At 43.1% G+C, this 576,716-nt stretch overlaps 7 protein-coding genes, 1 long non-coding RNA gene and 1 other non-coding gene across 14 annotated transcripts in view; 2 read left to right on the forward strand and 7 right to left on the reverse strand.

Annotated features, from left to right (window-relative positions):
* Positions 1-21,202: 21,202 nt before the first annotated feature.
* Positions 21,203-433,802, reverse strand: TSPAN4 (tetraspanin 4). Of its 2 annotated transcripts, XM_063158701.1 has the most exons (10): positions 433,715-433,802; positions 365,395-365,489; positions 284,199-284,280; positions 204,407-204,486; positions 85,546-85,737; positions 67,488-67,562; positions 34,593-34,694; positions 27,025-27,156; positions 24,944-25,027; positions 21,203-22,205 (listed from the first exon to the last, which is right to left on the reverse strand). In XM_063158701.1, the coding sequence occupies exons 4-10, from the start codon at positions 204,467-204,469 to the stop codon at positions 22,137-22,139; spliced, it is 717 nt and encodes a 238-aa protein (XP_063014771.1). In that variant the 5' UTR covers positions 204,470-204,486; positions 284,199-284,280; positions 365,395-365,489; positions 433,715-433,802; the 3' UTR covers positions 21,203-22,136. The 2 variants fall into 2 exon arrangements, with proteins under 2 accessions (XP_063014771.1, XP_063014770.1); XM_063158700.1 differs by lacking the exons at positions 284,199-284,280; positions 365,395-365,489; positions 433,715-433,802 and having other exon boundaries at positions 204,407-205,086.
* A 272-nt stretch (positions 433,803-434,074) lies between these two features.
* On the forward strand, positions 434,075-436,928 carry POLR2L (RNA polymerase II, I and III subunit L). Its single transcript, XM_063158702.1, has 3 exons — positions 434,075-434,179; positions 434,292-434,399; positions 436,468-436,928. Exons 2-3 carry the CDS (start codon positions 434,305-434,307, stop codon positions 436,574-436,576), a joined length of 204 nt encoding a protein of 67 aa, XP_063014772.1. The 5' UTR covers positions 434,075-434,179; positions 434,292-434,304; the 3' UTR covers positions 436,577-436,928.
* A 9,451-nt stretch (positions 436,929-446,379) lies between these two features.
* LOC134419470 (uncharacterized) lies at positions 446,380-450,251 on the reverse strand. The gene is made up of 2 exons (XR_010028052.1): positions 446,999-450,251; positions 446,380-446,553 (listed from the first exon to the last, which is right to left on the reverse strand). It is a non-coding gene; the product is annotated as an uncharacterized LOC134419470 (long non-coding RNA).
* Positions 450,252-451,343: 1,092 nt separating this feature from the next.
* On the reverse strand, positions 451,344-483,449 carry CD151 (CD151 molecule (Raph blood group)). Of its 2 annotated transcripts, none has more exons than XM_063158703.1 (9): positions 483,372-483,449; positions 469,932-470,052; positions 464,560-464,663; positions 463,420-463,611; positions 458,832-458,906; positions 456,210-456,314; positions 455,217-455,372; positions 454,247-454,333; positions 451,344-453,490 (listed from the first exon to the last, which is right to left on the reverse strand). In XM_063158703.1, exons 3-9 carry the CDS (start codon positions 464,641-464,643, stop codon positions 453,431-453,433), a joined length of 759 nt encoding a protein of 252 aa, XP_063014773.1. In that variant the 5' UTR covers positions 464,644-464,663; positions 469,932-470,052; positions 483,372-483,449; the 3' UTR covers positions 451,344-453,430. The 2 variants fall into 2 exon arrangements, with proteins under 2 accessions (XP_063014773.1, XP_063014774.1); XM_063158704.1 differs by lacking the exon at positions 483,372-483,449 and adding an exon at positions 477,355-477,467.
* A 3,308-nt stretch (positions 483,450-486,757) lies between these two features.
* On the reverse strand, positions 486,758-533,046 carry CRACR2B (calcium release activated channel regulator 2B). Of its 4 annotated transcripts, none has more exons than XM_063158708.1 (18): positions 532,994-533,046; positions 513,604-513,859; positions 512,041-512,152; positions 509,012-509,186; positions 506,685-506,831; positions 506,317-506,407; positions 506,095-506,187; positions 503,040-503,227; positions 502,316-502,387; positions 501,831-501,885; positions 497,853-497,932; positions 495,240-495,534; positions 494,934-495,075; positions 494,624-494,705; positions 492,187-492,301; positions 490,638-490,745; positions 489,846-489,922; positions 486,758-488,845 (listed from the first exon to the last, which is right to left on the reverse strand). In XM_063158708.1, exons 2-18 carry the CDS (start codon positions 513,814-513,816, stop codon positions 488,761-488,763), a joined length of 2,130 nt encoding a protein of 709 aa, XP_063014778.1. In that variant the 5' UTR covers positions 513,817-513,859; positions 532,994-533,046; the 3' UTR covers positions 486,758-488,760. The 4 variants fall into 4 exon arrangements, with proteins under 4 accessions (XP_063014778.1, XP_063014775.1, XP_063014776.1 ...); XM_063158705.1 differs by lacking the exon at positions 532,994-533,046 and adding an exon at positions 525,366-525,529; XM_063158706.1 differs by lacking the exon at positions 532,994-533,046 and adding an exon at positions 521,739-521,971.
* A 1,050-nt stretch (positions 533,047-534,096) lies between these two features.
* On the reverse strand, positions 534,097-562,910 carry PNPLA2 (patatin like phospholipase domain containing 2). The gene is made up of 9 exons (XM_063158710.1): positions 562,628-562,910; positions 547,372-547,604; positions 547,131-547,196; positions 542,965-543,174; positions 542,179-542,239; positions 541,312-541,479; positions 540,733-540,865; positions 540,222-540,344; positions 534,097-539,420 (listed from the first exon to the last, which is right to left on the reverse strand). The coding sequence occupies exons 1-9, from the start codon at positions 562,812-562,814 to the stop codon at positions 539,156-539,158; spliced, it is 1,446 nt and encodes a 481-aa protein (XP_063014780.1). The 5' UTR covers positions 562,815-562,910; the 3' UTR covers positions 534,097-539,155.
* A 5,966-nt stretch (positions 562,911-568,876) lies between these two features.
* On the reverse strand, positions 568,877-573,580 carry RPLP2 (ribosomal protein lateral stalk subunit P2). Its single transcript, XM_063158711.1, has 5 exons — positions 573,469-573,580; positions 572,876-572,999; positions 571,101-571,149; positions 569,407-569,505; positions 568,877-568,994 (listed from the first exon to the last, which is right to left on the reverse strand). Exons 2-5 carry the CDS (start codon positions 572,996-572,998, stop codon positions 568,918-568,920), a joined length of 348 nt encoding a protein of 115 aa, XP_063014781.1. The 5' UTR covers position 572,999; positions 573,469-573,580; the 3' UTR covers positions 568,877-568,917.
* On the reverse strand, positions 570,830-570,962 carry LOC134420427 (small nucleolar RNA SNORA52). Its single transcript, XR_010028344.1, has one exon. It is a non-coding gene; the product is annotated as a small nucleolar RNA SNORA52 (small nucleolar RNA).
* A 2,373-nt stretch (positions 573,581-575,953) lies between the features above and the next one.
* The window catches only part of PIDD1 (p53-induced death domain protein 1), a 16,453-nt gene continuing 15,690 nt past the window's right edge, over positions 575,954-576,716 (forward strand). Inside the window, exon 1 of the mRNA XM_063158712.1 lies at positions 575,954-576,025. The gene's annotated coding sequence lies outside the window, so the exon portion shown is untranslated. The remainder of the gene's footprint in view (positions 576,026-576,716) is intronic.

Consider the following 576,716-nt stretch of genomic DNA (forward strand, 5'->3'; position numbering starts at 1 on the left):
GAGGTACATGATTCCTGTTTCTCTCTGAGTACAGCTATCTTGGAAAGAAATGTCTTTTCCATCCTTAGGGGTAGAAAAAATACCTCAGTGTTTGAAAAAGATAAAAATAACCCTTGCTTTTTCCTGAAAAATAAATACCAGGTAAGAAGTACCAGATGGGATTTTGAGCCATCCATGGTATATTGGTGCTTAAGAACAAGAATGTTGCCTTTGTCTCTAAAGGCAAAACATGTTGGTTGCATTAGAAATAATATTCTATAAGAAACAAAGTTGAATTTATTCTTAATAATCAAATTCTCTGTTAAAGAAAAAAAAAAAAAAAAAAAAGAAGAAATGAGCATCAGAAGGGCTGTGAGCTCCAGAATGAATGCAGAACAGCTTCTGATGGGTTGGTCTTGCATTTCCCTAATTTTTCAACATGTGGGAATGTCAGGTTGTCTTGTAATAACAGAGAATAGAGAAACCAGTGAGCCACAAGAAAAACAGCTTTCTTTTGAAATTTGCACCTCAACACACTTATGAAAAGATGACACGGAAGAGAGATGCTGGTTTGAAAGGGGGTCCTGCAGAGCATCTCCTTTTATGACAAGTGGGGAAAACTGCACGAGGGCAGAAGGTGGGAGGGAGTGCTGAAGTGGTAATTCATTATTTATTCCTAGATAAAAAAAGCAAGTGTTCCTAAAATGAGGTACTTGGCAGGGCAAAGCCAAAGATACTGGACATAAAGGATCAAGGGTATGATTGGGGACTTACACCTAGAATAGCAGGCAGTGAAATGGAAGTCTTTATTTGAACACGGTATATTATCATTAAGTTTTCTAAGATACATTTAAAAAAATGTTTCCTCTATCTGGCCTCTGTTGCAAGAAAAATTTTGTTGCAAGAAATTTCCTCTCTTGCAAGAAGAATTTCCTTGTATTTGTATAAGATCTCAAGCACAATGAATGTAAAGGTATCTTTACATTCTCTACCTGATGCCAATGGAGAACTTTCCAACTGACATGTGCTCTTGTATTTCTGGGTGATTTTCTTTTTTGGGTGAGACTTATGCAGGGTTAAGATAAATACATTTTTCTGCACAATTTTTATTGCATTAAAACTGAGAAAAAGAAGTAGCAGCTGATTCTTGCAGCTGGCCTTTGATATGAAGCTGGTATTTTTATTGTCAGTTATCATCACACACGGCCTTTGAACAGGTATTGGGCAGGGGTTGTATCTGTATACAACTAAATATATTACTGAGACAGAAAAGAGGACTTATCTGGGTGCTTGTAGGACCACATGGACCATTCTTGTGGGAGAACAGCATCCCATATTATCTCCTGTGGTAAGTGTATCTTGAAAACTTGACCTGCCCTAGTGTCTTTGTAAGGAGATTACAAATATTTAACAGAGAATTGTGGAATGTAACTTGAATGTTTCTTGTCTCTCATTGGGAGGTGCTACTCTTCAAGAAAAATTGCTACAGTATTTCATGTTATAGTTTCTTTTTTTATCACGTATAGGTGTGAAACTGCAGAACCAAGTATAGCTCCCAGGTAAGAAAGTTGGGAGAGAAAGAGAAGAGAAAATGTGGTAAGGTAGACCAAAGGATGAATACTAAAACAGTTTCTCCAACCACTTCTTAGTTATAAAGAATTGTTGAGTGAGTTGTAACAATTTAGTGTTTATAGGCTCAAGCAAAAATATGAAATGCTTTTTTCATTTCTGGTGTGAGCTACCAGTGGCAATTATTTGTAAGAGTGGGGGAAGTGTTTTTTGTGCATGCTCATCTGTAGAGACTGCAAAGCTAATGGATGTTCACAGGAACTGTAATTACAGTCTCTCCTGAATTTGGAACATGTCTTTTGAAGTTTACTGTTTTGATTAATACACAGTACAGCTCTGTGACTTCAGTTAAACAAATGGCAGCACAATGCAGATGGATCCTACCTCTGCAGCCTGAAGAGGTTGTATGCAACTATTTGCTGAAAATAACATTCCTTCAGTGATTGCTTTTATATGTAATAAGTGCAAATTAAATAAGCCTGAATTGGTGTTTTGTAGTCTGCCAGGCAATCACTTTGATAGTCTGCATTGGGGAAAAACATATCATCTCTTTAGAAAAAAACCCAGCATAATATGAAAAAATAGCTGGAATACAACTGGATTAATGCTGCTTACTCAAACAGTTGCAAAAATAATTAACATCACTTACCTTGTTAGTATATGAAATTAAAAGCAAAATGTGTTTTTAAATATATTCTATTGGAATGAGAACATTATAACAAAATGTTATTTTGCACAAAAATGCAGGTGAATGAAATCTAAGACTCAAAATTTGAAACAGTTTGTTGTTTTATATTCCTACTTATATCAGTTACCTTTTCTTGATATATTTCAATATCTAATTGGTTGCAGTGTAACTGACAATTGTTTTAGTAAAAATACTGTAGAAACACTTGTATGCTATTTTTCCTATAAACAAACAAGGAAGTTTCTTACAAACTCTTAATGAACACCTTTTAAAGCTTTTAAAGAGCTTTTTAGAGCTTTTAAAGTCAGCTTTGACTTCCAGCATGTTAGAACTTATTCTCCATTTAACTGCTGAGACCAAAGCAGATGGGCACTTTTGAGCTGCCTTCATGTGGCACATAGATTATCATATTTTATTCCCTCATTGTGTGGAGTTCAAATGAAGTAAAATTTAGCAATTGTCTAGTGTGGGAAGGCAGAACATAAACTAAAACCCTGTCCCTCTGTGAGTTTCCAGCTGGGCACAGGTGTGAGCAGAGTTTAATCACAGGGCATTTATTACCTTGCCCACCTGATTTTTTGAGAGCTGTAATGAGGATCGTGTGGAAATATTTAGAGTAAATAAGCAGCATATTGTCTTTCTAGAGACCTCCTGACTTTCCTTATTTCATTTGCCAGAAGCCACTAATCTCACTGAACATACACATAGTGGCAGAAGGGCACAGACCCTATCATGTCTAGACTGCACACCATGGGGTTTTTTGCATAAGTGACTTGCTGTAAGTCTTCCCAGATTGCTGCATTTTTCTGCAAATCCATGAGCACTTTCTCAGAGCTGGGATATCTAATTTTCCAGCTTTGTCATCTTTTGGTGTTAAGTTTCTGCTCTGTGTATGGCTGCAGCAGGGACTGGCTGAGTGTGCTGCCTCACCTTCCTCAAAGGTTAGTGCAGATGGTGTAGAAGATTATGGGATTTCAAGTTTCCTCCAGTATGTAAAGTCTACACATTATGGTTACCTCTGCTGCTCATCGTGCTCCAAAAGGTAGTATTGAATTTTGTTTTCCTTTATTTTCAAGTGTTAGAGCAGTTTAAAAAAAACTCCATACAAACATTGCTAACTTTCAGCTTTTCAATTACTACTTTTCTATTCTTCCTTACAGTCTCATTTAGGAAAGGTCTAGGTAGGACTTTTAATATATTGCAGTCAGTTTTCTTGTAGTGCACTGGTGAAAAGCATATACTCCATTATATGCTGTGTTTGCTTGCAGCTGTGGAGGATGGGACTGTGACTAAAAATAGCCAATAGATAGAATTACTGCCCAGTGTAAGATATTATTTAGGACTCTGTGTGTCCATTTTCACCCAATCTTTACAGCATCTTCTCTGATTTTTCAGGTGAACTCATGTGGAGTAGAGAAGTTGCTGTAGATGATGTGGCTATTATTACAGGTTTTGCAATATTTTTGTGTTTTCCTTTGTTCCTTTGGGGGCCGAATAAAACAAATTCTGTGAGCAGACATGTTTGTATATCATGAGTATATGAAGGCCCAGCAGTAGCAAATTGGCATCCTTGTGCTGTGGAAGTTAGGGAAAAGATGCCTGGGAGTGCTGTGTGACGACACGGAGAGAGAGGAGGAGAGAGTAATTTATGCCATTTGTAACGCTGGCTCCCTAATCCCTACAGTTATTGGAGTGATATTGTGGGAGGAAGGGTGACAAAGCTCAGCTCTGCTCATGGCAGCTACCTCTGCCCTGATTTCCCCCTTGTTTCAGTTCCTGTGCTGGGAGCTTTTGCGTAAAACAAGTGGTTGTGTTATTTTTGCTCTGCTCTTTCATGTCTTAATATGGAAAAACCTTTGTGCTAATAATATTTTTCATTTTCCTCATTAAAACAACTGATGATCTTGGCTAAGTGAATGCCAAAGTGTCTTTGTTTGCACTAGAACTAGAGCTACTGAGGAACCAGATGGAGGTGTTTGGCACAGTTCCTGCAGAGCACTTCTGCTAGCATAAGCAAATAGTCTCTTCATAAATGAGTAGCAGTCTCCCTTTACAAATATATTGTATCACATCTTACAACTGTAGATCCAACTTAAAATCCTTCTTGGTTTTTCGAGCCTGGGTATATTGCTGATATAATTAGCTGAAATTAACACTCTAAAGTGTTTTATTTAATGGTGCTTTCAGAATCACAACACTAAATTGTTGCCTGCAGTATGAGGCCTCTGCATCCCACTTCTGATTTATAGCTCAGAACTTTCTGCTAAAATGAAATTGCATTTGCTGTTAGCTGGGAAGTGTTTTAGATGGACTTTCTGAGTCAAACAGTGGGTCAGGATTTAAAATTCCATCTAATTCCTCCTTTCTCCATTCACATCAACCCTGAAATTGTGGTTGGTGTGAGGATGCAATTGCACACAGGAGATTGGCTGAGCATGTCTTGAAAGCCTGGTTTAGCAGTTTATTAACTATTTTAAAGCTCTGAGGGTTAAATTGTAACTTTTTCATTTGCTTTAAGATTTGAAATTAATGCCTTTGATACAAGAGGGAATGATCAGTAATTTTTAAGAGGTGTTTTTTTTTTTTTTACTGAACCAGCTTTTTGAATTGCTTTAGTGAGAGTTAAATAAATATATAAAGTGGCAGGGAGAATAATCATCCTCCCCAGAATGAAAACTTTGCTGTTGGGTCTAATACACAGTGCCTAAACTTCTGATCTCTGAGCAAGGTCACAGTTTTGTGTTCAGATTTCATCTTTTCCCCTTGACTGCAGCAAGTGAGCTTATCTACCCATGTGTCTTAAGGTGGTGGGCAGGGTAGAGTAGAGAAACAGAGTGTTTATGGCTGCTTGAGAGTGAGGGAATGGTGCAGAACAATTCTTTCAGAAAAAATGCACTTCCTCCTTTTCTTCCTTCTGTAGGACCTGCAGAGAGAGAGACTTAGCAAGATGAAACCCAAACCCCTGTGTTCCACAATGATCCCTCTGCATTTTTGAGCATTGTCTGTCTTGGACCCTAGGACTGTGAAGTATTTTGGCAGTCTGTGCTCTGTCCTTGGCACATGTATTTGTCAAAACTGAGGTGACTTTTTTGATGGTTTTCCCCAGTGATTTTTAGCAGAGTGCTGAGAGTTATTGAATGAATTTTGTAGATGACAACGTGAATATTGTAAATACTTGTTGCCTTCCCATATTATATACATATTACTATATAATCTGAGCTTCAAGTGTGTGCAGTATTAAACTCATCATGGATAGGAGAGGAAACAATCAGAGTTGTATGAGAAGCCTTTTCCTTCTCCTTCTCAGAGCCCTTGGTTGTTAGGGGCAACTGCCTTGGGGAAAAAAGGTAGAGTGGACAGTGTTCCAAAGAGCACAGAGCCTTAAACAGACCTGGCAGACAAAGTGGAAAGAAAAGAGAAAATTACTTTTGCAGTGCCAGATAGTAAATCTGTCTCAAAGTCAAATGGGAGCCAAGGTTTTTTACCCTGGGTGTCCTGTGGGGCATCAGGCACAGCATCACCAGCTGGGCAAGGGAGGGGATTGTCCCCTCTGCTCTGCACTGGGGCAGCCTCACCTTGAGTGCTGGGGGCAGTTTTGAGCGCCACAATATAAAAAAGATATAAAGGTATTAGAAAGCATCTAAAGAAGGTAAAGGGTCTAGTGGGCAAGCCATACAAGGAGCAGCTGAGGTCACTTACTTTGTCTGTTCAGCCTGAGGAGATTGAGGGGAGACCTCAGTGCAATTCCAGCTGCCTTGTGAGGGGAAGAAGAGGGACAGATCCTGATGTCCTCTCTCTGGTGCCCAGTGACAGGACCCAAGGGAATGGCCTGAAGCTGTGTCAGGGGAGATTTAGGGTTGATATTAGGAAAAGTTTCTTCACCCAGAGCATGTTAAAGCACTGGAACAGGCTCCCCAGGGAAGTGGTAAGGACACCAAGCCTGACAGAGTTCAAGAAGCATTTGGGCAAAACATCCTCAGGTACGTGTTGTGACTCTTGGGACTGTGCTGTGCTGGGACAGGAGTTGGGCTTCAATTATCCTTGTGGGTCCCTTTCAACTGTGGATATTCTATGATTCTGTCTCCTACCACATGCTGGCTAGACCCCGCTGCTGAGTTGAGCAAGCCAGAGCAAAGTAAGGTCCCTTCATCACTGACACTGTGAGGGTCTTCTCGAAATCACTCACTGCAGAACAATCTGTTGGCATCTAGTTGGGGTTGTGGGCATGTTAGAGTGAACAGAGCACACTGCTATTCTGAATGGTTCTGTGAGAACTGATGTGTCCTTCCCCTCACCACGACACACTGAGGAAAAATGGTTGTAGATATGAAGACAAGTTGTTATGCAAAGTAATTTGTACAGCATGCAATTGGGTAGAGGAAATAACTACTGCAATAAGTCATAGAGCCACAGAGAGTAGCTGGATCTTTAAAAGGCCTGATTATTTTCCTAGTCATGATGTCACACTTCAAAGGGAGCATAATGGTGTGTTAGTCCTCCTGTCATAAGGTGAATTGTTACTCCTGGGCATCCTCTCTCCATCCTGACCTGGTCTTTCTGCATGTTGTCTGGGTAAGCTGAAAAGACAGAAAGGAGCAGGATCTGTAGTGGATCATGTTTGCCAGGCTAACCTTGTGCTTTTTAAGCTTCATAGTGTATGTGCTTCAGGGGATGTACTTCTCTCTTTCAAGACTGACTTTTTGGTCTCTGTGTTTGATGTCTGAGTCAAACTGCTGGTCAGTTTCATTTCCAAGCTGTTTTCTCTGTAAGTGAAAGCTTTTTTGCCTTTTTTTTTTTTTCCTCTGCTGACATTCAGTCGCTGCTGATGTTCAGGGACCATTTTGCCACTGACTTGCATATTTGGGAGCCCATTTGTTTTCAAGGATTTTTGTTGTTTCTAATTAAAACAGAATTTAACAGTGCAGCTCAGCTTGACTGCAGCTCTTTTGATGAATCTCAAATGAAAACATAATTCTGCTTCATCTCGTGTAGACTCAGCAAGAATAGGAGGAATAAAGAAAGTAGTAATGCTTTCTTCCCATCCTGCAGCAAGTTTAAAACCATTATTTGGAATGGAAGAGTAGATGTTGGTTCTGCACAATGAGAACACTTCTGAGAACAGAGCTATGCCATGAAATTGTGTAGCTTAGCCAGATTTTATTGAAAATGCTATTTTTGTAATAAAAAAGGGTTTTAAGGTTATTTGCACAGGCAGCATTAAATAACTCACTTGGGGCTTTTCTGGAAGTAGATAGTAGCATCTGAAAGAATTTATTTATTTCAGGGCAACCCCAAAATAATGAAAGCTTTGCTTATTGTGAGGCATTCCACAGTGCGGGTGTCAGGCACTTAAATGTGGGCAGTTTCTTCCTGGTGATGGGGATATGTTCCTCAGACTGACTGCACCCACTGACAGAGCAGGAGGAGAGCAGCTTGACTCACCGCAGGTGAAAATGGTTCTGAATTTCTGGTTGTACTGGAGCAGTCTGGAAATGCAGCACTGAAAGCACCAGCACCTGGTAAGCCCTTGGAGTGTCTCTCTATGCAGTGCTTTTCTTCCACTGTAAAACTTTGCTTTTTGCCAGACAGTAAAACCTGGGATGCTCAGCTGAAAGGATGCCATTAATAGCCCATCAAATGTGCATCACCCTGAGGAAGGATGTTTGGTGTAGCTTTCAGATTACCTGTGTCCTGATAAATGTCTCAATCATTTGCCATTATTATTGGAATAGAATTTATGGCAAGGGAAACTTGGCATACTTATGAAGAGACCAGATTATAAAAGAAATTATTTAGAAAGAAGCTGAAAAGATTATTTTTATTTAATAAGTCATGGATTGTTCTGCAGATTATCAGAATAATTCCTTCCTGTGCTTACCTAAATAATACATCAGTTTTCTTCAAGCTATTTTTCACCTCAAGTGTTTTGTTCATTAAAATGATTCTGTTTTTACATAAAGAACCATTTGTAAACATGTGTAGTTAGTATTTCTAAAGACTGTCTTTATAAAATAGATATTCATGTATGGAATAGAGCATGAACAATCCAAAGTAAATGACTGGGGAAAAAAAAATCCTCCTTGATAAATGGAAGAACATTTCATTATTAAATCCGTGTTGTTTCAAGAATTAGCCTGTAGGTCTTACAAAGGAGTTTGAATATAATTTATTTATTTTAAACTTTGTCTCACTGCAGACCTTACAATTTTCTGGCCATATGGGCCACTAATGGAGGAAGGACAGACATTCACAGAATTCTGGGTAAATGTTAAACCCCCATTTCTTTAGAAATTTAAATCTGAGCTACTGACATTCTTGTTGGTAAAAAACTTGGAGGAGGGGGAATGGGAGGCAGGACAAGCAGACTGCAGCTGCATATCATCAAATTGAGTTTTGCATATTCAGGAGTTAATACATGGGTTATGTGTCTGTGAATGACACCAAATGCTGTGGTTGTTGTAATCCCCTTTTAATAAAGGGATTGACTTGCAGTACAAAATGAGTTACATAATTCTGCATACTGTATTATCTGTTCCAGGGGGCTTGAAGCCTTATGTGTTTTCTGGCCCTCAGTACCTTGTTACTTTATTGCACTTTAACTGCAGAAATTGCTTTTCTGAGATGTTATTTGTGGATATCAGGAATTGAAAGTACTTTGTCCCATACTGAATGGCCCTGTAGATGCCACAGCTCAGGGAAACATGAGGCTGGGTCTCAGCTAAACCTCTGGCCAAAATGGATCCAAATGGTAGTTTGCATTTTGAGATCTGACAAAATAATGGAAAATTTTTGTGAGTATGTTGGTTTTGCAACTACTCTCTTGGGCCCATGTGTAAATATTGTGATGGGAATGACAGTGCCCACGTGCTGCCCATGTCAGGGTGGTGTCCACTGGCATAGAGCAGGACAGGGTATCCACCAGCCTGTGCTGAGCTCTCTGCTGAAAGAGCCTCAGGCAGCTGCTTGGTGTTTTGCTTCATTGTGTTTTACCTCAGCACTAATTCTTCTATTCTAGTTTTGATCCATCTCTAGGTTTGCATGTGTACACACAGGCTCTAAGCTCTGTATTTCTTTCATTTCTTGGCAAGCTCTAAATTTTGCTCCTGTGGTGTAATGCCTGCCTGACCACTGTTTGATGTCTGAGCTTGTCTAGAAAGAGAAATTGAAGTTTGTTTGTAGGGAAGCTGATGTGGCTCTGATTCCTGGCAGAGAGGTTTCAGCATGCCAGCCCTCAGGGAAATGGTGATGCTGTGAGGAGAGGAGCACGTCTGGTTCCAGCAGAGGGCTTGGGTTGAAGAGAGGGAAGCAGAGAAAGAAGGCAGAGGAGTTCTGTGATCTGGGAAAGTCTTGTTCCATAGACAGTGTAAGAAGCCACACTCCTGTGATAGCACAGGCCTGCTTCAGGGGGCAGCAGTGCTTGCACTACACATCTGTGTAAGAGGCAAATGGCATTTCAGCACTCAGCATCCTTTTCAGAGGACAGATCCTGAAACAGGACCCTCGTTTGCTGCTGGCCATTTTCTCAGTCACCATCTCTTCTACTGTTGGGTCTAGTGGAAAGCCTTATTAGTATGAAAAATCTAAAAATTACTGCTAAAAGCTTTCCTGGTTTCTCCCAACCCACCCAAAGTTGTTCTGGATCTAAAGTGATCCTTCTGAAATACAAGAGGAAAGTAAAGCATCTGACTAGATGACCCCTGTTAGGTAGAAAATGATTTTTCAGAAAATCTTGTACTGGATGCATATCCAATACATGCATTTTAACCTATTTTTTAAGCAAAAACTATCTTAGGTGAATGCTTTTGTAAACAATGGAATGGAAAGTCAAGTACCTGGCATGCTTCTGGTCCAGTTTTAAATGTATTTAAAACTGTCTTTCTCTTTACCTGTAGTGTAGCATTATGAGAGTAGTGAATCCTGCTGTGACCATCTTTCTAATTCCTAAGCTGGCATTTCATGGCCAGGAGAGAGGTGAGCTTTTGTCCTTCAGAGGTAAATCTGTGAAAGCTGGATCTAGATAACTGGAAGGGGATGTGACTGTGGGGATGTATGGGCTGCTTTAAAATGAATGGATTTATTACACAACTCTCCTGCTATTTTGGGGACATTTGCCTTTATCTAACACTGCTCTCTCTCTCTGTAGATGTGTGTGTATATATATATATTAGTGAGAAAATGTTTATCTTCGGTGTGCTGTTTAGAATTTCTCAGTCAAACAGAAGTACTTAAGATTAAGACCTTAATATTTAATAAGCTCTCAATTGTTAGAGAGCAGTGAGCCTGCCAGTGTGAGATTGGGCTGGCAGCTCAGTGGATTAATGGAAACACAGAGCTCGATTTAAAAGCCCTGAATGATAAACTTTAAATATGCGAAGGCATTGTGGCTGTGCGGTTTCCCTGGGGAATCATCGTATTCTCTGCTTCAAAAATTTCACTGAAGACTTAACTGAAACTACAGCTCAACTTTGCCTACTGAGAAATCTACTTTCATTCCTGAGGCTTATATTCCTTCTGTGCACACCTGTACAGCCAGAACGTGATTCCTTGTGGGTTTTCACTTATCATAGTTTTGCTGCAGAAACAGTTTTACACAGACTTGAAAAAATAAACTTGCAGAGTTGAGCAACTTTCCTACCTGAACAGAGATTTTGCTTTGGCTTTCAAACAAGCAAATGCTGCTATTTGAAAATACTAAAGTGCAAACTACATGGATACTTGTGATATGTGATCTCAATAAAGTAGACAGAGGAAATAGGTTTTTTCAACTCCTGTATGTGAAATTCTCTGGTGCTTTGGGTTCACGTTTCAATAGTACTTCATTCTGTGATAGAGATCTGTGTAGTCCCATTGCAATGATAGTGTAGACACAATGTGGTGCATTCTGGGATGTCCTCAGACAGGTTGAAAAGCTTGAGAATTATAGGAGATTGCTTTTTCTCATTTTTATAAAAACTTGCCAGTCTGAAAGGTGTCTAGACTTTGAGTTGCTTTAGTTTTGTATACATTTCTGGGGATTATCTCAATTTCAATTTAATTTGCCATTTCACTTCATGCTATAAAGCTTTCAGGGAGTCTTTCATTTCAGTGAGAGCTCACTAAATTAAAATGAAAATGAAATAAGCTTGCATCATCAGCATTGAGAGTGGCAGTGTTATCCTGAATTTCTCTTTAATACTTCACCAGAGTTGCTTGTGCACATAAGGCACCAGAGTAGTCAGTTCAGCACTCGGTCTGTGTAGCTGAATACTCTTGTGTTCTGTGTAGTTGCACTGATACTAAGAAAGCTTTTTCAGTTGCAGGATACTGTGCTCCATGTAACAGTGACAGAACAGCTATGACAGATCACCTGTGACATGCTGAATTCTTGTAAACCACAGAATGATTTGGGTTGGAAAGGACCTTTAAGATTATCTAGTTCCAATCCCTTGGCCATGAGCCAAGGACACTTTTCTCTGGATCAGGTTGCTCACAGTCCCATTCAGCCTGGCTTTCCAGGGATGGGGCATCCATTAACTCCTCTGAGCAATATGTTTCAGTGCCTCACCACCCTCACAGTCAAGAATTTATTTCTAATACCTATTTCTTCCCCAGCCTGAATATCCCAACTCTCTCAGCCTCATCCCCACAGGAGATGTGCTTGAGCCCTCTGAGCATCTTTGTGGCCACCTCTGGACCCGCTCCAGCAGGTCCATGTCCTTTTTATGTCAGGAGCCCCAGAGCTGGATGCAGTACTGCAGGTGGGATCTCACCAGAGTGGAGTAGAGAGAGAATCAGCTGTCTCAACCTGCTGACTGCCCTGCTTTTCTTTCTGGGGATACAAGAGTACATTGTCAGGTTCTGTTGAGCTTCTTGCCAAAAGCACTGAACTCCTTCTCCTCAAGGCTGCTCTCAGTCCTATATTTGTATTTGTGTTTGCCCAGCCTGTCAGGATTTCCCTGGCTCAGGTGCAGGGCATTGTGCCTGGCTTTGTTGAACTTCCTGAAGATCCCATGGACCGGTCTCTCCAGCCTGTCCAGGCTCCTCAGGATGGCATCTCTTCTCTCCAGCATGTTGACTGCACCTCACAGCTTGATGTTGTCTGCAGTCTTGCTGAGGGTGACTCGATCCCACAGCCCATGTTGCTGACAAAGATGTTGAACATTGCCAGTCCCAGCAGTCCTCCTGGACCCCCAAGGAACACCACTCTTCCCTGGTCTCCTCTTGGACTTGGAGAGTCACCATCCAGCTGGTTGCTTATCCACTGAGTGGTCCCTCCATCAAGTCAGTGTCTCTCCAGTTTAGAGACAAGGCTGTTGTGCAGGACAGTGTCAAGCTTTGTACAAGTCCAGACAGTCATGGCAGTCACTCTGCCCTTATTCCACCTCTGTAAGCCCATCAGAGAAGGCCACCGGATTTATCAAGCATAATTTTCCTTTAGTGAAGCCATGTTTGCTGTCCCCCAGACATACCCTTATTTCCCATGTGCCTTAGCATATTTTCCAGGAGGATCTGCTCCATGATTTTGCTGAGCAGTGAGGTGAAACTGATGGGCCTGTAGTTCTCCAGCAATCCCATGCTTCCCTGTATAAAAATGGGGATTATGTTCCCCCTTTTCCAGTCAGTGAGAACTTTACTGCACTGCTATATATCTCAGATATGATGGATAGTAGCTCAGGTTCTTCATCCAGCAGTTCCCTCAGGACCTGCAGATGTATCCCATTATCCTCAACATTTTTCAATAATGTCTAAATTACATATAAATGCAATGCCACTGCACAGCATTGATCTCCTGCTAGGCTGGAAGAACTGAAATTTGGAGGATGTAAGAGAAATCACAGGGTAAAGGGTACAGCTCTGTACCCTTTAGAGCTGCTCATCATCTGAGAATTTTTGTGTCCTTCACTAGCTTGACGAACCTGCTGCACCTAGAAGGGGAATAGATGGGATTGCAGTCTGAAGAGAACAGGAAAGCAGTTGGAACAGGACACAGGGCCTGTTCTGAACGGGCTCACCACCTGTTTCATGGGATGCTGCTCTATCTTTGTACCTTACAGTGGGGAAAACCAGACTGCTCAGGTCTTTTGTCCATTTCCAAACTTCTCTCTTAATCTCAATTTATGTTTTTTTTATATCTGTCCTTTTTATTTTCCCTTTTCTTCCTCATCTTTCCTGGCAGAGATATTTGGATAAGTTGGAGTCCTGTGCCACCCATAGCAAAGATTGCTTGCATTGGAATATCTGGGTTTGGAGAAGAACACATAGATTGGGTTGATGCACATAGATTTTTTTATATGTACATTAAGTCTTGATTCCATCAGGAACAAGAGAGTGTGATTTGCAGCAAGCTTTTAATTGTGCCAGTTTTTCCTGTGATAATTCTTCTTTGAAACCTGTGAGCACTTATTTCAAAGGACCTTTTGATGATGAAGATGTTTTGTGTCAGGGTAACCAGCTGTGGTGCACAGTCAGGAATAAGAAGGTGTTTAATAGGGAAGAACTTCAATGCACGGACTTCACAGGGAGATTTAAAACTTCAATTTTTATTAGCACCAAATATCAAGCAAGTTCCATGACAACAAGCTGTACTTCCAAGCTGGTGAATTACTTTGTTTAGGGAAGTGAGTTAGTAATTATATGACACATCAATTCAGTCTATGTACTCTCTTGTGTTTGCATTTGCAAAGCCATAATTCCTTCTGTTGTGCACAGGTCTGAGTTCACAATTTCTGTTCTTCCCCCAAAAGTAGGAGTGTTTTCAATCATGAGGTTTTGAGGCAACTCTGCCCTTAAGATACCATAACTTAGCTGCTCACCAGAATAGTCAAAGCACCTCTGGCTTCTAGGGGGATATATTAATATATATTTGTGTGTCCAGTTCCTGCAGCTGAGCTTACAGCATGAAGAATTTACCCAAAGAGCTTGTCCTGTACTTCCATCCAACCTCCCTGTTCAACTAATGCCAGCTTGGCTTTCAAGTGACATTAACACAGGGGGGGCCATTGGTGGGGAGGGAGGGAGGCTGTGTGCTGTTCTGAGATTGCAACAAAGCTTTTGGTGACCTTGACAGTGATAAGAGACCTGGTATTTGATTAGGGAGTGAGAGGTGGGGTGCCAAAAAAGCATTAGAATCAACACAGAAGAGTGCTCTTCTCCTGGAGTATTTGCAAATGCTTCATCCTAATTGAGTTTGCAAACAGCTCTAACTCTCTTAAGGGTGGGAGAGCGTTTGTTCTTTGACAAATGACGGCCTGAAAATCAGAGCTCTGAGAATTACACAAACACACTTTTACTTTTTATTTTTTAATTGAAGTTACCTTAGAGAGTTGGGCTGCCACAGTACAAACTGTGGGGATGCATATGCTGCCCCTTAAGAGTGTATGGGTGCAGGTGAGCATTTCAAAAGAACAAAAAATGCATCATTTCTAAGATGAGGCATTTTTTTACCTCAGTATCCTGGGTGCTTATTATTCAAGCTGAGATATAATATCAGAATCCATTAATTACATTTGTGGCTGATACAATAACACTGAACAAGTTTCCAAGGTAAACTGGGTTAAAAAAAAAATGGAAAAAGAATCCCTGCAGCATTAGTCTGTCTGGAGCATGCTAAACAGTTCTGCTTGATAACAGTGCTTGTCTAGCCATTTGCAGGCTTGCATCAAGGAACTGAGGACATTAAGAGCAAATCAGATTCAGTCACTACATGGGTCCACAACCAGGCTGCATGAATTTCTCTGTCACTGTACTTATTCTGCTCTGTTCTGTAGAGACTGTGGTCTCCTAAATCAGTATCAAACCTGAATTTCGTAAAGCCATGTAACCTGTTTTACCATTGGGCACTAAACTTTATGCAGTCAAACAACTGGATCCTCTCCACATTTCACCTGGTACTCTGACTGACAACATATTTTTGTGTGCAGAAAAGCAGATTTAAATGGTGGAGGTGGAAGGCGCAATGATGGACTTAAGCTTATGGGCCAAAGAAGGGCATTTGTGGAAGGGGGAGATAATGAGGTGCATCTGAATACACTTTGAGAAATCAGTTCCCAGAATCCCTGTATTTCTCCAGTAATTTTTAGTTAATCTTCAGGATGAATGAAGATTGAAGATTGAAACTCTTGTCACAGTCCAGATGAGACAGACACATGCACTATACATTAACAGTTGGGAGTTTTTTATGCTGTACTTTCCTTTACATAGATTTTTGTTTTCTATGTATTTAACTAAATACAGTTACATGTTTTATTTTGGTGCCTGTGATTTGAACTATACTCTGTAATAGCAGTGCTATGGGAATATAAGGGGAAGTTTATAGTGGATAATTATCCCATCCTTTCAAATTATTCTTTAATTGCAAGTACAGGGAAGTCTCTGTTAAGCAATTCTGTAGTAACAAATTATTCTGCTCTGCCTAAATGATTTCTACATAAAAGATACCAAGGACTTGTTTGAGAAATCAGTTCAACTGATTTCTTCATTAAAAACTCTCATCCTAAGACACAGAACTTCTGTTCAGCTGTCTAACACACACTGGTGTAGATTTGGTAGTGAATGTTTTCTGGCTCTTAGAGGGAGGAATGTGAACTGAGCTCTTCTTGCAGGTCAGCAAACCCCAGGATTTCTAGTGAACAGACAGTATTTCCATGGGGAAGCAGTTTATTGCAGGGGGAGACAAGGAAGCAAGGCCTAGGGTAAAGTGACCTACCTTAGGCAACTAATGGGATTTCAGAAAAACAGTCTTTCAAATGGTATTTGCCAGATGAGTTATTAATGACAGATTTCTTACTTCCTTGGGGTTTTTAGCATGGTAAGATAAGAAACATAGGGCTCTGTCTTTTGCACTTTTAATGTGTCAAGATGAAACTTTGGATGAAGCTTCATAAGCTGCCCTTAAATTTCTTTGAAAATTATTGCCATACAGACAGAAAGTACTTTGTTTTACACAGCCAGAATAACGAGCTAGGCCTGATATTTCCAGGTTGTAAGTGTTCTTTGGAAAAATAGCAGATTGTAGGGTGAAATACTCATCTGGTTGTTGATTAAAGTAGGAACAGCTGTGTCTATGCCAAGATGTAGTACAAAAGCAAAGACAAACAGGATAGCTACTGGGGGAAGGTACACTGGGCTTAGTTGTTTGAAACAATGGGATCTTAAAAATCAATAGGGTACTCAATTACCCAGGGTTAAGCTCTACTGGAAAGGCAAATTAAGTTGTAAAGGTAATACTGCTGCTCTGAGCCCATGCATTTCTGTAAGCATCATTAAGTTATCATTCCTGAAGTACAGAACCAATGGTGAGTAAATGAAAGACACAATGTTAAAATCCATATAAGAAGGATTTTTTTAAATGCAACACTAAGAAATTGTGAAATTCACTGCTATACTGCAGGACTAAAGTGAAAGTTTCACAAAGTCAGAAAGGGATTAAAGATAGATGTGGCTGATGAGACCATCTAGTGGTACACTTAATGGGGTCAAGACAATTCAAGTAATGTAAACATCTCTCCTAAAGTGAGGGAGCTGTAAGAAACTTCCATCAAATATATGGGTTATCCCTTATGATGCTTCTTGCAATAAACTCTAAACCTCTGGGTCCCTACTTCTCCCATTACAATTTCAATAGTACACTTGTGTTGCTCAGATTGCACAGTTTAGAGGCAATTTCCCTTGCAAAGTTATTTGACCTGTAGGGTACAACAAATTGTATAAAACAAGGCAGTGTTAGACATGGCTGCAGCTAACATACCTGGCTAACCAGACATTGTTCTGATTTGACACAGTACAAGTTCCTAGTTGTTCAATTTAAAAACATTCTGGTGTTAATTTTTCAAGTTTTACTACATAATTTCTGAATGTAAGCAAGTACCTCAGAAAAAGAGAAGTCCTTTTAGAAGTCCTTTTATTTCAAAGTTATCAGTAACAGACAAGTTGTGAACACAAAATAATTTGGTTTGGGCTGAGTATATTTTAACACTAAACCTGATCTCCCAGTAGTTTCTGAATTGTTATTGACTATCACATAATTTCAGGTAGCCTGCCCTTAAAAGGAAAAAGAGGTGTACATTGAACTGGGAATAGGTAAGCCACATAAATAATAATAATAAATTTGTAAGGAAGGATAGGTCAAATAAAAGGTAATGAGAAATGACAAAGAAGTAGAACACTGTAGGGTTTTGTTAAATTGCATACAGGATGTGTGTGTGTACTTGCCCACACTTGCACACACACACATCTCTGGGTCTGTATAGAATCACTGTTCAGCTTGTAGTGCAGTTGCTTATAAAAAATACAAAAGACATTCTGTTGTAAACTTTAAAGAATATTTAATAACTTTTAAAAAATAAAAGGTATATTTTAAATTTTGTTCTTTATATGAATGCACAAAAATGTACCATTGTAATTGCAGCAACAAAATCCAAAGAACAGAGGAGACTGCCCACTGTGGTAAGAGACCAGTGAGAAGGGAGGAGAATTCACAATGGAATCCAAACAAGATTTCCCATGGCAAGTCCCAACATGTTTTCTAACTGTCTAACTCAGTATCTATGCAGATCATTTACATTTAGCAAATTCTTGCAGATAAATTAGAGTAAATAAGGAGTCTGTGTTTAAATAATGCCACAATCAGCTGCTGGTTTCTGTTGCTTACCTTTGGTGCCCCATTTATGGCACAACACCGAAGCCAAGGGGTAAAGGAAAGGCTGTGACTTTGTCCATGCTGGCTGACACCCTCCTGTCCTGCCCTGGGAAGGTGTAAGAGGCAGCCCAGTCACTCTGTGTGTGACCAGTGCTCATCAGTTTGTGAGAAGTGAGGGTTGGGGTGGATTCCATAAGCAGCCCTATTGATGATGCAAGAGAGAGGATTTTTACAGCTTCTACAGTGCAGTCCCTTCCTCTCCATATGATAAATCCTACAATGCTGCATTTAAATGCTAATTATTGATCAAAGAATAATCTTTTATGAGTTTGTTTGAGGGGGGAGACCAAAGAACTATTCATAGAACAGAAACTGAAGTGTATTTCAGTGATTGTGCACTGTATGATGAGCAGCTAAGTAATTCTGTTGTACAAGTAATAACATTTGGCTGCTAGTGACAGTACAGGAAAAAAACCCATATTCCATTAAATATGGGTTTGGGTGGGTTTTTTTAAATAATTGTGAAAATGAGAAGCCAAAAGTATATTTAGACTGAATCTAAAAAGCTAAATCCTGATGCTGCTGAATTCAGTAGGTTCAGTCATATGCCCTGTGCCTTCATATCTTGTTATTAAGCAGAAACAGCCATGAGAATAAATTAGGAGTGCTCCTTTATTGCCTTTGGTTCTGTCTTTAATTTAAATGTATTGAGTCCTCCTTCATGTTTAAAGATAAGAAGTCACAACAATATAAAAGGCTTTACTAAAAGTGACAAGACACTAATAGAAGCAATTGGAATGACTTCTGTGTTGCTCTGCCTGCATTCAATATCAGCAGCCTTTCAAATGGATATTATGTACTACAGGTTACTTATATATAATCAACCAGTTTAATGTGTAAAACGGAACTGTATTTTTTTGGCTTTTTGGTTTTTTTTTTTAAAGATTGTTGCTGTTACACATCACAAAATCTTCTGACCTTGTCAGCAGAGAAAGGATGTAGTGATCTTAAGAAAATATGGTAAGTCTGAGGCTTGTTATATGCAGTATGTTCAGAGGTATGAAATTGGATTGTGCTGGTAATGCTGTAAGCACTCTAACAGCTGTTTGGTCTGTGTGGAGAGAGTTAATAACATTAAATATACAAAACAGTCCAGTTCAAATTATGAACAACTTGCAGTAGCATCGCAGTTGGTAGAGGAATATTTTTAAAAGAATTATTAGCAGCAATATGTGATCTGTGGGTTTTTTTTGTGTTTTTTTGTTCTGTTTTGTTTTTTTCCCCTAACTGTATGTTTTTGTTGCAGTGACTGGGATTTACAAAGTGAGGGTTGCTTATACTCCCTTTAGGTACTTGTTTTTTAAAACCAAAAAAGTTTATCTTGTAAAGACACCTAAACTCTGGAAAATGATTAGAGGAAACCACAAAATGTGACTTGTCTCCAGTCTGCTTCTCATATTTTGTTTCCACTGAAGCTTTACCTAAAGTCTAGAGGCATTCTCTAAGAGCTCAGCACATATTACTGTGAGACTCACAGGAGAAGGGTCTGTGATCTCTCTTTTCTCTACACCACCATCAAGCAAATTGATAAGAGTTGCTCTCTGTGGGAGTTCTGCACAATGGTTTGCTCCCATCAGCTGAACCGTCATGAGCCTGCTATCTCTGTGTTAATTTTTAATGGCAGGGATCACTACAAATAGACTTGTCTACCTTTTATCTGTCTCAAAAAAAAAAAAATCAATGTTTTATGAATGTATTCATCACTGTGTCATGCTGCTTTTCAGCGGTAGAAACTCTGAGTTGTCAGCAGAAGCACCCCTGTGTACAAACTATAAACCAAGGCAAGAACTAATGGCACAGCTAACCTGGAATTGTATCTGTGCAGGTTAAGAAAAGAACAGAGTAGAGAGAGGGAAGGAACAAACTTACACCATCTTTTGGAGAGCAGGACAGTGTGCAGGTGAGCCTGGGCTCAAGAAGCAGAGAGCAGGGAGATTTTGATGACTGCAACACCAGTGAGCCTCTTGCTTTGGAGTACAGGGCACCTGTGTGTGGGCTACTTGCTCAGCTTGGGTATGTTGGGGCTTGTTTGCATGACAGTAAAATCCTTTAGTGGTGGGGAGGTTGCTGGGATAGTGATGGGGAAGCCACAAAAAATGCACAGAATTATTACATTACTTTTACCATAGCCTGCACAGCTAAATGCCCCATGCGGGTAAAATTTTGGAAAATAATTGCTCTTTTAAACACCAGACTGTCCTAAGCAATTTCCCAGAAAATATGGAGTAGCTCATGCCTGAGAGTGAGAAGACTGCAGGAAATCAGCAGAGACAAAAAAATCTCCCAAATCTGATGAGTGAGAGTGAATCTGTCAAATAATGCAGGTCCAGAATCCAGAAAGGGGTTAGTTATGGGTGTAAAGGAGATTGTTCAATAGGCTGTGGGTTGGCAAGTGCAGTTTTGTGCTGGAAATTGTCTTTAAATCAAAGCATGCAAAATGTCACTCAGAGCTGAGACCTGCTGTTGTAAGCAAGGTAACTTTCCCTGTGAGCTTGCTGCATGCTTCCAGTCTGCAGGAATGGCTGCACTCAGCTTCCTGGGAAAAGACAGCTCCATGGTCACCTCTCTGCTCTAAGTGACAGTGGTTGAGAGCTGCACAAATGCTGGCTGAAGGGAGAGGGCCATCTGCATTGCTCTGTTTGCCTGTTCCCTGCTGTGTCCTTTCCCTGGGGTGCTTCAGCTTCTCCCTGGCACATATGCACTACCTGGAGCAGTTTGCTGGCAGGGAATTATTTGTTTGAACAATAGGACACATCTGATTTTTAACCTCATCACCAGAAAATGTGCATAGGAGGGTACTACATCAATTACTTCAGTTATCAATGAGTGGCTGTTCCCTAGTTAAGGAAAGTAATGGTTTTGATTTCTGCATATTTCTGTGATTCCATGATATTCTAGAAAGTGTGGATTATATTCTAACCAGCAGCTAGGTGAAGAAAAATGCATCTGAAAAAGAGCACTGAGAAGTGACTTCATTCTAACAGAGACTGATGTGTCTTGGCTGTTGTCAGCGTGCAGCTGGGAGGAAAAAAAAAGGTAAGCATAAAAGCATCTGAAGTCTTAATAACTCTCAGAAAAATGAGCAATGTGCAAAAGATTTTTCCTCAGCAAGGCAAACTCTATCATACCTGCAGATGATGTTATCCCAAAGTAAATTAATGAAATGGTGACATTCAGGGAAGGAACAGCTGACAGCTTTGTACACATCTTCAAGCATGGAAATGAGTGATATTTTTTGGCAGACTTACTTGAAACAGGGATGATAAATAAAACCATAGTAGACTGACAGAGAGAGCCCACTCACAAATTGTTTACTGAAATGAAGATACAGCTGAAAGTAATTACTTGTTTCCCAGAGGTATAAGTGATAGTGCCTTGTACAAGAAATAATACTTGGTTATTTCAGTTGGAATGTAAAATAGGATAGAAAGGTTTCCTCTTTCTGAGGTTAGATGCTGGGTATTTTCACCTCCTTTCAGAAAAGTATGTGTTTATGAATGTAATATATATAACATATGCAGTCAACCATCTATATGCCACTGGCAATTAGGAAGTGAGGCAATGTCCAATATTGTTTTCCATTAACAGCCAGGATCTCGCTGTACAGATTCTGATTAAAAGCCTGACTCTGCGGCACAGAAGATTAAAAATACTCCTTTAAAACAATGCACTTCTGAAGATGATCCTCTCCTGGCTACAAAATCATCTTGAGACACTTGGAGGCAGGGCTGCTTGATCTTGACATTTTAGCTGTGTGCAAACTGTAGTAAAATTACAATTGCGTTCAGTCCTAGCTACTCTGTACCTTCTTGCTGAAGAACATTTGTTTTCTACCTCCTCTCTTCCAGACTGGGAAATGCAGGAAGGCAGCCTGGCAGCTTTTGCAGAGGTTGCCTCAGTGCCATCTTTTCTCAACATGGGTCTGCAGTCAGCCCCTTGTAAGCAGCCTCTCTTGCCTTGCCACAGGCCATGGAAAAGGAACCATGCTTTTTTGGTTTTCCTCTGCTTGAAGACAAGGCTGCTTCTTACCTGTGCCAGTTCAAGTACTGACTTTTTCTTTTCTTCCTCCTTCAGTAAAGTGGGGTGATTCACAAAATCTTCAGAAAGATAGCATTATACACAGTTTATAGTACAAAGGGGGGTGGGGAAAGGTCAGATGAATGAGCATGAAGGAGATTTCTCCTGTGTCCTTTGGAGGAGAAGCAGAAAGATTGGGAATGGTATCTATGCACAGTAGGTGTCTGCCTTGACTACCTGACAATACATGGTCATTGCAAAGGTGAGTCCGAGAATCTAAGAGAAAAGAAACAACAAACAATCGTTTTTCAGTAAGTAAAAAAACCCTATTTATTGAAACAACAAGAAAAAAAAAGAGCAAAGCATGACACTAGTTTTGTTCACGCACAGGAGGACATATCACGTACTGTGTTTCCTGCCTGTGCATGTCCTTGTTCTATTCCTAGAGTCTGTCTGCCTTTTGTCCTTATCCCTCTTGCTGTCTTACAGAACGGACAGTGAGAGCAGGGGAGAGTTGATTTCTCACCAGATACTGGGAAGAGGTATATTGAAAAAAAAATGGATGCCTTTTGCTTGAAAATATTTTAGAGCAGCAATCCACAGCTGTGTGGGTATTCTGTGGGTGCCCCTGTAGCTGTTGTTTTGAGAGACATTGGGTTAAACCCTGGCCCTACAGATGCAGTGGTTTACTTGACTGTACTTTACTTTTACAAGAGTATGTGTGCACAGGTCCCTGTGGGGGAATCACTGGAGACTGAACATGCATTAATCATGGCCATCAATGCCTCATCAACAATGGATGTGTTTTTCTACTCAGCCTATTCAAGAGAAGCAGCAGGGAGGTGGGGTTTCTTCTCCCAGCTAAGCACTGACCTGTTGTGCTGTCTCTGGTGGATTACTTCATCAAAAGGGATGGGAGAGAGAGTCTTATTTTCCTTCCAGCTGAAGTACCTATATGAATGTACTAAGTGCTTGTTACTTTCCCTTTGCAACACCACTGTAAGAGTTGTCACTGAAATGAAGGGCTGCCAGGTAGAAAATTTTAGGGTATGAATTCTGTTTTAAGCACTTAATTTGACCACTTCAAATTTAGTCTTTACATGAGTAATAGTTTCTGTTAATGAGTACTTTGAAAGAATATATGAATACACACACACAATTATATTTGTGAAGAAAAAATTGTTATAAAATGAATTTATATTTATGAAGAAAAAATGGTTATTGTTAATCTTCCTCAAGTCTCACTCTTCTACAGTGAAATCAGATTATTAGGCTTTGGTGTGCTGTTTGTAGCAAGCACTGGCCTTTTGGAAGTATCCACCTTCAGGGACAGCTATGTAACGACACAGTGGTGGCTGAACTTGGTTTATAGTTTGAAGCATGCACGACTGAGGAAGATTCTTCTGTTGCATGTGCTGTTATATCCTTCAAATTATGTGACTGCATGATTCTCTAAGATGCTAACATGAAAAACTGCCACATGCTATGGGCCAGAACACAACTGAAACAGCAGCAAGAGAGGGGGCTCAGTTCATTTCAGGTGACAGTACACAGAAACTTTTGTCATCAGGTACATTCAATCATACCAGGCAGCTGGAAGGGAGACTGAAAATCTGTTGTGTTCTGAGGTGTTTTCCCTGCCTTGCACAGCATTTACTAGGAATATGAATCTGCATTTTTAAATTGTCTGAAGTGCTTCCTCCCATGCAAACTAGCAATGTCTTTCTGTCAGAAAGATAGTATTGTCTTAGAAATTTAATATAGTTAGGGTATTTATGAGAAGGACTGACCATGGGCTGCTGGGGATTTTTAGTGTATCCTTTAAAGATACCCTAAATGCGGAATGGATGCTCAAAAGCTGGTTTGTTTTTGTTAATCATGGTAATATATTAACAACAGTCATAAATTGCCTGTCTGCCATATGATCTTGTGCTTTTTTCTCTAAGCATATTTGCTTATTATACTGGAACAAGCCCCAGAACTCTACTGAATTTGGGCCTGTGAGGCGTCAGGCATTTGCATTAATAAGTTGCAGCCAATAAATGACATATGAGAGAGTAAGATATGTGCCATTCTGCCTAATCTGTCATTGTTGGGAATGTGAGTGGAATACTGATCCCAGGCTCTCTCCTGCTGCTAGTGGCATACCAGGCAAATTTAAAAAAAAAAACCCAACCAAACCAAACAACCATGAGTTAATCTGCAGTTCCACGGTGTTAATTAGCTTAGCAGTGCCATCTTTTGTGCTTGCATGTTGGGTGTGAGAGAGGGGGAGCTAGAGACTAAAGCTAGATCTTCACTGAATTTAGGAAAGGCACTTTGAACCAGCCAGAGCTCCAGCACAACTTTCACCTGTGTATCCTCAGGCTGTGCCACAGGTGCTTACACTGGCACAACCACAGCAGGCTGGGTTAGAGGCACAGGCATGTAAGACACAAAGTGGTGGACAACAGATTCTTCTCTGACCAAAGTCACAGTGGAAAGGATTGCAACTCAGAAATCTGATAGGCATGTCTATGCCAATTATAGTAAAGGAACATGGGTTTATTGGCAGGGTTTGGGCACCACATCCTGATTTGTAATTTACCCTGGGCCTGAGGGATGAGGTTGAAGACTTAAGTTACCTCTAGACTATGCTGAAGTTGGCTATTTAGCCTAAGTCCTCTCTGGAGAATAGCTGGACAAATAGAGGCACCCTAAAGGCAGTTCATCCTAGCCTGATTAGGTGTCTGGAGTCCAGTCTCCCCTCCCAAGTCCAGTTTCAGTGTTATATAAACCACTTGATAAAGTGCCAGCTCTTTGCAGTGCATCATAAAACACTGTGCGGTATTCCTAGTTCTGTGCCTTGTACACCGTATTTTAACTAAAGTAAAACTCAAAGTGCTTAATAATTTTGCCTGATGGTAGACAAAAATTCTGCAAGATTTAAAACCTGCTTAGGCAGAGTATATATCTGAATCAGTGGTTACTTAGTTACAACTACTTAGGATTTGAAAATTGATATTAAACTGTACCTGCACCATAGCTGTGCACAATCCAAAGATTCCCACTGCCAGTAAGTTTTCCTGGAGCCATACTTTCACAGTTTCATAGCACGGCTACAAAGAAAAACAAACCAAGAATATTGTATTGGCCATAAATACAGCTCTACTCTCCCAGGAATATACAGCTAGAGAAAAAATGGATCTGACCTAGCTGCTAGGTAGCCTGGATTATCATTTCAGTGCTGGAGCAACTACAATCTATTTTTGGGTTGAGGCTTGAACATGGAGTACTAATCCCAGACACAAAACAGTGCACCTCCAAAATGCTGCATGAGCACTGCTCCGTATAAATTCAGCCAGTAACTAAAAATATTGTGCTGATTTTGGCTGGGGTACAGTTAATTTTCTTCACAGTGATGGGTATGGGGCTGTGTTTTGGATTTGTCCTGAACACAGGGTTGATAATCTAGAGATATTTTTTGTTATCATTGAGCAGAGATTACACAGAGCATGATTTTTTTGGTTTCCCTATTGAACTGTCTTTATCTCAACCCACTCTTGTCTCACTTTAACTTTTCTGCTTCTCCCCTTGGTCCCACTGGTGGGAAAGTAAGCAGGCTTAGTAGCCAACTGGGGTTAAACCACAACAAATAAACAAACACTGGGTTTGGGCCCTCTTTGCTCTCTAAAACCCAACCAGAAGCAGTTAGAACCTTACAATGAGGCTTTCATTTTCTCCACATTTCAAGAAAAATAAACATTTCTTGTAATACATAAAGACACATGAAACCAAACAGTTCCAGTGTGAGTGGCTCAGTAGCTGCTCCTCCTGCACATGGGCCCATTTCATACCATTTCCAATCATTTCAAACTGCAGTATGGGCACTCCTCCATTATTTTCTTCATGCTTTAAATTCTGCAGCAGCTGTAGCCCTGTTTTACTGGTCCAGTTTTGGGGAGGGTGGAATTGGCCCAAGTGAAACCTTTCTTTAAATAATCATGTCTGTAAGACAACCTTGTGCAAAAACAGGCCCCCCTGTCTTGTAAATGTTCATGGCCAAGAATCATTCAGCCTTCAGCTAGGGGTTTTTATATATGTATAAAGGAAGAACCATTAATGGCCATCAGAAGCCAGAGGGTTAACCTGCACTGATTTTCTTGCTACCCTGAATAAAATAGAAGAAGAATTTTTCAGCCCTTAAATTAAAAAAATTACCCAGAGCTACTCAGGAAGTGTAAGGAAGCTGTGTTTGATGTGAACTCAGCCTCTGTGAGTACAAATCCATGCATATGAAATCTCACTAGAAAGTGGCCAAGACAGCTTTACTCATTGTCTTCACAAACCATTAGAACCAGCAAAACTTAGCTATAATTCCACTTCATCAGGTGGCCTACACCCCTCCTGTGTAATTGCACTACCTGCAATTAGCACAAAGAATTGCTGAGGTAATTTCAGAGACATATTTAGGCTCTGACTATCTGTTCCAGAAAGATCTTGCTGAGGCCATTGTAGGGAAATTATCCCATGGAGTTTTGAATTTGATTACAGGCAAGTGCAGCAACAAAAAAAAATTGCTGCTGGCAACTCAGCGGAACAGTTCCCACTCTTCTGTGCAGTGGAGGCCCCCGAACCAGAGCTCCTGGTGGGAGAGGAGTGCTCAAGGCTCTGCCAGTCCTCCTGCCTCAGGACTGCCTGGGCTGTGATGAGCTACAGCTGCTGCTCCAGGGCCTGTGTGTGCATGAACCATTTGCCTTTATTGCTGCCTGACCCCAGTAGGTGGGACACTAAAAAGGGCATTCCTGCCATTTCCTAGCTTGATGTCACTAGTCTGCACTGCAGATCAGTGTTGGAATGGACCTGTCTGCAGTGTGAAACAACAGCTTGGAGCCTACTGAAAGGAAACCAGCTCATAAAAATAACTAAATAGGGGGTTTCATTGGAGGTCAAAGGCCACAGCTCAACAGGAGCCTTCTGAAAGCACCTGATGAAAGGTGAATTAGGATAGAATGAGGTGCACAGCTTATCATCTGTGCAGCCCTGCAAATCACTACTGCCTGTCCTTCACCTGGGCTGCGAGGCAGCTGCTGCCATGTGCTGCAGAGCTACTCACCGCTTTCCACCAGGTCCCTGGGGAATGGAGCCCACAGTTCTCACTGAATTCTAAGCAGCAGGAGTCTGGCACCCGGGTTGTGTTGTACACTTCGAACCAGTCCGTGTAGTTGGAGACTCCGCAGCATCTGAACTGGAAAAAGATGAAGCGAGGTGATACCGTAAGCGTGATCCATCACTGCCTGTTCTCACTTTGCCTCCTGGAGCCTGACACTCAGTGCATTTTGATCATACCAGCAGAGGCTTTAAATTTTAAAGGAATACGGTACTTCCTCAGCTTTACTCAAAACAGACCCCCTTCTCTACTCTTCTTTATTAAGTTTAAACATGTCCTTGTATGCAGCTAATGTTGATGCAAGAAGGAAAGGCCCCTATTTGCAGAGGGAAGATACTGCAGGAGCTGAAACTGGACAACCTCAGACAAGTACTGAGATTGAGTTATTGACTGACCAGAATTTTAACAGTTGTTTGCAGCTTGTCAAGAAAAAAGATACAGGTACAGCACCCAAGAAATGAAGATACTACTTCTGGGATCATGATTGGAGTAAACAAGGTGAATTTCTCACTAAGCTATTAATTACTAATCACCTTTGAAAGACTTTGCCTATCATCAGCAAAAGGTGTATTTCTCTCTGTGGTGCAGTTCTTTAATGTCATCATCTGATGCTGCTCTAACAGTTGTGCATTAAGTGTCTGCCTACAATGACACAGTTTGTGCAGATATCACAACACTGCTAAATCAGAAGGTCTGTTTGACTTTGGTAGTGGGATGAAAGGGGCAGAAACACACAGTGGTAGAGGGAATGGCTCTGTGGCCATCTTCCCCTTGGGAACTGGTATATTCTTGTGATAGGAAATAAGCTGGGACTCACTACCAAATAGATGTATACACCATCTGTTGCCCTTATGCAAAAGTATGAATTTGTTGGGATTTAGACACTTCAGCACCAATGAGTAAACAAGACAACACTGGGCTGCAGATCTGCTCTCTGCTATTCACAGTACCTCACACTTTTTGGGGCTATGCCAGCCACCTACCTAGTCCCAAAATTACTTGCCAAGATCTTATTTTTTTAAATGTGAATTTAGGTAAGCCTGAAGAGTGTTTTTAGCATCCCTGTAGAGACCACTTCTCTTGTTTCTGAGAGACTCATAATCATGCAGACATCTGCATCACCAGGGCCAAAGACCTAATGGAGATCCTGATCTTTACACTGGCTTGAGGGAGAGTTTTCCTTTGTTACATAATAGCTGTAGCATTCAGGCTGTAGTAGAACTGTGGTGTTCAGCTCTTGCTGCACTCACAAAATGTGCCACTCCAGACCCATAGAGGGCAGAGGTATCACATGCTGCTGCCTCATGCATCTTATGATGCTTCAAGCACTCAGAAAGTACTCCTTGATAGAGACATTTCAGTCTGCTCACAGCAGAGTTTTTCTTCTGTCAGGGAAAACTCAGAAAACTTTCCTGCACAAACATCTATCCTTCCAAGTTTCTGCTTCAAATTTTGATTTGGTCTGTGGCAGGGCTCAATCCTCCACTTGCACATGTTTGATTTTTAAGATTACAGGCTTCATTTTCTACAAACTGACATGAAACTAGAAAAAAAAGTTTGTGCCTTTCTTTTTTTCCTCTATGTTGCTGCACAGAAAACAGGAGGTCCATGTGTAACAGGTCCCAAAAGTGAGTAGGAGCAGCCTGGAATACATGGCATACATTTGAGGAAGGCTGGTTTATTTGGAAATCTAACAAGAAGAAGGTCTTGCAGGCTGTCATCATTAGAGTCAGGAGGCAGCTCTTTGATAGACAGCGAGAAGTGACAGCTTGTAAACAGCAAGCCTTAAAAATGTGGCTCATCTGTGATGTAGAGTGTGCAGCGGTAAGGGCTGAGACATTTGAGTGATGTTCTGGCCAAACACAAGTGACACAAGTTTGCATAAATCAGAACTAGACTCCTTCTTCTCATAATAATGCATGGCTGAAGGTGTCAGTCTGACAGACTACGGAGATGAAGATGAAGCACGGGTTTTGTAGCCAAGTGCTCACTAACAGGTTGAGGACAGCTGCTCCTATGGAGCCTGTGAAGCAGGAGCTGGCTAGGCCATGAGCTAGGACTGGGACTCCAAAGAATAAAATTCCTGGTAAGCCACAAGGTGAGAATACGAAGGGATGCAGTTGCAAAGATGAGCTGCAGTTGGACACTGCCTGCCCACACACATTCTCTGTACAAGAGCACAGCAGACACAGCAATGGGCTAAGAGAAGTTCAAGGTATAAATAAAGGACACAACACAGGATCAATGGTCTTGGGACTGGAAGAAATAATGTCTGTAACTATAACTGGAAGAAATATCTTCGGAAGACAAAGGAAGGATGAGCAATGGGATTAAGCAGCGGATGATCCATAGCCCTAATCAAGAGGAGGTGATGAATACAGCAGAGTTCTAACACCACAGAGACCTGAGAGCGCAGAAGCAAGGGAGGGAGCACTGCTCAGTGAAGGCCAAGTCCTGTCACTGCCATCTCTAGGGAGCAGGGGCATTGATCCATGGTCAAAGATGCAGGAATGAGGAAACAAAGCTGCAACAGGATTGAATGGATCACCACTTCAGATCCAGCAAAGGAGTCCAGAAGCCAGAAAGGCAGATAAGCTGAGAGCTCAGTAAACTCAGAGACTTCATTATGGATGTCCGGTAGGAAAGAGAGAGTGCAGGAGTGATTTTGGATCATGTGACAAGCAACTGATTTATCCCAGGTTGATGCAGGTGAACAGTAAGAAGCCAAATTGTTGAGGGAGATGAGGGACCATTAGAAGAAAGGGGAATATGGAGGACTTTTTTTTAGAGTCCTTTTAGATTTGAGAGCAATGTTATCTTGAAAATTGGCAAGGTTTCTAAACAGGGATAGTTGGAGACAGCCCTACACCTGGAGGACTGAGAAAGCTCAGGGCACATGAAGGACAATGTCTGTCACCAGCAGTTGGTTGTAGTCATTTCTACCACAAAGGCTGATGTTCTGCCAATGCCAGGCATGGAAGCATTGAAGTCTCGATTCTTGCAACAACCACATTCATTTTTTGGTCACATTTACACTCCTGTCTTGTTCTCTTCACAAGTTAAGTGATAAAATTACACAAGTTTGCCTAGTTGCTTACTTCTGTTCCTACTTGCAACATTTACATTTTATTAGAAATAATTATAAACTAACAGTGCTTATTTTGGAGTACTCAGACTAACACATGTTAAAAGGGAGCAATCTATTAAAAAAGTTTCTATGTCTGTGCAACAGTGCAACTCCTGAAAAGGAGTTGGACACTTGTACAAATTTTACATTATTCTCAATATTGAAGGCTAAGTAGGCCTTATCTTCTTTGCCAAATTCCTGCAGACTCAGTCAGGCTGGGATAGGGTTTGTGAAAATAAACAGATACTCAGTCCTTGTTGCAGACTGTTTTTTAGCAAAGCCTTGTTTTCTGGTTTTGTGAATGGGGCAAAGAACTAGAGACAGAGTAGGGGGCCTTCTATACACCTTTTTCCACCATCACTGTAAAAAGTGATGAATAATATAGTTTTGTTCTAAAAATCATGTTTAATGGGTGGTGGTTTCCAGTAGTAATTCTAAAGTATGGCTTGATCTAATAGAATCAATGACTGAGAATAGGGAGATGGGTCAAATTTCTTCTCAGTTACTGTGGTCTAAACAGACATGAAAAGGCATTACACAGCAGCAAAAGTGAGCTGAATTTGCTCACTTTAGTGAAGCTAATAGGTTTTCTGCATGCTTCTCAAATTACTGCCCGCTTAGTTAAAAGTAGAAGTGCTCAAATATTGATCACAAAGATGCTGAGGATGAAGCAACATTTTAAAAATTAATGCCTGTTTCTCATTTTCTAATGATCTCCACCTGTGACTTTAACCAGTCCTGGTGGGTAAGGAGTTTAATGCAATTCAGGGCAACTTACCTCCTAAACTATCAGAATTTTAGTCATGTTTGAAAATCACTTTGTAAGCTTTCGTAGTCTTCAGTCATGACACACAGAATTCATCTGCTTGTGTTTCTGATCCTTTTAAGGTTTGAAACGCTATTGAAAAGGCTGAGAGTTTGGTTGGCTGAAGGTATTAAAAAGAAATCAATAGAATGTTCTGATTTGAAACAGCTCCCTGACCTAGAGGCTTACTAGGACTGCAAAATGAGTCCAGTGCCTTTCCTCTCAAACACTTTGCAGGTTTGCAGCTTAACCCAACTCCTTTATTGGTAACGTGAGCAGCTCAGGCATCAGCCAAAACTGCAACTTCCTCTTAAAAGACAGGAAGGGAAAAACTCAGTTTTCCCCTTGTTTCCAGTGTCTTGAAAATGGTAGGCTTCTGTTTAAAAGAGGAAAATAATTTCTCAAGGCACAAAGGCTTCGGAAAAGAAAACCTTCCTCAAAAGGTGCTCAGGCCTTTCACACTTAGACAATCACCACTCACAGGTCACTCTGTGCTCTGGGCATCCACACTCCCAGTCAAAACTCCCCTCTGATTTGTGACTGGCCAATCCCACAAAAGTCAAATGCCATCTAAATGTGGTTCCTTGGAAAAACTTTTTCCTCCTTTTTTCAGCCAAAGCTGCCATACACAATAGCACCTAATGAATGCAGAATGGGGGTGGTCTCTACCTTAAATCTTGGGAGAAATTAAGAACTATGCCAGAGTGTGAAAGCTATTGCTTTAACCACTACTCAGGCTCTGAAAAATACTTTTACAAAGAAAGGGGTGCAAATGCAGAGGGGACAAGGAGTCATTATGATTTCTGTTACTGTCATGTTTTTTATATGGCACTTTTTTTTGTGAGGCTGCTGTTTTCCATCCACATACAGACACAGCCCATGGCTCAGCCAATGACTGATGTCTCCCATCAGGAAAAACTCTGTCCTATATGGCATTGTGGTTGCTCTGCTGTGGCTTTTGGTGAGAGCCTTAGGAGACAGAATGCAAACAGGAAGCCTGGGCTGGGATTTCCCTTGCAGAAAATCCCATGCATCACCCTAATCCTCCAATCAGTGATTACACTCTACTGATTAGGGATGTAAGAGATAATGATTATTACACAGAAACCCCCCAAGTTGGCATTTAGATAGCTCTATTCAACTGCAAAGTGTTTTACATAATTAACCATGATGGGATTGTCTTTGCTGCACCTCTGCAATAGTGTATTCCCACACAGTTTTGAAAGATACATGTGAGAACCAATTATGCAGAGTGGCAAAAATGGATCTGTGGGAGCTCTTTGCTGTTCTCCTCAGTGCCCAGCATGGAGAGCACAATGACTCTGACACTGTGGTACTGCCAAGCTGGCACGTGGTAATTTCACAGGGGCCATGAGACAATTATGTCCCCTGGCTGCACACAGCCCATGGAGTGGCATTTTCTCGTCACCTTCTGAGCTCCTAGGAGTTAGCTAACATGAGTTTCATCTGAAACTTATAAGGCATTCTTTAAACTGTAATGGGTTTCAAGACCTAAGGTACTACCAGGACAAATGACCATGATCTGCAGCACTACACAAACCACAGACTGAGTCCTGCCTCAAACCCAAGCTGGTCACTGAACCTGACCATTTCCTTTAAGCAAAAAGCCAGGTCTTATTCTTTAGAGAAAAAGAATCTACTGTGCTGCTGAACAACAACATCCTACCACCAGATCCATCTAACTTGGGTTTTTAGCTCTTGGATCAATTACAGAGCCCTTTTCTCTCACAATCCTTTTTCCCTCCTGCTCTCTTTTTAAGCACTGCAATGACATCACTAGTTCATCTTTGCCTGTTTATATAAGGTGTTTAAAATTTCTGACCATAATGTCAGTTTCCAAATTTTTTTTTTACATCTTTTCTGAATCCAGTCCATGAAGATTTTGAAAAAATGTGACTATATGAACTAGACATTACATATATTCTTACACCTATTTTACAAAAAGGGGAACAGAAATATGGTGTTTATATGTCATGAGACCTCCAAAAACTGCTTTTCCCCCCACCTTTGCTATATGCTTTTTAAGACTTCTTGGGGTGTCACTGAAAGCAGATTAATACTTACTACAAATATTTTAATACTAGTAGTTTTTACTACATTTTACTACATATAATTAAGTTACTGTAAAAGAGTAAACTTTCTAATACTGTTGGATATAAGCAATGATATTATACATTATCTGTATTTCACATGGCTTGCTCTCAAGCTAGCACCACCAAATGCATTTCTCTTGTCAGATACTGATGCCTTCTCATATTTGATGTATTGGAAAAAGGAAAAAGTATTGGAAGAGGAAATTATTAACAATATTGCAAGATGCTGAGGCCTTTTAAAGGTAACTGAAATAACTTTTCACATGCAGTTGTTGGGATGCAGGACTGAAATTAGCTTGTTTCCTGGACCTGAGCTGTTTGCCCTTCACACACAGGAGTATTGTAGGCAACCTACTGCACTCAACACAGGTCCTGCAGACCCAAAGATACACAAGGAGTTTGGCCAATCAGTTCTTTTGCTCTGTTAGCAATCTCAAGGTTTTAATTTCTCAGATCATTTCTTAGCAGTCTGTTGCTCCTGTTACCTTGTATTGTCCATAAGAGGAGACATTGGGAGCACTGGGAGGGGTTACTGTCTTTGATCCATTTAAGACATCAGGCAAGACTAAACCCCTCCTATCTGTACCACACTTGCACCTCTGGAGGAGAAAATGAGAAGGCTATGCAAGATTTCTTGAGTGAAGCCAAGGCAGTGCAAGTGCTTCTGCCTAAAGCAGGAGAAAAGCTGGAGCACTTTTCCATTCAAGAACAGAGAACATGAAATCACAAATATCACCCCCAGGAGAAGTGACTGAACTGAATATGAAACAGGTACAGAGCTAATAAACCTGAACTGTCAGTGATGGTGTTTTCTCAGACAAGGACAGAGGAGGAAGCCAGCTACAATGTTCACCAGTCCTTAGCAGATGAACACTGGCAGAGAGCTGTCAGAGAATCAGGGCAAAGGAACAGCAGTGACAACACAGCAAAAAGCATTCCCAGTCCACCTGTGATGGAGGATGATTAAATTCTGCTGGGGAAAATGTATTGACTGTAGGAGGAGGTTACAAACGCCATGCTCTGTTTCCATTTTGACTCACTAGTGGGAACAAAGTAGCAGTGAAAGGAGACAGAACAGAAATTAAAAAGTGAAGAGGTTCTTTGCTAGTATGCTCTTCATCCCAGCATAAACCACCTCTTTGACTTTAAAGAAAAGGTACAGCTTGTTTCCAGTCTGACCAGCTCCTTCACACTCCACATAGCACAGAGCTACATGATATTTAGGCATCAACTTAGTATAACCTTCTAAACGGAAGATGATACCTCCTATTAAAGGAGAAATAAATAAAATAAATAAAAAATACTGCTTGTTACAAAAAGGAGAGAGTTTGCTTGCTAATGTGCTGACTGGGTGGAAGAAAGAGAGTGACTTGGGATTTGGAGGTTTAATTAGGTTCACGCCCAGAACATGCTGTTACAGAACCCAGAAGGTAAAGAGGAAGAGGTAAAAGAGAGAGCTCAGACTTACATCTGTTTGGATGATGCTCCATGCATTAGTGAGGCCAATATTTCCATCTGTCCCATACAAGTGAAGTCCTTTCTTCAGATCCCGCTGAGCATACTTGTCAATCTAAAACCAACAACAAAAGACACAGAACTCAAAATTTGCTGACTATCACCTTTCAAATCAAAGAGCATGGAGCATAGAGCTGTTGGACAATGGTCCTGTACTGAAATGAATAAAAGTTTAACCAACATTTTGTAAATAACATGAGGAGTTCCTCTTCTGAGCTTATGTTCCTGTTTCCTATCACAGAAACCTTTACTACATCTTTTCCCTTCTCACATAACTACCAAAGTACTACAAGGAGACTGGATGCAGTTTAACCACTCATTTTTGCAAATAAGCCTATCTATGAAATCATTCATGTACACCCAGTGTTTCCTTTTAGTTTAGTATATTTAATTGGGACCAAGTGCATTAATGTGTACTCCTCCACAGTGGAAAACAGACAGACACGGTGCATTCCCTAGTGATTGCCCCTCTGGAACTTGTCATTGCAATGGGAAGGACTGTCTAAAATGATGTAACCAATGCTAATTTTAAGTTAACAGAGGCAGCAAAGGTATTCTGCTTCTCCCATACACTTAGGCTTCACTTCTGATTTGTGCAGTCAGAATAGCTTCCTGACTGCAGCTGCAAAAAAAGTGGATGCAAAGTATCTTGCACAATGTTAAAGAGGAATTTTCAACCCACTACATCATAATTATTAAGGGAAAAATATAAAGTTACTCAACAGTATGACTACAAAAATACTCTGACCTCAAAGCTCACCATGTCCTGGAAGCCTCTGCTGTATGTGCAAAAGATTGTGCTTGATCTGTCCAGTTCTTTTGTTTCCTTCCCTAAAGTTTACCAGCATCATGTTGAGCCAGTAATAAAAAAGCTTTGAGGCAGTACAAGAAACAGCACAAGTTAAGATTAATTACAACTTAATCTCAGCACCTTAACTATCATGCAAGGCCTTTCTCATGGATGCCTTCCTTAAACAGTAGGTGCTGTGATCCCTCTGTAATTATCATGTAAGCTGCTTTTGGCTTTACACAGAGATTATACACAGTCACTGGTACGTTAATTAGAAGAGAACACCAAAGCTGAAAGCTGTCATTAAATTTGGAATTAGTTGAGAAAATTACAGGCAATAAACGATAAACTTATATGTGCTGGGGATTCCTAGCATTCATTTAAGAATTAGATTGAATTGTGTTTCAGCTCTGCACTTACCCTCAGCTCCCTGTGTCTCAACTGGACCTGCTGTGATCTCCAGCAGTGCCATCAATAAGAATGGAAGGGCAGGGTTGTGATGCCAGTCTCAGAGAGGCCTGGAAATTTAGTTAATGTCCTACAGAGGCAGTGAGGTAAATTAATTGCTGGAAAACTAATTCTTATTCAGAAACTGACAGAGGTGAAGAGGAACAGGGTAACTAAGGGCAGATGAGGACAGAAATCCAGCAAGGCAATCTGTTACCTTGAAGATGAAAGAGAAAGGTTTATTTTAAATATTATCTCACCTGAGAATATCTGGCATGTAGAGTGAGAAAGCTACACACCAGCCTTGGGTTCATATCAGTAATTCTTATTTGAAGGGTAAATGCCATGTTAAAAGGATGCAAAATGCAAAGTTTGCACTTCCTTAATCAAGTTTTCCTTTGCAATCTTGACATCCTATTTGAGATGGATCATGATAATTTATTAACTTAACATTCACAGAAGATCAAGAGCAAAGTTTTGTTAGTCCATGTGTGCTTTAACATGGTCTGAAGAGATTGTGTCACCAAGCATTCCTGATCTTCCTTCTACCTGGAGAAGCCTCAGTAGCAAGCGACTTGCTGAGGCTTCCTCATAAAATTAATCACTTTTGCTGCACAAAGAGTGCAAGGCCTATATACTGGGAACAAAGCTGGCATCAGATTTCCATATTTCAGAAACTGAGTAACCAGCAGAGCATTGGTCAAGAAAACAGGTATTATGTGACCAGTTCTCCTAGTGCTATTTCACAAAGCCTCAACATCAAGTCCTGCACATGGTATGACTCACCATTATTTGTTGTTTTAAAAATAAAGTGCCTGCTTGAATCTTGCTTGGAAGATGATGTAATGATTTTTTGGAATCCCACACCATGCACGTGTCTCATTTCCTTATCTCCGTCTCATCTCTGTGCAGGCTACAACTTTGAAAGAGGCAAACACATGTTGTGGAACATGGAACTGCCAGATTGTTTTACCTTTTTATTTCATGTCCACTGACAGGGAAGGCATCTGGAAATACCAGTTTTACACATATATACACAGTGAGAACTTAGATTGATTTGAGTGATGGTAAAGGTAGGACTTTACATAGCTCTGTTTTACTAAAGTTTCCATCTGACCTTCTAATTAAGTGTGCTGCACACACAACAGTATGCTGCTCTCTGAAGAGCAGCTGATTTAAGATCTCTTTGTCAGACACACACAGCTACTCCTTGAGGCACTCACACTCTTCTGTTTGCTTACACTAGGGTCAGAAAGGTGTTGATCAAACCCTAGGAATAACCTTGTACAGAATGACTGAGTTTGTGGGTGACGACGGGGCTCCAGGAGAAAGGGGGAACAGGGATCAGCCCTTGGCCTCCTGGCACTTGTGTCTGCAGCTGAAGCAGCAGCAGGAAGCCCCCCACTCTCTGTGTCTCTCCTGTTTCCATTTGTTATTAATGTGTTACCTTGCATGAATTAATTAGTGTGATGTAGCCCTGGACTTCCTGAGAGCCCAGATGAAATTGAACAGGAGGGCTGCTCTCGTTCCCACTGAGAGCAGCTCAGTCTCTACGTGCAGTCCTATTAAAAGCACATTGACCTCTGCTCAAATAACCTGTGTGCAAGGTTATAAGATGGGTATTTTTCCCCCAGTTGAAGCACTGCTTAAAGCTCTAGACATACAATTCCTACTGGCTTTGACTAGAGAGAGGTAAGTAAAACCCAAAATCGATTTGTGGGGCACAGCTGGCAGGTGCTCTTCCAGGTCCTCCTGTTTCTTTCTAACCTCAATTCTTTTCCTTCCTCAAAATATTTTTAGAATAACAGGAACTTTTCAATATGCCTTTATTCTAATTGTAACTTTGATTTAAATAAAAGTCCCAAAACACCCCCAGCTGTCTCTTCTGCCTTTAATTTAATTTTTTCAGAAAATGATCTTTCTGAAAATGAAATGCTGCGCCACAGTGATTCATCACATCTTCTGACAAATGATCCTACCCAATATTCACCAATCTGTCAGCTTCCCTTGTTTGTCTCTGAGCTACCAGTCCTCAGCCAGGCAAAATGTCTATCTCAAAGCTCGACTGAAGTATTATATTTAATATTCTGCAATTTGAATCTGCTGCATTCTTCCATACACAAGCCAGGCCCTTCACAAATTGCAGCTCTAGGGAAGTAGCACAAAGATGAATAACAAAAACTCTGCAGACAAACTGTTGCTCCAAATAAAGTGCCTGTTTCTAGACATGTGGAATACCAGGTCTTTAGACTAAAGAGTTTCTTAAAGATTTGGTAGCAAGAATCTTTTATCAATCTGTTAGTGAAGAAGAGAAAAATTCTTTTCCTCCTTGGGATTCATTGGTCAACAGATGAGAGTTGAAAGCTTGAAGCTGGCATGCCATCCATGCAAATTCCTGTGAGCCCTGGGTTCACAGACACACTGGAGCCTTGCCCTTGCTTCTCAGCCCCATCAGGTTCCAGTGGTGTTTCTGGTAGGTTAAATGTGTCCCAGTGTGGTGATCCACTACAATCCATGCCTTCAAGAGAAGGCCTTCTTAGAGCAGAGCATGCATATTGTTGCACTTTACTTAAGCTAAGATCCTGTTCCTACTGAAAAGAAGAAATATTTCCTCACTGATTTCCATTAGGCCCTAATAGGGCTCTTAAAACTTCACTGTCCTATTAAAAAGACTTTCTCAAAAATATATACTGATCTAAGGTGCACAAGTCATGTGCAGAGAGTTTCAGGCAATGAAAGAAACTCAGTATTTGAACTGCAGAAAGGAAAGCTACAAGAGATGTGACAGGACTGGAGAGAACCTGCCACAGAGGTCAGGAAAAGTGGCTGGAAGCTGGATGCAGCTAGAGAGAAAGGGCAGGGATCTGAGCCTCACCTGAACTACAGCTGGGACAAAACATTGCCTAAAAAAATCTTACTCCGGCCTGCATATAAATTCAGGCCAAATTAAAGTGTTTCCTTCTTAATCTGCAATCCCTTGAGGCAGCTACTTAAGCTGTAGCAATGCACATGTAAGGCTGCTTTTACTGTCAGCTTTGTCCCCTCATTGCCTCAGAAACCCAGAGCCTCTGAGCAGAAGTGTGGCTGGCTGGCTGACAAGCCCAGCTGGAGAAGCCAGCACACTTCAAGAGGACCTGGGGCTGTCAGACTCCACCTTGTCTCCTTGAATAAGACAAGCTAAGAATAATTGAGGATGAGATAAAGACTATGTAACAACAGTGACAACAAACTCCTGCTTAGCACAGACATGCTGGAAGCACTACATGAACATTCTGCACTGCAAACAACCCGGTTCATAATTAATTCCATCTCTGCTTTACAGATGGGGGGCTGTAGGGACCCTCTCAGTCCCTGGGGGTGATTCCACAGACCTCTCACTCTGTCTAAATGAAAGGCTTTGGAGTTTATGTACTTATTGTTAAGGTATGAAACAGAAGACAAATACTGTTCCCTCAAGAAGCTCAGTCCTGTAATTCTGCCTCTGATAAGCAGCAGGAAGTGCTTTGAGCAAAACATCTCGGGCAAACAACAGAGTTGTGTCTGTGCAGAACAGGGGTATTATCAGTATTTACAGCTAAGATGAGGCACGACTTTGATCAGCCTGAGGCTCCAGCAATACTGAAGGCAGAGTCCTTCCCTTGTCCCAGCACATTGAGAGGGAAGGTGGCTTTACTGGAATCTTCCCTGGAATAAAGGTCAAAAGAAGGCTTTGAGGGGATCCTTATTAACTCCTTTTGAACTTGTTGAAAGCATGAGATGTCACTTAGATTGGGCATAGCCTTTAGGAAAAGGCCAGAAGATGCCAGCTTTGTAACCTGCAGGCAACTGGAGACTTTTAATTTCAAGCCTCAGTGCCTTCCTACCACAACGTGAACAAAACTTCTCCCCAAAAAGTCCCCTAAACTGGAGAAAGTCTCTCAGCAGTGCTCCAATATAGGTAAGCAAATATTCTTGACCTTTCTGGTGATTACTTCCCCTACCTCTGTGCCTCTCCAGCAGAACAGGAGAGGCTTTAAGGAAATGACAAAATATCCAATAGTTTCCCACCGGGCAAAACTTTTAATTTAATGCCTTGATAATCATTCTCTACAAATAGCAGGCAGTGGGAAATCGAATGTAAACAGAAAGTTCCTAATCTATAAGGTCATTTGTGGGAGCCTTTGCCTGCTAAGAAGAGATGAGATTGATTGTACCAACAGTTAAGGCTTGTTTTAAATGAGATGTCCCCAAGCCTGCCTGTAACAAGCTGAGAGCCATAAAAGCCTCACCACTGAAGTCTTCCTTACACCATCTGCCTAGAAATAGTAATCTTGTAAGATTTTAGTAAATAAGAGCTACTGCATGATTTTTGGTGATATTTGGCAGTTAAGGAACAATATGCTAATTTCTTGCCAGTATCATCAATGTCGCACATCTCCAGAATACTTCGCTCAGCGCTCTGGGATTCCCTTCCTCGTTTTTTCCCCAAATGTGAAACAACTTCTGGACTTAATGTTTAGGTTTTTTGTTTTGTGGGTTGTTGTTTTTTATTTTTTTTTTTTTTTTTGTAATTGCTTCTTTTAACACAGAAACCCACTAGCTAGTGAATTCTCTTCTCCTAACTTGACTGCAAAAGCCAACATCAAGCATCACCTTACAGATCTTCTAAACTTCAATAATTTAGTTGAACTATTTATTTCTCCAGCAGTGTTTGATATCAAGGGAGATGCACTGGCATTGGCTGTGTAACTTCAGAAGAGTAAAGAATACAGGAACAGAAGATCAAAGGAAATGGTCTGGGAGCAGAAAGAATGAATGTTTCTGAAACCTACTGGCTTAGGTCAGCTGAGCGAAGACCTTTCAGCTGTGCCACAGGCTCTCTACAGAGTCTTGAAAAGCCACTGCTTCTCTTGTTTCAGCTATTTGTAAAACAGGGATTACCTGACTCTAGTCATACCATAAAATTAATAATACAATAAATAATTTGCGGTAGGCATTTGAATATCAAACCCAATGTGGAAGATGAAGCACTTGTACAAAATCTGAGACAATGAATGGATTTTCTAACCTGGAAGAGAGAGAGAGGGAGGAACCTTCCCAGCACTTAGAGGTAAAGCTGAGCTTCATTAGGAAGCAAAAGGAAGGAAAAGCACATCTTGCACTGGCCTGGAGCAGGCAATTGGTGAAACTATAAGAGAAAGAGTCTCCCTCTATGTGCTCTGGCAAGAACCAAGAAGTTGCAATGGTGTTTAATAAGAAAGTAATGGAGTCAAAGAACTTGGGTTTTTGAAACCAGTGTTTCCAGGGCCATGGTTTGTGCATATAATTAACTGCAGTTTCAGCCACTGTCTCCTGCCCACCATCACCTGCTGCTGTTTGAGTGCAGGCAGCAGCAACCAGCTGAGGCCGCAGGAAAGGAGCCACTGAAACATCCCTGTACTTTCCATACTATTGAAATGCCAATGAATGCCACAGCAGCTTTAGTTCCTCTGTTTTAAACAGGAGATCACAAGGATGGCAAGTCACTAGAGTCTGCAACTCAAAATCTTTTATGCAAGAGCAGATTCAAATGTTTCTAGCAAACTGCACCAGATTTTGTCCAAATGATGCCTTTTAAGGTCCAAGGGAGAGACAGGCATTTTATCATTGTTTAGCTTCCTATTACTGCTGGTGTAAGGGGAAATACACTGCTCGGTAGCCAGAGGCCACAGCATGTAACCTGTTCTTAGGCACAGCAACAGCTGAATTACTTGTGAGTCAGATCCCCAGGTTTGTTTAAATAAAGCACATCATAACAAGCTCAAAATATTAAGCTGCAGCTGTGCAGTTTCTTGGCTCATTTAGAGAATGAAGCCAGTAGCAGAGCTAACACCTTATTTCAGCTGTCTGTCAGTATGGCACAGGTACTGCCCAATGAGATAGTCCAAGACATCCTTAAAAAAACCCTCAATCTTCTTTATTTTTAGTGAAACTAGGGGTGGAAGGTTTAAATATGAATTCTTGGCTTGCTGCTTCTTGTTTTAAAGGAGTTGGAATGCTGCAGCAGACATGGGGAAAGGGCTGGGTGAAACTAGGCAGGTAAATCAAATCAGTTGCTTACTCAAAAGCCTGACATTGCAAAGTAACTACCATGTTATTAAGTCAATTCTTCTTAACAATTATGGATTTTGTGACAAAAGCCTCACCAGTGTGTTGGAGGAATTTCAGGTGAGTGAACACTGAAGTGCATGGCTTTTGTGACATACCTAATTATAGAGTATTCAGGATACATTTGCTGCTGATTCTGTAGAAGGAAACTTTTGTTTACATAGAAATAGGCTCTTCTTCAGATTATTAATTATTGTTATTATTATTATTTCTGGTTGGGAAAACCCATCCTCAACAGCAGTGACACTGGCAAAGCTGTGAGTCATTGTGGTCTAACTGTGCCACTTCTCTTCCACAATGAAACTCCCTTTGCAGCAGGTTTTCTTCATATACTTGCTCCAAAGCTGACTGACACAAAAGAGCTTCTGTTCCCTTTCTCCATTACATTTCCCACCAAGTGTTGCTCTCTGCAAGCCTCCCCTGCCATCACACATCAGCCTCGTGTTACCCAGATCTCCCAACTACCCTCAAAGCCCTCCTCTGGCTCCTGTGCCACCCCTGCTACTCACTTCAATCGTCTTTCCCCGCACATGGGCCTGATTCACTCCTTTCCCTCCTGTCCCAGAAAATGGTAATTTTTGCTTGATCTCTAGTGGCCTCAGGAGCACACCTGTGCCAGGGTGTAAAGAGTCCTCTGAACTATGCTCATGTACTGAAATTCCATGCACACTGAATCCAAGCCAGCAGAAAAAAGAAATACTCTTTTCAAAACCTATGTTGAGCATATGCCCAGGTTATCTGTATTCGGTTTCCTTTTAAAATTTTAAAATAGATAATCACTTTCATTTATCCTCAACAGTCATCAGTATCACCTCAGATAAGCAAAATGGGAAGGATGCTAATTAACATAATACATGCAGTTGAGCCTTTGTTTGCCAAGAGACATGAAAGGTGGGTTGCATTTGTGTTTCAAGTGCTAACAGCCTGTTATCTCCAACTATGCAGACCCAAAAAAGAGCACACACATCCCCCCACCCACCTAGGGATGCACACACATGTCAATAGAGCCTTAGATCCAATTAGCTGCCACAAAGGCTTCAGGACTGCAGGGCAAGAGAAAGCAGGGACACAAAGCCCTTCCCTTGTAGGAATGAATGACCCCCGTGTGATTAGGTACCAGGACCAGTGACATTGGACACATAATCCTTTGCAGAGCTGTGGGCTGGAAAAGGGAAGGCAGCACTTTGCTCACAGAGATGAAGAACTTGGCCATTTGCCCACTGAGCCATTTGCTGCAGCTGTCCCATGGGATCAAACTTGGTTTCAATTATTTACCATAGTCATTTACTTAGCTTAAAGGTGAATGAGAGCACGTTCAAATAAGATAGAGCACTACTAAAATAACAAAGGAGGAGGGATAACTAAGGCAAATAATGCCCTGTGTTCCCACTGTGGTAAGAGAAGATGAATGAGGCCCCCACACTGTGTAAATGTGGGCTATCTGCCGATCCATTTATCCAGTTAACTTAATTTCCTCATACATTTATGACTTTGGTAGAAAAATACAAGCCAAAATACAGATTTGTCCACTGCTGTAAGGTAAAAACAACTCTGCAAACATCAAAACAATTACACCCTTTGTGTATTGGGCCTCTGGTGTCACCTGAGCCTTGCTGGGGCCATGGGGAAGGCTCTAAGCTCCTCAGGTTATTCCCAGGAATGGGCATTGCCACGTCTTGGTGTCAGAGCTGCTCTGCTGAGCACAGACCTCAGCTCCACTGGCACCAGTAACAACTGGGCAAGCTGCAAAGCTGCTGGGGGACAGGGCTGGCTAATTTCCTCAGGGTAGAAATTTTCCCAATTCCTTCCAACAAGGAAATCAAATGTCTACTGACAAACCATCTTTCTCTGAGCTGGAACTAAAAGACCCATTTAAAAACCAAACCAAACCCACTGAAGGGTTAAAATCTGCTACTCTGCCTGGAGAAACTTGTCTGAAAAGAGTGATTCTGTGGAAACAGATTGAAAGCCGTGTCTTCCTAGATCCAGGGAATGTTAATCCTTAGGGGAAAGTGAGGTTTGCACACAGCCTGCTTTATTATTCTTAAGATAAGCTTTCTCTGAAATTAACTTACTTTAAATAAATAATGCTGTGAGGAGAACTACCATCATCCTTGGAGGGAACAGAGCACCAGGCAAAGTAAAGCATACTCCAGTGGGCTTCATTCCTGTTCCAGCATGGTCTCTGCTCAGCCTGGAAATAGGAAAAGTGCAGAATGCACTCCTTGAGAGAGACGGCAGCACAAATCCAAAATCCAGGAAAAACAGTGGCCTTCGGAGGAACAGTTGGCTACCTAGCAGAAACTCAACAAAACCAGCAGAGTTGCCTGGCCAAGGAGCAGAGAAGGTGATGACCCCATTACCTATCTTTTCTTCCTTGAAAAAACATGGATGTGTACTTGGAAGAACAAAGGATCTGCTAAATGCCAGCTCAGCTGGCAGGAATCTTGCTGACAATGGAGTTGCTCACTTTTATGCAACCTGGCATCCTCACATGGTGTCTCCAGTGGCTCAGACACCTATTTCTGTGAGGGTGCACAAAAGCTTGAAAACCATTCCCTCTCCAAACCCACAACCCTGACACCAAGGTGCTCTGACCATCAGCAACTGGAATTACTGGGTCTAATCCCAGGTAAGCTTTTCAGTGATGATGTCATAAACTGGCAAACAAGATGTCTTGGAAAGCTGGTAAATAACCAAAGCAACAGAAGTGAATAACTGCTATTAAATGCCTCCCTTGTTTTAATGAAATCAACAATTGCAGCTCTTCAATGCACTTCACTGAAAGCAGATTTAATTGTGAATTGAATGATTTGGGACTCAGTCACTGCAAATGAATAAACTACATGGAGATTGCTTTCCATAATAACAGAAAACAAGCAAATAAACAAACTGCCAGCCACAATTATATGGCACCAAATGCAGGTTTCCAACACTCCCTTCTTCCAATACTGTCAGAACAAAGCCACATTTCTCACTGGAAGTCACATGAGTTGAATGGAGAAGAAAATATGGTTGATACCCTGTATGCTAAACAGACATAAGTGACAGTGCCTTCACTAAGTGAGAGACTGGATGTTCCACGCAGAACAGAACTGCATGTGCTGTTTTTGCACAGAAAAAGTGGCTTTTGCCAAAGGAGCAGCAGCCACCCTGCTAAGTGGCACCAAAGGTGCTGTGTTTTCAAAAGGCAGTGGTTGAGCTTAGGACCTCAAATGAGTTTCTGCCATGTGCCAGAGCCCCTTCCAGGAATGGCACCGAGGTGCTCAAAGCAAACCAGGCAGACTGAGCCACTGTCCATGATGGTCTGCTTTGTTCAGGATCAGCCTCTGTCAGGGGGGTGAGTTATCCCTTGGAGATGAGCAGAAACCAAAGTGAAAGATTGAATCTGCCACATGTGACAACAGTCCCAAGAACACCTGTGAGGATGCTCCCCAGCTCCTTCTGGCTTATTTTGAATTTATTGTTCATGCTTCTACCTTTCAAAATGAGCCCCTCTTTCCTAATTGAGAGACTGACTTTTTGCAAAAGAGAAGCATTAATCCCAAGTCTCTCCTTAAAAGTGGAAATTGTCTGTTCCCTCTCATCCCCCTTGGATTCTCTGTCATTAACACTGCCTGCAATAGCTCCAAGACATTTTTTTCCATAGGGCATTCATTTGGGTCTTTCTACCTACCTAAATTTAGTAGTTTTGACACCTCTGAAGAGCTCAAATTTGACTGAAATTTTCTATCAGTGTCAAGAGTTATGAGGGCACAAGAGGAAAAAAGAAGTCACTGCAGCCACGTTGAATGTATTTTAAAAAGTAAAATTTACAAAAAAAAAAAAAACCCCATTGTTAAAAACAGAGGATTCTGTCAGAGGGGCTTTTAGTGGGTTTTTGATACAAAGTTATTTGGTATTTTTCCGATGCTATGGAAGGAAGCATAAAAATCACAGCTAATGAAATTTTGCAGATACCACCCAAAACTTGCCATGCATTAAAGAATCTGCTGATCTCACTTGTCCTGCTTGGTTACAGAGCCTCAGGGCTTATCCAGACAAATACCAGAAAAGACATCCAAGAAAAAACATGTGAGGTCACACTATAAGACTGGAAACTATATTCTGGAAAGCAGGAAACCTGTGCAAGGACTGAGGAATGGAGATGGACATGCTCTGAGGGCAATACTCCCAGCTCACAGAGGCAACAGTCATGGGTTTATTCAACCCCAGCTGCACAAGGGCAGGTTATTGTCCTTACCTCCACACTGCAGAACTGATACCCATTTTTTCAAAAATCTACTGAATATCTGAAAGGATTCCAGAGAAGACCCACAATAAAAAGCCATCCTTGAGAAGTGTGCTTTCCTTCACATGACTAACATTCTTGGAAGAACTAATAGAGTGACAAGGTCAAATTGCAGTGTAATTGCAATCTTCAGGTACCCACATGGAGCAGCAGCTCTCAACAGCAGACAGCACTTAACTCTACCACAAAATGAAATAATGAGAGTTAGTGGTTAGAGCTTTTTAGACAGACAAATACAAGATAGACACAAGGCACAATTTTATCCATGAAGCAAAAATAAATCCTTGGAACAAATCATTGAGCAATGAGATGCAGTCAATGATGCCTTTAAACTAAGACTCAAGAATTTTTTAAAATTACAATTCAGGTGTAATTAGTTTGATGACAAGAATACTGATTGAAGCATTATGGACCATAGGAGACTGTAACTGTCTCATCTGGTCTTAAAATTTACAAATCTTCCCAGCAGGCCACAAGTTTTCCATGGATAGGGACTGGATTATTCATGCCAGACTATGTCACCTGTGCCCTGCAGTTTGACCTTTGTTTCAAATCCATCCTGAAAGAACAGCTGACAGCAAACATCTCAGTCTCTCCAGTGCACCCCATCCTGGGACTCAGGCACTGTTCCTTTTAAACTGGCACTTGTGATCTGGGGCACAAATTCTCCTCAGTCACAGCCTGAGTTCTCTCAATGAGCTCTCCATCTGCCAAATCCACATCTCCCTTGTCCATGTCAGCCCTGACTGTCCTCTGGGAGCCATGTCATCCAACACACAGAGGCCAGCTGCTCCAGAGCCACCATCTGCAGCAGGCTCATGTGCCCTGCAGCACACCCATGGCATTTGTCTTAGGGGCTGCTTTGGTGTGCCTTCCCTGGTTACAGTGGGAGCCTGCACAGCCCCCAGGACTGTGGGGGACAGGGACCCTGCAGGGACAGGCCGAGCCTCAGGAGTCACAGGTCAGCAGCTCCAAGATGTGTTGCCTTAACTCCCCTGGTACAAGCAAGCACATTTTAGTCCCTCTCACATAAAGTCAGGACTCCAAGATAAAGAGCAAAAGGTGCCTTCAATTTAACTTTCAGCAATGAATATCCTATGATTATTTTTTAGTCCAAACAACTGAGTTCTTTTGGCTCTTTTAATTTCACAGGAACACTCTGTCTCTTACCTGTCCTTTGTCCTTTACCTGCCCCGCCAGCTACTTCCCTGAGAATTTGCAGCACTGGCTTGGCAGTGTGTGGGATCACCAGGACCCTTCCCAGACCATACCCAATTAATGCTCATAAAGTCAGGCATATAAATACTGGAAAAGGCAGTTTTAGCAAAAACAAAAATCTGTCTGAGAGCAGTTCTGCTGTTTATTCATCACTGATCATTTTCCTTTAACACATTTTCTTCCTTCTGTCAGGGGAGTGCAAAGCAGCCTGCTTGGTTCAGGATGACAAACAGCAGAACCTAAATATTAAATAGTAAAGAGTCAGAGAATGCTTTTTTGAAAAACCTGTAAGTAACAAAAAAAAAAAAAAACAAAAAAAAAAAACCCCAAAACCCAAACCAAACCAAACAAAAACCCACAAAACCCCCAAATTAACCTAGCAGCATGAAAAAAAAAATTGAAAAATTGCAGGCTGGGGTTAGTCTGCACAAGTCACTGAATCCAAAGGAGCAACCTTTTACTTTTACCAATGCTACCAGCTTTTGGGGAACTTTGAAAAATCCCATAATGCTGGCATGGGAGTTGGTAAAATACTCCAGATACTGAATCCAGCAACTGTAGTTGAGAATTTTGGCTTTTACTAAAAAAAGATTTTTTTATAAGATGTTGAGGGCTTGTTGTTTATGCTAAAAGTTTTAAAATATTAAAAAGCAAAAGGCAAGTCCCCTCCCCCCAGCCCAGTAAGAAGAAAGCGTTGTATTTGTCATTCTGCCTCGCTGCCATTGTTATCTTGCATGATTTCATCCAGTGAAGGCTGGCAGCTTCCCAGCTCTGGTGAGGCTCTGGCACAGCCCCATGGGCTGATCATAGGACTATTTAACAGATGCTGTTGCTATGTAGACTATTTATACTCGTTCAGAATCTCACAAAATAACAAGTACTGGACATACAGTGCTGTCACCTGAGCATCAAAATGCACTTAAAAAATTACTAAAGACCATTTCCTTCTTATGATATGCCTGGCTTTTTCTGGTTGTTGTTTTTTTTCCCTATCAGATTCTATTTAAATTCTTTTTATTTCATGAAGCATGACCACTTTAACAAGAGGCAGTGACCAAATCCCCTCAGCTGTGCACCTATGACAAGCAGCTCTCAAGTGGTCACACAAGAACTGCTTCACTATGCAACAATCTGACAACAGAGGGGGAAGTCTTTGCTATGCCAACTTTCACCTGACTTGGGCTTGACTGCTGGAAAATGCAATAGCCAAAAATTGTTAGAATCTCTTTATCTATGATGGCTTTTCAAAATCAGAAAAGAATGATACAGGATCAGGTGCTTTTCCATATTCCTACACTTCTTGACATAGTGTTGCTGAAATTTTTGCCGTCACATCTGTGAAGACAAATGGAGGAAAACCAAACAACAAAACCTGTAAAAAACCACCACCACCAAAACAACAAGAAGAAAATCACAACAATAAAACAGTGGCTCCAATTACCTTTCTAATCAACACAAAAACCACAATGACTGTAATTTCAGAAGACTCTAATTCAGTGTAGTGTTGCTTTGGGATATAAAACCTGTCATACTCTTCTGAGTGCTGGTGAGGTCAGGGGTTAGCATCCTTATCTCTGAATTTTGGAAAATTTGGAAGTCATCAAGAGAACTAACAATGGTGAAACCCATCAGTATCACTTGGAAGTGCTGCAGTATTCTAACAGTGAAAAGGAAAACCACAACTCTCAAAGCCTATTGTGACAAAAGATCGAGTGGCATCAACTCTGACAGGAAGAAAGAGTCAGGAATCACCAAGACAGAATGTGGGATGTAAATGTCACAGGAGTCGGAGTGCCCCTGGAGGATGAAAAGCTTTGGGAAACTTGTCTGTGTGACACCACAGGCAAACATGCCAGTCAGACATTTCTACTGAAACACAAATGTGCCAGTGGTCTCTGCTGCCAGCACAGCCAAGGCTCATCAGCACCACTGAGAGATCCACAGAACTACAACATGGAGGGCTCCAACAGCACTACAGAAAGTCCTGGGACAGGGTCTGGATCTCAGCAGTTCTGAAGCTGCAAAGCCACATCCCCATGGACAGACTTCATTGAGCACTAATTGTTTCTTTGCTAACTTCACATTAGTGGTACCTCTGGCCTTAGAGCCAAATGCACACAAAGTCTGTGAAAGAAACATTCAGTCAAGAATCACAAATGCTGTAACCTGGAGGCTGAGCAGTGAAGAACTGTATCCATCTTGCCAAAGGGAATGTCTCATCACGTAGACAAACAATTTGTTGATAGATAAATGTGCCACAGACAATCTAATCTTGGAAACAGAGCTGAAGCCATGCAAATCAGAAGTAACAGAAATTCAGCTTTCGCATAAAGTAGCTTTGCAGATGAAAAATGACACCCAGCATACATGGAGTAAATGAGAGGAATGAAACAAGCTTCAATTACAAACCTCATTGTGCTCACCATTCTTTCTACAACATAAACAGGACAACAGAAATGCTCAGATTAATCAGCCAGGGGTGAATTTCTTCCCACCAAGATAACTTATGCAGACACATGGGGAAGAAAAATAAAATAATTTAACAAATAAAAAAAAAAGAGTGCAAAACTGAGAAAGCTGTGTGTTTACTGGAGTACTGTTCCACAACAAATATGTGAGGGCACAAAACCACACACAATTTCTGAAACACCCAATGTAATTGTTAATACTAGAAAAGATTAACCCAAATTTTGCTGAAAAAAGGGCTCATCTGCAGGGTCAATTATGACAAAATGAACAGACAGGAGAAGTAGTCTATAGGCAAGATTATTAAAGCAGCAGAAGCAACTCTGCTCACCCATCCCCTTTTTTGGGAAAGGCTTTAATGACTCTTATCTCCTTGGATTTGAGGAAAAAGAAAGGACAGAATCAATAGGATAACTATGGCTCTTCTGGCTATTTTAGATAGATTTATAACCATTTGCAAATTGCATTAAACATCCGGAATTTAGGACAGGAAACTTTTAATTTTCTTTCACAAATCTAATTAACTAAATGAATGTGCTCCAAGCAATAGTAAATTCCCCACGTGCACTTTTGAGAAAAGTAATTCTCATGAAACTGCAAACAGCACCAGGCATCCTCTCCTACACAGGCAAAGTGGGGGCCAAAAGGGACATTTTAAGTCTGCAAAGGAGACTTGGGGTTATAAAAATATAACCTCATTTAAAAATACAATAGCTGAGAGCTTCAGGGTATCATTTTTGTCCACAGCAGACAAGCAGTCTGAGCAGTTTGGTAATGAGGACACAAGATTGGGAAGCGGGATTAGAAACCATCATTCAAACCAATTGGACAAAAAAAAACCAAAAACAAACAAACCCAAATAGACAAGAAGCAGACTGGCACTTAGAAAAACTAGTTGCAGCAGAGATTAATTTGTTTCTGCAGGAGCATGTCACCCATCCCACTACACACCAGTAAGAGAAAGCTCTGGCAGTAAGAGACAAATTGCTATTTGCTATTGCTTTCATAATAATGCCTACAGAGCCACCTCTCTTTTGCCCTGATACATAATTTATTGAGGGGAGAAAAATGCCACCCTTGAAATTACATTGGCCCTGTAGTTTTTAACTGTCAGAGATGATTTCTTTGAGATTTAATTCGTGATTTGCAGGGTTCATTAAGTTTTCGCAAGTAATTTTAAACTTAAATCACCATTGGCAAATCCATCATTTATTGATAGAAACATTAAGACTCTAATGCAGTGTGACTTGTGATGAAACAAGATAGGAAGGGTTTAGGATGGAAAGAAGTGCTCCTTTTTGCCACAAAAGACTGCTTTGTCAGGAGGAAAAAATCAGAGAGGGAAAAAATAGTTTTTCTCTCTCCTGTCACTTTGAATGATCCATGAAGAATTTTTTGAGTTGTTAAAATTATCTTCTAAAACTTGGGTAAGGCAATACAGCTCATCTCAAGAAGAAGTGTAAGGAGCAAGCTTTCTGTTTTCTTCTTGTTTACAGAGGTATTGTAAGGATGGGGTGCTGTAGAACTCCATTCTAAGAAAGGCAAGGGAACAAACAAAACTTGCCAAAGCATGTAAAACACAACAGAGAAACCCAGATATTTAATCCCTCACCAGATTGAAGCCCATGATTCTGGTTGAGGCATATTGAAACAGTAGAAAGATGATGACTCTATTTTGATTCATATTTAAGGATTTAGTGTGTAGTTATTCCAAACTTCACCAAGTAGATCGTTTCCAAACAAACAGCATCCAAGCACACTTTCCAGGGGCCTGTATCGATCTGATCCTACCACAAAGAATCTCCTTCATGCTTTGCAGCCCTCTCCCTTCAGTGCAGCTTTCCACACAGCCAGTATTTATATTCCAGATAGCAGTTCTGTTTACTGCACTTTATTTTCCAAACCATTGTTCCCCTTGTCCAGCAATTACTGTTTTTGGGCACCCACTTTGAACAGATGAGATAAATAAAGCTTTTCACACACAAGTGACATCAGTGCAGCTCCCAAAGAAAACACAACTTCAAATGAGGTGCAAAGCACTGTTGTCAGGCAAAGGTGGGTGATGCACAAGCAGAAGTCCCTGCATCTTCTTACCTGTGGCAAAGTGAGGCTGTGCCACAAGAGTTAACACTTCCTGCCCACAGAAAAAAATAAGAAAAAAGGATGAAACAGAGTTAGAACTCCCTACAGCACAACACTATGCAACAACATGACAAATTGGGAACATTTGGTACAATTTGAAAATAGAGGATTAACAGGGAGATGTTTGGGAGATGACTTCAGTGAGGTTGTTACACTTACGATCAAGAAATGATTGGCTGGCTGCAAAGCCAGATTTTACCTATTTTAAAATAACTACCCTCATCACTTTGAGCTGCATGGGTATTTCTGTGACTTTCTCATTTATTTTTCATATATAAATAATGAATAAGAATATATGAGAATAAGAATATTAAATAAGCTGACTGTAATGCATTTTAAATAAGCCTACTTCTTCTTTTTTTTAGCTCTAAATTAAATGCAAAGTAAGCACCTCTCAAATGCTTGTGGCTAAACTTACCACTGGGAACTTAATGGGTGTGCTGATGAAACATTTACATGCACCTGTTTTGGCCATAAAGAGAAAAAATTTGCACATTCAATACATTCAGCTTTACATCCAGCCTCTCCTCTGGCATGACTGCCTGCTTAATATGTACAAATGAAAGATTAAATGGGGAAAACTGGAAAGCTTCAAAGTCTGGACTTTTTTTAAAAAACATTTCCAGACACTGTTTAGGCCACCACATATGAGCTGAGATTTATAAAGTTCTGCCATTCACATTTCTATTCTGTTTCAATAAATGCTATTATAAAGTTTTCAGACTAGTAATAAAAAAGCTATTAATGTGCTTCCTCCACGCTAATCAATTCAATATGGGGATTGTGATGTTAACACTACTTTACATTACTGCCTTCATCATTTCTCATTCTTCCAATATATAAAGTAAACAAAAGGGGTTTGGATTCCTTATAGATTCATTTTTATCTCAAAGTGAAAGCTGTGTGAGATTTGTGGCTTCAGACTCATAGCTGATGATAAGCTTCTCCTTCCTTCCTCTTCTCAAACTAAATATATAAAGAGAGTTTAACAAAATTAATTGCAGCATTCACTGTTCATGAATTTCTATGCTTGTGTAATTCATTTCCTTGCAGATAGGGAAGCAAAAGGGGATTCTCTTGCTGCCAAGGTTACAGGATTCATGAGTCAAGCCTGCTCAGAACGAATGGAGAATAAGTAAAGAATCCCCCTCATCACTCCTTTCACTAGGGGCGAGTTTTTAATAGCTTTAAATAACTTGGGGCCATGGGACTGCATTCCTTAGGACAGAGACACAGAACAAATGCAGCCAGGAAAATCCTGAGCAGCCATTTCTGCCACAATTTGTCTAATGTCTAGTAAGAAACATTACTCCCAGCTAGGGACCAATCATATTCATATTCATCTCTAGCAAAGTGTAAATCCCCTCATCCAATCCCTTCAGCTGCTACTCCAACCTTCAACCCAGGCACGATGCAGGAAAGGCAGAACAGTCTGTGCTCCCTGAGAAAAGGCAGCAGCATAAAACCTTCCCTTTCTCCCACCTAATTCCAGAGCTGCTGACTGGAGAGGTCAGAAAAGGGGGGGACTCATCCCTCACCAGGACCATTAATGAAGCCCAGCTGGGTGAGGTGGAGCCACAGAGCACTGCAGGGTCAGTCTGGTACACAGCAACCAACTCACTTGCAGGGGCTGAGTACACTATGAGAAATAGCTTTATTTGCAGGAAAATACCTATACAGCCACCCTTCCCAAATCCTAAAGCCCTTCCTGAACATTCTGAGAAAATCCAGGTCTGAGGAGGGATACTCATACATCCAGAAAGCAATGAGCACTTGCTGAATTTTCCTGGAGTTTTAAGTTAGAGAGTGGAAGGGCAATTTAATTTCCTACTTCATAAAATGCAATCCATCTTCCATTCCCCATTCACTTTTATAAAAATCTGCTGAGATAAAAGCCTTGCTTAATTTATTCTTCCATTTCAGCTAGACATGGATGACCAGTTAAGCCAGCAGTTCCTGATAAAACAAAGGAAGTGATCCAAACCTACATGCTTAATAACATGAAGGCTTTTTTACCCTCCATGTATAACCCTATTCCAAGGGGAATATGAGAGGCTCAGCACTCTCAGGACACAAAAAAGAGAACGTTAAGATTCACAGGACACAAAAAAGAGAATGTTAAGATTCATTTTTACCCAGGGAATTCTTCCCTTGTGAAGCAACTTGCTGCAGTGGGCAGTGCCCTGAAGCATGTGCCACCACTGTGCTGCTGTTCGGGGTCACTGCACCTCAGAGATGCAGGGATTGCAGAAATGAGAGGGATTCTGGGCACTCCACATCCCAGCATTTTCAGGAACTCTCCAAATTGAAGCCTCTCTGAATAATCTCCAAACAGGTCAACAAGGGAGAGACACCCAAATCACTCTCAGCTTAAAAACACATTTTTATTATGTAGAATGTACTTAAGTATCTGCCAAATATAATTTTCCTTTAGCATTAATTTTTCTCTTTATCAGACTCTACCACCACTTCAAAGAGCACCTAGAAATTGGTTAAAAACAACCTCTGTAACAAGTATCATATGCTTGCTTTCTTGACTCCACTTAAATCTGTTCAATCAGAACAAAAGTTATCAGTGTGCGACCTAAAATTCCCACTAGGAAATTATTTCAAGGACTGAAGGTGAAGTGGTGGGCAAGCCAGAATTGACATGGAACCTCTCAGTGTCCTCTTCTCTTAGAAGGTTAGAGTAACCAGGACATTGCAAGCTTTCAGAGATGAGAAACTTGATCCTCTTAATTCTCACTATTTAAATTGTGGATTCATGGTGCTAAGCTTACCAAGGTAACCAGTCTTTGAGGAGAAAGAGAATAATTCTGTGACTGAAGAAACATGCTTCAAGTACTGCATCTCATCAGCTCTGTTTCTCAGTCCCTAAATGTGCCACTTTTCAAAAGAAAATCTATATAGAACAGGACTATTCAACACTTCTCTGATAAATTAATCTCCCCTAGAAGACTTTATATGGTAAAATACTTAGAAAGAGTAATACTGGAATCCTTGAATTTAATATGCTATTAAAAAAAATAAATTAATGAGATGTATCAACTCTAAGCATAAAAGCTGTGGAATAGATGAGGACTTAGCAAGTGACCTTTACAGACTATACCACTGCATGGCATCCCGCTGAGGCCAGAGAAAAGCTCCACACACAGTCTGTGATTTAAAATATGTTATTCATCTACACTGAAACTGCTTCATAAAGACATGTGAAAAAGGTTCCTATGTCGCCCTCCAAACCTGGCTGTTGGCATCTGCCTGACACACAGAACATAGCAGGGACCACTCAGAGGCATACCGCAAGTCACTTGAGAGTGTCACTCCAGCCTCTCAGGCACACAGCAAACAGGTTTACTCCAAATGGCCAACTACTCCAGCAGAACATTGCTCAAAACATGCCTGGAATGGGTAGAGGAATGCCTTTGGATCAGAAAAGTCTCTCATACCTGTTTCTAGATCAAGCAGGGAGTAGAGCTGTGCATCTCAGAGCCTGATCCAATCTCCTCAAAGAGCTACACAATAATGTTGACAGTTCTGAGGTGTGTAAGGAGTGTGCTAGGAGCTGCCCTGGATCAGGAGCAAGGAACCTCAGGATTCCAAAATCCAACTCCTATGGAATTTGCATGGCCCCGCTAATTATGGGAAAGCAAAAATCCAAATTTTCCATTTTACCATACATAGCAATAGCTGATACTTAAAGATGAATACAAAAATATAAACATAACCAATCACAAAATCTAATAAACAAGCATGTGGAAAAAGGATATATTAAATCCTCAAAAATTCCAGCTTGATGTGGAATGAAGTCTCTCCCTGCTGCCCCCTTAGCAGTTTGATATCAAGCATATTCTAGGAATTCAAAGTATTTTTTAAAAAGTAATTCCAAGTAATTGACAGTCAAAGCCTAATTGGAAAAGCAGTCATTTCAGTAAGTATCACTGAGGAAAAGCTTTAAGTCGCATGTTCAATTTTAACTCAAATGTTCTCCTTTTGTTTAATCACTTCAAACTTATGGTATGCACTAGTGGGAGCATTTTGTCATTGGAAAGCTTTTGCCATTATATGCCTTCAACAAATTACCATAAAACCAAAAAATGAAGTCAAATGATTGGTAGATATGCAGATTTCAGATACACTCAATTTCCATAATTTCTGTGAAAAGTGATAACTAGTTGCAGCAGATGCCCAAAATTAATACCCAGAATGACACAAAAAGGCTGAAATGGGAGTGTTAACAGATAAATATTTCATCTGCTCCAGAATATGCAGTGCCCTGGCAGGCACTACACTTGGGATGTTGTTTTGCCAGCACAATGATGGAAAGTTCTGAACAAGAAAATGCCAATATCATCCATGACAAGAGAGGACTCTGTCCCATGAGAGGCTAGAGGGTCCTTGAACATTGAAGAGAGCAAATACCACACCTATCTTCAACATGGGCAATCAAGAAGATCCAGGAGATATGGGCTTGGAATTCTGACCTCTGTCCCTGGGAAGGGGATAGAGCAACCAATCCTGGAAATCCTTTCTAAAGTCTTGAAGGACAGGAGATGACCGGGAGCAGTCAGAATGGGTTTACAAAGGGGAAATCACACTTTAACCAACGTGACAGTTTTCCAAAATATGGCAACCAGCTCTGTGGGTGAGGGGGGAGCAGTGGATGTTGTTTCCCTTGCCTTTACACAGCTTTTGACACCTGTGGCTCTGCAGAGAAAGACCTTGGGGAATTTGTGGACCTTAAGTTGACCATGAGCCAGAAACGCACTCTTGTAGCAAACAAGGCCACTGTGAGAGTTGTCCAACACTGCAACAGGTTGCCCAGAGAGACTGTGGAGCCCCCATCTATTGAGATAGTCAAAACCCAACTGGACACAGCCCTGCACAGCCTGCTCTCACTGTTCCTGCTTGAAGAGGGGCTTGGACTACCACATCTCAAGAAGTCCCTCCTAAACTAAGCAATTCTGCAATTCCATACCCTAGCATGGATGCTGCACAGTCATTGAGAACATGCATGGAAAAGCCAAGTTGCCACAGCAAAGATACTAACATCCAGAGAAATATGTATTTCATTAATTCAATTTCTTTTGGAAATGTGTAATCTTTCTGTAGCCAAAATTCAAACAATTTCTTAGCAGACAACAGCATCCCACATATTCTGCTTCACAAGATTAAGACATTATGTTTGAGAACAAAACTCCCTGATCATTGCAGCTTCCAGGCAGCAGGATCTCCTACAGCACTGGAATGCATCATTCCACACACTCAAGTGAGGATTATTTGGATCACTGACTTGGGAAGTGGGAAAGAGATTTAAAAATACTAAAATGGAGGATAATAGCTTCATGAAAAAAACAGGCAGCTCCCACTGACTTAGGGCAGGATTTTACCATGAACAAAGTGGTGACTCGTGCATCCATTCTGTGCTGATACTGCACCGTGCAGATACACTCCTAAAAGGCTTTAAATGGCTATGCCAAAACTGTGATATCCAGCAGCAGTCCTAGTCTAACTCATCTAATCACCTCTCACTTCAGCTCTCACATGCAATCTGACACCTCCATGAACAGAGCTGAAAGAGAGAACACTTAGGGCAGGCAGTGGGAGAAGCAATCCTCACAGCTCTCAGTGATAACAGTCACTATGAAAGAGCTGCCCCAGCCATCTGTACATAAATCAGTGTCAAAGCCAGCACCAACCAGGCTTCCAGCAGAACACCCAGCCCCAGGAAGCCACACCTGGCTGCTGAATGGTCACCTGCAGTGGTGGCAGCAGAAAGGGCACTCTGCTGACATTTACTGAAATATCAGTCCCACTTCAAGGTATGCAGCACATTCTCTCAATTTTCTTCACAGTCCTCAAAAGAAAATATTATTTTCTTTTTTTTTCCCGCCCAAGCTGACTGATCTTGAAAAAACCATTTCTTCTCTTTGTTTGCACAGATCCAGCTGCTTTTGTGCCAACTACAATGCATTTCCTATTCACAGAGAAAAAGGTGGACCTGAAAGAAATCTACAGGACATTTCCTTGGGCATGCTTGTTGCAAAGAGAGTAATGTTCATTCTACTCACAGCTCTTAAATATCCCTGCAACCATTTTGATTAATACAAATCTTGTTGCAACTCCTTTGGTCCTGAATTTTTAAAAGAAAAACTAGATGTCTTGTGTGATAAATCTGACAAACATCTGGTTCTTAATCAAAATCTTACATGCATTGTGACTTTCTGCTTTCATTATATCTCTGGATAAAGACTTTTAGTATTTCCTCAAATATATTCAATAATCTTTTGTATCTTTTCCATTTTGCTTCATTTACATAATTTACCAATTTAACATGCAATTCATTTTGCACTTCAATATGCCCTTCAAAGTGACCTCTGAAAAGGTCTCCTAAATGCTGAGGTTAGGGCTTTGTCAACAGAGGCAACATCAGCACTGCTGAAGGAGATGACATGCATTGTTCTGCTCTCCTGTGGTTCAGAGGCAAAGTGCAGATGGCAAAAACGTCTGGGAGAACAACATCACCCTTGGATTATGGCAGTAAAGTGCAAAATGGAGAAAGCAAGAAAGTAAAAACATACACTGTTGTATAATAATTCCATAAGCTACCACAGAAATCAACTCATTAAGAAATTGTACCAAAGACAATTAGTAGTAGGAGCAGGGGAGTACTTGGGTTTTGACAAGAACGGCCTCTGAAAATTCTCTTTTCTCAGGGATGCCTTCCCTGCAATTTAAAGGCATTGAAGAGGATACACAAAATGACTGCAGTACAATAAACTGAATTAAGATTATGCCATGGTTAAAACAATTTTTGCACAAGCCTCACTCATTGCTAATGCCAGGACACTGCAGCAGAACTGTTTTATATTACCATCATCCAAATTATCAGAGGCACTGTACACGTCAAGTAAGAAATGTCTGCACTCAGAAAATGTAAAATAAAGCTCTTATTCTGCTTCCTGTCAAGACATATCTTTTTACACAAAATCTACTCTATCTTCCAGCTCAGTCGCTTCCTACCATCAAGTTGATCAGGGATTTTGTTGCACACAGATTCAGGGAGCCCAAGATCCCAAATGATTAAAGATTATTAGTTCATATTAAATACGATTTCAGCAAGGAGGCATCAATGACCACTGATTACTAATCACTATTGATTACGCTGGTTTTGTAAGTCTGGGGAATAGATTTCAAAAGTTACAATGGCTGGGGCCTAGAAAGTTGCTAAACCTCCTTCCTTATGCCTGAACTTCACAGCAAGAATTCAACCCACAAAATTATCAGTGGAAAAGACTACATCACCTTGCAGCGCAGCAATATTTCCAATGAGAAGCCTTGGACATAATCAGGAAGTTTGGGCAATACAAAGTCCCTGAGCATGATTTGTGGCCTAGAAGTCAACACACTCCAGCCTTAAGAGAACCCAGAACTGGTAATGGTTTGGAGCTACTGATCAACCGATCCCTGTCTCAACTAGTTCACTGCCTACCACTGCTGAGTTAAATCAAAGGAAGGAGTGGAAGAAACCTCAGCTGCAAATTATGCCTAATAAAGTGGTCAACCTAGTTCATCACTCTTCAACTGCAGCTGACAAATCCAAGACAAGGACTATATGCTATTGGCCTGCTTACAGTCTGATAACACAAAAAGTCATCTTCCCCTCTCTTTTTCTAATATGTAAAAAATGTTAAGCATTTAGTTTACTGTCATTTTCTAATGTTGCCTGATATACATTGTGACACATCAAAAATGTTCATAGAATGAATAAAAAATGTGCTGTCTGTTTCAATATACTACCTCAGTCATCCCTCAGCATTTGATGTTGCCTGTATTTAAATGCCTAAAGCTGCCTTAATTATTTATTTTATTGCCTTTCTAAACCAGTCCTTTCTCCTTCTGCTATTCTTCCCTTTGTCAAAATAAAATTGTATAAAACCAGTGCCAGAAGAGAAGCAAGCTGGGGTCAGTCACCAGCTGATGCTGATGAGGTGTGTGTAACCCAGCGCTGCTCACTCCACCTCTGTTAGTACTCAGCACTGGGGTGCACACAGTTCCATATCCTCCCAGATGCTGAAATGACTTCTTATGTGACCACACGTGAGTCAAAACTGAGTAAAAACCTGTCTTGTGGAACAGTAAGGTCCCATTCCATTAATTTAGACATGAGAGCACTACACATTCCCCAGGATATACTGCACCCTCAGGATTTGGCCTTTTAATATCTCTTCTCCCAGTCAGCAAAAGCAGAACTGAACTACTCACCTCTTGTAATGCCCTTTAAGGGATCGATGAAAAGCACACAAATGTGCAAAGTATTTAAAAACCACCACTACTGTATGCCAGAGTCTTCCTTGGAAGAAGCTGGTTGAAGACCTGCACCACCTACATTTTGTCTACTATGAAGCCTGAAACTTGAGGTGTGGGAAACAGATCATTGTAAAAGTGCTCCACAACAGAGACATAATTTGACATCCTCCTGAGATTGTGAGTTAACCTGCAATTAAAGACTGCAAACTAGCAAAGAGGAGGCCCAATCACATCTCTTCCTGCTCTAGACTGATATATTACCAAATATTTATCAGGAAACCCTCAAATGGATTTAGGGAAGTCAGGAAATAAACGATAGATCCGGCTGGCTTGAAGTCAGGCACAATGGCAGCAACAGCTGTGTCTGATTCATCCATATTGACAGGGGAATTAATATCCCAGTTAGCCAGGGTGGAGGTCAGGACTGGATTTCTCCTGAGAGAAAAGCACTATTCCTGTGCAGTGGGATACTGTGGAAAATACTGAACTTACAGCAATATGAGCAAAAATCCATTCTGCCAAGGATGAGACACCCACCTTCATCTTCATTTCTGAACTCAGCCAAAGTAGGAAGACAGGAGGCATAAAGAGCTGGCAGGCTGCTGCATTATCTGATCTTTACAAAGGATATTTGTGTTAGGCATGGAGCTTAATTTAGGAGAGTTTGATTTTCCTTTCCCTGCACCTATTCCCCTGCTAACATTTTATTCAAGAAATCAATTAGGCCTTGATCAACCATTGATCGAGAGTTCCCAGTGGGGAGCCCTAATGCATTTTATCTGCAGCTATTGTTCCTAAATACACCTATTTCTGAGCATGCACTTAATTCTTTTCATCAATACTGTGCTATCCTTCAACAAGCCTGTTAATAACATTTTGGAAGTCCACTTTCAGTGAAGTCCTACTTAGACAAATGAATTAGTGAAACTACCGGGATTTCCTTTGGTGTGTTTGTGTTTTTTCAGTCTCACAGGCAAATAGATGCCATGCCCCTCATCTCCTCCTGCCTGAAAAAGGTTAAAGTGATGTGTTGGAGTTCAAAATACTAAATGGAAAGCTGTTCAGAACAAATGGAAAAAGCTAACCAATAATGCTTTAAAGCAAGCATTCATTATTTTTCACTAAATTCCTTATGGAATGAAAGATGCAATGCCTCTTTACACACTCCAAAATTCTTCACTGTCATTAGTGTTCTCCTAGCAATATTTCTTTTAAAGACCCATAAGGTGCAAATCAACTTTAACAAGACTTGAGCATATGATTAAATCAGTCACATGGGTTCAAGCATGCACTTAGGTTATGTGATGAACAGGGAGAGATTTAAACCTTTGCCTGACTGCTTTGCTGAAAAGAAGCCAAAGTAAATTGGCTATAATTAAATTCTTTTGATGAAATTTCTGCAACTCCCTATTGTGGGACACCAGTACTGAAATGCTAATAAACTAGTTAAAATTAAGCTTATTACAAAGTAAAATAAACCACAGAGACACTTCAGTCTTTTCTTACTTTATACCACCATTTATATAACATTATTTTGCATTAGAGAAATAAAATACTTGACCAGAGCTAAAACATCTGACTCACAGAGCAGTAATTGCAGTGCATCACCATCCAGGAGGCAATCTATAGATTCCTGCACTGCTACTGCTGTCGATCCTGAAAAAACAGCTTTTAGCTACGTCAGCACTCACTGCAAGACCCAAATTCCAGAACACTGTCAGAGAGCAGATATATGCCAGGAAGTGCTTGATTGGTGGACTTAATAATTTTAAAGACCTTTTACAAACAAACCAAATGGAGCTTTAACTATAAAATAAAGCATTAACACACAGACTGCTCAGAAACCATTGCATACATATGCCAGGACTTGCACATCCTCACAGAAATACCAGAGAGAGTTCAAATTGCCTTTGTCCTCTAGAGAGCCTTCCCTGCATACTGACAAGTGCACACACTTTCCACACAGATTCTGCTCTGAAATTACCTCAGCCCTGCACAGCAGCAAGAACAGCCCTGTTCACTGTGACAAAGGAGGATACAGACACCCAATAATTCTACCACTACTCAAGAGTTCCAGCAGTGAGAAGGGGATGGTGTAGGCAAAGTCAAATGCTGATGGAGAAACACTGCCAGAAAAGGGCCACTGCAAGGTGCAGTGACCATTCTGCCAGTTTTGCAGGATTTTCCACAGCTTGTTTTCCAATAAGTTAAGACCATCTCTAAACTGCACACAGTTTGGGTGATCTTGTCTCTTCACTTCAGGCTCTGTTTCCCCAGTTTCAGCAATGTTAACACGCCCTGTGTGTGCATTTTGGACAGCCCTGTGGGCTGTGCTGACTGGGAACATGAGGCACCTCATTACCTGAGGAGACATTTCTGCTGCACTGTCAAAGGCAAACATGGAAAACTTTTAAGCTCTCTTGACAGAAGCCCAATGAGAACAAGTTTCCGCAGTAGAACTGAACTAAACTTTATATATGAATAATTCCATCAGGTTTTTGTGAATCCCCCCCCTCACACCAGTGAGCAGCTCAGCAGGATCTGATCATTTCTGTGAGCAACTGCAAATGAGTGCAGCAAGTGGAAGAGATTCTGTTTTTACATTTTCTAAAGCCAAATGTGTAAGAGGTTGTGAGGTCTGAGCTATATTTGAAATCATATCCACTAAATTCCTACCTGCTGTCTTTGTATAGGATGAGGCAAAATATCAATCAGAAATTAAAACAATTTTCAATTTCTTTTCAGAAAAAAAGCAAGAAATGCATCAATCTACAGAATATATATTTTTATAGGATAGCAGCAAAAGCTATATTGGAGCAGCATGGAACACAAGAACATTTTCACACATTTCATGAAAAACAGAAGTAGCCATTATTTTTCAATCCTCTGGGGGCTATTCTGTGGGCCATTATCAACACAGCTAAGCAGGCATGGAATTTTGGCTGTAATTTTCACAGGGACCCAAGTGAGTAATTGGCCTAATCTTTACTGAAAATTCTCATCATACCTTCAAGTTGCCAATAACAGTAACAGCTCCCATAATCAAATATCATAGTCAGTGATTCTTCAGTGCTTTTGTTCTTTTCCTGACTTATGTTGCATGTTATGTTTGACATTTAAAAATAAGAAAAACCAAACAAAACAAAAACCCAACAATTTAAGCCTCCCCCCTTCCCCACCAAACACAACAGACACAAAAGCCAACCCCACATTATGGCAGTTTAGTTATGTTCTTTCATTTGTGGGTATTATATAGCTCTGTCTCTAAAATAATATAAAATGCAGACATCTACTGAGAAAACTCCACCTATTACAGCAGCAAAATGTAAATATGGACTTTGCTTTTTCTATGCTTCCAGGAGAAACATCACAGTAAAAATAAATACAGACACTAAAACCAGGAGGATTATACAAGTTAGAACTGGTACAAGACTGTGCATTTTATTAGCATAATTTACATTCTAGCAGGATCCAATCTGGTGTTGAGAAATATGAGTATCCAACTTCTAACAGTATAGGGCTCTGTTGCTTTCTCCTTATTACAATAAAATTAAGGTTAACCCTCTCAGTACTCTGCGGATCTGTTATAAATACCCAGAGAGCCCATAGAGAAATGTCAAGCATATAAAAATGCCAAATGCTGCTCTCCATTGATGGAATCAAAACAAAACATACTAAAGAGAATATTTTGCCTATAAATTGGTAGCCATGCACATAACCATCCACATGACTCCAGAAATGTCACTGGAGTTTGGACTGCTTCAAATGGGGGCATAAATGTAGCCTGAAAAAAAACTACACTCAGAGTGATAACAACCTGCCTTAGTTCTATAACCACACCAACTCCATTCAATACCCAATCTCTTGGGCTGGCTCTTCTCAAAAATTTAAAAGCCACACTTTAGGAACTCTTATATGAATGTGTGCAAATGCCACCAGGAGTTTCTAGGTGCCTCAGGTGCTCACATTGAGCTGAAGACAGCCTATGAACCAGTCCCTCTGCTGCTTTGGGAACAGCCAGGACAAAATAAAAAGGTTATAGGTTTTTCCTGACAACCATCCCATACGAATGCATTCCATCACAGCCCATATTCACTTCTCCAGAAGTCAAGAGATTCATATTCTGCAACGCAACTAGTCAGGACAGTTGGAAGAATATTGAACAAGGTGTGAACTCAGGCTCTGCCAAGGAGTTGTAACAGCGCAGTTACATGAGACAAGGCACTACACCTCTTTTTCTTCCTACACTGTGGACTCCTGAGCTTTCTCCAAGTCCCCCTCTCTTCACAATATCCCACTGGATAGCCAGCTCAGAGAGAGTTTTCAACTTCAGGGCAGCATTTATCTCATGAGATCATTTATCCATCAAGAAAAGAAAAGATGACATCCTAGGGCATAAGACCAAGTTGGCTGCTTAAAAGCTCAGAGAAGACCAAGTAAGTAGAATTAGAGGCAGAGGCAATTTTTGGGCTTCTCCCAAGCTGACAAATGAGAACAGTTGAGAACAGGGCAGTCGAGGCTGTTGTGAGTCCTAGTTCACCTCCACAGCTGCACACCCTTCCACAGCAAGTGAACAAAAGCCCTGTGCCAAAAAACTATCTGTGAATGGCTCTAAAGAACTTTTTGCCATGATGCTTTTTAGTAACAAACACAGCACTAAAGCAACAGCCCCAGCAAAGGATGCAGGGAGGCTGCTTCACTGCCTGGGAGCCCACACACATGGATGCACACCCTCCCTGTGGCTGCTATTGCTCAAAGTGATCATCTGCAGAGTCCTCTTCTCCTGCACACAAAACTAACCCTACTTTCTTCAGATGGACAGGTGTCAGTGTAGAATGTTCATTCACTGATTTTCCAAGGATCTACATTAACTGAATTACTGGGGTGGACTTGTCTGGGCTCACTATTTACCACACATGTGGCAATATTGTTTTTCACATCAGGAAAGCCAGCACACAAACTCTACACATGCTATATGAAAATATTAGTTTTAGGCTGCTGCTGGATTATTTATTCTGCAGTAGGCAGGACTGCAAGTGTAACATAAACTATTGATTTTCTCAGTATAAGATTTAAAGTCATACAGGAACATTAAGAGCCTCAAATTTGATCATCTGCAATACCCAGACTACAGCAATTTGTTAACTCAGTAAAACTGCACTTGAACTGGAGCCCATATTTTAGACTCTGTTTTGATCTTACAGACAACTGCAGGGTACTACCTCCTGCAGTATGCGAGTCAGAGGAAAGTTAATTTCCTGATCTCTTTATTAACAATCAATAAAACCCACTGCAAACCAACAGGCTGAAGGAGGGAGGGAATCCTTCTGATACTTTTTCACTGTTTTAACCTCTGAAGAGCGAGGATGAATATTCTCTGTGACACACCTGCCAACCTAGCAGAACTGATTGCATTATGAATAAAAATACTTCATTGGTTTCTCTTCTTTCCTCCATACCCACACATTTACTGATCTATCAGCCTCAACACCAGCCAACAACAGGAGTTCTACCAAATAATGAATTGGAAAATAAGAAATATTTATTTTATTGACCTAATCAGAAACATTTCCATTTATTTCTTCTGTGTTCAGGACAGGTCTTTATTTTAGATCTGCCATTATTTTAGAAACTACTATAATTACTCTTTGTAAGACCTCCTAAGCAGAGGATCTCTTTCATTTCCTAAATTGAATCTAGGTTGTCTCCATAATTCCTTTTCATGACAACTCTATTCCATCTTTCTTGCACTTCTCATTAGTTGTGTAACCAAAACTCAACATTATATTCACAGTGAGGCAAGCCTGTTATACAATGCTATGATAATATTTTCTAACTGATTTTATTTCTAAACATAACCAAGTGTTGTGTTTGGGTTTTGGAGGCCCACTGCATATTAAGTAGATGCCTTTACTCCTGTATGATGTGTAGATCTTCCTGCCAAGAGCTGACAAGTAATTCAGAATCCAATAATGCATACAAGAAATTTTAAATTGTCCCTTCTACTGTAATTACCTGGCAAGTTAATTCCATGTTCCAGCTACAGGATGCTAGAGAACCTAGCTCTTTAAAGTCCTTCAGAAGTGCATCTGACAATGCCTCACTGATATGACTAATATATAATCTCTCATATCACTAATATACTAGTAATTATATTAATAATTTATGTATTAATGAACATGGTGTTGGTTTTGGTGGTCTTTTTTTTGCTATTGTCTTTCCATTCCTAAAGAAAGTGTTTACCACTCATGTACCTGATGAATGTTAATTCATGGTAAAATTTTGCCACCTTCCCTGTATTAAGTTCCCTCAGTCTTCAATTGTAAGAGACTTCTGATTTTGATTGAATAAGCAGGTGGCACTTAATTATGCCCTTGTTTTGGATTTACTAATGTAAGATTTTTTTAAAGAAAAGGATAAAGATAATTCAGGTAGGCAATATTGCCTGTACAACTGAAGGAACAATGGTCAAACACACAGAAAATGTGAAAGTGTAAACAAAAGCTGTGTTTATTGAACTCTCATGCATTTACCCTGGCTTTCTACTAGGCTCTAAGTACACATGTGCTGCAAGGAGCAGTGTGGAAAGATAATGAATTTTATGCCTTTGCCTGTGCTGAGGACACTTCCTTTTAAACAGTATAAATGTGGCTCTTAAACCATAAACATATTTTTAAAAATCATACTCTCTCTGATGGGTATCTCCTCCTACATGCTCCTAGTAAGGCTTGTTGGCTTCTTTGCTTTTTTTTTTTTTTTTTGTGGGGTGTTTTGTTTTTTGTTTGTGGACATTTTTGTGTGGTTTTTGTTCCCTTTTCTTTTGTTAATGACAGATGCACTTGGCAGCATCTGTGACCTTGAGTTGTACACTTGAGCAAGCAAGACAGCCCAGTCCTGCCAGGCTGCTTATGCATTCTGAGAGAGCTCCTTCTGAGAGGAGTGTCTCAAGGAAGACAGAAGCATGATGTGCATACCAAGCCAAGAGCTTTATGATTTATTTATAGGGAAAAGGGGCATATAAATTTGCTGAAGAGGAAAGAAATATGAAGAATTTGACTTACCTTGTCGGTGTAGACGAAAAACAGAATCACAACAGTGAGCTCCAACAGAAATATAATTAACAGCATGATAAAAAACTGTCAAGAGAAGAAAGGACGGGGGATAAAACAAAAGTAAAAGCCATCAACATCTATTTCAGCTTTTTCTGGATACACAGCAAGTACATTCAGCAGATCATGCAGAATGGGGAGTGGGAGTCATATCGGCAGCAGGATACAAAGCTGCTGCAACTGAAAAAGCAGATAAAGGCTAGTGAGGCAACCCCACAGTGTCTGGGCATAGGCAAGGCTCATTTATAGCACTGGTTTCAGCAGGACAGCCTAAAACCCCACCAAGAGCAAGCCAGTACTCTCTTTGACAGCAAACCTGGAGGAGTCTTTCCATGCTAGGTTTTCTTTTTTCTTTTTTTCCCCACTGGATATTAGTGATGACAGCCAATGATACCCATGAAATCCACAGCTTAACTTCCCATGGCAAGAGAAGGTAGCCTGGGCCATAAAGTCACAGCTCCTTTCAAGGGTAATGGTGGGATCAAGGGGGAAGTGAAAGGTGTATCAAGTTACCTTTATGAGCAGTTTCAGAGAGCTACACAAATAACCCATGAGTTTCAGGTGAAAGGGGCTGATTTGTACCAAAGACATCAAAGCAAAGTTGGGCCACCTCTCTTTCTTCTCATAAGCCATGGAACTGCCTAAGACCAGGAGTCAAAAGCTCAAAGGACTGGATAAAAAACTTTTAACTCAGGGATTTCAGGTAGGTTCTCTAAAGCCCTCAGCTCTTTTTTTGATTGACTTCAGTGAGAAGAACTGCTGGCAATGCCAAATACTTCTGGGAAACCACATCCTTTGCTTTTGTTACCACTGGATGGGTCTGCAGCAGCATCAATACAGCACTTGCAGACTCCAGAGTGAGCACTATCAGAGCATTAAATGAAACTGAGTTTTGCATAGATAGGTAAAGGAGAGAGTAATTTTGGAAACTTTTTAGGCTGAAGCAAAGGTCCAGCTCCCTATAACATAAAATTCACACACTTAGCAACCTGTAAGGGTGGAATTCTAATACTGAGCAACACCGGCTTAATTGGAATCCCATCCCCACGAGAAAAACTCAATTACTGTCTCTTCAACCACAAGGCTGCAAACCTATAAAAGTTTAATAGCTACTAAGCCTTTATCAGAATTTCTGCACTGCCTGGTAAGCCAAAACCAAACCTTTGAACCTATGGATTTATGTGACTGAATGGAGGGCAAAAAGTCACAAAGGGGAAAATACTTTTCTTCCCTGGTACAATTACTGTGTCTACAGAAGTCATTGCATTTTGCTCCATGAATCTTAAATTATTTATTTTCAGATTTTCATCACCAGTATTTTCACACCTGCCTGACCCTAATACTGGATCCTATTACTGCCCAGTTTTGAATCACAGACCTCATTTATGCCCATGATCCAAGCTGATTTCCATACCATTATCATCCAACACTGACCTTCTGCATGGCTTTGCAAACCTGTCTTGGTGCAGCTTGCTTATTTTTTACAATTTTATCCTGCTGCATAGCATTAACTGAAACAGGACAAGGCATATCCTTTTTTTGCAAAGATGCACAGACACTTTGCTCTATTTGGCTGTAGAGTACTTTTTTGCTCATCCATAAAAGCATCACTTATCCAAAATGTGCATGCAAACACCATTTTTTCCCTGGCATAGACAGGATTGCATGAGACAATTTCTAGAACAAAGGAGAAAGACTGTTTGTTACCCATTATATACAGTGATCAGCATTTCCTACCAGAGGACCTCAGTGTCGTCAGCTTATCATTTTGCCAAACCTTAATTGTCTGTGCTGATATATTCCGTGCTTGTTTCTGTTGAAAGGATAAAAGCTTTTGGAAGAACGTCAAAAGTAGCACTCCAATTACTTCTAAGAATGAAGCAGGGCAAAGTATCCTATTCTTCCCAGGTTAAATTTCTGGTGCTTTAATTTGAAATCCTCTCATACTGCAGTGTTTAGAGCAGGGGCCTGACACAGTGCAGCTCCATTTCAGGCACAGAAATTTCAGCCTTTTGTCTTACCCAGCTACAAATTGATGTTGTGGGAAAGTTATTCACTTTCAAGAGTCTGAATTTCACACATCACAGAGATGAGAGGGCTCAGCAGCTAAAGCCTGCAAATTGTACACCCACATGCTCACACACAACCAGACAAGCCACAAACCATCCCACAGATTTTTCTGCACCAGTGGTGCCTTTCTGCCATCTCCCCAAAGCCAATAACCTCCAGCCCCACTTCACAGAACATGGCCTGGAATGGGAGGTATGCCTAGGAACTGGAATAAAACGTAGGGATCTGTTTTTCCTGTGCTCTCAAGAAAGTTTTTCCTCCCTACTCTGCACGCAGCATCATGGAGAGAGTACAGGTGAAGCCAGGGAATGACTGCAGGCAAAATGCTGCCCCCAAGTAAGAACATTTTTAACAGCAGATGGGGAATGGTTTGGCTTAGGATATGATCTGGCTACAGGTTTTAGAAAAACTGGACCTATAAGCAACAGACAAACCAGGCAGGAGACACTTGTGTACATGGATACCCAGGAAGAATGAGGACTTTGAGGGGATGGTGGCCTGGGGAGGACACCATGCTGCAGCCATGGGAAAAAAGGAGCAAGAAATAAAGAGTGGCCATAAAAGAAAAACATCCTGCACTGATCCCCATGACTGAGTATAATGTGCAGGGAATGAACTAGAGACTGGCAAAGGGGGAGGAGAGGTGTCTGGAGGGAAGTTTCTCAAAAAGAGGTGTTTCCTCAAGTATGTCATTATTTCTTAATACTAGGAACAGTAATTAAAATTTCATCTTAATTGGTAACAAATGGAGTGAAATTTCACATCTCAAGAGTATTTCCCCCTACAACACCAACTCTGCTAAAAGCTACCAGCTTCAGACTTGAGCAGAGAGCTGCTCTTGCCAGCTGCGCCACTGTGTCCAATGAAGGAGGTTGGACCTTCTGGCAAGACCCCGACAGTGCTCCTGCCTTCCTCAGGTCATACTAGAGAAATAGGCATGACACTGACATCAGAAAAAGATGCTAAAATTGTGGAGTCAAGCACTCGTAATTTAGGTAATATCAGAATAAAAATCCTCTCAGTGATGGTTATGTATCATGTCTAAGTCTTTCCCTACAGACACTGAGAGGGTCCTCCAAGCTGGGAATTTGGTTTCATGCACTGCAAATTTGGAAGCCATACAGTAAAACTAATGTACATGGTTCAGAAAGTCAAAACCTAGATAAGGATTATCCTTTATCTCTATAGAAAAATATTTTGGTTTTATATAAAAGTACAAAGTAGCTAATTCTATCTTTTTTTTTTACATTTGGAAGCATTGACAGAGCCCCCATGGCTATATCACAGATAACTAACAAGTATTAGGAATCCCCACGTGTACAGACAGTAGAGACCTGTGCTGTATCTTTCATTACAAACGTTAATTAAGTGAGCTTAACCTCAACGCAGAGGCTTCACCCTCATCACCTGGTAAAAGCTCCAAGCACTTGCATGTTAGCTCATCTGTCATCCCCCTTCTAAAGAAGAGCTGTACCTGAACCCAAACCAACACCCTGGAAAGCAGGAAGCAAGGTTTCAGCCTGTGCTGGCTGCAAAGCAAGGCCTGCACACTGCAGCACATCCTGCTATTCCCCAGATTAAAGTGCAGGCATGGACACATGCACAGCCTGCTCCTCTAGTCCACAGCACCTTCCAACAGGTCATTTTCACTTCCATCCTCAGTATCATCCCAAAGGGAATGATGCCCAATCTAGGGCCAGACCCAGCTTGGCACATACCATTCCAATTTAGAAGGAAGAAACATGAAATCACTGAAGGCTCACAGCACCTAAACCCCAGCACACCTGCTGGAAACTCACAGCTGTTTTTCAATGGAGTTCTCTCACTGCGGTGATAAATACTGAGAAGAATAAAATTGAGTTTTGTTTGGTTCACTGGGGCTGTAGGCTATTGGTATAATAAAGATTTATGCATGGAGAAACAACAATCCCAAAGCAAAGCATTCATGTGAAACTCCATAAAAAAAATTAATCTGACCTTGTACAGAGAAATGCTTTACCATACTACTTGTCAAACAGTGAGATGCAACACAGCAGAGGTTCAGCGGAGAGGTCCCTACTGCTCAGCTTTTCACAAATTACACCTGAAATAACCCCACAGAAGCTTTGATGAGGAGGGAGGTAAGGTAACACCCTTCTGTCTACCACTGCTGACTTCCCTAAGAAAACTAAAGCCAGTTTCTCAGCTACCTTTATATTCCAGAAAGCCTTTGACTTTCCCACAGATTCTCATTAAAGGTGTATGAAAAAGGAAGTATGCAACTGTTACCAATCCTACATCATGGATATGTATCACCCTCCTGCTGTCAGAGAGAAAAGTCTGCTGGAGGAGACAAGGATCCAAGTTTCAACTCCATTCCCATTGGATCTGTACCAGGCTTTTGACTCACTTCCAGTTTTGCTCATTCAGGCTGTTGATATCAGTTGGAGAATCAAGAACTGTACCCTGTGTACATCACTTAAAGCACGTTTCCATTGCTGCTCACACAGGCAGAGAACAATGAGTTAACTGTTTTCCCTCCCAAACAAACAGGATTCCCTGGTTTCTCAGATGCTCCAGACACTTGTCTCACTGCATGATTGACATCACACTCTAATACACAGGACTGGGTCATCTTCTTCCCCAGTGGCTCTCCCTCCCAAATCTTCTCAATAGCAGGATCATGTTGCTCAAATTGCCCATCTCTCCAAGTCAGGAGTAGCTGACCTTCTCTCAGTCTCCCAAAGGCAAAAGTGACCCAATACAATGGAAACCAAGGTGTGATTGTCTTGCTAGCCTGTGAGACTAAATGTGATATAACTCATGGCAAACTCCAGACTGCTCTGATTCCACTGCTTGCTGAAGCAATGCTTTTAGTTTGATGGGGGCTGTCTCAGAAGGGGACAGTAGGATCTCAGTGCGCCAGACCTGTTTCCCAACTTAGCTCACGACAGGAGACAGAAGCTTCTTGCAAAAAATTATTCAAATCCTCTTCAAAAACATGAAAGTAGTAAGAAGACCCGAGAGCCAGCTGTTCCTTTTGAACAGTGATACATTCCAAAACAATTTTAAAGTTCATGGCCTAGCAAATATATTGCTTACACCAAACTGCATACAAATTAGCATAACCTTCCTAAGAAACTGAACAAATAACTTCAGCAGACAGTCTGTGCTGTTTTCCATCACATTTAAACAGCCTGCAAGGTGGACAGTTGGGCTTCTTTTCTGACAGACACTATGAAGTACAACACGTGAGCAGGGAGGTGGCTCCTGGAAAATGCTCCAGCAAAGTAACTGCCTTCCACCTGCACCAGCTCCCAGGATGAAGGGACAAAAACAAATGGAAAATTTACAGCCAGTCCTTCCTCTGCAACATTAACTGCAAGTTTGGTACGGTGATGATATAAATGATACAAGCCTTTTGCCTTTCAGTGAGGCTGGATTACAAATCCTCACTGATCAGCTTTAATTTCAGTACTACATTGCACTTCCTAATGAATACACACCCCAGTAGAAGAAATTACAGACAATTCTTTGGGGTAAAATAGTTGGTCTTAATAGCCTGGAAGGATTATTAATTCATCTGCCTGGTCCTGATGTGTACATATATAACTTTGGTGCTCAAGAATTAACCAGCTCTGGCTACTGGAAGACTGAGTCTCTCGGAATCACACAGAGGGTGTCAGTGACCTTTGGGGACCACCTGGCTCAACCCCTTCCTAAAAGCACAGTCAGCTACACAAAGCTGCACAGAGCTGTGTCCAGTCACCTTAGGAGCATCTCCAAGGATGAAGATGGACAGTCACCCACAGACTCACTGGATACCTTTTTCCAATACTTGACTATATAATGATAAAAAAAACCCCAAAAAATATTCTGCATCTCTAATTGGAATTTCCTTTGGTTTTGACCTGTGCCTGTTATCTCTTGTATAATCCCTGTGAATTCTTCCAAAAGTTCTATTTTCCTTATATTGTACTACAAGGAGTTGAAGACATGAATAAAATATACTCCCTGCTTTAATTTCTTAAGACAGAACAAAGCCAGCTCTCTCAGACTGTCCTTGCACATCATGTGCCCCACAATCCTCACAGTGGCTCCCCACTGGATCCCTTCCCTTCAGGTATTCATGTGTTTCTTCTACTGGGGAGCTTTAAATTGAGTTAAGCACTTCAGACATAGCTTTTTCTGGAAGAAGGTGTCATTGCTTCTCTATTCTGGAAGAAGGTGTCATTGCTTCTCTATGTTAAGAAATGTAAGGGAATGTGGGGCTTGGTATGGTCCAGAAAGACCCAATTACTACATTTATCATGAGACAAAGGTACATTTGAAAGATCTCTGCTTGATTTTTAGATTGTAATTTGATAAGAACAGAAATACAGTCAAAGGTAACCTCACATCCTGCACACATCCTTCCCTTCTCATCTTATATTTAATACTGAGGGTGTAAATAGTGTCTGTCCTTTTTGAATAAATTATGCCAAACTTTTACTCCCTGTCACGGAAAGAAAATGAGCTCTATCCCTGCTGAAACCAGGACACCTAAAAATTCACAGAGCTCTATTTTAAAGTCAGAAGAACTTAATGTATTTAATAAGAGCCATACTTTACAATGTTGCTGAAAATTTAAAGTTTTCCTCAAATTTAATATGCTTCGTAATTATTCAATCATTTTATAATGGGTTATATTATTTATATTTAAGTATTATTAAATGGATTGAGTGAAGATGTCTCATTACTACAGCTGGCATTGTTAAAATGCAGAAGTGTAGCATCTCCATGTCCAACCTAATTATGGCAGCAGAAGCATCAGCAAACTTTGATGCATTAGTTGAGCACCGAAAAGGGTAACACTGTCAGAGGTTCTGAATGCTATAAACTATTGACAAATTTACTGCATATTCCCCACTTTGGAAAAATTCAAGCCACCTAAAAAAAAATCTGAATCAATGCCACAATTGCCACTGAGATACTGAAAAAAAGAACTCCAGGTACTGGAGAACCACTCACTCACTCTTTATATAGGTCCTGTATTTTTGCCATTGTTGGATCTGGCTTTGTAAGCAGAGCAATATGAAGTTCATCCTCAAGCATTTTCAGACTTCCCAGAATAGCTTTGTAATAACATATTGGTACTTGACTTTTACAGAATAAAAACTCATGTGGTATAGATTTTGTCAGCGCTCAAAAAAACCCAATGAAACTTTCTTCCTCTTTTAAAAGCAAAAGTATTCAATGTATCAGTAGTTCTCACAAGAAGTTTGATTTAACATAATTCCCTGAAGGCATCTTGATCTGATATATTAATAGGGACTAGGAACATTACAAAAGATTCTCTTTTTTTCTTTTTAAATTTCCTTTGGTTTTCTTTTCCAAGGTACTGAGCAAGGACAGGAGAACAGAAGAGAAAGTGCAGTGGAAATTATACTTAAAAGTGACTTCCTCTGCAGCCTGGAAGACTTGTACAGAAAAAGAGCAGTGAACAAGAAATGACAGGACAGTGCCCAGACTTCAACATTAACTGGAATTACAGTCAACAAAATCCCAGTGCATTAATCTGTTACATGAAATTCAGAGCCAAAGGGAAAGGGCAGTTTGTTTCTACTAATTTCCATCACAGTGGATTCTGATTACACATCCCAGCACCAAAGGTTTTGCTGACACTCGGTCTGAACACTCCTTTTGTTAGTTCCATGCACTTGCTCCTACTTAGCACTCTTTGCAGCACCACAAATGCTTCCTTTCTGTCCACAGCATTTATACTCCTTGAATATTTGAGGATTTATGGTGCCATCTGAGCCTTCTCTCCCTCATGTTGTGCATATTTAGCTCTTTAAGTACTTCCTTGGAAGTAAATCTCTTTAGTCTCACAATCATTTTTTTTTCAGCATAAAAATGATAAGTTTGCTCATAAACTGTAAAAAGGCAGTAATGTATATGAGCAAACTCACGAACAGAAACTCCATTATGAAAACGTCATGTATCTAAATTTGGTTCATCAGCTATTATTCTCTGAAAGCCTTAATGGCTAATTCATTCTGATTGTGACAAAGCCTTTCATGCCTTATGCCTGCTGGATATATAGTACAGCTCTGTTTATGTTTGGACTATATATTTTATGAATGTGCAAAAACTCCTGCTGATCAATAAAGCTCAAAGAAATCTGCAGTAATTATTTCTGGGAAAATATACAACATATGCAGCCTTAACACATTAACAGTGTTTCATTTTAGTCTCATTACTGCTTTCGGTTGGAATCGTTCAGTCTTACTGCATTAGTGAGTGAGAGCTGAGAGACCTGATATTCCCATACTATGCATCAAAGGATTTTAAGTGGTATTTTATGGCATCTCTAGTATTTTTTCACATTCTGCCAAAACTGACTCAAAATCAATGAAGTGCCATCAAATAGTAGCCAGGTATCACTCTCCTATCACAACAGAGAGTGGGTGTAGGCCCTTTAGCAGATCACAGATTCCTCAGCACTAATAAAGGTCTCACTGGCCTTTGCCTTTTGTAAGGGTTGCTTCATTTCTTCTGCAAACATAATGCAAAGGTGTGACATGATCTAGTGTGATTTTATACCAGTCAGGAGACAAACTCATCTTACTTGTGAAGTATGAGTGGATGAGGAAGAAGATAAAACATCTGAGTGGCTCTTTCAAGTCCCCATGCCACTCCACTCATGACAAAGCAGCTGCTTGAGTCCATCTAACACAGATACAGCCACTACAACTAAAAGGCTCTAGCTTGGGTTTAATCCAACCTACTCCACCTATGGTAATGCCATGCAATGTTCTTATCTAGGAGTGTCAAAACAGTGCCTAGAAACTGTGATGTATGTGCAAGTGAATAAGATGGCGAGAAGAAGATGGGCAAGGAGAAAATAAAGGACAAGGTAGTTTGTCTGCATTTAAATTCTGCTGCTGGTTTTACCCTTGCTTCTCAAATGTGTTACACAGAAGCAGCTGCATCAGATGCACGTATGTCAGTCTTGCAGAAGCTTAAAAAATGAAGAAGCAGGCAGTGTGGCCTATCTAATTCTGCCTTTTATCTGGTAACACTGAGGGTCTGAAATATCTGTAACATCAAATCGACTCTGGTTGTGCCTTGTGTGGCATCAGTGATTTACACAAAGTAGCCTCCATTTCTTTACCTCCAGAGCTACATTTTTCTGAGGTTCAGGTAATTCTACTCCTTATAGAGAAAGAAGTCAATGTTGCTCTTCATTTTAAGTTGCATTACTAAGGTGGTTAAAAATAACAAAAGAATGATTTGGAATAAAAGCACACACGCTGCTTTACTAAGCCTATTATGTTCTATCCAAGGAGATAATCTTACTATTAGAGAAAAGAAATAGCAAATGTTATGCTCAAAAGTGACATGAATGTCTGGGCAGGCAAGGAACACATAGGTTACCTGTCATTTACTTTCAAAATGGGAGCAATTCTGTTGTCTTTCAGATCTTGCAGGTGATCCTAGGTCTGGATCTGGAAATGGCTCAGAGCCAGGCTTCTTTTGAAGAACCTCTGGCACATGAGAGTTTGAATGCTGCGACAAAAGATGATAGAAGGGACACTTTGTAGGTGACAGGAGAGCTTGAGCCTGCACAGACTGTCAGAGAAGCTAGTATCGCTAGTATACTTTAATCTACAAGGAGTTAGGAACTCAAACACTGATTGCCATTTAGACAAACAAATTAAATCTTCACTTGACCTAAATTAGTTCAGCTCCCCTGACTCCTGCAGAGTGTGGTGCTGCCACACTATGATGGCCATAAAGCAGTGTCTTGGCACTACAAAAAGGAATGGGGACATTAGGGAAACATTCTTCCCTGACCTAAGGGGCTCCCCAGGGAAGGGGGTCTCCAAGCCAGTCAGAGTTTCTAAGACACTCTTAGTTGTGTGATTTAGTTTAGTTAGGTAGTCCTGCAAGGAGCAGGCAGTAGGACTCAATGATTCTTATGGGTCTCTTCCAGCTCAATACTGTGTGATTCTGTAACTCAAAGCACATCAGGCACTGGTATGGCATCAGCCTGTATCAGAAAATTAAATATACCCTATGAGGTAAGCCCTTCCTACACACTGATCTTAGGGTCAAGTCTAAAACTAGGTGGCAAGGAAACTTCATTCTTTCTCCTCTCAGTTCCCAGATCCTTTGATTAAGTCTCTTTGATTAATTTCTTCCAGAGCTGAAGAAAAGCAGGGAGGAAGGGGAGGACTCAGACAGGTTCCATCCCCTCACAAGTTTCAGTACCAGCCAAGAGAAAGAAGCTAAAACCTGAAAGACAAGGAGGAGCAGATTCCTCATAACAGACACAACCAAACTAGGGAAGATTGGTGCTGAGTACTTCCAGTCCAAGCAGGCAGCAAGCTGGAATTTCACATGCAACACAGCACTACACAGAGAAGTGATATACTCCATGTATAATGCTCTCAGGCTGTATGCATGGCATCTGTCTGGTCTGTGCATCACTTGCTGCTGTGGCTGCAGCCAGCATTTCTCTGATTTTGCTAGTTTGATTGCTAAAACACCAGCTCATGTGCTAAACTGGAATGAGAATCTACTGCTTGATCTGCAGCATTAAATTACTGAGATGAAGTCATTTACAGGCTGTTTCTTTCCCATTTAGTTGCTTTGAAATAAATTCCCTGTCACCAATGAAGTTTCAACTGTAAGCTCTCTGGATCCAGTGATACTACTGAAAACAGTAGGGTTTTTTAGTTTCCTTTTCTTCCTACTCATTAACTTTTTCCTTATTTTCTTTATGGCTGTTTCACTTACAGATGAGCTGGCTGGAGTTCAGAAAACTCTCAACAGCACAGTACAAAACACCATGGGCACTCATTTTCCCCTTGGACTATTCCATAAATGAGAATCTTTTGATATCTGGATAGTCACACAGCATCAGTATATTCCACAGCTGGTCCTGACCTAATATCAAGTTTTAATTCTCATTTTATTCATCCCAGCAGCTGTGATGACTACTTGCTTATTAACACAAAGTTATCATTTCAATTAAACTGAACACACAGATCTGCCTGTTAATGATTATTTTCCTTCCCCTTCTCATTAACCATTGTTTCAGCTTTTCTACAATAAAAATCAGGGTTATCCACAAATCAGGACATATCAGAATAAGGGGAAGGGGGTGTATCTAAGCCACTTTGTTAATCCTGTTAATTAACACAATTTTGTTAATGCTTGATGTGATGGAGCATACCCAACCTTGCTGCTTTATAAGAAGGCAGCTGGCTTCAGATAATCAGAGAAGAATCAGCATTTTGGCTGTTTCGAGCCCTCTCCCTTTTAAAATTTATTGTCATGTAGGTAATGTGTGGACAAGGATTCCCTCATCCTCTACCTCTTTTGACTAGATTATTGGCCATGCTGCATCCCAACCAGAGCAGAAGAATGTGTTCTTAGCACCAAATCATTGGAGGGAAAAAAAAGTGCCACAAAATCTGAAATAAAGAACTACCTATTATCTTATCTCCTGTTAGGACACAGGTTATTATTTAAGTTTCAAGTGTCTGGAAATGTTGTATCTATACATGTGTGCTGTAACAACCAAATAGAGATGTCCTTCACACAGGGCCCCATACTGGTTTTTACCAGTATTCCTATGATCTCCCGGACTAAAAGTCTCTTTTTGCAAAAACATATGTACTAGACCATGGTCACAGATCCTTTCCAGCAGCTTCTCTAAATGTTCTGTTTCACATTTAACTGAAGGCAGTGGTGCAATTAGACTGATCAGCTCAGCTGGGACAGCCTACAGTGCTGCCCACGGAAAACAGCTAAGGCTGCCAATTATCATTTTCAACAAAACAAAAAATTGATAAATACTTTTGCTTTGGGAGATTTATTTTTCATTTAGACACAATACATATGATAAAATAAATCAGAATTATCATTACTATTATAGAAACATGGACTAAATACTTTTTAAAGGTCACTGAAGCACACAGGATGGCTAGATACATCCTGATGTAATCACAGAAAGATGATGAAGGCACTGAGTTGAGATTTAGATAATTTGGGTTTGCTCCATGACTCTCTCACAATCTCCCACTGCAACCTAGGCAAGGCACTTAGTTTCACTTTGCTGCAGCTCTCTGTCTAATGAGAATAATAATATTTTCCATTTGTCTTATCTAATTAGACAGTAAGCTCTACTGGTCAGGTACCTCTGCCTCCCAGGAGTTTCATACAGAATGAGAATCCTCATGGGCTGCCTGCAGGGGATACTGTAATACAGGTAATAAATTACATAACCCATCATGATTTAACATCAGGCACTGAAACTCTTAACCTGGACTATCCATGGAATAATGAATGACCTTTTTCAGGGCAAGCATACAAATATAGATATCTGATAAACATGTCCAAAAGACAGAGAATTCAGGCAATTTAGCTCCTCAAATATAGATCTTAAGCAATTAACCTAAAAGATAATGTTTACACAGACCCTTAAGGATCAGCTGGGTCAACATTTGAGCACTGAAGTACTTAATCAGGCATAAATCTCCTTAGCATAGAGAAATGGTCTGTTCAGGTGCACCTAGAGCACCTGCCTGAAGTCAGCACTATGATCAAGGCACCACAACTGATTTTGTGTTTGAGTGGCAAAGTGGTGCCTCCTGCAAGGACCTGGCCTCAGCAGGAAAGCACAGTGCAGTGGGGTTAAGAGCATACAAGCCAAACATTTTGTTAAAATTCACAGAGATGATGAATATGGCTAACAGCTCTGATGCACATCAGAACTGTATGGCAATTCCAAAGGGAAAACCAGAAAAGATGGATTCCCAATTTCCTATCAAGATAACTCATAGAGATTTGCAGTACAGTTACATGATCCAGCAATGCAAGACCAAATACCTATGAAAAAGCATCAATGGAAGTCCATAAAATAATCTTCACAAGTCAGACTCCTGGCTTATTATCTCTGTCACTGGTTCAGGCCACTGACCCAACCCATCAGAACAAAGCTGCCTTTTTCTAACTACAGCTGAGCTTGTAGCAGAGGGACCTCAGTCATACAGTCTTGAGCAACAATACTTGCAGAAATGTTAAACAAGTCTTACTGAAGCAGGAAAGCACTGTTTGCCTATTTCATTCAACAATTTGCATCTATATTCAGATATAAGATTATATATACCAGGTTGCATACTTATCTCAAGAATGCCTGTTGCTTTGATTTCCCTAGGGAAATCTAATAATGAAAAAATTTATCTTCTTTCACATTGTAGCTGGGGCAAATAAGAATCAGTGCAAATATCCATTTTTTGTTCACTGACATCTTAGAATGACAGCTATAAAATTTACCCCATCTATGCATTTTTGCAGAATGCATAGAGTGGTTGATGTTTCCTTTCAATTTTTTTTTTCTTTACACTCTTAGATTTTAATATTATTCTATTCCTCTGAATGCAAAGAAATAGGAATAGGTCTGTTTCTTAAGAGATTAAGGAAGCACTGACTTTACATTTTCCTGACTATACATTGCTACTGAGTAAAGAATATCTGCAGTGGACACCAGGTAATTCCTTTCAAGTCAGTAAATCTTGAGCTTTAGACTATCTAAACTCTCAATTCAAAGACTTAATGTGGATCCTCCTGACTACTGTGCAGCTCTGTGCTAAAATCTCATTTACAAACTGAACTTTACTTCTGCTTTCTATCTCCTTTTCCCACCTGTCCTCTACTTCTCAAACCACTTGCTCTGTCCTCCCTTCTTTCAAAAGTCATTGGTAAATGCCAGAGGTAAGTAATTACTAACATTCACACCTAACACCACAGCAGCCTAATACCAAAGACTTTACAGGTGTGCTCTGACAAACCAATACAAACGTCATATGTGCAGAACACAAAGATACATGATCAGTCTCATCTGCTCTGCATCTTGGTCTATGAAATGTAAATAGGCTCAAATGTCTCTCTGATATTGCTCACTTTTCATTCACTCATACTGCGTGGGAAATCTCATCCCTTGTCACATCATCAGACAGCAGCACTATTCCTAAGGCAAGGCCTTCCACAAACATCCTGTGCCTACCATCACATAAACTCCTGCTCCTCCAATGCAGATGGGCTGAGCTAGTCCTGCTTCCCCCCAGTTCATTTTAGGATCCCCACAGTGCTCCATGCCTCCTGCAGTACCTCAAATATCCTCCTTCCTCCAAGCTGCCCACCCCAATACATCCCAAGCACATGCCTCAGCTAGTAATTGCCACAGGCTTTCCTCTTTCTGCTGCTTTTAGGAAGCAGAGCAAGAAGTACTCCTGTTGTATGGGAAATTTGTCTTTCCAGTCCTTGCAGATCAGACTTCCAACAATCCCACATGAGGATGAGGTGCACTATAGGAGATATGAGCAAGCTGAGGTCCAAATTGCTCTTGGTTTTAAGCCACACCTGACCATGTAGCTTGTGGGCTTAAAATGCCACAAGTGTCTTCAAGGAGATCTTGAGGATGTGATTTCAGAGTGGCTTGCAACAGGAATACAACACAGGCAGAGCATTCACATCATCTTTACTACTGTCTGGGGTCATATTTAACATCCCAAGCTTTCTGCCATGCTGTGTGGAGCCAAGGAAAAGGGGAGGTCAATAGAAACTGCTACTACTCACTCAGAGACACACAGCAATGTTTTGCTCAATGGAGTGATGTCTGATCTCACATATGCAGGATATAACATAAGTATCTGCCAACCCACCATGGTAACATGCCCAGCTATTCCCCTAGCTTGGTTTATTCCACTTGCTCATTTTTTTGGCCACTCTTAAGCCTCACTTCATCAGACTGTTGCATAAAGACTGCTGAAAACACACAATGAATGCAACATTCTAGCTTCTACTTCTTGCTTTCCTTTTCTTTGCATTTCCATTAAATAACTTTGCCATGCTTTTAAGCCCACCACAAATCAGTTACAACTGCCTGCAGACCTTGTTAACTCCTGCTTATCCCAGTTCCCTAAGTTTGTTTAGCTTTCCGAGTAAACCTGGTCTAGTGAAAGGTGTCAAGGGAGTTGGAATTAGATGATGTTTAAGGTCCTTTCCAAGCCAAACCATTCTGGGATTCTAGTGCTGCAGCTTGACAAATATCAGGAGGTGAAGGCAAATTACCCAAATGCATTGTCTGGGGACTAGTGCAACACAACCAAACAGCCTCCATCTTCCCCTCTTAAACACCTGTGCAAACAGACTTCAGTTGCTCCATTGCTACCTTTCAAAGCTCCTATTTCCAAATGGAATAAAACATTACAAGAAGTTAGCTAAAGCAAATGCTTCACAGGGAGATATGGCAGCTGCATCACAGACAAGCTAGACAACTTTAGGAGTGGCTGTCACATTTGTGGCAATGCCTTCTGGAGATATAAATTCAGTTCCAAAAGCAACCTTAGCTACTACCAGGACCAAGGCCAGATGTTAAGTGGCAGCCAGGGAGATGTTGAAAGGAGTGCAGGACTTGATCCAGGAGCAATTGTTAAACATTGTGTGTGTCACAGACACACAAGGCTGAGAACACTTAGGAGCCTTCCCTTTACAATTTAGATGGTAAATCCTATTGCCAGCCAGCTGCAACAAAACAATCCTCTTAAAAAAGCAGACAGGGCATTTTCAGGGCTGTTAAAAAAACCCAGAGATATTCTGGGAAGACATAATTTTCATTGTGGCAGAACACTGTGTTGGGAACACCCGTGGAATAAGAAAAAGATGAAGGAATGTAGCAACCACACACCCTAAGAGCAGCCCTGGTTTGATATTCAGCAATTTCTTGAATGAAAGAATTTCTTTTGCTATCTGTGTTACCTAGAAAAATAGGAGCTGGCCAAAACCAAATGCCCCAGCTCTAAACTTGAAAACACTTTCAAAACACAGGTCAAATAGAACCAGCAATGTGGGGAAAGGGAGACTAAGAACAAACCTGCATGATAAAGCTCTGTTCCCAGAAATATCCATTTCTTTTCCAAAGACATTAGCACAACAAAAAACAACTCAGAAGAACCCAAAAAAATCTCCCTGGTATTGACTGACAGTGAGAAAGTACCAATGCAATGCAATGTGGAAAGTTACTCTAGACCAAATAAAAACTGAATTCAATGTGGACTAATGAAACTCTATTTCAACTCTCTACAGTTGGGCTTATTCAGAATTAAAGTAGCTATAATAAGGTCTAATATAACTCAATTTTGGAGAAAATTGAGTAAAATAGAGGCCACACTGAATAGTTACTGTACAGAAAGGTAAGGACAGGCAGACAGAGCGAAATGTGGGTACCAAATCAGATCAAACTTCCCCATTCTCCTGTGCAGAGAGTTCCTAAATGAATTTGCATTCCTTTGCATTACTTAACTTGATCCATCAAGCACAATCCTTATGTCAGGCACTGAGGGACACTGGATTCTGAGTGCTGTGCATGTCAGCAGGAGCAGTACCTGCAGCATTTCCATCTGCCATGGATGCCCAGCTGGGGGGCTGAGTGCATTCACCCCACCTGGGCAATGATGGCTGACCAAGGGGGTCTCTGCCCTTGCCAAAAGGAAAGATGAAGGAAAAAGAACCACAAGCCATAAAATCCTTAAACTCCTCCAGTACTGAGGACTGCCTGCCAGATCCTGACCTGATCCTGACACAGAAGCAGGCACTGCTCACTGCTGTCACTCCAGGGCTAGGCATTCAGGAAAGCACAAAGTAGGTGATTATTTTGCACATATAAGCTATACCATTAGACTTTGCACCCTGTGGGCTCTTGCTGCATTGGCATTGAAGCTGTAATCCATTACATCTGTCTGGGCACACACTTCCTCCACAAAGTGTGTATTTATAGGACTGTTAAAAATGTCAAGGACTTTCAGCTTCAGATTCTGACTTCAGCCTTCCCTGTTTAGATTTTCACTCACATAACTGCCTTAATTTCCATTTATATTGTTCCTATTAGTTTCAAGCCACATACATAGCCTTTACTAGCCTAGACTGACTAGCTCTGACTGCCTAAAAATCAGCAGGAACAACTGATTAAGGCAAGGGCCTGGAAAAAGTCCTCAGTTGAGGCTTGGAATCTCAGTCACTTCAGAGATTTGAGTGCTTGTGTGCCTTAACTCGTTCTGTAGTTCCCAGGGGAAAAAAAATTATGCGAAGCACAGTAAGGAGCAGCCTTTTACAGAGGCATCACCAGATGACCAGCTGAACCACAGCTCCTCTTCACTCTGAGGTTTGCCAAACCCCATGGTGAAGTCCTAGACTTGAGCAAGATCGCCTCACAGGATGCAAAATACACACTAACACCAACTACAGACGGTATTCACTGCCCCTAAATTTCACCTTGAAGTGGCATCAACCTGCATTTTGATAAAATACACCAGGGATGTGGCTCAAGCTTCTGTGAAATCATGGACACCTGGCACCTTATTAATCTTTGATTTCACAGCAGTCTACTTGTGCTGGCACCTTTTCTTCCTGACATCTCAGCTTTTGGAGAGTTAATGGTTGGAAAAACCAGCATTGTCAAACCTGACTGTTTTAATTTTCAATTTAAACCAGATTCAATCACTTCAGAATCAACCTGTTTCCTGCCTGCATTGATGTCTCTGTCCTGGACTTCAGATAATCAGTGCCACTAGGGCAAACATTTGGAATGGATTGCTATCAGACCTAAGTGAAAAAGAATTTAAAGATACACTACAAAACATGCCTTCACAAAACTCTTCCTCTTCTCTGAAGAGTCCAAGGAAACCTCCACCACCACTAACAATTCCCTCCCTGCGGGGCTCATCCTCCATGGACAGCGTAGTCAGCAATGACCTGCAGCTCCTCATGATTATCAAAGCCTGTTTCACACACGACTCAGTCTCATCTGTGTCGAGTGGGCAGCTTCTGTTGAGATGCAGGTCACTGCAGCATGCATTGCAATAGCAGCAGCATCACAAGACAGCAAACACTGCAGCAGCTCAATACTCACACTCAGCAGGAGGCACTTGTTTTCTTTGATGGCACCTATGCAGCCCACGAAGCCAATGATCATGACAAACGTCCCTGTGACGATCAGCAGGTTGGCAGCTGACAGGGATGGGAAAGAAGAGGAGAGGGTGGCAAAGTTCCCTTGGGTGACAGCCAGCCAGATGCCTACACCAAGGATTCCACAGCCTCCCAACTGGGAAAACAAAGAGAAACAAAGAAACTCAGTTATTGTATCCAAGCGACCCCAGATATGAAACCATGTCAATATGGCAGTGGAGCAAACCAGCAATCACACCTGGTAAGAAATTATTTCTCCTTATGACATTTTTAGTAGGAGAAAGAAAAAACCAAATATAGAGAAGTCATCAGTAAGATGCAACACTCAAAAATTGTCACAGATTTCCTAAATCCAAAACACAATCTCCAAATCGGGTCTTTTGCTCTCTAGTTAAAAAGTAGACGCTGAGTAAAGGATAAATTCCCAAAGGGTCAGCTCTTGAAGGGATTGAAAAAATCCCTGTCCTATTTAGGAGCCTTAGAGAACTGCCCAGAATGGCTGAAGCATTTTTGATTCTCCATTCTTCCCATCTCAGTACCCTGTCTCTCACCCTGACACATGCCATAAGCAAACCTTGCCAGAGCAGCCCCCTGGCAGGACACCTCATACTCCTTAGTTCCTAAGGTAAAGCCTCTTCTGGAAGCAAGAGAGCATTTAGAGTGTAAGGCAAAGAGGATTTTGCATCATTATCGAGTCACACAGCACAGCATCACTTAGGCTTCTTTCTTTCCTGCTCTCCCTTTAAAATAACCAATTTTTATTGAGTTTATAATTGCACTTTATTATCCAAATCAATTAAAGGCTTGGAATGAAATTGTGTTCATAGAGTAGTAAGCCAGACATATGCAGGAGCATATCCACTAAATACCTGCATAAAGTGGATGAACATAAGGCAGCTCATGAACCAGGGAAGGAAAAAGGTAGAGCTAATCCTGGGGCAGAGCTAAACCTCAGAAATTAAACACAGAGGAGAAACACAAAAGCCAAAGCAATTTCTTATACTAATTACTAAGGTTGTCTCTTAATGCCACTGAATTCCTCCCCAAATAACAGGCAATAAAGGCAGCTGTGTTTTAAGGCAGCATTCCTCAGCCCAGCTGCAAACCAGTCTGTTTTGTTCAGAGCTAAGGAATCAAACTACACCTCACATCAGTGTACCTCAGCTGGACCAACCTGCGTGTCTCCACTGAGAGAAAGCAAACTCCAAGGCACAGGGACTCAAAGCCCCTCATTTAGGAGTCTTTGCATATTCCAGGCATCCCCACATCACTGTATTCAACCTTGCACAAGTACCCTCTTATAAGTGCCCTGGAGGGACAGTCCATGCCCTGACCTGGCACACTGGAAATACCTCCCCCTCTATTCCCACTTACAGAGCATGATCATTAACACTGTCCAAAATTATTCAAGAACAACCAAGGGAGTGGATGGGGAAGAATACTCACAGAAGGTAACCCACAGAAAATCATTTAGGCTAAGGGAGGGGATAAAAAGAAATGCTATCATCATGGCCCAAGGGGAAAAAAAAGGAGAATCATAATCTAGGAATAAATTCCCTGAAGAGGAAATAAAACTCTGAAGGTCTACTGAACAGAACAGCATTGGAGGAGATGTATAAATACCTAAGCTAAAACCAAACTGGTCAGAGTGCTGAAATACAGTCAGGAATAGCACTAAACTGGCTGAGGAATGGGATGAAAAGCAGAAGTGCACTTCTGCCTCTTCAGCTTGGTGGATGTTAGCCTCAAGATCAGCCTCAGAGCTGCAGGCACGGGGAGGCTGCTCAAACAGCCCAATTAAGCCTAATGAAGGCAGATGCCCAAGAGCAGCAGAGCCATGACCTTGCAACACATTTAGCTCTTATCTTCAGTTCTTTGTTCTGAAGCAACTCAACAGCACCAATAAGAGGCAGTTTATTTCATCACCTTTCATGCTGGCCCTGCTGCTACACTGCTTTGAGTGGTACCAACACCCACAACCATCACTTGTATTGCAGGAGGTGGGTACCACCGAGGATGCTGCAAAGGCAAGACCTGCTTGCCTGCTCCTCCATCATCCACTAAATTCTTATTGATGCACAATGCTCAATGCTTGAGACATTGTTGCCTGGATGTTTGAATTCAGCATTTTCTGACTCCAAACTCATTCTTGTTTGCAAAAACTGGAAATTCACCAGTGGCATGAAACATCAGAAAACCAGGACTCAGTTCATGCAAAATGCCACGACTGGGGCTGTAGCCATTTAGATCAGGGATGAATATTTCAGATCACCTGTTCAGCAGGAGTATCTCACTACACTGCCCTTGATTCAGAGATGTTCTGCTCTCCAGCAGCTCATTACATTCCTATTTTTGAAGAGTTAATGCACAGCTCTTCCTTAGGTTGACTGACCAAACTTGAAATGCACAAAGGAATCCTTTGAACATTAAACCACCCGGCTCAAACTGGATTTCATAATGCCAGCACACATTACTGAAGACTGCTCTACTTTTGTTCAGCTCTGTTCCTCTTCCCACACCAGAATATCTACTCAGGGTCCCCAAATAAATTTACTATGCTGTCACACCAGGCACACCCAGGAGAGGCTGTCCTTAGTTCTAGACTTAACTGCTCTTTAAAGCTCCCCCTTTCCCCAAGGTGCAAAGCACACCTGCAAGTCCCCATCCAGTGGCCTTTTAACACTCAAGCATCTGGTTAGGCAAATGTTTAAAGAACCAACACCCACCAAGACAGCCACGGGTGCCTTTCCAACAACAGCCAAATGTTTTCTATTCCAGAATATTGAGAAAGCTTGCTCCTCAATCCCTCTGCCCTCCATTCTGAACTGAACTGGACTGTAATTACCAGTCTGAGACCCTGGCATTAGAGGCATCACATTTACTTATTCTGGATCAGAGCCAAGAGAAAACAGTAGTAGTTGGCTCTATGCTGCATGTCTGTTTTTACTTCCTCCTCTTGTTATCTAAGGCATGAATAATTTTAAATGGTTATTTATGATGTTCCCCCTCCTCCACTTTATCTCTCCTTACCCCCTACCCCCAACCCCCAGTCCTTTTTTTGTGTCAAAGAGTGTCAGAAACATAGTGAGGAAATGAAAGGTTTTGACAGTTTTCTGGGCTTGCTGATTTGTAAAATTAAACAAAACCAAACCCATTAACAGGGGTAGTTTTGACAATGTGGGGGCTTCTGCACAAACAGTGATACTGTCATGGTTAAAAGAGAAACCATTAAGACAAAAACATTAGAGAGAAGTCTACAGCTTGAACCTGATCTACTGGCAGCCAAATGAGAGTCTGTATTAACTCCATTTGGTGAGTGCAGAATTGACTTTAAATTAAAATAAGGTCTCCTTCAAAGATGCCAGGCTACTGACAATAGCATTTTTAAAAATTCCCTTGTGAAACGTTTAACACATTATTTGCCTAATTTTTCATGACAATCTGCTCTCTCTTGTAAGCAAGGCAGCTCATGACAAAACCTGAAACAAAATGCAGTTCTCTCTAATATTTTTTCCCAATTGATGCTGCCTTTTTTTTTTTTTTTTTTTTGGAAAAGTCTTTTATTCTAAGGTCAAAACAGTGAGACACCAGAAGGAATACTGTCCCAGCCCTAAAGACATAGGATATTTGAGTCAGGTGTTTGCTCCAGGAAAGATGTCAGTGTAAATCTTGAAAGGGCTGTTCGGTGCATTTGTGCCTGAGCTGCAGAACTGTGAGGAAAGGACAGAAGCAGTGAGTTCTTCGCAAGCCCTGGCCTTTGCAATTGCCTGTGGAAGTAGCAGAATATTCTGCTCAAGACAAATTCCTCACAAATTTATAGAGCACAGTCAAGCAGTACAGCAGGTGTCTTACTCTAAAAGCAGAGATTATCTGTCTCTTCTTCCTCAAGAGATACACAGAGCCATGCACTTGCTCTCTTGGCAAAAAAGCTGCCTATGGAATCAGATCCTCCAAACCGTTCTAATGGGGTGGAAAATAAATTATTCAGGCTTCAGTGCCTACATTTAAAATTGATCTTACAGTATGATAATCAAAGTAATCCCAAACAGCCCTGGATATATGCTTGTTGGTGAAGAAAATTATTCTGAAGTTACAGCTACACACTTAAAATACTGCAGGAGAAATTGACTCATTGTTCATGATAATGGCGCTGGCGTCTTTAAGTGGGGTTTTTTATTGGTTTTATTACATGGAAAATGCATCTAATTGAGGTTTCTCATATTGTATCTGATTAGGATCTACTCATCACACTTCCTCTTTCAGCCAAAAAAAACCCCAAAAACCAAAAAAAAAACACCTTGTGTGTTAAGAAATCCACTGATAACAGAATCCAAGTGGAAGATATGACCAGTTCCCTTGGAGGATTTTTCTCCCCCAGTCTTTACATACTTAAACTAGAAGGGCTCTCTCAATCCCACTTGCATGAATATGCCTCCTCTGCCAAGTATGGAGTGAAAGTATACAGTGAAAAAAAACCAGCATCTAAGTAGCAACAGTAGTGATGCGAACATTATCCTGCAAATGTTCTTGTAATATCAGGCACACTTAAATTACTGCTGCTTTCAGCTAGATACAGAGAGGGGGTAGAAATGGAATACATATGAATATTGACAGGATCAAATGAATCAAGATTCTCATATGGAGAAGCAGGAGCATGGGTGTAAACGCAGAGGCTGCAGTGTTCCACATAAAACCCTGTGAATTACATGTCCCTGCAGCTGTTGCCCATCCAGGAGGGAGTGACCACTTCTGGAATACTGTTAACATCTTATTGCAAAAGTTCCATACCTTCTTGGTGATTTCTCATGGACAGCTTCTCACAGCACAGCCAACAAACTCCAGCTCTCTTCCCAACCAGCTAACCCACTCTTTTATAGCACTCATCCTCACTGGACACAGCTGTGGCCTGTTCCTAATCTTTGGTAATTAGCAGAGCTGCAGCTCCCCAGGGGTGAGATTACCTTCTGCACTACATTTCCTTACGTTCTATCCCCCCACAGAATACACCTCCAAACACACTGGCCACCTGTGGAAAGCACCTTCCAGAGGCAGTTCCTGGCCATTGCTGAAGCCCTCGTAGCCATCCACCTGCACCACGCCACCACTGCTGGTGCACAGTAGGACTGAAATTGCAGGTGGGGCCCCCAGCATGGACCAACTCTTCGGCAGAGCTCATGAGATGTAAACTAGGAATGTCACCTCAGCGTGGCGCAAGCTGCATTTCCTTCACTAGCCCGAGGTCTGAAATTTAACATCTAGGGGATGGTAGAAGCACATTTCTACCCTTAGAGTGCTGAGACTCTGTAGTGTAGAGCTCTGCACTGTAAAACTAAAGGATGTGCACAAATTCCATGCAAATGGCCGTGATCTGAGCTGTGTCCATCCAGCAAGAATTTAAAAAGATCTAGGGGGAGGAAAAAAAAAACAGTTGAAAAGAGATCAGTTAGTAGGGACCACACTCCTGGGAGTGAAGAGAGTGGAACAATAGCACTCCCTAAACACCAATGTGGGATAGGAAAGGTGAATAGAGGATCATTATTAATTTTTCTTAAGATTAAAAAAGCTAGAGGTTATTTGGTTAGCAGATTGAAAACCAATAAAGTCAAGCACTTTTCCACAAAACATTTAATTAAATTCTGGAATTCATTGCCACAGAGTTTTGTGGATGTTGAAATATATGCAGGTTCAAAAAGGGATTACACAAATCAAATGAGAGCAAGGTATCCCAGCATTTCTTATAAATGATATTTTACCGGCAGCACTTAGAGGGGAAGATCTTAAACTATTAATTGGAGGAGCTGATTAAAATATCCTCTTGTCCCTCCTTTTTTTCTTTTATTCTCTCTAAGCATCCCTGACCATGACCAAAAATAGGGTAATCAGCTAGATAAAACCTTTTCAACACTATGGGCATTTGTTTTTTCTCCTTACCTCACCCTCTTCCCCCACTACTTTAAATGTTCACTTAAAGTTTGAATTCGGCTTTTGCTTTTTGCTTGCTTGTTTGACTTGGCATCAGCCTACTGTCAGAGACAGGGTTATAGATATAGACACCGATCAAGGAGTTAAATCCCCATTTCTCCTTACCTTCATATAATATCCTTCATTTTGTATCAATGAATACATAGCTTATTTCAACATAAATTTTAAAGATTTGTTTAATTCATCAAATTTATCTCATTTAGAAACAAATTCAAAATCCCTACCTCCCTCAGATCCACTGGACCTACAAATGCTGTATTTCTTTTCCTGTCAGCATGCAGATCCTGTTCAGCTGCTTCTCTCTCAGGAAGGGGAAAGGTAAAGGTGAGTGTGTAACTGAGTAAAGCACAAAGCATTTCAAATGCCATTCTCTTCAGCTCTACATATAAGCAGTAAATATTTAAAGCTGTATGAAACTAATTGTTTTGCCCTGCCACCCCACATCCTTTTAACTTTCCTTAAAAATTATTTCTGAATACAAAAATCTCACGTTGCTATATGGGCCATTATGTAGAAAAGCAGCAGCCAAAGACCTCCAAGAGCAGCTGGCCTCCATCCCCAGATGGCGTCAACAGCACAGCTGATGGGTCACCACTCTGACCAACAACAGCCAAGGATCCAGCCTGAATGTGGATCTGGACATTGTCTCCTGAATTCATATCCTGCCTGCCTCTCCTTTTCAAGCCAGTGTCCTGTAAGTAGTGTAACACAGCATGTAGCACTCAATATAATTTCAAAATAGGTGTGCTGTGCCATCTTCCACGAGCCTGAACCTGATACCCTGCATGACAAGCAAGCAACTGTTACATGAGCACTACAGTCCCAACCTGTGTTCTGCCTGCCAGCATGACATTCATGCCCTCACTGCCCTCTAACTCCACTGTGTCTTGTCAAAGGTTACAAGAAACACATCAATAGCTCATGTTGCTATTTTCCTTCCCTTTAGGCCCCTCTCTCCTATAAACATGGTTTGTTTTAGGATATTCCTCCCAGTGCTTGAGCCTGAAAAATGCCAAGTAATTTTTATCAAGCTTAAAAGGAGCTCTGAAGCCCTGTTTGTAAACTACATGGGCAAAGACACATCCCAAGAACAGCATTCCTTTTCATACTATCAATAATGGAAACATTCAAAATGCTGCATTTCCCGTTACCCTGGTGTGGATAAAGCCTCAGGAACTTAAGCCCCAAGAAATTCAATATTCCTTCTCAGTTGAGTTCCACCACTAAATTGCAGTATCATACCACTAAAGTAAATTTGGGGACAATTGAAGGTGTCAAAAGACAGAATCCCATGCTGACACCCTGTTAATGGAAAACTGAATAAAGAGTCATTCAGGTAATCCCTGCTGTTTTATGAGTAACATTCTCCTACACACTTGCTCCTCCAAATCATAGCCAGCTATCAACTGCAGGTACAGAAGAACAACTGCCACATTTATGAGTTAATACCTCCAACCTAAAGAGTGATGGTTTCCCTTCATGGGCTCAAAATTCACTGAAACACTTAAATGTGTGCTCAATTGTATCCTTATTCAGCAATGCAATAAAAGAATGTGCTTAACTGCCACTGACCTTAATTAGGCCCTTTTGTAGTGCATTGAATTGCCCTGTGCTGCAAAGCTCTGTCACCAAAGATGTAAAAACTTGCAGAAATAGAACAGTTGAGAGCGACCTATTAAGGCAGCACTGCTGATAAAAGATTAAACATAATAAAAGAATCATAAAAAGTGGTGATTATTAGTGTCACAAGCATCTAATCTGGTAACCTGCCTAAACTGCAATTCAAATTAAAGATTCTGAGGAAAGCAGTGAGGTAATGACAACTTACTAAAACAGAGCAAATGCATGAGTTAGAAATGGAAAAGGGATGAATACACTACTACTACATTTTCCAGGTTCTGGCTTTAACTGCTGCCGAACTAAAAAGCTATTTCATCTGCTTCTCAAATATAATTTCTAAATCCACCTGGGATTACTGTAATGAAATAGATACAGTTGTAATGAGGAATATATGCATGAGCTCTGGAATCAGAATCCATCAAATGAAGACAATCATTTAACAAAGAAGCAGCAGTGGAAGAAAAGTGGGTGGGACCAGGAGTCTGCATTCTGTTCCACCCCTACACCAATAAATAACTTTTAAAATTACTTTGTAGCACAACCTGGGAAAAGACCAGATCTGGAGCTCTAAATGCAATTGTAGTCACCTGTTGCCACATACCTAGCACTAAATACTGAAAGCAATAGAAGCAAAATAATTGTAAAGCTGGGGGGAGGGGGGGGCTATACAACACAAACTCTGATTTTGTAAAGGAGATTGCTGACAGAAAATTCTACCTGAACGATTTGGTGAGATACTGAAAGAAATGGAGAATAATAAGCCTCACACAGCGACTCCAGAGGCGACAGCTCAGTTATTTGGTTTAGCACAGATTTCCTGTATTAGATAAAGTCCAGATTATTCAGTATCTTTAGTGCTTTTCTCTCCCCTGGAGGTACTGGATGGATTTAGAATAAACGGTAGTGAAATACAATGATATGAGTCCCATAGAAAACCAAAGATAAACAAACAGGCTCCTTACAGAACACAAAAATGACAGAGGGTCATTCTATTTCATATTACTTGAAAGTTTTTGAAACATGTTGTAACAAGTACTATCTGCAAAAAAATAAAATTAAACCGAATTTTATATTGCATGTTTAATCCATCCATAGAGGTATGCAGATAACACAAGACTGGTTGCTATAGAAACATCCATAGTGAACACAGACACTATAGCTGAAATGCAAAATAAGTTGTGAGTTTTAAAAAACCTGCTGATACTGTAAAAAAAACCCCAACTAGATAACAGCTAAAGGTGATACCCTCCCTCACAAAAGCTTTCAAAAATAAGTCTCCACTCTATAAACCAATATTTGATTAAATATCCTGCACAAAGAATCTCCTGTGGTGCCCAGTGGCAGAGGCCAGGTTCTGGAAGCTGAGCCAGACCACAAAGAGAGCTTCTGGTTTCAGTCCTGGATTTGAGGGCAGGTAGTATTTCCCAACAAATCAGGCTTTCTACATACCAAGGCTGATTTTGAGGATCCTTAATCAGGTCCCAGATTGTGCTGATGTATTTCATTGTGATTATGACTAATTTTCCTGATGGAGACCTCCGCAAACATAGTCTGCACAATAGGTCTTGTTCAATTCTTCTGGTAGCAACACAGCTGTGCCATGTTCTCTGCTCCCATTTAGCTTTCTGAAGGGCACTCAGCAGCCAGTGCCAGGATGTATATCCATCCAGGATCACTACCAAACACTGCTCTCCACCCCACAGCTGACAGCAGAGGGCTGGAGGTGAGGGTCAGTGGGAACACCAGCACTGCAGCACTCCCCTCCTCAGTGCCACCATTGCTACTGTGCCTGAATCCTGCTCTTTTTCCAGGTACTGACAACACCTGAGGACAGACAAATATCCTGTATCATAGGAAGCCCCTTCCCACTGTCGTCTCTCCCTAAAGAGCTCAGGACTCTCCGTCTGATTTCTGGCCAGCCCAACTCTTTTTGAGGAGCTCAAGCCCTGCTCAGGAATTGAGCCAATTGTGAGCAGGGACAGAAAGGTTTTGGGAAGCAGTAGGACTCAGACACAGTATCTCATTTCCTGAGGTTTAATTTTTCAAAGAGGTTGGGAAAATGACTAAACTTGTATACCACCACTGGTTTATAATGAGAAGTATTTTTTAAACAATCCCATCAACAAACAGCTCACATGGTCATAGGATTTCTGACATGTTCAGTATTGACCCCCTGATCAATAACAGGCTTGTGAGCAATAATCACACCCTAATAGCTTCACATTACAAAGCTCATCTTCTTTCACTGAACTCCATCAGAAAGCTAAGCAAAACACATTCTGAATCTTTTATGGATTCTTTTTAATGGATTGTTAATAATATTTGTACAAGCAAACAAAGTATTTACTACCATCTCAAATGCCTAAATTTCATGTAAGCAGTCCCTTGTAACAACACCAGCGTAATGTCTGGAATAGCATATCTGACTTCAATAGCTCAAATGCCTTGTCAAGAAAGCTATTCTAATTGGGTAGGAGTACAAGAGAAAGCAAAGACTATTCCCTTGTTTTATGTTAGCAATTTTTAATGATTGTTTATTTATATTAGGCTTTGCTATGCAATAGCACATCTGAGGCTATTTATACACAATTACTTGTATCCCAAGCTACTTGCAAGCATGGGCAGTATGCCATCTGTAATGAATGCCACCTAAAATAATCTTTTTTTCTGCACTAGTTATCCCCAAAGGAAACATTACAGTCCCTTCTTATCACCAATCGAGTATCTGCTATGGAAGCATTTCAGATCCTTTGGAATAAACGAATTAAACAGATCTGTGATCAGCAGCTTCACTGCAACGTACAGACAGGAGAGACCACAGATTGCCCTGCTTGCACATTTCATTTGGTTTTTTCTATTTTGTGGATCTGAGGAAATGAGACTATGACATAAAAATGAATGCAAACATTCCCTCTGGGACTGTCCGAACAAGGAGTTTACACTAAGCGCTTCCTCCAAGTATGTCTCTGGTCACATAAGTACTGCTGACACTTCTGAACTGCAGAAGATTTTGGGACTAAACTTCAATGCTACAGGAGACAACACAGGAAGACTGCAAATATTTATTCTGACCTCTGGTCTGTACTATCAGCCTTTAGACATCTGGGGTGGCATTCAGGTCACCTGACTTTTGATGTCAATGCTGTTAGGGGTGTCTAGAAATCAACATGGCTCACCATGATCTAAGCCTACCTTTGGTCAGCTGAATAGCTCCCTGGACACCATTAAAAGCATTGATCAGAATTTCCCTGACCACAAGGGCAGCCCAGATGCCTGGAGGTAGGGCAACTCATATCTCAGCTCAAATCCACCTGCCCAGACTCTCTTTCACTTGTCAGTGGAAGGAAATAGGCATCTTCAAAGTTCACTCCAGCCTATTCTAGAATATGCATCCATGCCAAATGACTCTTGGGGAAACCTACACTGAGCAGTAGCAGGAACAAACACCATGGACAACACAAAGTCCTTACCCTGTTACCTGAATGAGAGAAAAGATGGTTCTCTTTCCAAAGATCAGGTTGTGAAGCTTTGCAATCCACTCATGAGGTAATTTGGAAATTAACTCATCCATCCTTATTAATTAAAAGTACAAATTGCTTTTTTTTATTCCTTATTATAAAAACATGCTAGCGCATAGATATTCAACTCCCACGTGTGGTCCAATACGCAAAGAGAACTTGAAGAATTAAATTAGCTCAGTTTAGCAAGTCCCAGCTAATGCTCAGGGAAAGCATTCACATACACTCATTCTTGCACTGCCCTTTATGTGTATTATTGCTCAGTAGCTCTTAACAAAGGCGTATGACTGACATGAATTTATAGCTTTTTTATTACTTTGCCCCTTCAGGTTATAAATTCATGAAACAGTTGTAGTTTATTGCATTTTTATGTTTGTCAGTTTTATTTACACACTCTTTCTTGCCATTAGATGGGAAAAAGCTTTTGGGTTTCTGCAGATCCTCAATCATTCTGTGCCAGGGCCTGAAATGAGATGGAAACAAAGTCTTCTGGCTCATCTAAAAATAAACGGTCATCTCAAAACTTCCTCAGCACATCCTTCCACCATAAAGCACAACTACATAAATATGACTTCATAAATTATAGATCTTAAATTTTTGCACGCTCACAGCAGTTTACCAATAAAGGTTCTGCAATACCTGCTTTAAAAAAAACCCCTAGACATAAAATCACTGCCAATGATGATAAATGATTACAGCTTAATAACAGTCAAGCTGACAAAGCTGAAATGTCCACAGGGTGCACTGCAATTCAAATTCCACAGGTGAAATAATAAAAAGCTTTGAAATATAAATGTTCCTGCCTTCGGCAAAGGGAGAGAACGTAGAGAATGGCCTTGTGACACCAGGGTGTGCACTAAGTCTAGAATGTCCCCCAAAACAAAACACTGAAATTTCATGCAAATTTAGTAGGCAAGAGAATAAATGAGCTTCAGGGCAGAGATGATGGAATCTGCCTGTGCTGGGTGGGACAGGTCTGACAAGAGATTAAAACCAGAGATGGACATGAGAGCAGCATAGAAAAGAAAGGCAAACTTTGAGAAGCATAACTTTATCCAAAGAAGAACAAGAAGATATTTTGGATAACAAACGATATCCTTACATTAACTACAAAATTAGCTTTTCTGGATAGGAAAGTGGAAGGCAGCAGTGGGACTCTCAGTATCAAATGTCACTGCGAAGTTCAGGCTAAAAATCATATTTGTCAATCAAGGGAAAAGTCTTATTTAGAAACTCATCATGAGACCACTTGGAGTCTGCAGCTGTGCTGTAGAGAACCTGCCCACAATTAATGACCTGTAGCCACTTAATGCTAAATGACTGATTTAAAATTGTAAATAAACAGCTCTGTATGAAGAAAATGTCTCAGGAATATTTCAGCCACCTTCATTCCCATTCCATTAACGATTTCACAGGCAAAACACAACCAAAGGGGTAGAGAGCACTCATCTTCAGATGATGAAGTGAATCCCCAAGAAGAACTCACTTCAATATTATTTCTGGCCTTTCTCAGTCTCACAAGATGGAGAGAGCTTTACATCACAAGTAAGAGCAGGACAAGTTTTCCAGGACAAAAACAGCAAGAAGAAACCATCCAGTTTTCAGTCCACCTCCTCTCCTTCCCTCAAATGGTATTGACTGGCCAGTAAGAAGATGCTCTCTCACAAGAGGCAGGTATCAAAAGCACACAGCTGAAAAGGGAGGAAAGGATAGCAGGATGAATGAGAGTCCTCTAACAAAAGTGGAAAAATAAGGCAGAAAAACATGAAGGAAAATCCTTTGAGTAAACAGTCTAACACTATTTAACTATACTGCGCGAATATTCCCTCTCCAACCCTGACCTTCATCCTCACACATGCTATCACAGCAATTTTTGTTATTCCACAGAAATTCTTCATTTATCTCTAATTTTAAGACTTCCTGTGTTCACTGAACCGAGTCTGCTCTCTGCTCAATGACTGTGGTCTCTGACTTGCCTATGGAGGGAGAAAGAAAGAACTGATGGGCCAAAGGGATACCAAGAGGATTGCAGTAGAGAAGCCAAGGGTTGGTATGGCACAGGCAGAGAGGGCTGCAATCATAGGGAGAACACTGGGGATTGGAAATACTTCACTAGAGGAAAGCTCTGGAGGAAAAGGCAGCATTCTCAGACCCAGCATCTGCCTTCCCTTCACTGCAGCAGCACAGGGAGAGCTGATGAAAATATGATGTCATTGTACCCCTTTATTTTAAGGGAAAAAGTTGCTGTTGGCAAGCTGTTGTATGGGTAATTGCTTCCTTTTTGGTCTAATGAACCTGAGATTTGTTGTCAGCCTTCCAGGGGCAGTGAAAAGCTCATCTATTTTCTCCAATTTTATCTGGATAAAATGGCCATGGGATTTGCTCAGTTAGGCAGCATTAGTGTGAATGATTACAAGGAAGTGCAAAAGCGCCACCAAGACATTCATGGCACTATCAGAGCTCTGTATTAGTCCTCTCTAATAAAAACTAGTTCTTATAAAGAATAATTATCCTCAGTTGTAATCTTTAATAGCTATGTCTGGTGCAAGCAGCTAGAGCTAGTTTCTGAAATACTTAAATAAATACTTCTGTCAGGACCTCCAAGGAGTTGTGCTCAAAGTATGATGCTGTTCTTGGTGAGCTCAATGCTGCATCAAGGTCAGCTCTCTTCAGCTTTTCTGTGTAAAACACCCTCCTGCTCTGCCAAGCCCAAGGAAAGCACACTCTATCTTCCCCAACAGCTTTGTGAGTACAATTACACATGTTCTATATGCTTACACAAACTCACACATTAGAAGAGACAGAGAAGAAGAGAGAAGAGATTTTAGAGGGAAACAGGAAAGAGTTTGCTGCACAGTGAGACCCTTTCTGCAGAAGTGCCTTCCCAGCCACTGCTGCCATTGAAAGATAGTCTCATTTGGGACAGGCCTGAGTCTGTCACACTTGCTTTCATTTGGTACAGAAGTCCAGTACAACCCTTCAGGCAATATAATGCTTTCAGACTGAAGAACAACAACCTCGACTCAGGCAGGAATCCTACTGCTTAGTATTACTAGATTAAAAATCAGGTTATTTCTCTTTCAGTCATAACAAGCCAGCTGCTACAGGCAGCTAAAACACCCCCAAAACTCCAGCACATGGTACTTAGCATACCAAGCGCACTTTGGGGCATTCCCCTAAAAGGACTTTTGACAAGTAAAACTTTTGGCTTTCCTCACTGTTGAATTGTCAAAACAAGCATATCCTTACCTTAAAGCCAGCTAAAAATGGGAAAATAACTCTGACAAAGGGGACAAGGGAAACTTTCATGTCTCCTACCCGAGAGCAGCTCCCAGAAAGCCAGGTTTATTGCAGACACAATCTACTCACAATAAAACTTTGCTACAGGGCAAGAAAACCAACGGCAGGGAAATAATTTCTCTCTGCAAAGCATCTGCTTGCTGATTTTATTGTTGTTGCCATCTTGAGCTGCAGAATTAAATAGTGGCAATATTTGTATGAAAAGGAGGAATGCTCAGCTGCCAATGAGAAAGGGTTCCCCACTCTAACATCACCCTCCAAATGCCCTCCTTTGTAAAATGAACTCTCAAAGGTTTTAGCAGGAAAAGAGAGATCAACACTTCTCCAGGTGCCTCTCAAGGTATTGACATATTCAACAGCTCTCCACAGAAGCTGTGGCAGAGGCACTTGGATGTAGGGTTAAACAGAAACCCTACACCCCTACAAACCCCACAAACCCTTCTGCAAACCCAAGGCATTGCCTTTTGAAGAGCAATGACACAGGGAAGTGGGAGGCTGTTCCAGCTCTGCAGCTGGAGTGCTGACCAAAGAGCACTCACTGCCTGTCCCCAGACCTCAGGGCTGTTATGCTCTGGGACATTAAAAGACTGTTTCACTGCATCCTCTGCAGTACCCAGCCCCAACCAATAAACTGTACCTCCACAAATGCTCACTACAGTCTGTTCCTGATGGCAGTGGCTGACACTTGGGGGCCACAGTGGGTTACCACCACTTGTCCCACAGCAAACAGATTGATGCAAAGCCAGCCAAAGTCCTTCTAGCATAAACTGGGAGAAAAATATAAGCCAAGCAAGAGATAGAGGGGATTTGCAGCAATTCCAGCCTCATCTGGTCCATCTGAGACACTTCAACATGTTTAGCTCTGAGGACATGATTTCTGTGTGATGCCAGATGGGCAGAGTGAGATGGAAGAACCACTTTATACAAAATGTCCTGCACCAAGACCTGTCATCCACCTTTCTGATATCAGCATTTTTTCAAAAGGATGCTATTCACAGCTAAATTACACACACATACTGCTCATGCCTCCCACCCCCATGGTGTCTTCTGTGGCAAGGGCAGATGAGGAGTTTGTGAAAGATTTTTACATTCACGCAGTCTGTTCTCTGCTTAGAAAAGCTGCCAGTGAGGCAGGATTAATATAGATACAGACCACAAAGTTTAGAGCTCACTAGGTGTACTTTGGTCAATGAAATTCCCTTGCCCAGATGTGCAGCTGCTCTGTAATGAGTATGTGATAGGATTTGAACATGCATAGGAAAGTTTATTCAATCCTAATTTGCTACTGATGGTCTCTGCTGTCTGTGTAATAATGGGGTAAACCTGCAGCCAGGAAGAGCAGGTGAGAGAGAAAGAAATAAACTAGACTAGTTTAAGTCTGTCTGGGCTGCAGAAAACATCATATAAAGCCACTTATGATACAACAGGAGTTAAGGGAAAGGGAAAAGAATTGCTACGAGAAGCAAAAGAAAAAAGAACAAAAAGAAAAAGCTGTGTGCCCTCATACATGCCCATTCACACATGCATGGTGTATAATGCATACCCCTAACAGGGTATTCCATCTCTAAACCTCTGATGTCATTTAAAATATTTCAATTGCCTACAGGCATGAGTCACATGGCATAGCCAAACCCAGCTCCTACAAACAGCACTGACTTCCAAGCAATTTTGCAAACATGCAGAACCTTTCCTATATGGTTTAAGTTCCCTTTTCACCCAATGTGTAGGGAATATAGCATCTAGTAATGCAGAAAAGCAAAATACAGACCATTCAATTGTCTTCAATTAAAATTCCACCCAACTCATGAACTTTCTGCACATAAGCCAGAAACAAGTCAGCAGAGCATTTGCAGCAAGATCAATGGTTTGGAAAATTTGGTCAACTCATACAATCACACTCTGTAAATGAGAAGAGTCTGAAACAGACAGACAGCCTCTCCATGGGGAGGAGCAGCAGCAACATGAAGTGTAATGAAGCTAAAATAATTGAATCCCTTCTTTTTGTTTTTAAATTCCACTTTCTGAATTTGTTGGAGAAGAGTATCAATCCAAAGCAGAGGACCAATTTATAATGCCAAGTGTAAAAGCCACAGCACAGCTAGCTATTGATAGGAGTTTTGTCTTTTGAAAGAATCCTGCCTGGATTAGCCTGGTACAAAAGGAAAAAATAAGACAGTTCTCCCTCTTTTCCCACATTATCTTCCCTTGATGTTTCAAAGCAGGTGCGAAAAACTGACACACACACAAACAGCATATCTGAGCCAGCCAGGGAGAGCAAGTACCAGGAATGAACCTTTTCAGTGCTTTTCACCAACCTTGCCTCTGGCTGAATTCCTGAATCACAAGGAGAGGAAAGGAGGAAAAGCCCTTTTGTATCATGTGGCAAAACCTTGTAGCCAAGGCCATAGTTTTGACTGGCATGTCAACAGTGACATGCTTACAGAAATTCTGACTGCAAAATTTTATTACTGAGATTAAACATACAGTTTTTAAAGATGAATGCTAAGACTTTTTGTGCATAATTATGTATCTTTCTTACTCAGTGCTATATTCCCTGCCCTCTTTGTGACCATGAGCTTTTCCCAAACTTCATCTGATTTCAGAGTTCTGGCTCAGGTTCCCAGTGGTTTAATGCTTTATGGTCCTAACAACACTATGTAGTATTTTCAAAACAACAATTTTAAAAATAAAAGGGTGACACTGGAGACAGATTTCTTAGTTCTGAAGAAAACTTCTAGAACACCTTTCTTTCTTCCTCCTGTCACTGCAAACAATTTCAGCTGGTAGGGTTGTTTTTCAGATGTAGAAATGGGTTCAGATAACTGAATGGAGACAGGCTCCTCTGAAGATTTTATAACAAATACTCCCACCACCACACAACTTCTTGTCACTTTTGAACACAGAACCTACCTGCAAATAAATACACTGCGTTCAAGTGCTTCATGACTATTTACTGCTTGGTATAAAAGTGGACAGGCCCACAAAGGCTACTGTGCTTCCCCCACAGCAGGGCAGAGTCTGTTCAGCCTTGGTCCATCTTCTCTTTTAGTTGAAGAAGAGAGAATGAAGGAAATAATAATGTGGTTTTATTCCTATCTTGGTTTTTCACTATTCTGATTCTACTTCTTATTTCATTTTCCTTCTGGCAAAAGGACAATTCAGTAAGGGAGGGCACAAGGGTTCTTCATTTTGTTGCCACAAAAATGGCATTTAAAAAATAATGAAAAAACCCTTACAGACTACTGCATGACAATAAAACAGGAAGAGAATTCACCTAAAATTTTGGTGCTGACCTGCAGCTTTTCTCTGCACGCCCAAGTTTAGCCACCTAGTGCGTCCAAGGACAGACATCAGTTTCACTGAGCTGTGAACTACGAAGACTGAGGCTTTACATGAAAAAACATCTAAAGCTGAGTGAGTCAAAGGTCCTTTCACAGACTTGGAGAAGCTCTCTGCCATTCAGTAAATGCCATGCTCTCAAAAAATTCTGATGGTATAGTATGGAAACAGACAAACCTGAAAAAACTCTGATATCCTTTAATACTTAACATACAAATTTAAAAAAAAAATCCAGCAGATAGGGGACAACAAGCAAGAGAAAACCCATAAAACATGAACCTAATCTTCATGTGTGTGCATATGGGCAAAAGAAAAAAGGTATACCTAACTGGCAAGTTGTTTCACAGGCATAAATCATGCAGCTCCACAGACTCATCAAATTGAGGTCTGGCATTGATGTTTATGAGCTGCTTTTCACTAAAAGTTTCTGTTCCAGGCCTGCATCTTTTACCATGTCCAACTAAATCAGCAGTTCCCAGTTGTACAAATGAGCTTTCCCTTTCTCATCTTCTTAGCTGTTCCCTTACCATCTGCAAATACAACTGCCACCTCTTGGATATTCTGCATTCTGTCTAATTCTTTCATCCCACCTGCATCCTCCTTCCAGCATCGCTCAGCTCCCCCTTATCTGTTGGGAAAACATAAAAAAAAACCCACAAAAAACCAACCAAACAAAAAAAAACACCCCAAAAACAAAAAAACCAAAACAAACAAATAAAAAAACATCTTTGCATTATATTTAATTGCCTTAGTCAGTTAAAATCACATTCCCCATTCTGGACAACAGCGATCCTTAAAACTCCGATTACAGTTTTCATATCTCTTCTCAAAGGATTTATAGGGATGGTCTGCCAAAGATGAATGTTTACTTGTTGCTGTACTTCTTAAAATCCTTTTGTCCTGCTATGTGACAGTCTTCACCAAGTAATCCTCCATACCATACATTTAGGGAACATTTTCTGTCAAAATTACAAAGGAAGACAATCAAAGCTGACAGCATATGTTCTCCTAACAACAGCTGCTATCAATCACAAGGTTGTCAAGCAAATGCAAAAGATTAGGCTTTTGCCCTTCATAGTGATCACACATGATGTAAGGGACTGCTATCCCTGAAATACTAATTTTTGGGAGTTGAGAGTGACCAGCCCACTGTAGTGGTCAATGGTATATTTTGACAAAGCACTTCTCCAGACTTCCTTGCTCTGCCCAAAAGGCCACCTGCTGACAGATGCATAAATCAAAAATCACAGCAGAGATGTTCTACCAATAGTCTGGTCATGCTCACACAAGCTGTTCTTTTGTCATTTGATGGGTGAGGGTGCTCATGATGAAAATCCTCACATCCCTCTTTTCTGGCTCTTCAAGTTTCTCTACTTATAATGGTTTCATCTGAAGAGACAAATCAATCTAAGCCTGAAGGATCTACACATCCTGTATACTGTGCCCTTCTTAATCTAAGCAATAACTCCAGCTTTTATAATTGAAAACAGATGACCTTACTTCTATTAAAGCTCCTTTTCTATTAATTATTCATCTGCCTAAATTAGAAGTTACTCTGCTCATGCAGTAAAGCAATCGTATGTGTTGTAACACCATCTCCCTGCTAAACTAATGACTCACTAATAAAGTGGGCATCTGCCATTCAGTTCTAAGACTTAATTACTTGAGGTAAGCCCAAGAGGTTACCTGTCTACAGTTATTGTCTCTTTGAAGTTCATGTTTCAGGTCTTTTAATAATTTCCACTAGCTGATAAAATTACACTGGATGCAAAGGCTAACTCCATGCCTGCCTAATGACTTCAGTATCCCCAGACAATGGGAGATCTTCAGGAAATTATGGTTGTGGTTGTGTTTTTCTAGTGGAAGGATTAAAGTGACTGTGGCGCATGATGGGACAGAGTAGTGATGAACAGGTGGCATCCAACTGTTGGCACAGTAACTAGACAAGTGAAAGGATAGAACATACTGCAGGATTAGAAACAATTTCCCTCATTATCTTTTTCCAGTAGTATTCACTCAGGGACATGCAGAAACCAAGAACTGTGATTGTGCTTTCTGAGATACAGTGGTAAGCACAAAGGTATCCTGCTGACATTTTCTATATCCAACCTACCACCTTTGGGAAGGGTTCAACCCTGGATCCTTTCCTCAAACAATCAGCTAAAAGCACAAGATGTCTCAGGAAGGGTTTCAGAGTACCAACATGAAACACAGATTTGCAAACAATAGCATCATATTAGAGAAGGAAGCTCAAACATATTTTGATGCTAAATGGGAAAGACAGCAGGGAAAGAAAGCCTCCAGCCCACTGCTCCAATAACATTTCTAGTACAGGCCACAAAGAGCTCTCCAAGTAATTTTGTGAAAATGAAATACCACTGTTGTCTTGTGGTTTTGAGAAGGGGGTTGCTGCTGTTTAAACAGAATGTTTATGAAACGCTTTTGAGTTGTTATTGCTCATTGTGGGATGACTGCATTTTACTGCAGATCTGTATGAGATATGCTTGTTCATTGATGCACAGGGTACATACATTGCCATGCAGTAAGAGACCACAGCAATTACCAAGCCCCCTGTCTCTATATCACAGACAGTGGCAGTAACTTAAGCTGAGGGCCATGAAGTCTGATGTAGGGCAACCAATGAATATGTAACCATACTACAAAATAGAAATACACCTCACTCCTCAATCTTTCTAGAGGTTAGCAAAAGAAACATGAATTTTAATGTTGTGACCCTGTTTCAAGTCTACAACTCTTATGGACACAATGCTGCTTCTGCAATCATGGTCAGCACTGCATTAAAACCACCACACTAGCAGAATTCCTTTAACAGCACAAGAAAACTAAGGGAAGAAACGTACCATTCACAAAAATCACATTCTTATTATCCAGAAGGAATGCATATTTAGCTCTGATGTTTCAAAGGCACTTGCTAAATAATTAGAGGAAGCTTGGTGTGATGACAGGTTTCTTTAGATCAGCCTCATCACTGTAACAGCAGCCCCAGGTTTACATCTCAGCATATCCATAAAAGCAGGCATGGTTGCAGAATATCGCCAGCAGGCCAGCACCACTCCAAACACTCAGTGACCACAGTCACCAGTAGTCTCACTACCTTTGTAATCACCATCTCTTAAAAAAACTTCACAATCACAAATTATGAAAAAAGCACATACACCACGTGTGAGATTTGTATCATTGTACGTATTTGGGGGAGGGAAAAGATGGAAAGATAAAGTAGAAATGGAAGAAATGAGCAATTGGCTCTCTTGAATCCTACACTGGTATCTTATCTACAAACATCTGCTTTCAAAAAGGTGTAGCTAAAGGCTTTCTCAGCATGAAACAGGCTGTCTCCAGCACACCCTGTGCTGGGTAAAGATCTGCACAATATAAACTTAAGGGAGGAAAATCAACCTCTAAAATCCTTTTACCAGTGAAGATTATGTAAGCCCAAAACAACATTATGTTGCAGAGGCTTGCCAGCTATCAACTGGCTGGAAGCTGACTAGGAAGTGAGCTAGTTAAACTGACACAGATGATGCCAAACATTGATTTTTTCACTAAATTGTTGTTCACATAAACCCTAGTATGGACATTCTTGAATTGGTTTAGAATTGACTTATAATGATTGAGCATATGTTGAGTCTCTATTGACTCTGGGTTGTGGCCACAGCAGAGGAAAAAAAAAAGAAAAAGTATTTGTGTCAGAACACAGCAACACATCTCGTGAAAGATCACGACAAGCAGAACAAGGTTGTTCAATAGATGCCCTTAACAACATCAAGGATTGAAGATTAGTCAAAGACAAGAGATAAAGCAAAGTGGATGCTCATATCCAAAAAAGTCACAATTTTATTTTAAAGAAAATCACCCATTTCATCTGGATGTTACTTCTCCTAAACTAGAGCCAGGAAGCCAAACATGCACTCTTAGCCCTAGCTTTTTGCTTCATTTTGTCCACTTTATTCTCTATTTATTGGATAATCAGTGCTTGTGCTGGCAGCCAACACACTCAGATGAAGGACAGGGCTTTGTAAATGCCATATTCTAACTATCCTAAGTGTTGAGACACCAGGACACACTAACACTGACGTAACATTCTTTGACTGGCATTTGTGCTGTAATGGACAAAGTCCACTTCTATCAGAACATGACACCAAAGCCAACTTTACAGCTCATTTCCTGAGTGAGGGCAGTCACCACAAAAGACCTGCTAGCCCACAACAGGCCACACAGTAACCTCTGCACCAGCACTGGACTCCAAACAATGGCCCGGCATGGGAATGGCACCTTGACTGCGCAGTAGTGGGAAGGTGGCTAAGGACTAACAGGGCTACTGCTGCATCCTAGAGCAACATAAAGAATTTTGTAATGGTTGTAGGGCACTGGAAAAGGGCTGTGCAGAACCCTGCTCGCCTTCATTGTAATCAGATCTGGAATATCTGCATTCTCAGCGGGAAGATTTAAAGGCAGGTAAAGATAAGAACATCTTTACTGTGCAGGTGAACAAGCAGTGGAACAGGCTGCCCAGAGAGGGTGTGGAGTCTCCCTCACTGGAGGTATCCAGGATCCATTTGGACACAGCTCTGTGCCATGTGCTCTGGGATGGCCCAGCCTGAGCAGGGAGTTGGGCCAGAGGACCCACTGAGGTCCCTTCCAGGCTGACCCATTCTGTGACTCTGTGGCTGTGGATCAGTGTGAATGTACTAACTGACAGACATGCTCTGTGCTGAAATTCATACTGAAGGGAAAAAAAACAGGCACTTGGATTCTGACAGTGGAAAAACCATTACAAACCTGTGTCTTGGCACAGGCCTAGCCATTCAAGTTTGCACATTTCTTTATGACTTTGAAATATCCTCTATACAGATGTATTTGCCTTCACAATTGCAGATGCGAAATTAAAATCTTCTTCTCCTTCCCTGGACAATCGTTTTTTTCCTCTAAGCACAGTTTATAGGAGCTCACTCTTTGATATTTTTTTTAATAACTTGTGTTGTGTCTGGCACTTTGGGGAGTGCCTGTGACAGAAAGCACTTTATTACTTCTCTGTTTGAGTTCACTGCAGAGCACTCACCAGGCCTTATGAGTGAAAGGACAAATCTAGGCAGCAATTTAATCAAGCAGTGATTGAAAAATTAAAGGTGGCGGTGATTAATATGGATTTAAGATTTCCTTTGTTTGAATGGGTTTTAGCCAGAGAACACGGCAGTTGGGCTTTTTATGGTTTTTTTCTCCTCTGAGAGAGAGAGACGATGAGACAGGAAACACAAAGGAAACCTCTTTAGGCAGATAATTTCTCTCCTTTTAGTATTCAAATAAAAGCCAAGGGAAGAGGTTACACACAGTGCATATTATTATCCTTTGGTAAATAATCAAGTATCATTTCACTAATCACAAGAACACCTCTGTGTAGAAGCAAAGATGCAGCCATAAAAACTCCATTTGGACCAGCACCAGAAGGGAAAATTTCTGCCCAAGAAACAAATGAATGTTGACCCTGAATCATCAGCCTGGCTTATGAAGAAATAGATACCTTTTATTAACCATGAGCATATACTAAACATATACAGAATAAGAGTGTTTTACATTTAAAACAGAGGAACCAAGATCTTTGAAAGCTGGTAAGAAATAATGAAGGAATAACCTGCTAGCCGGTTATTCACACAAAATGACTCAGTGTCCACATCTCTGTTTGGCTAAAGAAGGAGGGATCTCTATAGCTACAGATATATATATATATGGAGATATAGACAGACACATACTGGAAAATTTGGACATTTATTCACTGGCCTTGCACCAATTGCAACATTAAAGAAGGTGGAACCGCCATGTTTGAAAACAGATTTCACATCAAGTCTCAGCATGGCAAAACATCTGCATCCCTCAGTTTAGACAGACTCCCAGAACTTTGATCAAACCATTTTGTATTGCCCCTGTTTACAAGTTACTACTGTAAATCTATAGAGTAAATTCATATTAATCTGGCACAAAACTGTTATGCTTAACTGATTGTAAACAATTTTGTGCATGCATTTCTAAACAGTTTATAATACTTTAAATCATCTGAGAAATAAGAACAAGCCAGGATAAGAATGGAAAATTTTCCTTAATCATGAATACTTTAACAAATAAATCTTAGCCAAACTGACATAAGCAGCATATGATACCAGCCTTAATTTCTTCTCTGCAACAAGTACCTCCCATCTAGGCATCCTTACAGAAACATCAGACACACCTCACCTTCCATAAAGTGTTGAAAAACTTAAATAGAAAACACAAAAAGCCACTGCAAACAAAGAAGATTATTTGTGGAAAATTAACCTTGTTATAATAAAAGCCTTGTCTGAAAAAGGATTACCAGAGCTTGCACTTCAACTAATAGACTTATTTTTCCCAAAAGACTTATTTTTTTCCCCTTTTCCTATTTTCATGCTTGGCCAGAAGAGGTGATTCGTATTTTCCCCAGCTGTCTCTTGTCCCTATACAAAAAAGAACATCGCCATAAGAAGTTACTTGAAAAGAACTCTAAAGTGCATATTCAAAGCACTTAGATTAATAAAAAGTAAAGTTACCTACTAAATGGTTCTGAAGAGAAGTATGTTTGTTTGCAACAGTGATGATTTTTGCTAGCTAACTCTTATATAACAGTGTGGTTCCCAAAGGGTTCACATAATTTAAGATATCTGAAAGAGTGCAGGTGGATACCTGATCTTCCAATCCCACATAACCCTAGGCACAAGCATAATTGCATTAGAAAGTAGCTCTGCCAAAAATGAAAACAATTAAAGTACAATAATTTTTTTCTGCTTACAGTTAAGAAGGGTGGTTTGATTTTTCCTGCATACCCACACCAATAAACATAAAATAAAAGAATTCAATGAACACTGCTTGAAAATACAGTAATGCAATATTGCCATGTCACATGCACACTGGAGACACTGCAGAGTCAGAACCAAAGCTTTGTCAATTCATTGGCAAGAGAGCTCCCAATTTCATCAGTGTTCTTCAACCATTTTGTTAAAACTGTTTAATCAACACTTTTAACATTGAGAAAAGCTGTGAGTTGAAATTCAGGAGGAACCCAGATATGGGTAAAAACTCTCTCTGAATATGCTGGAGTTTCTCCTCTCTTCCACACCCAAGTGTCCAGTGACAGGCTCAAACAAAACAACATCGGTTTGTGCTGCTCATGGTTAGTCAGAACAACTCCAAAAGGCAAGACTCAAATACACAACTTCATCATATAAAGGATTCTGACAGAGCCTGGGAAGATGGGGGCCAAGGCAAACACAGTCACTGTCTAAAGAATAAAAAATATAAAGAACAATCTAGGCTACATCAGCAGAGAAGTACTAAACACAGCAATGTCCAGGATTCCTTCTGAGTCCTTTAGTCCAAGGAAATCTCCCAGGCCAATGTTTTCCACAGTAGCGTCAAGTTTTGTGCAGTATCAATGCTTTCCAGTTTCATAAACACCAAGCAGTTTAGCTGATGTCCAGGATGCCTCACATGATCAGCATCTCTGAAAATCTTAGGAAATGTTTGCCTCCTAATACAAGGCACTTCTAAAAATGCTGGAGTGTTTTTATGTCAATCTCTCTATATGCAAATTGGGAATGAAAATACTCTCCCAGCATGAAGGATAAAAGCTTGCTGATTTGGTTTAGAGAGAACCACAAACAGTTACAAGGAAACCCAAGGTCTTACTACTGCCGCTGCAAAAATGTAACTGCCTTAGAAGTATGCAGTGGCGACTTGCCAGCAAGTGTAGTAATTTCTTTTTGCTGCTGAATCACAAAGACTTGGAAAACTTCTAGAATGCTTAATTTCTTGGCAAATCACTTGAACCAGCTACCTATAGAGCATTAGCTCACAGCTTCTGACATGCAGGAACTCCGCAAGTCTGCTTTCACACAGAGCTACACACTTCACATTAAAGCGCTGCAGAGTATTACCCCTTTACGTTTCTGCAGTCAGCTTCCACCTATAATGAGATTTTTTTTTAAACCACTGCTTCTTCCTCCTCCTTCCACCTTTGCCTTGCAGGACAGCAAGCCTGGGCAGCACAGATTGCCTGACATGATGCTTTAGGTGTTGCTCCTACTGCTCAATTACACAGCAGAGTTTACTGTGCCCGTGCTGGGTCTGCCAACCCAGCAGCAACTCCACCGCTCTTCAGCACAGCCCTGCCAAGAGCTGATGTGTCCTCCCTGCTTTCTCTTGCCATTCTTCCTGCTTTGCTCAAAACAAGTCTTCTGTCCCTGCTGCCCAACAACCTGTCCTGCCTCATGGCTCAAGGAGGAGCCACGTTGCTCATTCCCAGCCCAGCAGCTCCCATTACTGCCCCAGTAAGAAAAACCACATCTAATGCACGGCACAGGCTGTTACTGTCACTCCCTTTCTCTCACAAAGCAGGCACTGCCAACACCAGGCTGCTGTGCTTCGTGTATCATTCAGTAGTTCCTAATGTGCAAACCTCTCTGCTGCAGCTCTTTTCTCTGCATTAAAGTTATCTTTGGGGCAAAAACGTCTCTGTACCACCTCTGCTTGAAATATCAGAACTACACCTGAATTTCAATGTGGCTCTTGGCTTCTTCAATATACCATGAAAACAAAAGCATCAGCAGTGTCCCCATGACTACAAGGTCCAGGAGAGGACAGAGCCACAGCAGGTCACAGGGATATTAGGCCAAGCTCTCTCATAGGAAAGCTGTGGTTATACTGCCTGCCACTTAATTCTGCTAAAAAACCAAAACCCTTCATAAAGGCCCTAAGCCTCAAAGTCTTTGCTATCAAGATACACAGGGCAAAGGAAAGAGAAATTCACTTCCAGCAGCATGTTCTGTGTTTTTCCAAAGGAACAGTGGCATCATGCAGAGCTACTGCATGACTATCCTGCACACAAAGATCATCATGAACTATCTTTAGCCTTTTGTAAAGCCTCATTTTGCTTTTGGACACTTGCTAACTGCTGTTCTCTGCCTGCCTGTTCCTCCCCAGCCAAACAGCACACAACCTTTATGTCTACATGCACAGAGTCCTCCCTTTCCCTTCAACTGCAAAAGCCTGGAGCTTCCTCCTGTTCTTCATTCAAGCCCTCTTTCACATCTCTTCTTCAAATACATTTTCTCCAAAAGCCCTGCGTGTTCCATCTCTCTCCTCCCAGCTGCAGCAGATAATTTTAGGTTGTGGGTGATGAGAAAAGGGGATCTTTGCAAAGTCCTCTCTCACCCCTACACCACACCTTTAAATTTCCATTACTCCAGGATGAGCACCCAATATATTAAACCATTCAGTATTTATTCACCATAAATAATACCACATCTCTTACCAGCTCCTATCAGAAAGTCATATCTGGCTAGGATTAATGTCCTCTGGTGCTGTGCTGGACTGACTAGTGGTTAATACAGGAGCTCTTCCAGACACCAGAATCTCGTAGCACCAGCACCACTCTGTAGACCTTAGACCACACAGACCCACTGACATTGCCTTCTTGTGCCATCCTGTTGCAGGGCCAAATTAAAGGAGATTCCTGCTGGAGATCCATGGATCAGAAAGCACTAGCAGCTGAAAGAGCAAAGGTACAAACAGACAAAAGACCCTCTAAAACAGACCACTGCTTCTACTCCTTCCTGATTCAACCAGTAATAACTAGAAACTGGTGTGCCTTCAGCAGCGCAAAGCTCCACATTACTCTTCTTCAGTCTTTTAATCTGCCCTGGTTCAAACTCCCCTCACTCTTTCCTTTATAATTGTAAAGCTGGACCATTTTGGCTTGCATTTGGCTTTAATATTGATGGGCTTGTTGATGCCAGCTGAGGACAAGAAGCAAGGCTCTTCCCAAGCTAAGGCAATTTTTCTGTTTCTGCCTCCTGTTGTACAGCCTGTTTCACATTTTCCCTGCAGCAAGTAACTGTAAGAAATGTTTGCACAACAACAGGGTGGGATAAAAACCAACATGAAAAAGTAACACAACACCTATTTCTACACTAATGAAACAATTACTAACTAATCGGAACCAAGCAAACCAAGCATGATGCAAATGCAGGGAAACGTTTCCTAATAAAGCTTCCTGCTCACTCAAGTGGCAAAGAGATGTGTGGCTTTGGAAGGGTAAAACAAACATTTACAGTAGGTTGTAAAAGGGCTCAAAAGGTTTATGAGGTTTTGCCCTTGTCTGGACGCTTCTAATTCAGGCCATAGTTACAGTTCAGTTTTATGTCCAGAACGCAAGAGCTTACTGCCTTCTTTCTTCCTCAGTAACCAAACAAATTCAAGTGGGGGGGAGGCCAGACAAGAGCCTAACAAACAGCCTATCTCCCTTCCCCAAGCTCTCTTGCTTTCAAAGGGTTGAGGCAGGCCCTCCAGCTGCTACAGTAAACTATGATGGGACACAGCTGCCCCAAGGCACACAAATGCTGCAGGGTTGTGCTACTCCTGAGAAGAGAGTTTTTCCTTCTTATCTTTGCTTAAACCATACACGTTTCAAGAAGGAACCTCAAGTGAAAACTCTACTGGACAAGAGATTTTTAAAAACAGTGAAGTCATGCAAATTACCACAAGTGACAAGACAGAACAAGAGGAAATGGCCTCAAGCAGCACCAGAGGAAATTTAGATTGGACATTAGGAAAAATTTCTTCACTGAAAGAGTTATCAAGCACTGCCCATTAAATTGTTAAGTCACCATCCCTGAAGATATCTATATAAAACCTGGTGCTTAGGTACATGGTTTAGTGGTGGACCTGAAGATCTAAAGAGTCTTTTCCAATCTAAATGATTCTATGAAAGTAATATACACTTGCATGAGGCATAGCAGTATTTGAGAGGCTGACTCTACTCCACAGAGCTGTTCCAGACATGGGAATGAGCAGATGGGAAGAGTTTGACCCTTTGGACCCACTGAGCTTTGCTCAATACTGAGCATGCAGAAAAGCTTATTTCTTTGCTGTCAGCCATCCTGCACCTGAAGGATAGAGATGCCATTTAGAAAGATCCACAGGAAAGAAAAAGCATACTGCTTTATAGGCAGATGGTCTAAGCCTGGGACTGGGTCTAGGCTGAGCATATGGTCCCCATGACACATGTAAGAACCAGAGACTACCCACAGGGAGAAAGGTGACTTAAGGCAGACTAAGAATACTTCAATGCCACTGAGTTATTTTGTGCCCCATGGAGGCAGAGTTCATTTTAAGCAATTATCTCATGTGCTCCCCACCAACTGCTCTCCTCAATGATGATGGGCTACAGTCCATACTAAGAAAGACAATGAAAATGATCTGGACAGTGGAATGATTCCAGGAATGAATTCCCACCTCCCCAAAAGCTGGAACAATCTAGCAAAGAAGGGTATCACACTGCGCATAAGCCATGCCAGGAGGGGAGAGCTGGAGTCAACCTACTTCATCACCTGCAAAGGATAAAAGAAAAGGAGCAAGAAGAAGCTTGTTAGAAACACACAAGAGAACATTTCACATTGTTTAGGATAACCAATTGGGCAGTGCAGGTATGAGGTGGGCAGTGTCTTTGCACTCCCTCTTTCCCCTAAAAAGAACTATCATTTTTGGACAGTAAGAAAAGCTACCAGTTCCTTCAAGCATAGACTGAAATAGAGATATGCGTCTGATTCTTAAAAGAAGTTTTGTTTCTGTTGCTAATGGATACTAAGTTACACACACTGCTTCTCTAATCGGATCAGAATTCTTAACATCAGACAAGGTTCCAGATCTCTATAGCTCTTTTTGCCTCTACCAGGCTTTAAGAAAGTTGCAACACCTCTGGCTCTGCCTGAGCACATATGTGCAAGTGAAAACAAGAGGAGATGGTACACCTGAAACTGGAAGATGTGTGACAAAAGACACATTGACTTGCTTTGCAGCAAATTGGCCAAATTCCTCTTCCACCATGTCTGAAGCCCTTAATGCCAGGAGAACAGCAAGAGCACACAGAGATCATCCCAGGCTTAGTGGCAGGAGGAAATCAATGTCCATGTTCTGTCCTGGCCAGCCACAGGGAGCCACAAGAGGCAGCGTGACAGCCAGCGGGTGAGTGTCCACAGGGCTCTGGAATGAGCACTCACCTTGGACCAGAGCTCACTTCCACCAGCTGCTCTGCAATCATGGGACATCTTGCTCAGATTTACTTTCCTGAGCTACTCTGCACCCTTACATGCCCAGACTTCTGAGTATTATTCTCACCACCATTACCTTCTACTTATATATATCAACTCCCATTCCTAGAGCCCTGCAATCATAGGAGAAACACAGCTTAGGATCTGAGCTTTATCTAAATTTAATCTGTTCTGAAGAGGGGTCCTAGCAAGCACTACAGGTTTGTTTTACTGATTTCCCATTGCATTTCCAGGTTTACACAAAGATGCCTCAGTGGAAACTGTAATCTAATACTCCCCTAAGCCTTGACATATAAAATTCAGTGCTTCATAATTCATGTGCCTTTTTCCCAGAAACTCCCATCTCTGCATTTTTCTTTAAAAAACCCTAACATGGAAAAGGAATACATTTAACTGGATCATGCCTAGTTCTGTGAGTTTGGTACTAAGTCTTAAGGCAGAATAACTTGTTCATTTTTTTCCTGAGTGTAAGTTACACTAAATATGCTGGACCTGTGCAGGTTTCTGCTAAGATGCCTCTGTAAAACTGAAATTCACTTCTCTTTTGAATGGCTGGAAATGTTCATGAAGTGTAAATCATCTCCCTTCATCCCTGACCCCACAAACCCCATATATTATATAAACATACATTTTATACATAACATATTATATACATAACTTAAAGTAAGTGGCAACTGTCTTTGAGACACTGGGCAGGTAAATTATAGACTCAAAGACTGAGGAAAAAAATCTGGGGACCATTAGTTATATGGTGCAATAAACATCAAAACCAGAATAAATTAAAATGGAGGTAATTTTAAAAACTGGATACTGTCCAATTTCTTTGCAAGAAAATCAAATAGAACAAGGGCACTGGAACAGTGTCCCAGTGGGAATTGAAATCAGAAGAGGTTTGGACACAGAATCTGCATTTAGTTTATTATTTTGTTGGCACTTACCCTGTCAACGTAACTTGGCTTTCTGCCTCTTCATATCAGAACAGCACAACTTTACAACCCTACTGCTTTGTCCTGTCTCCAGGGATCCCTTGCAAACATTTACACCCTCCTGAGATCTAAAAGAACATAGAAACTAAGGCCGTGCATTCTCTAGAGGTGACAAAGGTAACAAAAAAGAAAAATGCAAACCTTTGGTAACACTGATCATGTCTTTGCTGAACTCTTTAATATTTCCAAGCAAATGCAGAAACTAATTGAATTGATTTAATGTGCAATATGCAATGTTGTGCATACCCCATGCTGAGTGTACGGTCCTGAAGCAAATGGGGTGGATGGCATTTAGACCAGGGCACCCTGCCCAGCCCTCCAGTGATGCCCACTGCAGGCACTGAGCTACAAGGGCTTAACTGGTCCTTGAGCACTGAACACTGTTTTGAATTCCTCTGTCCTCACAGGATTTGCTTGATACTTAACCCTGCACACTTGTATTAATTTTGCTGATTTTTGTGCTCGAGTTGCTGGGGGAATTACTGAGTGTAAGGTCAAAGCTGTTTCACATTTTGCAGTATAAGGTGCTTTATCCCTTTCCACCTTGCCCTTTAATACTGCCATGTGGCAGAAGGCAGGGATGGGGATAAGGATTAACTTTATTTAATGTGTGAAAAGGTCCCAAACCTTCTTTTCATAGACAGTTCTGCAAAACAGACCAAAGGACTTTTAAAATAAAAAAGTCAGGCTTTGTTAAAAATATAAAATAGAATAGTTAGCATTTGAGCAACAGAAAAAATTTTTAAAAGACCACTGTAAATGGAAAAGAAATGAAGATGGGTTAAAAGCAATGTTGCCTTCACCCATGGTCTCCCTAGAGACCTCAAACTTTGTCCTCAAACTTTATCCCTGCCATCAGTCACTTTCTGCAGCAAACAGTGCCCACTTTGTAAGAAGTCCTTAAGGAACACAGTCTTTAGGAAGTTTTCTCTGTTCCCTGAGATGCTGTTCCCAGTTCCTTGCAGTGCTTCTCCTGCATCCCATACTCAGTGTCTCCCAAAACCCCTCCCCTTGCTCCTTCTCAGCTGGTGTCCAGGGAATGTGTGATTTCTCTCCCATGCTCAAGGGTTTCCCCTGATTCAACCACACCATTTACAGGAACATGAGTGAAGTAGTTGGGACTAAAGAGGTCAAACATACAGCCTGTCAAAAAGCATGATTACAGACTGTTATCCTGAGAAATTAATTGAAAGTGTCTGCTGCTTCATTCAAACAATTGTCAAAAGTCTGCTATGCAGCAGACAGCATTCAGGGGTGGGTTTCTCTGCAAGTAGAAAGAGTGAAAATCCAAATAAATGTCATCCATGGGATCCAAATACACTATCATCTGATGCCTTCATTTTCAATGATGCTTATAGCATATGACAACTCTATTCCTGAATGAGCACTGCTTGGGCTTTACCTCCATGACCTTCTAGTTTAATAACTCTCAATTTACGGCAGAAAAAGGTTGTGCTGCTGGCAACCAGCATGGAAACTTAAAAGCCCAGTGCTGAGCCCTGCTACCAGATACCCTGGCCCAGAGTTGCTGAGGGACTCTGCTGACTAGCTCTGTCCAGCACATGGAGGTCACAGACTGCAATGGTCACAGCCAGCAGCCGGTGCAACGTCACGGGACTCCAAATGCAACCTCACATAGAAACCTTTCTCTTCTTACAAGCCAAGGAGGACAGAGGAACAAGCCCTTGCTGTGTGTCTCACTATGCAAAAAGCATTAAATGAGACAATAAAAAAAAGCTGAGAAGCCTTTTCTGTGAAAATTATGCCATTTCTGCAATGTGATTGCTTTAATGAGCTGCATGGCACCTTTGATTCACAAAAGCATTTAAGCAGAGGCAAGGGTCCCAACTGAAGTGGTAAGAGAAACAAGTGAGAATGCTTAAATCTCAGCGGTATCTTTATTCCAAATTGCCAGGGGAGGAAGGGAGGAGTGTGAAGCACAGTGCTGGGCTCAGGCTAGCAGGACACCCTACTGTCTGACTGGGCAAGAGAACCTGTTTACTTTAGGTATTATATTTTCTTCATGTTAGATCTATATGTAATACTTTGGGTAGGTTAGCATACACAATCCAAAACCACTTTTTTCCTCATCTGCAGATTCAGTGGAGCTTATAATGCATCTCATAAAAGTAATTTTAAATATTCATGCAGTGTTCATCAACCATGTGTCCCAGTAAACCTACAAGGACAAGTTTGGGCTTTTTAGGCTACTCTTCAAAAACTGTACTCTTGCATGCAAGCATTCACCTCTGTGCTGCAATGATAGCATATGCTGCTGCTTGCAACATTAAACATCATTCAAAGGAATAATCTTCATGCTACTAACACAGCAGCACACACACCGTTGAACACCTTATCCCTTCTCCTAGAGCTAAGTGGAAAACAGACCTCTGTTATTCTCTTCCCTGAAGCACCTTTTCAAACAGCATCATTTTAACACCATCTCCCCTTTTGTGCATCTCATCCAAAAAACACCCTGCAAAGATATTCCCTGACTCCTAACAAGACTTATTTTGTCAAGTCTTCATTTTCTGCTGAGAGCTGGAAATGTCAACATTGTCCTGCATCTTATCTCTTGTGCCTTGCTGTAAGGAGAAAAGTATCTCCCTTGTGGACAGAATTACATATTCTCAGCCTGACAGCAACAGATATCACTGTGCTGCATTGAGTAAATTACATCAACTTCAACTAGACAAGAGATGTATCCTGAAATATGAAAAAAGGCAGCCACATCTTTAGACTTTTTCAAAAAACATTTCCCTTACATCACAGTAGGAACACACAGAAAGGAGACAGAAAATTCAACAGGATGTCAACTAGGAACAATGATTTGGATCTTCTGTTTTGCATTGGACCTGCTGCTAGATAACAGCTGTCCAAAAACTACTTCAGCCCAGAGTTTCACAGTCTTATATGTCTGGGGTTTAAAATTTTCATTTCATTTTTGACATATCTTTACCATTTTCCTGCTGATTTCTTTTCCACCAGGTCTGGTCATCCTCTGTGGCCCGATCTGAAACCTGATATAGACAGACACTGAAGTCTGTCTATTGATATCAGAAGGCTCTGTTAATCAAGGAGATGCTGGGGGGAGGAAACAGCCCACACAATGTAATACATGGAAACATTTTACTGAACTGTCCATGCACAAAATACAGAACAAAAATACCTAGCAAGCTGTTTCATATACTCTATGAAACTATGTGAAACCTCTTCAACTATACTAAAGTCAATTCTTCTCAATTTGTATCCTTAATATCAGATAATTCTTGTTCTTCATAAAGATTTGATAATAAAATCAGTAACTTATCAGAAAAAAATCCCAATTATTACAAAAAAGAAACATTTTCAATTGAGAGAAACCACAACCAGACAGATTTCAGAAACAGCTGACTACCTCTTTGGTCTCAGCCTCTGTTTTTCTACTCTCCTCAGTCTTGTATAACAAGATTTAAAAGTGCATTTGGCATTAACTGCTCCGTCAGGTCTTATCTGCAGATGAAAATCTGCTCTTGAGACAGATATTACCAATGTTTAATTCACTATTGAGGAAAAGTATCCAAGTATTTTGTGACTGTTCAAAAGTGTGTGGATAAAGCTTCTCAGTTCCAACAGCTCATGTTAAAAACAGTAACTGCACCATTTTCTCTACATCTTCAAAAATACTTGTCTTGTAAAGGAAAGAAAATAATGTCCTTTCTCTCCTCAATAGCCCCATACCAGGAAAAGAATAGAGAAAAATAATTTTGAAAGAGTGTTTACACATTCAGTCAAAATTAATAAGCAGGCTTCATATGATAAGGAACATTAATGTCAAGGGCTATTCTGTCTAAATATTCTTGTTCTAACAAAATCACAATTGATTTAATAAGCATTGCTTCAGTACAAGGGACAGCAAGGGGTCAGCCAAACACACTCCTAAGCAAAGTACAAATGGTCTGGATAAATGAGATTAATGTTTACTCTTAAAGCAAGCAAATGAACTAAGACACCATCACAGTCCAATTTGATTCAATCTTTCATCAAATACAAAGAAGTTCAACTCAGGCCCAGGACATTTTTTAGCACTTCAATAAGTTTTCTGATTATTTAAAAAGATGGTACTTCAGGGTTTTCCATCTGGTTACAATGGCAGCTGTTCCAATGACCAGAAGCTTCAATTAATCTGTTTTCTTAATAACCCCATCCCTTTCCAGCATTGCATACTGGGGCTGTCACTCATCCCTACCACATTATTGAAATGGATGTAGGAAAAAAAAGAAAAGGGAGTAATTAAAATTAATGTAAAATATTATAATGCAAGAAATAAAAAACCACACGCTTCCCTTTTTTATTCCTCCCCCAATACAGAATCTGAAATTTGCCTGATTGCTTTGTTTTACACCCTCATCACTGATGACTCTGGGCCTGCACAGATCTGGCAGCAATGCTATGAATTAGCAGTCTGTGCCTATACCAAACTGGAGCGGAGAGCTGGGTTGTAGAGACATAAAATAAAGCTGTTCTGAGATGTTTTCAATAATACAGTATTGTGGCAGCAAGGAAAACTTCTGTGAAATTTAGCAGACTGACTTACCAAGGCAATTTTTTGGGGACAAATTGTAATTCTCCTTTTGCAAACTCTAGCACTGCCCATCCAAATCTCTAGGATCTGTGATGAGGTGTTTGCATGCCTGTGGCTATGTGATCTGTTCCCAAACCATGGGACACAAACAGGAACCAGGATGACCATCTTTTCCTCTCGAGACAACTGAATATTGCCTGAACTGCTCCTAACCATCTGCCTCTGCATAGGGCCTGAAATGGAATCAAAAGCTATTTGCAGTCACTGCTGCTACCACTGCCACATGGTACCCCATAATCTCTGCTTTTGGTATCCCAGCAAGCTCAGTATGCAAAACCCCAGGCTAAATTGTTAGTACAGTGGGATGCAATAAGAGGATATTGAAGATTATGAAAGGATATTTCAGCAGCAGCACCTGACCCTTGAAAGGCAGAATTAGGTTTGAGGAGAAGGTTGGTTGTGTTGACAGGGATGAACAGCAGGATGGAGACAGCTGCTGCACACTGAAGTAGCTGCCTAGGCAATGTGATACAGAAAAATGAGTGTACTGTGATGGGGCATATACATGGTCTGAATAGGGGAAGTCCCAGAATTTACAGATAAAGCAGCTGACTCCTCTGCTGCTCTGAAAGGAGTCTTTGTTGCTTCTCCAGCCTCAGGAGAAGTCAGGAGCTGTAGGAAATAGTATGTCAGCGTCCTCTGGAAGCTGACTTGCCCAAATTCTCACTCATCTATGATTAACCAGTTTAGCACTAGCAAGACAATGCCTGTACTCTGCAAAAAGGGGTTTACAAGACAATTATTTTGAATTGTCATTGAATTATCATTCAATGACCCTAGGCAGACCTAACCCAGCCCAGTGCCTTCTTTAAGAGAGCAGGAGTTTTATACTCTCTTGCTTTGCCAACAAGGACATTGCACCAAGATCAATAGCAAAGACTGCACTCTTCACAACACAAATCAAATCTTTTGTAGTCCTTGGCCCCAAAACTACAAAATTTGCAGATTTGCAACTCCCCTCCCATAAGTGCAAGCAAACTCGGGAGTGTATAGCGATAATATCTGAAAAACGACTCTTTGTAGCCGTTCTATTGTGCAAATTCCGTATCTGCATGAAAAAATAAAACAAAAAAAAGTACCATTACCCCACTCCCATCAGAACTGCTGTGGAAAAATGTCCAAGAGCATACACTTACAGTATGACTGAATGTATAATGTCAGGTAATAACCTCTCCAATTGTGAGTTATTTGTATGTAAAGTTGCCACAGTAAAGCATCACATTATTTCTGCTCTATTTCAGCACTCACCAGCTAATGCAGAGGTGACAGCATCAGAACAAGTATCTGAAGAGAGCAGGACTGAGGGAAGCAAAGTTCATATCACTTGGTGCTTGGAGAAAAGCCCTTGCCTCAGCCAAAACACAAGTGAACCAGGGCTGAATTATGACACTGTGTACAAGTTCTTTGAAATTAAATGGTTCTGCCACAAATATTTGGTTGGTCAGATGATTACAGGCTTTGAAAGGACATTGTTATATGAGAACAGAACAGTCCATCGATTCTAGGAAAAGGAGAGGTATTATGGAGGAAAACAGAAAGAATAATGCAAACCTCATGGGCTGAGAGTTTTCAGGGAACATTGGGTTACAACTTAGTCATATTCATGTCCTTTGGAAACATTCCATTCAACTAGGAAATCTCTCTAAGCAGCACCTATTACCACGGATAAAGGGGAAGATATTCACTACCCTTTAAATAAAAAAGGCTGTTTGTTTTACACATCTTGAATGCTTTTCCTATATTGCCATTACAATGAGAAAGCACAACAGCTTTCCCACTGTAAAGCTGCTCAGTACTGTCAGTATCTTTTCAAGGAAAGAGACTGGATACAAAAACACAGTGAATACACATTAAACTCCATCTCAGGCTCCTATAGAGTTTTTAGGCATATACTGATAGGAGATACCATTAAATGGGTGTGTTTTATAAAAGGTAATGTAATAGGAACAGAGTAAATAAAGGAACTGTTTATTATCAAATCTGTTTTTTCTCTCTCCTATGAATGAAATACTGCATTGTCTCTCTCTTCCAAATGAAACTGCCACCACAGAATTCCCTTTCTTAAAAGGATTTTTCCCCATCAAGCTTTTCTGATGAGTGTCCTTGAAATGTTGCAGAGGCAAACAACTGCAGCACTAAAATGATCACTTGACAGCTTGCTGATGTTTGCTGAATCTCTGAGCCAGCTCCTGCTTTGTTTTCTTCTCCCTCTTACAGTGATCTCATATAGCATAGGTATCTCAGAGACTGACATAAAACTGCACTTCCAAGGGTTTGTTTTTTCCCCTCAAGAGAAAGAAGAGTATTTGCTTGAGATAAACTTAAATGCTCCACCCAGCCCATCTCCACTGCAGTTCAGGTGTGAAAGCACGAGCACTTGCATAGCAGAAGGTTAGGAAACTCCATCTTTGTTTCATACTAGGGGGAAGTCTAGGATTCAGATGTTCCAGAAATCTGGAGTTCTCCTCTTTCATTTGCACTGCACAAGCTCTGACAGTGTAAACTGGGAAAGACAAATTATTTGTATTCCTTAAAAGAAAGAAGCACAAAAGCCTTTGCTTGATATCCTTCACAGCAGCAGCTATGGTTAGGCCTTATAGAAAACTGATGCACTCTTAATTGCTCAGAGGTATTTATCAGGAAATTGTTTTGCCCTTGAAAAGATGTTAATCTACTTATGCCATTCAACTGCTCCCTGAATTTACAATGAGCTTACAACAACAACAAAAAAATCTCTCTGACTCTTCGCAATTCAACTGTAAGGAATAACTGACCAAGACAAAATAGCGCTGGAAAATCTATCAAATATGATCAATTTATCTACTTGCCTAGTTCCATCCTCCTACAGGACAACAGAAAATACAACTTCTCTCTTCAGAAACCAGCCAGCCAGCATGGCATACACTAGTCCTTACCAGGTACTCCTAGACCTAGCAAATACATGGGCAGCAAAGAGAATGGGGAGCCCACATCAGTGTCTTGTTGTGTTTTCAACAGTGGAGCTTTCAGGACCATCAGGCCCATGTCTTTGTGTTTCCACTGTTGAAGAGGCAATGCAGACACTGAAACAGAAATGGTTTTAAGCATGTTCTGAATACGTGACAGCGTATGTGGAACAATATACAAGTTTTATTTGCACTTGTTAAGGATGACGTACGTAACTTGGTGCGGATATAAACTTTAGCCAATAAAACTTGTGGCCATAAACTTTTGCTAATAAAATCCTTCTATGCTATACTGTCAAATATTTTCTCTTTCTCTAATTATATAGAAACACAGTAATATGATGAGCAGGTAGAATCAGACATTAGGCTAGGCCAGTGTGAGATGTTTCTACCTGTGGTACATCACAAGATATAAACCTGTCCAAATCTGACTGGCAGTAATTTAGGAAGGCTTAAAACTTATCATGGCCAACAGATCTATGATTATCACAGAGGAGTTATTGCCTGCTGTGTAATTAGTTTGCTCTCACTGAGCTAGCCCATGGCTTATAGGCATTTTGCAGTGTTGTAAAACACCCTGGAGAAGGATGACTAGTGCAGATGGAAAAGCACTCTCCATTGCAACACATGGGCTGGGAGAGCTCCCTTAGCCCTCTGTGCCTAATGTCTTCAGAGCTGAAGAACCTGGTTTGCATCCTGCTGCCTCCACTTGGTGTTTTATGTGCACAGCTGGCTAATCACCATGTTGTATTATGTATAAAACCATTTACTGTGATATGCTCACACTGTTAATATGCTGTAGAGTATTTTTGCTTTGTTTAAGGGGCAACTGTGGGAAACATTAATGCTGGATGGTACAAAAACAAGGGTAATTCCAGTCCAGACTGCAAGAAGAAATCCACAAAGTGGCCAAACATTTCCATCTGCTCAGTGAACAAAGAGTCTTTCATGCCTCAATTTATGCCTTCTGCTGTCACCAGTGAGTAAGGAATTTTCCTGGCATTTGTAAGGGGCCATGTTTTAGAATGCTGCTTAGCAGTGCCTCCCTTTGGTGGCCTCCATGCTCCTTGTCCCTCAGTCTCTGCACGAGGCTTCCAGGCTGTTTGGACTTGCTCTAGCCCCTTTGCAAGTCACCCCAGAGACAGTGCTGCTCCATTGCACCAAACGAAAGCAGCGGTCAGAAGGTTTGAATTAGGTTGTGAGAGTTTGATTCGAACCATTTCACTCTCCTCTCAGATCAACAACTTATCACACCCTTCTTCAAAGTGTAAAACAGCAAGAAAACCTTTGCTTCAGTCTGTCCCATACAATTTACCTCTGGAATTTCCATGTCCTAAGAGGATGACTGCTCTGAATAAAAGCAATTATTTCCAGACCGTAACATAGGCTGGTTACCTTCTCACTGCAACTTCTAATTAAATCCAGGTTTTTTCCCCACTCATTTTACTGGTTTTGTACTTTCACTGATGCATCTCTAGAGTGCCTTGAAAGTATTGAAAAGCTCCACAAAAGCACCTTAGAGAAGGCTCCTAGTGACCTTATTTCTTAAGATTTAAAAAGAAGGTTGGTACTGAAGACATATGGGTCTGCCAGTATACAAATGCAAAAGAGTTTTCTTGCTCACACTTAATTTCTGGGTGGGAGTTCCAGGCCATCACACTGTTAGGATGAAGCAACACAAAATGAACTGCATTTAGTAAAATTTCCTGGCTATTTCCTTGCCTTCCCCTTACCCATATTCCTTCTCAGCAGGAGTGTTTTCCAGGACAACAGGAGTGATGGAGGAGCTCTAACTCCCTGGAGTGGCCAATCTGTGACACCACTGATATCAGAAAGATGACTCAGCCCACCTCACTGTTTATTTTCTGTGTCCAGAGGGCTTCTGAACTTTGCCTCAGCTGCTGCTGAGGGATACTGGAACTTGCACCACAATACGGAAACACACTGCACCGGGTGACTAACATCAAGGCTTAGTTTATGTGAAATGTCTAAGCCCCTTATTCACATTTTCATTAACAAGAGATGCCGAGGTACTCCTACCAACCTTCTCACCTGCTGCTTTCCTGCATCCTCAATGCCTTTGCAGAACTGACAAGGTCAATGATTGACTGTAATAATCACAGAATTTTAAAGGTTGGAACGGACCTTAAACATTCAGTTCCATCCCCCCTGCAATAGGCAGGAACACTTACCACTAGACCAGGCTGCTACATGCCTTCTCTAATCTGGACTCGAACAATGCCAAGGATGGGGCATCCAAAACCTCTCTGGGCAACCTGTTCCAGTGCCTCGTCACCCTTACCCAGCCTAAATTTCTCCTCCTTCAGTTTGAACCCGTAACTCCTTGCCTTATCACTACAGTTCCTAACAAGGGATCCCTCTCCAGCTTCCTTGCAGGCCCCCTTCAGATATTGGAACATTGCTGTGAGGTCTCCACTCAACCTTCTCTTCTCCAAGAAGAGCCCCAACTTCCTCAGCCTGACAACTTCAATGTGCTGCACATGAAGGCTATTCAACAGTTTCAGTTCATTCAGAAGGGAGTCACCTCTAAATGTTTCTGCAGAGACAGACAGATAGATTAGATAGATATACATATACACACATACCCCCTCAGATCCCTGGATTTGTGCTGCCTTCCAGATAATTACGCTCTGCTTGGATTAATTTGTTCAATATTTTTTTTCCTATTGGCTTGGGCTGCTGGTAGATCCACTTTGTTCTTGAAAAAGATCAAGGTAATACTCTATATAGTTCTGCAGAAGCAGGAGTGGGTTTAGAGACCTGAGTCCCACAGAATGCAGTGGGAGATACAGCACCCTGCAGCCTGAATCACTGGTTTACAGGTCTGCAGGTCACAAAGATGACTTTCTCAGGAAGCTGTAAACAGAGAATGAATGTCTGGCTTATGTTAATCCTTATCAGAGGAAGACAGGCTTAAATGAGTTTGTTTACAACAGTGTTCAAGTTTGCTAAAGTATTTTAATAAGTAGGTAAAAAGAAGAGGCTGTCAGAAATCTAGCTTTTCTTTGATGGAGAAGGAGGAGAAAATCTAAATTAAAATAGGTATGTTTTTATACACAATATAACAGAATGTGAAGAGTTGTGATATTTTTCTATGAATAACAGAGAAGCAGGCTACACTTTATCATGTTACTCTGCCTCTGAGGGTAGTGGAATCAAGTGGAAGCTTGTTAAAATTTTTTTTTTTTGTGGTGCATGCAGTTTTTCCATGGAGTTTCCTCACTGACTGATTCTAACCTATATAAGAATCACTATGAGGTTGCACCCATAATCAGGACACGAACAGCATTACAGACAAAAGAAGTTAGCAGACAACAGGTAAGATCTAGAGGGTGGATACAGTACTTGTTTTTGATGTATATTTTGTATCTCTCATTATACTTACACACACTGCACACTTACATAGACTTTCAGGCTGTGACAATTCATCCCTAAATAAATGAAGATCAATGCTTCAGTTCAAAGTAAACCCCATTTATAGATTTTTCAGGAGAATGTAAAGCTATTTTTCTTTGCAATAATTTATTAATGGAAGCATTCTCGTGATGCAGTTGAATTTCTTGGCTCTATATTTTACTGCCTCCCCTATGTGAAAGTGGACATTGCTTGTACATTGATTAATGAATGGAAAGCTTCTCCAGTTACACTGCTGTGTAACCGAGCACAGCAGTGCTCTCTTTACTCCCTACTGATGATCCCCAAAGGTCCCCTCAGTAATTCACAAACACACTTCCTACACCGACATTGCCCTCACTGGGCTCCTCCCTCTCTCTTCCACCAGCCCTTAAGAAATGTCAACTGTAAGGTCTATACAGAAGCTAGAATCCAGACAAGCTCTGACTTATGCTGCACACCAGACCACAGCAAAAGCTTTTCTAGAAACAATATGGAGGCTCTACTAGGTGCTAGAATAAGTAACTGACAAAACACACAACTGTTCATTCCAGGATTTTGAGCTTTTCTCCTTATGTTAAACACTAACATAAAGACAATCAACATAAAATTTATGGGGCAGTTACCAGCCATTTGGTTTTCTATGTACATACTGTGGATTCAGAATGGTTTTGACAGCAATGGCTGTTACTACTTGAGAGACACCACAAGTACCAGGATTATGACATTCAGTAATGCCCAACGCCGATTACAGCACAAGTGAGACAGCTTTTCTACCACACATGAAATATTTTATACAGTCACAGCTGGAAAGTTACTTTATACTCTGCTATAAATATGAAGAAAATATCACTTGGAGAATCTTCTAAGATAAAGACGCATGAGCTGAAGTAAGCATTTTGAAAGAGCCAGCTGTAAATAGGCATTGTAACTTACCTGGCTAGTACACAAACACTCAAACTTCCTTCAAGCTATTTGCAAGAGCAGATTAGAACTAAAGGAAGGGCAGAGGGTCTCTGAAATACATCAATGTTATGGCAGACATTGTTCTACGAGTCCCTGAAGACACCTTCATCTCACATGAGCTGTATTATTTTGTTGTACTTAACATGATACTGCACTGAAGAGCTTTCTCAAGTGAAGAACATTTGTTATTTAGGATGCTCCATAAGTAGAACTTTGTGCAAACAAGGAACTAGGTCAGGTCATCAGATTCAGGCTGAATGACATGCTCAATGCACTGTTTGTCCTATTCTTCTCAAATTAAATATTTATTTAACTGAAGGATGATAGGGATTTGCTTCTCTTTGATCTTATTTGGAACACGGTGAACGCATACAGTGAAGACACAATGACAGGATGCTAGAGTAAATTACTATATCCTGAAACATTAAAATGTGCCCTAAAATTTGAGTTTTCCAAGGCAACTAGATCTTACCCTCTCCTCTGCATACTTTATTTACATAGTATAGCTAGCATTTATTTTCAGCAAAACATTCTGTGCCAACATAAAGTCAGCTGTAGTTTAATGTGTGTGCACATATACGTATGTGCAGTGTACCTCCACTCTGGACAAATTCAATTGTGCTGAGATCTGCTGCAGCTGGCATACAAGCAAAGTAATAAGAAGCCTGATCTGATACCTACCAGCTATACTACATTTTTTCTGCAAAGTATAAAACACTCTCAGCCCAACAGGCAGATGTTCAAAGTTAACTCTTGAATTAGAGTCCTGAGCAGGTGATGAGGTGATTTTATGGTGGTTTATCTTCAGTACATGACTTCATTTAATTCAGTATGGCTGTGGACCACTATTTCAACACAGATGAACTTAAATGACTAAAGTTCATCTAATGTTTGACTTTCCTGTATTGAGAAGGAGGAGTGTGAACCACCAGGCACCAAGTTAAATTTCCAACAATTTCAGCAGGAACTGAATAAAAAGGTTTGGGATAGGAAGTTCAGGTATGAATTCTGATACAGTCTTTTGTCCTTTGACCCACACCCTGTTCACAAGCTGTTGGGAGCTCCCCTTTTCCATCAGTGACCCAGAAAATTAGAAAAACAGGTCACACATACAGAAATGCTGGAGGAACTAATAGTTTAGAAAAGAGATGACTCATGGGGAGGACAATCACAATCTATAAATGTCTTCAAGGCAATAACACAAACGTATAAATGAAAGATGGGAATTGTTCTGCCTCAGAAGTTGGTAGGTAAGTTGGCAATGTAAGGAAAAGAATAAGTGGTAAGTGAAGAGCACCTCCAGGGATGTTGGCTAGGAACAATTACTGTAAATATTCAAGAACTGGTAAAATCAACACTGGTGGGTAAGATGCATTGAGAAGACTTGCACAACCCCAGGAAGCTGACTAGATACTTCCAATTTCTGGTGCTGTTTTTACTCTCCATGGCATTATGGTAAGCCCTAGAGAGAGAAAAGATTACACTCACCAAGGTAAATGTGGCTGCTTAAATTACAATTATGTGCAAGCAGGCATTTCATTGACTCAGCAGCTGACGTCTCCTCACTATGATAGCTTTTATGACATGCTAATGTAGAAGGTACTACACACACCACTGATACAAATTCATAGTTGCTAATTATACCATTAATAACCCTGAACCTATCTGCTGCTAATGCTATTGATATAAATAGTATGATTAATTCCATCAGGCGTCAGCAGTGATGTAGAGTGACACAGTGTACAGCCATCTCCCTGAATGACTCATTAGGCTCATGGAGAAGGACCTCCTTCCACAGCCACACCTGGCCTGCCTCAGGCATTAATAGCTCAGATGTCTTCACTTCCCATCAAACAAATAGCAGCTGAAGTGCTGTGACATATTTTTATTAAATTTGAAAAACAAACCAGAAAGCCCTCCAGGACATCAGAGCTAGGACTGTAATGCCAGACAATAACAAGCTGCCTGTTGCATTTCAGGTTCCTCTGCAGTGCACATGCACTGGGATGCACTGCACAAAACCCACATTTCTATGGGAATTATAGCTAATTTTGTAACTTTATAGTTATTTGGTAGTTCTTCTCAACCTCCACATTCAGTTCATTGCACCACATATTGTTTCTACACACCCACAAACCCTAAACAACTGCATTACACTATCAGTCTTTGTTTTTAACACTAGTTAGCACCAGAAAAATTTTTGTTTTGCTTCAATATTCTTAAAACATTTAGCATTCTTACAATCTTTTTCTGGCAGACATGAAACTAAAGCCATTAGCCATTAGTAAAGCCGAAGGAGCCAAAACTCTACATTTAAGGAACAAACTTGAGCCCCTGCAGTGTGATATTTCCAAAGTACTTACCATTTTTATGGCATCCCACACGTGCAGAGCACAGATCCAAGCCTCATGCTTGCAGCTGGGAATGCTCAGCATTTATGTAAATCTGGCCTATCACACATGGTGTACAAGGAACAAAACAGAATATCAGCACCTAATTCAAGACTCTAGCATAGTGCACGAGCAGAAAGAGGGTGAGTTAAGACTGCAAAGACAATGAATCAAAATTCCTCTATCTACTACACAGGTGCATTTCACCCATCAACTTCTTATATGATTGCCACTTTCAAAAAAAAGTGAAGTAAGTATATTTTCCTAGGTAATAATAATGTAAGAAACATCCTCACTAGATCCACAAAAACACTATCCTACAGTTTCCTCCAATTCTTTAGAAACCCACAAACACAGGATGGCATGGTAAACACAAGAGGATGTGGGAGGCTGGCAAAACCTATTTACGCCTCCTGTTCCTTGTTTAAAAATTCTGATGTCAGTATGATCTAGCTCAACCAGCCAGTGCTTTCCACTACACCTGTGACCATTCTATCTTACAGTAACATAATGAGCACATCAAAAAAGTCTTAGCACGGAATTTTTTTTTTTGCTCAGCGTTTACATTACATCTCTGCTTCATCACTGATTCCACCCATGTGTCATCATTGCATAAATGATGCTTACAGCTTTGGGTAAGTCAATTTGAGCAGCGATTAATTTTCCTATCTGTTAAACCTTTAAATATTTGATTTGCAAATGAGTTTGACTTTTCATCCCAACTATTTCCCCATTATTTCATCTATTTTTTAAAAAAGGTACATATATATCCTGGAAGATAGGCTTACCCGGCATCATGGAAGTACAGTTTCACTTTATTAACTTATGTGTGTTGCTTTGTTTTTCTATCCTTTAATCTCTACATTTGTCAGAGAAGAAACAGAGGACAACCAGTTAATCCTCACCTAAGCCAGCTGCTCAGGAGCCCTGCTCTAGGCATAGGGGAAAGCAGACAACTCTTTGAGCCTCACTCCTAGGTCAGTACAGGCTGATGTCTTAGGCCAGTAACTTGCCCCGACTGCAGAGGATCTTGAGTTCCTGCCAACCTAAATAAATGGTCACCATTCAGCATGACCTCGAGGAACACTGTGCATGTGGCAACAACAAATACAACCACACCTGCACCAGGAGAGACTCTCTGCAGGAAGAGTAACTACAAAAAAAACCTCTGCCAAAAACTTGTGAGAACAGCAAACTTATAAAAAGGGTAAGTTCAGCCCTAACAACACTCAGGGAAGCAATTCCTGGCTCTGTGTGAGCAGCACTGAAAAGAACATTTTAAGACTGGCATGTGCAGTTCTGACCTGTTGACACCTTTTTGCAGGGGTTCCATACTGTTGTCTCCTTATCACAAAAGTTCCATACTTTCTTGGTGTTTTTCATGGGCAGCTCCTCAGAGCACTGACTCTTTCTTCTTCACAAAACAGCCACTGACTCCAGTTCCCCTCTCAAGCAGCCACCCCACTCTTTTATAGCACTCTTCTTCTCACTGGTTACAGCTGTGGCCTGTTAAAGTCAGGCCTGCTCCTAACCTTTGATAATTGGCCCAGCTGCAACTCCTTAAGGGTAAGATTACTTTCTACACTATCTTTGTTCTTATATTCTATCCCCCTACATGACCTATACATAACAATGCGGCTGTGGGAAGGAGAACCATAGAAGTGCCCCAGGAACAGGCAAAACCGTCCTGACAATGCAAGGACTAAGGAATTTTTGATAAATTCAGTGTACCAAAGAGTAAACATAGAGGTGATGTGAACAACATGAAACACTGTTTTTTTCATAGGAAAGAGATCAAATAATGTAGCCTTCCTAATCCTGCTGTCAATAGCATAGCAAGATCCACTGACTGAAAGGTAACGTGAGACAGATTGGATCTCAAGGGAAATTTTCTTAGAGAAAATATAATTAAGTATCAAAACTGGTTACCAGAAGAGCTGATAGACTTGCTTGGATCTGAAGACTTTAAAACATGTATTTTAATGCTTTTTCTAGAAGAGATTTTTATGGTCAACACAGCTAAGAAAGTATAAAGTCTAAGTGTTCCAGGAGAACCCTCCTGACCTTGACTGTCCCAAAAGTGGACCAAATTTACTCCACATCCTGATCGTGCATTTCTCTATTTGCAGCATGGGTAAAGTCAAAACTCAGTGCACAGCTCTGGATGCTCTGTGGAGGGAAGCAGGAAAGGTTTTTCCATCACCTGCATGTTTGACCAGGCAGACTGTGGCTTCTCCTTGGCTGATAGCTCTTGCTGGTCTGAGGCATCAGAGCAGCTGCAGCTGGAGCTGTAGGCACTGCATGGAGAGCCACCGTTGTGCTCTGCAGGAGAGTCCTTCTTCTCCTGTAGAGGAGTCCTCCAGAGGGCTGCCTGGGGAGCATTCCTTGGATGCCTAGAAGCATGCAGATCATTTGATGTGATCTTGAAAAGGAAATTTCCAAGGGCCTAAGGGGATATTTTTTTTGCCTATGTCCCTTGCACAATGCGTAGCTTGCCTGTTAGAATAATGTGGACATATTTTAGTTAATACAGTTCTCATCTCGGCTGCTCTCTGCCAGGAACACAGTTTAATGTTCTGAGAAAAGCAACTCCTCAATCTGCCTGGACTTTAGACTTAATGTAAGGAATTCTGATTGAGCATCTGAGTACAACATGATTTACCATGATATTTATTGTCTCATTTTTTCTTTTGTGCTCTTGATCACGAAAAAACACTCAATTTACTATATAGACAGCATAAAAACCAGACAACAGACTGGGTTGAATAGAACAACTGTTTCACAATTCAACTTAACTACCTCCTTTTGGGTACCTTATTTGTTCTCTGTATTAGCAAAGTGGTTAAAAAGTGCAAAGAGCAGTTACTCAGATGTGATATACCAATCAAACAAGCCCAGGAAGTGTATCTGCCTCTGTGGGCTGCCAGTCCCTTTTCTCTCCTAAACCATACTCCCAGTCTATGATCTGAAACCCTGTGACCTTTCTGGCCTACCTGCAGAATTGTTCACACTGTCTGGCTTTAGGCATGCAATAAAGTTGAGTCTTGTAATCCTGTTGAGTCTTGTAATCCTACATATCCACCATGAATAACTCCTGCCTGCCCATATAAAATCATCTCACAATAATTACCCTCTGTGTGTGCACATGTGTTTATTTGTGCCTGTGCCGACCCATGTCCATGAGCTTCAGGCTCTTGGTTAGAGCATTATCATTCCCACCAAGCCAAACAATCAGTTCAAAGCTGTCACTGATGGCTTAAGTACAGCCAAAAACAGGCAGTACCAATTAAAGGCCCTATTTTTTTTGTCTTTCATTCAGGATTTCAGTGCCTCTTTCATACACACTTCCTAGAGCTGTCACGCTGTTGTGATGGGAGTTCTTGGGACTGGCAATGTTCAACATCTTTGTCAGCAACGTGGGATGTGGGATCAAGTCACCTTCAGCAAGACTGCAGACAACACCAAGCTGAGGTGCACTCAACATGCTGGAGGGAAGGGACACTATCCAGAGGGGCCTGGACAGGCTGGAGAATGGGCCCAAGAGAATCTTATGAAGATCAACAAAGCCAAGTGTAAGGTCCTGCACTTGGCTTGGGGCAATCCCAAATACAAATACAGACTGGGCAGAGAATGGATTGAGAGCAATCCTGAGAAATGGGGATGCTGGAGGATGAGAAGCTCAACATGATGCAGCAGTATGCACTTGCAGCCCAGAAATCCAATCATATCCTGGACTCCATCAAGACAAGCTGGGCCAGCAGAGTGAGAGGTGATTCTCCCCCTCGACTCCACTCTGGTGAGACCCTGCCTGCAGTGTTACATCCAACTCTGGAGCCCTCAGCACAGAAAAGAACAGCCCTGCTCAAGTGGGTTGAGAGGAGAGACTTGGAGATGATCAGCACCTCTCCTATGAAGACAGGCTGAGAGAGCTGGGGTTGTTCAGTTGGGGACAAAAAGGCTCCAGGGAGACCTCAGAGCCCCTTCCAGTATGTAGAGGAAGCCTACAGGAAAGCCCTGTCTCCAGAAGTGTTCAAGGCTAGGCTGGATGGGGGGTGGTCTCTGAGCACCCTGGCCTAGTGGAAGGTGCCCCTGCCCAGGGCAGGGGGGTTGGAACTAGAGCCTTTTCAACCTCCCTTCCAACCAAAACCATTCTGGGGTTCTGTGATTATTCTGTGTCATCATTTCCCTTGTGACTGACTGGCAACATTTCCCCTAAGTTAATCAGCATCAGGAATGCTTTCACTCGTGGAGGCCCCAGAGAGCTGCCTTTGAAAAACTGACATTTCCAGAGTGTGGAAGAGCAGGCTGCACTCATCACTGTCACAGTACAGGGACTAAAAAGAAAACACATGAAAAGATGGGCAGCTTTTCAGGAAATCCTGGCTCAAAAGATGCAAATCCTGCTTCAATAAAAAATTAATCTGGGAGATTCATTTCAAGGTGTGGGTGATGGCAAAGATAAACTAGAATGCTAAAGAGCTTAAGTATTCAGGTCACCTCCAGCCTCAAAAGACACTGTATTTTTTTATTCTTAAAATACAGCAGTGGATATGAGAGGCGAAACCCAGAAGACATAAGTAAGGTTTGATTTTGATTTCTGTATTTGGAGGCCCTTCACTCAGACTTTTCACACAGGACAGATTCTCTCCTGCAAGCACAGGACCTCCAATGTTTTTTCCTTTTCAAGTCTTTGAGCACTTCTAATGGACTCTTGCTGAGATGCTCAAAGGCTTTCTCCAGTCCCACTGCTCTAGGCACACTTTAAAGCACCCCCTTTTATGTGTGCCCATGACGTGCTAAACTTTACTCTTTCATTCTCTTTATTGATATTCACACCATTTACATCTCCACCTGTTTGTTCCTTCTGGAGACTGAGCCCAGATCTCCCACACAGACCAGCAGAGGTTTGATGATTTAGAAGCAGAACAAGAACATGCTTACCAGGAAATAACTTCAATGACTAAAAGAACACTCTATTACCCATATATTGCCAAACAGATCATATGGGGGAGGAGGGGGTAACAAATAAACAAAAAAAACCCAAAACAAACACCCACACCCCCACTCAACCAAAAAAAGGACATTTATAACATTCCAATGCTTTGAGATAGCAGTAGGAAGTAGACAGACCGTTTTCTTAGTCTGGGTGGAGAGCAGAAGCTGTGTCTTGCACAGGCAGGTACAACACCAAAAGCTCACTTCATCCACATCCCTGGTATCAGAAAAGAGTTTTACCCCCATTCTATGAAAATATTTAAATTGAGCCAGGGAGAATATCTGTCATACCCCACTTGCATCTCCCCTTTCCAAATAAAAGTTCCACCATCATAGATGATTATTGGCATTTCCCCAAAGACCAGCCACATCCCTGGGGTTCAGTTGTCTGACACCTGGCATGCTGCAGAACAGCCATGAGAATCTGGCTCAGCCCTGTTACACAGAAATGGTTATTGAGTTGTGAGACAATCTGTAAGGTAAAGACAAGCAAGAAAAAAAATGCAGACAGAAATTAAACTATTCAGATGGTTCCAGTTAGTTGTTCAAGACAAAAATAGTGACAAAAGAAGCTCTAAAGCCCTAAGAAAAAAAATTGAGAATTAAAAGACAGCAATTTAGCCCACTGAATAAGCTTGAGCAGCAGAAGAGAGCCCTTTCCCAGGTGACTGATGCCAGTCTGCCAATTAAACACCCATCACCCATTAAGTCTCTGCATCTGCAATGGAGGGCACATTGATACCACAGTGGCACTTTGATCCTGTAGCTGACTGCTCCATGCATTAGGCAATAAACTACCACTGTGTACCCTTAAATTGCATGTGTCCTGCTTGCCCAGTCTCTGCACACAGAGATGCCAAAGCAGAAGTGACCAGAGGGAGGGGTGCACAGTCTCTCAGTCTGCAGCAGCAACCTGTGAGCACATTAAAACCATCAACATCCCAACCAGATCCTTCCGTGGGGCTGCAAAGCACAACCAGAGAACAACACTTCAGATTTTGTTCAGGACTTAATAACACAGAGGCAGGCAATGTGCTCATACAAACACCTGGGAGCAAGTGCATGAGTTCGTTCTATGGCTTTGAAGAGCATGCCAACAAACATGCTGTTTCTGAATATCTTTCTCTGAATATCCAATATGCATCTGAAAATTGTGTTCCAAAAGCACAGTAAAAGGAGCTCAAGAGAAATAAATAGAGTGAGTGACAGTGTTGCTGCTGCTTCTGCCATTTCTGCTGCTTAATCTGACTGGTGACATGAAAAAGCACAAGTAGATGACAGCTGTTGAAGAGCCAAGACCATCAGATCAGCTCTCTGTTTTCCATAAAGCAGCAAAACATCTAAATTTCTGTGTCCTAGAATGGGCATCTGAGAGAGCACTTCCCAAATCCTCCACCAGTAACCTGTGCTAGGCACCTCTTTAGGTCATTACCCACAAAGGTAATCTGTACCCAGCAGGATCAGATTATGTGTGAAATCAGCAATACTCATGGAGCCACTTCGACCTGACTGCCCAGATTTCTTCTTTACAGCACTGACACATTTTCCTTTCCCTTATATGATAGGAACTTAAAAGTTTTAAAAGAATGCAAAGCTCATGTACTTGTTTCTACCAGAATATGGACAAATTACAAGCCAACTTACTCTTGTTTTTCACCTGTGTGTTGAAAGGAAGGGTAGAAATAATGTAATAGGCAGGTATTAAACAACAGAGTTGATAAAAGGAGCCAGAGCAGGCAATGTGAGCATGTTTAAATTACAACCCATACTGATATCCCATGACACTACCAGGACTTCAGCACAAGGTGAAATGGAGTTTAGGTGAAACTCTAACGCAATTCTGAAGAAATCACGGAATACAGCAACGTCACCTTCAGAGCTGACTGAAGAAGGAGGAAAATAATGAAATGGAAATTGTTTCCTCTACTTTTTCTCCTGTGCTGAAAATCTGTACTGAAATTTCAGGTGCATCCTCTCTCATCTGGCTAGGCAAAGAGTGAGGGATCTTTAACAGTCAATCTCAGTGGACCTCATTCTCTTTCACATCACATTCTGCCAGCATGATGCTCACAGGGACTGAATATGTCAAAGCCATTAGGAAAAGCAGAAGAAAATGCTGTAGTTCTTAAAAATCAGTAAATAACTTCAGATATGAACAAAAATGTTCCCATTACTGAGGCCTTTACATCCATGTCCAGGGACAGAACAGTGCAATGCATCCTTGAATCCCCAAAAGTGCACCACATCTCTTACCTCAGGAAAGAGAAATGATGAGTTTCTCTTGGTCTCAAGTACCCACTCCTCTATGACCACATTTCTTGGTTAACAGAGGAAAGAAAGATTGTATATATACATTATAATATAGTTGTTACATTATGTAAACAATTATACTGTGCAATAAATAAATACTGTGAATTAAAACCTTTTGGTCTCTTTTTGGTCAGTATTCACCTCTGTCTCCTTCCCTATACCCTGCTGTTTACTGAGGCTTTGCTCCTTTCTGCATCTTCTCTCTCCTAGACAAACAAAACTCAAGAGCGCTGCCCCTCAATTTTGGACCTTAACAATTACCTGTCTCCATTCAGTACCTCCTTCCACCCACATTAACTGTACTGCTTTGTTGCTTTTCTTCCCTTTTCAAGACCATAGCCTAACTTCACCTGCTTTCCACTGCTGATGTTTTTCTAGTTCCAACATAGTTACAATCCAAAGGGAATGATGACCAGGGAGATATGGAAAACCCATCAGGCTGGGAGATCCAAACCTCAGAAAGCAAGCACAAGGAAAGGTCTGAGCTGCCTCAAGTGCTCTCAGATAGACAAGCAGAAGACCAAAATGTGGGGTCAGGGACAAGACATGGAAAACCAGAGATTACATCGGGTCTATATTGCTGTTTCAATGTAATGGAAACATTTCTTTTTTAATTTTTGGTTCTGCCTCCATTTGATAATATGCCATATACAGTCATTAAGAGCTGAGTGGATTTTTATAGCTGCTATTAGAATTGAATTTTATCTTCCTCCAAAAAGATTTAATAAATTAAATTTCAAAGGCAAAGAAAATCACTTACTGTCATGCACATTCCCCCATGTTCACTGTGAAATAAATTCATCAACAAGGAAGTTTTCACATGATGATCAATATCCATCAAATTCTAAACTTCAGCTTCAAGTCAAAGGCTAATAATCCTTGAATTAGTGACACACATATCTGTTCTCCCTGGGCTACAGGCCCTGAGTATTTGCATGAATCACTGATACACTGAATTGTTGATCCAGATCAACAAAGCTTTCAAATGCACTGTCTTGTTGATGGCCTTTATAAAACACACCCATAGCTCAGAAATGCTGATCCACACTAATGCATTTACTTCCAGTATTTGCTATACAGTCTAATAAAAATATTAATGCACTAGAAGTGCTGATGCAGCCCCATTAGAACAAGATTTCCTCACCATAGAAGCATCCTTGTTTTCTCCCCCATGAGCTATGCTTTCAGTAAATGTCAGGCTGGAGCATACCAAAAAGGAGAAAATATTAAGCTGTTCTGCCCCTCATCAATCAGACAAGGTCATGGTGATTCAGAAATGATGATGTGTTTCTTGGCAAAGAGGCAGGGTGAGAGAAACAGAGAATAAAGTATCCTGACAGATGAAGGAGAGGAGGGACAAATGTTGAGGTAACTATGTTGTAAGAATCAATTTTATTCTGCTTAAATTTGGTTGTGTCAGGTTGTCAGGTTGCTTGGGTGTGTCAGGTGTAGGTCCTACAGGTTGAGAATTCAGTGATTCCCCAGGTGAGCCAGGAAAGACCTTGGTGCTTTCAGAACAACTACCAAGGACTCCAACTGGTGTGACACACATTGGTCCATCCATTCCTCTGTCACAGAAGATGAAGAGATTTGGGAATAAAGCCTCTTATACTCTAGAGCACTGTTTTAACCACCAGTGGGGATTAGAGAGAGCCAGGCACAAAATGCTATACTACAAACATGGCTCCTATGAGATGGCCTTTATAGAGCCATAAAGGCCAGAGATATCAGGAATTGATCAGCTTTTCTAAAGACTGCAACTCTCCTTTTGAAGAATGAACAGCTTGAAATAGGCAATTCCATGTTTCTATTTTCAAAGAAACGGTTTATTCATCACCTTGGAAAGTGAGGTCAAAGCCAAATGCAACTGCCAGCATCCTTCTTCAGTTTAATGGCATACTTGTGATCTCTGGATGCACACATTTGCAAATAAAAGATATTTAAATAAGCAAATAAATATGAGGGTTAATCTAAGCAAGTAAATTGCTTGTAGAACGTGTCATTAAAGTAATCAAAACTGGAGAGACTGGACAAATAGTAATTTATAAACACTTCATATATTGTAAACAAGATCTATTCTAAGAAACCCACTAGTCACTAGAGCACACCAGCCACACCAGCTTTACAGAACACTGAATAAAAACAAACCTAATAGCTGCCAACATGTTCTAATATCCCAGGACAGCTCCTTATACTTAACAAAATTTCGTAAGTTCCTACAAATTTATTAATCTACTTCACTTTTTAATGGACAGATGTTTTTGTTGCTGTCACTCTACACGTGTGCAATTTGTAACATCACTTTTCAGCAAATGTCTGTACCTGCTGATGAAGGATAAAACCCTCTCCTGAAGAGTGAAAAACATTAGTTCTGCACAGAATTGATGTGTTACACTTAGGAAAAGCTCAGAAAGGCTGAAGTGAGAAAAACATGTAGCAGAGTAAGCACTAAGGCCACCACAGCAGGCACATCTTATGAGCAATGTGTCCTTCTGTGAATCCATTCCTGTCTGTGAAACACAATTAAATTTGACTTTACTTGACACTGCTCCTTTGAAACTTCAGAGTAATGTACTTCAAAATGCATCGTGTTGTTCATACAAATTCTTTTTCTATGTAGGTTTTCATTGAACAGATAAAATTTGAGGGCAGATCCATAATTACTATAAACAAAAATATTTTACTCAGCTGAATTTAATATATTTACTATTGAAACTGATTTATTGACCTTACCATTTGTTTCATTAGCTGATTAAAGGCTAGGAGGATGAATCTATACTGTTATCTTACTTTTCTGATGCATTCCACAAAATGTTAAAAATACAACTACCTAATCAGAGATGTGTAGAAGAAAACTTTAATATCACTTTCTACTCTTGGGTAAAGGCACACAGAGAGACACACAGAACTCTCTTGGGAAGATGAGAAGAAAAATGGACTGTCTTCCTAAAGTGAACTCATCATTAATAATTTCTCCTTTTGAATGCTTCCACAAACACAACTCCTCCTTTACACTCCAGTAGTTCCTTTCAAAGGAAAGCCTTACTTTATTTTGAAAAAGTAAATTTTGTAGCTCACATACGAGTACTGATATGATAAAAACCCACAAAACAACAAAACTATGAATCCTAAGCTAAAAATAAGCATTGTCACTCTGCAAGTTGGAAGAACTGTCAGATTCCAGTAATGGTAAAGCTGAAGAATTCAAGCAGAAAAGACACAGAGGAGAGTATCTACAAAAGAAACATACTGCAATAGAGAAATCAGGAAGTAGAACAAATATATGTAAGGATGATGGAAACATGAAATTATTTCAAAATAGTTATGACTGTCCTCTCTGACTTGGAGATTCTTTATCCAATAACATCTGTTGATTTCACTGTGAATTGTGTACTCTGGTCAGGAAGCTACTTTTTAATTTCCCACTGATTGCTAATGTCCTCTGCAAGACCTCTGCTCTGTTGGGAAAATAAATGTCTTGGGGAATAAAGAACCCATTAAGGTCAAAATGATAGTTTCCCGTGAAAGGCCAATGTGCCATTTAGGCGTACATATTTAGAAAGGCATACAGTAGCATCAGTAACAACTTTCACTGAGCAAAATTTGCCCTGACAAGTTGATTTCTGACAGCAGCAGCAAGCTGATGCTGAGATGTTTTTAAAGGGTACCCTGCACAGGACAGGACTGTTCCTAGGACCAAAGGAGAAACCCTTAAAATCCCAGAGACTCTGCCACACCAGGAGCATGCCTCTAGCTACGCCGTTTTGGAAAATTTCAGACTTGACAGTTCAACCATTTCCCAGGAGCAGGTTAGAGAAACTCATGCTGTTTTGCTCATGTTTAAAAACCAAAGAAAAATAATATTTTCTTTAAGAAGCTCCACACATAGAGTGTGGAAGGGCAGCTTGGCAAGAATAACAACACACAAGCCATCAGACAAGCTGGAGCCAAGTGCTCCTTAGCAAAGTTATTGAAGTTTGCTGCAGCTGACTTTGCTGAAAACTCCATTTCCCCCGGGCAGGCTGCAGCCAGGGCTGTGTGAGGGCAGCCAAGGTTTTCCTACAAATGCAGATTTCTCTCTCAGCCTCAGCATCAAAACCACATAAACAGTTTCTTGTTTCTCCTCAGGCTCTGGCTGGGTGGGAAAAATGGTAGAGGAGGGTGGTCAGAACAAAAAGCAGAGAAGTCCAATCCAAATTTATGAAGATGAGATGAGGAAACTTTTATATGTGCTAAAAAAAGCTGCGGACCTCCAAAGCTTGGAATGGAACCTAAAATTTGAATATCAGCATTTCAGAAATATCCTTCCTGTTAGCAAGCAGCTTTCCAACATATTAAAAGATGTGTGTCTTATTCCTATTTCCATTAAAAACCCCAAGCTACTGATACTTCAGTTACTCCATTAACAAAATTTGTGGAAAATCGATGAATGTGAAGCATCTTCCTCAGTAAGACACAACAGGATCGCCACTATCAGAGGATGTAACTTCTAAATCTTTACCATAAGTCATTTAACACAGAAAATGTCAAGTTACTCCAGTTCTAGTGTCTCCTAATTTTAAAGCACTTTGCAGTTTTATTAGGATTCCTTTGGGGTTTTTTGGCACATAAACAGATATGGGACTGATGATATTTATGCACAGTTTTATGACAGCATGAAAGCATCCTGTTTGCCTTTCTTCTGAGACAAGAGGATATTCACCAAAAATAAATTGTCCATTCCAGTCCAAAGGGTGGGAAATGAACCAGCTTGAGAAGCAAACTAATCCAGCAAATTATGTGGCTCAGACTTTTTACTCAAATATTTATAAAATGGGAAAACTGGCTACTCTGACTTATCTCCAGCTCATCTGCTGATGTCTGACACCCAAGTCCTTAAGCATGCCAGCCACATGTACACGAGCATTTACAGCTTTTACACCTAGAGCCAATGTGAAAGATGCAGCTGCTGAAAGCTTTAAGAGCAGAAGGTGTGAAACAATAACAATGTCACATTCTGAAATTGATTTTTATGCATTACTTTAAAAAAAATGAAAAAAACAATTCACCAACTTGTAGAGAGGCTTGAAGTCCCCTCCACACCACAGTCAGTCTCAGGACAACTCTTTTAAGCACTGTTTTAAGTACTGTTATGGTTACACATGTGCATGGAAACACCTGCAGTACACTGAAAAGTCAACATTTGAATGTATCTATACAGATACTGACTAATACTTCACAATGTAGACATTGCTTATCTTGAAACAAAGAGGCATTGCTTATCTTGAAACAGGATACATGTTCCTATGTATCCTTTATGCTCAAAGAAGCATGCTTTAACAAAGATCTCCCAAACAGAGCACATAATATTCAAAAGAATATAAATTATTAAAGTGGTTCAGTTACAAACAAGCTTTGAAAAGACCTAGTGTACCTAAGTTACACTCTTTCCTAGTCTCTGCACTCATATATAAATACAGCTGACTTGAATTTCAAATGGAATCAACATTTCAAACATCCTACCAAACCCTGTGGTTTTAAAGCAAGATTTGTTTTGTTTTGGTTTTTTTTTCCAGTGGAAATGCACATACAGTTGACTATTGGCTAAGCTCCTGGGAAGAACATTTCTTGCTGTTAAAGGAGAGGAAAGATTCTGCTTTTTGATGCCACCCAACAGACAACGTTAACCAGGAAAAATTTGGAAACAGAAGCCATTATTGTTTGAGCCAGGGAGCTTGAGATCACAGCTGGAACCATGGAGGCACCTGAGCTTAGGGAGGAAGGCAGTAAAGCAGCTTGCCCACCGCCAGTCCCATCAGGCAGCTGGTTAAAGGAGGATGGACAAACACCACCTTCCCTGCAAGCAGTGCTCTATCCTGAAATCTGGCTATCTACAAGCATGGAAAACACCCTGTGACTCTTTCTTCCCCTACAGCTGAAGTGAGCTTCCAGAGCAGTCAGACAGCAGCCCTTTGCCATGAACAGTGGCCATCAGAAAGGACCAGGATCTTCACTGTGTCCTCAAGAAGACCCTACCTACTGCCCTGCACATACAGCAATTTTGCCAAAAGAAAAACTACATTTCAGAAGTCAAATCAAACTGTAGTTGGGTCAGTTTTACACTATGATAGCAAACCTGCTCAGAGCAGAAGGATCCTTGAAATAACTAATGAGGAAACCTAGAGCTCTAAGACGAGCCTAGACAAAACTCACTGGTCCTCTCCTTGATCTCTCCCTCCTTTCATACAACACTTTTATTAAGGCATGGCCCAGCAGCCCAGGTGAATTACAGGGAAAAGGCCATGGCACAATATATCAACTGAAAAACTTTCTACCTCATTAAAGGTGAAAATAAAAGGGATTTGAGCTACAGCAGCCTCTTTTGCACTTGATGATGGGATATGTGATTTCCTATTGATTGTCCAAGCGGAGGCACTTAGTTCTCCTTACTTTACAGAAAGGATTTTGTCATTAAAATAAGTGACACAAAAAATCCAACCCAACAAACCTCAGTCACAGTTGAACTTTTGGGAAATATGTAGTTACCTGGTTTTAAAAGTCCTCCCTTATTGACTACTACTTTTACAGGAGTTTCCTTAGCAGTTTTCATTGATACCTAAAAATTAGGCAGAGCACAAAAGACTTCCAAGCTGGAAGATACTCTAGCCATTTAAATACAACTAAACCTACTAAATTCCTACAACTAGTGTTCTAGTATCTTAACTCCTGACCTGCCCCAATTAGATGTGGGATAACGAATACGAAATTTAAGCCCTCTAACTTAATTACTTAACTTAGAGCCCATATGCTAAAATGAACAAATATGAAGGGGGAAACATGCATGCTAGAAACAATCAGAGGTAATCCTAGGGCAGATACAGGTAAGTAAGTCAGAATTTGAGGGAGAAAATCAGAAAACTTCTTTCCCTGGCCAGAAGCACCGGGACTTAGAGATCTTCCTCTCAGGCTGTGGTGCACAATGGCTCTAACAAAGTTTCCTGTAAAAACAGAGATAGCTTTATTGTTTTCACAATGTCAGTTTCCATAAACTGAGGCTATTTTCTTTTAGAGCAGTCTCCTTCAATTCAGGACCCACTTATTCCTTAAGTGAGGAAAACAGCAGAACACAGCATGGTACCATCAGTCCTGTACTGCATCTCAGCCCAGCAGCCAAAGTGCTGGTCCAAACCACTAACTGTGAATCCTTGAAAACCTCTACAAGCAAGACCTCTCTCTGCCCAAATATCCTGGAGCATTTTTCATTTGCATTTATTTTAAGCTTCCCGTTAATTAATTTAAAATAATACTTTTGCTCTGTTTGTATTCAATTAATTAGATTATGAAGTTTCTGGCACAAAACAGCACACTGAAATAGGAGCTTAGTAACAGATAAAATACTGCTCTTTCAGGCATTGCTTTGTCACAGACCTAACAAATGAAGACAAATTCAAACAACATCTCAAATTTGGTTTTTAATGGCTAAGATTATTGTAGTCTTAAAAGAAACCACAATATGAAAGGCAACCACTGAGCAGAAATATGCCTGGCTCAACAGGACCCATCAGCTATTTTGGACAGAAACAGGAAGCTTCCTTGAAACCCTTGGCACTCTCAGAAACCATGAACACATTTTTTTTGGCTTGGCTTCCTTTGTCACCATAAAGCTAATTGTAAAAAAGAGGTCAAATGATTTTTGTGGGATTTCAAATTCAGAGGAAAAGCTAGTGCATGTCATTAATCAAGTAAATTGCCAGTGCCTCATTCTGCAAAGTAAATTACTTAAGTTATATCTCTTTTTCTGTAGGTCTGATTAAGGACGGAGAAGACAAATGAGTTTTCAGCATGAAAGAATTGAAAAATATATTCTTCATAATTCATGTGTGGCACTAGAAGGGTGGGTTGGACGCTTGGTTGCTTTTTAAAAGGTCATGTATAGAAGGGCGTGCACCAAATCTGCTCCCCTAAAAGCTATCCTACTTCTGAAGTTCAGTTTACAGCAAATATAGCTCACACAATACACAATTATCTGAATCTCTACAAATAAAACCACCAACCAAAACTAAAAAAGGGGTATTAATTCACAGCCTTCACAGCACAGTGTGAGGACTTGGCAAAAAGCCTTAGCAATCAGCAGAGATTTCCAAGGTGGATGAAGAGAACCAAATGTCCAAACATTATTCATGTTCTGTGAGAACTGCACACTTTTCATTTTCATGAGATTAGTTGATAAGGCTGCATCTAAAGCAAAAGCCTACAAGAAAGCCACATTGCGTCCCATACAAGGCAGCTGAAATATGAGGATAACTGAAGGGTGGAAATTTTCTCACTTCTCTTTACACTAAACCATGTCTCTTGACCATGGGCATATTTTACTTTTGACCAGACACACCTAACAGCTGACAATAGCAAATTTCAAATCCCCAAACATACTTTGATTTACTATTCTAGACTGGCTGCTGGAGGATCCTCACTTTGAGTGATCCAGACTATGGATGAAAGCCATTCTCATCATACTTTAATCAGCATTTACACATTTTCATATCTAACTTATAATCACAGAACCCCCTCAATCTTCTCCCACTATGAAATCCAGAGGATACCTGCACATGGCAACTCATTCAAATATTTAATACAGGCCCACCATTTCGTAAAAAGATTATTCCTCTTCTTCCTCTGGAACTGGAAACACAAAATGTAAATCTGCTTGCTAAAACAGTTCAACAAAATAGACAAAAACCTAGTTTGTACCCAAAGACTTAATGGGATTGGAAGAGTTTACTGTACTCTCAAAACAGAAAGAAGCTGGGGTAAAAAAAGAGCTCCCTCCCCGCATGTCAGAGCTCAGTAAAGAAAGATATCTGAGAGATCAACTGTCCCTCTCACCAGAGGCTGGGTCTGGAGGGGTCTTTCCTGCCCCCTCAGAGTACTGGAATAATGCACTTTCCCCAGAAGAGCTGAGGTCTCTGCAGCATTAGCCAGGAGCACGTGCTGAGCAGTGCTGAGCAGTGGATGAGCTGTCACCCTGAAGAGCAGTGAAGTCAACATGCTGACAGTAGAAGCACAAGTCCAGGCAGCATTTTCTTGTGTAACTGCATCTTTCATGGCAGCCTGCTTGCTCCTTTCTCTCTACTCCTTTCTGCTACCTCTACTGCCTATTTGCCACCTCCTCTCTCATATGGGGGAACCACATCATTGAAATCACAGGGCATAGGCTCCCTGACCATTCTCCCCTCTTTGCTTTCTGTCCCATCTCTGGACCAGGCATACTGTCTTGTTTCAGCAGAAAATTAACTTTATCAACAGCATATGACACAATAGGATAAAGCCACTGATGGGAATTTTACTTGCTATCTACACTTGTGTAATGTTGGAAAGAAAATAACTAAGGGCACAAATATATGACCCTTATTGTTCCTGATGGGTCTTACAGTGAGCAAAAGGAAGCACATCCTAAGTAAAAAGCAACTTCATAGGCTGAGATATTGTGAAATGAGTCTTAATATATATCAGCTTGCAAGCCTGTTTGGGTAGAAATAAACACCTACTCTACAAGCCCACATTTGCTAACATTTGTAGCCTGATTTGACACTATCTGCACATCTCCAGGCACTAACACCATAAAAATAAGTAATTACAATAATAATACAGAGGTTTGTGGAACAGCAGGAAAGGAATAAGCTGAGATAGATGTGCAGGAAAAATGCTAGAAAGTTCTGCAGCAAAGTCTGAGCCACCTGCTGACTGCTGGATAAAGAAGAAACCTCTTAAGAGGCTCCATAAGCAAAGTAAACACCATCAGCAATAAGAGAAAAGGAAGAAATTACTGAAGAAGACAGAGAATTGGAGGGATGGACAGAGGAATACCACATTCACAGGTTTTAAATTGAATTAATGCTGCCCTTAGCTGGTTTACAGAGGCAGACACACCTGAGCCTTGCCCTCCTCTCACAACAGAGTGCTTCAAGGTGCCCAGAAATAACTGTCAGGTACCAGACATGAGATGGATTTTATGGAGCCTTGAAGGGAGGTGGAGAGGCCAGGAGGAAATAAGGTGCTAATGCTGATCATAACAAAAACTGCTGGAGCCAGCCATAATGGGAGAGTGGGAGCGTGTCTGAAGTGAAAATGAAGGTGCTCAGGGATGCACCACTCTACATCAATGTCAGAGACTGCCTGGTGCCTCTGAGCAACTCAGATACGTAGCACAACTGCCCAGGCACAGTTCCTTGTGGTTTCGGCAGCTGTCTGCACCCTCTCAAAAATCATAAAGCAAAAGCTTTCATATTAATGAAACACTTGAGCAGCAAGGTTGTGGGAAATACAGCCAGAAGACAGATGCACTTTGTTACAAAGGCATTCTTTCACTTACCAACTTTGTTTCTCACTTGCACTTAATATTAATACATTGGAGAGCACAAAGGTAATGAAAAGCCAGGAGCTGGGGTTAACACAGCACTTTCCAAGGCTCAAGTGAGACAGCTTTCTTCAGCAATACAGAACCAAGATGTGCACTCTCTCCTCTCCCACCACTTGTTTCTAAGTGCCCCATCATCTGTATTTACATACAGGTCCACAGCCATTCCCCTTTGGACAGAGGGGCAAGGAGAGATTAAAGAGGCACAATAACACTCTTAAAACATTCTGATTAAGTAGAATGGCTCCATAAAAGCTTGGGCAGTGATTACTCTTCACTGACTAACTTCTGTTTCTGTCTAGACTAGCCTATCATTTTTATTATCCTGAACTGATTAAGGGGGCAAAATCCCACCTATATCCTGTCTGCCAGGCCATAGAGGACCAGACCTGTCAGATCTGCACCAGAAAGGGACTCTGTGCTTTTGAAGAACTGAACAACAACTTTTAAGAGCTGTCCTTCTAAGGGAACATCAGATCTCTGAATCCATGCAGTTTTGCTTTGCCCCCTCCAGCTAGGGCATATGACTCCTTACAGGAGAAACTATTGCCAGCAGCCAGTTCTTTCTTTTCTCAGATGGTGCAGTGTACTGGGACAGTAACTTCTTGCAAGGGATTATGTGTTGTATCCAAATTAGACTATTTTGTCTCATTAGCATGTCTTTATGCTTGGGAGGAGAGAACAGATAAACACAGAGTTAGTCCTCTGCATTGTGAGGAAGACACTTTTTCCAAACATGCACACATGATGTATCCTGTTATCTAACACACAGTCCTAAGGGCCACTGGTTCTTAGACACTTGCTGAGTTCACTTGCCATTTGATGCCCACCATGACACCCACCCACCTCCCAATGGGACTAGATGCCACTGAGAATGGATGCAACCTTAGCAATGAGAAATGTTATGTGCAGCTGAAAGTTTATTAGGAGTCAGAGTCCTGAAGTTGCAGTGAAGCAACCAGCACCCTAAAGGTGAGTTTCTAACAGCCCTTTCTCAATAGACACAGCACACCACTGCACAGGGACTGGCACACCCAAAGCCCTTGAGATTTGGAAGAGAATTAAACTTCAGCAGCCTGGGCAGGAGCTGTGGCCACTGAGCCCTTGGGGGAGACACCACCAGCATTGGGTGGTGCTGGATTTCTCTGATGGGGATGCTCACAGAACTCCTGCCAGATGCAACTTGAGATGTGCAGAGACCATAGATTTGGTAAGTACACACAATGAAGTGGGCTATTAAGTACAAAGTACTTCATTAAGTATAAAAACATTGCCTTTGTGTCTGTATTTCTAATTTATGTTTCATCATCACACCAACTTTTTGTTCCATCCATGAACTGCCCTAATTTTAATAAACTGAGCCTCAAAATTTGCCCAGGTAGATACACTAGCTGATTAATGACACTTGTATGAGTGGTGATATCTAGGATCTAAATGAAGTCTAGAAATTATTACTTTGCTAATTTGAAGGTGAAGAAATAGTTAAATAGGGCTTTTATTCAGAACATTTCCATGCATTTAGATTACTTTAAAGCAATTGCCAGGTCCAGCCTTTGTAGTCACGAGAGTTACACTTGTTTATTGTGTCTGAATAAATTTGACACAAGAGTGCTCTCAGGCACTGCCATAAGGTTTATGTATGCTTGGATGGTACAATCTGCATTTCTATATTTTGAAATATTTAGGTTCATCAATAAAGCTAAAGGGCAGTGAATTAAAAATCAATACAAAGGCAGACTTCTTAAGGCAACACAGAGGGAGTTCATGGAATACAAAATTGCTAGAATTTGTTAAGGATGGGTGCAGGGAATTAATTTTAAGAAGGACCCAGTGTTATCATTATGCAACTTCACATATAACAGGTAGTAAAAAAAAAAAAATCACACTTTGGAGTATGAACTGACAGATACAAAGGTCATGAAGTAACTCCTCTGCCTCTTCAACCTTAAGTAAATTACTGCACAGTTGATTAGATAAATTACTGGAAGGAGCTGTGGGTCACCTTGAGCAGCTCCATCGCTGTTGCAGGCGGTGTGCTAATACACCACAGGAGGCAATGAGCTAATTCAATATGGCAAAGCCTGCATTAACAGACTATTGTTTCCTATTATTATCCTAACATAAGGAAGCTTGCAAAGCATCACTCATCCTTCCCAAAGCATAGAGAGGGAAGTAGGTTTTTGTTTGCTTTGTGAGAACAGCGACCTTGGACAACCTTCAGAAAAGTTACCACGTACAAGTACAAGCACATCTGCCACATAATGGTGCTGGAAATAAATTCCTCAGACTTATGCTTTTAAAAGACAGAAAAAACTGAATGAGAAGGAAATCCTCTGCCAACACAGGCAGTGATAACCACATTTCATTTCAAATTAAAGCCCTCTTTAATCTCATCTGAAAACTGGTGTCAGCACAACACACAAAGACAATTTGAAACAAAGAATACTGGACTGCAGTTGGTTAAAGGAAATCTCATCCCAATGACTTGTGACACTCTGAAAATTAAGGATTGTTTTATCCACCATTCCATGTCTGTCAGCCAGTGCCTTGTTTAAAGACAACTCACAGTCAAAAAAAAAAAAAACAAGAAAAGAAGTGAAAAAAAATGTAAGACATCCCCAAATGCTTCTCTTTATGCATTCACTGGATTGACTACACTAATACCTAAGATAAGCTGCTTAACAAGGCTAACACGAGCTAGATAATGACCAGATATTAATCAGATGGCAACTGTTCTCTCCACACTTCTCCCCAACCAATCTCATGGGCACTCACTACTTTAAAACCTTGACCAGTGCATGTTACCATTACCCTCACTATCCCAGCACCCTGTGCTGCAGGTATTTTAGATTTTGTCTTCCATGGTTTGACAGCTGTAAACCGAACTAGTATTGAATCTTAGCGAACTGTACATCTTGGAAGGCAATAGCAAAGTGCACAAAAGCACTTACAGAATCTCTATGGCAAAATTTCATAGTATTTGACTGGTATATTTCTACAGTCATCAGCAGGGAAGACCTCTGGGTTTATTCATTCAGTCAGTGAACAAAACTTCTAGAAATATGAATTTTAGGAATACTAGAGCTTGCTAATCATATATGGAACTTTGCAAACCCAGTATTTACCACTGAAAACCATTAATCATCATTACTACTGCCATCAAAGGAAATTTCAGGTAAAATACTTCATTCAGAGTTCCTTTCCTCAAAAGGTGTTTGTACCTTTATTTTTTATATGATCTAACGAAAACCCTTACTTTGAACTTGCATTAAGGAATTACTAAACTGTATTTTCCTAACAGCATGTTGATTTTTGTGAATTGAGGTATGGGCCCACATTTTCTAACATAAACTGAATGGCTCAGAAAATTATATTTCCTATAATGCAATGCAGATCTTCCTCTGAGGGATCTGTATGATATATTATAGAAACTGCATAATTTTGAATAATCCCTGGAGATGCAGTCCAGAAAAGCAGGCCAACCCAGAAGGGAGAATGGAAAACACATCATGTGTCTTAACTACAATCCTCATCTTGTATGTAGCTGAAGTACGAAACAGGCTCAAAATGAAATACTGAAGAGCTAAACAATAATAGAAATTAAGCATTTTCAACCTGAAAAGTGCTGATGTATTTCATTTTAATTAAAGAAAAATCAAACCGAGAATTTTGGAATTCCCACTATGTTAAAATGTCCTATTTCACATTTTAGTACCAACTTGAACAAACTCAAATATTGAAATGCAGGCATTCCCGCTGTGATGGAAACTTCAAATTTTGCCTAGCTATAATCACAGCTAATTCCCTCCTCTAATTTCAAAGGCAAAACTAAGTGGTGTGTAAGGACAGTAGTTTGCCCTTTTCCTATGATTTTTTTTCATTGATAAAGTCTCAGTTTTCTGAAATGTGAGTGCCTTCAGTGAAGCTTGGACAGCTGCTATTTAGACGCTCATCTAACTTTCAGTTTTGCAGTGTTTAGTCCCATGTTGTATGAAGCTCTCTATCCTCATGAAGTCATGCCTCACTTTGAAATTGCTGTCCTGGGTGGCTTTGGAAGTGATGTGGCATTTTAATCTCACCTTGGTAGGTAGGTGAGATTAAAAAGGAGGAGAAAAAAAGCAAAGGTAACTGATGGCCTCAGAGTCCATTCTCCAAATATCATCACAGGGGCACTCCAAGCCCATTCAGTTCCATGTGGATGTGCTACCTGTATAATACATAGGCAAACTTTGCAAGCTGAGTAGATTTTGTCGTTGTTTTGTGTATTTGGCAGAACACGAGGCAAGCTCAGGCGAATGAGTCAGACCTTGCATCTGCTACCCATCTCCTCTTTCCAAGAATTCCCTTGCTAACATCTATAATAACTGCCAGAGCAAAAAGACAACAAGATCACCCCATCATGACTGCCACAACGACTAACCCAGCTTTCTGCCTCCATCCATCAGCTGTGTGAGCTTCCGTCATCCTTATTCCTGCATCCCTATCCCGCCCACACCAGTATCAGCATGCTGAGTCAGCCACTGTTGCACTTTTATGTCAAACAGCCCTTTGTGATACTAACCTGTGTGAAAAAGCTCAGCTTGATGGCAGCTGTTAAACAGATTATGCCCTGAAGTATTTGCTGTGCTGCAGTTTGCACTTTTGTACATGTTTGCATCATCGGGGGACAGTGCCATTAATGACCCGTCACACACTCAGCAGGTTAGGGAGGATTTTTCTTCTGACTGGAGCTGTTTCCCCTTTGGGATTTTAATGGCTGTGTAGCAGGTTCCTCACTGACTGTTCTGCTGACAGGCTCTGCTCAGGAAGCACCTCAATAACCAGTACTGTTCCCCTACCTCCATTTCCTCGTGTATCACAACATACCTGTGCCACACTGACCAATGCTCCTTTTGAGAGAAAACATCTGGCATGAAATGGTATCACAGGGGCCATGAGAGGACTGGAGAAGCAACAAACTAAACTGGATGTAGTCAACTAGCAAGAGCCTTCAGTGGCTCTTACTCTCCCCTACCTTTTTGAAAAGCCAGGGAAAAGGCATGAAACAGGCTGATAAACACAGGAGCCACTCACCTGCAGGTTACCAGTTCAAATCAAATCCTGAGTCTAAAGCAGCAGCATGTCTCTGTTATCCCCTGAAGGTCATTTGGTAGTTTTTAAGTAACATGCTGTGTAAATAAATCATACTGTAAGGAGCATTTACTTAGTGCCAAATAAATGCCCATCCAAAAGCAGCACTAATGCAAGGATAAAGCACATGGGGAGCATCATACCATCATGGTCCAACTATTCTAATGCCACCCCGCCAGCAGAACAAGGGAAAAAACAACCTCCCTCTGGAAGAGGCAGCATTACTGTAGAGAACTTCAAGGGCTGCTAAATTTCCCCTTTTTTGTTTCCTTTTTTACAAGTCAGATTTACAGCGCCTCCTGTGTGACTACTTTCTCATACAAAGACTCCTATTTTACAACGCCCTTTCTCCTGCATAGGCTTATTCTAATGTATTTGTAGCCCCCACTCCTCCTCAGCACATGGTCTTTTCTGACAAACACTTGGAAAAATGCATCTCCTGAAAACATCTGTGCTGTTGTGTAGCAGGCAGTAGGAGTAAACAACATGACAGCCACAAAGGGAGGCTTTCAGCAATGAGCACTTTTGATGCTGCAACAGCGACACTGATTGCTGACAGGTACCTGAGGCAAGAGCTGAACACAAGAGCTATCTCCATACCTGGAGATCACAGAAAGGTCACAGCTCAGGGGTACAAATAAACACATGCACCCACAGACAGGAACTCCTGCCAAGCTTCATTCTCACCTGTTTCTCGAGTGTGACATTTACTGAGCACAGCAAAGCTGGTTTGTGGTGCTCCCACTGCAGCAGGGGGCTGGCAGGGCCATCAGGGCCTCCTGGTGCCCACCAAAATGCCTCGTGTGCAGGTGAGCAGCTTGTTCTGAAAGGCCTCTACAGCATGTGGCAGGGAGTTATTCCAAAAGCTTCCCTCCATGTTTTGCACACAGATTGAGAGAGGCCTGTTTAGAGCCGGCTAGAAGCGCAGCAGTAGGACCAGAACTGAAGTTATTGGATTAGGGGCTCACTAATTCTCCTTGCTGCCTTCAGCCAGGTCTGAACAAACTTGTGTGCTTCTCTTAAAACTGTATTACATTTGCAAGGCACCAGCAAGCTGTATAAAACTGTATCAGATTTGCAGGGCACCAGGCCTCGGCCAGCGCTTGCTGGGGCCCCTCATGGAGCCCACAGCGTCCCTCAGGCTCCCGCTGGGTGATTTCCATGAGGGCTCTGCCAATCTCCACTGGGAACCTCTGAAAAACACCATAATTTTACCTTGCCTTCATTTGAGGCAGACCATTTCAAACAGCATTTTCTTCCCCAAACACTTAGTAAGAAGTCTTGTAATTATGAATTGCTGGTGATGCAGATTTTTTTGCATTCATACCTGTAATCAGGTTTCCAAACAGAGTGTTAAACCCCTGCTGGCAGCAGCACACCCCCTCAAAATCCTTTCACAGCCTTTCCTTTCTAACCTTTCCTCCCCTTCCTAACCATCAGGATTACACACAATATTTATGACCATAATTATCCTGTCTCTTAAGAGAGTAGCCGTCTGTGAAAACCACAGTACACTGACCAGGTCTATATTTCAAATTAATAGGTCTCATAAATAAACCGGACTTAATTTACAATAGCTGCTTTCTCAGAAATACAAAACTTGCATTCCAGTTTATGATTCCTTGCTGGCTGTTTTAAACATTGGGTGTTTTTTCATACTAGTGCACATCTTTTATAGCTACTGCTGCTTTATAATGTAAAAAGAAAAAAAAGGTAGAGAACAGGCTCGATCTCCCTCAATTCAGTGGTAATAGCAGTTGAAAGAAAAGTAAAGTAACAGCAGTGAATTTACAATTTCTTAGAAAATTACTCTTGCTCCCATTATGCTTTGAAAGACATATTAAAAAAGGTCTTAGAGGCTTCACTATTACTCACACTACAATGTGCCATACAAGAGTAATTTCTAATACAGTCTATCTTGTAAAAAACTAGATGTTTTGTAAAAAAAATAGATATTAATATTATTTTGTGGTTAAAAAGAACTGGCCTGTGGACTGAGAAAATTAAAACTAGGTCTCAATACTTGATTGTTATTTATTTCCTGTGCTTTGTTGGATATAGAATTTCCTAATTATTTATATTCTACCTAATTCCTCTTTCATCCTTGCTGAGCAGCCATATAGCTACATACATATGAATGCTAACCAAGCTTGCTCTTAGTCTGCCTTCACCAAAGACCTCACCCACAAAATGACAATTCAGGGAAATGTGTTCAGGTCTCTACCACCTGCATGTTTCCAGTGCTGGCACACTCGGGTCAAAAGGCACAGAGGCAACTTGTTGGCCCTCCTGAGACCTCATGTGGGACACAGCCTCTGCCTGGCACAACAGTGTTTCCACAGCAGCTCACAGAGAAACACTGCTCTCATACAGGCCTGGGAGTAATGTTCAGTAATTTGACCATTTCAAAAAGCAAAGATTTTCCAACATGAGCTACAATTGAGGAGACACTGGTAAAAAACACTGTTTGCAGTACATCCATATGTTGAGCTGTATGTTGGATGTGACTTCAACACACATTTGTGTGCAGATCTGGTGGCTTCCCACTGAAATGGGACTTTGCAGAAGAAGAGCAATAGGTACATAGCACAGAGATCCAAACAGCAAATTTTTTCCACACCCACACAATAATTGATTGATTACTATTAAAACCAGATTTATCTACATTCTATTCAGTGTGTTACCTGCCAAGAATCTCTAAGAGAGAACATTCTGAAGGTGTGTTATTGCATTTCCTATTTCCTCCTATTTGAAATAACTCTGCAGTGCAGCATTTTAGCTCATTTAAACTAGTTAGCTTATGCCCCTGAGATTTTTAAATTTCTTTTTTTCAAAACATTTAAATAGCTGTCTGCTATACAGCCACAGCTCTGGGGCACTGCATGCAAATCTTTCTTATTCTAATTGCATCTAAACTTGAAAAGGCAGGGGTCTGCATGATGTTTTATTCACATTCCTATTGTGTTACTGCATCCAAACAACAACTTCAAGGAAGTCTAGAAATACAGGTTCAGATTCCCTCTTAGGTACAGATGACATGGCTAGCAGAAAACAATATAACAGCAACAGAGCCATATGTAATAAATTCACTCCAGTGAAAAGATGATGTATAGCTGGCATAGCACTATCTGTGTAAAACTAAATATTCCATTGTTTCAAATAATTTGTAAGACTTGCAGCTTATCAGCATTATTAACTGCAGTTAGATTGTGAAAAACTCAGATTATTATCTGCAATCTGTTTAGTGTTTCTCTTGCAGTTCTAGCTTCTGGAACCACAGGTAACAGCAGAGTTTCTGCTAACAATAAAAATTACTCACAGCTGATGGTTTCAAAAAACAGCTAAAAAAAACTCTAGACCTAACAAAATAAGAACAAAAGCATTCAGATCTCTGTTTAAAGTCTCGTTGTTTTCTAGGTAGAGACTGGAATGTTTGACTCCCCAAATAAGCTGAGCCTTTGCTCATCACCCTAAGTTAAAGAAACTGCAACATAAACTTGTGATTGGCCTTTGCAAAATGTAAACTCCATCAAGCTGAGAAGTATAGAAGGACTTGAAATTACACTTGACTGTATCTTCATGTTTCAATATGCATTGTAAGTTTTCATCTGCAGATGGGAATTTAGGAGAAAGGTTATTAAAGTTCACATGACTGAAAACATTACTTTTTTCCCTCAAGATGAGAATAGATTTTTTTCAAAATACAGTCTATTTCTAGAACTCTAAATGAATTACACTGTGCTGATCTAATGACTCCCAAAAATCATAACTGATCCATTAGGTTTTATTACCTTAGACTAAGAGAAGAGTAGAAAGCAATGCAATAGAGCAATTTTTTATTGCATTTTTTTTCCAACAATATCTTAATGACTACTAGTAATGCAGTCATTCCAAAACCTAAGTGAGTTTAAACAAAATAACTAACTACTTTATAATAATAAAAAGGATTTAATTTAAGAACTTCCATTTAAATCATGAAAGTTCCACATAAAATTTAAAGAAACAAAGATGAGAGCATTGCAATGTGCAACTCTTCGTCTTCTCACTTGCTTCCTTCCCTTCAGACCATCTGCACTTTGCACAGAGATGCTGAAGTAGCAACTGGAACAGTTAGGAGCATAATTATGTGCTTTGCCAGAGGCAGTAAACACTGGAATGTCATTAGAAGACATGACATTATCTAGATGATACAAAAATCAGGCACTGAATACAGTCCTGTTCTATAAAGACAACACCATATTTAAAAACATCTCTGCATGTTCAATTTGTTGGAGATGAGCAGTCCCACTGACTTCCCTGGTAGTTCTCAAAGGTAAACCTCACTGCCAGGGTTTTGCTAAATGCAAGACTGAGCTCAAATGGAGGCCCAGTAGCCCAAAGACCTGATTCTGATCTCACATCAAGCTGTGTAACGTGAGCCATCTCTCTGAAGCTGATGGGTACAAATCTCTTAATTAGTGAATTAAGCAGTAGTACTCCCACTTAGTTTAGATAGATCAAATGCCACTCAACCAACATTAAAGAGGTAAGGGAGAACAGAAGTGGACTTGGAAAATACAAGGTGTTAGTGAATGAAGCAGCTGACAGACTGGAAATAAGTTTTGAGGTTTCTCCCTAATTTCTCAAAGCAAAAATATGAAAGATAAATCAGTCATAACTATAAGGTAAAAATTAAAAGAGAAAGGTTAGGCCGCCCTTAAAATGATTTAGTATTTTCTTCTGGTAAGTTGGAAAGTAAGCATTTCTGAATAAATTACCCTTTTAAGTCTTGATTCATGCTTCAGTGCTTTTTTTTGAACATGTACTCAAGTTCTGTTGATAGGAAAACTTATTTATTCACCTGCTAAAGCACTTTTCTAAATTGAGACCTAAATCAGCATCTATAAAAGCTTTGTTCAAATCAATGGGAATCTTTTTATAGACCTTACTAAGAGCTCTATCAGCCACTAAGTCAAAGGAGAGCAAATCAAGTAGTGGAAATATCCAGGATGCTTCTCCTGGAAGAATAAGCTTCTAAACCTCTGTACTTAGCAATAACTTTCTTTCATCCTCTAATATTAAATGACAGCACTAATAATATGCAATATCAAGTTATTAAGCATCTAGTCCCGAGCCATCCAATTAGTCTGCTGCAATGTAATTAAAACAAAACCAACATTAACTCAAAAGTGAAATTCACTTCAGCTGAGATGAGCACAGCAAAGAATAAAAGTTCATTAGAACCAGATGAAATTCATATCCAGATTGGTGTAAACTCAGGGTAATTAGCTTGAAACAGCTTAGCATTATCCAAGGAGGATATGGATAATTGGGTTCAACATCCCTGAAGATCTGCTATGTTTCTTGAGACAATAAACCATTTGTGCTTTGAAGCTGCTTCCCGTTTTCTCCATCAGCCTTGTCTGACAAGGGCTATTGATCTGATAATTTACTTGTCAAAACTTGTTAGTCAAGGCAGGACAGAAGCAACAAGGCATGTGGGTAATCCAAGAGATGAATTTGTCCTAATGACTTTCAGGGATCCCAACCACTGTAGTGGAGATCAAAGAAATCTCTGAAACAGTTGAGTCGAAGCCAGGGATCACATAGTAAAAGAAAATAAGCAGGCCAAGAATTATATTATTCTATGCAAGGTGGCTACAGAAGGATAAAACCAGTGTGTAAAAATACATAGCAAAGCATATGATCACTTCACTTCAGACCCAGGTCCTCTGCTTAAAATATTTACTCATGTTAAAGTTCAGTGTCAGCTAAGAGCTTTCTTGAATTTATTGTCTCCTGACTCCAACCATCACCCTGCCTGGAGCAGGTTACAGCTAAGATGGAACTGACCACAGGGATTTGTCATCCTGCTACTGTGTCAAGAAATACGAAGTCACAAAAGTGACACAACATTACCCCCACTTGTCTCAACTTCTCTTAATCAAGAGGACATTTGGTAATTGATTCTGGAAGATTGGACATTTTCTCCTTGAAGGTTTAAGAATATACAGCACCTTTCAATCATCCTTTACTTTATCAGTCATGTAGCTGACCCAAAGTGGTAACGAGACAGCCCTGACAACTTCCCATCATACCTGAAATGATCTTTGGGCAACCTCACCACCTCCCACAGTCTCTTCTGATTTATAACTGACTTTGGTTGAGTCAGCTCACTAGATTTCTAGTCTGCCGTAGATACAAAAGGAATAAAATTCAACTCAATTAAATACTTTTTATCTTATACATAGAGAAATCAGGAATCAAACTCCTAAAACTGTGAGGCTGGATTAAAATTCAGGATGCATTTCTTTTGTGGAATGTTGGGAGTCTGAATATTCCAGAACTTTTGACAGACTCTAGAAAGTGTGACATTTGAGTGACAACTTCTCCTCTTGAAAACAAAGCTTAAAATGTGCTCACAGAAAAAAATAAATATACTAATATTCCGAAATATTAACATGCAAAAGTTGGGACTTTATGAAAAATAGCTAATACTGCAAGTATTACAAGAAAATTCCACAAGAACAACACTGTCATTTTGCTACATTAGTCTCCTAAGATGTATAAGAAAAGAATTTCTCTTTGTATTCAGCACCTCAAATTCTGATACCACAAGCAACACAATCCAAGAAATACAGGCATGTACCTTTTACACAGCTATTTTCCAGAACAGAAATAAAATTTCAAAATCCTCTCTGAGTTGGAGAACACATTTGGTTTTATTGGCTATGCCATCTCCTCCAGTGCTACTCTTGGCAGTAGAGAAGGAAAAGGACTCCAGCACTGGAAATTACCTGGAGTGATTTTTTTCCAGGGTTGCAGGATAGTTTTTAGCATTCAGAATTCAATCCTAATCCACGTCACAATTCCCTCAAGCAGACTCTCTTCCACCAGCTCACTCTGGCAGCTGAAAATCTAACAATCCCAGAGGAGAGGTAGCAGGGGAAACAAAAAATAGCAAACCAAATATGAAAGGCCTTTTACATCCTACTGATGAGCAGATATCACCAGCTATAGCAATAAAAATGTTTGCTTTCCTGCATGCACATGGGAGAAGGAAGGAAAATTTAATTCTAAATGCAAATCTCAGGAAAAAAAGAAATCTTGCGGAACAGTTAGGGCAGTAGGGAAATCCTAGAAACAAAATAGAGAGGAAGCATATATAGAGATCAGAGATAACAGATCAAGAATTTTTGCTTGTTTTTTTTTTTTTTGTTATTTGGCTTTAATTAAAGATTTTTCATTTTTTTGACTCACGTAGTTCCTTTCCCCCTTCCCATCAGCCAGCAGGAAACCTGGCCCCTAAGTGCTGTTTTTCAGTATTAATAAGGTTCATCCTCAATTTTTCTCTCTCTCATCTCTGGCTGTGGGTTTCAAGTCTCCATATTACCAGGAACATTTTATGCTGTACAGAATCACACATAAAATCAACCCTGGATCCTTCTCCATAATTAATGCAGGCTTAACACTTTTCAGACAAAATGGTGAATGCTAATGAAGTCATGTACATGAGACCAAAACCCCAATAATTCCACAAGCTAAAGATACTGTTAATCAGGCTTAACATAATATAATTAAACAGGTTTGCAAGCAGATCTTTTTTAGGTTGTGTAAAAAAGAAAGGCCATTTAATGTAAAGTAGAGATAGAAGCAAAAGCCAGAGACTTCAGGATTTGCCTGAGAGTCTGCAAAGAAAGGAGAAAGCAAGTTGCTGAAATGTCTGAACAAGAACAATAAAAAAATGCAAGTGACTGAGAGCATTAGATCAGGCACCCCCTGTTCCTGTGGGCCACTGAGGAACTGCAAATGTAGGACACCCAGAAGGCCTCTCACCATGTTGCCTCAGGCGCTTCACAGAAGCATGAGCTCCTTGGTGAAATTCTTCAAGATGGGATACACAAGTGATCAGATTGGATGGTCCACTGTTTAATTTTTACATCAGTAGATATAAAGACGACAACAACTACTTCAAATGAACTCCAAGCAGTGTGACATCCATGAAAAGGCAAAGACATCAAAATCAAGTGATTTGCCCATAATCATGGGGAAGGTTCTCATAGTGTGGAGAAGACTTAGCTTTTGCTGATTCTTTCTCAACAGGTATAAGCTGCAAGAGCTTTCTCGCCCTCTCTAAATCCCTATGTGATTGTGTAGAATGGATAGGAAAAATATATTGACTGTAAAAATCTCCCAAGACCTTTTCTCAACTCCTTCATCCAGATAAATGGTGATGGAACAAAAAGACCATTTTGCAGCAATGAATTAGTGACGACACTGTGAATATTGTAACATTTCCCACTGCCTCATAGCCAGCTTGTTAGTAGTGGTTTACAGCAGGGAATGATAAGAGAAAAAAAGTCTTTCTGTCATTCTGTTTCCATTAGATTTTCAAATGCCTCAGACCAAGCTTTTTCTCTGCATCATTCTTTTGCAGACATGTATTTACAGAATAAAGACAAATTAATTTGTTGTACAGTGGTCAACACAGGAAGAGGCCCACAGAGAGCCTGAGCTGCATCTTTGAAGATACTTAAAACTTGACTGGACAAGCATAGGAATAACCTCTTCTACTAAGACCTGCTTTCAGCTCACCTATACAATCACCAGACATCCTTCTGAATTCAGTTGCAATTCTGTAACTGATTATCTTACACTGTTCTGCAGTCCAAGGCAGCTGAGAGCACTTCTTCCTCAAGCAATCAGCTTCATTGCTACTATTTTGGCAGGGGAATGTCATTTGAGCTGATGGAGGCCCTGAGGTTGCCTCCATTCTTTAAGTTGGATTCTGTTGGAGTCATTCAGTGCCTCACACAGAAGTCAGTTCGACACAGATCCGGCTCCCTAAATAGGAAAAATTATGAAATGTGCTGAATTGAAAATGACAAATGCTGAATGAAATGACAAAACAATTTTTGAAAAGTTGGGTGGACAAATAAAAAATAGCAATACAAAAATCTCTCAGGCATAAGGCAGAATGAAGTGCAACACTTGAAATAAAATAATTTTTATATAGTGCCTCAATTATGACTCTAAACTTCAGGTTTCTTACATATACTTTTTGTCTGACAGAGCAAAAAACTGTAGCACTCCAAACCTCCTGTATGTGCAAAAAACTTAATGATTAATATTATAAACTGAAAGATTAGATGCAGAAACCATGAAGAATAGGTGGTTAATTCACTTATCCCCTTTCAAAGTCATTCTGAACCACACTACGTAAAGAATGTAGAGGAAGACTTCATGTGAAGCAAAGCTGTAACACATCATCTGGTTGTAGTAGAAAATATTTATACTTTTAGTAAACTGACATCTCCTAGACAGTTTTCAGTGCGTGAAAATTCATGAGAACTCAGGATAAATGCCAAGTGCCAATGTGATGTTTTCAATGCAGCAGCAAGTACCTCTTTGGAGTTTGTGGAGACCAAGAAGTGCTCTCAGACTGGGAGAGCACTAAAGTGCATGTAATGAGCTGGGAGTTATTTTAAGTTACCAAATCTATAGAAGGTAGGTCATAGTGTTCCAGACTGGAAAATGATCTGCAATTATTTTTGCCTCTTCATGGAAAGGCAAGACCTAGTGCCCTCAAGTCAAAAGTCAGAAACAATGACTCAATCTGGAACTAATTCTTATGTGTAGATGGCAAGGTACACATCTTACATTTGTTTACTCTTCTCTGAGGCTTAACTACTGCCTTAACTTTGAACTCTGTCGTTGAACTCACTTTGCACAAGCCATTTAATTCACCTTAAGTGACTTCCCAGGTGCTGCAGAACTGTTAAATACACTTTACTTCTCAGTCATCCAGCTTTTTTTTATTTTACCATGATGGCACCACCAAAACTTTTGCAGATGAAAAGGAGATTTTTTTTCCCTAAGTAACTCATTCTTTCTAAAACTCATTCATTCATGCCTAAAAAATTTCTTTCCCTCTTCTCTAATTTTACCCTTCATGTTACCATACTTGTTTTCCTTCACCATATTCTACCAGATTCTTAAAATGCTGCTCACAACTAAAATGTTTATTCAGACCCTCCAGTTCCTCTCCCATATGAAAGCCCAGTGGTATCAGCGAGTTCAGCGCCAGATTTGATAGATCTTACTTGAAAGGCAGATAAAGGAGAAGTCCTGACCGCTTTATTGTGGGAGTATTTATTAGTATTTATTCAACAAACCAATTATCATAAATAAAAAATTAATATACTTGTTATTATAAATAACAAAATAATCATTATTTATTCAACAAAATCTGCCTGCACTGTTCCTTGTGCTTTCTACTGCCATACCATGCTGCAGACATGTACCATCTGATTTATCCTGATTACCACTTGTGAAATTACTCATTTCCTTCAAGCATCAGTACAAATTATTTTATTAAACATATTCACTTGGATTCTGCCATGATTAATTTCTTTCTAGTTCTTACTCCTATTCACCCTTCCAAGTTTCTTTAAAATATTTCTTTATCTTCTTAACTATTGAATGGACCTCAGAACTTCTCTTTTCCTTATCACTTCTTCCAAATACCTAATGGAACTGACAAATAATACTCTTCCAGAAATTCAAATAATACAATTTATTTATTAAGAAAATAAAGAAACTTAACAGAAAACAACAGACCTAAGTAATACCAAGTTCCTGCTTATTAGCACTTACCTGCATTTCTCTCAACAATTTTTAATCCAACTTATAACAATGTAGCAAATTGTTCCATCTGATGGACTCTAGCAACTGCTCCACAATAATAAAGATATTTATCTGTTCCCCACCATGCCATCCAACATGCAACACAGAGCTAAAAAGATCTAAAAGATGATGTGAATTGTACCATCATGACCTCACTGAAATCAACCATGCTGTGGCAGTTTAACCAAGCAGAGAATAAGGTCCTATTTATTTTTGTTAAAGATACAATTTTTCTCACAGTACATTAGTAATCTAACCAACTGAGAACCAGTCAGGATAACCAGAAAAACTGATTTTTGCTTCAGCTGAAATGGCTGGTCACAAGCACCATTAAATAGACTCACTAAAGCAAGGCAAGGCACTCTCTAAACTCTGTCACTGAACCAGACACCCTCTTGGAAGTTTCAAGAAGCACTGAAGTCCAGAAAACTTTAGAGATTGAATAACAGAAACCACAGTATATCATAGCCAGTGGAAAACACTATGTATCAGCTAGTAACTTTGTGCTTTTTAAAGACCAGAAGAAACTCAGCCCCCTGGTACAGACATGAAATTCTCGGGGAAGGGAGCAGGGGAGAGAAAAAATATTTAAAAATTTAAAGCCTAAATGTAATTAAAAGTAAAAGGACAACCGATGGCAATAAGTGGAAGCAGGGCACACTCTCAGATGAATCAAGGATCTCTAGATCAGTATACTCTATTTTTAGCTGAGTGTTTTTTAATGAAGTCTCATCCAGAGGCATCAACAAGCATGGCTCGTGTCAAAACACCAAGGAAAATGCCAAGAGATAAACAGAAACCTTCACCCTTGTACCAATGGAATCCATGACCCACCCTGAGCAGCTCAGTGCTCTGGGCCCAACACCAGTGACGCTGCTCCCACTGCACCACAGCTCTCAGACTGGGGGGCTCTCCTGGAACTGGGGGCTGCACAGCCTGCAGAGGGGCTGGCTGGCACTCTGCACGTCTCTGTGCCAACAAGGACTACTGCCAACAGCTCAGCCATGGCTTGGTCTATCTCAGTGTTCAAAATGTCCAAGAATGGAGATACATGATCTCCAGAGCTCAGTACCAAACTGCAGTTTGGTGCTATTATAGCACTATTACGGAGCTCCAGAACCAAATAAATGAAAAAGTTTATCTTAAGTAGCTGAAGCTTCCAAGCTGCTGCTTCTGGCCACTGCACCCTTGACCCACCACCTGCAATTACTGGGAAGGGTTTGGCTCTGGCATTTTTCTTATTGCCTTTAAGTTGTTGTGGGTTGTTATTTGATTTGTCCTGCTTGACCTCAGCAGAGTACACAAACTCATTCCTCTCAAATTCTACCCACAATTCATATGCTCAGCCCCTATCCCAGTAGGTCTCTGTGGATCTTGCTTCAGCATCTTAACATCCTTCTTTTTGAAGAGAGACCCCAAACTAGACCCAGCATGCCAGGCAAAGCCTCACCAGTCTCAAATGGAGGGGGATATTTTCCCTTGAATCTGGCAGCCACAGTCCTTCAAACACAGCCCAGCATTTGGTTCACCTATTCACATTTAGGTCACACGTTGGCCAACACTCAGCTTAACATCCCTCACAGCTTGCAAGGCCCTCACAGCAGCACAGCTACTCTGACCTTGGTTCCCAGCCTGTACCACAGTTAACCTCCCAAGAAAGCAGAATTTTGCATTTCTTGTTAAGGCCTCCCCCTGGGACTGTCTTCTGGCTTCTCAAGATGCCTCTGGGCTGAAGCTCTTCCCTCTGCCATACCATCAGACACAAGCACACACTTCTCATCTCTCAGCATTGCAAGTAGAAGTGGTCACACCTATAGTTTCTCCTTTTCCTTTTGAAAAATGGTTCCACACTCCAAAGAAAATAACAGAACATCGTAAATGCCATTCCCAAATATGAGGTAGGTGTTAAGTGCCTCAAGCACGCTTCTTAGGAGCAAATGTTTGAAGGAAAAGTTATTTTCACAAGGGAAAGCAATGTTGCTGCTGTATAAAAGGTAGAAAAATATTTCCATAAATCTAGTCAAAGATCCAGCATCCAGTTCAAATGACAGATGCTATAAAGCAGGAAAAGCCAAATACAGCAGGTAGTATCTGATATGTGGTTTGGGATGCCTCTGAAGCATAAAGAACCTCTCCCAATGGTATTCTGTGTATAAACTTGGTTTTCCTTTCAAAAACATCAGACCTGCCTATTAGATTTCTGTACCCCTGTAGCTCTCCACAAGGAAAGGGTATCTTGCACTTTGCAAAAGCAAGTAGCACCTTCTGAAATCACTCAGACCACGTTCTGTGCAAATATTTTAACATTACCTCATGTTCAGAAACTGAAAGAACATCACTGTATAAACCTTTGCATTTTAGGATACTCAGTCTTATCTGAGTTAATCAATGAAGTGAAAACATGCTGACTCCACTTTGTGTCCAGAGACAGACATATTCTACCCATGATGGTCTGAGCTTGCCTGGCATCCTGAACTGGGCAATTTAAGCCCAACAGGCATGCAAGGGTTAACCATTTAAAAGCACTGACTGATGATTAAAACACTGGACCACAGTAGCATTATTCAGTTAAACCAACATGATTTCAAGACCCTGAAGCAACAGGGATGGTGAAAGTACAGTTCTTATTGAACATCATTACTCTTCAACAGACATTTTTATTTTAAATTGTAGCTATGGATGGAGGTTTTTTTAGCTCTTTATTCACAATGAATAGCTAAATTAGGCTTGGAATGGAGATTCTTATGACTAATGCAACCTGACCTGTGACTGTACCTGTAACAAGACTGCATTACCAAACATTATTCATCATCAGGTTAGAGCTAACACAAGGCAGACCTCATTGCACCATTACTTTAACAAAAGAAAACCCTGTAAAACACAAGAAAACATCTTTCAGATCCACCCCTGGATCCTTCCCAGTTTTCTTCTCCACCTCTACGGTAGATATCAGCAAACAGTCATGTTTGGGATCCTCCCTCCTTGAATTCTTGGCAGATGGAGAGTTACTTCCCATTTTCAGCTTCTGACCCTGGGCTCAGACAGCTGACACACCAACTGCTGTGCAGTGCCTATCGTGTGACTGAGCTACTGGTTTAGGTCACATTTCCACCTGACAAGTCTTTTCTTTCAAAAAAACAAAATAAAGGTGATTTTCTTTGGTAACCCTGAGGATGGATCCAGCAAAGGCACTGAAGAGCAGAAGCTCCCAGGCAACAGGCTGTCACTTTCCCCTCAGCTCCTCTATTTGCCCCCTGCCTCTTGATTCACCTGAAAAAAAATGCTGAAGACAAGTGAGATTTGTTGGGCACCATGAAAGAGTAATATTTTCAAAATGAGGAGTAGTGAATGCAGCCCAGCCTTGGGCTTGTAGGCAGCGCAGACAAAAGGAAGTTGGAGCTGTCTCAAGGTTATCTGACTATAGTTTGCTTCCTTTCACCTGGGGCTTGTAAAACCTGTGCAAACAGCTCCCAAGCAAGGCATAACAAAATGCAAGAAGGCCAATATGTGTCTCTGTGCTACAGAAACAGTGTGGGTATGGCCCTTGCCCCTGCAAAATTCTTTGAAAAATTATGCATAAGCAGTTACTCTGAAAGGAAATCAAGCAATTTATAGCTGATTTTTCTCTGCCACAGATCATGCATGTGGAGCGCGTTTTCTCTTTCTTAAGAGATTGAACAAGAAGATATTGAATGGTTCTTAAAAAAAAAAAAAGTAAAGCTAAAGCCATCAGCCTTCAGTCAGCCAAAACAGTCAACACCTACAGCAACATGAAGCTACCAGGGATCCCCAACAAGGCAGCACAAACACACACACTTCCTACTTCCCCTGCAGCAAACCACAGAAATGCTGCTTCAGCTGCTAGATAAATATTCCTACATCTGAAGGAAGGATGAATGGAAACAGAGGAACAACTTTAGCTGCTGCTGCAGTAGCCAGCACATGAAGGCACTTCAAAGCCACACTCAAACCACAACTGGCTGAAAAAGAGCTCTGTCAGTCACACTATCCCAGCTGCGGCAAGAAGAGAGATTGGAAGGTTGTTGTTGGGAGGTTTGTTTCATAAGGAAGGAGAAGTACCTCAAATAAATTTCCAGTTGACAATCTGAGGTCCATCTCAGAGAGCAGAGCTCTGCCAACACCCTGATGTGGCCAGCTGGCAATCTGTGTAGAGGAATGATCCCCTCCCCAGTATGAGAGTGGCATTTGCCTCTCACCTGGACAATTTCAGCATTTGTTCCAACTGCAAAGGCTCTGCAATTTGCTTTGAATCTTTCTTCCTAACACTGAAGCACAGGAAGTGTGAAACTGAGATATTCCAACACAAAGTGCTGCAATGTTAGGCCAAGGTCTGAGTCACCCTGACTCCTCTAGGGCGTCCCCCAAGCTCTCTGCCCAAGGGGCGCAGCCCTGAGCCTCCAGTCGCTGCCTCAGCTGCTGTGGGGATGTGCCTGTCTCCAGCTCCAGCCCTGTCTGTGCCAGACAACAGACCATGCTGACCCGGCCCTTGCTCTGCATCCTATCTTCCTGACCTCACAACTGCTTCACTCACCACTGTGGACCTCCCCGGGGTCACTGGATGTGGTCCTGACCTGGAGGTTTGAAGTCAGCTGGGCTTCAAACAGCTCTCATCACCATGGATGTGTCCAATGATTTGGGACTCCCAGCTGACCCTGATGACCTTCCCCAGCCTGGCCCTGCTTGCCCTGCTGGGATAAGGTGGAGGAGATGCACCCTGCCCAGCCAGAGCCCTGCCCAGCCTGCTGTGTGAAGGCACTTGGGTGCCTTTGCTGCACCCCAACACTCATGCCATGAATTAAACAAGCCCAAGCTCTGTCCTAAAAAAAAAAGAACCACATAAAATAGGCAGTCACATGGCAGAAGGTGATAAAGAAAACCTCTAGCACACTTCAGATGTGATTTTTACAGGAGCAGGAAATTCTCAAGTGACTCTGCCCTGTGAAGTTTGTGTGCTGTGTCTCTCATGTAGCTCTGGCTTGCAGGGAGCTGGTAGGCAGGCAGGCAGGCACCTGAAGCCAAGGCACAGTCTGCTGCCAGAGAAAAGGAAATTACTCCTGCTTTGGAGACAATGGGGCTTCCTTTGAAAACTCCTGTTCTATCTATAACTTTGCTGAACTTCAGAAAATGCTCCTTTTTGTGAAGAGCAGCTTAGCAGCTGACAGAGGTTCCAGCTGTGGTGGTCTCTGATGTAACAACAGAATGAGATGGGACTTTTCAGCTAGATGTACAAGAATACAAACAAAAATAGAGGATATCAGCCTTCCCTCTCTCTCAGGTAAAAATAAAAAAAAAAAGAAGAAGAAGGAAAAAAAAACCTCTTCCAGCACACAGCCAAAAACTGCACAGTTTGCATAGCCATGGAGACTAGGAAGACACTAAACCAATGCAGGCCAATCTTACTTCAAAGGAACTAAGGTCAACTTAAAACCTGAATGCAGGAACTTCAAATATCAGGGGTCAGGCTTGCTGGGTCCACAGCAGAGCATATAGACATAAGGATATTCATCCCAGGGCCATACATACTGAAAGGACTATCACTGTACTTTCATTTTCTTCCAAAACACATGCCCTCTTAGTTTGTTACTACCATGTACTTCATGCTCCCTAGAGAAAACAATGACAGATTTTCAGCTTGTCAGCCCTGGGAGAACCTGCTCTGATTATTCAAGTAGTCAAATGGGGGCTTTCCAAGCTGTGGCTGATTGACACATTTAATGTGCTTCTCTCATCGAGAGACTATTACCTGATTTCATAAACTCCAGAGCCATCTGTGCTCCTGTCTGTGGAGTAAAGAGCATGTTTTGATCGCAGTCGCTCACAAGCCTGGCCTCATTTACTGGACAGGCCTCCCTTCTTGGACCTGCTGCCTCCTGAGCAGAACACTACCCTGGCAGATCACACCACCAAATGCAACTATGAAAGGAGGGCTGCATTCAGAGTAGGCAGCATTTATCTCTGCATCATCACTCTAGGTACCTCACTCCTCTCCCAATAGTAACAGGTTCTTCAGATCTTCGCTAACACTGACTTGTAAGTGGGCAAAATATGCAAAAGCTGAAACACAAGCCTCAAAAGGATGTATGAAATCATACTGGGAAATGCTTTCCACACACTGAGAGCACTCATGGTTCTAGGTACAACTTCCAGGTATCTGGCAGCCCAAGGAAACATGCTCAAGTAGCAGTGAAGTTACCACACCTAAAAGCAGGAAGGGGCTTTGAAAATACACTCCTGCACACAGAGAGAACAGCAGGAAAGAATTCAATTACTTTCAAGCAGAAAATAAGAAATTCACCACCCATCAGTTTCTTACTTGTCTGTAATTACTGAGCATTACAATAACCTCATTGCATTGCTTATTATGCTAATCTTAATTAGCTTGCTGTTTCTTTGCACACTCTTCCATCTGTCATTTTTGTTGGTTTTCTCTCCTCTGACACTTTTACTGCGAACTCTTTTGAGTTAAAGGCTGATTTTCTATTAAAGGTATAGAAACCCTGGTCTGAGGAGGTCTTGGTCTCTGACTGGAATTTTCAGCTAAACTAATTAGCTGGCATCAAATGCATCTCAGATTATTTTTGTTTTGCTGTTAAATTAACTTTCACCTTGAAATAAGTGGTACTAAACTGAAAAGGGCACTCTATCAGGAAAAACATAATAGTGAATAGCAGTGAAAGAATCAAATCTGTAATGTCATCTCCATTTCCTTAAACTCTTCCTCTCCCCTACCTTTCAAATATTTATTAAGTGATATGAGTGAAAATCTGTCTTCTCTCTGATTTCTCTGAAAATCCAACAGTTCCTAACATTTAAAGAACCACTGAGAAGCAGTTGCATAGGCTGTTATGATCATGGCAAAATAAAAACCCCAAATCAGAGGCTCCTTTAGAAAAACAGTAGCTTCTGTTTTGATCTTTCCCCTTTCATAAGTCTGCTCCCTGAATACACCTTAAATGAGTGAAGTCATTTCCCTAAAGTAGCACTAGTTACTTCAGGGAACCAAGTGTCAGGCAAATGCTGAGACCTGGAAGGCTCCTCCCAGAGAAAGATTCCAAATCCCTGATCAGGACAGTCAGAGTGCCCAAAAACTAAATACCCATTAAGTAATAAGCACACATCTCAGCTTGATGGACCTTCTGTTTCTATAATGGTCTGAAGTGGATTTCTGTTCACAACCACAGAGATGCAAGAGAACCTGGGCAGTGGTGTCCATCTATTAGAGGAAGGTGGCAAAATTGCATAGGAGAGTTCATTACTGGTTTGCATCTGAATACAGCACAGCATGAAGCCACAAAATGAAAGTAACAAAAAGTTACAAAAGGAAGCTTTTAGATTTAGCGTAACAAAAAACCCCTTTGCCTACACCTTTTCCAAAAGAAAACCCTAGGACAGAAAATGTAAATGAAAATTCATTTGGCCTATATTGAGGCTGCATATGAGAACAAAACTCCATTTCTGACCAGCTGTGGGAAACGCTCCTTTAAGGAGTCTGGATGGTCCAAGAGGCATGGATCCTCTCTCTGTTATGTCCAAATGTTGATGAACAAGCTGTCAACCAGCTTCTGAGTTCAGAGTTCAGGGGCAACACAGAAGGTAAAATGAAAGCACACAGTTCCTCTCCACATCTACTTCTCAGCATTTTGCCCTGGTTTGCACTTACAGTTGAGTTGGCTCAATCCAATATAGGATTCACATCCCCACATTTCCCCCAGCTCCTGCAAAAGTCTCAGAAACAATCTGCTCAAACAGTAGAGGGGAAATAAAGTCCCAAGCTTCTTTGTCCCAGAGACAAATTAAATGAGCACTTATTAATAGTTTCAGGAAGTCTTGGATTTAGGTTTGCTGCCAACAAAGACACAAGTCCCTCTCTGCTCACAGAGAGACAGAAGGGTCACACCAAGACTCAGACTGAGAAGGCCCTTGGACATCACAGCTGTGTCTCACTTGTGCTAGGATTTCAAACAAAACCCTTCATATCAAAGGAGTCTCAAGTTCAGGGGGCTCGAAATCCAGGCCGAAATTGAGATTTTACATTTCAGCTCCATCTCGAATCAGCAGCACAGCAGCTAAGCCTCAGCATGCCTAAGCAGTATGTGGCAGGAGTGAAAAAAGCACAGCAGAGAGCCTCCTGCTCTGCTGTCAGTAGGAGCCCACGACCAGAGCAGTCAGCTTACAGAGAAGTGACAGCAGAGAGCCCGCACTCATTCTGTTATTGCTCAGTTTACAACTCCGTGATGGGCTCTTCCTCCCCTGACAGTTCAGAAATACTGTTTTGAGACTGGAAAAATCATGCTACATTTCTCCTGTCTCTAACAGCAGCACAGGTAATAAAGACTCTGAATTGCATATTCAGGACTGTGCCTAGGAGTTAAAGTATCAGATGCTTTAGGCAGAAAAGACTGCAGGCCACCCTTCCATAGTTTTATAAGGTCTGCAGGGAGAAGCAGCATAAAGATTCCTATTTGTCAAAATAATCAAGTGTCTTCAAAATCCACTAGGGAACCATTCTGAAATCAGAACACAGTTATTTTTACTTAGTTGCTTCCCTGATCAAAAGCACGCTTTAAAATATATATTCTCTGGCTCTAAAAGTCTTTGAAATATAGCAAGTAACTCATCAGAAAGAGCAGCACTGAAGGGACTCTGGACCAGTAGCTAAATATCTGGACAGAAAGTCAGTAAATACAAATATTAACACAACCCTGCAATAACAGGAAGCAATGGCAGGTGGGAAAACTGGCCAGAGCCAGTCTGGACACAGCATGTACACCTCTCAGGCTGCTTTTTCAACCAGGCTGCCCAGGCAGCAGATTGCTGTCACTGTCACCCACAGTGCAGCCCTGTGCCTCTGAAGTCACCCTGATCCAGGTTGGAGATAAAGAGATTGCCTCTGCCAGCACCACAGCAAAGCTAAATTGTTATTACTAATGACCTCCATTGATTTGTCTTATGGATAAGTAGATATTTTCCTGCTTTTCTCATTTGTGTATTTTTCTCCATGGGAATGGATTTAAGTTCTCTGCAAAGCCTGAGACCAAAGAGAGTGTCTGTACCCAGGAAGAACATGGAGAAGTTTTTATGCAGGTCTGTAAATACAACCCTGCTGACAACACTCTGTGCAGATACACAACTCCTCCTACCACTTCAGGCTCTTTGTAGCAGAGACTGTGACTCAGATCAACCTGTCAAATGACCTAAAGAAAGTGAAGAAAAATGATGTGAGGAGAGGTGCCAGGCCAAGCACTCCTTAGAGCCTTTGGGATCAATGTCAGTGCTCAGACCTCCAATGTCAGCAGTTCTGCTATGCCGAGGTTACTTTGCTTACATCCAACAGCAAACATGAAACAAGCTCTTGCCTGTTCATCGTGCTCAAATCCTGTACGAAAGCTGTCTTTGGAACATGCTCCCTTTTGATACTCAGGCAAGTTATTTAACCTCACAGGGCTGGGTGAGAATTGGAATCCTTGAGCAGACATCAGTCCAAGGGTGCTTCTCCTGAGCAGGCACTGCTGGCCAACTGACCCTCCTAAGCATTTTGGGTGTTGGGTGCTGTACAGGGAAAGCTCTGCTAGCCTGAGGGCAAACCAGACCTGGGAACTCTGCCAAGAACTGCTAAAGTAACACCGCCTCTCCAATTCCCACCCTCCCTTTTCATGTTTGCCGAAAGGTTTTGTATTGAGTTTGTGTGGTAAGGTTTTGGTAGCCAGGGGGCTACAGGGGTGACTTCTGTGAGAAGCTGCTGGAAGCTTCCTCCATATCCCCTAGAGGCAATGCCAGCCAGCTCCAAGATGGACCTACCACTGGACAAGGCTGAGCCCATCAGTGATGATGGTAGTCCCTTTGGGATAGCAGATTTAAGAAAAGGAGGCAAAACCCTGTGCAATGGGAGGGAGAATGTGAGAAGAGCTGCCCTGCAGACACCAGGTCAGTGAAGAGGGAGGGGAAGAGATGCTCCAGGGACAGGAGCAGAGTGTGGTGCCTGTGGTGCTGTGCCCCAGCAGCTCATGGAGGAGCAGAGATCCACCTGCAGCCTCTGGAGGACTCCAGGCCAGAGCAAGTGGATGCCTGAAGGAGGCTGTGACCCTATGAAAAACCCACACTTCAGCAGGCTGCTGGCAGGACGTGTGGTCCCGTGGAGAGAGGAACATACACTGGACTAAGTTTGCTGGCAGGACTTGTGACCCCATGGGGGACCCACACTGGAGCAGGGAAAGAGTATGAAGAATCCCTTCCCTGAGGAGGAAGGAGCAGCAGAGACAATGTGTGAAGAACTGCCCACAGCCCCCACTGCCTGTCTCCCTGTGCCAACGCAGGGAGGAGAGAGAGAAAAATGTGAGTAAAGTTAAGCTCAGGAAGAAGGGAAGGCAAAGGGAAAGGGGATTTAAAGACTTGGGTTTATTCCTCATTATTCACTCTAATTTGATTAGCAGTAAATGAAACTAATTTCCCCAAGTTTAGCCTGTTTTGTCAATGACTGCAGTTGGTGAGTGATTCTCTCTGTCCTTATCTTGATGCACCAGCCTTTCACTATATTTTCTCTCCCCTGTCCACCAGTGGAGGGGAACAACAGAGCAGTTTGGTGGGCACCTGGCACCCAGCCAAGGTCAATCCACCGCAGGTGTGAAAGATAAGTCTGTGCCTTGCATATTTTAAGGGAGTTGCCTTCCCATTTAAAAAGATATTCCTGCCATGAGAGAGCACATACCACAGATCACAGCTGGCAACAGCTCCTAGCATACAAGTCTTCAATCATCCAGTATAAATATGCAAAATGCAGAGCAGAAAACACTCTGACAGGTACATGGGAAGCCTGACAGAATAACCACTCCTCTGCCTACATGCACCAAGCCATTCGGTAAATAACTCTTCAAGCTGGTAAGCTTTTTTCTTTCTAAATACATTCTATTTACTTGATTGTCTGTAATGACTCCTCTCTGAAATCGTTAAGCTCCATCCCGCAGAACCGTATTTAGATGGGATTACACTTACACTCATAACAAGAAATAAGATGGCATCACTCACCTAACACTGTCACTTGGCATGAAGTATTCTCTTTTGTGCAAGTAATGTCTAAATTTCAATCCTTCTTCCTGCAGCAAATAAAACCTTAATCTACAAGCTATGCCATATTCCTGAGGTCAGGCACAGAGCAAGGTGATATTCTTTGCAATTAATGTTCTAAAAACTGGCATTTTAGGTCCTGAAGTTCAGAGAGGGATTTGAAACCATCAATTTTTTTGTGCCTAAACAGTGATGTTTCCACACAGCCTTTTTCTCAAGAGGCAGGAGGCCAATATTTTACTCAGAAATGGCTGCAAGTCAGAGCAATTTTCTATCAAGAGCAACAGTGAATCTCTAACCACACCTCACACCACAGGAAAGAGAAGAGGCAAGGACACAGGCAACACACAGGGACACTTCCCCAGAGCTCTGCCTCACACTCCAGCTCTTGGGCATGTCCTGATTCCAAATGTCTTCTTATTTCACAGACTTTTATAGGGTTTAGTCCTGATTTTCTCGTTTTTGAGCTTGTGCTGCCCCCAGTATGTTCTGTGACAGCAACATCCACAGGCTTTCTTTTTCAAGAAAGCATTCCTCAATCACCCTTTTCCATCAAGCCCCCATGTTATGCTTACAGAATCTGCCAAGTCCCTCCTCAAGTCACCTGTTCCTTAGAATGGAGAGATCCAGTCGACTTAACTACCCTGCATCAGGAACTCATTCCCTGTCTCTGATCCTCTGAATCCCTTCTCTGCACATTTTACCCTTTTTGTTTGAGGGTTTTTTGAGGTGAGAGGCAACAGAACTTTATGCAATGTTCAAGATACAAGTGTCTTATTTTTGAGACATTAGTGACCATCAAAGGAGGCTCATGGGTTAAGCACAACAAAAAAGAAGCATCCAAAAATAATTGTGTTTTTAAAAGTCTTGACCTTTAATTCAGCTGTATTTATAGAAAGGCACTTTTTTTTCACTGCTAGCTTCACTATGTATTTAGAAATGGAATCTCCAAATTAGACCAGTAATTCACCTATTCTTATCTCTGACAGGGTCAAACACTTCAGACGAGGCAATATAAATTGTAAAACACTCAGTGATATAATATAATTTAGAAAACATCTTCCAAAACCCGTAAGAGTTTTAATTCTTAACACACTAATATGATTTTAATTATGTCCAGGAATTGAAGAACACTCAAGAAACCCAACTAACCTCAATGTCAAAGCCTTTGGAAAAAGAAGAGAAACACAAGATCTAAAATTTATATTTACAAATTGTTTTCCTATCTTCATTAAGATAACAAGGACAAGTAGGTTAATTTCCAAGTATTTTCCTTTGTCATTGAAGAAATTAACTTCTACATTTGTTGGACATCATCCATTCTTACTTTATGGGAAATGGCAAAGCCAAGCATGTGATATTGCATTCATCATTCTGCCCTACATTTACCACACACGCTTTGATTAAACTACATTAAATTCTTCACATACCAGAATGTCTTTTGATCTCAATAATCTTCATAATTCATCAATAATGCTCTCTTTGAGCATTTGAGTTGAACAGGACCAGTGATTCAACCTCATCCTCCTTACAGCCAAGTGGCCAGAGATCGCTTTCAAGGAAGATAAATTTCTGGCTCGCTCTCACCACTACTCTCAGCAGCTCAATTATAAATGATGTTAATAGACATGAAATGCCTTTCAGGAATTTCAGCAACTTCAATGTAGTTGTGAATTTCTGAGACCTTCTTGCCCCTAAAGTAGGTTTCTGACTTTGACCACAGCTTTTCTGACTTTTCATTGCCTAGGATCATCCTTTGCTCTTATGTCTTGGCAGCTGGTGAGGAAGAGCTGCATCTAAGCACTGCATCTTTACTGGGAGGACTGAAGGTATGTGAATGCAAACATTATGCAAAACTCACAAGGAACAGAAATACAGCAACAAAAATAAGAGTTACTTAAAATTAATAACACGGAGAAGGACATATCAGGAGACTTGCAATTTAAAAAGCAATAGCTTGTTAAGCTGCCTTTAGTACCAGCTTAGTTCATTACTCATTACAGAGTGACAGGGAAAATAAAGCTGGAGAAATTGCTAATGATGCCAGAAGTCTTAATATGTATTTTGTAGTTCCTAATCTCTTAAAACTAAACACAAAATAATAATAAATAATAATAAAAAATTAAAGGGCTAATCATCTGTTCCTAGTCCCCTGATTTCATATCAAATTGCCAGCAAACAAATCCACTTATGGGGAATTTTTTAGTTCCTCTTCTGCAGTACTTTAATTAGATTCCACCAATAAGTCTCTGAAAAGAACATAATTTGTTTTCTTAAAGAAGTTAGATGAGGTTTGCTGTCTTCATGTGAAAACAGTCTTGGCCATCCTACCTCTTTCTGAAGTACTGGACAGTGCTTTACACTGCCCTGGTACAACCTTCCTCTTGGGCAGTGCCTTCCTGGGTTGAGTATCAACATCACTTCCTTCCTGCAAATCAATGCTGTTAATTCCAAACCTTAGAAGGCATTTTCCCCATTTCTGTTAGGGATGTTCTTTCTGCAGACACTAAGGTGAAGCAGATCTTGGGTAACCTAATAGATCAGTTTCTAGAGACTTCTGTTTTCATTCAGCTGTGTCCTTGTTTTGACTGGGATATATTTACTTTTATTCATAGTGGCTGGTACAGTGCTGTATTTTGGAATTAGGATGAGAATAATATTCATAAGAAACTGATATTTTAGTTGTTAAGTACTGCTCACTCTTATTCAAGGATTTTTCAGTTTCCTGTGCTCTAGGATCCAGCCAGTGATGACAATTCAAACACACAGAGACTGCATATACATCCACTACAAGGCCAGAACATAAAATATTGGAAATATGTCTTCCCTCTGATGAATAAAAATATTGATGAGACGAGTCAATTTGCTATCAGCAATAGAAACTTCCCAGTCTCTGGTTTTGCGTGGAAAATGTTCACTTAGAGCTCTGTTTATCCACTCTCATATCTAAAAAGATACATAGCATGCTTTTGGAGGATCGAAAAAAATCTGCTTTATTCTGTCAGGTAATTTATTGCATGAGCTATTGAAAATAGCAGGACTTAACTTTCAACAAGCAATTCCATATGCTTGCTCCATGCACATCTCTGAAGCATCTCTGCTTCTTCATGGGTACAAACAAGTCTTCATTCATTACATGCATTAATGCACAGCTAAATATAGTGCTCTCAGAGCAACTGGATCTTCTTTCTGCCTTACAAATTTCTGACAACTCCTTAGCTGAATTTTGATGACAAAGACATTTGGAATACAATTTTGCAAGCAAAACTGTCACAGCAGACAAAAATGTCATCCCACTGGAATCATCAAAACGTGTACCTCCATGAAATGAGCCTACTCCTGTAATAATCCTACTCAAGTAAATGCCTGGTATTAAAATGTAATCTGCCTCATTTAAAATGTGATCATAAGGTCTTAAAGAGTTGGTAAAGTACCCCAAATGCCCACTCGTGCCCTTTTTCATTATTTAGGAGGAGACTACATTGTGAAAATGGAGGCACTGGAAAGTGTGATTTCCAAAATGCAGGAAAACAAAATCTAAAGGTGATGCATAATGGTACACCCACTGAAGCATTTGAATAAAAGTCCTTTAATTCAATGGTGCAACACTGGGCCCCAAAATAAATTCCTTGAGACTCCAGTGCAAGAAACAGAATCCTTCCTTCCTGCAGGCAGGGAAGATGCTCTCTCACCAGCCCTGACAGTTCTGGGTTCCACAGGAGGATGCAACCACGCAACCAGTTTAATTGATTTGCAGCATCAAAACCTTAATGTAGTTGCTCCAGTCGTTCTAGAATACATGAAAAAATCCATTAAATGAAATAAAACAATTGTCTTTGAAGTATTCACTATGCACTTTGAAAGGGCCATGTAAAGGATGGGGAACATAGTGGTTTACATTATCTTTACTTGCAGAGTTTCAGCAGGAGGGAAAAGAAAAGCAGAACCCCTCCTGCAATTCTGTGTGTGGTTTATAAATCTTACTGAAAGGAAGTGGCAGTGACAAAACACCCAGTTGGGACAGGTAACCACTTGCAAATGGTTGGCCGGAACAAAAAAGAAGAGAGAAAAGAAGAAAATTACCCATAAGTGCTATTCCCCACCACTTCTTATTTAGTGGATAGGCAGTTTTAGAGAAGGGCCTGCTGTAAATCCAATTAAGTCAGATTCTTTCCAATTCTTTTAACTGGCTTTTGATGAGGCTTAGCTTTTCAATCTCAATATTCCTAATTACCAGGATCATTACAGTGATCCTTGAGGACCAACCAAGAATAAAACTCCACTGATTTAAACACAATACAAACAAATCCAAACACATTCTTGACAAAGCTTTGTATGTAACTAAAAAAGAAAGAAGATAGGAAGATAATCTACAATGACCTGTACTGTTATCTGCTGTTTTGCCACCAGAAATCCAGGCATGTCCAATGGAAGAGGAAATACATTTCTGCTCTAGCTGCCCTAAGCTATTGGAGAGCTGCTCAGAAAAGCTCTGCAATGAATGATGCAGGGCATTAAGTAAAATACAGTCATTGTGACCGTCCCCATTTCCTGAAACTGCACAGCCAAGTAAAGGATAAGACCCTGTGCATTTCAGCTACTCAGCACAGTCTTTAAAGGGCCTGTGCAATCTGGCAGAGCAGTCCCAGCTACTTCCAGTTACTGCACAGTAACACAAAGTGCATTCTCTGGTAATATCACAGAGGAAAAGTGCTTTCAAGGGACTTGAAAATATTTACATGCCAATCTCTCTAACCAACAAGAACAAAAAAAAATCTTAGGTAAAGTTGATGACATTCTAGTGAATTCCTGATATGTCATGAGACCTTGCGTTGGGTAAAATATGCATTAATATGCATTAGGGAAGCTCTGGGGCATTCTTATTTTCAGCTGAATTATTGGCTCACAGCATGGCAGCCACTTGTAAAGACCTCACAGAAAATTATTCCGTATTTCAGGAGGGAAAAAAAACCAACAAAAACAAAAGAGTATGAAATTACAGTGTGACACTGTAGAACAATGCCCCAGTCAGATCTAATCAAAGAATTGAAGAAAAAATGAACAGAGTACAAGAAAAGGTAGAGATTAGATTGATCCCCAAGTCAAGAAAAAAATCTGGGAGACCAGAACAAAATCAATCCATACTGTACAGAACAAAGAAATAGTTTGCTAGAGTCCAAAAGAAAGTGCACAAGAACTTCTCTGTAGTGGATAATATGCACTCACACTCATTTTTATTTTTGTACAACAAAATGGGTTAAAGGTTGAAGGAAGAATGGAAGGTTGGAACCAAACCAAAAAAAAACCCACCCAACCCAACCAAAGAACAGAATACAGAATTGATTTTTATATAACACGCTCTTTGTGAAGTGTTGTAAATCACCTTGCTGCAAGACAGTCAATCACAACCTAAGGGAACAATAAAGTTTTACAGCAGGGTAAGTAGAGAGGAAACAGCTTAGAGAGAAAATGTATTGGGAAAACAAAATCCAAGCACATCTAACATGATAGGATCAGTCTGGAGGAATAAGGGAATTAGTGTACGAGCTAAAAAAGCAGCAGTGATGAATGCATCTTTGTGTGAAGATTGAAAGATTTTTTTCCTCCACAACAAGTATTCAACCAGATGGAAACAATCCAATGGCATCAAAGTATCAGTAAAATCTATTCCATCTGAGAGGAACCCTGCTTTCTAGCTCTCCTTCCTCATACAGTAGCTGACCAGTATCACAAGCAGTTCTAGCAGTGAGCATGAAGATTTATTTGTAGAGGTCATAATGGATCATTACAGCCACCTAGACCCTGAATTCATAGGAATGCCAGGAACATCTAGTGTTGTATTCTCCAAGGTTCACACCCACAGACACCATGTCAGATGTGCCAAGAAAACAACCCTTGAATTTACTTCAGTGCTTGCACCAGAATCCTTATCCAGACTCACACCCTCACATACTTAGAGCCTAGAAAACTGATTCCAATCCCTCTGTACCAATTTCCTAAACAGACCTGAACAGACATCGAGTCTCACATGTTAGGTGGTTGCACATTCAAATCTACACCGTCTCATTTGTTTAGCCCTTTTACCTCCTGGCTCTCAGACCCACAGTCCCCTCATTTGACCCCAAGGAGCACCCTGTCCTAAGTGTATTCTTCTCTGCCACATGAACACAAATCCCTTTCAGAGCAAGGACTCGCTCTCCTCACCTGTACGGGCAGCTGTGGTCACCCGGGGAGCAGCGAGGCCGCGCGTCAGCCATCGACCGCCGCTGTCACCTGCACTAAGTGGCTGCTCATTAGACAGGCAGGGAACCTGGGCTGAGAGCAGCGCTATCCATCACACACACCAGGAGCTCTGCAGCCACAGGGGAGGCTGGAGGGGAGCAAGACAGGTAGAAGGGATTCTGCCAGGGTTGAAGGATGCTCCTGCCAAGGCAAAGCCCATGGTTCTGGAAGGGCAGGTGAAATTGATTCTTTGCAATGGCTGGATTTCCAAAGAAATTATCTTTTAACTCAATCTTTAACCTGAGAGAGAACGTGGCCTTCGTGATTAGTGGGCAGCAACAAAGGTAAAGAATTGCTGGATTAAGTACCCTTAACCCTTTTGGGACTAGGTCTGTGGTACTGTGGAGTGCACTACAGCTCAGAAAATGACTCTTGCAGAGGAAACAGAGCCGTATTGATTCCCTGGCATTCCTACAGACACTTAAGGTCTGTAATAAAATTTAATGAATGTAATGAAGCAGAGAACAGTGCCTTTTCTCTAGAGAGCTGAGCAGCCCCACACCTTCCAGGTACATTCAAAACTGCAGTACAAGCATTTTTCTTGCTCTCATCCCTGAATAGTTTCCAACTGGCAGGAAATACCAAGGAGTCCGCAGTTGTTCACTGGTTAATTATGTACTTGGAAGGCATCATACATCCTAAATACCTTCAGGAGTCATTTGAGAGCTTGTCACCTTTACAGAAGATTTTCTGTCCTGGAAGTTACATTAACTTCCCAAAACTGCAGTCTGTACAGAATGGTGTCACAGAAAACTTTCAAGCTACAGTTGGAATCACACTCCTGTAGTCTACAATACTTTTGATCCTAACAGGATGCTGAACAGCAGCAGTATTTAGCAGTAAGGATTTAATGAAATGAAGAGAAGGAAGGGCAATGGAAACACCACCAAAAATAAACACCACCAGATAAATAAATTACATCCTTAGTAAGATGCTTCACATTCCCCTAGGCTGCCTCTTCTCCTCTTTTTTACACACTGCTTTATCAAGAAGAATAAATTGGTTCAGATTACTTGCTAAAAATAGAACACATCCATAAAACTGCTTTCCAACCTCTTTAACCAGTTCATACTGCAGAAAATGTGCTGTTACAGGAAGAAGGTTTGAGCATGCAAGTCCATTTTCATTCCTTGGTCATGTACACTCTCACATGCACACACTGAAAACACACGTGGTATGCCTCTACATTAAACCACTTTAAATAGTATTGTTTCCCCAAATGTGAGGGAACAACTAATTTGGAACAGAGTATCACTGCTTTCAAGAAGATCACTACAGCTGTGCATGTTGCTAGGGATTCAGCTCCTCAGTCTGTGTCCAGATCTGAGGATTTTTTGCCTACTTCTTGAATAACAGGGATTTCCTTATTGCTGATTCCTCATCATGAAAAAGGAACAGAAGTCTTTGAAGTCAAAAGTATTACTTAATTCTGTAATCACTACAGGATAATAAGCAACTTTCAAGAGTGAAAAAGGATTGGTAATTTGAAAAAAATTATGCACCTAAAGATACACATAGACATGAAGACACCTATTTTGTATTCTGATTCCTCAACAACTTTGAAAAGCTGACTTTTTTCCTGTAGGCATCCAGCAGAAAACGATCCTTAATATTTTCTTTTTTCGTCTTTTTTTTTAATCTCTTTTACAGAGCAGTCTGACATCCTGGTGCCCAGCAGTGATAATTAATCATTGAAACACTCCTCTGTTTCCCCAGTTTCTCTGAGAATTTGTGATTCTGTTATGTAAAAGAGGAGCTAGCAAAGCACAGCTCTTATAGTTGCACAAATGCCAGACTGAGATGCACCTACAACCTTTTCCTTTTGCTGCCCAATCCATCCCATCACAGAAAAAAAAAAAAAAAAAAGCAGCACAAGGCAGCTGGGAAAAAGTGTATTTGCCTGGCAGCAGCAGTGCAATTTGTGAGCACAATCACACAAGGGTGACACTTTTACTGAAGTGCTGTATGGGATGGAATTACGGAGCATCAACTTCCCAAGCCATGCCTGCTTACTGTGACAAGTTCCTTATGGCTTCCTGTCCAAGGCTAAGGGTGTTCAGAGATACATTTTTCACTTATTAGTGTGTATTAAGTCAGTGGTTTAGGTTTTTAAGGTAACAAGACCAGGCAGTTTGAGCAAGGAGTCTGGAAGAACTGTGATCTTAAACATGGCAAATATTCTGTTTTCAGAGGAAAGTGGCATCAGTCTTGAACTCAAGGACGGGCTGGAAGAAGAAGGCAGGCCTCTACTGCTGCTGTTTGTCAGACCAGGTTCTAATGCCTTTGCACCTAGATTAGTAAACCACACTAGAGACAAAATTGCAAAAATCAACAGGGCCACAAACTGAACACAGCATTATTCTATGCCAATAAGAAACATGGTATCTATCCACAGAAATCCTTTTGCTGAAAGCCAGACACTGCTCAATTCCAAACACACATCCTAGCATCTTTGAATCAAGATCTCAATCCACAATAAAATGACCTTGGTTTAAATGGCTACTACTTGCCAACTCATCTGCTGTGATAAGGCCAGTGTGCTTTCAGCAAGAGAAACCTCAAGAAATATTAATTTTTCAGTATGAGTGAAGCTTAGCAGGACACCTCAAATTGTCCTAGTTTGGGCCAGGGCCTTAGTGCTATTTGATACCACCTTACATCATTGCCAGGGCAGAGAAAGGGACTCTCTGGCTTTTTCTTATCTCATTGCTGTTTCCAGTAATTGTTCTTCTTTCAACTCGTGATTTTCACTTTTTGTGCCTCCAATTCTCAACTCCATCCTTGGAGCAGGAAGGGGAAAGGGAAGGGGAGGGCAAAAGAGCAGTGCCAGGTTTTGGGAGAGTCTCAGTGGGAGCACTGAATTGGAAGTACCATTCCCAAACCTAGACACAAATACATCATGGATTATAAATGTAGACAGAGACCATCAGTAGCACTCAGCTGATACAAAACCCACTAGGATATCAAGAGTGATGTATAGCATTTAACTACACTGTTGTTCTTAATATAAAATGCCACCAACTTTGGGGAGTTTGTCTTTTAACAGGACCAGTGTACAGTGACATGAAAAGTCTATTCTTTTATTTCCCCATAAAAGAATTGCGTTTAGCAATGCTGGTGGTGGACTCTGCAATTGAAAGGATGCTTCAAGTGAGCAGAGTGACACAGACTGTCACCAGGTCCAACTCCCAACTCAACGCAGAACCAGCTTAGATACCAAATGGGAAGATGGATGCAAAAGAAAGACTGGCATAAGAAAAGGAAAAAGAAATTAATGAAGGAGAAGTAGCAGATTGAAAAGGAGCAGGGAAGTACAGAATAACACTTGGTTGTTCTGAATTCTCATTATGATACTATGCAGACTTCAGAGACCACAACTGCTGCTAAAAAAGAGACCAAGTGTATGCAGGAGAATGAATAGATGGATGGTGGTGAAACCATCAGATCAATGTCAGGATGAGAGGGAAAGAAAAAAAAAAGAATTCAAAGGGGCAGAGAAAGGAGAGGTTTGAATTGGCCTTTATTTTATCCCATAGGTAAACTGTGAATGCAGGAGCATCTCTGGTAGTAATTCCTCTCTGCCAGGTACTGCCTACACTTGTCTAGACCTACAGCCAACATCAGATAAATTCTCTTCTAAATGGGTGATAAGGGAAAGAGATCTCAGGAAGTCAACACCAAAGAACTCGATTTCACACTTTTTTCAATCTCCCATTCCTTTGTCCCTGCTTGCTCTGAAATGGAAAGTGCCTATATCTCTGGAATGTGTCCATCTGGCATCACTTCCAAAAAGCAGCACCAAGGTGTGACGGCACCCAATACCCTACCAGACCTGATACACTTTCTCTGTAGAAGTAAAAGCAAATATTTCATAAATAGAAGTTGCATAACAGTTTGCTGCAGCAGGGGAAAGTGCACACTTACCTACAGCTGAACCAGAGTCCTGCCTGCACATACTCCATGGAACAAACACAGCACCACAGAAAGAATGGAAAACTCTGTACGCAGTTGGAAGATAAAAGGATACTGAAGTAGTCAAGCTGTATCAAATACAGAAACTCACCAACAATCAAGGTGATTCTTCTCCTGAAAGTCCATCACTTAAGCATCTTTGCAGTGTTCCAAGATCATCCTGTATTTTTGCCAAAGCCCTCAGTTCTGATGAAGCGTTTGTCTCTCAGCTGCCCAAGTGGACAGTTCATAGTGTCTGCCTCATAAGGATGCCTCTGCTCATGGTATTGATGTTTCATGACTTCCCTCCCAGCTATTCTAAAGTGGATTAAGTTCACTGGCCTAAGCAGCAGCAGGCATGTTGCTGCTATGACGTGAGATTTGGTAAATGTTTCTGTTAACACTGTTTTCACATAAAGCTCTGGGAGAAAGGTCAGAAAAAGAGAGAGAATGCAACTTTTCTCTGAATTCCAGTTAGGCACCAGGCACTGGGGGTTATACAATACACTTCACTTTAAACCAAGGGTTTGCCATCTGTTCTGCACTCTAACTACAAAATATAAACCAAATATAACTCACAATTGAATCACAGAAAATAAGCTGTAGGAGATTTAAATTCATAGAGAAAGCTCTTTATTTAATGCAGAAAGCATCTGCAGAGTTTTTCTTATGTTATCTTTTACGCAGTATAATCTAGAGAAAATGAGATTGCTTATCCAGGACCCTGACAAACATGTTTCTGGAAAACTGGATGAGTCCCTGGGGTGAGATGTTCAGTTTAGGAAAAATATGTTGCAGAGCAACTTCTGCATCGATTTATCTATCTATTCAGAAGCAGCAGTATAACTATAATAAAAAGGTTAAAACAGTCACGATAATACAAGGAGGCAACTGGGGCAAGAATGTAAGAAAAAAAAATGCCTTTATTAGAGTGGTTGATAAAGTTTGCTATTAAAAACTAGGAAAAAAAATCCCAAACTCCTCACAGACTAATTTTTGGCTATACAATTTATCGTTCATTTTTTTCCTCCAACTACATCCAATAATAAAACTGTTTTTAGTCTGTTGGGTGACACAGACTCAGTGTAATGGAAACACAGATAAAAGGAACAGCTGAAGACAACACCTAGGTTTCCTACAAGCTGGTATCACTTGCATGAAAGAGCAGCAAGAAAGGAGGAGTCTGAGGCTTTTCTTTTACCCAGCCTGTTGTGGCTACAGGCAGCTCTGCCACCTGGGGTTGCACATACTGCAGAATTCTGGGCAACCTGTAACATTCTAGTGCACTCTGACATGCAGTTTCATTATAGACTGAAATACAAGGAGGACTGGCAGCTGCCAAAGAAAAGCATCCTCCCCCCCAGCCAGGCAGCAAGCAGCACTATGGAAGCATCCTTACAAAATGGGCTGCTCTGCCCGCCTGGCAGTCCTTGCACGACCTGGAATTTCACAGACTTGCAGCATTTTGCATAATCAGGAGCTCACTGCCTTACCAGATGAATGTGCCTAATTGCTATTTACTGCAGAGACACCCATCAGTGATACACTTAATGAAAGCAGAGATGTGAGAAAGGAAGAGGGAAACATAAGGAACTGTCTTTGGATTCTGCACATTCACCATTGCTTAAACACATCTTAATACCCAGCATATTTCTCTACAACTGAGTGCATTTAGTGAAACCATATCAGATGATAACAGGGAAAGTCTGACAATAAAAGCCTGCATGGAAAAATGCCAGCATGGACTTGTTCTCTTCCACATAAGGAACTACAACATATTGATCATAACCTCTGTGATAAAACCAGGAGTCCTGATCCAGACAAAAAGCATGTGGTAATCAGATCCACTGTGGACAATCCTCCCCAGCCCACCTCTCCTGTGCATGCTGGATTTAGGTTCCAGACACATGGGCTTTATGTCAAATCAGGTCCAATTAGTCTGAAGGTGAGAAATGCAGCAATTGATTAAAACAACTGAAGGATGCCTCTCTCAGATAACTCACTAGTTCCTGTGTAAATCAGAAAAACAGGCTCTCCTAGGGGGTTGATAAAACTCTCCCTAGCACAGGCCCACTTTTAAGGGTTGAGTTGGTAAGATTTTGGATGAGTAGAGCATTCTCTGCCAAAACACCTACCATGCAATGTTAAGGAAAAGACAATTTCTAGAATTCTAAGTAAATAATCAAGAGATAACTGAAGACAAGGACAGAATATCCACCACTAAACTACAGGAAAAAGAGGCCAAAACAGAAGAGGTACATCTTGCATACTTTCAGGGTATTAGAGGTCTTGAATTTAAAAATATTAAGGAAAAAAGGGAGAAATGGGGAGAGGCTAAAAAGTTTCCAAGCCCAAAACCAGAAGCAATACAGGCCTGTTCATCAATATGAGAAGCTCCAATGCTAAAACAGATGAATCAGAACAACTGCCAGTAATGGAGGGCTTTGACAAGAGTCACTTCCTGAGCATGGCAGAGTGACAAAAATCAATGGGATGTGCCATTCAGGAAGGATGGATAAGGGCATAACCACTGGAGAGGTTACTCTACTGAAAGATCCCTGTAACCTACAAAGACAATACTGAGTGATCAGAGGAAACTATATCTTTAAAACTAGAGCTGTAGCAGTACATATCTTTGAGGAAAATTACTATCTTAACCTACAGAGCAAGCAGAAAATGCCAGTGAAACCCAGATCTTACAGGAAACTGTGGAATTAGTCACACTGGTTTCAAGAGAATTGAAACACCATTATGGGCTTTATATACATGTTCTTAACCTTCCCAGTTAAGATATCCATCAACAATCGGGAATAATTGCCCATTTTAGGTTTTCTGCACCTTCTTCCAAGGTGTCTGACACAGGGTTCAGATAAGACAATGCTTGTCCAATCAAATGTAGTAATGCCTGTGTGATGAAAAATCAATGCCACAAAAATAGAAGGGAATAGGTTGAGGGTATAGCTGATGTAGATTCAGAACAATCATAATAACAATACTAAAAATCAGCTGCAATAAAATCATCCAAAGGAAATGTTTAGCTCAATTCCTGCAACAAAGAGAAGGGAGACATTCAGATGAGTGGCCACTTTTGCAAAGGCAGAATCAGTAGCAAACCTTCTTTAGGATCTCTTCCCTTAAGAATATAAGGAGAAGCTGGAATCACTAGAGGAACTGCTGGGTAGGAGTCACAGAATCAGAATCTGAACTGAAGGCAGTTCAGAGCAGTAAGCAGATTACAAGAGTGGCACTGCTTCTCCTCAGTGATGTGCTGAGAGGAAATCACAGTGCAGGAAAAACTATGCTAAGTATTGCTGATTAAAGGTTTGAAAATGACAAATAAGAAGGGTGCTTTGTAAGATACACAAATCAAAGTTACACTTTTAAAGTGTGAATGATACATGCAAATTCCAAATCAGGGCATCAGCACTCCTGTCCTTCCTCACTTCCTCGACATGTTTGAGATCTTCCTGCTACTCACAAGTTTCCTCAGACAATGAGTGATGGCTCCAACAGCCGTGGCTGGTGACATAATTTCTCAATAATCAAAGTAGCATCATATGTGCAACTACAGGAGTGTGGTCTGGTATCACAGTCCATAGCCCCTCCATCAGATAGGACACCACTACAAGAAATGGGAAGAATACTCCATAGGAACTGGCATGTGTAACCCTTCAAAGACAAATAATTTCTCAGCCAAATGATCCATAGTTGCTAAAAAGTACACAAATCCCATAGGAGGCAGAATGGAGGCTGCCCTGGGCACATCACCAACCACTCTGACTTGCAGAAAAATAAAAAGCACCTTCTATTCTGTTTATATCTAATGTTGCCAAGATATCAAAACTAAGAATCTGTTAGAGACTCACTCAAAATACAACAGTGCTGCTGCCTCTGTCCCTGTAAATCTGCTATGCTCTTTAACAGGCATGTGCTCCTCTTAAACACAGTAAGTGCAGAGGTTTCCAAATTCATGTTACATTTTACATTGTTTCTGTAGAGCTGCTTTCACATTTTATGAACCTGGTCAACCAACTCATGAGCAAATATTTGTAATAGCTTATTCAGCTCTGCCTGATAGCAGAATTAAACTCTCCCTGTTGTATGATCCTTCCGTCAGGCTTACAGGTAGCAGATGAAAAGGAACAGTTAAGAACTTAGGATCAAAGGTAATTAAAAAGACTGCCATGTATAAACACTATCTAGATCACTGCACAAACCTTCTGAGTGTCAAGGGCAACTATAAAGCTCAAGCTAGTAATAAAACTTCCTGCTCAATTAATAGTATTTTCAAAAGAAGCAGACAGCAAGTTTCAGCTTCCCAGAAGAGAGCACCTAACAATTAGAGACAAATAACCAGAGCAGAGCAGACAACTTAGGAGACAGCTCATTAATATTGGTGACAAAATCTTGTTAGGGAGACACAGGTCCTCCAGTTCCAATGATCCAAGGTGCTTCTTCTCAAAACTCAGGAAAGTGCAGTCTATATGAATGAAGTAAGAGAAAAATAATACCAGAATATCCCTGTCAACATTGTCTACACAACAATATTCATGCAATAGTCATCTAAAGAACAAACCCACCAGTGTGTGCCTGCAGAGACAGAGTAAATCTCCAACAGAGGCAAAAGAGCAAAAACAGAGGTCAGATAGGGCAAGTTCCAAAGCAGAGATTTGTGGAGGGATAAGAAGATGCCTGCTAGCCCAGCAGCACCACAGAAACAGGGCAGGAGCAGTTTTTCTTTGTAGGTAATTTGTAAGATTGTAGATATACTCTTCTCAGATTACAAAAGTCCCTAAAATTATCCAAGCCATCTACAGCTGTTTTTTAAGCCGAGCCTATTTTGTAGTTTTCATAAAAACAAACCCAGTATGAGGTGCAGCAGTAGGCACAGAGGTAGGAGGTGAAAATTAAATGCAATCTGACAAAAGGTTATCACAGTGTTACAAGAAAACTCAGTCTTGCTGTGCCATTCTCAGGACTTTTCTCACTTGAAAAAAGGGATTTAAGCAGACAATTAGAAGCAGAGCATCCAAGACCACTGAAACTGCTTCAGCCTTCTGCCTTTCACATAAATCCTGGATTATATGACACCACAGACAAGCCAAGCCTGGTTAACACTTCTGCTCAGGTTTGACATTTGCTAAGAGAATCACATGAGTCTGAAACAAGAAAGGTGAGGACCCACTTTCTCAAATTCATGTCACAGTTGCGTTGTTCAAGGGCAAAGCTTCTCCTGTCTTCTGCAGGCAAAGGAGAGAGCCTTGAAATAAAACTTCAAAGGACTCAAACCACATCCAGCTGTAACAGAAATTCAACAGGACACAGATATTTAATTCTTATTAGTCCTTTTGAAGACACAAGTCTCAAAATTGTCACTATCATAAAATCTCCCCAGTGTGGATGACTCAGTCATCCCCAGCCATAGAAATTATAAAATAATTAATGACCAAAAAGTGACAACAGCTTGAAGAAGTTAAAGAAACACACAGGCTCTTCAAACATTCTATTTTTGCCTTCCTCCTACTGTATGTATACAACTGTACACTCTAAATAGCACAGACCCAAAGCACAACTCTTCTGGAATGCCTTCACTTCCAGCTGGAACATCTGACAATCTTTTTCTCTTCTGGCACAGCTATTAACCACCTAATAGCCTGGAATGGCTGCTGTTAGATAATTGCTTTTGTAAGGAGATACTGTTTTCCAACAGACTAAAAAGTTCTGCTCTCCTGAACCTTTTCCCAATTTATATATAAGAATTATTTTTACATAATGCATTTAATTTTAAGCAGAAAAGTAAATTAAGAAAATCCTGCAAACAAAGCCAGTCTAAAATTTTACTGGGTTTTATTTAATCTCCTTCGAAGTTGTAAAAGCAGTGTCTGAATTAGACAACAGAACTGTACAGTCAATGACCTGCAGTTATGCTGTCTGAAAGGAGCAAAATGACTCCAGTGATGGAGATGAGCACTGGGTCCTGCAGCACAAAGATGGTGATGGTGGCTTTGTAGAGGCCTACACTGAGCTCACTGTACTGATCTTAGAGCAGCTATATAGAAGCAAGGATTTTCTTTTATGATATTGCTCAAGTGGTTTTCCGAGAACAAAAGCATTTCTTTTCATGCCCCAGGTATTGTTTTTATTTGGATAGAAAGGGAAATTTTTTGTTTAAAATCTTTTGAGACTTCCCCAGTAATGTTAGTGATAATCTTTTATTTTATCAAAAAGAGTTTCAAAAAGATAACAGTAAGTAAATAGCCTGGTTTGTGAATTCCTTCCCTAAAACGTAACCTACCCAAAAAGTCTACTGAGACTTCCTATTCCATTATCTGTGGATCTTGGTAAAGTAATTACTTTATATTATACCCCTCTTATATATACACAATGCCTCTCATCTCTTAACTTGTACTATGTATTTAATGAAAATTTATATTATATTCTCTTAATATCCCTAAATATTGATATAAATTAATGTGCATTTCCCCCCCTAGAACAAAATACACCTGTCCCAATACATACACCTACCATTTTGGTGTAATCATTACAACTTCCTAACCTGAGGGATCTCTAAGTTCCACTGCTGTCACTTGTTATTCCAAATTCTAAGGGAAACAGCATCTTGTTAGCCAAAACTGAACACCCACTCACAAAAACTCAGTTATCTCACTCTCTCAAACACATGCACACACACATGCAAGTATTGATGAAAGGGTTCGGATAAAACAAGTGATTCTACATTTCACACAAAGCAAGGGTATGTCTGAGGCACATGTATGTTTGTCTGAGAACATCCAGCTGTTGTTTCCTGTAGCTCTTTATGGGTTTCTTTTAAGCATCTGCTTGTCCAGGTGAAGACAAAATCAGCAATAGCATTGAATTGTCAACAAAGCTTCTTCAAACCTTCTGGAAGGCTCTGGAGATCTCAGAAAATGTGTCCAGGACTTTGATAAACTTGTAAAATCTTCTTACTGTCCCTTTACATAAAGCTCAGCTTTTCCTGATGAAACCCACCTCTTCATGTACTGGAGAAGAGCCTCATTCCACGATGCTGGCATATACCAGTGCCCCTCTCACCATTCCCACCAAACCCCCACATCAAAGGCCATCGGTAACAGCAGCACCAAGAAAGGCTGTGCTTGATGCTGTAACTGCAACCCCACAGAGAGCTCTGCTCCCTCTCCTCCTGCCCATTCCCTGTGCAGAGGCAGAGGCACAACTGTGGCCTGGCACAAGGAGGTGTCTCCAGCCTGAAAGCCCAACACTGCAATCCTCCCTTGAGCAGTGCTGGCACGGCCATCCCTGCTGCCCACCTCCTCCTGCAGGAGGAACCGCACAGCGCCGGGTTCCGGAGCCCCAGGCTGGACAGCTCCGTGTGCTCTGGGCTCCACCCGACCCTCTGGCACCTCCTGCCTTGTCCTCGGTGCACAGCCCGCATAAACCTTGCAGTAGAGTCCAAGGGTAGCTGAGGCTTAAAGGTTTGGAGCTAATTAACACAGCACAGCTGTAGGGAAACCAGCTGTGCCCCTGCAGCTTCCCCACTTTACAAATACTGCTTAGAAAGAAAGGATAAAGCATTTGGCAATAGGGGCAAGAGCCTAATTCAGAAACATAACAAAGCAGGCGAAGCTGCAGAGACAAAACCAAAATTCCAACTAAAACTATTGTGTGCAGCACTGCATCTGTGAGAAACCCATTACATAGTCGAATACAAGTTAAACTGGACTAATACTTGGGGAAAATGGACCTGTTTGGTAAACAAGAGCAAGATTTGACAACTCTGTTGAGCAACTGAAACAGTCCATAACTGCTAATGATGTCTGTGATGAGAAAAAGATGTCTGTTTTACTGGGCATACTGGGAACTTAAGCCTGCAACTTGCTGTGCAAGCTAACAGCTCCTGTTATACCAGCAGACAGCAAAGCATGTGCCAAGACTGTGTGAATCTTACAGAGCTCCCAGCCCACTGACACTGTGTGACCACAGAACCTTTCCACTTTTATTGTCACAGTAAAAGAAGGGGAAAGATCCCAAAAGCTCAACACGTGACTGAAATAAAAAAATTAACAAAGCACTGCCAGTTGTGACAAAACAAGATGATGCACAAAGACGATTAACTTACAGACAATAAGCAAAGGCAAGCAATGCAAAAACAGGTACTGATGGCATCAAATGTGACTCTGAAGCATGAAGGCCTGGCTCAGATCTCACCAGCAATATGGAGCATTTGTGCAGCTGCTCAGCCACGTGATGAGGACAAGTGCACATGCTGCACCAAATGGTTTACAGTATGACACCCCTTATTGCTTTCAACTTGCATTTTCTTTCTTATGCTTAGTAAGTTTTCATTTTATGTCTATGCCAGGGAGCTGCAATATCATCATTTGAATGTTTCCTGGACAAAAGCATGCCATGAACAGAGCAATGTCATGGTGTGCTTGCAGTGTCACAAGCAATTTCATAATACAAATGAAGCTTGGATCAAAGCTAAACCCTGTAGGAAATTTTAAAAGTGGCAATGTATGCAGAAGTTGTAAAAGTCTCATGGAGTTAAAATCATATTCTTTCAGAAAGAAATAGAGTGACATGAAAAAGTACAACCAGCTGAAGAGGAATATGCCAGAGAATTTTGTACTTCTTAGTTGGCCAGTTATATTTGAAGCCCATGGAAAATAGGGTACAAGTGCCAAATCCAGGGGACAACAAAGTACTACATACAGACAGACATATATACTCCTCCAGCTAGATGGGGTGAGATCTATAATGAAGGGCCTTCTGCTGTTTTCATAATTTCACATCAGAATTGGGGAGTTATTAAAATGGATTTGGCTGCAAAGGGAGTGCTCCCAATACATGCACAGGGAAATCCACAATGCCATGGCAGCGAAGCCAACATGTAACTACTGTCAGCAGCTTGTGCTAAAAATACTAAGCTAGGAACTGAGTAGGTTGGATATTGTTCTAGAGAGAGAAATTTCAACTGCGGTGACAAAGACTGAAATATTTCCAAGCTCCAGCCTGAAAATAATGACTTCTGGGTAGAGCAAGTAGAACCTAAGAGATAGGTACCAGTAGGTAAGAAATCAAAGGAAAACAAAACCTGTGTTTCATGAAAGACCAGAGCCTTAATCTTGAAATCCTACTGAGTATGTGCTGAGAAATGAAGACAGAAAGAAATTCAGTACTTTAAAAATGCAAGAATTTCATCTAAGGCTTTACTGGAGTACTGAAACATCCCTTTAGTGTCAGCAGTGGAAAACACCATGGGACTGTCCAGTCTGTGTTTTTTCAGGATTAAAATTTATCAATATCATAAGTAGAGACACATGCTCTCCTTAGGTACAGGATGTTTTTCTCAGTGACTGTTAGTCAATGTTTCTCCAAGAATTATCTACCTAAAACATACTTACAAAGGGAAATTGGAGCGAGAGAAGGGATAAGTGTTGTAATTAACACACAAGAGCATAATCAAGGAGACTGACTGGTGAGAGTACGGTAAAAATGTTTCAGGTCCTGCAAATTTAACCAAATAATAAAAATGGAAGTAATCATAAATTACACACAGGGTTTCAATGATGCATGTTCACATAAATAGATCCTAACTTACTACACTGCTTCTTTGCCTCTGAGTTGAATCTGAGACCTCCCTGTGGCACTGGAGCAGGAATTTTATCTGCCCTATGATCCCCCTGAAACACATATTGTTTGCTGCCATGTTGTTACAGCTTTTCAGAATGCAACAGTGCTGACATGGAAAAGGGAGGAAAGAGTTTTGCTGGAAATGTTAAAGACACTCCCCAGTCTGGCTACCAAAACCACTGTGATCATGTTTACCTCTAGGTTCAGCTTTCCCCAGTAAGGAGCGCCAGGAAAAGCCAGACTGAAGAGAAGCAGCAGAGCTGCACGCTCCAACTGTGACACAGAGCTCTAACTCCCCAACCAAGAAGCACGTGGAGATCCCTCAGCACATCCCTCAGGGGCACCAAAGCAGCATAAGACACAGGCAACTCATTCTCCCTGGCACAAACTGAATCCCATCACTGGCAAAGGACAGGGAGCCACGAAAACCTGAAAACAAGCTCTTGCTGGTTATAATACACATGATTGAGATTAATGGACTAATGCACACTCAAATTGGTTTTCTTTGCATTCAAAGAGGAGCCATAAAGCTCTCAGGGTCTCTCCTTTTTCACACCAGACTTTTATTACTATACACTCTGGGGCTTGCAAACACCAGGGAAGTACTAACTCACTGCAAAAGTGAAAATGTCTTGTGTAGGAGGTCTTGAAATGACCCGTGAATAAACAATGAAATAATGTCTGCTTTTTCATGCCAAAGATGCTTCAGTGTATTTTTTGGAAGTGGCAGCAAATGTATATAGGACATATTGACCACTCCTGTCTTCTTTATTTTAGTTTACAAAGTCATTGTAAAACTACCAAGTATTCTGCATTAATAAGTACAAAGCAGATGGTAGATATGTTAAAACTCTGGCCTTCAATGATTGGAACTTATAACAGACTGCAAGTGGCAGTGGAACTCAATTAACATCCAGAGTTCCAGTTATTTTGTTCAAGAAAATGGTATTGAATATGTCACCCTCAGCTCCTTCCCAGGCTCCTACAGATGAATTAGTGAAAAGATTTATTGAGACATAAATAACCAATTTGTCCTACAACGTTGGATGAATGTGACTTACAAAACAAGAGTACAAATGTTCAGCTGGCCAATATGAAGGCAGTCTATTTACAAACATTTACAAACTTGTCAGGAGCAATGTGGTGGAAAGCATACAACTGAAGTTTAATTTTGTAGGGGACTTTAGGACAAAAGCAACGTAATAAACTGGCCGCAAATATCCACATTTGAAGTTCTGGCTTCTACTGGGGAAAAGAGGATATGAAAAAATTGTTACTGAAGGAAAACCAAGAAATTATTTGAATGCTTCAGCAATTCACAACAAACTGGAGCTCTGTTTTATGTTTTACAGAAGAGCCATAAGTCCATCTGCCCCAGTATACACCTTAAAACAGCCAGTGGTGAATACTGAGGGAGTAGAGAGAGAATGTCAGCAATGTCACAGAAATGCTCTAGAGCAAGATGACCTAGGGAAGAATGCAAATGTTCAACAAAACCAAATGCTTGCCAAAGAGATGTGCACCTTGCCACTGCTACAGGTGACTTCCAGCATGTCCCAGGACCTGTGACAAGACTGGAAATTGCAAGTACCACTAATGGGAGAGCACACCACGGCAGGGGAAAAATCTCTTAGAACTTCTGAAGCCCAGAACTGCCTCCTATGGAGGAAGCCATTGAGCCCTTCCAAGTGCAGCAGCACAAAGAGGAACTCAGTCTTGGTGCTCGTAGAGTAGTGAATGAATGCATTTACTGAGAATATAACATTTTCTCTGTGCTCTCCCTTCTAAATGTTGAGTAAGACAGCAAGGATGAAACAACTGGCAATTGAAGAAGGAAGGAGAAAGTCTAAAATAAGTTGGAGCTACTATCTAATTCTGCCACAGCAGCTGCTGGCTGATATCTTGTGTATAACTGTGTGTCTGTCTGTGATTGTGTGAGACTCACTCAAAATCACACAGATCAGAAAGACTCCAACATTAAGATGACACAGCTTAATACCTGCTGCAGCTGCACTCTATTTAAAGTACCTGAGAACAAATAAATTTGCTATGGCCAAGGAAAGAGTAAAAAGTGCTACGTGAGCAATCTGGAAAAGCAAGCAGGGGGAAAAAAAACCCCAAAACTAAGCAACCAACCAACAAACCCCCAAAAAAACCAAACATCCAAAAATTTTGAAGGTCTGTGTATAAAAACTTAAAAGACCAAGTCATTCTGGTCCTTTGTCATTTTATATCAAACCTTTTGCCTCATTCAAAGCACTATTTCAAATGTTCAATGTTCATCTTTAGAACAAGCCTCAGCTGAAAGATGTTATAAGGCTCTGCAGGCATTCGCACTTGACACAAGCAGGAAGGGTTTTTTGGAGAAGAGGTTTTAATACTGAAGACAGACTTAAGATGTGTTTCAGTATGACAGCCTAATTACAGGCTGCAATTTCAATTTCATTTACTTCTGTTGCATCTCATGATGGCTTAACATTTCCCAGAGAAACAATTACAGGACAGTACTAAGAAGATAATTTACTGTCTCCAATCTTCATGAATATGCAGAATTCATTCCACTCAACACCACATTTCATTTCTGACCCCACAGTGCTCAGTTTACACTAAAAATAACAGAAACAAGTGTCTTTATACATTTTATATAGATACTGTATATTATTCAAACTTGTACAGATTTGCAACCTTAGCCAAAAGTTATATTCTAAGTAAATAAATCATACTGTAGTAATAACAGCTATAATGATTTAAAAATAGTGTCAGGAGACAAAATGAGAGTGGTATTTCATCCTCCTGTATACCCTGTGGATACAGAGTTGCAAACAACAGCCTGGCCAAAAAGTATGGGGGTTTTTCTTCTGAAATAAAGACCCAAATAGGGTGAAAGGGATGTAACACACAGGCAGAATGAACTATGAGGTGAGAGCATATGTTGTTGCAGTTATTTGATCATAGCCCCAGCAATGAGAAATCCTGTGTAAGTAAGAACTGGCTAGCCCTCAAAAGTCTTCAAGCCAAAAAAAGAAGGAACAAAAATGATCTCACCTGCCTTTTTTCTTTCTCTGTATAGGTCAAAGTATTGGCTGCAATAGATTTAGTAGCTGTCATTGTCCAGAAGAGGGAATTATGTCTGCAGCCTTTTGCCTCACTGCTTTAAAGAGGCCCGTTTGTCCACTCCTGCAACATGGCCATAACCTGTGGGGCCAACTCACTGCTTATCAATGTGATATAGCAAACACACCTAATGCTATGAAACTGCTCTTGTCTTGAGCCACAGAAGCAGCAGGCAATTTGAAAATGGTATCTATTATATGGTCAATTTTAAAGTAACTTTTTTCCTCTATTAACAGCCTTCTGAACCTGGTTTCCTAAGGAAAAGAAGATTATGAAAAAGAACTGAGTATCCCATGAAAAACTCATGAGCCCATTTCCCACTGTTAGCTTGATCTGACAAATATGCATTCTTCTAAAGTCATTAACTTCCTAGAAGTTTTCAGAAGGTATGCATTTAGATAGCAAATGTAGCTCTTAGCAATGCCTTCACCAGGAGATATGACTCCAGCATGATCCTTGGTCCCTATTAGACATCAGGAGCCACACAGCAGAGGGACAGTATGAATGGTGCCGCTGTGGAAAAAGCTCTAATTGGTGCCTGTATAAATCAGACATCAGGTAATACAATCATCTCTCTCTCACACTTGAGATCAGCTCTCAATAGTTCTGCTTCTCATGGAAATGCCATTTTTTAAGTCTGTAATTCCCACATCAAATGACTCTCCTTTCTTTAAAGGCAATGCTCCTCAAAAATACATCCTCAGAGAAACCTCAGAAAGATGTCAATCAGACTGAGCAGTTTCTGGAAGGGGCAAGTTACAAAAGAGAATCAGAAACTCAGAGGCAGCTAGAGAAAATGAACTTCTGGGGTAAACTTCCCATGTTTTAATTGCACAGGAGCAAAGCCTGCTTTGCTGATTAATCAGGCACCTTTCACACATTTGAAAACACAGTCTGACTTACTTCTAATCAAACTTTCTTCTCAGAGCAGCAGCCAGCTGGTGGGGATGTGACTGAGGTGGGCAGAAGGGCACCCAGCAGCTGCAACTGGTGAGCTCAGCTCCATGGGATAAGCTGCAGCCTTTGCCCATCAGAGAAGAATATCTGCACATAATGATGATGAAATGGGGGACCTGCTTTCAAAATGGCTTAGTGCTCTATTGGTAATTCTTTTTCCACTAACTTAAGACTGCAGCCAAGTATAACCACAAAATGATTGCTGTCCTCAGCCACTAACAATCTGCAGAGCTTCTGGCTGTTTTAACCATCAATCTCATTCAGCTGACTGATGGAGGATGCAGATGAAGGAAAAGGAATTCACGTCAATGAAATCAGCTGCTTCTCCTACAGAATTCTCCACCTTCCAGCCAACAGCTCTTCTCAAGCTAACAATGTCAGATGGTCTCCCAACAAGGTACAGTGAAATGAAGAGACACCCCTCTAGCTTTACCCTCTGGCCAAATTTGGCCAGGATCACTTGAACACAATCCAGTGCCCCATGGTGCATTTTCAGACCAAGCTGTTCCCTTCCCCAGCTGTCCTGCGCAGTCAGTCTTCCACGTATTATAAACATTTGCATAGTTCTTACAAGACAACCTGTGCTGCTGGAGTGCAAGGAAGTAAAATGATGCCAGCAATGAGGGATTTCTCATTTTCATTACTTCCTCTCCTTCTAATTAAATGTGAGTAATGTTGGCAGTATCACCAGTGCACCAGGCCAGGAGTACTCATTGGTGCAGAGCTTCTCAAACTGTGGTCCACAAACTGTCGGCAGCAACAAAGACAGAGGAAGAGACCCAGAGCTGGACCCTAGAATCAGATTAAACAGGTTCTTGGGGTTTTCCCCACACAGATCCAGGTGCATGCACTAGTGCTACCTGCCACTTCCTTGGCTCTGTGTTTCCATACATTTCAGATTTGTACTTTGTGTCTTACAAGCCAAGATAAAGCATTTCCAGGGCTGTTATCAGTTGGGAATTTTAATATGGAGCAAATGGCAAAAGATGGAAAAGTGCCTTGCCTCAACTCTTCATCCAGGAAGGTGGAAAGCAGAGCTCCACTTGCTCATTTCAGCCACAAATGGCAACTTCCAAGTTTTCAAGAGAGCAGACACTATTCCCCTGCATCACTGGGAGGCTACCCAATGAAACTAGAGATTTCACAAAACTTTTTGAGAGCTTTGACTGCTTTGTAGTGCATACAAATGTAGTATGTTTTACCAATGGAAAGGAGACACATGCACAGAAATAACTAATGGTAAGTTTGATAAATAATAAACTTCTCTGCCTCCTTTCTTTTTGTTGCCATCTCCTCTTTATAACTAGATTTCTAACAACAGTATCTTGCTGTTGAATTTCTCTATTGGTTAAAGCATTACCTGAAGAGTCAGCTATAGCTATTCAGTTATTTGAAGGGCAAACTGCTACCTTTCTAGGTGGTTTTCCCTAGTACAGGATCTAAGGAAAGCACAAGCCACTGGCAACAGAACTATAGTTAGCAAATTTCCTTTTTTGAGTCTTGAAGGTTTGGGGGCTAGAAGTTGAAACAAGTAGGGATGCTGCATAAGTCAAGGGGATTAAGGGAATGATGCTTTTCTTTCTACAGAACTCTCTCAGCCTTTAGGATATATCTCATCTTTTTCACAAAAAAAAAAAAAGAAAAAGAAAAAAGAGAGAAGGCACCAGAGCCTTGGATTAAAAGCACAGGAAAAGTTTGTTTTACTGACTGTGAAGAAATGCTGCATGTCTGGAGGAGAATGTGGAAAACAAATGTTCTTCCCTGGGTATGTCACAGAGAAATAAAAATATTTCATTATAAAATAAAAATATTCTGCTCTGCGATCATCTGAGGTGATCTTCAGTCTCAAAGGTTCAGCAATTCAACAAATGAAAATCTAAGTCAATAAAAATGAATGAAGCCAGGCAAGTATTCTGTATCAGGTGACAAAAGTTATTTTGGGGGCTTACAAACCACTGAGTGCAGTGATACAATGATGGCTCATCTGCATCTGGCACTGTTCCAGGGAATGGCCTCTGATGGAAATTCCCATTAGAGAAGCAGTGCTGCTCTCTAATATTGTTTTGCCCGTGCTTCAGGACCTTAATACCCCAGAGTAGCTGCAGATGCACCAAGAGCAATTTGCACAGGGCTCCTCATGGAGAAATGAGCTATTTTAGGAGTATCCAATTCTGTTCTCTACAATAATAGCTGCTAGTCTGCTGTACCAATGGACTGATTCAGCATCAACACTGACAAGGTACTTCAGCCTCTGACACTTGTGAAGGAGCTTTGTGCTCCCTTTAACCATCAGAAAGGGGAGGAGAAATTTGCTCTGTTTTCAGTTATATGATAGCTTTTAAAAATTTTACAGCATGAGCACAACACCTAATCCAACAAAGCCTGCCAAGAACATTTAAAATCAAGGTCTCAGAGAATTTCCTTCCTATAAATTCACCAGTATTGTAAGGAAAGGATCTTTTCCTCAGAAAGGCAGCATAAATCCCACTGGAGTTGCACAGGGCTGAGGACTGTTTTCTTCCACATTGTGGAAAAGACAGCTAAAAGTACTGGGAAATAGGCTGTAGGGATGTACAAAATGTACTGGAGTTAATGAATAGGAACAGGAAGAAAAAAAATGAAAATATGATTTCTGACAGAAATCAAAGCATTTTCTCAAAACAGAATCAAGAGCAGGAACAGGCTATAATAGGCACTTAATTCATTTAATGCAATGACTGCTCTCAATTACATGAAAAATAAATTCCTCTTCCTACCTAAACTATTGCCTGTTACTAACCAACTACCTAGAGAAGGGTGGAGAGGAAAGGGGGAGCCAGCAAAACTTCCTTGAGCATGTATGCAAAGAGGAAGTCTATCTTCCTGCAGAGATGCTTTCCTTTAATTTCACAAAGTAAAACATGACAGATAACTAAAATCAACATGAAAAACAAAACAACAGCATCGTCAACCTGTAATCATTCTAAGATTTCTGATCACTAGAAATGGAATTTTTTTCTCCTTTTACTAAGGAGAGGCTAGCCAGTACCTTTAAAAATCATCTCTTTTCAGTCACTTTCTTCACTGTGAGAAGGCGAAGAGCTGCATCTATTACAACTCCATGCTGTGCAAACCTCATTTGGACATGATGATCATCCATCACTCCTGCTGTGCAGGTAGCATGTGAAAGGGAAACAAACCAGAGACCGTGCTGCAGTCAGTGTGTGACACCACCCTCTGCCCTGCTCGTGTGCTTCAGCTCACCTAGAGCCCAGCAGCCACACAGGCATTCTCTTTGTGGGACCCCTGCCTTTTCTCTGCCTCCAAGCATAGCTTACAGCAGCTCTGATGGTTTTAGGAGGGAGACAGAAACCTCTCTTTCTCTCCCAAAATATTAAGGTGTTCCTATTGAAAAGCATGCCAAAGATATATCATTATGCGCAACCTTGCCGTTGTAAACACACGCATTACTTGCAGCAGTACCTCTTCTCATCACATGGATATGTTTCAGTGGAAGATTAATATTGCCAGAGAAATCAGAATGCCTGTACCCTTTGAGGCAGTGCTGTGCACAGCCCTGAAAAGAGCTATTAATGCCAGCACCCTACTTCTTTTCTCTAGCTCACACTTCAACTAACTGTCAGTGCTATCTATAATCTCGACCAGAGACAGTCAGTAGAGGCACAAAACTTAAAGGCAAGAAAGATAGTGTTTGCCTTTTTCAGAAAGCTCTGGAGTAAGCTGCAATAAATATTAGATGATTTTTAGGGAAGCAGAAGCAACCAGAATTAGCCTTGAAAGACATAATGCAGCCTTAACAACACTCTTTCTACCAATTCACTTAGGATGCAAAGAGAGCAGCTTCCTTGTGTTTCACAGCTCTGGTTAGTGCTGTGCCAATTCAGGGGACTTGCACTAGTTTGTCACATCCTGACTCTTGGTATGGCTCAGGTCAGCAGGAGTTGCCTGCACTTTGTGTTTTCTGATGCACTGCAGCATGCTTGGCTCTGAACAGCTGTACAGCAGCGCACACTAGAGAACAGCTCTCTCCATCTCACAGCCCTCCGAGCACCTCCAACAAGTCAGGGAGCACAGACAATCAGTAACAGGGCACAGTAACATCCAGCTGCAAACACACAGCCCCTCCTTAAGGCCACGACAGGAGGGATGCCACCTCACAATACTCCTCATTTCCCTCAGCATGTTCATAAGCCACCTGGGAGGAACAAGCCCTCTAAAGGCAACTCCTGAGGATCGTGTAACAGACCTTCCCACGTATGATTCTGGACAAGAAACTGAACTAGAAATCCTGTCCTGCCCTAGCAAACATGCTACTCCCTTTTTCACAGGACTAACAGCATTTGTGACGTGGGTCCCCCCCACTCGCTTCTTTAGTCTCAGCTACAGCCTACACTCCATTACAAGGGAGTGAAGTGCCCAGCCACCTAATTTATTAAAAAGATGATGACACACGCACGCCTCACAGTGATTTCATAAGCTCCTGGCACAGAGTAGCAGCCCCAGAAGCAGAGAGGAGCGCTCTGGTCTCTCTCCACCCACATCTTCAACAGGGAATGGCAATGCCAGGACCCACCACTGACAGCAACAGAGAATGATTACCTAGAAATTCCTGATACAGGCTTTAATGGGCTGATGTACCAAGTATGCATCATACCATCTGCAATAAAGCAACAGATGTAAGCACGTGCTGAACCTCACAACCACGAATGGCCTCAGTGATTTCTCTAGGACTATGCATAACTTTTGAAGCAAACACATAACAATGAAAGATCAGGGCACGACCAAGTATACAGCTCTCAGGAGAACAAAGTGATGAAGGCATTCATGCAACTGACCTCTATAAACACAACTCTTTTGTCTTCTACCATAGTTTTGAAATGCAGCTGGAGGCCAGGAAATGAGAGGATGAAGAAAACCCTCTGTAGACTATCTACACAAATTAATGAGGCCACAAAAGCAGCAGCCTAAGCACCACTTTGTTCAACTCCTAAGTTTAAAAGTAGCAACAAGTTCACCTTCCATCTCAGTAAACAGACACAAAAACCGTTTCACGGTTCCAAACATGTACTCACCCAGAAGAGAAGGTTGAAAACAAACATTAGGTACTTGATACACTGCAGGCAGTTGTGAGCCATGCTGCACCTCTTCAGTTCTAGGAGAAAAATAAATGAGAGATCCAGGTAAAAGACAACGTACTTGTTTCCCTTGGGGGTCGTGTACTTAGCCTTGGTGGCCTTCGGGCCAGGGTTGGTATGAAATCCAAAAAAAGAGTTGCTGGCAGCCCCAAACTGGCCACCATACATGCTGCTGTATCGACGGAAGGCGCCATTTGGGAAACTGTAATCCTTGCTGTCCAGGGAAGGGCTCCTGTGATAGGTGGACTCATCGGTGCTGGACCTGCGCATGGTGGCCTCAGCTGTCCCGTTCCTGCTGCTCTGACAGCCGTGGGTGAAAGGTTGGTGATCTTCCTTCCTTTCTTCTCCTCGCTAAGAATCCCCTATTGCTTTGCACCAGCTGTTCTTTCCTCTGCCATCCTGCCAAGGAGTTACGCGTGCTGTGCGGCAGCAAAGTTGGTGAACTGAAGTCTGCTTAGCCAGAAGTTAGGGAGCAGCGTGCTTCCACATGAGAAAGACTTCTGCACAAGTAAACATTCCCGTCACTGCCACGATCGTCCCTCCCGGGCCACCCCGCTACCAGGGAAGGAAAAATCAGACAGAGATCTACTGTACCCAGAGCAAAGAATTTTAAAAAAAGGAACCGTGACCTCGCTCCGCTCGCAAATGCCGTACAAAACCCCGGCTCCGCATGCCACACGCACACAGAGCGCCGCTGCCGAGACCCGCGGCCGGCAGGCAGGGGCAGGGATTATCCGACAGGCGAGCCGCTGCCGAGGCGCTTTCCCGCATCGCTGCGCCCCGCGCCGCCGGGCTCACTGGGCGCATCCCCGCATCCCGCTCCCGCGGCGGCCGCCTGTGGAACGCCGGCCCCGGCGCTCCATTCCCGGCGCGGCCGCCCCTCCTCCGAGCGCCGCGCCAATGGCGCTGCCCGCCCCCGGCCCGGCCCGGCCCGGCCCCGGCCCACGGCCCGCCCTCACAGCCCCGCCCGGGCCGCCGCTCCCCCCGCCCCCAAACCCTGAGCGCGGCGCGGAGCCCCGACCTGGGCCCGGTGGCTTTGCGGGGCTGCCCGCTGCACAGGCGGCGCTGCCGAAAGGAACGGAGTAAGTGCGTGCAGTGGAGGATTCGTACGCAAAAGCGCTGGGGATGCTCCGCGGGGAGCGGGGTCAGGACACACCGTGCTCCCCTTGCCGGAAGGCTCGTTTGTTCCGCTGCAGATCCATCACCGCGATGCTCCTAATTCGCTCCGTCCCACGGAATCATCACTCAGCACCGCGTATGGCCAGGTCATTTGTCCCCTGTCAGAACGCACTGATCGGCATCGAGCTCCGTACGCCGGGGAGCACTTCCCTAAAATCTGACAGCTCCCACAGGCATAAAAGAGTTGAAAATGTGCCACACACAACTTTTTCGGGAAGGAAATATCTTACTGAAACTGTGGCAATTACAGTATTAATAGTCAGGATGCAAGACTCATTTACCATCTTTGCCCCAAACTCCCTGTGCAAGTAATTCACTTGTCTCTGCATGTGTCACCTCCTTATCTGTCTGCCTCCTCTCTGTCTGCCCTTTGATTTTGACTGCAACCTACTGAAACTACATCAGAAGATGGCTGGCTAACATTTTTTAAAACGCCTGCCCAGCAGAGAATTAATCAAGATGAAAACAGATTTCCTTCCTGAAGCATCTTGCCAGTCTCAGCATAAATCAAGAGACATGGGCACCAATTAATTAAAGAACAAATTAGTAAAAGTAAAATGAGCTGGTTTTGCACATAGCCTAAGCAGTTCGCCCCTGCAAACCACCCTCTAATTCTGTTAATTTACAAACTGCAAACTTAGAGTCTAATTATTTCTCTTCATTTCCTCCACAAACTATAAATACACTGACCATACCTGGTGCAAGCTTTAGAAAGAAAGAACCTAAGCACAAAACACAAGGGTAATAACTCCTGCACCATCTGGCTCAGTAACTTTGATGAGTTACAACTTTCCAGTTTTTGATTTCGCTACCTCCAAAATTAGTTTTCTACTCCCCTCCCTTTCCTGCGCCCCTTAAAGGAATCTTCCTTCCATAGCAAATAAAGATGGTCCAATGGAAGCAGATCTGTTCTCAGAGTTCCCAATATACTGTTAATTTTTTCCTGTGCTACCAAACACTTCTGCCTCCACCCTTTCTCCTCACCTGTATTACAACTAGACAGTTTAGTAACAGAAACCCAAAAGTGATTCAAATATTTTCTGTGTTTTCTGTCAGTGTGTAAAAATGCCTGTGCACAGAGCACCATATTAAATGGTGAAAGAAAAACTGGGTACAGCTCAGCACACAAATTATGCTGAAGCAGTGACAAGTCAGATAACTGTGATTTAACAAGGGTGGCCATGGTACTGCATTTAACAGAGGAGAATTTGGCATATATACCGTAAACTAGACAACTGAAGCCCAAAGGCAGCTCATTACTATCTGGATAAGAAAAGGGTTAGAAATCACTTGCTTTCCCCTTTCCTGAAGGCGAGAAATCATCAATTCTTAAGAGAATTAAGTCCTTAATACAGTGGAATAATTCATAAAGCCAGGATCTAAGGTAGAAGGAAGAATTTCTAAATGTTTGTTTTAAATAAAAAGTAATAAACATCAACACACAGTGTATGTATTTCAGACAGATGCAGAAAATGTTTGAGGAAGGCTGAGGTCCTGCATAACCCTTACAATAAAGGGTACTTATTCTCCATCCTCTTTTTACCATCATCTTGTAGCACACCTCATGGAAATGACAACTTTTTTAAGGCACTTAAGTGTAAAATGTAGTTCTCAAACAGTTGCTGTTCTTTCTCGTGACAATAACAACTGCTAATTAGAAACAGAGTCATTTAGTAAATAGGCATTACAATCATTCTTTTATTAAATCTTCCACACCAGGAAACCCAGTTAGAATCTCTAGCCTAAATGGGAAACCCTTAAGAAAGCAGTGTTGCACCAACAGGCTAACTGCAGACTGGATGACATGCTCACATGACGGAGTGATGTCCTGCATGGGGACTGGGGAAATCAACAAAAGGAGAAGGGCTGGTGAACTCTACTCTTGCTCATCTCTGGTGTGAAGTGAATGGAAAGGGCATGCTGGGACCCATGCTGACATTTTAGCTGTTTAACAATAAAGTGATGTGTGAACCAAGAAGAATAAACTTTGGAAGCACTGCATCACTGGGGCATTGTGTCTAAAGGGTGACCCAAAGGACAGGCAAATTAGAGCTTTCACAAAACTTTTTGTTAATGACTGAGCCTAAAACCACAGTGTGGACCTAGTGACCTCTGTTCACCTCTGCTTAACATCTATTTTTTCTCTCCCCAGCTGCATCTCTATATTCCCATCCTGTGGCCAATTCATATTGATTCCTCTACACAAGAAAGCAAGCACTGTGCAGTCTCGCCAGCAGAGGTTCAATTTGTATTGATTCTGGTGGCACGCTACCATTTAGGTTATAACAACTCTGTCCCTGCCACTTTGAGTGGAGTGCTGGTAACCCTTCACTGACTCCTGCCAAAACCCTGGCCCTGAAAGAGAAGAGGCAGCAGTCTCACTCTAATGACACCAGGTGAACTCCAGTCAATAAAAACTGTAAAAGGCTTGGGCATCAGGGGCAGATCTCTTAACTGTGTTATCCCTCACACCCTTTCACTGAGCAGCCCCAGCTTTCACCTGAATACACCCAGCCCACACTCTGCACCTCACCCTGAGCTGCAGCCACCACAGACCCCACATCATCTCCCTTCTTATTTTGAATACTGCTTTCTCTTCTTCCACCATGATTTAACACTCATGACCACAAGACATCAGTGCCTTCAGCTCACACAAAATGCAGCACTAATTCACCTCTTCATTAATTTAGTCTCATAAATCCTTTAGTGGTTGCACTGGTTTTCCCCTATTAATGCCTCTTGTCACTGTCTTCAAAATTCTGCATACCTGCTCCATCCTCCTAATGAAACAACTCACTTTGAATTAACCTCAGTAGACTTTGTTAAGTGACCCACAAAATAAAAATTTTAAGAACCCTGCTAGAAGGTATTAGTGAAATACACTAAATAAAACAGGGTATGGATGTGACAACTGCTCCCATTCTGCAACAGAGGAGTGTGCAAAGGCATGCATGTGACAGGTGACATCAGTCCCAGCAGCTTCAGTGAACAACATGACTAAGATCAAACATTACTACAGGAGTGGCATCTTCTTGTGAGTTATTAGCTTTGCTTCACACCACAGCACTGAAATCAGCTAAGGGTGATCAATTGGTGAATACATTCCAAATGCTCAAGTTTTTAATTTCATGTACATACAGAGATCACCACAGAAAAGTGTTAATCAAACCTGTCTGGCCCTGCTTGTCTTTTCCTTCAGCAACATGCCTGGAGAGAAATCCCTTGTTTGCTCACCCAGTGCACTCTTTGCAGCTACTGTTTGGTTAATTTGATTCAGTGATGCAGGTTTTATAAAAATTGTACCGCTTCCAAAACTCTAAGAGAAACATCTCTTCTGACTGGAGGGTGAACCAAAGTTCAGGGCCAAGCTGGCTGTTTCAGATAGGAGGAAAAAAAGCCTTGTGATGGAATCTCTGATTTGTTTGCTTTTGTATATTCATTTTGCATGACTATAAATGACTAAAAGCAAAGCAAAGAGAGTGAGGATATGATTTTAACCTGTCAGCCTCACGCTGCCACAGGTTTTCAGTCTCTGCTCAACCGTGCCCAGGACTGTTTAGTGTCTCTAAGTGACAGAGTGGGATCCAGCACACCCTCACCAGGTTTGCAGATGCCAGTAAGCTGAGTGGTGCAGTCACCACACCTGAGGGATGGGATGCCCTGCACAGGGATCTGGACAAGCTCTGAAAGTGGGCCCATGGAAACCTCATGAGGTTCAACAAGGCCAAGTGCAGGTGCTGCACCCTGGTGTGGGGCAACCTCCAGTATCAGCCCAGGCTGGGGGATGAAGGGATTGAGAGCAGCCCTGCCCAGAGAGACTTGGGGATACTGGCCAGCGTGGCCAGCAAGTTGAGGGGGGTGATTCTGCCCCTCTGCTCCGACGAGAGCCCATGTGGAATGGAGTCCTCAGTTCAAGGAAGACATGGACCTGTTGGGAGTGGGTCTGCAGGAGGGCCACAAAAGCAATCAGAGGGCTGGAACACCCTCCCTAACGGGAAAGACTGAAAGAGTTCAAGTTGTTCAGCCTGGAGAAGAAGAGGCTCCAGGGAGACCTCAGTGCAGCCTTTCAGTACCTAAATGGGGCTTAAAGAAAGATGGGGACAGGCTTTTCAATAGGACCTGGAGCCATGGGGTAAGGGGTAATGTTTTTAAACTAAAAGAGAATAGATTCAGACTACATATATAAGGAAAATTGTTTTACAGTGAGATGATGAAATACTGGAGGAAGCTGCCCAAAGAAGTTGTAGATGCCCCATCTGTGGAAACATTCCAGGTCAATTCAAGCAGCAATCAACAGGTTTCCTCCCTCAATCCTGCTCTCTCCTAAAACTTCACATGGTGCAATGAGTCTGCGCATGTTGCCAAAGACTTTAAGCAAGGTGCAAGTGGGTCAGGAGGGGAGCCATAAAGCCAGCTCCCAAGCCAAACACCAGACATGTTAAAGCAGTCCCCTAAGGAACAGGCAAATCAAGCAATATCAGTTCTACTCTGGGCTGCAAGTCCTTCAGCTCAAGGAGTAGGACCATGGGGCTGTAAGCTGAGGAAATCTCTAGAATCTTTTGTTTTCAAAAGAAATAGAAATGTTTTTAATAAGTGAAGCAGAAGACAGTATGCTTCACTGCAATCTCAAACTTATCAGACACCTAAGAACCCAGACCTTCCCTTTTATTTCCAGGGTCCCTGCTCATCCATTAGCAATTTCAGTACCTGTAAAAGGTTATAGCTGCTGGAAAGGGTTGAGCCCTGGATTGTATGGGCAGGAGAATACAGTCAGATATTCCAGAGATTTCCTCAGGTAATACAAAAATCTGTTGATATTCACAGTTGTACCTACAACTACTTGAAATACTTACTGATATCTCCAACAAAACTTTGAAAACACATTCTAGGCACAAGCAATTTCACTTATATGGCAGACTTCAGGGTTGGTTGGTTTGCTGTTTGTTTGGTTTCTTTCATTTTCTTTCTCTTTTTTTCTTTATAAATAAGGAAATTTGCATTTTAAAAAAAATCTTCAATACTTAATAGCTCATCTCCTTCTGCTCACATGTCACCTGAAGTCATGATCTTTGGTTTATGGCATAATTAGTTGCTATGGAAATAACATAATCATAGACACAGAGAAAATATTCTTAGGTATGATTTGCAATGCTCTTTATTTAAGCCTGTGCACAAGTAACTTTGCAGAAACCTCATTCCTTTTTACGTGCTCTCATCTGCATAACTGCTGCCATCACCTCTGCCTGTGGATTCAGACTCACTGCTATTCCTACATGAACAACTCAGGCTGAGGGCATTTCCTGCACCCATACTGGAGCATCTGTGTGTTCAAACAGTGCTGAGAGTGTACATACATGCAGAATAGCTGGTGCCAAGCCAGACTAAATAGATAAAATCTCTTAAAAATTATCTGGAATCAGCCCCCAAAACCCTGTGCACCACAGAGCTCTCTCGCCATTTGTGCTTTCTGGGCTTTTGTCATCCTGTTCTTTTCTAATGATTTCTTTTGTCCAATACCAAAATCTTTAAAGAAGATTCCTTGTTTCCCCAGGAAATTCTGCACGTTTGATACCTACACAGAGAGGATTATTGCTGCAGATAAAAGACAAGCAGTGCCAGTCTGCAAAGTCCTGAAGAAGCAGAAAGCCTGCTTCCCTACTAATGTCCTCAGCAATAAAGAATGAAAGAGCAGAAATAAAGAACCCATCTGACATGCCATACAAGAAGAGTTGTAGCCCAAATAAAACTTTGGTCAAGACCTATCTTTGTGGTGTCAGCAGGTCCTAGCAGCACAGATTCAATTTATGTGCCAGTTTTCTTAAAATCAGGTTACTTGCTCTAACCTGAGAGATCAGCTGACGTTCAAAGAAACACCATTTCAAACACACATGTGGTACTCAGGATCTTTCTGTCAAGTATAATCAGGCATGAAAATCTTTCAACTGCACAGTTCCAACGAAAGGATAAAGTTATTGTGAAAGCAGAAGCAGAGAAAACAATATAATGACTTAGAAAAACTCAAGGATTCAATAATGTTCACTAACTAGTGTCTGCCTTTTAACATCTTTATGGATTTTTTCCTTGGAGACTCAAAATGGACTCTCTTCTTGTCTTGCATTCTTAAAAACAGGACTAAGGTTTTGCACGCACATGAGCAGGAAGCCAAGTTCACATCACCATATTTCAGCTCCACTCCCAAAGCAGTGAAGGCCCAGAAGCGCTCACTGACCTCGCAGGCACCCGAGCGAGCGCTGAGCACATTGAAGAATCAGGTCACGGAGAGCCCATTTCAACTGAGTACTCAACCACTGTTTTCAACGCTTTGAGATATTCATGGACTAAAATAGTAAGCATACATTAAATGCTTTCATGGGTGTGACTGGACATGAGGAGAAATGCAGTGTTTCAAAGGCTTCAGAACAAGCTGGACTCCACACGTGCTGCTGTAGCAGAAGGAATTTCCCCCGAGCACACACCTTTGAGGCTGCTGAGCCACAGATCTGCTGGCTGGGAGGTGCCTTCAGCCAACAGAACAGGGTTTGAAAGGGGGTGAGGAGCTCTTCTACCAACAACTCAGTCAGCAGATGTGAGCGAGCACACCAAGACCCCGGGGCCAGCCAGAGAAGTGATCTCTGCTGCTGCACCTGCATCCATCTCTTCATAGCCAAAGGTCCCCAGCTTGCTCACAGCTCCCTTAGGCTCCCCTTCCAAAATCCAAAGGTGTGCTGGAGAGAGCTTAAAATTTAAAAACTGAAATACAAAAGAGCCTCCAACAAATTAAAAGAGAATTTGAAAGGGAATAATACAGAAAACTACTATGTGATAATTATATCTTGAGATTAAAATGTAATGAACTTGTACAAAAGAAAATGCGATACTTTTACTATGTGGGATGATACTATGTATCATCCCACATAGTAAAAGTAAACAGCAGTGGATCTCTTATCCTTGCCATCTCTGTAACCATTCAAGCAAAAATAAAGGAGCTTCTGATATTAAAATAAATAAATAAATAAATAATTCTGGGCAGGAGCACAAACTTTGGCTTTTTGATTTGCTATTCTGAGTATTCAAAACAGTGAACAGTCAAAATGACTTGAGGACTGCTAGCAGCAGGCACACATTTAAATACATATTTGAACAAACACAGAAATAAACAATTTAAAACAATAGCCTAGGATTTACTGTTCTAATAAGCATATTAGTGAGTACAATAGTGCTAATATTTGAAATAAAAAGTTTCTTTTGGACTAAAAAGTATCCCCTGCACTAGAAAGCATATATTTGTATTTACTTTTCACATCACCACAATCCAGCTCTTTTTACATGTCACTGTCAAAATCTGTAGGTAAACTCATGTTCCTAAGGGTATATCTACACAAAATGAAGAGGCACCTGTATTTTACAGCAGAACGTGTGTCATATCCTTTCTGCAAAACACACCTAAATTCAGTTACCATAACATAATGCAGAAGCTCTAGTCCAGCAAACTCAAGATGTCTTAAAAAAAAAAAAAAAAAAAAGAGAAACTCATCCCTAGTTATTAAGGTGCTTAATGCTATTAAACTTTCATCATGGAGGCTTTGTTTGGACAGAAATAAGGATATAACTTAGAGTTTTAATGATACAGAATGAAATATAATTGGTGCCTGAATTAAGATGCTCATTGCAAAGGTACTACCAAAGTATGTGTTTAGTCTTTAAAGTCATCACCTATTTTGCTTACTGTCTGAGATTCTGCACTTAATCAACACCAAATTAGTGCCTAAACTGCACCTGAGCATTTGTGCTCAGTGTTTTCTATTAGTCTGTAGTAGGCTTTCAGACATTCCTACTCTGTAAGAAACACTCGTCACAGGACCTTTGCAAAATTTAATCATGCTAAATAAATCTAAGCTCTAGCATACTCTAAACTGCTAAAAATGCAAGGTCAACCTCTTCTGCAGTCTGACCTCCAAGCAGTTTGTTTGCTGTGTTATATTTATGAGGATGTTTATGAAGGCAGATTTGTACACTCAAAAATTATTCTGCATCAAATCACCAAGAAGCCATCTAAAAAGGAGCTTTTTCACAGAAAAAGGATATCTGTTCCATGATGTTTTATAGAAATGACAGGGAATGCACTAAGAAAAACCAGGCCTCCTGATTTCTGTATTCTGCATTCCTGCCTTTAAACAGGATCTCTTATTTGATGGGGAAAGAAGACCTCCTTAGAAAAATATTTATTTTACACGTATTTCTAGATATCTAAAGCACGTTAAGCTTCTGCATAGCTCTGGTATTGCTAATGATATTTATCTCAAATAATACATGATTATGAGCCTATAAAACTTTAATTAAGATGCTTTATAGCCTTTTATAGCTGTCACCCAAACCTATGCTGTAGGGTAAACTATACTTTTAATTTCTATTTGTGATGTTTAAACTGTGCAAAGAAATTCATTACAATAGAAGCTAGTTATTGTTTCTTAGAAGGCTACACAAATTCCTTGGTCCAAGTCATTTTGGATAAACCAAACAAGTAATTTTTGTTTGCTTCCATTTTGGAACTCCTATGTGGTCAGTCAATTTAAAAAAAAATTCATTTCTATGAGTGGTCATACTCAGAGGAGGTGGAATTCAATTTTTAATGCAAGATAGAGGCAGGAGGATTGAATCCAAGACTTCTTCTACCACTATGGAATGGGATTTCTTTCTTGGTCTGTTTAAGACAGGATAGGTGTGACAAGTATGACAGGACAGATGTGACAGGGCACTAAAGCTCCAAAAACTGGGAGGAAAGAAGGGCTGACATCCCCAGCAGAGCCTGCAAGGGCTCCCTGCTGGCCTGCCAGCTCTGTGGGGCAGACAAGCAGTCCCAAAGGCATCCTGGACACCTTTTCCTTCAGACAGCTCTCAGACCCTGCCCTACAGTGAAATATGTATCACCTCTCTCACGGAAAAAAACAACAACAGGAAGAATTTCAAGAGAAACATAACCCTTACAGATTTTTTTAAATGCAACCCAAAAAGAAATCAAATCAGTTTCTCAATAAGCAATTGAAGCTAGAAAATGTCCCTTTAAAATGACTCTCAGTGCTGCATGTGGCAGTCTGATGGCAGCTTCAGTCGTGCTATGAGCCCAGCATAATCCTGGCCTGGCCTCAGGTGCTGCTCCAACAGCAAACTCTGCTAGAAAGGGAACCAAGCCAAGCTTTGGCAAGACAGAGGTGCAAATCTGATTTTTCTTCATGGAGTAAGTTACAGACCCCGCAAACTCAAGCCAGTTGCAGCTGGAAGCTGACAGCTTCAGATGAGAGGAATTTATCATTATTATTTTAGTATGAGAGCAGTTCACTGATTGCAGCTTGACAACTGAAGTTAATTAGTTGATGAAGGGTCTGATACACTCTGGCTGGCTCCACATCTGTGGACGATGACACAATCGGTAGAATAAAATCCATACTTAAATGGTCTTTGGTCTTTTTAATCCTAAACTACAGATCACAAAATCCACATAACAAAACCTAGAGATCAGAGGAACTACACAAGAGGTTCCCCTTTCTCTGGCCCTCGGGACAGTCTGGTCTCTGCTGCTTAGTGAAGCTCATAAACAGACCTGACTTCAAAAGCATCCTCTTTTCTTCCTGGACTCCCAGTGGTTCTCAATAATAAGATCACTGGTTTGAGCACAGCCTGGCAATGTTCCCTTATGGCTGCTCTCCCCAGCAGGGAAATGCCAAGCTGCAGGTTTTCCTCTGCTCCTGCCAAGCACCAGGTGGGATTTACCCACCCTGTCAAAGGGATTATGTCAAGATCATCTGGCCCCACTTATCAATGCTCTGATGCTATTTTGCATCAAAACTTATGATCTGTTTCAGTTCTTACCAACTGACACCTAAAATAGTATGTAAGGCCATGATATCCCAAGCTCCTAAGAAATCCCAGAGAAGCACAAATGGCAGGGAAATGTGGCTGGAAAGTGATCTATGTGGGGCTGGAGCCACTGAAAGGCACTAAGCAGTGAGGAAGGGGTGGAGCATTGCCTGTTGGGAACAACAACAGGCTGTGGCTGGTAGATAGACCTGGAGCCTCAGATCAATGGGAGCTACTGAAGAAATTCAGCCAGCCCTCTGCCAGACTCCACATGTAACTGCAGAGCATAGCTGTAAATCTCTCCATGGCCCCAAGCTTTTAGCAACAAGAAAAGCATTTTTCTTCCTCTGCCTTCCCTATTCAAATTTTTCACTTTTCAGGGCACAGCCTGCTTCTGTCTCCCCTTTTTACTTAGCACCTTGGAATATGAACTGCACTTACAAGTGCTCTCTTAAATCAAAAGCAGAAGAGACAACTGCAAAAATCCCTGGGTATATCTGAGATGTGATCAATCAGAGGTTCAATCAGAGGTTGCTGGAGAGCAATCAAGAGAAAGGAGATCACTTCCTACAGACAAAGAGAATGAAATTCCAAGACCAGCTCTGGTTCCCAGAAATGATGGGCAGAGTATGTAACCCAGCAGCCATCTCACCCTGGTCTCCTCAGTCCTGAAAGGGGCTGCAGAGAAAGGCACACAATCATAGGCACAAACCCACCATTTAATAAGAGATGTACACAACAAACAGAAATGGTTGGCCAGGGAACCTGCTTCTGGCATGCTTTAATCTCATTTTAATCATCCACACAAGGACTTTGTCGATGGAGCTTGTATCCCTCTAACAGAAACATTTCAGTCCTGAATCACTGCTTGTCTATGCTTCTTGAAGTACCATAAAAGCAGATGAAGATTTTTTTTGTGTATGTTATAGGACTGTTTCCTCCCAGTCTGACAGCAGCACAAAGGAATTAGCTTCAACAGCTTTCCATGATTTAAGTTTATTTTTTTGACCATGCTGAGTTCTGACAGAAGAGAGGTTCCAGCGAGGGCCATGCTTTATTCTACTTCTACTAGGCTGCTATTGAAAATCTTAGGATGAATCAGGACAGCACAGATGCTGCAATAATGTTTGAGCATTCAAAGGACCTCAAAGATTATTTTTTGTTATTACAGTCCAAACAAAAAACAAAAACACCTTTCATGTTGACATTAATTTCTATAACATGGCTTTAAAAACAAAACAACCCCAAAATTCTATAGAGTGTACCCAGGATGGCAATGCCTCAAAATTTGAAGCAGCGTGTTGGCATTTTTCCCAGAAAAAAAATATATACCTGTGTATGCACACACTTTTTTCTTCTTTTTTTTTTTTTTTTTTGCAAATCAATGAAGCTCTGGGGTTTATTCCCACCTCAGTCAGTCAGAGGCAGAGACAGGCTGGTCTGTGCAGTGCATGAACATTTGAGAAGGAGCTTGATTACCTGAACTGTGTGTGTGCATCAGAAGTAGCAAACAGCAAGGCTCTCTCAAATCCATGATGCTGAAGCCTTATCCTTCCTAGCCAACACAGAGATCTTAATTTCAGGGCTGCCTGTGCTTCTAGGACAGAGTTATTAGGCTATAATAAGCAAGCTCCTAACAGCAGGTTGATGAGATTAAGAGAATCCCCTTGGTCATCCCCAGCCAGTTGTGAACAAATCCCTGCACCAATAGCAAGGCTGGCTAGGGCTTTTCTGTGGGATCAGGTTACAGAAGCTCCTAATCTTAAATCCTCCACCCAACCTACTGTGATGATGTCTGCAGCTCTGTCTGAGCTAGCCAGAAGTGTGACTAATTTTTTGTGGTAACAAGGAAGAAAAGATGCAGTTCCATACACACCCTTACACACTCCTGAAGAGGCATCTGAATGCTGTCCAAAACTTAATTACATGGCAGGACAAGCTCTGACAATTAGCTAAGTAGATTGCATGATGGACAGGATTTTAAATAAGGATCTTACAAGGGGGAAACTCTGGAACAGGCATCGCTATTGTCATAACATTCTGAGCTGTCATGAAACCGCAGGACCAACAAGAAAACCATACAGGCTTCACAACTGTGACTGAAAAGGAAAGAAAAGACCCTGGGGGGAAAGGACCTATTTAATTGCATCTGTACCTCACATCCGTCATCAGGACATCATCCCCTTCCAAGAGGGCAGGACCACAGGAGGATTTGGGTCTGCTCCAGACTCCAGATGACCCCCATGAAGCAGAAAGAGACCAGAACCACCGCCTGCTCTCACTGGAGCGGGAAGAGACATTCTCTGTCAAACCACATCAGAGGTCACAGGCGGGTCAGTCCCTCTACAGAAGTCAGCAGGCCCAGCACTTTTGACACCAGCTAGATCCAAAAGTGGACTGCCTCTAAACCCCCCCATGTTTCCACTCCAAACAACCCCGAAGGCTGCTGCTCCTCCATCACTGAAGAGTTTGGCCAAGGGCTTGAGCTGCTGCACCCCATTTGTATTCCTCTGATGGCTGCCTGTGGAAATCAGTTTCACTCACATGGCTCTCCCCTCTTTGGGGTAAGAAAACAGTGCTCCCATTTCTCAGATTTCTCACTTTGTGTGCAAAGGAGAGGGATAGGGAGTCAAGGATTTCAGAATAGTAAATACCCAGAGTGACTTGACAGCAAGCAAATCATCACTTTGTAGTGTTCATGGCAACAGCTTTTGGCATTGCAGGCAAAAAACAATTCATTACACAACAAATCAACTACAAGCTTGTATTTACAAGGCAGATTTTCAGTGCAGCCAATTACTACACATGCTGTGGTGACTAAAAGTCTTATGCTACCATTTACAGATTATCTATGAGATGACTCAGTTTTAATGAAAAAATAATTGAGGAATGTATTAAATAAATAGGGAAGATGGGTTTCAGTGGAAGCTAGGTGCCTGTTTTCCTTCTATACATGTGAAAATCTACCTGTCACAAGTAGAGTAGAAACATATTTTAGTCACAAAAAAGCATTGTTTCAAATATTTGCTTCACAATTTGCTATTCTTCCACAATACACTGGTTGGCAGTTTCTTTTCCCTGACTGGCTTACTCCCTGGACCTTTCAAACGTTTCAGGTTGGTTCTGGATGTACACTTATAATGAATATATTTGAACAAGCATGTGTCATAGTGTATACACTTTCATAAAAAGCTAGATTCTTAAGAACTTCACTGAGGAAGGGTTAATTGAAAGGTTTTTATATTTATTTTAAAACTTATTTTGGGGTTGAACTTTGTCAGAGTTGAGCAGCGATTTGCCAGCTCATTTTTCTTCTTTAGAATTAAGATCAAACATCTCTCTAGATAAGAGCATTGAAGCACTGTTCACTTAAACTACATCTGCTTTTAACACCATATGCTAATTAAACTTGGAATTTCAATACGAATCCCTCAGTGGCCCAAGCTCTTCAATCATGATTCAGATGTGTAAGCAAGATTTTCAGACACTGCAAAACAACTTGACTACAAGTAAATCAAAAGCACTGGATGTTTACACCAATTGAGAACCCAGCCAACCGTCTTAAAATTGCAGAGGCTTCCACTCAGGTAAGCACCACTGCTGAAGTATTTCTCTCCCATGGACATGCTGCCTTTTTCATTCCTGTTAATGCAGTAAGAAATACCTGCAGCAGCATTTCTGAGCCATGGCCTAGGATTTGCTTAGAATTCTCCCTTTCTTTGAGCATGGGCTCTGTTTACCCATTTCAGTTGAGCTCTGTGTGCCAAGGCTCAGCTCACAGAGCTGATATTGCTGGGGCACAGGTGAGATGCTCTCCCCCAAGCTGTCACCACCCTCGCTGCAGAGGCAGCTGCCAGCCCGGCCTCAGCATCTATGGGGGACCCTCACATGTCACAGTGTTGGATTCCCTCTCGCTCCTCCATCTGGGAGCACAGCCATCCCCTCTCCCTCTCAAGGCAAGCAGCCAGGAAGAGCCAGAAGTCATTTCCCACTGTTATCTGCTACCTGACAATCCTCATACCGGGGCCAGCTCCATCTGAGAATCTGTCTTTTAGATCTAATTTTCCTTCCAGGCAAAAGGGTAGCACAGCACTGCTGCCAAGTATATGTTTTGTTATAGCTTCCCATTGCTGCTGAATATCACAGTTTATTCCATATCAGGCTGTTAATCAAAGCTCTGTTTTATGTTTTTCAGTGTTTTAGAAGGTACATGATCTGAATGAAGACTGCCCAGGATAGTGGCACTGTGCAATACTGCATGGAAATTTCCCTAAAACAGGTAAGAGGAGAAGAATAGCTTCCTAGGGTAAGGACCAACACAGCCATGAAAATGAGAAAGCTACTGGGATTTATCAGCTCAGCTAATGCTTATTCCAAAATGTGAATGTTCTTTTCCTTCTCCCTGTGTGGGCCAGTCTAGCACACACTGAAGTCAGCAGGAGATCTGCCTATGAGAGTGAAGGGCACATAGGCAAACCTTAGAGAAACTTTTTCATTTAGAGAATAACAAAGTCATCTCCCTATAGATGTGAAAGAGCTAAATATCAGACATCCACAGCTACTTTACTGACAGCTGCCCTTCCATACTGATCCTCTGGTGTTCAAAAACCTTCATGTGCCTCCCAATGTGCTGAACCAGAGGATTAGATCTGACCTTTTGAGAAAATAAGCAAGGGAAAGTTTGGGGTCAGTCCACCTTGCACATGAAATAACAAAAAGGACTAATACTTTGTCCTTAAAAATTACAGAGGCTTTCACAGGGAAGCTATTTCAGCCATTCCATTTCTTACACAATCCTCTAGTGCTGGGTACACCATTCAATCCCTGTGCTCCAGATCTGCTCTCCAGCCCTTTGTTGTTTATACTATCTCTCACCAGCTTCCTGAGGTTTCTAGGTAGCAGTGCACCACTACTGCAGATGCTGTATGACAGTAGCAAGAACAGCATGAGGATAATGGCACAGAGGAGGCGCCCAGCACACACCTGACATGTGGTTACGAGCACAGGGACACGAACACGAACTCGTTAACACATAATGTATGCTAAGATGCTTTCTAATGGTGTTAATGGGTACCAAGAAAGAGCTTTTCTAACTTTACTGTTAATTACCACTGTAACAACTACTAGTCTTCACTGAAGTGTTTTCTGCTTTTACTAGAAGAGCAATTACATACAGTTAGTCACTCCAGTGTTTCTTACTCTGGGCTCCATCATTACCCCATCTGGATGAAAACTCACTTCAACCTGAACAAGTATTACAACCCATGTGTTGATTTGATTCCTGTGAGACAGGTCTGAAAATGGAGGTCTCCCACATTGCTATTATCTTGGCATTGTCCTGAAGTAGTTCACTAACAGATAGCACTCAGTAGAAAAGTGAGAGAAAACACCACAGAAATGAGAAAACACAGTATGGACAGGTGGTGATAGTGAAAAGGAGTGAGACATGCTGTCATCACATAGAGTACTTTAGCTGTGCTTAAAAAAATCACATACCAAAAGAAGCTGCTAGCCACACAGTCAAAGCCAAGAATTTTGTTGGATTTGGGCAAGCAGTACAGAACAGCTTCACATTTCCAAAATATACAGTTTTTCCAGAGTGGCAGCTACTGCATTCCTATCATGCTGGTGCAAAACCACAGCACTGGAGCCACTTGTCCAAGGTATGAGCAAACTGCAGAGTCTACCCCAAGCCCTGCTCTGCCTTTGCTCTCTTGACAGCCCCTCTCTCACATATTCAAGTGTTTGCAAGAAGGGAACAAGTTGTTGTTCAGCCACAATGACAACTGTCCACAAGGGAAGGGTTCACTCTTTATAGCTGATAGATATGTATATTGAAAAGGTGCAGACAAACACCTTTGAAGCCAACCACCCAAATGTTAAAAATCAAGTTTAGGGGCTCGGCATGCTATTTCAGATGAAGTCAAAGAATTATTTTATAAAAGGTGCATGTGGAAGGACAATGCAGTGTAGGCAAGTACTGCAGTACAAACCAATAGTCACTAACAAGCTAGCATTTTTCAAAGGCCAAAGGATAGCTCTGCCACAGGGGTGCAACAAAACACAAGGACATGTCAGGTGGATTTTGGCAGTGGATGTTACAGCAAGTAAAGTATATATGAAGTAAATATCAATAAATGTGCCCTCCAGCTGCTCCTTTTACTCCCTCTTTGCTACTGACACTTATATTATAAAAAAGCATCTTTTTGGATCACAGAAAGATCTTGTTCAAATCACTTTTTCAAGACATGCTTCATAAATCCTATTTGCAGCATAAATCATACCTTTAAACAAATTATATTTAGAGGAAATTATCTCCAAATGTAGTTGCTTAGTATATGGAGTAAAGCCATCCCTTATATTAAATTTCATGTCAATAATATTTCAGCCTGCACAGTAGCAAATAAAGGAACCACACACAAGTCCACTTAATGTATCTTTATACAGCTTAAAATACACTTCTTCCCAGTTTTTATTAATTTTTTCCAAAGCCTTCATAGCCTCACAGTCCTAGAGCCTTTTATCATATTGCTAGGGTGAGAAATGCACTTCAGTTGGTTTCACCAGCACACCCCACATAAGACAGTCTTTTTAAAAAGTCCCATAAAAGTCTCTTCAAGGAAAGAGGCTGACAGAGCCTGAATCAAAGCTGATGGAAGGGAATTACTTGATCAAAGCATGAGAACAGAAAAGCATTTTTATTAAATGATCTTATGCTTAAATGTCTTTGTACTTTTACTCATTGATCTGGGCTTCAACAACAGCTCTTTCCAAATCTGTTGCTGGCAAGAGAGTTTTGTGCACTGCACCATGTCACATACCCCACCCAATGCAAGTAACAAAAGCCCTAATCAATAGAAATGCAACTGGATTTTTGGTCATGAACACAAAGAGTCACTATTTGGTCTTTATTATACCTGCACATGCAATTTTCTTGGTACTCAAGACAGAATATTGGTCTAAAATCATCACCTTATGATGGTGATTTAGGGCAGAAGAGCTGTAATTACTATCTAAATGTGATAATTCAGATCAAGCAATGAGGTTCTAGTTTAGATTGTTAATTTACAAATAACAAATATGGGGAGGGGGGGAGAAACAGATAATATGCTGTTTCTTCACTTCCTTTCTCTTGGCCTTTTATCTACCTCACACCCAAATACTCCCTTCTGACAAAAGTGGGAGTTTCCTGGCTTTTTGGTTCAATACTTTCTTCTGACTTAGACATTTTTCTGAAATACATATTTTATTGCTGATATTCTGTATGTTAACTAAACCCAGACCAAAACAAACAGTAAACCCCGAAGTTTTGCCCTCACCATAGGTCTGTACCATCAGAGAAGGCACCATCAGCCTCACACAGGAATTGCTCAGGGGCCCTACTCTGTCGGAAGATAAATGAGAGAAAAGCCAAGTTTCCAAATGCCCTCTGCTGGCACCTGTCAGTATTACTGACAATCCCACAAAGCTCTTTCTGAAGGGTTTTCCTTTGAGGATCCCATTAACAGGCTGCAGAACCCCGGTGTCCTCCTGCCACAGTACCCAGCAGCCAAGGTCCCATCCCTGGGTGTGCTGGCCCCAAAAACCCAGCGCTGCTGTCACAGGGAGCAGCACAGGCAGCACCCAGCCCTGGGCATGGTACAGGGCTGCAGCTCCATCAGCATCAACAGTGACAGGTAATTTTTGAGTTGGTTTGCCCATTTTCCCCCAAACCAGTGGATTTCCAAGCACGATGGAATGACTGCCTTACTTCCAATACACCCCTTATCCATCCACTAAGAATTTGAAGAAGTTATTAGGAACTGGAACTGACAAAAGCCAGGTTAGAGTTCCTTGATATTCTGCTGTGAATTGCTATTCCTTTACTATTACCTTTAAGTGACAGGCTGTCACACAGATTGTGTCTGATGATGTTTCAAAGTTATGTTTCACTTCCACCTTAACGACTAAGCCACGTACCAGAACAGACCAACAATTAACAATACAGATTGGGAATACATACCCTGAAGGGATCACTGACTTCCTGAAGGAGGTGATTCTGCATTTCCATGGTGGAACTCACAGAAATAGCTGCTGACAACATGGGCCTGGCAACAGGGCTGCCTTTTTGACTTTGCACGAGCTTAGCACCTGTATGCATGACAGATTTTAATTTTGTCACCCTTTGCCATGTTTACACTTAATTGCTTTTTGGATGGGGTAAGGGAAGAATTCTGTTTGATCTAGTAGCTGGTAAGGTGCCTTGCTTCCAGAGGGGAAATCAACTCCATCATCACATTCTGGTCAAGTGGAGCCCATGATCATTAGCACAATACTAGAAAGATATTTGAGTTTTGACATGGGAAATGCCAGGATGCAAGGGATGATAGGAAAGGAAGGGCTGTCACTTCAAATACAAATAGCAGCTTACCTTCATTTTGACACTTAGAAAATAGACTCCAGGAAATACACCAGTGGTAAAGAAGAATAACATCCTCTAAGGAAATCTGGAAAACAGCATTTTCTACTCAAAGATTCTGGATTGCTGCCTTCCTCCCAGCACGGGGATACCTGAAGATTTCCAAGCTTTACATCTCTACAAGGAACACAGGGAGAGGCTTCTAAAGCAGCTCCATGGTATTCTCTTGCGGATGCTCTTCACGGAATTTCAAATCAAACAGATTCAATTTGCTAGAAAGAGTATCTCACTCCCCAAAGTCTGTAAATTTACTGTGGGAGCCCCAAAACTCCAGCTGTGTTCTTTCCTTCTTGCTAACGGATTTCAAGGGACTTGCACAGAAATAAGCACATTAGAATTAAGGAAATAAACACAGAAATGAAGCACAAGTTATATCAAAATGCAGCTGATTCATTTAGTTCCATTTTCTTCTGCAGCAATAACAAAATGGGGGAAAAAACACTCCAATAAAACCTGAGTAAAACCCAATGATGTGTCTTCAGGACATTTTGACATAATCTGAACAAGCCCTGCTACGTTGTCTCACACTGGACTCCAAACACTGAGAAGCATTTATTAGGTATGTCCTGATACTGTGCTTTGTAGAACAAATACTATTGCCTGGAAAATAATGGCTCTAAAATATTTCATAAGAGAATAACAACTGTGCTGGATATTAAAAGTATTTACTAAGCCTTGGGTTAAAAATGAAGGTGTAAAACAGTACTGAAAAAAAATTACATAGAAAATTAACATTGATCCCTTGGAAACAAAGGATACAAAATACAGTTAAAGACAATGAACGTATAATACTATCTTGTTTAATTCTGTATCATTTACCACAGTAAATTCTTTTCCATGGCTTTGTGGAGCAGGACCTGGGGTCCTGGTGGCTACCACATTAAAAATAACTCAGCAGTTGCCTTGAAGAGTGCAGATCAGCTGTGTACTGGGCTGTATGAAGAGAAAGGAAGTCAGGAGATCAATGGAAGAGATTAACATGCTCCACTCAGCACTTCCGAGACTGCGCCTGCAGATTGTGGGATCGCTTCAGGGCTCCTGGAGTGGGACCAACAGAGGGGCACCAGGATGATTAAGAAACAAGCATGTCATAAATGAAAGGCTGAGAATTGGGCTTGAGCAGTCAGCACATAGGGTTAAGGAATGGTATTTTGGGCTTCAACTACATAAAGAGTCTCTCCAGAGCTGCACAGTAATGGGGAGAGGCAATTGCAGTAACTTGTAATAATTGAAATTCTCACTAGGTATCAGGGAGAGGGGGAAAGGAGCAATAACTGGGAGGGAGTTCAACATTGGAGTGGGGTCTCTGAGAGATGGGGAATCTCCACCTCTGGAGATGAAGACAAATTTTAAGATTAGAAAAGTTCTGAATGATCAACTCAATATAACCTCAAATTTGGTCCTTAGCACAAGGGATGAGACCAGCTGACCTTTACATGTCTTTTCCAACATTATTTTTTCTCCAATTCCATGATCTACAGGGAAGTTGGGGCTGTATAACACGGTAAGAGAACTCAAACAAGCTGCACTCTGAGAGAACAACATTGTTCTCAAACAAGCTGCACATTGAGGAGTTAAAACACCACCAGAATCACAGCATTTTGGAAGAAGAGTGTGAAAAGACAACGGGCTGCCTGAGATATGGAAGATGAGCCTACTGTGTCCCAGACTGCACTCCAAACACTAAATGAGGAGTATATTTTTACCGAGAGCAAGTCACCTGACAGCAAGGGATACTTTGGCAGGCCTAACCAGCAGTGAAAAAGCATAGAGAGACTTTTTATAAAAATTATTAGAAACTTGGTTACAAATTATAAGTGGCTTGTCACAGAAGGGACATAGAGAGTACAGCCATAGAGGCACAGGCTATATATATGGTTAAGCTAAAAAATTAGATATATGGTAGAAAAGCCAAACACACTGAATGCAGGATAAGGCCCAAAGGATATTGGTCAGATTAAAAATTGATGTACTTTAGTTGACCAGGTATATAAAGCACAAAACTGACAAAGTAAGAAGTATTGTGCACTCATAGCTCTGCAAAATTATAACTTAAAAATAGCAGAGAATACTACCATAGATCAGACAGAGTCATAGAGGAAAAGAAAATACAATTATCACAGTGTTTTTCAGTCATTTTCACTCCCAAAGCATCTGTAAAGGATGAGACACAGTCGCCACAAGAAATGGAAGAAAGAGAACATTTCGTCACATATTCACCTCTTCCACTTGATGAGAATAAAGTGATTCAAAACACAAGGAATGGCCATCAGATACAATTGACCAAATCACAATGACAGAGGCTTACAAAGCATAGAAATCTTCTGGAGAAATATCACAGCAGCAAAATACAAAGTGCCATACTTTTTGACCTCAAGTCCTCCAAAAAGTGTCATGGACAGGGCAGCTCTAAAATGCTTTAGAAGGCATTTCAAGTCCTTGATGCTCATTTTTAGGTAGAAACTATGCCTTCCCCTCCCTCACTCCTGGCCTGTGGTGAAGAAAAAAACCCAAAGTGTGTGTCCAGATCCTCTGTATGCCCTTCATTGGTATAGCCCAACAAGCTTTAAAACAGAGTTTATTACTATTATTGCCATCTGACAGATAAAGGCACTGAAGCACAAATCAGGAAAGATTACTCAGCAGAGCAGTGAGAAAGATATGAATGGAATGAGTCCCTGTATCCCAGCAGCATTTCTTATTCATTAGATCAACACACATTTTATTGTTCATATTTCTGTTATTAGTCTCAATCCACAAAGGACCCAGACTGAAGACAGTTCAGCATCAGCTTACCTTTTCAGCTGGCTAAAGTTGCATTTATATTTCATCCAATGCATACTGATATCTCCCATATGACTGGGCTCTGTCCTCTACACTGATACTGAAAAGCTCCACAGCAGATAAACAACTCCTTATTTTTAGTCGGGTTTGTGTAAGACAGGAACAGCTTCTACCACACAATGCTCAATTCACATTAATCTGTAAATAGAACTTAAATATCTCTCTTCATTTGGCTTGGACTCTCAGCAATGGAAGGAGGAGGAGAGGAATTTATATATCTATGTTTCTTGTGGCTAGCAGGAAATGCTTTTACAAGCAGAGAATAACAGAAAACAGCCTAAGCAAAGACTGTCAGTGTAACAAGTCAGAGGCATTTTAACACACCTGTAAACTCATCTTATAATTGCACTGAAAGCTGAACTTGCAGTGATTGCAATAAAGACCTCCTTGTTCACAGCCTATGCATCTACTGCATCCTCACTGATTAAGGAATGCAAATCAAGGGAAATGTATGACTTCTGGAAATAGATGCTGAGCTACATATTAGTTTAGAGTCACACAGAATTCATGCCCAAAAAGACAAAAGCAAATTAATATGGTGCTATTTCTCACTTCTGCCACTAAGTAAAGAAGCAGATCTGCCAGGCAAGGGTGCAAAACTGTGCATGTGCTGCCTATGACAAGAGCAGTCTGGTGCTAATACTTGGTGCATAACTACTCCCATTAAAAGGCCAAAGAAACTTCTGCGATCTGCACAAAAGCATGTTCCAAAGTATAATGCATCTGGCTACATGTTAGAGCCACTATTGATCTAAAAATCCACATAACATAGGCAGTGTGCTTTGCTCACAACACACATTTCTCTGTGTGGCATCAAGAGAGGGTTTGCAGCCATTTCCCCCACGCCAGTGTTCCCAGGGGGAACAAATTTTACTGGGAAGGTGCTGACCCCAGACAACATGCTCCCATTCCTTGGCAAGGGAAAATCAAGTGTTTTCAAATTCTTCAGAAACAGTTTGGTTTCTCTTAGGCAACTTTCTATCTTGCTCCTCTGTGCAGCTGCTTTGAATCTATTGCTCTTGAAAGGCAATATAGTGATAGCCTGACTTTGATTTAACAATGTACTGAGGCAGTTCCCTCACCCCAGCAGTGCCAAGAGATCCCAGCTAGCAGGAAATTATTGATCCTGCCACCTAACTCAGCAGTGCAGCACCATTTACTCAAAGTCCTGCATTCCTCTGTGTCTACAACATGAGCAAGTACAGGCAACCACAGAAGGAAGCTCCTACTCAATGATCTGTCTGTTAAATTGCCTACAACTTAGTTTATAAAAATCCCTGTCAGGAGAGTAAGCTTCAACCAGTTTGATATAGCCACTGGCATACCTGCTAAAGCTGCCATACACAAAGCCTGATTATATTGGAGCATTTCATGAGCTGAACACCTGATTCCCTACAACCAGCTGGAAGCCACTAAATTCATTTCACATCCTCAAAGACACATCAAATCCAACAACTGATTTGCAGTGGCTTCAAAGCAGCTGAAGACTCTATTTCATTACAAGCTGCCTAAGCCCATGCATTTCCATCTCTGGCCACACAGCCTTTGCTTTGAACTGCACAAATAGATTAAGGTCATTGTCAAAACAATTGGACAATGTCACCCTGGATGAGCTGAACACAGACAGCAAGTAAGCAGTGGCTGTATGGGAGAGCAGAGAGCAGCAGGCTACAAAAGCAGAAAGCAAACTGTCTTTCACAAAGGTGAAAATGCCTGATTTTTCAACGCTAAGAACCCCAGTGGTCTGGGATATTTTAGGCAGACCCTGACCAAATGGACAGCATTAAAACTATCTCAGTGCCTGCTGCAGTGAATCAGAATAGCACATTGGATAGGCCAGCCAGCACAGCTCTGAGCAGTCACCATTACTGTTGTACATTACAACATGCCAAATGGACCCAGTGCCTTGTACAAGAAATCTGGCTGCTTTTACACATTTGGTTTTCTGCCAAATTAGAAATTTATTTGCCAAAGTAGATTTTAACAAGGAGAATTGTGACTGCCTATCACCCTTGCTCTGTTCTTGGGTTAGTGTCTCCTACATGACATTTTTGAGTGAAAATCTTGGCTCTTGTGCATCTGAGGCTTCTTCTCCCATAGAGACAAGGAAATCATAGCTCAGCCACAAACTGGTATAGGGAAACACAACAGCAATAAAAGAAAGCCCTACTATTAGGCAGCCAAAGCATGAAGAAGTACAGGAGCAAGATCTGCTTTGATCAATTAGCAATTTCATGTCCTCCATATGCCTGGTATGTGCACATAAATAAAGTGTCCCTGAACATGATGCCCTCCCAAAGTTCAGCAACAGAGAGACTCTGGAGTGCACAGAGAGATTTTCACCCAGGCCTGAGCGTCAGGAAGATGCAGGCAGCAGCTGTGCTACTATAAACCCCTCTGCTTGTTGAGCCCTGCTGCTGTCCATCACACCCCATGCAGCCATCAGAACCCTTCACATTCCTCCACATCCAGTCTCATCCCTTCATCTGCTGCTTTGTACCTACAGGAGAGGGCGAGGGGAGAGTGATTTCTTCATAACATCAAACGAGCTAACTAGTTTATTAAATTGAAACTATGGAGAAAACTTTGGAAGCTATCTTAGGATGGCCAAAAAACAAAAAGACACGTTTCCTTCTGCGGGGGGAGGTCAGAGGTTGGGAGGGACAGGACCAGACTGGCAGGACTACCTGAAGTATCCAGGCAATTCAGTAAGCCACAGAGAGTGAGAGCAGAAACAAGTTCTCCCGGTCTGCAGAACTGGGGATGGGAGTTCTGGGGAAAAGGGAACAAACCTGCTGCTGCTGGAGAGAGACAAGAGGCAGCAGCTTAGTTGGCAGGTAAAGAGAACAAAGAGGGACTGTGCAATTTGTGAACAGGCCCATGAGGGACAGAGGGAGATTTCAGTCCTTTCTGTAGAAAGACAAACACAAAAATACTTGTACCAAAGAACCACACCCACAAGGCTGATACCGAATTAGCTTAGCACATGGCTCTGTTGATTCTGCCCAAGTATTTTCTGTTTGATGACAGACTGAATTGCTGCTCACTGAACCAGGGTTATCTCCCCCATGCATTACCAGCCTGGCAATCAGAAGGGAACCTGGCAAACTTGACTAAGAACAAGGACAAAGTAATCTTCTCTCTGAGGCCTGCTGCCAAGCAACAGGGCTGCCTGCCTGCCAGCAGCAGCACTTACACCGGGGACATGCTACAGGAGCTGCTCTCTCTTCCCGGCAGGTAAGCGTGTGTCACCTTGGGCCAGCCCATCTGCTACCTTCACCACTTGATGGACACGGAGCAGGATGCAGAAGGGGCACAGCAGGAGCTAAGAAAATAGCTTTTTGGCTTGTCTCTGCCATCAGCTCTCAGTCATGAGTGCTGGCAACAAGGCACCTGCTGGCCTGATCCCACGCTCTCCCTGCCCTGCTGCTCCAAGCACCATCCCGTGCTGTAAACAAGGAGCAGGAAGCTCCCAAGGAAACCAGAGCTCCTTGGTATTGCTGACTGGGATCTTCCAGTTCATGCAAACAGGGCAGAGCAAGCTGGGTCAGATTCCATAGGAGACTTGATGAAGTACAAGGACCAGGATTGCTCCCAGGACTCCTCAAGAGCTGACACCACAATGGTTTGGCCATTATGCTCCAGGCTCACTGCTAGCTATGTCATAAGATTTCAGTGCTGTTCACCACCCCCAAGTTGTTTATTCAAATACTGCTGGGTGATATTCTAATGGTGTTTTCCTTTGGTGCTGCACTGAGGAAAACATCTGGAGGGGTGCAGGAGGGTGAAAAAGCCAGAGATTTGCAAGTACATAACAAACAGTGCTTGAAATTTCACTCAAGAGCTCGTTGATACCTGCTCTGTGGGCTCTGATGGTAGAGTGACACACTAGAACTTGCCAGAGTCCTCACACCCATGCTTCCACAGGCTAAGGCCCAAATTATTCTTCACTACTTAGGGAACTTGCTGCTTCCCAGAGAGCTGACACTTGAGTACCAAATAAATTTCTCTCCAGGTTGGGTTATATATTGAAGGATGTTGTGCAAAAGAGCAGAAAGTCTTCCCCTAACACTCCTAACATTTCTGGCTTCTTTCCCCCTTGTTTTTCCAAAAGCTTTGGCACTTTCTTCAGCTTGTGAGGAAAAGAGAATCATACTCCTGTTCCTCCAAATCAGGTAGTCTAGCACAGGACTCAGATCAAAGTTGGTATCTCCCTTAATGTTCCTTTAATCCTGTCCATGGTAGTTGTGCTACAGAGACCTCATCAACCCTTGGTTTGCATGCAAAACCAGCTTGCTTCCTACATCCTCTTCTCTGGCAAACCCCACTGCCAACTATTAAAAGGCAGTATTCTTTATACCCACCCACAGCACGTAGCTTAAGTTGAGAGTTTTTAGCTTGGAAATTATATCAAATTTTAAATTGTACTTGTAAGTGGGTGCAGAATGTTTTAGCAGCTGCTTTCTGGCCCTACCCTCATTCCCCACTTCTCCCTTCCCATTTCCATTTGTCTCATTCCACTGGAGTGTTTTGGACTCTTTGCTGATAGTTCAGATGGGGAATCAAAACAAGTTTTAATCAAGCATTCAAATCACTGCAGGTAGACCCATTTGACAGCTTCCTCTACCCGGCACTCTTGTGACAAAAGCCATCAGTGCATGAAACTCACATATGCTGTGCCAAAGCTGGAGTAGCAATGCAATACAAACACCAGGTACTCTCCCCTGCTACAGAAGACTGCTAACTGTATTGTGCAGATAAACTTACTATTCATAATGCTAATTCATCACAAGAGACACTAAATTGCAGGAAGAGAGGAGAAAATCTCCCATAGCCCCAAGGTCAGTGCCTCTTCTCCATAGGCACGAGAGAATCACTGGATTATTTCCTGGAAAAACAGACTTCTCCTTGAGTAGCTCTTGTTGGCATGGCTGTCCTGAGAAGCACTCTCTCCTCCAGCTGCTCTCTGGATCCTCAGAAACCCAAGGTCACCTCCAGGGGCTTGCCAAGAGGTACAAAACCTACAAGAGGCAGCAATCATGCACAACACTGTGGATGAATAAACAGTTTGGTGCAGGGCCCTGACAGCACAGTAACCACAAAGAAAAGTTTACTTTTCTGAAGGTCTGAATCTTTCTGCTAAGACTGAAGAAAGAAAGTTGTTCTCACATGACAAAAACTTTAAAGCAGGTCCCACATGGAAACTGTCACACAAGAACATATTTTTAGTTTCAGGCAAAAGCCCAACAGCTTCTCTGTGCTCATGCAAGATGCATTTTTAGAACTACACCAGGGTCATAGCAATAGTCTATCTAGTCCAAACTTGACACTGGGGATGGCCACCCCACTTAGGGAGAGGTGGTATTATACAACTGCATTACTAAGGATTTTATTTTTCAAAGTACTGAGCACTGACAGAAATCACTGTCTCTCTTTGACATCCACAAAAACTTTACTGCTAACTGTAATGAAAAAAAGAGTTTCAACAACAATGGATGCCCTTAAGAATTCCACCTGGAAAGATTTGTTACAGAAATATGAGTACTGGCATAAATGCGGTCTGAACTGAAATATGCAGCTGCAAGCACCAGAAGAAGCAGAAGGACAGGGTGTTAAAAAAGGCCTATATTGCTCGTGAGACCACACCCAAGCCGTGGCACTGTCACATCTACTGTTCCTAACTTCCTTAGCCCATGAGGAAAACAAGGAATGGGTGATAACCTAGGAGTTATGGAAGATGGTGTAAGCAAGGATCTGCAGGAAAGCACAGCCCTGCAACTGCTGCTGAATTCCAAAGGGCACCAAAGATCTCTCCAAAAACATACTTGTTCCATCAGGAAGAACCCCAGAAACTTAACATCTGGCATCCTTAGTCCTCTGCATCACATACATCTGATCCTTGCCAAATCCCCTCTCCTAGAGCTTTGGGGACATGGGTATGTCTGTACAAGCACGCAGATGAACAAAATCTATAACAAAATTAGCATCAGCAGGTAAAATCAGCTTATTGGAATATTTTTTGAAATAAATACTACTTTCCCCTTCCAGAAGGCCTCCCACTGTGTTTTGTTATGCTGATTTTCTACCCACAATTTCTGTGCAACTCAGCCTCTAACTGCAATTTGTGAAGTTTCCATCATAAATTAAAATTCATTCTGTTTGTCCATCCTGCATTTAGAGCACCTCAGCATTCTCAGAGCTGCTCACATGTCAGACTCTCTGCAGGTTATCCTATGTGGAAAACTTCTGCATCAAAATTACTGTGACACTTCATGGGAATTCCTGTTTTTTTACAGCTCAGATAGTAAGGACTGAACATTCACTCCAAGGATGTTAACAGGATAGACTATTTTATATGACAACTGACAACCTATTTATATTAATATTCATCATATTACCACCAGGGATGGAACTTTAATAAAAAGGAGATTTTCTTCCCTTGCAGAAAAAGAGAAATGCTTCCAAAGCTAATAGTACTTTTAGGCATCTTAAAATAAATTTAAAGTAAATCTTATAGGAAGACTCTGGTGCCAACATGTCTGTCTTGTTCTTATGATAAAACAGAAATTACAGTAAGACAGTTAAAGAGCCACTTATATAGGCCACACAAACAAGAGATGCAGTAGTACCAAACTTTTTAGTCTCTGAGTCTGTTGAAGAAAATAGCTTTATAATTCATGCACATAAAAAAAAATCTTCACTAAAAGTCAGACCAGACACTGAAACTCCAATCTGCAATAGGCTGTCTGTAAGATATAAGGCATCTCCCAGCCTCCGCTAACAGGGAGCAAAAGAATTGTATCCAGCCTGTGTTGGAATGATACATTTCCTCCTCCCACTTTCTTTTCCTGACAAGATTAGTTCCCCTGGGATGAAGGAGAAGAGAAGCATGTGGCAGTGATGCATACAGTCCTGGTTCTGTGATAAGCAGAGACTTCAAACCCACCACGCTGAATCCTGCCAAACATATGCTCATGTGAACGAGATTAGGGGGCTTCTGGTGCTTCAGTTGTTTATTTCAATCATGCCAGGGAACTGAATTTACATCTCCTACCCCTACTTTGCTTCCTGCATTCCAAATTGTTTGTGCTACATTATTTGGCCATAAGAATCCATTTAGAAGGAAAAGAAAGCTCTCCAAACTCTGTCAGTATTCACATGCAATCTAATGTAGGAAAAAAACTGAAACTCAATGAGAATCTCATCAATAATTTGTGGCATACATAACACTTGAAAAGATTAACTTCTTTAAAGGTCAGATTCCACCAGTGGATGGATAAAACCTGTCCTACCTTGCGGATGAATTTACCATTAAGAATGCTTACTTGCCTTAATGAGACACCCCTAACATTTGATACTTGTGGAAAGGTATTAAGACATTGATCTTTTTTAAGTTCAATCCAGTCATTAATAGAACTTGGTGGAGAAATGCTATATACATGCACAAACAAATGCTACTCAACATAAGACCAACGCTTGAAGCCCTAAGCAGCCTTCATAAATAATGTTCCACTTTCAGCAAATGGTGATTTGTCACTTCTTGATCCTTCTCAAGAAAAAAAAGGTCTTCTCTCACTCATGTTCTTTATGTAAAACAAAAGATCCCAGCTATAGGCCATTTCATAAAACAACACTTACACCTGACAAAATAACAAACACTATTAAGCACCTCAAATCTACTTAAAATCACAAAGCAATGAGGAAGTCAAGGTTTATTTTATAGGGGATTCCGTGCTTCAAACACAGCCAGGAATTGGCCACAAAAAGGAGAATACGACTTTTCTAAAATATTGAACAAATTTGAATTCAAATCTTTGTTTCATAAATCCAAGTTAGTGTCTTGATAGCCCTTTCACTTTTAGGGTATGAAAAGAAAAATCAATAAACTGAACAATTTCCATAGTTATGACACACACTTCCCAATTTCAAATAGGACCAGGAAAGGTTATACAAAGGACACAGGAAAGAACATTGCACTGGCATTACCATAGAATTCTGAAAAAGTTTGGTTATTAACAGCAACTAAAATGAGTTATAGGATTTAAATCTGATGCCCTGAGACTAGTTTGTTTCCTCACTCAGCTGTGGCCTTGCTCAGAGAGTGTGTCAGAATTGTAAGATGATACATGCTCATCATGATACATTTTCCAGCCCAATCTATTAATCATGTGGTTTATTAATCCCATCATACTACAAATCCTGGGGATTTACGTGTATCACTGTAAACACACCTGAGCTTTTTGTCTCATGAATGCTTCTGAGATCTCCAAAGAGATCCCCAAAGAGACCATTCCGTGGTCACTTTTGTCCTACTATTCAGTTTGAATTGCTCTCTGTGTGGCATCCTCTGAGCTACCAAGCATTGCTACTCTGCCACCACCTGTGTTAGTTCATGCTCAGCTTCTCAGATGTTTCACTGCTGTTGTTTTCTGTGCATAAAAGAGTGGATTTAAGGAAAAGGCACCTCAGCTGTCCTTTACATCACACAGATGCTTAGGGTGTGTGGCTGCATGGGGAGAGGGAAGGATACAGCCTCCCAGCTCCTAAACTCGTGTCCTCCTCAGCATTAGGATCTCTCCTGGTTTTCAGCATTGTACACTTCTGATCAAAGGGATTGGCTGTGTATTGCATGCCCACATTCATACATGCTTGGTCATTCTTCATTTCCATGCCTGCTGATCATATCTATTCCTAGCAATTTGTCATTAACTCTATTATTGTCTGTGTTGTACCATTTTCTTTTCCTGTAGATTAGCTCTGTGCCAATGTTTCCATCCTCTTGTGTCACAGAGCACCCTTTCTGAGTCATCTGTCATTTTAGCACCAGCACATGTGCTCCTGGAGTTTGCTTACTACAGCTCCAGACTCCCTCCTCCCAAACCTGGCTCCTTCCTACCCAGCTACACATACACAAACTCGCAATTCCCCCTGGTCTCCAGACTAGGCTTGTCAGAGTGGGGCAGAAGTTCAGACAGGCCAAATCTCAGCACATCTTGCTGCTTACCAGTTAGTAGGCACCAGCAGTTACAGGTAGGAAAGTCAAAAACTTGGTGGGGTGGGTCGGTACAGCTGCCCAGCACAATCTGTGCAGCAGCGTGCACTGCTTATAAAGCTGCCTGCCAAGGGAAGGATGCAAATGTCCAGCCTCTGCTCATGGCATGACTAAGTTGGCAGCATTTCAACTGGAAAAAATCCCTATTCACTTCTCAGCCCTGTCCTTCCTGTAGGTGTATTCTGCATCACCTGCCAGATGGTCCCCTTCATGCTGAACTTGTGCTCCCATCTCCTGCTGAGACAAGGTGTCCCACATTCACTCCCCACCACACGACACTCCGGTTTTCTTACACTAAATACACCTCAAAGTAGAGTTGAGAAGTCCACCTTTCCAGCTTGTGTGTCAGCATAGCCTCTTCTCCCTCCCACAGAGAACACAGCTCTTGACATCACCTCCCACAGCAATAAAAAAGAAAGGTTTTAGCATTTCCCAGCAATCACATTAACTTTGAAGAATTGTCTGGCAGTGGCACCTGCTGCTAAGGATACAGATGTACAGGATGAACTAAAAGGCATTTCTCCATGAAGCAGATGATATCACTGCACATACATCACTGTACCAATATGTATTTTTCCTCTCATCTGATCAATGATTTTAGCTTTGGCAAAGGCACCAATGTAATAGCTCTGGGGGACAAACAACTTCAAACAAACTTTGCAGAAATCCTAGCAGTAAAACAAAAACATTAAGTAAGAATTTCTTTATGTTCCACTGAGAGAAGCTGTGCTCTATTTTGAGTGGAAATTTTGTGCATTTAAAACATAATTAAATACAGCTCCAGGGGAAAAAAAACTAACAGCAAAACAAACACAACCTGACGTAGTTCATAGTAAGAACGTGAATATCCTTACAGCTGAGTTCTGCTCTGTGGCTACCAGCCTTTTCTAATGGAAACACATACACATTCATGTTATTAGTTGAGTATCAAGAAGGCAAATTCAGCAAATTCCTTTTCAGCAAAGCAGATGAGAATTCAGAAGGAATTAATGTGCACCAAGTATGAGATCCAACAGAAAAATCTCCCATTCCATTTTGGACTTCAGAAATAACTACAGTAGAACAGACCCTAGAATATTCATTATAAGGTGGATCTAACACTCAATTTATAATGCAAACCCTGAGAGCATATTGGTCACTTCCACAAGCAATGCAAAGGAACCTAAATGGGCTGCACAAAAATGCTATTATTATGATTATTATTATTACTACTACTATTGTTAATCATTAGGGTGATTTTTTTTTAAGGTGGGCCCATGAGAACACCATAAAAGGTCAGGTAAAAATACACAAAGCAAGTGCAAAGCTGCTATCAAGACAAAACAGTGATTTTTAATATCACAGATTTTTCATCATCTGGCACTTTTTGTTCCAGGCATCATCATTCTGGTATGGATGGTCCAAAATGGATATCTATTGCTAAGGACAGGAACAGGGCAAGGAGAGCCAGGTCTGCTACAGGAGGTTGAGCTGTTCAGGTTTGTTGAGTCGATTAGTCTGTGATGAGATCCATTACAGTTACTAATTCCAAAACATTAATTTAAATTAGTTCACAGGCTGCTCTGAGTTCTGCAAAGGATAAAAATTTCTCTTCTGGCTTCATCAGTTTTGGCTATAGTTACACTGCTTGATCACATTCAAGGGCCTTCCCTTCCAAATCTTCTGCAGGATGTACACTAGAATTGGGCTTCTATGGGGCTCATAAGGACATTCCTGCTTATATTAAATAGGATTTAAAATTTCTTTCTGAAGTATGAAAGAACTCAACCACTAAATGAGAGCCTTCTGCTCTGTGCAGTATTAGACAATATCCAGATTTGCTGAGTCAATGCTTTGGTAATTTTTGTCATGCCTAAAAAGTACAGCCCTTTTGAAAATGTTACAGCTTTTTATTTCAAAATACTTTGAAAATTATTTGGGACCCAGCTGCAGTGAAATCTGCTGAAGAAATGTCAAAGCCCTCCCTCCCTTCCCTCCCTTATTTGAGGAATCTTTTTTCAGGGTCTGTAGATTATGGGTATCTGCAAGAGATACTTGGGATGTTTTTGCTTTGTCTTTGGCACTAGCAAAACAGAGCACAGGATTGCGATGATACCTCAGCATTAAAAATGTTTTGAGGATTTGTCAAGTATACATTTTTTCTACTTGAAATAATGATTTTCAACCATTACTCCAGGCCAAGTACAACTGCCCTACAATGCAGCCAGCCTTCCAAGAACTCTTACCTCCTATAGCCTTGTTCCAGACCTGTAAAGGTATTTTTAGTTTCCTAATAAAAGAGTGAGGTAGCAAAACACCTTTCCAAATCTCAACACCAGTCTTTTTTGCGCATTTACTAAGGCATTGTGCTCTAGGAGACAGTCTAGAAGACTAATTTTGTTGGTCTAAGGACTACTTATTTATGTGGACATTATCCTGCCTGATTTCCTTGTTGTTATCAATCTGCACACAGGAATACTCTCTCTAGCAGTATGCTCCAGCACATTGACCCATCAGTCCCACTTCTGCAACAAGCTGAACATGACCAGAGGGGCTTAGCTCTCATTACAGCCTTTTCTGCCCTTGCATTCTTTTATCAGACAGCTTCTGCTACATTACTCAATATTCTTCAGTCAACACTTTTAATTGTTTGCCCCACAGGTAAATTCATTGTTTATTCCTGTCAACAAAGTGGCTTTAGCATTGACAGAGGAAAGGCAGAGAAGCACCAAGAGCCTGCTGCTCATGTGCCACCTCCTGGCATATCAATCCCACAGAGCCATGCCCTCACTACACATCACCCTAACAGAATGGTAGCACAACAGCTACAGAAATTGGGGGTCTGAAATACCTCTCTTGTGAGAAAAGGGAGCTGGGCCTGTTTGGAGAAAAGATTGACAGGAGACCTCATTAATGCATATAAATATGTCAAAGGGGGGTGCCAAGTGGATGGTGCCAGACTCTTTTGGGTGCTGCCCAGCAACAGGATAAGGAGCAATGGCCATAAACTAAGACATGAGAAGTTTCACCTCAACATGAGGAAGAACATCTTTGCGTTCAGAGTGGCAGAGCGCTGGAACAGGATGCCCAAGGCAATTGTGCAGACTCCCTCTATGGAGATATTCAAAACCCACCTGGAAAGTGCCTGTGTCAGCTGCCCTGGGGGACACTGCCGTGGCAGGGGGCTGGACTGGGTGATCTCCAGAGGTCCCTTCCAACCCTAATGATTCAGTGAAATTATTTAAGGATCATTCATGGTATCATCCTACTAAAGACAGGGCAATTTTGCAATTGAAAAAAATTAGACACATAGCATTTATGTAGTTTTTATCTGACCTTGCTCACATGCCTCATGACTATTTGCAGTTCCTCCTGTAAGCCATGTCAAGCTTTGTACTCAGAAAAACCTCTCATGATGGGGCTTCCTAAGTTATCCATACAAGCAAAGACTTGATACTTCAGAGCACAGTTCTGGCTGGAAAAAATCTAGGAAGCAAATGTCCTGCAATTCCCAGCAAAGACATGAGAATGCCCAGTGAGTGGGAATGAATTTTTGCTGCCTCTTCTCATTCCATCTCAGCTGCTCCACTGCACTTCTCAGACTGAAGTGGGAGTGCTGACAGAATAATTCTCAGATGGAAACAGAAGTCGTCCCAGTCAGGGCTCTTCTCAGACCCTGATAGGCAAAAGGCTATTTTAAATGTGCTGATCATCAGGCATGTGGAGGCCACCACAGGCTGTGCACTACAGACTGGAGAAAGAGAAAACCTTCACTCAAATTTTGGACCCAGGTCTCCCCTTCAAACTCTGACAGACACCACTTGCAAGTGCCAAGAGTATAAGAGCAGGGCACAAACTTAGAAATAGCCTCCATGGTATCCAGCCTCCAGCAACATGTGTCTTAAGAAATTCTCGAGCTACAACTGGTATATTTATGTTTAAATGCTTTTGACAGATATGCTGGCATAATATTGTCTAATTGCTTCTGGAACCCAACACATCCAAGAGCAGTAAGTTCCTCAGGTTAACCAAACACTGTATAAAAATGTCCTTACCTGTTCTACATTTACCACCTGGCAGTCTGAGGGGTTGTCCTACAGCTTTTGTACTGTGAGAAATTGAGGCAGCCAAACATTCCTGACTCCCATCTCCATGCTGACTGACTGCCAAAGGGCTACACGTGCACCCAACCCCTCCCTCTGCCCAGCCACTCCTATCTGCAACAGCATCAGCCACAGTTGCAGGAACAGGTTCCCTGCGAGACACTGAGCTCAGTGTCTGCTGCAGAGGATTAAGGACATTAGTTTCCAACTCAAAGCATGTAATCATGCAGGATTACACAATCATAGAACTGGGAGAGACTTGGAAAGACCACAGGGATGACAGCACAACAGCTCGTGCCTATGTCCCCCCAGACAAACACCTCATCATTTAACAAAGCTGAACCTTCTGTGACTGAAGCCTATTACTTCTTACCCTACACCTACAGAGAAGAGCTATTCCCTGCCTCTTTCCAGCAGGTATTTACACATTTGCAAAATGTTGTTAAATGTCTTTACCCATCTCTTTTTAACCAAAGAACTCCAATTCACAAAATCTTTGCCTGAGATTTTATTTTGACCTCGATTGTTCCCACTGCACTCAGATCAAACTGTCCAGTTGATCCCCATCTTTCAACTGTAGCTCCCCAAATCTGAACTATACTCCAGCTGAGACTGTACTTAGTGTAAAGGAGATAGATCATTTTACAGGTTTCATAAGTAGTATATTTTGGTTTTACATTGCAAGATGGCTTTGCCTTTTGAAGCAACACAGCACTTGGGACATAATTTCACCTTGTGGACCACAATAGACTCCAGATCTTCTCTTTGTAGACCTATTTGTATTTGTGCTGTTGATTATTTTTGAAGTGAAATATATTACATTTATCCACTTATTTCAGGCTGTATCTCCAGTTTGTCAACAACATTTTGGTTACCAAATGCATCATCAGTCTTTCCTATCCCCTCAGAAAATCAGATCAAGACTGAACAGTAGCTGTAATAAAGTACAGGAGGATGAAAAAACCTTCAAATTCTAAAAGGGTATTTTTTAAATTGAGCTATGAATCAAGGTTTGAACTACCTTCAAAATAGGTCCTTCTTAATATCACAGGTGCAGCCCATCTCTAATGAGGTTTCACAGAATAATTAAACGCAGACAGCTTGGGCAAACATCCAAATCTTCAGTTATTCACCTTATCTAACAACTCTGGCAAATAGTTGGAAGTGTTGTAATTCCTAACACAAAGAGCACATAATATCTGGGACCACTGACTGAATATTTGAGATACTTCTCATTGCTATATCCACAGTAGGTAAAAATAGCATTAAATAAAGTGCTGTAGTTAGCAAACACTTTCTCATGTTCTGTTATTTTAGGCAGCTCTGCTATTGGTACAATTATACCAACAGTTTTGCCATGTCACTTCTTTAAAATACCCATTTACCTACATTTGTGCAATGCTGATGGCTAACCTAGGCCCTGCCACGTATTTGTAACTCTTGCTGAACCTCCCAAAAGGGGAGCATTCAGTGAGGCCAGCACACAGAACACAAGTAGCCAGGACTAAAGCATTTGGTCTTGTCCTCAGACTTTATACAACTCTTGGAACGTAATTTGAACCATCCACATCCATATTCACCCTCTTCAAAAGAGCTTTTTTGACAAAAACACACAACTGTTTCAGAAGTGGAAGGGACCTCCCAAAAGTGGTGCACTGGCCATTCATTTGGGCAGCTCTAAAGGGACAAAGATGGCATTAGCATTTACATTGGTGATAAATGGATTTTATTCCTACGGTACCTCTGTTATAAATTCATCCTCATTATAAAAACTGGGAACTGAAAAGCAAGAAGATTAGCTGACTGAATTCCATCAGCAAGTCTGCAACAGAATCTAGGTCCTGCACCCAAGCCCAGTGCTTTCCACACTAAGACGTGTCAAGGAAAATAAAACAAGATAGATTTTTAAACTCCTTATGTTTGCTAATCATCCTATAACACCTCACTAACTTAGCTTACAGCATGGAGCTACTTTGACTTCCTGAGTTTTGCTCCCCATCTTAGAGCAATATGCTTCTCACTTTCCAAAGCTGTTATTCCAAGTGAGATTTGCCAAATTCACTTTGGTTATGTTACAGATCAGCCTCGCAATGTGGGAGTGCACGAGAAAACAGTATCCTCTGCTCTGAATATCCGCAATGCTCAGGGAAATAAGCTGTGCCACCGCACCAGAAATGAAGAAAACGAGTTGCCAGTAGCTGTGGCATTGGATTGCTAAAGCAAGACCCTCCACCCCCAGCTCCATGCTATGCCAACAGGAGCCCACCCAGCAGCACGGGGGCACAGCACAGCTGCAGGTGCCCATGTCACATGCAAAGTGCCAGCAGAGCAGGAGGCAGTGCCCGCCACCACTCCAGGCACGCAGGGGTAGCAAGAGCAGGAACACAGAGGGTCAGACAAGTGTGCGTGCCTGCACCCCAGGGCCCAGAAAGCGACCAGAGGAATGCACTTGAGCACTGTGGCCTCGCTGTGCCGAGGTTCCCACGTGTGGATTCGCATCACTTTGCCCCAGGCACTAATGGAACAATCTGCACACAGGCTGACCTTCCAGCAGCACAAATCTAGCAACTCGCTCCGGAAGGAGGATCACGCAGTTACTCAACTCACAGGGCACGCCAAAATCTGCAGGAACATCTATTTCTCAAGGTCCTACTAGCGATAGCCTGGAGCAAAACATATTTTAAATGTCTCAGGGACAAAAAAAACCCCAAAACAACAGAGTTTTGTTTACCCCATTCAGAGCTAAAGTTGGTCACAAAAAGTTTGGTAGTTTTAAAGTAACACTTTCAATCCAAAGTCCTGACTGTAAATACAAAATTTCCTCTCATGAAATTATGCCACGTTTTAAAAAGCTGAGAACAATCATTTGAATTCTTTCAAAAGGCAATTTAAACCTGCACAGATCTCATGAAGCTTTAAAGAGGTCTATGAGTTAAGCAGCCATGTTTTACATACAGTTTTAAAAAGCACTCTCACAGAAGGGTTTCAAAGGACTACTATTTACATATTTAAATTCCCAGGAATTTCCAGGCTGGAAAATTTCTGAAATAAAACTGCCATGAAAAATCAAGGACAAACACTCACACAAAACAATGTTCAGGTGAGAATGAGCAGCATGCATTTCCAGTCACAATATATCATCCCAGGTCTCTGGAAGCTTGTAAGGTGTGAAGCTACAAGTCTCTGTGAAGCTGAACTCACACAGAACAGACACTTTTTAGAAGCCGCCTTTGGTTGAGTGGCAAATTTTGCACGGCTCAGTAGATCTTTAATTATTCACACTCAAGTAAGTACGCTCCTACTGGAAATCAAAATGTGAATGTACAATACCTGGCTGGGAGTGTACAAGCAGCACAGGTCCTTCCCAGAGTATCAGCGGAGCTGGGCTCGGGCTCATCTCGGCCAGCTGCTCCCCTCGGGGTGTCTGCGCCGCTCCGCAGTTGCTCTCGCTCACAGCGAGGGCTCAGCCCTGATTCATGGGTTCAGGCTCCAGCCGTGGAATGCAGCCATTGAAAACCCAGGACTATTTTTACCCCTGAGCAGCCACAGCATTTCTGCCCCATGGAGACCGCTGAAGCTGATGCCTTACCCTGCACACACACCCACCCTGAACCTGACCAGCTAAGATGCATGGTTCCCTGGCATTTCGGGGGGTTTTTAGCTGCACAGTTGCTACCAACAGGACAAAGCAGCGCAGCCCCTGGCATTATTGTCAGCCCTCAGAAGTCAGACATTTGATCCCAGTTGTCAAAATTAGAAATTCCTCAGAAATGCTTTGCTCTGGGAGATAAGATTAGCTCAGAGCAATGACTGTCTATATGGTTTGTCTTGTGCACCACCAACCCCAGCCTGCATTTAACAAATACATGCTCGCATCTTCAGCTGACAGGCTGCAGGCACACGTAAAAATCATCACGTGTCAAACAAAATCACAATGGGCTTTAAGAAAAATCACAAGGTTAGGCAATCCCAAAAAATTCACAAAACAGACTAAAATAGTTTTATATATATAGCATTCCAAAATATGGAATTATCTTACATAAAAAATTAGCAATAAATCAAAGGCAGACCCACCTGAACTAACATTTCAAGATTTTACAGAGAATACTGACCACCTGAAACTTCCCAACTCTGCTGTCTTGAGCCTACAGGATTCTACAAGTGTACTTCGGAAATAAAAAATACTGGAAGTATAAATAACAATAAAAAACAAATAATTCCTTTTAACATAATCAACTATTATCAACATATTATATAATCACTTAAGCAGCAAACAGTCCACAGGTGCATAGCTGGACATACATAAGAGATTCAAATACCTGAGAATCAGCAGACTCACTCACTTGCTCATATTTTGCTTTAGACAATAAAAAGTAACTGTAGGCATCTCTCAGAAATATGTGGTTGAAACACAAGAGGAACAAGGCAAAACTGAAAGACCTACTGACAGCAATTAATAGTACTTGACCTGTGGAAGCACATAAAAGTTGAGATAAGAATCAACAGCATCACATCACAGAAAATGGTCACTGCCATCTGCAGTTTCAAGGACAATATAAAAAATATTGTGCAAAGGGTGAGACTGCCAAGGTCATAGGAAGATAGTTACGGTCCCCAACAAGCAGCAAATGCCATAATCAACCAAGCTTCCTAATCAGTTTTGGGGCAGCAACCCCTCTGTAAGGTCCCTTCAAAAGGCAGCTGCAATGGAAGCTACAGTACACACAAATACTTAGAGTAACCTTAATGCTACATATAACTGACAGACAAATTTTGTTACTAGATACACCCAAAGCTAGGGAAGTTGGCATTCTGGAGATCTTCTATTTAGGAAAAAATAATGGAATAACTACAGGATTATTTCACATCACTCACAGCTGAGTGATGTGATACCTCCAGCATCATGCAGACTGGTTCTGCAACTCTGAAGGATCTGTTCCTTTTAAAGCGAGACCTTGGTACTGGGAATCCACCCTTTGCTGTTTCATACTTACAGAGAGACTATTGAGAAAGTGTAGGTGGAGAGTGCAAGGAAAACAGAAATGAAGGACACCACTTGGGGAAGAAGAAAGCTACAACTGGAGTGTGTAAAAGAACATGAAACACATCTTAAAGTGGGCCAGATCTGACACCAACAACCTAAAGCTCAGAGAAGGTTAAAGGAGCAATACAAGCTTGTAACATCCAGAAGGCTGAGCCACTTTAACACAGCTCTGGGGGAAATAAAGCAGAAGAAACACTGTTGCTGTGAATTAATGTCTGTGTGAGAGATTATTCTCAGCGAACAGCCTGCTGCTATTTCTGCAATGAGCTGACTCTCCAGAAGTCCCTTTCATTTGCAGTGAGCACCAGAAACTCTATCAGCTACAAAAAGCCAGGAGAGAATAAGTCTAGCTAACAAAACCCCTGTGCAAGTAACTTCACAGTTTTTATCACTTTTCACCTAGGAATTAGGAAGTACATATTTCCTACCTGTTAAATTACTAGCAGTTCAAGGACAGTGCCTCAAGTTATTGGCTCTCACAAATAAGAGAAAGTGAAAAAGACTGGTATAAAACCCATTCCTTTTCAGCAGAATATTTAAAGTTCTCCTTTCATACTACCAAATAGAATTCAAAAGGAAGGAAAAACCATACACTAGTACAAACCCAAGACTGTCTGATAATAGCTTCTGCTTTTAATACCTTATTCAGCAAATTTCAAGCTTTTTGAAAACCAGAGGGTGAAGAGTCAAGATAACCTCCATGAATTTTTAATCTGGCTGTTTTGGAGACTGCTAACACCAGACAGGAAATTATTCACCATTCTCCCAGCTGAACTCACTGGTTCATACAGCAATGTGCAAGGATGGCCAGAGGAGTGCCTAAAACAGGGAGTAGCAATATGAGGCCATCTGTGAGGGCCTCAACATTTGCTGGTTTGTTTCTAAATGAAGAGTTTAAAATAGTTATTTAAATGTTTGCCACTTAGAAAGACAAGCTTTTCCCTTCTGTACTCAATCTTATGCCTGGCTTGGATTCAATGGTCAAATAGAAAAAGGAAAAAACCCTACATGAAGCACAGAAACAATTTTTCAGTATCAAAAAATAAATCACAAAAAGTATTGTAGCAGTCTCCATCACAATTACCAGAGAGGCTTTAATATATGAAAAAGAAGGATGGAGAGGAAATAGATTTAAAAGGTAATGATTTAGAGTGCCAAATTCCAACAGGTTTTAAAGTTTTTGTTCTTCCATCCTACTCATCTCACTTTTGAGGATTAGCACCATGCAAGGCATCTTTTATAACATTTTCAAGCATCATGAAGAAATTCTAAATCATTCTTTCATAAGGATCCTATATGCTCATAGGACAAGAACTGTAATGAAACTATCCATCACTGGTGTTAAACAGTCCATGCAACTGAAGACCAACAGAAAAAAAGAATCTGAAACCAATTCATCAACTTTATACTTTCAATTTTCAGGGAGAACATCAAATTATTTTAAATAGCAGTTATAATGCAGAAACTCAGTGGCATCTTCAGGTCTTTCTGTTACTCTTCAAGAAGTACAGCCAGGCTGTGGATCCTGCTTGAACAGAAAGTGAGAGGAATGACCTGACAGCTGAAATTGCTGCTGCCACTTTGCAGCACTGCTCTGGTGTGAGTGCAGGAGAAGGAGGGCAAAGGGAGAGCTTCCTAAAGAGGAGATGTATTTCTAGTTTACATCCCAAGCTAAGTGCCTGAGAAACCTTTTGCACTCACATGCAGACAGAAACCAAACTCAAAAAGGCACCCACAAACATCCATTCCTTTCCTCTTCTTGAGCAGCCTCGAGAGCTAATAATCCTAAATAGTTATTATTGCTATTCATCCAAAATGCAGAGGCATGAGAAGGACAAAACCCATGCAGCCACCGTGAGCCAGCCTTGCAATCACAGCACAGGACAGTTGCTAACTTAAGGCTTAATTTGTGTTCATGTCAGTGCAGCCTCATGCCTAGGACAGAAGCCTTACCCACCTCAGAGGGATGCTCACAGGATCAGCCCCACTTGGGAGCCAGAGGCCCCAAACTGATCCCCTGCACTGATTCAAATCCAGACTGCTCATGTGGAACAGCTCCAAGTGTGATATTTGTGCTTAATCCTGTTCCAAAGGGGAGAACTGAAAGCAGTATCTCTGAGCCTCCGCTTTGGGCTTGCACTAACGCAGTTATTTTGCTTGTTGGCTTCTAAGCAGTCAGAACACTCAATTATCCCTGTATGTCTTATTTCTTCTGCTATTTCCTAAACATTTGCTCTGAGCTACTGCTGAAAAATGATGCTGTGCTAGTGTTGCTCTGCCTCACAACTGCCTTCCTGTGTGAACTCAAGACCTCACAACACAGCTATTTAATCTGCATCTGAATGTTCTGCCAAAAAGAGCTACAGCTATTAAAACTGTAGGTGCTTGTAATATTAAAGGCACTCATTTTGGGTACAAAACACTGTCCATCAATGAAGCTGGAGGACATGTCATGGTGTTGTATATGCTGTTCACAGGAAAGCCGAATTCTACTTGCAACAGAAACACCAAATCCCCTGCAACAATCAAATGTCAAACCAACAACAGAAATTGCCAACCTTTTAAATTCAGTACTGCAGCCCACCTCCCCTGTATTTACCTTTAATTTTGGCTTCTTTTTTTTTGGTATGCTATTTGTCAGATAATGTGAAGTGTATCAAATCAAGTGTTTACTTCAGAAGTTCTTGTAGATAGTCTCCTCAAATTCTTTCTTAGATCACACCTTGGTTTTTTTCCCATCTTTATAATTTCTTTTCCAATCCCCTCTTTTTATTTCATGTTCCCAGATCAGGAGCTAAAATGTCAGCAAACTCTGTTAAAATACATACACAAATAAGAAGTGTCATAGCACCTACTGAACAATGTAATATTCTCCTGTGTTACCCCATTCATAATTCTTCTTAGCTTCTTAGAACACAAATTGGGAGGAAATGCAGGACCAAATATAATCATAACAAGACAGTAACACAAATTTTCTGCTTTCAAGCTTCTCTAAATGGAATCACACACACATCATTCAACAGAAAATGAATTTTAAAAACCCTCTTCTTCCTCAGGTAATTCAATTTTCAACAGTGGATAGTAAAATGTTATTTAGCTTGTGAGACTTATAGCAGGTGCCTTCCTTACGATAAAGTCCTCTTTTAAAAATAGTAATAGCTATGCAAAAATACTTTTCAGCACTTCCAGGCTTTCCAGAGAGGAATACTAAGAAAGCAACACATTTTTTGAATTTGTGAGTATCAGCCATTGATTCAGTGCAGCACTTCCATGCTTCAACTGTTCCCCAGGTAAATCCAGCAGAATATTTCATATTTACCCAAGGCTGCCACACACCTGGGAGTCCTAACTATATCCAGCATGCACAGCAAGAACAGCAGCATCCAGTTAGCCCTGTATTTTTCAGAGCAGGCTCGAAGACTGAAGACAGCTGTTGCTGTGTTAGCTCACAGCTTCTGCTTTTTTGTGGGTTCTCAGCTATACTGCTAAAAACCAGGAGAGCCAACACCCTCCATTCTGCCCAAAGGGCACCAGACTGGTGCACGATGCTCCTCTTCTGTGAAAGCTGAATGATTTATGTGCAGTGTAGACACAGGATCAATAACTGAAGCTCTGATCAAAGGAGACAGCCGAGCCTTGATTAATCACAGCAGGTTATCTTTTATGTGATAGATCAAATCTGGAAAGGGCACCTCTCTTAGAGGATAGGTTGGATCCTGCCACTCCCTCAGCAGCACACAGTGCAACCTTACTAGCCAAGAAAGAAATCTGAGAGGCACATCCAGCAGAAGTCTGATCCCCCAGGGGTGGGATCCAAGACAGAGTCAGCAGCAGCCAGCTCAGGTGATCAAACAGGCAGCTGCTACCTGGAAAAGAGCAATTGGTAGGAGAGGCAAGTATTGAAAGGAATAGCTGATGGTTGTTGACACTGCCCACAGCCCACACAGTCACAGGGCATGACAGCCTCACCTAGACACACTACAACCACCAGCAGAACAGCAGTTTAAATGCTGCTTATTCTGACATGTAGGTACATTCATGCTCTTGTCTCCCAGCTGTTTACCCACTGCGCCAAAGTGTTCTCAGGACATCATTTCTCAAAATACTCATATCATAATTACTCTCCACTGCTTTTTTTTTTTTTTTTTCCCTTGAGTTTACTCCTTCTCAAAGAGTTTCTGTAGGTGTATCTGTTGATTGGTAAAACATAACAGCCCTGCCTGTAAATCTTTAGACCACCAGTGCTACCAAAATACAAAGACAAGGTGTTAGTAGCAAACACTATTGCCTACGTAGGGATCCCAAAGGCATTATATACCAAGCTTGCTTATAAGCTTTGGAAAAGCCACTGACTATAAGCAATAAAACACACATCCAATTTCTTTTGCTTATGCAGTCATACACCTTCTCTGCAAAAATACATTATTTTTACAGTAGTGCAGAAATATTTTATTAGGACTATTATTATTATTATTTCTTCATAAAAGTAATCTACACAGAAGGCTATGGATTCAGAAAGGCACTTCAGGATATATTTAACTAAGCAACTGAGTAGCCTCATCTCATACACAACCCTGCAAAACAAGAGGTGAGAATTCAGGGAGCTCTCTATTGCTGTCTGATATGGCTGTGCTGCATTCTTTTGTCAGCTGAGATAGCCAGAGATAAACAGAAGGGTATTTCCTGGTACACTGGCTAATTGAAATTGGGAATGCTCCTCTAGACCTAGCTGGTCTCTTTAGTATGAGATAAACAAGCAACCTCAATCAAGTATTAGCAGTCCAGTATTTCTGGGGTGTCCTCCATACTCAGCAACATGCTCTCTACAGTTACAATGATCATAATGCCATGCTAGGGTTTGTGCTGCTCTGGGCCTCAGGATAAATTAATAGTTCTTTTCCCTTTACTTCAGAATTCACAAAAACGAGAAGAAAGTAATATTCCTGCACATCAGCAGAAGAACTTCCAAACTTGGGTCTCCTTCCACTTACAAAGCCCCCTAGGAATCAGTGAAAAAATATTGAGGAGTCGTCAGCCTCTGTTCTGGAGAAACAAGAAACAGAATTAACAATTAATGAAAGCTGGAGCCATCCAGTGTTCAAGTTCCTGCTACAAACTGGAGCTACAGAGCAGCAAATGCATGTCCCTACTGTGTGGATCATAAATGAACAGTATTTCACTTTACTGCTTGGAAGAAAATATTTTGTACATTTTTTCAGCTACTATTGTTCTACCATTATCACAAAGGCTGGTATTTGAATTTTCCCTGAGTTCCTTGGCATCTATAAAGATCTGTAAAATGCAGCTTCCTGGTCATGCTTCATAGCTCAGCATTAACCCACGCATGCTTGATTCCTTCTAAACACTAATTTTTCTTAGAAGTAGTAACTTGCATCAATGATGCATCATTATGCTCAGACTTCAGGAATTGTAGATTGGCCCAGCTCCAGCCACTTCTGTGGAACACCAAGGATAAGGAGGAGTCAACCTGTGAATTTAAAGGCCATGAGCATTGTTAGGCTCATACAGTGTGCACCACACCAGCAACTGAATTCAGCAATCCACAGCCATAAACTGGTTCAAGTGTTTCCTGAGAGAGTTTGACACATATAAAGATGACAACAAATGAGCACAGCAGCAACATCAAGGTGGTGAGTAAAGAATGTGAGTGTATTTCATAAACACTGCCTACTTTTCCTCTGGCACTGATCAAGACTCACTGTCAAGATCTTCTATTAAGCTTTTACAACTCTGAGATCTGAATGTGCTGGAAATAACCCAATGGAATGCATCGGAAAATTGTTAAGCCATAATAATTTTAACTAGGAACATCGTATTTATGACAGCCCCACCATTTCCATTATAACTCTGGCAAACATAGAAAGCTTTTTACTCCCCATTTAACAGCTATTTTTGTCAAGGCCAGGACCACTATTAATACTACAGCATTAGAGCCTCTGGCTGAATTTTAATCAGAAGTAGGCTCTCTTTCATTTTAGGCTGAAGCAAAGTGATGTGATGTACTGGTTTGTCTGGCTGCTGCAAGGGTACAGAGGGCATCCATCTGCATCCAGAAGGGCGGGACAAGGAAAGGGCATTCTACCTGTGGCATTCCACACCAGATTTTCTCTCAAAGCAACAGAGTATCTAACCAGGTAAAGGAATCTGGGGAAACCAACATAGCAATCCCTGACTCATGCATACATGTGCTACAAAAAAAGACTAGGTGTCTGTGTGGAACTTGACATGCTGCTGAAGCCCCTGTTGCTGCCTGTCTCTAATTTCCTACAGGCAACTGGCCATTTGAACAATGTCTCTCAACCCAGAGATCCAGCTGGCAACCAGAGCACACAGTTTTAAGGCCTCTAGGGTCTGAGCTTGTTAATTATAGTAGACACTTAAGTGTCAAGGTTGGCACCTCCAGTATCCCTGATGGGGATACTGTCCCCTTAAGTGACAATATATGGCTTTAGATCGATGCAGCACACAAAAGACTGCTGCTGCATAGTAAACAAAACTCAAATATTTTTAGAGGAAATAGGAAAGCCAGCTGGAACAGTAGTTGTTGATTTCTGCCTAGCTAGAAATTATTGGTGACATTTAGGGTTAAGGTATCAGGCGAGTCATCTTTGTTTCAATCTGCCTCTCTTAATTACTTCATTCCCTTTCTCATGCTCTTCAGTGGCTCCTTGTAGCAACCTCATAATAGTGTATCCATGGGTGATGTGCATACACCACTTCAGCCTGCCTAACACACACCTAATGCAATAATCATAGATTCATAGAATGGTTTGGATTGGAAGAGACTTTAAAGATCACCTAGTTCCAGCCCCCTGCACAAATGGGGACACTGTTCACCAGACCAGGTTGCTCAGAGCTCCATCCAATCTGGCCTTGAACACTGACAGGGATGGGGCATCCACAGCTTCTCTGGACAATCTGTTCCTGTGCCTCATCACTCTCACTCAAAGCTAAGAACTTCTTCCTAGCTAATCTAAATCCACTCTCTCTTAGTTTGAAGCCATTCCCCCTTGTCCTGTCACTACATGCTCTTGTAAACAGTCCCTCTACATCTTTCCTGTGGGCTCCCTGCAGGTCCTGGAAGGCCATAACTAGATCCACCCTTCTCTTTTCCAGGCTGAACAATCCCAATTCTCTCAGTCTTTCCTTGTTTGAGAGGTGCTCCTTCCCTCTAATCATCTTGGTGGCCCCATCTGGATCTGCTCCAACAGGTCCGTGTCCTTCCCGTGCTGGACCCCGGAGTTGTATGCAGTGCTCCACATGGGCTCTCAGCAGAGCAGAGCAGGGGGGCAGCATCCCCTCCCTGGATCTGCTGGCCACACTTTCGAAGCAGTCCAGAACACTGTTGGCTTTCTGGGCTGCAAGTGCTGGGTCATGTCAGCCCCTTGTGCACCAGCAACAATGCTCCAGGAGAAGCCAGTGCTTCTTTAACTTCTGCTAAGCTGGTCCAGGTTCTCCAGCTTAAGCAAAACTTAGCTAACAGATTCCCAGTTCCAGGCTACTGCTAACTTCACATCCACTTCCAAAAAGAGAACTCAAACCTTCTTTAACTCAAGGGGGTGCACCAGCTCCTTGATTCACAAACATCACAGCAGCAGGGGCCATCCAGCAGGACCACAGGAAGAACCAGCTCCCTCAGCATACAAGCTTCCCACTTCTTTATTCCCACAAACAGTAAAAATCATTGATAATAGAGAAAAATGGTCAGAGGTCTGCATGAAATACAGCCCGGTTTGTAATTAGCGAAGCAAGGGAAAGCATTTAAAATCAAATGTATTCAAATCAGCTCAGCCACCTCCAGCAATGTTCAAGAAAGAGCTATACAGGGCAAGGCCTGGCCTTATTTTCAGCATAAATGATTCCTAAGTTCCCCATGCTTCCAGAAGTGCAAATTTCTCTTGACAGCCACAAATTCATGTAAAGAATGATGACAATTAGAGAAATGTAATCTGTCACACTGCATAGTTTTATTTTACTCAATAATGCACTGATATATATACACACACAAGAATGTAAAGCATATTTTGACATTTAAACTCTCCTAGCTTGTCTGTGCCACACAGCCCAAGCTGTCAGGAGAAATGTGGGAGTGCTGCAAAGTTTTGAGATAACAACAACTTTTAATTAAATGATGAAGTTGAATTTTTACCAAATTAGCATGCACAGCTTCTCTCACGCAAACACGAAAATGAAAAACATTTGGCTAACACTCATTTTTCTGGCCAGTCACTTCCCCAAAGCTGCCACTTTGACTGCTGCAAGCTTTTCCTCTCCAGAACATCAGTCCTTTTTAGAGACTAAAGCACCAGTCTGAGATTCAGATGATTATGATTCAAATTCTGGCTCTGACACATTTAACTAACGCTTTGTCTGCTTCCAATCTAATCTGTAAAATTGGGATAATCCTACTTCTTTTTCTTAAACTTTGTGAATAGGGTAGGATATCTTGGATACCAGAAATTATCTTTGGCAGCACATTGTTCTCTGGAGGTCACTTTCACCATGCACAAAGAGTAACTGGCACTTTGTGAAGGTGCCTGGGCTCTTGTGCATGTCTAGTGATGCTCACTCTCCTTACTTAGGCAACCACCCTAAGTGGCAGACACTAATCTTAAGAATTATCATTGTTACCAACCCTTGAGGAGGAACCTGGTTCTGCAATGTGGAAGAGAGACCATGCACTCCAAGCACGTTCCTTTAACTGGAAGTATGATGTGTCTGATGACAATGTCATGTGAGGAACATTTAAGAAGGAACTTTTGAAGAGCATCAAGATAATCCCATAGATTTCCAGTGGCAAGAATATAATGGCTGTGCCCCACAGAGAGCATCTTCAGGACCCTGCACAGCTATGGACCTTGCAGTCCCTACATTAGGAAGGAGATAAATACTGCTACTTGTGGTCACAAGTGACTATTCATGTCAGCTAACCTCATCTCTGGTAGCAGCTTGTTAATGGGAGAAATAAAAACAATCCTTCAGGTTATTTGCTGCATATATATTTCACAGAGGCAGAAGAAGTTGTTGCTCCCTCCCTTTGCCCTTTCTCTCCTTTCCTTACCTCTTTTGTATCACTTATCTTGAGAACAGCTGGTCACATAAATAAATAAGAGTGAGGTCAAAGCTGGTACAAAAAAGATTGATTTGACCTAGAAATGTTTTGAGAAATACTGTGTAAACAAGATGCCTGTGGAAAGTACAGGAGAAGAACAAAGACATAATGGCTTTTTTTCCACAGGGACACCTACAAGGAAAACATTTTCTTTGCCTTTCCCATGCTTCCCCTCATTCTGAAAACCATCAGTGTGATGCACATCTTGATACTAAATGGGTGAACAAACAGTACACTTCAGTCCCAAGAGACTGCCAGCATTCAGAATAAGGAGAAGTCACAACCACACCAAATGCATGGTTTCTGGGGGACTGATTTCACCTCATATGGAAAAATACTTTCTCCATTTCCCTCCATGAATTTATACAGACATTGTCAACTTCTGCAGCTTCACCCACATATAGAGAAGTGTGGTCCCAAGGGATTCTGTGGGGTGGTTGGGATTTTTTCAAAGATCTCATTTACTGATCCTCACACCTTGTAATGTTACAAAAATAGTTTGGGTTTCAAGCCACAGTACAAGAGAGGTGCAGGGATTAGGTTTTAAATGCATCCTTCAGTATTTGTATTAAAGTGACTCCTGAATTAGGTGGTTTACAAGCTTTTGGATGCTGGCAGAAACCCCCTAGAGGAATTAAACAGCACTGTAGGAAATTGATCTGTCAGTTGTTCCGCTGTGTGTAAGGGCACTCTAAGCCCCTGCTCCTTCATTAACTTCCCTGTGCTGCAATTTAGCACCTTAACTACACACGTGAAGGTTTTGTGGGACCACATGATGAACTGGTCACTTAAAGATCAAAAGATACTTTCATTTTCTGCCACATTTTTTACTCTCCATCATTCTGATGCTCAGGTTTCATGGTGCAGCCCCATTTACAGTCCCACTGACACAACAGGGAGGGCAGCAAACCCCAACACAGGGCAGGTGAGTGCCCAGGCTGGCCTCTTTGCCCATCCTGGTATTTGCCACAGCTTTTAGAATTCAAAGTTGTCTAAAGCCACCTGAATACAATGACAGTTTTGTAAATCAGGAGTCTTAGTCTAACCTGCAGTGAGTGATTTCATCCTATGGAAACCGTAGGACATTTTCAGCAGAGGTGATTTGCACCTCACAAACTCTGCAGCCAGAGAAGATAAAACTTAGAAAAGGTCTGGACAGTGATGGCAAGTGTTTCAAGAAGTCTCTCCTAGTCACTCTAAGCTAGCAGAAAGCATCAAAGCTCTCTTTTGTCAGCCCTGGGTTGTCTCACTGCAAATTAGTGCTCATGAAGAGACAAGCAAAACAAAATACCCACGGAGGGATGGGGTGGGTTTGTTTTTACACTTGGCCTTTGTTCCATGCAGCAATATGGAAGTGCAAGATAAGGGTTTCTGCTACCCAGAGCACACTGCACTCGAAGCACACACAAAAGTCCCACTCCTGCTCACAGGTGCTGAGCAGCTCAGCAGGAGCTGAACGCTGTCACTGCATTTCCAGAGGCGTTTGTGAACAGGAAACACTTGCTATCTACTTGTCCCCAGGGACAGCACATTACAGCACTCACTTGGACAAAGCAAAAAGGAACATAAACACAGGTGCTAATTAGCTGAATCCACTCACATTATACCATCATTCACCAAGCCTCTGTCCCTGTCTGTATCAATGCAATACCTCAGCTGGCCCATCTGAACACAGCCAGCTGACTGTATTAAGAGGTGATGAAAATCTTAGTTAAATCTATTCAAAAAGTACTTTTAAAAGAAGGACCATAGCAGCAAAATAAGTTAACCAACTTGTACCAGTGATAGCGCAGAAGGGAGTGCAAGACTGGCTGAGGAAAACCAGGGCCCTGTGTCTCCTGGGGCACAGGACAAGCATTCTCAGCTAAGGAACGAACACATCCCTCATACCAGAAAAGCATGGAATAATTCCTGCATGGTTAAGAGCTTCATGAGGCATTTGCAGCAGCTCAGTCTGTCCCGTGCAATATTTGATGCATGACATCAGGAAGACACTGCTCTCACCCTGCTTTAGCTCTCAGGGTTTCATGTACATGTCCATCATGCCTTCCAAATAGCAGAATAAACATTTCCAAATGCACCCAGAGTTGGACATACATTGACTCAAACAAATCACAAAAAGTAGTCAAACTTAAAGGGACAAATTCTTAAATGTACATTGTAGGCCACAGAGTTACATGACTGGTCCAATGTGACTGTCTCAGTCACAGTTCAGGTCATTAATTTTCTTGTTCAAGGGATCATTCATTGATGATTGCACGAAAAAGGTCTCCTGCTGTAACCAACTCAGTTTATGAAGGAGATCTCCTTGATCTCAGATCTCCCTTGCAACTTTCTCTCCTTGTACCCTTCCCTTCACAATACAAACAAACTTCAAATCTGCGTTGATCCCTCCCATGTTGAAAAACCCATGCCAAAACACATCAGCCACTCTGAGATGACCACAGTAATAATTTAGAATTCATTTCCAAAAAAGCCAGTCTATAAACATCTGCTTTATGCTCTTACAGTCAATGGGAAATACTTTTAACAGTAACTCCACAGCCTCTTAGTCAGGCACTTCAGTAGTTTTGCTCAGGCTCCTGCTGTTTTGCTTCTTTCCACATCTTCAGAGATAGCATTTTCTGCATCCTCCTCCTGGTTCCCTCAGTGCTACCTCAGTGTGTTCTCTGCTGGACTCTCCTTGTGCTTCACACCTCAGTTTCCTTTTGTTGTTTCACTAGCCTCTGTCCTTTCTGTTCCTTCTCTTTCCCTTCCACATTTCTTCTCATTTGCAAACACAATTTCAGCTTGCCTGATGACTTCCAAAACACCACACCGTCTGTTCAAATGGAAATCTCAGCTTCTTTTCTCATATTTTTATGTGTGTGTTTAGCAATTACCACAAACTCATCATTACTAAAGAAGATATCTTAATTTTCTTCCAAAGACTCTCCTGCCCATTATCTCCTTTCCTTATGACTTCTGAACAATAACAATCTTCTTATTGCATCAGCCCATAACTTGAATTTCATCTCCATCTTGGAGCTTGCTCTTGATTTTTGAATGCTGTATCTAAGCTCTACCTTAGCCTGGCAGATGGTTTCCTCATAGTGTCGCTAATAGGCCATCCATAGCATCCTGTCATCTGCAGAGATAAAACTCTCTTGACAGATTCAATCTTGTTCCACAGTTATTTATCCAAAATACTGCTTTAAAGGCCATTTTCCTAGACCATCCCTTTGGCAATGTTATTACTTTTATGCAAGCCTCTGCTCATTCCCTTCTCTCTTTCACATGAATAATAAGTTACATCTACAGTTCTTAAGTTTTCCACGGTTTACCCACAACTCTCACCTCTTCTTCAATATCAAAAGATCAATTCTGTTCCAGCCCCAGGGATTCTATCATCTCTAGTCCAGAATTTGAAAATGTTTTATGCCCTGTGGGTGGCTTTTAGCTCCACTGAAGTCTGTGGAATGAGGGGGCCAAGATTTTGTCTTATAAATAATTTCAGAAATCAGTGGAATTATTTGCATTATGTAAAGTTAAGCATGTGCCTCAGGCAAGGTCTGCTTCAGAAATGGTTTGCTGGTATCATTATGCAAGTACAACCCATCTTGGCACAACTGAAGCAGTCAATGCTATCGTAGGCACAGCCTATAGCAATGACATTGTCTTTTGTTGGTATAATTTATATTAGTGTGCTGAGTTGAAAAAAGTCAATTACTCCAAGAAAAGTGTTTCTGGCAATTGAAATGCAACTGAATTAAGGCTGCTACTGGCATAGAAAAGTTCTAATAAACAAGCAAGTAAACAAATCACAACAAAACTCAATCCAAGAAACCTTCCTGACAATCTCATCTAAGCCGGCTGGGACACAGGTATGAGAAAACCAGCCAAATTACAAAAGCTAATTCTAACATACTTGTGTATGATATGTATGTGGTTACACAGACTTCAATCTAAAAAATGCAATTTTTCTTGAAAAGTATGGACTTCTACTGCCGAATTTGAAAAATTGACAGCCCAAGAAAAAAACCCATTTAGCTTTGGTGTAGAATGTGATTCCTCACACTACTGCAGAAACACATGTAAATCAGGACATTAAAAGATACATCTGGGATTAAAGGACTGCTTAGACATGAGATCACTGCGTGGCTTCCCCAGAGACTATCTGGAAGAGCGATGATATCACTTAATGCTTATTGCCAGAATTACTCTTACAGATACAGAGCACCAGCGACGGCAGAGATGTAATGATGATCTGAAAGTGTCTAATCCATCAGCCAGACACCAGCAGTAGCTCTCCACAATGCTAATGATATGCAAAGGAGTCACAGGGATTTTATGGTACTCTAATGTTAAAAGTTTTAAATACAAAATACTGTTATTGATGGACCAAAAATACCAAACTTCATGCTCACACTGAAAGTTTAGCTCTGGGTTGGTAAGTAGGACCATTATGGTTGTTTCCATCGTGTTATACTTATTTTACAGCTCTGCATTGTTACTGATTGCATTAGAATTATGTTAGTATAAACTTTTATAACACACTAAAAGGATGAGAATATATTTCTTTTTTCCTGACTAAACTAAGAAATCATTGGGAGACATTTTTGCAGCTGCTTTTAAAAATCAGAGCTTCAGTTTAAAAGCACTTCCTCTGCCCACTAAAATTTTCAGTTGCACATAAACCAGCGTAGTTGTTGAACTTGGAAGAAACATTTTGTATCATTATGTACAGGCCAGTGGGAGGGGCAGAGAAGCTACAGAATGATGAGGCACCTCTCTGGAACAAGAAGCATTGCTGGTACACTCTTCAAAGGAGCCAAAATGTGATGTTTCTGGATGTGAGACAATAGCATAACTAAATGTAGATCAGCATCTCCTAAACAGAACTCAGGAAACAGATGTTGCTGATAGCAGATTCACAGCGTTTGGCTTTTTAATGAACGTGGGGCATGAGTGGAAAGGCACGTGTGTATTTCTATAGCCCTGCTTTTTGGGGGGGCTTTGCAGTTACTTACAGTCTGATATTTATCCTATTCCTACGCAGAAGCTCTACTAAATGCTAAAGCTGTTTTGTTCTACTTTAATAGCTATTTTTATGTTCCCTGAAAGCCTGGAAAATACACATTTATGTTCACTTATATGCATATCTGTTTCTTACCTACATTAATGGAAAGTTATCTATTTTTCCATTCTTCTTCCATAATTCATTGCAAATATTCAAAGCCTCAACTATTGCTATTCAGCCCTTCAGTCCAATACACACAAAAGGAGGGTACTCTACCCCACAGGAGTCTAGGAATAACACTGTATACTTTATGGAGGACAATCTTTCACTGCAGCAATTCTCAAAGCTTTACAAAAGCCATGAAGTTCCACAGCTCTGCATATTAACATTTTAAGACAGAAGAAAGGAGTTACAAATGACTCAAGGGAACAAGCCCGAGCTCTCAGCTTCTCAAGCAATGGATCAGACCAGCTCCTAGAAATGATTAGCTCCATTTATTCTGCAAATCCCAATGCTGCTGCACATTAGAAAATCAAGAGGGATTTGTGCGGCCTTGTGGACCATACACATTTTTAAGCCTCATGAAATCAAAGAACCTCCTTTATTTTACTGCAATTGCTTTATGTCTGCATAAAAACTATATTACTGAACATGCCTGTTTCTGGATTGGAAGTACCCTAACAGCTGTAGACTGACAGTATTCCACCAGAATGTATGCTTAGGGTAGAAACCACGAGACAAATATCCCATCAGAGGCTTCCTTGCCCCTGTACAAATACACACATCCCATTCAGCACACTAAGCTTGTTCCTTTCCTAACATTCACCCACATTTTTGCCAAAAATCATCACATGACATCCCTTTTCTGTGATTATTCAAAGTCATACTCTGAAACTGCCCCTTTGGCTCAGATGTCTCTTATTGGGTTGGATAACAACAGTGCTGCTCTTCTTCACTCCCAAATCCAGCACCCTCCAGGCACTAACAGGAGGGAAATTTCGAAATACACATCCCAGGGGACATCACCAGGGAGGACAGCTTGACTAATTACAGTGATTAGACTAATGGGAGAAGATTATCTCATTGAAACAACAGGGCATTTGTCACATCCTACCCACTGGGAAAGGCTCACTTCCTATCCCCAGGGTTGCTACTGAGCTGCCCTGCAGAGCCTGTGCCTTGGCACTGCTGCCTGCAAGTGCTCCTGCAGCTGCTCCCCGGGCAGAGGGGACAGCAGAACCCCTGCGAGCCCTGCCTGCTGCAAGCCAGGCTGAGGAGGAGGTCACAGCCCCCAGGTGTGGCACCTGCAGGGAGGTGCTGAGCCCAGCATCTCCCCTGAAGCTCCATGGGAGCCCCTGCAGGATACAGCACAAGTGCTTCATTCCTTCTGGAGGCAATTTGCTTCTTCTGCCACACACAAATGTTTATTCTCCTCCATGCTGCTCAGCTTTTCCTATTTCTGCCTGAGCCCAGCCTTGCAAAAAACCCTTCCAATTTAAGGGCTTCCCAAAACATCCACTCCCTGTTCACTTTCTTTTCCACTATCTTGCTCCAATCCTAATTTCTTCCTTTAGTCTGCCTGAATCTCTGATTTATCCCAGCTGCTCAGCCTGGGCTGAGCATGGGCTCCCTCATGCTCACCTTTGAAGACATACAATGGCTAAACAAAACATCCACATCTGACACCCCCTGCTGCCCTCTGGCACTTCAAATTAATAGGAGAAATGCATGTTCAGTATCAGCAAGCTCCCGAAAGGCAGTAAGGCAATTGTTTTCAAATCAAAACAGTTCACTCTGCCAAGCTCCATCTCCCCATTCAGCCACCTTTATTCTTACTGATACGCTGTGTCCACATACAGGGCCTTCTGTGATTTTCCCTCTTTCCTTTATGAATCCCAGCTTTCTGATGGTTTGTTTTCCCTGACAAAATGACAGATCCAGAATGCCCCAATGGGTAGCTTCCCATCCCAATGCATGGCACTGCTCACAGCTTCTATCTCTACAGGCCCATCCTTCCATGCAAGTCTGACACCTGCTTTCAGCACATCACTGCTCTTACTGAGTCTCATCCTATTTTTATAACAAATGTAAGTGCAACAGCCACAGAAGGGTTTACAACTTTCCTTTGTAGTCTCACTTTAGCAGTGTGCTAACTTTGCATGTTTACACTGCTTATTTTCTTCCAACACAGCATAAAGAGTAAAATTATACATTCCCAGAGGGGCTTTCTTTTGCTTATTACTTCCCTCTTTTAATGCATTTATTAGAGCTTCTGAATTAACAGTGGCAGATGCAGGCAAAGAAAGAAAATTTTAATTTTGCAAATAATAATGGATTACAATACATTAACATTACTGTAAAACCTACAAAGTGGAAGCACTCAAGGGATGTAGGAGCAATTAATGTACTTAGTTTATTTACCTAACTCTGGCACTGCTTGGGCATTCAGAAGCAACTCAAATTCTGTTTACACAGGCAGAGCCATAATGCTTCTTCACACACAAATAGCCTGTTCAGGATTCAGGGGATATCAGCTGCTTCAGGCAAAGGAAAATATGAAAATGTAGACTGAAATAGCAACCTTAAACACATCTCTAAAACTTTAAAAACAGATTGCCTCCATTAAAAGTGTGGGCAGGGATAAGATATTAGTAGGTTTATGGTATAAAATAGTTCTCAACTCTCAAGATCTCCATATTTGTGGTAGTCTCAGAGATACTCTGTACCAGTTACAAATAATCACTCCTTATTATATGCTTTTATCATTCTAAAATAAGAATTTTCAGGAAGAAATAAACTAAAGGTAGACATAGATGTCCACTCAAGTTAAAACAGAGATATATAACAGAGTCACTAATTTCAAATTTAAAAAAAAAATACAAAGACTTAGACCCAAAGCAACCATTAGGGCTGGGAAAAATTAGCAAGTGCCTCAATTAAATGCAAAGTCAACATGTAACTCACCGGTCCGCCTCCTGCACATCTGCAAAACTGATTCAAAAGCCCAAATTTATGCAGTTTGGCTGAAATCACAGCCTGGGCATTGGAAACAAAACTACCCAGCCTGCTGAGTGTCCAGCTCTGGTTTAAGCAGCAACCACCATTGGAAAGACAAGGCAACTTTGCAACTCCAAAAATTAGGCTATTCCAAAACACGAGATTCACACATATGTGGAATTCATCATGTCCAAATGAAGGCAACAAAGAAGATGAGGATTTAGAACCCTTAAGTGCAATTGAAATGGGTTCAACTAAAAGTCAGACAGAGAGCCTTGGTCACAGCTGAAGGGATGAAGATGCCTTTCCATACGAGCAAAGTTCACCCTGGGAACTGATTTCTAACAAAACTCCAGAACTTCAATCAGTAAAAATAAATTAGCAACAAAAAACAAGCCTCTCCAGCAGTGGAAAATGGCAACACAACTCCAACTTGTGACCAGAGAGATATATGTCTTGATGGACTTATTATGGAATGCAGTTGATTCAAGAAAACGGTGAATTCTGGCAAAATGGCCAAGTGAAAAATGCCAAGGTGCTGCAGCAACTTCCAGCACTTGTAGTCACCAGCAGCACCTTCTTCTAGTTGTCACTAGGCACAGCAATTCCAGCAGCATCAACAGTGGAGGAAAACCAGGCAAAATCACTCCTGAATGGCATCGTTCACCCTGAGCACTGGCAGAAAGTCAGGAGGGGACACGGCCAGGAGAGATGACCCCAAGTGACCAAGGGATATCCCACAGCCCACGGTGCTGTTGTGGTCAGCAATAAAAGCTCAGGAATGGGGGAAGAAGGAGGGCTGTTTGCTGTGACAGCATTTGCCTTCCCAAGCAAGCATTCTGCCTGCCTACAGGGAGAGAGTAAACATCTGCCCACTGATGGGAAGGAGCTCCTGGCGTCTCTGCTCGCACCCAAAGCTTTGCTTCACTCAAAATTATCTTTTCTCTCTTTTGCCCTCCCAATTCAATCCCCCATCCCACTGGAGGGGGGCTGCAGGCAGTGAGCAATTGCCAGTGGGGGTTCAGCTGCTGGCCAGGGTCAATCTAGCACACATTCCCACTGTGTAACATACATAATTGGACTTTGGTGAACATATTAGGCTTAATTTAATGGATTCTCTCTTGTGACAAAGGATCATGGACACACACATATATTTAAAATATTCCCATTAATCCACTCATTTTTTTCCATCTGCTTTCCTTACTGTGAACATTGCACCTGTTTTACTTCCAACCATGAGCTGATGGGTTTTAATACTATAAACCTGGTTCACATGTATTGATTTTCATTGCTTGATGCTACTGTGAAACTATAAAATCTCCTTTATTTCTGGTTTTAGTGCGCATATAGAGCTATCTGGCAATTATTTTAAAATCTCTTTTCTGTTATTCTACTTTCTATTCAGAGGCTGCACTGCATAGTTTGAGTTGAAATTACAAAAGGGAAAAGTCTCCAATCTTTCAGCTTAATCAATAAAATGATAATAAATCCAAACATTTGTTTTAGGCAAAGGAATAAAGAAATCTCATCTATTTCCCAGCTTGGCCGATCTTTTCACTATCTCAAAGCAAGTTTTCCCACTGGTCTTAAACCTGCTCCTGCAATTCTAACAGGATACAACTGTCCCTTTGCCTTTTACAGAAGTGCCTTAAATGTACAATTTTTAGAAACAAGTACAGCAGTAAGAGATCTCTCCATTCTTCAAGAACAGTTTCAAACACTTTGCAGAGTTCAACTTTCCAAAGTGCTTCTTTCCTTTTCCCTTAGCAAGCTGGGTCTCATTAAAAGATTCAGGCAAAGTGCCAAAATAGCTCAAAAAAAAAAAAATCTCATCTTTGAAGCCCTCAATGACATTTAAGTTTGTTATTTCCATAAAACATCTACCTGCACCTTTACATACTGAACTATCTTCATAAATCTAATTGTGACTTTGGAAATCCATCACTAACATTTATAATTCATATACCTCATTCAAAACTTTTTTCCAGTGAGAATATTTTCATTATTTTTAAACTGTCTTTACAATGACTGACCCATGGCAGCCTGAGACTGAAATTTTCTTTCCAACCAATATTTTACTCCTGTGAAAGGTGCCTGCAAATTATCTCAGCCAAGTTGCTCATTAGAACTCAGCTCCTGTATCATAACCAGGTTTAACAAACAAGCAGAACTGAACCTGTGTTTCAGTGGTTTCACACCAAAATTAAAAATAGAAAACTGAATAAATCAGATTAATGGTAACACTGTGTACACTAGCTAATACAAAAATATTGAACAGCTAGACCAGACATCCTACTGCAGTTATAGAGCCATGTAAGACAACCAGGGAATGCCACAAAATAAAGCAGCAATGTTAGTAATCAGCTGGATGTAACTTGCCACCCAATAATGGGTTTAACTTCCATGAGGTCAGCAGAGGAGAGTCAGAAGTGACTCCAAAAAATCACTCCACTATTACTTACTGGTGGTATTTTTGTCATTTGCCTGTTCCTACACAGGCACCATGTTTTGGCTATGATGATATTCTGGCACATCCATTTGCAGTTTCCCCTGCTCTTGACAATGCTCTGCCATCTCTGAGTGGATGCTGAGGCAGAATGCAAGACCAGGATGATCTCATCCCTCTGTTGAGCATTCAGCTCTGCAATTCCAGTAATAAAACTGCTGAAGTGTTAAGCCAATTCCATGATCTTCTATTAGCCTAATGCAAGTTCTTGTAATGACATGATTCACATAAGCCCCCTCAGTCCTTGCTGAAGAACAGGGAGACTTCTTCCCAGGAAAACAAATTTTGGGTTGTTCATCATCTGTCAATGCACAGGTGCCATGGTTTAACCCCAGCTGGCAACCATGTACCCCACAGCTGCCTGTCACTCCCACCCACCCCCACTACCCAGATGGAATTGGGAAGAGAAGCTAAAATATTAAATAAATAAAACCTCTGAGTTGAGAGAAGAACATTTCCATCACTGAAACAAAGCAAAATATAATAATCATACTAATGCCAATAATAATAATTGTAATGGAAAGAAGAGGAATTAAAAGCCCCATAAAACACAAGTGATGCACAGCACATCATCCCCCCACCGACTGATGCCCAGCCCATCCCTCAGCAGTGTTCACTGGCTCCAGGCCAGCTCCCCCCAGTCTGTATCCTGAGCCTGACACCCTGTGGTATGGAACATCCCTCTGGCCAGTTTGGATCAGCTGTCCTGGCCATGCTCCTTCCCAGTTTCTTGTGCACCTCCTCACTGGCAGAGTGGGGGAAACTGAAAAGTCCTTAATTTAGAGTAAGCACTACAGAACACTGATATTTCAGTTCTTGCTGTCACCATTCTTCTCATACTAAACCCAAAACACAGCACTGTGCCAGGTGCCATGAGGAAAAGTAACCATTGCAGCTAAAACCAGGACAATGGGCAAAAAAAGAATAAAGCTATTCAGCAGTATTTCCCTCAGTCACAATGTAAGAAGGGGCTGAAGAGTGAAGATATGTTCTGCAAAAGTCATCCATGCAAGCCACTTAGGAATATCACAGGTATCCTTCCTCAGTAAAATATTCTTGCAGTTGTCTCTGTGTTCAAAGCTTTCAATCTTATGATTTTTTTTTCAAGAGTAAAAGCAGAAGGAGAAAATATTTGGGTAGGACATAAATATATTTTGGATGAAAATTAAAGACATCCCTTACAAACAAGAGCTTTCCAGCAGATAGCCCAGGATAGCTGATGCAAAAAAAAAAAAAAAAAAAAAAAAAGTTTCTGCTGAAAATGCCCTTTTTTTACATGTTCTAAAGGTTTTATCATTCTTCCCTAAGAGATGACCAAATCCTGCTGACTTCTGTGGAGGAAGGCCAAAGGTTGCAATTGTTCAGATGGCTGCACTTTGCTCCTTAGGAATAGGAAACTGTCTCTACCTCGAGAAAAGCTGCATTCAAAATGAGCAATCAGAAGAGCCAAAGTCCTGGTATTTTCCCATAACAATTAAATATAGTGAAAACACAGCACAGTGTTATGTATTACACACACAGAGCCTGACATTTTCATTCCTAGTGTAACCTACAGCTTAAAACTTTTTTCCCCATAAATCAAGACTTTTTTTTTAATCCCTTCAGAAAGAAGTCTAAAGGCTATATTTCACAAAACAATGTCACAGTTGTCACATACTAACCACATCCATTTAACAAAAAAAGAAAAGACTTTGTGGTCCACAAGCAAAAGTCCAATCCAAAGCCATATGTATCTCCCCATTTCTGATCATCTTAACAGTTTCAAAACCCAAGCAGGGTGAGTCACCTGTCATCTAATTTCTGATGTCCAGCCCATGCTTTCCCACTCTATTCCCAGTGTTCTTGTCAGCACTGAGAAACAAGCACCTCTCAGATTTACCTGCTTCTGATACTGCCTGTAAGAGCAGAGAGAAACATCCAAAGGATATAGAACAGACTAGCTGAGTTGGAAAGGAGCTACAGCAACCATCCGATCCAAGGGCCTGACCAGCTCAGGGCTGACCAAGTCAAAGCATGCTGCTAAAGGCATTGTCCAAACACCTGCTACACACTGGCAGTTGTGGGGCACTGACCTCTTTTCTAGAAGCCTGCTGCAGTGTTTGACCATCCTCCCAGTAAAGAAATGCTCCCCAATGTCCAGTCTAGGCCTCCTCTGGTGTAGCTTTGAACTACTCCCATGCATCCTGACACTGGATACGAGGGAGAAGGGATCAGCACCTCCCTCTCCACTTGCCCTTCTCAGGAAGCTGCAGAGAGCAACGGGGCTGCCTCTCCAGCCTCCTTTTCTCCAAACTAGAGAAAAACACGAAGTCCTCAGCTGCTCCTCACAGAACATTCCTTCCAGCCCTTTTACCAGGTTACTTAACCTCTGGATGCTTCTTAAACTGAGGGGCCCAGAACTGCATGCTGTACTCAGGGTGAGGCAGCCCCAACACTGAACACAGAGGGATGATCACCCTTTTTGATGGGCTGGGTTTGCTGTGTTTGATGCACCCCAGGATGGAATTTGACCTCTGGGCTGTCAGGGCACACTGCTGACTTCTGCTGAGCTGCTGCCAACCAGCACCCCCAGATCCCTGCTGCTCTCCAGCCACTCCTCTCCCAATTTGTATTTGTGTCCAGCATTCCTCAATCCCAGGTGCAGCACTCAGCTAAACTTCAACTTGCCAAATTTCATCCCCTTAATGGCAGTCCAATGTTCCAATCTATGTGTATCCCTCTTGCAAGGCCTCCTGTCCCTCCAGAGAGCTAACAGCACCTCCCACTGTGGTACTGCCAGTGAATTTGCTAATGGTACAGTCAAATCCTGCATTCAGATCAGAATAAATAAACTGAACAAGCCTAGAGCAGAACCCTGAGGAATGCTGCTGAATGGCTGCCAGCCAGGTGAAGCCCCATTCACTACAACCCCCTGAGCTCTGCCCTTCAGCACAACACAAACCCCTCATCCCACAGCTGGTCAGCTTGTCCAGAAGGATCCTGGGAAGGAATCAGTATCAAATGTCTTACTAAAATCCAGAAAAATTACACAGCCCCTGCCTTTGCTTCATCCATTAGGCACGTGACCTTACCATACAAAGAGATCGAATTACTTTAACAGGACTTTTCCTTGTGAAACCATGTTCACTGTACCTGATGACTGCATTATTCTTTAAGTGCCTTTCAATACCACCCAGTATAATTTTCTCCCTAGACTAACTAACCCTAACAAAGTAACTAACTTTTCTTCCAGAAGAAGGTTAGACTAACAGGTCTGTAGACCCCCAGGTTTTCCCTCCTGCCCTTTTTGTAGATTGAAATAGTAAAACAAATTAAATCCCATAGATCATAATCTGATCTCAACACTGAATTTGCTAGGGTCCAATCCCTAACAGAAGGAAGATCTAAGTGGCAGCATACAGGATTGGAGTCTCACTTTTTACCTAGTTCTACTTCACAAAGGGTCTTTTATATGCATATTTTATGTTGTTTCACTTTCTCAGTGCCACCTGCACCCACAGTGATGCTGCATTTAAACTTCCAACTTGCAAGACAAGGCTTGAAAATCACCTTCCTCCATAATGAGTGGGAGGATTTTTCCTGCTGGAAACAGAGGAATGTATCAAAATCAAAGTATAATCTAAATTTCCACTGAACAATGCATTTTTTTCCCTTGGATTTGTCAGCTTTGTTTTGACTTTGTAATTAAAACCTAATCTTGTAAAATGTAATTTTTAAAGCATTATTTGTAATTTTTAAAGCATTATTGTAATATAAAATCATGAAAGATAGAATCATTAAGATCAAAAAAAACCCTCCAAGATCATCAAATGCAACCTGTCCCTAATAACAGGCAGAGAGAGACACTTCAGCAGGAAGTGTGGTGACAGGACAAGGAGTAATTACAAAATAATTTTGAAATTGAAAGAGAAAATTTAGGTTAGGTATTAGAAGAATTTTTTTTGCCATGAGGGTGGTGAGACACTGGACCAGGTTGATTAGGGAGCTTATAGATGCCCCAGCCCTGGAAGTGTTCAAAGCCAGGCTGGATAAGGCCTTGAGCAACTCAATCTAGAGGGACGTGTTCCTGTCCATGACAGAGGGTTGGGACCAGATGATCTTTAAAGTCTATCTCAACTCCACAACATTCTATGTTTCTAGGTTGAATACTCTATGGTTCTATGTCAACTAAACCACAGCACTGTGGCATTTTCTCCAGCCATTCCTTGAGCACCTACAGGAATGGTGACTCCATCACCTCCCTGGGGAGCCCATGCCCACGCCTGGCCACCCCCTCAGTGAGTAAATCCTCCCTGATGTCCCACCTGAAGCTGCCCTGGCACAGCTTGAGGCCATTCCCTCTCATCTGGTCACTGGTTGCCTGGAAAAGAGGCCAACCCCCACCTGACTACAGCCCCTTCCAGGTTCCATTGCTCTCCTACACGTGGGGATATCCCCAGGAAACACCAATGTCACTGACCTTGGTGGAGCTAGGCAGTGACAAATCTGGGGGTTTGTAGGTAAACCTCTCATTTTGTTGGATAAATCTGATCTTCAAGGAACATCACAGGCAGAATTACCATGCTTACATCAATTTCTTTAGGCAGATTGTGACTGTTCACTCAGCTTCAGCTCATGGTTTGACTTAACACAATAAATAATGTTCACTCCCAGGCCTGGCACGTGCTGGGAGCAGCATCACTGGGCCAAAGTGAGAGCAACAGGTCCCATGGACAGAGGGGGCAGGGAGAGAAAGGGACCATTCTGCAGCTTTCCTTACCTGCAGTGTGCTGTCCCCTGCAGCTCTCACCTCTCGTGGCCCTGCAAAGCACCTGCCTGGCAGCTCCTTCACAATCCTCTAACTGGCACAAACAGCACAGACCCAGCTTCCAAGCTGGGAAGTATAAACCTGTCAGCTTAATCAAACTGACGCAGATCTAACACAGCAGCAGGACACCTGAGGCTTCTAAAACAAAATAATAAAAGATCCCCCTGATATCACGTTTGTAAACTTTGACCACCATTTCTGCCTGTTGTAGCTCAACAACTTAATAAACCTTTCTGAATTTGTGGTTTTTAATTCTAATCCTCAAAGCACTACATGAAGGCTAAAAGACAGAATAGCTTATCTATTACTCATTATATCTTTCTCAACACTCATCACTTTTTATTTTATTGGAAACCCCTTCAAACTGGATCAGTATTTGAAGTGAAACATGCTATAAAATATAGAAAGAAGTTTTCCCATGGAATGAGGACTGCAATCAATTAAAATTCATTATTCTACACATCTTCAAGATATTTGTTTCAACATCTAGATTGCATGGAAGTCCTCCCTGTAGCAAAGTCACCTTTATAGATGCTATTATTTTACATTAGGAGATAAAAGCAACCTTGCCATACAAAGGCTACTCTGCATCATTCAAATATGTGTATATGATTTTTGGGCTTCACTGACACCTCAAGCCTCAGAGAATGTGGTGTTCATTTTGTTCAAAGTCAATGCCATTTGTCTGACAGTTGGTAAATTTTGTATCTCGTTTCCTGGGCAGGATTCCTCCCCTGTTATCTTTCAGTACCCTGGAAAAAATTGCTTTCAAAATTGAACTTGCCAAGTCAAGCACTTTCCTCCTGAGCAATCTCTAGAATGTGTGCCTTCCCAGCCGAAGTGCTGTCATTCCTTCTTCACTTAGGGCACCTTGAGAGTCAAAGCAATGAGATAAAACCCTGGCAGCCCACTGGCAGTGATGGTGGTCACTCAGAATGCAATGGAATTGCATAAGCATTCAGTGTGCACACAGACATCCATGCATTTAAACACACACTTCTGGCCACATGCCTACAAACACCTGGGGCTGTCATTGCCACTTGCAGACCTGGTATTACCAAATCTCAAATGAAATCTGAAAAGTAGATGAAGCATAGCAGAGACCAGGCAGTGAGTTAACTGCATGACATTTCTGTTGGCAAGCCAAAGATTTAAGATTTTCACAGCAGGTTCTGCACCATCCACAATACTGAGCAATACTGAACAGGGCAAATGCAAGAGCTGGCACCTGCTGGTACTTTGTAGGCATTCAAGCCTACAAGCACATTCATAAAGTTAAGTACCTAGTTCTGTGCCCTGTTAGGGAAGTACAAGTTTAAACAACAGTTTAAAGTTAAGATATTGCACACACAGCTTCACTGAAACCCAGATATGAAGCCAAAGGAATTTCAAATTGTCTACAGACTGAGCAACACTACCTTAAGTGAGCAGTTAGCTTGTGGAGGGTACTCAAGAGACTGACAAAACCTGTAGGAAGCTATTCATTTACTGCTTCAGGGAACCTGACTATGCCCAAATGGCTCATCACACCAACAACTGTAGGTGGACAGGGATGAACAGGAGATTCACGCTGGGAGGGAAGCAAACGCCACTCCAAACAACAGGTAGGAATAAATACTGTAACAGAATACAGCAGCTCTGCAACTCTGTCCAAGATAGAGAATTAATCAGCCAGAATATATTATCTGGAATTCTATTTCCTTTCATTCTCAGGGCTTTCCCAAGAGGAAGCTAATACTTGATAGGAGACAAGGATTTGCAAGGAAACCTAATGCAAGAAGTCATTAAAAATCTGCAAACATAGTTTTCTTGTCAGCAAATTAGATACAACAGCAGAACACTTGCTCCTCAAAGTTGCAGCTTATGAGGTATTTCATATTGGGGAGGGTCTCAACTGGTTCAGCCATGTCCAAATTCAAGCTTCACCAGCCCTCCTGGAGATATTTATTGCAGAGCATCTTTGTACTTGCTGCATTCTTCACAGCACTAGGAGATGCTGGAGATCTTCTCACTTGGAAGGCAATTCTTCTAAATTGGAAAGAAGGCACAACACCTTCTCATCATGCTGTCATATTGGATTTTGAACTCTTTTTGACACTAGATTGTGTCAAAAAAGGAAATAAAAATAAAAACGCAAATTGACAGCTTCTGCAAAGCTTGGAAACTTTGTTTGAACTCAATTAATCTGGTTTAGAAACTATTCTCTAACACCATCTAACACCATCTGACACAGCAAAGAACAGAGGTTCTCAAAAGGAAAGCGGCTGCTGCCAAAGTTGGCCTTTGCTCCTCTTTCTTAGAGGCATAAAAGAGAATGGAAAAAAATAAAAAAGAAATAATACATCCAGAAACTATTAGGGGTATGAAGGACCACTGCACTCAAGGATTCTAAAAACGAACATTGTGTTTCCACAGTCTGCATTTCTACAGGAGTAGAGATCAGTGTATATACACATGATAAATACAAATACATTATGAAGAGAATAAGCTGTCTTCTACAAATTTCTGCTCAATGTTTGCTTGACTACAAGTAAGGCTGTAAAGTAACTTGACACTTTTTCCAGATGTGATATCAAATTGGTTAAAAAATTGCTTTTGTTGCAATTAGCGCTGTCACAGATTTCCCACAGAACAAGGAGACAGAGAGAATGCTTGGACTTGGCTCTGTTCAGAAGGACTGGTCTTCATGAGCATGTTTTTTCTGTGTCCTTGTACAACTAAATGTATTTCTGCTAATGTGCATCTCATGATGTGCCCCCAAGATTTTAAAGGAGGCGGTTCAGCAGGAGGTGGCAGCTCCATGGGCTTTGCTGATTTCTTTGCCCACATGCATTAGGTAAGAGGAGAAAAACTATACCCTCCTATACATGCTCTATCCTCTGTAACCCAGACACTGTAAGAGAGCTCTCCCATGCCAGGAGATGCTTATTAGCAGGGATATCTGAAATTAAAGACTCCCTGATAAAGAATCTGGCCATCCTCTTCTGTCATTCCCAAGATCTACTGCCCTCCTCGGGCTTGGCTGGCATGTCAGCTCATGTTGACCTTGGCAATAAATACTTCTAAAATGAAAGAGATTTCCCATTGTGATCAGACAATTAACATTATCAGTCAGGTGTTTGCCAAGGCAAGGGGCAGAGAAGCACTGATCAACCAGTGCATGTTAATGCATGTGAGGATATTGCAAGTTAAGTCCAAGGGCTTCCCAGATGTACATCAAGGGGCATGGCTAACATCTGTCAGGAGAATCTCCATTTTCCTATTCCTTCACATTTGTAACAGAACTAGACAATAGCAAAATTATTCATACTTAGCAAGACTATTACTCAAAGCACTTTGGAGAACACTCTTTATACCTATGGAAAGCTTCATAACATCCTTGCAGCCTATTTTCTATATTTAGGCTTGAATACTGCAACATCTGCAGGAATACTACCAAAAAAAAGAGGTCAGTAACTGTTAAACAGAATTTCATTTGCTGTCATTTATCATATCAGGCTGCTTTTCAAAAGGCAATATGAAATCAAGCTTGTTGAAATTCATCCATATGACAAATGCCTATTTCCTGTCTCTGCTTCAATTTTATAGTGACTTGTCTGCCCTTATTAGATTTAGCACCCGGTGAAGTAAAAAGAAAGAAATTCAAAATGGCAAAGAAATCTAAATCTGTGCCACAGACATGTCCAGAAATACTAACTAAAGGGCTGCCTAAATTCCAAAAGCCAGGACAACCCAAGTACGTTCCACCTGCACCTTATGAAAATTTTAAACAATACTGTGAAGCTCTCTTCAGTCCTTCAGAAGGTTTCTATTAAACTATAAAGCAACTGATACAGTTTTTGGCAAAATTAACAAAAAAAAACCACCCGCTCTCAATACATTAGAAGCATTATTCAGTTGATAAGGAAGAATTGCATAGATTTAACCTCAAACAAAATTTCTAACAGCTCTGTAACAACAGAAAGACATGATGAGACTGAGGCTGTAAACAGACTTTGCATCTTCCAAAACTCCTACAAACAGCATCAACACACTTTCAGAAAAGACAAGCTTAAATTATTAAATTAATAGGAGTGTAACATGCACTTGGACTATGAAAAGTACTTCTAGAACACCAAATTTCTTTAATAATTCCACTGGCATACCTAGTTTAAATTCATGATATGGAGTAGATGACTCACTCCTAGCCTACCTTTAGTGTCCTCATACTGTTAACTCTTAGGGCCATGATAAGATGAGAGCAGCTTTCATAATTAGGACAGACAGCATGAAGAGCAGGGGGTGGCGTTTAAATTAAACTTTAGCTACAACTTAGCAGCCATATCAGGAGCTGGTATAAAACTGCAGCACTCTATTAAGGCTGTAGTTCCACATAATTATTTTTACTGACTGTACGCTGATTTAAGAGAGCTAACTCTCCTTCCCAGCTCTGGGGTCCTCACAGCAGAGTCCAATTCCAATTCACTTAAGCTGACTCAGTTACTCCCAATGTCACACTCTAAACTAGAGCGGTGGAATCATGCTGATAAAATAATGTAAACATAAATAAATGAAACTTTATTGAAGACAGCTAACTTCCCCAGTTTTGAATCTAACCCTCTGCAGTTCACGGACTGTAACTCTTTGTTGATTTTGGGGATGTATTTGTGTCTAAACACTCACTGCAGGAAGACAGTGGCATTGAAACAGACCATCACATTCATCAGCTGCCTTTGGGGTGCAAAGTTCTGGGGTTATTTTGGTCAGTGCTATAGTCTAATATATGTATCACACTTCCCCCTTAGCATGAATGAAAGGTGAGGATGAACTCACATGTTTGCAGATAGTTTTAAACATACTGGAAATAGCAGAGTTATCACACCAAATTTTTGTGAACTTCATCCAAACAATAATGAAACTGTAAGGTCCACAGAGGTGAACAGCATTTATATTTTTTTCAGTTTTAAATGTTGTTACTCTGCCCTCAGCCTTGGCTACAGCACAGTTGAGGCCTGCACTCCTCCTTTGGGAGCCTTGGGGAGAGCTGCTTTGGGGCTTTTTTGGGGGCTGAGACTCTACCATTTGGCCTCCAGCTGAGCTGAGCATCAATCCTGGAGTGACAGCAGAGCTCACACATTCAGCTCATGCCTCTAGACAAGCACAAATAATTCACAGGCCACTGGGTGACTGTGACAGATGGCAACCTCTGAGTGATGAAGGCCAAGTTCTTGCTGAAGTGAACAGGGACAGCATGGCAGGACAGCCAGGGAAGCAGGGAGCCCAGCCTATCCAAAGTCACAGAGCAATTCCTGTATATTAACAACTACTCATTTTCATTTCATCAGAACCTTACAGCCTCTCCCTGTTTCCACTCCCTTTACTTCTAATTTTCTCTCCTTCAGTAGTCTTACCTTGCCTTTTTCTAGACTTTTCCATTAGACACATCTCATCCCCTCATGTATCACTTCATGGCATGCACTGACCTCCTCCTCTCATTTTCTGAGCCAAATATCCTTGTCTGACTTAGAGATGTTTCCACATTTAAACTCCAGAGTTATGAAAGAGATAGTGGCAAAGGGTGGGAGGTTTGTGGAGTCAGCACACAGACACACTGTGCAGTTTCAATCTGGGGTAACATGTTTTTAGACGGAGCATCGAGAAGACTGTTTGCTTCTGCTAGTTTAAATAAAATAAAATGAAAGGCCAAAACTCTGAACCTGACTTATTACTGGGCACAGTCTGGGCTACTTTAGGCAAGCAGTGAGGTACAGAATACCAGCTGTAATTGCTGTAGGTTATGATATGCTTAGAAATTAAACAAAGTAGTTACTGCAGAATACTTTCAAGTGATTTAAAGAGTTGAATTTCTACATAGACACTCTTACCCCAGAACAAATGTCCTCATAGGAGATTATACCTATAGAATTAATTTAAAGTAGCTTATTTGAGGAAAAGTTCAGGAACAGACAGACCTTAGGATTTAGCTGATCACACAGTGAAAACTTTCCAATCCAATTCACTTTCCCTAAAGCTTTGTTCATTTTGTTTCAACTTCAAGTCTTTACTGGCTGCTTAGGTTACTTCCACTACAACCTGTGTGATCTTAAAGAAGAAACCAGAAAAGGAAAAATATCCACTGCATTGAGGAGAAATGGGGATAGAGATAGGCAGGGGTATAGAGTACAGCACTTCCACCTCCAGCAATCAGCCAAAATAATCTGTGGGTTGAAACCAGTGGGAGATCTCTCATGACACCAGGAAGGAGTTAATGTTCAAAGCTATAACACAGTGGACTCAACACCAAGCAAGCAGAAGAGAGGGTGTGTTCCAGGATAATATCAATCTCTTTTTTCCAAGTTGACCTGGGCTTAACTGAAGGAGACAGGATTGAAGTTTGTTTCAAATCTCTTTAAATAGATGAAAGTCTTTGAATTGAAAAGACAGTGGATCAGGGCTTTCATGTGGCTCCTGTCCCTCACTGTGAGACTACACCCAACAGCCAAGAAATAAAAAGAGAGGTTCTGCCTCCTCACTATCTTGCTTCCTCTTCTCTGTGCCTGGTGAAGTCCTGCTCAAACTGAGGGGGAGAAGAGCTTATCTGCTATTATAACAGAAGGAAAACATCACATCTCATGCTTATAAATCAATTTAAACCCCACTAAGAAGTTCAAACTGCCAATAACTGCCATTTTCTTTTAAAGAAGATGGGCTTCATAGTAAAGAAAGGAAGAATTACTTGCACTGCTAACCACCTTGCATTATTTGTTTTTCCACCTGGTCTGTTTCCACCATAGAGTGCTTTGTGCAAATTTCTCTGTTCAGAGCACAGAGCTTTTTTTCCTTCCCTTTTCCTGAACTCCAGGAAAGACCTCCCACTATGGTAATTTCCCCAGGTTACACTGGCAGAGCTCCAGAGGGCAAACAAATGCTTATCCAAAGCATTCTGTCACCTCTTGCTACACATCCATTCGTGAAGAGTTCAGCAGAAAAAAAAAATAGCAGTGGTAACACTGGTAATGTGGCACAATTCACCACAGAAGACACACAAGATGTGTAAAAAGCAGAGGTAAGAGATTTTTTTTCTGAAACAGACGTTCTGTGTACCGTACAATCCCACTAAACTCCCTTTGGTAACACTTGCAATGCTGGAAAAACCATCATGTCAGAAATCCTAGCAGCTTCCAAATCTTTTATACCCACTAGCATCACCTTTATGACCTTTTTTCTGGGGGGTTGTTGTCATCTCATCGTAGGGCTTCCACACTGTCATCTCCTTATCACAAAAGTTCCATACCTTCTTGGTGCTTCTCGTGGGCATCTCCTCAGAGCACTGACTCCTTCTCCTTCACAAAGCAGCCACTGACTCCAGTTCCCTTCTCAAGCAGCCACCCCACTCTTTTATAGCACTCTTCTTCTCACTGCTTACAGCTGTGGCCTGTCAAAGTCGGGCCTGCTCCTAATCTTTGATAATTCCCCCAGCTGCAACTCCTTAGGGGTAAGATTACTTTCTGCACTATCTCTATTCTCTTCTATTCTATCCCCCTACAGGGGTATCCAAGGAGTTTAAAGACCAGCTTGTAGCTACACTACTCCGTGTATTAGTGACTACAAACCCAGCTCAGACCCAAGTGCTCCTTTTAGTACTCTCCACATTGTATCTTTGCAACCAAATATTTTCAAAAGAGCCCTTTACTCAAATTTTCAGAGGAGCTCTGGTGCACCACTTAAGCAGCTGAAGAGGGGAAGAGCTGCTAGAAATGTGCTTGGAGCTCTGCTGCTCATGAGATGACACCAAAGGTCAGACTTTTTCAGTACCAAAGGGACATACAGCATCCTAAACACCTGGAAAACAGAGCCACACATTCAAGAAATCAGGAACAGAGTTGGTAACTTTTAGTCATTCTTCTGTAGCCATTAAATACACTCTAAATCAGAAAGCAAATATTCAGTACCATCTCTGACCACATGAAGTTGTTCCTGTTTTTAGTCTCTTGAACCACTCTGAGCCAATCTTGTCACCATTGCTTTCAGAAGCCTGATTTTATCTTTTTATCACTGCTGCTACAAGACAGCTGACTGCAAAGAACATGTCTGTAATGAAATCAGTTGACCCAGAAAAGAAGTGCTAACACCAGTCTAGATTAAAAAAACAAGTACAAGTAGATGTTCTCTCTGACTGCAGGCAGTCCATGCTAAAATGCTGGAGCAACACAGGCACTGTAAAAGAAAGTCCCCTGAATCTGCCCATATGCCAGGTTGCCAAGCTCTCCTAAATTTTGCATAAGTTTAAGCATGTGGGTGACCTACTCAAAACAGTGTAATTAAAATAAGCAAGAGTGCAATTATCTTTACTATAAGAAGGCCTAAAGTTTTCTATTATTTTATCCTCAAAAAGCAAAAGCTTTCTTAGAAGTATTGTTCAGACAAAGCAATTTACTTTTGCAGGCTCTAGTTTTAGACTCTTTTTAAAAATGTGGGTATTCACCCACTGACACAAAACTTGCTTAATAACACATGCCTGCTGTACTTACTTGTTTCATTTACCTTACAGTTTTCTCTAATATGAGGAAAGCTCCTTCATGAAAGGACAGATTTTTTATGTGCCAAGCCCAGGACTTACCAGATTCCAAAAACAAATGTAGCAGCACATGTCTTCATCCAGGTTTCTATTAACCAGATGCTTTTTATCTTCTCTGACTCAAAAAGGTAATGCAAAGTAAAATAGTGCTCTCACACACACAAGACTTCAAATCCATCTCAAGAAGTTTTCCCTGCTTATCAGACTCCAAGCTTTCTCCTAGCCACTCAATAAATCCCTCCCAAAGATCATAAAAAAGAGTCTCCCAAAGATCATAAAAAAATCAAATATTTGTCTTGCATTCCCGAATGGAGTGTGCACACACGAAGATGGAATCAGTAAATCGTGAAGCAGAGAGGACTGGACACCAGAAAAGCCATACAAAATCACCCAAAGCCATTAAATTTAAGAGCTTTCAGCTGCTGTCAAGAGTGTCTGGATTAGCTGAGGAAGAAAGAAGTCCAGTTTAAAAGAAGACCATATGAAATGGCTCTAATTCCTCCAGGTAAAAGGGGTTTTTGTTAACATATTACAATACCATTATAGTTCACACTGCCAACAGTACACATCCAGCAGCAACACCAGTGAATATTTTAAATTACATCTGTCCTACTGTACACAGCTAGGTCTGCTCTGGGAGCAGGTACCCAGCTTCACTCCAGCTCCCTTCCTGCAGTGCTTGTTCACCCTGACTGCAGACACTGGGACCTTGGCAGTGCCAGAGGAAGAAAAAGCTCAACCTCCATCTCCCATTTGAGAGGTAAGGTGTGCAGGGCTTAAAATTGCTTTGTAGGATTGAAGAATTCCCACAGCTTCTGTGGGAAGTAGCTTCCCACTGAGGGTCTGGGATTCTGTTTGTAGTCAAATCATGAGCACAAGGCCAGAATTCTCCTTTACTGCAGAGCTGACACTCCAGTCTGAGAGATCGTATTTCATAGTAAAAAAGTAATGAAAGGAGCTCCCATATTTCCCGGTTAACATTTCAGCCTTCTAAAGGGTAATAAACCAATATCTCCCTACAACAACAGATAAGCCAGACAAATAAAATGTCAAACTACTTTAGAAATAAGCTAGTCAAGATAATAGAATGAATCTCTTGAGTAGCCATTAATAGCATTTGGCAAAGATGATTCCAGAGGACATATGATATCTAACACAAAAGGATGTGCTATTTTTGTATCTCCCCTTTAAAATTAATTTAGTGCTGACAGGAAGATACCTGCTTAATATCTAAAACCTTCCCCACATCCTTAGGAGGAATGATACCACTACCAGTTCTGTGAAAAAACCAAAGCAGAGGCTGCATGGCCAGACAGAGGAAGCCCTGTGCTGAGACTCAAGGCCAGGGATCCTTATCCCAGCTCTCCTACCAGCCAAGTGACCATGGGGGCAAACTGCTTTCCCTGTCCCATATCTGCAGTGTGAGATTATCGCATGCTCCACAAAACATTGAGATGTATCAGCACAGAGTGTGCTGCAAGAGCTCTGTTTTTATTACCACCAAATTCCCTAGCTGCACAACTAACATAAAGGGAATAAAAACTCCATATCAACCAAATAAGCAGCTGAAGTTGTGAGTAAAACAGCAATATAGGATCCAGACATATTTATTTGCTTGCATTGCTTCCTGCAAAACAAAGACGACAGTAAGAGTCCGTATTAACAATTACTCAGTGTCACAAAATTGGAATATATCAGCTAAACCTAACTTTTCCTATTGTGCTCTCTGAATGACTTGCCATTATCACTATAATACAGCATGAAAAATACCACACTCTTCAGCCTCTATTTTTTGATTAACCAGGTGCTCTGGGAATTTCTTTCTATCCCCATTTGTAATTACTAGTTGTTATTGACACTTTCAATGTGACTTGCTCACAATTAAATCTATTTGGAAAGAAAAAAACTTTTTTTCTTCCATAGAAATGACTTACTTATATTTAAAAATAAACCAGACCTGTTAGGTTAAAAATCTAATTCTGATCCTTCCTTCTGCCTAGTTCTGATTAAGTTTTCCTCATTTTCCAGTGGCTCTGAAGAGAATTGGAGAAATTCACCATCTCTCATAAGGCAAGTGGAAACTTTGGAGAAGTTTGCAGTATGATAATGAAAGCCCTTGCAGCAAGCCTCTCATAATACCAGTTATCCTCAGGGTACCCAGCCCTCTGAGCTGGAAGGCAGAGATGGGGAGCAGAATGAAGCCCTCATAATTCAGGAGAACAGATCAGTGACCTGCTACACACCTAGACATACACAAGGCTATGGGCCCTGATAGGATCCACCCAAGGGCACTGAGGGAGCTGCTGGAAGAGTTTGCCAAGCCACTTCCAACCATTTGTCAGCTGTCCTGGTGAACCAGGGGGCTCCATGCTGGCTGCAGTCAGCAACTGGAATGCCCAGATAGAGAAGGGTTGGAAGGATGATCTGGGGAAGGACAGACCTGTCATCCTGACCTGGGTGCCAGGGAAGGTCATGGAGTAGATTGTCTTGAGTGCCAGCATGTGGCACATAGTGGACAACCAGGGGATCAGGCCCAGCCAGGATGGGTTTCTGAAAAGCAGCTGCTAGGCTGCTTGACCAACCTGATATTCTAAGACAAGGTGATGTGATTAGTGGATGATGGAAAGGCTGTGGATGTGTCTACATGGAGTTTAGTAAAGCCTTTGACACTGTTTCCCATGGCACTGTCCTGGAGAAGCTGGCTGCTCATGGCTTTGGGTGGGTGCATTGCTCACTGGGTACAAACCTGACCGTATGGCTGGGCCCAGAGGTGGTGGTGAGTGGTGGGTAACAAGTGACAGGATGAGAGGAAATGGCCTAAAGTTGCACCAGGACAGGTTTAGATTAGATAGTAGGAAAAACTTCTTCACTTAAAGGGTGGTCAGGCATTGGAATAGACTGCCTAGTAAAGTGCTGCAATCATCATCCCTGGAAGTCTCAAAAATGTGTGGATGAGGCACCCCAAGTGACATGGTTTTGTGGTGAACATGGTTGTGCTAGGGTAATGGTTGATACATGATCATAAAAGTCTTTTCCAACTTAACAATTCTATGAGTCTAAGTGCTGGGGGATGCAATAAGCAAAGCCCCAGCTCATGGGCTCAGGAAGGCATTTTTGAGGCATTTGTCTCACACAATGCAGTTCTCCCCTTGGTTGAAGTGCACATAGATAAGCAGCAAGAAACTCTTGATTTGCAAATATTTTCCCTGGTTCCAGATTCCTGGTCCTTTGCATTCACAATTTGGGCTAAAAATCAGAGTTTCACCTTCAGGACTTCCATTGCCATTTACAGCTGGAAAAGGGCTTCTCAGAGTGAGATTTTTTTCACTTCTTATTGATTACTGCTGTCAAAGGAGCCTGTAGGTTTTCTCCATCCTGTCAGCCCTAAGGTGTTTAGTATGGCAAACCAGCCTCCTTGTCAGCAGTGAGACGAGAAGCAGGAAGAGCTAAAGAAAAACAAACGCTGGCAGGGAAAGCGAAGCATTATTCCTCTCCACAACAACTCCATTCCTAACATCAGGCATGCAGGTAGAAAGCCTCTTCATGGCACAAAGATCCTTTTAAATCCCTCAGAATCTACAACCTGACAGCTTCTGGTCTAGACTCCTTGTCTGTGTGCAAGTACTACACTGACACAGGCAGCCTTTCCCCCTCTTTGTGTCAGGAAAGGAGCACCACAGTGTGCCACTTCTCCACAAGGTCATCTCCTTGTCTGCACAGCAGAAGTGACTATTCTGGTTAAATCTCACCTCCCAGTGACAGCACATTGAGATAACAATTCACACTACCTGATTTCCATGGTGAAATGCTACCTGGGAGACTCACATTTCTTTTGTATGAAATACAAACACTTACTATATGTATAATCACACCCATTCACTGTCAGCCCAAACAGATGCCCCCAGCACTCATTCACCACGTTTGCCCAAAAGCCCTACACAGAAAGAGGTCTGTAAAGACCCCCTTAAAGACTCAATCTAAGAAATTTCTGCAGAGCAACAGAAATTTTTTTTCCCTGCACACTTTATTCAGTAGTGCTGTGCACAATGCTGTAAGGATGAGCAAGTAAACAAGGTCTTAAGAGTTGTATCCTCCAAATCATACAGTCATCCTGTGTGAATATTTACAGTAAAAAAGAAAACAAAGCCTCCCACTCTTCTTCAAACCTTGCCTGGAAGCTCTGCAGAGTTAAATATATAACAATACAATATCAACAAAATCACTAACAATGCGTAAAATTGGGTCAGTCCAACTGCTGAAGGTTTATGCTTGCTGCATCTCCTTGGCCTAAATCTGTAATTCAGTCTGAGAGTTGAAAGCAAAGTTGTTCAAGGTTTGACGCAGCAATTCAGTAAATAAAACAAAAAACCCTAGTCCTATTAAAGATTATGTTAGTGGGTAAATTATGGCCACACTACCAACAACTACACTACCTGCTCCATTTAATTGCAAAACCTACATAGACAGAAAAGCCCTTTTGAGAGGCCCATGTAACAACAGGTTCTTTAGTTTTCACAGAAAAAATGAAGGGAGAAAAAGTAACAAAAAGAGTTATTTCTGATTTTAGCACAAATCACTGAGATTTTATTCATTCAATTTGATTGACACAGAGTAAGGTTAACAATATAGAACAGATCATAATTCCACTAGTAATTTAACATGGAAGTTATAATTTCAAAGATACACATCAGAAACAAAGAAAATACATTAAAAAAAAGTGGGGGGGAAACCCACACAACCAAAACAAAGAAACAAACAAACCCCAAACACTATAAAACCAAAGCAATTCAAGACCTAGAGACGTAGGAACAGGAAGAGAATAATTACTGAAAAATCAAGCAATGCAAAACTTCCTAAGAGACACCACCCTTTTTCAGGTGTGAGATTAATCAAGTCAAAAGTTGATACCAATTAATATCAATGGACTGCAATTCCACTTCACACTATGGCCCTTGATCAAATCCTCAATTTACCTGTGCTGCAGAAGTCCACAAACCTACATGGACTTAAATAAACACCTGCAATTCCCAGTGAAAAGGGACACCATGTCATGGTGATTGTTTCTCTGAGTGTCTTCAGTGGCTTGCAAACAGTGAGGACTTGCTATTTGCTATCACATGTACTTTCTTTTAAACTGAAAGCCAGAAATTATTTTTCTTTTTGGATTTCTGACAAAATCTGACTTTCCTCAGGTTGGGACTGGTCACTCTGTCACCTGTAACCGTTTAAAGGAATCCAAAATAGGAAGTATTTAAATAAAATAAAGGGAAAATACTGAGCCTGTATTGAAAAGCTTCACCACTTCAGATATATCCACTTGGAAGTTATTACAGTGTTTTATTTCCAGCTTTAGTCTTCTAGAAGATTCAGAAATATTTTTCCCTACAGGGCTTTCAAAGGGACTGAACATAAACACCAATGCATCATCTTCCTTTCTGTCTACTTCAGGAGCTGCACTCTGTGAGATTATCCCAAATATATCTCAGTCTCTCAGCCATTTGTTGCTGGGTGATCAACTATATAGGTGCAGCAACTCTGTCAGGTGCTGCAGCACCTCTTTTTATAATCTGTTTATCTGTTCCTTTCCTTCCCACAGTGTGTTCTTCTACACCTTCACTGTTTTCATAACATGATTTCAAGGATTGGACCTGGGTTTTTTGCCTATTCAAAATACCTATGCTGTGCAAAAAAATTCAGATTTGGAGGAAAGAATGAAGATTGGCAGATTTCATGCATGACTTCGGGTTTTATTTATTATTTCAAATTTTTTTTCTCGAACAGTGAATTCTCATAATATATCAGCATTTGTCATAAATCAAACAAGAAAAAAAGTGATCTGAGTATGAAGGAATACGGTTGTGCTCAGAATTCAGGTAAACAACAGCCACATCATATGAAGTTAATTTGCCAGTAAGAAAAACAGAGAGGATCCTGGGCTAATAATTCAATTCCCACTTCAGTCCCCTCACACAAAGGGCTCAGTACAATGTCTTTCCAGGCCACCACATCCCAGGGGAAAGAAGGAAACACAACCCACATCAGCAGTAAGCAGCATCTCCTGGTACCAGTCTGATCCATTATATTAACTGTACTACTTTCTGCAGATTGCCATTTCTACTCTCCACAAAGCCATCCACTGAGGCCTGCAGCTGAAATGTAATTATCTACTCAGAAAGTTATTTCAAATCAATAAATAGATCACAACTGCTCACGTACCTGATGGAGGAACAGGAGTTCAGAGCACTTGATGTGATCCCAGCTGACAAGGCGACCTCTCTGCAGCCAGCACACTGGGGACCTGCAAAACAAGGCCGGGGTGTCAGAAGCTGCACATCTTTTAAAAAACACAAGGAAAAAAAACTCTTTCTAACCGTGCCTTTGAGAAGGACAAAAGAGACCCCCCCTCATTAACTATGCTAAACCCACTGGATTGGAACCTAATAGAGAAAAACCTGGCAAGGTGGGACTGTAAAGGATGGTGCACGAAACCTCAGCTTGGCTCCTGAAATTGCCAGAATGACAACACCCACCAATAGCAGCAGCAGCAGAGCAAGGGGAGACATCACTTTCTTTCTAAAGCTGGGGGGATGATGTTCTTCACTCTCAATAGGATTTAAGCTCCTTTCTCCCATGGGCACTTCTGAACATCACACACAGCATGTTTCCACTTAGCCCCATGTTCAAGCACTTCATTAGAACAGGGCAGCATTATCAGCTTCTTTGCATAGTCTGAATCCTATTAAACACTGGATGAGATATGAGCACTTCATCCCATTAAACACTGGATCAGATATGAGCACTTCATGGACTTGAGACTCAAAAAACATGTACATAAATTCTACACATCCAGAATATATAATGTATAAATCCAATACTGGGGGTGGGGGCAGGTGGGGAAGTTCATTGAAAAACAAAATACAAGAAACTGAAAAGAAAAATTTTAAATTAGCTTTCTAAAATCAAAATATTTTCATACAACACAGAGCATTAGCATCTCTGTCCTGCATACTATCTTGGTTTTAAAGGAAGTTATACTTCTGATTTTTTTTGTATAACCACAGAAACTATGTTTTCATTTATAGCTTTTAAAACAAAGCAGAGCTCACCCGAAAAATCTCATGAATACAGAAAAAGATTTTATAAAATTTATTAAATTAAAAAAAAAATAAAAGAACCCCATTAGTAGAACAGCAACAGGCATCATTAGTGGGACAATACTGTACAAAAGAATGAAGTAACTGTGCATAGCACTGGACAAGACAAGGCAGATGTAAATTAAACCTCCATCTCAGATCAGGTCATTGCCCACATGATGCCCTGTATTAAAACTTAACTTCGCAGAATCTCAGGCTGGTTGAGGTAGGGAGGGAGCCCTGGAAGACATCTGATCCAACTGTCTGCTTCAAGCACGGGCACTCCAGAGCAGGTTGCCCAGAATTATATCAGACAGCTTTTAAAGATCTCCAACCACAAGGCTGCACAACCTCTCTGGGCAGCCTGTGCCAGCACCCAGTCACCCTCACAGCAAGAGTATTTTCCTGATGTTCACACAGAACTTCCTCTGTTTCAGTCTGTGCTTCTGTTCCTGTCACTGGGCATCACTGAAAAGAGCCTCACTCCTATCTTCTTTGTACCCTCCCTTCAGCTATTTATACATATTGATAAGATTCCCCCTGAGTCTTCTCCTCGAAAAGCTGAATAGTCCCAGTTCTCTCATCTCAGTCCTTCTCCATTACTCATCTCTGTGGCACTTCACTTCCATCATGATGAGACTCACATACAAATGCACACTGCTTCCCCACTGCACATGAAGTCTCATCAAAGCCCACAGGACACTTGGCAAGTGCAAATGTTGGATCCCCTTCCAAAGCAAAGTGCTTGGGAATCAACACCCCAATAACTTCCTACCAGCAGATTTCAGTAAAAAGGTGACAGGGTGACACTTCCCTTCTTCCAGGAGCCCAGAGAACTTGAGAAGAAATTATTTACCAAGTGCTGTGGCTCTATTCGTGCTTCTCATCCCCCGCCACCCCAATTAAAGACTGACTGAAAGGTTTTGAAGGCAAGGCTTTTAAGCAAAGAATGTTATAAATAGAATAACAAGTGTTTTTATGCCAATGCAGAGACTTCCATAGTTATTAAGGCAGAATTAGTGTACTTGGAGAAACAAAAACCACCAAGAATGGACAATTAAGAGTACAGATTAATCCTTAAAGACAAGATGCTTGAAGACCTAATAAAGGAAATTTCATTTCCTTTTGGGAAGGGAAACAAAATCTTGCGAAACAAAAAAACAAAGACTTACAAAGACTCTGGAAAGGAGATAGGATCAAATGAAATGCAATTTAAAAAAAAAAAAAAAAAACACCAACAGAAAATTGGGACATTTAGTGACTACAAGAAAATGGTCTGGGAGGAAATGAGGTGCAGTGCAAAGGACCAAACTAACCTCAAAGATGTTGCAAAAGCAGGGGAAAAAATCAAGGAGGAAGATATGACTTTGAGGGGAAGATATGAGTGACATCGTATGGGTACTGAAAAAAAAAATCTTCACCAAAGTGAAAGCCATCAAAAGGCATGGGATGCCATCAACTGCAGGGACATGGAGCAAAGCTTGCCCCATTGATCCCTATTGAAATCACAAGATTTTGTTCCCTTTCCCGAAAGGAAATAGCCTGGCTAAAACCAGTGAGATCAGAGAGAGCTAACTCTTTCAAAAGGCCTGCAAGGTGTTTGATGCTTCTTTTACCAGCAAGCTTTCCCTGCCTTTGGTTGAATCTTATCCAAAAAGGTGAACTTCAAACACCTTTTTCAAGTGAAGAGGATGACACTGGAGGATGCCCTTTATTCAACCAGACTCACTCCACAGGAACAAACAGAGATGTTCAGCACTCCTAGCCTCTACTTCATGACTTAAAAAAAAAAAAAAACTGCATGGTCTAATTACTGAATAAATGAAACAGATTAATTAGATTAGACAGAAGAAATAAGGCCATTCCTTCCCATTTAAGCACACATTCAGTACAGGAGATGTACCAAGAAGGAAAAAAAAAAATCTATTGCATATATTAAACAATTCAAGTACAGCACTAGAAGATCTTCCAGGAAAGAAGTAAGTCTAGCTGGGAAAGGAGACTATGAACTACTGATTGCATCAATGTGTCCCCACCCACTTGTGAACACTTCTGCTGCCTAGAACAGCATTACTGTGTCAGGCACGGAGCCTGAAATGCCATGCCAGGTACAAAATCTGCTCTCCCTCATAATGTTTTTTATCCAAATCACATCCATACCAAAGGAATAGATTATTCACAACTGGGAAAATGCATCCAAAGTCTATTTCCCAGCAGCTTTTAAGAGAGGACTTCATAGAAGTGAGGCATGAATGCAAATCATCTTGGGAGAGTGCTATGTAATAAAAAGGATCTCATTGGGACAAACGTGTCTTTATTTTTGTTTCCAGCTTATTAGAAAGAAGAACATCCCACATTTCTTCCAGTTTCAAAATCCAAAAGCAACAAAACCAACAAAAATTTGAGTAAACTTATAGGTGAATTCTTTCTACAATGTTTCTGCTTTGTTTCCAAGCCAAGAAAGTGCTTGTATGTGTACTTGATCTAATTTGATTTATAGCATTAGAGAGAGAGAGAATTTACTTGACCTAATGAACTCTCCTAGAGATCAGCACAATTCAACTCTTTTGCTGTAAATCCTTCCTCATTTTAGCACAGCGTTCTACATATAAAAATACAACTGACCAGACACATAGCCCAGAAATCAATTCTGAACTTTTGCCTGAAGCCAAGGAGAAGCTCTTTTGCCCACCTAATGAAACATATCTATGGGCAAAAATGCTAAAATCTAAAACTTAATTAATTATAAAATTACGATAAATAAAATTAATAGCATAGAAACCATTATTAAAATCTAAAATAGATTTCTTCCCTTTTCATTAATCTTTTTGGCTTATGAACTTGATTTTTTCATGCCTGCCAGAAAACTAGATAACAAGGAAAGTCAGCATCCATTTTGTTGAAAGTGTCTAAAACCATACTGACCCCATCAAAACACTGATTACAAACTTCTTCTTTTACCTTTTTCATTTAACTCTCAAAGGATAAAAACTCAAGGTCTCTTTGTTGTCATAATCCAGAACTCTGCTAGCCCAAGACTGCGGCTGTTGATTTTTCACTGAGGTCAGTTCACATTATTGCACTGAACAAGCTTAAGGCCAGTGCAACTTCAGGCTTACTTGACATCAGTCACACTGTGACTTTTCAAACTCTTGCTACAGAAGCTCCCTTCAACAAAAAAATTAAGCAACACAACACTTCTGAGCTTGTGATTGTGTATTCAGCCTAACTAGTCCCAGTTAAAGCAAAAGAGGTCTAATGTCAAAAAAATATTCCTGTCCCCTTCTTTGCTTGGTGTTCATTTAAATTCTGCCTGTCCTGGAAGCAGGAAAGTGCTGTAGATGTTTTGAAAGATTAAATGAGAGTTGATTCAATAGCACTGCAGTCAATACTTTCTTTAATCAAATAAAATAATATCCTAGGAACATATATAGTGGATTTTTTGTATGAAAGTCTCAATAGCATTCTTAAAAATGCATACCTAGTGCTGACACTGAAACATATCCAATCATCTTAGTATCATAAATAATTACTTTGAAAGCTTCATGAAAAGGCACATTCCTTGCTCTTCTGCAGCCATTCCAACTGATACAAAGAGCTCAGTTTTCAGGGGGAAGAAAAAAATATCACAAACATAAACCAGATATCTGAAGGTCAGTGGTTGTATGGCCAATGTTAAAGAGATTAGATTAAATAAATTATATTTTCATCATGTCCTAAGTGCCACAAACAGGGCAGTCTGTGTCCTGGGAGGGAAGACATCTCTAGCTCAAGACCTCCATGCCTTGGTACACAGGGTTCAGCCTTGGCTGAAATTTGGGATTAAGAGCAGGTCTGACTCAACTGCCGAGGACAGCCAGGCAGCTGAAAGGAGTGGGGAACCCTCCAAATGCAGATTAGAAAATACGTGTGAGCCACAGTCCCTGCCCTTCCAGCTGGAGAGCTCTAATGAGCATAATCTTTGTGGCTGGGTCCCACCTGTGAGTGTGTTTTTAAGCAAGGAGAATCACATCACATCACACACACAGACCCACTGGACACATCAGCCACTCATTACCTCTTCATCTCCCCTGATGTGTGAAACTCCTTACCAAAAGAAGCCTTGTCAGAAAACATTTTTTTCAAAAACAGTGGCACACTGAAGACTCTATTTTTCACCAGGACTCAAAATCAGTACATCTTCCAATCCTTCGTGAAACATTTCTTTTCAGCATTATTAATTGCATTGTTTTCATTTCAAGGGAGAAATGATTGACAAAATGCTTTACCACCAATAAAGAATCACTAATTCTTACATTTATGTGAAAAAAGTGACTATCAAAAGAGTCATTTTGGTGTAAGAATTTGACAGCTCATTGACAACAGCCCTCCCCACCCGGCCATGTCCGTGGAAGAGCCCTGATGGTGCTGTCTGCTGCCTTAAGACAGCATCATCTATAATGCCTACTACCAAAAGGCAATTTAAAGCCTGGCATACCAAAAGGCAATTGAATCTGGAATTTCTCAATGCATGGCCTCCTGTAGCTGATTTTTGCCTTCTCTATATATCCTCATCTTACTATTTGCAGAGATCCTCAGGGATCACATTGCTCTGCATCTCCTGAAGCAACAGAGCAGAAAGAGAAAAGGACTGAATTGTCTGTCTTTCTTTCCCTTGACAGAAATAACTCTACTCCTGACAGGCTGCATGGTAGCAGAATGCTGCAGTCAACTATTTGATAAGAGAAGGCAGGAATGATGAGCTTCACAGCCTCCCAAATCCAACACAGACATCTAAATATGTTATCCCTTGCACAGCATATTAGCTTGGCACAGAATTTTTTTGTGTCAATGCTGTATACAGATTGTTCACAAGTAAATAAGATTAGAGGCCAAGGCTGGGAAAGCTCATTCCCCAAATAATAAATTCCAGCAGCTCAAACAGAGATCAGTACCATGGAGAATAGGACAGTACTGATTGACGAGAAGTCACCCAGCTTCACCCTAGAGCAACTCATGTAGCTGAGGTATTCCAGAGAATAAATCCCTATGTGATCTTCTCATATTTTCTCATGAGATATAATTTAGCAACAAGTATGCCTAAACTGTCCAGAAGCCAGCACAGTCCTGAGGAAAACAAAACCTTCTATCAGGCTTCTGAAGGTTGCAGGACCAGATACAGAAATGAGACTGCAAGGAAGTGAGGATATTTCTCCTGTCCTCAGAGACCCAGCAGACTGCAGAAAAATGACAAAGGTCTTTCACAATGCATTTCAACTTCAGCACGTGAAATCAGAAAGATTACAAAATGTCAAGGCAATTCAATCTTTTGCTTTTGCTTACAAAGAGCAAGCCATTTATCTAAAGCACATTTGAGGGGCTTTGATCTTATCTGATTCTTAGGAGACATTTAAAATAACAGGACAAGGAAGGTAAATTCTGTACTCCAGCATATGACTGCAGAGAGCAGGGACAGTTATGCAGGTGAGAATAAGGACAAAATTAGTGTAGGATCACACCTGCCCTCCTCCCTAGCTTCCACTGACAACTGAACTATTGTGGTTCATCCCTAACAGCAGCAGTGGCAAGGACAAAATTACCAGGAATTCACTGATTGTCAGTCTCCCAATATCCAGCACTGCTGCTGGCAGCAGTTTTCAGGGAATTCCTCAAACAAGGCACTGAAATGGAAGAGTTCTGATGCTTTCTGCTTGTGCCTGGGGACACCTCTGGCTGGGCTCTGCTCAGCAAGACTGGTGATCAAGACTTCATCCTGTCCCAGCTATGCCTGCTTCAGTTGGGCTTTCTTTGCTCTGGGACAAGACAGAAGCATTTAAAACACAGAAAATTTTGACCCAAGGTTGAAAGCACTTTTTCCAATGCTCTTCCACTACCATGCTAGAAATGAACACATTCTTTTCTGCAAAGACACACAACACTCAAAACACTGAGGTAAATTCAAACAAAGGTTTTATAATTTTCCTGACTTCCATAAAGTTTTTCTGGTCTCAGGCTGGCATTTTCAATGTTAAAAAAAAATAATGGGGGGAAAGAATCCCTGCCAAGAACAACTAAAGCCTTGGTAAGTGAGAAGATACTCATCTCAGGAATAACACATTTATTGGCTATGGAGCTGTAATGAAGCTCAAACCCTTGGGCCTTGCCTTGTTCACAAAATCTTGTGCCTGACCCTCTGCCTCCCTGCCCCATCTCCAAGCACTGGATCACTGCCTTTTGGGCCATGGACACTGCTGGGCCATTCAGGCAAGTACACAACCTTATCTGTATATTTCAGTTTTCTAAGCCTTAAAAGCTCCTTGAGGAAGGAAAAAAAAAGCCTCCTCCCTCCCAGCTCCTGTATAACCTGTCATACAACCTTAGAGAAGTATAAAAAGCTTCCAGCACAAGTCTAACATGCAGCCATCCATTCTGCAAGATGATCCCTTTTCAGCTGGGCTGTTCAGTAGCAATATTTCCAATGCTTTCCTCTTTGCCACAAAGTAAATCATTCAAAATTCTGTAACAAACCCACAGCAGCTAAATTGCCCACCTACCTTTCTATGTTATCTAATTTGCATTAATTACATTCAGCTTAATGGAAGCAATTATTTTATTAGTACAAACTGGTGGTCATGTACACACTCCTGTTGAAATATTTTGGGTTGGACACAGACCAGTTACCTGCTGAATTGCAGCGCACCTGATCACAAAGTTATGAAAAGTTCAACAGAAAACTCTCTAGACAGTACATAGCTTATGTTTTCAAAAAGCTGTGAGCCAGAGGAATGAAACTCAGAGGGTTGACATATCCAGGTTTGAAACACTCACCCTTCCGTTAAATGAGTTTAACTGGTGCAGAAATCAGTAAATTATTCCCCACTATTCCCACCAATATTAATAGGTGACTGCTACTGATATGTACATTGTAGGGGACAGGCTGAGAACCCCACTGCACTGAGAGCTGCGTACTCATGCTCATACAGCATTTTAACAAGCACACATCTGGATGGCATCCACAAGGAGGAAGAAGGCTGGCCTATGTGTCTTTCTTGAATTTAAGACACTTCAGGTACTTGTCTAAGGACACTTCACTGAAGTTAATGAACTTTGTCTGGGAATTATTTTAAATAATGCCTTTAAATATACATTTCTCCCACCTTGTAAAGACAACTGTGCCTGGAAAGTTTATGGAGACAGACACAGTTTAAAAACACCCTCTTGAAAAATACCTCATGTGTTCTCATGTGCAGAACAGAGACAACACTGAAAGCAATGGAAAGCTGAGACTTTATCTGGCTGGAATTCAGAGTGCCACCAAAGAGAATGGCCATTCTTAGGGATCACATAGGATTGGTCCAAAAAAAATGCACTTCAAATGTGAAGGTTCCCATGGAAAGGCCAAGATATTTAACAAGATCCTCAGCTGACCTCCAGAGAATTTATAATCAGATCACAAGACACAGCCTTAACCTATTTACAAGCAGAAGAAATCCACATGTGATGCTGTTGCTCCCACCACCCTCCCACAGGGATGGATCACAGCACACAATGTGCAAAGCTGCTATGGGCCTCCTGAGGCACTTGACAAATCTATGGCAAATACATCTAGAACTCATTTTTTAGAGGGTTGCAAGTCAGCTGAGGATGAAATGAGAAGGGACTGACAAAGTTTAAAAGACCAATTCATGGGTCTTGCTCTGCAAAGCAGCTGCTCACAGCTCACTGGTAATTTCTCATTAGCACTGAGTGTTTGGTCTCTGGGAGCACTCAGTCATTTTGTACCACACATGAAAGTCCCAGCCCAATACCAAAGGGCTGCCTTTCCTTATTTTTTTCCTCCTCCTCTTAATTAAAATTATTTCTAGGAATTAGCAGGCCCTTGCCTGTTTGTTTTAAACAGCAACTTCTTTACATTCCCACTAAAATTATAGAAATATATGGAGCTTAAGTGACATTCTGCACAGAGGGGACTGAAAAATTAAAATCTTTTTCTTCATTGGAATGAGTCCAAAATATTGTCATGCCAACTGTGGTTCTAAAGATACAGGCAAGATAAATTGAACAACATAATCTACACTTTAAAAAACTAGAGATATATCTGACTCCCAGATAACTGACTAACAAATCACTGACAATCAGAGAAATTAAGGCCAGAATACGGAAATTTCTTCTCTCACTTCCTATCACCTTCACCAGCACATCTTTTAATGATCCCAGCTTTTCATTTTACAGGATATTAAAAAAAAAGGAAAGGCAGACAATTCAAAATTTATGAGGAGCCAGGCGACCCTATTGAGTGCCACGTTTCTTGTTTCATTCGTCATGCCACTGGCAAAAATTAGGTTTGCAGTCTTCCTCACTTAACAGCCCTATGTATCTTGCATTCATTTGTCTCCCTGTCTAGCAGCTTTTAATACCATTTACCAACATTTATTTCTTCTCAGATGCCTTTCTCCCTCCAGGGTTCTCAGTACAGCCTTATGGGAACTCAGGAAAATACATTTTCTACCATTTATGTTCCCAGCTCCTCAGGGCAAGGCACTGCACTAACCCTCCTTAGGCAGAAGAGGACCAGGAGGGACACTTTCCACTACAGGCTAAAAAGGCTGCTATTTAAACCTGGATGCTTACAGAAGTGACTTGCTGGTACCACCAGAGGCTCAGGAACAAAAAATGAAAGGGTAGTCAAAGCCAAGTTTTTTTTTCTGTACAGGAGAGCTGTACACAGGAATCAGGCCAGAAGGGTTGGGGTTTAAACTATAATGACAGTATAAAAACGCAAAAGTGCTTTTTCTTGGCAGGTATTTGTTTCTCATTCCCTGGGTTCTCTGTATATGTTCTACAGCATTTAAATCTAGCTGTTGAAGCCTCAAAAGCACAAAGGTACCTAATACAATATTCCAAACAAGTTCCTCTAAGAAATGCCTCAAAGCCATTTGACTGAAGGAAGAAGCAGAAACATTTACCATCAGGTGGCCTTCTCAGCTACAGAAATTTGCATCACAAGCGTCAGCACTCTAGTGCTATTTGCAAAAGCTAAGTTTGCCAGGGCTGAAAAGAATATTCAGTAGCAATAAAAACTACTGACTGTGGCTTGCAGTGAAGGCAAACTTTCTGGATAACAATTTCAAATCATGGTTAAGATACCAATTCATGTGTGGGACCAGTCAAGACTCAGTGCTGGTTAACAGCCAAGAGGCTCCAAGGAGGGCCCATCTTTTACAGTTTCAACCTCCTGTCTTTCAAAGCAGGAAAAAAAAAAAGACTGTAGCAAAACTGAATTGAAAAGTAAGGTTCTCTTGCCTCTCTGTCTCAAAGCAAGAGAAAACTGGAGCTCAAGAGGAGTGATGTGATTTTCTGACATAACCAGGACTTGGGACTCTCTCCTAGGTGGAATATACAGAAGGTCAGACAAAGATGTGGACAGACAAAGCAGCATATAGAAGTCTAAGGAGAGCAATACACAAAACTTTCTCTGAGCTACTTGGTAACCCAGAGGCTAACTTAGACTGGGGTTCTCCTCCTTATGATAAGAGAAAGTGAGGAAAGATATGGCATGTCCTGGATAATATTTATTCACAATAAAATACTTTAAAAATCTTGTTTCCTCAAACAAAAAAAAAAAAAAAAAAAAAAAAAAAAAAAAAAAAAAGAAACTGAACAGCAAGACAAAGTTGTTCAAATTCTATTTCAGCTTCAACATTCTTGTCAACTTGTCCCGCATACAAACCTTTCTTGTCAGCCCTTTCTGGACCCCTGCTACTAGTCCTGACTGCTCACAGGCCTGCCTGCCACTACCAGAGATGCTTCTTGCATTTTTCTTCTCTCTGACACTCTTTCAAATACTCATTCCAGCAACAGATATCAAAATGATAAGGACAGCAGAACAGAACAACAGTTTACTCTTATCAAATAAAGGGAACAAGGACGCCTTGGAGAAGTAGATAAGGCCAACAAAACAGAAGCCATGCAAAACACAAGCAGGATGCAGCTCTGCAAGGCTGGCACAGTAGAAGTTATGCAAAACAATCACACTGCAGCCACTCAAAAGTGGGGGTCGAGGGCCAGCCCCCTACAAAGCACATCCAACATTCAGGGCAGACCCCAAAAAACCATAAAAGGACTTCTGATAAGGGGTGTGACTATGTAAAATGAAGTCATCCCTACACACCAAGTAAGCAGGGAGAGCTAATGAATGTCTAATCAGTGTGTACAATAAAAGCGCTGCTTACCCGACGCCCGGCGCACTGCAGCCTCTGAGTGCCCAGCACTGTCCTGAGGAATGCCTGCTCTCTAACACCCAAAGCTGTGTTAGAAAGGGTCTGTCGGGCCGATTTCGGTATCGTTTTTGGCAACTCCCAATGGAAAACTCTGCCTGATCTCCCGTGGATCCGAGGGATCTCTGGATCTTCACACCGGCACCGGGACTTTCCTGGAGAAGACCACAGATCCCCGGACCAGTCTGGGACACAGGTAGGAGCCTATTTGATAATAAGGCATTCTTTCGGGAATCCTGCCCATATAAGACGTGTGGCTCTTCCAGGGCATTGGGTGGGATATTTGATATTCCAGAATTTGCTATTTTACTTGGTTTTATCAATCCATAATTGCTTTGTATTTCCATTTATATCTGTATTGTAGCATTTTGGGTGTACTAATCAGAGATGGGCAGTGGACAATCTAAAAGGGGCATTGTGAAAAAATCCCCACTTGGTTGCCTTTTGCAACATTGGAAAAAGATTGGAGGCCCCCCTGGGGGACCAGCGACCAGGGAGAATTTGATTAAGTGTTGCAATCAGCGGTGGCCATTGTACCAACTAGACTCTGGAGAAAAGTGGCCACAAAATGGAACCTTGAATCATAATACACTGTTAAAGTTAATGTTGTTTTTAAGACGGGAACAGAAATGGGATGAGGTTATGTATGCTGATATGTTTTTCACTTTATGGAATCATCCTGAATGGCAGAAAGATTGTGGCTTGAATCCAGCCCCCTCAGACCCTTTTGCGCTGGCTCTTGAAAGGAAGAATCAAGGAAAATGGTTAAAATGCTGTTGTTCTATGTGCAGCACAGGACAAACTTGTTCTAAACATCTCCCCAGTATGAAGGCTGATTTAAATGTTATGGTCAGTCCTAACTGCAGGTTAGATTGGGGAACAGAAAACCAGGCTGCTGAGACTGATACTATGAGGGAACTGGCACATAAAGAGGTGGATTTATCAGGTCTAGATGAGAACATGGAGAGTGCAGGGAGGACATATCAAGGAGCAGAGGAGACAGAAGAGATAGAGAGGACATATCATGGAACAGAGGGTTTTAGTCTGCAGACACAGCTAAAGCTAAACACAGAGATGTGAGAGCAGCTGCCTTCCATCAGGCAGCTGGTATGGATGGTCCAATAACAGGAGAAGTTCAATTTTCAGTAACAGACCTTAATAATTGGAAGTTGATGGCTGGCACCTATCGAGATGATCCAGACAAAATGGCAAAAGCATTTGAAATTATGATAAAACTTCAGGATCCGGACTGGAAGGATATAGATGCTGTATTAGAAATGTTGTTTGACAGTACAGAAAGAGAGATGGTTGTTAAAACCAGTAGGAGGTTTGTGGAAGAGCAGATTTTGACAGGTAACTCGTCAGGTACACTGGACATTAATTTTCCCACTGAGGATCCCAAGTGGGACCCTAATGTGCCCATGTTTAGAGAGAGATTAAATAGATATCAACAATGAATACTACATGGAATTAGAAATGCCATACCAAAGGCTATCAATATGTCAAAATTACTTGAAATTAAGCAGGATGGTAAGGAATCACCTAGTGAATTTTTAAATTGCCTGAAAGAAACAGCTCAAAAATATACTAATATTGATCCTGATACAGAGGAAGGAAAAACTCAATTAGCCCCCATACTTGTGAGGCAATCCTCAGATGATATTAGAAAGAAATTACAACAGGCTCAGGGACAAGACCAGTATGATTTAGGGAAGCTGTTAGATGTTGCTTGGGGAGTTTTTCAGAACAGAGAAAACCAGCAAGAAATAACTAAACAAAAAGTAGTTGGAGTTAATGAAGGAATTTCTAGAGGAATGGTGCCCCCAGGGACAGGAAGGGGACGAGGACGTGGCCAACTTGTGACTGTCACTGGCGATGACTGAGGGAGACTGGAGGATTCTTCCCTGGCAGAACCTCTGATTACAGCTAAGCCGGGGAACAAGGAGCAAAATTAGGAGGTTGGATTTTTAGTAGACACAAGAGCTAGTAACATAATGCTAAATACAGTAAGAGGAAACTTGAGTAATGATTCTCTAACAATTGTTGGTGCAACAGGGAATTACAAACTCAGCCATTTTTCAACCCATTCATTTTAAATTAGGAAAATAGTGGACAACTAACCCGTTTTTGCATCTACATAATTTGCCAAAGCCTCTTCTTGAGAGAGAATTTTTGGAAAAACTAAATGCTGAAATCAAACTTTAAAATGGCAAAATACTGGTTATTATTCCAGAACCTAATTATGTGGAAGCCTCTATTTTTGCATTACAGCCTCTGAAGCTGGACACGATACATCTGCCAGTATCACTTGAGGATGCAGTGATCCTGACAGTCTGGGCGGGAGAGGTGCCTTGGTGATCCAAGCCTGTAAGAATTAAATTGAAACCTAGAGCAGCACCAGTAAGGCAAAAGCAATACCCTTTGAAAACAGAAAGTCATAAGGGGTTATAACCCCTTGTGGAAAAATGTATAAAATATGGCCCATTGAACGAATGTCAATCCAAATTTCATACCCCTATTCTGCCAGTTAAAAATGCAAACTGAAGGAAAGGCTTACCAGCTGGTACAGGACCTTAGAGTCATAAAAAAGGTAGTAGAAAATATACACCCAGAAGCAGCAAATCCTTATACCTTACTAGCAACTTGTAGTGGAAAATTAAAATGTTTTACACTATTAGATTTGAAAAATGCCTTTTTCTGCACCCCTTTGAGTACTGAGAGTGAAGATCTATTTGCTTTTAAATGGGAAAATCCAAACAGAGAAATAGCCCCACCACATTTGGAAATCAATGGGCAAAAGAACTGGAGGAATGGAAGAATCAGAACCCTACTGGAGTCTCGTTACAGTGTGCAGATGACATTCTGATAGCCACTGAAACTAAACAGCAATACTCGGACCAGACTACGGCCTGGCTGAATTTTCTGTGACTAACTGGATACAGAGGACTCAAAGACAAGGCAGAAATGTTCCAGACCGCAGTAACCCACTTGGGATTATAAATTCTCCAAGGACAAGGGAGGCTGAGACGGGAATGAAGAGCAGCAATTTACCAACACCCACTGGCACAAACGGTAAGAGAGTTACAGGCATTGCTTGGGATGGTGGGATGGTGTCTCCTGTGGATTAGCAATTGTGGGCTGCTAGTAAAGCCACTATATGAGTTCTTGAAGACAGCTCAGAAGGATGTTATACTCTGCACTGATGATTCATGGGCTGCCTTTTTACAGCTCAAGCAAGCCCTTATGCAGGCCCTGCTTTGAGGGGCTCCATGTGCCTATTTGAACTATTTACATATGAAAGACATCACACAGCACTGAGTAAGTGAGTGCTGCTGCAGTTCCTTGGGGAGCAGAGGAGGGCTGTGGCCTGCTTTACAAAGCAACTAAATGTCAGCCCTGGGCTGGTCTAGTTGCCTGAGGGCAGTAGCAGCTCCAGTTCTTTGATCCAGGAAGCTTAAAAACTGACTTTGGGATTATCATTTGGGATTGTCATTTTTGTGTCACATGTGGTACAGTCCCTACTCAAGCAAAAAGGGGGGCACTGGCTCTCTCCCAGACAGATGCTGAAGTACCAGGTAGTCTTGCTGCAGCAAGACAATGTGACAATCAAAACAACTTCTATCATTAACCCCGCTGTGTTCTTATCTGCCCAATAGGTAGAAGGAACCCCAGAGTATGACTGTGTTTTGCTTTGTTTGCTTACAACCTACAGAAGTGTATTCCAGCAGACCCAACTTGGGAGACACACCCTCAGCAAGTCCTGATTGAGAGATGTTTACTGATGGGAGCAGCTTTGTCCAAAATGGGAAATGACTACCTGGATATACAGTGACCACACACCACAAGGTAATCGAATCAGGGGCACTCCCTCCAATGTGTAATGGCACTCACTCGAGCTTTGGAACTGAGTACAGGAAAATGAGTTAACATTTGGACTGATTCAAAATACAGAAATTTTGGAGTGTGCATGTACCCAGGGCCATCTGGAAAGAAAGAGGCCTTTTGACATCTCAAGGAACATCAATCAAAAACGGAAAACAAATCTCAGATTTACTCAGAAGTATCCAGGAACCAGAGGAGGTTGCTGTTATGCACTGCAGTGCACACCAAGCAGGAAAGACCAAACTGGACCTGGGGAATCATTTTGCTGATAAGGCTGCCAAAGAGGCTGCAGAAAAAGGCACTTTAGAAAACATATCATTAATACCCCTGCTAGAGATACCTCTCCCAGTAGAAAAATTAGAGTATAGTGCTAGGGACTGGCAATTAATTGAAACCTTAGAAGTAAAATTTGATCCACAAGGCTGGGCAGTTACTCCAAGCAGGCAAATAACAGTCCCAGAACCAATCTTGTGTGAAATAGTGGATTGTGAAAATAAAGGCACTCATTAGAGTACTGGAAAACTTTTGAAACATTTGCAGACATCTATAATTGGGTTTAAAATGGCTCAGATTGTACAATCAAGAATCCAACAAAAGTATAGTTTATAAAAGAAACAACTCTAAAAAAGTAGTGCTAGGAGCCATGAAATCTGGAAATGTTCCAGGTGAATACTGGCAGATTAATGTTACTGAGTTACCCAGAAAAGGGGGGTGTTAACACCTCCTAGCTCTAGTGAATATTTTTCTGGGTGGCCAGAAGCCTTTCCTTGTCACACCAACCAGGATAGGGAAGTGACTAAAATACTGTTGAATCAAATAATAACTAGATTCAGGGTACCTTTGGGAATGTCATCAGTCAGTAGATCCCACTTCAATGCAGAAGTGGTACAGTAGGTTAGGAAAGCCTTGGAAAGAATAACTTGGGATCTTCACACACCTTACAGGCCCCAAGCTAGAGGCAAAGTAGATTGAATGAATTACACAAATTGCAATTGAGTAAAATATGTCAGGAAACCTCCAGGACAGGAGTCCAAGCCTTACCTGTTGCTGTACTACAAATTAGAATTCAGCTGTGGGACACCAGGAAAATAAGCCCCTATGAGTTGATATATGGTCAACCTTATCATGTACCACACATTTCAGGAGACACACAGCTAAAAGGAGTAGGTCAGCTTGAATAATTATCTCATTTCTCTTCATAAAACTTCATGGGATTGGCAGTGAGCAGTGGTGATCTCCAGACTGACGGGACTGGACACACCAGTGCACGAGTTCCAGCCAGGAGACTGGGTCTGCTTAAAAGACCAGAGAACTTCTCTGCTCCAGGCAAAACAGAGGGGACCTTCCCAGCTCCTACTGACAACTTTAACTGCACTGAAATTGGGCAGAGCAAAATCACAGGTACATTATGCCAGAACTACAAGGGCCAAATTCCCTCAGGTAATCAAAAAACCCAAGATGCTTAAGTCTTGTTTTGCTATTGAAGTGGTAGAACATCTACGGATATCCAAGAAATTTGGAAACTAACTCAGATTTTACAACGCACAGCTCTGGAAGACACCTCCTGAGGATCTGAAGAAATCTGGACCAAACTTATTTCATGGTTACCCAGCTGGACTTGGTTAAAACATCTGTTTATAACTGTCACCACAGTAATTGCTGTGTGTGTTTTAGCTTGCTTGTTGTAACACATTATGCTGTAAAATGAAAAATAGATATTAAGAGACTAGTTCCCACAAGGAACTTTGTCTCAAGAAAAGGGGGACTTCATAAGGACAGTAAAACAAAACAACATTTTACTTTTATCTTTACTCTAAGGTATGACTATGTAAAATAAAGTAATCTACATACATTAAGTAAGCTGGGATAGCTAGTGAATATGTAACCAGTGTACATGATAAAATCTCTGCTTAGTCAACACTCGGGGCATTCAATTAATTAGAGGAAGGATTGTCTGAGTGACAATGCTCTGTTTTCTAACACTCAAAACTGTGTTAGAAAGTTTCTGTCTGGTCAATTTAGGTATCAAACTCCAACTGGCCTTGCAGAAAAAGCAAGGTGTCTCACAAGGCCAGTTCTGCAGGGTGCTCAGCACACCACCATGATGCCAAGCAAAATGCATTTAAACTGCTGTGGTAAAGCACACTGAGTCTAGTTTGAAAAGAAAGTGGGGGAAAACTGCCAAGTTTCTAAGTAGGTCTCTAATAATAGGAAAATGTAAAATTTAACGTCAGGAAAGATGCAGATTACAATTGTAGCCCTTAATGTTACAAACAGTGCTTAAATACTGTGTATCTTCAAAGTAGAAGTCACTTGAACATTTAACAGCATTTTTAGCGCAGCAAGCCCTGCTTTGCTAGAAAAGAAAAACATCTTTAATTGAGCTTTTAAAAAGTGACCAAGACTTTACAAAGGTAGATTCCTAGCATTACTTGAAATGAAGATCATTTAAATAATTTCATGTTATACATCATTAAGCTGAAACATTCAAAACCAAGGTAGAGAAAAAGCACAGCAAAAATAAAGTGATCTGCCCAAGGTCATCTGAAAAATTTTCTGAGAGGCAAAAAGAGAAACTAATTTTTAAGAAATCTCTATGACCTGACCAGAAAGACAGCCCTTCCTCTAATATTTTATCTTGAGGTGATTAAGATCATATGCTGGTACCAACGTACTTATTTATGTAAAGGCTATGCTTCTCCCTGAGAAAAAATGCAAGCAGGTATCTCCTGAGCTACCCAAGCAAACTGTTCTACAGCAAAAACTGGGTGTGCACAAATCAGAAATGAGTCAGTTCAGTGCTAAGGTTGTGCTCTATTACTAAAACAGAATGCTATCTAGGATGGAATAAATGTCCCCATCATATTTGTAATGAAGCTAATCAATTTTTGTATTGTAAAATAACCCTGTCCAGAATCTTGATGAACCACATGACATGACTTCCAAGGACTCTATTGTTAAAGATGCATTTTTTACTGGAATTTCAATAATTAATCATGTTATGGGGTAGTTTTATTTCTGTGTGGCTTACCCTTTGATGATCTAATTTACATTTATAATGATCTACTCCCTTGTGGATTAATTGCTTGTGTTATTTTGTCTATTAATCAGACATCAACATTTGCATTACAGATGACTGTTTGCATTATTTTCACACTACTAAATCTGGCAGCATGGTACTAATGATAAATACTTTCCTCAGTTCCAGACGTGAGATAGCGTCTCAGTCCTTTTAAACAACAGCATTATCAGGATCTTACCACTCTTCTGAAGCAGCCTGGTCATTCTGTGGTATTAGCCACATGCATTTATTACATCTAAGAATTCTTTTTCTACTGGCAAACCAGAAATGCACTAATATTTTGTTCACCCATTGCTGTCAAATAAGTCCTGAGCAAAGGGCAGAGGGTTACTAATCTGAGACAATCAGAGACTTTCTTTTCCTAGATCCCTGTGTACCTTTAAAAGAGTTTCACACCTTTCAACTACTCACTGCAACTCCTTCCTGGGTGTTTCCCCACAGTGTTGCCTGAAGAGCTGCTTTTTGTCAAAACCACACACTCACACTTAGGAAAAATAAGTTATCAGTACTAGTATAAAACAGCACCAGCCATTGACCTGAGCTAGGCCTGGAGGAGATAGAGGATGTACTCACACACACTGCTGTGTCCACAGGCCAGGGAGGCAGCAACCTTTGCCAGTGGCTGTGCACAGTCAGCTCCTTTCCAGCTCAGCTAGACCCAAAGAAGCACATCCAGACCCTGCAGGGGGCACCTCTGCTCCCAGATGGGGGCACTGCATTCAGCCCCGGTGCCTTGCTCATGATTCTCTCCCCAGATGTGATTTAGGCACACAGCCCAACAGGGAGAGGAGGAAGAGCCTGGCTACCCCACTGCCCAAATTTAGCTGCTGCATGCTCTCTTATCTGTAAGGAACTGGGAGCAATGGCAGCTGCAGCAGCCATGCTCTCCCTGGGCTGCTACTCTGACACAGAAGTTTGGGCATGGCAGGGTTGTTTTTTGCACAGGAACACATAGAACTTCACAAGTCCAAAACACTCTCACATGCAAGGACTTTCAAGGCCAAACTACTTCAGGTTATTAAGACACATGTTGTCTCCATACAGAATCATGATGTTTCCTGGCCCATCTGGGTCAGCAGCTTCAGTAACAGACTTGCTAACTTCCAAGTAAAGTTTTGCTAAGCTCTGCCAGTTCCCAATTTCACAGCAACAGAGAACAACTTGGACACACAAAACAGTTAAATAGGTAAAATGCCAGGGTCAGAGCATAAACAAATGGTGCATCAAAAGCAAACACGGTGGTAGCCATACTTCATACAGCACAAGATAAAATTCCCAGCAGATCTGTCACACACATCTACAACTCCTCTCCTGCAGGCTCCCTCTTCTCCTTTAACTAGCATTACAACTGCTGCCTTGAAATCTATGACAGAAGCAGCAGTCCTGTGCTTGCCACAGATGTTTCAAAGCCATATCTTTCATTCTGGGATGGTGAACATTTCCTTCATGTGACTCCAGTCAGACAGGAAAAAAAAAAATTCCATTCTATCTTATATGACACTCCACACTGCACAGTCTGCACAAGCAGGACGGTCAGTTGTGGATTTAGAGAAAAAGTGACTCTTGAGGAGGTGCCTGGTACCTGCACAGCAACACTGACAGGCTATCTTACAAGGAGAGACAAATTGAAGGAGATCTATTACATCTTAAATTGATTAAGTCCTTTCTAACACGTTATTCAGCTCCTTCCCTAGGGCCAAAACACAATCTATTCCATTCCCAAATAGCATTATTTTTTTTCTGCAGACTTAGGGAGGGCTGCTCATAATGTAAAGTACTTTTTAGGGAAGTAAATGTCTCAAGGTGGTCCTCAGTAAGAATAGCTTCAAATCAACCTGCTCAGCATAAGGCATCTGCTGCAAGACATGAAGTATTAAAGTACTGGCTGACAGAGGCTCAACTAGGCAATAACTGGGAACTTTACTTCAATAACCCATTTATGGAATGCTCTCATTTTCCACCCCATGAATATAGTCCCTCCCTTGACTTAACAGTGTGGTTAGTAAAGCTGAATAGATCTACTCATTTTGGAAACAAATAATACCTTTGTATCTGCTGGCAGATGTTGTGCAGAAAGCTGCTCATTTCACAGCATAAAGCTTTTCATAGATACTTCATTCCTTGTAGCATATTGTTGGAATTATGTTATTCCTATATTGTATCAGTTCTTCCCCATCTCTTTAAATTACACCTTTGCTCTTGCATCATATTCCTGGGGTCATTAAGTACCTGAACTGTAAATATTCCTATTCTCTGCCACAAGAGAACAGAGAGGAAATTGTGCAAGGTGGGTCAGAGTAGCCTCCTCTAACAAGAAAAAAAGGCCTGGACTTTGTGTGCAGCTCCAAAACTTGTGCTACTGAGCTGCCATAATGACATATTACCTCCCATTAATCTGCAATTAAACACTGACAGAGACTGTCAATCTAATACTCTATCCATTCAGCAGAACTAAATGTACCATTTCTGTCCCCAACACCGTTCCTATGACTAAAACTCTTCAAAATAAAGTTAAATGTGAGATTTAATGGAGCGAGGAAGAGTCCAAATTCTGAATTAAGAAGCAGCAAGATTACCATGTTTATAGCCTCACCACATCTGTGACTGTAAAGGCTGAGAAAACAGAATGGCTCTGCAGGAATATATGCAAGCACAGAAATCATCTGCTAACACCTACAGCAAACTCATTTTTAGTCACAAATTCCCCTGGTACAACCACCTCTTTGCTTTTTGCATGTGCTCACTGCCTCTGAGAGACACTGTCCTTCTCAGTGCTGCCCTGTCTGAAGTGCTCCTTGCTATCCATTACATCTGCCCCCAGAGCACACCACATTCCCTCATGGTTCACCTTCCCCAGCTTGGCACAACGTGTCAAGGTCAGCGCTCTATCACACATGCACAGCTGAGAGACAGCAGGGCTTGAACATCATTGCAGGCTGGAGATGAGGCACAAGCCAGAGAACTGCCCAGCCCAGGGGATGGAGTCCAGGCTGAGAGTCCCTGTCTCCTGGGTTGGAACTGCAGGAAGAAATTCCCTTTGCACGCTGCAGTGCCACTGGAGTTACTGTCCAGTGGTTGCTGCCATCACTCTGCTGGTGGGAGCATTTGTGCAAGTGCTGCTGGCTTTGCTTTGGGTAGAATCCATCAGGACAGATTAACCCAAAAGCTGCAAATTGTTTACAAGAAATGGATAGATTCAGCTTCCCACAGACTGCCCTGCTGTCAGATCTCTGTGGGATCGTCACTGGCTCTGAAAAGCACTGACGGGTACTGACATCCTAGCTGACACAGCTGGAGCCAAAAGGGGACATCTGCTAAGAGCTGGAGGCCTGATTCCAGGAAAACATGCCTGCTCAGGGGGAAAAGGAGGTTCCCAAGTGCTCTTCTGAGTAGAAACTTTATCAACACAACTGCTGTCTTAAATGACACCATGAGACTGCGAGCTCTCCCGGACTGTGGGGCTGCTCCAGGGCTGAACTCAGACACAGCATCCAAACTAGTTCTCTATGTACCCTGCAGCCAATGCAGACACACTTCATCTGAGCATGACTTATCCACCCCAAAATAAGCACACGGAATAGCTGGACTGAAGCACTTTCTGGCCCAGATGCTTTAATTTTAGACAGCTAGAGACAGATGAGATGAACGCCACTTCGATGAACTGAGCCCTGCCGTGATGGGGTTCAGCACTCAGGGCTGCAGCAGAATATGTACATCCACTGAGTGACTTTAGGTTTCCTCCCCAAACACATTATAACACTCTGCTCAATTTCAGTGCTATTCAACAACTTGTACAGCTCTTTTTATTTTGCAAGCACAAAAGAATTTTTGAAATCCAAACGAAGTAAAGAATCGGAAACACACAAATTATCTCAACGTTCTTCATGATGTGCCAATCTCACAGCATTACAAAGCACAGCAGCCATTCCAGAAGAGCATGGGAACACCTAAATGCTGAGTTTGAAACTGCTCCTAGCCTTCCTGCTCTCACACAGCTGGTACCTCTGGACTCCCACCCACATCCAGGTGAGAACTCAGTAGAAGCTGTTTCTTGTGACATGACTGTCGCTTTGCCAATGGCACAAATGCTGCTACAAGCAAAGGTAACCCCAGTAAATGAAATTGCTGACTGCACTTGATTTTTCTTTTAACCTCAAGATTAACAAAACAAATATATGTGCTAAGTGTTTAAGGCTTGCAAAAGCACCTGCAATACTTGGCAAGCAAATTTTCACACACTTGGGTGCTTGCAACTATCTGGTCACTTTAAGTGCCATGGTCAGAGTTCAGCATCCACCAAATTCCTGACAAATAAGGAACAATAAGACATCCAATGCCTTACAGGCATCTAAGCCATTGGACATCCAAACTGAGATGCCATTCATGAGTCTGAGTCAGGGAACTGATGTCTGGGGAATGAATGCAGTATAGCAAATAATCAGTACTTTTTCATGAGGAAAACAGAGAAACACCCAGAAAATAAAGACCCAGCCTACAATGGCCCTAATTAATGTATAGCTTACATACAAAATCAAAAGTCACCCAATTCCTAGCACAATCCATACTGTAAACATTAGCAACAAGGACACGGTCAGCTAAATAAACATCTTCAGAATTTGCACACTACATTATTTAAGTGCATATTTAAGTGCAAAATCAATATAGTTCACCAGGAAAAAAATATGCCCATTTGGATATGGATCATGTACATGGCTACATTCTCCTGCCTGCAGGGCCACAGCATGGTAGGAAGTATAGAGAACATGATTCATACGATGATGTAACAGCATTGCCAGCTCCCATAAAAAATTCACTGATCACAGCATTTAGCACTTGCAGGACATTGCAAGAGTCCTTGATGTGAAGTGAGCAGCTCCTCCAGCTCTATTATTTTTAGGTCTGCTAATTTAATCAGAGTTCTATGTAGGACCCTGAAGCAAAATACTCCCTAATTATCTGACTTGAAGATTTTTTTTTCTCCAAAAGGGACTCATGAAGGTATTTTGCTCCATCTTAAGACTGACCTGTGCCCACTACATTTAAGCTCTGTCATTTCTCGTTCTTCAGCTTCTGTAATGTTCTCAGTTTTCCTCCAGCATTATTTTTATTCTGCATACCAAAGGGCCGTACAGGAGAAAAAGTGGAAAGGCTGAGAGGAAAAACTCATAAGGAAGGTGGGTGGTGATTACTTTAGCTGTGAAAGAGGAACAATGGAGGAGTCACTGTCTCAGCACGCAGGAAAGTCTATGAAGGTGAACACATTTTTACGTGCCCTCACAACCACACTGTGGACCTCCCACTCTCCCACTCCTGCCAAAAAAGCATAAAGGTCAAAAGAGACATTAAAACTCAAGAGCTATTCTTCTAAAAAAATTTTTTAAGAACCTCATTATTTAGTTTGATTTGATCTCTTGAGATAAGCAATGTTTTACAGAACCCAACTCCTGTCTCCATGTAACCGAGGGCAGCTTCTATCCCCTTCATATCAAAGACAACATCTTACCAAAATACCTGGTTGAGAGATGCATCCCTTCTGACTGCAACTAAGCCAGCAAGGTCCCCTCTCCTATTTGCAAGTGCAAAAGCCCACAAGTCTCCCCTCTGCATCCAGCATAAGACCCCTGGAAGAAATATGATGCCTGCACATACATGGTAGGATACCATAAGGAAAAGTGAGCAGATTCAGACATTGTTAGAAGTACTTTGTATTAGTGGTGAGGAGGAAAAGGCTGAAGAGGCAGGCTGCTCTCACTAAAAACCCACTTAGCATGCTGGACACCCAAGTAGGTGGAGATGTGAAGCCAGCACTGAGCCTCAAGCTGCTGCATTGTGCACTGGTCATTAAAATGAGGCAGCTTAGCTGCAGCTGCAGCTCACAGCTGCAGTGCCCAGCACTGCTCAAGTGTGAGACCTGCACAGTTTGACATTAAACCTTCTGCTCACTGTGGAGGGTTAGCCTTGGCTAAGAGCCAGGAACCTCCCAGGCTCTCAATCACTCTCTACTCTCAGCAGGATATGGAGAAATTAGCAAGAATAGGAATGAGAAAGCTTGTGGGTTGAGATAAAGACAGGAAGATTGCTTATCAATTACTGTTGCAGGCAAAGCAGGCAAAACAGACATCCCTTGATGAAATTTACTTACTGCAAGGTAAAATAGTTGCAGGTGAAGAGAAACAATACCACAAACATTAAAATACCACCTTTCCTCTCCCCGCTCCCAGGTTCAACTTCACTGCTTTTCTCAAGACTCTACCCCTCGCCCAAGCAGCACAGCAGTCAGGAGTTATGATCATAGAATCATAGAATGATTTGGGTCAGAAGAGGACTTGAAAGATCATCTAGTCCAACATCCTGCAATAAGAAGGGACATCTTCAACTAGACCAGGTTGCTCAGAGCTCCATCCAACCAGACGCTGAGTGAATGTTTCCAGGAATGGGCATCCACCACCTCTTCGAGCAACTTTTTCCAGCATTTTAGCACTCTCATCACAAAAAGCTTTTTCTTTTATCTAGTCTGCATCTATCCTCTTTTAGTTTAAAACCATTTGCCCCTGTCCTATTGGGGTAATATAATCCTGTAACAATAACAGAAATAATAAAAATACTAATACTCCTGTAATCATAACACGCCCTAAGTAGTCTGCCCCCGTCTTCTTTAAAAGTCCTTCAAGTACTGAAAGGCTGCAGTAAGGTCTGCCCAGAGCCTTCTCTGCTCCAGGCTGAACAGCCCAACTCCCTCAGCCTGTCCTCACAGAAAAGCTGCCCTCAGATCATTTTTGTGTCCCTTCTCTAGACCCACTTCAACAGGTCCACGTCTCTCCTGGACAGAGGACTCCAGATCTGGATGCAGAACTCCAGGTGGGGTCTCAGAAGAGAAGAGGGCCAAAATCACCTCCTTCATCTGGCCACACTGCTTCTGATGCAGCTCCATGACAGGATTGCCTTCCTGGACTGCAAGAGTACATTCCTGGGTCATATTCAGTTCTCCATCTGCCAAGTCCTTCTCCGCAAGGTTGCCCTCAGCCCCTTCATCCCACACAGTCTGTACTGACACCAGGGGAACAACCATCAGCTCCTGCACGAGTCCTCCACAGGCTGCAAGTTGCTGCTCCTGTCTAGCATAGAGCATCTACTCCTTCTTCTTGCCTGACACTGGTGCTCCCTCTGTTCTTTCTCACTTTTTTCTCTCCCCTCCTCCTCCTCTGCCTGTATGGTGTTTTTTGTTCTTTCTTAAATCTGTTTTAACAGAGACACCACCAACCCACCTGATGGGCTGACATTTGGCATGCAAGTGTTCCCTGATCATTTCTGGAGAGTAAATTAGATCATCTGAAATAAAGCAACCTAAAAACGACAAAAGGTATTCTAAAATATTTCAAGACAGTAAGACTATTTTCCTTAACAACAACAACAACAAAAATATATATATTTATATATGTAAGTGTATATATATACTTTGGGGTTTTATTAATTTTGCCACTCTCCATAATTAGAATGTGGTGGATATACAGTGTTGACTGTACAGTGACTGCCAATCAGGTTTTAAAATAAACAGATAAAAACAGAACCATATTTTTCATTTCAGGAACACAACCTGCCAGATGACTACAGCTGTTCAATTGGCACAGACCAGATAACTGAAACACAGGATCCCTGAGACACACACCATTGTTAAGCCCACACAAAACACCGTGGACAACCAAGTACCCAGCAACAAAAAGAGAAAGAAACAGCCGCAGCAGCAAACAAAATCTTTGGAGGGAAAAACAAAAATAGCACACAACAGCCAAAATGCTGAACATTGTCCTCATTGTTAAAAATTTCCAAGAAATTACTAACTCTCAGAATTATTTCTTTCTATATATTTTTGAAAAAGCCTTCATTTGAAAATATGTTCCTATTCACCTTTCAGTCCTTTTCCCCATGGGAAACCTCTTCACAGCACAAACTGCTGTGGCTGCAGAGACACAGTATTTATAGAAAGAAAGCACCAGACATAAAACCCAGGCCAGTGCTGAGGCTTCCACTGTGCCCCCAAAAGGGCATTCACCCCAGAAACCCCACTTCTCCTAAATGCACAGCTACAGCTGTCCCAAACAAACACAAGCCATCACTCTTTTCCAAAGAGGCAAGATTTTAAGAAAATTCATAGCAGCATCTTTTCAAGCTCACATTTTGCTTGCTTAAATCCCCTCTAATGCCCATCCATGCTCAAAGGTCCCAAACCCTACAGGTGAGCCCTATATGCATAGATGAGAGTGCAGAGGTGGTCCAAAGCTCACCAAACACAAACTTACAACAGAGCCACCATTAATGGAGGGGCTACCTGGGGAAAGAGCCCAACACCAGCAAATTTATACTCTGTATGCTCTTCCACTGTCAGACAACATGAGGGAAATAACAAATGATACATGTGGGATACTGTATTTAAATGCCTTTTCCTCTGCCTGCTCCTTATCTTGCTTTTCTCAGTACACAGAGTAATTCATCAGAGCACAGTCCTGGGAGGTTTAAATTCCAACACTTCAGTTTACAGCAAAACCTCAGCAGTTTTGGCAAATACTTGCATGTGTGGACAGGCAGACCACGTCAGGAAGAGCCCAAGCCCTTAGCAAAGCCTGGCAAGGAATGCCCAGCACCCCCCTGCTGTAGAGAGGCTGAGCATCAGGCTCAGGGTTTAGCACAGGACTTGGGTATCCTTGCTTCAAAATCCCTGTCTGGCTTGGGGCAACTCACTCCATGTCCCTGGTGCCTTAACTCCCCCCTGCAAGCTGGAGACACTGCTCTCCTGCACCAGGCTGATGTGGACACCACTCACACAGGAGTTACGGGGGCCCTGCCAGGGCTAAGGAGAGACATTCAGCAAACCCTTGGAGGAGCAAGAGAAAGAACTTAAGAATATTGAAGAGCACAAAGTTTGACTAGAAGCCAGAGTGAACCACGCTCTTGAATCATTTAAGCACTTCTGAAAACTGTTCCTTGAATCAAAGATTTAAGCACCGTTTGTCTCCCACTTTAAAGAATTAAAGACCAGCAAAGAGCAATGGACCTGATACAATTCAGTGCTGCTGAGACATCTGCTGAATACATACTTTTGCTGCAAGGATGACAACAAGTAAATGCCACTAGTACAAAAGGATGATGAGGTCACAACAGAGAAGTATTTTAAGACTCCTACCTATCCCCCTTTTCCTCAGCATAATGTTAATAATTTGCAGTAAAATGATAAAATACCAAGCCATGAGATATTCAGTCAATAAACATGACCGATGATCAGAATTTCATCTTGTGAAATAAATATAAACTATTACCCTGTTTACATTTGGCAGCTCAGGCCTATAACTCTGTGATGTTCAATTAACCAACAGCTTTGAATGGGCATTAGAACCTTAAATAATCCGTGGCATTGCACACAGAACACTGCTATTAATTTTCTTACCATGGTGCAAGCTTCAAAAAAAAAACAATAAAACAAACCAAAAATAAACAAAAAACCCCAACATCATCAAGTTGATTTCCTGGGCAGCAATTTTTAGGTCAAAGAAAATATCACAAAAATGTGTCTACGTAGTAGATCCTATCCATGACATCAGAACAAGAATACAAAATACCTCACCTGTATTCACTAGACCAAAGGTTTTGGGTAACAAACTGCCTTTGAATTACTTAAACAGCATGAGCTATGGCAATGATTCTGGAGCAACACTGAATCCCTGCTCTCTGGGGTGTGTCCTAGGTCCTCTTGTAATCACAGGAGACATAAGTCATTACAGCTCTTTTCGTTTGTGGCTGTTTGGAGTTTGGGTTTTTTCCTTCAACTAAAGTTACCAGAGGCTCTTACTAAGCAGAGGAGTTCGAGCTCTGGGGCAGCCACGTAGAGAGACATGAACACCCCCAGCTCCTCAGAGCTGCTTGCTAACCCTGAAACCCCAGGCTTTCTTACACAGCCTTCAACAGAAGGAAGAGCCAGGACAGAACTAAGCTAGATTATATTATGAAGATTGGACACACCAGGAATGGCTGCTCCCTGCAGCATCTCAAACTGCAGAGGGAGGTCAGGATGGAATAAACATGGCACTAATATCTTCCTTCCACAGTTTGTGTGACCTTTGGTAGATCTCAGCAGACATCTTTCCCATCTGTGCTAGTTCCACTGTGCCTTTTGTGTCTCCAGGACAGCTGAGTGGGACAAAAGCAGAAGTCAAAACATCTGTCAGCCTGTGCCCCTACAGACAGGAGTGGCTTTTTGTGTGAGAGACCACAGCACCACAGAAGCACTGGCAGCAGGCCTAGAGCTGCCACACTCTGCAGCTGGCTGTGTGAGAGGGACAGATCTGACAAGGGCAAACAGTTCCAGGACATGAGCTGCAAACACACTAATAGGCTTAGGGACAAAAAAAAAACAGTCACCCAGGAATTGCAATAGGGGGACAACTCTGAAAGGGGAAGATGAAGCTGTGGCAACATGAAAGGGAGCAGGAGGGCTGGAGCTATGCAGAATAAGACTGGCAGCGTATCTGGGATTTAAAATTAGCCTTAAGCTGATCTAACCAGCCTTGACTGCATTTCAGCTCTCTCACAAACACCCTGATGCACTTGGCCAAGGACAACCCCTGCTGAGGGCATGTAAATCACACAGCAGCACGCCCCCCACCTTCTCCTCCTGCCTGTCACCCTGCAGCCATCAGTCCCAGCACACACAGCTCCTGCTGGAAGAGATTCCCAGAAGCAGAAGTGACCAGGGACAAGGCTGGTGAGGAGGAGAGGGCTGGCCCAGTGTCTGCTTCATGCTCTTTTCTCCAGGGTACACTCTTACTCTTGAACAGTAGGAAAACGCCTTGCATACTCTTCTCCCTTCCTCTGCCAGCCAAGACCATAAACCAACCTTGTCTGAGTGGCACAAGCAGCCACCCAGGCCACAGTGCATCCGAGTCCACATCAGTTCTTGCACTGCTGGTAAACAATAAAACAAGTGAAAATACTGTTCTGCATATGCAACCAATAAAAACACTGAGATAGTAATCTTCAGGCAGCAATGCATCCTCTTCCCCTCTTCTTTTCCCTAGCCCTATTCCTGTTGTACTTTTATGTGCCTATCACTACAAACAAAAGATGTAGGCCAAGCTAATAAAAAGTCTGAGCTGTGGTATGTGGGTGTATAATGAGCCAGCATGGCCCCTGTGTGCATGAAGTAATTGCAGGAAACACATTTCCAGACCTGTCAGGAGTCATTTGTTTTAAAAGGAACAAAAGATAGCTGACTTATTCTCCCTTTTCAAGCAAGTAAAAAATATAAAGAAGAAATAGAAAGAAAAGAAAATGTATTAACAACTAAAAAGTAAGGAAATATTTCTGATGAGTGCTCTCCTTCCTATCATTATTAGTGTGATGGATGTGCTGGGACACCCCAGCTGCTTGTACAACCAAGGGCTCGATGCAGTTCCCTCCTGGCAGTATGACAGGAATAAATAAAAGGGAAAAGAAACATTCAGGGGAATAGAGAGATCTGCCTGAGGTGGCACAACAGATCTGCAGCAGAGTCAGAAATCCTGGCCACAGGAAATCCAGATTTCCTATCTATACCTCAGTGCTGCTCTGGTTTCCTACAGTACCTCCAGAGCTGCCTGAGCTCCTGATAACACTGCAGGAGCTGAGAGAGCAAATATCCAAGCTGTGGTGAGGGACAGAGATGCCCTCTGTATCATTACGTTTCCCAATTCCCCTGTAAAACCGAACGACTTGGCAGGCTCGGCTATCATTAACAGGAGTCGTGCACTCTATTCCTCATGCCCCCAGCTGGAGGTAACTCCACTCAACATCACCCTCTGGGCCTGGCCATCCAGCCTGCTTTTTACCCAGTTAACATTCTATCAATGCATAACTGTTCTTAAGAGGCAGTGAGCATCTCTGATCCTGCTGGAAAGCACTCTGATTTTGCACTGTATCCTCTGCTATTCCAAGGCTCAAAAGATCCTACCATCATTCCCAAGTCCCACACTCCTGCTCTGTGCTCTCTGCACGTGGTCGGAGCACACATGTCAGGGCTAAGGAATGAGCTGTCACCACACCAGCTATGCTTTGGCTCAGGCAAAAACACTCCCTGACTTCCAGCTCTAAGGGCTCAGATCAGCATCTGCTCCACAAACAAAGCAGGGGCACCCAGGATGATGAAGGTTTGATACAAGCTCATGAAATCAACCTGGAGACTCAAACAAACTCCCCCATTGTGGCTCTTCGCTCTTCAGAGGGTGGGCTGAACACAGACACTTGTAAGCCTCTGGATAATACACAGACATTCACAGATACACAACTAGCACAAGCAATGCAGATTTGTGCCTTTTGATCCAGAGTTCCTAGGCTCATTCCCCAGGGATGGCCTTAATCAGGGTCATGTCCTTTCTTTTAGGAAGAAACATCATTTTAAAAATTCCCATCTGACCATACTTTAAGAAGATAAACTACTCAGCAGAGCTGTGCAAAGAAGTAGTCAACTGAAAGGTAATTTGTGTTCTGAATTAATTTCATGAGGACAAAGGTTTCTTTTTCAGTGCCTTGAAATAGTAGTTTGGAATTCTTGTTGGCTCTCTAAAAGATCACGATAGATCATGCTACTTTTCAGATCTGGGCTTAAAGCAAGCCAGAATTAGGATAGTCTCAGGATAAAATTACAAAATCAGACAATAATGACCTGAAGAAATGCCTGCTCCCTACATCCTGGGTTACTCAGGATCACCTGCAATTACATCCCTATGTACTGGGGATACTCAGGGATTCACTCTCAATATTGGTGTATGGATAAACTGCCATTTGAAGCCTTAATCCCCATGACCAGCAGGTCCTCCTGCTCCCTTGTAATTCATCACTGATGCTGGAAGTTGTTTTCTGAGGTGCATCTTGAAAGGCAGGATTAACCAGAATAGTAAACTGTATGTCCACCACATGTGAAGAGCCAAGAAAATAAATTGTGTTGCAGGAAATCCCCTTGGCTTTTTATCAACACTACTACTGAACACTGGGGAGCCACTCAGCAGCTTTCTGTTGCCTTGCTGGGATTTTCTATAGGTTGCAAGAGACTGATTTATAAAAGCCTCCATGCCTAACTTAAATAAGGCATGCACCATAAGCAACTTGGGAGCAGGCAGACATATTTACTGTCTCAGATAAAAGTTTTTACCTTTAGATACCTTAACAGTTTCAATACCTTTATCAGCCTACATCCACAAAGTCAAGCAGTGCTACTTTCCTCATCTCATTTCTGAGAACCTGAGGTATTGAGAGGCCATCTGAATTACTCAAGGACATGTGGGAAAACCTGTGGCAACATAGAAATACTGGATTGGTGCTCTTGCATTGCCAGCACTACAACTGTTCTCCTGAGGCTGTTTAGTCATACAATCATTAAGGTTGGAAAAGGCCTCTAAGATCAGCAAGTCCAACTGTTAACCTGCCACCACTGTGCTCACCTTTAAACCAATATCCCCAAATGTCACTCCCACATGTTTTGCAAGCACTTCTATTGAGAACACATTTTTGAATATTGTCTAGTAAGTAACTCTCACGAAGGGGCTCCCAGGTAGTAAAGCTCTATTGTAAGAAAGAGGATCTATTAGAAGTGCAGCAGAAGCAAAGGACTTCCTCCCAAGTGATAAGTTTCCAGTGACAGAGTGATGCTGTGCACACTCCAATAGGAATTCCTCAAAGGAGGTTTCCTCATTGCTGCCCAAGAGCCTAAACCTGACCCACCAACAGGAACAAACAACACAGGTTTCAGTTCCTCCTCCACCCCCACACACATTCACCCAGTCGCTCTCCCTCTCTCTCTCACACACAAATACAGTTATTTACTTTTAAGAGTAGTAATAATAATAGTAGTACTAACAACAAGAACGTACCCAGAGTTCTCCAACAATCTTCACAAAGGATAGGGTTATGCAACCCTACCCAGCTCATGGCAAAACAGAATCTGAAATCAGTCAATATCTGATTTTCCCTGTCAGACATTAAACCCTATCATGTTGTCCTCTGTTTACATCTGCTTCATATTAGTGATACAGGGGGAAAAATGAAAGAATGAGGAATAAGGCTTTCATTTTTTTTATGTGCTGACAAAGACTCATTTCTGGAACCCTTTCAGAGTAAAATTTTGATTATAAGAATAAAGACCATTTTAGGTTATATAGTCCTCACCCACCTCTTACTCTTCCCCTCCTTTTTTTAATCTGCTGATTGCACACTAAGGGAAATTACTGTTTTTACTTTATTACATCAGTATCTGGAGGGCTTGGACAAGATCACACAGGAAGGGCATAACATTTAGTACATCACTGGGAGAAGAGGCAAGAGGAATGCAAGGTTTTCTGTGCTCCTGAGTAGCCCTCCTATCTTAATGCTTATACTGCCTCTCTAAAACTCTTCTTTCTTCTACTACATAATTTTGTACTTGCTTAAAGGCAGGGATGGTTTTCAAGGCTATCACACTTTCCCATTATTTCCTTCTCTGAGATCAAACCTGTCCTCTTATGCCACCATTCTCCAGTATTTCTCGTTTGTCCTCCTCACTCTCATCCCAGTCATTTCCTCATCTCTTATCTCTTCTGCTCAGCTTTGATCCTGTGCTGCTCTGTGCACTCCAAGTGACCTCAGAAAGCTTGCCAGCACTCTACCCTCTTGAGGCTGTTTCTTCTGTGCAATACTCTTTTCTCAAGAATCTGATTTGCAAAACAGCTGAACTACCACTACTCCAGCAGGTTTCCAGAGGAGCTACAGGGTGCTCAATGTTTCAGGAAAAAAACAGTTTCATTTGTTCAACTACATAAGCAAGGCAGAGCCCAGATTAATAGCCACCGTGTGGTTCATTGCTGTCTGCATGCTCGACTGGGAACCACAGCTCCCATTCAGATCCTACCTTTGTCTCTGTTTTACTGATTCTGGGTAAGCAGCTGAACTTTTCCTCCTCTCTTCCATCTGTAGAGCCGAGGTGATTGCACCTCCACCAGAGAGCCGCTGCAGATTTAACTCATCTGTGCTCACCGTGCTCTGAGCTCCTCAGATCGAGGGTGCTGGAAGGCACACGGTGCCATAGCTACGGGAGATGTGCTTCTGCATGATCAAAAGCTGAAAAACAATCATCCATTGAGGACAATGGTGCTTTCCTGACACTCCTGTCCTTCAACATTTTCCACTCTGAACACAGTCATGTTCACATTTCATGTCGATTCTCTGCTCACCCTCTCCTGCTGATTGAAGCAAGCCTCTAGGGCACAGCCTTTTCTGATTAGAGCAAAAAGAGAGATACCTCACTTCACTATGACCTACTATCCCAGAGAGCCTTTGCCAGGAGTCCAATCATCTAAGGAAACACTGGAAAGCACTGCTTGTGCCACTACTATCAGGGAAATAAGCAACAATCTCCAGCAGCCACAGGGAAGATGGCCACACAAATTAAATTACAGTTTCCATCACGCACATTAAAAAGAACATTCCTGAAAATCCTCATGCCTGAGCCAAATTTTCTGCCTGCAGAAAGATTCTACGAGGCAATGAAACTACCCAGAAGTCTGAAGTTACTGTTATGTATAATTACCTGCATTCCAGTGATTCTGGTATTGCAGTGATTCCTACACAGCTGCTTCTTTCACATACCCACACACACAAACCAAGACACAAACCAGGCTTGCCACTGGAGGAGGAGTCCATGTGCATGTACCACACATCTCTGGCCTGGAAAGTGGCACTTTGTATTTTCTACCTTATTCTTATACTCACTACCTCTAGTCCAGTTAAACATACTAGCTCAAATATAAGCACGTGCAGTAAGAGACAATTCCCATACCTGGAAACTTATGAGAATCCCTCTATTTTCTGTGAGGTAAAGCCCAGACATGCAGGTGAGTGACAAGGAAGTTTTTCTTTCCTTGCCTGTGAATAAAGGACAGCCTGCAGTGCCCAGTGCTGACTGACCAACCCAGTAATCTGGGTAACAACCACTGTGTGTGCAGACCATAAACACATCAGGGTAAATAAAGAGAAGGTAAAAGCAGGAGCTGAAACACTGACAGTGGATGGTAAGAAAACTGAAAAAGGACAAAACACAAAGAGGCACAGAGCAAAGACTGGGAAAGAGTACTTTAAGGAAAAATAGCCAAACCCCCCCTCCCCCTTGCCTCATCTACATGATATCTTAAATGTTTGTCAGCATTCTGATTGTTGGATTTAAATACAAAATATATTGTGGGCTTCTTCCTAGCTGCCTTCTTTTGGTAAAGTTTACCTGGGCTAGAGTTTCTGTGTCTTTCTCCTTTCCTGTTGTTGGTAATGGCAGACGATGAGCAGAACTCTCTCTTTGATGCAGACAAGGCTTAATTTCTGTGTCACCTAAGGTCTCCTCTATCTGTTCAGTCCTGTATCTCAAGGGTTTCAATTAATCACTGCCATCTCAGCCAGAGACTGGGATCATCCATTTGCAATGGCTGAGTCTGGTTCAGAATCTCAATGTGGGCAAATGCTTGCCAGGCTTTCCCTGGTGTACAGGCATAGAGGACTGGAGAGACACCCACATCCTGTGACCACTGCCCATGCACCTCCAGCAAGGCCAATGTTTTGCTTCCCAATCTTCATGGAGAAGAAAATGCCTCTCTGCTGTGCATTAAACTGGGCTATACAGGGAGGAGGCTGGGTATTGGAGGACTGATTATACTGGTTTGCAACAGCAAAATGCTCTGTTGTGCCTTATGCTGAGAGCATGTGATGGATCTGCATGTGCTAAATAATTTGCTTCAAATTTGTGCTCAGACAGACACTGGCTGTAAGGCCCTATGCAGGTTAAGTCAGAAATAATGAGTTTCAAAGTGGAAATTCTAGTACCTGAAACATCCACATTTGAGCATGCAAATCCTTCCCACTGATTTTTTAGAACTGGCACAGATCCATTGCTGTCTTTTGGGTCAATTCTGAAGGACTCAATCAGCCAAGATGGAAAATGCTGCTCAAAGCCATCAGATTACATCCTATGCTCATTCTTGGCAGATTTCCCTTGAATCAGGTTGTTCTACTCAATTCCCAGTGCTCCAGATTTCAAAACCTGTTCAGCTGTTGTCACACACTGTCCAGACACACAAGGCAGCAGGAAACAATTTCATGTATTTCAACACTCACTGTTGAAGAATTAATATAAACTTAGTTGATCAGCATGGGGAGGAGGGACAGAGAAGGAAAAAGGGTAGAGGAAGAAAAAGTGTGCAGAAAGTAATAGCATGACAAGCCTGACAGTTTTTTCTGTGGTTGTCTTTTTTTCTGCTGCATGGGTTTCTAAGTATTTGTGTATATTGAAAACATAAGTGAACACAAAATAATGCTATCCAGGAAGAAATATGGTGATGCATGACATATTGATTTCCTGCTTAAGATTGCCATCATACCACATTCACCCAAGGAGTAAGAAAATTGCCTCTAAGAAGCAACTTGGTAAACACCAAGGCAGAACCATCCGCTCACCAGCTGCCCCACTTCAATGGAGAGGAAAACCATGCTTGAGGAAGAGGCAGGATTATAATCCAAATGAAAAACAAAATTAAGACCTAATGCTGATAGTGAATATTGCTCTGTGAGGTACAGGAATCCTTTTAAAAAGCAAAGACATAATCTGACACACCTGCAGTGACTTTCTGAAAGCAGAAAGAGAATATATTGGAAGAAAGCCTTTCTTGATGACACAGGACAGCGCAAATGTTGAGAAAGTCACTTAATAAAAATTGGGTGGTGCTGCCTCAACTCTCAGCTGAGTAGCGGACCTGGAGTGCAACCCTGAATTTGGCACTCCTCTGACAGTGCTGGCCCACATCCTTATCATGCCCTGCTGCTGTGCAACACACCACACTAAAGATTTTTCCCCCTCTCAGGAATTCAGCTTGACACAGGAAAAATTAAAGGATGATTAGAGAAGCTGTCAACAAAGAATCCTGACTACTCCACATCCCTGGTACTGCAGCACTACCAACACTTACACTGGTTACTCATTTAGGCTTTAGCTTACAGGCGTTTAGTTCACTGCTTTTTTGAAAATGGTGACTTCAACCCACTCCATCTCTTCTCCCAGCCCACAGCTGTGTCTGCCCTCAGCCAGGCCCACACCTCCCAGGGAGTGCTGGGTCAGCTCTTCACAAAGCAAGGTACAAATGGAATCATGGAACTGAGGAACCTTCAAAAAAAAAAAAAAACAACCTTCCTACTACCTGTTCCCCTGCAAATGCATTTTTTCTAAAAAGGTGAGCCAGCTGGAGCCCTGAGAAAGGTGGCAGCATGTGCAGTTGCAGAGAACAAGAGATGCTGCTGTGCCTTAGGGGTGCAAGGTAGAGCAGCAGTAGGTAAAACAGGTATTGCTGTCAAAAACACTGTATTACAGAACGACAGCCATAATAAAGAAGTGGTTTACATTCATTTTCCAAAGGGTTTGATGACTAAACAAGTGGCAAGACCAGTACAAAGACTACTTGTCCTCCTTTGTCATGATGATTGATGATAATGTTAAAGTTAATGGTACTTTATGCACCCATCAAAATATTATCCCCCCCAGGGGGGTACAATGTGGCAAAGACAAATGAGGAAATGAAGTCTAGCACTGTATATTTGCTCCTCAAGTTTCCTGATTTATACTGCACAGGAGGGATGCCTTGCACTGAGCTGATGTGTGGCAGAGCCATACATCTGCTCAATTATTTCAAACAGTTCAAAGACAGCTGCCTGCTTCAACAAAAGCACCCACGTGTGCACTAACAGTGTGAAAGGCCACAAATACATAAAACAAAAATGCACGAAAAATATCTGTTAATGGTATCACATCAGTTTGGTAACAGATTATTTTGTGCACATAGGAGTCTGGGGAAAGCAAGATTATTAGGACTTAAAATTACTGGTCATGTTTTTCACTAACGATTAGCAATTAGAAACTTCACAGTTTTTACAGAAACGTAAAGAAGCCACTCATGAAAAATTTCAAAAATCCCTCTCCAATAGCATTAGCATCAACTGAGGTTTAAAGGGGACAAAGAGATGAAGTATATGCAGAGTTGAACACTGCTTGGAAGGCACTGATTAGCTGGCTCTTCCCAGCACTAACCTTGGTAACCTCCCACCCCAGCAGATCTGAGGAGCTACATGGACACGGGCAGCCTGCTGCCATTAGTTATCTCCAAGACTACTCTGACTATGCAGAAAGGCATGCACCACCTATCCTTACCCTGGCTATCCTATCTCCTACACCCAGGAGCTAGGTTAGTCTAACTGGTGTCAGCTGCAAAACCAGCTACTAAAACACAGGTCTAGGTGCACGACAACCATGGCCAAAGCTCCTAGGGAAACTCAAATCTTTGTGCTCAGTAGTTTCTTCCCCTTATGCAAGTGCAGGTTAACTTTTTTTGAACTATAGTAACTATGAAAAGGAGAATGAAAGATCTCTATGAGGTGCCTAAAGACAATGAAAATTGCAGTCTCTGTGAACTATTCAAATACATCCAGTCCTCATCGCTCAGCATCCAGGAGGGCCCATTTATCTTGCAAGAGGTTTTTATGGCATGCTTTTGCCTTGGGCAGGACTTTTGAGCTGTGACTATCTGAATGGGAAATATGTAAATTTAAAGAAGATAGTGACTGTAAATGTGTGATTAAGTACTTTAAAAACATTATTGCAAAAGGAAAGGCAATTCAGAAGCTGCCTCTCTTAAATTAGTACAGAAAGGAGAAGCCAGACAAGTCCACTCCACTGTATTAAAGCTTTGGTATAGCAAGCAGAGGAGGAACACAGTGTATGGAAGTGTAAAATACGAACCCCAGCTTGCCTAGCCACAAGCCAACCCATTCTCCTTACTGGAGTTGTCCAGGGACATATCAAACATATAAACAGTAATAGCTGCTCTAGTGTGTGCAAGATTAGATTTCACAAAGTATAATGATTAATAAAATTTGTGTTGATTCTGAACACATAAGAGACTTTTCCAGTATTTCAGCCATTTGCTATGGTCCAAAGCTAAGAATATCAGCTCTTTTGGGGCATCTCAGAGTTAGCCTTTGAAATCTCAAAGCTCACATCCATATTTTCCATGTGCAGTACACAAAAGACCCTTTTTGGAAGGGATGGGACTGATCCACAATTAGCAGCTATCTCATTAACAGTGGTAATAACTGAAATCACTCTTCAGGAAATAAGTGCTCCATGAAAGGGGATACACAGCCAGCTCAAATCTGGACACAGAAAGAGCAGGTACATGTCCTCACTATTTTTGTTATCAAGAGCCAAGATTACATCTGTCATGCAAGTCCTAAACCTTCAAACTGGTTGCAAATCAAGAATTAAAAGCAGCACTTGCTCTCCTTAACTTCAGCTGTAGTGATGATGATAAAAGTACGCATCAGTGCTAGAAATGTTCCCTGTTAAATGTCCCATTTCATGCCAGAGGGCCAGTGCATGCTTTTTTCTCTCTAATCCCAGGGTACAGCAGGCTAGTAAATCTTTATAGCCAGTAGGATATCAAGACAACAAATACCAGAAGGCACCACAGGAAATACAGGAATACATGGGGAGGGTCCAGATGTGTTGGTGTTGTGTGTGTGACAAAGCTGTGGCTGCTGCAGACGGTGCTGAGAGCTTGTCACAGCCAGAAGGGGCTGACTGGCACCATGGCCCAGCTTGCTCTCCCAGCACCAGCCCCTGCCTTTTGTTTGCTGTTCAGTAAAGGTGTTCCAGCATTGCCCATCTCCAGTACGAGACAAGGCAACGCAGTACAACAGTCCTGCTGCTGAACCACACCAGCAGAGCATCTGGAAGACTGTGAGGTACCAACATGTGTTAACCTGCTTAATGCCTCTGCTAAAGACGCTTCAAGAATAAATATCTGTCATGGGCAACTCTCAAGAAACTGCAGACTCAGCTCAGAGGGAATTTGATGTCACTATTACTTAAAACAGCTATTGAAGACAACCCAAAAATATGCAAAGATATCAACTGAAATGTCCCTCATTCTTTGAGATCATTCCATTTTAACAAAAACATTTCCTTTTCCTTTCAATGAAGGAGGTTGTTGTATTTGCTCTCCTCTCTCTCCCAAATAAAACACCAGATCACTACCAACTGCTACTACAGCAGGTATCAGTGAAGTTTAAGTGCTTTATTTCTTTTAAGCATAGAGAAAATAAGGACTAAATTTTATCTAGCACTTGAGAGTGACTCCTAACATACAATTTTATTGTCATCTCCACTTACCATACCTAATAATTTTCCCTACTTTCTCTTCCTTCTCAGTTTATGTGGACATAAACAAAGATGAGCCAAAAAATACCAAATTTTCTCAGATTTAGGAAAAGCCAGGTTAAATATATTATATTTGATGAAGAAGCCTGGGTATGATAACTTATATCAAGCCTAGTATGCAGCTGGAAACATGAACTCATACCCTTCTTCTTAGTATGGTACAATATCACAGGCGTTTCTCCATTTGCAATTCAGTAACAGTGCAAAAAGGCCACGTTAGTCAGCAGATTGTATGTTTGGTGCTGACAGGGAGCTAGGAGGACACAAGCCTCCTTTCCTACTCCCACCCCAAACCAGTGCCCTGCAACAGCCAGGTATGATGCCCACGTACCAGAACAGAAACCAAGGGCATGAAAAGCAATGTTGCAATTCCCACCCAAAGTGGAATGTTCTGTCCCAAAATCTTCCACAGTGACAACACATCACCGTATGCACAGCCCAGACCCAAAAGGATGCCAACCCTCACACAGACCTCCATGCAACAAGTCCCTCCTGTCCATTTGTATTCTGTGTCCCTGGGCTGGCATGTCTCCCATCTGACATCAGAGCAATTTCATTTTCTCATGCCAGCTGAGAAAAAATTTCCACCTCCTCTGCTTTTTGGTTCATGCTCAAACACCTAGGTTTGTTGTCTCAGTGATGACATTCCCTGCCACAGGAATGACAAAACTAGCATGAGCCAGGAACCACACGGTGGCTTTCACCAAAGGCCAACAACTAACAAAAGCAGGATCACCCAAGAGAAACAGGTAATCCACCTTCTATGCAAAAGTGCTTACATCTATTGTCAAGGTATTTTGTCATAAAACCACCATTCACACATACACATTTTTAAAACCCACCTTTATGATTAAAATGCTGCCCATTGTCCACAAGTTTCCTCTCAGGAAAGACTCATCTACAAATCAGAAATTACAGATTACACCATCATCACTCACTGCCAGGGGCCCTACATATAATGCCACACTTTATTTTTTCATATTGATTAAAGCAACTAAATATATAAATCACAGCTTCCATTCTGTTTTCTGTGATGGACCATAAATTCCTCTGTCATCAATTGATTTTTTTCTGTCATCAGCAACCTTGCTCTGACTTACATTTCCCAGCTAGAATACAGCAGTAACAAATCTATCCCAAAGAGGGGGTTCTGTTTAGACAAGAAGCAACTTGCCACAACCTTTACCATAAACCTCATACACCCTTAAAAGGACTACTGGAGGACTTCAGCAATCAAGGAAGAACCACCACTGATTAACAGCAGATCCTAAGTAGGCAAATGAAAAGAGATCCTTACAGTTTCACCAAAAACAGTAAAGCAACATATTTTTGAAACAGTGTTCATTAGAACAGGAAACATTTAATAACCTGGTACACAGCATGCAGAATGCATTTGGAGCAGGGCAAGTGGTGTCATGTAGTTTCAATGAAAAGCAAAAGGATTCACCAGACCTAGGCAAAGATGCCTTGCAATAAAGAGACGCAAAATGGAAAAACCTTATTCCAGTGAGATGGGGAAAGGAACAGATGAATCAACAGAGACCAAGGCAGCTTTGGGAAGCAGTTTGTGGTGTGAAGGCACAGGATGGGGGAAAAGAGCAGCTGAAGCTCACAATAAGCAGAGAAGTGTGAAGGCTTGCAAGGAGATACTCATCCTGCAGAGAGAGTGAAATGGTAAATGAACACTGTTCACAAGACAGTTTGGGAGACTCTTTGCTTCCTTAATCTTTATGACTTAACTTCTTGGCAGATGTCCAAAGCAAAAAAAACCACTAGTAATTCCTCTGCTGTCCAGTCTTTGTGCTGAAACACCAACATACCCTTTGGTGCCACTTCTACTTCATTTCATTCTTCTCTTCCTTCCTCCATAAGCACCTTGGACAAAAAACAAATGGCTCAAAAGTGATGAGCTGGGAATGGTATTTAACAAAAAAGTCATTAAACATTGGCACAGAACAATGCTCCCTGAAACATGGAGCTGTAATTATTTTCCCACTTTGAATAAGTCACAGAAGATAAAGATGAAAGGCCTACTACATTTTCAGGAAATTTATTACTACTTACTTAGTGCACAATTTCAGGCATTGAAAATGGCTGCAGTCAGGAAGTTTTAAAGTCTGTGCTCTCAAAAGCAGAGCCACTTAAAACTGCCTTTTGGACACTTAGGACTAAAATAAAAATGCACTCCATGGGCTATTGATTAATTCCAGCCAACCGCAACTTTAGGGAACACATCCCATTATAAAATGTTCGTGGATGTTCTCCTTGTTCGTGGTTCATTTACAGATGATTATAGCACTGTTATTTCATACATCAGTGCTTTGTAATAAACAAAAGCATTGCCCTGGAGGGGCTTCAGTTTAACTGACATTTCTTCCAGGCACATTCTGTTTGAAGACGGTGAGAAAGTGCAGGAACTCCCTCAAGGACAACAGTCTTACAAGGGCACCCCATCAATTTACTGAAAGCCCACACATCAAGTTGTCCATGTGAGGCCAAATGACAAGTTCTTGTCTCAGTAGGTGGACTTGCAAGGCTAGTGTGTCTCATAATTTACCTATCTCTTTGAAAGCTAAAATTCACTGAGTGATTTCAAGAGCACAAATGGCTGAAAGTGAAACATCTCATTTGACAGATGTCACATCACCAGCTCACATCTGACCTGAGCTCCTGAACTGAACAGGATTATGGTTCACCAGTTCTTGAGATCATTCAAAATAAATTTAAGCTTTTTAGCTGGCAGGGATCACCATGGAAAGCTATTGCACAGGGGCTGCATGCAATTCCTGTTCCAGCATGTTGGGATGCCAGGGCTGGTACGTGTCATCTGTCCTCAGCACAGCAGGGAGGTAAGGCTCAGAGAGAGGCCTTGGAGTTATGAACTGTGGTGGGAATGGACCTCATGTCCTCAAGAGAAGAGCCAATCCAGCTGACATGCTTTGTGATCTGGGGTAAGAGCTCTCTCTGTAAAATTATAGCAAAAGACCACCTCTGTAAGGTGTTTTTAGACAACAGGCATTACCATCAATATGAAGGCTTCATTCTACAACTAACATATGCACTGTTCTATAAAAACACATCCCACCACTAAAAGCCTAAAGAGTGCACCTGAACAAAACTTCTTACATCACTGTAGGCTTTTAAAATTTTATCTTATTTAACTTCTAGTGAAATATCCATTCTCTGTTCAATTTTGGTTGTGGCCTAAAGTATTATTTCTAAGATAGAACAGATTGGAAAATTAAGTGGCTCCTACTCGTACCACTGCAGCTGAGGGAGCTGGGGTTGTTGTGCCTGGAGAAAAGGAGGCTCAGGGTGACCTCACCCTCCACAGCTGCCCAAAAGGAGGCTGCAGCAAGGTGGGGTCAGCCTCCTCTCCCAGGCAGCCAAAAACACAGCGCAGGACAAAGCCTCAAGCTGTGACAGGGGAGGCTCAGGTTGGACATCAGGAAGGATTTCTTTGCAGAAAGGACGGTCAAGCAATGGAATGGACTTCCCAGGGGAGGAATGAAGTCACCATTCCTGAAGGTGTTCAGCAAACAACTGGATGGGGCACATAGGGCTATGGTTTAGTTGACAAGGTGGTGATTGGTCAAATGCTGGACTCTTATGGTCCTGAAGGTCTTTTCCAGCCCTACAGATGCTACGACTCTAAGAGTATAATTTGTGTAAAAAATAAGGCCAACAAAATCATAAATTCCAAATGACTGCCTGGAAATCCCAGTTCAAACATTATACAGGACACACACAGAAGTCTCTGCAGACCCCTGTATTGGACCCACAGGAAAAGCACATGTATTTTATGGGACAACACAAGCAGAAGTTTGCAATACAACTCTTACACAACAAAGTACTCAAACTCCTAATTTTATTTTGCGATCCAACGTCCATAGCCAGACTCAGCAGAGAGAGTTTAGAACAGAGTGTAAAAAAAAATAACAAAAAAACAAAATAACAAGAACTAGCTCCAAATTATGAAGCACTAATGTCCTTATTTTCAAGCTTATTTGAGAGCTTTCCTAAATAATTCACTTGTCCACCAGTTTGAAAGGCAGACTTGTTCTTTTAAGCCATTCCCTGCCTCAAATTTAGTATAATCTCTAGCAACATATAGATGTATTACATACATTAACTAACAACTTTTTTTAGAGGGTAGGAACAAATTGAAAATTTCACTCCCACTCTACTATGGTTGAATTCAAATAGTTGAAACACAGCTTCCAGTGATGCCACATCATGTGCTAAGTGTTACACTGAGCAGCCGGAAGAAAAGTTGTAAAGAGGAGGTGGAGATGGAGGAGATGCCACTTGGCTAGAAAATGAGCCAGGAATCAGATGCCAGCCAGAAAAACAAACTGACTTCTCCTGAAGAGGGTTGGGGGGAGGGGGTTTTATTGAAATATTTAAAAAGCAGATTGTCTGGCTGAAAAATGAACAGGTGGTGACTCTACTTAAATTCTGTTTTGAAGCACAGCCCAGGTTCAAGAACGAATAGAAACGATTGCTGAACTGTAAAAACACAGCATCATCATTGCCATCAGTTACACCCATCAGAATAACAGCTCACTGTGAGGGTTCAGTCATCTCATAGCCACAGCAAGGCACAGCAATACAAGGAAATCTGTTTCAGCTGAGAGATTTCTATAAAGAAAATCAGGGCTAATGACAGGTTATGGCCTGATGCTAAGTCAGTCTCTATGAATTCAAACAGACCTTAGAGAGTATTTCTTCTCAAAACTCTTTGCATGGAGTGAAGGCCTGTGCTTTCCTTCAAACAGGACAATGCTGTGCATCTACAGTCAGATTAGCAGTTGGGCACAACAAAGTGACCCCCCAAAAGTCCAAGAGTGGGATTTAAGTTTCCTCCCCAAATCCTCCATTTAGAAACTAAGATTCCATACAAACTGGGCTGGCTAGAGATTTTTGTCCTAGAACATCAGCTGGATCAGTTGTGAAATAAGATGCCCAATCCTTTAGTACTCAGATTCTCAGGAGACACTCTCAGGTTGGTCTGGCTATGCATGACAGGCCAGCAGGCACTGAGCCTTTCTAACCACCAAGGGTCACTGTTGATTCACTCAGATGAGGAAACAGCGGGGAAGGTATTTTGATTATAACAACAAGAAACTGGCTGGGTCTGAGAAGGCCCTCTAATCACCAAGACCCCTGTCATGGCTTGATGCTCTTCTGAGATACATCCTATGGTGACAGCAGTCCTGATGCAGTGCACAGCCACCAAGAGAGGATCCAGGCTGGTTGCAGCTGCCTTCCCATTAAATTCCTCTTCAGTCATTTACATCTCACTCCAAAAGAAAATGTGCTAGAAAGATCTTCAACTTACAATAGCCCACAGACCAACAGCAACTTAGATAATTGACTGTCATTCCCAAGGCACATATCAGCCATTAGCAAATCTCTACTTGGAATCTCTGAACTTTCATCTTTCCATAGGCTAAGGAGGGGTCACAGGAAATTCCTGCCTGTTGCCACTGGTAAGAGCAATTCTCTATTTTTTTCCTCTGGGAAGAGCCTTTTTGTTGATTCCTGAGCTTTTTCCTTCTTTTAGGATAGTTTTCAAGTTCTCCATCCACTGGGCTAATATCAATTGATTTCACTACTCAGCCTCACATTATCTTCCCTCTTGTTCAAAGAATCGCTATCATGTCATCATCTTATTTTGAAAAAGGAAGAAAATATGGTTTTAGGCACTAGTTACTCTGTCTCAAGTTCTCAGTCTTCAAATGGCAGGGGGAGAGAAGAAACCTCAGTGCTAACCAGACAACATCCTAACAGCACCCCAGAGTGCCACATGACTCCAGAAAGCAGTAGCACATCTTACACACATGAAGCACTTCAGATTTTTTTTTTTTTTTAAATAAGCGCAGCCAGGAACCACCCAAATACGACTAATTTACACACTCCTGAATAACCCAGCTACTGTACTGCAGCTTTGCACCCACAGGAAGCCCAGCAGCAGCAGCAAGCTCGCCACCAGGCTGAGGAACTGGGTGGAACGCTCTGCAACACCAGCTCCAGGCTGGGCCACACCCAGGGCTCAGCACTGCCAAGGTGGGAGATGCATATGGGAGTACTCTGAGCTCTCCCTGCCACCACTGCAGCAGAGAAAGCAGCACGAGAACCTGGGAAGGGAGTCCAACACCATCCACAGAGAGTGCCAAACAGGTGCATGAAGGCACAAGCAGTTTTAAAAGCTTGTACAGGGCGGCAAGGATTGGGGAAAAAGCAAACTATGACTTAGGAAGAAAGGGGAGAGTAGAATTTTGCAACTGGTCAGGCAATGGCAGGGAAACTGGTTAAAAAATGCTTATATTTGATGGGGATAGGAGAGAAACTGTGAGCTGAAGGTATATGCAAGTTGCTAACTGATCAAAGGGACAGGGACTGAAGCAGAGCTCAAGGGAAAGTGGCCTGGCACCAGCTGTAGGGCCACACTGCAAGAAGATAGGCTTGCAACAAAAAATAGTCTAGAAAGAGGCAGAAGAGGTTGCCTTTGGGAATACAGGTGCATGCATAAATCCTTCACTCCTGTGAATATCCACCTCCTACCAGAGTGAATACTTCCTGAGTCTCGTTGATTCTCTGCTGTCATGTTAACCTGCTGGCAAGGCATCTCAAAAGGAGCACTCCATTACATAAAGATGAAGAAATTACACAATTTGTGTTTTAAACTTTTGTTGATGTGAAGCCCCTCACATGGTCCTCTGGTGGAGATGGAGGACAAGAGGCTCCTCACCTACAGGTAAAGGCAGGTAGCATCAGAGTTTAGGAAACCTGCTGCAGGAATTGGTGCCAGTGTACATGCAGCCTCCTGGGATTGTCAGTCAATCAGGAAGATTGGCTGGATGAATATTCAAAGCCCAGTACTCTGAGGACAGTGGGTAACCAAATCTCTTCTGCTCTAAGTTTCCAGAAGGAATATGAAGGCAGAAATCTATCTTTAGCTCTTCAAATTACATTACACATTAATTAATTATATTAAATATTCCCTGCACATTCTAAATATAACTTACATCACTTATTTGCATCTCTATTGAATTAGGGGACAACTCACTTATGGGTCAGCCACAAAAATTCCATTTACCCAGTATTAGCATGACAGCACCTTCCCTTGAGATCATCCCTTACAAAAAGGTGCAGCACATTCACACACAGCAAATCCCTGCCCTCCACCACTTCATGGGCTTGTTTAGTGCCAAGACCCTCTATGGCCATTAACAGGACTGCTCAAGAGAGGAACCCAGAGCTGGGAGTAAGGATCATACTGAAGCTTAGATGGGGGGGAGGAAACAGATGAGTCCCAGAGAGCAGGAGCCAAGCACTTGCATGATAAAACAAATACAAAGTATAGTCTTGAATATTAATATCTCACATAGATTCCCACCTGCAGGGTGAGTATTGAATCTTCCCCCTCCAGAGAGAGAAAAGTGGATACAGCCTCCTGTGCAGCAATGTCTGCACTGCATGCATCCCTGCAGAACTCCTTGTCTGGGATTCAGAATTGTGCAGGAACCAAACAGTGCTCAAGAAAGAGCTCTGAGCCTGACAATTCAGCATACAGACAATAAACCTTCCTTTAGGAAAGGATGAAAAGTGTGAGCAGGAAAAAAGAGAAGGCTTCATTAATTTGTATCCCTTTACTAAGGCAGACTGTTCACAGTGTTGGGAACCTCCCTTCCATCTAATGTTTCAGCTAAGGCAGAGTATTTCTACCTGCTAGCAAGGTTGCAGCTGACCTCAAGCACAATGGACACAGTACAAAAAGGGAAAATAATATTACTGTGGTTGTTACAACAAAGACTTGAAAGGTTGTAGTCAACAGCAAAGCAATACTCTGAAACATGTACTACTGAGCGACTGTCACCATAAAAGTTTCAGCAGTAAATAAGTCTCTGCAGTAGCAGAAATAGAAGGTGCTCTGTGGTCATCATCCAAATTGAATCTTAAAAAAATATATCAACCAGGCAGGCTAATGCACACAAACAGGCACACACATAAATCTTTCATAAATTGGGAGTGTTTGCAGCCTTTGACGCTCTGTCTTCAATTAACATTGCAGTTTCTCTCTGAGTTACCCCAAAGCTCTAACAGATTGTGTGGCACTTGTATTAGCACTCACCTGGAATGAACAGAAGGTGAAGATGGTGAGAGAAAGATGGCAAGGGGCACAGCAAGTTCACAGTGGTTTAGGTAATAAAATAGAAAGCAACTGAGGCCACTTGACTCTCTCGCCAACAGCTCTCACTCAGCTGTAGCACAAGACTGAATTAATTTCTGCCTTTGCAGTTGTGTACATACACAACTCATCACCTTCATTCACTGTGAATTGTTCACATACACCCAAGGACAATACTGAGTCCAAAGGGATACTGAATGGTTCTGCCAGCCACTCAAAGAACACGTCCAGCCACACACTGACAAAAGCTGCATTTGACAAACACAGTGGCTGCCGAGCCCTGGCTGCCATCACCCATCCAGTCCTCTAGTGTCATGATCAACTGGTCTGTAACTGACTGCAGCCTGACATCAGTTGGTTCTTAACACACCCCAAAAAGCAAAGTATCAATAAAGATACAGAGTGGGCAGCTTCTGTCACTGCACCAACACTCATCAGCTGAAGTGAGGAAACCCACACCAATCATTTAGTGTAAGAGAAAAAGTCACCTGAACAAAACTTTGTCACAGCATCCATGTCTCTTGCTGTCAAACTAAACACTGACAGCCTGAACTCCCTACAGATAGCTTGAGAGGCATCAGCCTCTGACAACGTTTGATTCTGCTAAGATTATCTCTTAAGTTTATTTTGGATTTCAGAACATATCTACACTAGAGCTGCAAATACCTGGCAACATTACCAGCTGCTCTGGAGGATACTGCCTAGGGATGGAAAGGAGGAAAGAAGGGAAGAAATCCCAGAAGTGACATCTCATTTAAGGCTCTGCAGCAGTTGGACAATTTTTCTGTTAAAAGCCAGCAAAATGTGCATCTGCTCGGAAGAATGAAGGCTCAAGTCCCCACCTCCCAGGGCAGATTACTTATAAAATTATGCCACAGTGTTTATTTATTTATAGTACTACAACAGTGCTGAAACAGCAATGAATGAAAGAGCTCTGCCTAACTTTGAGATCTAAAAAGCATTTTCTAAGGCTGCATGAGAAAAAAACCAAAACCAACAAATACCAGACTCCAGCCATGCACCCTTCTCTGCTTCTGTGTGATTTTACAGACACTTTGCAAATGTTTACAAGGCAAGCTCATCAACCTGAATATAGAAAACTGCTGTTTGTCAAGTCATACAGAGCACAAACAACATATTTTTGCTATGAACATTCTGTTCCAGCATGTCTGTAGATTGTCTTTCCTTCTGTAAGATGTTCCTCCAGGGCAAATCAAAATCCTGGCCTCATTCAGGTCATGGAACTTCCACAAGATCATCAGGAAAGGCTTTTATATAACAAGAGCCATCTTAACTAGTGGATCATGCCTGCTTTGGGATCACAGCACTACTACTTATATCCTTAATGATCTCCAGGTGATTAGGGTAAAGACACGAGGAAGAAGCTTTTAATGAAATCTCTGTAAGAAACAGACACACTGACCTCTCACTCATTCAGGGCTTTATCATGCAGATATGTGCACTTTCTAAATAAAAAGATCACCAGATCTCTTTGTGAAGGGCTCATATCAGCCATGAGGCACTGAAATCTCCAAGTCATTTAAAGAGAAAATGCATCTGAACAAGGGAAATTGGTGAGTAAAATCAATCTGCTGCCTGCTAAGCAGGAGCCCCTGCTTACCCAGAAAAGTGTTCAGTATTACTTGAGGCAATGCCTGTGCACACCAAAGTGGGCAAGTGTTTATACTCACTGAGTGCCTGTCACAAAAACTTACTGCTGGTTATCTCCTGGGCCAAATCCTGATTCAGAGAACTACAAAGCAAAAGCGAGCAGTCAATATCCCAGAAGATCTGTGAATAAGAGAGATGATTATAAGTCCAGATAGACCTGGGGGAGCCATGTAAATGTATTACAAGCACCAAGATTTATATTAATGCCTGGAGCTGACAAGGTCTCTCTTGTTATTTAATTGCCCACTCATGACTAAGCTAAGTGAGTCCACGTGGGACCATGAGGTAAAGATGAGTGGCTCTGTCTAGCCTCAACACTGAATGCAATACAACACTAATATAAAGAGTGAATCTCCCAAGCACAGATCACTATATTATCAAGCACTTGCTGACAGCTAAAATAATTCAATTTAGGGCAGAAATATACCTTGCAGGGCACAGACAGACCAGTCTCTGCACACTAATCTGGCAAGGATCTTGCTGGGAAATTTGCTACTGAAACCTCTACCTCTCCTACTTACACTTGTTTAAAATGATGCCGGAGAGATTCCTCCCCGCTTTAAAGCTACAATCACAACGTTAAAAATACTCACTGCCTCCTGCTGGCATCAGGGATCTCATCAGGTTAAAAATGTCAAAAGATAGACACATAGCTAGATAGGCAGACAGACAGAGGGAGAGTGTACTCCATTGCCACATTCTCTCCATTCTCTATGTTCTTCATATCCATTTATTGCCTCTGACTTGACTGCAAGTACTTTAGGGCAAGAACTCCTGGATAATAAGCCTTTGCGTAATGCATTATTGATGTCCATGTGGACTTCTAGGCAAAACTGTGACACAAATCCTAAATGACTGTGGTAAGACAACTACTGGCATGAGCTTACAAGCCAAGCTGAGCCCTTTAGAAAAGCCTGGCCTCAGTGATAAATTCAGGCTTTTAAATAACTCATAGTCCCAGAGCAGTTCTGACTGACTCATCTCCGCCAATTAATTTATTCTTACAACACCTAGGCTAGACAGGGAAATTTAAGCTCCTTCACTCAAATGACTTTGGGATACTGAAGGATGTGCAAAAATAAGACTGAATGCAAGATCTACAGCCTTTGATCTTAACCACAAGACTATGTTTTTTCCTACAGCCTGACTTCTGATCTCAAGTCACACACCATGCCCCACACTCTCATAATAATTAAGGATTTGTATTAATAAAGTTGCCTACAAAGACCAACATCCTCACGCTTATGAAACAAGGTCAGAGAAAGTGGAAATATGCAGGTGTTAACCTGTGCAATCCAAAAGAGGTAATGCAATCTAAAAGAGGTAATCCATTTAAAATGTGTTACTTACATCCTAAAAGGGTAGGTGTGAGCCAAAACTTCAGATACACAGTATATTTAATACAGGGAGAGAGAAAGGAAAGATTGGATCTGAAATACTTATTTTCCATTCTCTAAACTATATTAACTCTCTTCCTGACACAGCAAAAGAGAAACGAACCTCCTAATTCATCCTTACAGCACTGTATTAAATAGGAGAGTTTTAGCTCTCCTTTACAGATGAAAAACTGACATGTATTGACTTAACTAACATAAAAGCGTGAAACATCCAGCAAATCAAACAGCCCATCTGGCTGAGTACTTTTAGAAGCTATGTAACAAGATGGAAAAGCAACTAACTAATGAAACAACATGTGGGAAATGTGTATTTTAAGCAGGCAGAAGCTCTGTGCAAGGGACATGCAGCCTTGACCCTCAGCCTGAGACCTCGAGCTGGGTCCAGTTGCCAATTTCCCTTAGACCTGACTCGAGTCTACCATTTTTAGAGTCCTCTTTCTGAAAGGAGTATAGTGACAGTTCCTTTCCATCTTGCCCACCAAGATGCTAAATCCTTGAGCATCACTGACACTGTGTTTGTAGGGAGCACAGTGCAATGAGACCCTGACTGGGCACAAGGCCATCAAGCCGTGCCATGGCAGACATGTCAATGCCTTCAACCCAAAGTGACACCAGAATCACCCGGTTCTCAAAATTACATACGTGCAAAATTACATTTACAGGGTATTTGTACAGTCCAGGTGTTTGCCCAAATATCTTAGAGTTAACTGCCCCAAGACAACTTATCCTGTATTCCCATTGAGATCACATGTGAGTGCTAGGAAATGTTACAACGCTTTTCAGGAAGAAACTGTCATTTGCAGAGAGCAAGCATGGATATTGTGCAAGATGCTGTTACAATCAGCCATCCCACAACTGCTCCTAGATAACTGTGCCTCTGGTAAAAAGAGCCAGCAACTGCATTTAACTCACTGAATGTCATTTGGCATTCTAATGAAAGTTTTCTAAACAAGTCTCAAGAAGCAAACTGAAGTGATTTACTATAAGCAAACTCTGGGACAGTGGAAAACCTACTCTTGTCCAGAGAGCCTCAACCAGTACCATAAGGTTAAAATTATTTAAGTCCAGATACAACATGAGCCATAAGAAACAACAGATTTATTAATTATATTTTTTTCAGCATTCAGACTCTAAAGACACTGAAATGGTTAGATTTGGGTGAAAGGGACTCCTTCTGGAAATGTCCAGAGTGTTTGACCATACAGAAACAAAACCCCGAGGCTGTGGGCTGGAGTGTTTTGGTTGGGTTTTTTGGTGAGGTGTTGTTATTGCTGTTGTTTGGTTTGGTTTTTTAAGTGTAGTGTTATGGGGCTGGAAACTGCCAGTGTAGAGACAGGACCCCTTGGAGAGGCTTCAGACTCCCAGCTCTGACATGATGCTGTGCAAGTGAATGAAGCTGGTGGACTTGTGTGGGGTGCTCAGTTTGATTTCATTTTCATTTGTAAACCATTTCCTGCCTCCTCCCTACTTCAACTTGGACTCAATAGTGAAAGAAAAAACAGAATGGGAAAGTCAAACAAAGATATGTAACAGAAGTGAGAAACCAGCTTTTAAAGTAAAGCCTAAACAAACACAAAGTCACTTCATCAGTTGCCCAAAAAATAAAGAGTTCCAGCTTTACAGAGAAAGCAAAACCTGAAATCCTTCATATGAAATCCTCAGTTGGGGAAAGTTCACTATGGTTTTGTCAACGACATTAACAGGGTCAGGATTAGCTGTTGTATGTGTTAAAATACACTAACTCCATTGAAATATTCTGAATTTTGAGGATTCCAGCCAACACTACAAAGATCTAATCTAAATTCTGCCTCTATGCATCACAGTAATGCAACAACAACAACAGGAAAACACTATTTCAAAAGATCCACAATTCTTCAGGACAAGCATTTCTACCAAAACCTTAGGGTTCATAAAATCAAAGCAGCACTGACAGTGGTCAAAAAAAAAATCCCAAAATACCCAGGATACATGCTGTAGAATCCCATAGTGATTCCATAAGAAAAAGGGTTTTGCACAACTTTTCATTTTTACATTACTTTTCCTTATTTTAAATCCCATCCTTTTTTCTCTCCCCCATGGGTATTACATTTACACTGCAGATGACAGAACCTAAATGAAATACTTCAGTTTTGAAATGTAAAACAACAAAATAGCCTGTAAGTCAAATATCTTCCTGTACACACTTTTGAGGCAATGGAGTATTCCTTCATGGACTCTCAACAATTTCAGATTTTGCCCCAAGTCAGCAGGAAGCAGTATCCTCAACAAACTTCTGAATGCCAGAGAAAACTGTCCTTCTACCCTCCACATGGCTATTTCCACATCTCTTTGCACCAACTGATTTTAAACAAAGATCAAGAGAAAGGTGGGCCAATTTCTAAAATGAATTAACAATAAATTCCAGAAAATCAAAATCTAAAGTTGATTCTTTTTAACTAACAGAATAAATGAACTCACACAGACAAAACCCCAGCCAAGTCATACTGAAAAGCAGCATCCAAGGCTCAGAAGGCAGAACATGCAAGTTCCTTCAGCTGAGCAGCCTGTGAAAGCTCTAAGAGGAAATGCCACATTTAACAAAATAAACAAAGCTGCCAACCGTGAAATGAGGATGCCTCACATTCTAGAAGAAAAATTCAAATTAAAACACCCCAAAAGCAGTGAAGTTAAGCATCTAAATGTGCAGTTTTGCACTAAAATGCAACTGGTCTGTCTCAGAGATGGCTGCTTGCATGAGCTGTTGAGTAACAAGGACTGCACTAGGAATGAGCACCTCTCTTTATCCAGGTACACACTGTGGAAATGTTCCCCGAGAAACAGGGCAGTGTTATCCCACGGTGCCTGTCTGAAAACACCACACCTACACTGTCACTGCTCCTGCTCAAACAGGGGTTACAGCCACGCAGACTGACAAGCAGTCTCAGCAGACAGCACAGGCCAGCACATTGCGAGTCCTTGAGCACTGTTTTGTTCTACAAATCCAGAGATCTATGAGGCTGCTCTGCCTTATTTTTATGTATACATATGAAAAAAAATATATATATACATACATAAATACATATATATTTTTAGGTAAATACCTAAAGACTACAGGACAAGATAGTGGGAATCAGTGAATGACACCTTAAAAGCTGGAATTCACTATGCTGATTACCATGCTTCTGTGATTCATTAACAGTGCAGTGAAACCTCATTAACCGCTTCTTCAACAACTTTTGTACACTAATCCTTAATAAACAGATTTAATCACTTTTTCTCAGTGTGTGAGCTTTAGTCATAGAAAATACACACTTACAAACTATTAATTAATCTCTCCTCAACATCTACTATACCTGAAACATCTGGCATTTTTTCCTTCCCAATGAATACAGTTCCTACAAGCTTAGCATTTTAATGACAATTCTTTTAAGTAATTCCAATTATCAACACCAAATTGTGTTTTGTGCCTTTAGACAGCTCCAAAAGGAATTCCTAAAAAAAAATAAATCCATCAGTTGCTAACTCCTGTATCTGTCTATTGAGACACAGGCTCTGAGAGGACATGCATTCCTCTGTACCTTGCCATCTTCTGCATACTTATATTGGTCTGTTACAAAAGAGCACAGAAATTTATTTGAAATCCATCATGAGCTATGAAGTCATCTGCTTTACACAACTCCCAATGTGCAGCATGCATACAGACTAAGCAAAAGAGGAAATAAATTCCTGATAAAATTATCACATGCTGTAGGAATGCCTCTTTCATTCTCTGTTACCAGAGATCAAGGACTAAGGGAAAAAGGATTAATTATTTCTCCCCATCCCCCTCAGTAAAAGGTTTCCTATAGGTCTCCCACATAGTATAAAGCTGTAGTGCTTCCTAAAGTTCCCTCTGTGTCAACCCTGGTGTTAGCCTTTCCATTACACACAATAAAAAGTGTTTTCTCACCTCTGACACTGAATGAGTCCTATTTCCAAAACAGCTGTCTTGCACCATTTGTCACTTAAGAGAAAGCCCTGAACAAATGGAGAGTACATTGACCTGTAGCTAAGAAAAATGTTGCTGAGACGCACAGCTTAATTGCATCTGTCAAAAATTTATTCAGGCTCACTACACCTGATGAATCATCACCACACACTTGCTGACTGCCAGACTGAACTCTTTAAGGACAACAGAAGTCTTGGAACTCATCCACCTAGAAACCTTTAAATAAAAGTCTATAAATAATAACAAATTTACTACGTGGGTGTTGCTTATAGTCTTCCTCAAATTTCACAGAAGGATCTTATCAATTACTCCTTCTACCCTTCAAACTTTATCACATTTTATATATATATATATATAAATACAGTATAATTTCTTGCATTACCCAAAAGGAGTATCACAGCCATCCTCCACAGCTACATTTCAGCTGGAAAATAAGCAAATTTTATTGGCTTGTATTTATTTTGCTGCCGGCTCAGCTAATACTTGCAGTATACAATCAGTAATTTCATCTGCAGAATTAGGAATAGTCAGATGCCCTCTTAGAAATAGCCCATACTTCAGTGACTTTAAATCAGCTTTTTTATAGAAAAAAAAAGTCAACTTCATGTTGAAAATATGGCAATTCTATTAATCTTGTAATGGTGTTGCAATAGGGGTTTGCAAACCTAGAGCTAAGAATAAGGAATACCATACATATATTTGTCAGCTGTTCTGACTAAATGTTTTAGTCAGAATTAAAGATACATTCATCAAAGCAGAACTCCAGATGACTTCTCTAAGCACAATTTGGTTTTCCAGATACAGCTTGGTAAGAAGGATGCCACAAAAAAAGCCTATCAGAATACACTAAAGTAGCAGAAACTTCTGTTAAGACTAAATTTAAATTTCTTTCCTTTCTTTCATAATTCTCTTTCTCTCCTGAGTTTCATCAATGCTTGCCTGTTTGACTCTCTCAGAGTCTATTCACAATATATACCCTGGGCTATACAACCCCCAAATTCATCTCAGATTTCCACCCTGTCACCTCTTCCAAGCTTAAAGGCAGGTTCTGGCTATCAGTCTCCAGGAGCTTATGTGAAATGCAATTTCATTTCCATGAAGGTGAAGGAGTCTTTTACGTTCCACTTGAAATATTTTACAAAGTGCAGCAATTATTCAACTCCTTTTTTAAAGGGATCTTGGTCAGGCTACACTTTATTACTGATCTGCTTTCAAGTGTCCTGCTTCTACAATAAGCCGTTCATACAGCGTGTTGATACAGTTTACATGATATATCAGGCTCTAACCTGTATTTTGCAAAGTGTCCTTATATTCTTGATTGAGGAAAAACTTTTTTCCTTAATAACCAAGCAGTTCTGCTCCTTTAATGATGAAAAAAGTATCTGTGCAAGAAAGAGGTGGATTCACAGGCAGAGCTTTTCTTCCACAACAGCATAAGACTGTTCATATTTCTTCCAGAAAAGGTCACTTGATCTCTCCTTGATTGACAAGTTCCTAAAGTTCATATTCTACCTATAACAGGTAAGACTTTACTCTACAACTGCAATAACTGTGACTGCATGTATGGGGACCTCCAACATTAAAATCCTAATCAAAGAACTCTGCTTTGGTTCTCTGCATATGACAAAGAAAAGTCACTTGACTCTTCTGCATACCAGTCTCTGGAGCAAGGGAGATACTGATGTTTACCTCCTCATAAGAAAGTCAAAAGCTTGTTAAGTATTTAAGGATTGCTGCATGGCAGATGCTAAGTATTTTCAGTAGGATTTCACACCAACAAGATTTTAATTACGACAGTTCCTCATTTACCAGATTCCCTGATGAACTGATAGGCAGACTCTAATTTAATCACAGCTGAATACCCAAAATGTCAGTCAGCTAGGGCTGAGACAGTGCTGTACACAATTTCAACCCTGAAGTGTTATGTACACCAACACTACTTGGGTTTTTTTGCATGCACACGAACAAAGACAGCAGATAATCTCTGCTTCTCTGTTCAAGAGAGGAGTGACCCCCACATGACATTGATCACCATAAGGTGCTCAACCAAATTATACCATGCTCATGGCAATCCCTTGAGCTAAGTCACCTACATGAGTTTTATGGCAAAAGCAGGATGTTCTACAGGTGTCAGCCAAAGAGATGGAGGCTCATTCCACTGAGAGTTTAACTACAGCAGATGGAGATGCACTTTCATTTGACAAATCTGCAAACTAAAAGCACATTCAGTATAGTGGACAAGCTTGTACAACCTCCCACAGTGCTACTGCAACTTCCCGGGCCTCTTTCATCTTCCTACCAAATTATCTAGGCACTCCCACAGCATGGACCTTGTTTGGAAAACTTTGCTGCTCCTCAAACTTCTCTTTAATGTGATCCCTAAACTTTAAATTTAGTTAAGCAGCTGCAGTTCAGACTTACTCTCAGCTGTAGTTACTCTATTTAGCATGGACAGCGACCCAGGACTTTCTCCCTGGAGCTCCAGGTCTAGCAGCAGTAGAATGAAATTCAGTGCAGCAGCTGAAGAGTCAGGGACTGAGCTGAAGGAGAGAGACCCTCCAGGTGTCCTTACACGGGTGTCACAGGGAGCACTGGCATCTCTGGCCTTGGCAGCAGCTCCCCCCTCTCCCACCATGCAGGCAGGCAGGTGTGAGCTGTCTCCTGCAGCCCAACACACCGACCCCTGCCTCAGACTTATTGCTACCACAGGAGACAATGATGTCAGCACCTAAGAAGTCACTGTCTGGCACCTCTAATTTTATTACAAAGAGGATTGGATCAAGAATACCATCAAATTGGCTAATACAGATGCTGAACTGTCCTGCATAAACCATGAAAATGGTCACTTTATTAGTACAACTATTATTTCCAGGCAAGGCTGCTCCAGCCTCAGGAACTTGTTTCCTAGGCATTCTATAAATCTGGGGTTCTGTCTTTTGCACCACAGCTTCCCCAGGAGACACAGGGCACCAAAATTCATAATGTGCTACATGTTTTCAAAAGTTAAAATTCCCCTTACCAAGGCAACAGCCACCAAAAGCTTTCACAGATGCTGCATGTGCAGGATTACTAAAACAGTTCCTGAACAATAGCCTTAATGAGGAATGGTGAGACTTAATTAAAGCATAAAATAATTAAAAGGCAATCAAGAGCAATGAGAAGTTTCTGATTATTTTCCCCTACATTTAAAATGTAAGATGTGGGGGAAGGGATTGCCTAATCTCCATGGTTTTCAAATGGCTTTTAGAAAATTAAAGGAGGAAGAAAATATTAGACAAAGATGTGTAATAAAAGTTTCAACAAAGCAATCAAATTATCAGCTGATATAATAGAGATTAAAAGATATTCATTTGTCATGCAAATAAATATCCATGTCTTTTCTCAGTATAAAAAAAAAACCACAGTAAGTCTTGGGACACAAATGCATGAACACCCTGCCCATTGGTCTCAAACAGAACTTTGTCCCCTTGACATTGATTTTGGTGGCCCGGGCTCACAGTATTTCCAAAATATAATTATTTCAAAGGAAATGGGTAGCTGGAGCAGGAAACATTCTCTAACCTGGAACAAACGCCTTGAAAGCAATTCAGTTTGAGCTGATTTTCTTTACTCCTTTCAAGAGAAGAGGAGAATGGATTGCAGAACACTTTCAATCAAATTTTATAACAGTAACTAAGGACAACACTTTTACCATTACAGTGAACAAGAGTTTGAAAAACAAATTCTTTCTGTTTCATTACTTTAAAAAGGAAATCTCTAAATCCTGAAAAATGGGAGGGATTTGATTTTGTGTGTGGAATTGGGGGGCAATTTTTAGTTGTTGTTGGTTTGGTTTTTGTTTGGTTTCTTGTTGTTGTTTGTTGGGGTTTTCTTTCCTTTCCAAGAAGCTTTGCTTCTACTCAAGCACTGAGAGACTGGAAACAGCAATTGATTTGTAGGAACAAGAGTATGTCAGACCTTCCCAGCCACAGCAATTTTGCTCTGTGTTCCCTCCAGTGTACACATGGTAGAGCATGTGATGGTCCTTACAGAGTGAGCACGTGGGAGCAGGGTACAGAACATCCTGAGTCCTCTTGCTGCCAGGCTCCATCACTGACTAGTACCTTGCAAATATAACAAAGAATTAAAAGCCTGAATTGTATTATGTTTCCATTTTCTTGTGATTTACTCAGAGAGCAAACTCTTCAAGACAACCAGTAGCTCTTCCTTCCTCTCTTCACAGCATCAAGCACCAACCCGTGCAGAATGTGATTTGTTCAACACAACACTACTCTAACACACACAATAAAACACATGAGCTTCAAAACTAAACCCATAGCAGGGGGAGCTAAAGACAGAAGAGGAAAAAAGATGTTTATCAAGTTTGATAAAAATGTAAATTTCATAAACTCATGCTGGCATAGAAACACAAAGTGGCAAAACATGGAGTTGTGAGAGAGTTTACCTTCTTCAAGTTAAAAGTCCAGGTGCTAGCTCAATATGAAACCAGAGAAAGAAAACCATCCTGGGAATAAGTTGAAAAATACCTCTACTGAGTCCCTTCCTTTTCATCACAGCTGGCACCCTTTTGCCACAATCCTTTTCAGTCCTGCTAACCCAAGAAAACATTGATCACAAGCCAACCCTGGCACCACCATACCCCTCTTTTCACTCTACTGCAACTTGTCCTCCTGGAGGGAATGTGTCCATCAGGATCATCAGCTCTCAAGAGGGAGGAGCTGGCATGCAGAATGTGGACAGCAGTTCCCACACTGTGCCCCTCATTACTCCAACCCTGGACAACGCCCTGCTAAGGGCAATTATTTAGAAAGCCAAAACCCACAGAACAACACTTGCACGGGCTGCCATCTCTTGGATTTAAATTTATTCCTGTCACCACTTTAGAGAGACTCCATGGCAAAACCTGTCCCAGCATATTTGCTATTGGGCCCAGGACATGATTCTTAGAGTAAGAAGCTCGAACTGGTCTTGGAAGTCAGCTTTAAAATGGGGATCGAGTGACAACTAGTGGAGATTTTCCTCAGTGCATGCTCAGCCGTGGATTTTTCTGCACAATGTAATCTGCATCAAGATCCCGATTCTCTGAAATAACGCAGATGCAGTCCAATTACAGAGAAAAGCTTTCCAGGAAAAACATGCACACTTATATGAAGATAAGAGGAATGGAATGTGTTCCTGTGACTCTGGGCTGTTCAGATATATAGACTCACACACAACACAAGAAACCAGCCCCACGGGAACATGGAAGTGAAGATGATAGGAGTCAGAAGCTTGGGAGAAGGCAGCATTACCTTCCTCTCGGTACATCCTTAAGAAGGATGTACATTTCCCTTCCTTAAAGAGTTCCAGCTGACTATTAGAAGCTTATGGTTCCTCAGCTAGAGACTGGGGTTGATCTGTTCTGTTTTACAGCCCATAAATCTCTCCAGTCTGTGTATGCTTTTACACCCAACAACACGATGTAGCAATAAGTTCCACAGCTCTGTTCCATGTCACAGCAAAATATATTTTCATTTACTTAATATCTACTTCTTATTTAATTGGATAGTTCCTAATGCCTTATTTATGAGAAGGCGAACGTTCATTCCCTAATTTATCTTCTCTTTTTCCTTCATGATTTCATTAGCCTTTTCCTGTGACCTCTCATTTACCTCTTTTTCAGGCTGACGAGTCTAGAAATTGATGAATTCACACACAGCAGAAAAAAAATCTTTCATTTTATTTGCCTCTTTAATCACCTCTGAACACGGTGCTTACTCTTCCAAAGACTTATTAGCAGCAACTTTCCCAAGGCAGCGTTAGTTGAGGTATGACTCATCATCACTACCTTCACTTTGTGAGATTTTTGGTAGGGAAGGGAAGAAGGTTATTTTCTTTTCACATGCAATACTTTGCATTCAGGGGTGATTCATTTTAACTGTCATTTTATCACCTGGCCACTCGGTATTGAAAGTAACTGCAACACTTCAAAGTGCTTTTAAATCTGGCTACTGTGATTTTTTTTATAACAACATTGTGATTTATTAGTATCAGGCCCTAGTAAAGTACTACAGCTCTAAAGCAGCCATCAAAAACATTAGGAAAATAATCCTCCCACACAAATAGCTGAACTAGGGCAAAAAAAAAATTGCAACAAGATCTTTGAGGAAGTTTCAGGAATTTATCCTTCTAAGGTTTCCTGTCCAAAGCACCATGGTCACTGACACCAAGAAAACAATGGCTGGTGTTGTTATAACAACTTCTAAATTTGGCAAAAAGGGGAGAGGGGGAGAGAAAGAACAGGGCAGGAGGAAAATGCCAACTATAACGTTTTTTAAAAAATCTTCAATTAACATTATTCATTGCTTGTCACAGAAAGCTGAATCTTTAAAGTGCTTTACGTCATAAGTAAAAGAACACAGAGGAAGTTGTAGAAATGTCAGTTTTTACTATTATTGAAGGCCTACTCTTGAGCATAAGTGCTCTGTCATTTTAAGAAAAAAAAAAGGACAAACTAAGTTACTGCTCCTCCTGACTGCAGAAGAAAGCCTGCTAATAAGAAGCATAAATGTTCATAAAGCAGAAGACAAATTAAAAACAAAACCCAATACTGTGAAATAATCTCATGATTTAAAAAAATATCTCCAGCTTCTGAAGATATGACTCATCATATAACTGCTTGTGGATTGGCTGTATCATTACAATGAGAGTAGGAAATGTGTCAATTAATTTATTAATATTTCCAGTTTCAATTTTCATGGCTGATAGAGAGATATGAAATACTGAACAAGGAAACAGTTTAATCTCTCTCCAGAACACTTCATGTTTTTAAATCATCTCTCCATTCAATCAACATACTGAACGCAGACAGCTCAATACATGAATGCAATAAATTAATGTGGAGCTACAGATAAAATTCAGATTCTGCAGAAATTGAGCACTTGTGTTCAAAACAGGAGCAAGGACTTGGCAATCTTGGTGCAAAGCACATGTCACTGGCTCTCAGTTCTGTGTCTTTCCTTTGGTCTAGCTGCTTGGTTCCTCAGGCTCACCAAGCTGCAGTTTGTTCCCATAAACACCAACCTAACCAAGTGCCTGAATTGTGACCACGTCAGTGAACCATCCTGACACAAATCCTGCTCCCATAATCCTCCTCCCAGCTGCCAGGGAGGACTGAGTTGATGATTTTTGTTCAGCAAGATGCACATCCAAAGCACCCACTCACCTCCTCAGGGGAGGACTGGCTGCCTGTCCAGAGCCACATGAGATGAAAAAAAGCTGTAAAACACCAAGGAGTAAGATAGAAAGTGACATCCACAAAGGCAAGAATAGAAACCGCTGGTAAAAATGTGAATAGAAAAGCCAAACATATACAGAAAGAAGCCACAAATATATCAGTGGGACTAAAGGTAAAGAGGAGCACAGTGAAAACTCACTATAGCAAGTAGAGATTAACAAGGAAGGATCATAAGAGATGAACAAGATAAGCAAAGTACAGAGTGCCATGTCACCCCTTCACAAACAGGGCATTGGGGGAGCTTTGATGTAAATTAAGGGCAGCCAGAGTCACCCACTTACACCGTGGCTGAGAGGAACATGTAAAACCCACGGGCACATCAGGGCTGTATTACAGTGGCTTTGTCTCCAAGGCACAGCTAATGCTGCAGCACTTATTAGCATCAGGCTGCTAAAATATAAAGTGATCACTGCACAGGTGAAAAAAAGGAAGGCTCCTGGGAATACATCTCACCAAGGAACAGAATGATCCTTATCTCATCAAGCAAAGTAAACAGAGCAGCACAGATTCATCGAGAACTGTAGGTAATTAGAGGTACAGTCAAAACCTATGGGGAAAAAAAAAATCAATGAAAGATTCACGGTGCCATGCAGATTCTCAATCAGACCCTTAGTTGTGATGCACATATATCAATAACAGAGCTGCATGTAGTGTTTGGCCACACAAAAAGGAAATAGTTCCCAGGTTAGAACAGAATTACAGTCAGTTAAGGAAGAATAATTACGAGCAAATTCTAGCTCCTCTGGGGGAGTGCAACCATTGGGAGAGGGTACAATACACAGTGTCTTATAAACAAAGATTTTTTAAAAATCCATGTGAAGGCATACATGAGAAACACAAAGATTCAACATTGGGGACTTCATTCAATAATTCTACTTTAGTCTCTTTATATATACAAACAACTGGGGCAAATAAAACATAATGAGACAAAAAGCCCATAAAATTGTCTACCAAGGGAGTGGAACAGAGAAAAATTCTCTTTTGGAGGGGGGCTTTCGTTGCTGTTAGTACTGAACCCACAGCCAGAACTATTTTTTTCACTGCTGAAGGAATGCATGCTCCCTCTTGTGCAAAATACAAATGTCACTATGTTTCTCCATGCAAGACAGAAGGACAGACCTTAAACAAGCTCACAGTTACCAGCATTGCAAGTAGTGAAGGAATTATTGGGCATTCCTGCATATTTTGGTAAGCATCTAATGGGCACAAAGTTATAGGACATTGTCCCTTTCCTAAAGGACTTGTCCTGGGGGGATTCACAGAGCTGTGAGGGAGACTGGTGAAGGAGCCTGTGACGATGGCATCACCTCCCACTCAAAGCTCATTAGGAAGACACCCCTCCCTTAAGGCTGAGGAGCAGAGGCAGCCTTGCCTCTGCTGGAGGAGCTGGAGCAGAGTGGCTCAGCAGGGAGCAGGGCAGCCCCAGCAGGCAGTGCTCTCCCTCCTTCCACACCCCAATCCTCCCTGGGCAGCAAGGCAGTACTGCCATGGGCAAAGAAAGGGGGACACGGGCAGTTCTGTACTCAGCAGCTCCTCCCTTGAGCTTTGCAGGTACTCTCCATGTAGCAGCTGTCTCACATCTCCCAGCTTGCTGCTGGCACAGGAGAGTGCTATGGGAGGACTGAGAATGAGAAAAGTTGTCAGTTTTGGTGACCTTTAAGTAGAGCTCCTCTTGCCAGATGTGACACTGAAGAAAACATGAAGGAGGTTTTTCAGAGCTGCATGACAAATGAAGACTCAAGGCTGACAGAGCAGATGGGGGGTGATGTCTCAGCGCTGCACAGGACAAGATACACAGGGCAGGGTAGGCTAGGAAGAGCTGACAACGAAGATGAGTGTTTTGCACTTGGGTGGTGGAAAAGGAAGCCCTGTGAATTGGCAGAAAAAATGTTCAAAGTAATAAGCCAGAAACACAGTATTTGTAACCACATTTCTAGAACAGGGAGAAAACATACAGCTCTGACAGACAATGAACTGTCTCGGGAGCCACAGAGGCCAGAATGAACTGCACAACCAGACATTTTGCAGATCACTGTTGTAGAACTGTGCCCTGGCAGTCCTGGGAGGATTGCATTTTAAGTACTGCCTGAGCTTGCAGTCAGCCAGCCACAATGGACCAGAAGGGCACAGCTGCCTTCCAGGCAGCCAGTCACAACATTTAAGTAGTTGTCCCTCCCAGGCACAGAAAAGAAACCAACCTACTTTCATCTAATTTGCAACAATAGAGCCTGGTACTCAAAACTCATGTTCTGGCCACTATTACCCACACTACACATTTGTTTCCCAAGCCACCCAGGGCTGCACAGGGCGAGGTTTAAGAATTAGTCCATCCAGCTCTACAGACTCCGTGGTCAGAATGAGACACAGCTCAAGCAGCCTGAGAACAGAAGTACCATCTTTCCTGCAGCTCCTTGTGAGATAACTATGGTATCTTGACACCCCTTCATCCAGAGTGCATGACAATCCTGCTACCAATCCTATTCCAGAACCCTGGCACAAAGACTTTATACACTGGTCCCAAAACCAAGCTCAGAAGTCCCCTCCTTGCTGGCCACAATGTTTAAGTACATTATACTATTTCACAACAAATCTGGAGCCAACTGACAGTACTCAAAACAGAGAGTGAATATATTCTAACAGAAAAGCAACTTGTTGCTTATGCCACACCAAATGCAGTTCTGTTTTCTACTTCACACAAACCCACTGCAGAACTGCTGCTTCCCACAGTAGTCCCAGACCCTGAAATGCAACACAGAAGTAACTGGTTGGGGTATCAGATCCACCAGCAGGTTACAGTAAATCCAGCAGGTTACAGTGTGTGTGCTGACACAGTTGTTTTTCTCAAGTCCCCTCAACCTGCTGCACCCACAGATTTAAGCTATGGACAACCTAGGGGCTCTTACAGCTGGATAGACCACGAATTTGTCACCACAGCTCTGCCCGCAACAAGCCCAAACTCAAAGGCAGACAGAGACCAAATTTCCCTCATGAAAAGGCTTTGTCCAAATACAATGCCATGATGCCACACTAGGAATGATGCAGACCACAAATGCAGTTAGTCACAAGCAGAAGGTTTTAATTCATTATTGGTAATCAAGATTATTGCTGAAAAAACATTTATCCTAATAAACACAAGGTACAGCAGTTAACTCCACAGAGATTGATCAAAACCCCTTAAATACAGATACAGAATGAGTGAAAACAAGAAGTAAACATAAGGGTAGAGTGGGAAATAAAACACCATAGTCTGTACTCAAAAAATGTAAATGCTAGAGCAGATATTTTGCTTCCAGACAAAAATCAGCTATCATATAGGTTCATATGGGTTTTGATTTACAGCATGATGCTGAGACAAGACATTATCAGTCACTTGGTAAAAAACAACTTGTACAGACAAATACAGACCACAACTGGGATTAAAATCAGTCTTAGCAACTGGAAAAGATGAGTTTTGTGAGTAGCAAGAAGATGGCAGCTTTCTTCCTTCCAAGTATTTGGAAAATTTTTAAATTTAACCCTAAGCTCTCCATTTCCTACCTCTTTAGCATCCAGCTTTTTGTAACTGGCATAGCCAACTGCAAGTCTCCTCCACAAGCATCCTGGGAATAGACACTGCAAGCTCCTGCACTTTACCTGGAAAGGATATTGAAACTCTGAAACAAATATAGAGGTTTTTCTCCAGTGTTTAATTGAAGTGGACTTGAAAGAAAAGGAACTTCAATCAGAAAGAAATTTTACAAGTCTGAAAGAAAAGAACTACATGGATCTGATATTTGGAAATGCTTTTTGTTTTAGTATTCCTTCAGCCACCACTGATGCTTTCAAGAAGTGTCTGCTCTCTGTGCTCTTTTTACCTTCTGTATGATGAAAAAAAAATCACAAGCCAAATAAATATTTGTTTTCTCTCACAAGTCACCTTTAGATTACAATAGATCCTGACATCAGGACAAGGAGTTCATTTTAAAGTTTAAAGTAATTCATCACTGAGCTAGGATCTAAGCTGTACCAAGAATAAATGTGCTTCAAAAATACATAGTTGCCAAGTCTTTACAGAGCCATTTGAAACATCTAACGCAATCACAGGATTGTAGTTTGCTTCCATTAGAAAGGCTCTTACATTTACATTAATCGCTGGGAATTGTCCTGCACTACAGAAAACCACCAAGTTCTCAGATTATTGGTTTGACCATATTTGAGCTGCAGACTGATGTCTGACTATGTGCTTGAGCAGAAAACTGTGTGTGACAGCTCTGTACCTGACATAAAGCAATAATTACCCTGTGATCAGAGTCCCAACTGAGCATCCCCACTGATTTAGAAACAAATCCTCAGGATAAATCCCTTGCATCTTTACAAAGCCAGACTGGGAAGTAATAAGATGATGTGGTATTCTATTGATTTTGCAAAAGAAGAAGTGAAGCAGGCAGTTTTGGCACACAAAGTCATGTAGGCATCTAATCCTCTCAAGATCACTGGGAGTTAGAGATCTATATGATTTTTGCAGATTTGGCCACACCAGATATGTCTATAATCACACCAATGAGATTTATGTTCTCCTGGGCAGTTGGGGATCACCCTCGAGCCTCAGGCCTGAATCCTTAACTCTCAGCCTCTGGCTCCAGTCCTAAGAAACCAGCTGGCTCTGAAGGCTCTGAAGCTCCACTGGGACAGGAAGGCTGGCTCATGCTGTGGCTCTGCCCCTCTCTGCAGCATGGACAACTAACCAGCCTCTGGCTTCCAGGTGATATCTGTGCATAGTTGTCAAAAATCTGAGTCAGGACCCCTGAACCCTTGCCTGGGAGCTTACATGCTCTCTTCCCATACACATTTTGGAAAGCAGCAGGGCACTATCCTTTGTTAAACACGTCACAGAAACCTGGTTGGTTCCTGACTCTGAAGGGAGAGGTAGAACAGCTCTGGGTAAGGATTTGGAATACAGACAGACTAATGTGGGAAAATCTGCCCTGTTGTTATCCATCTTTTACATTAGCTCTGCCAACTCTCTCCATTTCATCTAATACTTGACACTTCACTAAGCACCTAAGCTTCTCAAGAGAGATCATGACACAACAATCACACTTTTATTAGAGGCTATGTTTTACCTTAAATTTTTGGCCTCCATGTTTAAGAAAAACTAAGTGTGACCTTCAGTAGAGTTTAATGCAAGATGCCCTGGGAAACAGCATATCATGACTGTGTGATGCCTAAAATGTCAGATTTGGGGATGCTCAGGGACCCACAAGGGAGGGACAGAGGGCATCAGTCCCAGAAGTATCTACAAACTAAATCATGCACATAAAAGAGACCACAAAAGGAAGAATTCAAATCATTGGGCCATTTTAGGAGGGCTTCTGTTTGGGTACTTTGTGAGCATGCAGTCAGTCAGCCTTGCTGATTTACTATACCTCATGCATGAGAGCTGGCTCAGTGCACTACAAACCAGACTGAAGCAGAAACCATGACATTCAAGGTGGCACTTCTGAGGAAAGGCTCCAGGGCACAGGTTTAGGTCTTCTGGGGACATATCCAGAAGAGACAAGAGGTGCAGGCAAGTACTTGAACAAACACAGTGCTCCTGTCTATGTACCTGCAGCCTTCCTGGCCATCTAGTTCTTGTGACATTGCAGAAGATCAATGAAAACATCAAGTTCAGGATTTAAAAAGTCATGATAGGAATATGACAGCATACTGATAGTAAATGCAAACACCATTCAAAAAATTCAGGAAAATTCTCACAGCAATGTTAAAAATAGCATATGCACCATGTGGATATGTTAATGTGCTGTCTTTCAGCCTTACACACTGGGCTAGGGGATGGCAGGGCTATTTTTTGTGTGTGCTTTAAGAATAGTTATTACCTTAAAAATAATAATTCTCATTCACTCTCCAGCATTCACATTCAATATTCCCTGCCCCTTACAGGGAAGAAATTTTTTTTTTTTGTCCTCAGAATGTTAGCAATGCCAGTTCAAGTAGTACAGTGTTACCAGTGCAAGGTTCCACCTCCACAGCCCCATAAACTGCAATCCTCCCCAATGCAGCTTCAGTCCAGCCATGGTAACACACTGCCCTTCAGCTGCTCTTTGGCACTGCCACTGATTTGGCTCCTCTTAAGGATCATTAAACTGCGGACCTCTCCCTCCAGATGAGCCAGTCTGGCTGTGCCAGCTGTGCCAACCAGCTGGTCTTGGCATCACAGCGCTGCATTTAAGCCACTGAAGAGCTTGGGCATGGCAGGATTGGGCAGCAGTGCCATATTAACAAAAAGAAACAGTGACTTTCAGGGCTGAAAATCAGGATAGATGTGTGAGTTTGTCTTGAAAGCACACTGTCACTGAACAATAAAACCCAGCACCGGGATGGGGTGATTTAATACTGCAGCATTTAGCTCTGCTGCTGCTAGAGATGCTCCTCTTCCAGTCTGGCAGAGCAGAGTACAAAGCCTTGACAACCTCCAGACTGACAAAGGGTGCTGAGGGGCACCCTGTAGTCCCACTATGCACGGAGTTCCTGTGAAACCTCCCCTAAATCTCCTCACCTGCATGCCCTGGCCTGTGCTACCAAAAGATCCCTGCACTGCATTCAGCTCTAGATTGATTGAACAACAAAAGCACCGTTTTGACAGCAGATGCTACTGAAGTGGATTTTGCAGCAGACCACCAAACAACAGGCAGCAGTAATTTCAGGAAAGTACCACTTTAGTCCTCCTACCGGCCAGGTACTCAATATTTAAAGACTATGTGGCTGGTCTTTGATTGCTCTCATTCAACAAAGCTCTGAAGAACAAGAACTGCATTACTTTGCCTCATTGAAGCTTCAGCCCAAAGTCCTCAGTACCTGTAAGAGCAGTGGTTTGATTTTTTTCCCCTCCCTGAAGCCAAGATTCATCATTTTCAGCAAAAAGAAAGGACAGTATATTTGCTCAGTGCTGAAGCCCCTGGGACTCAGAAGACAAGATGAAATGGAAATTTTCTTCTCTCTTTTTTTTTTTACAGGTTTCTGTGACCAGGACGGTCCAGATGAGACAAGATGGGTTCTTAAGAGGAGAGGTCCCCTGGTGCAGAGCACAGACTGAACGTTGCCAAGATGGAAGATGCCAGTCATTAGGATGCTAATTGGCCCTGACAGGGCTCTGGTGACTGAAGTGAACATCCACACTGTCACTACCTGGAAGCATTGCTGCAGGGAACAGCTCCAAGGAGCCTAAAGGAAAGAAGTAGGTGGTAGGAGGTAGAGAGATGAGGGATGTTTATAGCTCTCTACAGCTGTCTGCATCACATATTTAAACAAGGGAGAAAATAATTCTGTCTTTCTACACTGTGCTGATAAAAAATTCCACTAAAAATCACTTTGGGTAATTTACATTTAAATGGACTTTGCACACAAAGTGGATTATTTTGCTGGTCATGTTTACAGTTCCTTCCCTGCTCCCCTTTCCCAGGACTCCATGACTCTTGTCTCCTGCATCAGCTTTTCTTTCTGTCTCCCAACCAATCCAATTAAAACACCAAAAATAAATTAACTTGTCAGATTTCCCCACCACCAACTCTCTCCTACTCCTCTATTCCTGTCAGAGCTCTACCTCATCTTGAAAAATTCTGGTGTGTTGATTGTTTTTGTTTATTTGCCTAGGTGACCAGATTTGTCATCTATGAACTAGATTTACAGCACTTTTAAAGCAGAGAATCAAAAGTTTCTGAACAGCTTATGGGTGACCATTACCAGTTTTGATTGGACAACAAAAGGCTGGGAAAATACCAAAGGGAAGGTGCAAACCTGAGACTAGATCATCTGCAAATTATAGAGGAGCCTGAGAGTTATCAAAATTTGGATTGCCCAAAAAAAACGTTATTTGAAGGTGTGTTTTGGACTTCACTGCAAATAACCAACAACACTGACTGACTGAACCAGCAACTTGGTGGCCTAAATGTGACAAGTTAGATGCATCTTTTAAGAGACCAGTTGTGAACAAGACAACTCTGCTAATGAGATGCCAGAACAGACACTTAAAACACTGGTCTGCAACCCTGAATCACAGGTCTGCAATTCAGGCCCTGAGCATGTCAGATGAAAGCAGAGAAGCTACAACCACATTTAATCTATGACAAAAGGAAGGGTGATCTGGAATAATATTCCCAAACAGATAAAAAGTGTTTTTCCTTACAGCCACAATCAGCTGCCTACTTTTCTTAACCCCTCACTACTAGAATACTTTGGCAACCCAAAGTATTATCTCCCTAGAACTTCAGGGGATCCCGACCAGAACCAAAGCATCCAGTGAGACCCCCCCCTCTCCACACCAGAAAACTCCCCAGGTCTTCCTACACAGACTATTATGCCCCATATATGTCAGTTCTGTGGTCCAAAAATCTGCTGTGGATGAGAAGATCTTGGCAGAAATTATTTGAGAGCTTCAACATGTGAAGATGATGATAAATATTTGCAAAGCAGGTAAGTCATCCCTTGTCCCTTACATGCCATGAGAATTCCTTCTAAAACATGCATACAATGAGATTGTGTCAAGGCTAAATGACTACAGTGAGGAGGGGAGAGAAGGGGAGAAAAGTTATGTGAGAACTAGCTTCAGTTACTGGGACTCCTTCAGTGTCTCCTAAAATGACAGCAGAACACAGAGGAAAGGAAAATAAAGGGGAGCAGGGGACAGGATGCAAAGCTCCACATACTGTGTTTTGTATTGGCATTGGAGGAATAAATTTTGGTTTTGACACAGTTTGCAGTGCAAGCAGACAAAAATGGTAGGGAAGAGACAGATGCAAAACAGCTGGGATGTCCTCTCCTCTGGCATGAGACAGGGGATGGAACCGCATTGTCACCCCCTCTGCTCACCTCAACCCTTGCCAGCAAACCTCAGCCCAACTCTTCCCACACAGACTGGACACAGCCAGAAGGATCCTGTGGAGCCACAGAATTTGTGCCTCTCTGCTGCATGCTAGACCTCATCTGTACAAAACACATGACTTGGGAGCCTGTGCTTCCTTACTGTCACTTCCATCAAGCCCCTGCAACCAGCTTTGCTTTCCTCTCCTCTGTAAAAAGGTTTCATGCCTTCATAAAATGGATGTATTAGTCATGAGCCAAAACCAAAAAAGTTACTGGGGAGGGAAGCAATACTCAATGTACCACAGTCAATAAAAGACAGAAGGAAAGAAAAATATTAGCTGGAGAGTTCCAAGAAGGTTAGGGTTACAAAGAAGCAAAATATTGGCTCTGACACAGAAAAGGCTCTTCTGAATACTAATGTGTTCCACACAGCGACAGAGAAGCTATACTTACCTCAAAGGAGATTAAGTAATATATAGCAACACCTGAGGAAAGGGAGGAAAGTAGAAAAGAAAGGCAAGCAAGCATAAACACAAAGAGACTAAGGCACCTGAAGTCTTTTTCATATAGCTTCTTCTCCTGCACAGAGGAGATTTATATCTTTTCCTTGGAAACTCAACATTCAGGAAAGTGGACTTAGTATAACTCCATAATAATACCCTCTTTTCCAGGCCCCAGGAAACTATAATACTGATTTACTGGTCAAAGAAATAAATGTGCCTCAGAGTTCCATACAAGGTCTTTCTGAAGTTAATCCAGCTCTAAGATGGATAAGCAAAAGTGAAAAAATGCCACAGAAAGTATTTGTGTAGATAAAAGGAGCTTTCTAAAGGCCAGCGTTCCTGTCATGATGGAATAATTTTCATTCTCTAGATAAAGAGCTGGAGAATGAAAGTAGAGAAAGTTACAGCACACAACCAGCTCCCTGGGCACCAGGACGTGTTTGCCGGCTGGGAACTACACTTCAGTGAAAATGCCTGATCAGTTACATTTAAAACTGGACATATCTCATACAGGATTCATTTCAGCAAATGTTGACATCAACATCTGACACTACAGTCAATGGAGAGAAACAGTCACCTGCAGGACAAGATTCATCTGTTTCTAAAGCAGTTGGCTAAAGCAGGGTCAGATGAACTATGTTCTAAAATATCTCTTTCCCTTTCCTGCCTGGAAGGAGAGCCCGTATCAGTCAGTCAGGGGCAGACAGCTGGGCTATAGGCATCTGAAGCTAATGGTGGGCTCAAAGCATCAAAATCACTGCAGAGATGAGATTCAAGTACACACATGGAGTTTGCAGCAATTAATCCACTTCTCACTATGATGACTGGAAATCTTACTCTGGAGAATGCAAGTACAAGTCTCAGGCTTCTATGCAATCTGTGTTACCATTTAAAATGGATCAAGATGCAGTCCTTATAGTTGAAGACATAGCCTCTGAAATGCAAGGAAAATGCAAGCAACACTATTCCTGAGCCTACAGATTGATACAAATAGATCTTAGTGACGCTCACAAGCACTGTAGGAAAATTCACAAGACTGACAGTTTTGAATTATTATCCCTTAGATTCATGTCATCAGAGCTGTCCATCAGCTCCTAATCCTGGGTTTAAACGCAGATTTCAGGAGCAGAGGGGAAGATGATAAGCCCCAGATTTCTGCTAAAACAACCTTTTTCTAAAGTGAACCAGGCAAATGAGTCCTTAAATAGAACTTAATGATGTAGCCTGCAAATGTCCTAATATACAGCCTGGCAGAAGAGCTCATATAGCCCAAACTGACAAGCCCCTAATAAAAGCTGAACCCTAAGCTGTTCCCTTATCTCTCTCCTGACAGGTGCTGAATGGTCCCATAACACAGATGGGTGGGAGCAGGCTGCAAGAACAACCCACACAGCCCAGAGCTCCTCTCCCTGTTCAATTGCAAAGGATTCTCTGGGAACAGCACAGGCAGGACTGTGCCACCTTCACCAGGACACCAGCAGCCCACTGCTGGTCACTGTCTTTCTCCAGGGGCTACTCAGGGAAAGCAGCAGCCTGTGGGCAAGGATGTTTCCCAAGCTTCACACCTGGGAAACAATTACAGCTACTCTACACAGACTGAGTGCATTGTGTATGCACAAAGTACAGTTCTCACCTGAACTGTGTTCCCTCCACCTGGAAGGGCTGGGCACAGCCAGGATGAAGACTCTATTTAGGCAGGAGCATTTACTAACACAGTGACCAGTTATCCCACATGGGCTGAAGCCTTCTGATCAGGAACCATTTCTTGTCCTGCAGTCGCACAGTGCTTACACGGAAGGAGCTGCCACCCGGGACTTGTGAACACTGCTGTGATACAAACAAAATCAGCCTTATTCAGACCTAATTCCAAAACAGAGGCTGTTTGCCTGCCCACATTCTAGTTCAATACAGAGGGCTTGACTAACCTCTCAATTCAAAGCAAACTAGACACTGACTTTCTCCTCTGACAAAGGGAAAAACAAAAAAAAAATAACCCAACCCCAAAACATAGCTATGGAGAAGCTGCTTCAGGACTCAAACCCAATCCTTTATTAAAACTGAGAGATTACTTTTCCCAATGAAAGACAACCACTCCAGAAACATCTCCTCCATCACACGTGAGAAACTGTCCAACTTTAACCTCCATTTCAAATGCTAATTACTTGCCAGAATCCTAACCTGAATTCTTCCTAGCTTCCAAGAAGGAGGAAAAAAATAGACATGAGAGATCTTCATCTTTCCCTTTCTAAATTTACATGAATTATGTAATTGCAGTTTTAAAGGACTAGAGCAAGTGACTGAAAAAGTAATGCAGAATGAACTAACACCACTTGTGACAAAGCAGGAAAAGAATACTTTTTGAAGCGGAAGAACATTTTCTCCCTCCAGAAAAACATGAAAAGAGAAAGTAGAAGACATTATAATTGCATAAGTGAAAAATTATTCAATGACAATGGGATGTATGGCAAGTTATTTTAATTGCTGAGTTTATCATAGTCTTTAAATGATGTAAAAGATACCCAGAGAATAAGGATGGCAGTCATCTAAGAGAAGGTGTACCCAGTTAAAGACACCTTCTTAGAAGTTAAAGCTACTCTCTTAACATACATATCTGATAAATTATATACACATACTGGCAAAGTAATCTAGCAGGAGTGGCTCACAGGCATTTTCTAAAGGCAAAACCGTGTCATAGTGAAAGGATTTATTAATAATTATAAATGAAATAATGATTATCAAAGTTAAGTGCCTGAAAGTATTTTGCCAAAATCATTTAGCTCTGGACTAAAGCTCCAACAGACAAGGAAAGACCAATTAATTTTCTCATGGTAGAATTTCAGTTTGAATTCAGAATCTATTCTATCCATTGGGGTTTTGGGGTTTTTTTAAAAGGCATGTGGTATACACTCCATTGATTTTAGGACAAATGTATTTGTATTACTGCACCTTTAATCAAGACTTTAGAGGAAGGCACTGTGAAGCAGAAGAAAAACAGTCCTTATGCTGAGAGCAACACAATGGTTCCCCCATCAGAATATCACAGGAGCAAGATAAATATTTGTAGCCTCTCCAATAAGCAATATTACTGTACTCTGAATGTGAGAACAGTGATGTATGACAAAGAAGGAGCTCAGCCTGCCAGAAACTTTGTGTTTGTTGTTCCAAAAAGGTTAGAAGCCACTAATTTAGAGTATATTACAAGAGACCGCGTGGAACAAAAGCCAGATATTGGGAGAGCACAAAGAATGAAAAAGAAAATCACAGCCCCCCTGACCAGCATCCTAAGAAGGAATATTCCCGGCAGTGAGGGCTGTCTTGCTAGATCAGGTGGGTTTTGGGAGCAAAGCTAATCTCCACTAGCAGCCCTCTGCTACCATCCCTGTAAGCCCAGTGGCTAAGGTGTGAGAGAGTGTGTCTTTGGAAGGGTTTAGGAAGTCCAAGAGCTCAGCAGGGCCAGGCACAGTGTCACTGCCCCCAGTTTAAAGCAGACCCAGGGAGCAATTGTGCAGTTTGCTCACGGACAGGCAGCACGGCCAGGTAACAAACTCTGACGCTGTGCACAGCAGGCTGTGCCCTGCTCACAACCACATCCTGCTTTGCTTTGGTGTCAGCAGAAGGAAAACAGCACTACACCAAGCAGTGGGAGATATCCCTCAAATCTTCATGATATACAAAGCCTGAAGGAATGCACATTACAGAAAGATTTAGTTTTCTGGCATGAAATCAAACGTATAAACCCAAGATTATTCACAAAGATCAAGACAACCTTCAAAGAAGCCAGAAATCCAGGGGGAAGCAAAGTATTTCCAAGCAGTTCCACTTTTCTCACATAAGCCAGGGAATCTCAGAGAGAGGGTCATAAATAATGGACTTTATTTTCATTCTTTGCATATACTCTTGCTGATGCAGTGCCCAGTGTCATCTGGAGATGCAAGCTGATAGAGAGTCATTTTTGGATACTCAAACACACCTTTAAAGGGACTTTTTCTTGGAATAAGAGTGTTTGATTTCTGAAATACAAACTACTGTAATTTACTAATTGCTTTACATAGCCTACGAGTATTAGAGCACTTCTAAGCAAAATCAGATTTGTGATAACAAAAGTCTCTGTAAACTAACAAGGAAAGGCATTTCAGGATGCAGTGACTGAAGGCAGCATATTCAAATTAAGGTACATAGTTAAACAAAGTAACCAGCCATTGACAGAACTATCCTTATACAGAAAGAACAGAAAGAGTCACCATTACTTGAAGTCCTCAAAGCAAGACCAGAGGATTCTGCTCAAACACACACATATATATTTATATTTATATTATAATCAAGCCACAATTAATGGTTAGATGTTGAATCAGCATTAATGCAAGCAGCTCCCAGACATTTATTGTGAGTTGTTCTGCTGGTCACAGCAAAATTCAAAGACCATTTACTGAACTGAAATCAGGTGTATGGAAGTGCTGGTGAGACTAAGAGGCCTCTCTCAGGAAAGTTTGACTTAAGCTGACAAAACACAGCACAACAGAGGACAGGATCACTGCCTGCAAACACACTTGAGGAGAGGGAGCTGCAAGAAATGCAAAGAGACATTTAAACCATAGGATTATCGTGGTGCAGAAATGAGATAAACCAACCACAAACTCCTCTTGGCTGGAGGTCAGAGAAATCAGAGTATGAAGTAGCTGTGACCTGGAGCAGCTCCCCTGTGGGAAAAGTCAAAAAGGAGAAGAAAGCAGATAGAGAGAGAACCCAAGAGTCTACAGGAAGGGCTCCTGCCCCACATTGATCCCTCAAGGGCAGGAAGTCCTCCCTGGGACTCAGGCTTGGAAAATCAGGTTGTCTTTCTAGGTCTAAGCTTACACACAGAGTTCAGTAACTTGGTAACATGCTATCGCTGCATGAGAGGGGTTTGCATGTTTTGGGGTAGGTTTCCTGTGTATTTCTAAACCAGGAAAGTTTTTATTTATTTTCTTTAGACACAAAGACAACTTCTGTTTTTCATCAGCTCTCCTACAGTGTGGGAGAACACATAGCAGGAGTAAAACACTGCAAAAAGAGATCATTTAGGATCTAATCTTGAGTAACATGTGCAGTCAGACATGACAGCATGAGGAGCTCTACACCCCATCACCAGAGGTGAACTCTGGTTGGTGTTCAGATGTTTCACTGTCAAGATCGTTCAGCTCTTATCAACAGAGGGAGGGAGAACTAAAAGGTACTGAAGAATCAACATCAAAGTGCAAGAGATTCAGAGAGCAGCAACGCTCTGCACTGGCTCCTGGGTTATCATTCAGTCTCAAAGTATGAAGTATTTATTCTTCCTTCTACAAACCTCATCCACAGGCCCTGGATTCAGCCACCCTTACTGCAGCACACTGAAGTCAGTAATCATGGAAATTGCAGCCAGAGTCACATCTACCTAGTAAGGAAATTGCTGGAACTGCTCTTGCTCTCTCTGCTTCAGAAGCAGTTTACCACAAACCATCAAAACACAGGCACCAGGAGTCAGGAGAGCTGCATTACCCTCCTGACAGTTCACCCCAAGCAAAAGTCATAAGCTTTCCATAACCACTTCATTGTCTCCAATGCCTTCACTCACCCCCTCTGTATACAAAGCTTCCTGTCTTTGGAAAGTGTAAAGAGACTCTTCTGTGCTCAGAACTGTAATGTAAAAACAAAATCGTGTGTTAATGGTATTTAAACTGATTTAATGAAATGGTTTCAATTCCACCCTTCCTTCCTCCCAACTCCACCCTCTCCTTCGAGAGGGAAATTTGTTTTGGTTAATATGGAGGGAAAAAAAGCAAGTTAAAAATAGCCTACTTTTGCCTTAAAGCTATGAATAAACAGCCTGAAACAGGAATGCAGTTTATCTGCCCACCAAATTCCTACACTGTTTTCTTGTTCTGCTTTCCAAAACATTTTTTTAAGGATCAAACACAGAGACTTAGATCTGCAGAACCAGTGGTATCCCAGAACTGCCTGCTTCCATGCTAGTAAGATAAATGGTTTTGGAATGAGGAGGAATGGTAGGAAACTGAATTAACCAAAGATATAATCTAGGACAGTTAAGTGCTAGAATATTTGAGCAAATCTCCTGGCATCAGAGGAATCAATATGAAAAAAATTGAGAAAAATCCACCAAGAGAACAGAAAAGCCTTTCTCGTTTCCCTTTAACTGTGCAACAGACAAACTGCATTATCTCCTAAAAATCTACCTTGCCAGTAAAAGCACTCACACTGTTATCCCTATCTTAGACCCAAGTCACATCTGTCCCTGACAACAACAGCTGTCAACACTGAAAGAGCAGGGTGATCAGCCAGCCTTTTCACCCTGGGCTGGAAGCCAAAGCAAGGGTGGCTTATGTATTTGCAGTGCAAAACCAAACAAACTCTTTATGCTGTTCTCCATGCTATGCCATTAGCAAGCAAGCTGATCAGCTCCAGGGAGTATCCTTGCAATCTGAATATTTGAACCCAAACCTAATTTTCCCTTATTTCCCTTCCACTGTATCCCCAGTGAGCTCCAGGTACTGCCATGGGAGCCACGTGTGCTTTCCCAGCAATGCAGACAGAAGCCTCTTGGCAGAGTCGCCTTTCATTCCCAGTTTCCCATAGCATGAGGCATCAGAGCAGGCTGCCCTGGAGTGCCACAGCCACTGCTATGATACCTGATAGGAGTTACATCTCAGGAAAGGAAACCACCTCCCTCCTCTTCCAGCAGATGAGCTCTCTGGAAGGAGAAAGGAAATGTCTCACTTTCATCTCAGAGTTCAGAGGGAATGTTTTATAGCTGTCAATCCTATAAAGATCTTATTCATTCACAGACCAGAGACAGCAAATATTCTGAGGTAGGCTGTACAGCCATGAAAGAGCCAGGTTCTGAAAAGGACTTTGCCCAGTGACATCTGGAAAGCAAGGTGAAAGACTTTACTATGACCCTAAAGTAAATACTGAAAGCCAACATGCAACAGGCAGGCCAGAGGAGTTAAACAGATGAGGCTACACAAGGCAAAGTTACATGAGGGACATGGTAGCACCTGCTAGTGAAATCCCAGGTGAGGAGTGTGATCCCAAGCAAACATCTGGTGTCCCAGGTCCAAGCAAGCACTTTCACTCAGAGAGGCAAGACATCCTCAGTGATCAGAGTGGGACAATGCACGCTGGGATCTCACACATGCTCAGCAGCATCACAGCCATGATACACAACCATGCACTCCCCATCCACAGTGCTCATCTTCTCACCCTGACTGCAAAAAACACTTCAGGGATACTATTTAGGCTGTGCAGAAATATTAGAGAAAGACATCCTGGTTACACATTATGTTACTCCTTCAATCACTCTACTGAAGCATTCCCTGGATCTATGTTTACCCTCAGTTTCCACCCAAAGTCAACAGTGTCCTTTAAAAGACAGGAAACTGGCACAGAGACTGAATCATATTACTGAATTCTCAGAGGGGATCTGTAAGCAGATCATGGAGCTGAAACTGGACTTGCAGAGCTCTAAGGCAGCTACCAGACCATTCTCTTTCCAACAGACACATCTGCCAGCATTCACTTGTGCAGCTTGTTCAGGAAGTCTGATGGCTCAACAAAGGAACAATGAAGTGAGAGCAAAAAGTCCAGATTGCTGTGGGTTAAGAAAGAAAATGCATCCACAGGGCTACCAGTATCCACCGTGCATCCAGCATTGCACCAGGGGTGACCTGCTCTGCACAGAGCCCTGCTCAAGCAGCTACAACTGCAGAGTTCTGCCTTCTCAAGGATGCAGTAGCCAAATGTTGTAGGACACAAATGTCTTTGACATCACTCATCTTCAACCTCATCCCTCTGCTGTCAGCTAGTTTTAACTGGAGGTGGCTTCCCTGGTTTCAAGAGGGATTCAGCTCTGCCAAGGCACTGTAAAGAAGGAGAAGTAAATGGACACTGACTTAAGAGAAATAGAGAACAGGCGACACGTGCAGAAACAATCCTGGTTTTGATTAAAAGCAAAAAAAAAAAAAAAACACTTAAAGGAAACCAGCCAAGGGTGCTTCTTTGCACAAACACAAAGTCTCAGGCTCCTTTACAGCACTCAGCTCAGTGTATCTCAGACTGTGCATACAGCCACTGCCATCAATGACATCCCTTTAGAGCAACTCTCCTAAGAAAACACCCGCAATTGCTATAGATGATTTGTCAGGAATACAAACTGATATAAGCCAGAATGTCTTTGCCTCAGTCAGTAGATTCTGCCAGTTATCTATCCATGAACCAACAAACTGCTCCTTTGAGCAGTGCTCTCCTTCATCCAATACACCAGCACCAAGTATTTTGAACTTGGGCGCAGAGAAATGAGCAGAATTCAAAGAGTTAAGAAATCTTGGTTTTAATTATCAGGAAGAACAGTGGTAATGCAAGGTAAAACCATGGCCCTGATCAATATTCCTAATACAGAAAGCATGCATTTCAGGGCATGTCTGCAGCACTGGAAGCAGTCTTCCAGCTGAGCAGTTGTTTTTTCCTTCAACTCAGCCTCACTTTTAACTACTCTTGATTAAAGCGATTACTTTCACTCAATATTCAATTTCTGACAGGTAATATTCTCTACATATGTTGCAGGCTGGCTCCATCCTTACAGGCAAAACACAAGAGCTCCCTAGAAGCAAATTTTCTTATTTTGTAAGTCATGTATAATTTACACATCTGCAATATTGACACAGGCTAGAAGTACACATCATGCCAAAATCATTTGCTAAAAGCTTTCCACAGATTTGAGGGAATTTTCCTCTTAAGGCATTGTTCCTCTTGTTACTGCTATTAGCTCTCAGGAGAATCCATTACCTGAGTACAATTAATTCCTGTACACTCAGCTTCACAACTCGAAATCTAGACCATGTCAACATTCAATGCCATTTAACTGTACAAGTGTCTGACAGCCCCTTAAGCACTCAGGGGTTTCTTGTTCATTTAGTCCTCAAGTTTTCATCAAAACAAACACTTCCACATGCACAGATGTGCTCCCACTGTTGTAGTCTTGCAGATGGATTCCACACAGGAATTCAGAAGACAATTCAGCTCTTCCAACCTGGTAAATACTGTCAGACCTAGCTGAAAACTGGAGATGGCCTTGCAAGCCACTGCTATCATTGTTATGCAAAATACTGAAATCACCTGAGTCTGTTTTACTGAGTTATTAGCAGAAGAGAATTATTGACAAAAGGATCACAGACAAGTTATACATTACATGGACATTCACAGACAGCTGGCAGGATTAGGGAAGCATTTTCTTCATTTCCTTTAGGTGGAAACTGAAAGGGGGAATGAGGATTTTCAAGAGTTTTCATTCGATTTCCAAATGGCACTGAATTAGGTATCTCTCTTGCACTGCAGAGAAAATTCCATTATCTCATTTTAAGAGTATATCTAGGTACAGACTCAGGAGCACTCCAGCACTGAGTCACCCTCTATTTTCACCTGCCATGCCCATGACTAGATGTCACACAGGTATGATGTGTTTCTGGCACTCTGAACAAGTTTAATCATCTTTGCTCAAGTAATACTTTTTTTTCCCATTTTTTATTTAAATAAGCTTCTCTTTCTGAAGCTATTCTTGAGAACAAAATATTTTGTCCAATTCTCATCTTGGCTATTGGATGAATAATCAGAACACTCATCCAAAGCACATAGTCTTTGATCATTTCCCTCACAGGGTATGCAGCTGGCCAGAAGAATGTGCAACTATGAGCTTCAAGTATGAGGTTTGGGGGGATAAGAAGTGTATGCATTCTTTTGGCCTGGGATTCATAAATCAAAGCTTTTTGCAGTAGCAAGTGAACTGACAAAGTATAAATAGAGAAGCACATAATTATCACCAATTACAGCTAACAAATCCTCACTGGAAGAAACAGAGTGTGTGCACGAGAAACTCACAGTAACTGGGGGTTCTGCAGATGACACAGAAGATGCAATTGGAAGGAGCTCTTGATCTCCCACAGCAGTAACAGCTGTCCCCTTCAGTGATGCCACTGCAAGACACAAAACAACAGATTCATGAGTAAAACAGGCAGGTGGTCATCAGGAGTCACTTCAGGAACAAACTTTTCAATCCAATATTACTGTTATCCCCTTCACCTCACCTCCCTACTTGCCCACACACTCGCCAACCTCAGCGACAGTTGTTACTAAAATGAAACTTGGGTCACCAAATAAACATGAAGTTACTGGAGAAAATCTCTTCTTACACATTTTCAATACAGAATAATAAAAAAAAAAAAAACCAAAAAAAAAAAAAACATTAAAAAGAGCTGGTTTTATCATTGACTCCACTTACAAACTAGTAAGATTTGAGAGTGAACATGCAATGGCAAGAGACTAAGGCACATTGGGCATGCAGAGAAAAGTCCAGGTAAAGAGTGTCTACAGAACAGCAGGCTGTGACTTACAGTCCACCAGCAGCACAAGAAACAAGCTTTGTGGGTCCTAAGGAATAATGCACAGAAGGTATTCAGAAGAGAGTGTGGGTTTCTGTTTCCTAGACAGGGAAAAGGTCATGGCAAGGAAAAGTGGAATTGGTAAATATTTGTAAACCTTCAAGTTTCTGAGACTGACAAATGCCAAGGAAACAAGCTTAGTTTTGTGGAAGCAGTTTATGCAATAAATACCCACAAAAAAAAAGCATCTTCTGCTGGGAGTGGTAAAACTTCACCAAATGATGCTGCATAGGGAAAAGTGAGTATATGGCTATATTCAAATGCATAGAAACATTTAAATGCATAATCAGCCAATGCATAACAGGTTAGCTCTACCTACAAAAGCAGCAGTAAAGTCAGAGCCATAGCCAAAATCTTTTGAGAAGAATAATCCCTTCCTTTGCCATGGCAGCTTTATAGTTGATCATGAATTACACCATAGTTTTTTGCCACAAGATTTTTGGTAGTGTATATATTTCCTCATCTTTAAGTTTGGAACTGCAAAGAGATTCTATACTGAAGCACAGTGGAATTAATCACCATAAATTACATAGGGTTAAAAAAGCAACCTCTAAAAAAGAAGTGTTCCATCCTTGTTGACCACACACAGCTGAGACTGTGCTTTATCTACCCACCTGAAAGACATTAGGTCTGTAGATCAATTGTGCCTGGCTTGCCATAGTTTAACTCCTACCTTTTTTGCTGTTGTTTGTCTGGGTTTTTTAATCTTGTTATTTCAGGTGTTTAACGACACTAATTTCCAGATGGTCTAGAAATCTAACACACCAGCAAGCAGGCTACATCCCTGTTACATGCAGGAGTGTCACTGTCTGATATTTTACTGTTAAATAAATCAAGCTGGCCGGGAAGAGACATCAGCAATACATTCACTAAGCATTTGTGAATGCATTTTATTTTGATTTTTCTAAAACAAAGAACTATGGAAGTTTCAAGTGTTTCTTGAGAAGAATGAGCAGCCTGATGAATTTTTGATTTTTTTTTTTTCCCTAAACTTGACAAATACCAGGAGCAACATCACCTTTTAAGGCAAAAGGCATCTGAAAGCAAAATCCTGCTTTTAAGCCAGAGTGACTCATAACAGCAAAAATTCTTCCTATAAAAACAAACTCAATCATGAAGTAAGAACAAGCTAGAATCTCTACTAATAACAATTCAAAGAAATAATTTTTTCTCCATGACTTTTGTGGACTGATATTGGCTGGTTCAGGCAGGTGCTCTTGGCAGCTGAAAAAAGAAAACAAGTTAGACACACCACTGGCCTGACCCAGCCTTTATCATTCATTTTCATCCCTAGAGAGTGCAGTAAACACAAGCACAGATGCACAGGAACCCACTGCACGCCTTATCTTTTCTATAGGAATGCAGGAGGATGTCTGTATCCACACTGCAGTCACACGTGCTTTCAACAGAGCTAAGGAGCAGCTCAAGAGATAAGGCAGAGAAGATGCAGGAGCATGCACACAACACTGCCTGCAGCAAGCCTGGCTAGTTGTGCACAGCCTGATGCTTAATGTTTTAGCTCTCAGATTTTCCAGATTCTGTACTGCATTACTGTGTAACTCTGAACTTTATATGAAGTGTTAGCAAGTTCTCCTCACAGTTTAGTCAGACAATCCTTTTGCAGCCCGAGAGCCAAGGACACCATTGCAGCTTCAGGCCCCAAAAGCATAAACAACAGCAAACTGAAGAAAGCAATCTGGGAGGATGGGACTTCATGACCTGAAGCTGTAATGGGACAGTTAACCCCAATATGTAAATGGAAAAACTTACAAAAGTGTGAAAACTCATGACCCATTGTTCATCTTGGGTGTAGCCACGGCTGGGCTCTTGTAGTGCCCAAGGTGTATCCTTTGAAGGCCTTTTAATACTTTATTCCTTTAACACTGTCTAGGCTCCCCTCTCGGTAGCCTCTCAAGGCATCAAGCCCAGTACCACACTATCTCTATCGTGCCATTAAACAAAGTTACTAAAGCCAGGTGAGGCAGGGCAGATCAGACTGCAGCCCTGCCTCCTGAGGCAGAGGTGCTCACTGCTGGCAGAAGAGGCAGCACTGTACTCATGAGAGGACATCACCTCCGTAGGCTGCATCTACACCTACTCCTCAAGTCTACACGACACCCAGCAGCAGAGAGTTCCAGGGCTCCACTTCCCTCCCCACACATGACCTGCTGTATAACCTCAGGCAAAACATTTTTGTCTGCTTGTGTCCCACCTTTATTCTCAGGCTGGGTTTTTTTGTCTCTTCTTTTACAAGATATCCATATCTAGTTATCATGTGCTGCTGAGCACAATGGGCCTCTAAGCTTTAAGCTTAGTAACAGAAACCTCATCTGCAGTGGAACTCCAGTTAGAGCTACAAGGCCCCCCTCAAATCCAGCGACTCCAGACATCCTGCTCCAGACATGTTTTCAGTCTTTCTGTCCTGGCTTGTGTCAAATGCTTCCAGGCTCTTTGGGATGTCCCACACCACCTGGAGTCCATCAAAAACACACCTTAACAACTCCCAACCATTTAAGAGGTTGGTTTTTTTTTTCGGGCTAACTTCACAAGTTCTTAGTGGGGTAAGCTACAGCTTAACAAGAGCATATGAATTGAGTCCTAATGTCAAATTCAAACTCTCTGATCAAAAATCTGTCATAGACAGCTCAGCTTTCCAGGAACCTGGACACGTTGAGTTAGATGAAAGTCTGGCTCTCCGATTGTCTTGCTTTGAAATACCTATACTCTTCCATTCCTCCCTTGGCACTCCTGTCAAATACAAAGATCAAGGTGACTTCCTGCTGTAACACAGGACAGTTTTTCCTTAGCGCCTGTATTTATCCAGACACTGGTCAAGGAACCTGGTTTCTAGATGCAGGACACCTCTCATTGCTCTAGTACTTTCTAGAGCTTGCTGCTATTTCAGAGCATCACACAATGATTTGGTTGGAATAGACATTAACAATCATCTTGTCCAACCTCCCTGTCATGGACAGATTTACCTTCCATTAGACCAGCCTGCCCAAAGCCCCATCCATCCTGGCGTTCAACACTTCCAGGGATGAGGCAGCCATAAGTCCTGTACAACCTGTTCCACCTGTCTAATCATCATGATTCTTCCAAATACCCAATTGAAATCTACCCTCTTCCCCTTTGAAACCACGGCACCTCATTCTATCACTACACTCCCTGTTCGTCTTTCCTGTGACCCACTAAGTACTGGAAAGCTGCTATAAAATCTTCCAGTCTGAACAACCCCAACACCCCCAGCCTGTCCTCAAAGGAGAGATGCTCCAGATGCTCTGGTCATTTTTGTGGCCTTCCTCTGGGCCCATTCCAATAGGTCCATAGCTTTCTGTGTAGGTGGGCCCAGAGCTGGAAGCCTCACTGGAGCAGAGCAGAGGGGAAGGAGCACCTCCCTGACCTGGCTGGCCACACTGCTTTGGATGCAGCCCAGGACACACTTGGTTTTCTGGAGTGTAAGCAGACATTGTCAGGTCATATTCCCTTTTTTCATCTACCAATACCCTGCCAAGCCCTTCTCCTCAGAGTTGCTCTCAACACACTGTTGCTCTGTTTTGTTGCCTGGGATTGCCCCCACTCACATGCAGGACCTTGTGCTTGCCTTGAACTTCATGAGGTTTGCATGGGCCCATCTCTCCAGCTGGTCCTTGTCCACTGAGTGGAGCAGCCATTAAATTAATTTCTCTCTATTTTAGAGACGAGGATGTTATGTGACACACTAACAAATGCTTTGCACAAGGCCAGGCAGATGACATCAATCACCCTTCCCTCATCTACCACCTCTGTAACACTGCCATGGAGGTCCACCAGATTTGTCAGGCACGATTTGCCCTTAGTGAAGCCATGTTGGTTGTCACCAGTCACCTCCTTATTTTCCATGTCCCTCATCGCAGTTTCCAGGAGGATCTGCTCCATGATTTTGCAAAGCACAAAGGTGAGACACTTACTGGATTTTTTGAAGGCAAAGGGTGGACATGGCTGGAAACACTTGGTACCATGATGTGCTAACACTGCCTGGGTTTTCATTCATCTGAGCTCAATCAACAATTTTTTTCTTCCCCTAAAACCAGAAAACAGCTTTATCCTTCCTACCTTGAGGCAACACCCAAACTGTGATAAATTCCAAGCTGCAGTCATTTGGGCAGCAATCCTAAGAAACAGAATCATTATCAACAGAGACATCATCAATGATATTTGATGTTGGTCCTAAAAAGGCTTTGCTGCGTGGGTCTTCCCACGAGGCCTTACTATGGGACCTCTTTTTGCCAGCAGCCACAGACACCCAGGGTTAGATTTTAACAAGGATGGCAGAGAAATGCTCCAATTTGTGTCACAGCAGCACGTAGGACATAGATGTGTAGCACAACTCAACTTCCCTGCCATTAAGAGAACACACAGAAATTGCCAGCACCACACAGAATAGGCACAGTCACCTTCACCAGTGGCAGGGGGCCTTTCTCAGTCTCTGCTTTCAACTACTGCAACTAATTCAGGAAATTTGCTGACTGACTGAACTCCTGTATTGGCACACAGTGCCTGTAACAGAAAAAAAAAGCAAAAGAAATAAAAAAGAAAAAAGAAAAAATAGATTAAAACAAGAAAGAAAAAGAAAAGAAAAAAAGCTATTCTCTGAAGTCCTACTAAACACAAGAGGCTGTGGAAAATATATTAAATATATTTTAAAGCAGATATGAGTACTGCTTGACTGCCTGCTCTTGTTTTTAAGAGGAAAAATACCAAAAAGAAATGTCAGCGAGAGTCTTCTCTGTACCACCACCCACTCCTGCTTTTATATTTATGATTTTTTTAAATTAAAGTAACATTGTATTTTTTCCCACATGGTCTCCCCTCAAATAAAACTCCACTTGAGAACTTGCAATCACTTGAAAGCTCTTCCTTCCATTTCTATTGCTTGATGCAAGACATCTTCACACTGTCAGGAAAGACTACTCTCCTGCCATGCCCATAGCCATCACCATCTACTCAAGCCCCAGAAAATCTGCCAGATAAGCTATCTCCAGCTGGTATCTTATATATATATATATATAAAACATGAGGGAATATAAAAATAGTTATTCCCTTCCCACTCCTATCTCAGGATTTCCTGAATTCTACGCTATTCTTATCCTCCTTAGATCAGCATTAACCCTGACAACCGTATTCCCACAACATTAGTTCACTCTTGTCTCTGGAAACCACTGGATTGATTTTACTTTCTGGAGTTATTCTTGACATAGTCCAGAATATGGAACTGCAGCCCATTTACATATCAGCTCCTAAACTGATGAGCATGTGTAACTTCTATTTGAGTTAGTGCAAACAGCAGATTGCCACCCAGGCATTCTACTCCAAACATCAACTTGCACTCTGCATCCCTCCTGTGAGCTTGAGAAAGGCTTTGTTAAATATTTGCATCCTGTGTTTCTGCTTGCAAAGTCATCTATGCTCAGCACTTAGCACTGATAGCTGCAAGATCTGTGATCCTGCTTTGGATCCTCCCAAGTCTCAACCTAATTGGTAACAAAGTCTGTTCTCATACAGAGCAGCTTTCATTTTTATGACTTTTATTCCCAAATACAGAGGAAAAAGATGAGGCTTTACATTCTTCCATACCCAAGGCAGTGTAGATAGAATCAGCAACACAAACAACCCATCCCTTGGGAAGGATGAGAGTGCCCCAGTGCAGTCTAGGGTAGTTACTCCTCAAAGCAGGCAAACAAAGGAGTGAACACAGTCAGCCCCTGAAGGTCTCTCTGCTTCAATCACTGCTTTCCTTCATTGTCACATAACTCTCAAGGCCTGCTTTTGCACCCAGTGTTTCTAGATTCCAAGAACATCTCTGCAGGACATGGTACATCTCACCAGAGAGCACAGGAGCAGCTCCCATGACACCCTTCTGTACCTGTCAAGAAGGAAAGGTTTCTTGATGCTGACTGTTCATTCATAATGAAGATAAATTATTAGTGCAGGTCATAATAGTAATACTTTCAAAATTCATAATTAACTCAAAATTATTATAAGTTAAAAACATGAAACCATAATTAAGGTCTACAGCTTTAGCTGCTATGCCTAAAAAAGGGGCTCATTCTCCCTGATTAGTAACTATAAAACATATAGATGTTCAGATTTAAACATCCCACACATTAAAGTCCAGCAGGTAATTTTTTTAAGATACAACACCATTCCTTTAACTAAGAAGATATGCAATAAACAACACATTTATTCAAGTTTCATTTTTTCCCATTTTAGATGTGGATTTGCTTTTTATTAAAGTTGGGGTGGTTTGAGGTTTTTTTATTTGTTTCTTCCTTTGTTTTGCTGTGATTTTTTTATTTGCTTAACTTTTACTGTCCTTGGAAAAAAACTTGTTAAGGGAACCTTCCTGTCTGACCATCCAGAAGCCACTGTCAGTCACACTCACACCACTCCAGACTTTCACTGCTGGGACCAAAATCCCTTCACAGTGGGCAGCTGTGCAAAGGGGCAGCACCAGGGCACAGCCCCTGCCTGTGGCCCCCACCATGTCCCCCACCCAGAGCACAACCCGCAGCTCCCACTCAACAAGAGAAGAAAGCGGGTTTAAAATTGCATTTTAAATTGTTTCTAAAAGAGTATTATCTATAATGAAAGAAAGTAAGGAAATGTGACTGCTTCGACCAAAATAAAGAGACTATCTCACCATTCCTCATTTAGTCTTTCTCAAATCCCTCCCTGACAGAAGCTATATGTGACATTCTCAACTCCCCATCAGTCTCACAACCTCACAAGTTACCTGTCATGGAACTGCTTCTGCTGTAGAACTTCAATGACAAATATTCTCCCTACACCTGCAGAATAGGCTACTGCTGTCACAGGTTATCCTGGCACTGCAATGAACTCTTTTTCCAGACGATTAGGCCATTGATTTCCTGCGGTTCAAGCACTTTCATTTTCCTTTAAAGCCCTAGCCAAACCTGCACTAGCAAATATTTCTTAATTTAGATGCTATTAAATGGTTAGGGAACATTTAAATCTCAACCTGATTTATCATTATTTCAAATTTACCATTGAAGAGGTTTCTTTTCAGATAATACATTTAATTGCCTATCTATGATTATGATTATACACACAAACAAATATAGACACAGCACTGTTTAAATGCATTGATTCCAATACTCATCCAATGATTCTTAAAATTGTTCAAGGGCTTTGGGAAACGTAGGGTGTTTTTAAAATATGACAGGTACTTAGCTCCTGAAATATACTCCCAGTGAACATAGCCAACTGTAAGCCTTAAAACAGAGATAAAAGTACTTTCTAAAGGAAATATTCCAATTCCCAAAGAGCTGATATACATCTCTAACAGTATCCCACTATTACACACACTTGTCCCTCTGTCATCCTTATAAGCCTAAGGACTAGTCCTCCCATGCTGTTCTGGGTATGGACCTGAGACACCACGAGGATGGCAGAACCAGCAAATGCCGGATCCTCCCCACTGTCCAAGCTCCCTCTGAGCAAGGGTAGTACAGCAGTGCCTGAGCTGATTGATTATTTACTAGCTAGGTCCAGGGTCACACTACACTCTTTCAGAGGTGTTTGTGGCCTGACAGTGACTCACAGCAACATTCAAGCTGTCCTGAGGTCATCCACAACACTTAACAAAGTGCAGGAAGATGGAAGTTACCTTCCTGAGGAGCCTGCTGCACAGCTGGGAGCTGAACCCAGGGCCACCATGCTCCCAGTGAGCACCCAGCTCCACAGGCAGCAGCAGGTAAATGCCCCCCCCCCACCCAGACATGCCCTGAGCAAACACTTAGAAGCACCTGTGCAGGAGGAGCAAGGTAGACCAGAAAATCAGCCACTGAAGGCAAAGGGAATTTGGGTGCTAACAACAGTTTACACATCACTTAATTTCCTACCTCAACCAATGAGTAAAGCACTCGAGGACATGGTATTCTGAATTTCCTAGTATTGTAATATCTGCAAAGTATTCACTTGGTGGGGGATGGGGGGAATCTTTAAAGCTTTTCAGCTTATTCTTTTAAGCTAGTGACTTAAAACAACTGCTGCCTTAATTTTGTTGCCGTGGATACATCAAGACACACATTCTCCACCCAGAAAATCTCAAAAACGGTAAATTACATCATACAAATTTTATAAGGGTACTTCCAGGGAGAAGACACACCTCTCCTATCCTTGCTCTTTAAGTTACCACAAACACATTTGTAGTTTTAAGGCAAGTTTTGATCTTTTGCTCTCCTAAACCAACCACCCAAAACACACAATCCAAGTGAGTTTCCATCTCGGGTTGCAGCACTCCCTCTGCTCTGCTCTTCCATCTGGCCACGGAGCAGCTGGCTGTGCCCCAGGCCCCCGTGCTGGCAGAGCAGCAGCACTGCTGAGAGCCACCAGCCATTACAAATCACGCTGCTGGCCGGGCCATGGCAGCACTGCTGGGCCAGCAGAGATGCTGTGCAGCGACTTCAGAGCGCTGGGGCTTGGCCACAGTGCAGGATGTGACCCACTAGAGTGGGAGGTACAGCACAGGTCCATGTGAGCCAGGACAGCAGCATTCACACTGCCCAAAGGGAACAAACTCAAACACACCAGTACCAGAACCGGTGACAAGCTGAGAGACTCATTATAGACTAACTGCACAAAATACATTGAATATTTGTGATCTACACAAGAGTCAAATTATCACCTTTGGACAGGATCAATTACGGTTTGTAACCCACACTTACCTGCACAGTTCAGAAAGTATCTCTAAATCAATACCTAGGTACTAAGTTTCTACACCAAAGACACTAAAAAACAATTCATATTTTGCTGGTGCCCCAAACATCTTCCCTTTGGAGAAGGATTCAATAAACAGATTTAATGGGATTCTTACCACCACTAGGCCTCTGGAAAACCAAATGCACCTCATCAAAAATTAACATTACTTTCTGTGTTTGCTTTAAGTTCCACTGCAGCATAAACTGCTGCAGATACATCGGAATATTTTACACTCTGTCAGGAGACCCTACCTGGGTTCGGAATCAACAACTTTGAATTATTTAATGGTTTTCAGAAGTTTTGTGCTGAATCAGTTACAGCAATGCCACGCTGCACCATACTAGTTAAAGAAACTTGACAGTAGATGCAGTTCTTTACCTCCTGACCTGATCCCTATTACCCAGGCAAAGCAGTTACCAACAGGGCTGGGAGCCTTCACTTGTCTGCGCCTCAGTTCTCACACATTACAGAGACAACACTTCAACTTCTGGGTCCATCTTGCAACCAAGATCTGCCTTTCAAATCCATCTATCAGGATACCTCTTTAACAGGTTTACCTTGGGAAATTTCTGGGGTTTTTTGAGGCAGACTGGCCAGTACAGCATACAAGTAGTTGTTTGCATAGACTTCAAAAAGTGAAGGGAAATAGGAAAAAAAGAATCACATATACATAAAAATATGTATTTTAAAAAAGCAAAGCTCCACACAAGTCTATTATGAGACAGAGAGCCAAACAGGAAACTCCAGAAATTCATAGAAGACAAAGAAGTACGCACCCCCAAGAAAAGAGAAATTTAAAGCACTTTGATTTGGTTGTCCTTCTGTCTTGCAGTTTGCTATAATCACACAAGAGCTGGCAAAGTGGATTAAATGCTACAAGTGGAAATTAAACTTGCAGTGATAACAGCTGTTCTCTGGTCCCTAGTAGTCTCACAGAATTACAGGTAACCAGCATACTTCTTGTTAGAATCATGCCAGGCCCACAAGTCAGTAACAACGATGATGTCTTGTCTTTGCCTCTCCCCAGCAGCTTCTGCCATCTGCCTTTGCTCTTTTAACTCACCTTCAGCCTGGCACAGTCTAAAACTACTCCCTAGTTTATACTTCATACATGCATGTTGTTATTCCCTTTGTACAGCCAGTGTTGCACCCAATGCTTGGCTGATGCCCATCCATTACCACACTAGAACCCACTACTCTACTGAAAACATAGATTGAATTTGCAATGATAAGAAATGCTGCTGTTGCTATCTACACTGAGACTACACTAAAGAAATATGCTGTGGCTGTATCAAAACCTTGTATCACTTAAGATAAAAGTAAACTCCTACTATGAAGATAACATCCTCTCACTTCTGATCTACTTTAACATTAGGCAGTTCATGGGAGGATAAAGCAGAAGGATGATATCTCACAGCTGGATAGGAACATGAGCTGAAAGTTAGCCACAGGAAGTCAAGCAAATTCTGGACCTGTCTGGAAATAATTTCTCATTACAGGACAGGTTGTGAAGAACTAAATGATCCAAGTTACTCATGTTCTGCAGAGCAGGAGAGCAGCTTAAGAAACACCACCCAAACTTAGAAATACAAGTTGTTTTCTTGCAACTGGTCCATGCTTTCCATGATATGCCAATACAGTAATATTCCCAACACCAAGCCAGGTACAGGATTTCACCTCCAATGAACACAAACCCAGCCAGCAGTTTTACACCACCTCCTTTCCAGACATTAATCTCCCAGTGTAGGCAATGCATATCAACTCGTATGGAAGAGCCCCCAGTTCCATGCAGCAAGGGCAGTTGATACTGATTAATGATCTGGCTCAACACATCCAAGGAACTGATGCACTCATTAGTTATCCTAAACAGCAGGATATTACAGTAAATTATGACAGCTGCTGTGTGTAGCTTTTCAAATCTATTTTCTATGCCTTCAAATGCAGCTAGCATTGGAGGTGTCCTTTACAGAAAAAGAAAAACCATCTATAGATCAGCACACTGTACAGAGTCCAGCAGCCTGTAAGTGGAACTTGCCAGCATTTACAAAGCACTGACGCACACAGCATAGAGCCTTTGCTAACACCAATGGAGTGCCTTCAGTAAAAGCAGACACAAAAACCACTCTCCTGTCCTTATTTTCCCCAAAGTAAAGCCTGGCATCCTCCCTGCCTCCTCTATGAACCTCTCAGCTTTCCTTTCTGCCTTCATAATGTTTGTAATTTCTCTTACTTTTAAAAACCATGTGAACAAAGGCATCCCTTGAATTCATGAGGGGAAAAAAATGTTTTCCTACACCTTATAAAATTTCTCAAAATCTAAATATTTAAAGACATTTCTGTTATGCCCCTCTATATATCTTCACAGACCTCAAAAATGTCATTCCACCTGGCTGCTTCTTCCAGTCTCTATCACATCCATGCTGTTCTACTTACCACAAAAGTGCTGGCAAGAGGCAGTAGACAGGACAGGATAGCTTGGGCCCTTTCACCTCCTGTGCATCTGCACAATGTGTATTGTTCCTGCCTCAAAGACATCACAATTTAAACAGATGAGGCTGGGAGGAAAAAACTGTTTACCTCATTTATAGGTTTTCAGGAGACTAGGAACCTTACTCATGATCACAGAAATTTATGGCAGAAGAACTGAACTCATACATCTCAATTCATTAGTATGACTCCAGTAGCGTCCCTCCTTTCAAGAGCAGTGTGTCCAGTCATTTCTCAGCATGTGAGGTCAAGAAGGACTTTAGCTGCAGACAGAGATTTTTCCCTTATTCTCCCTGACCTGAGGAGCAGTGATGATGTTTTCCTGGATTTCATTACTTGAATGCACATACATTAACAGTTACAGCAAAAAAAGGTATGTCCTATTCATAGCTGTGGTAACAGCTCTCTTGGGTGGTCTAAGAAATAGCCTCACAAAAACATCCCAGACTCATTTCCCTGACTGTCTGCCTTCTGAATTACTGGATTTGAATAAATACCAATATATGAAAACTGAGGCACATATAAGAAAGATTAACAGTGAAAAAAATTCCTTCAGACCCATTAAGATAAAATAAATTAACAGTCTAATGGTTCAATGGACAAGAAAACACCAATCAACAAGGGAGACAGGGTGGGCAAGTGGGAAAATACACAGCAAAACAAGCAGAGAAAACCCTGCTTTTATCCCCTCATGGAGGCTACCTGAAGGGAGCCAAGGCTGGTACCTTTTTGAAAAGAAGCAGCAAGCAGTGAGAGAACAGGAGACTGAAGCTCACAGCCACTTTTTTACCATGCTGATGGAACGCAGCAGGAAGCTGGTCTTGCAGCTCAGGACAGCTCTTGTCATCCTGTGCTCTCATAGCTCAAAAACAACTTCACAAGACTTGTGCAGTGGTTCATGCCACACATCCTAACCCCCTCTGTGAGAGCAACAGACACTAAAGGCATAAATCCTGTGCTACAGAGCCATGGCTCAAGGCAGCCTGCTGCAAGGAGAGAAACTGATTCTAATTACAGCTCTCACCCCTTTGCTCCTGCCGGCAAGAGAAGTCAAACTGAAGGAATCTGCTTGACCAGTAATGCCTTTGCCGTGGTACTCACAAGCCACCCCACTTCATATTCTAGGACTAGGCAGGCAGTGTCATACATTCTTCATCTCCACACCCAGGAGCCTCTCAGCAACTCTAGCTGGGCTTAATTACATGCAAACTCATACAGAGAACACATCAGCCAGTTTTGAAATGGGAATGAAGTTAACAGATGATCAAACTTGAGGACAACTTCTCTAAGCAAGCAACTTCTCTAAGCAAGCATCTGCAAGACAATGTAAAAATCATAATGCACTGCTTCAGAGTGTTTTCCTTTTCAGAGGCTTGGTCAGAGTAACAATCCTCATACACACACCTCGAGTCACCAACTGGAGACACTTCACATGCCTCAGCTCTACCCTCATGTCAACAACTCCAGTTTGGAAATCAGAGCAGAGAGAGAACATCAAATAAATTCATCGAGCTCTTCTCATCTCTCACTTGGCTAAACAGAATTATATTTACATTGGCTAGCAGCATCTATCAGGAAATTAATACAAAAGCAGGCATTGTTTTGGCTAATTTATCGAGCAACAAGGATATTTCCTGGAAAAAAACACTTCCATTGCCCTGTTAGGTGCACCTATGTAACCACTGTGCCAGTAAAGGCACACAGGAGCCTTTTCTCTTCAATAAGAATCATCACAGGAATGAAGCAAAAGGATTGCAATGGGTATGAGAAACAGCCCTTTCAGAAAAGCATCAATATGTTTAAATAAAGATACTATCTTAGAAAGATCAAATAAACTGCACTATTTTCCTTCAGATAAAAAAGTAAGCCATGTTTAAACAAGGTTGTCATTTTGCACTGATGGAATCAGTCCAAGTACAGCAAAATAACATTTTACTGAAAAAGCTTTCCAGTTCATAGCCATTGGTATTATTATCCCAGAATAAGAATGCTGGAAACTGGTATAGTTTGTAGTACTACAAGTTACAGTAGTACATTTATAACATTCTGAGACAGCAAATGTTATAGTCTGTTCAGCAGAGTATCCACCCTCCCCCTCAATCAAAGATGTAATCACCCTCACATATTGTGGGATAGTCCCACTGTCAGGCAAGGGAAAGCTGAACAGTATGGATGTGAGGAGTTGGACTCCGCAAAACCCAGCCACGGAGGAAGAGAAGAAAGGATGCTTTACCCTCTGGTTCCCACTTCCTTTTTAAGGGGCATGCAACTTCTGTGGATCTTGCTACTGGGCACATTTTGTAGAGCAGAAAGTAATTCCATTATAGATTTATCTTTTTCCTCCGCTAACACTTCCTTTGTAAAATCAGCAAGTAAAATTTCTGTAAGGTCAAAACTGGCTTTTCACCCTCTAGAGACCCAAGTGGTCTTTTCAAGCAGTTTAATAGCCTTTATCTCTTGAAAACATTTCAGTTGTGTGGGCGACTCCTCTGATTGCCCTTGCATTATAAATACATCTGCAAGCTCTGCTGACAGCATGAGGAACACATTACACAGCACAGCCACCAAGGGACATTTTGTTGAATACACAGAATTATAGGAGCACATACCAAAGATGACATCTATCCTCTAATGCCTACAAACGCTAAGGAGACTTTGAGCCAGCTTGCAGAGTGGCCAGGCTGATTCTGTGACAACATCCACGCAGCTTTAGCCTTACTCCTCCGTGAGGTGCATCACAGACCACTTTCCAAGACAAACATTCCATGATTCTACATCCTGCACAGAAGTGTGACTTCATTCAGGCTATGATAAGTCTTTCAGACTCCACTCTCCATCAGATCTTGCACTGCTCATGTGGGGCTATTCAAGTGTGATGGGTGCGGCTGCTCACTCCTTGGCTCTCCAGATGCCAAATCTCCATAAGGACAGGAACCAGGGAGTTGGGTTTTTTTGTTGTTGTTGTTGTTTTTGTTTGTTTGTGGGGTTTTTTTTTGTTTTTTTTGGTTTTTTTTGCTTGGTTTTACTGCTTGGTGTGATTCTGCCAACTGTGTAACTTCAACCCTCAGTAACCCCATAACAGAAGGGTTCTCTGAGAGACTGCTCGCTCAGCCTCCCTTCCTGAACCCAGGTGAGCTCCCCTTCTGCCAAAACCCTCCAGTTTATACACCGGGCATGATGTCCTATGGTGTGGAATATCCCTTTGGTCAGTTTGGGTCACCTGTCCCAGCTGTGCTCCCTCCCAGCTTCTTTTGCAAACCTCCTCACCCATGCAAAGGAAAAAAAGTCCTTGACTTAGGATAAACACAATTTAGCAAAAAATCAAAACATCCCTGTGTGTTACCAACACCATTTTCATTCCAAGTCCACAACACAGCACTGTAACAGCTACTGAGAAGAAATTAACTCTACCCTAGCTGAACCCAGGACAGCAATAAACATTCCAAAAGGTAGATTAAGAATGTCCAGTGAATATATGCAGGAAAAAAAAGGAAAAATAATTTTCACTAAGCATCATCAGTTATGCAAAGGTGCAAACAAGATATTTCCAATGGAGATTTTTCTGTAATTAGGTCCAACATCTCAGACAGCTCAGAATTATAGAAAATCCCTAACCACACCACTGGCACACTAGGGCAGGACTTTGTGATCCAAGCAAACAATTTTTTAAGAGACCTACAGACAAGGACTAGTAGAAGATACTTTTGCAGATTACATCCTGCTGCAGTCATCATGCATGAAGTGCTCTGATTATATTAAAAGGAAATATTTGTCCCTGCTGAAGATATTTTACTTGGTGTGGCTCTGATTTCCCCCTACACACCTTAACAGAGCCTGAAAAATACAAACCAGCTTCTTGCAAGCTTATTTGGATGTTGAGTATTTCAAGCTCTAGGTACCTCCAAACCTTAGATATAGCAAAACAAGTTGAATGCTATCATCTCACTTCACTTTGCTGACTGCAGAAAAATATCCTAGAAACCCATTTCCTCACACAGCTAATTCATCTTCCCTGTGTGGGAAGAAACCCGTTTCCTCAGAGAACAGAACAGTGTGCCAGAGACAGCCACTGATGTACTGGCTTTTAATGTTGATTTCATATATCTTGTTGAACTGAAGCCATGACAGAGGCATTTGTTATTTCTTCCCCTCCAAGCTTGTACCGAAACACAAACAAACAAGGTCTTCACCATAAAACCAGTAAAAAGCAATTAGCTTTTCTCCTTAAGCAACACAAACTACCTCTACTTCTTATTTTTAGAACGGAAGCCTAGTTTTAAGTTTATGGGGATTTTTTAAAAGTAATCGTATTACAACCTGATTCTTCCATATTCTATTTAGGACATTCAAGTAACCTTTCAAGTACTCCAGGGAACAATGTCCACCCCAAATTTCTGTGACAGAAGGTTCTTTCTAAAGTTGCACACATAATGCAGCTTTGACTTTTGAGGTTAACTCAAGCTTTACAAATATAGCAGAGTGTCAAATACTGCTTTCATTAAGTACCAAAGTGTGAATGCTCCTATTTGCATTTTCCCCAAATGTCAATAGTTCACTTGAAAAACAGAGTTGAAGAGTCGGGATTGTTTGTTTCTCTTTCCTGCTCTACAGCTACAAACAAGGTGGGAAAGTCAGAAACACACCTGTTCAATAAACCAAAATGTCATAGGATCTGTCTTTTCTTTAAAATAGTGCCTAGCTGCATCTTTTAGTGCTAATATACCTTTTGTAAGTCAAAGCTCTCACTGTCCAAAACCAGCCATCTAGTAATGGCTCTGTTTAAAAATTAGATAATGTTACATACAGGACACAACGTGATAAATCCGTCTTCCTCCCAGCCCCCTTTTGCTTAAGCAGCATTCAGAAGAGTAAAGGTGGGGGAGGGGAGAAGGTCACAGTGAAAATTAATTAAAGTGGAACTAAAATTAAAGTACTGAATGGGTATCATTTCAGTGTTCAAACGTGTTCAAATCACTACTAATCAATTCAGCTATAGCAGCCAATGACAAAGTTACTTGAAAACAGCAAACAATGAAAGATTTAAAGGGCCTGCTGAAGTTTTTTATTTGCCACCAGAGATCACAGCCACCATCAGGGTTCTGTGTTTCTGGCTTGAATTGTCTTCAGTTTCAAACGAAGCCATATGCTTCACATTAAAATGAAGGACAACCCAGTGTCCTTGAAGGATCAGACGTGGTTCTCTTCTAGAAATCACGCACTCATCCCATGGTTGCATAACCAGGCACGAACAGACCTCCTGCATCCTTGTGATTTCCCTGCTGCTGCTAGCATCTGACACCATTCCCACGCTGGACACCAAGACATGAGGAAACAAAAGCAACATCTCAAACTGATGGGGAGCAAATGACATCCCCACATCTCCAAGGCTGGCAGAGCAGAGGACTGATAGGTGAGCTGGCTCCCAGCCTGGCAGCACTTTGGCTTGGTCAGCCACGAGCACTTTGGCAACCTCTGCTTGTTACCGCAGACCTCCACCGGTCAGGGACTGCTGCTGAGCTATTGAGAAACATTTAATGAGAACCACATGTTTCCCAAGCGTTCTGGGATGTAACCTAGCACAAGAGAAAAACAAGAAAGTTCAACAGCCAGCTTTTATGACAATACAAGCATTTTGGCTTTTATGTGTGTCTTGCAGTAAAACATGCAGTGACCCATGCCCTCTGCCAGCTCTGGAGAGCCTCTGCCATCAGTGACTGATCACACTGCCAGCAGTAAATCTGTCACCCCTGCTGGGATGAAACACTCCCATCTCAGCCAGAGCCCTGATCTGCAGCTGCATTAGGATACACAAATCTCTCTCTGGTACTGCAGGGCACATGCACTGTCTCTGAGCATACCATGAACATATTATGCAGCTGCTTCTAAACACTTCTCATCAACACAAAGATAGGTAGCATAAGTGGAACATTATCAGAGGGCCCCTTTTTCAAAATGTATTTAGAGACTTCAAAAAAAATACACTGATTTAAGAGATTTCAAATCAGGCCAAAAAAAATTACATTCCAAGTGAGCAAGCATCCTACACCTTAGTTCACAGAGCAAATTAGGAGCAGAGCTAAAAGTCTGCTCAGCCTCACAAACCCCCATTCTCACTGCTACAGCTGCAGCAGTTAGGCAGAAGTTATACACAGCCATATGTATTTACAGCATTACACAATAAACCAACATAAAAATCAACACTAGGTTATATTGTGGGAAGTGCCATCCAGATGGCAGGCAGATCTAGAGTTATTGCTACAGGCAGCTGAGAAAAAGATCCTGGATGGAGGGACACTGCACTGGCAGGCAGATGAACCAGAACAGCGGCTCTCAATCAGCAAGACCTGCCTCTCCAGCAAGGTGCCAATGTCATAGGGATGAGATACTGGTGACAGCCTGCAGTACCCCAGTCATACTCCTGGCACCAGGATCTGAAGTCAGGGCATCTATGCAGAACAATTCAAGGTAGAAGGGAAGCGGATTCCACCAAGGTAAGGACAGGCAAAAGGCAAAAAGATTTAAAAAACAAATAAAACCAAAACAAAAATCACCCTTCTTCGCCAGAAAGGCTACAGAAAACTAGGAAAAGTTGAGCAGAATAGTCTGAACAGTTTTCCTCTATGCAAGAGTGAACTCCTAGATAAAGTAATACCTTTGTGTATGCAGAGCAATGTGCTTATCTAAGTCTCAGAAACAGAAATAGCTACAAGCTACCTGATACGACACAGAAATCAGATGAGACTTTACTGAAAAAACACATCACCCTAAAGTACAAATACCCACGCAAAGCCAACAGCTCTGACTGAGTTGGCTCAGTATTCCCACAGCCCCTCTCCCACCCCGTCACTCCCTGCATTTACTGCCCCTTGCCATCAGACAAGACATTTTTCCAGCCTGGCTCCTCAGCACAATGTACAGCAGTCACCTGCCTTCACAGTTAAGGGCAGCAGAGCTTCCAAGACCTTGCTGAGACAACACAAGCCTAAGCAGCACACCGACTCCTTTCAGTGCCAGGATTTTATCCCACCTTGCACAATTCAGGAACAAGTGCAGTGGTCCCACACAGGTCCCTTCCAGGGCTAACATGAAGTTCTGCAGTGGCAGGAGTCAGTGGAAAGCTCCAGGTGGTTCAGATACCTTCATCCTTCTTCTCCAAAGCTGTCAAAAACTGTCACCAACTCCCAAAAGTCTCAGAGTCAGATACTACAGATAAAAATCACTACGCAATAACAGAAATGGAGAAATGAGATAATGTCTCAGAAAGACACAGAGAGCATCAGAAGTAAAAAAGGCTAGAGCATCATTGAATTCAGCCTCCAAAGGTCTCTTTTAATCATCTAGTGCATGCCCCAGACAAGGAATACATTACTTTTTACTGCTAACTGCTGGGGGTAATATCATTTTCTCTAAGGAGGACCCATAAGACATGATGGAGCAAATGTCAGGAACAAAGTAAGTAGTGTGTGGTGCAAATTTCAGAGACAGTTATTTTCTGGCAATCATTTTAATATTTGCAAGGTTTTACTGCATTGGGTTAATAGTGATTTTATTACATAACCAGAGCTCTACAAAATGTAAAAACAATCACTGGGCAAAAACAGCAACTGGTTCTCAAAGCTTAATTGGCAGATCAGCTTTCTCAAGAAGATTTATTCATACTCTGCTTCCATTTGCCAGTGAAGTCTTTCGAATTGTCACTTTAAAAATAAAATTCATATTGTGTTCTAGAAGTTGAAATCCTTTACCCTATTTTTTAAACCAGTAAGTTTGCTGAAATTTCCTCCATGATCCTTAGTGACATCATTCTTGTACTCATTTACCAAAGAACAACAACAAAAACAACAAAACTTCTTTGGCAATAAGAAACACTGGAGAGAGTTTCTAACATGAGATGCAGCTTCCTTAAAGCAATGGATCAGTTCCCAGCTATCACACCAAACCTCATTATACTCACTGCTTGGCAAGCAGTATTTCTTGCATATTTACTCTGGCAATCTCTTCCAAAGCTTACTGGAGCTAATGGGTTTCAAAACCAGGTTCTAAAAGGGAGATGGGTCCTAAAATGAGTAGCCCAAATGTAAACTATTCAAACCAAACACAATGGAATTAAACCCATGAAGAACTTTGTTCTGCCTGAAACTCAAGAGCTCTTTCCCTCTACCCCTGAGCTATCATCACAACAGGACTAATTCCAGCTCTAAACCATGGAGGAACATTTCTGAGTAATCTCAGTGTGTCTGCTACATTCAAGGATAAATTAGTGCACTATTTTTGCACTAGCTCTGCCATTCATCGCCACTGTTAAGTTACTCAGCAGGCAAGAAACAGAGATACCAACACTAAGGTAATTCTCTCCCTCTAACATACATGTCTGGTTACTATCATATGTCATCCCCTGGCAGGAGAAAGTGAGGTTATCACTGTGTGGTGCTATAAATCAGAGCAAGCACATTTTAACAGTCAAGGAACCTCTTTTTTATACAAACTTTGTTCAAGGAAGGGATTTTGTTAAAAAGTAAGAGCAGAACACTGTCTTTGCAACAGGACAGAGGTTGATTACAAAGTCCACAAGCCCTCTGTGTCTAAAGCAGCTATTCAGAGAACCTCCTACCCCTGCACTATTGAGGGTCAGATTTAAGACTGGGACCCATTTGTATTTACAAAGTTCCAGTGAGCATGCAGGTCTCCCAGCTGCAATAAATACAGCTACAGAATCACAGACAGAAGGCAGAGACTCCAGACCTTGCTGAAGTCTTGAATGCTGAACAACAGGCTCTAAGGATTTGCAAATTTATTGAGGAGATTAAAGGCACACAGACATTTAAAGGGATTTTCAAAAGCACCTAAGCAAGTTAAAAGCTTTGAAAATTTTACTAAGCATCTGTTCACATCTTTGGAAACTTAAATACATTTGAAACCTAACCCAAGAGCATATTAAAGGCAAATTCAATCTGAGGAACTTAACAAGCATACTAGACTTCATAGTCTCCAAAAACTGTGTTTATTCACACTTGTCTTAGTTGAAGAAAGCTTTTAAGAAGTCTCTCTTCCAGACTCCCTGGCATGAGAAAACAGTAAAAATTCTTCATGTGAATGAATGTAAGAACAAGAAAAGACAGGTCAGTCTAGGGGACAGCATCCTTGCTACTGGGGTTCAGAAGAAATGCAGTGAAGCAATGTGACCTGGACAGTCATCTTCCCACTCTGAGCCACTGTCTTCTCAAATTTTTCAGCCTGCTGAGCTTACAGGCTTTTTTGGATCAGAGAATTTCCATTCCTGCATATCCACACAGGGCCTAGTCCATAGCTTTCGTGTCCTCTAGAAATGCCTCTAAACACTCTGCTACAAGCTGACTCCTAGATGAATCCATCAGCTCTAAATCCATTTTCTGATAGGAATTGGTTAACTACATAACGCTTAGAATAACCTGAGCCAACCACTGGGGACAGTTTTTCAATATATGTCTGTATATTTTACACTGATGTTCATAATAAATGGTCCTTAAATGCCTAAAACATATGTAAACATGTTTTAAGATGCCTTTATATATAGATATATAGACACAGAAAAATGCAAGCACCAGGCTCTTGGGTATGTAAATGGCATTTTATAAAGGTCACCTTTTCATGCAGAAAGAAAGACTGATGAAGGTTAATTAAATTAAATTCTACATTTATCCAAACTCTCCAAAGCAAGGACTTTAATATCATCCTTAAATAACAGCCAGCAGTTTTAAAATATCTTTGAGAACATGATGATCAGATAAGCCTTGGGGCAAGGCAGAAAAAAATCAACTGCACTGTACATGTTGTGTTTCTCTGTTCACTTAGAGAAGTTTGCAGGGGTGTGGGGGAAGGGGCTAGTTGTTGTGTTGGAGATTATTAATTGGAAAAAAAAAAGTAGGGAGTAGTTTACTGAGCTTCTGCTCCTCTCATTCCAAAACTTGTGTGTAACAATAGCCATTTGTAATTTGGCCTGTACAGGCCTTCAGACAGCAATGACAGCCTTTCAGTCAGGACCTCTGTGCTGATGCATGTTAGCACAAAACTCAGCAGCAGAAATCCTGTAGCAATGAAACAACCAAAATCCTGTCAAAGGCCAAAGTAATTTCTACCATTCCATTCCTTGGGTGCTTGCTGTGGGCATGCAACAACACAGCAGCAGGGTGAAGCATGCGAAGCTTACTGAATTCAAGACAATGCCTAACACGTGCATCCCAAGTGGATCAGGATGCTCTCCGTGCCTATTCAGGCCCCAGGGTTGTTGCACACTCTGCACAGGAAAGAAGCCCTGTGATAGCATCTGCATCCACCAGGCAGGCAGCAGGAAGAGCAGCTCTCAGGGCAGTAAGGACACAGGGTTACACAGTTCCCAGTGGAAAAGGTCAGAGGACATTGCCACTGCCCCCATGCCCCATAAATCACACACCACAAGCTAACATTAGGCAGCTGTAATTTTTAGTCAAACTTTGTTACACGGCAGCAATTCTCATGCAGTTGCAATCTCCACATCTGCAAACTGACACAAGGAGACAGTGCCCTGCACTGGCATCAGGACAAAAAGAGACTCTACAAACGTGGCTTTCCAACCTTGCAATTTGAGCACGTTGTTCACAGAAAGAGAAGAAAAGTAAGGTAATAGCCCGGAGCAAAGGACAACTATCATAGAAGAGAATTCATCATTCTGCAGGAAATTATGTTTTAAACGTCTTTGCTCTTGACAAACCCGACAGATAACCTACAAAGAGATGAGTGAGCAACAAGCAACCACCTCCTTCAAGTACCTCTCCAACCACAGCGTCAGGTCAACATGTAAAGAAGCAATGGCTGAGAAGGCTACCAGGAGAATGACATAGCCTTTCCACAATTTCTTATGAATAAGATACAACAGGGTCTGGTTCCATAACAAACTTCAGGAGTCAGGGGAACAGTCATATAGTTTTACCACCCAGAGAAACCCTGGTAACAAATTGTGTTCTCAAATACCCAGCTGTTCCCATATAATAAACATACACAAAGCCCATCAGAGTACACAGAGCTCAGAGCATTTAAATTGTTACAGCAGCACCATTAAAAATAGACTACTTATAAATAACAATTCTGTACCACAGATTTCATTAGCAGCAGATATACTGGTAGAATCAGATATCTACAGTCCAGACCAATTAAAGCAATTAAAAACTCCGTTTCTGCAAAGAGGAACTACATAACCTCTGAGAGGCACAGCACACGCTGTGCACAGATCCAGTGTAGGCCAGATTCTAGTGTATGAATTATTAAGGGGTTACTAATTTCATTAGGAATCTGCCAATTTACACCAACATGGCAGCAAGGGAAATCTCTCATTTCCCATGGTACTGCAAACACTTCCACCCTCCCATTAGCTCTCCTCATTCAATTAGATCCCTCAGCATGGTGAAGGAATTCAGTCAACTGTCTGTAGCCAAGACATCAACATCTGCTCCTATTCTCTACAGGAGACAACAGACAAATCCAAAATTTGCTCCCTAGGACCCACCCTTCCTCAAATGTTGCAACAGGAGAGGATCAGCAATAATTTATCTCCCAACATACCATGTGTACCCATATAAATCTTCATTAATATCTGGTGAATTCCAGTGAGTGGAAGAAGATGATTTATCATGCCAGTTCATCAGATCAGGACACAGACACAGGAAGTCCCTGTGCTCTGCCCAGCTCAGTCTTCAGCTATGGGTCAGTATTGCTAACTACAGAACTTGGTTATCAGGCATTGATTCCTGAAAATATAAACACTTACTGAGAGTATCAATATTACTATAGAAAGATGGTAGGCATAGATATATTTTTATATAATTACTTTTTAAAAATATGACAATATAGTCTCATATAACTAGAGCCTGCATTAGTTCATTAGGTGCAGCTGTATTTCATATAATTCTGTAAAAGTTTACTTTTACCTAAAAGAAATAAAGAATATTTGTAAAGAAATAAAAATCCTCCTCTAGTATTTTCTACTGCATATTCTCAGTAATAAAACACAACAGATACACTCATACATTCACATTTGTATTACCTTTCACATCCCTGTGCAGATGTACCAGTCACCTTACTTGGTGACTGGAAAAGTTAACCTCAGACTTTCCTCTACTGAAGACAGAAAATTATCTTGGAGTATCCTTGTCAGAAGCTAAGGATGAGAATTCTTGTTATTCCCCTTGTGCTTGTCCTCTTGGAAACTCTCTACAGAGAAGTACAAAACCCGCATAATCTCTCTGAGCTTCAGACAAACAACATTTTCACCAAAATAAGGTGAAAGAACACCTGACTAACCTAAAGTTATTGATGCATTTAGGTTAAATTTGTCAGGCTTTGTTGACTTAGAAAACAATCCTTGGGCAACAGACCCTCCCTCTCTATCCCTGTTATGCCTCATTCTTTGGTTCTTAAGGGTCCCAAAGAGTGGGATAAAATTGATTCTTCTCCCACAGCCAAAAGAGTCACAACACCTAGGTCAAATCCTTCCCATATCAACACAGAGCAGGGATCTGAGCCACAATTTAGAAGAGCACATTAGCAAGTGGGCAGTTTGGAGCAAGGTTCAAAATTGCTCCCACAGAAAATTAGCTATTTGGCATAAACAACTCTATATTTGGCAGCCAGAGAAAATAGGGAAAAAAAAAACAAAACATGAACTCATGGCCAGTCATCAGGATGTTCATTTCAAGGTGAGAATCCACGCTGAAATCTTTGCCATAGATGACCACTCTAATGTGGAGGCAGATGTCATTTATGCAGCTCTAGTCACACTCCCATTAGAATTTAAATTGAATTTGCGGTGCCAGATCCTCACATACGAAAACAAAAAAATTGAAGCACACTCATTTGAGCCAACAGGGCAATATAAACACTTAACAAAAAAATTGCAGTTATCTGCTTGGCTAAACCAGGAGTGTCTGTCTTCTCTGTAGCTCTGGGTGTTTACGCCACTTAAACAACTGAACCCTCATTTTCATCTTGGGTCAAAAAAACCTCTTAAATATGTCAACTGGAAAAAAAAGCCACATCAGTCCTAGACACAGAAGAAAAAACAATATAATCCCTGATGTTTATAACATACACTTCCATACTTCTCTACTGCTTATTGGGAATGCTAATATTACTCCCTCGAGAGCCCTGCTTCACTAATAGCAAATGCTTCCCAATGAGTTGCAGGAAGACAATTTGATTTTAGAGGGATTTGCCAACCACTGGCATTTGGCATAAGATCAGTTTGCTTGTTTGTTGCTAATAAAACACATGCAGAGGAAAAAGGGAACAAACTGTACAAAGCTGCATGTTAAGTTAAGTGACTTTACATGGGTAGTGCATGCAACTCTTTAAATGTACAATTATAGGGAAATCCCATAAACAGGAACTTCAAACAAAGTCTTCATTTTCTTCAAGTACATCTGGTCTTCATATAAAAAGCAATATTTTCTCCCTTATTACATATTCAAAGACATCAGTAAAAATCAGTATCTATCACAGTACTCCAACTCCAAATCAGCAAGAGACATTTCATTCTCCCTTTAAACACACACATTTATTCACTCTTCTTTCTATACACAAATGAAATCAATTCTTGTGCCATTTTAGAGACGGATTTTTGTTTTCTGGGGGAAAAATCTGTGGGATTTTTTTAATGTAGTTCTACAAGCTACACCCTTACTGTTAAAGCAGTATCATGTAAAGTACAGAAAAGCCATGAAACAGTAATGGGGGGAGAAGCAGGGGACACCATACATCGTGGGAGCACAGAGAATGTTATGTAGCCAAACTTATTGTATAAAGAGACAACAAAAAAAACCAATAGAATAGCTTTAAAAATGTTTTCATATACCAGAAAGGTAGCCTTTAAGCACTAATGAGTTCAAACTCTCCCAAAAATATGAGTCCTTGGGGGCAGACTCTCAAAAAACCACCTTTAATTTTTGACAGTATCTTGTTAAGGTCATAGTTTGACATTGTGCTTGCTCTAGTATGGTTTCCAGACTTTTAATTTCCACCCCACGTTTAGTTATGAAATTGCAATTCCACTTATTATTTTTTTTTATTATTTCTTTTATATGTTTTTGTTAATATTCTCATCTGGTTAATATCAGGGCACAAAAGAGAGAAAACTAATAAAGCATGAATCTTGTTTTCAGGTTAAGAATAACCTAGAAAGTACACTACACAGATATCTACTTCATCTTCTCAATTTACACTTTTCAGGTTATAATAAAAGTCTTGATACCAGTGTTCAATACTGAGCCTTTACTGGCAAGGAAAGAGATGTATGTGGTGATTGTTGGAGAGGAAGGAAGGAGGAAGATTTCCTAGCATTGGGTGTTTAATGTATGTCTAGATTATAAGGCTTTGAAAGCATAATATTGTTCTTAGGAAGAAGGGCTATTCATATGGTAAATAATAACTAGAGGAAGGAAAACAACCCCTGAAAAACCTCACCCAGGGTAATCATTACATCCTCCTCCCACCTGTCTTTCTCATCCTAAAGAAAAAGCAATCTACACGCTCATACCACAAGCCACAGGTGGAAGTTTTCTAAATGTACCCAAAATACCGAGTGTTCCACTACCGAAAAAAACAATCTATCAAAGCAGCTTCCAGGGGTCAAACAAGCAGCAATCTGGTATTCTCAGTTCTATTCAGGGCTCAGCTATCGACTCACCTTGACCCTGGCAAAGTCACCTAGAACAAATGAGCAAAATGCTCTGTGACAGCTCACAGCACAGCTTGTGGAGGCCCTGGAAGAATCAATTTTCAGAAATTTGTATGGGCAAAAGCACCTAGAAAACTAGGCCAAAAGAAAGCACAGCAGCAGCACTGTCACATGTGCCAGTTCTGATGGCAGAAAGAGCACAAGCCCATTAAGAAAGAGCTTCAGCTCTACTAGGCCATCACCACCCATGTGCCTCCAGATGTCAGTTTATCTCTACTTCTACCAACTTTGTAAAAAGATATCAGCACGAGGGGTCAGAGGCCTCTTGCCACAAGTGCCTTTAATAAATAAATCCATAATAGGGTATAAATTGGGAGATCAGTATTAAGTACACAGTTATTAATAGTGCAAGTTCTAGAAAAGCCATTTCTGTGCATTTCTGCCACTTTTCCACCACCCACACAGCACTTCTGGACCCAAAACACAGTAAAACACACACAGTTGTCCCTGCTCCCAGCAGGCACCAGGAAAGCTTTGCACACAGGGGGAACAGGATGGGCAGACTTGCTCAATAAGACACCCAGCACACCCCCTGAAGAAAAGCCAGGCAGTCAGGTGCTGGGCAGTCAGGTGCTTCTATGCCAACACCCCTCCTTCATTCTGTAATCACTGCAATCCAAGGCCACCACAGGACACACACACGCAGAACTGAGTGCCACCAAGGAGCTCTGCCCTTGGCAGGACTGAGGGGAGCCAGCATGAGTCCCATACGGGAAGCAGGGAAATCCTGTAAGGAAAATGAACCTACTCTGCAATACCCTTACTGTAAAAAGTCACACAAGGCTGGAAGTGAGATGATTTTAGCAGCACTCAGCATGTCCTCAGTTACCAGTGACACTGTTCTCCAGGTCTGGGCAGCTCAGGCAGCTGAAGCAGCCACAGGCCCCCTCTCTGAAGGCTTTCAGCACTGTGCAGCAGCAGCACTGGCAGGTCCTATGCAGGTCACATGCAGCTGGTCACCTCCAGTACCATGTGGAAGCTATGGACAGACTGGGAATCACCCTCCTTTCTGTCCTCCCCTCCCCAGTTCAACACCATAACAGCATTTACAGCCTCCTCCCACTCTCACTCGCAGACAACTGAAACTTGAGTTCTCAGCAAAGGCTCAGCAACCAGAGCAAATCAAATGCATGTCCAGGATTGCTACCATTTACATTCACAAGAAAATAGACAGTCTTGCAAACACCACACAGTTCTGAGGCAAGAAATGCCTCATGCAAATGACCAACACACAACTACTTCTACATACACTGTGTGTTGGTCTTCAACGTGTTAAACCATTGCACACATCCCAAGCATGTGCACAAAACCTCTGTGACCACAAATGCCTTCTACTTCTCCTTGTCAGGATCTTCTAACCAAACAAAAAAAATATTGAGCCAGCATTCACCCTCCCCTTTTTCTCTGTTCTTCAGTTCTACAATCTTTTTACCTCCTTTTCCTTCAGAGGAGAGAAGGTAAGATGTTGCAGCATATGTCATACTCACAATACACAGGGTATCATCATGTAATTTCAGAAGGCTTCAACCCATACAGAGTAACACCTTACCCCTTCAGAAGGCTGCAGGCATCTGCCCTTCTTGTTCTTTAGCCCACCCTTTTATACCCCTCATGTTCATGCACTGCACCTGTGTGCCCTCTGTTCCCTTTGGTGGTTGGTCAGTGCCCTGGGCACTCCAGGGCTCGTTGCTGTCAGTGCTGCTCACCTGCTCCTCACAGCTGTGCCCATTAGGGATGAGATTCTGCCACAGCCCCACTCCCAATTACCACAAACTGTGTACCTACAGTAAGGTACATCCAGCCTCTACACAAAAATGCATGACTCTAAAGCAAGCCTCAAAATTACAAGGAGACAAATACTCTATCCTCTGGGGTAGTCAAAAAGTTTCAAGCTGCCTTGTTTGTCTCACTTTGAAAGCTGCATGGACAAAAACCTTGGTAGATCACTCCTCTCCTCCAGTTTGACCTCTGAGTTACTGCACCTGTAAATTGGGAACAACAAATGCCAAGACAAAGCTATTAGGCACATAGTACCACACAGGAATTCTGCATGACAAAATTGAAACGGCCAAGGCTAAGATTTTCAAATTCCCACCTCACTAAGTTTACTCTGATGAGAAAAGAAGCTCTCTTCCTATTGTTGTTTCATTTCATCCAAACACAAGTCAGTGTGTGCAAGCCATGAGGCTGCCTGAAGAGGTTCAACAGGTCCATCATGAGCACAACAGCCAGTGCTCTTCTGGGCAGCTGTGTGACACTGCAGGCTGACCCAAACCGAGGTGCAGAGTAGCAACAGCCTCTGCAGAAAGGCAGGCAAGTCTGAGAAACCTGCCAGCTGCATTGTCCATTGATGGCACTGCAGTGGCACCTGATGACAATAGAAAGAAGAGCCCAGAAGGAATAATTGGGTGCTACAGCTACAGATAACACAGAGTCAAGGACAAAGTACTAGTTCTGTCACATTCTGTCACAAGTTTTACAGCTATTTGTTTAAACAGATATTCAGCATCACTAAACTGAATGATACATCTAAGAGGGTGACCAGCAGCTTTCTAAGCCAAGGCAAGACATGGATTTTACAATAGCTATTATATAGATCCTACTTCCATTTACCACTCATGGGATACATGAACTCTGTTCATTTTATTTTTACAGCTCCATTGCTAAGAGTAAACACAGCAGATAAACAATATTTCATGATCCTTTCCCTATGGAAAAAAAAAAATCTATCTATCTTCCTTCTGTGTACTTGACAAAAAAAAAAAAAAAAGAAAAAAAAAAAGAGTAAGCTCCAAGAAGGATACTCCATTTCGTTGTTTTCTTTAGGTTTACTACATTTTAGACATACAGATTAAATCTGTGTTTACAAAGACCTTAGCAATAGCTGTATTCCTTAAAAGACAGGTGCATTGAAAACTTTCTCCTCTCCCCATTTCTATGAATGGCATCTTGTGGTGATAATACATTTATTCTTATTTTTAATGGACAGCCACACCAATTTGCTCCAGCCAACAATACATTACTTAACACCATAGAGTGAAGAAGCCTGGAAAATGACATCTGCAGGAACAAAGCACAGAGAAACCCCGCTTCTGTACAGAACAGGCTCCTGAGGGTTGAATAGGTAAGAGCAATGCACTGCTCCACGCTTTTATATCAGAGGAAATGGACGGCATCTGGTTGACCTAGAGTACCAGTCAATCAAAAGTCAGTAGAGAAAAAGCAGTGGGAGAGGAGGAAAAATGAAGCTTAAGCTGCTGCAGTCATTTGCAGAGAGAATTATGGCTGAGAAGATGATCTGGTATGTTGGGGATGTCTGCCACAAGCTGGTTTGGGGCAGTGCAGTGGGCCATCTTCTGGTGCATGCGACAGAAATCTTTCCTTTTTAAAGGAAAAGGCAGAAGCTCATAGGCAAAGCTTCGACATGTGCACATGTGTGAAAGAAAAATAGAATATGACTGGCCTTCAGGTCAGATCTGGCCCAGTTGCTAACACAGCTGAACCTCTGATTTGCATCACTCATAGCTCACACCTATGTTTTTAATGCCCTTCCTATCACCAATTACACTATTCATTTTTTAAAATCTATGCATTAATACCCACCAAATTACAACTCAGCTCAGAGTTAAAGATAATCTTTTCTCTCTGAAAGCTCCTTGTTAGAGCTCTGCTTCTTATCTGGGGTTGTGTGCTTCATTACAAATTGCTATCACATGTGCCACGACCACACATTCAAGGTTGAAACGTACAGAAACAGGAGAAAACGGATCACAAGAATAAAAGGAAAAGCTGTTAGATATCTGGTCAGCGTGCCTGCCCTCCCCCACTATCAGAGTTTGCTGCTTTTGAACAATTTATGAAGACCCACAAAAGCCCTGCTACACAGGCAGCTGAACATCATGGCAGTAAGTCAGACACCAGTGCCTGAAATCCACTGAAATCTAATGACTGATGGCCACCGACTCCACTAAGCCCTGGATCAAGCCCAACCCCCAGGTCTCATTAAACTCATCTTTATATAAAAATCAATAGCCCTTTTGCCTCCTCCTTCAGCTGGGAGGGAAACTACGGAAGCACTTCTACAATCAGAATTACATCTTACACAGGCTAAAAGAGTAAAGAGCTCCACAATGAAATTAATCAAAGTGAAGGAGTTATAACAGGCTTAAAAATGAGAGCACATTAATAACTGCTCCCTTGTGGTAAACAGAGCTAGTAATCAAGCCTAGGTCCAGCAGAACCTATCCAGAGCTGAAGCAGAATTAGCTCTGTAGCTACATGAATGAGCAAGTGATTGGCTTGGACAGTCACAGGTGAGGGTGGAAAGGCTCTGTAGAAATTCAATTCATCCATCAAAAACTCAGAAGAGAAAGACACTCTTCTCTCAGAAATGAGATCACGTTTGTTGGTCATTCCAGAGCAAAAATCAGGTTTCTGTGTCCACCATCAAGACATTTTGTGCTGCCAGCACCCAGAACAGCAAGGATGATATGACAGCCCTAAAACCAATCTTTTCACACTATGACTGCAGGCCTCATTCTAGCCTTCAGCTGGAATGTTTCCATGATTCTTCAGAGCAACCCATTTGTGAAGACAAATTGATAAGTGTCCCATCTTCCTCTTCTGTTGCTGTGACAAAAACTTATTCTGACAGCTCTTTGCTGCCTTTGTCTTGGGTCAGGAAATTTGCCCAGAGAAAACTCACCCTCCTACTGACCTTTCTTTTGTCAGCTTAGTAGCCTATGATACCATGATGCTTTTTGAAATTTAAACACAAAAGGCAAAACAAGTGAGTTTTTCATCTCTTTTCAAAGTTATAATTTGTCAGTGAAATCTCTGCAGAATCTTCAAGTTAAAGCACTGAAGCTGAAAAGGAGACAAGAAAGCAGGACTGACTCTATGTGACTTCTCACTGGACATTTTGGTTACACAGGAACACGCAACACCTTCTCCTTTTCCATCCTGCTGTCAGCACTCAGTATGAATTTAAAATCCTGACTGTGCTTCCCATCAGAAGCCCCTTGGAGGTAGCTGTCTGTCTTTCACTGACAGGTAAGCGATACCATAGATCAGCTGGCTTTATCAAAGTCAAACAGCGAGTCTGCAGCGCAGCACTGAGCTGCATGACATTGACTTTTGATGTTATATATCTAACAGTTGTGGAATTCTTTAATTCATTTTTAAACATATATTCATTTAAAAATAAATCGTTGAATGAGAAAAAAGGAAGAAATGGGGGGATAATGGGGGGATAATGGGGGGATAATGGGGGGATAATGGGGGGATAATGGGGGGAAAAGCCCACAAATGAGATGGTAAAAAAACACTACTGAATTTGCTGGCATCTTTATAGCAGGGCCCCTTGTGCACTCTTTAACCAGACCTGAAGTGAGAATGTACCCACCCACACTGACAAAAAATGGCAAAACTGCTAGGTAAGCAGTCACTCACATGGCCGACCTCCCAAATGAATGACAAGCTACCAGGAGCAACATCAGCTGGCACCCAAAGGAACTCAAAGGACAATGCTTGGGTTTCAAACTGCACACACATCTCTACACAACTTGAGCCACTTAATACAGTCAGTCCCAGAGGGATGTCAGAGTTCCCTGTACAGCCACAGGAAAGAACTCCAGTAACTCCAGTATAGCCTGCTAGGGAAACTGCCCTGTCTGACCCCCCAGGAGCCACTCTGGCATTCACAGCCCCACCAACCCCAGAATTTCACTGCTGGGACCAAAGTCCCCTCAGAGCAGGCAGCTCCAGTGATTGACCCCCTCTTCACTCCCTACTCACCCAACTACTGAGCCCACAGACTGTAAGGCTGTCATCCTGCTGAGTCCTGTCACCCAGCCACGTGTCACACTTTGTCATGCAAGGGGCTGGCACCAGTTCACAGTCCCTTGCCTGGGGCTCCCACCACGTCCCCCATCCAGGGCACAACCTGCAGCTCCCACTGCAGCTGCACACACAGCTGCCTGCTCTCAGTGCATTCCTCAACAGCTCTATTTGAGGTGGGATGAATCTCCCTTTTGTTTCCCCTGCCACCTGCAGAAGAAAGCCCTAAAAAATTAGTCAGATGCCTACCTAGGTTCTTAGACAGCTTTAGTTACACAGAATTAACCTAAGTTGAAGGTTTTACGCTGACGAGAAAAGAAACTGCTGCACAGATACCACAGACCCTGTTAAGACAAGCATCTCCTGTAAAGAAAAGCAACTTCTGGATTTGAAAAAAAAAAATCCCAGATAACATGCAAAACACAGGTTTAGGTTCTAAACAGAAAATTATTTCGGTCCAAGTAAGTCTTCCCTGCAAAGCAGTTGTCAGACTTAGAGCCAGAACATTAAAATAAAGGTCTGGACCAATTATAAATATGATGTAAAGCATTGAGTCTCCTTGATCTTCGGAGATTTTACTTATTACCTGAATTGCCTTATTTGCCAGATTCACATTATGAAGGTTTTCAAAATACCACTTTGTTCTTAAGTGATAAAAAAAGCAATCACTGTAAACAAAATGCTCAAGTGTTGTTTCACCTACTGACTAAGATTAGATGCCAATTTAGATCATAGGAAGCTGTAGCACTTCAAATTCTGTGTACTATGATACTTTTACTAGGTTGCAAAGATTACCTACATAATTCTCTCTTTATTTTTTAAACCATAAAACTATATTCTGTCATATTTATGTGATACCTTGAACAAAGCTTTCCAAAACTAAGCTACTGGAGCTTGTTCACACTACACTTTGTCTCGCTTCTGTCATTTTTATGTTGCCCTTCCAGCACAGCTGAGATCAGATGTCCCAATTCAAATGCATGACTGTGATCTTTGAAGAAAAGTTTCCATAAAACAGGGTTAAACAAAACAGAAAGCAGGTAAGAATTGTACTGCTGCCTTTTTTCTGCACACAGGACAGGAAAGTCACAGCAGAGAAATTTATCCAAGAAAAAATATCTCCAGGTAATTGTCAGTTTGAAGACATTATCATATTTTACACCAGTACTGGCTTCAGGCCTGAAAAATAAGTAAAAGACTCTTTGAACAAGACATAGGGAAAAGACTATCTTTTACAAGAAATCAGCACAGGAATGTGCCCAAAGTGCTAACATACAGTGCCCATGCAGGGATAGCATTTTTACAGATCAAATTTCTTAAATGAAAACACTACTTCTAAAGCTCAGTCTTTCATGGCTAGGAATAGAAATTCTCTATTGGAAAATCCTTTCAGAAATTAATTTGAAAATCAAAAGCCCAGATTGGACAGAGTAGCTTTGTTACGGGGAAAGGATAAAGAAAAACAAAAAAAAGGAAAACCCATAGCCTTTAACATCTTTCCTGTTCTCCAAAAAACTGTGTAACTACAGTTTACTTTAGAGGAAGCATTTGAATTTTATATAAGAAATAGTGACCAAAAATCTGGTATATAAGGCAGCTACTCTGACACCAACACCCCTTGCAATATCAACAATCATTCTTCAGTTGGCAGCATTTGCCACTGCAGACCCCAAACCCTTGCTATAGTCTACTCTGTCAGCACTATGGAGGCACCCTTTTTTACCCCCACAGATACACAACTGATAAAAAAAGCAAACCATTTCTCTCCCTTGCCTGTAAGGCCTCAGGAGTTGCTTACACAGCACTGCCAGCACCTTCAGAAGGATGCTGTAACAGCATTCAGACTCTCTCCAGATAGCCACAGTCAATCTATGGGCTTATGCCACAAGGAAAGCCAGTGACAAGTAGGTTCCTAAATCCCAAAGCAAGTTTTGTAAAAATCCTGTCCATAAAAATAAATCAAGAAATTTTATTGTATTAGCTCAGGAAGTCAAGCCTGCTTTGAGCAGCAAACAGCACAGGGAAGGCAGAAGTTTGCCAGCTATGCTGAGGTGAGTTTTCCTGGCAGAGATAGCTTACCTCAATCTTAAAAAGAGCTACCTTTCTGCTTTTTGGCCTTTGCTGTATTTACAGACTAGCTGGGGGCTGTGGAGCAAAAATGCTTTTGGCTCAGGTGCTTATCCATAGCTCTAGAGAAATATTGTGGTGAACATCAAACACATCTGGTGGCACAGATTCTGCTCTGCAGTGCTGCAGAGCTTCTGACACTGCCTGTGTCGCTGTGGTATCCCAGTGCCTCCCAGCAGTGCACTAAGTGCTGCAGCTAATATCTGATGCTCTGTTTATTCTCTCTTCCCTGAGGGAGAATCATATGCACAGCAGTATGCATTGTTTGGAGGGAACAGCTTTTAAACAGGTACAAACAGCTTCTGCTGCAAGCTGAAATCGTGTGCCCTGAATGAAAGGTGCTCAGGCACATCATGTTCAATAAAAGTTCATTTCACAGACTAGGACCTATATCCTCCTCTCCCTTCCATTAAAACAGTCTCTTCTGCAAAGAATGGCTTTTATCCTTTTGGAACAATATTCTACTGAACTACATGCCAAATCACAGAACAGTTTAGGTTGGAAAAGACCTAAGATCATCAAGTCCAACCATTAACCCAGCACTGCCACATCTACATATTTTTTAAATGCCTCCAGGGATGGTGACACAACCCCTTCCCTGGACATGAACTGTTCATCAACAGCTGTCCTACCATAAATGTCCCTGGAAGTTTTTACAAGACATACAAGTGCTGAATTACACCATGACTGTACAACCAGATCCTTCACTGATTCACTTTTGAATTCCTGCATGGGAGGAACTATCAGTTTATTATCCAGTATAGGATATCAGCCTTTGTTTCCTCTGTTTTGCAGAGTCCCTCATTTTCATGTCACCTGCAACAAAAGCTTATACTCTTCTCAAAGAAGAACAACTCTTCCAGTTCCTCAGCAATACTCTACTTCTTGCTGTAATTCGGCTTCCTCACCAAGGAGGTGTTCACATCTTTATCATTACATCCAGTTCCTGAAACAGGCCTGCCTAGAGTATTCGATAAAATCTGACTGAAATTGCCTGGATAGTAATGTTGTTATGAAAATGCCATATGTCTAGGGAATGATATGGTAAAGTTTTCTTAATAGCTTGTGCACAGAAAACACTTCCTCCAAAGAAATAAGCAAAACTAAATTAAACAATTCCAATAACACTGGAACAAAGAATTAGATTTTTCAATGCATAACTTTCGCATAGGACAAGAATGGTCTCCAGAGGTGACTGAGGGTTTTCTTACTCTTTTTTGAGAAGTCATCAAAATCTACAGCCCTTAATACAGCCCTTAATACTAAAAATTCTTTTCACAGACCAGGTTTTTTCTGTACTGAAAAAAGAAAAAAACCTCAAGAACAATTAAAAAAAAAATCCTACAGGGAGGGCATTAATAAAACCCTAATCTGTTCTGCTCAAAAAAGAGCTCTCCTCTAATTCCCCAGGGGACCTACAAAGAGCAACCGATAAAACAGTTCCTAACTCTCCACCTGTTGATGCAGCTTTCTTCTCCATGAAGAATTAAGAGCGCACACTACCACCAGAAGAAAAAAAAGTTACAAAAAAAGAGACAACAGCATCCCTGTAGTCCTAATACCACTTCAGATTTTCAACAATAAAAAGTCTTCTAAGAGACAGAAAGTCACATTTGAGTCCCACATGTAGGTCAGAGACAAACTGCTCTTTCTAAAATAAATTAGCGATTAAAATTTAGAGATTTGATATAACTTCACACAAAAAAGTTTCCAAAGAGGCACATCTGCCATCTCTGCTATGCTGGTGGCCTCAGATGCTGTGAGTGCTGGAAGCACTGTCAGTACAGGAACCTAGAGGTCCTGGAGGTCCAGAGCTCAGCTCCCAAGCTGTTGAGTCCAAAGTTACTGAGCAAGTTCTTCTGACAAGCAGATGTTTTAAACTGTAGGGGTCCAGCATGAATAACCATTGGATTTCCATGGATGAAAAAACAAGTCCAAGGTGCATAACATATTGTGCTTATCACAGTGGTCTTCTCTAGAATGAGCACCTCCAAGTTCCAGCTGAGGGTTTTTCTTGGGAATTGTGGCAAGTAAAAGTGTCAGCCAACAACAAATAGGACAGTGGAAAAGATGAAGATATGCAAGGAGAAAAGATTCTGCTTAGATTACAATGAGTACACTATAGGAATGGGACAGAAGTAACTCAGAAACCAAACAGAACAATTCCCAGAGGAAACATCTATCTCAAGTTAAAATTCTTCTACTGTACTCGCTTTGGATTGTCGGTCTGTCCTGTCTACCACAGAGCCAGGCTGATTTCAGAAATGCTTAACATGCAAAGAAGTAATCTCCTTACATAAATAATAGAAATACTTTTCTTGCAAGAAATCTTCAAAATCCCAAACATCTGCAAAATGCTAGCACAGATTTACACATATCCTTTAGCTCTGATGGCATGACAATCCACTTTGAATTGGCTCCCATGGTAACCGCAACATTAAGGTCCCCTGAGAGTCATCTCACACAAACTCACATACACAGAGGATTGGAAGGGCTCTGTGCAGAGACAGAACACAAACTTATCCAGTGCAAGGAGTTTCTCCACAGCACCCGGCTTCCAGTTAAAAGGATTAAGAAAGACACCCTTTCCTTCCCTTAGGAAAGGAAATCACCTCTCACATAATCTCTCAGACTGGAGCAAGCACCTCTCATTAGGAACTGACTCTTGCTCCCCTCTTCCCTCACGCCCTGCTATTGCCTAACTGTAACACGTGTACTTAAATAATTTCACTCAGCAGCATTTTGCTCTTCAGTAAGACCCAGCTTTGTAATTTTTCTAGTTGGGCTGGTGGAAGCCCAAGAAAGCCAAGAAACAAAATTGTCAGTCAAACAGAGAGTTAGCTGCTCCAGAGAGACACCTTGGTGTGCTCAGCCCAACCAACACCTGCAAACAAGTCCATGTCTTTCCCCACTCCAGCTGGTAGCACCTGCATTTCATGCAGGACTCAGTCTAATCAGAACTCAGAGGTTCCCAAGAAAGGGAGCTGATTTAAAAACAAAACAACACACCAAAGTTATGCTGTCGGTACCTTTCTGCCCTCTAGTTTGCTGTGGTATACAAATAATGACAAGCATCATAGATTTTTAATGGGAAAAGATGTCTCTGTGTAAGGTACATTTATCATCCTTTTCTTGGGATATCCATAAAAAAAATTAGGTAAACAGTCCTAAAAGAAACACTTTCACAACATTCCACTGACAGACACAGTTCCATCAGCAGCCCCCATTTCCAGCCTGCTATAATTTATTAAGTGTCATAATTTGCAAACAGCCTCTAGCAAAACAGAAGGAGGCAGGAAAGTAGTTTGAGTGAGACCTATAGCGATGAGAAGGAAGTGTTTTTCAAGAGAAATTACAGAAAGTGATGGTTCACTCTTTGTCCCAAAAGAGGTCATGTCTCTTGGCAAATCAAACCCTTTTGTTCATCTTCCAAATGTATTTTGGCCAAGCTTCCAACTTCTAAATAAGAAGCGGGAAACAGAAAATTAATTATAGTATCATTAATACAATAGTAGCCTAATACAGCTTTTGTTTGGGGTTTCTGTTGAAAATAAGGGGTTTTTCTAAATTTATGTTTTATAGAACATTTGTATAATTTCAATTACTTGTAGATAACAAGCACTGCACAGTACCTAATGAGAATAACTATAAACACTACTCTTCCTTTGAAAAAGTGTCTTCAAGTGGATGAGCCAGAGATACTTGCGCAAGCAACAGGTATTTTGGATTCAGCTCCTCAAAAGTGAGAAACAGAAGAGAATTTAAAATTCCTGCCCATTTGGCAGAGCACACAGCTCTTTCTGCCTTCCGTTCTCCTGGAGACACGACATGGTAATTGACAATGTGAAATCAAGTCCTAAACATATCTGCTATTTTACATCTGGTTCCTGTTATTTTAACCTCAGAAGCAAACTGAAAAAAAGAAAAATTTCTATTACTGCTGATTGCTTATACTTCCCTAAAATTCTCTTCCTTTGTTCTATCAGTCAGGTTATTTAGAGGATATTACCCTAATCCAACAAAGAACTTAAGAATATGAATATTTTCAGTGAAGGCAAAGGCTTTAATGGATCAAGATGCTTTATTTATTAGATTTCATCAGCTCTTGCTTCATATTCTAACTACTTCACTGAAATAGCCTTAGAGTTTCATTATTCTGTCTGCTGTATTAGTGATAAGTCAGGTATGGAGCACGTAGGCTCCACTTGGGAATTCACATCTACCTTCCTAGGGACAACTTTTCATGCATCAACCACCAGATTCTTCTTCCTCTAAAATTTCACCATAGTAATTAACAAGTGACACCAGGCCAAGAACAAGCAGTCAGACTGCACACCCAACACCGTGTCTGCCTGGGGGACAACCAGAAAACCAACAGGATGACAGTTCTATAGAAAACAGCCAGTCAGCTGTCACTCTGACCTCAGCACAGTCATGACTGCCCAAAGCTAAACCACCAGCAGATAAGACAAGATGGGAGAAGGCTCTCCTCAGTTACTGCAGTCCTACTCCCTGCACTGGGCTGTGCAACCCTGCATGGCCACACACTCAGGCAATGCAGCTACACAGCAAGACCTGCCAGCCAGTTTATGAGCTTGCAAGGCCATTTTAGTCACTGCAATAAGCACTGGTCAACAAAAACCCCACTACTTCATTTGTCATCTCTTGTGTTGCTTGGTAGAACATCACGTGAATTAGGAACCAACAGTATCAGCATTGCAGCACTCAAAAATTCAGGAGAAATGCATGGTTAGGACAGAAGGGTTGTTCCTGAATCACTGCTTTCTTGCTGTGTTTGACACCAGCTGTCAGTACTTCCACAGAACTTGCTCTGTTCTCCTCTTGTGCCATCCCATACCAGTTACCCAGCAGGCAGCTCAGGAAACATCACCTCTGAAACGCAGGAGGAGAGGGGAGGGGAAGAGGTACTACAAACTCCCCTGGCACCCTCTTTCTCAAAGTCATATTGCAATACCTCCACAGCAGCTTCTGCTTCTCAACCTCCTCTAACTATGAAAACAAAAAGCACAACCTTTGTTTAGTTCCTTGACACCCACAGACAATCTCAAAGCTAAGAGAAGCAACCTTCATTTGGGAAGTCCCTGCAGACAATCCTATGGGAAAGACACCATAACTAGCACTAGACAGCTGCTACTATCTCCTCCTAAAAGGCACATTCTACTCAAGACATGGCTGTGACACAATCCAGGCACCAGTGCAAGCCACCACTGTCCAAAGCACAGACCCTTCCTTCCCTTCCCGCACCTCACTCCTGCTCTCCCAGAAACACTCCCTCATGGTGCTGCTCATGTGTTCCTGTTTTGTTAAAATCGGCATCTTCCCCAGAACAGAACTCCCCAGAAAAGGGCCTAAAGAAAGAGTCTGCAATTAGCAGGAGGGGGGAAATACACATCTGCCCCATGGAAAACCTGAAGCAGAACTCTAAGTCCATAAGTCAGCAGCAACACACAGCTATCCCCAAAGTTAACCTCTGCCTCTTCTCAAAGTTCTCAGGTTCCCCTACTACATTTTCCTTTACAAAATTGTACAAAGGACCTTATTTTCTCACAAGCAAAAGAAAAAGGAGCCCAGAAATTGAGGACATCTATTGGTGCAAAAAGATTTCAATGAGTATCTTTGTACAACTGATACAGAATTCATGTATTGAGGTGGAGTGCCAAAGTCCCAAAATAGATCAGTGCTCTTCAGAAAGAAGGAAGGCAACATGTATCCTCTTTATTCCATTTTGTTCATATAATCCTACACAAGAGCAGCTACTTTAAGTGAACAAGATATTTTTCAGGCATTTCCTAAAGTAATAGCAATAAAACATCAGATAAGGAAAAAAATTTTACATTAAATGGGGGAAAAAAGAAAACAAACTCAACCAATAGCCACAACTTCCCAGCAAAAAGATTAATATATGTAAGCATGGTGATGAGAGGGAGGTCAAGAAATAGGATGTCACATACAGCAAAGAAGAAAAACTGTTGCATATTTAACAGAGTACAAGATTTTTCTTGAAAACCTATGAGATTATGAAAGCCTGACCATCTTCCTTCCCTCCCTCCATGACCATTCCCCTCTGCGATGCAAGGGGGAACATGGAGAAGGGCAGACTACAACAGCCCACTGCCTCCTAGCAAGGCTGCATTTCCCTTTCCAGGACTGTATCCCAATTCCACAGTAATGCACCCTGCAGTCTATTAGCCTTTCCTCATCCCAAAACACCAAATCCAAACCATAATCCCGCATTTCACCAATGCAAAGGATAACCAATGTGTACTCCCACGTGTCCCATGAAGCTTGCAAGGGAGGCAGACCAGTCTGTAGGAGCAAATGTGAATCCTGCAATTCCTGAACTGTGATGGCCTCAGCACTGGACTACAAACGTTGCCTGTTGTCCCATGGCCATACAAGCCAGTGGTCCGGAAAAAAAAAAAAGAAAGTGGTGGCTGACTTCCATGAAAATCAGAGAACATTGTTTATCATGAGGCAAGAGGGAGAACTTTATTCCAGGCAGTGCCACAGAGTCATCACCACTCAACAAAACAGGTTACAATTAAAGCACACAGACTGATCCTGCCGTGAGCTTTGAATAAGAAAATCTTTTCCCCCCTTTTATGGCAGACCACAATCAAAAATTACTCATCTTTACCACTGCAGCAAGAAAACAAAGTTAAAATGCTGACAAAAAAAATGTTGCTTTAATATTTCAAGTAACTGCAGCCTCAGACCTCTTCCTTGTAGCCCAGACTGTATTTTGAAAAAAGAAAGGAGGGGGAAAATAGCAATACCATACACTCACAAAACATGTTCACAGGGAGAGTCAAACTTTGAGTCTCTCATGCCCAAAACACACAAGGACACTGACACCTGTCAGATTTTCTATGGTGCCACCACTGCAGTAAGGTCAGCTCTTTCACTAAGCTGAAGGATGCCAGGAGTTACTTGGGTGAAAAGATGGGACCCCCACCTTCTGACAAATTTGATTAAAATTGTCCAACAGTCAAGCATTACCAGCATGTGATGGTAACTGTCTGCATGTGCCTGACAACCTCACAAAAAGCATGGTCATGGAAGCTCATTTTTTCAAGTGTAGTTTCTCAAGGAAATAGGTGAGGGAAAGGCATTTCCCAAGCTTCTCATGGAAATAGGTGAGGGAAAAGCATTTTCACTGGCACTCCAAGCAAAAACAGAGTTTAATCTGGCACCCTTCACAATTACTCAATTAGCTTCCAATTCAAGAACAGAAAAGAACAAATTAATTGACCATCAAAGTCTTAGAACAAGCCTGGTACTGTGCCATCAAATGGAAATGAGGGGAATTAGGCTACAAACAGCCTTGCTGCAGCCATCCAAAGCTGCCCTCTGCCAAAATTTCCCCCATGGGACACCTTTGGTTCTCATCAAAAGAGCCAACACAGTAATTGCAACACAGAGTAGATTTGAATGCATGTACCAAGAGAATTTCCAGCAGTCAAAATACACACACAAAACCAGTGAGCCAACATAGTCACAGGCACAGATCAGACTACCAAGGGGTCTGGTCTACACAAACATTAACCAAAGCACAAATCAGTGCTGTGACATGTTAAACAAAAGAGGATAGACATAAGCCACAAGAACACTGCATCTTGAAATTCATCTTTCCACAGGAGGTTAGTCAGAATGAGTGAGGAAGTGAACGTGTTCACTTCTGTGAGTACAATATAATATTCCCCAATGCTTTAATCATTACAGCAAGAACCCAAGCCTTTAAATATACATCTGCCTAAGAAGCTGAACACTTCAGAGAGCAAAATTAACTTGGAGGTTAGCTTCCATTCCAAAAGAGTTGTATTAGACAATTACCTACAGAAGTCAAAATCAGGCCAACATTTAAGGGCCACAAGGGGAATAATATGATGATTGCAAAGGAAAAAAGCAAACAATGGCTAGGTGCTCATATTTGTTGGAGTCATACACATGGTGGTATTCATAATGATACTAATTTTGAGTTCTGCTTTATAAGGCATATTCCTAAAAGGAACTTATTTTCTAATTATGAGCTCCAGTGATCATGCACATTAAACAATGAAAACAAACGGCAGTAGATATGAATGTTGTGACAGTCCCATTATCTCTCAAGCAATGCATGAGGATAAGCTGTTAGCCATCCTCATATGCAAAATTCACTTGAAATGTCACTTCTAGCAAAATTCCTACAGCTGTCATTTTATTCTCCCTCTATTCATACCAGAAGGCAGCAATTAGAAAAAGCTGAATTTAAGACAAAAATTCTTACTTACCAAAAATATTTATAGTTTAGAAATTACGTCCTTAAAAAGGTCGTGCTATCTTTTTAAATCAAAAACCCAAAACAAACACAGACGAAAGTGATTGGGAAATGATTGGAATTTTTTCCTTCATGATGCTGAACTTCTCAGGGATTCCCTGCTCACTGCCCTCCTTTAAAATGCAGGAGAAGCAAAGACTTGATCTTCTAGCTTACATGTTCATCAGCACACAAGATAGTGCTGTTATCCCACAGAGCACTTAATGCTTCTAACAGTCCTTCATTACCTCCCCAGGAGCTTTCAGTGGCAAACACAGCAGCGCTGCAGGACTCAGACAAAAGCTTTGAGAAATATCTTCTAGATGTCACCTCTGGGTTCAGCTAAGTCCACAAGCAAAAGCAGAAGCTTGATGCTCAAGAGCAGCAATACACTACTCCTTAGACAGGATGTTATTTCCCATTTTGTCCAGGTGCATTAAGCAAGAAGAGATACACCATAGTTTTCACAGACTCAGAGCTTTAGCCTTGCAGCAGGGGAATTTCCAACCCAAATTATATTACTGAGATCAAGAAAACACCACCTGATTTAGAAGCAGCAGGAAATGACTAGATGTACAGCCTATGGGGAAGCTACAACACCCCCTTGTAAGACAAGAACCCTTGTAAGGAGCTAGGTTGGGGCTGTCCAGCATGGAGGAGAGAGAGGGCTGTGTGGAGACCTCACATCAACACTCCAGTATCTGAAGGGGCCTACAGGGAAGCCAGAGAAGGACTCTCTGCCAGGGGCTGTAGTGACAGGACAAAAAGTAATGGGTACAAATTGAAAGGGGAAATTTAGCTAGGATATCAGGAAGAAATTCTTTACTTTAGGGATGGTGAGGCACTGGAATGGGTTGCCCAGAGAAAGAATGAATGCCCCAACCCTGGCAGTATTCAAAGCCAAGCCAGATGGAGCTCTGAACAGCCTGGTCTAGTGGGAAGTGTCCCTGCCCATGGCAGTGGCAGGCTGGGAGTAGATGATCTTTAAGGTCCATTCCAACCCTAATACTCTATGGCTCAGAAATCCATGTTACATAATGGTTTTGTGCCTCCTGCACTATTGCCCTCACAGCATAACAAGTTCTGATTCCAGATAGACATCAAGCCTACAAACAGAACAAAAGCCCCAAGTCCCAGAGAAGACAAACCATACTGTTCCATAATGGCATAGCCCATAGGTATTCCTAAATGTGGCTTTTAGCTTAAACGTGCAGTACCTTTCCCAATCCCATCAACACAGGGCTGAAACAAAAAACAGAAATGCTGTAAGACTGCTCAGAGAAATCACCTGGACTTCTCCCAGGACAGACACAAGGACAGTATCTGGAAGATATTAAACTTATCCCCATGCACTGTAAGTGAGAGACTTGCACAGAGAGCAGAGCAACTCATTTGAATTAGGGAAGCAGGACTGCTCAGTTACCCCTCAATATCCTAAGAAGTATTCCAGTGATTACACAGAATGGATATTCAAGGACAATAACATGTGATGAAAGAACATTCAGAGAAAAGACTGAAACTCTTTTTGTATTCTATGCATTGTTCCATATTCTTGTCAGGGGTAAAAGGATGCAAGCTGGCCCTCACCTTACTCTGAATTCCTGAACAGAGACACAAATAGCAGTAATACATATATACACTAAAAATCCACATCCTGATGCTGATTCATACTGAAGCTAGGACAGACAATGACACATTCTATATAAAACACTTTAAAAGTTTTGAATGAGACATCCAATTCATATTTCTTTTAATAAAAATAGATCTGCTTTATTCACAATTGCTGCTATTCCTAAATTCCTGGAGCTCGTAAGAAATGCAAATTCACAGAAAAAATGCATTATTCACTTTCAAAGTGTGAATGAAGATATTTGCATAGAATCACAATCAAAGAATGGTTAAAGGTTGGAAGGCACTGCAGTGAATAATTTAGTCCAATGTCCCTGCTGAACCAGCTGTGCCCTAGAACACGTGGCATAGGATTGTATCCAGACAGCTCCTGAGTGTCTCTGGTTAGGGAAACTCTACAACCTCTCTAGGCAATCTGCCTCAATGCAGTCACTCATACAGTGAAGTTCTTCGTCCTGTTCAGATGAAAATTTCTGTGCATCAGTTTCTGCCTGCTGCTCTGTGACCCGTTGGTTGGCACCCCTGAGAAGGGCCTGGCTCCATCCTCAAGACCCTCCCTTCAGGTACTAATAAACACTGATGAGGTCTCCTCTCACTCATCTGCTCTGAAGGATGAACAGCCCCAGTTCCCTCAGCCTTTCGAAAGAGAGATGGTGCCCTCTCACAGCCATCTTTGCTGCCTTCCTCTGGATCCATTCCAGGAGTTCCATGTCTCTCATGTACTGAGGAGCCAAGAACCAGACAGAGCACTGCAGATGTGCCTCACCAGGGGCAGGATCACAACAGAGGGGCAGGATCATCTCCCTCAGCCTGCTGGCAATGCTCTTCTAATGCACCCCAGGGTACCATTGGTTTTCTTGGTCCCAAGGGCACTGCTGGTCACGAACAGCTTGGTGTCCACCAGGACCCCCAGGTCCTTGCCCACTGAGCTGCTTGTCCACCAGCCTGTGCTGGTGCAGGGGTTATTTCTCCCAACATGCAGGACCCTGCACCTGCTTTTGTTGAATTTCAGAAGATCCCTGTCAGTGTCCTTCTAAAGGGCTGCACCATCCCCGTTTGGTGTCCGCAGGAAACTTGCTGAGGAAGCTCTTCTACCCCTTCACCAAGCCATTGGTGAATTAAGTTAAACAATGCTGGACCAAGTACTGACCCTTGTGGGTCACACCAGTGACAGGGCTCCAACCAGACCCTGTCATGATCCTCAGTGATCTGCCACTCAGCCAGTTCTCAACCTGCCCCACTGTCCACTCATCCAGGCCACACTTACTGAGTTTGTATCTCACAACATACTCCCAAACAGTGCTGAAAGCCTTGCTGAGGTCAAGGCAGACAGTATCCACAGCCCTCCCCTCATCCATCCAGGCAGTTGTTTCATTCTAAAAGGCAATCAGGTTGGATGAGCATGATTTAGCCAAGTGAATCCATGCTGTCTGCTCCTGATTACGTTCTTGCCATCCATGTGCACAGCGATGGCCTCCAGAATGAGGGGCTCCATCACCTGTCCAGGGACTGAGGTAAGGCTGACTGGCCAGTAGCTCCATGGATCTTCCTTGCCCTTTCTGAAGACTGGGGATGACATAGGTTTCTTGCAGATCTTTTCCTGATCTCCACGACCTTTCAAGGGTGATCATGAGCAGCCTGGTTATGGTCCCTCCAGCTCTCTCAGCACTCATGGATGCATCCCACCAGGGCCCATGGACTTGTGAATGTCAGGTTTGCCTAGCTGTTCTCTAACCCAATCCTCCTTGACCAAAGGAAAGCATTCCTTCCAGCATTCCCTTAACTCTGGTCTCTGGGCCAGAGACTCCTGAGGGCCGATCTTGCCAGTGAAGACTGATGCAAAGAACACGTTCAGTATCTCTGCCTTCTCTGTGTCCTCTGTAACCAGGGTCCCTCCTCCATTCAGTAACAGGCTGATGTTATCCTTAGTTTTTCTCATTACTGATGTATTTGAAAAAGCCCTTCTTGTTGTCCTTGACACCCTTGGCCAAATCTAATTCCAGATGGACCTTGGCCTTCCTTGTCTCATTTCTACTTACTCTGACAAACTCTCTAAATTAATACCAAGTGGCATGACCCTGCTTCCATCTCCTGTGTATTTCCTGCTTCTGCTTGAGTAATGACTATTCTTTTTTTTCATATATACAGGTTTCTTGCACCCTTTGCCTGATTTTTTGCTTATCAGAATGCATTCCTCAAGGAAACAATCCTTGAATATCAGCTCTCTTGGTTTGTGAGAAGCAGGGTCTCCCTTTAAAGCACAAACTCAGAAACATCTATTAATTACTTAAAAATAACTTTTCTAGGAAGTATTTATTACCTTCAATTACCAGACATTAGACTAACTTGAAAACAAGTTCAACTACTGCCAATCACATGAAAAATTAACCACATCTACTCATTGTACAACAGCATTGACTGACATCATGCATCAATTGAAATACTTTGACACTCCCAACATATAAAAATTTCTTTTATTATGTGAGCACACAAGTGTAGCCTAGCAACAGCCAGAGCGAGCACCCTCTTTCACATGCATCTGACCCCAATAAAGCACATCTTTTGTCCCAAGCCCTAACAGGATTTTCTGGCAGAAAGTAGTAAAAGAACAGCCCTCCCAAGAAAACTATGAACAGCCCTCCCAAGAAAACTAGAAGGTTTTGCAAATTTGTTTTTCAATGTAATCTTCTCTGGTTGCTCAGTGTATATTATCAAAACCCTGTTTAGCTCCAGAAACATCTAATGGCGCTTCATTTCAAGTCCAGAAATGTGATCCTGCTTTTTGTTTTACTTCCTCCACTCGGGATCCTGAGGTCCCTTTCATAGCCACTGCAACCAAGGCTGTACTCAGCTTTTACATCCTCAGCCTTCCTTGTTTTCAGGTATGTATGGAAGCAGAATGCACAAATGCACTTCTGCTCCATGCACTGCTTGTTCACAGCATTGTCCTCCCAGCCCAGCTGAGTGCCACCAACCTTACACAAGTCATTCCCATCAACCAGAAAGAGAAGTAAGCTGCCTAGGAACAAACCTGTAAAGCAGAGAAGCTGCTCCCAAGGACCCCATGATCCACATCATTCACAGTTTGGGATGCAGCACTTGGACCAGACTGGTGCCACATGTGCTCCTGCAACAGAGCTTCCAGTTTAGTTTTATCCAAAAATGAATCAAATACTCTGAAGCTACTCCATTATTCAAGTGCAGTAAGGTGGGATAACCAGAAGAATTAGCTTCAAAAAACATACCCATAATGCAATTTCACTGTCCAACATCAGTTCACATGCCCCTAGCTGAATTCACACTGCATTTGTTACAAAGGCCAGCACTACATACTTGGAAAGTGCAAGGATGCTCTGCAGAAAGCAATACAAGCCAACCCAACCTAAAGAAATCTTGTCTCAATTTCCACAATGTAGGTATCTGCTCAAAACCCCGAACACACAAGAGGTTTGGTATCACTTTTAAAATGCTTGTTTAAAAGTGACTGAAAGAAGTTATACCAAGGAGTATATATTAACTGTTTCACACAAGTGACATCTGAATTATTTTTATGACGTAGAAGTACTCGTTTTTGCAACACATTTAGGGGACAAATTCAGGTTGGAAATAAGCAGGCACAGTAAGTGGAAGTCAGGCTGAATAAAGATAAATCTTCAGCCACCAGTTCACTGTTTTATTTGCAGAACTAGGCAATATTTTGGTTAATTTATTAATTTATTTTATGGTAATACAAAGTGCCCTGTCCTCCAGGCCACTTTCACTGATTGGGTTCTTTACAGGAAATTCTGCCAAAAAAGGCTTTAAGGCAAATGCTAGTGCATTCTGTGTGCACTCTGACTAGACAAAAAAATTAACATTAACATACACTTTCCTATCCAAAGCTCAAGGTTAGTAGTATACACTATACTATATAGTATGTGAGGAGCAGGTTTGTGCTCACATGTATAGCACTGGGTGTTATTAACAGAAAATCAGGTTCTTATTTCCACGTTTAAAGGTCACGCTTTCAAGAGCCCTCACTGTTTACAGGACAAACTTTGTACAATGTACTTTATAGCATACAGAGGGCTTCTTAAATTGCACATTTGAATAAGAACATCTGTCTTTTAAAGCCAAAAAGTCTCAGTGTGGTGGGTTGATACCAGGTGCCTACCAAGTTACCCTATCAATTCCCTCCTCAACAGGACTCAGGGAGAAGAAAATAAGATTTTAAAATATTATGGGTAATAAAGGCAGCTTAATAAAGCAAAAACAAAGGCTGTGCATGGAAGCAAAGGAAAATAAAAGTTATTTCCCTGCTTCACATCAGCAGGAAATATTCAGCCACTTCCCAGGAAGCACGGCTTCAGTACATATAGAGGTTTCTCCAGAAGACAATTGTCATAGTAACAAATGCCACCCTGCTTCTCCTTTGTCTTAGCTTTTATTGCTGAGCAGACATCACTTGGACTGGAATATCCCTTTGGCCACTTTGGGACAGCTGGTTCTGGCTGGTCCATCCTGGAGCCAGCTGGCATTGGCCCTGTCAGTCATGGGGGAACCTTCTGGCAGCATCTCACAGAAGTCACCCCTGTAGCCTCCCACCAATACAAAACCTGCCCACACAAACTCAGTACATTGAAAATAGCAAGTGGTTTCATGCAGATATTTTCAGATGAGGAAAATAAGAATAACTAAAAAGCCTCACCTAATAAGTATAGTTCTGTTTACCCAGAAGTCAAACATCCCCTATTTCTGTGTACAAACATACCTTTGAGAGCAAGTGGGAAATCCCAATTGCAGGTGTAATGGAGGAGCTTCTGCTCTTTATGACTTATGCCAGCTGCTCCAAATACCCTGATCCAATGCCTTGAGGAACAGTCAGTAAACCTACACAGATTAAGAAATGAGTTGGTACTTTACAAAAGAAATGGTTGCAGGCCAAAAGGGCAAGAATAATCCCTGGTCTTCCTCATCCTACTCTTTTCTGTTTCTCCCTGGCATAAGGAAAATAGAAGCCAGCTGCATTAATGGCCGCTCTGTATGGGAATTCAATACCGAAACACATTTTTAAAAAACAGTCAAATCTGTAGCCTGGGGCAATTTTGGAAACCGAAGTAGGACATTTGTAAGCCTACCTCCTCCAGACTTTGTGTCAATCCACAAGCTTCAGGAAGAGAATCCCAGCTTCTACTAGGAACCTCAGGTCTTAAAGATTTTCATTCCATTTACTTGCACACCCAAGTAGTAAAATTCCCCAGCTGAAATTGCCACAACATAATAGTTATTTCCAGAGAGCAGCAGCTAAAATATATAACACATAAAAAAATAAAAACCAGCAGGCCAGCAAAGACTGCCACACAGTGTGCTTTTTAGAACCTGGGAAGCTGGATTAAGCACCCAGGAGACGTGGATTCCATTCCCAGCTCCAGGTATGCTGGAGACAGACCTTGCCAATCTTCTTCCACTCAGAGGACATATTCCCCAGACCAAGAGCTTTCTTCTCTTGTGCAGTGCCCCAATGCTTAGGGGGTCTCTGATAACCAACAGACCAAAGGCCATTTCCCTCCTTTCCATGCCTGCAGCGGGAATAGGCTGACAAAGCTGCAAACCATCAGTAACTGTAAATAAGAGAGAAAAATACTTAATGGAGGCAAATTATATTTGGAAGGAAACACTGAAGGGAAAGGAGGAAAACAGCACTCTTTCATCAGCCGAGACGTCACTTAGTGATGATCTGGAGTGCTCACACCTGCTCCACTCTGTCACAGGCTCCCACGGCTCCGAAAGGCGCCGCGGCAGCAGCAGCGCCCCGACACCTCTGCTCCTGCCAAGCCTGAGCAGCGTAAGGGAGCGTTTTGTCATTCAAGTTCCCACTTAGTTAATGGCTGTGACACCTTCAAATCTCTGCAGTGTACTTCTCATGGAATGTCTGCACCAAGCAAAGCAGCCCCACCAGCCCAGGGCAAGCTCCTGAGCTGCTGCCCATGTCGGCAGTCCTGTCCCCAGGAGCACTGGGCTTGGCATCCTCTCTTACCTGTGTGTTTGGCCCTACTAACAACCCTGTTCTGGTTGGTTCTGCTCCTCATCATTCTTTTTGTTTTGATCTGTAATATCATAAAGGCCTCAGTTCAGAGAAATTCTTTGGCACATGCTGCTCCGCCTTGGCTAAGGCAGACCCATGCAAGATGGATTCAGAGCCAAGGAAAGGGACTAACAAGGACTAAGGAGGAAATTCTCCAGGGACCTTTTAGGTACAAGGTATCTAGAACAAATACACTTTGAAAGCCCTTTGAAGTGCTGCTCTCAGTGCCTTCATAGACTTGAAAACCTTTGGAAATGTACCTCTGAATGCTCAGCTGAACAGGGATTTGTCAGTACTTTGCTGAATAGAGATCCAGACTACAGGAGCATAAATGCTACAGGATATTTACTTTCTCTTCTTTGAAAAGTTCTGCCCAGTTCCCCTTTGTTCACCGCCTCAGCAGCAGCAATTTATCCATGTTACATCCATATGGACCTGTTCCATTCAGCTCCTCCATTATCATGTGTCTGGCAAGTGATACAAGGAATGTTTTGATTTTATGATAAACATTCTCTCTCATTATATGGCAATTTCAACTACTTAAACAAAAAAGTTTATATAGCCCCTTCCAAAAGCAAATTGGTCCTTTCTTTGAAACACACTGGTTACAGGAAAATACAGCAGCATGATCCTTCACTCCCAAATACAGATGCACACAGCCACATGGATTGGTGCCAATAAAACAAAAGCTTCTGCCTCCATGGAAGTGAAATAACTTCTATAGACTGAAAATGGAGGAGGATTAAACAGAAACCAGTGTCAGATCTGTAACTTGTATTTGTGCCTGCAACTGGCTGAGCATTGAGTTTCCAAAGCAAGACAAGGGACAGGTTTATAAACTTTTTTTTTTAATTGTAATACAATTACTGGGTTTATGATTTTCAACCCTGACTGTTCCAAAAGTCCTGGGTAACCCATCCTATTTGGTCAGACATTCTCTTTTGATTCCATAGTATGGAAACTACAGCACTGTCCTGATCCCCAGCTCCTGCTCTTCTGCCACAGACTGTGAACAGCTATCCTACATACCAATGTGCTGGGCAAGCACAGAACCAACCTGCTCCATATCCAGAAGTGGGGTGTTTATCCAAGTGCTTAATTTATGGACAGAGCTCTGGTTCACGTTGTTGCAAGGCTAAGCCCTGTACACAAGCAGCTGACTAGAATTATATTATGTCTGTACAGTTAGAACTTTCAGCTCCCATACAACTCTGAATGCTATAGCAAGTTATTACCAGCAGCTTATGTGCAGTGTGTTTCTTCTATGCACTGCAGTACTTGAGTGCTGCCATCAAACCAATTCAGAAAAAAATATTACTCCTATTATTCAGTCTTGAGCACAACATACCCACCTTTGCTCATCTTACTTCAATGACTGCTTGAAATCTATAAAATCAGTTAATCCCAGGTCCAGCACTTGTTCTGCCAGACATCCCACAGCAAAGCACTGAGCAATATCCTGACCACCCCCAAAACTTACCAGTACCCACCTCAGGCAGGCTCAAATCCCAGCCTGAGACCAGCAAAATCCTATCTCACCATTTATCAAAGAGCACATAAGCAAGTGCTGGAACCAAACAATGCCTCCTGCTGCTGGTGAATTTATCTATTTAATGACAAAGCACCATCCAGCATAACCAGGTACCAGCTCAGAGCCAAGTCAGCAGGAAAGAGCTCCAGGTACAGGTCAGCTGTTTCACCAGCAGTGAAAGCTGCAGCATGGATACCATCACCTGCAAACCACAGAGATGTCAACCCTGGATGGCTGTAGGATGGAAAAAAGAGAAGAACTACAATACAGCAAGAGACATTAATAGTTTGGAATTTTTTTCTGCAGTTAGTCCATGAAAGAATTAATTCAATTATTTTTCTGTACTGCTGATTAACCATCCAGACACAAAATGCTGGCTATTACAAAGCTGTGTTCTTCCCCTGTCTTTCAAAATATATTAGCTACGGTCCAGATACTTATGTATATAAATTCTGCCAGGCATGTTTAATGAAAGCTTTACCTTCTATCACTGCATTCTTAAAGCAGAGAATAGTCTGTCTTTTACCTTTCAGCATCATAATGAAAAACTAACTCATTCCATGGAATTGAAGAAAATACCGTGGCTAGCAGAGCTCTATTGAAAGACAGATTATTTATCTACTTGGGTGTGCATGCAAGAGTAAACCTGTCCCAACTGAGGGGAAAAGAGAAAGGTAGCAAAGCTGCTGTGCTAACATTCTCCTATTCTAGACCCCCACACAGCCCAGTGCAGTAAGAGATATGGTGTTCAGAAACAGCAATAGAGCAAAATCAGGCTGGAGAATCTGCTGGCCTCTGAACAGGAGCTCCTGGCAATCCAGGGTGCTGCCTTCCCACAGTGTGTACCCTGCTCCATGGTCAGGGGTGGGGAAGACACATTCTGGGTGGACAGCCTAGAAAGGAACACGATGCCCTTCAAACAAGAACAGAAACAGCAGCCACAAACCAAAACAAGTGCAACCAGTGCCACCTCTCCAGGAACTGGATGCTGCCTGGAGCTGTGCACGGCCCAGAGACACCCAGTGGTTGACTGATACATCACAAGCAGATGCAATGAGTGGAAAGGTTAAGGAAAGCATCCCCTCAGTTTATTTATTTAGTACAACTTTGGCCCGACACGATGTTTCTCTGCTCATCTCCAGTCCTCAGACTGGGTGTGGGAATAGATAAGAAGGTCTAGAAGAGAGGCCTGATTCTGAACAAGTGACAAACAGCGAAAAAGTGCAGGGAAAATAGGAACTGGCAAGGTGTCACACCATTGTCTTTCAGCTGTAGATGTTACCAATATCCTCTGGCCTCTCTTAAGGAAGTTCCTGTGGTCAAGACTCTGCCTTATTTGAGGTCTCTGGCTGAGTTTGGGTAATCATTACCAGAGGTCTGAGATAGAAGCAAGTGCTATGCCACACTGGGCCAAATGTCAGCTCTATGCTGCTTGTTGAGCTGCTAACCTTGCCAGCAGCAGCTATGCTTCCTGACTTAAAGGAGATTTAATGGCCCAACAACAACTTGTCAAGGTATACATGCAAAACAAAAGGCATCCCTTCATATCACTAGCAGCATAGGACCAGACTCTGGACTAGGAAAAAAAAAAAAAAAAAGAGGAATAGATCCAACTTGAAAGCAGATTTTAGTAGTTCTACAGAAGTATGAGCAGAGTTTTCTTTAATCCAAGTAACACCAGAGCTGCAGAAAGTGACATGCACTATGGGCCTCCCATGCACTGCTCTCCAACACTAGATTTGATTCCACCCAGCCCATCTTTAGGCACTCATTAAATACCCAAGTTTAGCAGATCACCACAGTCAGCTTTTTCTAATGGAAGGGGAGAAGGATGGACATCTCTTACCACCAAGATGGAAATCATCACCTAGACATTAGCATCTCTGCACCTTGTATTTCAGACCCATCGACTAAGTGGCAGGTACTAGGAACAGCTGGACTACACATGGTCAACTAGACAGGATTAATATTATGCTCTCTTATTTAGCCTTTACCATTGTTAAATCTGAGTAGCAATGCTCAATTTGGATAAAAGTAAATGTACTTCCCAGAGAGACACAGAAATCTATGTTTTAAGCTGCTTTGTGACTCCTTCTGGAAAACAGCAGGATAAACTTTGTTTACAGCCCATACCACATGCACAAGGATAAATGTAACCTTCACCCAAATACCGATTTCCAGCAAAGACAACTTTTTTTTTTTTTTAAGAACTGAATTGCAATTTTTCTAAGAAACAGTGCTTTTTGGAAATAGCAACAATATCATACCAAGGGAAAAGTAACAGTTCAAAGGCATGAATGGGTGACCTTACTGTGATCGTTCAGAACTGTTCCATTCCCTGGCAGAGAGCTCAGAAATGCAGCACTAGTAACCCAGAAACACTGCAGTGACTCACTCCTGCTCAATCAACTCAGATGCTCAGGGGAAACAACAAAGGCACGACCAGGACACGGACCAGCCAAGCAGATGCAATATGGCACCACAACCTGGAATTAAGCCATAGCTCCTCACGCTGAATTGCTGGCACCTCACTTGCTGCCTCATTCCTCACATCTCATAATATAAGCCCTCTTTTAGCAGAGGTTTGACCTACTCATGAACATGAATGATAACCATAGGTGTTCTCAGAACACAAACTGATCACGGCATAACAATGCCAAAGAAAACAGCACAGGGAGATTTTATGTCCCAACATTCCTGGCCCTAAACACACAGAGAAGTGGTGAGGGAAACATCTCCAGCAATGCAGGGAAACTCAGACAGAGCAGCTGTATAAACCTAAGAAAACAGGGGCAGGCAAGGCTGATCACTGAGAACAGCATGACCAGCATGAAATGAGAGCACAAACAAGCCCAGAAGGCCTGAGGTCCTCTTGCAAGCAGAAGGCAACTAGCCCCCTTAAATCACACTCAGTATCTGCTCCTGTGCTCTGCTATCGAATTGGCAAAAATAAAATAAGAGCAAACAGGCAGGGGACAGAAATAGGACAGCTGCAACCCCCTTCTCTCAGCTGCTCCCAGCTCCAGCTTTCAGAATTTGCCTCTCCTCAGCCCTGCCCATGACCCTCCCCATCAGCTACCCCCAATACAACTCAGATTTGAGGCACTTGTTCCACACCACTGTGTAGAGAGACACTGACACTCACACATGATTTCATCAGTGACACACATAAGCAACAAAAAACTAAGAGAGAAGGCTCCTTCTTCTCCCTTCTTCCTGTGTCATTACAGGATCGTTGTTATCTCTGTGAAGTTTTTAAAGAGAAAACAGAAATGAAATTAAATAGGAGGGGTGCAAAAAGTTGCTGGTACAAAATACCAAATGTGCTATGCCTCTTCTCTTCCATGAGCTGCAAAAGTAAACAGCACCTTCTCTGGCAGGAGCAACAGGGCTGTCTTCTGTAATCAGGGTATGGAGGGAGGGGAAAGGGTCAGGAAAAACACACACTGCCCACTGTTCAGAGAAGAGCTCCTTTCAGCAGCCACAAGTAAGAAGACTGCAGAAGTGACAGCTTTGCTACCTCCCTGCCCAGCTGGCTCTCTGACCTGCCTAGAAGCAGCGTCCAAAACCACAGGAAAGGCTGGATTTGTTTCCAACACTGCTGGCTGGTGGCATTATACACAGGATGACAGAACGCTGCTTTCCTCACAAGTCATGATGGGGCAATTTATTTTCATTGGCATGAGCAGAGGAGGAGAGCCAGTCTGACCCACCCTGCAGCAGCAGGACACTGTGAAAGGCAATACACCTCACACAGCCATAACACACTCACTCATACACCTCATACGGTCATTGCACACACCCTGTCCTGGAACGAAACCGTTCAACAGAGACCTCTGCCTTCAGAGGATGAACCAAGCATCTACAGACACAATTTTCAGCCTTGCACACTCATAATTCATGTGCCTGATTTGACTCCCTTCATGGGAGTCCCATTCTCTTACATTTCCACAGCAGTCTGCCCTAAAAAGCCACAGGAGGATTTTCCCACCCTGCTGACATCATTTCCTCCTTGCTACACACCCTGTCCAGTCCACACCACTCGGACAAGCTGCAGGCTGTGTGCTGGGTAGAACCGAACAGATTCATCCCAATGCATCAACCCTTGCTGACAAATCAAGGCCAGACTAGTGAGCAACAACTTCCTGTGCATCTGTGGCAATTCAAACTGTTCAAATCTAGAACTACCAACAGCCACATCTCTCATCACCTGCACATGGGCATGCACTTGCACTCACAGGTGCAAAACACCTACCAGGCTTTTTGCAACCTTGCTGACTTCTTTGCTTCCCAGTCCCTCAAATTTGTTGTGTCCATTCTGACCCTTCAGTCTTAACACCCAGGCAGCTTGGCATATTGGATTTCAGAAAACCTTTCTCCACAATACTTCCAGCTTTCATTGAGTCCTTTACACACCAGCTCTTCCAAACTGTGGCTCAGAAACAGGTCCTGAGCTGCCACAACATCTATGCAGCTCACCAAATGCTCAGCTCCATGGTAGAACCGTCATATGTAAATCCTCACATTTGGCAAATCAAAACAAGATGGTCCATATCAAGGGGAAAAAAGGGGGGAGAAAAAGGGGGGGAGAAAAAGGGGGACACCAAGCAAACAACTTAAATGACTGCTAAAACCATCAGTATATCAGTTGCAATAGCAGCACTTGGGAGAGGATTTTTCTGGGGCTTTTTATTATTACCATTATCTTATCTGCAGAAGGCAAGCCAAGAAAACAGAGAAATAGATGGAACCAAGCCCTGTATCTGAGCAAGCTCTCTAGAAGCAAATACACACACGTTTCAGGGCTGGCAGAACACTGTGCTGAAATTAAGTGGCGTGGGCTGTGACGGAAACACAATTTTTCAGATCTGGTAATGCATGCCAGTGAATAAAACTTCCATAGGCTGTACAGCAGCACCTAAATATTTGTCCTACTGCTGTTCATCCATAGCTGGCACACGTTCAGAGACTACAAAGACAAAGCCAAACCAAAGCTCAGACTGACTTTTCTACCTCAAATTTGCATTGCACTTTTCCCTCCAGGGATCTTTCATGGCTTGGTTTGGATTCCATCCCAGTTCAGTCCCAAACAGAGAGATGTATCAAACAATTTCAACACACTGACACATTTCATTTTGAATTTAAGTATTTGAAATTACTTTGAAAGCACGTTCATGACATTTCAATACTCTACTGGATAACTTTATAATCCACCCCTTTCTCACCCCATGGGTAGAGTGTAAGGCAGTGGGTCTAAACTAAAACCAGAAAACTGCACCAGCACAGAATGCAAGCTCTTTGGGTGGAGTACTGTTTGCCCATGGGAAATTAAAATTTCATTACTAGCTATTCAAAATTTGGTTGTACCAAATACTGTCCACCACAAGCAGGACACAGCCATGAGTCACCAGCAAAAGAAGACTCCCTGAGGCAAATAAGGTAGTTCTGACTTTCACCCCTTTCACTGCAGAGGCACAGAAGGGAACAACTAACTACCAAATGCCTTGAGAACATGGAGCAAATATGAAGGACCAGAGCAACTCTGCAACTTAATCAAAAGCCTGCCAAAAGAATAAACTATTGTATTTACGGGGTGCCCCATGGTAGGAAGGAGTGATGAATCTGACTCCATGTTCTCAGAAGGCTAATTTATTATTTTATGATACTATATTATATTAAAGAATACTATACTAAACTATACTCAAGAATACAGAAAGGATACTTACAAAAGGCTAAAAAGACACTATTAAAAACTCATGACTCTTTCCAGAGTCCTGACACAGCTTCGCACTGGGTTGGCCAATACGTCAAAACAATTCACAGCAAAAACCAATGAAATAACCACCTGTTGGTAAACAATCTCCAAACACATTCCAAAGCAGCAAAACACAGGAGAAGCAAATCAGATAATTATTGTTTTTCTTTTTCTCTGAGGCTTCCCGGCTTCCCAGGAGAAAAATCCCAGGCAAAGGGATTTTTCCAGAAAATATGAATGCCACAACAAATTATATACCTACAAAGGAAATACTATCAGGAGGGGTCATCAAAACCATTTTCCTCACTGTAACAGACAGCTTGGACAGCAGTAAAGGACAGCTGGCTCACCCACAGCAGCACTTCCCTTTAAATTGACTCCCATGCATGGTCAGTGGGGCTTCCATTGCCAAAAGCCACAGTGCAAAAGCAGGCTGACTGTGGATGAACCCTTGCTAGGACTGAAACCTGCAGAGGTGAATTGGGTGCACAGAGAAAGAACTCTAGCAAGGAAAAGAAAAAAGCTAGAAAACAATGCTTAATAAACTGTAAATATTTCCTTACAGAAAATCTTGTGTGTTCTTACACTGGCTAAAACAATGGCCCAGAAGTGGTTCTCCTTTCACAATACAGTACAAAAGAACCCAAAACCAATATTGCCTTGCAATGGCTCATCGTGTGTCCCATGAATTAAGGACCTGGCAATAACCCAGCAGCCACAAGGTTTATGACAGCTTTCTCAGGAACTTATGAGAATTTGATTTCTTTCCAATAAGGCCCTTAGGTTCCCAGAGGAATCCTCAAACAGCTTTTTAAGTCCTAGGAGTCAGGCCAGTGACAGCGAAAAAAGGATACCCAAAAGGCACTGCAGTGACAATCCCACAGCAGAGCAGGAATGCAGGCAAACAATAAAACTGATGCTAAACAGATCCACAATAAAATGGCCTCAACTATAATTTGAACTGTAGAGCACTGCCAAAATTAAATGGTCATTTACTGACAGAGAAAGCAAAGAAACATAAAACCTCAATAGAACAGTAAGAGATCACAGACAAATTTTAGAAAGCCTAACACTGCATCCAGATGAAGAAAACTTCTCTTCTACTTCTGAGCAAAACTCTCTGTGTCCTCACCTCTAGCAGGGGACCAGGATGTTCTGGGCAGTTCTCGCTTTCTCCTATAAAGGCATTCTATTATCCATTCTCCAAGTAAGAAATTCTCTTGTGTGCGACAAAGAAGTCCTACTCATCCCAGAATCCCTTTCCTCCAGATGTCCCGATTCCCTGACAAAGGCAGAATGCCCAAACAACAGCAGCAGTACAAGCAGAGCCACTGCAGCACAGCTCCAGCCCACCACCACCACGACTGAAGTTAAGAATGCTGGAAAAAGGGCACCATGCTGGCACTTCCCTACAGCAGCAATAGCTCTTCTGTGCTCCAAAGACTGCTCTGCAATCCATAAAGCAGCTGCACATGTGCTGGGGGAAAAGCCTTTCTTTTACCCACATACCATTTTGTTTTGCAGAACAGAAGAAAAAATATATTTGTTCAGCAAGTATTTTAAGAAGAACAAGCATTTCTGCTTTAAACTGACCCCACACACTGAGGATGTTACTCAACAGAGAAGCAGAAAATCACCCTTCTTTGCAGAAATGCAAATACATCCAAACACCTCTGGCCCCACACAGACAGGGGCATCCTTTGTGTAACACTGCCCATGGCTAAGATTCACATTGCAGATAAACCGCTGCACAACTCAGTTATTACAGAGCTAAACAGAATTTATACACACATTCATCTTCCCAGGCTTCTCAATACCAACAGAAAAAGCTATCTTTCACAGGATACAGGCACTTTCTTAATATTAAGCTTTTTAGCTTCTCTACTGAGAATGGCAAATGTGATAAATGAAGAAAAGAAGCAAAGCACCTTGACAAGGTCATGCAGAGGACTTCTAGGAAAAAGCTGTGGCTGGGGGGACATCTCAGGGTAAAGAACCCATGTCTGTGCTCTCAGCATGTCACTCATCAGGCCAGGAGGGCAAAATACATTTCACAAGGGTGAAATATGAAAAGATATCTTTGTTTATGCCTATTTTGAAGAGAGCAAACTTAAGGAATCAAAATAATTTGGGAGCACCCAAAATACTCCGCATATCCTAAAGGAGAAGGGGAAAATGCTCTACAGATAGTTTTGGGGAGAGCAGAGACATACACAGTAAAGGACCCTTTTAGATCAGGCTGGACTTTTAGGTTTGAAGGCAAGCTGCAAACAAAACTGCAACCTTGATCTCACGGTTCTTTTGATTCAGTCCGAAAATTAATGCAAAACCCCAAGCAAACGCAGCAGTCCCTGGGCACAGCTCAAGCAGCCTATTGTTCCAGGAGGACTTATCCATCACCAGAGACAACCCCCTCTGATCAGCTCGCATGATTGAAGGCTGTACTTTATTATTCCCTCGCACCACGACCAAGCGAAGCTGCAGCAGCGGTATCAGATCAGACAGAGGAGCTGCTGCCCTTCAGAGCAGGCTCCCGAGTAAGAGCTCGCTGATGTGGAGCAGGCTCCTGAGTAAGAAAGAGCTCGCTGATGTGGAGCAGGCTCCTGAGTAAGAGCTCCCTGATGTGGAGCAGGCTCCCGAGTAAGAGCTCCCTGATGTGGAGCAGGCTCCCGAGTAAGAGCTCCCTGATGTGCACAAAGCAGGAATGCTGGAGTAACCAGCCACGAGGGCCATGACTGACTGAGTTTAAAGAGGCAATGCAACCCAAATCCAGGAAATTCAGAAGTCAAGTTGGTCTCGTATCCTGAATTTATAAGAACTTCCAGACTATTTAACCCAGTAATGATGCAGCATTCCCAAACACTATACAAATGCTAAAGAGTGCTGAACTGCTGGGTGGAGGCAAGAGATGATTGAAAACTCATTGAAAGCAAGCCCCCGTGGCTTGGTCCCAGCTCCACCATGCTGTATTCCACCACTGTGCAGCCCTCAGGGCTTCTCTGCAGCAAGCTGAGACCCTCCTCAGTCCTGGGGCTGCCACTCCCCACAGCTTCCCAACGCTCCGCTACACCAGCACCACTGTGCTATGATTAAAATGCTAGAACTGGCTCTTGAATAAAAAAGAAATTCACCTGCAAGCAAAACAACTTCAAAATCCATATTCATAAAAGGTGTTTGAGGAATGCAGGGCCTCTCTCTTTTAGCCATTGAAACGCAACAGTCCTTGGTCTTTCATATAAAACATGCCACAATTTCTTTCTTTCCTGCAGCGCAGTCGCTGTGCATGTGTCTACCACTGTATTACCTCAATATTTTTGCTCAAAAAAGCACTTCCCTAACAAAAAGGAATTCACTGGTACAAAGCAAACTGTATTACTTCTGCAAAATTTCATTTGAGAAGCCACAGCTAAAGTGCAGGACCCCTACGGTTCCCAGTTCTGCAGTGTGATAGCTTCAGCATCCCTTGTGAGATGAAGCATGTCACCTTAATGCATGCTTAAGGTGAGAGAACGACCAGGCTGATGGGCTTCATCACCCTAAGGACACAGAGAGTGACATACTTAATCTGATGAGAGGCACTAAAGCAGCACCTCTTAATATTTTATGAAACATTTGGCTGTTTTTAATTTTAAAAACAGCAGCTCAATAAACAAAGCAATGGAAGATTCCCTGTGGATGGCACTATGATAGGTGCACAGCAGCCCACTCTGCTGAGTGATAACGTCATACCCGATGCATCAAGTCTGTCCTCCTCCCCACATCCATGCTGGAAGGCCTGTGCACTGGGAGATCTCAGGCTCTGCACACTGCCAGGGACTTTTCCAGAAATAGTTGTCTTTCACCAGAATACAGTGCATAGCAGAGGCAGCTTTAGAAATGGTTTAAGACATCCAGCTTTCATCTAGCACCTTAATCTGGACACAGCCGGCTGACATGCCCAAACTGAAGTTGTTTAATCAGAAAAAATACATTTTCTTCTCTATTTGCTCAGTTCTGGAAAAAGATTACAGACACAGACTGACATGAAATACAAAATGCATCCCACTTCATTATTACTGCACACTTGCTTCATGTTTATCTGCTTCCTTAAGCAGCCACTACTGGCCACTGTCAAGAGATAAAGTACTCAGCAAGATGCATCTTTTCTCCTACTTACAGCAATCACTTTCTGTTCCCACTCCAACGAAGGCTTGCAAGGTACAAGACTGGCCAGAAGACAAATGGAAGAAAAAGTCCGAGCACCAAGTCTGATTACAGACATAAGCATCCCCCAAAGGACAGCATTCAGCAGAGCCTGCTCTTTAATCCTGTGCTCCAAATACATCCATCACCACTTATGAGAACCTCAGAGATAAGACTTAAAACTAAGTTAGAACATCTTCCCCCCTGCTCCTTTTCATTGGAATTCAGAAATTCATCCATGCCATGGTAAAGGACTACAAGAGGGATGGCTCCCTACAGTGTCTTTGGAGATAAACCCTGATGGGAGGGGGCCTGTGTACAGAGCCAGAGAAAAGGGTTCTCAGCCAAAGGCAGGGAGCACATCAGAGGCGAAAGCACATCCATGAGCTCAGTGGGAATATGCAGTCCTGTCTCCATGGAAGAACACCACCTTTCCTTACACCTTCCTTGAAGGGAAAAGGGGCTTTTCCCTTCAAGCTTTAATAATTGACAAGTCCTGCCCTCACCTCAACTACACAGCCCATTCTTCACTCTGGGGGAAAAAAAGATTCTGCAGAAATTAAAAGCACTATCCCAAGAAAGGGAATTATTTTGTCATCTAAGGACACTTACATGGAAGAGCAGAGCTGATGGGCAGTCTTGTGATGTTTCTGATTAAAATGCTGCCTCAGGATATCACTCTTCCCCTCCAACATGAAACAGTCAATTAGGCTGTGATATATTCATGTAATAAATACTTTTTCCTATAAAATTTGTCAATCCAAGACTGGCAATACTTTTGCCTTGAAGTCACCTTTCTAAGAAAAAACATGACAGATAAATCCAGTCTTAAACTAGTTAAATACTGGCATCTGAGGAAGCATAAAAGTAGGGAATACACGTCTATTTTTCAATCCCATCACAGTGCTTAAAAAAAAAGGAGGGGACAGGAGGGCTTCATTTCCATGAAGAGCCATCTTACCCTTTCATTATTAATTTTATATACACATGCATACATAAACACACACAAGTGCATTCACCTTTCACCTACAGCAGGTGAAATTTTCACAAAACCTCTACAGGTACAAGAGCATATTAAACTGAGCAGCACAAAAATCTGATGGCCTCCAACACAATGGTGTCAGATGACCATCCTGATGACTCTCAGACCACTCTCTTACACCACATTAAAAACAAAAAGTCATTATTGAAACAAGAACTGTCTTTGTGGAGCATCCACCCCTAGCTCTCACTTGTAAGCACAGCCAAGCACAGCACTTGTCAGATCTCACTTTTAAGATCATGGATGTCCAGCTGTGCTTTTCCACCACCATGCCCTGCCTGCAAGGGCCCAGTGGAACAGCTCTGGAACACAAGAGGCAGGGATGGCTCCACAAAGCTTACAGAGTCACAGAATTCCACCACTGCTCACCATCTTCCAGTTTGTCAGCAGGAGCAAAGTCTAAACATGCCACAGAGACTCTCAAAGATCTCTTTCTGAATACCTGGATGCCAAGAGTCCTGAGCAGAGAGCACCATCCCAGCATCCTAACTCCTGTTCAGTCAAGCAGAACAAAATCTCTGCCCCACAAAAATAACATAAATAACATCTCTGCCCCCTTCTCAAGTAATAGGCAGCAATCCTTACACCTAACACTAGCCCATCTTACATCGTTTCATGGGAAAACATTTGCATTTTTGGATGCATCTACAGGACTTCCTCATGCACTCTATTTAGCAGAGACATCTGTTACTCAATATATATATATATTTCATCTAAATCCCACCCTCTGAATCCTTTCCATCAGTTGTCACTAATGAAGCTTTGTGTGCAAAACCAAGCACATTCTGCCCCCATTAGGAAGCCAATTACAGCAGGAAAAACAAGCAATTAACAAGGTGCAAAATAAACATCTTGCCACCTGCCTTTTAATAGCAACCCCACTTCAAACAAGTCACAGTCTCAGCACAGCTTACAGAATTGGCAACTGATGTTATATATGTATTTATGCAGCAGCTGTTCTTCATTGCAACAAATATTACAGGCTTACTAGATAAGGTCAGCATATTTAAAAAAACATATAGCAAGTATTAAAACCTGCTTTGAGGCCCTGAATGACGCTTTTAATGAAATCAGCAGCATCAGGCTTGTGTGGTATTACAGTAGAGCTGCAGTCACATCCCCAGCTTAGAGAGATTTCTCCTCATTTCTCCTTGCTTAGCAGCTTCAGCATTTGTTTCACTAAATCCAGGGGCCTGAGCAGCTCTTAAACAGTGTGTGGGGCAACCAAGCGCACAAAGCTCTACAGAGCAGCCAAGTCTTTCCTGCTTTCATCACCCCTGCCTCTCCTTGCCTTCCCCACCTCCCCACCATCACATCACTACACCAAATTCCACTGTGGAGCTGGGGGAAGAAGGGCACTCACTAAAAAATACTTTAAAAAAATAATCAAGGGGGAAACAAATCTATATTCTATGTCACTCTTTGCTCCTTAAGCCTTCATGCTTTAGAGGGGAAAGGAGGACTTCCAAAGATACTAGCTAGCTCCAGAGGGAGCCACTTTCCTTCACCTTTTGTGCAACAGGATGAATGACACACTTCTGAGCAGTTAACCAGGACTAGAGAAAGCCCAAGAGCACGTCTGCAGGATTTAGCAAACGTGGAGTGGAAAATGTGCCTGAAAAAAAAAAACAGCCAAGCTTCCTCCTGCATGTTTGTTTCTGTATATTTCCCTCTTCCTCTGACTCTCTACTGCTATGTAAAATATTTATATACATTAAACTTTCCATGTCACATTTCAGTTCCTGACTAATGTCCTATTTAACCGTTCACTTCACAATAAATGTGAGTCTCTTCCTCTTAGGATTCTTCCCTCTCTGACCTCGCTGGGATCCAAGGAGTAAAACACTGAATATGGCACTTTTGCCATTGTGCACAGGATTCTGAGTGTTGGTTGGAGATGGAGAGAAAATTGCTAACATTCTTTCTCTAAATGACCACAGGGAGCAACAGGCAAGAGAGCTTTTAACTCCAAGCAAGGCCAACAGGGCTACCCACAGCTTTATAGAAGCCTGCATCGTGATCAATAGCACTAAAACAATCCTTCATGGAAAAGTTGCCCTAAAGAGTCCTATATTTAAATAACAATTCCCTACCCTTGAATACCACTGGCAAGTCAGATCTTAAAAGACCCACGTCTTCAGTTCTGGCCATTATCTACATGTACATAGAATAAGCAAAGTCAGAGGAAGGGAACAACAACAGGAGGTGAAAAGTGGTGAAAGGTCAAAATTTCCCAGACTCGTGAGGGTGCACACCTAAACCAGACCTACTGCAGCCAACAAAGTAAAAACGACCTCTTAGCTACCAGTTTCTCACACTACCAGTGCAAGTGCAGAGATCTCACAAGTCTTTCCTCCAGCCCTAATTACAGAGACAAGGTCAGAAAAGACACCATTTGCCAGCATGAACTGCACGAGGTCATATGGCCACTCTAGCTACAGAAGTATTTTAGGAGTAGTTCAATCAGCCAGGTCACTTAACTGACTTCATTTCTGTTTGTTTTTTAAACAAGCAGCAATATTTTCCCTTGCATTTTGTGGATAGGAGAACAGGAAGCAGGGTTGACTCCTTAATCACCAGCCTAGGATTTCAGTACACATCACCAACAATGCCAAGGAGCAGCGATGCCTAGCTCTAAATCCACCCAAAAATGCCAAGGAGGAGCCTCATCCCAACAGTGACAGTGGGTCAGAACACTGTCAGCTTTCAGAAGCTGCTCAGATCACAGGAAGAAGGCAGGTGCATTATCTGCACTGCCTCACAACAAATGCACGTGACAGAAGCTGCTCAAGCTGCTCCAGCTGCACATCAAGAAAGCAGCCCACAGTTCTCAAGCCTTCTTCAACTCGATTAATTCTATGGCAGTCTCTTCTGCTTAATGCTGATGACAGCTCCAGTGGGTTTTCTGACCAGCAGGCTGCCTGAAGGCCCAAAGAATCAGCAGTTTGAGGACTGCTGCTTATTGAAGGTGGCAAGGGACCAGAAATGTGGTAAGAACTTACTGTGAGAAAGAGTTGTACTTCTCGTTCTAAGAGCTGGGACTTCAATTTTTGCAATTCTTCTTCAAAGGATGCTTAAAGAGACCCAGTTCTTGAATTCTTTCCACCCTCTTCAAAAGAATGGCTGAAGAGATCAAATTTCACTAAACACTAACAGCTGAGTGCCATCAGTACCCGGCTCACCTGAACAAGAGTGGAAAGCTGGCAATGCCACATATGGCTCAAGCTGCAGTCCTCCTAATCAGCGTGAGCTAACAGCCCATAAAACACTGACTAATTCCCAAATAGTCACATGTGTGCACATTCCCCCACAGCTCTTCTAAACAGACTTCTGCAGCTTGGCAAATGGTCAGATTAAGCAGAGGATATATGAAGTTAAGCAGAGTTTTTGGTATGTAGCAGTCTCTCCAGGTCATAGTTCATTAAACTCTTTACAACTTCTAGGATCAAAGCAGCTACAGCCATGAAAGACCTATTAGTTAATTGTCCATCACCCAGCCAAGGCAGGTCACCCAAAGAGACATGACAAAGTTAAAGTAATGGTGTGCAAACCAGCCGAGCACATTTTGCTTTGAAAAAAAGACGCTAAGCAAAGTCACATATGTGAACTAGGTCCAAAAGTTAGAGGTCTGTTTTGTTTTCAAGAAACAAGCAAGCACGTTTCTACAAGGCAGCTATAACATGCTAACCTATATCTAATGCTATGGCTTAGCTGTGAAGCCTGGCTCCAGCCCCTCTTTCTCACTCTCAATTGCAAATTTCCATCTCCAAACACAAATGCCTTCTACCACACAGTTCAGTAAGAAAATTACTTTGGAGCCCTGCTACTGAAAATGCATCAAAGCACAATCTTCAAATTCTCAACTCCCCACCCCCTTCTGCCCCCAAAAAAGAAAGAAATCAAAGGATCAAAAGGAAAGACACGGTTTTGCTCCCACTGGCCTACAATAACAATAATGATCATAATCTAGAGATCGCAGGAGGTTCATCTACCCTCCATGCCAAGTCAATTCACTCCATTCACAACTGCGCATAATTATTCCTGGGACTGCAAAAATTACTGTCTTTTCGCTAGCAATAGAATTGTGAAAATGCTTTCAACCTCAAGCCCTTATTTAATAAAACAAAACTTTTTGCTCTTTTACGGTTCATGTTAGGTCTGGCATTTCTGTGCAGAGGGTCAATAATCCAGTCGTTCAAAAAATAGTCACGAAAGACGTATTAACATAAGCTGTGCATTAAGACACAATTATTTATATGCCTGACATTAATGGCTCTGCGCTGTGCACTGTATCAACTCACAGATACTTTAGCGGGAAAATAACAGCACTTGGGGAGAATTTCTGCTCTCCCAAGGACAATTAGCATAACGCTACCGCTGAAACGAGAGAGCAATAAGGACTGACAGAGGAATGCTTCATCCCAGAGCCTCTAGAACAGCGGTGCCCGTCCCCAAAGTTTGTACCCATCGCAGCGCGCTTCCCTCCGCTAAGCACACGCTGCCCGCGCCTAATGCTTCCCCGATCCTTAGATTAACGAAATGCGAGTCAAGCAGTTTCAGGATGCATTATCCTCTGCCACCAGAGCTCCCCGGCGCGGGTGCCCAGCGGGACCGGCCGCGCTGCCCGCCGCCAGCCGCGGCTGTGCCCGAGCCGGGGAGCGGCCCCGGCCCCGCCGAAAGGCTGCCCTCGGTGCGGGCACGGCCGCCACAGCGGCGGTACCGGGGCAGCGCACACCTGCGGGAGCCCGGCCGCGCACAGGTCACGGCACCGGGCGCGGCGGCACCGCGAGCTAACGGGACGGCGCCGCGTCCCAGCCGGCCCCGGAGTTTGGAAACTCTCGGCAATCCCGCAGCCACCGCAGCGCCCGCAACTTGGCCGGGGCTCGAGGGCGAGTGCACCGGAGAGACATCGCCTGTCCGGGCAGTACGGAGCCGCGGAACAGCCCCGCAGCGCCGGGAGCGGGCTATGCCGCCGCCTCCCGCCCGAGGGAGCCGCCGAACCGCGGGCAACCGGCCCCGAGCGCCGCCGCGATGCCGCGCTGACAGGGTCGCGACACGGCGACAGCGACGGGTCCCACCGCCCGCCGTTCCCCTGCCCCGGGGGAGCGAAGGACACACGGCGCCGGCGCCCCTGCCCGCGGAGCTGCCGCGGGGTGCCCCGGCTCATCCCTCAGCGCTGCCCGCGGGATGCCCACCCCTCACCCCTCATCCCTCTCCCCTCCGCCGGACCGGGCGGGCGGCTGCCGCGCCGCAGCCACCAGTTGCGCTTCCCGCTGCGGTACCTCAGCTAGGACGGGATGACAAGTCCGCCCGCAGCCGAAGCCCTCTCGCAATGCAACAAGTGCCCGCCCGGGCGCGGCGGGAGGAGGCGGCGCGGGGGCGGTCGCGGTGCCGCCGCTCAGCGCTCGGGGCGCCCCGGCTGCCACTCACCGCGCCGCGCGCCCGGCGCCGCCGCGAGCCCGCCCCCCCCGCGCGCGCCCGGGCACTCTCTTGGGCCGCCGGGGACGCCGTACCGCGGGCCGCTACCATCAAGTACACGGGGGGGGGAGTAGGGCCGCTCAACCCGCCCGCTCGGCGTGTCGGGCCGGCCGGCGGCGGCGCGGTTTCCCCCGGCCGGGCGCGGTGGTGGCGGCCGGCGGCCATCGGCAGCGGAGGAGGCGCGCGGTGGGAGCCGCTCGCGGGGCTGAGGGCGGGAGCGGGGCCCAGGGCGGGAGCGGCGCCGGCATCGGCCCCTCGCTCGCCTCCAGGTAGCCCTCGGGACCTGGGAGCTGCGGGGCAGCGCAGCCCTGAGCGCGCAGTGGCGGAGCGCGGTGTCCGCTCGCTTGGCCGGGGTTTGACGCGGGGTTTGTGTCGTTGCAGGCACAGCGCAGAAATGATCATCCCGGTCAGGTGCTTCACGTGCGGCAAGATAGTGGGGAACAAGTGGGAAGCCTACCTCGGCCTTCTGCAGGCGGAGTACACCGAAGGGTGGGTTTTATTTCTGCGTCCTTCGAGTCGTGCCTTGGGTGATACACAGAGCACAAGATCCCAGAGCCGCTGGGCTGGGAAGGAGCTCCGGAGATCATCCCGGCCGGCCTCCCTGCCCAGGCAGGGCCAGAGGCACAAGTGAAGGGTCGTGGCGTCATGAAAGAGACGTAGAGAGGCTAAAAACCATTCTGAGATGGTTTAACCAAAAGTTAGAAATTACAGTGGGCAACAAACTATTTGTTTCCCCACTGAATCTTTCAGGGAAGCAGTGGAAGTTGCCAAGTCGTGGCTGTTGTACCCAAAACGTTCCCAAATATGGAACTGTACACATTTGCCCGTTTCTTCCCTTCCCCTTCCATATACCCAGCTTTGACACCAACGTGATCAGTTTTTTAAAGGGAGAGAAGGAAAAAATGTTACAAGTTTAAGAAGTGTTTAGCGTTTTAGTATTTTCCCTATCTTTATTATTTCTCTGCTTTTGTATAGGAATTTTGTGTTGTCATTGACAAATGCTCACTTGAAAACAATTGTGATCATTGGCTTGATTCTGGGGTGCTTGTTCAAACTAATGCAATTATGGTAAGAAGTAGAGTTTACAGCTAAAATCTTACAGTGCAGTACGGAATCGCTGTTAATGGCAGCTTAAGAAATGGATGGACAAAATGGGAAGACTAAAGAATCAGTAGTTGAAAAAGGCACCCACACTTTTCTGTTTGTCCCTTAAAAGTGCTCTTTTTCCACAAGTCCTTGGAAGCTGGAGGAAAAGGCAAATACAACTAAAGTCGTCTCAAAGCATACAGTATGACTTTGGAAATTGTGATCAGTGTTAGTATTTTGCATCTCCGATAACTGCAAGTGAGAGTTCAGAATTCTCCAGATAGCTCTTAAAATTTACATATCAACAGACATCAGATGCTTTTGTTCTCAAGTGTTTTGGAAAACTGAGGCATCATGTGATGTTACTTATAAATATTCTTTGAAATGCCCCTCAGTGTTCTTATAGTTATCTAAAACAAGTTTTGCAGGTGCTGTCCTAGAACAAGCAGCCCTGCTGCACTATCAATGGTTGCAAGGACTGAGTGACATCAGAGAAGCTGCTGGAAGTTGGCTCCTGCAGTTAGACTGTACTACATGAAGCTGAACAACCTTTTACCATGGTCCAGCTTGGGCAGAGGCTTCCTTTCAGTCCTTTGTATTTTAGAAAAGTATCCATTGGCTTATTCCTGCAGGAGAATTACAAGTTCCAGGAAATTAAGTTTGTTTGGAGCAAATGCTTTATTGCACTGCATTGTATCAGTATCATCCTAAAGACCTGAGATCAGTCATGTCTCATGAGTGTCCCATTCTGAAGGAGCATCAGCCTGATTTATGGTTCAGAGGTGCCAGCTGAAGATCGTGGTAGTACCGTGACCTTTTAGAGGGGTGACAGCCACAGCCATGGGAAACACCCGCAGTGGTTCAGGCTGGGATGACTCAACATCCCCTACCCAAACATGAGAATCTGGAGCAGTCACTCTGAAGGAATTCAGTGGAAAGACTGTAAAACACTGATTTCTGGCCAGTCTGCACCTACTTACTTGTGTGTATGTGGGGGGCAGGTTGTATAACCGAGTGCCTTCTCCCATGGGAGCTGGGAAGGATTGTAGCCATCCTCAGAATTAGCATCCCTGTGTGGGGGAGGTTGTGTTCCCAGTTATTTTAGTTGCTGTATATCTCACCTTTTTAGCGTGGCTCAGATCTTAAATTTATCTTGTAAAATGGGCAAGAATCATCCTCAGTTTACAGAAACATGTTAAAACAGTGCCCTCTGAAAATGGTGGCAGCTGGGGACCCTTCTCAGCAGCAGATCCTGGTCTCTGGCTGGCTGGAGGATGGGCAAACATGCTCAACAGCACTAGGTGGAAAAGGGCATTAACAGCACATGCTGAATTTCTGTCTGTCTTTGAACTGCAAACAAATTTCCCTCTATGACTGAGCTCAAAGTAATCAGTGTGTTGCTTAGGAAACGCTTACAAGTGGTTCTGACTCACTTCATCTGTTGTGTTTTTTAATTGTTGTTCGTTAATAGAGATGCCCTGGATGCCCTTGGCTTGAAGAGATACTGCTGCCGCAGAATGCTCCTCGCCCATGTGGATCTGATTGAGAAGCTTTTGAATTATGCACCCCTGGAGAAATGAGATGGAAAAAGCACTGTGCTGCAAGCCATGTGGAACCTATCTCTAATTTAAACTTGAAACTGGACTTCAGGCAGTAAAGAATGAATGCCAGCTGTAGTGCAACCATCAAGAGATGTTTATCTTCTGGATAAAATGCTGCCCCAAGCCACTAACCTCTTTCAAGGAAACAAAGGAATGATGAAGTCCACTTAAACAAGATTTAGAGATTAAAAGTTTGGATGCTTCTTCTTAAATCAGTATTTGGAGTTGTGAACTTCTAGATGCTTCTGCCAGTAAAACCAAATGTTTGTCCATGTAGAAAAACTATTATATTTCATTAAAATGTTGAAATAAAGGAGGTTTTTCCCTTGTAGTCTTCCTACAGTTTCTGGCTGAAGTAAAGTGTATGCTTGGATCTTGCTGGTTACCTTAAGGTTAGAGGTATTGCTGAGTACCCAGTTCAGTGTCCTACACTAGGCAGGCAGGGCTGAGCTGTGGTTCCAGTGACATGGAAGTGGGTACATTTGTGAGGCATTGCTCCCAAAACCTGCTGGGGCCCACAGAGAACACTTCTTACCACAGTTAAAATCAACTTGTGTTCTCTGCCCCGATCCTTACCAAACACTGGGGCTGCAGCATCACAAAAACACTGATTCAGATGGTGCAGTGCCTTAATTTAAGCAAAACATGTCTGAGTGTCTCCACGGAGAGCACTGGATGTGAGAATTGAGGCGTGCTGGTGTGAACAGGATCAAAGTGCTGCTGCTGCCAAGCACCTGCACCCCTCTGTGGCTGGTACAAACACTTCCACCACTCATCATCTCAGTGACTTCACGTTGTGCTGCGCGTGTGCTGCGGTGCTGCCTGCCCTGACAGAGGGGCTGCAAGGGAGAGAGGGCAGCTGGAGCTGCAGGGCTGGGAAAGGTCACCTGCATCCAGACAGGCACTGACCCTGCCCCAGGGTCCCACCTTTCTCTTGCACAATCAGCTTGTAAGGTGGATCATGTTTTCACTCTGCTTTCTGTCATGAAGAAGATGCATTGTTGTGCATGGCACACCCTGTCCGTGGCACAGGCATCTTACCTGAAAGTGAAGGAGGGCATTCCTGCACCTGTGCAGGTTTGGGATTTTGTGCAAATGCAGCATTAGTTCATCATTACAGCAGCCCAGTAGAGAATGGGCTGGAAAAGGGAATAATTCCTTAGGATGCAGTCTCTTGCTCTTTGGTGCAATTAAACTCTTGGCACTCATGTATTAGCTTCAGGGTAAGAAGTATCTCTGTGGATTCTTTTCTGTAGCACAAAGAATCTGGTTTGAACAAACCCTGGGTTTACAGAAATAGTCATTATTTAATGTGCTTACTGGGTCAAACTTGTACCCACAAAGCTTAAAACTAGATTGTCTCACAAAATAAGAGGCAGGACTGCTGCTTGCCTTTGGCTATCACCCAACCAATCTTTACACTTGAACTTGCTTTTCAATTTACTACAAGACAGTAGTAGATGTTTCTCATATTCAGCAATTCTTCACAGAAGACATTTTAAAACCTGTGCTTTACCCTAATGCAAAGAGAATTAAGCAATTAATTCTAGCATTTGTTTCATAGTTGGTTGGGTAGCTTATGTTCTGCATGCCTGCCGTATTAGCAAGCTGAACACACTATAAAAACAAACCAAAAAAAGCCCTTCAGTTCTCAGGCAGGCTATTTTGTAAAAGGGACACTGAACTAGAGGATGACCTTTCCCCAGTGAGCTGTAAGATGCTTTTCCCTGTCAGAGTGGGGTGTGCCGCAGCCCCGTGTGCAGCCTGTTCACAGATCCGCGGCGGGCCCCGCTGGGAGCGCAGCAGCCCAGACGGGAACGTCTGGCAGAGGCAGCGTGCAGGAATGCCGTGCAGAAAGCTGGCCTGCATCACTGCCAGGGAACTGGATTAGATGAGCTGACAGGACTCGGTTTCTATCTGCAAAAGCAAATTTCTAATCTCGTTCTCTGCTTCAGAATAACATGTTTCTTTTCAAAGCGGGTGCCAAGTTGTCTGACATTAAAAGTTACGGCTCCTAAATACTTAATAATGCAAATGCAATCTGCAAAAACACAGCAGGCTTCGTTGAAAAAAATGCAAGGGAAAAAAGAAAAAGCCACCTTGGTTGCTCTCATTACTATTCTCAAAACCAGGGTGCAGTGGAAGCCCGTGGCAGTCTGGTATCACTCCCTCTGACAGATGTTACCCAAGGAGCTGCAAAAACACCTGAGCAGCAAGACTCAGTCACAGCAGGCACTAACATTAGCTCCTGCAGCCCTTGAGACCCTGTGTGCACCACAGCTTTTCCTCAGGAGTTTGCAAATGCAGCATTAACCAAAAAATGTGGCAAAGCATACAGTTCATTGTGATCACGTGAAAAGTTATCTCGAGAGTTTTGTCCTTGGGAGGGTTAGGAGCAGGAGCAGAGCTTAAATCCTGTTGCAGAAAGAGTCTGAAATTTTCAATGGATTTCTATAAATCCCATCTTTCACCCCTGTTCATTGGTAACTAGGAAAGTAATTCCCTTTTTGCTGTCACTTCCCCTGTGCTACCTTCTGCAGCAGTTAATAACATAAGAGTATTGGATGTGCTTTTTACCTGCCAGATGTCTTTGGGAAGAGTCATTAAATATGCTCACAACAACCACAGTTTTTCAAGACAATGTAAAAGATGTGTATACACAAAAGAAACAAAAAAGCTTCAGTTTTCCCTCCACCAGAAAAAGAAGCCCTTAACAAAATCAACAGATAGGCAGCAGTGGGAAAAAAAGAAGATAAATGGTAGTGAATATGCAGTCCTTAATTACATTAAGAATTTTGTCAGTTGGAAGGTTTTTGAAAAATACAAAAATCCCACCACTCCCCTGCAGTCACTTATTCATTTTACATGTAAAACATTTTGGAAATTTTTCAAGTCTGTCTTGAAAAGTGTTGCAGGGCTTGCACTAACCCCAGTCGTGGTTTAACCCCAGCAGCAACCAAGCCCCCCACAGCCACTTCCTCATTTCCCACCAGCAGGAATGACCCTCTCTGGGGAGAGAATCAGAGGGGTAAAAGCTGGAAACTCCTGGGTGGAGATAAAGGCAGTTTAATGGGGAAGGCAAAAGCTGATCACACAAGCACAGCAAAACAAGGAATTAATTCACTGCTTCCCATGGGCAGGCAGGTGTTTGGACATCTCCAGGAGAGCAGGGCCCCATCAGGTGTAATAATTTCTTGGGAAGACAAATGGCATCACTTCAAATGTTTCCCCCTTTCTCCCCCTCACTTTACATACTGATATAATTTGGTCTGGAACATCCCTTTGGTCAGTTGGGGTCACCTGTCCTGCCTGAGTCTCCTCCCACCCTCCCATCCTCCTCCCCAGCATGGCAATACCAAAAGCAGAAAAGGCCTTGGCTCTGTGTGAGCCCTGCTCAGCAATAACAAAAACATCTCTGTATTGCCAACCCTGTGTTCAGCACAAGTCCAAACCACAGCCCCATACCAGCCACTGTGAAGAGAATTAGCTCTAGCCCAGCCAAAGCCAGCACACCTAGCGTTGGGAAAGCAAGCAGGCACAATCAGAAGTGTGACAGAAGACCCTCTGTCACCCAAGCCACAGCCTCCCCTCACACATCACAAACATCCCAGAAGAACAAAGCAGTGCCTGCGACACACAGTGGGAGCTGAGGTCGTGGAAGTACAGAGGAGCTGCTTAGGGAGCTCAGCCTCCTGCTTCAACCTGGAGCATCAGCACCAAGCTCTGTGTGTGCTTGGAAAGCTTTACGTTTGTTGAAATGACAATTTTAAACAAAAAAACCTTCTTGATCATACTTCTGAGTCCATCTGCAGGAAGGAAGTGAAACGCTTTTGTGCTGATCTGTAATGAGCCTCAGGTTTTATATCTCAAAAGGAATTTTGCTCTGAAAAACCTCCTCTAGTGAGGGTCTCACCCCAGGGTGATTTACTGAGAGATGTGTGCTGGGCTTTTGTTCTTCCCATGACTTTTCCCTAAATGCAGTCTGGAATTAGATACTGAAGTCTGACTTCTGGTATATGTTTCTTATCTATATGAAGAAATATGAAAACTCTCAAAATCCTGATTAAAACCATTACACAGACCCTCATAACAGTGTGTTTCCATCAAAATGTCTAACTAGCCCTGTGGCTACAAACCTATATTTCACTGATAATAATCTGTGAGAATCCAGAACAGGAGCTACCTCTTTCCCTGCAAATGGCCCTAGAAGAAAAATCAATCCTTGCCCTGACAAAAAAAAGGAGCAAACAAAACCAGAACTAAATAGCCTATTTTCCTCTAGAATCAGTGTAATTCCAAATAGTTTCTAACTTCAGTATGGATCCTGGAAGAAAATAGCATGTCTGCTTTAACCCCTCTCAGAGCAAACCCATGTACATCCACTTGAGCTCAATTAGCCAACAGGATTTTCTTATTACTGAAACTTCTCAATTGAGACATCTCCAAGACAATGTTGCTTTCACCTGGCTCTGACTGCCCAGAATATGAACACAGATTTGCTTTCCCCTTCAGTGCATTTGCACGATGATTTACATTGTGGCTTTGCTTTCAGCCCCAATTTTTATTCAGTTTCTCCAGCCAGTGAGAAAGCATTTTTAATTGCTCAGTGGGGACAGCACAATAAAGATGTCTGAAAACCCAGGACAGGGAGCATGTGGCCAAGCCTTTGGCTCTGCCATGCTGGATGGTTTGATGTGTGGCCCACTGAAGTCTGCTGGAGTCTTTTCATTAACTTCAGTGTGACTTAAAATGACCTGGGAACCTGTGGTCCTCTACACCACTCAGGTGTCCAGGATTAATTCATTTTGTTAAATTCTGCTAAGAAAAGCTGTTTGAGGTGCCCAAGCATTAGGCACTCAAAGAACTTTCAATTCTTGCTGCAGACTCCAACCATGTGCACCTCTAGCACATAAGGCCATAGAGGAAAATAAAAGGTAAGAAGTTACCTTTGGCTGCAGTGACTCCTGCTACTGAGGGGCAGCTGCAAGGCTTTTCTTCAGGCTGCTGTTTGGAACCAGCACAATATTCACATGGGAGTAAGTCTTTTTTAAACCCTCATTGCTTTCTCCTTCACACTCCCTTCCAAAATTATATAGGGAATGTGGAGCCAAGTCATGCAGAAAATGTTAGGGTTTGCACCCCTAATCCAATTTCTCCTTCTCCACAGAGACACATTTCCAGACTGTCAGTCATCCTTTGTGGTGAGCTCCACCTTCCCTTGTGCTGTAGGGCACAGGTAGCAGGGGTGAAGCCACATGAGCCCAAGCACCACACAGGTTTCCCCATAATTACTCTCAGGATACACCTGCTCCTGTGTTTAACACGGAGTCTTGGAACAGCCAAGCCAGAAAATTCATGCAGGAAAGCCTTTCTTTATCCCTCCCAAATACGATGCAAGTGTTTTAATAAAATGGGTTCATTATTCCCCGCTCTTTAGAAGATGAACAACTAAAGATCAAAGAAAGGCGTAGAACAGCTGACAAAAAGCTAAAAGCCCACAGACTTTAGGGAGCTCAAAATGCCTGGCAGTTAACAAAGCAAGTGGAAAAGGCTGTGGTCAAGCCTTTCTGTGGGCACCATGATTTTGAAATAACACACTGCCCATCCCACAGGCTGGATTTAGAGCTAGGAGGAATAAATACTGAAAACTGTCTCTTTGGAAATCAGATCTCCTTCTTTTAAAAGCAAGTCTACTTGGACAACTCCAGGAAATTAGGTAAGTTTAAATAAAACAGTGCCAGGAGTAGGACAGCTGTGCTCAGCACCCACTTTTTAGATACTGACCTTTCAGGAGCTGCTGCTTTCCACATTTTCTAGTGGCTCACCACAGCTGTGCCTACAAGCTTTGAATTTCTTCGGAGATTACCTAAATGTCACTTTCCTTGCCAACATCTCTCCAGAGACTCATTCCAAGTGCATGAAGCTCACTGGGAATATTTCCTGAAGTACTTTGGGTCCATCCTATTCCACTCTCTCTCTGCATTCTCCAGGCTGGCCCACAGCAGCAGCAGAAGCTCCCTTTGCCCATCTCTGTGTAACATCATTGCTCGTGTCTTTCAAAGACAGAAAAAGGCTTCAGTTCATGGTGTGTGCTCAGGGACAGGCCTTGACAAGAACATACAGCCTAGTTAATGTGAGCCTTGGGCAACCAGTGCAATGCCTCAGTTTCCCTTTCAGAACCTCTGGGATGGCACATCCCACTCTTCAGAAACCATCAGAGATAAGCAACAAGGAGTAGCCTAACCTCACCCAACCCCTGGTGTCTTCTTGCATCCTTATCAGCAGCCCCTATCATATATCCTCAAATCCTAATGGAATATTTTTTAATTAGATTTTTAAAAATCGCTTTTTGACACTAAGCAGAGCCCACTGCTGATGGAAAGCTGCTGCCCTGACCTTTTGCAGCAGTTTAGAAATCAGCAGCATCACTGTACCCAGCAATCCAGAAGGTTTATAAGAACACAGCTAAAGCCCAATTATCCCCAGCTGTTTACTGAAAGCTGCCTTAAAGGCCTCCTTCCTTCTTTTTTTCCTTTTTAACGAAGTCTTCCTTCCAGCAGTGTGTGTGAAAGTGTGCTCCTTCCCAGGCAGTGATAGGAGGGAGAAGGGAGGAACATGCACTTTATGGAACAAGGGGGTAGAGGGTAGTCAGAGCAGTGGCCCCTATGTAGGGCTAAAGGCTGCCCTGATGAAAGGGGACGTGCTCCTCCTCCCAGCACTGAGCAGCCCCTGCCCACCAGCTGATGGGCTCTGCCCAGCTCCTCCCCAACACCATAACAGGTACAGCCAAGCCCTCCAGCCTCCCATTTCCACAGAGAGTGGGAATTCAGAACTCTTACAGTTGAGTTTATAAATGTATAGGCAGCAAATGCAATAGCCAACGCTTGGGCTGGAGGTATAACAAGAGGTTTTGCTGAAATTCCCCTGGAAAGTTTAAAAACAAAAATCAGATGTGTGCTGCTCTAGGCTGTAGGCCTTTCCTTGTAATGAGATGTGCAGCTGAAGCAATTACTAACTTTAGGTTTTTTAAAAAGCAATAGCAGTTTGACTAGGAGGTCTTCCTCCAGGAATGAGCTAGTAAATGAAAGCATTAAGTTAATAAGGGCTTGAGTGCTTCAGATCATTACAGAGATGGCCTACAGCTCCACACTTCACCAACTTCAGGTTTTTTTAATATTATTGTCAACATAGCTTAAAGAAAAGCCCCTTTGGATCCACTCAGCATTAAATGCAGCCTAGAAAAATGGCTGCTTTCCTCCATTAAGCGACGTTTTTAAAAGCAAAATACTAATAATTAAATTCCACTGATGAAAAATTGCTTCTAATAAATAAAGAGAAACAGATGCCATTGGCTGTGGCAGCTTTCATGTCAGCGACCTGAGCTGCTACTGAACCAAATGGATGTGGTGCTGCAGGAGCTGGGAGCAGCATCATGGACAAACTCCCATTTCAGCTACAGCCAGAGACATCTTGGGAGATGGTTCCTGGTGTTTGAGCAACAGCCAGGGCAGCTGGTGATTCCTGCCAGCCTGGCATCCCCCAGTTAAACCCCTTTTAGCCTGCCTTCATCTCAAACCACCAATGGGCAAACTTGCTTTAGGACAGGTCCAGGACTGGGATCTGTGCTGTCCAGAACAAAGCTGGAGCCTCCACCCAGCACCAAGGTGGTCATGCACTGCCTGATTGAAGGCCCTTCATGGTGGCTGGGGCCAGACTCACCACAACACTGGTGTTTACCCCACCCCCTTGCCCCCAGCCAGGGCAGCATGCCCAGGAGGCCAAGAAACTCCTACTGCTTCCACATCTCAACCAGGGCACATCTCCACAAAAGAAAAAAATTCTCCAGAGGATACCCGGACAGCAGAGATCTTCCTTCTATTGGAGACTTCTTATAAATTATCATCCTTTTCCACCCCATCCCACCTCCTGCAGGCACATTCCTAACTCAAACCATCTGAAATGTATTCTAAACTCTCAATGGGATCTGCTAAACATAACCAGAGAGAACTTCAGGCCTTCACTCCCTTCTGTACATCTGGGGGGTTGGAGTACCTGTGAGGAGGATGAAGTGCAGCCTGTGACTGAACACCCCATGTCAACAGGATCATGGCACTGAGTGCAACATCCAGCCTTTCCTTAAGCACCTCTAGGGACAGTGACTCCACCACCTTCCTGGGCAGCCCAATCCAGTGTCTATCACCTTCTGCGAAGAAATTCCTCCCTTTGTCCAACCTGAATCTCCCCTGGCACAGCTTTAGACTGTGTCCTCTTGTCCTGTTGCTGGTTGCCTGGGAGAAGAGACCAACCCCTACCTGGCTACCACCTCCTTCCAGGCAGCTGTGGAGAGTGTTAAGATCACCCCTGAGGCTCCTTTTCTCCAGGCAAAACAACCTCAGCTCCCTCAGCCAAGTTCCAGAAGCAGGGAAATCATATTGCATATGAGGTTATTGCAATATCACAAACTTAAGCTGGTTATTTCTTTCTTCTTTATTTTAAAAGCTACAATATTCAGGTAGCTCAAGAAAAAACAACCTTTGGATTTTGTTTGCTTATAAATCCATCACAACAGCTTGGGGGAAAACAGTAAGTAAGATATTGGAAGAAGAGCCAAGAGGCCAAAAGAAGAGCATCTGCCTCTGGATGTGCTATTTGCAACCAAAGTCAGGTAGCAGGCTGTGATATTAGTGTGTGGTATTGATTTGTTCTTAATCCAGAGAAATGCCCCTGTAATGAACTCTGCTGTGCCCTTAATGATTTCATATTGAAGGATGTTAGGTGCCTTGCTCATAACAGAGTAACAGCAATTCCAAAAATAGCAATCCTCATAATAAAATGTTATTGAGAATCCTGAATTTCAATATAAAAGGGACTCTGCTGTACTCAAGGGCTTACAAGATACAAATGCATACTTTAAAAAGTTGTATTAAAGTCATGTTGGTACCTGAGTTACTGAGACACCATGAGATGCCACTCCAGGGAGCAGCTGAGCCCCAGGTCCCCAGGAAACTTTTAGGCAGATGTAATAGAGGCTGGGTTTAATCCCACCAGATGACTGGGGCTGGATGTGTAGAAAGAGCTGAGATGCTTTTGGGAGCTGCCTGTGAGGGCAGGCGAGTGTGGCTGCAGGGCTCCTCAGCAACCATCAGGGACAGCTCGGGAACGGGGTGCTGGGCCAGGTGCCACGTGCCTGCTCCTGCCTCTGCTGCTCATCCCCAGCCTCTGGCAGATGCCCCTTCCAGAGGGTCACCACCAAGCTGCCCCTGCAGCTGGTGGGAAGAAGCATTCCCACCAAGATCTGGGCCACCACAAAGAACTCAAGAGCTGGGAGCACCAGGTCTGGGGCTGACCTCACTGGCAGGTGATTCCCCAGCCTCAGCTCTGTCAGTGCTGCAAACAGGAGCCCCAGATTGAGCCCACCAGGCTTCCTGGCCTCTCTCAGCACAGAGCTCATCCTGCAGGCTGGCCCAGGGGGAAGGATGGTGGTTCCCCACCTGCCACTCCATGGTTGGTGCCAGACCCCCTCTCCCAGACTAGAGGAGCAGAAGAGAAGACCCAGCCCTGCAAAGAGATGCTGGGAAGTAGCTTCAAGCCTTTAAATAACCCTCAGGCACCAACCAACTTCATTAAGAGAAACCAGGGCATCTCCTGCCACCTCTAGTGGGACCGGAGACAGAATTAATTAGGAGGAAACAAGGGATGAACGTTTGCCTCCTACAAGCTCCAAAAAAAGCTCAGAGGTTGATTTTTAGGTTATCCAGGATGTAGACTGGCAAAAAAAGCCATTAGATCAATTATGCTTTATTAAAACCATAATTGCTTTAATTACAGCCCGTTGCTCCTGACCCCTGCCCAGAGGGTGATGTCAGCCAGGCTGCCCCTACCTGCAGGGTCTGTGTGTGGGGCAGGTGGGAGCACCTGAGGGGGCTGTGGCTTGCTGCCTCCTCCAAGACCTGTTCCTGGGGAAAAGTGGTATTAAAAACTGGACCAGAATGGTGAACTTGTTCCCCTGAAGTGGCTCAAAGCAGGTGAAACAGGAACTGGCTCCCTCTCCCCAAACTCCCTCTCTGCTCCAGCTTAGTTCCTGCTGCCAGTTAACCCACAGGCTGGCAGCACCTGGTCCTCCCCAGGGAGATGAGCAGCATCCTTGGACCCTGTCTCTGAGAAAGACTCTGAATCCTAAAGCAGTGAAAAAAGAGCAGCAGTGCATGGAGAGCAGAAGCTATTTGCATCCACATTCCAGAAACCTCTGCCTGCAAGAACTGAATCGAGTTTACTCTGAGCTCCAGGCTATGTGAAACCAGAAAAAAATTAGTGATTCTAAACCAGAATGGTTTTAGGAGTGCCATCAGAGCTTAGCAGTTTTGTGGGGTCCTTAGGAGATGTATTTTTGTTGTTACTTACATTACAGGCAGAACTGAAGAGGTGCAGTTGCAGCTGGGACTCTGTGGAGCTTGGCACAGCTTGAACAGGCACTAAAAGGAAGTTTTCAATCTAAGATGACAATGAAAAGGAAAAAACTGCTAGGAATTCATTTGTCCATCGTGCTGAGCAGGCCATGGTGGGGGGCTCAAAGGTGAGAAGCAGCTCAGCTCTCACGCAGGAGGTGCAGGATGAACATTTACTGCACTGCTGTCTGCTCTGCCATTCCCACCCAGCACCAGCACAATCTGAGCTGTTCATCTCACCAAAGGGGTCATGAGCTCTGCCAAAACCCCGGTACAAGAGGTGTCCTCAAGCATCCAGGCAGACAGGGGACGCAACTCCAGTATTCCAGTCAGAGCCGTAGCCACATCCCCACCAACGCACGGCTCTGCTTGTGAAATGCTGCCTCTCCTCGCCCACGTCTGTTTAAATTCAGTTCACTCCCTGAAGGCAGAGTTGGTTTTTTGGTGTAAAGGGGGCCAAGAGCCCACATTTGTTGTAACTATGATTTTAATAGCCTGATCCTGTCACATTACCTGTGGTAAGTGAACTGGAAAATATATGTGAAAAATGTATTTAATACATATGCAACCTTCTTCACTGTTTCATGATGTAGGGCTCTGCTCCCTGTTTTGGGGTTCAGGATTTTTCAATCTGGAACTGTAGACAAACCTCAAATGTTTCTTTTGAATAATCCTGCCAGGACTGCCAGCTAGAGCCTAAACAACTGAATCATTCATGAGCCCCTCCACAGAGCACGAGGCATTCAGCAGAGGAAAGAGCACATCAGCCTTTAACTGGCTACTATTAAAAACCTGGGAAAGGGCGGTGGGAGAGGGAGGAAGGAGGAAAAGGAAATAAATTATAATGTTGATCATGTTTGTGGAACAATGATGGAAGACAGATGGAAAACACAAAGACAAAATGTGAATTAGCCTGGGATATCTTAGACAGTTGGGAACATTTAAATGGGACAAGATTTAATTTAGGTGAATATAAAATAGGTCCTGATGGTGCTCAGTATATAACAGAGGAATAACATGCAAGAGAAGAACCACAAGAGCTGGGTGTGGAGGAACATGCCTGCAGATGTCATTTTGTAGTGAGATTAGCTGTTATTTCAGTCTGGAGGGAACTGAGCTGACATCTTCCAGGAGTGAAGACAGCAGCTGAAGTCCAAAACCTGAGCCTGGTGCCTCACATTTCAGGTCATCATTGCTTAATTTTGCATCCCAAAATGGGCAGCAAAGAATCAAAGCATGTAAAACAGCATGGGAAAGCAACTAGCCAGTAAAGACTGCTTGAGAGGGCAAAAAGGTTGTTAAACAGGAAGGAACTCGGGAGGAGGGAAAGGGGAACGATGAGTCTGGAAGGATCAAGCACATTTTTCTGGTGTCAGACTTCTGGGATAAAGGGGCTCCAGCCTTTCTGAGCAAAGTAAGAAATACAAACCTCACCTGTAAGGGTTTTTCTGTGGGCAGTGGAAATCCTCCAGCATGGCAGGAGATCTAGAGGTGTACATACACACACATAAGGCCAGAGCTGTAAATCATCACCCCGCACCCCTCTGCACTCCAGTGTCAATGCCTGCTTTGGCTGCCTCTGACCCCAGGGGTGCAAGGGGCTCAGTGTGACCCTCACGGTCCCCCCATGGCTGCCAGGGACACATGTGACAGCCATCAAAGTCACATCTGGGACTGCAGGGGGGCAGGGTTGGCTGCTGCTGTCCCAGTGCTGGGAGAGAGCAGCCGGTGGCAGGATCAGGCCCTGCCAGGGCACGGGGCTGTCCATAAACTCTGGGTGGGTAAAACTGCTCTGCTCTTGTCAGCCACACAGTTCACTACACAGAAACATGAAGCCTGGAAATGCCTTACTCTCAGCAGCTCATTTTTGCAGAGAGGAGCTGTAATCAGAAGAGGGAAAGCTGCTGATCCTGATGGCCTCAGCCCATGCAGTTTCATTTCTGTTAATGCTGGCACGCAGGAGGAGCAGCCTCCTTGGCAGAGCATTAAGAGGACTTCAGAACCCCAGAGTGGTGCACTTGGAATGACTCACTGAATGCATTTGGGGGGGCATCAGCATCCTTGCTGCTCGTGTGATTACAGCTCATTTGAGAGCATTACACTCCCTCCCTACAAGGAATTGGTCATCTTTGAAGGCACCACATGAATCTGCTCCCTTTTGCCTCCGTGGCCAGCTGGGAAAGGAGAGACCATTCCCCTCTGCCATTTCCCAAGCAGGCTGTATTTGTCCTGTCTCACCAGGGAGGAGAGTATCAGTGTCTGAGCCTCTGAGTCACTGCTGCAGCCGTGCTCAGTCCCAGCCCATCAGGAAAACAAGACATTACAATCACCACTGAAGGGAGGCTTCATAAATGGCAAAAGAAAGGGGCACCAAGGCCTCCCTAGGGGGAAAATTCCCCCAGTTAAATGGCAGGAGAAGAAAGGGCATGTCTGTGAACTGGTTGAGGGTTGAAAGCAACCTTGCAGAGGAGCATAAAATACTCATCTTGTTTGAAACAGCAGGAACAGAGTGAGTGCCCAAAGCTGGACCCTTGCAGAAACTGCTTACCACTACAGCTGTTTTCCCCTTTGCTCCTGAGCAAATTGTGCTGACCACCTGGCCAGCCCAGGAGCTGAGCTAACTGCTGCAAAGGACAATTAGCACAGCTGAAATCTCCAGGTCCAAAGGGAAACAAGCCTGTGCTCCTGTCTCCAGAGAGGGGGAAGCACCCAGGAGACCTGAAGCTGTGGGGATGCTGCAGGATGGCAGCTGCACCTTGATCCCAAACACTGCAGAAGCCCTTTCAAAGAGAAAGAGAAATTGCTTTCAAGCAATAGCTTCATGCTTAGAAACACAGCTCCAGACGTCCCAGACACCACCCAGGACAGTATTGCAGAAATTTCCCTCTGGGGATGGGAAAGGGTGGCTGTGGCCACACTGCACTCCTAAGGACACAGAGGGGACCAGGACAGCCCTTCCTTCTCGGTTTGTGCTCCACCTTCAACTCACTTCTCCTGGAAGCGGGGCTTGGGAAGAGGTCTCATAAATGTACACAGCCACATTCCTGTCTTACCCAATGCATCCCAGGAATGCTCAGCAGTCCCGCAGCGGGGCACCGGCTCCCTCCCGAGCCGGCCGGCTGTGTGCCCCCCCCTGCAAGGCAAACACGCTTGCGGGTGTTTTTGGCAGAAATCTCCGCTCAGAGCCGGGCGCAGGCCAGGCGGGGCTGTCGGCCTGTCCCGTGAGGGCAGCGCGGTGCCGCAGCCCGGGGCCGGGCCCGCCGCCGGGGCGGGAGGCGCCGCTCCCTGCGCTCCCTCATGGGGCCGGGACACCGCCGTGTGCCCAGCGCCACCGTGCGGCCGCGGCCCGCACTGCGGGGGCCGAACCGCCGGCACTCGGCGGGCACAGGGCAGCGCCGGCACTCGGCGGGACACCGGGCAGCGCCGGCCCAGCGTCCCCAAGGGTCACCGTGGCACACGGCACCGGTCTGCTCCCGCTTCTTGACCTGGCCCTGGTCAGGTCAAAATCATGGAGATTCCAACAGGACACGTTTATACCCCTGTGGCAGCTAATAATACACTATCAACTATCAATAGCAATAAATCTGCTATTCATTCTAATAAATAATCATAGTTTTAGCTTGCAATAGGTGATTATACTACTTAATATTGTAAATAGAATTTAATAGATCCCAACAGTAGAATTTTTGTAATTATAGCTAATAGCAATACTATAAATGCTAATGCTTACAGGAGATGATAACAAACACTAATGAAATAAACTAATACTACTAGTTAATAATAAATATTAATAAAGCTAATAACCACCCCTGTCATTACCCTGACAGGACAGAGGGCAAATGATGGGTGACACTGCAGGCCACTGGGTGACCCTGAGGCCCTGGGCTCCCCTGGACTGCATGGGCAGGTTTTGATCCATTACACCAAACTGCGCCTCCTCATCAGGCCCCAGCTCATAATAATTAAGCCCTGTGTTCTCATTTGACCCCTTCATCAATTATCAGAGCCTCAAATGCCCTCAAGCAACCCCTACCAGGGGTCCAATGACCCCTGTGACCCTGAGCAATCCCTGAGGTTCTGCATGCTGAGCTCTCAGGGGGGAGCAGCCTGCAGCCCCCCGCACCACATCACAACCAGGCTGGCAGGGGCAGGGATGTGAAGCAGGCTCCCCTCAGCTTCTTGCCCTGCCTGGCCCCTCCATTCATCTTCTCAAGGAGCTGGCTCCTCAGCAGCAGGATCTGAGCAAGCCAGAGAACTCACCTGGCTCATGGCAGCCCTTCAGTTGTGCCACACACAATCAGTACAGAGTCTTAAGCTTTATTTTTCTATTGGCCAGCAACTTAAACTGGGTTAAAAAAAACCAAAAGCAATGAATATTGTTACACAGAGAAAAAGTATAAAACAACTCAGTGGATACAAGCCAACTTACTGTTAATGTCTCATTCTTCCTGGCCTCTCCCAACCCTGTACAATGTGTTTGAAGGGAATGGGCAAAGGCAGCTATGAAGATATATTTAAGAAATCAGAAATATTGCTTCAAGCAACATGCTCAGTATTTTCCTCTTAGTTAGTAGTCAATACTTGTTAAGGAACTTTACTATAAAACAAGAAATAATTTAGAGATTTCTCCTTTAGATCATTACAGAATAATTTAGATTTCTTTCCTCTCTTTCTTACTGTTGTGGAACCAAGAATACACCTGAGTTCCTCCACTCTCTTTCTGCATTAGTTGAGGATTATTTCATAGGACTGATAATGGAGGAGTTTCAGATTGACCTGCCCTGAATTTTAAGTCACCCTTTAGTGCCAGTCCACGATTTCTGCTCTGTGAACCAAAACCTCCACGATGCTGCAAGACCCTTTTACTGGTCTGGATGATTCTGCTTATGTTGACTGTCTGCTGCCAGGGGCTCAGCCAGCACTGCTGAAAGGCCAGAAGAGGGAAGAAATTTACTTATGAAGGTCTGAGCTTGTCTTCAGTGCTCAGAAACACCAAACTCCCCTTTCTGCTGCTTCATGAGTGTAACAGGCATACCAGGAAGGAGGGAACATGACAGGAGGAGCACAGGATCCTGTGAATTCAGGCTATAATCCTGCTGGCACCAAGTCCATGGCAATGTCTGTGTCCTGTGTGTATCCAGGACCCCAGTGCAGAGACAATATTTAATTAAAACCTATTCCTCAGCAGCAAACAGCTAAGCCACTACTACCAATTTACCAAGTACACTGGGGCAACTGGTTGGAACTGACTGTCCTGACTTTCTTGGCAATAACCAGTAAAGTGAGCTTCCAGACAAAGCCAGAAACCCCTCAGCTAATTAACAAGCTATTTGGAAGCTGAAAAGCATTGGTGTATATCCATTTCCTGCCAAGGGAGGTAAACCTGGAGGTTTTAGTCAGAAAAATCAAACTAAGGGAACATCTCAACATGTAACAGATGAAAAAGGTACTTCCACTAACTGAGCAGGCCAAGGGGTAGCAAGATATGGCAGCCTCACAAAAAGACCAGTTCTTCACCAAACCTCATCAGGGGATAGGGAGGTGGAAATAAGAGTCCTCACTCATGCTGGAAACCAGTCAGTAAGACAGACTAGACCCAAAAAAAGGCAGTCCATCATCTTTGCTCCAGAACTGCTGGGAAGCAAAAGGCATCTTGTGGCTCCTAATGGCACTGTGTTGGAGAAGGCTTCAAGGAAGAGAAGGAAGAATTGCTGAGAAATCCTAAGGCACCCCACAACATCTTGGCGACGTGAGTGTCACAGCCAGATTTCAGCTGCCCCACGTTGTGCTCCCAGTCATCTGGGCACGTAGCTCCTGCCCCCAGTAAGCAGGCAGGCATCCTCTCTGGTGGAGAACAGCTGTGTTAGGACATTGGTGCACACTTGGGAGGAGGGAGGGAGAGAGAGAAATCTTCCATGTATGAGAAGCTCAGCTCTGGCTCCAGCTCAGTGCAGAACCATCATCTGTCCTCACAGTCAGTGCCTGTGGGCCACTTCTCAGGAGAGCAAACCATGATTCTTGTACAGCATCCTGATAGCTTCATGTTGGCTCGGGAGAAGCCTCAAGGGAAACGGCCTAGGATAAATCTTGCTTTGTAGTTATATCAAGGGACTGCTGTGCTAAAGCTTCTAGCAGAAGATCCACAGCTTTTTTGTTTCTTGACACTGAAGAGGAGCTGCTGAACTCCCAGCTGCCTTGTACACAGCAAGGAGGGTGACTTTCCCCAGAGGGGCAGGTAAGGCAGTGCATGGTTCTAAAGGCATTCAATTGCAGAGCCCAGTCCTCAAGTTACAGACACTTTGGTGGTGGTGGTGGTGGTGAAGAGTGGTCAGGTTTGGCAGGTGCTAAGGGAAGTGGCAGAGGGGGAGCAACAGAGCTCTCACAGCTATTAATATGGTTCTGACTTTAAACTCTTGTACAAGCAGCAGGTGAAAATCATCCCAAAGATCTACAGTGTAAAGGGAAGAAAGAAATACATGAAAACCACAGAATGGATGCAGTGAAGTCAGCAACTTGCAAATTAACAGTTCAGACCCACACCAGTGTCAGCCAGCTCCTGCCTGGGGATAACACACTCCAGCTTGCAATAAGCAGCAGGAAAAAAACAATCTGTGCTAATCCTTGTAATTAACCACCAGTAGCTTCCTGGGGTGTAATTTGGCTGCTTGCCAGAACAAAGGGGAAGATGAGGAACTCCCAGACACATCTGCATCATGAAAAAAGAATATCCTCTGCCATCCCCTCTTAAAATGCAAGTGCAAGACATTCACATTCTACACCTTCATTCATCACCCTCTTGCAAATCAGACCCACAGGGCTGTTCTTCAACATGACACAGCTGAAGGAAAAGTTCTGGATAACTCGAGATAATCCTTAGGATCCCGGGTGGGATGGTCCCTGCTGCAGGGCAGGCAGTTATAGGACACAGCCACAGGAGGGCTTCCTCGAGCTGCCGAGCCATGGCCTCCCACAGCCCCGGAGAACAACTCCTTCCTGGCCCTGCTGGATGAGGCGCCTGCAGGGAATCCACCAGACCGGCACAAAGGCTTTTGCTTTGGACTGGTGAATCCTCGGGTCCCCGAAGTACCTGGCAACTTCTTGCCAGGCAGGGAAGAGCAATAAAACATCTTTATTTCCATCTCTCAGCTCAGGAGATCCTTCAACTTCTGCCCAGCACCCCAAAACTCCCCTCAGCCCTTTTTACCTGCACACAAGCAATGCTGATGCCCACTGCCCCAATAATTTTCAGATGCTCTTGAATGAAGTTTTCCAGCTTGGTAATGCAACCACTCTGCAGGGTGAAAGGGGGAACATGGAAAATCAGCTTCATTTTAACCACTTCTCCATTTTAATCCAATGTTTGCAACTCTCGAAAGCAGCACTTCAAAAAGTGGTATCTGTGAGCCATCTCTTCCCCCAATATCTCTGGAAAAGCTAAGCAGATTATGTGAACTGTGAACTGCATCATGCCTGGTATTGCTCAGGACCAGCTGGCTCAGGAACCTCTGAACAAACCCAAGGTGGCTGCTGGCAGTGCAGGGGAAATGTAGAAAAACTGACCACATCACACACAGTGTCATTCTTCTCTCAGGTATGTGGAGAAAGATTCACTCACTCACTGCCTAGCTCCTGCCTGGAGGGGATGTTTATTCCTGTGAGGCCAAAAGGCCAAGGAAATGCTGCTAAGTGCATCCAGAACCAACAACCCTAACATAACTCAAGCCTTTTAAGAGTAAATTCTTCCCACTGCTATTTATTACAGTTTGGTTATTGAGTTTTGGTATGAACCTGGAAAGCCAGGCTCTGTCTGACTCTGCCTTGCAACTGTCAATCAAGGACTAGAAGTATCTCCATTTGCACCTCATGGAGTAATTCCAACCACAGGAAGTTGTGCCAAATGTAGGACTTGCATCCAAATCACTTATCAGAACCAACAACCTTTCCTGCTTCCCCCCATAATTGATGTACAAAAATAATTTTCCTCTATTTCAACATATTAAAGAGCAGTCTACAGAGCTGAACACATAGCTAAAGAAGTGAATTCTACATTCCAAGCAATGTTACTGACCTTGAAGCCTACTGACAGTTTGCAGTAATAACCCAACACCATCACTCCCTGCCCACCTCCCTCACACACTTTGTGGCAGGTGGCTCTGAAGCCCTTCTGCTCTCACCTCCTTGTAGATGTTGGAAGGATGGTCTCTTCTGCCACACAGGTCAGTGATGGTCTTACAGCAGCTGTCTGGGACCTTCCTCCCACTGGCCTCTGGAGATTTGATCCACAGGCTGTCGGCCCAGTCTGTGTAGTTGTTGCTCCCACAGCACTTGAACTGCACACACACAGAGCAAAGGCTGAGCCTGCAAGCACTGCAACCTTTTTCTCCTCCAGCCTCCCACATCAAGCCCTGGGCCTCACCCTCCTTTAGCTATTTCATGGGTTTGGGGTTTTTTTATAATTATTAGTGACTTTTGTGTTAGGAGTTCCCCAAATGGCCCTTTAAATATCAAGTTCATCCATCCTTCAGCAGCTGTGACTTTTGTTTACTGCTGGGACGAACTGTAACCAGAGTGCACCTGCAGCTGCCTCAGCTCATAACTGCGTGTTAATGATGGCAACAGGATAAGTTTAATTACCAGTTACCATCACAAATGCACCTGCTATGGCACTATGCAAAGAGCAGTCCCTGTGCTTTGAAAATGCCTATGCACAAGGGTCTTTTCTGTGGGAAAACCTGTCAGAACTGTGGCAGCCCTAACCTGAACCACCCCTGAGCCAGGCACAGCAAGCAACAGTGGCAGAAGAGTTCTCCTTTCATTACATCTTGCTCTCTAGGGTACCGAAAAGCTTAATGAAAAATGTCAGCAATTTCTCCAAAGCTTTGAACTGGGAATGTAGAAGCAGCTGTCAGAGTGACTTGGCAGCTCCAGTTCACTGGGAGCAGTTCAGATATCATTCCCCCAGTGCTACTGGTCATGCAATTCAGTGATCACACCATGCAATTCTGCCAGTTGTACGGCTCAGGCCTTGTACTTCACCCAATTTTGTCTTGAATCAGAACATACACTCAGCTTACAGAAGAAATAACTGCAGGTTGGACATCAAGAGTTGCCTTTTGTGTGCTTGGTTTTAAGCCCTGAAGTTGCTCTTAGCCTCCAGAGCCACCCACCTCCTGCTGCAGCTTGTCCACTGCACTGGTCACACTCTCCTCTCCCTCCCTCCGGTACTTCTGGGTCATGGTGTTCTTCAGATTTTGTTTCAGCTCCAAGCTCAGCTGAATGGAGAGACAAATGGGATCAAATCACAAGCCAAACTCACTCCTCAGAATGACCCAAAGCCCTGCATACATTCTATTGCTTTTGCCCCAAGAGGAGGATGGAGAACCTAGTGGAAGCTACAGCTTCCTTCAAGATCATCCTCCAAGGCTGGACTGGACAGGCTTATTTCCAAATGAATACAGATCAGACCTCTGTTTTAATAACTGCAAGAGAGGTGCTTTGGGATCAAACTGCAACCTGTGTTACACAATCCCACCTGGCTTCTCACCTTGAATGTGCAAGATTGCCAAGACATGCCTGCAGTGAAAGGGAATACAAAAGTGTGCCTGCTTAAACATGAATATGCCTGTGAGACCATGTGCAGTCTTCTCCCTCTAAAGCCTGTAAAAAAATACTAAAAACTCTATTTTTGTAAAAAATACAAATCACTCTGTCCAGGAGCAGGAAGAAATCAAGAGTCCTTGGCATGATGGACTAAAGCCACATAGACCAAACAGCTCTTGTATCATCTTGAAAAAGGATGCCACAGGAGGGAATTAAGTGTGTGATTGCAAAAATCACTGCAAGGCCTTCCTGATAATAGAGAGACAAAGTCTGATTTTGCAAGAGCAGAATTTCTGAAAGCATAATCATAAACCACTGGCATGTTCAAGTGATTGGATTCAAACACTTATTCCCATGGAGACTCTTTTAATCTAGCTGAATTCTTCTCACCCTTTGGTGACAGCCAAGAAGTGCCAGAGAGCCACATCCTTTTTTTTTTTTTTGTTATCCTGGTTGCATCTCTTTCTTTTTTTCTTTTTTTTTTTCATACTGGTTCATGCAGCAACACTGCTTTAGTCCAACACCTCTGAAATTCCAAGTTTCCTATATAAACCAATATACACAATGCCAACATGCATTTTAGATGGGGTCAATGGAATAAATAGCTGAGCAACCTCTTTATATACCTTTTACTCTACATAGTAAGTAGTAAATGAGAGGTCAAACATCTGGTTATAGTAAACTGTGCATAATACAGTCTGGAGTTTATTCTCCCTTTGAAACACTGCTTTCTCCAATCCCAGGTGTCAGATGGGGACAACACCTACCTCACAGAGATGATATGAGGCATCATTCATTAATATTTGAAAAATGCTTTGAGATCTTGGGCTGGGAAGCTCTATGGAAATGCAAAGGACTTAGCATAATAGAAAGAAAGGAAAAGGTTCAGCAACTGGAAGGCAGAGGCAAATAAAGAGAAGAATCCATTGGCAGAATTATTACTTGGGAGAAAAGCAGTTACCTGTGGGCTCACGGGGAAGAACTGCAGCATGGAACAGAGATAAAGAACCAGTTTAGACACACACATGCAAGCCTTGGACACCAAAGCAAGGGCTGAAATAAAAACAGTGGCAAACAGAGCAAGCAGCCTGCAACCAAGAGAGAAGCAGGATTTATCAGCCAGAGGGCAAAGGGATGTGCAGCTGTTGATCAGAGATGCACTCAAGTGATCTAAAGCACTCAAGGGTACAGTTCTGAATATGCTGTCCCTTGTTTCAACCCGGGGATCAGCTCCTCTCCATCCATTGTCACATATGAACCTCATGCCTTTGCACAGATGGATGGACAGGTCCTGGCTTCCTGCCATGCCTGCCAGGATTGATCTTTCCCTGTTAAATATGCACATCCATACCCCAGATCCCTCCTGGCAGGAGCCAGTACAGTTCTTTGGCTCCTTGCAAACCACCAGCACCCATCCAAGGCAAAGCGTAGAAGGTCCAAGAGAAAATGGAATGGCAAGGAGTCCTGGCAGTGAAGTCAACAAGATGGGATGTTCAGCTGCTTTTCAGACAGCCATTTGATAACAATCCTAATTTGCCACTTCAAATCAATTTCCAGACATGAGAGCAACTTTTGCAGGCAGTTTGTGCCTTGGTGGTTAAACTCCCTTTGAAAGTGAAGTGATGAATTAAGCTCTGCTCTCAGCAACAGCAAGAAGTGCCAAGCCAGACCTGCAGCTGTTGGGAGCCTGTCCTGTGTCTCCTGCCCCTCAGCTGTGCTGCTCAAGTAAAGCTCTCTAAAAGTTATTGACCTGAAAGGACCTCCCAGCTGGTCCATTTGTTACCTTTGCTGGATGCAGCAGGAACTGTTCCTGTGTCCTGAGCATGATAAAGTGGCACTAACGTGATTTCAGTTGTTTGCACTATGCCTTGAAGGCTGTAAGGAGAGTTCCTAGATCTACACAGCCTCAAAAACTGTCTTCTACAAGGCTCTGCAGAAAAACAGGGCACAAAGTGCACACAGCAAGGAGCTGAGCAGCAGGGCTGAGCAGCCCCTTGGAGTAATGACCACCACTTTGCCAGAACCAGTAAGTAATCCAAGGTCTTTCATACATGAAGTGGAGTGAGGAGGTGAGCCCCAAACAGACCTATGTCCCAAGCTTCCAGGACAAATTTTGGCTAGAGAAATGGGATGATAACAAGCTGTTCTCTCTCCCTTGTTTGAGTCTCCAAGGACTGATGTCCACTCACCTGCTGGTAGTAGATATAGGCCAGGATTCCTGCAATGATCTCCAGGAGAAAGATGCATAGCAACAATATGAAGTACTGTAAAATAATGGGGAAAAGACATTAGAATAGAACATAAGGAGATGCCAGGAGGCAGCTTTTCTTTACCTGGTAAGAAAATGCCTGACTCTGTCCTCACTGATGCTTTTCCGCAGCAGTGTTCAAAAGCAGGGGCTGGCATTAAGACTTCAATAGGATAGGAAAGGAACAATCCCACAGATTAATAAAAAACCACCAAACCACAGAATAACTGAAGACAAGCAGCAGCAAGTGTGAGTTTAACTCACAGAGCCAGAGGGATATAGAGAATGGAAAAGTGCAGGCAACTAAGATAAGATCAATGTACAAAAGAAACCTAGATAGATAATCTAATGACTACACTCACTATCATAGAAAGTATCTGACTCTGACATCAATACAAAAAAAATTTTAACTTTTACTTGTTTTGACATTGTTTAGGGCATTTCACCAAGTTACTAAGGAACAACATATGTTATAAAGATGACTCAATAAAGCCAGAGGGTCCATTTCACCAAATATACAGCACAGCAGCTAAGCATAAAGCATCATTTGTGCTCCCTGTGACTTATGCAGGGCTCAGCCACAGGCTGAGGGGCACTGTAGAAGTGGATGGACTTCAGCACTGATTCACACTCAGCACTGAGGCTGTATGTGCTCCTGAACTGGGCTCTAGATGGAAAAGCTCTGCCTCTCAAAAAGCAAAGTGAGAAGAACTCTTAGAATACTAATAGGAGAACATGACTATTTCCTAAAAGGGCTTAGTGGCAATGAAGTGAAAAGGGTAAAAGCCCTGCTTACCACAAGGAGAATCAAATGGGCAGTACAGAAAACTGTTTGGGAACCCTGTTCTAGTCACAAACAAGTCAGAAAGCCAAACCCATGAGGAATATGGGCAGTAAATTAAAAGAACTAGGCAGGCCTGAAGAACCAGGGTGGTGTGTCCATTTCCTACTTGGGGTCCAAGACAGCTTTTCAAGGAGAACCCCTCTCCTGACAAACAGCCCCTGCCTTGCTCATGGTCAGCAATGAACAGTTTCTTTACAGACCCAGGCTGTTCTGTGACTGCTATTAATCCTCCTGTAGATAAAGCTGAAGAGACCCCAGTTCCAGCCATAACAAGGACCTCAAGCTAGGTTCCTGTAAGAACTGGCTTCCCCGGGACAGAACAAACAAAATATCTCCTGTTTTCTGTTTTACCCTCAGCCTTAAGAAAGGTCAGTTAGCAAGAGACAAAGCAAATGGCTCTCTACAAATGTAACTGGACATCAAACCTCCACAAAAAAGAACAGTGAAGATCTGGACACAGCAAGGATGCCTTCTGCTGCACAAGGGTTACACCCCCACTGTGCACTCTTTTCGCTAGGTATTTCCCAGCCCCTGCTGCAGGAGTAAAATGACACAAACACTCAGGCTTCCTCCTCCACCCCTGCTGAGCTTCAGCAGCTGCAAAGGAAGGACAGCTGGGTTTTATCTGCAGTCCAGGCTTTAATCTGAGCACACAATCTCGGCCTTTCACTCCCCTGCCCCAGGCTCTCCCCCGAAGCCATCCCTAAGCCTGTACAAGGTACCCATTCATCCCAGGGCAGTGAGTCACACACTGCAGTGCAGGATAGCTAAAGGCTGCTCCCAGCACTCCCAGGAGGTGGAAAAGGGGCAAGAAAGGGTTGGCAGGCCTTGACACAACGGCTGGCTCTCTTTTGTTGGGACCTTGTTATGCCTTAACTGACCTGACATAATTCCTCTGCCAAGGAGGGGCAGGATGCTGAGAACAAGCAATGGACTGGAAAGCTTATTTTTTTCCTTGCTCTGTGTAATGTCAGATGCATTCAGGTAGAGCTAAAGTTATGTCACCACAAGCTCTCTGCTCACTGTGCTGGCTTACAGTGGATAGAAACAAACACATATCCAGCAGACCTTAACAAATGTGAGTCACAAGTAAAACCTTGTGAGGGAGCTTAGTGCATCCACCACCCATGAACCCAACCTGTCTCTGCTGATACACTCCACCATTATCTTACTCTCACCCTTCCCTCAGGGCCACTTCTAAGCATCATGCTGATATAGGGGAGCAGCAGCTCTCACTCTGGACACACACAGAGCACAGGGCAGCTCTCCCTGCTCTTCAGCTGTAGCTGCAAGGCCTTCTGAGAGGTCTGCTATGGGAGGAGTAGGCCAGCTCTGGCATGAACTGTAGGGACATGCCCTACTTGTTTCCCAAGTCAGAAATGTGTGATCACCAGAACCACTCTAGCAAACACATGCCTGGACCTGGGTGGGCTCTAAGCAAAATTTACCCTGGCTTTGGTTCCAAGACTGAGTCAGGGCTATTGGGTGTCTCCTCAAGATCTAAAGAGCCCAAATTCCATCCAGTTTTGCATGAGGTACCAAGTGTTAAGTGTGTTTTCTCTGAATAATACAAAAAGTGGCTCAACCCACCTGCAACCCAAGTAATTATCTGGAGACATCATTCTACTATCTGAAAAAGAGACAGATTGCAACAACAATCCTAAATCAGCAACCTCACTTCAGTGGGAGGGTTCCAGGCTGAAATGCAGCAGGAATAGAAATCCTAATCCATGTGAGTTGCCTTCTCCCTGTCCAAGGTAGCTGACCAGAAAAGGCAGTGTGAGGGGCCAGGCCTGAAGAGAGTCACCTTCTCTCTTTACAAGCAAGGTCTCCAATCTGACAGGTCTTTCCCTGGGACTCCTGCTGCATTTTGACTTTAGTATGATCTAACAGTGGTCTGTGTCCTTGTAAAGAGCTGGACTGCAGCATCACAGCCAGCCAGGCTGCAGATCCACTGCCTTGCCTGCTCATGGAGCCAGAGAAACTCCTCCTCTGCTGCCCAAGCTTCAGCACAGCACGTGGTTCAGAAAGGCCAGTAAGAAATTACAAAAAAGTAGCACAGCTGTCAGTGATGAGCAATGAAATACTATGAAAAGCCTTGAAGTGGGCTCATAAAGCTCAAGTTACATACAAGGCAGAAAAAAAAATTCACAGCTTCCCAACTTTTCAAGAGAAAAACAAACTAAAAAACAGATATGTACTTTACAAACAGCATCCAAAGCTGTCAGTAATCAATTCTTAAAAGCACCAAGGCAGCAGTGGGGAGAGCACAGCTCTGCTGCTTACAGCGCTCCCTCCCACATTTACACGGGTCTCTTGTACAGAGGGAAAGTGGGACTGGCTGGCACAGCCCCTGGGGTGACTGTGAAGCTGTCAGGATTACTGTCTGAGCTCAGAGCTGGCAGAGGCCCCCAGGCAGGCTCACCCAGCCCTGGCAAGCACAGCCCTGTCTCAGATTACTCAGGGCAACCAAAGCAGAGCACGAGCAAGAAGAGACAATAGGTCTGTCACAACCAGCCACTCCGAAAGGACGCGTGGTGTAAGGAGACAGAGTGACCTTTTATTCCCAAGAGAAAATTATTCATTTTCTATGGCAGAATAACAAAGAAAACTCCACTGGATTTTCATATGTAGCTTCTGGCTGAGGAAAAAAGACAAAGGGAGATCTCTCTGGCATGGACAGTCAGTGAAGCAAGGCCAAAACCAACTGCTACAGACCAGGAACCCACTGAACAAGCATCAGCAATGCACTCACTCTGTCTCCTCTATATTTTATTCTCCCTCCCTGGCCCTACTCTGCCTCTCACAGGGATTATCAGGTCTGCATAGCAGTGAAGCATCAGGCTTGCTCACAACTCTTATTTCTGCTCCTCTATCCAAACTAAAGAGGAGAAATGGGGTCAGTCAGGTGAATGAGGATTTGCAAATGGAGGAACTGGTGACTGAAGTATTTTTTTCTGTACCTGTGAACACCAAGAGCCACTGATTGTTATTTCAGTCACTGCACTCACCACTGCAGCCCAGACACTAGAACAGACTGCTGCCACACTCCAGACTGAAGGGGAGATTTGAGAGGGAGCAAGCAAAATAGAAACCTCAGGGATGGTAAAAAACTTCAGTGTAGGTAGGTGAGCTCAGGAAGTAACACAGAGAAAGCTGTAAAAGAAGCAGCAGATTATCAAAATAGTATGGCTCTTCTTTGTGGAAGCAAGACTAAAGTAATTTTTTTTGCAACTGAAGAAAATATTGGAAATGTCCTGATCTTTGACAACCAAGTGAAAAAGTGTATTAATCTGGCTTGAACCTAATGCCATTAAAAATTGAACCCAATGTCATTTTGTTACAGGTCTCTCATATTTTCCTCCCTCTTCCCATTTCCCAAAACAGAATACAGAATGAGCAAGGAAGAAGGAAGAGACAAAAGCCACAAGATTTTGCTTTGAATAGTTTCAAATGGATGTTCTCACACTAAGCACAGGTATTTCAACTACGCTTTTTACTCTTGAACCATGCAGCACACTCTTTGTGTGGATGAAATAAAATGCTCCTGTCCCCTGGGACATGGACAGCACTGCTGTCAGGAGCTGGAGACCTTAGTGATATTTGCTCTAGGACAAACAAATAAGGCTGGTGCACAACACAACCAAGATGCTTCCCCCAAATAAAACAATCAAGCAAAACTCACCACTCGTAGCAAATTGCGCCGCTCTTTGAAGGTGGCACAGCACCCAAGGATGCCAGTGACCATGACCACCACCCCAGCCACCACCAGGATATAAGCAGTTGCAGAGTATGTGCTGGAGGAGAGCAGGCTGATGTAGTCACTCTTCTCAGCCAGGGTCCAGGCGCCCACTGCCATCACAGCCCCGCCAGCCAGCTGGGGACAGAGAGAAGCAAGCAATGAAGGGTGTCTGAGGCATGACCTTCCTCACCTCCCAGAGCAGCTGCACAGGGACAGCAGGAGTGCCACAGCTCCCTCAGCCAGCCAAAGATGATCTACATTAAAGGATGGACCCACTGGAACTGGAGCAGGTCCTGAGCTTCCAGACACCCAGTTCAGCACCCCAGGCAGCCTGAGATGGAAGCCATCTAAACCATCTACCTGTGTACAGCAGCTCATGCTCACACCAGAGTCCTCTCAAATGTAGCCACACTGGGTTTTGGGCAAATAAAACATATCAAAGCTGTATGACCAGCCTGGCTGGCTAAACTTAACCCTTGTGACAAGTGAACACAGAGAACCCAACTTAGTGGTTCCCTCTTTCCTTGTAAGCCTTCAGCTTCCAGAAGGTTTTAGGCAGCTTCTGGTAAACTCAGACAGTTTTTCTCAAAGGTGTGATCTGGACACTCTATTGCTCTGTCCCATGCACCAAAGTAAAACACAATCCTTTGGCATCAGTAACTTTCGTGGTGGGAAGTATGTCTCTAAGAAGCTCTAAAGTGGATCAGCTGCAAGAAGGTGTGTGTCATCTGCCAGCACTCCCTCTGCCATTTTGAGAGGAGGAATGGCAAGACAGTGGAGCCTTCAGGCTCTGGAAAAAGTAAACCAGGTGAAAAATCAAGGCTTATTTTCAGTCTTCCTTTAATTTTCTATATTTGGTAACATGACCTAGAAACAGCCACGTACTACAGTGTCAAACCATAACTTCTGCAGCCTGAGCAGCCAAGCCCCAGGGGTGACATTTCACCCAACAGGACAAAGGCTGTGTCCCACTGACGTCAGCACTTCTTCCCGAAGACTTCATTACACCCAAGATTTCTGCACCCCTGACACCAAAACTGCAGTGCCACCTCATTGCCTCTGACACAGACTGAGTTTCCTTACCCAGAAAAAGAAGTTGAAGATGAAGAGAAGGTACTTCAGACAGATGGTCCCACATGTTTCCTTCTTTTCTGTATACTCACGCATCTTTCTGGTTCACCAAGTTCCTAAAAAACAAACCAAAACCAGAAAAGCTTGAGTCAGTCATCACACCACTTCTCCCAGAGGGCCAGCATTACTACCCTCCTCCTGCAAGACCTAACACTTGCAATCTTGTGAAGTAAGCTGGTGAACAAGCCATTCAGCTGCCTTCAGGGGCACAGGACAGTGCTTGCTCAGATAAAGAGCTCTCCTACCCATCTGGGTGACCTACACACAAGATCCTGCACAATCCCAGGCCTGCTCTCCAGAAAATCCCAGTCTGGCTCCTGACTGCAGCCTGTAGCTGCTGTTCTGAAGGTGGAACAGAAACCCTGGTCTCTGATATTTATGGAATAATCTGTCTCCAAATAATATTATACTCTCACTGGCATTAGTTACAACTGCCTTAAATAGATCCTTCTCTAAGTTTGGGCTATTTTTGATCTTTACAACTGTAACTGGGAACACATTTGTTATATGTTCAGATGTCCCATCCTTTTTGAACCCCAGCAGTCTGTGGGAGTAATTAATTCTCTTCTTCACTGCTTACTTTCCATGGCCCTTCTCACTGGCTGGCTGTGCCCAAGGGCACTAAGAGACTCTCCCAGCTACTAAGAGGAAGAAACACAACCCTTGGCTTCAGATGATCTGACAGCATAAAATGGCCCTGCAGATATGTAAGGAATGGGATTTTGTTGTGAGTCAGCCCCAGTGCAGTGTTACAGACCTGCTGCACCCTGGAGCAGGTTTCCCAGCAGTGGGTCTGCAGCAAGCACAGCTCCACGTTACTTTTCTGCCTGTTGTTCAGACCTCAAAGTCTGAACCTCTCAAAAAAATATCCTCATCACTGCCTGACCAGGCAGACAGGACAAAAGCACTGCACAGAGTATTGCTGCCAGCACCACCCATGTGAGGCAGGATGCAGAAGTGCAACCAAATCCTCACCACTTGCATTCAATTAAAAAATCCTCCCTTTCCTCCCACACCAGCCAGTAAGGAATGATGCAAACACTGTGCACCAACATCAGAGTGCAATGTTTTCTTAAACCACCAATTTCCCTGGAAGAAGGAAGGCAAACAGCCTCTACATTTTTCCAGAGACATGGAGTTCATGCTTAGTTAATATACAAAACTTCTTCATACAAGTGATGCAAACTCCCTCCAGGGACCCACTGCAGCTACACCCAGCCTTGCAGTACAGACTCATCTGCCTTGGCAAAACACCTGACAGCAAAGAAAGTGAGAAACAGGTACACCCAGCCAGACTGCACATCACCTCACTATCAGCATTATCTTTGCCACCACACTTCTAATATCTGGCTTTAGAGCCAGATGAGCCGAGACTGGGAACAGCAGTTGCCCATTCTGCAGCATAACTGTATTTTATTTGCAGGAAACAATTTCCTTGTGCTTCATGCCAGCCCACTCAAAAGCCCCAGCCAGGCCCCTGCTTTAGAAACTAACAAACGAAGCTAACAAGGAAAGCAAGAGTGTGAACATGCCAACAGTCCCACCCAGGCCCATCCCCGTCACCATTTCACAAGAAAACATTTTTCTCTGGAATAACATCTGGCAACAGCAGTTGGCAGCAGAATGCTGCTTTACTGGCAAAGGGAGCAGCTCTGAGATGGTGGCACAGATCAAGGAGAACAACTCTTCAGAGTTATCTCCAGAAGAGATCATAACCTCCAGCAATGCTCAGATTAATTACCATGTTGCAGCACAAAAATGCCCCGGGCTTTGGGAAGGAATGGATGCTGATGGTACTGCATGCACTGACCAGGCTTGCAAATTCTCCATGAAAAGAATGGAGAACGCCCCAAGAACACAGCATTCATGGAAGGTGACAGATTTATAGTTGCCAGAGGCTTCATTAAGCCACAGAACAAGAATGGGAGCAGCAAGGCAGCCACACACGCCTGCACAACTTAGAACAGGTACCTCAGCCCAGATCTGAGAGATGCCTTCCAGTAACAGGACTCCTGGCCACCCCTTCCAATATCAGGCTGCATGTAGAGGAACGTGCACTGCAGCCTTGCAGAGACTGACCAGGGGATGATAACCAGGCTTTCTGTCCTTAGGCTCCTTGGCTCAGTTTCCCTCTTGCTCCCGAAGATTTTAGGAACCAGCCTTCCTTCATTGCTTCCTTCCTTCCTTCCATCTGTCTGTCCCTAACATACTGCCATAGAGCAGGTGCTGGGCCCTAGCAAGGGATTCTAACTTGTCCCTCCTTCTGATCCAAGAGCTCAGAAACCCCAGTCACAGCTCCATCTAGTCCAGGGTGAGGACTGGGCAGACACACAGCTGAGCCTGCACTTGCACCATGACAGACAGTCTGAAACCCCCCTCCAGACTGCAGGTCCTGCTGCACCCAGCACTGGGTACAGGCCTTCCAGGCAGCCTGGCTTCCTGCTGGCAGGAGAGGATATGCCTGTTTCCAGAAAGCTGGCAGGGAACAGCTGCAGGTTTATAAAGCAGGGTGAATCACCAGGGATGGCAGACCATGAATCAGAAAGCAATCAGGGCTGTCTCCTGTCTGATCTATCCCTCCTAGCCAGGAGCAGAGCTGATGGCTCTGGCTGCCTCTGCACGCTCAGTGACTCACCCAGCCAACCATTCAGGGAAAGGCAGCTCTGCAGACCCTCTTTTTGGAAGTGGTGTTAGTGCTCCCTGCCTCACACAGGGTGATCTGCTGCCTCCCATCACCTGCAGAGACAGGGTCAGGCTTCAGGAGCTATCCTGGTCTTCAGGAAAAACAAGAGAGGGCAGGAGACTACAGTGAAAGGCTTTTCCCAAGGAGCCCTGACAGCAGGATGGGGGAACCACAATCTGCTTCCAGGCTTAGGGTCACTGCAGGCTCTGAGCCTCGTGGTCCCAAAAAGCACAGAGGTGTTGATCAGTGTCACAGCACCAGGATGAATATGAGGCCTCATCCCGAATTCACTGACATAGCCAGGGTCTCTTGCCTTCAGTCATCCTTATAACAAACCCTCAGAACTGATATGAATCACTCTTGAAACCGGACAAGGAGGAGCAGCAGTAATTAATACACATAATTCTGTTCTATTTTAAACACTGTGGAAAAAACCTGTTCTGAATCACTATCAATAATTACACATGAGCTCTCTGATGAACAGGAAATGGAAAGCTCTGCCACAAGGGTATATTTACAATTACATAAAAACATATTAATTAAACATGAGCTTCATAATGGGAAGTACTTTGCTAACTGAAAAAGTGGTTAGAAGACTAAAAGTATTTCCATAATGAAGTTTACTTGGTCCAGTCCAACAGACAGTAGCTTCATAAGCAATTTAAATTTCAGCAAGCAATCAAGGAATGCAGGCTGTGAAATTAAGTCCCACAATGGAAAGAAGTATTTTTATGGAATAAAATAAGAATCAGCAAGAGGTTCCTACAATGCCCACACACACACACTGCAACAGAAACGACAGAGAGAAATAATTCTCTAGAGAAAACAAAATGCATTAAGCCGAGAGGAAAAAACAAGTGACAGAACCTGTAGATGAAAAGAAGGGTAACAGTCTGAAGATTAATTTAAGAAACAGAGTTGAACAGCTTGAATCCAGCTTCCCAATCTGACAGAGGCTTTGTGCAAGTCCCTCAGTCTGACCCTTGCCTCTCCCTTCCTCCCATGTGCAAGACCCTGATCTTTCTCTAAACCCAGTGATTTTACGAGGCTCTGCACAGAGCTGATGGAGGAATGCCAGCTGAGAGGCATGTCAGGCTCCAGGTGACTGGCAAATTGGCAAAAGCCTGACAGCAACACGATTTCATGGACACAAAAGTGCTTCTGCCAGCAAAGACTACTTCAGCCAGTGAACTGGAGCAACCTCTTTTATGATTAGTAAAATACATACTTATTATAAGAGGAATGCCTGGTAAAGTGATTTTGGCAATTATTTATGAGACTTGCTGGTTCAAATACATCAGAGATGGAGAGATGCTAACAATGAAGTATATGAGTAACAGTGGATAACAGTGGAATAACAGTGAAGCAAGGAGGAACCTATGCAAACATCTCAAAAAGATAAAAGAGATAAAGAGTGAGCTCATCCTGCCCTGTGTGATTGCAAGCCACAGCCTCCCAGGAGGGTAAGAATATACAGTGCATGACTGCCAGGCAAGGCTGGGATCACATCAAACGTGAAACCATTGTATGATCTGATTTTCTTGGGCTCTCATCCTACCATGACTGAACCCTTAGGACAAACCAGACCACAAGAGCTCACCAGAAGTTGAGCAGTATAGCTCCAGTTCTGGGTGCTGAGCATCTGGGAACACAAGCACTGCACAGACAACTGTGAAACCTAAAATTTCAATGGCAGGACTTGCTCTGTGTGTTCCACACCACACCACTGTATTTTTCTTTGCAGACCCAGAGGCACACATAAGCATGCACACAAAGCCCAGCTCAGAAAGCATATGACATGCACACACACACACTCCTGCTGGATAGACATTTATTTAGTCATCCAGACACTGCTTGGTACATTTGCCTCAACTTGCACAGTAACAGCACTCAATTAAACAGCAAAGAAAGCCAGGCCTCCAGGCTTTTTCTGCACAACCTGCCCTAAAGCAGCATCGGACAGATGGGGAAGAAACAATGCCAAAGAAAATGAATAGCTCTCAGGCCATTAAAAGCATCATTATTTAAAAGTATTGATTTTTGAGTGATAGCAAGCAAATTGGTATCCAACACATCAGTGACAACTATTCTACAGATAACTCATACACCACAACTTAGGAAACTTCTAACACCTTTGCCAAAGCACATAAGAAAGCCTTGCTGCAGGAAATCCCACTGCACCTATGCTGTAACTAAAGTGCAACCACTGGGCACACTGCTGGCCTGGAGGGAAATGTTCCACTGGAGAGACGTGAGCTGAGCCAGATAACCCTGGCAGCCATCAGCAAACAAAGCAGACATCCTTCCCTTGGTATGTGCAGTGCAGGTGTGGGCCAAGAACTTTAATCTTCAGCAAACTCACTGACATTCTTCGTCAAGGCTAAACTCCAGCCTTTGGAAGCATGACCCCTCTTGAGTTCCCTCTCTGTAAGATGAAAACATTACACTGACACTTTACCTACCCCTCTGAACATCCTCAGAAAGGGCCTCCAGCTGCCAGAAAGCAGCTAAAAGTAATTTAAGTAAAGCCTTCCCAGGAGAGGAATTCTAAAGCTTGCAGGTAAAGAGGTCAAATTCACACCGTGTGCCATTATCCACCCCAAACTGACAGGCAACATGGATCAGCACTCTTGACACTGACCTTTCACCACCAAAGCAGGTGACAGCACCACTGCAAATGTTCAGTCCTCTTCAAAGGCTTTTTTCCACCCCCTCTCTTCTTGCTGGCTCTAGTCTGCTGCTGGATTTAGGAATGCAGAAAGCTGAAGGAAAAAAAAAGAGAGATGCAGGGAATCATGAACTATGCCAAAGACTATTCTGAAATCAATATATGATTATATGCTTTGCCATCAAGTCCTTTAAGTAGAGAGCCCATGATTTCAGAATAACTCTCATGAATGCATTTGATTAAAGTGCAAAGTGTGCACTGGATAACAGGGAAGAGCTTAACTGCAGCAGGGGGGAGCAGGAACATCTTCTGCTGGTAGAAAGCTGTCAGAACAGGTTTGTATTTACTGCTGCATCCTGTAAATGCTGCTATCAATTCTGTCAAGGCTGTGTACACAAAATGACATCTCATTCTGGTAGAAAAGACCTGAAAGCAACTCCATGAGAAAGCTCGGGAAGATCCTTCTGTGCACTGCAAAGCCCTCCTTGGTGTTAGTGCCTTGAAGTGATCAAGTTTTCAACCTGGTCATGGGCAACCCCACCCTCTCTCCTTCCTCAGCTCTCCCTTGATATGAAGCCATGTAGCCACTGATAGCCACACTCCAGTCAGGGGATTCATCCCGTCAAGATTCACTCATGGCAGGTAGGTTGTGGCCATCTAGCAGCACAGTGGCTTCCAGGTCCTCCCATTTGTTGCCCACACTGAGTGTACCAGGGCAGAGACTCCTCACCTGGGCTGTCAGCCACATCACCTCATTAGAAATATCCTCCAGTGTACCCAGCACGTGGCAGAGCAACAGGCTGAGGGCCCTTGCTAGCACTCCATCCCTCTGACCTTGGTGTGTCATCCCATGGCTTGTCACTTCTGTGGAGGCAGCTAGGCTGCTGAAGTCTGCACTGGAAATGGCCTCTGGCATCCTCTCTTTCCCCTGTTTTTCCAAGCTAGAGGGTCCCAAACGAGCCCAGTATGGACAACACACCTTCTTTTATAACCAGCCTGGACTACCCCTGCTTCCATTCCCGATGATAAATGATGCCAATAAGAGCCAGAAATTTGCTGATTCATATTACTATACAGCCTCTAGACCACAAAAAACTCTTCAGAGAAACAAGTAGAAATTCCATTTCTGGCACCACTGGAAAGCAGGCCAAACAAAGTTCTTGGGTTTGTTAATTAAAGGTCAGATAAAGGAACTTCATGAGGAGCTAGGGAGAGGAGAAAAGGCACAGTCACCTAAGGCAAGCAATAGTTCTTAATCCTTCTGAGGCTGGGCCCAAACTCTCCAAGACCAGCCCTAGTGCCTGCCCTTTATTCATCTGCTTCATGCAGCTCCCACACTCCTGGCTTTTCAGAAGGGAAAGCTGACCCAGGACACAAAACTCAAAACTTTGCTTTCCATCTCAGCATTTTGGAACGTGCTGCAAAGTCAAAGTAGTTGTGCCTTGGACTGGGGAGAATGCAAAACACAAGTCAGGCATCAACCAAGGAGGAAAAGCTGTCATTTAAATTGTCATTTAAATTCAGGGGGGAGAGGGGGGACAGGCACACAGAACAGATTTGGGTCGAAATCCCTCCTCCTTGACATCTCTGGCAGACCTTGCTTGACCCTACCTCTTGACTGGGAGAGCACTTTTCCAAAGAACTGAGAGAGGGTAAATTCATTCCCATTCTGGAGTCTGGGAGGATCTCGTATCAACAGTCTGTGTCAAAGCAACATCTCCATGGGCACACAACAGCCCTGCTGTCACCCCTCAGAATGCTTGCCAAATCCCTCCTTTCTTCTGCTCTGCCTCAAGGTGCTGTGTTTTGAATATACCCCTCAAGAGAGATGCAGCCTCCAAACTCCTGCTCATTTTGATAAGAGCCTAGTATCCAGACAGGAGCTGCATGCCTAATACACCTGAGCAGTCACCTGCTCTTTGAGACAAGGCTGTCTCTCCAGAAAAGAGCATTCAGACCTTTCACTCATCTTTTCAAGACTGTTTACTCCTCCAGGGGAGGGGCTTACTGAAGCATAAATAACAACAAGCATAAATTTCAAACTCAGCAAGGATTTACGTGTTCAGCACCACCCACATACCTGCAAATTAAGTGTTTTATGAGGGGGTTAGCCAAACTGGGTGAGGCAATGCCTGGCTGCAGGATCCCTGAGGATAACAAGAACCTTGGCATAAAACCAATTTTACAACCATTGAGAAAAGAAAGCATAAGAGAGAAAGATAAGAGCGAGCGAGCGTGCCTGGGACAGTGTGTCTGTACCCTAGCACTGTTTCACTACAAAGCAAACAAAAAGCCCTTCCCTGACAAAACATTCAGTCAGCCACAACCTGAGAGCACAAAGCCCATGTCTCCTGCTCCCACAAGTGGGAAAGCAGGGAAACAAGCAGCCCCTCCAAGGACCTAGTCCCCATCAGGAGCTGGAAGGCAGGCAGAGACCAGCACCCACTGTGTGACCAAGGGAAACTCTTTCTGCGTCAAACAACCTCCTCTTGTATCCCACAAGGCTCCTTTATCCTGAAGGATCCCAAAGCACTTCACGCTATTTATACACAGGAACCACTTCACCCGTCATTGAGCTGAGGAGAGGAACAATAACCTTCTCTTTTCTCCCACTAAAAGCTGCAGAAATCAGTGCCTGGCTGTGTTTGCAGAGAGCTCATAGCACTGAGGGTTTGACACAACAAGGAGCAATAGTTCAGATAGGTCAGGGTCGGCCAACAGACAAGGCAAACTCTTCACTGCACCCACTATTGGTATTTTAAATTCTGTTTTCCCAACTCTGCTCATGGGCATTGTTTGTGGTTTTCTTTTCCTTTTTTATTTTTTTTTTAATTTATTTTTAAGCAGGGCTTTGTCCGCACTGAAGAATTTACCAGTAGCGTTAAACCACATTTCTAAACAAAACATTTTGTGCCGAATCAGCTTTCTGCCTAATCCCTTCCTATTCATTATCTTCCTATTCATCCCATTCATTTTGAGCCCAGTGCTCAGAAGCAAAGCCACTGGGTTCTCAGTGTTTTCAGAGAGAGCTCAAAAAAACCTCCCTGCCCTGTAGCCATGCCAGTACTAGAACCAAGTCAACAAGCACTGAAAGTCCTGGGAAGATAGAAATCCTCACAGCCTCCACAAAGCCTATTCAAAGCACTCTCCAAATAATGTAGCAGTGATAACCATTTTTTCACTCTCTGCAAAAAGCTGGGTTTTTACACAGTGGTTTGTGCTGAGGGCAAAGACTAACCAAAGAACACGTGCTGCATTGTAGCTACCACACAGTCGCTCAAAATTTGGCTGCAGCCTCAGTGCGGCTTTGTTCCCTATAAATCTGTACATTGAAAAGGTGCTCAGCTAAAAGCCAGTAGATTTTCTACCTCCCTGCAGTGTCAGGTGCATACCCCATGGCAGATTGTCATCTTCACTGCACCAAACTCACAAACAAATCATAGGGCTTAAAATCCCACTGTTAGAAACTTATGCAGCAGTATTTGGAAGAGAGAGCAGGCAATTTGTGTGCTACCACAAGGTACATCTCTAGCCTCTCAATCACACAGTGTTCTATAATCTTACTGCCCGAAATATCCTCTGCCTGCTCAAAGCACCCCAATAAAGAAAAAAGAGAGCAGGTTATAACAGGAGCACAGAGAGATTAAGTGCCTCCCCCAGCAGAGAGAAGGGGTGAATCTGCCCTCCTCAACATCCATCCTCCAGCAGCCAAGCAGTCCTGTCTCCTGGAAGACCAATGCACAACACAAAGCTATAAACCATGAAGTTTTCAAGTTATTTGTTAGCACTCACTGCCTTGCCTGTGCCCAAGACACCTGACTGCAAACAGCACAAAGCAAGAGGTGCACAAAAATCCACACCAACTTTAGCTTTTGTACAAAACTTGTTTTGTTTTGAGTGAGTCGTTCCTGTTTTCACTTTCTGTGGTGCAAAGAAGGAAAGCAACTCTCTGGAGTCATCCCACACATCTTTGCCAGGCAGCCTGCCTCAGAGTGAACTCCACTAAAATCGTATTTTAAAAGCAGTTGACAAGGGATTTGGCAGGGGAAACCAAGGTTAACATTCTTACTGCTTCAGACCTGTTGCTGATTAGCTCAGGACTGGTGCCAGCCATGCCAGAGCAAACCTGAGCACGCCAGCAGTGGAGCAGGTACCTGCAGCACCAGAAATGGGGTGATGCACTTTGCAGTGCCCTGGCACACAGACAGAAAAGGGAACATCATGCAGATACAGAACGGGGCAACAGCAGCTCTCACCTCATCGTGGCAGCCACAGATGCCAGTGACAACTTCAGGAGCCTCCCTTTCTACACAGAATATCCTCATGTGGGAACACTCACATCTGGAAATACCTGCTTTTCTAACAGCAGCACCGGGAATGGACAAGAAATCTCTTCTGTCCATCAGTCCTCATACGTATCCCCAGTAACATTGTCTCTGGAGGTGTTCTGGTCACTGAACGATTTGAGGAGTTATATTCCTCTCCACAGCTAAAATCACTTTATTAGAGTCAGATCAAATATCAAGCACAGTCAAGGGCAATAAAATAACACTTCATTTCCCAGAGCTGTAAGTCGAAGTTCATAGGAGCTGTCTCTCTCCTGTTGCTATAGGAGCAGTGCTGGAAACAATGCTCAATCAACGCTGCATAAGGCTGCCTTGAAAAGGATCGTTCTTCCAGTAAAATTAATCAACTCCCAGCCAAAAATAAAACATTCCTCCCCCTTCCGCCCTGCCCTTGTGCAGCACGTTTTAATGACTCCACCAAAACCATTTACGCAGCTGTTTTTGGAGCAGCCTGCAAACTTGACTGGGAGGCACCAGCATGTGGATAAACAACGGGAGGCAAGGGCTGCCTCCAGGCAATCACTGGCTGGCCCTGCCCCAGGGCTGGGAGCAGGAGACGGGCTGCAAAGAACTCCCTGCTTGCAGGGCTGGCCCTTCCCCGGGGCTGGCAGCAGGAGACGGGCTGCAAAGAACTCCCTGCTTGCAGGGCTGGCCCTTCCCCGGGGCTGGCAGCAGGAGACGGGCTGCAAAGAACTCCCTGGGCCCACGGCTGGCCCTTCCCCAGGGCTGGCAGCAGGAGACGGGCTGCAAAGAACTCCCTGCTTGCAGGGCTGGCCCTTCCCCGGGGCTGGGAGCAGGAGACGGGCTGCAAAGAAGTCCCCGCTTCCACGGCACGCACCACTGCGCTCCAGAGAAATCCCCCAGCCCCACGGCAACCCTGAAACACCTGGCTGTGCCCGTGGCACCACGGGGAGCTGGGCTCGCTCTGCTCCTCTCTGCAGCTTCGAGAAAAGGCACAGGGCAGCTCTCCCTGAAGGGAACAGAGCCATCATAATCAGCACAGCAACTCTGGTCAGTCTGTCTCAGTGTACGTCCTGGTTTGGGCTGGGATACAGTCCGTGCTCCCCTCAGTAGCCGGTGCAGTGCTGTGGTTTGGATTTACTATGAGAACAATGTTGATAACAAACATGTTTTGGTTGTTGCTAAGCAGTGCTTACTCTAGATCAAGGACTTGTCCCTTTCCCACGCTCTGCCATTAGAGAGGTGCACAGGAAGGAAAACACCACGGCCAGGACAGCAGATCCAAACTGGCCAAAGGGATGTTCCATGCCACAAAATGTCAGGCTCAGGATGTTCCATGCCACAGAATGGCAGCAGATCCAAACTGGCCAAAGGGATGTTCCATGCCACAGAATGACAGCTGATTCAAACTGGCCAAAGGGATGTTCCATGCCATAAAATGTGAGGCTCAGAATATAAACTGGGGGAGCTGGCCTGGAGCTCATCACTGCTGGGGGACAAGCTACAGAGTTGTGTTGTGCATCATTTGTGTTTCTTGGGGTTTATTCCTCTCTCACTCTCCTTTTCTTTACTACTATTGGTATTATTAAAATTATTACTATCATTATATTTTACATTGGTTCAGTTGATAAATTGCTCTTATCACAATCCATAACTTCTAATTATATTACTTTACTGATTCTTCACCCCATCCCATCAGGGCAGAGGCATGAGGGAGGGGTGGCTGCATGGTACATAATTGCTGGCTGGGGCTAAACCATGACAGTGTAATCACCCACTTCATTTAGAGCTGGCAAGGAAAAGAAAGTGGGAAAGAGTTCTAACAGATGCCAGCACAAAACAGCTGGACTTCAAAGGGAGCAGGAAAATGCTGAAGGGGATTTCTCCACCAAACCACCCTCCTGTTAACTTAGGACTCTATGAAGAAGCTTCAACAAAGGAAAGCCTAAAATTACTTTGAAACTTAATCCTCCCCACAACCACCCCATCCACCTTAGAGGTCAATTTTCAAGTCAGGAGGAACCATTATCATCTCATCTGATCTCCTGTTATTTTAAAGCTTAACATTTAAAGTCTAGAAACAGTCCACTCTATATTCTACAGTAGCACATTCTACCCTGGAATAACCCTCAAATACCAAGAAGACTCAAGAATACCTCAGGAGATGGGAGAAGCCATACTTTGTTCCCTCAGGAGCCTCTAAAAACATAACTGGCACATCCCCAGCATCCAGACTTCTCTGAGCTCAGCAAAAGCAGCAGAGCACTTTGCTCTCCGTTGCTGGGCAGACTCATTATCCATCTTTCAATTCACCCAATGCCATTAGTGAGCAGGAGGGGAAAAGCAAGCTCACTTGTAGGTTAAGACTCTCAGTAAGTCTTTAAGTATTAAAAGCAAAACATACCCACGAGAAAATCTAAGAACAACAGTCAAAAGTTTCTGAAAAAACCAAGTCACTATCTTCAATACTAAATACCCACTGTGAAAATGAGGATCCTCTAGCACAGACAAGGATAGAGGAACCCAGAAAACAAAACTTATCTCTTGCTCTTGAAGAATTTAGAAAAACCCTAAAATCGATGCTGGAGATAACCAGGTCAATTTTAGCACAGAAAATTTTCCTCCTATTACTCACCTGAGCCAAAAGAGTGTTCTACCTCTGACAGTCCAGGGCAGGAAAATGCAGGGAAAGGGGACCAGAGCTGGCCACACATGGTTATCAGTGTCAGAAATTATGAGGATACTGATGATTCACAGCAGTTATGCCCTCATACAGAGAGAAATCAGTTTCCCACTTATCCCCTTGTAAATGTGTTATTGATAAGAATCACATTGATGTAACTACAAGAATTTATTTTGGCTACTCTCACTGCTCTCATCTAAGCTGGCTTTCCCCTCCCTTCTTTTTTTCTTAAAAGGTTGTTACAATTCTCTATGAAGTAGCAAACCATAAAACCCTTTTTCCTACAAGGGGGTTCTCTTCCTCAAGGAGACAGCTGCAGCCAAAGTAAAGCTCAGGACACCAGTGAAAGCAGAGGTTTTCCTCTCCACTGCCTGCTTTTCCCTCCTCCAGGCTTCCAGCAGCACACCTGTGAGAAGGATGCACGGTTCCACAGTGCCCGAGGGCAAACAGCCCGGTGAAGTCAGCAATGACGAGATCTTGTCTCGGTCCAAGCACAGTGATTTAAGCTCCCTTTTTTCTTCCTGTCTCAGACACACTGCATACACCAGAGGTGAGCCCTGTGGGGTGCACAATGGACAGAGCAGGCTTTTGTTTGTCTCTCCAGAGCTCGTTTCTGAGGCTGAGCACAGCCTCATTCCTCAAACATGAGCTCAGCCAGACACATGCACTCTTTCCCTGCCCAGGAGAAGGAAAAAACCCCGACAACTGGGACTCAAAGGTGCAGGAACCACCCTGACCGTTCTTCTTCCCCAAATATAGGAGGAGATCCTCCCAATAACAAGAAATATGTCCTTTAAAAAACCCTCCAAGTGGACAAGGCACATTGGAGACCACACCAGATGTCTCCTCACCTCCAGCAGACCTCTCACCTTTAGCCAAGTCTCCCAGCAAAAATGGAAAAGGGCTAATTCCATATACAAGGGGGAACCTGCAATCAACCACAGGTCAACTCTTCAGCAAGTGGTACTTCCACACAGGACTGGACTCACCCTTTCCCTGCTTCAACAGCCAAAACCACAAGCACAAAGCCCAACACTTTCCCATCCACACATTCCTTGCATGAAGCACCCAACACAGAACCAGGAGATGCTCTCCTGCTCCCACGTGTCCATGTGCCTGGCTTCTGCTCTCACTGTACACCCCTGTGATGGCACACACAGCTCCCCATCACCTCCCTGGGAGCTCTGCATGCAGCACTGACCATGGAGAAAAGGAGCCAACCATCTCTGTTCCCAGGGCAGTGTGGGGGTGAGATGTGGGATATGAATTCCTCCCTTCTGGATTCCACCAAAGCTAAGGAGAAGTACTGACATTCACAAGCCATGACTCACGCCTGCCTTGTCAGACACTACAAAAGTCCTGCTCAGTGCCTGGCATGTCAGAAATGTCATCATGGCTGCTATCTGCCACTTGGCTCTGATAGGAGATAAATTTCACCAAAACCATCCTTCCTCCTTATTTTCTTTATTGTTGAACCGTGATGGACAGTGAGGGCCAGAGTACTCCCTAAAAACCACAGAGGCATTGTGGCTGCTCCTCTAGCAGATAACAGGTCAGCCACTCACTCCAGACAAAACAGAAACCTCTCCCACACTAATTCCTACCTCCCACAGTAATTCCTAGCCCAAACCACTCTTGGTCCCAGTTTTAACTGAATTTCATTAGTGAATGAGCCAATTAATCCATTGTTCATCCTCCAGCTATGCTGGTATATCATATGCTTGTACTGAAAGAGCTGCCAAGGACTACTTTCAGTCTGTGTTGAGCTGACTGCACTGCTGTCTGAGATGCACCTATAGAGCTGTACAGCACTTTTCTGGCTGGGACTGGACAGTCCAGCAAGATCAGCAAGATTCAAATGTAGCCCAGACTCTAAAACACACCTGTTATTCCACTATGCAATGCCAATAGTGCAAAATAGTAATCATCTGCTTGATCTTTCTCCTGTCCACTTCTTCCCCATAGGAGCAGAAGTGTTCTAGGGTGAGGTATCAGACATGTTTTCACCTTGTCCATTTGTACAGCACAGCAGATCTTCCTCCCCAGTATCTTCAAAGGGTGTTTCTTCCTTTAAACCTCCCCCTCTCCTACAGTGGCAGAGACATCTGGGAAACATGCTGCAAATTTCAGCCCAACCCCACCATGCCTTAAGAGCATCCATCTTCCACATCACAGCTACAAGGACAGATTCCACCAAAGCACAGGCACTCACCCCTACAACTCTGCCCACTGCCTCAGCTCCCCACTGCTACTTTCTTTCTTATAAAAGCAAAGAAAACCTGGGTTGAACAAGTGAACTTTGCTCCTTTTGTATCCAAATCTGGCACCAGCCACAGATAAGAAACAATGGTCAATGCCAAACATTTTATGTCGCCGACTTCTGCCTCGGCTTTTCTTTATGAAGCCTCATTACCGCCGCCAGGAACAACCTGTGGGTCTGAGCAACATCCTCTCTTGCACCTCCCACACATCTCATTTCCACTTCTCTTAAGAGGCCATGCCACACCCCACATCCTCCACACTTCCCCTCTAGGATGCACTCACCTCAGCAGGAAGGAAAGGCAGCTCCATGGCAGCTGACAGGGATGCAGGCAATGCCATGTCCATCAGAGCTACACAGTGTGCATTTGCCTGGCTGCACCCTGCAGACAGTGCCTGTAGATCAGCACCCAAATGAATTTAAACAGCTGCCAAGGACCCTCCCTCAACTGCTGCAGAACAGAATTCCTGATGTCCTTCCTTATCCCACTAAACTGGTATCCTGCCTCCAATAATGTCCACCACTACTGGCTTCAACAGCATGCATGAAATACACACACACACACATATATATATTTATATATATATTTATATTTATATTTTTATATATATATATATATATATATATGTGTGTAACGCCATGAAAAGCCCAGCTGGCATGTCATGGCATCAATTCTGCTTGCATCCTTCTAAGGACACACTTTCAGTGCCATGTTGAGCTTACTGCACTCTGGCCATACAGAGCTGCACAGCAGTTTTCCAGCTTGGACTGGGGTCATAACTGCCCAACCAGCACAAGAAATTCAGGCTAGAAACGTGGACCAAGCTGACCACACCCAAATGTCCAGACCCCAAAACATATCTCTTACTCAGCCATGAAATTCCAGGAGCGGAAAAAATAGTCATCACCCTCCTGCTCATTTTGCCAAGGGTTTTATGACTGCCAGCAGCCAGGACACAGGACTTAGTAGGACTCCCTGAATCCACTCCCCAGGATCCCAGGCTGTGAGATCACACCCAGAGGAGTCTGGCAGGCAGGACAGAAAGGAGCACTGAAGGGAGATGCCCATCAGCAGTGCTGCTACTATAGGGCAGATCCCTGCCAAGAGCTCCTGTGCTGTGGGGAGGGATGGAATGAGGCACATTCCACAGAACTGACAGAACACCTCATCCCCATTCCACACACCTGCCATTCCTCATTTCTCCCTCCACACCCTGGCTTCAGACACAGGGTAGCAGGGTAGCATTTCTCACAGACTGGGAAGATGGTCACCATCCTGGGGAAAAGCTCTGTCAAAATGCACGTACAAAAAAGGATGGGAAAATGGGATTGTTTTACAGTGACACTTTATTTCATTTCAGCTCTGCTGTGGCAAAGAAAAACCACATTCAGTGTCTGAAAGGCAGGATGAGTGAATGAGACAGAAGGAGACCTGGTCTGTACCTTAGGATCTTGAAGGTTTTTAAACAACCAAGGAGACTTAGGCTTCTGTTCCTCAAAGCCAGAGAAGCTGAGATGAGCTGTCATTTCCAGGAGTCCCCTCCCTCAGGCTTTCCATCACCTCAGCTGTCAGTGCACACACCCAGGGAGAGCTGGAGATAACCCAGTGCTGAGCTCAAGAGCAGAAAGTAGAGTTGAGGGGTAGAACATCCCCTCAGGAGGCTTAAGGAACAAGGCTGATGAGGCCACTGGGGATAGTAATGGTAAACTGGGACATGAAAAAGCACAGCTACCCTTTTTGTTTTTCAGAAGCTGTCAAAATTTTCTTTCTAAGCTTCTGCCTTAGAAGGCACAAGAAGAACAGAGGGACAGTATGACTGCTTTATAAATGATCAAATTACCTGGAAATGCCAGACAGGATAGTCTGCCACAAGCAGACTATCACACATGGTGATAAAAGATGTTACACAAACAAACACATGTAAACAAACATCTTCCTTCCATCCATAACCAACAGTTCAATGCATTCCTGAGCTAAGAAGCCAAACTGTGTAGAGGGAACAAGTGAATTTGCCTGTGGGATAATCTGGCTAGAAAAGACACAGCTCTCCAATCAACCCCCTCAGGACTGTCTCAAGAGCTAGGGAGTTGTTGCCTTCTGTGCATGTGTGATGGAAACAGTTCAAGTCAGGATACAAGTTTTATTTGCTGGGAATGACAGGCCTGCTGGAAAGTTCCTAAGGGAAAAGAGAGCCCTTCACAGCCACTCCCACCAAGCATTTTTGCTTGACAGGGAATACCAGCAGCTTTCTTCCACCCCCTTATTGAAGAATGTATCACACCCAAAGAGATAAACTTTCGGACGCTGCACTGCAAGCAGCAAATAAAACCCCTTTAACACACCTGCTTTGAGTTAGGAGAAACAAAACTAACTGGTTAAACTCTCACAAAATGTACCACAAGAGGGATTAACCACCTCAGACTCCAGAGTAAAATGAAGTGTCACACAAGGAACATTATTTCAAGCACTCAGAAAAGGCATTTTCTCATTGATCCCTGAAGCCAGCACACAGCAGGGAGTGCCAGGACTTCTAGCAGGCAACTGGGGGAGTCATTCTCCACTGCAGAAGCCACAGGGCAATGAACACAAGCAACAGTTTGGAATGAAGCACACTTTTTGCAGAAATACAGCATATGACCAGAAGTAAATACAGGCTGGGAACTCAAAGACCCCATCAGCAAACCACAGAGCAAGGATGTGATCTGAGGTGAATTACATGGAGGAGCTCAAAAGCTGCCACCTCCTCCAGCTCGCAGCTCAAGCTGCCAGTAAGGGCATCTGACACAGAAGTGCTGGCACCAGAGCAGCTACGGCAAACAGAGCCCACCTGTGTGAGCCAGCCCTGTGCCTGTGACCTGCCACCAGATGCATAAAGCACAAGTGATGCCACCCCAGCTTCCAACAATCCACAGACTGGGAACTGCCTGTCCCAGGCACACAAAATGCTTCAGAGAATATAAATGCACTGAAACTTCTGCACTGACTTTTCTAGTTACCATGAGCTCAGCAACAGCTCACTCTGCTCCCTCCACCACCAGACAGTCCTTTGGCAGGAGAACTGGGATGGATCTTTGTCCTACTGGTGGCACGCTAAGAGACTCTTTGACTCTTCAGCCTCCACAATACCAGCTGGTAAGACCATCTATCACACCCAAAGCTTCCCTAAGAACCTTGGCATTGGGCATGCATGTCACAAAGGAAATGTCTTTTCTCAAAGGAGACATCTTTCAAAACTGTTGGGTGATGCTATTTCAAGCAACCCTTTTTCTAGAGGGCATCACTCAGAGAAAGCCAAGGAAGCACTGTAGAAGGACAAAGGAAGTGAAGCAGGGCAGAATTTAGGGGATGCTATCGAGTAGCCTGAAATAAAGACATGTCACTGCTAAAACTCAACAGGATACTGCAACAAGTTGATTACAAAAGCCCTCAGGAAAAGTCAGACTTTAAAAATAAAAAAAATACCGCACTTTATGTTCTTCATGAGAGGACAGGAAGAAGAAGCTACTAGTAAAGACTCCTCATGGCAAGCAGCACCACGGTGCATAAATAACTCATTGCCACCAGCTCCCCATCTGATGCAGCTTCCAGAAAAAGAAGGGAACAGAAAATCGCCGGGACTGTGCGGTAAACAAGCGCTCGTTCTCCCCCTCCTCCGCCTACAAGGGTCCTGCAAGCCCAGCATAAAGGCCAATTCTTTATTTGAACAACAGGGAAATTTACCTGAACAAAAGGCGGAGGTGGGTAATAATCCTTTTACAAGATGTATGGCAACATTCAGAACACCTTTACTAATTCCGCGGGCTGTGCAAAGTTTATGACATCACCCGCAACAGGTTAAAACACTTTTCTAAGGAAAAGAAACCCAAACCAACAAAGCATACAAGGGCCAAGCCCCTGCAATGCCCAGGGCGCTGGAGGGGAAGCAAAGCGGGGCTGCGGTGAGCCGGGGTCGGGTGGCCGCGGCCAGGTCCCCACGGGTGCCGGGTGTCGGCAGGGACGGACGGAGCGCCGGGCCCGCTGCCGCCCACGGGGCCCGGGGCCGCGCCGTGCCCGGCTCCACCGTGCAGCCGCCCCAGCCCCTTCCCCGGCCCCGCTCCCCCGGGCCGCGGCGCCCCCGCCTCCCCGTCCCACCGGTGCCGCCATTTCGGGCGCTCCGCCTCACCCTGGGCCGCCGCTCGGCGCCGCCGCACGCCCCGACCTGCCGCGCTGCGCGGAGGGAGCCGGCGGGGAGGGACGGCAGAAACCCTCCGGAGGGCGGGAGGGGGGCGCGGCCGGCCCGGCCCACCCCAGCCCGGGCCGCCTCCCCCGCGGCCGGCCGCGCTCGGCCCGCTCGGCCCGGCCCTCCGGCTTGGGCCGTCCGCAACCACGGCTCTCGGCTCCTGCGGCTCACGTTGCCGTTTCCATTGCCGCAGGCAACACGTTACAGAGAACTCCAGATGGAGCGGCTTTTTTGGTTGTTTTTTTTTTTTTTTTTTTTTAAGGCGTCAGATCTGCTTGTTAAAAGTGTTCTCCATGAAACACCCTGTAAATCAGGATCAAGCCCTGACTGGCACATTGCCTCATCCTCCCATTACCTCACTTGAGCCACAGCCCGCATACTTCTGTGCTAAGCAGCAGCCCTGTGCGAGGGATGCTCCCGGGAAAACACCGGCGCCCTCTCCATGGCTGAGTGGCCTCGCATGGCTTTGCAGGAGTGGGATGAAGAGAGGAGAGCTGGCAGGGAATGGAGAGGCCAGTTTAGAACCTCCTGAGTACTTTCCTTAACTTCTGCATATGCCCAACTCAGAAATCACTTCATGCTTCCCAAGGACGAAGCTCACTTTAGCTCAGAGCTGCCGGAGAACCAAGTGATCAAACAGAGCCTTGGGGGATCAGCTTGCACAGTGACAGATTTGTTTCAGGCAATACGTGGCAGAACATGGGAGCCACAAGCGACACCGGGCCCTGCCTCTCCTTGGTGGAGCCCTGCGTAGCCACACTGGGCCTTCTTGCCATGTCCAGGATTTCATGTCCAAAAAGGAAACCACATAACCTCCCCACCCCAGCAGACTTGGGCCAGTAAATGGGCACGACCAGGCACAAGTGCTTCTTTGTGCTTGGGAGAGCCTGCAGGTACAGGCGACATACACCACAGGACCTCACCTCCACATTCTCAGTTTATTGCTGGAGTAATAGATTTTTTTTTTTTTTTACTGCAGATACTGGTTTACCTTGAGGAGACTAATTTTACCTGGTCAGGTCTCCTGTGGACTAGTATTTTCAGTGTTTGCAGCATCATATATATACATATGTATATAAACATGCCCTGCAGGCTGGAGAGGCTGGAGCCGGGTTGTTGTAGCCGCGCCAAGGAAAAATTTCCGTGTGACTCATCAATAGCCAGAGAAGTAATGAGCACCTCCTAACAAAGCTCTGAACTGCAGGGCCCTGCCTGGGTCTATTGGCACTGAACGGGAGACTGCCAAACAGAGCATTTGAAGGTGCATGATGGACTGTGAGATACATTTATAATTGTAGATGAAGTATTTGGTCAATATATGTTGCATGCAGGTAAAGATATTATGAAAAAAAGGCATTATGAAATCAGGCCTTGCTCTGCTGCATTACCAGCTGGCCTGTTACTTCTTCTAAGTGCAGCTAGCTAAGTTCTCAGGTGAAGAAATCGGGAGAATCTGTTTGCATAACAACTTATTCTCAGAGAGGAAAATAAGTTGCACTGGTAATAAACAAGAAATCTGTCCCACAGGAATCAGTGAACAAAATATGTAAACTAACCAAATATAGAGAGATTTGACAGACATACAGCCTAGTCATTTACCAGCCAATAAACTGTAAATGTATTGTTAGCCAATTAGGGCTAAGTGCCTTCTGCTATTTCCTATAAATATAAGCTTTGTGAATAAAGAACTGACTTTTCTGCATGAAGAAACTGAGTCCCATCTACTTATTAATGCAACAAATATATATGTTCATAGTATAAGCAATCAACAAGTAAAAAGATAATGAAATTATATAAACAGAAGAAGGTGACAGGACAGAAAATAATAATGTGTGGGTGACTGCATGATCCTCATAACAGGAATTCATTAATTGTATGTAAATGGAAAAGGTCCCTTGGACCTGGAATAAAGAAGGTACTAGAAAACAACATCTCAAACATTTGCAATTTCTGCATTTGTCCTGTGGAAAAGCTTCAAATTTAACACTGTGGCTTAATGCTCTCTTTTCAGCCCTGTTTTGGCTTTTCAAAGAGATGCTGTCAGCCTAATCCTCTTATGCTTACCCTTAGCATATTGACATGAAACAGACAAGTGAAAGCAAAGCAGAGTGAGGTCCCTTTGCCGGCCTGCAGGGATTTGTGGGGCCATGGCTACTTATCAGAGCAGCTGGCTTTTTTGCTTTTACCCCTACACCTGATTGTGTACACAGGTGCACTGTTGCATGTGCCAGGACAAGGCTTCCCAGGCTGTAAGAAGAGTCCTTTCTTGTGATATGATTCCAAAATACCTTACAGATTATGTGCAAAAAGTCACTTGTTCACTAAGAGGCTGGAGCCAATATGGTGAATGTATAAGCCCCCAGGCAGTCTTATTTTGCATCCTCCCTCATCTCATGCCCCCTCAGGATATCTCATTATTTGCATTTATGCTACAGTTTCCAGCAGTCACTTACAAAGGGTGGCTGCTCCCAGAGCTTCCATTCAGAGGCAGGAGAGATTCTGATAAAAAAGGGGGATGTAGTAAAATGAAGAACTTTTTGAAAATTCTGGTCTCATTTAGATCTGATAACAGACAGGTTTAAAAACTAGCAAGATACCCTGGGTCTTGCAAGAGGACACTTAATGATTGTGCTGAGAGGCAACAAAAGACCTTCCAGTAATAAACCCCAACCCTGCTGCTTACTGTTGTCCAAGCTCAGCCTACTCAAATTCTGTGCCACTTTGTCATCCTTGAAACAAAAATCCACCCTTTCCTGCTTACAAAAAATATATGTTACAAGGAACTTCTTGTGCTATCAGTTTATAGCAGGGGAAATGAGTAATAATTTGTTTGGTCAAAACTGCAGAGTGATTAGTTCTGTAATGCATGGACATCCAGCTGGAGCCATGCCAGGGCACAAGGATTAAAGGCAACCAAATTCTTAACTCTAGTGAAAAGGATGCATGGGACATGAATAAAATAAAGGTTTAGTTCTATGGATACAGGTAACAAGGTGAGAACCCATCCCTGTCTGAAAGCACTATACTCCCAGACACTGGGGAAGTGTCTTTCCTTTTTTCCTCTGTGCTCTGCCTTCCCTAATCAGCTGGACAGGCTCTGGCTGCTTAAAGGAGGTTAAAAAAAGACTGGAGATTAATTTCTTCTGAGCTACCCCCAAGACATGGGCTCCTGGTTAACTCTGTCCCTGCTTGTAAGACCCCCTGTGTACCACCATGGGGGAGAGGCCACTTCCTGAGCTTTGAGAAGGGAAGGTCACACTAGGATCAGTGATTGAAGATGGGAGGCTGATGTCCTGCAGCACCTGTAAAACATCTCTCAACACAACCACTTGTAAGACAGCATTTCTTTATTGCCTGTACTGTTTGCACACTAAGAAAACATACTTAAGGTTGTACATTGAAAGAACCTGCTGGTTCTTGCCTTTGCAGTATGACAGCACTGATAAAGGTAATACACAGAACTGGCCCATGTTTGTGTTTCACACCTTTGTCTGGGGTGTGCTGTGTACACAGCGTGGGAGGCACAGGTTCAGAATACCTTAGCTTGGATTCCCCTTCCCAAAAATCACTTCTTGCAAACATGAGCAGTTCCCCTGGCAGCACTGTAGGTCTTAGTCCAGACTCCTCACCAGCTACCCTGGTTCCTTCAGGGCCTCTTGTAGCTTTCTGATTCCCAGTCTCTGGAAGGCATTAGAACAGTTAAACAGTGTGAGCCACAGCCAGCCAAGAGTAAGGACTGAGCAGGATCTCACTACTTTTAGCTCTTCCTTTTACTCAGAAATCCTGCTCTTCCAGAGAAAAACTTCCTGTTTTCTATCAGAAGGGCACTAGGAGGTGCCATGGAAATTCTTTGTAATGCTGATGTCTGTAGGTGACTCAGAGCACTTTTCCTGCCTGGGACATTCCCAGCAAAATTTGTGCAGTAAACAGACATTGAGAGTAACCGCCTCATCCCAAGAGAGGAAAGACCATGGACAAGTACAGGCCTTGCCTATGCCACAAGGTTTGGGGGCTGTGTCACAGCTGCAGTATCACATCTTGTGCCTACAATGTCAGAGTCACATACAGAAACAGCCTTGAAGACAAAAGGGGAAAGGGCACTAACAAAAATCTCACCTAATCCCAAGGCTTTGAGAGCTGCTGAGCTGCAAACCAGAAAGCATCACATCCCAGAAGCTCCATGCCCAGGCACCACGGCAGCTTTGGTGACAGGAGCACTTCTGGGGACAGTTTCTATCTCTGCCCTGCTTTGCCCCACCCCTTAGTGACAAAAAGGCCCCTTCCCAGTGGAAACAGATTCAGTCTGGCTCTTACTCAGGCCCTTCACCAGTCAAGTGAGGCTGTTGCTCAAGGTCCCTGCAAGAGAAAAAGGTACATTTCACACAGCCATCTGCCTTGTGCTTCCATCCAGGAGCATTTGAAAGCACTCTGGTGGGATCATCCAGGGTAAGGCAGTTCCAAGTTGCTGGAGATTCTTCAGGAAAGGATAAGAGAATGGGAGGAAACAGGCAGCATTCAGCCTTAAAACAGGCTCTATATGGCTCCCCTGGTTTGTACAGACAGCTTCTGCAAGGGGCCATGAATCAGCAGCACATGCCAGCGCCTGCTGGTCCCAGGGCAGCAGCTCTGTGTTCTGTAAACATAGGACAGGACAGTGAAAAGGTCCATAAGGGTGACAAAGCAATGAAAGCCAGTGGGATGACTCATGCTATCAGACCACATATGGCATCTGTTAACTACAATATTGACAAGTCCAGCCAAATGCTGCAGTAAATCCAGGGCCCAATCCAGATCTTGCAGGAAGTGGTGGAAGTGTTCAGTGGCAGCTGAGCACTGCCACTGCAGAACCAAGAGGAGATGCTTCCCTCTGAGACAGATGGATCACTTCTTAGAGCTAGCCCAAATTTAAAATAATATCTTTCTCTATTACACGGAAATGCCATTTAATATAGACCCACTGTGTCCTCTGCTCTCTGCTGCTAGGTCACTTCTTTGCCAGAAAGAACAGGAACAAGTCTTCATCCCTTTACAGGGAACCAACCTCTCCAGACCGAAGGCCCAGTCTGTGCTGCTAGCTAAGACCAGCCAAATTCCCCCAAAGAAGCAGAGGCCTCTAGAGACCAGGGCTGCATGCAGACTTGGGAAGTAGAACAGTGCAGATAATATGCACATTTTGCCCTGATTTATGCCTCAAAATTCACAGACTGGGAAAAGCTGATACCATCCCATGCCTCTAGAGAGCTGATACCATCAAATTCAGCTTGCTTGAAAGGAACCTCCAGCTTCATGATACAGCATTGGCACATGTCTCTTGCTGACACATTGGTGTGCTTTATGTGCAGCACCCTTTCCTCCTGCTGATATCCTCCAGCTGCAGGGCATTCTCCCTCTGTCTGTCTTCTTGTGCTGTCAGCAACCTGGAAAGAACAGCACGGATCAAGAACACAACCTGGTTACTGAGCTCTTCCTGCCAAGGCATTTGCCTCTGCCCTTTGCTCTCCACCAGCCATTTAGGATTTACATTTAGGATTGCAAGAAGTGACAGGCCCAAAGACTGAACTTCTCTGGAAGATGGGCTAGATAAATCACACACAGAGAATGAGCATGGATTTCTAGGGAACAGGGAAATAAACTGGGCACATACAAGAGGGGGTACCATGGCTTAGTCATCTGAGCCCCACTGTGAGTGGTCTGTGCCTTATTCCCAAGATCCCCTGTTGCTGTCAGAATCCTGGGTTGTTTGCTCCACCTGTCTGGGCCATCTTGGGCAGCACCATGGTAATAAAGCATGCTGAAGGCACGTGCTATGGGAGATGTGATTCACCTAACTGATAAGTAAATCCATCCAGTTAATGAACAGCTAAGTCCTGCTGTGGTTTTAACACATAGGATGCAGGAGGATGTGAAGAGATAAAAGAAAAGGATAGTTTTCTTGCAAGATTTGAAATACTTTTTTTCCAAAAACTACCTGTTTTAACTAAAAATTTTAGAACAATTTTTTTCAGCTGGATGGTATCTTACCTCCTTTTAAAATGATTGCCACTAAAATAGCTCAGTCTGTACCATGCTTATTAAGATAGGGGAGAAAGAACCCTTAGAGCTGCTTGAAGACTTCAAACTGAAAACACCAGCTTAAAATCTGGGACAGTATTCAAGGTTTTAGTGATGAAATATTCAAATTGAACTCCTAATCTTGCAACAGCCAGTTCTATCAGGTGAAGTTTTTTGTGCAGAGTCCAGTCTACACTTGGTGCTCTCCAGGCACAAAAGACAAGGACCTGGAGTCAGGTCTCTTTTGGGATGTGACAGAAAGTCAGTCTCTCACACCCCCCTCTCCTTGCCCATTCCCCAGGGGAGCCCACACCAGTCACCTCCAGCCAGGGAAGTGTCCCAGGGTGACAGCTCGTGTTCACTGACCTGGCCATGTGCAGCATGGGCTCCATGATGTTGTAGCCAGTCATGGCACTGCACTCGTAGAACACAGCCTTGTACTCCTGCCAGAGAGCACAGCAAGCACCCACAGTGACTGCCAGCTCTCCCCAGTCACCACTCACCCACAGCCTTGGGAGCTGGCCCACCCTCGTCCCCAGGAACCCTGCCAAGAGCCACTGGATGGAGCCAGGAGAGTGGCTGCTACCCTGCTGGGTGCACATCCTGCTCACCCACCCAGGAGGAGGAAATGCTTTTTCAGCATTGGGGGCCAAGTCAGAGTGTCCAGAAGGGAGCACTGGGGGAGTTGTTTGGGAAGAGAAAACATCTGTCCGGGGTACTTTGATTCCCTTACCTTTTTTTGCAAGTCCAGAAGGCAGGAAGCCTTTGAAACTCTGTCTCCCCCAACCCAGGGGCCAAGGTGCCAGCAGGCAGGCAGACAAGGGGGTGAGGAAAGAGGCAGGATGTTGCATTAGGGAGCCCTCAAATGGGAAATCAGCCATGCATGTTCCCCTCAGAAAAGCTGTAATGAGGCATCAAGCCCCAAGAGTGAGCCTGCTCAAGGGCCACCGTCTGCCACATACAGGCCACCACCCCATCCTCCCTTGGACCAGAGGGACCTGTCCACATTGGAGAAACAGGGAACAGGGGGTGGGAGGGAGAGGGAAGGTACCATACTGGAAAAGGGCTCCAAGAAGGGCTTTCTGCCAGCCAGATTGCCCTGCTCACAGCTGGAGGGTGGCTGCAGAGCACGTCAAACAGCAGAGCACTGAGTCACACCTTCGCCAGCCTTTCCCCCTCCACCTTGGGCACCTTCCGGGTCTCTCTCTGCACAGCATCCAATTTATTTCCAAGCAGAAACACCACAGCTCCATCCTCTATTCCTTCCTGCAAAAGAAATAAAGACCCCTAGAGACCCAGCCCCTCAGAGCAGATCCTTCCAGCCCAAGCAAACAAGACCTTCAGAGGCAGCAGGATCAGGCCCATTAAAGGGTAATTCCTTCAATAGCCCCAGGGATTTGTGAAGGGAAGCTTGAACTAGGGTAACATTCCAAATGTTTGGTATGAGCTGGGACAGTGACAGAGGAGAGACAGGACTTAAATGCCTCTTAGGAAAACAAGAAGCCTAAAGAAAAGCACCTTGTCCCATAGGCATTTTGGAATTTATGATCTAGCAGATCTTCTATATAAGCTCAGTATGTTTTGTATGTGCAGTACAGTGCCTGATGTGCTGTCCTAAACTCAATGATCCCTTGCTGAAAATCCACTGGCCAAACAAGCTAACCAATCTTCATCCCTTGTAAACTGTCTCTGTAGGGACTGTTATTCCTAGGCAATTCCTGGAGCCCCTTACCTCTGGTCAAACTTTCTATAGCTCCACTGGCTCACTAGAGCACGGTCAGAGTAAGAACAAGGCTCAAAGTTATTTTCACATTCAAGTGCTCTGCATGGCACACAAAACCTGAACAGATGCACAGATGGGGAGAGGAAAAGGAGACAGATTAAAATATATGGATTTCACGTGGTTTGATTTTCTGTGCACTCAGTTTAAACTTCCTCCTGAAAGGAACCTGATTTTCAGAGGCTGGTTAGTTTTGAAGATCCCAACATTTGATCTTTTAGAGTCCAAAGACATAAGTGGTTGTTTTTTTCCCCAACAGGCTTGTGGAAATTAACAGTGATAGAATCCTCCAACCTATACTTACTCATTCCACTGAGATCTGGGTTTTTTGAGACTCAGCACAATCAAAACAAAACCGCCCTTGAAAATTTGCCTTCACCTCTTGATCATCTACACACAACTAATTTAAATTTTAAAGAGAGGTATTTTTGTGTCCCCAAGAAGATACAAGCCACAGATAAATGCTTTTAGTGAGTGTTTGGAAACAAAAAACAGGGGGAAACCCAGCAGTATTAATACATTGTTACCAAATTTTAAAATAAAAAAGGAAATAAAAAGGACCATCTCCCTTTCCTGTGCATAGGCCAGACACCAGGAGAGCTCCCTGCCTGAGCACAGGTGGGATGTGACCATGTTCAGAAGATGTAGCCAGTGCACATGGGCTGCTTACAAACCCACACTACTGTTTTGGGAGGTCCCATCATGTTCTGCCACAGAAACAACCCTCCCTGATTTAATGGGCTACCTCTGCCTTTGTTACCCTCCACACAAAGCCTCTGGTTCCAAACTGACCAGCACAGGCATCTGCTTTGATAACTCAGCTTCACAAAGTCAACAGGACTTCCTGGGGCACTGAAAAACATCCCTTCCAGGCAGTGTTGGAGCAAGGGAGCAGCAGCAGCACTGCAGGCCGGGTCCCGCTCTCACCTGGACACTGCTCATCCAGTTCCTCACGGCCACGAAGGAGCACTCGGCCGTGATGTCGTACATGACCAGGATCCCGTCCGCCTTCCGGAAGTACTGCTTGGTGACGCTCCGGAACCTGCGCCCACACAGACCAAAGGCACCCTCAGAACCACGGCTGGGACTGTCTGTCTGTCAGTGCAGGCTCTCTGCAGGGCCTGGCAGCACCTGTGTGTGATGTGTCCCTCAGGGCTGCTGTCTACACACAGGTGGCACATCCCTGCACCTTTGAGACAGGCCAGGCAGCCATGGGTAAGTGGGAATCTTGCCAATGCACGGTGCTGAGAAAGCAAGAAGGAAGACCTTTGCAGGTCAGAAAGAAAGAAGCAGATGAATCTATTTGGGTGGGACAGGAAAAAGTAATTTCCTATTAAAAGGGAAACTGATGGAGAAAACATGATCTTTCTCTATTAGTCTGGAAGAATCTGCAGACTAACCTGCACCACAGAACAAACTAGGCATGCGTAATGCCTGCCCCAGGGCTGCCAAAACAGCAATTAAGAACTCAGCATCAGTACAGTCTGTTTCCACTATTGAATCTATAAACCAATGGCATTACACATAAAAAAATCAGGAGCTAAACACAACTTCCAGGAAAAAATTCTGCCAGCATCTACTTTTTGTTGTCCGTACCATTTAGAACCACAGGCTGATATTTTATGAATAAATTCCAATCAAAGCAAACCAAACAAAAAAACCCAAACCAAGCAACCAAAACAACAAACCCAAACCTTGGAATCTGTAAGCACTTTGTGACAGAGCCATGATATAACCACAACGATTGCGAACTGATGGAATTAACAATGTAATTTGGGAATTAATAAATGTAGCAAAAGTCCTGAGATCTCACTAGAGAGCTATGTATTTCAGCCCTGCCAGGACAACAGACTCTATCTTACAAGCCAAGAAAACCTACAGCTGTTACCCTCCTGTACTCTTCAGATAGTTGCCTGGAGCCTGTTCTTTCTTACTACAATATTCTGGCACCTACCCAACTGAGAAAGCACAGACTCTATCTTTGGCGATCAAGGTGCACCACTGGAACTGCCCGCCAGGCAAGATGCTCCAGAAGAACCATCAAAGGTAGCATGCATAAGTCTCAGGGAAGTCACCAAGGAGTTCTCCTTGCATGCTCCAAGGGGTTCTTCCATCTCTTCCTTAGATATTTACAGTTGAATACCTCTATTTAGAAGTAATATTCCTATAGAAGAAGAAAAATCTTTTTCTACTTCCCAGATCTGCTATTTGGTATCAGCACTGAGCCGAGCTTTCTCTTGTGGGTACACATCTAAGACCTGCTAGTGCTGCAGGGGCCTGTGGTAAAGGTCCTTCTGCAGAGACAATATCTTGAATTTGGCCTCTGCTGCAATCTGGCCTCAATAAAATGTCACATTTTATGTCATAGCAACTCCCCTTACTGCTCAGTTTCAGCATCAAAATAACCACAGGAGTCCCCTCAGAAATAACTATTTCTTCAGCATGAAGCCTAATTTTGGAAGAGAGAGTTGCTTTTCAATAGATACTCCTACTTAGTACATTCCCACCAGCTCTGCACAGTCTAGCTGCCTGAGACAGACAGCATCATTGGCACAGTTTAGGATTAGAATATTCCCATGACCTTGGCTGCCCCCTGAAGGCCTGCCCCCATAACATATTTAGCTCAAAACACCCAGTGCTTATTTTTGTCAGGCTCTTGAGGTTCATGGTCCTCTTGAAATAGCTTCTTATCTTAAGCTTTGAATTATGTCCTACATAAAATGTAATTTACATGGAGCCAGTGATGGGCCTTGATCTCTAGTAGCAGATAAGGGTCAAATGTGTCCTCTGCTGCTCTTGTCCTCACCAACACTGCTGGTAACATCTAGAGATTTCCCAGAGGATAAAACTAGAGGATTTCAAATGGGGAGCAAGTGTTCACTGTCACAGAATGCTGTACAACCCCTCTACCAAGGATTATCACATCCACAAGTCTATCAGCAGAAGGGACAGCGAAAGGGGCCAATAGCCTCGCTGACAGAGTCCAGCAGGGTAGTTCAAATCACCTTCCCCACAGGTCATGCTAATTCAGCTAGTTTTGACAGCCAAATCAGATCTGGAAAGGTTCACAGTCCTTTCCACCCTTTGAACCCCATGACATACATCTATGGACGGATTGCTTGGAGCCACAAGCACGCAGGTCAGACACACAGAAAACTACTTTTCTGTCAGCCATCAGAGTGATCTCCCCAAGACCTGTTTCACAGTTACAGCTTCTAGAAATCTCTGGAGCAGACCTTTGCTGCAGGTTCAGCACTGGAATAGCTGTCACGACCTGTCCGATCCTTCTGAGGCTGATAGTTTCCCCAGGAACAGAAACCAGCTGCATGCACTTCCTCCACTGAGCCCGGCAGAAATCACTTACCTCTCTTGTCCAGCTGTATCCCACAGCTGTAAGGCAACCTGGGTGTTATCCACCATTAGACTCTTCACCTGGTAATCAATACCTGTCAGGAAGGTGACAATGATTATGAGGTAGGATGGGGAGAGAGCAGCTTGCCATTACAATGGCCAGACAAACTCCATTTAGTTCAGGGAAATTGCAAGATTGATTCAATACTGGGAGAGGGACCATCTTTACTCTCTAGCTGGGCTATAATATAGGCAAAAAAGCATTTTCTCAGGTGCCTTTCCCACCCTCCTTGTCCAGATGAAGCAGGCACCCTATTACTTACCAATGGTTGCATTGAGCTCAGCCAAGAACCTGTCATAGCAGAAGCGGTGGATGAAGGAACTCTTCCCAACACCAGAATTCCCCACAAACACCACTTTAAAGATGCGGTCTGGGGAACAGCTGGCTGCTTCCAGAGCTTGGAGCTACAATGGAAAAAGGCACAAGGTGTTGAAGAGCTCAGCTGCAGGCAGTGCTTTGATTCAGGGATTAGACCCCTGCACTGTGGAGCTGGAGTTTGATGGGAAGAGAGTCAGACACCAACCCTAGCAGGTATCTGAGGAATTACCCCAGAGGTAACTGCACTCACCCTGGTTTCAGTGCCAACAGGCTGGGCTCGAGGAGGCAGTGGAGCAGCATCTAGGCCATCTGCATTTTTTCTGCAGTCAGAATCACCCTTCAAAGTCATCTTAAACCACTCAGGATCTGCTGCCGAGGGCCATCTCTCCTCATCTCTGCCATTCTCTCCAAAGTTTGTGTTGCCTCCTTCTCCTGTCTTCATCCAAACGCCATTGCCTGGGAAGTATTTACAGTTCTTTCTGTTGGGTTCTTCCACTGCCACGTCCACTGGGAAGGCGGAGGGAAGGTCCGCAGAGGCCAGTTGTCTGCATTGACGTCCACAGGCAGCACAGATAGGGTGGGAGGGGGGGAGGACACAGGGAAAGGAGGAGGTTGCAAATTCCCAACCAACCAATGCAATCCAATTAGTGTACATGAAGCTCTCAAAGGAACTCTTTATATTCACTCCCCACACTCCCTGTGACCAAAGCATCAGTGGTTCCCCTGGGAAGGGAAAGAGAGACAGAGCTCACTAGAGCTGTGCTGTACTCTCATGTGCTGACAAATACTTAATTAATTTTAATTAAAATTGCCACTTTGGGTTTTTCAAGAATTCTTTGCCTACCACTTTCCCCAGTAGTGAAAAAAAGGAGGCAAAACATACAAAATAAAAGCCCTTTTTTTGGAAAAAAAAAAAAAAAAAAGAAGAAGCAATATTTACCCCTGTATTTTTATTACTAAATACCATATGAAAAGAAATGACAACAGACTGTGCCCACACAAGAACAGGCTGATGCACTGGGGGTAGAGCTGATGTGGTAGTTGGAGGAACAACCTTCCAAAGAACACCTAAAATAACCAAAGTACTGGAATCACTGCTGAGGAGCAAGGCAGCATCACTGGTTTTCTATGGTTAAAGAACTAGGCAAGGAATGAGAAGACCTAGAATTAAGCTGAAGATATTTATCTACCACTGATGTCTCCATTGCTTTCACTGTCCAGCAGACTGCATTTGGAAGGAAATTAGAGTGACCAGAGTGTACTACAGTCAGTCTCTTCAGAGGCAGGACATCCCATCTCATCTGCAACTTTCCTCTGTCAGTGCAGGAATCCAGACAATTGTTCTTTCTCACTCCAGCAACTTCATCTGGGTTGCAAAATCCACATGCTGCCATGCCTACACTTTTTTCTATGAAAGGGAGCTCACATTTCTGGTTGCCCTACCTGCATGTACCCCAAATGGCAGTCCAGAGCCAGGCCAGCTGGAACTCCTCCCTCTTGAAAATGGACACAGTCTCAGGCTCTGGGGAATTGTGCCCATCTTCCAGGGCTGGCAAAATCACACAATGAGGGGTCTCAAGACCCTCTTTAGTGGGAGCAAAGGGACAAAAACAAAACTCTGAACAACGTCCTGAGATCTAATGGATTTCTTTTCATGTTTCTCAAGCAATGTTGTGTGACACAGCACCGGGACAGGAATGAGGCAAACAAGTAATCCCCCTCTCCCATCACCTTCATTGCCAAACTTCTCCAGCTGCTAAGCCTTTCCAGAAGGTTTATTCCAGTAGCAGCTAGAAGGATCTTTGCAAGAAATAATTGGGGAGGAAGATGGGAGAACCTGGTTATCCAATTCAATGCACAGAATGTGGCAATCACACAACCATGAAGGAGCTCTGCCTCAGACCTCACCAGGCAACTTCCTACCCTGGGCTCAAGAATCAGCCCTCTCCAGCGTCTACCTGCTTTTCCATAAGTCCATGAGCCAAGGAGCCTTGAGCTAAATCCTTAAATGCCACTACCAGAATTGCAAGCATTAAGGATGAGTTGAAGCTGGAAGAAACTGAGCCTAGGCCTGCACCTCTGGCTGGCACCAGGAGAAACTGGGCAGCAATGGAACTTTCTGCAGAGACCTGGTAAGAAACAGGGCAATGTGCTGCCTTAAACTTGTCTGGGGCCAGCAGTTGCAGGTGAGATCCAGCTCCAAACCAGGTCATTGTATATTCTGCATGCAGAGTGGGGAAAAAAAGAAAAGGCCTCGGCCACACAGATGAGTTGCCTGCCCTGGCTGAAGGGAGCCTGGTGTGCCAAGTGAGCATCTGCATAGGTGTAGAGGGAGATGAACCCATCTGGAGCCAGGCCCTCTCCTTGAGGCTTTCAGCTGCCAGAAAGAACCCAACCCTTGTGCAATTTTTGCCCTCTCCCATGCCCCAGAGATATGGACTCTGGCACGAGGCACCAGCGGATTTGTGCCTGAGGACAAACTGGCACACTTGGGAGTTGATCCAGTCATTTCATCAGAGCTGTCTGACTCAGAAACAGGCAGTCTTTGTGACTCCCATCATCCCATTAACAGTCCCAGACCTTCTGGTGATATTTAGATTTGCTCCCCCGTTGCTGCAGGCATAAGCAGCAGCAGGGCCAGCTCCCTGTGGAAATTAGTGAACAGTATCCTCAGCTTCATGCTGAGCTAACACCACCTGATGCCAAGAGACAGCTAAAGCCACAGAAAAGCTGCACCCCACCACACTCCCACAACCAGCCAGCACCAAGGTGGGAGAACCAGCCCCAGGACACAGCTTGACTGACAGGGTACCGCAGTGGGCACGGACTGACAGCATGGACACGACACAGACACCCATCTAACCGTTTGACAGGCTTGTCCTCCAGCAGGTAACTGCCTAGCACTGACCCTTTCTTCAACAGGGCATTTCTGTTCTGAGGCACCTGGAATTTGAAAAGAGAAGGAATGAAGAATGTGATTACAGCCCCAATTCAACCTCTCCCCACCTCTGTAGAGCATTTTGGGGAGGCAAGGCTGGAGCCCTGGCAGCCCCACACAGTGGTAGTGCCTCACTGGAAGGCTGAAAGAGGTGAGCACAGGGCTTGTTTTTCTCACTTCAAATAATTTAATTCCTGAAAGAAGCCATCACTGTTGCTGCTTTCTCCTTCACTTTAAAATCTATCAAAGTGATGATGTCCCAAACTGAATTCTTCCTCTAGCCAGCCAGAGTTTTTATTTTCTGGCTTGTTCTCTACTTGGTCTCACAGCTGAATCTCTCTTTCCCTACCTGCTTCTTTCTTATGCTGATGTTTTGTGGGGCAGACCAATTGCCCTTTCCTCAGAAGACACTACTAGTATCCTTCCTTGACCTGTACTTACCTAGAGCTGCACACGAACCACAAGAAAGGAAGGAGACAGCTCAGGAAAGGAAGGAGACAGCTCTACAAAGGGCAATGTGCATGCTCTGCCTTACACCAACATCCCTCCCCATGCTTTCCTCCTACTCACCACAGAATGAACACTTCCTACAGCCAGTATTTACCAGCTCCTCAGAGAAGGAGAAAGCAGGACAACCTCTCTCCCAACCCTCTTCCCCCCATACAGCGGCACTGCCATTCCCAGCAGAGTCACTGCTCTGGCCACACACACAAAATGTGAAGTGAGAGACAGGATGGAAAGGTGCCCATCACATGGACACTAGAGGAAAGGGAGAGGCATTCAGTCTGCAAATCTGAAGATTTCTAACACGTCCTTAGTGGTTATTTCTGGGGGAAAGGTGGAAGAAAAAGGGTTTGCAGTCTGCCAGATCTGCCTCTCACAGCAGTTTTGAACTGGCCAAACACCTGCAGGCAGCTCTGGACAGGCCTTCCTTCATGCTTCCCAGAGCCTGGGGGACTACAAAGATTATTTCTTCAATAATCCTTATTGAAGGCTTATTTTAAAAGGCAAAAAAAAATGAGGAAGCTGTTCTGTTGGTCAGAACTCCCAGAACACCTTTACTGCAATGCAGTCTAAGAAAGGGAGACACTCAAGACTCCACAGAGGGCCTGACCCAACTAGGACTTTTGCAGGGAAAGAACAAAACATTTTTTGCATATGGAACTGATGTTCTAAAGAACCTCCAGCCACAGAAACAATCCAGCACTGACAGACTCCCAGTGGTGAAGCACAAATTTCCCAAGGCAAATGACCCCCAAGTGCATAACAACAGTCCAGTCAATACAGGGAAGCTGTGGTACAGACAACCAGGGGTTCTCCAGCAGGGACAGAAGGGGAAGTTTTCAGTATTTGAGCAGCTTCACTCGAGGGCACCCTCTAGCCACACAGAAGGAGCAAACTGTGTTACAGGCCACTGGAGCTGAGTTACAACCTTCAAATCACCTGTGGAGCAAGAGGACTCCCACACTATCTGCCCTGCCACAACCTTACCTGGAGAGGGAACAGCCTGCAGAGCACGGACTTGGGTAAGAAAGGAGGAACAATGGGGCATGTTTTACCATTGGTTCTGCCATGCTTTATTGGCCTGCCAGGTTTGTGTAACATTTGGCTTTTCACCAGGATGATAAAGGGACAGATGCGACATCACAGCTGTGTAACACATGATGACAAGGATTCCACGACAGCACATGTACAAGCATTTTGGAAGGGAAAGATTCTGGTTTACCAGTGAAATAAAAATACATGTCAAAAGTAGTCAAAGTACCAAAACACTCTTCATGATGAACAGACATGAAATTTGCTCTGTCAACAAAAAGCATACAAGCATAACTCCATAGCCAGATGGGTCATGGGTGTGAAACTGAACCTGCAACCCCTGGGTATTAAAAATACCCATCGTGGTTTGCACATTGACAGAAATAGCCACATATCCCTATCTGTGACCCAGCCTCTCTTGCCTGGGACAGGAGAGTGCCCCACAGTGCAGTGGGGCCAGGGTCTGCTCACCCTGGCAAGGCAAGAAACTCTTATGAAGAGCAAGGTATTAAGCTGGGAACTGAGAAGAGCAAAGGAGCAGTGACTGGGTTGTTATCAGCCACATACAGCCCAACTCCTCTGACCAACCACTTCAAAATCTTTGCTATGAAAGAACCTCTGTTCACCACACCTTGATTTCACAGAAATAACTCTTCCCAGCACTAAAAGAGGGTATTAAGGCCTTGGGATTCTTTTTTGCCTGTAAAATCACTGATAGTCTCTGGCAGAGAGTGTGTCACACACTAGGGATCCCCATTAGAAGGCTAGACTCTCCTTTTTGCTTTTGCAGAGAAGTATTTTTCTCCCCCTTACTGTGAAACAGTCTGGGGAGCAGACCTTCTGCAGGTGCATGATAGCAGCATCTCTGCAAGCCCTTGGGGCCCTGCTTCCCTGTGGACTGAAACGAGAGCAGCCAAAGGAAAAAAACCTTATTCCAGTACAGGCTTCAACAGCCCAGCAAGACACAGCCTTGCCAGATGAGCAATGGTTGTTGGAGCTCACCCTGTGCCTCATTCCCTATTGCCAGTGCTGGGAGAAGGGAGAAAGCAGCCCCTCTGTGCTGTGACTCTCTGCTGGGCTCTCTCTTGGGTCCACCCGCAGCAGCAGGTCTTAGCAGGGGAGCAGAAGAGAACAGAGAAGCAGACAAGCTTTGCACACACAGAGGTACAGACATGAGCTGTGGTCTCCTCAGGCCACCTGCCCACCCACAGGAACCCACAAGCTGATGAAGCACAACACATGGAAAGAGGACAAGAAACCATTTTCTTTGCCTGCTTGCACTGGACTCTGCTACAGAGTGGCTGAGTTTTCCAAGAGGGAGCAGGAAGCTCTGGTGTACATCCATGTAGTTAGCTGCTTTAAAAATGAAGACTGAAGAAAAAAATCTTCCAGATTTTAGAAACACACATGCCTCACCTCTATCTAAAATTGTTACTGACATTATTTTATACAGCTCTCCACCTGGAGAACTCCAACCTCTGGATTGAACAGGGCATTTTGTCTCCCATACACGCACAATCCCTGTGTTTCCTTCTAGAGTCCTTTACACAGCAGTCAGAAAAGCTCTTGCAGCCCATCACACCCTATCACTGTCCTCCCTGCAAGTCACCTACTTCCAGACCTTCAAGTGCAGAGATCTCAGAGCAGGCAAAGACGTGGTGGCAAGGATGGGTCCAAGAGGGCAGAGCAGCTGTGCAAGCAACATTTGGGAACACAAAAGCTTTATAATGAAAAAATAATAAGAATTAAAAATAGACCACATATCTATGCTTATCTTGGTGCCTGGGAAAGGCCAGGGATTGACAGTTCCAGATAAGGGGGATCCTGCTTTCTCCTAGTTCTCTGACACAAGGCTCACTGCTGCACCCAACAGAGTTCACAGGAATGGGGAGCTCCCCAGGGGAACCTCTGAAAGCATCTGCTACAAACTCAGGGGGTCAGAAAAACTCCAAAACCCTCCTGTACCACCAGTCAGCCAGCAGCACATCCGAGAATCCATCTTCTTCCTCAGCACCCAGCTCCAGGATGCATCCAGCTTCTCTCCCCTCCTTGCATGTGCCCAGTGCCTGGCTCAACACACAGACCCACACGTGCAGCAGGCAGCACCCACTGCAGCCCTGCACAGGGCTGTGTGACAGTCCCCAGGCAACGTGCCCTGGGTTAAACCCAGGCAGCTGGCAGCAGCAACCAGCAGAGCTTGCCTCCAGCACGGACACAGAGGCTCTGCACAGTCTCTATTAACAACACCAGGCCCGAGAGCTCTTGTCATTGTCCCCCGTGGAAGTGACAGGCCCCCGAGCGGTGACAGCAACAGCAGCAAATGAGAGGAGGGTGGTTGGGAATTAAGGTTTTCTTTCTTAGACTAACCAGCTTCTTGGCTTCAAAGGCATCTCGCTCATCTCGAAGTTTCTTATTCATTTCTCTGCTCAAAGGAAGACACAGGAAAGACACTATGAGATGGTTGTCAAAAATTAAGTAAAGCCCAACATTTGAATGTGAGAACAGAAAGAGAGCTTGGGAACAGAGATAAAGATGTTGTTTATAGCTGGACATGTTGGGATTTCCATGTATCCCAGCCAAGGTCATGGGCTCTACATGGTTGCCTTAGCCAGCAGGAAAGACTAAATTCCTCCAGAGGAGGGATTACCTCGTGAAATAACATAACCTTGTAATGTGCCAGAACTGGCCAAACTGCACAACTCTGTCTGGACCTAGAAAAACAAGCAGAGTCTAAACACTGCTTGAATACAATCCTGTAGCTTTCCATGGGAGAAGTGAGCACAGTGCTGAAACCTCAGCCTCTTACAGGCATAAGAGCTCAGCATTTCCCTCCAGCCTTCACCAGTTCTCACCTGAGGAGCTCCAGCTGCCGAAGGAGGCTTTGTTTCTCTTTCTGCATGTTCTTGGAGACTCTAAACACATCCCTGGGCAAAAGGTATTTTAAAATAAGGAGAAATAAATTATTGGCAGAGAAAATACAAACATCCCTCTCTCAGGGGCACTCATGCTATTCTCAAAGACAAAGGCATGCCTTATGCTTAGGAGAATTCAGAGGAAGCACCACTGTTCTGGGAGCTGGGATGGTTGGGTTGTACCAGAGCTCTCCTCCAACATGAGAGCAGGCAACTCATCCTCTCCACTTCCTCAGCTGCTGGAAATGGAAAGGATGCTCACTGCCATCTAGATCTGAAACCTCCCAATGTTTTATATAGGTATTATTAGATTTAACCCAGAAATAGGAACAGAATTGATTAGATGATCTTTAAAGAGAACATTACAGAGGGGATGGTGAACTGGAAAATACATAGAGAAGCCTCCTTTAGGCTGAGGAACATCTGTATTTTTGTACTCATATTCATTTCTCACAGAAGGTAGGCAAGAGTTACCAACATCACCCTGTATTTAGGCCCATAAGACCATTGTAATGCTTCTTCTTTTCCCAAAAAGTAACAAGCAATCTTCTAATGAAACCAAGGCTCCTAACTAGCGAGAATTATTCTTTAACTGCATGCCCAACCTTTCTTTCTCTGTCCATGTCTTTACACGAACACCATGCCTTTCCTGTTTTTTCCCCACCTGTCCTTCTGCTCTTGCTCAATCTGAGCCTCTTTCTGGAGCTTCTGTAATTGTCCCTTCACTGCCTCCAGCTCCCATTTGCTTTTCTCCAGCTCTTCCAGCAGGTTTTCATTCAGGTGCCGGAGCCTCTCGTTCTGCACGCGTGTCTCCAGCTGCTCCGAGTTCAGTGACTGTAGCTGATGTTCCAGCTGCAGTGGGAGAGGAGGAAGAGGAGGGGTTAAACACAGAGGAAGGGTTTTGTGCTACAATCACAACTGTAAAAACAAGCTGAAAAAGCAGTTGTAAACAGTGAGGCAGAAGGGGGTAAAAAACCCCTAAGTTTACAGAGCCACCAGGGGCCTGGAGAAGGTGAACTGGAAGGAATATTCTCTCATCATGTCAGCACTGGGGAACCAAGCAATGCAATTAGGCACAGCTGAGGAAGTGCTTCAGGCAGCAGGAGCAGCCTGATGCTGTCAGGCATTGTAGGACTCAGAGTGCAAATGGGGGTCAAAGGAGGACTGGAGAAATTTGGGTGGAAGCAGGGTTGTGTCTGTCAGGACTTACTAAGCAGAGTTGTTGAAGTGCATCCTCTAGTTTAGGGGCTTCCTGAAAGGAGGATATATTGAGGTGCTAGGGGCATTTCAGACTACTCCTGGAAAGTGAATTGATTGGGTGGGCTGCTAGAGACAGGACCTTGGGCTAGAGATGCAATTTAAATGCCACTGGGGTGCAGCTGCACTCTAGGCAGCACAAGCCCCCAGCACAACTACCAAGCCTGATTTGGGAAGTTCAAAGCTGCTGCCATGTACTCAGCCAGTGACTCCATTCCTTACAAATGGCTGGCATAGTCTAGGAAAGAGACAGACAGATGTAGCAGCCAAAGCTGCCCATCTCAGATGACAATGAGGACATTTCAAGAGTGATGATGCAGTATCCAGCCAGCCACACCAGCTAACCAGGGCCCTCTGCTGAAGCAGCTGCTACACAGAAACTCCAGTACCCATCTGAGAACTTACAGCCCAAAATAAAAGCATGCAATCCATGCTCATAACTAGAGAGAAACACCAGGAATCAGGTCTGATCGGGGTAGCAGGTGGCAGAGTCAGCCTCCACATTTACACCTTCAGCTTGCCTTTTCTCTCAGCCTACTTTCTCTCCCTCTCAAAGAAAAATAAAGCAGCACACCATGGCAGGAGATAAAATGCTTTTTTTCTTGCTACTCTCCTCTCTGCCAGCACACATGTACAACTGTCAAGAGCAGGAATGAATAGATCTGACGTTTCCCAGGTTCCTTGAAACACAAGCCTCACCTCCCTCCTCACTGAGGCTAGAAGGGCAAGCCACACCCAGCTTTGCCTGGAGTCCTCCACTCCTGCGGACACTGGGGAATACCTCAGCGAGACGACATGTGCTGAGCAGTGGAGTTGAGACTGAAAACCAGCAAGCCCTGCTTACAGCTTCGGATCTTTCAATAAGCCAAGCAACTGGCATTAAATAAAGCACACCAGCCCCTCCCTAAAAAGCCACCATCACACTCAACTCTCCCGTTTATGCGGTCTGTCCTTGGAAGCGATGCTGTAGAACAGCACCCTCACAGTACTGGTCTTAGGCCACAAGAGGGACCCTATCATCCACACAGCTCAGTTAAGAGCACCAGAATTGACTGAGTAACAGCAAGTGTCCGTGCAGCCCAAGTGTTCAGCTCTGACCCTCAGCAAGAGCAGATGCTACCTAGGAAGAGCATGGCTGAGCTCTTAACTATGGTTCACTCCCCCCATATATCCCACCCATCTATAGTCCCAGGACTAGGGATGCTAGAGGCCTCATCTCTGACTATTCTTCCTTCAAATGAATATTTACAAGCCTATTTGTTTGTCCAATTAATTTTTAAACTTCTGATATTGCCTACCTCTTGGGGCCAAAAGTCTAGCACTGATCTCTGTGTAAAGAAGTGTGTTCTTCTAAATCAAATTCATACTGGTCTCATTGAGGGTCCCTCACCTTTGGGGAATAACAGTTTGGTGTGGACCTTATCCATCACTTTTCTGAGTTCATAAAGCTCACGTGCATCTTCCCTCAGTCTCCTTCTCTCCAAAACCCAAAATTCTAGACTTTCCTGGTTTCTCTTCCTGAGGCAAGTTTTCCTTTTTCTTAATAATATTAGCACTCTGTATCTTCGCATTTGAGAAGGACACAGTGGAATTAGAGGAGATCAGAACTGCACACACTGAGGCACATCCAAGATGTGGGCAGCAGAAAAACCATATCCTCTATCTTATTCTCAATATCCTTCCTGGTGGCACCTCAGTTGTGCTGGCTTTTCCAGCTGCTGAACAATGAGCTGGTGATTTCAGAGAAGTCCTGTTTCATCCACATTACAGCTGGGTATCCAACTGGGATATCCCTGGTCCCCAGCATCTTGCAGGTACCTGCCACGACTTGTTTCTGTGGGGGCCACATCTCAGTTCTTGAGACACCAAGGAAAAAGACATCTAGAATGGACCATTCCACACAAATGTCCATGCTGGGGATGGCAGGCTAAAGGGAAGCTTGTGCTTTGATCTTTTATGTGACTGATCAATCAGAATGTCATCAAGTGCCCAAATGCAAGTATACAATATGTACCTCTCTAAGTGTCACAGAACTGTTCACTCCAGGTGAACAGTTTTGGAGTAGACAGAATACAAAAACTAGAGAAATATGGCTCTTGTATGTCCACACACATCTTCCTTACACACTGCAAAAAGCTTCAAACTCATAACTTTCAAAATTTTACCCCATTTTCCTTGCCAGCACTGTACAATTGATAGGAAGATTGTGCCAACGGAACACAAAGCAGGTAAGAAAATGCAGGAACAAAACATTCACAGAACAGCATTGCAGCTGAAGACAAACCAATTATTTGACAAACCATCTCAACACCTTCAGAGACAGGAGAGGACTTCACTAGCTAGAGACAAATTATCTAGTGCCAAACCCTCAGCAGCTGAGCACCATTTTCCATTAGAAAATGCCTGAGCAGAAAGAAGCAGAGGGGAATGTGCTTTGTTAGAAAGGATTTGGATCCCATTACCTTCTTCTGGCGGTAGAGGATTTTCTCCAGCTCCTGCTCTTTGTTGTGCAGCTCCTTCTGGAGCAGGTTACTCCTGTCATGCCTCAGTGCTTCCTGCAGAAGTAAAGACACAGAGCTGTGCACAGCACCCGGCACAGAGCTGTTCCTTGGCCACACAAGCCACCACCTCTACTTCAGAACAAAGGAAGGTTGCCTTCAAGCCAAGAGAGAGAGAGAAAGTACCTGGCAGACCAGCCTCTCCCTTTCTGCTTTGATCTGTTGCTCCATTTCTTCATAAAGGCACCTGACTTCTCGATCATGATCTGACTCCTTCCTACAAAACACAGGAGCACACAGGTCAGGAGGGCAAAAGAAAGGAAAGAGGAGGGTGGAAACAGATTCCTACTAACAGCTGTGTGTCACTGAGTGGGATTTTAACCAGACTGAATGTTATGGGTGAGAGAGAGCAAACCCATGGGAACAGACCAAGATACAGTCATTTTATTACAGCAAGAAATATCTTTTTTACTGGTGCATCCAGTCTCTCCTTGCACCTGACACAGGATCCAAGCATCAGCTCCTGGCACAAATGGCCATGATATTCTCCTTACCTCTTCAAAGCTTGCTCCATAGACTCCTTCTCATGATTCACCTCCTTTATATACGAGGAAACACGCAACAGGAACTCTTCAAAATTGGATAAGAGCTCTGGACGCTCCTTCCGAAGGCGAGCCCAGAGCTCCCGAATCTCATGTGGGCTGCAGCAAGCACACAGGAGAGAAGGAAAGCAAGAGAGTTACTGTGTCATCCCAGGGACTGTTATTCCAGCTCCAACATGCACTCAGGACAGACTGCCATTCTCCTGTGATGATCTCTGTTACACCATTACAGCAGAGAGGGAAACTGGACAGTGACAGAGCATGCATGTGGAGTGGGATCTATTGTTGAGGTCAAAATAAAGGAAGTCATCTGCAAGAAGGAAAGAAAAACAATCTAGGAAGCAAATATAGAATGATTGCTTTTCCAAATATTCATAGATAAATTTGATGTCTACATTAAGACTTGGAGAAATGAATATTCAGCAAATTTGCTGTGGGTTATGGTCAAACTGTTACAGCACACAAAGTTTAGCACACATCACACATCACTGGTGTTTTTCTTACACTCAGACTGTACTGGTGGCTGCTACACTCCTCCTTATTTTTTTTTTACAGGTTTGGAAACCGAGGCACAAAAAAAGATGCAAATTTGCTGAAGTGTCACATCAGGATAACAACGGAGGAAGCCCTGGAAAACCAAAGATGTCTTTTTCTGAACCTGCAATAATGATTACACTCTTTTGACATTTAATTCATTGCAACTTGAACACAGCACCTCCAAACTTCATTCCCAAAGTGTCTTGTAAGCCTGCAGACATCACTTCATGTTTCCTTTTAGGGAAGAGCTTCTTTAGGGTTTTTTTAATCATTAAACACTTAGGAAAAACTGCCTTGAAATATACAGAATAATTATACCTATAGTCAGTATCCAAATAGCTATTTTTCTTTGTCTATATATTTGTCTCTCTTAGTATTCTTTGGGGAAACACACAAGCAAAACAAACCAACCAAAAAGCTTTTGATTTCCTCTGCCAGTACTGCATGACAGCCTTCTGTTTCCGTCCCAAGTTTAAAAAGTTATAGCACTTCATCAGATCTTCGTATTTGAAATAAAAGAACATATTGAGTTGTGTTAGGAAATGAAACTATTTCTTTCTAGAGAAAGCAGTGACAATTTTTCATATTCCTGCTCTCACCCCAATTAGCTTCTGTTTGATATTACTGCTTTACAACAGCTGGTTCAGCACAAAGATGTGACATGTAGTAGCTACTAAACTCATTGCATAAAACTGCCAGTAAGTGGTCAAAATAAAACACAAGATAATTCCACTTTGCACTTCTGCTTCTCAAAGCAGACTTATAAACAGTAGAGACTGTTTTCCCAGAACAGTAACATGGCCTTTCAGTGTCATCCTGTTGTTTGAAGACTAACAGCTTTCCAGAATTTCTTCCAGACAGAAGTTGTTTATCACTAAAACATGCAGGTGCTTTGCATCACAATGAAAATAAGGGGGAAAAAAGTCTGTTTTGTGACAGATGTGCCTCTGAAAGCAGCAAACTCCATCACTTTCGGCTTCTGTCTCCAATCCTGTCCACCTCCTTTGCTAACCTGGACTGCTTCTTGCACAATGGCAACACAGTTGGAGTACAAAGCCTGAAAGGGAGGACAGCCACAGATGCAGTTGGGCAACCCAGGCCCTGCAGATGTGCATCAGTAAGAACAATTATGCATAATGCCTCATGTTGGAAAGCCTAAAAATAGGCTGGATGACACTGGGGCCTGCAGACTCTACTGGGGCTACATGCAAGGGCATTAGCACCAAGTCTCAAGGCCCACAGGAGCACCTCTTTGGCCAGTTTAGCCTTTCACACTCTTCAAGATGAGCACAGTCCCAAGCAGCTCCTTGAGCACAGATCCTTCACAGAGACTCTTGGAACTGATTGTCTGAAAATATGTGAACAGTCACACACCATTTTGGAACAGAGAGCACACTCATCCCCCTTACCTCAGCTAACCCTCACATGCTTCTTCTCATTTCCTGCCTGTGCTGGACTTGTAAGCCACCAGCTGTTCCATTTTACAGCTGTGTTATGAACTTGAATTCGGGAAACTGTGAAAAGCACTGAGCTAAAAGGAATTGGTACCCAATGAGGAAACCCAGACTGCACTGCATTTGCTACCAAGCGTGTGAAAACCCAAGGCAGCAGTGCAGAGAGCCCAAGCAGTGCTTCAGAGAGCAGGCAGCTCAGTTCACCTCTTTGATCTTTTCTGGTACTAAGTTTTGGTACTGCAAGATCAAACCAGGGTAGAAGCAATGCCATATGACTCCCCTACTTACTCTTCAAACAACTGGGCTGCTCCAAGCTGCTCCATCATGGAACAGAATCGTTTCTCTTCATCATCATCATCTGCAGGGTCCAAGTCATCTGACCAGCCTGACTCAAAGGTCTCCTCGTGTCTGGAGTGATCCATTCTCCCAGCCCCTTGACACAATTCAATCCCTATTAACTTTCCTGGTGGAAGGTGAAGAGAAGAAGAATAAATAAAGTCAAATTGGATGTCACTGAATAAGCTGTTATTTACATGGCAGCCTGACAGAGCTCCAGAAGCTTCGTGCATGCTGCCGGTGCAGGATACAGCTCCCGGTCAGTGAAGCGCCTCCGCTCTGACGTCCCGAGTGATGTCAGTGTCCGCTCCGCAGGGCTGGGACTGAGCCTGGCGGCCAGCCCAGCGCGGGCTGCGGGGCTCCGCGCACACCGTGTGCCGATGAGCTGCACCCGGGGCTCCGCGCACACCGTGTGCCGATGAGCTGCACCCGGGGCTCCGCGCACACCGTGTGCCGATGAGCTGCACCCGGGGCTCCGCTCACACCGTGTGCCGATGAGCTCCGCTCACACCGCGTGCCGATGAGCACCGCCCGGGGCTCCGCTCACACTGTGTGCCGATGAGCTCCGCTCACACCGTGTGCCGATGAGCTGCACCCGGGGCTCCGCTCACACTGTGTGCCGATGAGCTCCGCTCACACCGTGTGCCGATGAGCACCGCCCGGGGCTCCGCTCACACCGTGTGCCGATGAGCTCCGCTCACACCGTGTGCCGATGAGCTCCGCTCACACCGTGTGCCGATGAGCACCGCCCGGGGCTCCGCTCACACCGTGTGCCGATGAGCACCGCCCGGGGCCGGAGCTCGCTGCACAGAGCGGCGCTCGGGGCTCAGCCGCGCTCCCCTCCCGCCTGCGAGCCCGGCCCCGGACTGCACCATGCTGCCGCTCCTCCGCTTAAAAACAGGAGAGGAGGGGCACAATACCCTCCGTTCTGAGCCAAGCGCTCCGCAACAAGGACTGCCTCTTGCTCGGATTGTGTGGAGCAGGATGAACTCGCCCTCCAAGCACCTCCTCCTGCCCCGTCCCACGTCCAGACGGCCTCCAGCTATCGGGATTGTTCCGTGCTGAGAATGCCACGAGAAACTCCTGCTATGCGAGGCATGTGACAAATACTGGTGCTGGGAACAAATCTTTCTCAAAGAAACAAACCAAGCAATCCTATCCAAAACATAGCCCCTCATCCATATACAGAGGCCAGGCCTTCAGCAGGAGGTACTCTTCCTTTCCAAAATACATCTGCTTGGTTCAAAAGGCAGAAATGACATCCCAGCTACGAGGCCAGGAGTCAAGGATGTTCACAGAGCACAGATGAGAACATGAAGCTACTCTAAGGGGAAAAATATCCATTGTTATTATACTTCAAGGACTCAACTTTACCTCTTCTTACTTCCATAAACCCAGAATTTAGCTGTTTCTCTCCCACTCTTAAAATGTGCTGTAAAAAAACTTGCAATGTGGAGATCCAGGCCCTATTTAATTAAAACCTGATGATCAGACAGTTAATTAAGGAGAATGGTTCATATTAGGCACTTTTGATGTCTGCTTTTGAGAAAGAGTCATTATGTCTCATTTTTTCTCTTTTACAGATGGGAAAATTGAGATGGAGATGGGAAAATTGAGGTAGAGAATGATCTGAAGATTGTTTTGATATCCTAGAAGGAGCAAGGAGCCCTCTCAAGAAGCAGACTTGATTGCAGCTTGAACTGCTTTCCCTTGATTTGCTCCTGCACACTCCATAAGAGATACAGCCAGGCCAAACTCTTGAGTTAGGGCCAAAGTCAGTCTGAAAAGGATTTCCGTGATGCCAGACACAAAGAATAACCATAAAGAAAAGAAATGCAGAAATTAGGTGCTTTGCCTAGACTGGAGCAAGTGCCATGGAGCCAGGCTGCCAGCACAGGGTGGTACCTGACACAAAGAGAAAACTTGCCTACCTCTCCCAGCAATGGCACTGAGGCAGAGGCCCTCATGATGCCCATGGGACAAATGACTCATACAATGAGATTTGGGAGTAACCAAGTCATAACAGAGAGGGCACCATGGATGCCAATGTGCCCAAATTGAGCCCATTCACCTGCTACATGTAGTGCTGGACTGGAATGCCCCCACTCCTGACAGGACTCTTGTTTCTGCCAAGGAAGTGGAACCAGACAAGAAGGACAGACACAGGCACAGGGCAGGAACAGGTTTAGTCAGCAGGCACTCAGCAGAATAAAGCAGTCCCTGTACAGGTTGGGCCAAGACACAAGTTACTGGGTTTATTTAAAGGAAATCTTTGCAACTTCTCCTCTCATGGTGGCCATTTCTGACCATTCAAATTGCAGCCTTAAAAAGCCCTCTGTCCCAAGTTGTGAAAAAGCTAGGAGCAAACACAAACTGAGCAATCAGGAGAGCAAAATTCAGGAGCCTCTTCCATCACTTCTGAAAACCCTAGACTACCTATGTACACTTGCTTTGACCTGATCCACTTAACACCTCTGCATGTCCAAGGAAGGCACTGAGAGGTGCAGATTTTCTGAGAGCTGACAAGGCACATGAGCACTTGTGCTGCTAGGTGAGGACTCTGGTCAAGGATTAGCATTCTCCTGGTGTTTGGAAAAGACAGCAGTAAGAAGGCAGCAATGGCTTATTTGCCAGTGTTCTAACCTACCAACAAGACTCCTACTAATGCCCTTGAACAGCACTACTACCAGCTGGGGACAGTTGCCAAGAGATGTACTTCCATGCAGATGAACAACTTTCCAATCAGATAGCCAGGCACAGTTTGCAGCATGTACCCTCTCCAGCAGGAGATGTTCTGTGACTGGCTCCAGCAGGCAGGCAGCACAAAGCCTCCAGAGGGGGATACACACCCACCCTCTCCAACGATGCTCACATGAGCATGGAGCAGCTTCAGCAGAACCACTGCACTGTCTTTCTTACCAATATAAAACATCCAGGCACAGGTGGGCTTTTTCCTTCCTCTGCCTCTGTGCAGTTCTTACCTAGACCCATGCTGAACTCCACAGGTGTCAGGTATCCTTTGTTATTCTGTTCCAAGCTGTCAAAAACAGTCTCCAGCTGCTCAGGGGTTAGGGGGAGTTCACTCTGGAGACGCTGCAAAGATAAAAGTATGCACAAACTGGAGGCACTGCTCAAGTCTTTCTTCCTTCCTTGTGAGTGTCCCTGCCATCCTCAGCTCTGGCCCACAGCAATGTCCCCTTTCAGCACTGCATCCTGCCCAGGGTGTGACAGTCTGCCTGTAGAGCTGAGTGATGACACAAACACCTGTCTGGAGTCATTGATATACTGACTTTTTCCATTACTGGATGATTCAACCAGGACTTCAAAGAGGGAATTTCAGGTTATTTTGTTTGGAGAAAGCTCAACCTGCTTCCTCCCCCACTACAGAGCCACTGTCTCTAGCTCACTGCCTGCCTCCCTCCACTCCTGCTCAGAGGTGGCACTGCCAGCCTCCTGTGACCACTGCTGCTCCCAGGAGAGCTCTGGGCACACTAGGCACCAGCTCCATCTCTTTGGCCAGGGAGGGAGGTCAGACTGGTGGGTATCTGGATTCAGTTCCAAGCTCTTGCAGATCCTAAAGGAAATGTCCAGTCCGTTACACTGAGTTAGCTTTGTGCTGTCACCTTCTGCCTGCTGGGACTGTATCACTACTCCCATGAACAAGGAGCAAAACAATTCCCCTTCATAATGCACATCCACAGCACCTAGTGCAGAGGGGCACCCAAAGAAACAAATAACAAAGGGGTGTAGGCTAAAACCTCCTAACTGTCCATTAAACATGCAGCGTCACATAAAAACTTAATAAAAATTTATTAATATAGCTATAAAAATTAGGCATCACACAACCCAAAGCAAAATGAGTCAATATTTAAAGCAGCATGGACCAGTCAAGTGTTATTTATAGATGTGGGGAGAGATGAGGCAGGAGAAAAACAATCCACATGTAACCTTGCTGATAAACTTTTAAAACAAAAGTCACTGAGAACTACAGGGAATTTGTTAACAAGAACTTTTGTAACAGAAAGCAGCAAAACACATAACTGTAGAGCGAAGCCATAGTTCAGGTCTAAGGTGAGTTTTTGGATTAGACTTTAACTATGATTCTATAACTTTGTCATCTCAACTTTTTTTAGAGAGGTTGATGCATTGTTCATTGTGTAGGTTTGGGGGGGAGAGGGGGCTTGTTTTGGGGTTCTTCTTAAATTGGACCAAAGATTATTTTTTTCCATCCAGATTTCCCATCCACTACATACCTGATATTTGTAAGAATAGTTAGAACTTTTTTTATTTTATGCATTCCTTAAAAATTTTGAATTACAGTCTCACTTGTCTCAGGAATTCCCTGGAGGTGTGAGGCCCTCCTGGGAATTTTAGTTCCTAGCAGGTGTCTGTGCCAGAGTTTGGTTCTTAGAAATCTGAATACGACAGAAGCCACATGTACACCCACACTTGCCAAGAGTGGAGGCATGCCACATTGTCCCCTGTTTTGCCACCCATGACTTTACAGATCCTCCCAGGACAGAGGAAGAATTTTTTTCCCTCACCTGCATGTCCACCTTGGTGATAAAACCCTTCTCATCCTTGTCACACAGCTGGAAGAGTTCCCTTGCCTTCTCAAGCATCTCCACCTGCACATCTTCCAGTCTGCTCCTTTGGCCGGGAGGAGAAACATGAGGAGCCACCCCATCCTCCTCACCCCCTTCCTCTTTCCTTTCCCAGCGGACGTATCCCAAGAGCACTCCACTCTGGTTCTCCATCTTCTCAAAGCCTTCTTCCCCCAGGCAGAGCCAAACAGAAGAGCTGTGGGTCAGGAAACAGAGAAAACCCAGTCAAACATGACCCTCAACTTCCAAGCCACACATGATATAGTTAAATGCCTCGACGGTTGACAGAATATTCAGCATCCATATCTGGACAAAATAACCTTTAAAGTCCCCTCCAACCCAAAGTATTCCATGGTTCTATGAACTGAGCAGAGGGGGGAAGGGAGTTTGTGTCACAGACACGCCACACTGAGGCACACATCACATTCAGATTAAACCCTGCACACAACATGGGTGTGCTAAGCCTTCCACACTCTGTCACCCTCCATGGCTCAGCTGCCATCTCTCCTCCTCTGCCTCAGACCCACAGTACAGTCAGAACTCTTTGCTGGTGAAAGCCAGCTGCCAAGGGAAGGTTTCAGTGGAGACAAGGGGTGGGAAGGGAACATTAAAGCACACAGGTAAATCTGCAAGGGAGCACAGTGAGAGTCCCATGTCAGTTAAGATGGGGCTCAAACGCTGTGAGCTGCTCCTCTCTGTTCTTGGTTCCTCTGGCAATAACATGTACTTTTCCTTCTCTTGTTGCTTTTCTGCACCACACCTTCGAGCACCAAACCTGCACTAAAACTGCAAAAACCCAGAGCAGGATGAGAGCAGATGGGAAGATGATCTGTGCAAGTGACAGAAGAAAGAGTAGAAATGTCACTCCCAGCCCTCTCCCAGCCAGGTCTTCTGTCTGGCCTTCCACCTCTGACATTTTCTTGTTAACACTTTCCAAATAGTAGCTCCATCTTTTCTTTTTTTTTTTTTTTTTATGCTGTTACAGTACAAAGAAAGGTCAGACAATTCCTACAGTGGGAAAAATTTAATAAGCTGGGCACTCCTGACCTCTTGCCTTCAAGAGTCTGTTTTGAGAACTCATGAGCTGCCAAACAGAATTTTAATCTGAAACATTCACCTTTATAGGAAGGAAACCACAAAACTATGGAGACATTTCAGAGGCCAAAGAAAATATTTCCCATCACTTACAAGTACCTAAAGCAAAAAGGAAGGGGAGCACCCATTTCAGCTTGGCACTGTGACTGTAAAAATGCCTACAATGCATCCCTACACCAAGCCACCTTCTGACTTACTGATCTCATGGAATCAGACACCTTCTCCAGACAGCTCCTCTTGAGCAACACCACCACATCTTCAAAGCCTTGTTGCACTGATTGCTTTAGATTTCTCTGTCTGCAGACTTGTTTTCTGCATTGCAGGGCAGAAGTGAGCTGTGCAAGCAGGCTGAGAGCAGATTTAAACAGTGCTGGACAAAGAGGGCTCGAGGGTTGGGTTGCTTGCGTTTTTTTAACCTCCAAGAAATTAAAAGCCACGTACAGATGCCACGATAACAAACAAACTAATTCTGTTTGCACTCTTGGTACAATGGGAGGATAAAGTGCACGATGGCCAGGAAGAATGTCACATGTGAGACCGATATGAAGCTGACACAAAAGGAGAAGGCAATTACGCCCCACGCTCTCTGACTCCGTTTGTTACTGCTGGCCCGTGAGCCAGCGGGTGGTTCTGCTTCACAGAACAAGCAGAACACTCCATTCCCCCTTTCAAATCATTGCTTTTCCAGGGCACCTCTGTTCCAAACAAATATCTGCTCAAGTGACACTCAGCTCTGCAGAAGATTACCTATAAATGGTGTATATGTTTCTAGTCAAGTAAACACCCCTAGCAAGCAGTGGGCACAGAGTTGGAACCAAGCTTTGGGAAATACAACAGAGGAAGGAAATGGAGAAAGCAGAAAAAATAAGGAGGCAGACCATGTTTTTCTCTTTTGCTCTTTCTCAAACAAACTCTCCTACCAAGCACTTCTTGTGTTATGGAGCCAACACAGCAAAATTTGGGGACTACAATTAGATTCTATTCATTAGCTGGACAGTCAGCTTGCCTCTGATGGCAAATCTGCGTGTGTAAGTAGTAAGGAAGTCAGAAAGAACACCAGCTTACTTTTCATGGGCAAGTAAAAGTGGCAAAGCTGGCCTTGAAAGAAAAACAAAAAGAACCCAAATATCTTATGCTTCCTAGATTTTACAGGTGATAACGGTGAGGAATAACAGCCACACTGGTGAATGATAATTACTGCCTTCTACAGGCCACCTCTCTGAAGGTTTTTTCCAGATCCATTCCTTTTGCAAAGATACAACCTCAGCACAAGCAGCAGGGGTAGAAAGCAAAAGGGATTTCAAAGCAAGAGCCATGACAGGATTGTAGAAAAAAGACAGAATAAGAAAAGGTACAAGTATGCAAAGTTTTCTAAAACATCCCTCTGGCTGCCTAAGAGACACTGAGGACTCCAGAAACAAAGATGACCTTACTTTCTTATTATCAGCTTCATCAGTTCTAGAGCAGCCCACACAGCTGACGTCTCCCCAGCTTTGCTGCAGCAAACAAGAGGTGGTGAAGGGAGGATGTTCTGTTCTCTCTCAGAGACATTTTTTTGAAGCTGAAATCCAACCCATTACATCTCTACCTCTAGCATTTCCTCATTTTATCAAAAGCCCAGCTGCACTGTAGCTCCCAAACACTGGCTGAGTTAAAAGCCTCTTAATTAGAAGAGTTGACATGGGAGCCTGACACGGACAAAAGTCTGAAAGGATTTCACTCGTGTAAAAGACCAAGCCCATTAATTCAGTGTTCAGAGCAGGAAGTCTCTTGTCCAAGCTGCTTCAAGTGGCTTCAAGCCAGATGTGCCTTTTTCAATGGTGAGACAGCACTTGCAGAGGAACAAAGCAGCAAATAAGAGAGAGCCCCAGGAAGCAAAACACATTGCAGCTCTGATGGACTTCTCTCCCAGAAGCCTGTGACTGAGAAATTCTTTCTCTTAGTCCCTGTTTGTAAGGGCTCTGCATGGTGCAGGTGGGGCACAAAGCAGATCTCAGTGTAGCAAGTGCTGTCATACCTTCCCCAGTTACAGATCATCGCTGCAAAGGACTGGGGCAGCAGCTCCATCAGCATGATGCACAACATCACAGAAGGACCACTTTGAAAGAGACTGAGGTCACTGGAGTACCAGAACTGCAGACTGGCATCCAAAAGTGAGGCAAGCAGAGCTGGCTTAAGTGCAGAAAGATCAGCTTGGGAAGAACCATGCTTTCCTAACACAAGGGGCAAAGGCAGAGAAGATATGCACAGGCAGCTAAGATTTTTGGTCAGGCAAACTTGCCAGGCTCTGCCAGAGAGATAAAGTCAAGCCACCTCCAGTGACAAAGCCAATGGCTGTTACCAAAACTTCTTGGCAGGATTAGTTTTTCCAGGTCCCTTCTGGCAGAAGAAGGTCAGCACCAGTAAGAATCAATTTCCACACCTAATCTGGAGCCAGGAGAATCTCTGCATCTTGAGCTGTTGATTTCCATCATAAAAAGGTGTGCAATGGGTCACAGCAGAGTTGGTCTAGCCCAGCATCCTGCCCTCAACAGTGGCTGTGAATGGCTGGCAAAGGAAGAGTTCCAGCAGGGCAAGCAAAGAGAAAACTTCCCTGAAGACATCTGCCAACTAATAGCCACTGTCAGCCTGGGGCAGTTCCTGAGCCAGTGTGTCCTTCCTTATCTTCCAAGACACTCCAGCCTCCCTTTGAAACTGTATGAAAGCATTCACTGTTGCCATGAGCATGCTGACAGAAACAGGGTGCCTGCAGCAGCCAGTGGGCGCTGACAGAGCTTCATGGGACTATTCCACTTTTCTGGGTACACAGTTCAACCAGCATCAACTCCATGAGGGATGGAGTCCTAACATCAAACAAGCCCTTCACCTCTGGGAACTGTGCTGTAGACCAAAAACTCCTCTCCCAGGGCCTGGGAGATATAATGGGAAGATGGGAGTGCTGGGATCCAGAAGGCTCCAGTTGCCCTGGTCAGCAATGTTCTCCTTGAGCCCTGTCTTCCCCCATCCCACAGGACTGGCTGCCGATGCTCAAGGTCAGCTCTCATACTGCACAGTCCAGGTTTGGGCAGTGTCCAACACCTGAAAAACCTGATCCAGAGCTATAGATTATACCAGGTAACCCCTGCCATAGTATGTGCTGGGGCTTAGCAAGCAAAAATTCACTTGCTCCTGCTAGACGACTTTCCCAGAGCATGGAAAGCAAACAAGTCTTGTCAGACTCAGCACAGCACAGGAAATTGCCTGCCATAAAGTCAGCTAGCACCAGCTCCTGTGTTTCTACACTGAGGAAACTCAGACCAGTCTTACATGACTATTTCAACTACCTAAGCCATAAACTGAGGTTTGTTCCTCTGCAAAGCTGTGGCAGAAAGTCAGCTGGCTCCCACAGGCTTGGCATTGTTTAGGAAAATCATAAGGCTTGAATTTCAATCCTGACTCAGCTGGCCATATGGCCATGGGTAAGTCACGTCACCTGCCTCTGCCTATAGACTGTCAGCTCCTCCAGTTTGTTTCCTGATGCTTGTGACAGCTGGCACTTTAAGATTCAATATCTGGAGACTGATAGTTGCATGTGAAGCTCAAGCATCCAAAGTTTCAAAGCCTCAAAGCTGAAGAACTAAAAACTTGAACACACAAACTGCAAATTTCAACAAACAGAAAGAACAGATACAAGTTGCTTTTCCTGGAAAAGGGAGGCACTGCTTTCAAGGTAGCACTACAAGGTCATAATTTCCAATTTATTGCCTCAAAAAACTTCTCTTGTAAGCAATGTTAAAGAGGTACAGGAAAGTCATGGATAAAACGCTATCAACAGCCAAGCCCTTATCTAGGTGACCCTGACCACCATGTGCACATGACAACTTTGGGGTGTTGGGGTTTTTTCGTTTTTTCCACAGCCCAATGAGGAGGAAAGTGAGGAGTGCAGCCAAATTTCCACAGCTGGTCCTTAGATGACCCTAGTTACTGCAGTGCATTGTGCATGCACTGAATACACTGCATTCCTAGCAGTCCTCCCCAGTGCAAGACAATGAACCAACAGTTAATGAAGGAGGGAAAAACTAAGCACAACTGGCTGAGTGGATTACAGCACCAGGATTACAGAACCAGGCCAGTGTTTGGGTCCTGTAGAGGGAACCTATAAGAGAAAGCTTTGCTGTACCACTGAATTTTTGGTGACAGAGTGGTAGAAGGTAACATTAAAGAATAGTGTATAGGTGTACCACAAACTGAAGTGCTCAGATACTTGCTGGGAGGTTTCCCAAGAGACATCCTCCTGTATCTCCGCCTAAGACAATATTATTAGAAACAACAAAACCACCCCCATACTAAAGCTAAATATTTAAGCCATTTATTTAAACAAATCAGAAGAACACACACCCTTTCCTTTCTATCCTGATGCAGAAAAAGAAGTCTTACAATTCCAAAGAAAGGAATTCATCAGGTGTTTAGGCACATGGTGATCACACTCCTGGTGCATACGCTGCACGACACAGGTTTGATCCCATACACGAGAAGTTCTTACACAAAGAGGAGATGAAGGGCTGGGTAAGGGATCACTGCAGCAGAAGTGATCACTGTTGCTCCAGCACATTACAAATGCACAACAAAAGCAGGACAAGATGCAGCAAACCATTTGTTGCTTGGTCATGGAATGGAAGCATCACTCAGGAGCAGGTGAGCACCAGGTAAGTTTTACAAGAAAAGGGCAATAAAAACTTTACAGGTCCTTAGACCAATTTATATAAAACATATGCCACTTGCTCTGTTTGTTCTACCTACCTTTTGCTCCCAAGGTTTTGAAAGCTAGCAGTTGCTATAAAAAGTGCTCATTGTAGGTCACGGTCACATCTACAAATCCAGATTTTATAGCACTGTGAGATTCAGTGATCAAATACAGGTATTTACAGTTATTATCCTAGTTGCAGGCAAGAAGCACATATGCATTGACAAAAATCCCAGCCATACAAAACTGACCAGGTGAAGGCAGAGCAGAGCTCTTGCCCGGGAAAGACACTGACTGCTGTGACAAACCAGCTTCTACAGATACTGAATTTCCAAAAGCTGCTCAAAGGAATAGGGTACTCACTTGACGAAAATTATTTTTAAAGGCTCTGCCAAGGCTCAGTCTGAAAAGGCTGGGAGCAGGGCAAAAAGAAAGTAGTTATTTCTCTAGTGTACTTTGTTCAAAATTAATTTTTCTCTTTCCCTTCCCTAGGAAATTTGTTTCCGTTGTTTGGAATTTGTTTGGGTGGTTGTTGGGTTCTCCCTTCCCGAAGGGAATGACAGGAAAAGAAATACACTGAAAAATGAGAAAAACATCAATTGTTTTGTGAAAGTGTTTTTCTTTAAAAAAACCTAAGAAACCCATGCACACCCTGGGCAGAAAGCCTGAAATCAGGTGTTCATATCCAGAGCTACACTTTACTCTCTCTCTTTTAATTGCCTGCACTTGACTGTATCCCTTTAAGGAAACAGGAACAAATCCAGGAACCTTTGAGTTGTTTATTCAGCAGGGGATTAGCCCAGCCTGATAGCCCCGAGCTAACCCCTGCTGCCGTACCTTGGATGACTTCATTGTGGGATATGCCAGTAGGATACCGAGGTATATCCCAGAAACACTGACAGGCTCCAGAGCCTTCATCATTCTGCAGAGCAACTTAAAAAGAGGCTCTGCTGCAAGTCACTACTTCCCTCACCAAAGCTGATCAAAGAGGAATTATCAACTTCATGATCAGCTTCTTGATCTTTGCTAAAAAAATCTTGCCATGGGGAAAGCTGTTTGAATCAGACTATTCTCTTATCACCAAGCAACCTGAGAGTGGTAATGGTTCTCTTTTTCCATTTCAAGAGGTGAACAAATAAACTTGTTAAATCTGCACTCACCCATGCTTCCCGACTCAACAGCACAACAGAAACCACTGACTGTGCCAACCACTATCAACATAAGCAGTCTGCAACACAGATAGGGACCTACATCCCAAAACAACATCCTTCACCCCAGAAATTGCCACAAATCCTCCATCACAGCCTCGTGCTGCTCCCCAGCTTTGCCATTGCAGCTAGTGGCATTTTGCAGCTCTCTCACACTGGCACAGCACTGGCACAGCAAACAGTGAGGGAGAGTGTTTGCACTGGAACCTCTCCTACTAACTGGGCTTTTGGCTTTGCTGGGTTGTTTTGCTTTGGGAATGGAGAGAGAAAGCACCAGTTTTTCCTCTAATAATATTTGGGCCAAGAGTTAATTCTCAGCAATTAAAAACAGAATCCAAACCACATTTTTTCCATAAACAGCTAATGGTCTTGGATCTGTCAGTGTAACTAGCACACAGCAGATTTCTCAGAAAATAAAGAGCTTGCCTGCAATAAGACATGACAAATAACAACAGCTAGTTTAAAAACAAGTTATTTTCATTAATTCCTTTACTTCATATAAAGACTAACAGGTTTCCTGAAACTTTTCTTTAAAGAGACAGAACAGAGCATTACATCACATAAGGATTCATCTCATGTACTGCAGCATTAGCTGAACACCACTGACAGTGCTGTGAAGCTGGAGGTGGACGCTGCTTGGAGTTCAGCAATCAGAAATTAGATCATGACTAACACCAAGTACGTTGACAACAGAATATGTGCTCTGCAAGGGATACCTACAGACCATGCAGGAAGCAAAGAAACTTTATTTGCCAGCCCAGATGTGGGGAAAAGAGGATAGAAGAGAGAGGACTCGGCACTTGACATCAGATATGCTGGATCATTTTTGATTCAAAGTAAAAACAGAGCACTGAGAGCCCAGGCTAAGGAGATCCCTGCTCTCTTCTACTCCTCTTTTCCAGGGGTTGTTGAGGCAGGTAGGAATGCCCCATAAGGAAGACAAGATCCAAACCTAATCTGGCTTTTAAAGCTCTTCAGGAAATGACAAATCCAGGGCAGATCCTGAGCTCATTTAATGGGACATGAGTGGCAACTCCCTCCTGCCTTACCTGTCCCTTTAGAGAAGGGAGCACTTGCATGCAGAGCAGGTTGTACCAGAGACAACCACCAGGATTCAGCACCTTCTGCTGGGCTCACGGCGCCTTTTACTGAACAGATGAGGTGCCATCGAGATAAAAAGGACCTCAGCTGCTGCAGCTCAGCAGGGACACCTCAGGAGTGAGAAAGGCTGCTCAGGAGACTCCTTTCACACCCTGCAAGCAGCAGAGGCACCAGGTACATGAGGCTCCTCCCCGGCCCTCAGGAATGCAACCACGCTTGGTGTCCTGCAGACAAAAATTCAGGCTGAAAGCAGGCAGTCCTCTGCTGCTGGAGGGCCAGACATTTCATCAGTGTTCTTGAAGTATGTCTAAGGCAAAATTATGCAGAAACAACCTTTTGTTAAAGATTCTAAAGGATACACAAAGCTTCAAATGCTAAAATTCGGGCGTTGTGGAGTTACCCGTGTAGCCAATTCCCAAATGGAAGAGATGGTGAAGAATTGTCCTCAGTCACTGCTTCCTTTAAGAAAAGAATCCAGGTGCCTCAGATTAAGCTGGTGATGGCACTTTCCCATCAAATAGGAGGAAGCACTTCTCTACAAACCCTTTGAGTGTGTCATCTCACTGACATGAGATGCTGAGAATGTCACAGGCATTCATGAGATGCAGAAGTGGCTGTTTTGTTCTGCTCTGAGTTTGCCCATGAAGGACTATTACAAAAAATAGCTGTTTTGGGGAAAATTTTCTTTTCCACAAATAGCTAAAAGAGTGTCCTAGGAGAGTATCATCCCATTTTTATGCTGGGAGGATGAGGGTATCAGCCATTAGCTGCTGTAGGAGACACAGGGCTGGTTCAGCCTGCTCCTCAGCATGAATAGAGGCTGCTCTCACATCTGCAGAAACCCACCTCAAAGTACATAAAATCTTTGACCTAAAGGACCACAGCATTTGCTGCATTTTCACCAGCAAAAAGTCTAATGAGCTGGACTTGGTACTCCAACAGCCAAAGACCAGGCTTCTCCCCACAGCTGTCACGGCCATCATGGGTACTGAAATCCTCCCAGTTCTTCCTTTGAGTCCTCAGATTCAAGCTGCCTGTGTCATACCAGAACAAAGATTTTCCTCTCCAGTAAGAAGCTGAATCTCTCCATGACAGCCTCACACCTTGTCTGGCCTCAGCAGGATCCCTCCTGGGCTGCTGGTACACCCCGTGAGACTATTTAGGTCAGTCACACTCTCTAGGCTTCTTTTGAGTATTTTTCACCTCTGTTGTAAGAGAGAGGAACATTTGGTGCTGCTTCATAGAGGATGAGCTTTCTGCCAGCCAGCCTCAGGATGCTGAGCAAGAAAAGTGTTCATGGCTTCCACCAGGTGATTCCCAATCCTGTTTTACCACTTCTTCATTAAATTCCCAACAGCCACCCACTGACTTGAGCACAAGTCCCTCCTGGCCAGCTGCAAGTTTTCCTCAGCCACTTCAGAACCCTCTAAAAATCCTTTGTACAAAGGCTAAAAATCCATCTCACCTGGAGTAGCACATGTGTGAGCTCAGAGCAGTGTGCAAGAGCCTCACCTTTGTTGATCAAGAGCCTTTGTCTTGAAATCAGCCTCACACAAACAAAAATTCATAGCCTTATGTTGTCCTCACATTGCTCCTCCAGCATACACAGATAGAATATCAAACCACAACATCAGACTGCCCAATCCTTTTCTCCTTTCCCCTTTCAAAGGAAAAACTTCTTTTTGGTAAAACATTCACATTGTTTACTGAATACACGTTGTAAAGAGTGATTTCTTCTCCAGCTGAGCCAGCAAGTTCTCTGCAGAACCTGAAACCTCCTTACGCAGAGGGCTGGATACAACTGCTGGGGGGAGGCAAGAAATTCAAGCATATTTTCCTCATCCCAAGAGGTTCTCCTCCCATATTTTGAGAACTGGACACCACTATTTTCTAGGCTACATGTTAGCCTAGAAATATTTTCTAGGCTACACGTTAGCCATGGGATCAGGAGGAAAAGTTCTGAACTTGCAAGGTGCACTTAAAAAAGATTTGGAAACATTAACAAGTAGGGATGAGTATGGATAGGATTTCTAGGCACCACAGTTCCCTAAACAAGTATCTCTCTAGCTGATGCTGTATTGGTTTTGCCCAGGAGGGATGCAGGGACAGTTTGACCTTTCTGCAAATGTTGTTAGAACAACAAACAGAGCTGAGACAGATGGGTGAAGCCAATTTCCAAGAAGACTGTTAACCCATTCTCTGCCTCCCAGAGTGGAAAACTGCCCTGTGCACAGGTGTCTGACACTTGGTTCTCTTACCCCTTGATCTACTTGCCAAGAGTAAGGCAAAGGTAAAAATTCACTCCTCCTGTGAGCTCAGGAGGTGTTGGCTGTGCTGTGCAAAACACCTTTCCTGAAATACCAGTGTAACCTATGCACTGGAAAAGGGTGAAGTCCATGCCCTGAGCAGAGACACTGCCTGGCTGTCAGATCATTGAGGGGAGCACAGGTAAAGTCTTGAATCCAAATACCACCACCCCCTCTCCCAAAAGAAGAAAGGATCAGTCTGAATGTACAAGAATTCCAGGATCTAGTACATGGCACCAGAAATATCCTCTCCTTTTCTCATTCAGAGGGGACAATCACAACACAGTACTGAAAGCCTCAGACTTCTACAAGACAGAAAACTAGAGAATGTTTTGAGCAGCCACAAGCCTTGATCTTCTCCTCCACAAAGCAGGATAACACTGGCACATGAAGGGCACCTGCTCCTGGCATGCCAGGCACAGCTTAGTGCAAAGAGCAGTAAGAGCAAGAAACAGCATTTGAAGCAAAGTTGGAAGCAGATGCTGCATGAGAAGTGCTTTTGTTCAGCGTGTACAACTGTTCTAGGAAAAGTAAAATCATTGTGGGGTTAGGGGGATATTCCTATCTTGGACAAAATCTGTCACTGAGTCAGAAGCCCACAGCAGGAACAATGACGTGGGATTACAAAAGAGGGTGGAGGAGAATAGGAGAAGAGCTATGTTTATGAGAGATAGTGGGAAATTTCCTGCCAAATGCTTTTAAAGAAAAATTTCTAGTTGTCCTCAGAAAGCATGCAGCAGAAAAGCCTTAGTCAGATCAGCACAAGACATCAGTTTCTTTTTAAAAATAATTTTTAAAAAATCACAATCTCACACATTATAATATTCAGCTATTACTCCAAATCAGCAGTTTCCCAAATCAGTAAGTCACTAGAATCAGTTAAGCATCTCTCAGAACCACATCAGAACTGAGAGCAAGTTTCTTCAGTTCGACATTGGCAAAGACCTCGAGTGATCCAAACTGAAGCATTAATTAATTAAGCACCCCCAGCTCTTGAAAACCAAACAATAAATTTTCCTTCCTCTGTCACAGGACTAACAACTGTTTTTTGCAGTGATATCCAATGCCACCACACTCAGTGAGCTCCACTCTGCTGCTTTAAAGCAAAAGCAGGAAGTCGGAACAGAAAATTCCTAGGGAGAAACTCTGCTGAGACAGAGCAACTCAAACTTGTGCAGACTTCCTGCTAAAACAATTCTGTGCCCAAAGGAGAGACGTTCTTCCCTCCCCTCCACCCCATTTGGTCTCCCTGCAGGTGTCCCCAGATACCTGGAGCAGCAGGACAGTGTTGCTCCCTTCCCTGGAAGCAGCAGGGTGTTCCACAGCACAGAGCTAGCGGGGAAGGAGCACGGCCACTGTAAACAGAGGATCAGAGCCGGCCCGGGCAGGAGGTGTGGTCTGCACTGCTCCCTACGCATCCCAGCCCCTTTCCAACACAGCCCCGCAGTCCTCGCTTCAGAGGGCAGCACGAGAAACCCTGCCCTTGAGCTTCCAGGGTAAATTCCCTGTAATCCTGCCTTGTGCAAGCTGAGAGGGACAGGGGCTTTCTGGGCGGCCTTAGGCAAGAGGGGAAGAAGGGGTAAGGAAGCAGATGATCCCTCATCTCACATCAGCTTACCTTCCCTGAAAAACTCTACCTGTTTCTACTTAGCTTGCTGCCTTGCCCTCAACCAGTTTCCACCAGGCAAGGGCTGGAAACTACCCCTGTGAATCCTGCCTCAAGTTTAACTCCAGTTTTATGAGGCTGGCAAGCTGCTTTCACAAAGAGAAGCACAGAGAACTCAGGAAAGAGAGAAGCAAAGCATAAAATGACAGGACAAGGAGCATGTTTCCAAAGCATCATAAAACACACACCAGGGGTGGGGTGCACATCCCAGGACTGTCTCACTGAAGCAGCCAGAAGTGCCAGCCTCTGTCCTGCCACTGACAGAGCACCACTCTATCCCACAGCATCCCCAAAAGGGAGCAAAGCCATCCCTGCCTGCTGACAGCTGGAGATGCTGATGGGGATTTGTCACTCAGTGGCAGCTCCAGAGTCTTCAGGCAGCACAAAGATGCCCTCAGTGTGTCAGGTCCTACAGTGCGTCAGGTCCTACAGGCTAACCCTGAGGTCTTCTCAGGAAAAGTGTCAAAGGAAAGACAAAAAGGAAAGCGTTAAGACCCTGGCAGGCTGGCTCTGCATCACCTGGTAAGGTCTGTGCCCTTTTCTCACCCCTACCCCAAATGCCTTTTGCCCAGGAAACAAGCTTTGCCATACGAATCCTGAGCAGGCAAGCCTACCCTCCACAGAGAGGAAAACTCCCTCCTCCACCAAATTTCCACTGAGAAGACTCCAGCTGGTATCTGAACAGCAGAGACATCATTAATCTGCAAAGAGAGGAGCTCCAAACAGCCCCATTGTCCCAGCAACAAGCAAATGTGACCTGCAGAAGGCAAAGATGGGTCCTTCCCTATTATTTTGAGACTGTTATTTCAAAACCCAGACTAAAAAACAGACATGAAGCCTACTACAAACAATCACAGCTGTCTTTACTAGAGATTTAACAGGGCCAGAGAGTTCCCCTGAGCCCTCTGGGAGGTCTCTGTGCTAGCAGAAGGCATGAGGATCATCTTTCCATTCCTCACAGGCTCAGCTTTGCCTCAGCTGCAGGACCCCAAATCCCCCGGAGCAGGCTCCAACAGTGCAGCTGCGGCAAAAAAAAACCCAATAAAACCAAACAAACCCATACCAAGTGAGAGATCTGCCTCCAAGCAGGAGAATTTACTCACCATTTTGTTCACCATTGCTGCAGAAGTCCTGCTTGACACTGATCCATGGTCTTGGCTGGGATGCTGCTGGAACAGCACAAAAAAGGGAGCAAACTGCTTTGCTGCCCTTGCACCCTGTCCTATCTCTAATCTCCTCCTGGGGTTCTTTATAAAGGTTCTCTTAGTATTGACCACAAAAAAAAGCTTATAAAACACACCAAAAAAAAACCCCAAAACCCCACACTCTGGAGGCACATTAATGAGCCCTTAGTGTTACACAGATAAAGGTCAGGAAATACAAAAAGTTATGGTTCCCATAGTAATGCTAATTCAACCATACTGCACATCCTGTGTATTTAGTTGTACACATTGAAAAGAAAAAGGCTTCATCTACCAATGCTTAAAAGGTTTTTGATTTAGTAAAGACACTTGAATACCACCCCTCACACGCAACATTTATTGTTCAGAGCAGTGGATTTTCAGATGGAATTGGATTAAGCCAATCTAAGCATCACTCCAGCTCCCCATATCTAGGGCAATAGCAAGAGCTCTCAAGCATGATTACAGACTGAACATTATTTGCCCAGCCTGAATAGAGGAAAGGGATCCAGGCGTCAGAGTGGCTTGAGTCACCAAATCACAGTCGGCACAGATTCTGCACTGGGATGCAGCAGGGACTTGGTAAGGAGAGAGGAGAGACAATAACCAGCCAAGCCCCCCACACCCAGAACCAGCAGGTGTCAATCCATTCCTACAAACACTCATTCGTTTGATGCCAACAGCTTGAAATATCCTGCCTGGTATCCCACCTCACAAGTCTGGGAACAGGTGAACTACAGCCATGCTGACCTCTCTCCAGCACAAATCCACGCATTGCTCTGCACTCCCAGCTCCTGAGGGCTCATCCCCATGCTCTGCATAAAGCCCACACCGCTCTTGGAGACGGAACAGCTACAAGAGGTCCATTTGCATCTAGCGGCTTTGACTGAGCCACCCGATTTGCATAGGAAGCGAAAGAGACTTTGAGCCATTAAAATCCATTAAATCAAAGGGGTTTGAGCACCTCTGCCTGAGCAGAGGATTACCCCTCTGGCTGCATATCTGAGAGAAAGGAAAGGTAGATCAGGCATCTTGCAAACTCCTTAAAGAGGCAAAGAGGATAAGGAAGAAGGAAGGGAGCTCTCAATCATAGGAGCAAAGTGTGCAACAGAAGAAACATGAACATTTGTGGGGGCACCCACATGTCCTGTCTCTCTCCAATAAATCAGAACATTTTTTCCTAGTTCCCATGATCCCAGACACAGTTCAGGACAACAGATATCTCAGAACTTCAAAAACCAAAGGAGAAGAGAGAGAGACACTGCTGCTGAAGAGGTTCCCAGCCCCGCTAGACACCAGGTCACCCACACAGCCCTGCCTGGAGAGCCCCAGGCTGACAGAGCTGCCATGGAGCAACATCCACACCAGAGTCTGCACAGGACACAGACACAGGCACACACAGCAGAAGTCCTCCTGCCCACAGGGTTACTGGGTGGCTGTTCCTTCACTCACCTTCCCTGTTGGGCTCCAGCATCAAGTTTCCCTGTTTTAGAGGCTTTGCCACCCTCCCCACAGCTGAAGATCCTGGCTGTTCCTCTGAGCTGCACCACTTCCAGTCAGCATCCAGCCCCACCTGCCAAGGGTTTTGGTCATTGTTTTATCTTATCTAAGCAATGATGACGCTCGTCCTTCTTCTTGGGCAAAGCTCAGGAGCTCAGCACCTGCTGAGGAGCAGAGCTGGGCAGGGGCCAGGAGCTTCAGCTTGCAGCAATTCACCCCAGAGCAGATGGCTCTGCTGGCCTGCCTGTCCCACCCCACAAAAAATGGGCATTAGTCCACAAACTAGGGCTGGGGGCAAAATAAAGCTCAGCAATACATATGCTTCTTGCCCCACCTTCAGCTCAGGTGGTGGCACAGGCACACAGCTCACCTTCCCCAGACAAATACAGCCCCACTATTCCTTGCCAGGAAACAAAGCAGTGCTTTACAGGGAGGCAAAAATCTTGTCTATAGATAAGACTTCAACATCTGTTAGGCTGTCAACCTATAGGTCACCTACCACTTCAATTCTCAGTTGGAGATGAGCTTGGTTTCCTCCTCTTCATTTTCCAGAGGGAAGAAGAAGGAAAAATGAGGCAGATAAAAGCATTATTCTTACTCACAAATGTTATGCTGAAAAAACTGGAGAGGAATTCAACTATGGTAACAGTCAGGGCCACCAAGTTCCTGTAGGATGTGTTAGATCTGCCTCCCTGCACTTGAACCTCTGCCCAGCTCCCACCATGCCTAGCCAAGGGTTTACAGCTAGCCTGCAAGTTTGCTGTCTCCTTTTCCAGAGGCTTGACTCACCTAGCTATATCCAAACATAGCTGAAGTTTCCCCAAAAGGTTTGCTTTCCGTAGCCTAAATGACATATTTAGACATTCCGCAATTTTATTTTTAACACCACACAGCAACTCCTCCAAAGGTCTGCAGATATCCTGCCTGCTAGTCATTGCAAGAGCTTGAAGTAGGAAGCAATAAAACACTTAGGTATGTTACCTTTAGTGCACAGTTACAAAAATTAGGCTTTTTCAAGCCTTTACTGCACTGCTTTACTTTCATCCAGCACATGTGCTAAAAGCTAATTCTTTCAAAAAGCTGTAGGATAGGTATTCAGAGCTCTCCCCTTATTCAGTCTCATCCCTCCAGAAACACAGGTTGCCTCAGCCCAGGATACCTCACCTGCTGTGAGCAGGGACACCTTTACAGGATCTTACCATCAACACGAGCTCAAGCCAGCCCCAAGCCCACACAGTGCTGGAACACCACAGCAAATCTCAGGAGGTTCGTGGCTGCCAGGCATTTTCAGAGCTCTCCTGCCATCCCCAGAACAACACAACCTTTCCTGCAGGGCTGTCAGGTATGTGTAATCCCCAGACATCCTGCTGAACCAGGCAGTCCCTTCCACACAGATGGGGCAGTAACTGGTGCAGAACAGTGATACAAAGTCTTGTACCAGCAGAGACTGCAGGCACAGAAGCAGAGGCAAGAGCTCCTCCTTCAGATGACATCTCTGCTAAATTAACTGCAATCACACACTCCACTGGATAGAAAGCAGGGATGTTACAAGCCTCCTTGCTCTCACTCTTTTTACTTGACTGATTTTCCTCCAGTTATGCCAAGCAGATAAGAACACTGTACCCTTCCAAAGCATTGCACCACATCTTATTTCCTCCAAAACAAACCTATGATTAGATTAAAGCCACAGTCTCTGAGAACACAAGACAGTATTTGTTGCTGCTTTAGTGCTCTGTCACACAAGGTTAAGAGAAAAACATTTGATTAGAAGGTCCACAGGGCTTCCCAGCCATGTTACTCCAACCTGAACTAGGCAGAGGAAAGCCCAGCATGGCTCCAGCCTTCATTTGAAAGCCCACAGAACCACAACCCACTGCTACTTTGGGTGTTGTTTTCTCCCAAAGCTCACAATATTTGTTATTTGGCTTGAGGCACCTAGGTCCTGCAGTCAGGTGAAATACTGAGTTTAAAGCATTCCTGGCAGCTTATACAGACACACAGAAATCTTCAAGACAATCAGAAATAAGCAGGAAAAAGCAAATTAAGAATGTGACTTTAAAAAAAAAATTAAGTCATTTTATGGTTTGGTTTTTTTCATGTGTGGCTGGTGGTATTCAAAACTTGGCAAACCTTTTGATCATGTGGCTGGAGGGGAGCACCTGGTGCTCCCAGCCACAGCAGGAGCCCATGGAAATACTTAGTAGATCCACCCCAGTGCTCCTTGCACAGCTGCAGGGGTCAGGTTTGCTTAGCAAAATGTGCATTAGGGCCAAGCAGAGGGAAATTCATCTCAACATCAGCCAAGAAATTAAAAGCTAGGGATACAGGATGAGGAAAGGAGAACATTGCTAGGAAAATACCAGGAGGGTCAGTCAGGACATCCAGAGCACCTCCCTTCCAAGCTGCTGGGCTGGGGATACCTCTAAGGAGACACAGTGACAAAGGACAGAAACTCTGGCTGATTGTTGCAATTCTGTGGTCTGGTAGGACAGCAAATGAATCCTGAGAGATTCAGATGTACAGATTAAACCAAGCATTTCCAGCCCAGACTTCACAGGGACAGCACGCCAAGGCAGCTGGCAGGAAGGAGGGAGATGCTGCTCCACTCAGTGGAAGATGACACATTTGCTACAGCTGAAGTTTCTCCTCACTGTCCTTAAATCCAAGACGAGCTCCTGCAAGCGAGGGAGGAGAGGAGGGAGGATTCAGTCCCCAGAGCAACCTTATGAAATCAAAAGGATTTACAGAGTGAGAAGCTGCATGACAGAAACCAAACCTAGTTTGCTGTCCATAGGGATCGATTTCCTTAAAGCTCTCTGACCATGAAGAGCACTGTGCACACAGCTGAGCCCATGTGATTCCTGTTGCTGTCAATTGTCCTCGTCCCATTAGCTCATTTTCCGAGGCTGCCTGGCAAAGTCATGAGGAACAGCAGCTCCCCAGCACTGTCTATGTGCTGCTAAAGACAGCCCCACACTGAGCCCTCCTTTGCAGCACCGCCTTCAGGCCAGTAGATGGGAGGCTCTTGATTCATCGAATGCATCAAACTGGCTTGTGGGGGAGAAATTTTCCTATCTGATGGTGACAAAACGACCAAGCAGATTTTCCAGCTGGATAGTTGATACTCCCACTGTAGCTTGCCACAAGAAGGCAAGAGAAGAGTGATGCTCCAGGAAAGGAGAATATTTTTTGCCCAGCAAGGTAGCTTCAAAGACATTTTATACCATCTTATGAAAGAGTCTAAAATTTTATATCTCAGGCCTCACATCACTCTCTATAGAGCAGAGTATCCTGGCAAAGAGAGGCTTCTTCCACCCCAGCTCACTGCAGCTTTTCAGAACCTCTTCTGGACCACCTGAACTGAACAGTGAAAGGACAAACCAAACAGATTATCTGTTTGATCAAGAAAAGCATCTCCATAGCCCTCAGGAGATGTATATGTATAGATATATATTCATCTATAGCTTGTTAGATGATCCTCAGAAATAAATATAGCTCAAGAACATGAAAAATAAGATACAATTGCCCCTGAGCCTGCATAAGGCAAAGCTAGAAATTAAGGTATTTTGAGCCCCCTCTGATGCAGAACAACCATCAGAATAAGCAAGAACTCAGCAGGTCACAACTAAACAAGCAAGCTGTGATTGGACTATCCTGCCTCCTCAGGACATTCCTGAGCACAGCCATCTCCCTGCGTCTAAGACTCTTTTCCCCTCAGCTGACCTCCTTTCCCCTCAGCTGTTTTCAGGAAGTCCTACAGGAAGGACTTAGGTTCAACACACAAATTCACCAGAGTGCATCCCATGAGTGCAAGATATTAAAGAGAAAGACACCGCAGTCTTAGGACAGGGAAAGCTTTGGTACTTTTTTTCCTTCCAGAAAAGGAGATGCAGCATCAACACAGCTGCTGTAGGAACCTGCAGCATCTTTATATCTGTCATCTGCACCTGGACCATGGCAATAAAAAATATTCCACGAACAAAGGATGCTGGAAAAAGGAAAAGAGAAAATAACAAGATCTCCACTCAGGTTCAACAAGAAAGACCAGAGTTCCGTGACCGCATATCAAAGGAGCCTGCAAACTTCCCAGCGACAGAAAAGAGAGAAGGCGAAAGCGGCAGCAGCTCTCCGTGCCGGACCCCACCGGGGCAGCGCTGCCCATCCCGCGGCACGGCCGCAGCTCCGCCTCAGGAGCGCTGTGCGCAGAAGGCAGCGCTGCACAGGAACGGGGATGCTCCGCACCCGTCCGTCACCGCCGAGGGACCTCGGACCGCTGGGGACGGACGGGGCAGGTGTGTGGCAGGAGCCAGGCGAGGACCCCGCAGCGCGCAGGGCCCCCGCCCTCCGCTGCCCTCTCCCCACAGCCCAGGGGAGGCCGGCGAGGCGCGGGTGAAGGCTCCGGCGGGGCCCTTCGCTGGGGCAGCCGCTCCCAGCGCCCCGGCTGCGGGTCCCGGCCGGGCACAGCCGGCAGCTGCCCCGGCGGGAGGACCGGGCCCGGAGCACCGCACCCCCGCCCCGCTGCCGCCCCGCACTCGCCGCACGGCGCTTACCTGACCTGGCCCGGCCCGGCCCGGCGGGAGCGAGCGGCACCTGCGGCCGGCCCGGCGGGAGCGGAGCCGCCGCTGGCGCCGGGGCGGCCCCGGCCGGAAATGAGCGGGGCCGCGGGCGGGCGGCCGGGCCGAACCCGGCGGGCGGGCGGCAGCGGGAGCCGGGCCGGGCCCTCGGGATGGGCTGCCCTGCCCCCGCCCCGAGCACCCCCGAGGGCCGGGAGAGCCCTCAGCGCACACCCAGCCCCGTTGGCGGCCACTCCCCTGGCGGAGCCGCCGGCACCGCCCGGGCCGCTTTATGGAAGAAGGATCCATGTCACTGATTAACAGCACCGGGCTGGCGGGTTTGCTATTCTCCAGTCATTAGAGGTCAAGAAAGCTGTTTGCTTTACCAGCTGCATCCTATAACGCTAATTCCAGCACTTGTCCCCGTCACATGACAGCACATAACAAAGTCTCTAGGAAAAGTTTCCGGCTGTCAAAAGCCGGGACAAAGTGGATCCCCAGCCCTGGAGCGTCCCCAGAGCCGCGCAGCGCCAAGCCCCAGCTCGTGATCTCTGGGCTGGCTCCCAGGAAAGCCCCGGCCTTCCCACAACCCGAGGGCCGGTGGTTTCCATGCACTCCAGCTGGAGAGTAACCGGGGCAGGCCTCGGTATCTGTCCTAACAGCAGCCGCTGCCATCTATTTCACCAGCGAGGAAACAGACGCTCTGGAAAGCCAGGTCAGTTTCCTCAAGAGGTGGTCCCGTAATGGAGAAGTTTCAGATTTGTGAATAACGTTTTACGAACACTTTCACAGGTGCCAAACACCTGCTATTCCCACAAGAAGGTGCTTAATTCCTCTTGGAAACCCAGGTCTGCCACAGATCTCCAATAAACAGAGGCTAATAGCACTTGAGCCACTTAGGCTTGAGTAAATCAGAACTGCACCAAAATGCACCTCTAGATCAATGGCCCCTTTATTTGTGTACTGGATAAATGTTGACTCCAAAAGGAACCTGAATGGGCTTGGGCCTAGCAAAACAAACCCACATCATTCAGCGCATCCAAAAAATATTTAATAAGCCTTAAAACAGCAAGAGAAGCAGCCTACCAGAGCCAGGTAAATATATTGAGAAAGTTTTTATTAGAAGATATAGTTCTGCCAAAATAAATAGTTACATTTTCTTCAGCAAAACATTAGAAAATAGAAACAGGAAGGGAAAAAAAAGCATCAACAATTTAATACTGAACTTTTAAAGTGACTGTGAACACTACTTAGTGACATTGCCACATAAATACATAACTTGTTATGCTATTGCTGGTCTAGTTGCTGCTCTGACACCAGTCATTTCCACAGGACCTCCACATGTGTTGTGTGCTTCAGGGTCTTCTCAAACTCAGTGGCAGCAGTGGAGTAGTCCCAGGACACACAAAGCTCAAAGAGCTGCTTTAGATGCTGTTTTCAAGAACAAGAGAAAACCCTAGAAGTGAGAGGTATTTATTTCAGTTACATTTCTAAGTCGTCTGTTTGGAACTGGAGTTTTGTGCTCCCTGTGCAGGAGCGCTGATGTGGATCCAAAGAGCGAGGTGGATGCAGTTGGGGGCTGTCCTAGTGGAGCTGCCTGCAGGTTGGAAAAGGAGCAATGTCCCAGCAGCAGGCAAGGGGAAGGAGGGAGAGGAGAGCGAGTCCTGCTGCACTCAGAAGGCAGACACCCGAGGGACAGGAGGCCAGAGCCCACTGTAAAGGCACAGCGTGTTTGGCACAAACAAACTGGCTGATGTGGCAGCCAGGTGAGGTGGTCCATTCTCTCACTGATTTAAGGAGAAGACAGAAACAAAGCTTGAGAAAACAAAGTCAGTTGGCAAAGCCCTCTGACTTTGGTGGCCCTGCCACCCACCACATCTGGCATATATTTAACAGAAATTTACTATAGTTTTATTCCCCTAAGGAATAAACACACAGAGTTTCAGATATTTCTCCCACAACTGCTTTGGCAAAAGTGAGAGCTCTTTTTCTCCAAGGAAGTAGTGAATTACTAGATAATTTTTATTAATTTTTAAATTAATAAATTTTAAATTAATAAAACCACTGGGGAATATAAAAGTACTAGGGACACCCCAGTGCTGGCAGACAGCAGATTCTCTTTTATTCTCTGAGTGTTGCAGGTACACAGCCTTCCAAAGAGCCATGAGAAAACAATTCCTAGGTCCTATACATAGTGGTCAGTATTTTCTCCTATCCCTTGAAAATCAGCTTGCAACAGTATTAGCAGTAGGGCAGGCAGCAAACCAAACCAATTACACTACACACTAATTGTGGGTTACAGAGCATGCCATAGGCACAGACTGTTGTACACAGAACAACTCTACAGTGTGGTGCAGGTTAGGGGCTGGTTATGTGCACAACAAGGTCACCATCAGCCTTGTTAAAAGCAGCAATTAATAAGACAGGAAGGAGGAAAAATTAGTGGATTCCTGAATGCACAGACCCTTTATGTGAAACAGTGGAAAGGGCAAGGGTTGGGACTCCTGCAGGAATCCAGTGAATGCTGTAAGGATCATTGGACATGGACTACAAGATGAATTTTTGTCCAGGAACCTGACCTCCCACTCACCATACACTGGAGAGTCCTGCTGGGCTGCCCAGTTACACCATTTGGAGCAGAAAGGACTGACTGCCATAGATGACCTTGCTCCTATGGACCTGGCAAGTGAGGGTTAATCAGCAATGGCTGCCCAGAAGATAACTATGTACACCATGAGGTACACACAGAACAAGGGGCTGAACAGTTCCAGTGAGCACTATTGTAATAAACCCCTCCATATCCAGCCCAGAGCCTACCACAAGGTTTCCAGAGATTTCAAAAAGAGTGGGGTCTCATCTAGACAAGGCAGCACTGCATAACAAAAATCTATTCACAAGCTGACACAGCCCTTTTGATACATTAGTGGGAAAAGTGATCTTCCCTAATTCCTTCATCCTTTGCAATCTGTGATGGATGAGCAGCAAGAATTTCAAGCAAATGGGTGAAACTTTTCGAAAGGAAAATGAGGCTAGTGTCAGGTATTTTTAACATATCTGCAGTTCCTTTATCAGAGCTCAAATCTATAAAGCCAACAGGCTATCACACAATAGCCATTGTAACACTTGGGAAATAAAAAGAGGCAAAGAAAGGGTTAATACAGAGTAGTACTTTCCCAGTATCCTTCACATTCTGCAAATTAGCATAGGAAAACCAGGAATTTCCTTGTGAAGAGTTAGACCTTTATTTTTAAAGCTAGGCTTTGATTTGTGGTTATAGTTTGAAGTGTACAAAAGTTTCTCATGGAGAAGTTATTATAATAAATTAAACTACAGATGAGGTGAAATAGAGAACAAAACTCAGGCCTTTTACCCGGCACAGCTGTTGGTCTCCTCAAATGCATGAACCAAAATCCCCAAGCCTTCTGGATCAGAGCACTGGAAGACAGTGGCATCAGCCTAGTCAGCACCAGACCAGTCAGTTCTGATGCAAAAAGCAAGGGATAAGGGTGCCAAGCTGCAACTTCTTAGCACTCTGTTGCCAGGAGTATTTTGTTTCATAGTTTAGTGGTTTACATAATCACTCAGTGGTTTTACCAGTCCAGGAAGAAGGGATAAAAAAATACTTGAAAATACTTGTATCGTTTTCTCCACCCATATATTAACTTAAAAAAAAAAAAAAAAAAAAAAAAAAAAGGCAGAGTCAAAAGGGCAGCAGCTTCTAAACATGAGATTTTGCTTATGCAGTTTTGCCTCTCTCAGATGTTTTGCTTCTGGACAAAATGCTTTAATTTCTTGCCACTAAATATCTCTGTGTTCTTGCCAATTGACAAGAGATATGTATTTAGCAATCTAAGTAGCTGTGCATGTGCCATTCCCCCTAAGAAGGTAGTCCAAAACAGTGGAAGAAAAGAAATCCCATACCAACCCACTAAATGAGCAATGAGCACCTTTTCTCAGTTTCAATTTTCATCAAATTAATCTGGCTCCCTCTAAGTGACAGTAGCTTGTTGCTGGTTCACTTCCACTAGCATCTAGCATTTTTTTCTGTGGGCTTTAAACAATCACAAGATCAACTTGTTTGGTAATTGAACATTCTATCCTGATTTCAGAACCCTCCAATTTTTTCCTCTTCCTGTAGTGACTTCCCTGTTCCCTAACTGACTTAATTATGCAAAGCTTAAGACTAAATCTGACTGCGTTAAGTGCAGGCCTGCTTTGTAAACTGCACAGGCCCTTGTGTTACATAGTTTCATCCAGCAAGGGCAGTGGGGTGACAACCAAGTCACAAGTTCACTCTTGCACTGCCTCCTGGGCAGAGGCCCGCTCCATTGCCTCCCAGCATGGCACAGCCACTGCAGCAGAGTCCTGATGCTTATCCATCTCCACACAAACACCAAACCCATGCCAAGTGCACAGCTGTGCTCGTAGGAAACAGCACCCACCCCGTCACCCACACTGCTCATGAAGACTTACTACTCTCTCCAGTGATTAGCACAATTTCTGGGTTTATTTTCCCTTTCTAAATCTAAGGTGCAAAATTACTATTAAAAATTACTATTCCATGTATAGGCTACATAATCAGTTTCTGATACCCTGTCCTGCTCCCCAGCAAAGACAGCATATGTTTGCTTTGGCCATTGCACACTGTTTGTGCTAGGAGAGGTAGAAGACGCCTCATGTAGCAAGACAAGCAGCAGAAAAAGATACCAGGAGCTGGGTTTGTCAGAGCCTACGGCCATGCAATCCCCCCAGGAAGCCACGTCTCACCCTGTGAAGAACACAGGGTTCATACCCCTCACACAAGCCATGACCACTGCGGAGATGGCAGCGCCTCAAGGCAGAGTCCTGCTCTGCTACAGCTCTGGATTTTAAGGGGCAAGACCAAGAGGAGCCAGTTCCAAGGGGCTGCATGTGCATCAACAGTCTTCACTTCTCATGCTCCTGCTACTGCTAGCTGCAGAGCAGGATCTGTGAGCCACAACACTAGACAGGCAAGCTGGGATGATGGTGTAGCTACAAGCCTAAATCCTTCTCACTCCAAAGCCTCACCAACCAAATTTTCTGAGCAAAAGAGAGATAAAAGCCTCAGTTTGGCAGGGGATCCATTCTGCATCACCCACCCAGAATTTACCTCAGCTGTACAGCCCCTTAAGGAGCAAAGCCCAACTGACCCCTGTCAGAGGCAGCCATTTCCCCAGCACTTGCTGTGACACTCCACCACAAGCCTCTCAAAAATAACATGCCCTGCACAATTCTCATCTTCCTACAACCACTTCATATTGCTTCAGCTGCTAAACTGATCCTGAGATAAGCAGGCTGAGCTTTTTTTCAGGGCAACCCCACAGCAATTCCATTCTCAGAGTGAGGAACAGGGCCTCAAATTCAACATGTTTCCCTGGAAAAAAAAATCTGTCAAAATTACTTCTTTAAATAAGCTCAATCACTTAACACTCAGAGTTCAAGTCCCAGTAGCTCCCTGAGGACCTCAACCAAAAAGGGAGAGATGAGGACAACATGAATCAGGGAAAACAGATAACTTTTCTACACTTCTGCAGTTCCAGTGTAGTCTGCTGCAGGACCAGCTCCAGCTTCTGGTGTGGATGTAATTAAGGGAGAGAGGAAAGGACATGGTTTCAGCAAAGAAGAAAGTCAGGAGGAGATTTGAAAGCCATGACAAAAATTGGTTTGGCAAGAGGCTACTTCATCTTTCAGTAGCACAAAGAACTAAAAGTTGTCAGATGATTTAAGGAGAGGAATCAAGAAACATGCTCTGAAAAACCAAGGGAGGTAAAAGCTGTATGAACTTGAGAGCGTCATCTACATCCTGGTGTTTGGCGGTAAAAAGCCAGTGGCAATTCAAAGTGCACTATTTGGGAGAGCCCAGCTGGGTCAACATCAGCCTGGCCACAGGCAGTGGCCAGGCTTCACCACAAGTCTAGAGCAAGGAATCAGCCTGTGTGTGGCTGTGAACACAAAGGTCCCTTGCTTGGCCCAGTGGGCAACAAAAGTCTACAGTCAATTCCACCAGTGTCCATGCGGGGGAAATCCCATGGCAACATATTCAGGAGCATGGGGCACCCTGCTGCTGAGGGAGGAGACTGGTCCCACCCTGTGTCCATTCTCCTTCCCACCCACTCTCATCCCCTCACAGCAGCAGGCTCAGAAGAGTGGCAGGCACTCTTTTGCACAGCCTAGAGGTGGAAGCTTTAACTGAAACCCTTCCCGAGGGAAGAGGGAGGCTTGCATGTCCACGTTGATGCAGAGCAAGCCCAGCATGAGCTGCCGCTGGTACTCCTCCCACTTCATCATGACGTCAGAGACCGAGCGGTGGCTCCTCATCCACATGGGCAGCGCTTCACCACAAGGTGCCGGGGGCGAAATTGGCAGCTTCTGGGGCCCTCCGAGCTCGAGGTGGTAGTAAAGCCTGAAAGGCAAATACATGGAAAGACTCGGTACATGAGAAGACTTGAGCAGGTCACCAGACTAGAGCTCCACTACCACAGTCCTGTTTTGTGCTAAATTGACTACATGATTCTAGTGAGAAGTCTCTGTGTGCCCATTTTTCCCTGCTCACATCTCTCAGTTATTCAGACCATGAACTCTTTTGGGTAAGAATCACACCTTCGTACTTGGATCACATCACAGCTGACTGTTACTAAGAGAGTTTCCTATTCTCATCCACACAACACTCTTGCCACAGCCTCAAACCAGGGGTTCAGTCCAGAAGCACAGGCACACACTCAGGCCCAAAGCACTTGGTCTCACTTGGAAACCCTCTGGTGTTCTCTGGGCACCATATTCCCTCCCCACAAAAACCAGGCTTGAGGTAGAAGAGGTCATTTGAACACAAATACTTCTTGGAGATCCTGGACCAGCAAATGCCACAAAGACAAGCACTTCTGTTTTCCAGAAGGAGCATGAAATAAGCTGGCATACTGTTTTAATCAGACTTACTTCAGGCCACGTCCCCCATAATAGGGGACAATTAGACTTGGTCCCTTATAATGCGACAAAGGAAAGGGACCATGTGCTGAGTGTATCCAGCAGTTAAGGAAGCCAAGAAACCCTGGACCAGATTTGTATTTTCAGCCTAAGTGCTAAATCCTATTGGTCAATTTGTGCCTTATTTGCTCTGCTCCAGTGGAATAGAGTCTCTAGAATTCAAAGGTGTAAAGGGAAATGAAGGGCTCCTCCTGAACAGTGCTCTGAAGAAAAGCAGCCACACCTGGCTGAAAGATGGCTGCCCAGTTTCTTCTTGGCTTTCTTCACAAGATAGCTGCAGATTTCTGTCATCTGCTCCCTCATCCATCTTATATCCTCAGGGATATCTGGGAGCCATTCCAGCAACCTGTAAAGAGACAGGAGAAACCATTAGCTGGGCCACACAAGGGAATATGATTAAAAGAGCACCAGTTCCAAAGTCTCTCTTAAGGCTCAAAAATTTATCACCATTTTCTGGGGCAAGTTCTAGCACACAGCAATCTTCCTTCAAGCTAGAAGTAGTGGCTGTAACTAAATGACATAGGAAAAGTTTGGGGTTCTTGGTTTTTCTGGTTTGTAAGGGTTTGTTTGGTTGGTTTTTTTAGTCTGGTAAATGTCAAGAGCTTCTTCCCCAGGAATATCAGCAGTGCAGAATTAGAGAGAATTCTGTTCTCTGACCATTCAAACACTACAGCTGCATCAAATACCTGTCTGCACTAGGAAGAGCAGCACTGAGGGACCAGCCCAAGGCTCACCTGACAGTGAAGGAGACTGCAGACTCCAGAGGCAGCATGTAGGGGACCATCATGGCCGTGGCCACACGCACAGGCAGCATGTTGCTCAGGCCAGTCAAGAAACTTCTTCTTTCAGCACAAGCCTCCACGAGAGCTGAAGGCAGAAGAAAACGTGTTTGAATATCCCCAGTAGGACACTCTTTTCTTGTCATACCTCAAAAGTTACTCAGCCTGAGGCAGCTACCTCCCACTTCTAAGGAAGTCTTGCTCAGGTTAGTAATTCCCTGAGCAGAGCTAAAAACAGCAGTTTTCACCTTTATCAGACTCTAAAGGAGTGAGCAGCAAGACCCTCTCCTCTCCTTACCATGCAGAACACTGTCAAATGAATCAACCTCTCTCAGTCCAGCCTCCACAGTATGAGCCACAACTTTATCTGAGACCCCCCCCCCAATCCATCTAACCCTCAGCAGGTGTCTTTTCAATCCCTGGGCATGACCAACCCCAGCTATAAACAATAACCACATATCCCAGTAATCTTCTGAGGCAGACCAGGCAGCACAGGAAGACTGATCACCTGTGATCTCTCCCTTTGAATCATACCTTGGTTCAGTCTGGAAGGCAAGTGTTCCAAGATATGCTCTTCAACAACAGCAAGGTCAGTGTTGTCCTTTTCTTGGTCCTCAGCTTCTGTTTCTTCCTCTTCCTTCTCTCCTGGAGGTGCTTCTATGGCAAGGAGAGGATGGGCAGGACTTGGACGATGAAGGAGACCTGAGAAGAGAAGTTATTCTGTAAGGATGACACAAACCAGCTGCCCTGCCTGGCCTTTAGAGTGTCAGTCCTTACTTCACCCTAACTCCTCTCAGGCTGAGGTCATGCCCAGCCTCTTTAGCTTACATCTCTTGTAATGCTTACCACAAGGAGCTACAAATCTTGCCGGTTTCAGTTCATTCTCTCCTTCCCCATCAGTTTTCACATTTCCCCTTTAAGTTCCACAGGGTGCTGTTTTGCAGAGTTCTGTTGCTATAATCTGCCAGTCACCCATCTTGCAGGCAAGATTTCTCCGGCAGTGCAATCCCAGTTATCCGGGTCCGCATCACTGTCCACGGACACGAGGTGGCAGCAAGCGCACACCCAGCGCTGCCGCGTGTGAGAGCGGCGCCCAAGTGTCCGGCACCGGGGCTCTGAGGGCAGCGCCACAGAGCCAGCTGCACACGGAGAGCAGCCAGGTGCCTGCAGGAGGTACAAATGGCACTGCTGCCCAGCAACTGTGCTGGTAACTGCCACTCCACCTCTCCTTCCTGAAGTGCTAGACTCATTAATGACAATTCCATACCCTAGTATCTGAGGCATAGTTCAGTTCTTCCCTTCCTCCTTTCACATGCACCATCAAGTACTCTCAAAGCCAAGGCACAAAGTGTGGCACAGAACAGGCAAGTCAGTGCACCCTACAAATGGCCAGTGCCTTACCATTCCTCTTCAGGAAGTGCAGTGCATCTCGATAGCCCTGCTTGCACATATCCCGCAGCACCTGTGGGCAGAGGAAGGGAAGTTTCATGTGGAAACTGGCTGAGCAAACACCTACCACAATGTTGGCTTCAGAGGAATTCTCCTGACTCCTGAGCTATCCCAAGAACAAGTCCCATTCCTGCTAGCCTTGCTCAGGCTTCGAGCAGGAATGGGAGGTACAGCATCAATACACTGGCTATGGGAATCACAGGACAATTTCAATTGGAAGGGACACCTAGGATCCTACTAAAGTGTGGGCACAGACTGCAGCTACCCATCTACAGCTGATGCTGCTGTGGGCAGCCTTCAGTCAGTCACTCTGACAAGCAGCCCAGAATACTTCCCTGCAGATACCAGGAAGGGCCATTGTGTTTGCAGATAATGCCAGCTAAGACTAGAGAAGAGGTGGGAAAAAACGTGCCCAAGTAATTCAGCACATGAATGCACGCTTATTGTTTACAGTGAGCCTGACTTCCAGGCAAAGATTACTCTCAAGAGAGCAACGTGAGAGCTTTCCAAGCAACTGCTACCACCTGAATTCCAGCTATTCTAGCAGAAAAAGAAGGCAAACCCTTGTGCAGGTGCTCAAGGCTTAGCGAATCACTGGATTGATAATGTCAAGATTAAAGACAAAGCACAAGATACAAAACTAACACTGTCTGGAATCTTCTCCTGCCAAAGTGCACACAGTTTAGCCAGTGCCCAAGATGTGTGGTCCCCAAGTTCAGGTGTGGCCAGGAAACTCACCTGTGGCTCTGGAGGAAACAGGGCCTTGGAGAGGCGGTAGAGGTTGTGAAGGTTGAACTGGATGCTTGTATTGGTGACTCTCAGCTCGTGCATATTTGTGGAACTGTCCCGTGGGCAGATATCGCTCTCTCCCGAGAAAGGAGACACTGTGATTGTGTTCTTCAGCTCATATTGGGGCAAATTGTCAGAAATCCCTCCATCAACATATCTCTGAAATCAAGACAAATGCAGGAATCTTCATTTTCACAACTGATCAAGCAGCTATTTTACTCCTTTTCCTGTTTGTGCCAACAACTTGAGAAAGAATATCTCCCAGCACTGGAGGAGTAAACACCAGTGATAGCACAGCTGTGTTGTTTACAACAACTCCTTTTGCTATGTGCTTTTTCTTGGTTGAGTGTGCTGCTCACAAACGTTCAATAAGAAAGGCACATTGACTTGTGTGACTGCTGACTTACAACTCCTATGTGGTCTGACTGCTGTCCAATTAAATAATAATACACACCAACAACTACCTGCAGTGCAAATTAGCACTGATCTAAGCTGTCACACTATGACATTGTGCCATTTTTCACTTATGTTCAAAATAAATAAGCTCAGACACAAGTCCCCACTGGCAGAAGGTTTGTTACCTGTGAGTAAAACCACCTGATTTGTTGCTAGTGGGCTTCTCAAGCAGCAATCCCAGCACATGCATACATATTGGGAATCCACTTGCTGTGATGTGATAACAGCACAAGGGACTTGGGTTTTGCTCTTAACAGGCACTCTCTTATCAGAGAATGTTCTGTACTTCTGTACCATAAACACATTTGTGTTACCCTTGCAGGAAGGGCAACCCCAGTAGTACGTCCTCAAAACATTCCTTGGCTACTGTAATTGCATAAGGAGCTGAGCAAGATGATCCCTATCACAGATTTTGGCAGAGTAAGCAACATGCAAAAGATAACAGGAGAAGGATGTTGCTCACGCCAAAAGAGAAGGAAGCTGGGGGTCTTTGCAGAGCAACAACTCCAGCTCTTGTGAACCTCAGTCACAGAAGACTTCTGCTGATTTCATATCAGGGTTGATCCTGCAATTTGCTGCCTGGATCTGTTTCCTTCCTACCCAAACACAAATCATGATACAGGGGCTATGCAGCCCCACTAGTAGCAGCTGTAAACATCTTTCAGCTCTGCTGGGTGACAAGCTGAGCCGGTAGAGGCTAAACCCAGACAGAGCACAGAATGCTGATTGAAGGAGGAGGTGCTCCATTCTGCAGCCTGCTCCTTCTTGTTTCACAGGCAGACTGACCAGCAACATTGCTCTTCTGCTGCACAATGCCTAGGAAAACATTGGATGTATTGCCTCAAGAGTGCTTTACACTTTGTTTTCTCTTGCTCTGGATGGCAGACAAGACAAGCAGAGAGACCTCAAGTAGCTTCTCTGGGCCTGGAGAACAGTTCACAGGCTCATGGGCTGAAAGCAACTAAATTCAGCTATAGCAAGCCAGCTGCCATTGATGCAACAGGGTCAGGGTGGACTGCACATTCCCTTCTTGGGAGGCAAACTAAACCTCAGGGCTACCTTTGCAAAGAGCCTACAGCTTCATGGGAGACAGCCTGTGATTACAGTGGTAGGCTACAGCAGCCCAAACTCAGAGCACAGGACATTTTATCCTCATGGCAGCCCTTGCTCACCAAAGACTGTGTCAAGACAGGCACTTAGAGACTCCTACACCACCTGAATTTGGATAGTGAAGAAAGTGGAAGGACATGACAGATTAAACTCCAGGGTAGAGTACATCCTCTCAGAAACACTAACACAGCTTGCTCACAAGATATTTTCTGACAACAGAGATGCTAACAATCAACAGAAGTCTCTCCCCCTGCTAAAGTGGGCACCAGTTCCCTAAACCTAAAGCAACCACAGCAAACTGCCATTGTCATCCTCTTCCCAAAGCTGCTCCACTGAGAGCCAGACGAGGCACAGCTAGAGCTGGAGATGTCTGCCTGACTCCCTTTGCAAGGATGAGATTCCAACATGCTGAGTGGGACCAGAACAGAGCAAAGCAGGCAGCACAGACTTTTGTTTCAAGAAAAAGGAGGTAAGCTTTAGTGCTGGACAACACTATTTTGCAGTAAGGATGCAGAAGACCCATTTCCCTGAGGGTGGCAGCATGATTGCACAGATGCCATTAGAAAAAAGGCTCAACTACAGCAGAGCTGACAGGCAAACCCTTCTGACTCCATGGAATTCCAGGAGTACACCTGCACACCCCACTCTCTGATCCACTGCTTCCAAGCAATGCTGATTAACATTCCTCAGAAAAGTTCAGCTGCACTTTAGATTTGCCTGAACCTCCAGCAGCCCAAGTGTAACCACTCTCCAGCCTCCTGCAAGGCCCAGAACAGCCCAAAGCCACAGGCTGGAGCCACCAGCTGCCTGCAGGCACACACAGCAGCAGCTTTAGGGGATGGTTCATAGACTGGGGTGCCCACTTCCATTCCCATATCATGTCATCCCATGCACAGGGCCCCTCACTGACATGATTTGACAATCAGCTTTGTGACCCCTGCCAGGGATTCATCTCACCCACATGCTGCACACAACTCACAACTACTGTGTGTGCTGGCAGCTCAGTTACTGACTTTTCCATTTCTCAATATTTAACTTGTTGGGGTTTTTTTAACGCCCCTGCCCATCTCTATCATCCACTCCATGAGACTACCAGATCTCAGAGAAGTGAACACTGGAAAAAAATTAGGAGGAAGGCAAAATATGGATTTTGCACCTTGCACACAGTAACATTGCCTTGAAAAAACATTGCCTTGTGCCAGGTCAGTCAGTTTATTCTGTGACAAATACAGTCACCACAGGCATGCTAAGAATCATGCATTTCTGTTTCAAAACCATTTCCCAAGTTCATACCCAACCCAAATTAGCCTCTCACCTCATCTGCAATCCCCCTTCAGAGCCATGCTTTTCTGGGGAAGAGGTAGGAATTAAATTTCCTCATCTCATATTTCCTCCCCACCTTTTCCCATGAGAAGTTATTCCTCAGTGTGTCAGGGCAGCTGCACATTCCAGAAACCCTGATGTTGTACAGAGTTTTGGAATGGTGAGATGTTTTCCTGATGCACACTGACCTTAACTGGCCCCCAAAGAGGTGCAAGGCAAGAGCCACTGCTATGGTCCTACCAGCTGAAGGGAAAAAGCCCTGGCAGCAGCTGCTGAGCAAATACCAAACCATTACTGATTCTGTCACTTCTCTGAAGGGCTGGATAACAGTGGACATCTCCTCCAGGTCATTTCCCTGACCAACATGCTTGCACAAGACAAAACCAGCCAAGCTGTGTAATATGCAGGAGCAAAACTGACCTCACTTTTAGGACACAGGTAGCAATCAGAGCAGATTTGATGCTGTGCTCTGACAGACAGAGGCATTTTGGTCAGATCACTTATGGTAAATCAGGGCACATATTTTATAACAGTTCTCCCCTCTCACTTTTGGCTGTGTAGTTTGCAAAATCCCTGCCCTTTAATGTGTTCATTAACCTGTGTAGACAAGGGAAGCCAAGTTCAACCAGGACACCCTTAAAGCATGACTGCAATACCCAGAAATGCTGCAGCTCTGCACAGCTTTCATGTATTTTCATTTCTAATATGCAAACACATGATAGAGGGAGAGATTGCTCTTGGGCAGCCTTGGACACAATTCTAACAGAGCTCTGGCATGCAGCAGAGCAGTATTGTCAGAGAAAGGACAGGAAGAATTCCATGGAAAAGAGGGCCAACATTCACCCCACTAGTTAAAGCCCTGCAGAAATTGTCAGGCACATGGGAGAGGGACTACACTCATGACTTTTATCCTGGGCCAAACTTCTTTCCAGCTGGAGCCTCAGTGATGCAAAGTGGTGTACCATGTAGCCATGACAACACACTGCTGAGCCAGCCAGCCCTTCCCCAGACTGCATATGTTACTTTATGTTAAATCCACTGGTCTTCAGGACATTTATAGCTGACTGTGTGCAGCAGTGGAAAGAAGGCCTATCCACTGCTGGAAGTTGTTTATTTGGGAATTTCTTGTGTCTCCTCAGATAAATGCTGCCAGCAGGCAATAACATTGTCAAAACCTACTCATTAGTATGTAATTTAATGAAGGACCATCTTAGAATCTTACTTACCACTCCACGCAAGGTTGGAGGTATCAGCCCACAGTAGACAGGGATAAAGGTGCTGCAGATACAGGCCTGAGGGAGAAAGAGATCCAGAATCTAAGAATCCACTGAAACTATTACTGTTCTCAGAACACCATGCTGCCATGTGCTGAGCACTATAGTCCAGTATTAAGGACATCTGGAGACCAAGGCAAAACAAAACTGCACACAGCTCCTGCCCAGCCCACTGCAGTAAGAGTCCATTCACCTGGATCAGTTCCTCCTTGGAATTGAAGTCTGACAGGATCACGTTCTCCCCATCAGAGACCCGTGTCAGGGAAATACCCAAACGTCCTGCTGCAACCTCGTGCCCGTTGTCTGGCACCATCTTGGACACGGACATCCGAATGGTTTTCACCATGTTGAAAGAGGGGTGCAGCGGGCCCAGGAACCTCTTCCGAGCTTCTTTCGACGCCCGAATAATGCTGGCACCGGCCTCACCTGCAACGAGACAAATGCACCATGAAATGCTACCAAAAGCACTCTTCTTTACAAAACTAGGCACGGGGAAGCCTCATTCCCAGCCTTCCCCAGAGGTTCCTCCCCATTGGTTAATACACAACTCAAACCAAGAGGTTCTTTACAGGGGATGTTAGAGAAGTCATGGAAGTCTGTTGTCTTGGGCCTCACACACCCCCATCAAAAAGAACCACTCTCCTCTTACTTATGTTTTATGAAGTCAAGAAAGATCAGGTACATCTGACTAAGGCCTCACACTGTTTTTTAGATCCTGTTGCACTGGCCAATTCAGGGCTGGTGAAAACAGACTAACAAAGAAAACAAGGCTGACACTTCAACAGTTTTGAGCTTATGGATAAATCCACTTCAAAACATACTCCAATAAAACTTTTCTAGTAAGCATCTTTTTCCTGACAGGCAAACTAATCATCAGCCAGTAAGCAGAAGTGCCAGAACAGGAAAGCTGCTGCTTTCCAGCTAAGTGATCCCAACTGATGTGAGTGTCAGCCACATCTCAAGTGAGCAAGAGGAACTAACGCTCCATTAAGGAATCAGAGACTTAGTCCCTCCTGCAGAGCCTCTGGCGTCCCATCCCTTCCATATCCAATTCCACAGCACTAAACTAGGCCCTGATAGCAAGCAGGACTTGTGAAGGAATGCTTGCTTTACCCTTTCACACAGAGACCCAGCTGGGTTTGAGAAGAGGAGACATCCCAGCTGCACAAAAGGGAAGGTATCTGCTAAGCCCATTATCTCAGTCACTCACAGTCCCATCTGGCAAGTACATCAGAGCTCTCCAATAAGAAAAAAGGGATAGAAGGAAGCAAAAATACAAAACTACAGCATCCAGCATTTTCCACTGACTGACTGATGCCTCTACACACATCCAGCCATGATGAGATCCAATAGTTCCTCTAAGTGCTAGCTAATCACTGCATTCCAAGGACTGTCAGGAACATACAAGTGAGAAGAATATGAGGGAGAGAATTAGAGAAACCAGGACAAAAGAAGCATGCTTTTACAAATTAAGACTCCTCTCTAATCAAACTGAAGGTCATTTCCTGGAAAAGGACAAAAGACAACCAGTTTAAGCTATCTGCAAGTCCCCTCATTTTGCTCTCCCACTCAGTTTCTCAATTGCAAAAACAAGGCAGCAAATGAAAGAACTCAAGTTAGACCCAGGTTAATAAATACAATGGAGATAAGAGCAACAACCCTCAATGCTATGTTGACACATCCCAATCTTTTGCAATACACGTGTACCAGCAACATGTTTTCCATCAATGCAGCCTGGGAACGTGATTCTGGGCTTAGGAAACCCACCAACACCAGTAGCTCAAGCACGCAGAGATCTGGACCCTTGAACATGACCAGAGATTCTGAGGTCAGGATTTTAGGCATTGTGAGGTAGCAACTTAGCAGAAAAGCCAAAGTTCCCCCTCTGAAGCAATTTTTAGCCCTGTAATCCCAGTCTTCTGTCCTAGAGCAATGTTTAGCAGTCTAATTCTGATCTTATTTACTCAATTAGCAGTAAGCCATTGAGCCCAGCCTGTTTCAGATAGTAGCCACATGGTTCAACACCCTTCCTAACATGGAAGAAGTCAGCCCCACAGAAATACACTTTATAATCACTGAGACATTAGCACTCAAAATGCTCCCTAAGACACCTTCATGCCTGTCAAGGGGAGGAAAAACACCAAAAGAAACTGCAATCAAGCAAAAATTGAAGGGATCCCAGCCCAGCACCTTACTCACACCACCCCATAAAGGAAAATCCTCTGCACTGAGTGCCTTGCAGGGAATTGTTGGCTTGGTTGAAACCCCCATTGTGGGGGCTGAGTGTTGAGCATGCAGCTGAGGGGAGACCCCTGTGTGGAAAAGCTGTACTGGGGAGAGTGTGGATTATCCAGGAGATGGTGCTTGCTTAGGGAATGATGCTTTCAGGCTTGGCATCTCAGAGTGCAGAAAGATGTGACAGCAATACTGAAAACAACTGCAACAAAATGGAGGTATGACTGAACAAAAAAAGTGAGCTGGAAGGGGTATAGGTTTTTAAACAAAAACAGGAGAGCAAAGTCCTGACTATGCCAGGAAAGAGCATTTGAGGGGAGCCCCGAGTTGCAGCTGCCTGCTCTATCAGTGTTTCATACCCAGGAGGGCAAAGTGAGATTATTGCTAATTAGCAAGTTCATTCTTTGAATGCTTTCTGGGTTGTTTTTTTTTTTTATTTTGGGTTCCTTTTATACATGTGTGCATACATGCATACCCACAGGAGCTCTAAGGCACTTCTGTTTAAAGACATCTGTGGTTCTGCTGGACTTGCTGAATCACTTGCACCAAAGCTGGATGTGGAATTGCTCTGTGGGAAGGCATGGGCACAGGGTGACCTGCAGTACCACCAGCTTTCCGGGAAATAAGGCCAGCTGAGGGGTCAGCCAAAGAAGCCAGGTTTATGTAGTAAGATCCATGACAGATGACAAGTCCTCTTGGAAATATATTTGGGAGGAGAGAAAAGAAGTGACAGTGTTTTAATCCTGTTACTACTAGAAGTGCTATTCCAGGAAAACCAGCTCAAGTTCTGTTTGCAGTCCATCAGAGGGAGCAGCTGAATTAGAGGCAGTCAAGAGAGACAATCCTACAGGGGTCAGCCAACAGCTCTCAATTATTTCTAGGACTAGTCCAGTGCCAGATGCAGCCCTTAGGAAAGATTCTCATTGTTTTTAATGGATCTAGTGATTCAGGACACAGAGTCCTGTGAAAAAGCTGAATTAAATTTGTATTTCCTTATTGAGGTACATACCACGGGGCAGAGGCAATCCCTAGCAGTTAGCAGTGTTTGCTGTCAAAATATTTCATTCTTCTCACACCAACCAATTAATTCAACACCTTTCCCTATATTACTAAACCAATATTCCTCAAAAATGTTGCATTAATATATGTGGAATATTTCATTTTCATTGGAAAACCCACATTCCTCTTTATCCCACCCCCAGAAGTGCCCCACTGGGTGTTGTTATACATAAACCCAAGTACTGCAGGGCTATTGCCCTTATCTGAATTCAGCTGTGATGACGCAAAGGAACATCACTCAGTTATGTCCTGAAACACCCTAATATGTCCCTTGCCAGAAAAGACAGGCCAGCTGTCCCCACGCTGCTGATTGTCATCTGCAGTGGCTATAAGGGGCAAGGTAGTGGCACCCGTGGGAAAAGCCTGAAGGCAGCTGCTAGCTCACACTTCATTTTTAAGCTGTATCAATCCAGCCTCACATTACTGACATAGGGTTAGACTGCTCCCTTTAACAAGTGACTTTCATCTCCATCAGTCATGCTCAACTCCAAAATAAGCCAGTAACTAAGTCTGTACTGCCTGGCAGCCCCTAAACTCTAACCTGAAAAGCATTCAAGCAGCACATGCTATTTATAACTGTAAACAAACATCCCAGCAGAGCAGCCTGCTGTTACTCTGCCTCTGGGACAGCAGAGCTGAAGATGGATCACCTAAAACTGTGGTTAGCCAGCAGTTGGGGAGACCCTTAACTGCTGCCAAGAGCTCTGAGCTGAAACAGAAAGGCATCTCCAAACCTGTGCAGTGCATGAGGACCATCACAAAACCTAAGCTCCACAGGAGGGGAAGAAGAAGGGTCTCTTCAGACCCACATCAGCAGCAGGGCTTTGGCACCAGGGGCACCATGATGGTCTCCTGTTGAGCCACATGTTAGACCATATTGGTATCTATTTGCCAGCCAGTAAAATCACAGATGACTCATGAAGTATTTCAAATGGAAAAAAGTGCCCAAGACACAGACAAAAATAGGAGCAGAGCAAGTTAAATAGGGGGATGGGCATTCTGAATATTCAATCCTGCAGCTCACCCATGACACTGCAGGTCTCTCTGGGAGAGCTCTGTGTCAGCACAAAGACCACCTGTGCCAGGGACATTCCCACTCCCTGCCTAGTGCAACAGCAAACAGGATACAAGCCCAAAGGACAAGTTCTCCAACAGGGATGGAGAGCAAAGCACAGTTCAGAGAGCTGGTGGATGTAGGGGCAGCGCTCTGTCCCTGCTGGCAGGAGGCACAGAGAGGTCACACCCCAGACTGCAGATGCCATAACTTGCCTGGACTAGTGGGGCAGGCAGGAACTGCAGATCCTCACTAAACCTGCTTCTCATTCATCACCAACAAATGGACTCCTTCCTACACATCAGCAACACTCCCCCCTCCCCATTCCCATCACCCAGCTAAGGCTCCAACTGGCCCAACACACCAACAGCTCTGAAAGGAAGACAAGCAGCAGAAGGAAGCACAGGTACTTTTGCTATTCCCCCAGGCCCTGGACAGCCCCATCCCTTGTTCAGTTTGGAATCACATGACCAAGCTATTTAGACTGTAAGATTTTCAGGACAGGAGTCCTGCCAGCCCTGTGTACTATAACCAGGGACCTCATTCCAGAACTCCTTCAATTCTGCTCAGCTCTCTGTTCCAGGGACGTTTGTGTGATACTCAGCACAGATGTCCCTTTCAAGAGTCCCCAGCTAAACCAGCTTTCAATGCAGCTGGTTGCTGAACACTGCTGGAATTGTCATTATCCCACTGCTAGATCCCAGTCTGGATGTAAATTTAGGAATAGGATGAGCCAGAAGGAATTTATTAGCATGATCTTCCCCAACATTATCTCGGTTGCCCATCTCTTGCTGTTTCAGCTGTTCTGTGTCACATATGTGCAAGAGCTAAAAGTCAGTATCTGACAATGAGCAGAGGTTTCAGGAGAGCTGTTCCAAGTTCTTCCAGGACACATCCTTAAGCTGCTCCAGCTCAGCATGCACAGCTCCTGCACTTGCTCCTTTCTAAGTACCAAGATGCAATGCACATGCTTTCCTGCCTGGCCTCTCCCAGGAGATGATATAGTCCTAATTACAACACACTCCTGTCACCAGCCCAAAAGAAACCTTCAAAGCTATAAACAGAATTTTTCAAACTGACATCTAGAAAATAATTAACAGAGAGCTTTATTGGATGTTTCCTCACGGGTAGCTCAGTTCATCATGAAGTGCCTGTTTGCTCATCCCAAGGAGCAGTGCACAGCAATGTGCCACTGACCCAAGGACAAACCCAATTCTTGTGGGCAATGACCTCCATTTGTGAAAGATCCCACTGCTTGGGTAGACTTCTGTTCCACTTTCCACACTCATGCTGAAGCAACTTGATTTCCACTTACTGTCCCAAGAGAGCAAAAACCAGCCAACATTTCAGCCAAGCTAAACAAAGGCCAGCTTGTCCTGAATGGGAACCTGACCCAAGATGTTCTCTGATGGTCCATCAGAGAGGCTGAAAAGATGTCAGAGGGGGGCCCCAGAGACAAATCCATGCCAGCAGGATATAAAGAGCAATGTTTTACAACCTGGCCTTATTAGACATGTTCAGGTGATCGGTGTACCCCATGGCTGGTGACAGCTCTTTAACCTCCATCTGAAATCCTGGACAGACACCTAAAAACACTGGCTGTGGAAAGAATATCCCTCAGTGGCCAGAAGTTGTACAACTGCCACTATTTGACACAAATGAAAAACACACATTTTCAAACATTGCAGGCTGAGGGATGGCAGCTAGCAGTGAAGTCTTCAAAAGCATCAACTCTTTTCTCATTTGTGCACATCCTCCTGTAAGCCAGTTTGATTGAGAAACACTATGTACCAGAACAAGCTGTTCCTCTGAGACTTCCCTAATTTTTGTTGTTCTGATGTATATTTTTTATTTAATTTAAGGTCTTCACTCAATCCTCCTCTCCAACTATTTTGCTATCAGGTAAGAAACAGTTCAGGTCACTTGGCTCCAGATAAGACATACAGGAAGGAAACTTTTATTTTTGCTTTTAGTGATACGAAGGAGGTAAACACAACTGCCCTCACAACCACACCCACTCAGTTTACAGACAGTCCTACTGCTTGACCAGCTGTTCCCTGTGGCAAGATCAGGGGCTCTGTGCAGGGATTTAACCTCAGAGTTCAACAAACAAACAGTTCTGTAAACGAGAGTTCTTGGAAAGCCTGGCCACCAGGGGTACATAATGGCGTTTCTCCCCCTTTGCTCGGGAATGAGAGGCACTGACACCTACTGGAGCAACTGCTAGGGATCCCGGTTAGACTGCAGTCAGCAGCACCTATTCTGACCTTACAGGCAGGGCAAGTGCAAACACCGAGAGAAAGAGACAGCTTTTCAAGTAAGGCCAGCTCTTGCAGCCAGAGGCAGATGCTAAAAGAAGGGCTCAGCCCACAATACTTCTGGTGCAGATTCTTCACACTCAGCATTGCTTAGACCAGACACAAACTGTTTAGCCCAAGACACACTGTGCAGCAGGAGGGCCACATAAATTCAGATCATTTGCAACTGCTTCAGAACCAGAAGCCTCTCTCAATGTGTTTGTCCCAAGATATTTGCTCTTCTATTTCAACTTGGGGGGGAAGCTGTCAGTTATGCTGCCTGTTTAAATAAAGTCAAACCAAAAGGAGACATTTTTCCCATCTGAGCCAAAAGATACGGTTAGCGTGCTCTACATACTAGTTAATAGATGAACCAGAGCTATTGCCACATGCTAGAAATGAGGAACATAAGATGAAGATCTGCTTTTAAGTCGCCAGGGCTTTTACCTCTTGCACAGAGCAGCTCACAAGGCAGAGCAGTGACTGCCACATGCCCACCCACCAGCTGGTACCTGCAGGGCAGGACCCTCCTGCAAGCCCGAGTGCAGATGCACCACTCATACCTCACCTCGAGGCTCATTGTTCTGCTTTGCACAGAAGCAGACAGGGAGAGCAGGCATAAGAACTCACAGGCTGGACGAGGTCTCTAGCTAAATTTCTGCACTGGACTTGATGAAGTGGTGGCACACCAAAGCCTCGCCAGAACTGCTGTTGTGCAAGCTGAGACTCGCTGTGTTTCTGCGGTCAGGACGGCAGCGCTCATTTTTGCAACACAAACCCAAAACCAGGGCAGCTGCTGCTGTGAAACAATTGATAGGAAGGGCAGGAGGCAGCTCAGAGCAGGCAGCCAGCCAGGATCCCTCTGTCACAACCACAACAGCAACACCCACTAGTCTGATCTTTCCCTACTGTAATGCCCTAATATGAGTTTCAATGCTGCATTTCTGTTCACTGCATTAGAGAAATTAAATGACATTACAGTGCATGAAAAGGAAAAGCTGCTCAGGACCCCAGGAAAGCTGAACTGAAAGTCATGTTCCATCTTCATCCCTGCCAATGCTCTAGTGCAATTCAGACAGCATGGGATGACAAGAAAAGGGGATTCACAGAGTAGACAAGGTGCAGCTCAGATCCTTGCTGCTCACTTCGGACCAAGTAATACTGAGTTTGAAGCAATATTTTCAAAAACAAGTACTCATCCAGAGAAAGCTAGTGGAGGGGAGAAAGAGACCAAAATCATGTCGTAATGAGAAATTACCTTTCTTCTCTGGTCTGCCCAGAGGCAGAAGTCATGGCTTTTGGTAGCTATCAGCCTAAGCCCTGCAGAAAGCTTTCCTGTGTGCTTTCAGGTGGCAATTCTTTCATGGTCAGAGATGATACCAGAGACATGGCTGGCTCTGTCGCACAGCAGCCAATCTTCCTCCCTGTCCTTTCCACTGTACGCTTGTGTGAGTGCTAAAACCCTAACACAGATGAGAGGAACAGCCCTGACACCCTGCACTGGCTCTCAACCTGCATCGTGCCCAGCTCTCACATTCACAGGGCTCACCAAGCCCCTCCCTGTGCCCCTGGGAGGGCACTGCCTGCTGGGCCTGCTTTGCCCTTCCTTCTCAGACAGGTCAAGTGTCACCTTACACCCCAAACTCTTCCCCACTGGCCCTGGCACAAACAGGGCAGACTCCAGCAAGGAAGTGAGAATCAAAAGCTCAGTTTCCAAAGCAGTCCTCTGGCAAGGGGTGTTGGCATTTTGCTCTAGAATGATTCTTGTTTTCTTGGAGCAGCATCAGGCAGATCACAAGGTTAGGATGCATACCCTGGGAACCATGGCAAAATCTAGAAACTGATGCTACCTTTGTCCCAGAGCAATCAGCAGTGAACCCTCAGCCAAAACACAACTGAGATTCTGAAAACTACTGTGAGAGCAGGACAGGAGCTGCTCACAGAGGGTTGCACAGACCCCAGCAGGGGAAAAGCCTCTGCTCTGCTCAACCCTCCTGCAGGGCTGAGCACACAAACAAGAACAGCAAGAGACAGATGTTCAGATTGAATATTTGCCACATGACCTCTTCTGTGTGCAAGAATATGGCTAGTAGTTAAATGCTTCCCGAAAGATTATTTTGCCAATCTTGCTATGTAAGAACACTAGGATAGATAAATCAGTGTAAATCTCTGTGCTGACAGCCTACTCTGAAACAGGACTCCAAGTTTTTTCATGCATGGCATAACTACGGCAGCCTGAATCCACACTCTGCCTCCATAATACACTGGAATTATTTTTTTTTGCCAGGCCCAGCACTGAATCAGCAGCATTCAATGCAGCCAGCAAGACTGGCCCTTGTAATTAACATATGCAAAGAGTTCCTGATTCATTTACACCCTCAGATGTCTCCTCCTCTACTTCAGGATGCTAAACTAGATAATCCACAGGAGTGGCAAGCTCAGAGATTGCCAGAACCTCCAATGCTACAATGATATTCAATCCTTTAAATCCTAAGCCTAAAAAAGGCCTCCAAAACCAATATCAGAAACTTCAGTGTATGAAGAGGAAGAGAATGGTTCCTTCTCAGAAGAAATCCTCCAGGCACAGCACAGCTAAAAGCCTGGGAAACGGTGGCAGAAGACACTTCATGAAGCTTGCAGATTCCAAAGGTTTTGTCAGGCAGAAGTCATCACTGGGGATTTGGCCTTTATCTGTTCCAGAAAGCACAACCAGCTCAGTTCTGGGACATTGCCAGAGGGCAGCACAAAGCCCTGGGTTCTAATAAACCTACCAGCTCCCACACCTGATGTAACACACTGCACCACAGATCAGCACAGCCCCAGGGACAGGATCAGGCCTGCCACCAGCAGCTGCTGTATCACTATTGACAAAAACTCTCTCCTCCATTCCTCTGGCCTTCATAGCTACAAAATGGCAGGGCTACAACAATCTCCAGCAACGTTTCTACACTCCCAGGCTCACTGATTGCCTCTCTCCTATGTGCTCCTTGGAAAGGATTTTCTACTGCCTCAGACTCTACCACTTCAAGGACACAATCTGCCTTTTCCCAGGGACATGGACTTATTTAGGGCCTTCCACATGGAATCATTTCCTCTACCCCTCCTTTTCACTAGCTCTCACTCCACTTGCTTGACAAGCCACACAGCCCAAGGCAAATACATAGGCCTGGCTGACTCCCACATACTTGAAGACACATCCTGACTTTCACCTCAAGTCCCAAGAACACTTAGCAGAAAGGAAGAAAATAAGTATTAGAGCTGGGCAATAAAAGTGTAGAAGTGCAAAGAATTCAATGGAGAAGTGGTGGCCACTTTGGAATTCAGCCACGAGTAGGGTTTATATTGCAAAGAGCAAGGTGAACAGGAGTCACCCACTCACACTGTTGCTGGGAGTAAGATTTCTGAGCTTTTGCAAAGGTCCTGTAATTAGAAGGCCTGCCCATTCCCATCTCCAGAAAGAAGGAATGCTGACTAATTACCATTTCCAGCCCTTGTGTGGTCCTCTTCAAGTTCAGTGGAAACCAAGCACAGGAGAGGTGGAAATGTCTCGAGCCAAGCTAGGGAGCATTTCATCCATGCTTAATAGAGGGCACAGAGAGAAACATGGAGAAACTGATGACTCCGGTGAGGCAGAGTGAGCAGGGGCCCAACATCTGAGTCCAATCCCAAGCTCACTGCACTGGAAGGTAACACAGCTCCCCCAAAAAACAGGAAACAAGCACCACCACCAGCTACTGGATGTGCAGGCAGCAGCAGCAGCTTGGAACTGAACGACACAGCAAGACATTTGAGGAAGGCTTTTTGATTTATCAGGGCTAAGCTTCCAAACACAATCAGTAAGTGAACACAGGACCCTAAAGAACACACAACAGTTTCGCCCATTTTACATGGAGGACTTGCAGTTGCCTTGAAGAGTTTGGGGAGCTAAGAGGCAGAAAAAGTGGAACAGCTCAGACATGCTGCAAGTTCAAGAGACATGCTGAACCTACAGGTCAGAAGAATGATCAAAGACCTCTTGTGCTGTTGCCAGTGACACTGCAGCACAGCTGCTGCCATTGCTGACAGCAAGGCTGGGCACCGAGCTGCTCTGCCCACCTGCTGTCTATATGGGGTGCCAAAAGAACAAACACATGCCTTGCTAGGACTGTTTTTTGCTACAAGTGGCTCCTTGGCTTCCCTTGCACTCATCCAATGAGATGCCTGCAAGAGCAGCTTTCCTTACAGAAGCTTTCTTGTTAGAGCCAGGCAGAGAGCAGGAACAAGCTCCTTCCCTCCCATCAAGAGGTCCTACAGGGTGCTCTGGCTGCCAGCTTACTCCTCTGGACACCTGATCCCACAGCCCTGTGACTGCTGAGGGCACTGATCCAGGCTCAGCAGCTTCTCCACCGAGCCAGCGAACATTTCCATCTATGTCAGCACAGCACATCTCCCCTCCACCTCTATTTCCACCACAGCAAAAAGCATCACCATTTCCAAGAAGCACCAGAAGGTTCCCCACTAATTATATCTGTATTTCAATGTACATAAAGGTGTCCCTCCTTCCTGGGCTGGGGCTATTGACCTCAACAACTTTTTCTCCAGGGAGGGCCCCTGCAGGAGGTACAAGTGCCCATCACCTCTGCAAGGAGGGACCTAACTACTGAGACACCACAGATGCTACAAAACTTTCCTTTGTGTCCCTGTGGAGACCATAGCTCTCTTCACACAGCCACAGAAGACAGCATCACTTCCCCTAGGATAAGCATCCTGATTCATGCTTTGGCCAGCATAAACTGGCATTGCTCTGAGGATTCCATAGACTCTAAGCTGGTTTATTTCCTTCTATCAATCTGGGATTTGGTGTTAAGATTACACAAACACAGAGAAAGTAAATCTCCATGATCAGTTGTTAAGCCTTTGCATGCACATAATCAAACTGCAGAAGCACAACATTTAAGATGTTGATATTGCTAATTATCTCAGTTTCAAAAGGTTTTGTTCATTGGGCTTTTTTTTTTTTTTTTTGCTCCTGCTACCCAATGGAAAACGTCTCTGCAGTTCAGCAGCACATTTCCTGGTGGTCACACGGTGACAGCTGACAAGCAAACCCAAATGTCAAATAGCTGTTATGTCACCTCATGTCAAGCCTGAGACAGAGTTAAGATAGCAGTTTAAAATAATTACATTTTAAAATGCTGTAAACAACCCAGGAAGTGCTCTCCAAAGAGCATCCCAAACAACACTACTCAATCTAGCAACACATGGCTTCCTTGCTTTATTCTTAGTACCAAAAGCATCTCCTCAGCTTGCTTTTTCATTTTCAGTTGACCTTGTCATGCTTTAGGAGAACAGCTAACTTTCACAGATGGGGTTTGATAGCCAGCTTTGCATTTGACAGCAGAACCCATCCCTTCCCCCCAAAATAGAAGCAATTCAGCAGTTCCAACCCACCCTCAGATAGGGCTGTCTAGGACAGCATTCACATGCAGACAATTGAGATGCTGTTGGTTAACTGTGAGTCAGAGGGACCTTAGTACCAGCTCAAAGACAGCTTTTCAGTGAATACAGCTCCAGATCTCATCATTTATTCACGCTGCTATGCTTCCAAAGCAAGCACAACAAAGTAAGATGATTCCAGACCTTACCAAACTACATTCCCTACTCAGTATTAGGGATGAAAGAATCCTGCAGTAGCTGCACTTTAGCATTCCTCCTGACTGAAAGAGGATGATCTCACCATGTCACGTACGCCAGTTCTCCTCATCCAGGCTGGTGACTTTCAGATTTATACAGACAGGGGACCATCTCAAAGCCCCACACCTAGAGTTTGTGAAAAGCTGCAGGTTTGGAGGTACACACAAAGAGGAGAGAGCAATGCCAGCATGAGAACTTTCCACTTGCCTGGCACATAAAGGTGCATTTCCTGGTGTGCTGGACTCCAAGAGCCCCAAGAGATGGTATGGGCATTACAGAGGCTATTTTCTAGAATATACTTGGGGCAAGAAGCTGTTCATGCCACAACACTGCACTATGCACAGTCAAGAAACTTGGAGATGGCCCAATGCACCTTGATGGCCGTACAGATTATGCTAGTGGGAAAACTGCACTGCTTTTTCATGCCAGCAAACAGAAGGATCTCAAAGCTGGAGAGAGAGCACTTCAGATGCAGGGCAACATCACTGTCGTAACCTTGAACAACAAATCCAAGATCCCTACAACTTAATGGTAAAGTGCTTAACCAGAGCTAGGCAAGGTCATATCAGACTGTAAATACCTCCTGATCTCTTATATAAATATAAGGTGCCCTGCCTAAGTAATATGCACACCCAATGTTGCTCTCTTTGCTATTCTCAAGCACACCTTTGAAGCCCACAGTGTGCTCCAAAGGCTGCTGATCACTTGGTCAGGGCTTTCAGTTCAGTGTCAGCCCATAGCAAAGCCTTCCTGTCCTACACAGATGATGACAGTGAGGTCTCAACTAACAGAGAAGGCAGAATGAGTTCACAGACAAGCTGAACAGATGCAAAGGCCAGGGGGAAAAAGCTGGAAAAGAAACCACTAAGTGGGATCTTATTCTCTGAAGTCAGGCAAGATCTCTGCTTTCTCTGATCAGGGTCTCAAAAGATTGGACTCATGGAAAAACCCCCAAGGAAGAGGTTTTTACACTCCTCCCCTGCAAGTATTTGTCTCTGCACAGCAGTGTCTTCTTGAGTTCACAGGCATGAGGACACTAACCTTATCTACACACAGTCAAATAAGCAAGGCTTCTTTCTGCAAAATTCCCCCTTTGTCATTCATCAAGAGACACTATTTAGCATTCCAGTTCCATGGACAGGGCAAGTGACAGCGCAGAGCAGCAGCTGCCATAGGATTCAAAGGCCACAGGCTACCACCTGCTCTCAGCAGCACAGCAAACACAGGTACAGACCCTGTCAGAGCCTGTATGAGAATGAACTGCTCTCCTAGTTCAGGCCTAGCTGTACCTTCTGCCCTGTCCTCTTTTACCTCTATGATTTCATTCTAACCTCTGGCTGGAAGCTGCACTGTCAGAAGGGTTTATGACACGGACAAGGTACAGCCACGCACCCCATGTGCTTTTACTTTCAGAAGTCAACTGTGTTGCTTTAGAGCTGCTCTCTACCCAAGATATTTGTCAGTCATGCAGGTGAGTCAGAAGAAAACAATTTCAGAGAAGTCAAATGGAAGACAGAACTGGAACACCCAAGATCAAGCCTTGGTTAGCTTTAAAGAGCATGGTTTGCCCTCCTTCGGGGGGTAAGTGAACGTTTCCCAGAAGGTGGCCCCTAACCCAGTCCTCTTACACTCCCACTGTACCTCACAGAGAGTGGGAAAACCTATTCTGATTCACAGAAAGCTCTCTACCAGGCTGGATGCCTCCCTCAGGGCAGTGCCTGGCACACCATGGATGCTCTGGACATATAAATAGCCAGGACAAAGTAAACATGATAACAGGATTGCTCAGCACCCACGATGGCATCTGAGCAAGGCAAAGGATTTGGGCACTACCATCAGCCTGTCTCACACTTGTGCCACGCCTTCAAGTGGCAGAGGGATCACCTAGTTAGGGAACTAATTGGGGAGTCACCTCCTCAACAGAAGCAACAGCAATTAAACAACTGAATCCCTGGCAGCTACCTGCAAATGAATTCCTACACAAAATGGGATTAGGGATTATTATCCCTTCTCCACAGCAATAGTTGGCACCAAGGCGTCACTACCGCCTTGAGATCTCAGATTGGGATCTGAACAGCTGTTAAGAGCTCCAGAAGTCACAGATGCACTTCACTGGGCATTTCTGTAAACAAAATGCTCAGGAAGGGAAACTTCAAACCTAACTACATAGAAAATACTAACTTTTGCTGCATGAGGGCTACATCTCAGAAAGGAGTGCTGTGGAAAAACACCTGTCAAAGTGAGAGAACTTCAAGCAATAAACAGCTCTGGCTGCCCTTATCTCTAGGAGAGGCTCATAATTCTCAGACTAAACAGATAGACCCGATTCTCTCACATCACAATCCCCTCTCAAGCTTAAGAAAGTTTTCTGCATTTGTTATTCTCAACATAACAGCTTCCAAGTACAGAGTCTAACACGTGTTTGTTAGCTTCCTCCCAAATATAAAACAACAAGAAAGCCAGGAGGCACCACAAACCATTTTCTTCAGCTGTTACCCAGGCATAGGGATACACCGTATACACTGTGTGCTTGCTTCAGAGATAACGTTTTAAGTTTATTCTGTAACTTGAAAACAGAGATAAAATCTAGCTAAACTGGAGATCTAGCTCTTGCAAAGGGCAAGAGAATTCCTCAGTGCCAAAGATCCCAAGGAATAACACTCTTCCAGAAACAAACACGCAGCCTGAAGGCTGTGCTCCTCTGAGATGCTGTCCAGCTCCCATCTGCACACACAAACTCCGGGTCTCCATCTCCAGCCGGTTCACAGCCACCAAAGGCCAGTGCCCACACGGCGAGAGGCTCCTCTCCTACACCCGAGCAAGGTAAACCCGCAAACCGAGCGCAGCAGGTCCACGCTATAGATGTCTCTGTGTGTGGTGTCAGAGCCAGGGGCTCCGTGCTGACTTCTACCATCAGGGGCCTCCCTGACCTCAGCCACCCGGCAGGGACCGCGGCGGGGGTAAAGGCCGTAAAAACAAAGCGCCGCTCGCACTTCGGGAGGAGGCGGGCGCAGAGCTATTTACATGCACATACATATATACACCCACATCCCCTCGCTGGTGCTCTAATTAACAAATTAGCAGTAACGAAGGAAACACGCGAAGTTGCGCCGGGCTCGGCCCACGCTTACCGAGGCAGGCGCCGCTGACGAGGGCGGTGGCGGTGAGCGCCCCGGCCGAGGCGCCGTACACCTTCTTGGCGTTGGCCACCAGGAACGGGGCATGTTCCTTCAGGCAGCTGGCCACGCCGACGTGGTAGATCCCCAGGAAGCCGCAGCCGGCGAAGGAGATATTCCAGGTGGAGTCCGGCGGGAACATGGCCTCCGCGCCCCGCTGGAGGCGGAGGGTGCCGGGGGAGGCAGCAGCAGCCGCGGCGGAGCAGTGAAGCCGCGGGTCTCTTTCCGCGCCGCCTCGGGACGGGCGGGACAGCCGGAAAAGCAGCGCCGCTGCCGAGGATGCGATTGCGGAACACGGCAGGGCTTGCCGCTGGGAGAGCGGAGCCGGCAGCCAGCTTTATACGCGGCGGGCCGGCCCTCGGGCCCGCCCCCGAACATGGCCGCCGCCCCTCGGAGCGCCCGGCCCCTCCTGCCAACCCTTCCTCCGGTGAACCCGCTCCCGGGCCGGGCGTTGCGGGGCCGGGCCAGCGCCGCCCGAAGCGGCAAAGGGCCGAGCCAGCCGCTCCGAGGGAGAGGGCTGCGGCTGCTCGCAGCGCCCCAAACCTCGCCCTGTCCCGGGGCAGCAGGATGTCCTTCCCTCGCGGAACATCCCGATTCTTGGCATCTGCTCCAAGTCCTTGGGGTTTCCCTTGTTTTCAGGGATGGGGCAAGAAACGTGAGAGAACAGGAAAAGCTTTCCCCTTTCACAAAAAGCTGAGGAATCAGAAGAAGGCAAGGCTTGTCACAGCAACAGGGCAAGAACTGGGAAAAAGGTAATCCCTGTCCCCCTTCAAAACTAATAAAATCATTGGAAGGGACGCGTAAGAATCATCGAGTCCAGCTCCTGGACTTGCACAGGAAGTCCCCAAGAGTCACACCATGTGCCCAAGAGTATTGTCCAAACACTTCATAAACTCTTGTTAAGGCTTGTGTTGTGACCACTTCCCTGGGGAACCTGTTCCAGTCCTCAACCACCCTCTGGGGGAAGAACCTTTTTTTACTATCCAACCTAAATCTGCCCTGACACAGTTTCAGGCCATTCCCTCCAGTCCTGTCACTGCTCACCAGAGAGAAGAGATCAGTGCCTGCCTCTTCCCTTCATGAGGAAGTTGTAAACTGTTGTACACAAATCACCAAAACACACACAGTTGCTTACCATTCCCAACCTTTCCTCAACATTTTTTTCTCCACATGCCTCTAAGCTCAGAAAAATGCTTACATTTAGTCAGGGCAACTGTGATTTTCAGCAGTACTTCTGCACATGGTCACCACAGAGCAGCACTGGGTGAGAGGCCAATGCTAGTAGATCATCAAAATAGATTTCAGAAGCTGTAAAGATCCCTTTGCCATAAACAATACAGACTACAGATATCCAAATCATTAGGTAAGTACGAACGTTTACAGGGACATCAAAAAGATAAGCATAGCAGGAAAAAGAGCTGCTCTACTCAAAGCTAGGAAGCAAGATCAGCAGCAGGGAGGTTTGGGGGATACAAAACAAAAAGCATAAATTTGAATTGAACCAACATAGGGCAAAAAAGACTTTCTACCAAGGTTTAAAAAACTACTTCATTAATCTTGGCATAAAGCAATTTGCATTCATTTTCTTATAACTGGTCAGAAGCTTCTCACTTGGATAGTGTTATATGTGTACTTAACAGCTCTTTCACCATTTAGGCTATTAGAGGTTATCCAAGTAGCCCCTCTTCCTGTTCCTTCAACTCAAACGTCCTTTCAAATGATAGGAGGGAGGCTAATACCCTCCCTAAAGAGTGGCTATCCAGGTTGCAAGAACAGCTGTTTAATGCCTCAGTCTGCTGCCCCACAGTCACGTGATGGAAGCTAAATTCAGCAGGTAACCCTTGCATAAGTCCAATATTTGAGTTCAAGTTAGACATCATACTCCAGCCTCTACAGACAGAGCACTTTTCCATTAAGTGTTTGCCCTTTGCTTTCATCAGACAGGCAGGAGTACAGCTTTAGCTTTCTTTCATGTCCTGCCCCCAAGCCCACCTCACCTAGCTGCCAGGAACTCCCCTTTATACATATTAACATCCTGGAGTACATAAAGAATTAACCCTGCTTACCTTAATCCTCTCTCTATACCCACCCTTCTCTCCCTTCCTGTCATACCTCTAGTTGCTTTTGTAATTTCCTTCCTCCCTTGCATTTGGTGTGGTTACATAACCCTCGTCTCCACCTGGAGAGGGAAGCCCTGGCACACCTGAGCCATGACTCTCTTACAGACCCTTAACACCAAGGCCATCACGGAGCTTCCACCCCATGCTTCTGATGACACAGGAAGGTATTTTCATGTAGTCAATCCCAAAGGAAACATCGTGACTTGCCTTTTCCACAACAGGGATTGTTCTGCAGAAGAATTGGTCACTGGGCTGCGACTTGAGCAGAAGTCTGTGGCAAAACTGACCACTGAACCTTGTCTGCAGATACCTCCCAAACATCTGTAACCACAAGAACATCTTCATTCTGGAGCCAGTGCTGTTCCCTCTTTTTCCAGCATTTCACAAGCCTTAATGTTCCTAGTGTTTCCGGAAAATAGAAACAACAATGCTGTGACAATGCTGGAGTTAGTTTCACTTGATTTCCCAACAGCAATCTCATCCTGAGTTGTTTACATCACTGCCTCGGCCCTCAAGGTTACTTATTTGAGGAGGTTAATGCTGCCCTGTTGAAACAGGTCGATGAAACGAACCATGTGAACACTAATCTCTTGTGGAGTGCTGCCTGGGTACTGGCACTAGCAGGCTGACAAACAACTGTGCTTTTCTCAAAAATGAATTAACCCTCAAAACTAATCTCTTTCCCCCCGGTAAGAAAGTGCAATAGTTCTGCAATTGCTCATGATGCAGCAGTAAGCCAGATCAGTGGGATTTACAAGGCAGCTTTTCCTGCATGTTAAACTCAACTGAAACTCTTCAAATCCACTCATGCCCCTGCAAGCTGAGATGCCACAGAGACAGCTTCACATACAATCTCTCGTTGTTGTGTTTGTTTTCTAGCCTAATGAACAGTGAGCTGTTAGTACCTTCAAGATAATAACATACAGGCAAACAATCTCTACTTTTTCAGGAAGACTTTGTGTTTTTGCCAGCCATTGGGAATTCAAAGGAAGACCAAAGGCAGCCTGTTACAATGTTGATTCCAGAATGTTACTGTAGTATTGTTGTCCATAGTCAGCAAGAAAAGCACACCAGTCATGAAGCTCAACGCAAGTGCTCTCAGCATCACTGGAAAGCCAGAGTTAAATGTCTTTTTCTTACCTGTGATGTTTGTGTATGTCAGGTCATTCCATGGCAGACTCTTGGCACGTGCTTCATAGGAGCATGTCCTGAGGCAGAGGAGCAGTCCTGCTCCTTTGGGACTGAATTTTTCTTCTAGGAAAGGTACTACAGCCATCTCTGCACGCACGTAAGTCAAACCTCCTGAGTTCAGCAGGCCTGCTGCCTGTAGGAGCTTGCAAAACTGGGCCTTGGTAGTAAGAGTGAAACCAGTTGAGAGGGGCCCCAGGGAGCCATTGCTTATTGCTTTACAGTAGTGTCCAGGACATCCTCCCTGCTTTCCAAGTAGTGGAGATGCCTTGTCCCTCTCCCTGCCCCATGGTGTTTGTAAGGAATGATGTTCAGTGAGAGCTGATTTGCGACAGCACAGCAGTCGTGTACCAGTGAGGAAAGCCTGCACGTTTCAACGTCAAGCCCATGACAAAATCACTCTCCCCTGCTGTCAATTTGGTAATGATCAGTTACCAGTGTAATCTCCAGGCACAGGACTATCCCTCCCTTTCTCTTCAATGCCCTTGAGCCCATCTTTTATGAAGAATTCAGGAAAAATCTTCTCTAGCTAAAATTGATTCTGTAAGGGGGACGGACTAGGCAACAAGTCCAAGCATGAGCAGGCACTAGTCTCCTCCGAGAGAATCATGGAATGCCATGCATCCACCCTTGCCTTTGATAAGTCTGAAAGGCCATTGCTGAGACTTGAAAATTCTGAACAGTGACTACAGAGCAGAAGCAAGGATCCCATCTCCTTCACAGCTGAAGCTCATTGAAATCAGAACAGAGGGAACTCCATGTAGAGCACCAAACAAGTGTGCAATAGACTTCCAGGCACATCACTGCTCATGTACAAAGCCATCAGGTAGCAACAGTTTCATAAATAGGTAAGGAAGGGGGAAGTAAACTTAATAGGTTTGATTTTGTGTTCAGAAGAAATGTTCACTATGAAGAGGTTTTAGCAAATTCTGCAAAATGTGTGTGAAATCTTGGAGCAAAGCCGAGCCATGCCCTGTTCAAGAAAAACTTACAAGGTGGTTATGCTACATTGACTCCTTGTGGCACTGTGATGAGAGCTCTATTTTCAGTGCTTTCCCTGAGAGCTGCCCCCAGAAGTTTCTTCTCAGAACAGTTCAGCAATGAGCCATTCTTTAGCTCAGAGCAGGCTGACAGTTTTGCACTTTTGCAAAGGAATTTAAAAGTTGTTAAGAGGACACCCACTGCAGGATCAGGCACATAGTTCAAGGTTTTATCTTCATGGGAAGAAGACAAAAACAGGGTGAAAAAATAAGTTAGTCTAGATGTAGTTATACTCCTCCCCTCATCACAGTAGCCAGCAACTGGCACCACAGGTTTGTTTCATCTCACGAGCCTGGGCACAGCAAATTCATCAAATAGCTCAGTGCCATTCAAATAAATTCCTTTTGCATGGAAAAACCCTGAGTGCTGTGCCAGGGCAATCCCTTCCTGTGTAAACACTGCTGGTGCTCTTGAGGCAGCACAGCAAAGCACTACTGGGGAGGGGGGAGGCACCTCTCACTAAATCCACATCCAAAATCCACTCTTTTTCAGTGACCTGAAATGGAGAAATCACCAAGAAAAGCAACACAGCCCCCTGCTCCCAGGGCTGAACCACGGCCATTATGGGTCTGACAGAGAACCACAGTGAACAATTAATGGTTTCCATTACTACCAGATCACCAGGTTGGCACTTAAGAGACAAAGTAGATGAAAGGTATTGGCACTGTTACTGCTGTACATTTTTCTGGCACCGGGGAGAGAAGGGCAGCAAGGGTTAGTTGCTTAAATCATGGCCATTTTGAGAATCTAACTTCCAACTGCTCTTTTGCTTTGCTGTGAAGTATGGGGTGTTTTCTCTCAGTACACCAGAGATGAAATAGTTTTTCCTATTTGGATTTCACCCATCTCTACTCCCAGAAGTATTTTCCATGCTTTGTGCAATGACTCATATGAACACAGCTGTATCAGCGACTGCTTTTCCCCCAAAAACAACTACACTAGAACAGCTCCTCAGTATACACACTGCAGGGGTATTTTTTTGACTCTACTTATGCAGACTTAATCACAGGAAGATCATCACACATGCAATATGCACTCTACCTACAATGACAGATAAAGACTTCCACAGGAAGCCATGTTAAGTTGCCGGCCAAAACCATCTTCTAGCAGTACACTTCATAAACAAAGCAAAATTCACTTTGCTCTCAGGCTGGTAAGTTCTTGGCATGCCAGAGATGTTTCAGTTCTCCGAAAACACCATTCTCCTGTTTCTTTGTTCAGATCAAGGTACAATTTATGTCCTGATAGCCCAGAACAGCCATTCAGCATGAAGGGCACCTCTGCATTGATCTGTGTCTTATGACAGCAGGATGCAGTTAGGATTTTTTCTGTTAAGCATATGGATGTACCAGGAAATCCTAGTCAACCATTTTATTGATGTTGTCCCTAGATCTTGGAAATCTGACAGTCATGAAATCGGTGCTTTTAAACATTTAAAAACCAAATTACTATAATTAGCTCTGAAATTATGTTACTGGCCTAATTCAGGCCTGCTGTTCATTCAGTTTCACATTTGGGAATTGAATAAACAGATCCTGGAAAACAAAGTCCTTTCATTGCTGAATAGATGAGCCACTTCACTGAGTAACTGAGAGCAAAACAGAATGGAGGTGGCTAACATCAGGAAGATTCAGTTTCCACACACTGTTTGAGAAACAGCAGTGTCAAAACAAGCACCCAGGTTCACACAAGCTTTGCCATCTCCTCAGTACTCACAGAGCTGAGTCTTATAGTCTGCCAGAAAATTCACACACCTATTGCAGACAGAGATAAAAATCAAAGCTGTGTTAGAGCTATTGAAAGAACAGCTGAATCCAAGAGCACTTGCACGGTAATAATAATAAACACAGAAACATTTAAAACAAAGAATTTTAATAACTTCTCTATAACAAATAATTAATCAAAGAGGCCGAATCCCATGTCATCATCAGATTCTTCTGATTCCTCCTTCTTCTCCTCTTTCTTCTCCTCAGCTGAAGAAAAAAAAAACCAAGTGAATAGTCAGTATTCACACTGCACCACAGATTTCCAAGATACAAGATTTGGCGGTCTCAGCTCCCCTGCCTACTGGTATTGGAGCCTGCAGGGTTTACCTCATTCCCTTTCAGCAACCAAGTAACACTGAATGGATACAGACATTACTGTTGCAGAAATGTGCTTTACACCACCAAGTCTCTTTTGATTTTTAGTTTTAAGCAACACCAATCCTAAGGCAGACAAAGAGCAAATGCTTCTGACTGTCCAAAGGAAAAGTAACTGTTCAGTTGACACTTCCATCACTGAACAGCTGAAGTGGAGAAGCCCTGAAACGTTGACTCAGCTGTTAAGCTGTTACCAGAGACAAAAGGAGTTGCCCTGGAGCCACAGCTCTGCACTCTCACTCACCGGCAGCAGGGGCCGCAGCTGCGGCAGGAGCAGCAGAGCCCCCTCCAGCTGAGACTGCCACGGCTCCCCCAGCCGGCATGCTGGCAAGCTTCCCATTACCTGAACGGGACACAAGAGAAGGTATTTATTTACACGCTCATCCCAAGCACACAAGTTAGGGGAAATGGGAAAGTGCAGGAAAAAACCGATCCTGTCTCATGGATTGAACCTGTCACTAATCTGCTGAAAGGAGCAAGAGGCTGCATTCATGATAAATGTAAAGTGTTCTATGAAAAACACTCAGGAGTTTTAAGATTCACAAAGGCTTACCCCAAGAACACTGGCAGCATATTATTAGCAAGTTTTCTTCTGTTCAAAAAGTCCCTGTCTTTCTTCCAAAAGCTGTCATAAAAATAGCAGCAAGCACATCCAATTTCGCACACCCACATTGTTCTCTGAATACAGCACAGTAGCCCAGAAAGTGATAATGTACCTCAAGAGTAACACTGGCAGCACTGCTTTCTCCTGCTCCTCTTTTTTCCCCTTTAAGGGTAAAGAGAACTCTGAGGGCATAACGGGATCACACTTACAGGAGAGAAAGGGAAAGATTGATTTATTTATGGCAAAGAGTACAGTATTTAAACAAATTCCTCAGCACCCTATGAACCCTATATTGCATCTCCTTTGAGACTTCTGATTTCTGTTTGTATTTGGAAAGGCAGCAAGTTCTCTGGCCTCTTGCCTTTCACATACCAAGGCTCCCTTGGCATTCAAAGGTCACATACACACTATGTTTGCCTGTATTCCAGTTTCTGGGAATCAGTTTCTAAATAATTCCCTGTTACTTCAAGATCTAATTAAACTAGCAAAGTAAACAAACATGTTTCATATGCATGTATGTTCTAAGAAACAATTTATTTAAAGTATTGCAGAAAGAGACAGCGTAAGTGTGTTGTAACCACAAGTATAATAGCTCTCTTAGGTCTTTCAAACCACATGGATAGAAATGTCCAGTGCCTGCTCCTGACATCAAGGCCAGGCAAAGTGCTGGCTACCTTTAAACAAAAAATATGCCTGCAAATTCCCTTGTGCCTATACACTTGCAAAATAGTAAAAATTCATTATTCAGAAACCTTTGCACTAACTCAGCTCTGCTTTACTTCAGCCCTACGACCCAGTCAGTCATGTAAAAGTTCCAGCCTCAGTAAGAGCACAAATTTCTATGGAAATCAGCCCTCAGAGTTCTGTCTCAGGGAAAAGGAAATGCTGGACTCTGAGAGCTCTACAAGACATGTGCACTGGAGGCTTGTGCTCATGGCAGAGAGTGGAGCTGCACCCCAATGCCAACTGCCTGCTCCTTATGTTTCACATCACTGGGGCACACAAGTGGGTGAAACACAAAACATCTCCTAGAGACCCCAAAGGACAGCTCGGTCTCTTATCAACATGTCCAGAAAACTCCATCATGAGCAGACTTCCAGTAAGCTCATACATGCTTCAGTTCTCCAGTTTAATGTGGTCCACAAGCGAAACCCGGCAGGTACTGGCACTGACCTGCAGGGAATTAGAATGGACCTGATTCCACTCAATCCAGCTGTGATCCACATTGCTGAACAGACAAAGAGTCTGTGACTTGGCAGCAATTCCCTACTCTCAGGTCTAGGCTATCAAAGGAACAGAGGCAATTACCTGGCTCATTCAGAGACTCTACTTACCCTGGGCAATTACATCTTCAATATTTTTTCCATTCAGCTCACTAATAACCTGTAAGTAAAATTTACAATGTTAGAGTTTCCAAACAGCATAAGAACAACTTACATTTAAACAAGTACTGATAAATCATCATATGCAGTGCCTCCATCCTGCTGCTTATCTAGCCCCAAAATTCCTTACTTTTAAGTACCAGGAACAGAACATTGACATGAAAACTTCAGCTAAGTCTTTAGTACTTTAAGCATTTTCATGAAGTCTGTTACTGAACTCATAACTAATCCAGTGAACTTGGAAAACAGAGGATACAGAAATGTTGTGGAACCAATTAGGAAGCCCCACCAACAGTGTAAGTCACTGAGGGACTGTTTACATTTCTTGTTTAATGGCCCCTGGGAGGCTCTGAAGCACTGGGTTCTGGACCCAAAACCACAGGGTCCCATTCCTAGTCCTACCACATGTTAAAAGCCAAGCTACTGTATCCTTGCCCTGGAACACAGAGTTCCAACTTTAATTTTATGACCATTGTTGTATAACCAGAGATGACAAAAGCGAAACACAAACCCCAAAACTGTTAAAGCAAGCACTTAAAAATAATGCTCCAGAACTTCCTGGTGAGTCCCAGCTACCAGGAGTCAGTGGCCAAATCTAAAGGACTTTAGCAAGAGCTTTTTAACAGGCACCTTCTGCTTACACAGAGCGTGGGATGTGTGAAATATGTGCCTGCATCACTGCTCCATCCAGGAGAAAGGTCCTTCTAAGACTTCATTACATTTACACAGGCTTAAAATATAGACAACCCAAAAATTAATTATGACCAAAACAGATTCCAGAACAGTTTTCTGAATATTGGAGGATCAAAGGAAGCAATTAATTAAGGCATTAAACCTAAAGGAGCCAAAACCAAAAGACCTGGCATTTAAACAGGAGCACCACGAGTTCAAACCAACATTCCAAACCATAGTAAGGACACTGTCAGCTCAGCCAACCCTCTGTCTTGTTGGGCCTATGGCAAAATACTGGAAAAATAGTTTCTTTTCATCTGTACTTCTCTGGAAACACTTCACATAGGAGTATGAGAAAAGTGATAAGATCATTTTATCGGTTCTTGGTTTTTTTCTCCATTGTTAATTATTTCTAGGTCCACAATGCTGAAGATCTATTATTTCACAAAAAACATTCTAATTAAGATACTCTTTAGAAGTCGTTTTTTAACATAACCACATTCATATTAATTTCCAAAACCTTCCAATATATTATCCTCAAATACCTTTAATCTCCATGTTAGGACTTGCCTATGTTTCTTGGTGAGGAAACAAATGCTCCTTTGCAGCACACTAAATAAAAATGTATTACTGAGTATCAGGCCCTCAAAAGTGTTAGCTCCGGATCGATACTGACTGAAAATAAGAAGTGAAACTTCAGTGCAGACCATGTCAGAACATTTTCAGTGCATCCTTATATGCAGCCACCATCTCAATGAGGATGATTAGCCTGAACTACCAGAAGCCAGCAACAACTGACAGAGACCTTTGTAGAGGTATTGAATACACTCAATACCTTTGCAGAGGTATTGAATAAGAAAACCAGACTTTCAACAAAAGTTGTAAAAACTTATGACTGGCTCAGCAGTGTTTAGAATTCACACTGGTAAGGATCACCAAATGTCTGAACAGTGTAAGAGCACATCAATAGGGAGGCAACGGGAACACTGAAGCCAAGGAAACAGCTCCAATGTCTGGTGCTGGCTGGGACATCTGGAATAAAGAGGCAACGCCACCTTGTTCATGCGTTCATCGTCCGTCTCGATGCCGACGCTGTCGAGGATCTTTTTCAAGTCCTTGGACGTGGGGGACTCGTTGCCCCCGAGCACGGCGAGCAGGTAAGCAGCGACGTAACGCATCCTGCAAGAGGAGACGAGAGTTTCAGCCCGGCCGAGTTCCGCGTGCTCGGAGAGAGCCCATCCCTGCTCCCTCCGAGCCACAGTCCTGCGGCTCCGCTTCCAAAGGAGGGCCCGCGGCCGGCGAGGCCACGCTGCGCAGGCTGTGCCAGCACGGGGCCCTGCCGCGGGCGGCCCGCACACGCTCCCGCCCGCGCCGGCACCGCACACCTCTCCCGACACGAAGCAATAACGCGGCACTGCCGAACTGGTGTCCGCCTCAGCCCGTCCCCTGCCTCAGCCCGTCCCGTGCCTCCGCCAGCCCCGGCCCAGGCGCGGGCCGGGAGAGCACATGGCCGCCGTTCTCCCCTCCTGCCCCCCCACCCCTCCCTCCAGCCCGAGTGATCTCGCCCGAGCCCCGCGGTCGTGGCGGGGCTGGCGCGCGCGGGCCGGACGGCACCACTGCCGCGGAGGGGGGCGCGCCGCGCGCTTACCTGGCGGCGGCGCGGGACAGCGGCCTAGGACGTGCGCGCGCGAGGGCAGAGCGGCGGCGAAAGGAAGAGGCGAGGCCTCGGCAACGCCTTCTTCCCGCCACCCCTCAACAACGAGCGCTGCCATTGGGCCGGAGTGGCGGGCAGCGCGCAGGCCAATGGGGAGCCGCGGGTGCGGCCGCCGCCAGCGCGGCCGGTAGCGCATGCGCAGAGCCTGGGCTGCCCATGCTGGGTGTGCTATGCGGCCTTGGGGTTTGTGCTGGGATGGTGGAGATTCCCCAAATCACGGGGTCACAGAGTGAAGGACATTGGAAAACACCTCTGCGATAATCGCGTCACACCTCTGACCTAATGCCACTCTGTCCACTAGAACATGGCACTGAGTGCCACATTCAGTCTTTCCTTGGACACCTGCAGGAACAGTGACTGCACCTCCAGCCCCGCGCAGTCTGTTCCAATGTCTGATCACTCTTTCTGTGGAGAAATTATTCCTGATGTTCAACATAAACCTCCCCTGCCACGGCTTAATACTGTTCTCCACCTCTGGAATCCTGCCCTGGCCCGGCCTGGTAGGGTCAGCACAGTCCCCTCCATTTGTCCCATGAGCTGGGTTCTGCCACCAGGTGCACCCTAGGCAGATCCACACACAGAGTCCTCAAATAAGTATTTGTTTGTTTTGTATCAGCGCAGAGACGGGCAATGGGTGATGAACCCAGAAAGCCAGTGTCTGGCCTTGTTGTGTTTCTTCATGGAAAGGGTGGTCAGGCATTGGAAAAAGCTCCCCAGGAGGTGGTGGAACCATTGTCCCTGGAGGTGTTCTGGGAACAACAGGACATACCAGTTAGCTTTGCTCTAGTTGTCTCAGTGGTGTTTTGTCGGTGGTGGAACTTGATCTTGGAGTGGCCAGCAGGATTAGGGAAGTGATCATCCCTTTGTACTTGGCACAAGTGAGGCCACACCTCAAGCCCTGTGTCCAGTTCTGAGCTCCTCACTTCAATTCAGACATTGAGGTGCTGGAATGTGTCTGGAGAAGGGCAACGGAGCTGGAGGTGTTTAGGAGGCTCAGAGGTGACCTTAGCACTCTGTACAACCACCTGAAAGGAGGCTCTAGAAAGGCAGGGGTTGGCCTCTTCTCCCTGGCAATTAGTACAGGACAAGAGAACATAGCCTCAAACTGTGTCAGGGAAGGTTCAGATTAAACATTCAGAAGAATTTCTTCACAGAAAGGGAGATTAGACATTGGAATGGACTGCCCAGAGCAAAGTGGAGTCACTCTCCCTAGACGTGTTTAAGGAAAAACTGGATGTGGTAGGTACTTAGTGCCATGGTCTATTGGCCGTGGGTTGGACTGAATGACCTTGGAGGTCTTTTCCAATCTGAATTAAATATTTGTGAAATACCTCAACTCCGTGTGTAGATTGGCTTCTTCCACACTGGGTGGCAGAACACACTTGTGGGACAGCACACTGAGGCAAGGCTCCACAGGAGGGACAGGGCTGCTCTCCTGTGCTGGCAGGCTGGGAGCTGGTAATCCTGTGCCATGGGATTATGGGAGTCACCACCTGTGCTTATTCACTTGATTTCCTGCACTGGAGAAAGGAATGGAAGTAAAAAGTTAACACTGTGCTGAAACCCATTGGATGCAAACAAACCAGGCGTGCTGGTTCAGCAGCCTGGGCTGTGGCTGTCCCTGCCTTGCTGCCCTGGGGGTGCCCCAGAGATCCCCAGTGTGGTGGGGCTTCTGTGGTAGCTCAGGTGCTCTCAGAAAACGACCAGGCTCAGGGTGTTATAACTGAGCCAGAGCTTGGAGCAGTAGTCAGTCGTTGTTGTCTACTATCTGTAGGAAATTTCCCTCAGGGCCATGTGCAGCTTGCATCCAGAGTCCCAGAATCAATAAGTTGGGAAAGACTTCTGAGATCATCAAGTCCAACCTATGACCAAACACCACCCTGTCAACTAGACCATGGCACTGAGTGTCTTTCCTTAAACACTTCCAGAGACAGTGACGCCACCACTTCCCGGGGCATCTCATTCCAATGCTTGACCACCCTTTCTGTGAAGCAGTTCTTCCTGACGTCCAGCCTGAACCTGGACATAAGCTGGAGAGCACGTCCTCTTGTCCTGTCACTTGTTTCTTGGGAGAAGAGGCTGACTCCCACCTGGCTACAGATCTCCCTCAGGGCAGCCCCAGCCCTGCGCCCTCAGGCTCGCAGCCCCTGCTCCATTTCCCTCCCTGGATTTGTATGGAATGAGCACAACACCCGGAGCTGCCCGTGCCTCCCGCTCGCTTGGAGCCCAGGGGAGCCGAGCCGGGACCGGCTGCGGTGCCAGGGCCGAGGCCGTGTGGGGAAAATCGCCTTTCGTGCCCTTGCTGTGGCAGCAGGACGCCTGGATACTGTTACCCGTGCCATCCGGCCCGTGTCCCGCTGCCTCTGGCCCCTCCCCCGTCCCGTCCCGCCCCGGACCGCGGCGCAGCTCCCGAGAACTTTTCAGGAAGTGGCGGGCAGAGCTCTGCCCAGCCCAGCCCCGGCTGCCGAGCGCCCGGGGCCGGTGCGGAGGGGTGAGACGAGCCGGGCACCGAGGGCGGCTGCGGCTGCTGCCGGGGCCTGGGCAGCGCGCCTGGGGACGGGGCCGGGGCACGGGGGGCTGCGGGCAGCCCGGCCCGGTGTGCGTCCGTGTGAAGGGCTGTGTGTGTCCATGTGCGGGGTGTGTGTCCATGTGCGGGGCTGTGTGTGTCCATGTGCGGGGTGTGTGTGTGTCCATGTGCGGGGTGTGTGTGTGTCCATGTGCGGGGCTGTGTGTGTGTCCATGTGCGGGGTGTGTGTCCCTGTGCGGGGCTGTGTGTGTATCCATGTGCGGGGCTGTGTGTCCATGTGAAGGGCTGTGTGTATCCATGTCCAGGGTGTGTGTGTGTCCATGTCCGGGCTGTGTGTCCATGTGAAGGGCTGTGTGTGTCCATGTGCAGGTGTGTGTCCATGTCCAGGGTGTGTGTGTCCCTGTGCAGGGCTGTGTGACCATGTGAAGGGCTGTGTGTCCATGTGAAGGGCTGTGTGTGTCCATGTCCGGGGTGTGTTGACCATGTGCAGGGCTGTGTGTGTCCGTGTGAAGGGCTGTGTATCCATGTCCGGGGTGTGTGTCCATGTGAAGGGCTGTGTGTCCATGTGCGGGGTGTGTGTGTGTCCATGTGCAGGTGTGTGTGTCCATGTGCGGGGCTGTGTGTGTGTCCATGTGCAGGTGTGTGTGTCCATGTG

This window comes from Melospiza melodia, chromosome 6, assembly GCF_035770615.1.
Source record: "Melospiza melodia melodia isolate bMelMel2 chromosome 6, bMelMel2.pri, whole genome shotgun sequence".
Lineage (NCBI taxonomy): Eukaryota > Metazoa > Chordata > Aves > Passeriformes > Passerellidae > Melospiza > Melospiza melodia.

What these genes read in the sequence shown, in the direction of transcription:
- TSPAN4 (XM_063158700.1), bottom strand. Translation starts at nt 204,739, where the DNA reads ATGCGCAGGTCCAGCACCGATGAGTCCACCTATCACAGGAGCCCTTCC. An exon ending in ACAAGTGCCTCCTGCTGAGT is followed by an intron (nt 67,563 to 85,545) that starts GTGAGTATTGAG and finishes TTCTCTTGACAG; the next exon opens with TTTTTTATCATGCTGTTAAT. An exon ending in TGTGCACAGCTATGGTGCAG is followed by an intron (nt 22,206 to 24,943) that starts GTACAGTTTAAT and finishes CTTTTCTCTTAG; the next exon opens with ATTCTCGGACTCACCTTTGC.
- POLR2L (XM_063158702.1), top strand. Translation starts at nt 434,305, where the DNA reads ATGATCATCCCGGTCAGGTGCTTCACGTGCGGCAAGATAGTGGGGAAC. An exon ending in CAGGCGGAGTACACCGAAGG is followed by an intron (nt 434,400 to 436,467) that starts GTGGGTTTTATT and finishes GTTCGTTAATAG; the next exon opens with AGATGCCCTGGATGCCCTTG.
- CD151 (XM_063158703.1), bottom strand. Translation starts at nt 464,643, where the DNA reads ATGCGTGAGTATACAGAAAAGAAGGAAACATGTGGGACCATCTGTCTG. An exon ending in TGGACAAGCTGCAGCAGGAG is followed by an intron (nt 455,373 to 456,209) that starts GTGGGTGGCTCT and finishes GTGTGTGTGCAG; the next exon opens with TTCAAGTGCTGTGGGAGCAA. An exon ending in TCAGCATTGCTTGTGTGCAG is followed by an intron (nt 453,491 to 454,246) that starts GTAAAAAGGGCT and finishes TTTACACTGTAG; the next exon opens with ATCTTTGGGATGATTTTCAC.
- CRACR2B (XM_063158705.1), bottom strand. Translation starts at nt 525,514, where the DNA reads ATGCGTAGGGAGCAGTGCAGACCACACCTCCTGCCCGGGCCGGCTCTG. An exon ending in TGAGCTCAATGCAACCATTG is followed by an intron (nt 494,706 to 494,933) that starts GTAAGTAATAGG and finishes CCTTCCTGACAG; the next exon opens with GTATTGATTACCAGGTGAAG. An exon ending in AGGGGGAAAGGCTGGCGAAG is followed by an intron (nt 489,923 to 490,637) that starts GTGTGACTCAGT and finishes GCTCTCTGGCAG; the next exon opens with GAGTACAAGGCTGTGTTCTA.
- PNPLA2 (XM_063158710.1), bottom strand. Translation starts at nt 562,814, where the DNA reads ATGTTCCCGCCGGACTCCACCTGGAATATCTCCTTCGCCGGCTGCGGC. An exon ending in CCAAGGAGGAACTGATCCAG is followed by an intron (nt 547,197 to 547,371) that starts GTGAATGGACTC and finishes TTTCTCCCTCAG; the next exon opens with GCCTGTATCTGCAGCACCTT. An exon ending in GGCAGCCATCTTTCAGCCAG is followed by an intron (nt 539,421 to 540,221) that starts GTGTGGCTGCTT and finishes TTTGCCTTTCAG; the next exon opens with GCTTTACTACCACCTCGAGC.
- RPLP2 (XM_063158711.1), bottom strand. Translation starts at nt 572,998, where the DNA reads ATGCGTTACGTCGCTGCTTACCTGCTCGCCGTGCTCGGGGGCAACGAG. An exon ending in ACGATGAACGCATGAACAAG is followed by an intron (nt 571,150 to 572,875) that starts GTGGCGTTGCCT and finishes TTTTACTTACAG; the next exon opens with GTTATTAGTGAGCTGAATGG. An exon ending in TGAAGATGTAATTGCCCAGG is followed by an intron (nt 569,506 to 571,100) that starts GTAAGTAGAGTC and finishes TGTCCCGTTCAG; the next exon opens with GTAATGGGAAGCTTGCCAGC.